This window comes from Arvicanthis niloticus, chromosome 26 (genome assembly GCF_011762505.2).
Source record: "Arvicanthis niloticus isolate mArvNil1 chromosome 26, mArvNil1.pat.X, whole genome shotgun sequence".
Taxonomy (NCBI): domain Eukaryota; kingdom Metazoa; phylum Chordata; class Mammalia; order Rodentia; family Muridae; genus Arvicanthis; species Arvicanthis niloticus.
The window spans coordinates 15711986-16251962 of NC_133434.1; the positions used below are offsets into that span (position 1 = coordinate 15711986).

The following is a 539977-nucleotide window of genomic DNA, read 5'->3' on the forward strand; positions in this document are numbered from 1 at the left end:
GAATGAAGGCAGACAGATAGGTTCCTTTGACCTTGACTTTTGTCCTAAGTTTCCTTATCTCCATGTTTTTCACTCCTCACCTTTCATTCCCATCTCTGGGACCAAACCAAAAAGGGACACCAAGGTGGCAGAGGAGTCGGTCAAGGTCGCACCTCCCCTAGCCCTTTTGAGGCTTCATGTTTCTGCTGCTCCTCTGACCAACCTTCTCCTCACCCATCTATTCCTTTACTCTGTTCACTGTGGCTGGTGTGATTCACTGCACCAAGATGGGTCCCTAGCAAAGAGGGCTCATAAAACCTTACGGCAGTTTTATAACGCGTTTTTAGCTTTTACAGGCATGCTGGGCAGCTGAGGCTGAGAACAGCCAAGTGCCTTGGGTAGATGGGTGGCTCCCAGCCCCAGAGTTGGTAGGAACAACTACGGGAAGGATGTGATCCTGGGCTGCCTTCACAGAGAACACAAAACCGGAAGTGACTGTTTCTCAGCCTCAGACAAGTGCTGAGTCTATAGACAATGAAAACCAACCCAGGACTCAGACTTGTCTGCTCTTTCCGTTCATGAAAATGAAGTCATGATGGCTCCTAGTTATGGTTGAGGTGTTTTGTTTTTGTTTGTTTGTTTGTTTGTTTGTTAACTGTAGATATGAGGAAGAGAACAGGCAGAGGCAGCTGGAAGGGTCCAGACTGAACTGGGTCAGGAGATGAAGGTTGTGGGGAGAGCTGAGGGGAGGGGAAGAGGAGAAGAGAGGGGAGGGGGAGGAGAAGAAGGGGAAGGGAAGGAAGGGGAGGGGAGAACCATGAGGCCAAGAGTGTGTTTGGCCTAAATGGCTGAATTATATAGGAATCAGAAGGGGAAGGGGGGGAACGGGCTGGCGAGGTTTAGAGAAGGGGCGGAGTGAGCTAGGCAAGAAGTGCTGGGAGGAGCCACAGGTACTGAGTGAGCCTTGCCCCAGGTTTCTCTGGGACCTGATATTACAGAATCCATTGGGGTTCTGCTCCCAGGAGTCACCTGCCTGTACCAGCTCTTAGTGCCCTCAACTGCATCTGTCCCAGGTGTGAGACAATCACATGAGAACATTGCTGTCACCCTTTTTGGGGACTTCAGTCCAGGATCCACCTATCACTAACACATCCCAGTGCAATCTGGGAATAAATATTTCTGCTATAAAAACTCCAGGACTAAAGTAAGAAATTCATCATATTCTCTCTCTCTCTCTCTCTCTCTCTCTCTCTCTCTCTCTCTCTCTCTCTCTCTGTGTGTGTGTGTGTGTGTGTGTGTGTGTGTGTGTTGGGGGTAGGGTGGGGTGGGGGGGTGTCCTGCTCAACTCCTTTCCTTTCCCACCCTTCCCTCCCTGACCTCCACTCTGCAGACTACCCCTCCCTATCACTTCTCACCCACAACCATGTCAGCACTCACCATGCTTGCCTCCTGGCTGTTATAACAGACACCCTCTTCCTTGTTGGGACCACTCCTGCATTCCTAATCTAAAATAAGCAAAGTGGGTCCTGCCTTCCTTATCTTACTGCTGTAGAAAGCGGATCAGAGAGTTCCAGCAGTTTGGCAGGGCATGTGAAATAGCTCGTCAGTGACAAAACAGGATCAGGGTCAAGAGTCACGCCTCAACAACAGGTCTCCTTCCCTTCTTTTAGTGGCAGGCTGCTCCTTGCTGTTCAGTTTGACAGGGTTTCCATGAGGTCCCCATTTTCTCCCTTCCTGAATGTCTTAGCTACTGTGGCCTTAATTGGCTAGAACTCATGTCTTTTCAACCATCTGACTGGGTGACTCTCCTTAGCTATCCAGTCTCTCTGTCACTCGTCCCCTTGGGAATACCATATCATCAGCATCTCTCAGATCTCATGTAGGCCCAAGCTAACACCAGATTAATTCTCCGAAGGCCAGGACCCCTGTCTTTGCCTTGTCACTAGTCATGGGAGATACCCTAGTCCTGACTAGTTTTATGTCAACTTGATACAAGCTAGAGTCATCTGAAAGGTGAGATCTCCAACTGAGAAAATGCCTCCATAATATCCAGCTGTAGGGCATTTTCTTAATTAGTGGTTGGTAAGGAAGGGTACGGCCCATTATGAGCAGTGCTGTCCCTGGGCTGGTGGTCCAGGGTTCCATAAGAAAGCAGGCTGAGCAAGACATATAATCAAAGCAGAAAGCAGTACCCCTCCATGGCTTCTGCATCAGCCTGCCTCCAGATGTCCTGCCTGTTCCTCCAGTTTCCGGTTGGAGTTCATATCCTGATTTCCTTTAATAATGAACAGGGGTGTGAAATTATAAGCCAAATAAACCACCCTTTCCTCCCCAATTTGCTTCTTGGTTTCATCACAGCAACAGAAACCCCAAAGAAGACACCTGGGCATCGTTTTGTCTCCCTTGACTACTGAAATAGCATGCTATCCCACGGAGGAAAATGCCCAGTGTACATTAGACTCATCTTTCTCTGGATGTTTCCCAGATGTGGCTTTCCCATCGCTCCAATTCCATTGACATGGGGACCCTGTGCCAATCTGGACCTCCTGACCTTGAGTCCTCCTCTCTCTGTGGTTTGAGCCTGCCAGTACCCCAGTCACTACCATCTCCAGGGTGCATTCCACCTTTTATCCACACAGGCTGCTTATCGTCCTGGAAGGGCATTCCTGGAACTGTTGGATAACCAAATGCCTCCATATCTGTCAAGGGACAGTTCAGCTGTTGCCCCCTCTGCGAAGCCTTTCCATATATATGTATGGAGATTATATATATATATATATATATATATATATATCCCCTAATTTCCATACAAGCTGGAGGTGAGAGTTGAGATGGGGAAGTAGATCCATATGAGCAACATGCTTGCCATGTGTGCATGAGGACCCAAGTTCAGGTCCCCAGAATCCTTGCAAAATCCAGTAGGGGCTCTGTACATCTACAATGCAAGTGCTGGAGAAATGGAGACAGGCAGATACCTGGCATTCACTGGCCAGCCAATCCAGCCAATCAGAGAGCTTTTAGTTCAAAGAGAGACCTTTTCTCAAAAATAAAGTAGAGAATCAATTGAGGGAAACATTCAGTGTTGACCTCTGACCTCAACATGTATACTTGTGATCTCTCTCTCTCTCTCTCTCTCTCTCTCTCTCTCCCTCCCTCCCTTCCTCTCTCCCTCTCTCATACACATGCACGAACACATACATACATACATACATACATACATACATACAAACAAACAAATGCACACATCACATTTAGCTGGATCTGAAAGTTTTTTAGAGCAAGGATGTCATTCTCCTGCAAATCTTTTCACAGGACATAGTCTGCTGTTGCAAGCTCTATGTGCCTCACTGAATCCGTTAGCACATGAACAGACAAGCAACTGGCTATGTGCAGATGGAAAGAGAAGAAACTTGCACCACCACCGAGTTTAAATGGCTAGGTAAGGCATGGCGAGTAGCATCCTGTTGTGCTCTGAATGTAAACTGTCCCCCAGTACGCTTACGGATTTGAACACTTGGTTCCCAATGATAATGTCATTTTGGGAAGGTTGTAAACTCTTTAGGAAGTGGACTCTTCCTTGTGGAAGGTGGGCCCAGGAAGATGGGGCCTTGCGATTTTATTTCTGGTTCCACGTCCTGTCTTCTCTCTGATTCCTGACTACTGATGCAAGGTGACCAGAGACCTCACGCTCCGGCCACCATGTCTTCCCTGCTATCTTGGACTGTATCTCTGTAAGTCAGTTAAAACTCTCCACCCTTAAGTTGTTTCTTATGGAACCACTGATCACAGCAACAAGAAAAGTAGCTAATGCAATATAAGGGAACACTACTCAGTCTTACAAAAATAATGCTGGTGGCCGGGATGGACAAGAAGGAAATAAGCCAGGCACAGAAGAATAAACTGTGAGACACTACATACATAAGGTGCCTAAAGTGGGCAAATTCATAGAGATGGAGTAGAAAGTCCATAGAACGGGAGGCAGAAGTGGAAAGGCTGTGTCTAATGAAGACACAGCTTCTGCTTGAAAGGATAACAACATTCTGCAGATGAACGGATAGTGGTGATGACCTTCCAACACAATGAATGTCCTCACCACCATTGAGAAGCCCACATGAAGGGGTCAACACAGAATAATTTATGTTGTATATATTGTGCCACAATATAAACATTCAAAGGTACATCCACTCAGTGGTCTGAGGGCTTATGAAAGTGTAGAGCTGTGGTAAGCACTCATTACTCTCTAGGTCCCTTTGGTTTGATGGAGAGAAGATATTCTAAGGGAGAGAGAATACGAGCAGAAGGAGAGCCAGGGAGGATGAAGGCAAACACATTTGGACCACTGCATGCTTGGAGGACAGAGGCAGTCTTTTCCGGAACCCTGTGCCTCCATGAAATGATGCTATTCAAACTTGCACAGAGCAAGCACAAGGAGCTGGGTGGCGCTTGTTGAAAGAGTGGCTAGGGTACTTCAGGTTATATGAACTCCAGTCCCTCCATTCTTCTGCAGAGAGGGGGCAGTGAGAAGGAAAGGCCTGACATTTCAGCCAGTGATGCACTCACATTCCCCCACAGCAACCTGAGAAGGAGATGTTGCTGTCTGACTGCCCAGTTTCAGGGAGGTCCTTGACATTTCCCAAAATCACACTGGCCAGTGACAGATTGTGGGCTACAGTCAGGTCAAGGTCATCCATTCCTGGTGGTCACATAGACTATCCTGTGTATCAAGGTACCCGGCCATTGTCTGTTGGGGAAACAGACTCCAGAGAGAATGTTTTTTTAGTTTTTCACGTTGGTGGGCATGAACCTGACTAGACTGTGGCAAAGAGAAATTCTGCTAACTAGACAGAGTGGGACTGAGAGTCCCTGAAGCCTTCTATGGGAGCCTTTGTGGTCTGCCTCTCTTCCACAGCCAGAGCACACTCCAGTGAAATTGGTTCCAAACCACACACACACACACACACACACACACACACACGAGAGAAAGAGAGAGAGAGAGAGAGAGAGAGAGAGAGAGACATACATACTCACACACACATACGCCTTCCCCAGTACAGTTATTGGCAAGTCACATGACCACTGTCTCACAGAGCAGTGTCTGAGAGATACACACATGCACACATTTTTATTCCTTAACATGCACAAAAGCACAGCTGTGTATTGACCTGCAAGCTCTGCATTTCTGGGCTGCTTTGTATATCCCTGTGCCCTCTCACCCATGATGCTGCTGAAAAACCAACACGACAGCAGCATCCTTGAACTCTTAGCGGGACCTTCTCGGATCTATTTTTGGCAGTTCTCCAGCGGGGGATGAAGGGAAGTGGGCAAGCCTCTTGCACATCGTCTACAAAGAAGGCCAGTGTGATGAGGTCTCCTTGTCTGGGACAAGCTAAGATGTGGGAGGATATTTATGCCTGACCACAAGGGCAACTAATTGTGAAGGATGTTTATCAGGTGTAGTTTCTGCCAGGTAAGCCTGATGCAGAATTCCTGATAGTCCTGGAGGACTCATTTAGTGAGCAGAGTGGGACTTTCTCGGACATAGGCTGCGGGATCCTCTGCAGTGCCTACAGCCTAGGGGGCACCTGACAACTAATAGGGACATGGGGCAAATCAGAGTGTCAAGAGATGCAACCCAAATGCTCTAAGAGTTCAACAGGGTCAGCAAGATGCTCAGACCCTGGCACCCTCTCCAGCCAGCCAGCTCATCAGCATGAGTAGCCTGGGGACCACACTTCCAGGAGCATTTGGAGCAGATTGAATCTGTGACAGGAACCATTATTCTTCTGAAATAGACGAGGCTGCAGCCACAGACTGACTATTCCTGCCCAGGCAGGCAGCTGGGGCTTGGTAAAGAAAGAAGACACCAGTGGCCTAACCCGTCTGGAAAACATCCACAGGCTGGACAGAAAGTGTCCAGCATCAAAAGGCCTGGCCCTTTTTCTTCAGAGCTGTGTGACTTGAGGAGACATGTTCAAGTCTCTGAATCTTGGGTTTTCCACCTATGACAATCCTCCCACCAGAAGGTTGGTATAATAACAAAATAAAGAGGGAGGTAGAGGCTGCGTATCTGATTCCAGCACTGGAGTGGCTGAGACAAGAGGGTCATGAGTTCAAAGCTAGCCTGGTCTATATTTCCAAAGCATTTCTGAAGGAATAAAAAAAGAGGGAGGGTATCTAGGAAGGATGGCTTGGTCAATTAAGTACAAGCATGACCCCAGTTAACTCTTGAGTACCTTCAGAAACAGTCCAGCAGCACAATCTGCTCTTGAAATCCCACTGCCGGAGAGACAGAGACAGGGAAATTCCTAGGGCTTGATGGGCAAGCAGCTTAGCCCACTCAGTAAGCCATGGGTCCCAGTGAGAGATCCTGTTCTGTGTAAACAAGGTGGTAAGCACCCTTGGAGCAACACCAGATGTTGGCCTTTGCCTCCCCATAACCCCTCAAAGTCCTGCACACAGATGGACACATACCCAAAGAAAGAAGTGGGGAGAAAGTTAGTGAAGGGGAGAGGAGAGGAGAGGAGGGGAGAAGGAAGGGAGGGAGGGAGGGAGGGAGGGAGGGAGGGAGGGAGGAAGGAAGGAAGGAAGGAAGGAAGGAAGGAAGGAAGGAAGAAGGTTGGTTGGTTCATTTGGTGTCCAGGTAGATATGGACTGAGAAATCTAAGAAAAGAGATGCTATATTTATGAGCTTGGTACATTGGTTAGGTTGCCTCGTGATCAGTGATGCTGGTGGCATTTGATCCAAGGCTGGAGTGAGAGTTAAATGAGCACCTCACACAGACTGGCATGGAAGACTGAGAAGGTGGAATAAAATCAAGGCACAAAACTGGCCATGGTGATACATGCCTGTCACCTCAGTACTAGGGAAGGGGAGGCAGGAGGGCCAGGAAGGCAGGAAGATCCTTAGCTATGTAGTGAGTTCAAGGCCAGCCTGGGCTATATAAAACCCTTTCTTTAAAAATGGAGAAGGTGGAGAAGGAGGAGGAGGGGAGAAAAGGGAGGAGGAGGAGGAGAAGGAAGAAAAGGGGGAGATAAAGAATTAAAATTCTCCAGGGAAACTGGTTGCAATCCCAACGCTAAATGCTTTTTTAAAGTATGACCCTGACCACTTATCACTCTGTGACTTGGTTTTCCCACCTGTAGTGGGGATGGGACAGGAATATTGCCCTTACCGTGGAGTTGTTGTAAGTTCAGGGAGCAGTATAGACACAGGGCACACAGGAAGCCTGGCCCTCAGCAACCAGTCAGGGCTGTATGCACATTCTCAGTCTTGGGTATAAAGTCCCTTATCAGCTGAATTTTAGTTGTCTGTGAACTAGAAACAGAAAACCCAAGTGGTAAGAAACAATAGGAGATACTCTGTCTCAAAAATACAACAGGAACAAGTAAGATAAAAGGAAAGATTTTAAAAAAAAAAAAAAAAATGAAAGAATACAGGTGTGGTTCAAGAGAACAGTCCACTTTTAATTGAGGAAAACCATAATACAAATGTATTCTTCACAGAATTTTGTTTCATGAAAATTTGTTTTAGAGAATAATTACTGGGACCTCGCTGATGGCACAGGGTTTGATCACCTTAAACGCCTCTGTACCATTTGTTTGGGATGTTTGTTCATTTGTTTGCAAATAAATTTGGTTTGCATTCATAACGTAAAGCCAAAACAGTCTTTTTCTGGAATATATTGACTCTTAATAAATTGCCTAGAGCTTCAAGTACTTTTTTTTCCCTTGACCTTAAAGTCAAAATGAACAGGCACATCTCATTTTCCTTTTATCATCCTTGGGTTTTTTTTTTTTGTTTTTGTTTTTTTTTTTTTTTTTTTTTTTTTTTTTTTTTTTTTTTTTTTTTCCCAAATCAGGAAAATGGGAAAATCCTTCCCTTTCTCTCCCAGCTTTACAAAGCTCTAGGGCAGAGGTTCTCAACTTATGGGTCAAGACCCCTTTGGCAAACTTCTATCTTCCCAAATATTTACATTAAGATTCATAACAGCAGCAAGTTTACAGTTAGGAAGTAGCAATGAGAATGATTTTATGGTTGGAGGTCCCCATGGCATGAGGAACTGGATGAGAGGGTTTCAGCCTTGGGACGGTTGAGAAAAACTGTTTGGGGGCGGGGGGTCTGAGTGATACCCATGGAGGGGAAAAAATGGAAGACAAAACAGAAAACAAAAAACTGAAACCAACTTATTACCTCAAACATCAAAGCATGAGCACCAATGCGTGTCTGTGGTACTCGGTGGCTCCTAAGACTCCGTTCATGGTATATTTGAACATCTGAGCTACTCAAGAGACTGCACAAGCCAAGCCTCCTCCCCATCATAAAGACTCCCAGAGGAACCAAGTCTGTGATGTGATAGACTCAATGTGTGCTCAAGGACTCTGAACTAGGAGTCACTCTCCAAAAGGCCTCTTCTTACCCAGCTGCTCCTGCTGTTCCAAGAAGAGGGAGGTTGAATCCCAGGCTGGGAAAGCACCTTGATCCCCAGTCCTCCCTCAGCATCCTGGTCCTCCGTCCATGCTTCTCTAGAAGGCAGTGCTCTCTTCCAGCCTGGATGCCCTGCGCCCTCTGCTTTCCCTGGTCAGCAGCTGCTTGGTATGCATGCCATATCACTTCTGCCTGCCCCCATTAGGAAACGTCTCCTTTTGACCTCTCCATGTGCCACTCAGTTGCCTTCTGGTGGGGGGTTGGGGAGAGAGGGAAGGAAGAGGAGAGACTTCTCAGCATTTACCTAATTAGCAGTAATTAGAAGGCAGGGCCCTGGTGCTCTCCTCACAGCTGCTCCGAAGGACAGAGCCAGAAGCAAGCAGCACACATCGGCTGAGAGACCCCAGGCTGTCCTCCCTCTCTGCTGCCATGTCACTCCCTGGGAAAGACAGGCATCTTTGTCCCCAAAGTCATTTCCCCTAGGTGCATTTTCTAGGTGTAAGGATTTGGGATGTTGATTCTAAGCCTCCAAAACAGTAGCCTTGAAATAAGTCAACCAAACCCCTTGGGGGCCATGTCCAGATGGCTCTGCCAAATAAAACACTGGTTCCCGTGGCAACCCAAACCACACCCACAAGAGAGGGCGGCTGTCATTAACGGGTATAAGCCAAGCCTTCCCAGAGTCCCAAGAACTGACTCAGAGTTAAGCCTGCATCAAGCGTAAAGCTCTGCAGAGTCAACCAGCTGGAGTCTGATGCCACCCTCTCTCATTTGGGTCACGATGTCTTTTCAGCCATTTTGAGCCCGGACTAGAGGGTCTAGAATCATGAAACAACCTCCAATCTGCTGGGATCTTATGGTCAGCACATCAGTGCCTCCTGGGGCTCTCATCTCAGCAGATAGCGTGGAATAAAGTAGCTGTTTTTATCAGGAGCATGGCCTGCCCTGACCCCAACATCAGGCACCAGCTGTTTGGTACTGTCCATCGTGTCGTTGCCTATTAATGATTCTGATTAACCTCTATGGAGATCCATTATTTCTAAGCCAGGGAAGATACTATTAATTCCCATCTGTGCTGGATTACTTACAGTTAGTGGTTGGTACTTTTCTATGGTCTCACAACACATCTTAATCAGATGGTGAGTGGGTTTAATTAGCCGAAGTATAGGTTTTATTTTTTTTTTATTCATATAACTACTTAATCTAATGGAAGCCTATTATCTGTGGCTTTTTCCCCATGCATAATTATTGCCGTTTTTAATTGATGGTGCATCAGGGGTTGAGGCTACAATATGGCAACTGAAACAAGAAGTTGCCCCACCCCCTGTCCCGGAATGAAGGTTGAAAAAATGAGTTGTCAGGGATGTACTGGGTCTCTGGTTTTCATTAAGATGTGGGCTCCCAAGTGGACACTGCCCGGCTCCTGCCAAAAGAAAGAAAATGTGGTATTCAGCTGGTCCACCTCTGGGTTTAAATACTGCTAAATGCCCTTCAGGAGCCCTAGGGTTGGAGCCAAATCTGGAACAGCTGGGAGAAATAGCTGTTTGTCAATCCATGCAGATCACAAGCAACCCCAAGGCAGGGACTGAATCTCTGATCACTCCATCCCACAGACCCTGCCTGGATGGGCTCTGGCACCCCGGATGTGTTCCACTATTGCACTGTGGACTGAACCCAGACTGATGGAGTAAGGACACCTGGGCTCTCTCACAGAGGGTCATTTGTCTTTAACGTGAAGATAACTCAGAAACTTTCCCCACAGAGAGGGATTGACTTCCAAACCCAGGCAGGGGCTTTCTTCTAGCTGTCCTCATGGCTCCTACTTACAGGGAAGGTCCTGATGTCTAGTAGGACAAACTGCCAAACTCTCAGTGACCATCTGAGACAGAGAGAGCGTTCTAGGAATAAGGGTCCTAAGAGTGGGAGACATGCATGGACTGCTGTTGGCCCGAAGCCTAAAATGTCCATTTTCTAATACTGTTGAAAGCCTGGAACTTTCTTAGTCATCAGTGACTTTGAGCAAAGCCCTCAGATGAATGAGGATGAAAAGATTCCAGAACCTTTGGTCACGTTTTAGAGATCATTGGCCTAAGCTGGCCAGGGAGCTTTCCTTGCTCCTGGTAAGGCTGATCGGTCAAAGTGTGGAGACTTTCTCTTCCTCCTCCTCCCTCAGGGTTCCTCTCCAGACAGAAGCACCAGTCAGAGAAAATCTGGGTTAAAAGGCTTTATTCCCCACTCCCTTATGTGGCACGGAAAGGAGACCAGGACCATGAAGGAAGGGTTCCAGGAATTTCTAGTTCAACTGCCTTTTCCAAGACAACCTGAGTTTCTGAGGCAAGCCGAGAAGACTCCCACCCTCAACCCACTGCCATGGTGGACTGTTGTCGACGGTGTTGGGTTTATTCCTTCCTTTCCATTTTGCAAAAACATTTGTACAGAGACTTCTGAGCCTGACCCACAGTCAGCAGTAGACAGGAGCCCCGGATTCCCCTTGCAGCATTTTCCAGGGTGACGGATCAGATAATGTACACTTAGCGAGTGCACAAATAATGTGAATCAGGGTTGGCACAGTGCAGTGAGGTGTAAAAAAAGCAATTTGAATTGTTCTAGGGAAACGCTAGAGCCGCTCTGACATGCTTGCTCACCAGCGCTCTGCCCTGTGCCCCTCCAGACGGCTGAGCCCCAGGCTCTAGCTGGAATGGCGACAGGACTGCCCCCAGTGCCGCTGGCCCCTGAAGCTGCCCCGGGGATGGAGAGATGGGAGAGGACACATGTCCCTGAATGACACGGAGCTCTGCTTCCTGCTAGAAGGGAATGACTCCACCTACTGATCTCTTCAGACTCTCCTGGGATGAAAGAAGGAGAGAGATGAGAAAATGAAGTCCCTGTCTTTGGACATGACCGCACATTAGCAGGGGCGTCGCGAGGTTATGTGTATCTACTTGGGGGACGTGTGCTCTGGTCTCTTTGGACTTCTGAAAGTCATCCAGTCTGTCCCCCTGCTTCCAGACAGTAGGCCTGTACCAACTCTCCCACACAGCAAACGGCTTTCGGATTTGTTTCCGATTTTCTAAGGGAAGATTTCTCATCCTCTCTTAGTCACCTGTTCCGGTATCTGGCTCACCACGCCCACCTTCCGGAAGTTCTCCCCACTCGGCTGAAATCCAGTCGTTCAGGCAGCCTTCAATGCACACATTGTGAGGAGGGTCTAGAGACACCAGACAAGCTGACAGCACTGTGCTTTTATGCGCCTAAGCAGTAACCTAGATGCAGAGCCAGGTACTGACTCTCCAGTTGAGGGGTGGTTACGTAAACAAGTAACCAGTTCATCCCTCAAGTCAGCATCCCACTCCCAGCTCCCATAATCCTGCCTCTCAATGGCCTCTCCATTCAGGCTGAGCCATGAGCTGGCTTTGTCTAGCTCCCACCACCTTGATGACATTCTGCAAAGGAACATAACAGAGTTTCTCCTTGTGCGAGCACTCAACGCCCTTCTCAGCCCTCCTCTCTCAATGGCGTTTGTATGACGTTCCTTTTCCAACTCTGGAGACAGGCTGTTTATCACTGTGATACCTGCCCAACAGGCCTACCTTGCAAAGCCAGAAGTTTCTGCAAACCTTCCAGGCCTGTCTCCTCCATTTCCTACCTCCACTCCCCCACCCCATCCTCACCAGCTCTCCGGGGAACACAGAAGATAGTCAATTAAATGGTTTGGATTTATTTTCCGGTAACCAGAAGCAGACATAGACACTTTCCTCCAACAAAGCCCTTCATCAAGCCATGTCCCACACCCAAAGCTTAGCATCTGGGTGTTTTCCAGGACCTGGCCATAGGGAAACCGGTAGGAAATCTCTTGATTGTTTCAAATGAAAGCCGATTATAGTGAGAGAAGGAGTTTTCTGCTGGCTTGGGAAGCCGAGAGGTTTCAGGATAATGGATGGCCAGCCTGCTGCCTGCCCACCTGCATTACTGACCTCGTAGTGGTCAGGCAGGGAGCCCAGCACAGATTAAGAACACAAACAAATGGGAAGACAGGACAGGCCTGGGGACAGGCAGCCTGCTGAGGGACTGGCTAAGGACTCCAGGTTTTTTTTTTTTCCTCATAAAATCTAGGGACACATTTCCATGTTGTCTTTGCATAAATTTGTGTGGTGATTTGCATACATTTGCATTTTGCCTTCAAAACACCCAAACTCCCAGAATATAAAATAAAATGCAATTAATTAATTAATTGGTATGATGGATGACAAGGCTAGCCATATGGGATTGGTAAGGGACCCTGATCAAGGGACAGATTTTCTGGGTTGTCCCCCTAAGCCATGGTGAATCTAGGGACACGGTGCAACATGTTCTGAAGTTGTCTGTCTCCTCCATTAGACACTGGGCCCTTGAGAACAGAAACAGACAGAGCTCTTTGATCTCCATATCCCTGGGCTCTGGCACCAGCTCCTCGCATGTGAGACTGTTAATCACTACTTGGAGAATAAGCAAGTCAACGACTTAGCAAGTTATTGTGTGCTCTAAACTTATGGTCCCAGTGCAGATCAGAGCCCCTAGGACCCACCCAGACAAGACTTACCGGACAAGGTTCAGACAGTCTCACAGTGAGAAGAACCCCTCTCAGGCCTGCTGAAGAAGGACACATGTCTATTGGTGTCCAGTGGGTTGGCGGTCTAGAAAGACGGGGCTGACCAGCTTAGGGACAAGGACTTGAGAAAGCCTGACTTGAGATCAGGACCTCAACACGACAGGAATTAGAGAGGAAAGTAGAGTCTGTGCATTTCCTCATCTTCCTTCTCTCTACCCAAACCAGGAGGCTCGGTGGCCCTCTGAGCCTGGAAAGGCTAACGAAGTGACCTTCACACTCTTTCCATGCTTAGTACAGGGTCTTGCCCAGAAAGAAATTCACCAAACTCAGGAAAGTTCCTTTCATATAACATCAATATTTGCCCAACCCTCCTCCCATATCACTGCCACATCTCCTCCATGAAGATGACACCTCCACCCTGCCAAAGAGACACCTTTGTTGGTAGTGGTGTTCTTATATCAGTCAGGAGCAGAGCAGGTGGCAGTCCTTTGCTCATCTTAGCTTGGTGCCTGGCTTGGTGGCCAAAGCTGTCTTATGCCTAGGACTTAGAAAAAACAAATCAAATTCAGGCAGCGCAGAGCTAGAGGAGGAAGACAGACTGAGACCTGTGGACCACTAAGCCACCTGCAGACTTGTCCTCCAGCACATGCCATAAACACCCACTTGCCGCCACATCACAAAGCATGGATGAAGGTTGTCACACACGGGGGACCTACAGCTGGAGCCACCACAGTGTATGAGTGTGTGGTGGTCAGATGGGAGAGAAAAGTGAAGCAGCTTGAGCAGTCTGAAGAGAGATGGAACTGGAGACTCCAATGTGGAGAGGAACACCCTTCTGTGAATGCCCAGCCCCGCCACCTGGGGCCATGATGAGGTCCTGGCCTGAGCTGCTGCTGAGGGCCATGTCTGAGTTCATGGCTACACAGTGGCAGGGGGTGATGTCAATGTCCATAGCTCATATTACCATTAGAGTACACAGGGATGTCCCTAGTTTGAACAGCTATTTGAGATCCACATTGATGTCCAGGGGCTGTGCAGAACTGGTCCCACCCCTCGCTGGATGCCATGCTCTAGAGAGCTGGCCCCATTTTTCACCCGTGACATCACTCAGAAAAGCAGGCCCTGCACCTTGTCTGGGTAGCACAGTAGAGCTGACCCTAGTGGAAGGGGATGCAGATGAGCTAGCCCAGAGGATGAGAATGCTGGAGAGCCCTGAAGCTGACATTAGGGTCATGAGAACAGGTGAGCTAGCCCTCCTCTCGCTGGCTGCAGCACTCAGAAGACTGTGACCAGCACCTTGCCTGGGCAGCACTGTAGGGCTGGCCCTGGTCCAGGGCCATGGATGAGTCAACCCCTGAGGGTGAGAGCACAGGAAAGCTGAACCAGCTGTGAGGTAATGTGGGTACAGGAAGGGGGGATAAATGATGTCCTCATCCCTTACCACCTGAAGCAGTCTTGGAAAACTGGCCCTGAGGTCATGAGATCAGAAGAGCTTGGCCCTGTCTCTTGCTGGCTCTGCACTTCATCTGAGAAACACAGTTAAGCTGGCCCTGATGGTGAAGGCACAGGTAAGCCCTTTCCAAAGGTGGGAGAGTGGAAAAGCTGGCCCAGCCCCTCACAGGGTGCAGCCCTTAGGAGAGTGTGCTCCACATCTTGACTGGGCAGCAAAATGGAGCTGGTTCAGGAGGCACGGGTGCTGGTGAACCATCTCCAAGGGCATGAGAACAGAGGAGCTGATCCTGCCTCCTGTCTATGGTGGCTTTGGGTGGCCTAGCCAGAGATGATGTGGAGCTCATCCTGGTGGTACACATAAGGGAGAGCCAGCGGGCTGACCCAGCTCAGCTATGACCCAGGCCCACATCCAGGGCTCTGAATCAGCCAATCCTAAAATCTATATCATCTATACATGTTTGAATGCATGAAAGGGTCAATCCTGCTGTTCCAAAGCTGTGCGGTCTCCACGACACAGGTTAACAACAGGATAAGCAGGAAGAGTCCTGATGGAGATCCAATATTAATGTTATCACAGAAACCAGAGATCTCAAACCAGACCAATGACTCATTGCAGTGAACATTTGCAAGTGAAGATGTAGGGAGAGAGGGATATACTGGGGGGGGGGGGGGGGGTGCACCGTGGTATACCACGGCTTCCATGATGAGACGTTTGGTATGCTTTGGTGGTGGTGGTGGTGGTGGTGTGTGTGTGTGTGTGTGTGTGTGTGTGTGTGTGTGTGTGTGTGTGTGTTATTTTGGCGGGGGAGAATGCAAGGGCAAAGGCCAGATATAGGGGGACAGGGAAATGAGAAGGACTGGGGTACGTGATGTGAAACCCACAAAGACTCAATAAAAAGTTTTTTTTTTAAAAAAAGAATGTAAGAAAGGAAAAAGAATGGCATCTGTTTTCTGAAGACCCTAAGAAAGCTACCAGTTGGTAGCTGACATCTTTCCCATTTGTAAGATGGTGCAAGCTGTTTATTCTTTGAAATAGGAAGCTCCATCAAACCGCACTTACTAATTTACATCTGCTTTCACCCCAAACTTGGGCAGCATTGGGGATCACTACTCTTTGCCTTTTACACATGTCCCTTCTTATAACTATGGAGAAAAGATTTGGGAGCTGTGAGGTCAAGCTGGACCCTCTCTCCTCATTCGAAATATGTATAGCTGTTATGGAGACTGAGACTACGTACGCAGGATGCTTACAGCAGGTCGTGGCATAAAGTGACTGCAATCCCAACTGTTAGTTAGTACTTCTTATTAGAAAGAAGCATTGTCTATGACAACCCTTCACCTTTGCTTCATAGCCCAAGACAAAAACCAGGTCACCAAAAGTAACGGAGAGATGGGAGGAATGTGTCACTAAGGTGAAGCCTTAGGATTCAAATGAAAAACATGGCAGTCTTTTTTTCACTGTACATCCCCAAGCATGGACTCCAAAGGTCTGCTTGGCTTGCAGCCAGGGCACTGCTTGGGCAAAGAAGTAAGAGGTACTCAGCAGTAGCCAAGCATCTTGGGCAGGCTGGCGCAGGTCTCCTAATCAGGTGTGCAGATAGAGCCAGGGATTTAGTGACATGGCCCTGGCTTCAAGGATCAGACTAATGTGAGGTTGAAGAGGGACAGATGAGGAATCAGGACTGAGGGCATCTTCAGGCTGTTGTGTATGCTCTGTGCTCAGGAAGATGAAGGAGAGAAGCCTTCAGTGAGAGAAGGCTGCAGTGTACCAGGAAGGGGTGTCAGTGAGAGAAGGCTGCGGAGTACCAGGAAGGAGTGTCACCACAGCCAACCCTGCTCCCTCCCCCTTTTCTTCATTCAAGATGGACTCCAGACACATGACGGAGAAAGTAGAAATGAAGAGACTTGTCCAGAGAATACACCAGTGAAGGGCTCAGAACTGCAAAGCTCTCCTAGAGTGGTGTAAGAAGCAGGAAAAGGGAACAGGGACAAGAAGGGACATAATGGGCTGGTCCCAACTGTGAGGACAGAAGGGACATAACGGGCTGGGTCCCAACTGTGAGGACAGGGCTTTGGGCTGATGTTAACTATTCCTTGACATGACTCCGAGACATAGCTGTTATTCCCTTTTACAGATCCTAGGTTTGGAAGATAAATTAAATTAAATTAAATTAAAATGGGAGAGGAGATAGGGGAAAGCACAGGGCTGTGCAGGAGCCGGGATTAGGCTGGACCATGATGAGGAACAGCACAGAAGGGTACAGGGAGGAGGGAGAAGGGAGGAGGGAAAGGGACTGATGGGGCAGGGAAGAAGTGGGAGTTGGGACGTACGTATCTGGCATTAGGTGAATGTTATGCAAAAATGACTATGTGAGTTCTCCGTAGCCAATCACATGGCTCCTTTGGGGGCAATTCCAGCACAAGGCATACCTGCCAACAGAGAACAGAACCCATGCTCCAGGCCGAAGGTACCTGAGACGTTTCTTTCTCAGTCTTCCTGTGGCTTCTTTTCTTCCTCCTGCTGCCCTCAGTCTTTGCCTTCACCAGCCTTCATCCTGAGTCTGAGGCCTGTCATACCAACACCTACCACGGAGATATCCCAGGAGACAACTGGTCTTCTCTCAAGGTACGGACGGAGTCTTCCAAATTGTTCACAATGCACCTGTACTTGATGAATGGCTTGGTCAGCCTCTCCCATCTTGAAAACAAAAAACATATAAAAAAATCTGAGCTAGCCCTTTGAACTGTCCCAACTTTTACCCCCATCCACATTTGGAACTTCTTGCCAGGGTCAATTTTAAAGCCTTGTTGCTGGGGTACAGGTCTCTATTTGGTCCTTGGTGGGGATGGGAATCCATGCTTTAACTTTCGTAAGCAAAGAACAGGGAAAGGGAGAAAATAACCATAGCCATATAGCATCCAGACACTCGTAGACAAGATGCTGGGCTTTTGTGTTCTCTCATCTGCCTGGGTACTATGGTGCATGTTCAGAGCTCAGTGGTCCCAGAGACCTTCTGGTTCCCAATATGGAGAAGTCATGCAATCTGAGAAATGAGACGATCTCTCTGCACTTTGTTTTTTGATGTTTCCCAAGAGGGGGATTAGCTAATTGCTTTGTTTTTGAAGTCAGTATCAGGAGGGCTATTTGCAGGATAGACTGGCTGGCTGTCCAAGGGGTGGGGCAGGGATCGGGAAAAAGCAGTATCCATCCATCAGCCAGAATGGTCTTAGGAGCTCACATGGTGCACTCAGAGGCTGTGTTCTTTGAGAAGCCTCCTTCTCTCCCAGGGTCAGGTTCAGACCCAAGAAGCAAGTACCACATAAATAGATGTCAGTGACTACTTTTGCCATCCTCCAGAACATCTTTAAACCCTAGCATCACTGCTGCTTTGAAGAGAGGCGGCTTTATCCTAACTTGAGTGGGAAGAAGAACTGGAAGGTCATGGCTAATCTAATACTCCTTTTTCTCTTTGGACACCTTAGTAATTAGAAAGTCCTACCAGGGGTCTACCTTAGCTCTTTAACACAAGTTTCCTTTTGTCTTTGACTCTAGTTGTAGACATCCCAAGCTTGCTAAAGCTTCAACTATCATCTGTAATCCAGAGTTAGAGATGGCTGAAAACCTGTCCCTCACATGGTCACCTCTCACTACCACCTTGCAGATAAAGTAGCTCCCCTAGAAGGGTAAGGATTGCCAGGAAGACCTTCTGGGTCACAGGCAGAGGGACAGTCCCAGTTCAACTGCCTGGCTTCAATCTAGAATGAGTCATGACTCCAACTTCAGGCACCTTCCCTGTCTTTTGATGTTACTGTCCCTCACACATCTTCAGCAATGAGGATGGGGAAGCAGTTTGGACTATTAAAGGGATGCTCAGAAGCTGGTGGCTGCATCAAAAGGCTGTGATTCCGGCTTCTGAGTGGAGTGCTGCTTGGATAAATAGCACCTCATTCAAATTCTTCAGCTATCAGGCATCTACTGATCAAGATCTGGGCTGAGCCAGGCACAAGCCAGCGGTGCAGCTAGGGTTCTGCCCTCTGGGAGCTGAGATCCGAAGCCTACTTAGGAAAGTCAGAGCCCAGCAGCTGAGCCAACTCCTCTAAAGGCCGCGTAATTAAGATGCTCTGAGAATGAAGCTGAGCCTGGTGGTGCACATCTACAGCCGAAGCACTTGGAAGGAGGAAATGGGAGAATTTCAAGCACAAGGCCAGCCTTGGCTACAGAGTGAGACCCTGTCAGAAAAAGAGAAGGAAGGGAGGAATGAGAAGAGAGATGTGGGGGCAAGTAAAGTAGGAAGGAAGGATGAGAGGAAGAGAGGAAGGGAGGGATGAAAAGAAGAGAGGGAAGGAGGAATGAAAGGAGGAGAGGGAGGGAAGGATGAAAGAGAGGGAGGGAGGGAGGACGGAGGGAGGGAGGGAGGATGGAGGGAGGGAGGGAGGGAATAAGGGAAGGAGGAGAGGAAGGAGGAAATAATTTATGCAATAAATTGGGCAAGGGGAATAAGCGTACAAGGCTATAGGGTTTGTTCCAGACCATTGGAACAAATTACTCCTTCCGCTTCAGAATTAATTGTCCCACACCCTGTACCACTTCTGTATCCTGTACAAATTCTCTGTATGTGAGAATCTCAGGACCTAATGCAGAGGAGAACAAAACAGGAAATGAATAAGCATTGGATGGATGGTTGAGTAGATAAACTGGTCAGGAGACATGCCGAGGAGGGCTTTTCTGATCCCTTAAACCCACTACATGTGCTGGGGAAATGACCTTGTCTCGCTGTCTAGAACCCCAGCAACACTCTGTGTGTTTTGGGAGCCCAGTTTCACTCCTCCAGGTTCCTATAGAAAGTTCAGACGCCTCAGTCTGTCTGGGGACTCCTCTCTCGAATCCCAGCGGATGTTTTCTGCTTGGCCCAGGGTTCTTTGCAAGAAATCTTAGACAAAGGGGCTTACTCCTCAGAACTCAGGCCGCTTTGTTGAAAGGCAGCTAGGAGAGAGAGGAGGCAGTAGTTTTAAATGAGCGAGTGTGCTGAATAATTAAGCAAACATTTTTGGGTTTAGTGGGGAAAAATATTCCTCCAAATGTTGTATCAAGCAGGACACTGAATTTGCCACAGGCAGTTGTTGGTGAACTGGTGTGAGTGTGCTTCTTCAAGTCCAGAGAAAGAGAATTTGGATCAGACCTCCAGGCTACAGCCCCCAGTGCACACGGAGCCCAGGCTTTCTGGTGTAGAACAAATCACTCTGGGCCTATCAGACAAGGCTACTCCAAGGCCACTATGTCTCTCTTCTGCTTCTGCACTGTACTAAATTGCCTGTCTAGATTTCCACTGGATCGGGACATTTAGGAGCAGCAGACTCAAATCCTATTTTATAAAGCAAAATGTTGAGGACCAAAGAGGTCACAGCATTTCCCAAAAGCCCCACACCAAGCCCATGACGGAACTGATGGTTTCTAAAATGTTCACTTCCCTCTCTTCATCCTCTGACAATCAACTCAGGTCTCCCCGGGCTCCCATTTGAGTTTTTGTGGTTGATGGTTTGTTTTTGTTTCTGATGCTGAGCTTTGAAACTAGGGCCTCACATATGCTAGACACAGCCCTTACTACATGGCTATGTCTCCACGCCATAATTGCTTGTTTTTAAATCTACCAGTCTATAAAGGGTTCTTTCTCCTTTCATGTTTTAAGTTGTTTGTTTGGTTAAGGGTGATTTTGTGGAGTTGTTATTGCTGTTGTTGTTTTTATAAGATCCACACTCAGGATGGCTTTGAACTCACTACACAAATCTTACTGCTCTCAGACTTGAGGTCCTCTTGCCTCCCAAGTGCTAGGATTACAAACCTGCCTCATGGAACTCTTACAAAAGTTAATCTTAGTGTGTTTACCATCTGCATCATTCTATCACTGGCTCCAGTTAAGTTGTGTTATTAGTGAAATATTACATGACAAAATACTTTTGATTAAAAAAAAAAAACAGGGTATCAGGTCTGGGGTGGAGAGAGACTCTGTTATAACTCTCTGCATATTCTTCAACATCTAAAACATAAGTGGTACTTGGTAAGTGTGAATCTACGAACAGATGGGATGATTGTATGAATGCATGATAGGGTTTTAAAAGTTCCTAATAAATTTAAACAAAATAATAAGCAAATTATTTCAAGTAGTTTGAGAGATAGAGAGAGAGCACTCACCTCTTTCTTGACTATGAAAAGTATAATTAGCAGTTCCTGCTAAGTCACAATGACACAATGAATACGTGGGGTGTGTGTGTCCTTGTGTCCATGTGTAGGCCAAAGGGCAACCTCAATCATGGTTCCTCAAATGTTGTCCATATTGATTTTTGAGACAGGCTAGGTTGGCTGGCCAGTGAGTCCCAGGGATGGTCCTCTCTAACTCCCTCCCCATTGCTGGGTTTCAAACCACCAAATGGCCTCTTTTTGTGTATGGACTCTGGGATCCAACTCTGGTCATCATGCTTGTAAGGCAGGCATTTACCAACCCAGCCATTTCCGTTCCTTTAGATGAAGGGATGGACAGGAAGTGAATCCCCTGAGAATAAAGCCAAGCTCCTCTGTGGTAGTTGTCAGGAGACTGAGGAGAAATAATTGCACCACTTAGAGAAAGCAAAAGAAAGACATCTCAAGCACTTCTTCATAGCCAGAATTATAGGTGTGACTTGAAGATATTAATTACAACACAGCCTCATTATTTGCTTATGGAGACATTGTGTTTTGTGAGGATTTTTTTTTTTAAAATATTGTTATTCTGTAAGTACCTGTAGCAAATTTTAGCATTAAAAAAATCACTCCAGTCAAAATTATTTACCAGCATGGAAATTCCTTCTGTGACAACTCTGGAAGTCATTTTTTCTTACCAGTACCTCTGAAAGAGTAATTGGCTGCAATTAGCAATGACTTTGTCATCCCTCTCAGAGCCTGGCTTCAGCATCCCTGTAACAGGCAGATCTTTTCTCTCTCTCTCTCTCAGCAGGGACTTCTACAAGTGCTGTCCTCCTTTACAGAAAGGAAAGGGAAGGTATTCCCCTGTGGTGGAATCTGTCACCATGTCTCAGAGAGGGAGGAGGCAGTGATCAGTTGGCTCCTGGTTCCTCAAAAGATAGAATAAAAAATAATTGAAATTAAATGAACATAAGGAAAATGAACGGCAAAGTTCATGTCCGTACACATGAGAAGAATCGCTTCAAACGATTTTAATCTTTCTTTTTGTGGGTGGTCTTTTTGGAGGGCAAGGTTTAAATGCAAACAGTTGAAAGGAAAATCTAAAAAAAAAACAAATCAAAACAAACCTTTACTGAACAATATGTGAATAAGTGGAAGGTTGAAAAGCAGTGGAAGTCCTGTGTAGCTTTACGGTAGAACCAGAATTCTGCTCTGGTTCCCAGAACATCGTCTTGCACTGTGCTGAAGGCCAACCCCTTCACCCTTGAGCAGTCGCTCAGGGTTAACACTGCTGGCAAAGTGTCCTTTGTGTCTGTAAACACACACCGAAGGGCTGTCCTCCTTCCAAGCCCTCTCCATTCTTTCCCTCCTCCATGATCCTGACCGCCCACACTGGCATAAGTCAGGGCCAGGTCATTCCAGAATCCACCATCTGCCCGCCCCTGCCAGCCTGCGCACCAACCAAACTATTTGCCCTGGAGCCTCACACCTTTGCAGCTCCACGTCTAGCTGGGACTCATTAGACTTCTGTTTGTCAGTGACATTTGTCCATCAGAGATACTTCTTAGGGTGGAGACAATAGTTCTAACAGTAGCCTGGCAGGTCGACAAAGGAACAGGAAGACCTCTTAGGGCCTTTCAGACATCACAAAGATGTTTTCTTAGCTGCCTAGGCTTTGAGTTCCGGAGTCCTTTCTGCGAAGCTGTTGTTGAGTGGGTATTGTTGTGTAAATAGTCCCTGGGCTGTGAAACCTTCTTTTTAACATCCTCATTTCCTCCCTCTGGCCTGAACTGCACAAGGTTTTATATTGAGTATTAGTTAGTAAGGCATCTGTACAAGTCTCTGGACATCTATAACATGAGAGCTCAGGGTCACACTGGTCCTGGTTCTTCTTGGAAGCTATGAGAAGGCACTGACTGGCCAACCTCACACACTGATCCAGAATAGATACTTCTCTTAAGGTCAAGGTGTCAGGGACACTTACCATTTCAGAGTTTATGGGACACTGACTGGGTTTAGAGTTTATTGGTCTAGAAGTATGAGTCTTCTAGCCATTTAAAACACCCCTTCCATATTTTTTAAGTTGTTGTTGTTATTAATTTTTTTGCCTTTACTCTTCTCTTGGTGTAGGAGGTTCACTTCTGGGTGTGAGGGCTGGGGGGAGACTCCTCTGGCCCCCTGGTTTGACTTCCACATCTCCCTCCAAGGGATAAAGCCAAGTTCTGCAGGAATTATGATCAAACCAAAGAGACTTAGCTGCTAAGCCAAGCAAAGACAAAGAAGAAGGCCAGCCTTCCTCTTGGGCCTCAGCTTCCTTGACTCTAAGGTGAAAGGACCTGACAGAGAGACACTACAGTTCCACATCCTGTCGTCATTGTCCATGACCCCTCTCTAGCACCATGCTCTCAAGCTCTCCTCCCCACTTCCTGCCACTCCACCTTACAAACTGATTCTCTACCAGTGAAGAAAAAGCTGGGAGTCCAGCCCTCAGCCAGCTTCACAAAGAAGCTCTTCAGCAAACTTCCTTGGCCTTGACCAAGTTTTTTGAGCTGGAAAGATGACAGGTGTCTCTGTTCTCAGAAGCGTGGGTGCTGGAGAAGGGGGAGGAGTCTGGGTTCAAGGTCTGGATGCAACACAATTCACTGGGTCCTAGGAGCAAGGTATTCAGTCTCTGGGAGCCTCGGTTTTCCAACTGTCAGGATAGGGAAAGAATGTCGTCAATGACATGCGGGTCACAAGGTTCTCAGGAGAAGTGAACGAGACCATTTATGTGGCCAGGGCATGGGAGCGCTCAGCCTATGGTGGCTGGTAGATTTGAACAATGTTTGACTAAGAGCAGAATTGTCCCCTATAAATCACCCTACTTCTATGAATGACGTTCTCAAAATCTTGGATTTAAACTGTATGTTACTTTATCCAAATGGTGATGATGAGGATGAGGATGATAATGAGGTGAATGAAAAGTCTGGAGTGGGCTTAAATGGTAAGAAACAGAGAGAGTCCTAAAGCCTGGGTCCCTGCCTTCAAAGTTGCTAAACCTGGAATCCTCATTCCTGCAGGTTTTCTCTCCTTCCCCAACATCCGCCCTCCTCTCCTTTCAATCAAACACTTCAAAGAGATGCTAGGAGAAGGAGCTGCGAATTCTCTGCTTGCTGGTTTTTCACGAGAGGTAACCAAAGAATTTTTTTTTTTTTTCTTTTCGAGACGTGTCTGCTCCTTCAACCAATTTTGCTAGCTGGGAGGACTTGTGTTCCGAGGCAGACCAGGACTGATAACATTTAAATGCAAGGCTGCAGTGTCAACAGGAAGACGAGGGAAGCCCTGAACAGGCACAGTCAGACTAGAGTAGCAGGAGGGTGTGGTGAATGAAGAAGAATGGGACAGCCAAGAAGAAAGGCAGATAAGGAGAGAGAGAAAGAGGAGGAGACAGGAGAGGCGGTGGCAGCGAGTAGAGAGCTATAGAAGCTTGAGGATCCAGTTTTGGGGTCTTAGGTGTCCACATAAGAAAGAAAAAGCCTGAGGTGGTGGAGCAGTATCTATAACCCCAGTTCACAGGCAGGGCAGCAGGGTTGCAGGGGCGGGGCACAGATCTTTGATGCTTGCCGGCCAGCCAGTCTAAACAATCGATGAGTTCCAGTTCAGAAACAGATCTTGTCTGAAAAACGGGTGAAAAGTGATAGAGAGAGACCCCTAATGTCACCTTCTGCCTCTGTACTTCCACCCAGGAGCACACATACCTGGACATTGCACGTGCATGTGCACGTGTGCACACACATTTTTCTCTTAATTTGAAAAAAAAAAAAAAAAGGAAACAAAAAGTCTCAAACAAACACTCAACCTGCTTCGGCTGGCAGGAAATGTTCATCAGCTGAAGGCGTTATTAGGACAGGAGATAAGGAAACCACAGAGATAGGAAGTAATTATTTTGTATCTGTCTTTATAAATGAAAATGAAGAGCATTAACGGCAATAGGATTTAGATATTCTGGGATGGAGGGGAACAAATCAGCATAGGAAATGTTTATTAAGAGGTCAGGGGTGGGCATTGAAACTACCAAGGCCTCCTAGGCTAGAGCAAACCTCTGCACAGCTGCAGAGACCAGTGAGGGCAATGGATTGACAGGGTCAATCAACCTGTTTGAGATAACATAGTTCAGGAGTGGCTCAGTGGGACACATGACTCATTCCACGGCCTGGCCTGGGCGTTGGTGACCTCACTCAACAGCTGCAAGCAGAAGCTAGAAGCAGCTGAGATTGAGTACCTGGGCAGGCCTGAGCTCCCGGGAGAGTCTGGGGAATCTGATGGTTTCCCCTTCCCCTTTCCACAGCACAGGGGAAACGTGGGGCATGGAAAGGCTGGGTGGGAAGGAAAGATAAAAAGCCCCATCAATGACAAGGACCAGTCAGCCCTAGGACCAAATCAAAATCCTAGCTCCGCCTCCTTCTACCCACTGGCCATGATGCTGTTTTAGTGATCTCAACCTGGACTTTTTGAGATCTAAAAGGAAAGGACAGTAATCATGCCCCTTTTGTATTGGAAGGGATTAGTTGAGATAGTACAAGAGAGTTCTTAGAACAATACATATAGTAAGTAACACCACTTAGTAATTAGTGACCAGAAGCAAGCATGTTCTGCCTTGTCTAAGCTCAGTCTCTCCTGCTGCCATCTGAGCCTGTCCTAATTGAAAAGACTAGCTCTCGAGCTCTTGGCAGACATGGCTCTTCTCCACGCCTCTTCAGCCCTAACTGTCGACACCAACACCATCAACACCCCCAGGAAGGCTGGAAAGGGAAGAGACTTTTTCCACAGCTGAAGGCGGTGTAAGCCACTTCTGTGCCTCGTTCTCACAGATACGATCTGCGGCTCTTGTTGCACTCATGTGCCCCGTGTTCCCATCGCTGTGTGGTTGCACAAGGCTCGGGTGGAATCTCCAAGCCGCAGTATTCCACCTTACAGTAAGTACCACCCAAGGGCACAGCTCCACACAGCTCCTCTGAGGGTGTTGAAGCTTACAGTCTCCCTGAGGAGACGGGACTGGCTCTTTGGATTCTCAGAAAGCTCCATGCTGAGAGGATAGGATAATCAGCTAATACCCGACCCTGCTGTGTCCTGAGCCAGGAACAGATGCATAACAATGTCGGTCGGGCTATTTTCTAAGAACCTTAGCCTGCTTATACCTCAGAGCATGTCTGCCCTCAGTAATTATTCCCAATTCATGCCCACAAGAAGGGCTGAGCAGCCCTGTCCTGCCATGGTAATTCTCAGAAAAGATCTCCCATTGGCTCCATCAGAGGGGCACGCTGCATCCCGCCCCAACCCTTCTTCCTTATCCCTTCTGAAATCCTGGTGCTGGCTTTCCTGCCAAGGGATATAAATTCCCCAGAAAGTGAATCAGGACAACAGATTGGCCTGAGATCCACAAAAGCCAGAGCCAGGTTAGGGATGGCAATAAGGGAGAGTCCCACTGTCCCTTGTCTAAGAACCCAACCCCTCACAGCATCCTGGCAAGTTGGCATCATCCCAGTCCTTCAGGTGAATCTAGAACTCTATTTTGCTTTTTCGGTGACATTCATTCATTCATTCATTCATTTTGGGTTGTTGTTGGTTTTGTTTTATCTTGTTTGTTTGTTTGTTTGTTTGTTTGTTTTTTGGAGACAGGGTCTTTCTACATAGCTGTGCCTAGAACTGACTATGGATTCTCAGAAAGACCGGGCTGACTTAGAACTCACAGAGAGCCACTTGCCTCTACTTCTGGCTCACTGGCATTAAAAGGGTGCACTACCATACCCGACAAGGATGTAGACCTCTTGCCAATGATGTAGAGGAGGCCCTGGGGCAGCTACCTGCCTACCAGCCCAGGAGCCCTAGAAGTGACAGTCTGAGAGACACTAGCAAGCCAACTCTTGAATCTATATAGAAAGTCAGCAGAGTTCCCTGCTGGTCTGGATGGTATCTGAAGAGTAAGACAGAAGAGACACACCTGGTTTGGAATCCCGGCTTCTCCTTGTCTCTTTGTGCCTCCAAGATTTCATCCTTAAATAGTAGCCCTGACCCCATTGGGATTTCCCTAAGGAGGAGGTAACCAAGTGTCCAGAACATACTGCCAGTGCGCTGTGAGTGTTCATGGCCCCTGCCTCTCTTTGTTGCCTTTTTAATGAATGGAACCTTTTACAGGTTAGGAAGCATTTTGCTGTGGATTAACTAATTCCTTCCTTATTGCACCAGGTACAGAAGCCATGATGAACTCTGAGTTGTAGGGATGCCGCAGGAAAGCATACACAAATCTAATGACTTGCCCAAGGTCAATAATTCATTATTCAAAACAGTGGAAAAGAGGCAATTGCTTGCTTAGGGTTTTGAACATTCGCTTCAAGTGTCAATTACACACCTACCGAGAATCATCCCTTTGCTGCTTGCAGTGTCTTGTCAGAAGAGAGCGGCTGAGGGATCTTGCTCACCTGGCTTGCCCTGTGGTGTCCCTGAGCCAGACCAGAACATGGCCCTGTCTGCTCTGCCCTGGCCTGTGCAGGGCTGAGGATCGATGCATGTCGTAGTGCGGTGTTTCAAAGCCTGTTGTAGTCAGGACTCTGTTGTAGCTCAGTGGAGAGAGGAGAGAGAGGGTGACGGTGTCACCCATGAATAATACATGGAGGGTACCCAGCTTCAGCTTCAGCAGGATCCAAATGCCTGTTTCATCTTTGATTCCTCCTTCTGCCTGGGCCATTCCCTATAGCCACTGATCCCAGAGACTTCTGCTGGAGCGGATGGCTGCCTGCTAAATTGGCTGTTCTGGATACTGAATAGAAAGAGGAGGGGGCTGGGGCCAGAGAGGGGGAAAAGATAAGTGGAGGGGAGGGGATTCGGAAAGATGAAAGAGGGACATGAGAGAAGGAAACCCTTTTACAGAACTACTCTAGCTCCAACTGCTGAGGCCCCCAGAACTTGACGAGGTTTTGTTACAGACGAACTTTCCTGGGTTTCTCACTGGGAGTTTGGCACAGACTGAACTCCACTGGTTCCACCCAAGGAGAAGCAGTAGTGTAGGGCCCATCCTGCTAGAGAGGGCACCGGATGATTAGGCCTGATGGTTTGCAGGGAGTAGAGAAGATCACAGGGTTAGATGATTGACCACAGAGCAGAGAAACTGTTCTGCCCAAGTGCAGCCTGGTGAACCAATGAGCTTGTTGGGGTTACGTTTAGGAATGCAGGTGAGGGGAGCATGGTTGACTTGGGCAGCTGCATCTTCAATAGGAGCCTCCCCCCAGCATGAGTAACATTCAGGGAAGCTGTATCCCTGAACGCCTTTATAAAGCAGTCTCCTCCCACGGCCAGCAATTGTTTACTGTCTTTATAACCTGGGAGTATGGGGCGGAGAGTCCTGTCTGCTTCTTGTGATTTTGTGAGTTTTTGAGCCTCACTCATCCTTCAAGGGGAAGTGTGTGTGTGTGTGTGTACATGTGTCTATGTGTGATTGTGTGTACATGTGTATAGGTGGGCAGGCATGAGTGTAGATGTGTGTGCACAGTAGGAATCTTTCTAGATTATTCCTTTCAGCACTGGGCTTAAACCCCAGGCCTTTTGTATGCTAAACAAGCAGTTTATTACTAATCTGCCTCCCCAGGAAGACAGGGCCACTCAGCTGAACCCAGAACTCTTCACTTCTGCTACTGTAGCTGGCCAGCTTACTCTGGGGATAAGCACTTACTTACCCTGTCTTATGAGCACTAGAATTACAAGCAGGCTACCATACCCACCTAGCATTTATGTAGATGCTCACACTTGCACGGCAAAGGCTATACTTGCTGAGCTATCTCCCACCCCCACCACCTCCACCACCCCCACTCCTGTCACCCACCACTGTCTCAGCGAATATTGTGACCTGGGATAAAGAATTACAGTATACTTGGTTCCGTGCAGCCCAAAGATCTACGAAAGATGCTGAGCATGGCGATAAACAGGGAAGCAAATTGCTTTGCTGCAGCTGCAGATGTGGAAATTAATGAGAGCTATAAACCCCACCTGTTTGGTTTAGCCACAGGGTAGATCCCACAGCCACAGATGTCACCCTTGCCACTGCTGCCCCAGGCTGTGGGGGATCTCCTGGTCAGTTGTACCCGTGATGAGGCCTCTGTAGGGTCAGGGTCTGAAGCAACAACAAGGAGAAGACCCAGATAAGAAAATGTCACACTTAAGGGAGAGGGGTGACCTAAAGGGATGCTCTGAAACCAGACCCATCACTGCTGCAGATATTTCTCCAGCTGTGCCCTTCTTTCAAATCAGTAGGTAGACTGGTTGGGTACCACCAGCAAAACCCACCAAAGCTTTGTTTTCTTTGGGGCAGCCAGCCGAAACAGCTGCAGCTGATTTTAATGAGACGGAATAATATTCCATCAGTTCCGTGAGCTATAGACTGAGCCCACCGAGGGAACCTGCTCAACACCCCAAATGATCAGGCTTGTCAAAATAGGATCATTTTGTTCCTTATTATAAATGAAAAGAAGTTATGATTTAAGTGTCATCCTCTGGGTATGAGAGCTGGATTCCCATAAATCAATCATCCCAAATAAACTCTTTGGAGTGATTTCACTAAAAATATGCCGCAAACAATTTCTTTAAACAAAGCATAAAAGTATTACTGTATGTCTCCCCACATCAAATGGCTTTAGACATGCATTACTGGGTTGCTGGGATGTTTTTATACCTAAAGTATGTTATTTACGGTTTTGTGCCTGACAGAAGAAACCAGTGCTGACTCCCAGTTCAGGTCAGGACTCCACCATCAAAACGGTAAAAGAAAAGGGGGTCTCTAACCTTTGCAGATGGGGCACTCTGCTTTCCCAGGCTGGCACTGACTGTACTGAATGCCAGAGTGTACATACACTCTCCAAGCACAGCCCCCATTCAAATGGGATTCCCTGGTGAATCCAAGCTGAATGTGGAGAATTGTATCACACCCCCTTTTTGTGAGTTTTCTGTTCTATAACAGGATAGTTTTGGCTTTGTGGTATGCATTTAGAACCCCAGCACTCTCAAGGTTAAGGCTGGAGGTTCTCAAGTTCAAGGCCAGCCTGGGATGCATAACGAGATACTGTGTTAAAAACAGACAAACCCATGGAGTAAGGGAGAGTGGTGAGCTCACTGGGTGGCTGGGAAGCTTTCCACATGATTCAGCCACATAAAGACAACTAAGATTTGGCTGTTCTTTGTGCTGTTATCATTCAACAACCCAGGGAGTTTTCTGTTCCCAAGGAGGCACCGTGGAAATCCTGGAATCTGTCTTCGCCTTGATGTTTCCACTTAATTCAGTCCAGAGAATGAGATGTTGAGAGGCTGATGGGTTCCGCTCTACATGACCCAGGAGCCCCATGTTCCCCTGAGTGGTCAGCGCTAGCAGCCCCAGGAAGAAGACACAGGGAATCACAGGAGGAGGGAGGCATCATGTCCAACCTTCCCACCTCTCTCCACTCTCCTCAGAAGATACTTTTTTCTCCTCACTCTTTTGTAAAGTCCCAGTCTTCCCACATTTTAACAAGCTGTACCTCTTTGAGATGGAATCTGCAAAGTTTAATATTGTGTCAAATGAGACAGCCAATAAAACTTGACATTATTAGTATGATGTCAATGGGTTTTTTTTCCCCCAAAATGCTTAGGGGAAAAAAAAATACCACTGTGTCCCATTAGGTCCAGCTCCTTGTTCTGAGAATATTAAGTGACTTTTCAATGGCAACCAGCTGGAACTGTTCGTTCTTCTTCATAAGCACCGGAGTTGTGGCTGTTGAGAGGCCAGTTGAGAATCTTTTAGGATGATGCTGGATAAGGCTGAGGGATCAGAAAGCTTTTAAGTGTCCCTGGGATCTCGCAGCAAGTGGGGCTGAGTATGGGAGCGGGTACATGAATTATTAAAATGCTTACATACATTTGACCAAATGTGCCTGTGCCTGCGCTCTGACACTCCCTCTCTCCATGAGTCCTCAAAGGACCGGGTAGCCTCCCACATCGACTTAGTGTGTATTATAAAACAAGGCTGAGTCCCAGAGAGAGGCAACAGTAGGGCTTCCTCTCCCTGCCCACTGCCCACTTCTCTGGCCTTCAGTGGCATCTCAATGGGCACCCAAGCTGCTAAGGCTACACGCTGCATTGTTCTGGCCACAAGCGAAGGGTGTTAGGGCCCACAGCTGCTGCTGGCTCTGTCGGGATGTTAAAGGAGGCTGGCAGCAAGCTGGAGGGAGCCTCTGTTGCTGTTGGCCTGGGTCCAGGCCTCTTTCACAGCACGTGGCTTCCCGTGTCAGAGTCCCTTCCCAGGAAGAGTTCGAGACTTAAAATAAGCTGGCGTAACCCATGTCTGAGTTGGGAGATGCCTCGCTAAAGTGTCGGCTTTTCAGGAATGTGCAGCTGGGGCAACTGAAAGAATGCTCTAGAATCTCAGGCCTGGGCTTCCAGAGAGCCAGGTGGCCAGTGAAGAGCAAAACTGGCATCCCCTGCTCCTGACAGCACTGCTGCCCAGAAGCCAGCACCTCCTTCTACTTCCCCCTACCCCCATTCCCCACATCTTAGGAAAGAACTTTAGGAAGCATGTTCCCTTGTTCCCCACGCCACCCTAACACCATTCCACTGCTCACCCCAGTAACACAGCTCTCTCTCTCTCTCTCTCTCTCTCTCTCTCTCTCTCTCTGTGTGTGTGTGTGTGTGTGTGTGTGTGTGTGTACATAGATATCAGAAGATAACCTTTGTACTTTAAGCACAGCCAATCATTATTATCATTAGCAGTATTAGTATTATTTTTAATGATAGGGTCTCTAACTGGTCTGGAACTAACTTTAACCATGTAGGCTGGCTGCATAGGGAGGGATCCATCTCTCTCTCCAGAGATCCACACCTCTTCAGTGTTGGGATGACGGGCATGTTCTTCTATGCCTGGCTTGTTATGTGGGTGCTGCAAATCAAACTCAGACCTTCCTGCTTTTAACTTTCACTAACCGGGATACCTCTTAGCCCTGGCTAGTCTTTAGAGTTCCTAGCTGTGACCCCATTAAAGGAGCACATCTGCATTTCCCTGGGTCAGGAATCCAGGGCAAAAGTGCCCTGTAGAGCTTGGTGCTTATTTACATAGGCTGAGTATTTATGGGAGGGTTGTGTTCCTTTGGGGAGATCTAAAGAATGAAGGGTACAGCATGTGCAGCAAACACAATGGTCCTCATTTGGAGTCTTCTGATGTTCCAGTTGCCACCCTGCCCTCTTGCCCTTTGCCCTCACCCACCATACACCATCTGTGAGCTCGTGACCTCTGGGGCCAGCAGATGGAAGACAGCTTGCTCTTCTTGCGTTTCATCCATCATTTAGGGACCCCTGGAGACAAGGCCCTTAAGCTGGCTCTGTCTGGACACCTGGAGCCTCTCTACTCCTCAGAATCTTAAGATTAAGCCAACAGCAAAGGAGGACTAGTAAGACATTTGTCTTCTTCGGGTATCAGGTAGATGGCTGTAGCTCCTCTATGCTTCCTCTATCCTTAGAACAAGAGAAAGGACAATTAAGATGGCTCAATAGACATGCTTCAGATGCGACTAAAGATTCCTTGGTGGCCAAGGTAGTGGCCCAAAGAAGCTGTGAAATCGTCTCCAGTGTAGTTGATGGCTTTACTTGGAACTCTGACCTCCACCCAAGCTCGTCTCTGACAGTATCCCCACTGTCCCCTTTCTGCAACAGGATGGAGAAGATTCACATAGCTGACTTGGGATTCAAAGTTGTAAATCCAAATAAACAGGAAATATTATGCAAACCTTGGATAAGGAATAGAGTATAAGCATGTCCGTCTCTACATCTAGGGTGTGACCAGATGTGCAACAGGCTAGACCTGGAGAAAGGGCAGGAGACTCAGCATAGGAGGCTCCCACACACTGTTCAGGAGCTGTTTCCCTCTACGCTCTGGGCTTTAGTGACCTTAAGTAAAGCTGCAGAAGTGAGACCTGCCTACATCTAGATTAGAATTGGTATTAAGATCAAATGAAATAACACACACAGCATGTCTAGAGAATATATAATTCACGTTTAATCGTGAAGGAGCAATGTTCATTGGATCCCTTCTGCTCAGTGGTGGTAGACAGGTGTCCTCTAAAGCTAGGGCAGAATCAGCTGTGTAAGACTCTTTCCCTCTTAAGAGTCTGTTGGTGTGTGCTCTGTCTCCCACTACAGATTTCTCATAACAGGCTTGAGTAGGCAGGGCAAGGAGGCAGGGTGTAGGAGTTGGAGATTCTCCACGTATTCAGAATAGAAATCACAATCAAAGACACATGTTAAAGCATGAACTTCAAAGGCACCTGAGACAAAAGGAAATTAGCCTCAAATAAAATAAACATTGAAGCCAGGAGTAACAGCATACACCTGTAATGCCAGCATTTAGAGATGGATACCGGAAGTGCTGGAGTTCAAGGTCATAAATGAAGAGTTCAAGGCTAGCCTGGGGACTCTGTCACCACACACACACACACACACACACACACACACACACACACACTGTATTCTGTATGATTCCCGATATGCGTGTTCCCTAGGGTAGTGAAATTTACAGAGATGAAACCTAATTGATAGTTGTCAGGAGGGGACTGGACATGAGAAGCTGGGCTGAAAGGATTCAGAGTCAGCTTTAAAAAATAGGATGCATTCTGGACATGGGCGGTAGTGATGGCTGCCCAAAACTGTGAACAAACTCCATGGCACTGGAGTGTGTACTTAAAAATTATTACAGTGGTAATTTTATGCTATACGTATTTATGCACAATACAAAATCAAGTCACACTGCAACTAAGTAGTACCTATCAGCGTAGGCAAGGACCAAGGATTGAGGAGTAAAATATACATTCTTGTGCCAGCAAGATGGCTCAGTAGGTAGAAAGATGCTTGCACGGAAGTCTGGTGATCCAGGTTTGAGTTTCAGAACCCACATAAAAGAGAACAGGGAGAATCAGCTCCACACAGCTGTCCTCTGACCGCCACATCACTCGTGTACCCACCCATACACCATACACACAATGATGCGCAATAATTAATAATAATAATAAGTTTTTAAATAAAGTGTGCTGTCTTGCGTAAGGAACTAGCCTGCCACAGACCGCTATGAGTCAAGGAGACACCCTATTTACTGTAGTGTTGATGATAGTAGCAAAATGATTCCCGTCTCAGTGAGTACCTATCAGAGATACCCCAAGATACCCCATTGTATAGTCTACAAAGTCTGGAATCCAAAAAAAAAAAAAAAAAAAAGCATTAAGTGTGAACTATCCCAGGCAGGGTAGCGCAAAACTATCCTGAAGTGCAACAAGCAGAGACGCTCTCCAGACTGCATAGACAGGAATTGCTTCTCACTCTCTTGTTTGATGCCACTCAACAATCCTTCACCTTCAGGCTTTAATGTCTTAATCAAGTGGCAGATGAGAGGAGCTGATCCATGCAAAGGACAGAAGCTCCCAGAGATGTGGAACCCACAGCCGCTCTCATCCCCCACCCTGGAGTCACCGCCCTACAAAAGGGGAAGACAGAGAAGATGGGAAAAAACGAGGGAGAAAAAGGCGAGAGATTTTGCACCCTTAAGCCTCCACTGCCACAGTTCAAAAGACCAATCTTTACTGAAAATAAATTTAAAGGAGAATTTTTGATGTATATTATGGTCTCTGGTGGTAGGCAATGTGCTGCCGGCAGTGTATGGAGTTATGCGAAGCCAACGTGGGATTACTTAAAAGTGTCTGTAGTGCTTTGATTAAGTGGTGTGTATTTTATTTTTTATATGACACAATCACAGGCTACATTGATAATATCTTGCATTATTCTTCAACACTCAAATCATCTTTCTTTCTCATCACTTGGAAGGAGGCTTTGTTCAGTCTGGGGCAAAGGGCAAAAGGTCAAGATGATCCCCAAAGGGTTAAAGAAGATGTCTGTCACCCTCCTGGGTTAGAACAATGTACAAAAGCCCCAGATCTGCCATGAAAAGCTGAAAACAGGCTGATCACACATAGTGGCTCCAGGAACCTGCAAAGCACATGGGTTACAATGGAGCAAACTGCCTTTCGGGTGCCTGCTATTTGGGGACCCAGGGCTCCTTTTATCTGTCTGTCTGGGGACAATCCTCCCGTCAGTGCATCCCTCAAGAATAAAACTCAGTCGATACTAAACATTAAGCCCGCCTTTCTACTTCTGCCTTGTGATGCTGAATGCTGCCTGTTGCATTTCTCCATTGCCAGATGGTGGCACCTGTTTGGTCCTGTAGCTAGGGGAAGCTACAGGAGACTGGAGAGATGGGCAGGGGCTTGCACTTCGCATTCAGTTGCTGCTCCAGGCAGTGCCACGCCAACCCAGCACCTCTGTTCCCAGTAGCAGTTTCTAATCCCCATCTTCCTTGGTTTCCCAGTATCTGCTTCACCACAGGCCCCTAAAAGGTCCCAGCGACAGCCAGGGGGCACTTCCTCCTTCGTGGCCTCGGTCCCAACTCTTCAGGGTACCCTTTGATGTTTACAGTATTTAATAACCGTACACTCTCCCCTTTGCTTGCTTAAGCCCAAGCATTAAACTTCTGTTTAAATAATGTGCCAGATGCAGACAATCCTGTTGAAATGCTTAGAGTTCTGGTGTCTCGACAAGTTTCTGGCAGCATGGTGACCTGGGTACTTAGGACCAAGTAGGGAGACATCAGTGGGCTCAAGGCAAAGACAACAAGAACCTGAAGTTAGACTGGCTACAGTTCTGAGATTCACAGAGCCAACGTTATCCACTTCACAGGCCAGGGAGACTTCTACTAGAGGTGAGGGCACCAACTTCAGTGGCCAAGCATCTTGGAGAACCCTCTAGATCACACCGAGAAAGAAATGAAGGGCAAGAAAACACGAAAATCTACTCAATCCTTCGCATTCAGAGCCCTTCTGAGAAAGACATAACCACAGAATGTTGGAGAGGGAGGAGAAGGTGTTTTCCTGACTGCCTGCCCTCTCCTCAGCCCCAAAGGCCCATGGGGCTCTAAGGACAATTCCGAGAAACTTTCCAAATTCAAGTACCAATGTGACTCTCCCTAAACCTTAGTTCTCTGTAGACCCTGCTCATGACCCCCAACATGAGCGTTCGCGCACACACACACACACACACACACACACACACACACTGAGGAACGTCTAAAGCCTGGGCAGGGGAAGGTCATGGTTGACTCATCACTCTACCTGAATCTGATGACAGAAGCCAGATTATGAATTTGAAGCACATGGTTCATGGGCCACAGCCATGGCTCCTCTTCCTACCTGTTGCTCTGGGGCTAACCAGGGGCTTTCAAGGGTCATCTCTCTTCTCCCTTAGCCAGGTTCTCCGTCTGAACTTCCTCTAAACACAGCCAAGAGTTTTCTACCCTTTGGGGAACGCCTCTGCCACATCTCCTTTTAGCACAGTGAAGTCAGAACGCTTGGCTTCTTGTCAGCTGTGTGACTTTCTGTAAGTCAGTCCGTTTCTCTCCTGTGAGAATCTAGGTAAAGACCAGCTTGTTGTGAGGGTCAAATATGGTAATGTATGTTGAGAGCCTTTTGTGCACGGTAGAGCCCTGTGCAAATGGGAAATATTATTACAACTGTTGCTGGTTCAAGCCACTCAGTTCATTATTATTATTATTATTATCTAAGTCTGCCTTCTGGTGCTTCAGACTCATTTCTTTTTGCTCTGTCTGGTTGGGTAATGGTTGTAGATTTCTCCCTAGGGTTCCCACTGCACAGAGAAAAGAAGGCTCAGGCAGCCCTGTGTCTCCAGTCATGATTCTAAGAACCCCATCCAGACTTCTGTCTTACCAGGCTCCCCAGTGCATGGCCCCAGCTGTCCCTGGGGAGGGGGTGCATCTTTTTAGACCTGTGCAGCGCCAACTGTGGAGCCTCCTCAGATCAGGCTGCCGGCAACCCAGCCAGTATCCACATGAATCATAACTGCCCATGGCCCATTATGCAGGTCAAGAGGGTGGCCAGAGCAGACCAGGGTCTGACCTCAGAGGTCTCTAGATAATTGATTGCCTTTGGCTTCATAGGCTAATTTGGGCTTTTGCCCAGCCCTGGGGATATGGCTCTATCCCCTTTCTTCCCCCAAGGGTGAGGTAAATTCAACACCCTTCATTTTTACCTCATAGAAATAAGTGATGGGAGCCAGAGAAAAAGGGAGAGAGAAATGTAAGCACGCCAATGTATAATATCCTGTAGTAATAAGTATGTATGCCCCACCCCAGATGGGTGCTGTGAGGATAAATCCCTAGGATATGCAAAGAATTTCATATGGAATGCCTATTACATGGCTCCAAAGCCATCAACATGTATGTCATTACACACACACACACACACACACACACACACACTGTGGATACAGTGTGACCCTTGCAGTCAATAACACGGATACTAAACAGTTGGTAGGACCATTGTATGTAGGAAGGATGAAAAAAGGAAAGAGTTAGTTAGTTACTCCTGAGAGAACATCCATCCTCCTCACTTTTTGAAGAATTATTTTGCTGAAAATTAGAAAATGAATAAATAAAAAGAAGAAAATAAAAATCACCTATAATCCCCAGTGGAAGATAAGCAGTAGCTACAGTTTGATATATGTCCTTTCGGACATTTTTCGATGCATATATTTATATTCATACAATTTTAATAAAAATCAAATTATTCTGGGTGTACTACTTTATAACCTACTTATTTCACTTAATTTCTTATGTCAATAGCTATATATCTTCATTATTGGTAATGATACCAGGTTTCCTATTGTGTGAACATAGAAGGAAATGTATATTTATAGATTAGGGATTTCCACTTGAGTGCAATGGCTGGGTTCAGTACTTCTTTCTCTCTTCACAAATGCGATTACTTCCTTAGGATAAACCTCTACCACTAACCATGTGGCATCAAAAAATATATTTCTGAGGTCTTTATTATGTCCTGACCAGTCTCCCATTAAGTTTTGCACCAAGTTACATTTACAATAAGAGAAAAGTAAGATTTAATTTAGACTTTGAAAGGATGGAAAGAAGTGAGTTGAAAAGCAACCATGGAGACAGATGTGGGATGGAAGGGTGAGGTTTAAAACATTGAGATGGGATCTAAACAAACTATTCCTTTATCCAGTGACCCTGACCCAGGCATTATGCTCAGCCCTGAGGTGTGCCCTGGGTATACCTCTGGTAATTGCTATACTCCTCCTTTCCCCTCTGTGAAATGGGAACAAGGATGAACTCTACTCCTGAACACAGTTATGACCACTGAACAAGTTAGTAGGTGTGAAGATTAAAATTTCAGACGATGCCAGGAATACCAGAAATGGTATGGAGATATTACATTTTGCTGAGAAGACAAACACAAGAATGGAAACTGGAAGAAATGTGGAGTCGGGGCCAGGGATTAAGAAGAGGACTCCAGGCCTTGGAATGTGGCCCCGATGACAGAGCGCTTGCCTGGCATGCATGAAGCCCTGAGTTCAGTCCCCAACAGCACAGAAGCCAGGTGTAGTAATGCATGCTTGTAATCCCCCATTCGTGAGGTACAGGCAGGAGGACTAAGGTCGACCTGTGCTATATAGCCACTGCTCAACCACTGAGAATGTATAAATGTTAATCTGAGTATATAATTTGGCTTTTAGAGCTCGTTTCTTTTGCTGTAATAAGGGCTTATGATCACTACTCCACCTGGAGTGGCTAGGGCTTCTTCTGAAGTAGCCTTCAAGTGGCTCAATAGCCACCAACCATCACTATGTGTTGACAGGAGGTAGGGGCAAACCTGAAGAGATGTCATGCCCCACACACACTTGACACAGTGACAAGTTGGCTTGTGGCCAGCCCAGCCCATAATAACTCTGGGCTCCTTTCATGAGGACTGCAAGGGTTGCTGGGGAGTGATCCAATTGGCTCTGTGAGAAATTAAAAAGACAGACGGAAATAGGCCTGATGGGAAAACAGGTGAACCCATCCCTGACTCCAACATTCATGAGATCCTAAGGCAGGGCAGACAACTCCTCCACCCCAGTGTTCCTGTGTTTACTTCTTTCAATGACCCTCACGCCAAGCTTGTAATGGCCTCACCAGAGACTCACTGCACATCTCACACAACAGGTTCCACTGGGCGTCTCCGTGAGCCTGTGATCTATTTGTCCAGTGACTGCCTGTCAATCTCTTTCAGTGTCACTTCCGATAAACAACTCGGGACTACACCTTGATACATCAATTCCATCTGAGATTGCCTTGACAGGCGGCCCAACTCCTGAATCATCCATTTGATTCATGGCCCAGCAGAAGCACAGACAAAGATCCTAACATGTTAGGTGGTGTCAGCCCACAACCTGTCAGAGCAGCCCAGCTTTACTGCTCCCTGCCCACTTCCCAAGGAGAAAGGAAATGCAGCCATCCATTTATCCATTCAGCAAACACAGCCCGGTCAAATCAAGTGCTCTAGGCTCATGGTGGAGGGAAGAGACCGGAAGGCACTGTCACAAGATCTGGGTTCTGAAACTGCCTCTGCCATCTGTGTTCCTTCATACCTGATGATGTAACTTAATTTCTGTTAGAATAGCTGCTACTATCCCTGCTCCACAGGTAAGAGGAGATGTCAAACAACCAGGATATAAACCTCAAGGGAAGATGTTCAAGACCTCCAGGGCTCACTTTATCTCTGTGTGTTGAACTCATGTGTCAAGAGTCTGTATCAAGGACTACCCTGGTGTTGGGGATATTCCAGTTAACAGACAAAAAAAAAATTTCTTCATCCCTGGGCTTTTTTTTTTTTTTTTTTTTTTTTTTTTTTTTTTTTTTTTTTTTTTTTTTGTGGTGTTTTGAGACAGGGTTTCTCTGTGTAGCCCTGGCTGTCCTGGAACTCACTCTGTAGACCAGGCTGGCCTCGAACTCAGAAATCAGCCTGCCCCTGCCTCCCAAGTGCTGGGATTAAAGGCGTGCACCACCACAGCCCGGCATCCCTGGGCCTTTTATTCTCATGAGAAGTCATAGAAAGTCACCTAGCTGAGTTAGTAAAATATATGGTATATGAGATTCTAATGAACAGCTGGAAGAGAAACACACAAGAATTAATAGAGTATAGATGTTTCTGGTTTAATTTTAAATACAACATTCATGTATGCCCTGGCCAAGTGGGTCGTATTCCAACAGAGATCTGGGAGAGATGACAGCCATGCACCACTCTAGGGAAATGCATTCTAGTAGAGAAAACCAGAAGTGAAAGACCCCAGGTAGGAGCTGCCTGGTGTGTGTCTGGGAAAGGCTAGAACAGAGTAAAGAGGAGGTGTGTTCTAGAGGTAAGCTCACACTAGAAATTGTAAAGAACTGTGCACTTCATGGTGAGGGAAAAGGGAGATCCTGGAAGATTTTGGACACATCAGTGGTGTGATTTATTTTACATTTTAACACATTCACTCTGGTGCTCTATCCAGGGAAATAATGCTGTCAGTGACACTGTTGCCTTCATAGCACCTCCTGTGACACAAGGACTTTAAGTTACTAGAGCATCTTAAGCATATTAACTCTTTTAATCCTCACAACAAGCTCCGGAGTCTATTACTGTCACTATTTTATAGATGGGAATGATACAGAGGAGTGATGACTTGCAAGGCTCACACAGCTAAGAAAACAACAGTCAGTTTTGAGTTTAAGTCGGTTTGACCCCAAAGTCTGGGATTTCTTCTACTTTGCTTTGTTGTTGAATGATGGTCAGTGTAAAAGCAGCTGGGAGCCATGACAGTGGCTGGAGCTGGGTCCATAAATATGATTTATGAGGGCAGAGAGTTTGGCTGTATGTATAGCTAGGGCCAAGAGGTTTCACAATTAGACCAGGTATGGCAGGAAAAGAGTCATGCCATGTTTAACCTGAGCAAGTGGACAACCAGAGTTGCTTCGCAGGGGTGGAGAAGACCACAGGAAAGCAGGGTAGGGGCTGGTTTGGGGTACATGGGAGTGTCACCAGGGCATTTATACTGTAGGAAAGGAAGTGAGTGGACATGCTGGGATGCTGAGTGTCACAGGGGCGGGAAAATGGAACACAGTTGAAGTTGAAGCAGCATCTCTCTCTCTCTCTCTCTCTCTCTCTCTCTCTCTCTCTCTCTCTCTCTCTCTTTTTTACAATCAAGCACCTGTCCATTCTCTAAGAAGTGGACAGACCTGCTGTTCTTCATCCACTAGCTACCAAGGAGAAGTCATGTGCTAGGGCCAGAGTGAGGAGCCATCTCTCTTTCTGTCTGTGCAGGAAAATGGAATGGCCACCTCCAGAGTCTGCAATGAGAATGGGTGTCGAAGGGGGGGGGGGCTGGTAACCTAGGCGACGGTCTTCCCCATTCTGTGAGAGAAAGGCAGCTTTGTTATTTCTCCCAGATCAAAGGGAGGGACCCCAAGACCTGTTGGAGCTTAGGTGTTGGCTCAATTCACTGTGAGATGGTCAATCGCTTGGGGTGCCGAGGCAGCCCCTGCTGAGCTGGACCGAGTTGCCAGTGTTTATTTGGATGGTGAGATGCTATTTAAAATCAGGCTTTGTTTCTGAAAATGAGACAGCTGGGGCTACATTTGGTGGATAAAGACATTTTGTTGAACTTTCAAAATGGGGTATTATTTTCCATTTACACTTATTTCACGGAGAATTGTAAGAAGATGGAATTGTAGACGTGTCTGCAATATGCCGTAATGAGTGATGGATCTTTGAAGGTAAAAATATCTCTAGAATATTTCTTTTTCTTTCTGGTTTTTTTTTTTTTTTTTTTTTTTTCACTCCTCTCTCCCTCCTCTGAGCGGCAGGTTGGATGGGTTTAGGTTTTGTTTTGTTTTTTAATATCGAAATTGAAGAGTGTCTCTACTGGGAGTGTAGCCTATGCTCTGTTCAATGTTTGTCTTAATAAAGGTTAAAAGAAATGAAATCATATTAAAAAGAATCCCAGGAGACTAGAGCACCAGATGTCCTCAACTCCCTATATTGCTGGAGAAGGAAGCAGGAGAGTAAAACTGGAAGACATGTGGGTAAAACAGAGCTACACACCCTTCCAGGCCATTCACCCTTCAGTCAAAAAGCTCAGAAAAAGGGATGAAGGGAAGAGGACAAGGGAATCAAGAGCAATCCCAGTTCCAAGATGGCTCCCCATCCCTCTCTGGGAATGGGCACTAGGAAGGATGCACATCCCAGAGGAGTCAGGTTCAACATCTCAACATCATCCTAATGAAGTTCTTTCTTCTCCTGATTGCCTTGGGAGATAACCAAGACAACAGATAGCAGGAAGAAGAAGAAAAATATTCAATGGATTTTCTTGGATAAGAACCTGTGTAAGGATGGAGTTTATTAAATAAATACATGAGTTAATCATTAACCTATCAGTCACTGTATCAAAGAATCAATATATAAATCAGAGGATGAATTAAGGAGCCATGAATTTCCTAGAAACTCTCAGATGTCTTAACCCTCTGCTACAGAAGGCAGATATTGACAGTCTTTTGTGACCTGGCAAGGTCAGTAACCTATATAAAAAAAAAAAAAAAAATCATGAGGCTTGGCTCATAGCTCAGTCCATTAACTGCTTACTGCCCAAGTATGAGGACCTTGTTTGACCCCAGCATGGAAAAATTTGGGGTGCAAGGGGGTTGGGGAGGAGGGGGAAGGATCTGTGATCCCAGTGTTGGGACTGTGCAGACAAATGCATTCACTGGGCTTGCAGGCTAGCCTAGCCAAACTGGTGAGCCTTGATCCAAGAAAGACATAATATATACATACATACATACATACATACATACATACACACACACACATACATACATTCTTATATACATAAATACATAATACATTCATACACACATACACACACACACACATACATTCTTAAATACATACATTCATACATACATTCATACATAAATACATACATACATACATACATACACACACATACATACATTCTTATATACATAAATACATACATACATTCATACACACATACATACACACACATACATTCTTAAATACATACATTCATACATACATTCATTCATACATACATACATACATACCAACCAAGGTGAATGGTTCCTAAGGAATAACACCCAAAATTGTTCTGACTTCCATATGTATGCCTACATCCTGCATACCCAGGTGCACCTGTGTACACCCAAACTCCGATACACACACACACACACACCATAGACTTCACCATTACCAAGTCCTTCTACCCAGCTATGTGTTAATAAAAATATGGAAAAGTATCCCTGCCCCATTGAGTCCTTTGTGCACACATAAGGTCTAGTTAGTACAAACAGTTTCTAATATAACGAACTCAAAACAAACTCAGAGCCTAACCCAGCCATGGGTTTAAAAGTTTGAATTATAACTTTTAAAGGCCACCTCAGGTGGGTTTCAAATGTCTCACAGTGTTTCCAGTGCAACTGTTCTCCAACATGCCATTCCTATCAGGGTGGTGGTCCCCTTCTACTGAACACTTCAGGGGGAAAAGCCTGTGTCTGCATTTGTTTGAATCTGCCTGCATCTCTATTCGTCTAAACCACAATAGGAACATAAAGGCCACCAGTCAATACCCCTTAAATTGAGCCCAGAACCATCATGTTGGGCATGCGAGCTTTCCTCCCAAAGACCATGTATTAAGAATGTATAGCAGATGTCAATCGCTGGTCAGTTGCAAATAGCAACTCTATTATTTAAGGCTCAAAATGGCAGAGTCATCCTTGACCTCTCCCCAGGACATAGCTCATAAATTCCACTAGCGTTGGGACTGGAGAAGCCTAAAAGACACAACAGCGATTTGTCAATTAACTCTTACTAATCCCTTGGAGTGCTGTGAACTCAGACACAGAAGGCTCCATTGAGAGACAGTGCCCCACATTCAGAGCTGAGGGCAGTGAGATCAGAAGGAGCAAGAAGGGAAGAAAAGTTTGCCTGTGCGAGCATAATTTATATTCTATAAATTGAGAAGGGCCACCTGCAGACTAGACACTCAAGAATGGAGCAGGAAGCCAAGATAAACTGTCTTGGGATGGGGAGAAAAAAAAAAAAAAAGAAAGAAATGTATGTGAGCAACAGACGAAGCGCCAGCCACGCTGAACAGCACAGAACAGATGAACTCCGGCTCTGACACCGAGGAGGATGGAGTTCTATCTACATCCACACCCTGTTTTGGTCGCCTGAGAGATGAGCAGGAGAGCTCAGAGGCTGAAGATACTGATGCCTATGAAAAGCATATAGTAACAGGCTCTGTGGTAAACCACATTTAGGCTGAGCTGACACCCTAAGAGGATGTCCTTTTCTGCCTTTCCCTGACATTGGATGATGTGCAGCTTTAAATGGTGTCTTGCAGATGGGGAATATCAGAATATCAGAAAAGGGAGGGAGCTTGGAGTTCCCCTCGCCTAGTGCCCCTGTGTTCAGGGAGGATGGCTGTCCTGGAATCTACCTGGAGTGTTCTGGATTCTTCTTGCTCACCTGTTCTCACCAGGGAAGCAGGTAGTGAAAAAGAAGAACCTGTCACTCCCTGCCACCCTTGGGGTCAGTTTGTTCTTTCTCTCTATCACCTTACCAAAGGAGCCTGGATTTTGTTAAGACCAATTCCAATCCCAAAAAGACTAAAGACTCCAGGATGGGAAGGTCACTGGGATGAGGAGGCCTCGGTGAGGAGTTAGTCTCTCTAACTGGGAAGGCAAGATTAACAATAGAACAATGACAGAGGTTCCCAGTTACCTGTTCCCTTAACAACACCAGGGAAGCTCAGTAAGTAACCTGCTCACCCCTGAAACTTTGGGCCACATATCTATTGCTGTGGGAATCTATTTTTATCAAGCTCCTTCGGTGATCCCCAGATCCCTAACCATGTGCTGAGATCCCTGAACTAGAGACTATGGAAGGAAGTGTGACCTCTGACCCAGCACACAGATGTCGGGAACCAGAGTGGGTTTCTTTTGTTCATCCACAAGATGGAAAGGAAAGTACCCGTTTAATCCCCTGACCTATATATTGTGAATGAAAACAGACAGGACCTAGGAATTAAGAAAGACACTGGGCTTCTCTGAAGATGGTCAGTCCTCCCCAGAGTTTTATGAATTCGAGTTTTAGTTAGCATTTGTTCCGTCATTGAGTCCTGTGGGGGAAAGGCTCGTTTGAAATGTACCATCCTGTGCTCTCCAGAGTAACTTCCTACTCTTTTGACAGCCCAACCAATACATAAACCTCGACAGCTCAGCCTCATGCTGGACCGACCCTTGAGTTAAAGCCACGCAGGAAGCCATTATCAGTAATTCACGATCTATCTTCTAGATGAAGATGCACTGTCACCAAGAGGGATAAATCACCTGTTCTACCCTCCCTGCCCTCACTCAAACCAGCATCCAGTTCAAATCAAACTAGACCTTCTTGGTATTGCACATGCAGGCTTCCTGTCTCCCCCCAAGTTCTTGCCATGATCGGCACTCCTTCATTGTGACCATAGTGCAACCATTTACTTACTTTTGGTGTGTGTGCGTGTGTGTTCATACACGTGCGCGTGCGTGTGCGAGTGTACAGGCATGCATGTGGTGACGTTAGAGGACAACCTCTGATGTGTCTGTCCTCATTTCTACCTTGTTTAAGTCGGGCTATAGCTATTGTTTGCTGGGCATATACCAGACTGGCTGCTGTGAGCCTTCCAGGGATTCTCCTGTTTCTGCTTCCTATCTGCCTGACAAGTACTGGGCCCACATACTACTGGGCTTGGCTTTACATGGGATATGAGGGTTTGAACTCAGGTTTTCATGCTTGCATGGCGAGCTCTTTACCCACTGCTCCTTAGTTGATTTTTTTTTTAACTGTATATTATTTATTCATTTGTCCATTCAGTGGCACAGGGAATTGAATCCAGGGCCTTGTACATTCTAGGACAGTGTTCTACCATGGAACTATATTCCCCAATCATCATCATCGTCGTCATCATCGTCATCATCATCATCACTACCATCACCACCATCGTTATTTATTTTGAGACTGGGTCTTACTAAATTGTCCAGGCTGGACTTGAACTCACTCAGTGTCCCAGTCATGCCTTCTGTAAATTTGGGATCATCATGACTCAGTTATCTGAGTGGATGAGATAACAGGCACGTGTCCTGTTTAACACTTTTCATGTGCACTGAAGGCAGCCCAGCCCCTGTCAATGTCTCCTGACCATCCCATTTCCTAATATCCACCATGGAACAGTCCAGAAAAGATAAAGAGCAAAGCTCCCCAGTTGGTAAATATCAACCATCATGGTTTTCTGCAGTAGCCCAGGGTTTTACATGCCCCACACTATTCTAAACTGATAACACAGATAACCCATCTGGCCATGGCCTGCTTTCCCTCCCAGGGTGGGCAAGGGATTAGAGCTGTTTTAACGCTGGGAGACTCCGAGGTTGTAAAAAGCCTTGTGCTCTGAACAGAGGGACAGTTACATAAGCCCACAGAGCTCCTGCACTACAGGACAGCAGGCTCCAAGTGGCATCTAATTACAGGGAGGCTGATGGTCGCTGTTGAAGATCCTGTCACAGGACCCAGGTCTCAGCCCACTGATGTCCTGCCAGCAGTTGCACTAAAACGGAAATTAAGCGCAGTGTCATGGCCATTTAGGACATTAGGAACGGAAGGCGCCTGGGAGCTGCTTCCTGGCCCCTTGCCCATGTTATTAACAAGGTGCAAACGAGGACCTAGGCTGGGAGAGGGAAACAGCTGGAGAAAAGAGACCTTCACAGCAGGTGGAGATATGAGGAGAGGAAGGGGATGCAGAGAGACGGTGTCCCAAATCACCTTGGCTGAGGAGAAAATTGGCCTGATAAATGAAGAAAAGTCATCCATTTCTTCACACAACCCTTTCTGGAACATTTTGTAGATTGCAAAGTTTCTCAAGTCCCCTATTTTTTTTTTTTTTTTTTTTTTTTTTGTGCTGGCTTAATACAACACACACACACACACACACACACACACACACACACACACACACTTCCCAACGTGGGGGTGGGGGGCAAAGGCCAGGGCCACATTTGTTGACACCCACTGCTCATCATTTGTAATTTGTTTGAAACCTTCAGGCTAGTGGCTCTCTGTAGAGTGTCGCCAGACTGCCAAATTCTCTAGCTCAGAATCTAGGGAAATCCTGGCCTTGGCCTGGGTCCAGCTGTGGCCAGTGCCAGGGCTGTTTGCTAAATAAAGAACACAAACCCCGGGGCTGGAGGAGGGTCTGAGAGTTCTTTGTTTTGCAGCTCATTCACCCATGACCCTACCCCCACTCAACACACACACACACACACACACACACACACACACCCCACATGCACACACTGCCTGACAAGCCTCTTCTTAGGTGACTAGGCTGACAGACTGGGGTAACTCAGCAAAGAGACAAAGCACCATGGTCCCCTGTCTTCCTCTTCACCTGTCCCCACTGGAATGTGCATAGGTAGGGAGCTTGAAACCAGAGCTGGAGGATCTCCGAATCCACACTACCATCCAGAACCTTCCCTCTCATGCAGCGCTCTACTGTCTAGTTTCTCTGTGGACAGCTGTAGTAGAGGTGAACTGGAACTTGGGAAACGCCTGCCCCTTTGCCTCGGGGGTGGGGCAACTAAAAAGCCCGGTTTTTCTGTCCTGTCAGGTCTATTTAAGTATTTAATGAGGTGAGATAGCACAAATAAATTTCACATGGCACAATAACTCTGATGATGCGGGCCACAGACTAATCAGCTTCCATCCCAGGGATAGAAGAGTGTTCTTGCCTTTGCTAGATCTTATCGGGTTTGATTGCTTTGTTCAGATATTAAAAAGGTTGAGCAAGGACTTTCGGGCACTGCCACAAATCTGCCCGTATCCTCCCAGCCAAGATAGATTGAAACCAGGCTGCGGAATGCAAGACTGTTTATTTTAATTGACAATCAAGAGGAGGGGAATTGGTACAGTGGAAGGTGACAAAGGAGGCCACGGGCCTGTGATTGGGTGGCTTCTGAGTCTACCTTCTCTCTACAAAGCCCACAGCAAGGCTGCTGGTCCGAGCAGCTTTCCAATGGAGTACCAGCTCCTGAGGCTTTGAAGAGTCTCTTCTCTATGCTTGTCCTGAGTATGGAGAGAGCCTGTTGACCCATGTGTCACCTGCAATTTTTGTCTTTGTTTTTTAATGGAATGAGGCTGGCTACAGATATTTCCTGGGCACTTCTTCTGAGGTGTACAGGAGTCCCCAGCCCTGACTTCTGCTGCCACTTGCACAGCATGTGCATTCTGTCCATTGGACCTTTAGGGGACAGTCCCTAAAGCTCTCTGAAGCCAAAGACCACACAATCTATAAGAACCCCTCACCCCACACATGCAGCCCAAAGCAGAGATCAGAGTTTTCGAGGTGTACATGGGCGTATGTGGGGGTAAGTGATATAATTCGTATGACATAAAAGCAAGCAAGTATCAGTTATTTGTAGATTCATATTAATATTTTTGTACCATTAAATATAACTTATATGTCATATATGATTTCATAAACATTATTTCTCAGGATGAAACCAGGGTAGACCAAAGGTTCTTAATGCAAGTTAAGTTCAGGTAAATTATTATTTAAAAATCTGTCGATAATGACAGACGGAGTTGCCAGTAAGTAAAATTTAGGGACTGCTGTATCAGCTCACTTGCTAATTGATTGGCTGGTTGGTTGACAAATTATTAGCCTTTTAATAGATGTGTTTATCTTCCCAATATTTTATTGTTAAACAAAACAAAACAGACACAGCAGAGACGTTGAGAGAATGTGGAGAGGTCAGCAGAGACCTACGCCCCCAGGCTGGATGGTCAGTACCGTGTTAAGTTCAGAACGTCTTCCTCCAGAGTCATTTCTCCTCATTTTACTCTGTGGTGCTTACACTTTTCGATTCATTTCCAGATGAAATGTAGTCATCTGTGCGCTTTACCCTTAGACACATATCATTAGAGTTCAATATTTGTTCATGGCTTCTTAAGTATGACATGCATGCCACAAAATGCATGAATCTTAATGTTATCATTTGAAGGATTTCAAAGAATGCACGCCCTTGTGTAAACTGCAAACCCTACGGATTATGACCAGCACCCCAGGAAGCATAGTACCACCCACTCAAACCCCACTCTTGTCAACACAGACCACTGCTGTTGTAAATTTTGTCAGAATATATTAAGTTTTCCCACCATGAAAGTTCATGGGGACAGAATCATACAGAAGGTAATCTTTGTTTGAAAGAGTCACCTGTATCGATGTCTGGATCACTAGTTCACTCTTTTTAAATACTGACTAGAGCGTCTCTATTTGGATCCAATCTCCTATGGGGGACACCTGGGCTGCTTCCAGGTTGGGGTTCTAATCAGTAAAGCTGCTAAGTAAAAAGTGTCCACAAATCCCTTGTGAGTATGTTTTCCGTTGGATGTGTTACTAATAGGCATATTGAACGTTCATAGACTAGGCCTTTCTTCAAAAATAGCAATATGCTTGAGTCCTTTCTATTACCAAAGATGTAAGAGAATTACAATTGCAGTGTTTGGGAAGGTGACTCAGTCAGTAAAGTGCCTACTGTGTGAGCATAAGGACCTGAGGTAAGTAGCTTACGCTACAGTGGTAAGGTCAGACATGTTCACAGCCAACTGCATTAATGTAACGAAAACCAAACGGGAAATCTATTTGGGGCATTAGGAAAAGCTCCGTGATGTTGTCTGCACTGGTCCACGGGAGGCAGAGGAAGGCTGCTCCACTCCCACTCTGAGGCATTCCAGAATGAACACCTCTGAGATAGGAGAGACCAAATTTCTTAAAGCTAAAGTCTACACCCACAGCACCGAAGCACCCACAGCATGTTCCTGTAATCTCTGCATTAAAGAGGCAGAGACGCACGCATCCTGATGCTTGCTGCCTGGTAGTCCCGCTGAACTGGTGAGCTCCAGGTTCTGTGAGAGAGCAGGACTCAAAACATAAGGTAGAAAATGATTAAGGAAGACATTCAACATTAACCTCTGTCCCCAACATGCAGGCAAACACAAACTCGTGCATACATCTCCACATACATCACACATACACAAAGAATGACCGTGTCCTCTCCTGTGCCATCTTTTCTATTTGAGTCATTCTTGTGGATATTTAGTAGTCTCTCACCATCAAGCATTGTTTTCGTGTCCTCATTGGCTGTTCAAACTCTTCCCTAGAGAAGTATCTATCCAAGTCATTTGCCCATATTTTTTCGTTTATGTTGGCTATCTTCTCATTATGGAGTGGTACCATTTATTTGTATGTATCGAATTTCAACTTTTATCAGCCATGCTTGAAAAAAACAAAACAAAATTTCTCTCCTTATCTGTGACCTATTCATTTGTTTTCTTAATTGTGGTATCTTGTTTTGACAAACCTACTCCCCGTTTGTATTTTTTTTTTAATCCTGTATTTATTGTTCTCACTCCCCTAACATGTCACTACCACATCCCAGTCATAAAGACTTCCTAAATACTTTCTCTAGAAGATTCGACATTTTACTTTTGTCTTTGGGTATATGATCTCGCTCAAAAATAATTTTTTGTATGTAGTATGTGGTAGAAGCCAGGGTACATTTTTCCTGTATAAATATCTAATTGTTTCAAGGAAAATTGTCAGGAGGCTTTTCTCTTCCTGTTAATGACTTTGTGCTTTTGTCAGGAATGAAATGATCATGTCAGCACAGTGTCGCTCTGCTCTCCTGCTCTACCCCCATTGAGTTTTTAAAAAATAGATTCTTACAATGTTAACACTAAACAGAAATTTAGAAATTCTTTAAGGGTTTATAAAAGTTCCTGGACGACAGCTCTTTTTAAGTATCTGATAAATATTTTGGAAAAAAATCACAGAGAGATATAAATAAAGGCTTGCATATATTTTAAGAGGAAGCCCTGACCTTGAAGCTTTTATTTTGAACCCCATGGTTTTTGTTTTCTGTTTTTTGTTTTTTTTAGGAGACAAAAATGACTCCTTAAAAAGTTCAGAGAAACTATGTGATTTCTCAAAGGCTGCAACTTTAACTGGTGACAGATCTAGAACACTAGGCCGTCTAGTCTCCTATACCAGCCCCTCAACACAGAGTCGGTTCTGTTACTCATCCTCCGGGCTACACTGCAGTGTTTTCATGACGACCTCCATTAGAAAGTTTTAATGTAATAAAAACCAAACCATGAGGCTGGAGAGATGGCTCAGTGGTTAAGAGCACTGACTGCTCTTCCAGAGGTCCTGAGTTCAATTTCCAGCAACCACATGGTAGCTCACAACCATCTGTAATGGGATCCAATGCCCTCTTCTGGTGTGTGTGAAGACAGCAACAGTGTATTTACACATATAAAATAAATAAATCTTAAAAAAACAAAACAAACAAACAAACAAACATCCCAGAAGTTTATTCTAGGTACTAGGATGGGCTCCATGGAGAAGGAATCCTTTGAATTGGACCTAAGAGATGGGAAGGAGGAGAGGCTCTAGATGAGCAACGCCTCCACAGGAAGAAAGACCAAGTCTCTTGAAGCTAAAGGCTAGGTCTAAGAAGATACAAGCCAAAAGATACTACACATTTGTCAAAATATTTTGATTATTAGAACAATGTTTCTATCCTTCCAAAAAAAAAAAAGAAAGAAAAGAAAGAACAAATAACTGGAAAAAAAACCATGTGTCTTTGTTTGCTTCCCACTATTTTTATGAACCAACTACTACTGTAAATGTGAAACTGTGTTTCTCGGCATCTTTAGAAAGATTGCCTGAATGGCCCTCTGGTGAAGAAGAAGAAGGAGAAGGAGAAGGAGAAGGAGGGAGGGGAGGGGGAGGGGGAGGGGGAGGGGGAGGGGGAGGGGAGGGGGAGGGGGAGGGGGAGGGGGAGGGGGAGGGGGAGGGGGAGGAGGAGGAGGAGAAGAAGAAGAAGGGAGAAGGGAGGAGGAGGAGGAGGAGGAGGAGGAGGAGGAGGAGGAGGAGGAGGAGGAGGAGGAGGAGGAGGAGAAGGAGAAGGAAGAAAAAGAAAGAGAGGAGAAGGAGAAGGAAGGAGAAGGAGAAAGAAGAAGAAGAAGGAGGAGGAGAATAAAAAGGCATCAGCAAACCCTGAGTTGCAACCTGTCTCTAAATTTTACTAATTGTACGATCTTGCATAAACTGGGAAATCTTTCTGACCTTTTGGTTCCTCCTTTGTAGAATGGGAGTAATCATAACACTGACCTCGTTGGTTGTTGTGATGTATCAAAGAAATAAAACATGTGGAGACAAATCACCCTAGGCAAAGGGCTGTGCAGAGGGCAGAGTTGTCATTATTTGAAACAAGAATCACTGTGGATCCTGGAGTCTGGGACACCACACTCTGGTGCTGGGCCGTGTGTCAGAGAAGCAATTGTGCTGGGAGAACAAGGAAGCTATGTTTTCAGCCAACCTGTGAGGAGCACGTTCCCTCCCCGAAGGCGAGGCGTTAGGGGGAAATTCTAGCTTTATAGACATCGATGGGCATCATTTGTAATGCGTGCTTTCAAGACTGTCTTTCAAATGTACTGAATTCGACCTGTGTCTTTAGGGATTCTTAGGAAAGGGAGAGGAAAGAGATGCCACACATTACTATTTCCCTAGACTACACTGACTTTATAAGTCAGAATCAGGTAGGTTACGCTGGAGTAACAAAGTCTGAGCCATATCGACTTACAATAACAATAGTGAAGCACACCGTATGCTATAGGATAGAACTAAGAATCCTCACCCCAGCGCCAGTCAGATGGAGTGACTACTGTCTCATCATCCCCACTGACTTCCATAAAGCAAAGGGGGATGGATCTAGGAAGGTACCAGCATGATAACATGCTTGGGCACATGGAACTTCTGTTCACATCTTATTGTCACAAAGTCCTACAAACAAATCCAGCCCTGAGGCCGAGAGAGAAGCCTCAACCCCCATATGCTTAGAAAGTGTAAAGCTGAAAGTAATATGAAGAATTCCTTTTTGACTTACTTTGTTTTGTGTGTGTGTGTGTGTGTGTGTTCCATGTCTTTAATCCCTATGCCCCTAGAATGCCATGAGGAAGAAATAGGAGAGTCCCTGGAAGCTCATGGGCCATCTAACCTGACATACAGAGTAAGGAATAGCATTTCTCAAGCAAAATTAAAGGTAAGGGCCAGCACCTGAAGTTGTCCTCTGACATCCACATCTGCTTGAATGCTCAGACTTGTATGTGTATACAACACACACAAATGCACACACATCCACGTGCGTGCACACATGCACACACACACACACACACACACACACACACACACGAATTCTTATATTAAGATATCCCTTTTAATACTGCCTAGATGTGCTCTGCTGCTTCACTTTTGACTTTGCGTGTTTCCTTGTGTGTTTAGAGTGCTATTATCTCTTCCTGGAAAGTACCTATTCATCTTCTAAGACTCATTCAAATGTCTCCTGCTCTTGAAGCCACTCCAGAACCCCTTATCTGACGTAGCCCAGTGCAAGTCTGAGTTTATCTGTTTGTTTCCTTACTGAGGACTCCTTTAGGCAACAAAATAAATGTTCATGAGATAAATGAAGGAATCCTGGTATTTCTTGTACAAGATAACCTGACCTGAGTTGCCCACCCCATCCTACCTCCTGAATTGCACTGACTATACGGGAAGAAGGAAAACAGATTTTGCCATACCTGTTCCCAAAATCTTTACTAGAACACAGATAGCCCCAGATTGAATTTACAGCCCATGAATTAAGAACTGGTTTTACCCATGTGAAAGCAATATACATTCTGTAGAAATGGTACTTTGAATTGAGTGTTTTCCCAGGCCAGCAATCAGATAGTCACTCACAATGCTGGACAGCCCCCATCACAAGGGTAACCTACCCAAGCTCTACAGAGCACTGTATTGCTAATAGGCGGCTCATTCGGTGGGTTAGGTGTATCACACACATTTCACACGTAGGATGTGTCCTATTTATTATGGGTCTATGGGGATGTAAGCTGAGAAGCATCTGTAGTTAACACTCAGCAAGTGCTTTGTAAGGGCCAAACACAATAAAGGGTTCTCAAGTAATCCTCACAACAGCAGTAGTAGAAACTCTGGGATAGAGATTATGGTACTGATGTTTAGAGAGTTTCCACGATATGCGCGTGCGTGCGCGCACACACACACACACACACACACACACACACACACAAGTGAAGAAAACGTTCCTGGATCTAGTAGTAAGAGGCTAAAATCAATGCTCCTGGGGCAGAGAGACTGGTTCAATACGGAAAGCCCTTGCCAAGTAAGCCAGATTACTTCAATTTGAAGACCAAAACCCACATAAAGGCTAGAAACGGTAACATACATATTTGTAATCCCAGCAAGGCCCTACTTCAAGATGCAGGGTCAGATACCAGAGGATCAGTGAGAGCTCACAAGCCAGATAGCTTGACACACATAGCACTGAACAGTAAGTAGACCCTGTCTCACACAAGGTGGAAAGCAAGGGGAGTAAGATAATGTGATGTGGCATGCACATATTCTCACACTCTCTTTTACACACACACACACACAGAGAGAGAGAGAGAGAGAGAGAGAGAGAGAGAGAGAGAGAGAGAGAGAGAGAGAGAACACAAGTCACACTCTTCTCCACAGGCTATAGAAATTGGCCACCAGCACACTGTTTTACTCAGATGGACCATTTGTCTCCAAACACAAAGCCGACAACACAGATTCGGGGTACCCTCTATCCACAGTCCCTAAACAAATTCTAGAGAGGTTTGAGGGCCAGACGCAGAAGCCTTTCCCCACTGTAGCTCTTTTGGGTCAAAGGATCCAAAGCAAAACTCACCGTGGAAACCAGTCTGCCCAAGTCAAGACAAAGAGAAGTCAGATGCAAATTGTTCTTTGGATGGAATTATTTAGGTTGGAAAAAAAGTAAGAGTTACTTCAGAGATGTTGGTTGATGACCAGATGTTCACAAAATCCACTGAGGATAAAAAAGACATCACTTAAAATTCAGCTTTGGGGATTTCAATTAGGCAGCAAGAAGACTTTCTCAACAGTGAGGAATATTAAACATCTTTGACTAATGAGCAGTGATGGAGTTTCTCTTTGAGCCTCGGGTCCCTCCTCAGTTATTTATATCTTTGTGTATTATGCCACAACTCGTTCGCTCTTTTCAGCAGTCATTTGCTAACCATGCACTATGGAAGGTACTAAATGTGAGTAAAATATAATCCTCCACCCTGGAGACTCCCTTCCTAGAATCTTATTTCCAAGATGTAAATTTCCTTGAGAGATATACTAACTCATACCACTTCAATGTAAGTAATTTTCCATTTCCCAGGGAGACTCTGTACTGCATGACTTTTCCTAGGGATCCATGACCAAATGTCTGTTTATACCAGATAAGGATACTAATGGCCAAACAAAGGAACAATCCTGACCAAGTCAAGCTTGTGAATCGATAAGTTTTGAAGGCTACTTACAGAAGCAGGGGGCGGAGTTACCTATGGGAGCAGAGATAACTCTGCTGTATCACCCAAAGTCTACCAACATGGGTGATGACCATAAAGCCCCATCTACTGTCACTCCTTGTCCAACCTGCAGGCAGTTCCACTGAAGAATGTCTTCTCTCCCAGCAAATTGATCTTGTAACCTAGGGGAGGGGCCTTGAGGCTCTTAAACCTTTTCAGTACTTGGGGAGGCTTGTGAGTCTTTTGTGAGTTCAGAGAGGAGATGTCTCAATGCAGAGGAAAGAATTCCATAGCATCTTGGTTCCCAGGCATTTGTGGGTTGAGTTAACAGAAGAGAGGAGATAGGGATGGGAGGTTGAGGGTATTCTACAGGTTTTTTATTGGTGCCTTAACAACAGTAGTTTGCGGCTAAAGGCAACACCCTGAAGGCAGAAGTTTCAGGTCTGGTTATCAAGTGGTGTCAAACTCTCCACAGTCTGACCGACCCTGGAGGCTCTGATGGTGGCTTCCCCAACATTTTCAAATTCTATCAGCTGTCTCTAGTCTGGCTTGTGGCCCCTTTCCCCTTCTTCGAACTTCAGCTTTTCTGTTCCTTTCTCTGTCACCACGTGTCCCCATGTCCTTGCCAGTTTCCTTCTTATAAGACCTTCTATGATCACATCAGGTTCATCAAGGTTACCCAAGATGCTTCCTCAGCTCAAGTGACATTTAAGAGTCATATAAGGTAAATTCACCAGAACTATAGAATACTTGGGGGTATACTTGGAGGACCATTATCCAGCTTTTTACAGGCCAGAAAGACCTTGCAACTTCCCCTGTTTGCAACTGTTTCCAAAGCTGGCCCTGGAATCCTATATGGCTCAGGCCATCACAGACTGTGGGTTGACTGGCATGTCAATGTCATACATGTTACAGGCCATCACAGACTGTGAGAGACTGGCACACCAATGTCATATAGCTGTGTAAGATTGACAGAGTCCTAGGCTTACTCTGTGATACACCCAGACCTGAGAGATAGTAGGGCGCGGGGGTGGGTGGGTGGGTAGAGGATGTCCATGTCCCAGGCAGGAGAATGGGCACAATGAACCATTCACACTCACTCCCAGTGAATCATCAAGGCCTTGATGTGGTTTTGTTTCTAGCAACATAAGGTGAGTATATGGTCTTAAAAGCATCAAATCATCACAAAGCTCACAGCAGATCTTCCCGTGCAGCCCTACCTCCCCAGACACACAGTGCTCGCCTTTCTCTTAGTGATTTCCACTGCCTTTACTTTTGATGTTAAAATAGCATGTTCACACTATTTACCAAGGGATTAGTTGTAGACAGTTTCTTCTATGTTGCTAATGCAGATTTTTGAGAATAAGGGGGACCCCTCTCATCCCAATGAACTGAACCAGAGACTAAGGTGCTGAATGATCAACAATTACTTGAGAGTCCCTGTCTTAAAGGAAACAGTGGTCCTTGGGTGTTTTAGCTCATACTGAAGAGCAGTAAAGATGCAGACACAGGAGGAAAAAGCAAAGAAAATGCAGATATTGTTTTTAAAAAGTGAAAGACCTTCTGAGAGTGGGAAGGGTCCTAAGGAAAGAAAACCCACTGAACTGCTTGTCCAAGGGCTTTTCCCAGGACATACAATAGAAAGTGGAAAAAGATTGAGGTGGGTTTTATTAAGAGTAGCTAATTCTTTGGGCATATGGCATGCCAAGACAAATTGGAGAATATGTTCTCTGGGCATGTCTCTCTAGTCCAAACACAAAAATAACCATACATTGTCCATGCATTTCTCACTCAACTGGGAGGCAGGGTCACACATTAAAGTTCCCAGTCCACTCTGTCTACCTTTGACCTCTGCCAAGTAAGCTGCTGACCTTGGCTCATCTGCTATCGATGGCCAATTTTGGCTGGTGTTGCCAGTCACTGACCTTGCAAGCACTGTAGGTCTTTGACCTTGGTTAGTGTCTTTCTGGCTGTTAATTAAACTATGACCTCTTTCTTCTCCCATTTGTGTGGTCAGCTTGTAGTTCCCACCGCAGGCCTTTTCCTTTGCTGTATCTGAGAGCTAACTGCCACTCTATCACCCTCTAGCGCACTGCCACCTTCCTCCTACTAACCTTTATTCTTCTGGTGTATGTATACCACTGTTTGAGTCAATAGTCTTGCTTACAGTATTATGGCTAAAGTCATGTTGCTCTTTGCTGAGCCAGGTAGTTCAATATAGTTTATCTTCATTTCTTGCCATTTGTTTTTCCTGGAGTTTATAATTTCCTATGTTTTTACTTTTTGTTTTTCGGTGATTCAGTTTCTTTCTACCCCCATTATCACTGCCAAAATCTTCAACTGATTACTCACTGAGCAATAACTGTCAAAACACTTAAATCAAATAGCTCATTTATTAATTTTTACCTCATAGTATTCACTCCACCATCCCAATCTAAACTCAAGACTTGATCTCAGCTCTCATCCCTACACTTTAGTTTTGGTATTTTCCTGTACTGAATGACCCAAGAGTCCATGATGGCTACTTTTTACCCCTTGGCTTTGAACCCAAATTTCTCTACATCAAAAGATTATGGGTTTGGGGGGGTGGTTTGGGGGTGTTTTGTTTGTTTGTTTTTGACAAAGAGTTTCTCTGTGTAGTCCTGGCTGTCTTGGAACTTACTCCATAGAGATCCACCTTCCTCTGCCTCCCAAGTGCTGTGATTAAAGGTGTGTGCCACCACCGCCCAACGAAATTTTAACCACTATATTACATGGCTTCTAGAAACTAAGCCTCATAAAAGTTCACTCTAAAGTTTGACTGAAGCATAATTATCACTTGAAGGTCATTACTGTTAGTGTTGGCATTGCATTTGAGCTGTATATTGACACACGCTTTCAAAGCAGGCAATAGCTCTCAACGTTGGGGATTTGCCCTTAACATCTGGAAAACAAATAGAATTTAAACAGGGAGACTGCGAACCTCACACATTTCCCTAAGAGTCTGATGTCACTTGGGAGGCCTTTCTACTACTATAAGGCTTTGTTCAGAGGCAGCATCTCATAGCTGTGGGGCTTCCGGTTTGCTGTGTTTCCGTTCATCCTGTGTACTCATATTCTCTAATTCTCTCTGAAATCTGTGAAGACTGCCCCGGGGCAAATAGCCTACCTACCCAACCACAGGGGCAGTGCAAAATAATTTTAATGTGAACCACGCATCTATGGTAAACATCCACCCTTCAATTAACATACATACATATACATATACATATACATATACATATACATATACATATACATATACATATACATATATATTCATTCTCAGTACTCAGCCATTACTTCCTGAATAGGAGAGAAGCAGGTCAGTGTGACAGAGTAAGTTTCATGAACTGGTTTGGGCTGGAATTATAAGGGCATGAGCGTGGAAAGAGGGAGGGGAAGTAACAATGTTAAAGCTGTTTCAGACAGGGATAGAGACACAGCTCAGTGAATAAGAGTACTTGTCATACGATTGCAAGACTTGAGTTCTGATCCTCAGCACCCATGTAAAATGCTAGGCTCCAGAGGTCGATCCATGACCTCATTGTGTAGGAGGCAGAGGCTGGGCTCACAATAGGAAGCTGGCTGGCTAGACAGGCCAAATCCACGAGCTCTGAATAAATCTGAGAGACCCTTGCTCTCTCTATAAGATTGAGAGTAATCAAGGAGGACACCTGACGTAAGCCTTGTGTGCACATATACACAGCACATATACATAGGTGTTCCCCCATACACATGCATCACACACATGTGAACACACACACACATCACATATATTTTTAAACATTTCAAGGGCTTCTTTGTATCCTTTCCCAACTCCTCACAAACCCAGACATATTCAGAACTTCTGATCAGATTTTAACATGTACTCAGATGAAAGCAGGGAGTCCCAAAGGCTCTAATCTGTTCAGAAGTCATGCCACTAGAGAAATCCCACTGAAGGGATCCAGCTCCATGGATCTCCTACTTTCTACGTCCCCCCTCCCTTTTCTTTATCGCCTTCTTCTTCTTCCATTTGTGCCTCATTCTTTCTGCCTTGTTTCCCTCTGATGTGTCCTTTAAAAAAAAAAAAAAAAAAAAATCCACAACTGCCACCCTCTTGTTTATTTGCTTGAGCTCTGTGCAAGGAGCTCAGGGACCTCCCCAGAATAGTTTATTATGGCGTTTCTGTTTGGCTCAACTGCAGCATAGCAGTGGTAATACACTCGTGTCTCAGCTCCGTATGGTCTCAGAGGCTGACAAGCAGAACAACCTCTGCTTTGTTTGTTTTTTACTTGTGGTGTTCTGAAAGCCACGTGGGGCTGCTGTGTGAGGTTCCTCCCACAGGACGGATGAGAAAAGAAGCCAGTTTGTGCTGTCTCCAACATACACAGGCAGGCATGCACACTCGCACATGCGCTTGCACACACAAGCACCAACGCATGCACATTCACATGCACTCACACACACATACACTCACACACACAGGCACACAGACATATATAACACGTGCACACTCACGTGCACACATACATGCACTCACACACACACAGGCACACACCCATGCACACAAATGCATATATACACATATGCACGCATATGCGTATACACACACATGCACATGTACTTGCACATACAGGCACAAACCCATGCACATGCACTTGCACATACACACACACATACACACCACATGCACTCACACACATAGGCATACACATGCATGCACACACACTGTCACGCACAGAGGCACACATGCACACACACATACACTCATATGTACTCACACATAGAGGCATACACCCATGCACACAGACACATATAAACATACATGCACACACTGGAGTGTACACACACGTGTGCATGCATGCACACACGCACACATACACACACACACACACACAGACCTCTGACCATGACGGAGCTAAGCAGACAGTGATCAGCTCCAGGTGACATTAGGGCCACAGAGAAAAGACAGTGCTGCAGGAAGAACAGAGGTGAAGGCTGGAAAGCAAGGTGAAGTTCACGACCTGTCCACGCATCTTACTATAGACATGCATGTAAGCCCAGACAACTCTTTAGCTGTATTGTTGCTCCACTTTCTCTTCAGGAAGACGCAAGCCACTAAAACCATCAAGTTATTCTTTTCTCTAAACAGTAGACCCAGAGCTGAATCCTCATTCACGTGATCCCTGAACTTATTCAGCGTCTATTATAATGTCTATGTCTCTGACGAGAAGCAAGACAGTGATGGAAGACAAACACCATCCTCCAGATCTTCTAGCACAGTGAAGTGAGGCTGCAGGCACTCAGCATCATCCTTGGCCATGCTGAGCAGGAGAACTCTCACAGCCACCGACACTAATGAGGTGCTAGGTCAGTGATTCTCAACCTGTGGGTCTCAACCCCTTTTGAGGGTCGAATGGCCCTTTCACAGGGGTCTCCCAAGACCATCAGAACACACAGATATTTACATTACCGTTCATAACAGTAGCAAAATTACAGTTATGGAACAGCAATGAAAATAATCTTATGATTGGGGGGCCACCACAACACGAGGAGCGTGTTTAAGGATCACAGCTTTAGGAAGGTTGAGAACCACCGCTCTAGGTCCTTGAAAACACGGAAATTTGATGAGAGAGCATCTTGGGAGTCAGGGGGTCAGGAAGTATGGTGGAGCTGGGGCAACGAAAGACTCAACCTCAAACAACACACTACTCGTTGTGCTTTAAAAAATAATAATAAAGCCAGGGCCAACAAGATCACTCAGCAGGTGGCCTTGTCACCAAAGCCTGACGACCCAAGTTCAAGCACTAGAACACATGCATGGTGAGAAGAGAGAGCTGATGCTGTCATCAGACCTCCAGATGAGGACTGTGGCATGTGTGCCCCAGCCACAAACACATTATACACGTAGATGCACACACATCATACACACACACATCACACACACACATACACACATCACACACACATACATCACACACACACATACACACATCACACACACATACATCACACACACACACTAACAACAACAATAATAATCCTTTAAGAAGCTAAACAGACAAACAAAGCATATAGGTGGTCAGACTCACTGACTGTGCATATACCTGAGCTTTCCCCATTCAATTCCCATCCAAAATATTGTAACAAAGAAGACCCAACAGCAGTTTCTAGAACTTTTTAAATTTTGATGACATCCTCCACAGGAAACAGTCACAACAGTTAAGATAACATGTGCTCCCCACTCTAGCTAAGGGTGATCATTCACTCTCACCTAGTTCTTGAACCAACTGATCGTTATCTATGCTGTTGTAAACATGGCATGCAGAGGTCATCAATAAATATTGGTTGAATGAATCGGCGCACATTCCCAACACTGAGGAGCCAGCCCCGTGAGGTTTCACTGTGTCCAGGGCACACACCAGGGAAGCACTGAGAGCCTTGAGTGGGCATGGAGATTTGGAAGTCCACCCTTACCTCGCGTGCATGGACTACTGTCCACAGCCTGCATTACAACTGCCAACCATAAACCTGCGCTGAACCATGGAGTTCAATGTACAATTTGAAATATATGACCTAAGGGCTGGAGGGATGGCTCAGTTAATAAAGAACGTGCCAGACAAACACGAGGGCCTGAATTTGAATTGACAGCACCCAATATTAGAATCAGGCACAGTAGTAACCCTAGCCATGGGAAGGGCAGGAGGAGACGGGGATTCTTGGAACTTGCTAGTCAGACATGCAAGGCCTAATTGGTGATTTCAGTGTTCAGTGCAACTCTGTCTCAAAAATAAGGTAAAGAAAAACTGAGCAAAACACCTGACATTAACCACTGGCTTCCACAGGTGTGTATACTCACACACACACACACACACACACACACACATACACCAACATGCACACACACATACATCTCACACATGGAATGAAATACATGCCCATGCTATGTATAGGAAGACATGACAGAGGGATAGAGGTAGAGAAAGATGCTGTAAGGGAAAACTGCAGAGGACACAGTAAGAGCCAAAATGAAGGCATGGCCTAGTTGTAAAAGAGAGGTAAGAAGAACCCAGAAAATGGTAGATGCTGTGAACACATCAGAAGGATACCAGCCTTGCTAGAGAAATGTCATGGCGGCTGGAGAGATGGCTCAACAGTTAAGAGCACTTGTAGCTCTTGATGAGGATACAGATTTAGTTCCCAGCACCCACATGGCAACTTATAATCCTTCTCAGCTCCAGTTAGATCTCAACTTCAGTGGATCTGACGCCCTTTTCTGACCTCTGTGAGCATTGCGCATGCTCACATACACACACATGCCCATAAATAAATGCAGAAAAACACACACATGAAAAATTAAAATGTAATTGGTTTTTTTTTTATATATTTTATTTTAAGAAATGTCAGGAAGTAATCAATGGTCAATTGTCTTTTCTCACCACAAATCTGGTTACGCTAGACAGCTTGCCATCACTGTCTAGAAGCAACAACGGGTTTTAGCTGTGGCTGTGGTCATGGCCATAGTGGTGGTAGCCTGTACAAGCCAGCACCAATGTGCTTGTGACTTCATACCTGTTAACTCCTTCACTAACCTGTTTGATCAACGATATGAACTTCATGCTGGGGAGTGAGAAAATTGGTGTGTTAAAGTTCAAGGCAATATAGTCAGCATCCAGTTCAGGGAAGTGTGTGTGTGTGTGTGTGTGTGTGTGTGTGTGTGTGTGTGTGTGACTGCTTGGGAGTGTGTGTGTGTACAGGTATGTTTGTGTGTGTGTGACTGCTTGGGTGTGTGTGTATGTGTGTGTGTGTGTGCTTGCTTGTGAGTGTGGTATTGGTAGGGATGTGTAGTATATATATGTGTGTGTGATATATATGGTATGGTGTATGTATGTGATATATGTGATATATGGTGTGCGTGTATCTGTGTACACGTATGTATGTGTATGCGTCTGTGTTTTGTCATTTAGAAGAAAAGACATTTGCTTTTGAGAACTCAGGCTTAGGAGCTTGGATACAGGAAAAGGGAGGGTCTGTTTCTTGCCTTGGAAACAGTGAGAGGACAGGGTGGGAGCTATGGAGATGAGCATCTGTATTTTTTAGTACAAGCTAATTGCACCACCTGATTCTCCTCCACCATCTGTCTCTCAGACTCTGTCATCCTCTCCTCTTCCCTCAGCAGCCAGTCACTATAGCAGCTTATAGCTCTGAATCCTCCTGAAGTTCCTCCAAGCCAAGAAGCTACTCCAAAACAGAGAGAGAGGGTGTCACTTAGTCTGGCCACTCACTGGTATGTGTGTGGGGGTGTCTGTGTCTGTCTGCCTTTGTGTGTGTGTGTGTGTGTGTCTGTCTGTCTGTGTCTGTGTTATAGTTGCGCACACATGCGTGTGTGTGTGTGTGTGTGTGTGTGTGTGTGTGTGTATACATGCAGATGTACCCAAGGAAGACAGTTAAGTATCTTTCTCAATCTCTCTGTAACCCTGGAGCTCTGGGTAGCCAATCAGCTCCAAGGGCCTGACTCCACCTCCCCAGTTATGAGATTACAGAAGCACCTGGTGTTTAAGTCTTCATGCTTGCATGGAGAGCAGTTTACCAAGTAAGCTATGTCCTCAGCCCTCAACTGATCTACTCCTATTAATTTAGTAGGTACTAAGGACTTTGAAATTGCCTGAACAGACTAGAGAATAAACATGCACGTGTGTCACAAACACACACACACACTTACATACCACTCACCCACAAGAAAATTCCATGTGCCACAGAACCCAGAAACAAAGAGAGACATCCCATAGTGTTCCCTCAGAAGGGACCTGTGATCCCTTTCTGCCATCACTTGTCCTTCCCTCCTCAGTCTTTGTTACAATATCACCAAGCCACAGGGCAGCCACTCTCCCGGAGAAACCCCGCCCCTTTGCAGCCCTGGCAAGCCGAGCCCTTGCTCCTTCGATGGTGTACATCATAAATGTGTAATGCCAGTCTACGAAAACCACCCAGCCCAACCACCCAGCCCAACCCGCTCTGCCTTGCATCGCTAACAGTCTTATCAAAGGGTTCCCTTCTGAGCGTGGAGAACAGAGAGCCCTCCAGGTTTTGATTCATGGCAGGTGAAGGCTGCATGTGCTGAGAACTGATTGAAATCATCGAGGTCAACAAAGTACAGCCGAGAGCGCCCAATAATTGGGAGAGAGGCATCGCTTCCTGGTTGTCCTGTGATTCTGCCTGTACTTTCAGGCCCCCACTTCTAAAAGGAAGTCTTCGCCTTACACACTTTACTGCACTGACAGATGCCCGGTTTTTATAAACTTGAGATTTTGCTGACCCATCTGTCCTTTCACTTTGTCCTGTAAACTGTCTAGCCATGAGGTGGCGCGGTGTGGGGGTGGGGGTGGGGCAGGAAGGAGGTAGCTGGAGACTGAAGCGAAGGGATTTTGCAAACTGTTTTTGTTGTTTTTTTGTTTTGTTTTGTTTTGTTTTTATGTCGGGGAGGGGGGCAGCATCCCACCTCCGCGTGCCCACTCATTCACACCATGGACACACATGCAGCCTTCCATTTTGTTGTGTGAGAGGAAAGCCTGCCCTCTAGCCTCACAGCCAGATGCAGATAGGAGTACTGCTTTACAAAAAAAAAAAAAAAAAAAAAAAAAAAAGTCTAACGAGTTCAAAGGAAATGGCTGCATTCTAGCTGAACTCTCAATTCTCCGGGACCTCTCAGTTCTAGCCTTCCTTCCACATTCTCCTTCTCCTGCTCCCTCTCCTTCTCCTTCTCCTCTCCCACCCCTTCCCTTCATCCCTCCCTCTCTTTCCTCCCCCCTTTCCCTCATCTTTTTTCTTCCTCCCTGTTCCACTCCTTTTATTCTCCCTTTAAGGAGGTTCTAAGCTGAAAGTTCTTGGAAAGGAAGCCTGGGGCTTCTGTTCCCTGCACCCAGAGGACTTGGCACAACACAGCGCATGGTCGGAAGCTGGCACAGCCTCTAAGCTGGAAGGGAGGTTCAGCTGAGAGGAGAGGGAGCTGAAAAACTGCCCACTCTGTGTGGACAGGAAGCCATCATGGGGACCCTTGTAAAGAGGATAAACCCTGACTGAGAGCCTCAGAGAGCAGAGGCTTCCACAAAAAAATCTGAAAGAGTCTCCTGAGCTGAGCTTTGAAGATCTGGAGCTGGGTTGGACTTCATTGTATCAGAAGGAACTGAGTTTTCTTTTCTGTTGTTGCTCATTGTCACCCAACTCAGTGTCTGCTCAAAGAAGTATGCTGTTTGAGTCCTGGCCTGTGGGCAGCATAACTCCTCAATCCCTGTCAGACAGGAAGCTAGGGAAGTCAACGCTACCATTCGGGCCTGGAGAATATCACTCACAATAGCCAAAAATGTAGCTCTTGGATTGAATTTTTTTTTCTGCTGGTTTCAAAGAGTCTCTAAAGCATATGCTGCCACCCATGGAGGCAAAGAGGAGACCTTGTCACAGTAGGGTGCTCACCTCCACGTGTAAATTCAGAGGTCCACAATCAGTAGTGCCATCGGCAAGGTTAGCAGCTTATGCCCGCCCCACTGTGGCTCTCTCTACAAGAGTTCCCTCTCAGAATCAACCTGCTTGTTACCCTGCAGTCTGCTGCTCCAGGAGCCTCCTGAACAAACACATATGACAGATTAGAACAAGTTTTGCTAGAGAAGTGCAGCTATGGAACCCTTTGTTCATTTCTAAGGCGAGGATAGGGAATTTCTGACTAAATTAAGCAGACTGTCTGACTGTCCTACACTTCCGCCCTCCAGATAGACACCCACGACAAATGTAACATAAAGGTCCATCCCCATAAAGCATGCATGTCCACAGCAGCGCTATTCAAAACAGACAAATGGTACAACCAAACCAACTGTTTACCAGCTAATTAAGGGATCAGAAAAACACGCTTGCCCGTGGTTGACGATGGAACGCTATTCAGCAAGGAAAAGGAATGAAGCGGTAGTGAACACCGCAACACAGAGAAAGAGGATGATGAGAGAAGATGGCCACAGGAGGTCGAATGGTCTCGACTCCATGTATACCAACTATTCAGAATAGGGACAGCTATAGAGAAAGGGGACAGTCGTGGTGCCCCTGGGGCTGGGGAGAGCTAGGTGAGAGACATGGAGGTCTTACTGCTAAAGTCTCTGAGGCTTCCCTAGGAGACGACAGCGATGGTCGTGAACACGTGGGCAAATCCACCGAGAAACGTTTTTTGCTGTGTTTCAGTTGGGGTGACACAAATATGCAAGTCAGAACTCAACAACAGTAGTGCTTCTGCTCCCAAAGGGAGAAGTCACCTTGTCCACTCCCCTGTCAAGAGTCCTCTGCCGTTTCCCATCATGCCCCAAATCAAACCTAAGCCTAAGACTCTAGGCCACTAGACAACTCAGCTTCATGGTTGGTCCACTCTGTCTGAGCTTCAGAGTCTCTTCTGGAACTCCTATGCTAAGCCTGCTGGGCTACTCTGGCCTTTGCAGTGCATGCGTGGGACCCGGGGCCGGCCCCCTCATCACCCTGATCTGTACTGGAGTGTGTGTCTATTCTTTATAGGAAAGCATAATTTTCTCTCTCCCCTTCCCCCTCCCCTCTCACTCCCTTTCTTCCTCTCCCTTTTCCTTCCTGTCTCGCTCCCTTCCCTCTCTCCCCTTCTCTCTCCCCCCCTTTCCTCCTTCTTCTATCTCTCCCCCTCCCTCCCTCTCTTCTAGGCCAACACTATAATGTTCTGTTTAGAGTCTACTCTTGTGTTTATCACCTCTCTACACAGTATGTTTCACACTGGACTGGGCCATGAACATGTCATGGGGGAAAATCTATGCTTTCTTTATGTTGGTGACCTTCTCTCCCCAATTCCCACTACATGCTACTAGCCACACAATAAAGGTGGGGGGGGGTGAGAAAGACAGACAGCAGACAGATATACACACACATCCCACAGGGTGGGGGAGGGAGGGAGGAAAGGAGGGAGAGAGGGGTGAGAGGCAGGGAGAAAGAAAGAAAAGAGAGAGAGGCGAGAGCGCTATGGGCTCACCCCTGTTCTGCCCTCTCTTCTCATTTCTCCTCTCACCACGCCCTTCCTCTCCACAGATCATCTCCTTCCTCTTTCCCAACCTTGTCTTTAGTCTGTGCTCCACCTACGGGAGGAAGCAGGTGAGATTTCCCTTTCCAAGTCTGGCTCACATTGCCCAGCATGACGAGCTTCAGGTCTACCTGTTTTTCTGAAAACGGTGATGTGTTTCTTCTTTATAGATCTCTTTCAAAACTCTGTTGTGCACCTATACCACGGGGCCACATTTGTCTTTTTATACAGCTGTTGGTGGCTGCCTAAGCTGGTTCCACATCTTGGTCACCGTGACTAGCACTTCAGTAAAGCGCCTGAGCACCTCTATGGTGTGCTCCGGGGTGGGAGGCCTGCAGACACACACCCAGGAGTTGTTAGTGACATTGGAGCATAAGGTCTTTCTACTTCCTGAGACTGCTGTTGAGGAAAGTGCAGGCTGATTTCCACAGTGGCTACACTAATTTACATTAGTGTAATTAACCAACCACCCCTTGGCAAGGGGCCTCAGCCTCAATATTTGGTGTTTTCTTAACGATAGCCATTCTTACTGGATGAGATGGGGTCTTGATGCTTTTCTGTCTTTCTTTCTCTGATGGCTCCAGTGGCACACTTTCACTGCCTGCTGCTATCTCCTTCATCACTTTGTTCCCTAAGCATCCAGAGTCCCTCGTGGTCCTCAAGCTCAACCCCATCCAGTTTCCTTGCTTCCAAACCAAGAGGAGGGGGCAAGAGTCTGAAGGTAAAAAAGATGTGTGGTCTCTTAATGCCCGAAGGGGTTTGTGAGCTCTGTCCTTCTGCATATGTCCACATGCAGAGTGTGTGTCTGTATAGGATGTGTGTGGGATGCATATGTGTGATGTGTGTGGTATATGTGTGTATAATGTATACATATGTGATATGTATGTATGCTAAATATGTGTGAGATGTATGTTTGTATGTATAGTGTATGTTCTATAAATGTGTGTGTTACAAATGTATGTGAAATATATGCATCTGTGTGGTGTATTATGGGATGTGTGATATATATATATGTGGTATGATATATAATATATATTTTGTATATATAATAAATATATGTGATATATATGTATGTGTGTAATGCATTGTGTGATAAGTGTATGTATTGATATGTATGTATGATATGTGTATATGTGTGTAATAGATGCACATACCTAATACATATATGTATGATATGTAGATGATCCATGCATGTAACATATGTGTGTCATGTATGAGTATAAATGATGTACGTGTGTGATGTATGAGTGTGTATGATGTATTGTGTGATGTGTGAGTATATATGATATATGTGTGTGATCTGCAAGTGTGCAGGATGTATGTGTGTCATGTACAAGTTGTGTGTGTACGTAGGTTGGATGGATGTGATGTATGAGTGTGTATTATATAGAAGTGTGCATGCAGGATGTACAAGTGGATATGATGTATACACGAGTGGTTTTGACAGAAGTCAACTAACTAGTTCCCATCTTCTGTGTTCACTCAGTGTTTGAGGGGACAAAATTGTACATCAGCAAACAAAAAAAATTTTATTATATTCAAATTTTTCAATAAGATATCAATTGCATTAGAACAGATACGGTTTACTAGAGCAGTGCACACACATGCACACACAGTACAAGAAGAGCGTGGAATAAAGACAGATAGGTAGATTACCACTCGGATCATGACAAGCCAGGATAACGTGTGCCTCACTGTTTGTTACATGTGCACTGCAGCTTTCTAAACCACTGGCTCTGTGCCAAAGGTGTTTACCCACAACCATAGGGGACATTTCTCAACAACTCTCCAAATTTTGGGTTGCCACAAGTGTGGAGGATGCTGTGGCATCTTGTGGCCAGGCTCCATGCTAAATATTCCTCAGTGCCCTCCGTACTCCCAGAATAAAGAATGAGCTGGACCAAATATCAATCCTTTGAGAAACCCTCAATTACTTTCTCCTTCTGGCCTTCCAAGATTGGAATCCTGCATGGGTGAGGCCAGCCACAGTGCTGGGAAGTCACCCATGGCTGGCCCCCAGGGGACCTGGATATTTGTTCATGGGATGACCTCCTGTCCAGGACTTGTCCTCTTTGCCCTAGGCAAGCCCACTGAAATAATTAAGTCCAAAAAAAACCTAGGCTATTTCCTGAATATCACTTGCTGTCTCCACTGGGTGTCCCCTGGCTGGGGAGTGGGGGTGGGAGGATGACAGAGGAAGGAAGATAAACTCCAGACCTGGAGAAGTGGCTCAGACCAGTCAGTGCCCAGGAGGTGTGAGAAGTGCTACTCCCCACCCTCACCCTGCCTCCAGTCAGCAGAGCTCTCTTTTCCACCAGCAAAGGACAAAAACACTCTCATGGCAAAGTAGGAAAACCCTTCTTTAAATTCTCACAACCAGCAGCTGCACAGAGATGGCAAGTGTGCCTGGCCTTGGTTAGAGAAGCAGAAGCCATATCAGAGAAACCCAAGTCACATGTACATGACTAAGTTCAAACCCTTGTAGATTCAAAGAGGTAAAGGAGACAGGGAGAAAGGGTGACTAAGGGGCTCGGGGATGGATATACTCTACTGTGAGGTTCAGGGTACAGTACTTGCTCAAAGCCCTTGGGTTCTAACCCCAGCATAGCCAGAGAAAGTAAAGGAGGAAAGGAGGGAGGGAAGGAGGGAGAAAGGGAGGGAAGGAGGAAGGGAGAGAGGGAAGGAGGGAAGGAGAGAGGGAAGGAGGGAGGGAGAGAGGGAGGGAGGGAGGGAGGGAGGCAGACAGATGAGCTGTGGGAGGGGAATTCAGGACAAATATTAAATCTTTATGATCAACAAATGTCCTGTAAATGTCTGTTCATAGCTGGGGGATCGGAACAAAAATCAGGAGGCTTCCTTCTGTGGAAGGAATGATCTCCTGTCCCAGCCTTTCCTGTGATTGACAAACTCCCAGCCAGCCCCTGCAGACTGCAAACTTCTTAGCTCCTCCCTTTCTCTTTAAGAAGCCACTTTAAGAGTGGGTGTCAGCCACTGTGGACTAAGCAGGAGATTTAACAGCGACAGTTTGGGGACGACTCATGACTGATCATCACTTCCTAAGACTAGATATGCAAATCTTCCTAATTTCGGGGTTCAGCATGGAGAACTCTTGTTGCTGGGCTCTGAGTCATATCCTCTAGTCTAGCTTCGATTAGCCATTAAGCTGGCATTTGGAACTCTGTGGTCTGACTCATCTGTCTCTCCTGTAGTTGAAAGCTGAGCTGGGAACAGGTTTGTCCCTTCCTGGGCTGTGACACCCTACAATGTTTACCTTGTCCGGGCATCCTCCTCTACTTGGTTGATTCATGTGTTTATCCATTTCTTGCCGGCCCCCATAAACACCCCTCCCACTCCCAGCCAGCCCCTGCAGACTGCAAACTTCTTGAGACCTGAGACTAAGTCTTTTGTTCATGAATTTTATGTCTACAGCAGTGTTGAGCTAAGACTTAGCTGCTAAGCAGACATAAAAAATCATATCCAAGGCTGGAGAGATGGCTCAGCCATTAAGAGAACTGGCTGTTCTTCCAGTGGACCTGGGTTTAATTCCCAGCACCCATATGGCAGCTCACAACTGTCTGCAACTCTAGGGAATCTGATGTCCTCAAGCATGCAGGCAAAATGCCAGCACGTATAAAATAAAATGTAAAGAGGAATTAATTTAAAGAACAACTTTTTAAAAAAAAAAAAAAAAAAAATCATTGAATAAATAGAATGAATAAAAGACTTCAGAATGCCTTGGTATTACTTAAGACCCCAGGACCTTCCTACAACCCTAGGAGAAAGAGCCTCCTTGACAGAGATTACACATCCCATGTTCTCAGAAGTATAGAAACTGAAACATTGGATTTGGGATGACTTAAAGAAAAATTCTTCTCATGAATCTCTTGTAAATGAGATTCATACCATGAAATGTGATTTAAGATGGGGAAACTGAGGCATGCCAATGCTATCTTTTTTCCTGAGGATTCCTAATCTTTGGGTTGCTACTGTTTCTTCTATAGTCTTCTTTTAGGGATCTACAGAGACAACATGATCTCTGGTACTCAGTGACAGCCACTGAATATTGTCCTCTCTCTGGGTCTATCAGACCCTACAGTTTTCGGTCACATTCAGTCAGTAGCCCTGTAGCCAGATACTAGCTGGAAAGCCAGATACTTGCTGGCTGACATGTCTCACTAGCAAGCTAATTTATCTTTTTGGCAAATTCATCTACCCTGTTACTGCCCACTCCTTGGCTGCCATGTCCAGGAAGGCAGTCAGGATCTTGCCTGAGCATCCAACCTTATCTTCCTCAACTTCTCTTTCTTTCCCCAGACTCTGCTTATAAATTTGATATATGAAACAAATATTCCCTACTAAAAATACAAAAAGAGAGATCAAAAAGCACACCTGTGCTATCCCTCCTGTAAGGGCTTAAAGCAAAAACTCAGAACGCACGCTTGGCTGGGGAGCTGGCTCACATGGTAAAGGGCTTACTGCTCAAGCACGAGGACCTGAGTTTGGATCTTCAAGACTCAGGTAAAAACAGCTGGGTTGATCAGCAGCTGGCACCGACCTCTGGCTTCCACATACACACCAATAAATTAACAAAGAAAAAGCATGAAGAAAAATAAAAGGATATGTCTGTGGGTAGACTGTGGCAGCACTGTTCTCTTGCGTCTTTCTCTAAGCCTCACCCTGGGTTAGACTGTCAGGTAATAGATGAGTTTCAGTTGAAATGCAGGACCAGGAAAAGCTTTGTTGATACAAAATAAAAGAATGTGTTAACTTTCCCATCTCCTGACCTCAAGGAAGGGAAAGAGCCAGATCCCTGTGCCTCTTAACTACTCATCTTCCATCTCTTCCCCATTCCCCCTCCCCAAAAGTCCCTTGTCCCTCGGCTAATAAGCAATCAGGAGGCTTATGTTCTTTGCTTATTGTATTTGGCTCAGAAACACATTTCTTTCTCTACAACCTCAGGCAAATGCTCTGAAATCCATTTGTTTGCCTGAAAACACTCTGATAGCCATTGGTTTGCCTGAACACTGCCGCCACCACACCTAATGTCATTTTCTAATGAGCTTCAGACGGGTCACTAGGCACAGCAAGAATGTCACTTCTTGGTGGATCCAGTGCTTACAGCCTGGTCAACTCCTGTCTTGGCCAGCAGTCTTGTCCCAGCCACAGTGACAGGCCTTGGGGACACCTAAACAGTTCCACAGTTTTATTATGCTCATTTCTGAAGTGACTCCGGAATCCACCTGAGACTCTAGTCCATTCCAGGGAATTTATATCTCAAAAGGCAATTTATTTGAATGTCAGTGGACCAGAATAAGTGACTAGAAGTTACCTGTGTCTTATTTTTCTCTGCAGCAGAATCAACACAAAGATATAAAAAACACTTCATTTCTTCCTTTCTTCTTTCCTTCCTTCCTTCCTTCCTTCCTTCCTTCCTTCCTTCCTTCCTCCCTAGAACCTCCTTCTGTCCCTTTCCCAGGCTTTTGTGTTTTCCTGGTCTCTATCTCTTCACTGAGTTAGTAACAAACCACTTACCATCGTTTTACAGTCAGGTGCTGTTATTTTTGTTAAAATATAGGGACAGTTGGGAGAGTAAATTGTTTATGCAGAAGAGATACACGGTCTAGAAAGGAAACGGGGAACTTGCCTTGGACTCTGGAGAAGCTGATGGAGTCCTGAGGAAGATGGGAAAAAGAAAAGGACCTGCCTTTCACGGAGAGGCAGACAGATGCCTGAAGAAGTCATTTGCCAGAAAAACAAAGACCTTGGCACACTAGAAAGCTTCACCAGAACCAAAGAGGACAAAGTTCTCCATACCATGGCCTTGGTTGAAGGCCTTCCAAGTGGATCTCCCATACACAGTGCCAGCCCATGTTGCCAGAGGACTGCCACAGGCTGAAAAGACTACCAGACAGCTCACTGTCACCATCTGAGAACTGAGTGGTCCCAGTACATGTAGACTAAAACCATGTCAACACTGGCCATGATGTAGATAGTTAATTGGTTCTGGTTCTGTTTCCATTGCTCATGGGTGGTGCTAGGTGCATTCTGCTGGACCAACTGCTGTGCAGGTTCTGAGGTGCAAGAGTGAAATTCATCTGTCAATAAAAAGCTGATTGGCTTATAGCTGAGGCAGGAAATAAGAGATGCGATTTCCGGCAGGAAGAAAAGATTCTGGGATAGAGACAGTCTTGGGACCTTAAGGAAGACAGATGCATGGAACCTGAGCAGAGGTAACTGGCCATGTGGCTTACCAAGAATAAGATCAACAGGTTATTAAGTTGTGGGGAACGTGCAAAGCTTTGGTTTAGGCATTTGTAAATACATAACAAGTCTCAGAGTCATCATCTCAGTGAACAAAGTTGTCAGGTAGAAGACCCCAAGGTTACAGATGGAAAAGCCCAGGACAACCACCCTTTAATCTGCTGGATCTCACCCAGTCACTGGCCTCCAACAGACCTACTGCAGACTCTATGGCTTTGTTCCCTTTGATCTTCACCCCCATTTGTGTCTGTGATCCTATTACCTCCCAGGTAGGTGTTGCTTTATCCCTGGCTTCACCCTACTGGCCTTCAGGAATGAATACATGCTTACGCTTTTGATCCTGCCTCTGTTCGATTTTACCTATACTCATTTTCAGCCCTTTGGAGCCATGCTTCAGGCTGGAACCAGTAGCTTCCCTTCTTGAGCCTTTCGAGATACCATACCCGGTTGCAATGCACCCCTGCTCATAACCACTTACTAATCTTGACCACCCAACACGGATCCTTCTAGACTTTTTCTTCCAGCTCACAGGTCATCGCACCAGACGTCTAGCATCATTCCCAAATACCTGTAGTCTTCTGGAGGACAACTCAAATGAACCCCCTCAAGTCTTCCTTTCTTTTGCTTTAACCCGTGTGACCACCATTCCATGATCCACTCCTGTCCTCCTGAGAAGCCCTTCTGCTTAAACAGCCCAGGCCCTTACCTGCTCATATGTGGCTCTGTCCTTACGACTTCTAGTCTCTCAAGCTCTGCCCATCCTCTGTTAGCCAGATTTTACGGTCCATCCTTCAACTGGAGTCAGCTATCTTAGGTGAGGTTTTATTGCTGTGAAGAGACATGGCGACCAGGGAAATCCTTATAAACAAAAACATTTCACTGGGGCTGGCTTACAGTTCATTATCACCATGGTAGGAAGCATGGTGGCACACAGGCAGACATGGCGCTGGAGAGGTAACTAAGAGTTCTACGTCTGGATCAGCAGGCAGCAGGAAGAGAGAGTGCCACTAGACCTGCCTTGGGCTTCTGGAACCTCAAAGCCCATCCCCAGTAACACACTTCCGCCAATATGGCTACACCTACTCCAAGAAGGACACACCTCCTAATAGTACCATTCCCTTTGAGCCCATGGGAGTCATTGTTATTTACACTCTCATATCAGCTATGTGGCCATGTCTCCAGTAACAGAGCAAACACGTAGCATCACGTAACCGTTTTCAATGGATACCAGCAACTATCATTTTGTTCAGCAGTGTCCAGATAAGACTGAGAAAGTTGTTTAAGGCCTTGATTTAACCAAGAACAGAGCATAATTTCTGGATCCCCAAGAACAGAGCATAAATTCTGGATCCATGGGGAGTGTCGAACCAGAATTCCTTATTCAAAACCCAAAGAAATGCATGTAATCAAAATGGTATGAAAGCATAAAGGAAGAGTGAATATACGTTAGGGGGTTCTAGGGAGGGGAAATGGGGAAAGGGGATGACATCTGTATTGTAAATAAATAACATATCCAGCTGGGTGGTGGTGGCGCACACCTTTAATCCCAGCACTTGGGAGGCAGAGGCAGGTGGATTGAGTTCCAGGACAGCCTGGTCTACAGAGTTCCAGGACAGCCAGGGCTACACAGAAAAACCCTGTCTAAAAAAAAAAAAAAAAAAAAAAAAAAAAAAAAAAAATCCAATTAATAATAATAATAATAATCTACCCTAAAATATTGATATGAAAAGCTTTACTTGAAAAAAAGTAAATCTTACTTTATATGCCTGTGTGAATGCCTGCATGTATATATGTATACCATGTGCATGCCAAAAAGGGGCATCAGATCCCCTTAAACTGAAGTTACAGGCAGTTGTGAGCTCCCATGTCAGTGATGGGAATGAAATCTTGGTCCTCTTCAGCAGCAGAAAATATTCTTAGCTGCTGAACCATCTCTTTAGTCCCTAAGATGTCTTTAAAATGTTGTTTGTTTGTTTGTTTTACAGAGAACTAGAGAGATGATCCACCTGACAAATCGCTTGGTGTAGACGCATGAAGACTTGAGTTTGGATCCCAGCACATACGTAAAGAGCCAGGTGCAGCGGCACATATCTGTAATGCCGGGATGTAAAGACAGACAGACAGACCCCTGGGGCTTGCCGGCCATCCATTCTAGCCAAATCTGAACTCTAGGTTTGATGAGAGATCCTGTCTCAAAACATTAAACTAGAGAGTAATTGAGAAGACATATACACATATATCATGCACACAAATAAAACAAGAAAAACTATCCAGGTGTGGTGGCCACACCTTTAATCCCAGCATTTGGGAGGGCAAGGCAGGTGGACTTCTGAGTTTGAGGCTAGCCTGGTCTACAGAGCAAGTTCTAGAACAGCTAGACCTACACAGGCCCTGTCTCAAAAAGATAAATAAAATATTGTATTACTTATAAGATGTAACAGGAGTAAATGTCATTCTAAGTCAGGTTAGAGTTGTAAGCTATTATCATATATATATATATTGGTTTTGTTTTTTCAAGACAGGGTTTCTCTGCATAGTCCTGGCTGTCCTGGAACTCACTCTGTAGACCAGGCTGACCTCGAACTCAAATCCACCTGCCTCTACCTCCCAAGTGCTGGGATTAAAGGTGTGCACCACCACTGCCCGGCAAAGTTTTTTACTTTTATCTTTATGTAGTGCAATGCCAGCTTTAAAGGCAAATAGAAGCACATCCCACACACACAGAATCACAGAGAGAGGACAGCTTGTGCATACATTTATACATATTCTTGCCAGAACACAGAGAGTTGTCACAGTGTGGTTTTCTTTGGGGTTTTGTTGTGCTTGCTTCCACCAGCACTCCTTCCCCTCAGCTCAGCAGTGAGTAATGAATGACTGAAAGGAAAGGGGGGTGATATCCACCCTACTTTTCCCTGTCCTCCGCCTCATCGTGTGTGTCATACATGGTCCGCTGGTGCAGGAAAGCAATGGTAACAGAAAGGCTATACGTCGGGTTCTTTGGTTCTCTGTACTTCCTAGACAGATGTGCATAGGAAGCTTGTTCTGGCCTGCTTCCGTTGTGAGCATCTTGCTCCTTCAGTGATCTGACACATGTGCGCAGAACTGAGTGGGCCCATGGTGTCTGAGAGCTTAGCTATATCATAATAAGCGTAACTTAAGTGTGGATGGAGGCTGTGCGCTGACTGTACTCCATCCCCAAGCAAAAGTACCAGGTTCAAGGGACACACAGATGCTCTATTACCCCGGCTCACATCCATGCTGCGTGGTCCTATTAGATACAGCGAAAGTCAAGTTCAAAACCAAGATTATTAGGACTTTCCAGAGAATGCCAACAGGGTTCTCAGACTAACACAGGCCCCTTATGAAAGCAAGGTGTCAGGTGCCGTAGCGAGGGCTGTGGCCTTGCTGGACATAACACTTTTCAACTAAGGTCATTCTTAAAGAAGAGGATACACTCACCCAATAAAGCAATAAACCATGCAGTCCTGAAGGATAGAGCAAAGTGGCTCAGGCCTGCGTTCAAAACACTTCCCCTCTGACCCAGAGAGGATGCCCCCTTCTTTTGGGACAAAGCCAAAACAGTCCCTTAAACTCTTTCCTTTCCTTCACCCCTCAATCAAAACCAGTCAAGTATCCCCACTTCCCTTCACCTCTTCAATTTTTTTTTCCCTGATGATGGCTGCTTTAACTCAACGTGAAAAGTATTCCAGTCTCCAACATTTAAAAAAAAAAATCCCCTTGTTCACTTCTGCTTCAACCAAAAGCTACTGTCTTCCTACCCACCAAAATCTCTCAAAGAACAACCTCCAGTTTCTCTCCTGTGCATTCTCCTCTTAGCCAGGCATCTAACACTGCTCCTGGCTCCTCACCTGCTCATTACTTATGTACAATGATTGCCTTTCAGGCTTCCACCTATGGATTGGATTCCAGTACAATGCATCCTTTTTAAAAAGACTTTGGATCAATTTCAGCCTTGGTCAGAGGCTATTTTCTCTTGCCTACCATCATTTTCTCTACTTGCTCCTCGTTGGAGGCATCACTGGAGCTCCTTCAGTCGACTCAACAGTTTTGTATGCATAGGTCTGGCTAGTCTTCTACATTCTATCTCGTGTTGCCCCTTCCTGTGCGACACACACACACACACACACACACACACACACACTTAATCTCCTCTCCTTTCACCTATAAGCCAATGACTTCCAATTCATCAGCTTCAGTACTCATCAACTCCTTTCATTTTGTAAAAGTAATCTTGATCATCCAATACTAAAATTTTAAATTACTTTCTAAAATTATGCAAGTAATACATGGGTTTTTTTATGGAAAAAAATCAGAGATAATAAACAAAAAAAATCTAAAAGGCAAAACGCTGAAATTCTAAGTTCTAGAAAGATAATCACTAGCAATAGTTGGATGTGTATTGAACCTTTTAGAATTTTCCTGGGAAAATATACTGCATTTTGGACCCAAAAAAATTCATCTCTTTTTCACTAAAATTTTGATCCCATTTTGAAGATTGGCTGCTAGTTCTTTTTTGATGTGGTCTTCCCAAATCACTAAAGATAATTCTCTATATAATTTTAATGGCTGTACAACATTCCATTTCTTCTAATTTCTATATATTAGCCTTGTTCCTATATTTTATCTTGTCATAAGCACACTGCAATGAGCATGCTTGTGGCTAATCTGTTGAGTTCAGGTGGGTAAACATTTTAAACAAATATTGTCAAATTACCTTCAGAAACTATTCTACTCGCCAATGTTTTTGACCAGCAATACATGGAAATACCAGTTTTCCCAAGCCTTTATAAGAATAGTTAATAGTGGTTATGGATGTAACTCAGTTGGTAGAGTGGTTTGTTGAGCACAGTCCTGGGATCAGTGCCCAGCATTGCAGAAAGCAGGTGTAATCCTACCCTTTGTGGGTAGAGGAACAAGGAAGAGGTCTCAGAGGCTAAGAGTGTGTATTGCCATTTCAGAGGACCTGAGTTTAATTCCCAGCACCCACATCAGATGTCTTACAACTGCCTGTGACTTCTGTTCCTGAAAATTCACTGTTTCTAACCTCCTTGGGCAATTGTACTCATGGGCCTACAAGCACATACATACATAATTAAAAATTAAAAATAATCTTTTAAGAATTAACACAAAATAAAAACAGTATTGCTTTTTGCTTTATTATCTGCTTTCATGTTATAACATATTTTCTTCTTTTAAAAATGACATTTGTTTTATCTATTTTACCCTCTAAAGTCCTTTTGTTTAACAGTTTTTAACAAATACCTACAATTCCTAAGTACTTATAACTAGATTCCTCCTAGAACACGTCAATATAAAAATTTACAAATTTGGAGACTGGAGAGATGACACAGCAGTTAAAAACAATGACTGCTCTTCCAGAGGTTCTGAGTTCAATTCCCAGCAACTACATGGTGGCTCACAACCATCTGTAATGGGATCCGATGCACTCTTCTGGTGTGTCTGAAGACAGCTACAGGGTACTCAATAAATATTTAAATTAAATAAATAGGTAAATAAAATTTACAAATTTGAATGGGCAGTGATAGCTCACACCTTTAGTCTCAGCACTTGGGAAGCAGAGATTGATAAATCTCTAAATTTAATCCCACCGTGGTCTACAGAGTGTTCTAGGACAGCCAAGGCTACACAGAGAAACCACATCTCAAACAAAACAAAAACAAACAAACAAACAAACAAAACCACCACAGTTATTGTCTCCATGCAACACACTGCCCTATCTTTCCTTCATTTCTCACACCTCTTCCTCTCAAGTTCACCAAGGCAAATGCTTGAGAAATCAGGGAGTCTCCTCCCTCCCAACCCATTACAAAGTCTTGTCCACTGACTCTCAGAAAACCCTCAAGTCTGTCTCCTCTTATCCCTCAGGCCACTGTACAGTCTCCTCTTGATCTTTTGTCTGAAATATTCCTAAAGGTAGCCAGGGCCTCTCCCCACTGTTTCATACTCATACTAATCAAGATTGGTTTTCCCAAAGAGCACAAAGTAGGTAATGCTAATCCCCACCTGAAAACATTCAGGGGGATCCTGGTGACTTTCAGTTGAGACTGGTTACATTCCTGTTGCATAAAAAGCCCCATGGAACTGGAGAGGTGGCTCAGTGGTTAAGAGCACTGACTGCTCTTCCAGAGGTCTTCAGTGCAGTTCCAAGCAACCATTTGGTAGCTCACAACCATCTGTAATGGAATCCAGTACCCTCTTCTGGTATGTCTGAAGACAGCTACAATGTACTCATGTACATAAAATAAATAAATCTTTAAAAAGAAGAAGGGGAGGAAGAGAAAAGAAGGAAGGGGAGGGAGGAGGAAAAAGAGGAGGAGGAGGAAGAAGAGGAAGAGGAAGAAGAAGAAGAAGAAGAAGAAGAAGAAGAAGAAGAAGAAGAAGAAGAAGAAGAAGAAGAAGAAGAAGAAGAGGCAGCCCTATTCAGTGCTGTTTCACATTGCTTGTCACATTCATCAATGCTGCTCCAGTCTTTGTACCACAGCCAGCCCTGCTGAAAATGGCTTCCCCCAAGGATTATACTGGGGGATTTTTTTTCCTTTTGTCCTAGAGGTACCTGGTCACCACTCAAGACATCCATAGCACATTTTCTGGAAATGCCTAAGAAACAAGGCAAGCATTTGAACTTTGAGGTTTTTGCTAGCTGGAAACAAAACTTTAAAGTACTAGTGCTGGAGTGATGAGCCAGCTGGTAAAGGCTCAGGCGCATACACAGAGGACAAGGATTTGGTTCCCAGCACCCACAGCTATCTCTCTAGCTTCCCTTTTCTTGCCTCTTTGACACTCACATCAACAAAAAGAGAAAGAAAAATTTTAAAAAGCTGACACATACATAAAACCCTGCTGCTGCCAGGGGCTTTGAGAGATGGCTCAGTGGTTAAGAGCATTTGCTTGTCTTGCACAGGTTTGGTTGCCAGCACCCACATGGCAACTTACAACTGCCTGTAACTGCAGTTCCAGGGCATCTGATGCCCTCTTCTGTCTTCTACCAGTACTGCATGCACATGGTACACATACATGCATACCAGCAGGCAAAATACTCTCAACACACAAAATAAAAAATTAAATAAATCTTTAAAAAATATGTTAACCCCTGATAGCTAGGAAATCTCACCCAAAACACAACTGATGGAATCTCCTCAACAAAGCGTGAGATCTTCGAGACAGACTAGCTGGTTCGAACTCCATCTTGATATCCTACAGTTCTGTAACTCAGTGCAAGTTACTTAACCCTCTGTGTCTCAATTTTTTTTTATCTTTAAAATGGTGATCATAATTATGGCTCCTTATAGGTTCTCATGAATTAATATATGTAAAGCACTCAGAAAAAAATGCCTGCCATGAATAAGTTATTTAAATAGACGATATATTTGGGGTAACTAATGTGGGTGCCATCTGACTGTATCTGAGTGGCTAAGTGGATGGTTCTAATGCACCATACAGGCACTTTGCAAGATTCAACCCACTACGGCGTCACTATCATTCCTGTAATTTGAGGCAAGATAAGTTTCAACACTTCTGAGAAAATAGATACGATTCTGTAACTTGGACGATGGCTCTAAAGTTGAAAAGAGACTTGTAAAATAATCGTATACCCCTCACCTCATTCCAAAGTGGTTTTGAGTAAATTCAATCCTGAAACTTGTACAGGCTTAAGACAGTGTAGCCGTAAGAACACACACGATTAGCCATAGCTGAGAGTAAACGCAGGTCTCCTATTTATTATATTAGTACAATGACTTCTCCCAAGACTCAGAGATACTTATAAAGTGGGCCCGGAAATGATGATTGTCATCTGGTTGAAAGAAGAACACATCAAGGCACTCTTGGCAGGAGGACTAAGACAAGCATTTGGAGGAAAGATTAAAGGTTGAGTTGTATTGAGTTAGTTCAGAAGAACTGGAAACAAAAGGAATTCTTCTCAGGTAGCCAGCGGCTCAGCCTGGACTCAGCCAGCCACGGATTGAATCTCCAGGCAGAAGTCATTTCAAACGGTGCTATTTAGCCTTTACTCATTCAGCCTTCTATCATACTTAATTATTTCTGTCTGTCTCCTGCATTAAATTGTATCTTCCTTTCAGTCTGTGACCTCATCTTCAGAAACCTAATACCTGCACAGTACTTAGCATTCAGAATCAGGCCTGGAGAGTTATGAATGAACGTAAGAACAGACTCCATCTACCCAGTGAACTCTTAGGGACATGTGAAGGCCCTCTTCCAATATAGTTTTTCACCAGAAATGAGCTCAATTGAAAAAAATAATATAGTTTTTTTAAAAAAAAAAAAAAGAAAGAAAGAAAGAAAGAAAGAAAAAAGAAAAAGAAAAGAAAAGAAAAATCTATCAAGGGATCTAGGTGGAGAATCTCAATCTTAGAGAAAGTTTTCCAGAACAAAGGAGATGTGGGAGAATCACCCAAGAAGACTCTATATCTGTATCCACAGTAGGGCTTGTGTGCTATGTTGCCCACAACCATCCTCATGGAGAATGGCCATTGGAAGGAGCTGGGCTTGTTGGGAGAGCCAGTGTGAAAACCTTCCATGGGTTGAACATGGCTGTCATGTGAAGGTGGCATCCCAAGAGCTAAGATGACCACAGAGACAGGCCAGGGGACCATCAGTACAGTTGGAAGGAGCTTGCGGGGCTCACTGGGGTCCAGCAGGTGATGAAAGGAGGCTCAACTAGCTCTTCTCGATCTCCTAACATCAGTTCTTTGTGATGAGATCTACAATCTCATGTCTGTTAGACAGATTTCTGCCTCTGGAAGTATGAAAGGATGTGAGTCTCAGTCGCTACATCTTGCCTTCTGTGTACTCCCTCCCTTCTGGTAGATGTGCTGTGGAAGCCAGAGAACAACTTGGATGTTCCTTTTGAATTAAAGTCTATCTCTGGCCTGTAGTCCACCAAGGGGGCTGGCCGGCCAGCCAGCAATCCCCAGGGGCCAGCCTGTTTTCTATCTTCCCAACACTAGAATTACAGGGGCAAGTGACCAGGCTCAACCTTTTACTAGAATTTTGGTCCTCTCTAGGACTCGTGTTTACAAGGCAAAACAGCAGAGCCACACCCCACAGTCCCTTACCTATGTTCTCTACTAACCCTGTCCCGACAACAGCTGACCTGCCAAGACCTTCCTACTCAGAAGAGATGCTGTTAAACAACTGGTGACTGAGACAAAGGGTTTGAGTGTTCATGGCCGGTAAGGAGCTTCCCTCACTCACATCCTGAGAGCATAAACCCCTTGCCTGAGCCATCAAAGCAGGGAGGAGGCTGTTCTGAACAATGTGGGGGTAACTTTAAAGCCACAGATAGGTTTAGAATGCCAGGGTCTTCCTGGGGGTTTACAGTCGTTTCTGGAAGATATGTTTCCCCCAGCGTTGTGTAGGTGAGGGTGTACACCTGCAGAATAGTGAGTACCTTGGAAAGCTTGCCTGGAGTAGAGAGAATGGGAACCCAAACCCACAAATCCGTGTATGGGGCCTTCCTTTCCCTCTCTTCTTTGTTCTTTTTTCTCTGTGAATATTTGCTTTCTTGGACCTGAGAGGAGTTGGAGAAAGGCAGCAAACTGTTATTTCCTCCAGTACTGTAGCGACTTGTGCTCTGATTAGGCCTGCTGGCTTTAATCAGAAGCATTTGCAATTCCTGAAGCCTCTGGGTCCTTGGAATGCCAACTCCAGATCTCATCTCTGCGGTCTGCTGGTCTCTGCGGAGAGTGTGTCAGGGCAGGATGGGGGCAGGGAGCGGCATCCGAGGGTGAGCTGGAGGAGGGAGCCACACACAGAGGACGTTTGTCCTAGGCTGTGTGTTAAAGCAGGTACGATGTGAAATCAAAGCTCGGATAGAAAGAGGAGGCTGTGCTATGTCCCAGTGTGAGCAAAACAGCCTGCTCTGAAGTTATCGTGGCTCCGGAGACAATGTAATTTCTTCTCAGGCCGTGTTCTGATAGCCTGACCAGCAGGAATGGCTGGAAGCTTCGTGCACAGGCCATCCAAAGAGAGGGCGGGGTGGGAGCCATACCAATGCGCAGGCTCCATTTTCCAGTCCTCATTTGGAATACACATGCCGCACTGGTGCCTACTGGTGCCTCACCTTCACCCTTCCTTGACATCCCAAAGACCCTTCCTCCCTTTTCAGGACCCTAAACCCACAAGCTAACACTTGAAGTTATACTTTTTTGCAAAAATGTCCCAGGGTGTTGCCAGTCCAGGAGTTCTTACCAAGACAGTTCTGTCTTGGGTAAACCTCCTGCCTACACCTCCCACTTCCGGAATCTGGGTTCTCCTCAGTTATGAAAGCTTTCAAAGAAAGCCACTTGTACATCCAGCTGTCCTTCATTGTGAGGTCCACAGACCCCCACTATAATCCTCCTAATGTCATCCCACCCTGGACTGCAGAGGTCGGACTGCCTCCCTGAGGAATCCGATTTACCTGGACACAACCTTTCTACTGTCTTTTGGTGGAGCCTGGGAACCATGGGAACTGAGAAGAGCACCGATGTGTGCAGCCCAGGACTGGGTTGCTTAGCGAAATTTGAACTAGACTCAGTGGGTCATCTAGGCTCAGAAAGGCTTATTTTGGGTATTTAGGTCATGATGTCCAGGCAGCTATGAGAAGTGACCTTTCTGTCCCTGCCAAGGTATGAGAGAGAAAATACGGTGCTGGCTGTGTCTCCAGGTGTCTGAATGGGGACAAAGAGAAAGGACTTAGAGGTCCTTTCCCAGGCCTGAGACTTAGAAGAGGGGTCCAGTTATGACTCCCCACATAGTGCCACAGGTTTGGGGAATGTAGGGATAGAGAAAGGGGCGGGGCCTATTGTTCCTTGTCACATGTTCCCTGAAAGCGCTCTGTCAGGGAAAGGACTGTAATTCGGGGGGTGAAGGACTATGGGGCTGAACAGACAAGGAAGGACGGATTGGCCATGGGCAGTCCACAATTTTTCTTAATTAGCCATGGCATCTTGCCCATCATCGAAATAAATAACAGGTGTCCCCTAAGGACATCACATGAGAGGCGCCATTTATCGCACTTCTGAGAGGAAACTGACAACGTGACGGGTGACACAGCAGAAATAATGAAGAAAAATGGCAGCGGGGAGGGGAAAGAAGAGGCCCCATCAAGGTAGCTTGCAATCCGGCCCCAAAGGGAAGAGCCGCGCCCCGCCCTCCTCAGGAGAGCAGCACCTCCCACGTGGCCCTGTTCGCTGGGCACAATTTACCTCTTCCATTAGCACTAGGCAGGTACCATGCGGGAGCATTTTAGGGTCACTGATTACCATCACCGCTTCTGTCCCATCACGGGTCACTGTGGATGTGTGTCAGAGCCCCCGAAATGCCACTTTCAGAGTTTCATTATTTCAGACATTTCAAGTTCAGGCCACTCTAATTTGTCTTTGTGGATTGTCTCTGCCAAATGTTAGATGGTAGGCTCCTGATCTGCCACCCAACAGCCTTGTGGTGCTTTCCATTGCCTAATAATTGGTTGCTCCATCTAGTTTAAAGGCAAAAGGGGGGTCTCTCTCCTGTCAGAGGCTGATCTTATCACCGGTACTTGGCATCCACTGCCCTGCTGCCTCATGGGAGTTTTTCCCATCGAGAATCCCTTTCCTACCCTCCCCTTGTGTACTTTCTCTGAGAGCACACACATATTCAAGTCTCTTCCATGAAAAATAAAACAATCCAACTGGCTGTGATGGTTAATTCTGTGTTAGTATTATTATTATTTTTTTTTTTTTTTACCAAGTTGAGGAATGTCTAGACAGCTCATAAAATATTATGCCCAGGTGTCTCTATGAGGACCTTTCTGGAGATAAAGCATTTGACCTGGTAGACTAATAAAGATTTGCCCTCAGCAACATTAATGATCAACATCCAATCCATTGTAAATCCAAACAAACAGAAGACAAGGCAAAGGAAGGTTAAATATATTGTATTTTCTTAAGCTGGAATATTCTTCTCAAAATTCAAATATTAAAGAGCAGGTTCCCATTTCTTCAGACTCTCAGAATTACATCAACAGTTTCTAACAGTTTCTCTTTGGCTCTGGCCTTGGAGTTAGACCATTGGTTTCCCCAGCTCAACCAGCTTTAGATTCAGAGTGAGGGACACTGTCACAGGCTTTCCTGTGACACAGCATATCACGACCATTTTTAGCCTCCGGGAATCAAGCAAAAACAAACAAAACCTCCTATAATAAATCTGCTGTGTGTGTGTGTGTATGTGATGTGTGTGCACACACACACACACACACATCAGATTTACTGCATACACACACACACACACACACACACACTGATCGTTCTATTTCTCTGGAGGACTCTGGCTAGTACATCTGATCTCCTTGTGTTCTGCATTTCTTGGCTACCACCCTTACATACCTTCTTTTCACGCCAACATTTTCTCCAGTGTAGGGGGTTTGAATGAGAAATGTCTGGCTTAGACTCAGGCGTGTGAACACTTGGTGTCCGGTTGCTGGTGGTGCTCTGGGAGGAGGAATTGGGATATGGAGATTTGCTAAAGAAAGCACATCACTGGAGGCTGGCTTTGAGAGCTTACCTTCTTGAAAACTTTCCAGTTCTCTCTCTCTCTCTTTGTTTTTCTGTCTGTGGTTCAGGATGTGAACCTCCTCGGCTTCCTGCTCTGCTGCCACACCTGCCTGCTGCCTACATCTTCCCACCTGGAACGGAAAGCCAGAACAAGTCCTTCTTATACAAGTTGGCTTGGTCATGGTGTCTTATGGCAAGTAAGCAGTTCCTAACCTCACCCTCCCCTATGTTTACAGTAAAATGTCCATTTAAAAGGCTCATTGTCTAAACCCAGTTGGTCCCCGTTGGTAGCAGTGCTCTGGAAGATAGTGAAGCAGGAAGTGAATCACTGGAGGTGGATCTTAAAGATAGGACCTCAATTTCAGCCTGCTTCCTGTGAGTACCATGTGAGAGAGAAGCAACTGCCACCAGCTCTCACTAGCATGGCTTTTCTGCCATGACAGACTGTATCTCCTGCACCATAGCCATAATAAATCCTGTAGCATAGCTAAAATCAACCCCTCCATCCTTGACTTGATTCTGCCAGATATTTGGCCACAGTGATGAGAAAAGTAGTCAACACATCCTCCAGGGTCTGCATAGATAACAGCTGCTGGGCTTTTGCCCCAGAACGCTGCAATAGCTCATTCTAAAGCCACCACTACCATATGCAACTACATCTGATGTGTAGTTTTAGCTGTTACCTTATTGGGTGCTTCCCTTTCTTGAGGTTCTCTCCCTTGGCTTTGAAGAGGCTGCTCTCCTCAGGAAATCTTTCTGTTCCTGCCAACACTTTTTCTCAGACCTTTTCATAGTTTGGATATTAGGTACCTCCCAACCTCCAAACAACCCTGTGTTGAAGGTTTGCTTTTAAGGTGGTAGATTGTTGACCGGTGACTAGATTGTGTGTGTGTGTGTGTGTGTGTGTGTGTGTGTGTGTGTGTGAGAGAGAGAGAGAGAGAGAGAGAGAGAGAGAGAGAGAGCAGTACCCAGATCCACAGAGTCATACACTTCTGAGTTTGTAATATGGTAATGCTACTCAGAGGTAGAGGAAGGTAGATGAGTCCGGTCACTAGAGGTGTCCTCGACAGACATATTTCGTCTCCAGCCTTTTCCTACTGTTCCCCAACACTTGGTTCCTGAGATGTCAGGAGGCATGGAAGCCCAGTCCACCACGTCCTTTCACTGTGACGGTCTTCCTCACCACAATCCCAGAGCACAGGGGCCGCCCTACCGCCACCGACTGAAACCTCAGATGGTGTTGTGGAAATTGGTGAAATCTTTCACCATGTGAATCCCAAGGACTGAACTCAGTCTTAGCAGCAAGATTTTACCTGCTGAGACATCTCCACCACCCTATGGCAGCTTTTTCAATTACCCTTGGCTAAACACTGGGAGTCTACCAGGATCGAAATTCCACTGTTACTTATCTACAAGGTTTTCCTGGGCAAAGTCATGGACTCAATGACCTTGTGTAACTTGGTGGTGCCAATGTCCATGCTTGTCACTTAGATAAGACCTTGAGTTTTACCATCGAGTAGCTAACCATCTGCTGGAAACATCTCTGGGTAGGTTCTATAAAATACCCCACCTTTGCGTCATCTAAAACTGGATTCTCCTTTGTCTCTTTCTCACGCTCGTATGCATTTCCACGTATGCACACCCAGCAAAATCTCAGTGCTTGGTCATGGCACATAACTCACCCTCGTAAGGGACAGAGAAGATGGCCAGAAAGCTTTTATACTTTCCTAGTTCCCAATGCTCCAAGAGCAACTGGGAAAACCTCACTGGCTGATACCGTGGAGAGGGGCCAAAGATTCTAGTGTGTATATGCTTATCCACACCAAGATGAGGAAAGGAACACGAGTCTGAGTAATTCTAAAGTTCAGAGATTAGATGAGGCCCAAGGGAAGTCTGCTTCCTATACACTAAGATGTTTGCACCGGGCAGAGGGAACCATCTCTAGCAAAAACAGACAACTACATCTCACTGGTGAGTTTAAGGTAGCAGTCCCTACTGCAAAAGGCATGTTCATGCCAAGCATGAAGCTCCTACAATTATACAGTGGGGAAAAATTAGAATAGCACACTCAAGTAGAAGCTTTGACCTAAAGCCTGAATAACAGAAGCACAAGACATGCTCTAAGACATTTATTTCTCAGATACCTGGACCTCATGCAAGCATGCTAAATCCTGCATCATAGAGAACACAGCTTATTTCTAATTGTCACTCGAAGTTTGGCGGGAAGTTCTCATGTCAAGCATAAGAGCCCAAGAAAGAAGAGTGGGCCTCCAGTTGAGCCTCTTCTTAGATCTTTATGGAAGGAGAGCCGTGGAGGATAGTAAGTGAGAGGGACTGAGAGTCCATTTTCTACACAATAGTATGTCTGTATGCAGTAGGGGTCAGCTCTCTGGTGAGCTGGTCTTTTCTCTGGGTGCAATTTTGTTTGGTGCTGCATGTTTGGGAAATGAGCAGGCCAGCATAGCCAAAGGCACCCTCTGTGGAACAGCAACAGTAGGGTATTGTCCTACCAGAAGTTTAGGCCTTGGATGTACTGGTGGAGCAGAAGACATTCCCTAGTGTTTCAAGTGAGTCTATTGAAGACAACAGCAGGGGAAAATAGCCTTGCTGATGTAATAAATACATGCTGAATGCCTGCTAAATATGGATTCAGAGTGGGTCTTAATGAATTGACTAAGAATATCTGTTTTTAATGGGGACAAGGCTGTGTCCTGGCTTTCAGGCTTTCGTCCTTATGGTAACATGAAGGAGAGTGTGGAGAGGTTAAGATGGAGCAGAAGAAAGTAATGTCATTTACCAAACAGCTATAGAGCCAAGCTGCTAACCTGAATGCTAGAGAAAATACCTCCACGTAGGGGTGTTCATTGATTGATGGGAACACATATAGTGAGCTACTCTAACCTCGTAATGTTGCAGACACAGCAGTGGGGGTTACAAGGATGTGTGGCATGCACTGACCATTCACGATAGACCAGGTATCATGTGAAATGCGCTATGGCATTATGTTCTGAAAACTATGAACAAGACAAAACTATGAACAAAACTTGTCCTATGAACAAGGCACCCTTATCTCCATATGACAAACATATGACTTTAGAAGCTATGGCTTCTAAAGGCTAGTTAGTTCAGCTATACACTGGAGAGGCAAAGACTCTAACCTGTGGCGTGTAGACCCCACACAGTTAGACCCCTCTACTTGCTGCTTGCCTAGTGAATGCAGAGGAAGACAGGGGAGGGAATGATCACTTAGTCTCCGAGCGCTCAAGGCTGGATTCAAAGAGGCTCCATTACAAACTGAGTCCCGATCAATTACTAGTAGTATATGGAATAGGAAGAGTGAGAAGGATATGCCAGGCAGGAACAGTGAACAAAGGCAAAGTCTACCTGGAGAACTAGTTACCCTGTATACCCCAACTGAAAGACACATGCTTGCACATACATGTACACATTAACATGTACCCTTCCTTACTCACATATGCATGCACATATACACAAAGTCAAGCCCTCCTGCTTCACGTACACATACTTATATCATAAGCACACCCACATTACCTGGCTGTGGAATATCTCCCTGGAAGGCACGTTCATTCTGTTAACCTTCTGTCTTTAACTCCAACAATCTAATCATAGTAATGGTTTCCCACACTGAGTGCCTCGGAGTAACTGTTTATTTGTCCTACCTAATCCCTAGTGCTCACAAGAAACCAGTAAAACAGGTATTGTGGCTTTGTTTCAGAGCTTCATCCAGGCCCACAATCTTGCATTACGAATCAGTAGCTTGCCTCTCTTGCCAAAGCTTGAGCTCTTGAACCCATGAAAATATCTTTAAAAATTCTTAAAACTTCCTAGAGCGGAGTTTGGCCTAGAAGGGACCAGTCACACTTGTGTACACGAGATACCAGCAAATTAGAGCTAGGACTCACGGTGACTGACACAAAGAAGCATCACTTTCTCCTTGCAAGCCATGGAGCCTTAAGAATGGCAGCCAAGACATGGAAGAGTTAGTGGGTGAAATATGAATTAGTCTTATCACTGTTCTGACAGATGCCATGTCACAGAACCTCAGCTTTCAAGCTCATCTTAAAGGAGAGGGACTCTGAGGAACTAGCCCAGGGTTAATGTACCCAGAGACTCAGAAGAAACCCAGTGTCCAGCCACATCCCAGGCTCCTGTTCTCCTTATCTACCACATTGCTGGCGAATCCTGATGGTGCCACATAGAAATCTTTTTCCAGTGGGTTTTAATAATTAATTGCCGTGAGCAGACAGGTAGGGTTTGTATAAATGGCACGGTGGAATTTGTTCTGTTTCTCTGCAAATGCTGTAGTTTCCCCATTGCAGAAAGCTGAGTGGGAGCAGGGTGGGATTCCACCTCAGCAGATGGCCTACTTGTATCCCTGAGGGATTAGCGGGAGCAAGAAGCTTAGAACTACAGCTTGAAGATGAGAGTCAAGATCCCCTTTGTCCTAGATCTTGCCCTGCTAGGATGGTGTGATTTTATCTTCCTGCATTATTTCCTCAAAAGATCACTGAAGCTTCTTCCTCCACTTTCTGGGTGTTAGACTGAGGATTGTAGCCTTCCTAAGTGGCTATTTTCTTCCCGACTGTATCCCTTTCTTGATTTTTCCCACTCTACGCTGAGCTGATTTATAGGCCAACATCGTCCCCTGGGCTGGGCAGAAAAATAGCAAGGAGACAGATTAATGATCCCCTCAGCATTGCTCAGGAAAATGCCAGTGCAGGAGCAAGAGTAGGGTACAGCAGAAGCTGAGAAAACCTGCATCCATCTCCTGCGCGTAGCCCAGAGTGTTGAGCTAAAGCATGATCAGCTGTGCTCACCGATGCTTGGAGCAGGAAGGAAAGACCTGGGATGCAGCTAGCCATCCACCACAACTACTGTTTTCCTTCTTGAATGGTAGAAGGGAGGGTCTGTAGGAGGGAGCCATAAGATAAAAGTATAGAGAGGAGGAGGTACTACAAAGAGATTTCCTTGAGAATTTATACCACACAAGAATGCATAGTTACATATATGAACATGTACTATATACATATTGCATATACATGAGCATATATACATTGCATATATACATGAGCACCTGGGCTTAGCTCCTCCCTGGTGTTTAGCATCAGGCCCAGTGTGTTGACAGGTTCTGTGGTAGGGAAAGCAAAAGAGATATTGAAACCTTTGCTGCCCTGGGTCCCCAGCACGCAATCCCAGCTCCCTCTGAAGCCCTGATGGACTAGGCTGGCTCCCCTCCTTCCTCCATTTTCTAATTATGACGGGCCCCAGGGGGGCAGAGCCAAGTAGGGAGGGCTGAGAGAGATTGCAAGTGGGAAAGGAGGGCAGAGAAAGGAGGAAGGGAAGCAGAGCGGGAGGTAGCTGCATTTTCTCTGTTCTGGGGAAAATCTAGTATATGGCTACACATGTAGGAGGCCACATTGAGAGGAAGCACACACTTATCTCCTTCCCTGAGGCTCTGAACCCATGAAAATACCATGCCAATACCCATAGTGGATCAGGTCAACAGCAAAGGGAAAGACACGTTAGATCTGAAGTTACAATAGGAGGCTGATTTCTCTTCACACTATGCCCAGGTATGACATCATTTATTGCCCTCCATGAAGGCAGCAGATAGTAGGTGGGAGTCATCATTATAGTGTGTGAAGGGGGACCAGAGGTTTTAGGTCAACTTAACTCAAGCCGAACATACAAGTCTCTTTGTGCCTAACCTGATACACATCTTATTTCTCTCAAAGGGACTGGTTTCTGCTTCCATTCCTAGGGTTAAAGGACATTATTAATAACTTCTTTTAAGTGCCCAGACAAAGATGAACCCAAGGAACTCACAGGCTTTTAATTTAACTCAACAGACTTTTACTGCACTTCCTCACATAGGGCAGGCCTAGGACTGGGAAGAGGGCATGGGTAATTCTAATCCTAGACTCAACAGACTTTATGGTTGAATAGAAGCCATGAGGGGACAGTAATAAGACCATGTTATTTCATGCATGAGTCTAAGAACCCTGTTAGGAAAAGGACCATGAGAAAGAGGAAACCTTCTGCTTACTTGCCAACTGAAGAGAGAAGGATAATCCTGAGGCAGAGGAAGGATCCATGTCATTGACTTCCGGCTTTCTCAGCAGCTCCTGGTTAATCCAGTTTCCCAGGCTTCTCCTCTCCAAGCCTCAAAATGTCAAGTCTTTTTCTCCATGTGATAGACTCTCTTCTCTCCCCAGATCTGTTTTGTTGGGCTTGTGAAGACTGCCCAGCCAAAGGGTCAAGCTAGCAACTATTCTAATTCTGTAAAATGTGATTAAAGGAAGTACCACGGCCCTTCACGTGCCCCTTCCACTTAATTCTTGCCTTGCAACCCTTGGTTGGGCTGACAAGCATAATAGATCTACTTGATACATCTTGTGCTAAAATAAAATGTCTAGTCAAAAGTGCTTAAGATCCCTCTAGGCTGGAGTTGGCTAATGATGTCATTACTCCACAGGGCTTGGAGTTATTTTTAGGGTGGCCATTTCCTCCCACATTAAGACTCATTAGGACTTTTGTCCCCGTGTGTAGTACTCTACCCACACAATAGAGGTCACACAGAGAGGAGGCATGGTGTGGGGCCTTCAAGGCTCACTCACACTGTCTGACAACTGAGTTCCAAATGAGAGCATTTGAACAGGAAGAAAGTTTATCGTGAACCATGAGGATCAAATCAAGGACAATGGTTACCTGGGCTAAGCCCATGTCAATACAGTTGGTTTGCCCATAGGGTGATGGCCAGTCTGATAGGTCAGTCTGAAATTCCCCTGTACCCAGTCTATCTCTTGATTGTTTATAGCTCACAGCTGCAAGGCCGTTTAAGACACAATGTGGCTGGAATTGCCTTGCAAATAGCCTATCACCCGTAAGACAAACTATCTGAACTCCCAACTCAAGTCAACCTCTACTGTGCCAGGAAGAAACCCAAAGCCGTTTTTATCACTATAGATTTTGCAATCAAATAGATATAAGTTCAAGTCCTAGGGTGACTGTTGCCTGACCGTGTAACCTGCAGGTAAGCTGTCTAATATCTCTGAGCCTTGTTTTCCCCATCACTAAAAGGGAAATGTTCATTCTAATGTCCTAAGACAGACAATAAATATGAACATCTATATAAGGCACCTAGTGACCCTGGCACAAGGAAAATGATTAATAAATGAAACTGTTACTATTTATCATTTCCTCTGTTATTATTATGAATCAACAGGGTGCAATTTTAAACTTTAAAAAGCTCTGGATGCTAAGACATTTTTGTATGACTCATTTGGCAACAAAACTGACCTGACCTGAATATTTTTTGCAGACTTCATTTATCCCAATTAAAAATGAATAGTTTCCACAAATACCTGATTTTTTTTTCTCATAAATTAAGACCCCAGACTTGGCATCGTGTACAGTACTTTTGATTATTCTTCTAAAATCTGAAGAACTCTGAAACCTATCTGGAGTCAATGGTTGTTGAAAAAAGGATTGTGGTTGGTACTCTCTTCACATTAAACTAATCCCACCAGGCCTGGTCTAAGCCAATATCCTCCCTTCCTGCTTAGGTAAATACAAAAAAATAAAGAGTGTTTGCTTCCTCCTGGCTGTGAAGCAGCCAGCCATCTCCCTGATATGTCACCTGTCCCTCTCCAACCCCCACAGCAGAATCTCACCCCATTTGGCCTCAGACACCAAATCTGTTCCTGAGATGACATTGCTAATCCTTGGCAATTTTAGCCAGAGAGAGCAGCACTAAATAGCCAAGCATCATGTTCACGCTGAAGATGTGACCCTTCCAAATACCTAACTTCAATGTCCCCAGTGTTGTTGTGTGCCTGCTCTAGTCACACGATAGACCCCACAATAATCATTCATGGTGGAAGTCTTTTTATCCCCACTTTACAGATGTGTAAATGCTGGGAACTCAGACAAACTCCAGCCTGATTTCCTTCTGCCAGCAGACTCCTTCCTCTAGAATGCAGCTTGCTGGCTCCTATAAAACCACAGATGAAGAACAAAAAAGACCAAATGTATTTTTCTATTTACTTTTTATTTCACTGAGTGTGGAGCATGATTTGTTTTAAGACCCAGGCCCTGTTGAGATCGATTTACAAGTCTGGGAAGTGGCAGCTTTGCCAGATGCCAAATATTCTCTAAGTGCTTGTCCTCTCAGAAATTGACATCGAACTGTTACCTAGCATCCTCTTCTTTTAATCCTTCTTCCATCTCTTGTAGCCGTACATGCAGGGCGGAGTTTTAGGATGGCCGCAGCAGCTGTAAGCCGTTTGTGGTTTTAGGAAGCTTGTTCTGTAGCTGTTTGCCCAGTTTGATCTTATGAGCTCCTCCAAGCATGAAGGTCAAGAAGTGAGATGTGGTCACCTCGGCAGGAACCGACCAGTGAGTGACCAGGGTTAATGCTCCTGCAGCACACAGAAGTCCCTCCTGAGTCCCACACAAGCACTTTCCTGGCTTCCCTGGAAGCAAGAGTCACAATCAAAGACAGGCAGGAAAAAAAAAAAAAAAAAAAAGATTAAGAAGAATATATCCAAAAAAACCAGGGAGAGCAACTCACCCTCCCTTGTGACACCCGACACCCCCGATGAGACAAAGACCATGAAGTTAAGGTGTTGTGCAGCAGGCAGATTAATTCACACTATGCTGAAGTGGTCAAAAGCTTCCTTTCCCTCATAATAGGAAGCCTGGGAAGCATCACAATGAATGTTTCAGTCAACAAGATAGCAAGAACTCGGCCTGGCTGCCAATGCATTGTTTAGTGGCTTCCTAGGGCTTTGAACTATGAAAAGATGTTTGAAAGAAACTTTGTTATCTCATTGTGCTTCTGCAAGCCACCACTCATTCCTGCCAGTGCCACTCCTCTAAGAATCCCTGGCTTTTGATTTGAGGATGCGACTGCTCCCCAGAATGACAATAGGTGGCTTAAACCCAAAGGGTGGCCTGCAAAACAGAGGTGCAGCTGGGGCTTCCGACAGGCACTGGTGAGTTCCAGGCAGCCTGCCAGGTGACATGGCTGTCAGTGATCCATGAGTTCACCAAGGTAGGAATCAATGTGGGTGGCATCCATGGTGGCATCCATAATAGAGATGGTTCTTGTAGTGTGTCACAAGCCAGTGAGAAGGTGACTTGTCTTAAAGGGGGTCTCATCTATCTATCTATCTATCTATCTATCTATCTATCTATCTATTAAGTATGACGCCCATCTGGGAGCCTCTGATGGTGCCTATGGAAGTGGTTTAAATTCTGGCCATTTCAACCTAAATCAGAGAAACTCACCTCCTCTTGGGTCACAGATACCTAAGGCTGTTCTCTGCCCTGCTTCCTCAGTGATCACTTACAGATAAGTTACAGATTAGTGCTAGAAGAATCTTGGGAATTATCCTGACCAATCGCCTCATTTTACAGACAGAGAAACTGATTGATGGCCAAAGAGAAGTAAAATATGAAGGTCACAAACAGTCGAGGAGACAAAGGATGGAGGCCCCTTCTAATCACCACACAAGCAAGTTCTTTACCTACTCTTCCCTCAGAAGCAAAGCCCTCAGGGTGTTTAATCCTACAGAGGAAGCAACCTCAAGGATAAACCTCCAGAAGGCTACCAACAACACCAACTACAGCTGACGTAAGCGTTGAGATAGCATGACACTAACAAAATCAAGCACTCGGTGTCACCGAATGTGATGTTAACAGACAAGTCTGTGCCATATATTTTTCATGAGCAAATGAGGGGATATGAAATATACATTATGCAAGATGGTGTTAACATCTCATTTATTTATTCTGCAGCAATCAGATTTCCTTAACATTACAGGTTCTCTTTGACTCAAGTTTCGATTCTCAGAAGCTCGGAGTTATTGCCAGACTTTTCATGGATGGGATTGAAGGCCCTTGCTGCCCCCGCCCGCTACCGAAGGATGATTTCAAAATATAAGACTTCATTTAACACACTGGCAAGCCAATAGCAAATCTGCCCTCCTCTTTGGGTGCCACCACCTGACACCTGGCTAGGTAGCATTTGGTGTTGGTACCCCTTCCCAAGGACCTCCTTACCTGTCTTCCCATAACCATACTCACACTTTCAAGTAACTCACTAATTTTAGGTCTCTGTGTATAGCACAAATTGGAACATCAGATTAGAATTCTTGCACCACACAGACCTCCTGCCTCAGGTGGGAGGAGGGGCAGCCTCCACTCTTCCGAGGTCTTTGTGGCAGCAGCTCCCTGCTAGGATGTCCCTCTCCGTGGTGTCTGGCATAGAGGAAGGCAAAGTTAGACTGACATCAACACTAACAAAGATTAATTCTTGTGTCTGATGAGAGTTAATTTCTCTGATTAGAGGACTCTCAAAGATGTGCAGCGACTAAACCTTGACTGGAAATATTCAAATGGCATAATGGCCAGAAGAACAGCCCCGGTCACACACCCCAGAGCTTTCTGAGGATTTCTGTGAGATCAGGAGCTGCCTTAGTCAAACCAATTCAAGGAGTAAAAATATCCAGGCCAGGCGGTACAGGTGACCTCTATACATTAGTATCTATCTGGTTTTTTTTTTTTTTTTTTCATTTATTTATTTGTGTTTTTTCCCTTTTCCAGGACTTTCTGGAAGGTCCTGTCTAGAAGAATGAACATTTGGGAAAGAGCAGTGGCAAGTAGGAAGACACATTTTCTGACAGAAGCTATGATCCCAGGGCTGCTATACCACTTATCCACTGGTCCTCAAGAGAGGTGCTTTGGTCCATGGAAGATCTTCCTAGATCCTGACGCAATTGGGACAGTCCCCTTTGAGATACTATCAAACAAAGGGCATGTGCACGCTGTGAGGGCAGGTGGTAAAGACCATCTGTCTAAATGTTTGATATCCAGAATGGCAGCCTTCCTGGACTCTTGGTCCAGAGGGGAAACAGGAGGAGATATGGAAGGCCAGCTGACTCACAATGGAATTCTGGTCTTCCTGCTTACATCTTTAGAAAGCTTGGTGAGTGAGTCCTATGACTTCTGAGAGGCTCTACTACCTTCCCCAGAACATGGAGACCATTCTTGTCTATGCTGACTTGCTGGTTCTTACCTCTTACAAAACTGCCTGACATTGGCTTCCCCTCCTCTCCATACCAATTCCTCATATTTGGAACTTAAGAAGGGGAGGGTCCTCAGCCATCTTCCGGAGAAGACATGGGACATGTCTTTGGAGTCTTCTGCTTGAAGAACTCATCAAGGAAGGGCAGAATGAGCAAGTCAGTTTCCTTTTCTCATACCTCGTTCATTCTTCCCAACCCCCACTTGGACCTACGTATCATCCATCCACCTCATAACTGTGTATTACAGACTCACCAAGGACTAGAAGCCACCTCGTGATGTGGCGCTGCAGCTCCTTTTAGCAGATGACCACCTCCAGACTTGTTCATCGGTTCCATACACATTGATTGAGAGTCTATTTAGCAACAGGCTAGACCCTTGGTTGAAGAGATGAGGTCTCTTTTCTAAGGAGCTCAAAATGTGTTGGTGGAAATGAAGCTACCTTTGGTCAGTCGGTTTGTTTGTTGGGGTTCAGGATACGAGTGCCCAGCACTCCCCTCCCCTGCACTGGGCTAGCACAGATGTAAAGCTGCAGTCAGCACACTGCTAATGGGGCTTTGAAAGTCTCTGCTTTATTAGGGCAGCCAGGAAAGCCGATTTCAGCTGCAAATGCCTTCATTGCCTCCCCAGCAGAAATGGCTAATACCTGCTTTCTGGGACGTGCTCATCAAAGGAGACTCTCAAAGCCCCATTAGCAGTGTGCTGACGCTGGCTGTACATCCTGAAAGGGCAAAGTCCAGCCGAGTGAAAGGAATCCAGCCTATTTGTCAACACAAGAATGAGTCAGAGCTCCCCCTCCTCCCAATCAATGCCCCCCTTCCCTTTCTCCCTCATACCTGGCCCAGAGGGCTGGGGAATTATAATTTCTTAGCAGAGGCTCTTCAGTCAGTCCCCACACACCCCCTCCTTCCTCCTTGTTCATCTTCCCTTCTCCCTATCACTCTCTGTTTATTCTCCTACTGGCAGATGCCTAAACATCCAACTCTGTGCTGAAGATGTCTCCACTGTCACTTGGATGGCACCTGGAGAAGCTTAGACTCTACTGTCAGCAGAATGACCACCTGGGAGCTTACTGTCTTAAATGTGAAAAACTACCTTAAGGTCATCTGGCCCAATGTGACAACCAGTAGAGTTTATCACTTGTCATGACCAACCAGGTATCACATGGTCTCCCAGAAGTAAAGATAGACATCGGACCTAAAGGGGTTTCCTAAACACAACTTAGGCCCTGTGACTGCACACTGGGTTATCAGGAAGACTCACCACCCCTGCCCAGGGATGCCGTGAAAGCCAAGAAGATGGTTTCTAGCTAGCTCTCCTAAGACCTTTATCAGCTAGCTACCCCTATCCCAGACTTAATGGGACCTCATCTTAATTTCTTCAATGGTCTAGTCTCAACAGAAAAGGATATTCACCACCAAGTAATCCTGGCTTCCTCATTCCTTAGGGTCCCCTTACCCTGAGAAGGAAGGGCAGGGCAGGAAATGAGATTCTTTCAATGTTGCTTACTGTCTCTTTAGTCAATAGACAAGGACCAGAAGTCAACAGTGTAGCAGCAGAGATATACTTGAGCAGCATAGAGTAAGGCCTGCTGTGTGACGCTCATGTGACAGTCCCCAGTCTATGAGGCTATGTATCATAAACTTACTCCCTTGCATTGATGGTTTGTGGGTGACAGAGAGACAAATAGCAATTCTATGAAGCTGACACATGCTTCCTTGGCCATGGGAACAAAGGGGGTTGGTTGGTTGGTTGGTTTTTGGTTTTGTTTTGTTTTTTCCCATCTCTACCCCATGTTCTGGGACTGCTTATTGTGTTGAATGCTACTCCTTCCTCAGTTCTCTACCTACTTGTCTTCTGACTTTGTTTCCTCCTGGGTCACAATCCCGAGTTTTCTGAATTGTTTCTCCGGCTCACTCCCTACATAGTGGTAGTCCCTAAAATTTCTATTTCTTTCCTCTTTGCTGATCAATCTGCAGCTCACAATCTCTCAGGAAATCGTCTTTGTCTCCAGGCCTTGATCTCAACGAAAGGCTGATGGGCCTTGAATCCAAATCTACCTGGACTCTTCTTGAGGGACCACTCCAGCACGTCTACTCTTAAAAAGAATTTCCTTAAAACAATACATAGGATAATATTCAAAGCACTTTTAAAATATCAGCTCATTTAATCTCCCTAACAGAATGACAGCCCCAGGAAGTCGTTGCTGTTGTTATCTTTGTTTGACAAATAAGGAAATCAAGGCAGAAAGAGGTTAAGTAACACTTCTGAGATCACACAGCTTATGAATACCACGGCTGAACTCTAATCACAGATGATCTGGTCCTAGGAGTTACCCCAACAGCAGCCCCTCTACCTGTACCTATCACAAGCACACAACACATATAGCAATATGAAGTCGGGCTCTTTCTCCAGGCCTGCTCTAACATTCGCATAACTTAACCCTTCCCCTTTGTTAACAGCATCTTTGTAGAAGCTCTAAGCAAGAAACTTAGTTCCTCAGGCATTAAAACAAATACACAGGGACATTTCTGAACTGAACTCTTGGAGCCAAATTGAATTGAGGCCTGAGAGTCACTCAGGATGAAAACTTTCACTATGGAATTGAAGAAGGTTGTCAAGAGGAGGCATTGGTGTTGAACAGAATCAAGCACACTGCACAGAGCCTTACAGTGCAATACTAAGACAGGTTTAGATGTCAGGTAGTGCCGTGCCTTATTTTACAAATGATGCATCTCAGCTTCCAGGATCAGCAGGCGTTCTATGTGTAAAAGAAACAGACCTTGAGTCTGGGTCAGCAAGGAAGGCGTTGGTTGGGGCACAGGGAATGCTAGGTCTAGTAGAACCAACAATAAAGCAGGAGAAATAAATATCAGCCATTAAAGGAGTCCAAGATGAGGCAGGGACAGGGTCATCAAGGAAGGAGGCTTCTGAGACACAGGGAATGCAAAGCCTGGCAGAGCCAACAGTGGAGAGGACTGGTGAATGGGACCAGCCATTAAAGAAGCCCACAGTGTGGACAAGTCTAGTGTTTAGTGGAGAAGAAGTCCAGTTTCTTGGGACTCAAAAGTGGTTTACACATGGTGGTACAACCAGAGGCATAAACTTTTTCCAGATCCTTCTTCTCAGATTATCTCACAGACCTGTTAAATGAAAATCTGCATGGTTGGATCATTTTCTGACCCTTAAACTTTAAGAAGTATTGTTCTAAGATGTATCTAAACAGACCAAAGGAATCGCTGTTTAAACAGACAATGTAGAATCCAAGTGAGTCTGTCCCTCAAAGTTGAAGGAAATGCATCTCTTTCTGTCTCTGCTTCCTTTACAACCCCAAGAGGATTGAGGTAAGTTTTATGATCCTATGCACACATATGTCTGTTAGGTATAAAAAGCCTTGTCCTTAAAATATCAAAAGAAACAACAACGTTGGTTAATATCCAACAGTTGGTTTCATTGAAAGGTAAGAAGAAAGAGGATGACTTTGTTCACATTGTAAATCTAACCCAAACACTTAAGTTAGCGGGACCAAGACTGTTTGGGAGTGGAAGAGAGAGTTATTTGACTATCAAGGCCCACGTGTGTGATGGAGAAAGTCCTTTTACCTGTAATCATGAGATGAGACAGGCCTCCACATGTTAACGGGAAAGGGATAAAGGTTTGAGGTTTGGCTGGAGGTCCAAGTGAAAAAAAAACTAAGACCCTGAAGTCTAGTTATCAAGGAAGCAGGTTGCTGAGGTATGAGAGGTAATCAGTCTGGTAGGTTTGACAATGGATGAGGTAGTAAACACTATCAGCCATCGGGGCACCATGGAAAACTACAGGCTATAAGTATGAGAAAAAGTGCAATAAAATAATACAACTTTACCTGTGGCTGAGAGCCATTTGAGAGTTGGACACAGGATGCAGCCATAGAAGAGCTGCCATGGAAGGCGAAAGTAACCCCAAAGTTAGTCTTTTTTCTTGTCTAAACCTATAACAGTCAATAAAACCCTGTCTACAACAGCTGGGAAAGACATTCATGGAGGTTTTGCGGAGGCATTTTATTACAGAAGGAATTCCTAGAACAGGTTGGTAGCGGAACAAAATTGTGCCCCCTGAAATTCCCGCATTCACACAAATATGGGTGAAGCCAATAGAAGCAGAAGAAAGAGCTATAGGAGAAAAAGGCACACAGAGACATCTGTATAGTTGGGGAGTCAACAGCCATTGGCACACTACAGTTCTGCACACACTATATAGTTGGTCTATCCGGCAAGGAAGTCATGGGCCCATATTACACTCCGCAGGAGCTGAAGAAGGGTTTTTATTGATCAGCACTAGTCCAGCAGGGTAAGGGAAAGAGTGCAGAGAGTTTCAGGGCCAACTGTCTAGGGGAATCTTGCCCATAACTGAACCAGAGTACTGCTGGTTTACCAGGTATAATAATAAGCTAGAACCATGTTGTTCATTAACAACACCAGGTGGGTCATGTAGCATTTGAGAAAAGAGAAAATCTGCATGAAAAAAAATCACAAGAGAAGAAAAAGGACCTTAGGAGAAACTGAACTGAGAGCCCCTCTCAGTTGGGGAAATGTGGAGTTTAGAGTTAAAAGCTCTTCAGATATTAGCATGGGGTTCTGCGCACTTAGATGACCAAGACAGTGGCTTGTATTTACAGAATGTCTCTTCTCTTCTGCTCACAACTCCAACCTCCTTCCATACCCCACCACATCTCTTCTCATTTTCCTTTTCACCTTCTTCTGCCTTGCCTGACTATAACAAAGCTTGGGTTTGTGTTTTATTGTTTAGTATGAAGAATTTTACATTTTGTGATGTTAGTTTAGGAAATGTGCAAGTGTAACCGCTTTATTATTTGTGCATTTAAATAGACTAAATTAACTTGAGTTCTGTGTTTTATGTATTTGCTTACACAGCCTTTGCCCTAAAAGATGGTACTCTTTGTGCCCAAATGGCATCACTCCAGGTCTGTTAGTCATACAATATCTGTAAAGGCTGTTTACAGAGAAATCATGTTGTGAATTGCTTCTGTGCTTGCCTGGTAAGCCTAACCCTTCAGAGGGTGTCAAAAAAAAAAAAAAAAAAAAAATCTCTTATCTGACACAGTGGACTGGGGTTAGAGCAAGACATAAAGGCAGACAAGTCATATAGTTTCACCTGTATCCACTGATTCTGGGCTATCTGTTTGAAGGTCACAGAATTCCTACCTGCTCACCTCTTAAATCATCTGCTTCTGTCTGCAGGAGGTGACAGAGTCTCCAACAAACTAAAATAGTCATCTTTCAAGGTTAACAAGGAGCTACTTAGAAGCCCCAGCATGACTGTCAATAGCCAATCAAAGGGAGCTGTCAGCTGTTTCCCTGAGGAAGGGCTTCAGGAAACGAATGAGGAGCACTGGGGTGGCTGCATCTGGAGAAGAACCAGATGCTTAGCTTCTGTGTTGGGACCCAAAGCTGAAGGTGAATGAGGTGGGGTGGTACCATTCTCTGAAGCAGAACAGACCAGAATGGTCCCAGTGGGATGCCTGCAACCAGGGAAAACCTGCTACAATCTGGGGCTCATTCCATGAAATCCATTGTCCTCTCCCCATGAGAGGGGTTCTCAATTAAATTTCTCCCGAGGTCCTTTTACTCCCCTGGTGATCTGTTTCATGCAGGATTTCTTTCTCCTCCTCGGATACTGCAAGGTAAATGAATATTCTAATTCGAGTTTGGGATTGGATTTAACCCCACCAGCTACTGCCAGGGACTTTTGTAATGGAGGGCAATTGAGATGTATTGGTTACTTTTCTCATGGCTGAGTCCAAATAGCTGACAAGAAACAACCTAAGGGAAGTTGATTTGGGATCGTTTATTTCGAGGGGCTATGAGCCTGCACAGTAAAGGGGAAGCATGATGGTGGGTGACTCCGTAGTGGTACAGGTATGATGCTGAGTCCCTCCCCTCCTTACATCTCAGTAGGACAAGTAGTAGGGGCCTGTGACAAGCCTCAAGGCCTCCTCCTACCCCCAGCAAACCACTTCCTTCAGCTAGGACGCCACCTTTTAAGGTTCTACAACTTCCCAAAAGAGGTCCACTAGTTGGCAGCCACAGGCTTGTGCACATGAGCCGTGGAGGACATGTCACATTCAAATCATGACTGGAACCTTGAAAACAAGAAGGTTTTTTTGTTCAATCCGATCCTCTGCCCTCCTCCAGGGCAATGTAAGAATTGAAGACGAGGTTACTATTTGCAGCATATGACAAGATGCTAAGTGGGCCACGGAGCAGGCAGAGTTCCCTAAGTCTTACAACATTCATGGCATCTGCCAAAAAACACAACAACAAAAACCCTAGTCATCCATCTAGGAAAGGAGAATAGACTCCGGTAGGAGTCTACAGAAGCCCATGATGGATGGAGAGGCAGTCGGAACTCCTGCAAATGAGCTCAAAGCTTCAAGCTCCATTAGCACACTTTGTCTTTCAGGCAGGTGGGACTGGGGAGCCAGACTGTAATCTTGGAGAAATCATGAAAAAGAAACACCACTGAGTGATTGGAGACATGCAAGTTCATCCCAATTTTCAGAGAAGATAAAAGCTATATTTTGGAAACCTAAGCTGGTAAGCATCGTACCAACCCCTCCAAAAATCTAGGTTGCAATATTAAAGAGACAGTTGAAAACACTTAGTAAGGAAAATAGGAATCATTGAAAGCCAACCTCAGTTTATAAACACAAGTTCAACCTGAGCCGGGTGGTAGTGGCCCACGCCTTTAATCCCAGCACTTGGGAGGCAGAGGCAGGCGGATTTCTGAGTTCGAGGCCAGTCTGGTCTACAGAGTGAGTTCCAGGACAGCCTGTCTCGAAAACAAACAAACAAACAAACAAACAAACAAAACAAGTTCAACCTGAAATAACATTCTAATACATTGTGATCAGAGAGAAAAGCAAGATTTTTAAAATATGTGTGCAAAGAGGCATGTGTTTCTGTCTTCACTCCCATGTGCATGCATGGGTGTATGTATGTGTATGTGTGTGTATGCACATCTCTGTACATGTGTGTATGTGTATATGTGAGTATGTATATGTATGTGTGTGTGCACTTGTGTGTGTCTATGCACATAAGTGTATGTGCTTGTGCATTATGTGTGTGTGCACACCTGTGTGCATTTGTGTATGTGAGCATTTGTGTATATGTGTGTGCTTTTGTGTGTGTATGCTTGCACACATGTGTGTATTTGTGTACATGTCTGTGTGCATGTGTCTGTATGTGTGTGCATGTGTGTTTGTGCACATGTGTGTATGTGTGTGTATACACATGTTTGTGTGTGTATATGTGTGTATGTGCTTGTGGGTGTGTTTGTGTACATGTGTGTGTTTGTGAGCATATGTGTGTGCTCAAATGTGTTTGTGCACATGTGTGTGGTATTTGAGCATGTGTGTGTATGCTTGTGTGCTTTGGTGTATGTATGTGTGTATGTTTGTGCACATGCGTATGTGTGTGTTTATGTGCATGTGTGTGTGCACATGTGTATGTGCATATGTGTATGTAAGCATGTGTGTGTGTGTGCTTTTGTGTGTGTATGTGTGTATGTTTGTGCACATATATGTATGTGTGTGGGCTTATGTGCATATGTGTGTTTGCATGCGTGCACACACACACACGTGTGTGTGTGTGTGTGTGTGTGTGTGTGTGTGTGTAGACCACAAGTTAACATCAGGCATCTTCCCTCATCATTGCCTTATTTTTTGAGACAATGTCTCTTATTGGACTTAGAAGTCATTAATTTGGCCAGACTTGCTGGTTAGTGAGCTCTAGGGACCCACTGTCCTCACACCGTTCCCAGAGCTGGGCTTTTCACATGGATACTAGGGAATTTGAAGTCAAGCTCTCGTGCTAAATCAGCAGGCACTTTACCAACTGAACCATCTTCCCAGCTCAAAAGCAAGATGTTTTAAAGGTACCTATCACCAGAAATTGTATTTATTTGTTTGTTTTTCTCTACAAAGGTGTAAGCTCCATCTGGGCAGGAATTTGGAGGAGGCAAGTCTTTTGTTTAGTGCTGTGCTTATTGTAATGTTCGACAGAAAGTAATGGATATTTTTAAGAAAATGAATACATGTGCACAATAAAAAATGTCGAGGAAAAATGAACTGAAATCTCTAAGTGGTCACATTCAGGGTGGTTTACATTTTTTTCTCTAGACATTTTTTTCTACTTTTTCCACATTTCCTATAATTAGCACAGGTTTCTTTTATAATCACAGAAATAAAACACTCACTTTTTCGGTTTCTTTTCTTTGGAAAAATGAGTAGACAGGTGGGCCAAGGGAATGAGAGTTCCCATGAAGTGTTTCCAAAAAACCTCTCATGTTATCCTTTGACCCAGATGAAGAGTTGTGATCCCAGAAATGGCTCAGCTATGTAGCTTTGTTGAAGGACTAAACCAAACAGTACTGATTAAAAGATCAATGCCAATGTCAAGGGAAGTCTCTAGTGCTGTGACACAAGGGGTCTGTCTCATTCAGCATGTTCTTCAGAGGCCTGAATCAGGACAAAGAAGATCTAGTGACTTAAGTTGTAGCTTGAGTAAGTGTAACACAGAGCTGGGAGCCCTGGCTAAGAGGTTGGCATGCAAGATTCAGCTAAAAGAAACTATCTCAGCACTCTTTAACTGTAATCCAAAATCAATTCTGTTAAACTTCACAGGCCCTATATTCAAGTCCCCCAAATGTCAACAGCCTGAGTGTCAAATAGGGAATATCTGAGTATTGATAGTTAAATGAAAACAAGACTTAAGCATTTAGCCAGACTAAAACTCCTGTGAGTTAAAAAATTGCTTAAATAGCCCACATGACTCAGGAACAGCACACATAGAGTTCTCATATCTAGAATTAAGGTTGATTTGAGATTCAGCATCCTAGGACCTATAACAGGACTCTATAAAACATCACCCAGAATATTTCATGCACCTCTGGGCATTGGATCACGCTTACTTCCTCTTATAGAGATGCACAGTTCACACTAACACATTAGAGATTCTGATGTGGCCTTTGATAAAGAAACTTGTTTGTTTTTAACACAAGTCTTCCTAAATTATCTGACTAGGAAATGATTTTAGTTTTCCAGTTTATCTTGCTTTTGCATAACATCCGTTCGAAGAGCGCGCTGGGGAAATACTGCTCCATCACAAGCCACCCTAGGCATGAAGAATATCCCCCACATTCCACCTCTGTCCTCCTCAGCAAGTGGTGCAGGGCAAAACACAGGAAGATCCATCCTCAGCACAGGCCCACCCAGAGGAATGAATGTGAATATCCCCCAAAATACCACAGTGTCATCGGCTCTTCAAAGCTTGTCGTGAAAAATGTATGCAAGTAACCGGCATGTGTTCCAAAAAAGAATAAAGAGAGAGAGAGTCCATTTGGATCCTTGTTTTCTAAGGGAAGTTAGAATGGAATTCTGGACAGCAGGAGCATGGGTTGGATTGAACCTTGGCAGGGAGAAAGACTCACCAAGGGAGTGGGGACAGATTATCATAAGAGATTAGAAAAGTCTCATGGTTAAGTTCAGGGACTCAGGGTTCTGAAGCACCCACTTCAGTAACAGACACACAAGAGATCATCTGTCTGGCAATTCTCAATCTTATTAATACTTATTAACTCCTTGCATTGTATTAAAGATGCTAATATTTGGGGCCCCTTCCTGGACCAAATATATTAGGATCCCCAATGGTGTGGCTTTGGTACTGGTGGGGCTGGGATGGGAATGAAGTAAGCCAGGCTCTTAGGACACATGATGTATGGAGACAGTCACTCTCAGCATCCTACATGTACAAATTGGATCTCAAGAGGCATGTGTCATGTTCCCATTCTAGAATTTACCTTCCACTCTTCATGTTGAGGTTTGGTCTGCTGATGTATTATGATACATATGTATTATGATGCTAAGGGCAAGCCCTCAAGACCAGGTTGCCCCAAAGACTAGAGAGTCCACACGTAGACCCATGTGATACTATATGACCTTGCCCTCAAGTTATCTCTGATTGGTAAATAAAGATGCCTACAGCTTATAGCTAGGCAGTGTTAAGATAGGTGGTCCTTGGTGTCCTCAGCCTAGGCCGGGTGAGGGGGACCACAAGGAGAGGGAAAAGAAGTCAAAGAAGAAAGGGGAAGAAGTCATGGGTTAGGAGTTCAGAAAGTATGGCCCTGATGGCTGGCCAATTAGAGTTAAGAGCAGCCCAGATAAAACATAGTGATAACGGGGTTATTCATAGGAAATAGATTTTAATAGCATAGAGGGTTGATATCTGCTCAGCTCTTGTGCTGATTAAGCTTATTGTAAACAATAAAAGTCGAGTGTCCTTTATCTGGGAACTGAATGATCAAAGGCTGGGTAGACACCTCCAGACTGGGAATAAATATTGCTATAACACCCCATCCACAGTCTGTATCCTAGGGTATATACAGATCCTATATAATGCTTTCCTGAGGTAACTTCCAAAATGAGGTTAGTCTTTATATCCAACAATACACTCAGATCCATTCATCTGCAAGCTGCAAAACAGGGAATCTGAGGTCATGTAGGCAGCGAATATCCAAGGCAAGAGCAGAGTGGAGTCTGACAGCAGGCAAGAGTCCAAGGAGAATCCAGGCACAAGGACTTGGAATCAAATCCACAGGGACAGTGTTTGGCTCCACTCTGAGGGAGGCTTTGTGAGGTAAGACAGGGTCCCAATTCAAGGTACTGATGCCGGTCAGGAACTACAGAAGACAGAAATCTAAGCATGTGAGAATAAACATGGTCCGAACCACAAGCTGGTCCCCACACAGTGAGGTCTGTTACCATGAATTGAAATGGCCAGTGATAAGGTCAAGAGGGGTATGGGAATAGTATCAAGGCTACCCACTATGCAGGGGCCTTTTGTGTTTTATCTTGGAGTCCAAGATCTGTTCTGTCTGAGATGACAGAGCAGGGATTCATAGCAGACAGAAACCTACATGCACTGCTAAACCAGGTGCCTAGTGGACATCTTCAAACATAAAGATGAAAAAAAAAATAGATTTACTCAGAGGTTTTGAAAGGCAAGACTTGAACCAATGAGAGCGGTTACAAGTTTGCTTTAATATCAGGCATTTGTACTACTGGCAATTTCCAATAGTAGGACTTATCCTTTAGCTTAAAAACTTGGGAATGCAGTAGCGGGTCTGTCTCTGAGAGGGGCTACCTTCTATTAAACTATTGCTGTTGCCCTTCAAGCTAAAGACTCACAGTTCTAAGCTGGGGTAAGGGCCCATCAAGCAAAGCACCTGCTGTGCACACATAAAGACCTGGCTTTGAACCCCAGAGCCCATGTAAAGCCACATACAATAGCACATGTCTATAATCCCTATACTCCTACTCCTGAGTAGAGACAGGAGACTCCCAGGAAGCTCTCAGGCCAACTAGCCTGGCACAAATAACTGCAAACAACAAGAGACTCAGTCTCACATACTGTCAAGGGTGAGGACTGACATCTGTGACTGTCCTCTGACCTCCACATGTACGCCAAGAAACAGGGCTGGTTCAACCTGTCCCCCAAAAAAGAGGAGGGTTTGAGACTGAGACTTAAGGTTTGGGGAGGAGAATACTCTTCCCTGGCCTGACAACTCTTCATTTGCAGATTGCTAACTCTGGAGCCAGGGCAAGAATGTCACAAACCGTTCTCCGAGTGGTCTAAACAAACAAGAGTCAGAATCCCGAGGGACTCCATTAGGTTTCTCACAAAATACTCCATCCTGGTGTTCGAGATGGTAAGGAAGACAGACTGCAGAAGTATTTGCATATAATTAGATTATAAAAGATTTAGCTTTGAATAAACTGTGTAGTCTATTTACAGATAATTTACAGGTTAAAATTACATCATTGCTCCCGTTATAGTCATCATCCTTTGATTTCTCACTTCCTGTTTCTCCTCCTGTACCTATTTACATCGACTCTGATCAAACCCAATCAAGTCAGGTAGCATTTGTGCCGAGCGAGCACTCCCTGTGAGTCAAGCATGGTGTGAGATGCAGATGCTCTCACTGGAGGCAGCCAGGGAATTATGGTGAGGACTAGGAAGGATGCTATGGCTTTGGACAATCCTTCCCAGGACCCACACTCACTGCCTAACCACTTAGGCTCAAAGATACAGAATTCCTCAAGTACATTCCAGTAGTCTCTAGCAACTAAAGCCAAGATGATGCATCCATAAGGCTTCTAATGACATGATGCAGAAAGGGGAGGTCTTCAGGAAACGGATGTGCAACCATTGGTTCCTGGGTAGCTATCATGAGCCATGCTGAGCCCAGATGAAAGACTTAGAAAAGCACCTGCCTACCTCAGGACCTCTGTCTATGATGCTTCCCTGAGCCAGAAGCATTCCCCATGCACTCCCTCTCTTCCCTTCCCAGAATTCCTTTGCCTTGCTGAAGGACAGCTCCAGAAAGCACTCCCAGATTCACCGGGGGAAGCTGGCACCTTTCTGTCGTGTCCTCAATTGTACTCACCCAACAACTGCTTCTGTCACTGGCATCCCTTCAAACTGTAACAAGCTCCTTGGAAAAGAGAAATTGAAAGAATAAATCGGGAAAAGGGGAGGTAGCTGGAAGCAGGTAAACTGAGGCACCACAAAACAAGAAGCTTGCCATAAAGGAAATGGGAAATGAGAAGGTAAAACCTAGAGCGAGACCAAGAAACGGAGAGGTGAACTGATAGAACAAGGCTTGTAAATGCTAGATTTTCAGCATCATCCCTTAGAGGGGCAAGGAGAGGTGTCCCCTTCCTGGGTATAGTGTTCCTTTCCCTTTAAGGCAGAGTGTTTCCATTAGACACCTTTACGTCCAACACAAACAAGATAACCTTCTCATGGCAGAACTAACTATCCAATATAAACTAGCACACTGCTTTATGTGACATCTGTCCCTCAGACCACAGAGATTTGAGATCCATACTTGGCAAGGCTACCCTGTCTCACTTATAGTTGCCCTGGCCTTCTGTTGACAGGCTTGTTGTTGTTGTTGTTGCTTAGGTTTTTCTTTCCCCTATCAACTGTAGCTAAGGAGACTCCATAGTCCCCCTTCTATACCCTAGGTTCTCTGTGTCTTCTTTATTATAACTGAGACCTGGGGGGGGGGGGGGGCGGAGAGGGGCGGGGGGGGGGGGAGAGACTTGAAAGAAGGCAGAAAAACAGTGTGTGCCAAAGGAAGGCAGAGTCCTATCTTAAAATAAAGGTGGCCATGAACTGACTAACAGGAAGGACAGTAGGAGTTCGGAGGTCTGGGATTAGAATCTTCTAGTTAGGTGGAGCGAGTTTCAGTGGGAGAGGATGGTCTGGATAGGAAGAGGAGCATAGTCACTACAGAGTGTGAGGCCACATGAAAGTGGGAGCAGGAAGTTAACTTCAGGACTTCAGTAGGAAACAATGGTGACCATCTATAAAGGGGCCCGAGACAGAGGTGTACAGAGAAATAAGGCAAATGCCGCAGGGGATGTTTGTTTGCAGGTAGCAAGAAAGGGAAAGCTGTAATGAGGAGACTAGAGGCCAGGCCAGACCAGTCATCTAAGGAATGTCCTCAGCATCTGAAGTCCTGAGTACCAGGGAAATAACCAAGGCAAGGACTTAGGGACAGAGGTGTATGTCAGACTATCCACTTGTCAGAATGAGTCACAAGATTAGGGACAAGAAGCAAGCAGTCGGGTGACAAGACTGAATCAACACCAGAGTGCAGTAGCTTAAATCCTCCCTGCCTGGAGTTGAAATTGATCCTAAAGCCTGGGGCCAAGCTGAGCCTGCAGATCTGGCAGCCAAGGAGATTGGGCTCAGGGAGGCAAGGGGGCAAAACCTGGGAACCGGGTAAGAGCCTGACAGATGGAACACAAACGAGGCCCGGTTCTGCTCCAGCTGTTTTTGATAGCCTGACTTCTTGCTCAAAGGTCCAGGAAGGATGAAGAATGAACTGACACGGGCCTTGGAGAACAGCTGCTTCTTGCTAGGAACAAAGGGGGGCGGGGGAGGGAGAATGTGGCGGTGATTTACAGAGCATACCTGACAGAGTGAGGGGACTTCTCAGCAGTAGAGAGGCTTACTGTCTTCCATCTGTAGCCAGAATTCAAGCCTCACTCTGAGGACTCAGAAACCCCTTCTCATTTTATGTAGTCATTTTCTACGAGGTCTTGAGGGTTTTCCTGTGATTTTCCAGCTGTCACCTTTCGTATTCAGGGCCCATTCCCCCTCTGTGTCCTTGTGTAAGGAACAGATAGTGTATCAGTTACTTCTCTGCTGCTGTAATCAAATGCCATGACCAAAAGCAACTTATATACAGGATAATTGATTTGGGCTCATACTCCAGATGGAAGAGTCCATAATGACAGGGAAGGCACACAAGCAGGTGACCAGGGTGCTGAGAGGTCACATTAGCATGCACATACAAACAGTCAGGGGAGGTAAGGCTATAAACTCACAACGCCCAGACTCAGTGATACGCTTCTCTCAGCAAGGCCCCACCATTAGGTTCCAGAATTTCCCCCAAACAATACTAGCTAGCTAGGAACCACAGGTTCAAATCTGTGAGCCAACGAGGGCATTTCTCCTTCGAACCACACTGTACGGATCCCAAAGTATTCTTTGAATGAATGAATTCCTGAAGAAGTCAGCCAAGTGACCCACGGTCTTATAGTTACCATGCTGCCAACTGCTCCTCAAGACTCATGAGAAAGGGATGACAAGGTGACTCGGCAAATAAATGCACTTTTGTGCATGCATGACAGTCCGAGTTCCATATAGGAGACCCACAAAAGGGTAGAGAAAATTGATTCCACAACATTGTCCTCTGTCCTACACACACACACACACACACACACACACACACACACACACAGGGGGATACACACCCTCTCTCCCCACATCAGGCACACAGACACTAATGACAAGTTAAATTTGGAAAGGGTTTGGGAAAGAAAACCGTGTTTTTCAGGAGGCAGCTGATTGCCCAACACCCTAACAGGTCTTAGAAGCAGACCCCTGTACTAGGTGTATCTAACTACTCAGTAAGTAAAGACATCAGGGCTCCCATCAGTCAGGGTCCGGTGTCCCCATGTTCTCGCACTGCCTTCAGCATCTTGAGTTTCAGTTCTGTCTAGGAATATTTGTGAGAACCTGGATCTAGTCAGGAGAGAAGCTGATGACCAGTGGACAGGACTGATTCTCTCTGTGTGTATACAACCATACACATTCCCAAGGAGGCCAAAGGAGGACATCAGGAGTCTATTTTATCACTCTCCACCATAGTTCCTTGAGACAAGGTGTCTCCCTGAGCCTGGAGATAGGCTGGAAGCCAGCAAGCCACCGCAGCAATCCTCCTGTCTCAGTTCTCTACAACGCTGGAGCTGCAAACACATACGGTCATGCCTGGCTTTAGGAACTAACATTTCATGAACCCTATGGCCAGTCAACACAATCTAGGGCACCTAATTCTGAGTGATGGATTTGGGAACGATTTGTCATGACTTCTGCACTTGGGAGAGTCACTACTGTTAGTGAAATGTTTCAAGAAAAACAGAGAAATAAAACGTAACAGTAGCCACAAATCAGAAGTCAGAGTTAGTGATGGAAATTCACTGATTTTGCTCATGGTGTAAGGACAAATGGGTGCAGGGAACAGTGGGGAGGAGTAACAGAAGCTGCTGTGTGGGTAGCATGATGCTAGATGCACCTCACCCATTTGCTGAGCCCTCACTATGGCCCCAGGGTAGGACCAGATGCTAACGACATAATGATACACCAGGCGGAGCCAATGCATGTGAAGCATATAGACCCCCAAAAGGCAAGCAAGAGAGGAATGAGGGGTAAGCAGGTCAGATCAGGAAGAACGTTGAAAGTCGTCTTAAGACCTTGAGGCATAGCCATTTGCCAATGTGAGGCAGAAATAGGAAAAGGTGGGGAGGCCCGATACCAGGGCTTTAGAAAGAGCAATGTTCTCATTGGGATTTCCCTCGACTGTCCTTAGAAAGGCTCCCTAAGCCGGGCAGTGGTGGCGCACGCCTTTAATCCCAGTACTTGGGAGGCAGAGGCAGGCGGATTTCTGAGTTCAAGGCCAGCCTGGTCTATAGAGTGAGTTCCAGGACAGCCAGGGCTACACAGAGAAACCCTGTCTTGAAAAACAAACAAACAAACAAACAAACAAACAAACAAACAAACAAACTGTTAGAAAGGCTCCCTGATAATTCGTCAGAAGAAGCTGTCTTTCTGTTTTTACAAAGGTGCTCCTCAGTCTTTCCATGGCAGGGACACGGTACCCAATGTCTGTGAGCCTGGCGCGGTGCCTGGCACATAATAAATACTCAACACTCAGATGCCATCCTTGAGAAGGACCACAGTAGGATCTAAATGGCAGAAAGGATGAGTCCCTTGCCATTGTCCCCTTACCTCAGAGGCATGGTAGGGAGGGGAGAACATGTCTAGGGGTGGCTCCCGGGCAGTAAAAGTGAAAACTCTGTGGCTGTCCTTGTGCCCAGCTTGTGGCAGAGCCTGACGCATGCTCATAAAGCCCACTTCCTTTTCCTCCTGGGCACACAAGTGGGTGGCTTTCCCTGCTTCCCTTGAGAATGCTGTGTGACTGACGCCCAAAGGGAGCACAGGCCAAGGACAGGGAGCTTCTCCCCTTATAGACCAGGCCCACAAAAGCTTCTCCCCTAGACGACGTCCACATATCGTTTTTCTTCCTTCTTCCCTTTGATTGAAGAGGAGTCTATAGATGAGAGGAAGGCAGATCATAGGGTGCAAAGAGTTTTAGTTTCTGAGTAGCTATGTAGACATAGGAAGCCATAGGCCTAGAAAAGCATCACCAAGGTTAATATGAGTAACAAATTCTGTTTGGGACTCCTGGGACTTGTGAGGAGTGGGAGGCATCTATGTGTTACGTTAAACAGCTTTATTTTGTCCTAAATAATGCATGGCATGAATTAGCTGTGCCTGCAACAAGTTTATTCCACCAAGCCCAGACCCGAAGTTCTATCTCACCCAAGCTGAGCCTGGGGTCAAGGGAGAAACAGGACAGGCAGAAATGCAGAAAGTGCCAGTCTCTCTCCAGAGACAAAGTCCTGCTCTTGGGAGAGAGAACACAGATCCTCCCATGTAAAGCAGTTTCCAGCCCTTGTCAACTCTTTAGATGGCTCGTCCTCAAGCTCCAGTCGTAGCTTATAATCTTGGACAGGGGGATGGCTCAGTCAGACCTGATGTTGATCCCCAGCACTCGCCTAAAAGCTGGGTGTGGCCGAGTGACCACCTGTCAATCTAACTGAATCCCGAAAGCTCCAGTTGCAAAATCTTAGATAGAAAGCCACCGAGGAGGAAAGCTGGCCTTAACCTCTGGCCTCCACTCACAGATGTGCACACGATCACGTTAGGACACGTTGCAAAACAAAATCTCAGACTGAAATAAGCAACGATTATTGAATTATTTTTTAAAAGACACTAAATCTATTAAGGATCCTTATCCACAGGCAGTTTCAAGCCTGACACATCTTTCCTCCCTGCTTGTTGAGAAACTTCTACTTGGTAGTTATCTGCTAGGTCGGTATTGGTGCAGACAGAGGCGTGGCAAACCTGTTTAAGTGGCCTCAGTCTCTTCCCCTCAGTCATCTGCTGATTTTAGCTTTGAGCATCATTTTATGCCATCTCACAGGTGTGTTCTCTCTGTCCTCAGTCAGAGCTACATGGCTTCAGCTGGCTCGATTGTTCTTTTAGCTTTATTGCTAAGTCTGGGTTCACGGACAGCACCAGATTGTGTTCACAGACATCTTGGTTTCGAGCTCCGTCCTAACTCCGGTTCTATTAGCTTCACCAACATGCAATTGGCCTGGAACTCTTGGCTTCATAGTAATAGGTCTTTTTCTAAATAACCCAAGGGCAGTGGTTCTAAACAAAATTCTGTCCCTGTCTGGGACCTTGACGATTTCTAGAGACCACTTGCCCTCTGCCCGTCTATCTGGACTTCTGGTTCCACTTTCCCAAACTCACTTTAACTGTTTTCAACTCATCTTTCCCTCCTGGGAGATCAGTTTTACAACCTCCTCATGCATGACCCTATACCTCCTATACCTATACCTCCAACATTATAAATTTTATATCTGTGACACAGCTGCAAATGGGTCCACTTCCCCATCAAGTGGTCCAAGTGTGTGTGGGTGTCACCTTGGAATCCTTGCTCCTCTGAAAAATTAACCTCAAGATACCTCAAGTGCAGTTACTGCTATGTCTCAAACACAAGCATGTTCCTTCCTAGAGTAGGAAATCATGACCAAAAAACCCACAGCGAAGTCTAGAATGGAAACACCAGGCATGCTGGAATCACCAGGGAAGGGCTTTGTAAAACACTGACTTTCTACACTTTACGCCTAAAGATTCTGACATTAAGAATGAGATAGGGTCTAAGTGTGGGAAGATCCTTAAAGTTCTTTGGTGACTCCAAAGAATAAGATATCTGTTCTGGTTTGCTTTCTGTTGCTGTAATAGATACCAGGACCAAAAGCAAACTTGTAGAGGAACATGAATGATATTATAGTCAGTCCTTAAGGGGATGACAGGGCAGGGCCTCAAGCAGAAGCAGAGGCAGGAATCAAGAGAGAAAGCTGCTTACTGCTGTGTTCACTGGCTCATGTTCATGAAACTTTCATACATAGCTCAGGCCCACCTGCCTAGGAATGCTATGATCCACAGTGAGCTGGGCCCCCCACATCAAGCATCAGTCAAGACAATCTGGAGCAATTTTGTCCATAGTATGGCTATGATTGAGACAATTCTCCCATTGAGGTGCTCCCTTGCAGATGATTCTAAATTGTGTGAAGCTGACAATAAAAATGAACCAGCACACTATCCAATGGTAACGCTTCAGATGGGGATGAAATATTTTGAAGATGAACAGCGGTGCTGGTGCTGGTTGTCCAACACTATAAATATAAATAATAATTATATATACATATATATACATATATACATGTGTGTGTATATGTGTATATATATGTATATATACATATGTGTGTGTATGTATATGTGTATACATATTACATTGTTATAAATACATGTATATGTATATATATAATATGTATATTATATCTGGTTAAAATGACAAAGTTTTGTTATCTACATGGTAACACAACTTTAAAAAATTACTATCTGTATATTATACCCCAAAGTGCTGAATTGCATAATTTAAATGTGTAAAGTCTGTGGTATATGAATTGCAGATATAAAGGAATCTACTCAACAGGCATCTACTCCAACAGGAGCAGGGCATCTATTGTGCACCAACTGAAGAGTCTAAAATGTACTAAACAAATCAGTCACAAGTCCAATTTGTGAACCTCACAGAGTTTTGACCATTCAAGGTGATGCTGGTTCACCCTGCCCTGGTTATCTATCACCTTGTCCAATGAGTCAGAACACATCTATATGTAACAGGTTGTATGAAACTGCTTTAATATTGGGGTGGGGGGGATAATAGAAACCCAGGATTCATTATTATTAGCCAGTCCTCCAAGGCTTGAGATGGAAAGTCATTTGCAGACACCTCAGTGACACAACTGGGGTCCTATGGGAAGTACCCACCCTGGGTTTTGTGGTCCTAGGGATTACATGACATGCTGGGCTAAAGCGTTGAGGGCCATTTGCTTCTGGGAGGCTACAGGAAGCTGGAAGAGAGTCCAGGCTCCTCTACTCGGTCCTTGGCTAGAGCAGGATGCTATGCTCCCAGCATCTTCTATAATTAAAGTCAAGTTGACTTTTCTTAGGGCAGACATAGTGTCAGGACCCCTGGTAGAAGTTTCCAGAGCTTGTGAGTCCATAGCTGCTAAGTGGAGCTGGGATTGGCTGGATCCCGCAGTGTTGAGTCTGAGAGCAGGAGAGACTCTTTACAGGGTTTCTTTCTCCACGTCTTAATGAGCTTGAAACCATTCATAAAACCAAAGTGGTAGTTGCAAAGCCAAGTAGTCTTGCTTCTGTGGGGAACAGGGATCTCTTGGGAGGGAACAGGGCTTTTAAAATGGAAACAGGAGAAACAGGTTCGACGTCAGTTATGGAAGGCAGAGAGGATTGACCCCTCCACTTCCATCTTCCCACAGTCCACACCATATGTTCTTTTCTCTCACATTGAGCAGTTAAAGAGGGGAACAGACATGGAGGGAGCAGGCTTTCCCACCTCATTCTTCCTTCCCTGAACTAGTAGGGTTTTGGATAGTGAGCCCAGGAGAACCAGACTGACTCAAACCTGTTTGCCTTAAGCCCAGGGTGAAGTATGGGAGTCTGTTACGTCACAAAGGCAGCAGGTCTGCAGTCAAACATGAAACCGGTATCCAAGCCTACTGTGGCTGCTTTGGGGAAGTCACTGCTCTAGGGCAGGGGGACACTCTGGTGGGAAGTGGCCCTTGGATTGTCCAACAGAGCCTCGTGTATTTGCAAAGAAGTGAACAGAGAGCCAAGAACTGCAATATTTTAGATGATATTTTCAAGGAAGCTTTTTCTAAAGGGATGACATTTGGGAAGAGACCTGAGTGAAATAGAAGAATGAATTCCAAACCCCTAACAAACAGGAAGGCTAGAATAGGTACAAGGCTGGCAACCTGGGTTCAGCCCCAAGAACCCACATCTAGGAGCACATAGAGAACATGGCAAAGTTGACCTCTGACCTCCGGAGTCTCTGTGGTGTGTGACCTCATCATGCACTTTACTTATTATTACTATTATTATTATTATTACACATATAATAATAAACAAAAATAAAGCAAGACTACTTCTCCAATTAGTTCTGACCCAACCCTCTTCCCAGGACAAAACCTTCTAATGTCTCTGGTAATAAACCACTGAGGTCTGGGATCTTGTTCCTGGTCCATCCCTCCCTTCTTTAGTAAAGCAGTGTCTACAATTTACAATTCCTGCTGCTGATTCAAGCTTCCATATAAAGTCGCAATGCTCCAGTCTGAAGCCATCCAAGGCCTCAGGCCAACTTCTGTTGTAATTTACAGAAGCAACTAGAAACTCTTTTGAAAGAGCTCACTTTCATCCCGTGTCACATGTAAACTAGGGCAGGCTAACTTCTTAGCAGTGATCACAGCCAAGACATCAATCTTTAGGCTCTTCAACAAGTCTTGATGGATAGAAACAGGGTGGGAGGATGGCATCGAGACCTCTTGAGACAGCCATCAGTACAGGTAGATGAAATTAAGGTCCCTTCTGTTCCCTGTGTGGATTGACAGGAAGTTCTTCTCTGAGCTTCCTTTAAGTCCCTTCTTCTGATATCGCTCATCCTATTATCTTTGCTGGGGGCTCAGCAATGAGCCAGGCTGCCAAAGGGAGAGGATTTTCCCAGACAACATTCATCCCCAAGCTTCTGCTTCTTCCATTATCGACTCAAGTGTTCTAGGCGGAGAGAAGGGTAGTTCCAGGTCATCCCGCCACCTCTTCCTGCAATGCGTGAGTCCAGGGCTGGTAGGCGCACCACTGCCAGAAAAGATGATAGAGACAAATTGGATAAAACTCAGGAAAGAGAAACACACCAAAAAAAAAAAAAAAAAAAAAAAAAAATGATGAAGAGGCTGGAGGGATTGAATGATGAGGAAAGATTAAAAGAACTAAATATGGACAGACTTGCTAAATGCCGATTAGAAGCAGCGATCAGAACTGTCGACTGTGTCTGCTTAGACCAGCAGGCAAGAGGGGCCGCAGGTGTGGGGTCAGGCAGAGAGGAGGGAAGTGGGCTGTAAGTAAGTGAAGGGGAAACGTTAGTGGCAAACTGCTGGGTGGTAAAGGATCCTTTATTAGCAGAAGAGGTAGGGGATATAGAAGGAAGTTGAGGACACAAGGAACAGAAGGGGGGCTTGTTTTCATAGGGTGCTTCTTGAGACTTTGAATACACAGTGATGTTGGGAGATGCACCTCAAAGCCCTGTGAGGAGGTGAGAAGTGTGCCCTAGGAGACCCTAGGTGTGTCACGTAAGCTATGTCCTTAGGTAACATCTAAAGCTGTCACAGCCAGTTCCTGCAGGCCCATAGCCAGGATGGCGGGAGGTCAAGAAATCTAGGGCCATCCATCAGAATGTGGAGACGACGGGGATCAGGCTGTCCAGCTGCTGCTGACCTCTTATGCCCCTTTTTGTTTTAAAAGTAAAATTCTGGCTTAGAATCGTGCCCCCTCTCCCCCTCTGCAGAGAACGAGGCAGCTGGTCAGCTTGACAGGCGGAAACTGCAGCTTTCTTGTTAATGTGCAATCCTGAAACGGTGATGTATGGCCGGTGATAGATCATGTTGGGTTTCCGGAGAGCAGGGAAGGCTAAAGCCGGAGCCTAATTCATGATGCATGAACGCATTGATCTTCTTGGCTCTGAAAATACAGTGTAATGAACCCCCGCTAACACATCATTTTTATTCCACTGCACCTCGCTAATATCTAATGATTTCACCTTCTACTGTGATCAAACATAATTGTATGGGAGTTCCAACTTTGTTCTTTGATACAGGGACACCACTGGCCGGCACTGTTTTGTTCTTTCCTATTGGTAGAGCCAGTGTGAAATTTATACATATGATGATTAGAATCCTACAGATGACCTGTGCTGGGACCTTTGGAGGAGCCTTGTGTGTTTTCATGAACACAAACATGTTGTGGAACGGAATAAACTCAAGCATGTATGCACTCCATAAGCCAAAAGCTGACAGGGATCTCCTCTGAGCAGCGGCAGTGCCTTCTCCCATCAGCGGGCTCCCGGGAAATGGCAATTACTTAGAATAGAGATTACCTTGTAAATGTTATTGTTTGCAGACTCCCATCTGCTGATTGGAAATCACGGTAATAATTTGCTTTGAAGTCCATGAACCTTCCTGAGGGCCCCTTGCCAGGTTGTCCTTGACAGTATCCCATCCTATGCGGACTTCCTGTCCCTTGGACAGAGCTTTCTACCGTGCCGCCGCTCCGTTTTCCATTCCGAAAGAGCTTTTTGGAGGAAATAAAAAAATTAATATTAATTTTATAACTCTAGCCATCTGGCCTGAAGGTAGTTTGTTTCTGATGAAGGAACAGACATTGCCTGTCTGTGGTTGAGTTGAACTCGACTTTGCCAGCTCTCTACTCAGAAGCAGGACACCCTGACATCAGCTGCGTGACCTTGGGTAAATCACTTGATCAGTGCCCTCACCCGGATATGTTTCTCCAGCTGATCAAAAAAAAAAAAAAAAAAAAAATCAAATAATAAAAAACTATGCTGTTTTTCTTTGTCTGAATGCAGACCACTGAATCAGATGGTTCTTTCAAACAAGTGTGTTTATTTATTTCGTGTGTGTGTGTTTGTGTGTGTGTGTGTGTGTGCAGATGCACATGCACTTGTGTGCATGTGTGTGTGGAGGCCAGGGGACAATCTCAGCTATCTTCCTCAGTCACTCTATCTTGTTTGTTGACACAGTGGCTTCTCTCACTTTTCCCTGGAATTCAGAGACTGCTAGACCCTAGGGATCCACCTGCCTCTCTCCCCAGCATTCTTTAGGTTGAACTCAGATCCCCACTTTTGCATGGCGAACACTTTCAGATGATTTAAAAAAAAAAAGTTTCCTACAACTCAGATGATTATGACTGTGTTAATTTAACACATACACACACACCCGCCCTTTTTTTACTACCTCTGCTGGAGAGCTCTGTCACTCCTAGTGCCTGTAGTACGTTCCTTAAAAATCCTCCCCTTCCCACAAGGGCATAACTTCAGTGAAGAGGCAGAGTTGCACTTTGATGCCTTTTTAATTTTTTTAATCTTAGTCTTTATTTCTAAAAATACAAAAAGAATTATGCATATGGTTGCCAATTACTTAGATTCTTTAAACAATCTGTAGCAATATTAACTGAATGCGACACGCAGCTCTCAGGGTCAAGCTTCAGCACAGTTTAATAGGTAAAACTTTGACCCCGGTCTAGCCCTTTGATTTTGGCCTATGCTCTGTTCCATGGGGAGATGGTGGGAGGTTAATACATAAAAAGCCAGTATTCCAGAGAAATACAGTCCAGAGCTTGTGATGCAGGTCATGGTACAGTATCTGACTGCAATCAATATGCACTTAAATATTTGGATCATCTCAACCTCCACTTGGCACAGAGGATCTCCAGAGAGACCTTTCCTGGGAGCAGAGAAATTACTATTCCGGGTCTTCATCGCCCATTTGTGTTTCAAGGGAGATGCTGGTGAAAGGGGCAGGGAAGGTCCCTCTGGGACAAAGTGGCTGAAAGTAAACAGCTTGGTTGGGGTAGACAGACTTGACTGTGATCCTGGCCACCACTGCTGAGAATAACCTGGCCCAGTTCCTAATGCTAACTCTATTTTCTGCCTCTGCAATGTGGGTAATTATTGTGATGTGTTAACAAGATATGTGGAGACCACTGGATGGAAGGCAAATAGTGTTTATGTTCACAGACTTGACAGGGATAACAGAGAGAGCTTTGAAGTTCTAGCCACCCATTGTCCTACCACTGAAGCTGCAGAAGAATGGGAACGCTATCTATTTATTTAATCTTTGAACTTCCAATCCTAGTTATTTCATAGTCACGGCTGCATCCAAATTCCTTATTTTAGCTTCCAACCAGTCTCAATCCAAAGCTGCTTTAGAACCAGAGTCTTTTTTTTTTCTTATTATTTGGCTAATTTCTTGAGACATCAGAAATGGACAGTACAAAAGAAGCAGATAGGCCCTCCAAGGAGCTTAGGGCTGGTGGACAACACTGGGCAGCGGAGATGCAGAGCTAGGCTTGTGGCCGAAGGAGGGGTGGAAATATCAACTCCTATTTGGAAGAGCAGATCTACAGCATAATGTATGTTCTATGTGCATATTATCTGTAGATATCAGCTCACTTATACCCTTAGAAGATTAGTATGAAGAAGAAGTCTGGTTCTGAGAACAGCTTATCAATAGTCAATCTTCCAGGGAAGAGCAATGTTGGTGGCGGGTGATTTTTGAAAGACAAGGGTGAATGCAATGAGTGACAAGGTCTTAAATTGTAAGGCATAAATTGGATAGCATAAGGCTAGTTGACTGATCTTGCTCAAATATTGAATACTACTTAGCTTGAGCAATTGATGAAGCTAAACTCTTCTACAAACAAAATAAAACAACAACAACAAAAACAAAACAAAATACCTTAGAGGATCTAGGAAGATGGCTCAGGCAGGTAAAATGTTTCCCATGACCTCAGTTCAGATTCCTAGCACTCAAGTTTAAGAAAAAAAAAAAATGGGTGTGGCTGTAGACAACTGTCATTCCAACACTGTGTGGGAAGAAGGGGTCAGCCAGAGGCAGAAGGTGGGGCTTACGGGCCAGTTAGGTTATCCAATCTAATCAGTGAGTTCCCCGTTCATTGAGAGACCTTGTCTCAAAAAAAAAAAAAAAAAAAAAAAAAAAAAGTAAGATGAACAGAGATTCAAGAATATCCAGTGTGGGCTTCTGGCCTCCTGTGCACACGCACACATGGATGTATATACATGTGCACGTGTCCAACACACACATGTGCACAGAGAATTTTCAAAATGAGATGCCCGTGCCTGTCGAGTGTGTATGTGTTCTCACTAGAGAAGCAAGTGAGGAGACGAGCTCCCTCACAGTCAGTGACGGTGAGTCTGGGCTTAGATCTTCGAGTTCTATTGGTATGTTCTCCTTTTTCCAGCTACATATCATTTGACTTTTAATATACTTTTACTCTACATGAGTACTAGATACATTACGAAAAACATTTAAATGGTAATGCAAAACCTAAGGTGGGACAAAGGATGTCAAACAGCTAAGTAACACTCTAGAGGCATCCTGTCTCTACTGAAGGATTTGACCCCCCATAATCGAATTTGCTTTAAATTTGACATGATCCTTCATTCTCTTATTATAAGGCTCCATGTCATTGGCTCATAAAGATTACAATTTCTTTTCTCCCAGTCGTAATAAATCTAGTTCAAGCACCCTCTTGACTTGGAATTCATCACAACAATATGCAGAGGGCAAGGCTCCCCAGTGTGCCACTCTGGGGAGGATTTGTTCAGCTCCTCCACTAGAGAGAGAGTATGCAGGACTATAAAGTGAGACTACCTCCCTTCCCTGCCTCCCTCAACCTCAATGTAATCTGAGAAAAGAATACTGTGTCTAAATTATAGCTGATTCCTCATTATCCGGTAGTAAAAAGGTTAGGCGAGCCAGGAAGCCCGGCTTGCTGCCGCTTTACATTTTATCTTTCCGTCTGGGATCAGTCCAGTTTCTCAAATCCATTTGAAAACACTTCAGCTCATTCCATCCAATCTAGGGATTTTAACCTTTTTCTTCCTTTCTTTTCTTCTGCTTTTTGAAACTGGCAGCTTAGAATTATAACTGACCAGCCCCATAGCCCACTTATCTGTCTATCTGTGTATTGATCAGTCATGGGTCTAGTGTCTTACAACAGAACTTGACTTTTGGATAACATTTGGTATTGATTCAGAGCTAAATTGGATAGATCTTTGGAGGACTCTGTTGTACTACTGAGGGCTTCTTGATTGATATATCATCATGATAATTACAGTACTTGTTATGAACTTCGCAATCATGGGGTCTCTGACACCCAAAGATAAATTTTTGACAGCTAGTAACTATTGTGGCGTGAATGGAAAACTTGAGCTCCAAACTCCCACAGTTGATTACTTTAACTAATATGAAGTAAAAGAAGAGCCAGAGGATGACAAACAACAGTCCAAGAATGAATATGAATGCTGTGAAAAGAGCCTGTCATCTATACTACATAATTTAGTGTACAGACACAACCATTACTAACAAAGAAGATGCATCTCAATGGCAAACTTCTAAGTCAAATGCATCACTACCAGACTTAAACACATGAGGGCAGGTCTATAACTATACAACCTTGACTATGCATGATCCCATCTCATTTGGAAAGCTAAGCTGCATCACACCTGGTTACCACTTGGATGGGAGACATATACAAGCGAAGAATATATATATTTATCAAGATGATAGCCACTGTAGACCTTATAATAGAGATGCTAGATAGACTAGTATCTCTCAAATATATATATATGAATATATGAGTATATATGAATATATGAGTATATATAAATATATTCATATATACATATATATGAGTATATGAATATATATGAATATATGAGTATGTATGAATATATGAGTATATGAGTATATATGTGTATATGAATATATATATATAGAGAGAGAGAGAGAAAGAGAGAGAGAGAGAGAAAAAGAGAGAGAGAGAATAAAAACAAAAAGGGTTGTAACCAAAATAGTGGTAAATACAACACAAACTACACAGAAGTTACCTAAATAGCAAGAACTTTAAAATTTAAAATATGCTATTTCCATGATGCAGAAGGAAGGGAGAGGGGGGGAAAGAGAGACTAATCTTGTTTTTTTGTTTATTTTTTGTTTTTTTGAGACAGAGTTTCTCTACATAGCCCTGGCTGTCCTGGAACTCACTCTGTAGAGCAGGCTGGCCTCGAACTCAGAAATCTGCCTGCCTCTGCCTCCCAAGTGCCAGGATTAAAGGCGTGTGCCACCACTGCCCGGCAAGAGAGGCTAATCCTATGAGAGGACTGGCAGAAGAGAAGAGACAGTACCCTAGGGTCGTTCTCAGTGTGGACTATGCTTTAGAAGTATCTGTGGGGCTTTTAATGCACTGAAAGTTTCCTTCCCAGATGTTCCTAGTCAGGAGGTCTAGGAGAGTCTCCCTTCACTAGAAACTATGATGCACATGCAGGGCAGGCAATCAGTTCACTAGACCAACAGGAATGATGGAACAAGACCTCACTTAGCATGCACCTCTGGTGACGAGTGAGTGTTGAGCTTGGCACATGTGGCATGCAGCAAAGTTTGTTTTACTGACTTGATAACAGACTGGGAAACAGAATGAGTGAACATTTCTTAAATGTCCATGAGGTGAAGCCTTGGTCCTGGGAGTCTTGGATTTGCATTGTCTTTAATCAGCACTGCTCCTGATGAAGGTAGTATTCTGCATATTCAAAATTAGAGATGGACCAGAGATAGCTCAGTGGTTAAAGAACACCTGGTGCTCTTCCACGGAACACATTCAGTTCTCAGTACCACCTCTGGAAGGTGTGCAATCACCTATAGGCCCTCTGGCCTTGGTGGGCATCTCCACACAGGTGACACATGAGAAATAGAATCTAAAGAATGTTTGTTTTGGTTTGGTTGCAAAAAAAATTTGGAGAGCCCAAGTCGCATGAAGGCTAAGCCACTGGTCCAATTTCATGTCCTAGACTGAAGGGAAGAATCTAATCTCTAGTCAAGTCAAACAGTTAGGGAGGAGGCAGGCTCCACGGACATTGTCACTATTAAAAGTGCTAGGCTAGGAGTTCAGCTCCCCAGGACACACACGTGTATAACCCCCAGCTCTAAGTTGAGCAGAGACAGGAGGAACACTGAGGCTTGCTGGCTCTCAACCCAGCTGAAAAACATAAGCGTAGGTTCAGGGAGAGAACCTGCCTCAAAAGGATGAGGTGGAGAGTGAAAGAGGGTGCCTGGTGGCCTCTTGTGGCCTCCAACATCTACTCACAATCATAAGTAACTAAGTAACAAGTAAAGTGTATTAGTCGGGGTTCTCTAGAGTCACAGAACTTATTGAATGTCTCTCTATATTAAGGGGATTTATTGTGATGACTTACAGTCTGCAGTCCAACTAACCCAACAAAGGGCAGCTGTGAATGGAAAGTCCATGAATCTAGCAGTTGCTCGGTCCCATAGTTGTTTCACCTGGTCTTCTGTATAAGCTGGACTCATGAAGAAGTAGATGCTAACACATGTGCTGGCAAGCAAGTGCAAGCAGGCAAAGAGTGAGTCCTTCTTCTTCCAATGTCCTTATCTAAGCCTCCAGCAGAAGGTGTGGTCCAGATTAAAGGTGTGTATCGCCACGCCACACCTTGATCTGGAACTGGCTTTGCCCCAGGCTGACCTTGAACTCTGAGATCTGCTTGCCTCAGTCTCCTGGGATTAAAGGCATGTTCTACCTTGCCTTGGCCTAAGCTTTTCAAGGCCATTATGCCTCAAGATCTTCATGTCAAGATCTGGGTCAGAGGTGTGTCCTCCATTTTTGGATTGTAGCTCTTTTCGGATGTAGCCAAGTTGACAACCAGGACTAGCCTTCACAGTAAGTAAGTACATAAATAAATAAATAAATAATAAATAAATAATCTTTAGATAAAAGAAGACATGACTGGGCAGAAGGGTGATAATTCAAGGTTTCTATAAATAAAGGGTCTAGAGATGGCCGTCTGCTAGATGCGGTTTGATGACTTGCAATAAAATTCTGTTTGCAAGGTAAGCATATTGATTTCACTTAGATATTGACTCAAAAAGTTTTGTGGGGGTGTCTGTGGATGCTCTCGGCAACCCTCCTCATACCCTATCCTACCCAGTACATCACTGGCATGGGAGAATTTGACAGTCCTGATTCATCCTTCTAATACATCAGGGCAAGAAGGAAGATATCCGACTCTTCCCTCTTTTTTCTCTGCCTTCCAGATAATGCCTGAGTTTTATGTTAATGAAGAAAAAGTATTAGTTCTATAATTCAATAAAAATGACTTACAATGCAGTTGTGATTGCATATTGGAATTCATTCACACTCAAGTCAACCTATGAATAAGAGAGAACAGAACGACTGAGGCCTGCTTATGCAAAATAAAGGTGGGAAAGAGGATGCCTGCCGTTTGCTATGACAAGGGATAAAGTTGTCTTAGACTTTGCAGATTTGCTCAAGATGGACCCTATTCACATAGGACCCTATTGCAAGGAAGGGACAAATAGCTCAGAGGTTCAGAGGGGTTTTTGTTATTGTTGTTAACTCTTGGGGGGGGGGCAAAGGTCATGGGGAACTCTGAATACATGCAGCTTTCCTACAAATGATTTGTGAAGGGTTTGTTGTTATTTCTTTTGTTGTTTGCTTTTAAAATGTGGAATAAAAGAGCTCCGTTCCCAGAGACTTCATAAATGGAGGTACCACCCCCCCAAAGCTGCCTATAGAGTCTGCAGGGTGTTGACATGATCCAAGGAGGAATCCACACCTGTAAACTGGGAGGCCACAGGGCTGGAATGGAAGCTTGGCTCTGCCTGCAGCAGGTGGGGGGTGGGCTGAGCAACTCCCTTCATTTATAGTGTCTCATCTGTAGGTGGAACAAGTCCATGGGGATAGTTACCAGATATCAGCATGCCAAGAATTTTTCCTTTATCACCTCCATGAGCTTTCATCACATCACCACAAAGAATTCACTCTTCTTTCCAATGTTAGAAATAAGGAAAGCAGTCTTAGAGAGCTTAAAACAAATTATTCCAAGGAATAAAGCTAGCATATTTCAAATAAGGTATGTCAGGTCTGCGAGACCACTGTCTTAGATACAATATGGTACCAGTACCTCACCTTGTAATGAGGATGAATATATATATATATATATATATATATATATATATATATATATATATGTGTGTGTGTGTGTGTACATGTATATATGCACACACATATATATGCATATATATGTGTGTGTATATATATATATATATATAGTATGTGTGTGTAACTGAATATGCTTTGAACAACCCTTATGTACTATATACATGTGTATATATGTGATATATATCTTCCACTTAACACTGACACATGTAACCCAGATTTAGTAAACATTATTTGATTCTGAAATAGATATAGCAATCCATTTGTTGATACCCACGGTTTTGAAAAAAAAGAAAAAAAAACCATGCTACCCTACATAGCAATATGTGCATCACAGGGCAACTGTTGAGATTTACAAATGCAAATTCCAGAGCTCCGCCCCAGAAGACTGAGCCAGAAGCACTAAGGTGGTGCCCAGTAATCGGGTTTGACAAGTCGTCTGGGTGTTTGTGCTGCATGTTTGAGCCTGAAAGCCTCAGAGTAAGCGTGAGCTACCAAGGTAGAAGTCACATTCTCATCCAGTGACTACAAGTGCCAGACTGCAATGCATTCGGCCACCGGCATTCTGCATTGTCCCAGCGGGGGAATGAGAGCTCTTCCTCCTGATGGTTATTTTGAAGCTGAAGACTTCACAGAGAAGCAGCCCTGGAAACAGAATTGTAGGCTGGTGGATTCTCTTTCCTTTTTTATTTTGCTGCTCTGTAGCACATAATAAGCGTTAGTGAATCCTGGGCAGGTTAACCAATGCTTCTAGAAAAAGCGGTAGGAAAAAATTGGAAACACGTAATAACATCTGCAGATCTGGAGAACTATTATAGAGATCCACCTCAAAGAAAAGGATACTGAAGCCGGGCAGTGGTTGTGCACGCCTTTAATCCCAGCACTTGGGAGGCAGAGGCAGGTGGATTTCTGAGTTCAAGGCCAGCCTGGTCTACAGAGTGAGTCCAGGTCAGCCAGGACTACACAGAGAAACACTGTCTCAAAAAAAAAAAAAAAAAAAAGAAAGAAAGAAAAAAGAAAAAAAAAAAGAAAAGGATACTGAAGGGGGGTATTTTTTACTATCTAGTTGACACAAAACAATGACATTGGTATTAGTCCAAGTTCCTAACTGATTTCTAGCGGGATCTACCACTTATCAATGGTTACCTTGAGTAAATTATTTATTATTTCCAACCCACAGTTTCCTTGACTGAGGAAGATAGGCAAGAACACGATCTTCCTGTTACAGAAAATATTAGATTTGAACCTTGCCATGAAATGCGCAGTGAATGTTAGTTATCATCAACAGACACACCGGAAGTACTGACCATTTCCTTAAATGAAGAAAGCGAGTCTGAAAAAGCGAGTTTCGCTTTAGCCATCAGGGAGAGGAAACGGACATCTCACAGAAGGTGGAACAAGGTCCTAGGAGTGTCTTTGTCGGCATAATAAAGGCTGATGTATGTCTTACGTGCAAAAGTACATGCTTTTAATAATATCTTCTTCTTCTCGTGGCTTGCTAAACATGGCCTCTTCTCTCCCAACCATGCATGGGCTCCTAATGCTTTGCCTTACTGGACTCTCCAGCCCTGTTTCATTTGCGAAATCTTTTTTCCTCTTTTTGTCTTGCCTCCACTCTCTGGTCCCCAGTATTGGTTGTTTTCAATCACTTAGTCAGCAAAGTCTCTTGAGATTTTTTAAAAATAGTGTCTGGGATGCTGTTGATGGCATGTAAGCATTTATGCTTCAGTGAAGCTATCCTCTGGAAGGCTGCTTCTACAAGAAGAGCCAAGTTGGCTTCCATTCCCTTGGCATCCCCCCTGCATGGCCCCTTCCTTGAAGCTCCCAGGGCTCCCTCCATCGACTCTTAAGTTTAGCCCTATACAACACAAAACTCAGTGCATTGCCTTGTGTACTGTTGGTGCTTAAAGAGTGTGGCTTGAAAATATCTTGTGGGTGAAGGTGGGCATGATGACACATGCCTTTAATGCCAGACAGAGGCAGCAGATCTCTGAGTTCAAGATCAGCCTGCCCTAAAGAGCAATTTCTAGGACAGCCAGGGATCCATGAGGAAACCCTATCTCAAAAACAAAAACAACAAAAAGAAAGAAAATATTATGTAGGCATTTAAAAAAAAATCAAATAAAGAGTAATAAGTAAAGATGCCAGAATCTGAAATTGGGAAAGAATTCAGAAAGGAGGAGGTACCAAGAAGAATGAAGGAGACAAAATATACTCCATCCTGTGCTTTCAGATGTCACAGACAGCCACCCAGAAAGGGAAATACCAGCTCAGAAGACAATGCTGGTATCCCATAACCTGTCCTCAGATGATCCGGCTGAAGGCTGCACCACTAGGATTCGGATTGGGATTTATTCTTTTGGCAGATCTCAGTGTGGAACACTCCAGGGAAAAAGTGTTGCAGCAGGGCACACCTCCCAGGCTGGGGCGGAGAGGCAACAGCTCTTCAGTCTTCTGCCAGTGGTGTCTGGGCAGCTGGCATCCCCTCCTACCATGCTGTGTGTTTGCCCAACTTCAAAGCCAGGGCGGCCATCAAAGCAAAGAAGGAAACAGAGACAGGATTACCTCCCCCCTTCCTCACCCCAGCCCCTCTATCCATCAGAAAACTTCTCTTACCAAGATGTTAACTAGCAGTGCACACTAGTATCTGCATGTTGACAGCAGTAACCAGGAAGAAGTTTTCACTCTGGTGCTGAGTTATGTCTCCAGGAAAACAGGAGACAAGGGATTAGACGGTACCATGGTGGTGGCTCCCATAGCCAGATTATACCTACAGGAGGGCAGGAATGTTGGGTTTAGGTTTTGTTTTGTTTTTGAAAATCAAGATCTGAGAGTCTGTAATAGATAAGTCTTCTGAGAACCTCTTGGGTCCGCAACAATGAAAGACAGCCATACCCGTATACGCGAAGGTAGTCTTGCTTCACATCAGCCTGCGGTATCCTGACACAGCCCAAGAAAAAGGTGTTAAGAAAATAGAGCTTATGTAAAGAAGAGTTTAAAGAATAGACTTAAAAGGCAAAAGGTTTTTGCAAGTTACTGCACTTTCTGAGCCCCAAATTCCTGACAACAGTTACGGCAAGAATTAAATGCAACATCTTATAAGGAAAAACTGGCTCATGGTGGGTGATCGATACACATTAATGTCTGTATTTGTTTCTTGAAGCCACTCTATCAAATCACTACAGAGGAGGAGCCCTGGCTTGCTACTCCCAGTCTTGAGCAGCTCCAGGCATGTCTGCATCTGTGGCCTGATCATTCCAGCGTTCAAAGCCAGCATCTTTCAGTCGCTTCTCTATCTCCTTAGCCTCTTTTTCTCTGTGTGTATGTTAAAACTCTCCTACTCAGGGAGATAATTGTGATTATGTTTAAGGCCCACCTGGGTAATCTCGACAGTGAAAGATCCTTGCTTTAATCACATCTGCACACACTTCTCCATATAAAGCAACATTCACAGGTTCTAGAGGTTGCATCCTGGATATTGGTGTTTGTGTGTGTGCAGGTGCATGCATGTATGTGTGCATGCCTCTCTGTCTCTTGTCTGTCTCTCTGTCTCTGTCTCTGTCTCTGTCTCTGTCTCTCTCTCTCTCTCTCTCTCTCTCTCTCTCTCTCTGTGTGTGTGTGTGTGTGTGTGTGTGTGTCTTGTGGCAATTCAGACTATGAGACTGACTATATGTGTCCTTCAGAGAGAAAAGGATAGGAAGGCATCTTTCCCCATGAATACAAGTCATATGCAAACATAACACTGACTTTTTAGATTATTTTTTTCCAAGTAGACAACTCAGAATTTGAAGGCAGCAACATAAATCGCATATTTTTGGATATAGCAATACAGTTATATACATATATATATATATATATATATATATATATATATATATATATTTGAAATTTGGTTATATTTATAGTGAATTGGTTTGTATAAGAGCTTTTGATTTTATTACTTTAAGGGATTTCAGTTGGCTGGACATAATTATGTCTTCAATATAAGATATCATTGAACAGATTTTAATATATTTGCATAGCTTCTCCACCACTGCTGCCACATGGCACATACCATCCGCTTTTCATAGACAAACTTCAACTGTTATTTAACTTTTTTACAGATCTTGTCTTTAACTGGATTATATTTTTTTGAGATAAGCGATCATGACTTGTATAGCTTTTATCTTTCTCTGTGCCTACTGTAGTATATTGGTCAATAAATATTTGCTTGACTGATTAATTTTAGAATGCCCAAGAAAGCAATTCAGAAGGAAGATGAAGTCAGGCTGTTCACCATCTGAGCTTCACAGAGAGAGAGAGATATTAGGAGAAGTATCTAAAACCTTGGGGGAAATATTGACGCTTTTCTCTCTTATACCACACATCTCAGTTCTGATTAAAATGTACGTTACCTTTGTCAAAATGCATCTCAGACTGACCACGGAAAATAATAATATAGTATTTGAATACAGATCCGATATCTCTCATTTCCTTTATCCACTGAAGTAGTTGGACAATTTGGATCTTCTCAGCAAAAATTTAAATAATAACCCTTTAACCTTGTGTAGGATCAAAATCGGCCGGTTTCAATTTCTATTTTTTGCTAGAAATGAAAAAAAAACCTCTTATATGATATGCCTGTTGATAGAGAAACAAAAGGAAATGCTCCTGAAATTAAAATATTATGCATTTAAGGCAGGCAGCCTGTTTCCAGGCACAACGTTCTATACACATTTCTGCTTGTTCTTTTTGTTTTTAATGCCCTAAGTAAACATGCTTTTAATAATCAACAAACTGAGCAACAAACTTCGATAAAATGATAGTTCCTTCAGTAGCTGAGTGTTCAACTAAATGCAGTGTTTTTAAATAATACATTGTTACAAAGGATTTGAGACTTAAAAAGATCTAAGAGTCTGGTGAATATATGTGGTAGAGGGAGGGGTCTGTTGTGACAGTCTTGTTCCTGTGGATTCTGGGTTGTTCTCTGAGCACCCTGTCAGCGATTCTGACTTTTGATAGTTTGGGAAAAAAATATTTATTTTTAACTGTGTGTGCGTGCATGTGTGCTCACGCGCATGTGTGTTGGGGGACGTGTACTGGAATGTAGGTGACCATGGAGGACAGAAAAGGCTATTAGATCTCTTGAGCTGGGGTTTCATGTAGTTGTGACTGAGCTCAAGTCCTCTCAGAGAGCTGTGTGTACTCGTACCCACTGAGTTATCTCCCCAGCTCTACTTTTCAAGGGAGTCTTAGAGTACAAGGATCCCAAATTACCCTTGAGTCTGTGTCTTTCCAGGAAGTTTATGTATTATATACTCATGCGTGTGTTTATTTACATCTTCCATAAGAGAAAGGGAATCTTTTGAAAATGACGAGATTGTGGATTAGCCATAGGAACCTGATTTGGCAAGCCAGTCTTATTTGGGTGAATTTTGCCTTACCTCTGAGAAGCAGAAACTGGTCCCCAGGCCCTTGTAATCAGGTTGAGCTGATGTCTGCAGGATGTTGCATATTAGCTGCAGAACCTCCTGCTTTCTGAAGAGTGTATCTCTTTTTTTCTTTCTCAATTATTCAAAAATCAATAAATCAGTGAGAATTTGAAAAACAGGAGGAGCACTAAGCATAATAGAGGAGGAGCACTAAGCATAGCAGAGGGGAGCACCACTCTGCTGCTTCTGTACCAAGAGCAGCCTCTAAAGGCCAGTAATCTCAGAGTAATGGTAGTGAGGGGGCAGCCCATCCTTATGGCTTGGCAAATTAACTTTGAACATTTGAAGATATAAAAAGGCTAAGTTCCTTGGAAGTGGCTTTAGAAGTCACAATCCACAGTGATCCAAGGAATTGACCGATAAAGGACTAGTCTGTTTTTTTTTTTTTTTTTTTCCAAAAATCTTTTCCTCATTGGCTTTGAAAGATGGTGGCTCTCTGTAAAGTATTGGCAATTGGGAAAAGAATCAGATAATGAAGAAATGATGCCACGAAAATGACATATCTTTAAGTCCCCAGTAGAATTTCTCCTGTATCAAAAGACTTTGTTTTTATGTCTGCATTTGATGAAGGAGAGGAACATGAAGGATGGGGAGGCTTTTATATATATATTTCATTTCTCTCTTCATAACAAAACACATAGTAAATAACAGCCTCTGGATGAGCCACAGTGCAAACTCAGAAGGTGGAAGGGATAATTTTGTAAATTGTAAACCAGAAATTCTACTTGAGCTGGAGAGATGGCTCAGTGGTTAAGAGCACTGCCTGTTCTTCCAGAGGTCCTGAGTTCAAGTCCCAGCAACCACATGGTGGCTCACAACCATCTGTAAAAGGATCAGATGCCCTCTTCTGGTGTGTCTGGAGACAGCAACAGTGTACTCATATACATTAAATAAATGATAACTAAAAAAAAAATAAGAAAGAAAGAAGAGAGAGGGGAGAGAGAGAGAGAGAGAGAGAGAGAGAGAGAGAGAGAGAGAGAGAGAGAAAAGGGGGGAGAGGAAGACAGAGAAAGAAATCCTATTGTGGTAGATGCCAAACACATGTAATTTAGCAGCCTAACATTGTTACCCTGAATAGAAGTGTGATGGATGCCTTGTAAGTTTGAGATGAGGGGACAGAGTCATTTAAATATCTAGTATAATGTTTCTTTTATACTAGATTTTAAAAACACATTTTAGCCTTTTTGGAAGCTCATTTAGGGTAGGGACACTGGCATGTTGTCATTGACTGAAGATGGAGACTTGGACAAATAACCTGAGAACCCCTCTTGGTTTGCTTCAAAACAAATATGGAAACAGAAGTGAATTGCTGGCATCTCCTGTTAAAAGAATGGTAATTCAAAGTGCCACCCTAGAAGACTAAGTTATAGCCACCTAGGCACCTTGGCATTGTTGATTTTGACTCTCAATTGACATCCAGAGACTTTTCTCCACCTTCATATTAGCAAGCAAAATGCATCAGTCAGGTTGACCAGGTGAACGGAGAAGCCAGACAGTTGACTCTGGTGGGAGGCTTTGAGTGGATGACACGGAGTAGGATCAATCCAAAGTCCCATGGAGTACCTCTCCAGGAAGAACAGTTAGCTCTGAGGTCCCGATCCTCATTTCTCTTTCTCCTTCTAGTGCTGTAAGCAGAGGCTGTGTACTTTCCCCAATGGCAATGCTATTTCCAGGCCAAAGCTGATGCAGACAAGAGGAACACTTCAGATGAAAGATAAATAACAATTACTAGAAATCATAAGGGCTCTCTCTCTCTCTCTCTCTCTCTCTCTCTCTCTCTTTGTAATTGAAGTCACGAACTGTACTAATTGCCTCTGAAACTATATGCGATTTACTGCATTTTATTAACTGCACTGTAGGAGAGTTTGCCCCTTCTGTGTATTGGCATCTCCTAGATATATTGAGATTTTTGCATAAATGTGTTATTCATCGTGGACCGAGCCACATAAATAAAATATATAGAGAAGTATTAGCACTGTAACGAAAGTCTTAGAAATAGCTTAGCATGTGACAATGCTATCAGAGAGCATAAAAGACTGAAATTAAACCTTGCTTTTTCTTCAAAACACGATACTTTAAACAAACTGTATTCCAGTTCTTCACAGTCTGGGGACAGGTATGAGAAGATATTCAAAGCACCTTATGGGGCTCCCACTGGCTAAGAGAAAGGCATCCTTGGAGAGTAGAAATAACTTTTAAAAGCGAGCAGGGCAGGGGTGGGGGTGACTACTTAGAGCTGCAAACATGTAAGATGATTACTCCGTCTCCAGAATCCTTTTGACAAACCCCTGCATTTTCAAAGAGTTACAGGGGATTTACTAAGAGTCTAACGTAGGCATGAACTGTACTGGGAAAATTATACACAGATTTTTTTGAAACTTAGGGTTTGCTGTCAGTTATAAACCAGACAAGGGTTTGGTTATTTTTAAGTATTTATGTGTGTGTGTTTACTTATTATTGTGTGTGTGTATGATGTGCCTGAGGGCGTGTTAGCCACAAAGACTCAGGTCACTAGGCTTTTATTCTACGCAGTCACTACACCAGACAGAATTTCAAGAAACCACAAATATGGGCACTTTGGTGCAAAAAAAAATCCACATCTTTGACCCCCTCAGGCAGGGAGCAGAAGAAAAAACACGAGTGGAATAGCCAACTGAAAATGCAGTTGGGAAAGGTGAGTACCATTTGACACTTAAGGACAAATAAATGCAGGGCCACCCCAAGAGGTCACCCAAGACGCCAAAAGGAGAGCCTTTCCAGAACATTCTACAAACTTTTCCTGCTTGAGACTTCAAGATGGATCACCAAGAGAATTTCTATGCAGAATGTGTCCTGTTTACACCCCATATTACAAAGAGTTATATTACCATTGTCATCTCTGAGCAGTACAGGGGATACCATCTCATATTCATAGTGTGGCCAGTTTATATTGCAGCTTTATGAAAATCTATAGATATCAGAGTCTGCTTTTAATGGATCTTGCTGAAATCCCATTGCCTGAGAAGTTACGCTGCATGGAATTATCACAGTGCTTCATCGGACAATTATGATATCGTATCAGGGAAATGTGACTTCTAAAGTAGGAGAGAAAACTTTTGCAGCGCCATTACTATTTTTTTTTCAAGTTTGGAAATAAAAACTAAGGGCTATATGTTATAATTAGCTGAGTTACCTCAGCTCCGACAATCCCTCCATCCCACCCTAGGCTGTCTGTCAGTGCCAATGAGATTGAATGTCAGCCTGGAAACTCTAAAGCTCTTTCTCCATATTAGAAAAGCTCCTGAAAGTCACATCTTCCTGCTCTGCTGGCATACAAGAGAATCCCTTGCTATGTCAAACTCTAATCAAACTGTTTATACAGATGTTAGGTTAGCCACATGCTGGACATCACCCTAACGGTCTTTTCTCTAATGCTAACATCCAATAACCTTTGACCTGGTTGTAACGAGTAGCATGGCTAGACTCTTCCCTTCTTTCTTTGCCTTCATTGCTTTCCAATCTTTTCCTAACCCATGTCCTTCAGTCTCAGGGGCTATCTACCTTGACATAGTCCATGTTTGTCAATAGTAGTTCTTTTGACTTATTTTTATAAAGTCCTCTGTCTTAAGGTTTCTATTGCAGTGACAAAACACATGACCAAAAAGCAAGCTGGAAAGGAAAGGGTTTATTTGGCCTACACTTCCATCATTGAAGGAAGTCAGGGCAGGAACACAAACAGGGTAGGAACCTGGAGGCAGGAGCTGATGCAGAGGCCATGGAAGAATGCTGCTTACTGGCTTGCTCATGTGGCTTGCTCAGCCTGCTTTTTTTATAGAACCCAGGACTACCATCCCAGAGATGAAACCATCCACAATGGGCTTGGCCCACCTCTATCAATCATTAATTAAGAAAATGCCTTACTACTGGGGAGGCATTGTCTTAATTGAGGTTCTCTCCTTTCAGATATTTTTAACTTGTGTCAAATTGATGTAAGACTAGCCAGCCCATCATCCAATATACCTTATCTACACTAATTCTGACTCTATTACTCTCTAGTTCTGTGGCTTCAGTCTGATCTGAGTCTTAGACCATCATTTCCACTGTCCTATTGTCTGGTTGAATGTTTTCTATTTCAAAGCCATCATGTCCAAAAATAAAACTATCATCCTCTCCCCAGTGTCCATCACCCAAATAGTGAAACTTCAAAACAAACCTGGATTTCCTGAGTTCCTGTCTTCAGGAATTGTCATCAATACTTACCACAGCTCAACTCTCAAAGGCATTCACTCCACCAGGTAATATTTCTTGAATATAAATCTGGCCATTCAGTTTAACTAGTTGAGTGAATTCCCATTACTTAAACTTTAAAAACATCTTAGCTTATCAACTATGATGTTTGGCATGCACACGCACTCATACACTCTGTGTGTGTGTGTGTGTCCAGTTTCTTTTCTTGATGATTGTTTTCTGTCAAGCTATATTCTAGCCATACTATTTGTGTGTGGATGCCCAGGGATAGCTATTTTATCTGTAATTTTCTAAATATATATTGTATTATCTAAGGCTTTTGAAACCTATAAAGGACCCTTGTCTATAACCATGCCTTCCTTTTAACCCAACATAGTTCAATTTTAGTCCATTGTGTGGTGTCATAATTTTTTAAGATTCAGCAAAAGAGCCTTCTCTTACTAGAATGTTCTGTAGACAGGCAGCACTCATGCTGGCTTTCTGAATATATAAAGGCCTTTCTTTTCTGTCTTGGTAGAGCTGAGTACCCAAATTATAAAAGTGAGTATGTGTTAGCAGTTGTGAATCTGTTTTCCCTACTGAGCTGTGAGTTACTGGATACTAGATATAGCTTTTCATTAACTTATATTTACAAAGTGTAACTGACTGTTTCACAGAGACTCTGAATGTTCCTCCTTTGTTGCATGTGTATTTGGATCTGACACCGATACCTGGGTGTATGCCCACAGTGTTGAGTGGAACCAGCTAGGATGGAGTGTGTGGCAGCGGTAAATTTCCCTTCTCTGGGAATGTTCCTTCATCCATTTATGTATAGTTTTCTGAAACCTACTGCATTACTGGCTTTTTTTTTCTTTCTTGCCAGCTTGCATCCAACTCTTGATATTCAAGAGATTATTGTCAACTCTGATTCTAGAAGAATAAACTTTTGAGTAAAGCAGTAAATTACTCATTTAGGAATATGGATTTAGCTGGCTTTGGGTTTCATAAAGATTCATAGATTCATCCTCATAGAAACAAGTTGTTTAGTGCTTAGTCTTAATCTAAGACTATGGAAGCCATAGGGCCAAGGGTTTATCTCATCCAGTTTGCTGGTAACTCACATTCATCTGTCAAATACTTTACTGTAAGAAGCTGGCATTAAGGATACTTCAATATACCTGTGATAAGGCACCAGATTTTTCTAGCTTACCTGGACTGCTAAAACAAAATACTAGAGGCTAGATGGCTTAGTTCAGGACTTCTAAAATGTTTTCTGCTTGCAATCCTTATTTGTCCAGGAAATTTCTATGCATCCCTAGGTATAGAAATATACAAAACATGTAAAGGAATGAAATGCTTATCAATAAAAAGCGTAACTAAAAATTTTAAAAATACTTCTTTGGTGTTCATATAGTGTTACCATTTGTTAGAGATGAACACTAACTTGCATATGAGATGGCTATGCATATTTGTCTTTACATAAAAACTTGTACCTCAGTTGAATATTTGATGCTGGAGGGCAGAGAATTCAATACTTTTCTGAGTTGACTGATAGTGTCAACTAATAATTATCAAAACTGAGAATGGTGGTTTGTAAAGTCATAGAGCATAAAACAGCAGAAACCTGTGTAGGGCTACTTCATAAAATATCAGAAATTCTGTTCCAATCCCAAATTATTTGAATGATTTTAAAATAAAATTTTAAGCCATCAGTTCAAACAGTAATTTTTAAAACCAAACATTGTAACCCAGAACAATCCAAAGATGTACTAATTTGAAACATGCCGAGGAATGACTGTAGGAACATTTAAAAGGTCTTTGTTTCTCATACTTAGACCATCATGCTTCTGTATGGGCAAAAAAAGAATGCACTACAAGTCTTGGCCTATGGTGGGTTCGAACTTGAGCTCAGGTGTTGCTGGCAGGGTTTGATGAGGTTGCTTGGTGTGTGTGTGGTGTGGCAGAGCCAAGGTTACAGTGAAGTCACACAGGGCAACAACAGTAAGAGCTGTCAGAAACATCTTAAATTCATCACTTTTGGATTTTCAGGTTTTTTTTTTTTTTTTTTTTTTTTTTTTTAATTGTTACATGTTAAGGAAACTCACTGTGGCCAGTTTCTAAAGTGACCTCTACATCTCCACATAACCCCATAGAGGGCCATAAACCATAATTTAAGAAGGAAGGAGCTTGAAACAATGCAAAATTATTTTCCTTCCACTCTTAAAGTCTAGACCAATTCTCAACCTTCCTAATGCTACAACTCTGGAATGTGGTTCCTCATGCTGTGGTGACACCCCCCTCCAACCCTAAAATTACTTTTATTGCTATTTCATAACTGTGACTTTGGTACCTTTATGAATTGCAATGTAAATGTCTGTGTTTTCCAATAGTCTTAGGCGATTCCTGGGAAAGGGTCACTTGACCACCTCCTTCCCTGTAAGCGGGTCACAACCCATAGGTTGAGAACCACTGGTCTGGTGGTTTCAAGTCTAAATCATGGTGCCAGCATCACTCTATTCTGGTGAGCATCCTCTCTTGATTTGCCAAGCCAACCTGTCACCGCCAGTGTGCCACATCCCCCGTGTGTGTATGCTCATAGAACCTATTCTCTCTTTCTTCTTAGAAAGCTTTAACAACATCATGGACGTCTCACCCTTATGATCTCAACTAAACTTAACTACCTCTCAAAGGGCCCACCACTGAATAGTATTGTGCTGGGGCTTAGAGTTTCACTGTAGGCAGTGTGTGTGTGTGTGCGCGCGTGCGCGTGTGCGTGCGAGTGCATGTTAGGGATCCCGGTCTGTAACGTGGATTAAAACACTTTTCTATGAATATTTAAACAATCCGGTAACTGGGCAAATGCTGACTCCAACTACCGTTCTCCTTTTCTTAATAATTTGTCTGAGTTGCTCTTATACATGGGTATTAAAATAATTAGCATTTTAAGAGGCAAGATGTTACTAGTTGCCATTAATTATCTCTGATATATTTCCACAAACATGAGTCTCCTTCAATGCTTATTGTTTATATATGTTTATCCACATTTCTCAACTATTTTGGTGATGGCAAACAATATTTTCTCTCTCTCTCTGGTTTCTCATTAAGACACACATGAGAGAGACAGAGAGAGAGAGGGGAGAAAGAGAGAGAGAGAGAGAGAGAGAGAGAGAGAGAGAGAGAGAGAGAGAGAGAGAGAGACACTAGGACTTTGGTGCTTTGGTGCTTCTGGCAATTTTGCTCTAACACAAGTTGTGCCCAGATTGTGATTCTGATAAGTATTTCAGTTCTTTCTTGAAAAAAAAAAATTAAATTCACAAAACAATTGATTATCAGTTATAAATGGCAAAAACACCATCTGGTTTTTAAAATTGGTTCAATCCATGTAGCAAGGGAAAAATGCTGGAAGTTGTTCTTGGCGATGAGTTCTAGTCCGTGGAGCAGAAAATGACGCGCTTTACGATGAGAAAGCCAGGATAGTCATAACTTGTACTTAGCGGCTGTGGGAATTTGATGCGTTCCTCGCATGTTCCATATGTTAAAATGCTTGGCGACATCTTTGGTGTGAAGAGCTGGGGGGAGGGGGAGGAAGGAGAGTGAGGCTAGGAGAGAGAAAAAACAGCTTGCTTTGTCCAGGAGCCTCACCTCTGGTTCCCAGGAAGATCCTGGTGTGGAGCTGGTTATCAGTCCTCAGTTTCCATACCTGGTAAAACTGGATGTGCCAACTTCCTCAAATTCTGCATGGCAGGTGGCATTTCTGAGGAAATCTTTAACGGCGGCGTTTGCATTCTTCCAGTGAGGTAAGCCACACAGCATTGGCATTTCCTATAGAAATGTCCCATGTTGTTCTTTGCCAACTGGAAATTTGAGTAGGTGTTCATTTGATGTGCCAAGAGAATGAAGGGAGATGAAAACACTCCACATCTTCCAGTATCTGTCCCCATACTGCGTTCTGAGAGTGGGAGGACTCGGGCATGGCTAGATTCTCCTGGAGCCTCAGTTTCATGAGGAATGCTTTTCCTTAGGAGTCTGCTGCAATCCTGTTATTTTCAAAAAACGTTTCTGGGTTGCTGGCATATTTTCACCTTATGTTAAAAATACAGCTCTCCTTTGCTTATTATTCATGCATCATGATGTGAAATTTATTCCTTCACTTAACACACATTTATTGAGGCACAGTGCAGCACAGTGGTTAGTTGTGAGGGCTCTGCCTCTCTGTCTGCAATTTAGAAATTGTAATTTTTTTTAAAGGCTGGTGTTTCATTTTACTAACCATGTTGTATATAAAATGGGGAAAATAAATAGTATCTACTTTGAAGGTAGTTTCCGTAATTAAAGAAGATTATGCCTAAGAATTTCTTGATAAGAACTCAAGGTTGCAAGAGTAGCAGTAGTATAAAGAATAATGAATATTCTCCAGTGCCCAGCTCTGTGCTGTTGTCGTTGGCATACAGGATTGGACTTTGCAGTACCTTCCGTTGTCAGAATAGACAGCCTCTGAATTTTTTATTCCGATTTTGGTAGAAATCTATTTTGTATCAGGTCTGATCTAGGTAGTTTCACTTCTGGCTTTTGCAGACTGGGCAGGATCCTGGAGGTCACGTGGTGTTGGTTTTCTGCCTCATATACTGTGATTTGCCTACTGGAGCTTTCTCTACTACTGGAGGACTGCCTGCAGTTCGTGCATTGGGGCCTGTAATTACAGAGCAGAAGATCCAGGGATGTGGAGACAGGGCAGTTTCGAAAATTAGTTTATGCATAATGGATAATATGAGGCTGCTTTAATGTGTAACTCATTTGATGGGTTGGCCGATCTTAACTTCCTTTTTGATATTTATTTTTTTAATTTATTTGCAACATGAGGATAGAGGGCTTGGTACAGCTCTTCTAGACTATAGTTCAGATTCAGCAATTTACATTCAGTAATCTCTTGGTCATTTAGCCACATATAATTTGTCATGGTTTGTTTTAGCTGTTGTGATATTGATATTTATTATGCAAATTGTATTTCCTACATCTTATTGTTCTGCATTCTATGAATACTTAAATTATTATAAACCTTTACACTTAATACGGCTCGTCCTTCAATTTGATGGTTGAGCAACAGAGGGTCAGAACGCACACGGTCTTCTAGAGGGAAAGAAAATAAGTAATTAAAAGGCAGACAAACAAGAGAGCCGGCTGCCTGGTTGAAAAGAAAGCAAAGATAATTTCGGGGAGGGAGAAAGTGTGTCCAGAGATGCATGCAAGTCCCATCAGCGGGAGAACCTCTCCGAGCTACAACTAAAGCGGAGCACCTGTTGGTCTCTAGATGCCTTAGAAAGGACTGGAAGCATAGGAGAGGAGGGAATTGATTCGAGCCCTACAGGAGGAACTCGACTGATTATCCTTGCCGCACTCGGTTCCCTACATTCCCTTCCCCACAAACCTGACCGGTAGATTTTTGTTGTTGTTTTTGTGTGCGTGTAATCTTAAATATATCATATTACTTATATGCTATAATCTATTAAACATGGGAAGGAGACTTAAAACAAGCTGGGAAGCCTGAGTATACCCACCTTGGTTTACCTTTCACCAGAATCTACAGCCAAACATCCACTTGAAAATCCCCAGAACCCCGATTCCACGGTTTCAGTCTCCCAACTATCCCCTAGTCTGCCGCTAGGTTGTTGAGCGGGCTCTCCTGCTTCGCCGGACGTGCAAAGCACGCATGCACTTCTCTCAGATTGTTTTGTCAATCCGGGGACCTGCATTCGTACTCTCCACTCCCCGCTTTCCCAAAGATCTTATTCCTTCGTGCAAGGTGAGGGAAAGGAAATTTTGTAACGAGTGACTTCCACAGGCCGATGCACACGCAGTGCCCGGGCCCAGGAGCCTCCCGGGGAGATTCTCGGAGCATGAGTCCGCCTGGGCGAGCGGCTTAAAGGTTCCTAGTAAAGGTACACGGAAGGTAGAGACCCGCCTCCTGAAGCTGCAACCCCCTCCCCAGCCACCGTGCTAGGCGCGGGGCAGCACAGGTTCTTCTGCTTCGGGGAAGCGAGGCGGAATTTTAACGTAAACATATTTGCATAGGCTCCTCCCCTCGGCCCCGCCCCTAGGTGGCGCGGGCGCGCGGCCGAACGCTAGCGCCAGGGGGCGGGGTGGGGGAGGGGGCTAGTCCTCTGAGAGCCGGGTTGGGCTCGCGGTGCCAGGATTGGTCGCTCCTAACTCCGCCTTCAGAGCATCTCATTAGCATCTCATTAGCTGTCCGCTCGGGCTCGGGAGGCAGCCACCGCCGCCAGTCTGAGGCAGGTGCCCGACATGGCGAGTGCTGTGCTGCCGAGCGGATCCCAGTGTGCGGCGGCAGCGGCTGTGGCGGCGGCAGCGGCACCTCCAGGGCTCCGGCTCCGGCTCCTGCTGTTGCTCCTCTCGGCCGCGGCACTGATCCCCACAGGTAGGTTGTGAACACCCGCGGATTGGTCCCGAAAACCCCCCCGGGCACCCCCAGGAGCCGTAGCTATGGAAGGGGGGACGTTTCCATGACAACCTCCCCCCACTTCCTAAATCCAAAGCGGCGGGAGCGTGGCAAGGAAAGTCGGGGCTGCGATGGAAGGGGCCGAGGGGTCGGCGCCCCTTCTCTCCTGCCCGGCGGCTGCGGATGGGCGCCCTCAGGGATGGCTGCACCCACACCTCTTCTTCTGGCGTAGCGCGGGGTGCTGAGTGGAGTGGGCTCGGGGCCGGGGGGCTAGCGCGTGGGGGGAAGGGGAGCCCTCGGAGGCGCCCCGAACCTTCCGGACCCTCCGAAACTCGCTCTTGTCCCTGGAACTTGCAGGTCCTCCTGTGTCCCCGGGCTTAGCTCTCGCCCCCTCCGTTCCAGCTCGGCCCTCCGATCGATTCTCCATTCCCCGAAGCTTTCTCCTTCCCGGGTCCCCAGGACATCCCCACCGTCGTGTCCTCTCCCCGGCTTGCCCGCGCTCTGCAGGCAGGTCCCCCGCCCGAGAGCTGCACGCCTCTCGTGTTTCCCTCCAGCCGAGCGCTGCTCCTCGGCCCCCTCCGCTAGGCTGCGGGTCGGCTTGGCCGGAATCCAGGCAGGGAAAGTTCCCGGCTCGGGGGCGGCAGCTCGTCGCCGCCGCTGCAGGAGGGCTCTTGGAGCCCGCAACCTGTCCGCGCCACCGAGGCCTCTGCCGCGAGTGGGAATCCGGGATTTCCCGGCTGCGTGTCCTTCGGGCAAGCGGCCCGCAGGTGGTGGCGGGGGCGTTCGCGGCCTCTGCGGCCGGGCGTGCGCCCTGCGGGCCTCGGGGCGCTCCCCGCGTGGCTGGCCGTCTTGAGAATCTGCCCGGGTGGCGGCGGCTCGGCGAGCGCCGCGCCTTCCCTGAAGACGCCGAGCGCTTGGCAGGAGCCCCGCGTGTGGCTGCCCCGGTGCCGGGCGCGCTGGCGCGGTCGCGAAAGAAGAGGGCAGTGTTTGCATTTGCTAACAAAAGGGAGCCGGGAGCTCTTCCCCACCGGAGAGGCCGGCCGGCCGCGCTGCGCCCGCCTTCCCGCCACCTCGCCGCTCTTGCCCGCCGCACAGCGTCCCCGTGCTGCTGTACTGCCTGCCGCTGCCTCCTGGCGACCGGCGGGACCGAGCGGCAACCGGGCGGTGGCGAGCGGGCGTCTGCGCGAGGGGATGCGCTAGGGCTCTGCCTGCAAAACCCCTCGCAGCTCCGAGCTGCAGGACCCGGGAGCAACAAGTGGTGGAGGATGCCACGAGCTCATCCCCCACCTGCGGAGCCCCCAGCCCGGGAGGATGCAGCGCTGGGCCAGCCAGCCTGCGGTTCCGGGGGCGCCTTTCTGCTTGGGTTGTGTCTTTTGTTTACACGCTAGAGGACACATAGTTATGTAAACACCGCAGGAGACACGCTGTTGGAGAGGGGGGATGCTTGGGAATGCTAGCTTCGGATTTTAGGGGATGCCAGGTTGGTTGATTTGACGCCCCCACACCCCCATTATAAAAAGGCTTGCGGAGGAACTGGGCTTGAAGAACCAATTGAGGTTCTAAGGGTGGGATCCTAGCAGCACCTTCCATTCCAGCTTGAGAATTTTGTCTTCCATGCTACGTTCTGTCTCCGGATGTTTATATGTTTTTCTTCTGTGAATTCTTAATTTATGAGTTACGAGATAATTAGGTTTAACCGAAGCCGGTGTGGTTACAACTTAATTTCTGGTGATGCCACTGACTGGAAGGGTTCGATAGAGTGTTCCCGAAAGAGATCCCTCGTGCTGCATTGTAAAAAGCGCCAGTGTCAGTTAAACGTGAGCGTGAGTAAAGGCTGGGTAACTGGCGCATTACAGAGGCAACAATAGACTTGTATTGGCTGCAGAACCAAGGGTGGGGGAGGGAAGCGCTGGCCCGGGATATTGCTTTTCGACTAAAAATGGGAGCCACGCAATGTCACTAAACCAGCAGAGTAGGATTAGATTATCCTCCCTTGTCAAGCCTGCCCATTGAAGGCTCTGGGTAGTAACAACACTACTATATTTGTACTATCTCTCCATGAGAAGTTGCCTTCCCGGCGAGGGATGTGTGCTGACTTAGAAAGAAACGGTCTGGAACTCAACCGTGCATGTCAAAGCTACAGGAAAATTCTGTTGCCAGTTACCATGGAAGCAGCTTCTTGCTCTTGTGTACATCCCTGTTTGTTCGCCGCTTATCAGATTGTGTTCAAATTAGAAAGTAATTGGGTTTGATTTGTAGCTAGGAGATGAGATGACTTTCTTTAATGTTGTGAGTGCTGTGTTTGTGTGTGTGTGTATGCATGCATGCATGTATGTATACAGTTTGAGAGTCTTAGCAAAGCTCTAGATTCCATGCCGCAGGGATCAATTTCAGATGGACACCTTAGGACTTCTTTTCCTCAGATGTTAAGTTAAAGCTTTCTCAGAGGCCTCTTCCCTGGGTTTTAAAGAAACCTGTTGGTGCTACCTTCTAACTTCATTACCATCCTTGCTGAGAGAGCCAGGTCCCGCCATTGTGTATTGGGTTCCTGGTTCTGTTTGTCTCTGTAACTGAAGCCTGTCTCCCTGTCCTCCAACCCTCACTCCCATCCCAGAGAAAATCTACTCCCATCTCTCCTGTGCTGTTTGGGTGAAGCAGACCTGTATGAAATGCATCCAAAATAGGATTGCCTGCACGTTTTGTTAGTCACTCCAGTCATGCTTAAGGTGCAGGCATGCTGCTGTTTTGGGATCCTGAGGGAACCTGTGGTAGCCCAACCCGCTCTTACTCTTTTTAGGATTAGAGAAGATGGCTGATGGGTGGGGGATTTGTGAAGGTGGCAGTTAGTCCTGGCTTGCTGTAGCTGACTGGAGCTTGCATACCAGGGACAGGGACTTTGCAAAAGTGACGCCCTGCTATTGTTGCCGTTCCTGCATCAAATTGAATAGTCACAGGAGGGACTTGCACTTGCCTGCGATAGCTTCGATAAAATATCCCTCATTAATGCCACTTTATATTTACAGTGTGTCACTGGAGACGCACAAGGCTTCATTTAGTGACTTGTGTGACGAGACAAGCTTGCATTATTTGCCCAGGACATTTTGGAGGAACAAGAGACCCATTGAGCAATCTTTTGAAATGAACAAATACGAAAAAAGGAGGAATAAAAGAGCAGGCAGTTCTCTGGAACAAAGAGCTTTATTCATATGGATGTTGTACATGCTTTATCCAGTTTTCCCCAGTGGCTTTCCTGGTAAAGGGGTATCGGGCAGGGAAGCTGATAACAGGCAGGGCAGTCTGGCTTCCTCTCTTACTTCCTGACTTCCTATTCTTACCGGAGTTGGTCCCTTACTCACTACCTGCCTCTCTGTCTCTCCATTCCCCCCAAAACCCCAGAACATAACAGGCTCTCGGGTTTCAAAGGAGATTTTTGAAATCTTTGCTGCCATTGTTGGCTCTCCCTGGAAGACACTGTTAGGTAGCTACCTGTTGAGACTACTCAACATTGGGCAGTGCACTGGGTGAAGGGAAAGAGATATCATTTTTTCTAGGACATATGTCAAGATAGTAAATGTCAGAATATTAGGTAAAGATAGCTTGCAATTATTGTGTTAGCCTAACTGCTTATTTTTAAGGGTGTTTTAAAAATGAAAATCCAGATTTTTAAAAATCATCATTGATGCTGCTCTAGGATTGTATTTTTAAACTTTATCCCATACCTGGTCCATTTCAACTTTATACATAAGAGATTAATATTTATTATTTCAGTTCTTCAGCCTCTATTGCTAAGTGATTTATCTTTTCTTTAAAATTGATAATACTACTATAAAAATCAGTGCTTTGAGTCTCATTCTTATTTGGCCTGTTTTTGTGACATTTTAAAGCTAGCCATATAGAGTTTGTATTGCATTTTTAAATTTTTGAGTGTGTGTGTGTGTGTGCGCGCGCGCGTGTGTGTGTGTGTGTGTGCATTTAACAAAAGGGCCATTTTTATGGGAGGGTATTTCTTAGAAGGGGCCAAACTAATTGATACTGTGGTTGAATAGAAATTGGCCACATAGGAAGAAAATTTAAAAGAAGGAGATCCAAAGGATTCAAGTGCTGTGTATCTTTCTTTGGAAGAATGCTGCTGACCATTATGCTGGGCATTTTTAACAGAAAATCCAGCACAGAAAGGAGAAATCACACAGCGACATCTGTTGCAGAACTGAAAATTTGCCGCTTCGAGATGGAAGCAATTAGCCCCGTGTAAGCACCTAATAGTATCAGACTGTGTGTGCGCGTACTGACACAAATATGAACCTGCGTACATTTACATTTGCACATACGCGTTATACAGAAGTTTACATATTCAAATTAAAGCACTGGAAAAACGTTGGAGTGCCAACATGCTTTAAAAAACATTAGAGATTTTCATGAATATCGAACTTTTGAAAAGAAAAGATAACCACAATCTTTTTAGGCAATTCCATTGTTTTCAGGTGAGGCTGCTGAAGCCCAGCTGAACGGAGGCTGAGTTAGCGGCAGATCTTGGATGGAGACAGTTCCCTTGATGTCCAGCCAGTGGACCTTCTGTTCTTCCTCCTGGCAGGGATGCCCAGAGATACGGATCATGGGAGGGATACTTGGCTAAAACTATTTTGTATTCTGAAGGCAGCGAGATTAATTGTTTGCTCTAGGTAATAAACCCATGGATCAGAAGAAGTGACCTCTGGGAAGAAAGGACCAGCTCTTGGTACCTTTGCCTTTAGTGTTGACAAATGATTCTGCAACCTCTGGACTTATCTGGCAGCCACCGTGCGGATGCCATCCAGAGCGCCTTCAAATGGGAGGCCGCAGGGCTGTGTTGCTGTAGTAAGTCACATAGGCCAAAGCCAAGCTTCAGGAAGCTCATATTTTGGTTTTTAAGATTTCGCTTGTCTCTTCTTAAGTCTAGGGCAGGAGCCTTCCTTGGTTTCCTTTGCAGGTTCTCCTTTGTTGTTTGCAGAGAAAAAGCTAAAGGGAAAATTTTCTTTTTCTTTAAAGGGAAACATTTTTTTTTTCAGGATGACTTTTATATTGGCCTTATTTTCTCTCTTTTTTTTCCCACTTGGTTGTGGGTAATTTCAAATATTCACAAAAGCAGAAAGAACGCCCAATTAACTCTGCGTGCAGCTCGTCGTCCAGTTTCACCAGTTACCCACCCTTCCTTCATCGTCTGCCCCTCTGTGCCTTCTGTTCCTCCTGGATTATTTTGAATAAATCTTGGGCATCCTATAATTTTTCCACAGTTACTTCGGAATGAATTTCCTCACTTATAATTACGGTATCATTATCTGAATTACACAGATTCTCAACTGGATATACAGAATCTTGCCTGCTCCTTGCGCCTGAGGAGCCGAATGAAGGGTTGTCTCAGTGGGTGATGACCAAGCAGGAACTGGGGAAGCAGAATGGATGCCTGCTTGGGCCAAGGACCTTTCCTGTGGTTTAGTTTATTCTGAGCAAGGTTTTGTTGGATGGGATAAGATGAGTTTATTGTTGTGTAAACATGGTTGTATAAATATGCAGTAATTGTGGCTAATCCTCCACTGTGGTCTGCACCCTTGGTGAAATTGTCCATTTCCAGTTGTTCCCATAATGATTACTCTCTATCCACAGACTTTTGTAGGGAAAGCTTATTTTAGTTTGATGGCTATGAGATATCCCATATAGATGTGTGCGTGTGCGTGTGTTTGTGTGTGTGTGTGTGTGTGTGTGTGTGCCCTCCAGTCTCTTCAGTCCTCCATGGTATAAATGACATTGCATTTTGTGCATATTATTGCTTAACAGAAAAAATGTCTTTTTCCATTTCTAACTGGCTAAGTGTTGATTTCAGTCTGTAACTGAAGTGATGAAAGTCCCTTCTGTGGCATGAGACGCCCATGCTGTTCACTGTGAGTAAGTACTCTGGTGTTATTTTTGTGGGTTGGGGCTGAGGGGAAACAGGGGAGAAAAAAAGTTACTAATATTATTTCCAATATTTGCCTCTATTCATTTAAAAATGATATTTAATATTTAATATATTTAATATTTCAGCTGGAAACGTTGGGACAGCCTTATTGTTCATTTCTGAAATTTCTTTTTTTCCCCCATGAAAATAAGTTGGTTCTGTTTTTCAAGGTTTGTGACATCCCTTTCTTTTTGATTCATTTTCATAAAATTGATTTATTATATATATATATATATATATATATATATATATATATGAATTTTTGCTTACATGTGTATTGTGTGCACCTACCGAAGTCAGAAGTGGGTGTCACATACCCTAGAACTGGTGTTGGTGACGGTTTGGAGTTGCTATGCGGATTCTAGGAACTGAAACCAGGTCGTGTGCAAGAGTAACAAGTGCTCTTAACCCCTGACCCATCTCTTCAGCTCCTTTATTTTGATTTTAACAAAGCTCCTTCTTGAAGGTTTCATTATTGCAGATACAAATCTGAAGCTTTTTGTTGTTGTTCCCAGCTGCACAGGGAATTTTATGAGATGATGTTGAGGGGTCTGAGTAGCCCTGGTCAGGTGAAAACCTGTCTCCTGATGTGGCCATAGTTCAAGAAAATGCATGAAGGAATTTGTATATCCAGGGCTTGGGGAATGTCACCAAAATGGTATAAAAAACCTTTTGTCTGTCTGGAAGCCATCAATGAAGGAAAGAACCCACTGGAATGTTTGTAATCATAAGTGATACCTCCTCGTTGGCATTTCAGAAGCCGCAGTTTCTTTTTCAGAGATTTAAATTGCAGGCTCTAGGCAGCAGCTGCTGTTGGGGTTAATGAACACTTTTTCTTTCTTTCTTTGAAGGTCTTCCAGTGTGCGTCCTCCAAGGCCTTGGGGCAGTTGTCCATGGACTAGGGATAGACAAAAGGGAGATGTAGGTATTCATGTGGCCAGAATGATACACAGCCTTGATGGTTATGCATAAGAGATACCCGGTATTAAAGGTTGCTAAAGGCGGATGCCAAAATAGCCTGTGTATGACTCACGGGGACCTTGAGTGAGGGGGTTACCCTAAGGAAGAGCTGTTGTGGTGGATAGTTAAGAGAATCTCTTAGTAGATGCTGCACTGGAATCCAGTTATTTAACCCAGCATTTTGATCTAGGTATTTCAGAGTGTTAAGTAAGCTTGAAGTGGAGGTGCTGTGAAACAGACTTAAAGGCTCCTCAGGGTTTGAGGTTGGTGCTCCAGTGAGGGTGGACATCTGTCGATGCCTAGAGTAAGTGTCTTGATCTTCACAGAGGTCTTTGGGAAGGTAGACTGTCGAATTTCCCCTCGGCTCTCTAGCATGAGACAGCACCACTAAGTTAGAATTAAGTTATGCCATCCCTGGAGAGGTGGAGAAGAATCTGCCAGAAAACAAAGGGCTTACCTGCCCTGTCTCTCCCATTGTCCATACCATGTTGGTTGGGATAGCTTTTCCAAAATGGACCTTTCTTGTTATTATTATTGTTTGAGACAGTGCCCCATGTTTCCACCGTTGGCTAAGAACTGGCTGTGTAGTCATCGGCTTTTTCCCAGCTGAGCGCGAGGTGTACAGGTGCCCGTCAGCCGTGCCCTGTTGATGTGGCTCTGGAGACTGAGCTGTGCTCAGTGCCGAACCTAGGGCTTCAGGCATCTCAGGCAGGTACCTTCCTAACCAAGCCCATTTCCCAACACTGAAATTAAATGGGCCACGATTTATTTTTCCTTCACGGTGCTCTAGAGACTTAGTGACCACCATGTGCTGTGTTTTCCCAGTAGAAGGTACCTAGCCACTCCCTTCCCCAAATACTGTCTCTGCCATTCAGAGGTAAGCTGGACTCTGTCTGCTGCCCTTGGAATTCGTCTCAGGACAGTATCATGGAGCTTCCCTTTCAGAAGCCTAATCTCAAATTCTTGTTTCTTTCTTCAAATTCAGTCTCTGAGCTGCTTTGTCTTTCGTTGGTTCTTTCCTCAGTGGCTCTCTGGTCTCCTCTCTAATTGCCCTCATTTCTTATTACTTTTCAGCCCAGTCCTGATGGGACTGAAGACTGATGACTCTGCTGTGAACCCGAGGAAGAGAGCGGTTCTGCCCATCAGCATCTGGTCGCCATGGCATAAACCGACTCTGGTTTTCCTTTAACTGTCTGTCTTGACTCATAGGTGAAGGATGGCCATCTCTCCTCATCTCCTTTGAGAGTAGATACCTTTCCCTTTTGACTTTCATTTTAACCAACCTGCACTTCTCTAAAGAAGGCCTCCCTGTGGGCCTTTTTGTTTGTTTGTTTGTTTGTTTGTTTGTTTGTTTTACAGGTGTGTTTGTGGCTGTGTTTCTTTATGCCAATTAGAAAAGTTGTCAGTATTGTGGTCATGATTTTCATGGAATGTCTAGGCTCCAGAATATTGAAAATACATTGTGGCTTTTTGGTGGAACCTGTTTGAATATTATGCTTTTACTCTAGCCTAAAAACAAATGGTGTAAGTGACATGTCTGTCAGAGTAACACTTTGAGGCCCCAAGTGAAGTTCTTTCAAAGGAGGACCGTGTCTCAAGGGTGAAAAAGCAAAATCAAAGGGCGTTATGTATATCTACTGGCTTGGTATGAGATCAGCCGCTGTGAAGGTGATCTGGGAAATGCCACCTTGCAGATGGCATCTTGATGCTTACATCTGGTGCATGTAGTCACCAGGAAAAACCCACCTGAGAGACGGCAGGAGAGTGCTCGCTGGCCTGTCAGTTAGTGTTCAAACTTAGTCGGTTCGAGAGTAGAGTGGTGTAACTCGGCACAGTCATGCCAGATTTGCCAATGTTGTGGCAGCTCTAGTTGCTTTTTTTGGAAGATAATAATAGAGGACAAGTTATTATTGGCTCAATAAACAAAACCATGGAGTTCTTGTTTCTCAGTCTCACTGTTGAACTTGATATCTGACGGATCCTTTCAGATGATCTGGTCTTGCCATCTGCCATCCTCTGGGCCTTTGGTTTTCCTTGTCTGGTAGAGTTCTTGCTGGTACACAAAGGTTAGCACTGTGGTAATACAGTGGTGCAACCTTCATTGTCTTCCTGTGTTTGAGGAGAGTCTTGAGGGTCAGCCCGCGTGTGTGTATTTGGCTCTTTGCCGCATCTGCCTGTGTTAAGTCAAACCACCCAGTCGTCCTTGCAACTCGTCAGCTCCGTTCTTCTGAATAAAACAGGAGCATCGCCTCATTTCTCTTGCAGAAACCCTTATTTAAACAATGAAAACTTTAACGATAGGGAGAAAAAAAAAAACCAAGTTAATTTAGAACTAAATTACTGCTCAAATGGTTTTATCTCTTAAAAGGTTCAAGTAGAGATTAGCTTAAATGACACCCACTTTCACTTTTGCTTATGCCTATCTTGTGAGCTCGCATCCTTGTCAAGAGCCCCCCACCCCCCAGCTTTGTTAGCAGTCACAAGAGTGGTAGGTAGCTGCTGTTGTGCCCGGAGCTGATCTCTGCATCCAGGGGCCAGGTTGGCAAGCGGAAACCTTCTTCCGTTTCCACAGAAGGAACACGAGGAACAGCAAAGCAGCCTGGCTTACAGAATGACAGCAGTTGACGCAGACCACACACAGGGGGATGTTTATGCTGGAAGTATCCGTGTCTATCCATCTTTTTATTAAAATATCTACCTAGTGGTGGTGGGTGATGTCTACTAATACATAACCATTTGTAAATCCCTTACATGTTAGGCAATATTGAAAAGGTATGTTGAAAGGATTAATTCAAGATGTTCTCAGTCTGCTTTGAAGGGAAGTGAAGGAATAAAGTGAGTGGAATCATGTAACATCAGAGAAACAGCATGATCATAATCTAATTATCAGGCCTTTAAACACAGACTTTATTACTTTAATCAACCTTTTATATTGTATTTGCTGTATTGAATAAAGACATGGTAGTGCTAGCCCATAAGGTGGTTGGTAGAGAAGAGCAAACATTTGATTTATGAAAATGATCATTCATTTGTGTATCTATTTTATGCCAGAGACTGTTGGGTATATTTCTGTCTTCCAAGAAGGTAGTTATATGTGTTTTTTTGTTTTTATTTTTTTTTTCTCTCACCATTTTTTTTTTTAATTTGAAAATTTCAGGGAATTTGAAATCCGAGTACAATGATGATACATATTTGTATCCACTTTAGAGCTCTCAGCTGCTGACGTGCCCATTTGTATTATTGCCATATCCCTAAATAATATGTAAATATATCCTCCCAGTTTTTCTTTTTCTGAACCCTAGGAAAATGAGTAACAGGCATGATAGGTGACTCTTGAATGTTTGTCATGGAATTCCTGAAAATAAGGCTATTTTCATGTGTAGTTTCAGAAACGATACTATGCAATTGACATACATCTACTATTATCTAGAATCTGGGCCACAGTCTTTGTACCATTGGCCCATTACCGTTGCTTTATTCTGCCCAGTGTAGATCTTGAAGTCACCAGCAAACACACACTGGATTTAGTTTTCATGTCCCTGGGATCTTTTAGTGTAAAACCATTTCTCTATTGTCCACCCTTTTCTTTCTTCCTTTATTTTATTATTATTTTTAAATGTCTTTATTTTTTTATTGTTTGTGGTTCTAGGTATCAACCAGGGCATCCTGCATGGTGGACTAGTACTCTATCACTGGGATACTCCTCCCATCCCATTAAAAGGATTTTTTTTTTTTTTAAATTGGTGTCTTTCATGGCCCCGCCATTTTGAGTCTAGATATGCTGTTTTCTAGCATGTTCTGTGGCGGCACAGATAGATCCTTTCCTCCTGGTTTGGCTCAGATGAAGCGTCTTTGGCGAGAATACTGGATAGCTGACCTGATACTGTCATCTTGTAGTTCCTTATCAGGTTTTCCCTAGACCCTGAGTAAACATAGCAAGTTAATCACTTAGTTTAGCTAGATCATAAGCTTCTTTGTTATTGTCCCCTTGTAATTAATAAAGAAGTCTGTAGGATAATTTTGAGAATGCTGATCCTTTTCTCTTCCAGCATTTCTTGAGTTAACAGGGCAACAGCACTAATAATTGTCTGTGTCAAATATCATCCCGGTGCTTACAGACTTGCCATTTCCCATTCTCTGATCCGCATATTAGGTGGAGGTATTGCTGTGTTGAGACAAGCTTGTTTCTCACGACTCCTTTTTTTTTTTTCATGGATTTTAAAAAATAGAGATTCGGTGTGATTTGACAGTAGCTCGCTCCCATCAAGGGTGGCCCACTGAGAGCATCTTCGAACTCCGCTGCCTCACCTGGATGTAGCCTTGCTAGTTAAAATTCTTTGTTACATTTATTTATTTTGTACATGTGAGTACACGCGTGCCTGTGTGTGCGTGTGCATTCTCTAGTGTGTATGCATTGGTCAGAGGACAGCTTGGAGGAACTGGTTCTCTCGGTCTGCCGGTGGATCTTGGAGATTGAACTCAGGTTATAGGGACCTGTACTCACTGAGCCGTCTTGCCGCCCAGCCTTCCAAGTACTTTTTCACTACGTCATCGGCTCTAGGCTTACCTTAAGTGAGTGAATCCTATCCTGGAACTGGATTTAGTTATTTCTCCAAGGAGTCCTGTTTCCTTTTGATGGAGGACTGCTCAGCAAATAGAAGAGAGTTGTTGAACTCATTAGCTTTGTCCTTGGGTAGAGGTAGGACTTTTGTGATCATCTCCATACCCCACATACGTCCACAGTGCATACACTCCTGTAACCTGGCTACACTGTCTATCTCAGGTTTGTTCAGCTCAGCCATGCCATGTAACATGGATGCCTTCTGCTCTAGCCTGGCATCCAAGTTGTCTTTCTCCATCTCCCATTCTTCTTTACATCCTCTGTCCCAGATGAGAACCCTGGGTCCCAGCTCCATCCGTATCTTATAATTAATATGGAAGGGTTTTGAAATTACTTTACCAAGACCACTGTGGACCATAATCTTACCAAGTAAATCTCAGAACTCCTCTCCTTTCCCGTTTCTTTCATCATTAAACAGATCCTACTTGTCCTGACAGTGGTGCCGCATGTCTTTGATCCCAGCAGGAGAATCTCTGAGCTTGAGGCCAGCCTGCTCTACAAAGTGAGTTCTAGGACAGTCAGGGTTACACACTCCCCACAACCCCCTACCCCCACCCCAAGACCCTCAAAACAAAATAACCCTACTTGTGTAGACAAAAATATATGTTGTTAACAAGTTTGAACATGCATTCTCTCTCTCTCTCTCTCTCTCTCTCTCTCTCTCTCTCTCTCTCTCTCTCTCTCTTCTCCCCCCCCCATTTTTTTTAAGGGTACTATTACTCTTTCAAGATTGTGTTAGTCCATCTCTATGTCCTCCTTATTCGACCCACCCTGGCTGCTTCCCATTTATTTAAGTGATCTCCTGTCATTCAGCTTTGTTTCAGAAACCAAGAAAGCTAATAGTTTCCTTGGGTGGAATTCTGTATATATTTTTAATTTTCCAATTTCTTTCAACAAGGACTGCCTTTCTATACTGATCTAATGTGTGTCTGATATTTACTGGTTTCTGGAAGTGCAGTCTTGTAGCCTCTGACATTTGACTGCGTTTTACTTAGCTTCGACAGCCATTTACATTTCCCTCTAATAAGTTGAATAATTACAGCAGAAGCTCCAACTCTTCCTTCCTTCCTTTTTCTTTTTTAAGAAGGGTCTTGAAATTCTAGCCTGGAACTCACGGTTTAGCCCAGACTGGCCTTGAGCTGGAGGTGATCCTTCTGCTTCTCTTTTCCTGGGATTACACAAGTACACTACCAAATCTACTTAAAAAACAAACAAACAAACAAACAAACAAACAAAAAAACATAGTATAACCTACTCTAAAGTGTGCAGTGCATAACCAAGGTACCCTTTGCATTTAAATCTCAGACCATGTTTTAAAGAAAAACATGTTGCACATCTCCATTGCAGTGTCTGCATCATCCCAACATGGCCTCGAAGCAAGAACAGGGAGTCTGAGTTGCTGTCTGCTCGTGAGCTCACTGTCACCTTGAAAGTACTTACTTCTCTTGATTTCTTTTACAGGTAGGAACTGAGAGCAGGAGTAGAGAGAAGAAACACAAACAGCAAATAACAGAACCAGGACACAAACTAGATCAATCTTCCCAGCTCTGTAATTTTAAGCATATAATTATATGGTTTTCAAACCGTAATGTCTACAGCCAGACCTTCCCCTTATCCCTTTGTCTATCCTGGATGTCCCTGTGAAGAATCTTGCTATCCACCTTGGAGTTTGACTGGGTGTGGCCTCAGAGTGCCATTGTCTCCTTCACCATCTTCTTCCTTCTAATAGTTTTAAGTCCTTCATTTGGCAGCCGAAGAAAGTAGATTTAAGTTGGTATAACGGTGCCTTAATTGGTCCAGTTACTTGTAGCCTCCTCCCTCGCAGTGCCTCTTTAATACTGTTTCTAGAAGGATCGTGACTCTCTAGCTTAACTTGAGCCCCTGACTGGCCTCCTGAGCAAAATGTGAAAAAGCGTTGATGTGTTCCTTTGTACTGGGCACATGATGTGTAGATGTTTACGTCATTTCTGCTGTAGTGGGAACTTGGTCTGGTAGGGTTAAGATCTTTAAGTGTGTTCTTGGTACTTTAAGGCAAGGCTTGCTCATTCTGGGTGGCCTACCTCCTCCCACAGGGACCACAGAAGTGAATGCATTCCTATTGCTCTGACACCTCTCTTGCTTGGTGTACATTATCAGTCTCTGACTGACTCTTGTGACTTGAGACTTCAGCTCAGCACTGGCTCTTGAAGGAAACTTCCATGACCTCTCGTCTTTGTTAGGTTGTATTTTGTGGTTCTCCATTGTACTTTGCTTGGGAAGTTTCCTGACTTAGCTTCTTCCTCCCCAATTGATACCCTTAACAATGCCGGACTCACAGGCCTGTGCCTAACACATGAATTGGATATTAGGTGCCCATTACAACTTTTCTAAGTCCTTTCAGTATGCACATGAACAGGGGACACAATGGCATTACATCAGACTAGGAGCCCAACTTGAAAGTGAACCAGTCCGAAGTGTGCCTTCATTTGCCAGTTTCCTATTACACAATTGAATTTCCAATAGGTGTGTGTCCTATCCTTTTTCACTTGTGGATTCTCCTAGTTGGGATATAAAATTTGTACCAGGCTTACTCTTTGTGAATTTAACGTAGAGGTTGTCCTATCACAGCTTTTAGGGATGTCATTCTCGAAAGTTTGATTTTTCTCTCTCCTGGATGAAAAAAGTGAAGAATGCCCAACCATTCTGAAGAGCGGAGGACCAGCTTCTGATGTTTGTTCATACTTGTTGGGCAATCGCTGGAGAGATTTAGACTGCTAGCCCAGATAAGAGACTCTATTCTCATTTATTTAGTCACTCCAGAGTCCTGGGATAGCTGGACTTTGAGTCATTGCTAGGTTGTAACAGCAAAACCAAGAAACTTATCTCAGAGGTCATCTCCTCCTCCTTGTGTCGGCTTTCAGAAGAATCTTGTCTTAAAACTGAGATATATTCTTGAAAGAGGTGGCGAACATAAGGAAATTTAAACCTCAGGGTAACAATTTTCCCAGTAGGGTAATAAAGATGTATGTGGAGTCAGTGGCTGCAGAATCAAAAAATAGATCACAGTAATCGGATCACACATGAGAAATGGCTTGTTGCCGTGCTTGAAAACATGGGCGAGGCAGCCTCTTTCTCTGGAGCCCTTTTCACTCTGTGACCACTCGTTGGTAGGAATTAAGACTGAGACAAAATGAAGCTTATAAAGTTAATTGCCTACAACTGGTCTCCATTTAAACCGATTTCTTTTCCGTTGCCGGAGAAGACTGGGGAGTCTCCGCACAGGAAGAGAGCAGAGTGCTTTCGATGTTACCTTGTAATTCAGGGGAAGTTTGGAGTTGGGTCTTTACCCAGAGTGTAGAGGTGGAACCACAGGAACTGGAGTTTATTGCTGTAATATTTTTAAAGTGTATTTGTACCACTGATGCACTGTGACCTTGTGAAGGTGCTGGGGAGGAGGGGGTGGCCAGCCCCCTCTCTCACTGTCAGAAATGATGCGAGTGATGCGCTCACAGGGTCTACCTCCCCGGCAGCCTGGGGAGGACTTGTTTTTTTTTTTTTTTTTTTTTTTTTTATGGCTTCTTTCTCCAGCACTGTCTTCATAGTTACAGCCATCCATCCACACTCCTCTTCCCCTGCCTGAGGCTTGCATTCAGCGTAATCTGGATCTGGTGCTTTAAGTACTTTGAGTGATGTTGATCGTAGTATTTTTACGGATGCTTCTCTGGTAGCTCCGTAGGTTGCACAGCTTGTGTTGCTTTGGCGTTGTGAGTGGATTACACAATGAGCTGAGGCTTGGAGAGGAATGATGCTTTCCCTTTAGTTCTCCACCTCGGCCAGCTTCTCCTTCTCCATAGATGGTTTTTTCCAGGATTGCCCTTTTGAGAAATCTTTTAAGTTGAAGGCATTAAACCTTCTTTTTCTTACCATAATTCTTCAAAGACATATCCTTATCAGTATGACCTACTGTCAAGTTAATAACGATTTGATGGCAATATCCAAGAAAAATGACACCTTTGTGATACAAATTTGGCCAGTGTATTAATGTATGGTATATGGCTGGTATTATCCAAGAAGAAAAGATGAGTTAATCAGTTTCAGTTTCTTCTGGAATTGGGTGGTGAATGCTTCAAGTATCCTATTTTAAAACAATTGCATCTAGATCCTGCCTGCAGGATTGCTTATTTCATTATTCTGGTCATTTGCATGAAAACAAGTTGATGATTCTTTAAATAACCTGTCGGTTCAGTTTTCTTTTCACTTAGGATGATTCCTCAAGGGCTGCCATCCATTCATGCAGGAGTGTTAATCAATCAAAAAACTTTGACCTTTAGAGTAAGGTAGTAACAGACTTTTCTTCACCTATTTTTTGGCCAAAAAAATGATCTCCATTTTCATATTATGAAACTATGGTTGACATCTTTTTATCCTCCCTCCATAAGGTGAGAACATACAGGGATGTATTTCAATAGAACATTTTCCAAAGTTTTAGGTCTTTAAAAATTTTAAAAATGAGGTCATCATCTTCAAGATTTTGGCCTGAACATCTCATGAAGTAAAGGAGCATGAAAGGGGAGGTGGGAAAGGGGTCTTAGTATGTAATGCCCTCAGAATGGGACAACCGATCAAAGCCAAATTTCTTTTTCAACATTTATCTGATGCAAAGTAGCTTCATCTCCGAACGAGAAGCCCTCCGTTTCTGTATATGTCAGGTACTTCCTGGAGAAAGTGTGCTTTACTTTTTACTTGTTTATCTTATTTTATTTTAAAGTTTCATACCAGTGGTTTAAACAAAATGATGCCTTCATGTTCAAAACAGCAGGCCAGAGAGAGCGCAGCTGTGTATTGGGCAATCATGGTATCTAGGGTATCCCCTATAGGCAGTGATATGGAGTGTGTGTATCTATCTGGCATTTTCTCTCTTCCTGTTTACTTTGGGCTCCCACGAGATGTTGCTGCAGATGTGGCTGCAGCAGAGAACTGGAGAAGGAGTTGAGCTTTTTCATCACTTGGCACGTGGGGACTTCCCATCAGCAGGGAGGTATTTGGGAGTCGGAGTGTCTCAAAGGCTTTGCATTGAAATGAAGTTCTGAAAGTGCAGGAAATACTTTTAAAGAGTAAGATGCTTGAGGAAGACCACGTGACTAGAGGCTTATGGGTAGAAAAGTGAAAATGGCTAGTGAGAAATGGGATTAGCAAAAGATAAGGTGGGGTGTGGAAAACCTTGGAGTTTGAGTTTCGATTAAACTTAGGAAGCCATTTGGAGCTAATGAAAGCTTTTTGAATAGTGAAGTAAAAACAAGTTTCGTTTAGGAGGTGGATCTGAGAGTGATTAGAGATTTGATTAGAAACCAAGCACTAGGTTGGGGGATAATAGTTTAATCCTAATGAAAGCTTGAAGCAGGGCAGTGTTCAGAGACGGGAGGCAGAACTGACTGGATTTGGTGGCTGAGTGCAAAGTAGGAATCAGGAAAAATAAAGAGCAGAAATGAAGGTGGACCATGGTTTTGGATTCGAGTGACTAGAAAAATGGTGTTTTAATTAAGATACAAATATGTGAGAGGTTGAGGTTAGTAAGCTTGGCTTGCACACATTAGCTGAGCTGTTGCTGACTCCAGGAGAGGTTGAAAAGAAGGCAGTTTGAAAGGAAGGGTCTTGAGTTGGAGAAAGTTTGAGAGTAGAACTGGAGATGTGGATTTGAAAAACCCTGCAAAGAAATTTATTAAAGCTTCCAGTGCGGATAAAATAGGTTAGATGCTATAGACAGACAGGGCAGGAGTAGTGTGAGTGGTTAGATGCTATAAACGACAGGGCAGGAGTGTGTTAGCGAACCTGAAGGAGGGTGGTGTGTTGAGGACAAGATGAAGAAGGCTTCGCTGCTGGCAAGGCACAGTCACACTGGAAGGAGGTAAACACATGAGGTAATATTGCTTTAAAACAGCAAATTCTCCTGAGATGTAATCCATTCATGAGAGAACTTATGAACTCATGAGAGAACTCCAGCTGGTGAGGAAAGACATCAGTTTCTGTGAAAGACACTGACTCCCAAGACCATTATGTTGGCAAGCCATTTTAAATATAAACGTTGGTGATGAGAGCCACTTCTAAAGCATAGCAGTTCCTAAGCACAAGCATTGAATTGGCAGCAACATGCCAAGTCGCAGACTGAATTTTCTAACTCTTCTCCGTGTATTATACCTATCGGCAGGGCTGGAGATACAGCTTAGCAGTTCAGAGAGAGCACTTAGTGTTCTTACAGAGGACCCAGGTTTGGTACCCAGCACTCACTTCAAGAAGCTCACAATTGCTGGCAATTCTGGCTCCAGATCAGTCACTGCTGGCCTCCAAGGGCACTTTGCCCCACATACACAATTAAATAATACAACTAAATCTTACAAAAAAAAAAAAAAAAGACATATTTGTGGGTATTTCATGATTTCCTTTAGGGTGTATCTGGTCTAAAATTGGCTTCGTTCAACAGCAGAACTGTGGAACCTGCAGGCTAGTCTCCATTCCTTTTTTCTGGCTGTGCCTTTCTAGTGCTTGTTCTATGGAGCATTCTGTGATGGTGAACATACCCTCTGTCTGTGTTGTGTAGCGAGTTACCGCTAGTGTCCCATAACCATCAAGTACTGAAAATGGACTTAGTTGCATTTAATTTTAATATAGATCCAAATAGCCACATCATATTACCATATTTGACAAAATTCCCCTTACCCCCAAATAAAAAGCAACAACACCAAAAACCAGATGACACAGGTTTGGTAAAGGCTCTGCTGTACAGTGGCCACTGTAAATTTAGTGAGTCTCATTGAAGGTTGGGTTCAGCCACTGTGGGTGTATGAAACTGAATTTGTCTCGTTCTCTCGCTTTTTAGATTGAAAAGCCTCTGGAATATCTTCATTGTCCTTTCTTCATTCTTCATTTGAAAAATTACCCTTTTTAGCCTTTAGAGAGGTGTAGGTCATCAAGTGCACGGATTAACAACACTAGCTGTGTCCTTAGGAGGCTCAGCTCGGAAGGTCACTGTTACGTGACTGTGTGACCGTGTGTCAATTCAGTGTGGGTTTCCCCCTTTCCTTTTTTTTTTTTTTTTTTTTTTTTTTAAATGGTGCTGAAAGTGAGTGAAATGTGAAAGAAACATTATTCATTTTAAATAGTTTTGACTGCCAGGTTAATGCGACTCTTAAGCGGAGCTTCATGAGGTCTGGCCGTAGTAACTGCTTTTAACTTGATTTAAAGTTCTTAAACATTCTGAATTGCCTCACCTAATCTTTTTATACTGAACGTACAATTTTCAGGCTCTTTTTTTATTTTCAAATCCATAACTGACAGCTGCTCAACACCTCATTCAAATAGTTTTAAGAGTTTTAGAGAAAAGTTGGGACAGTCTGGATTTACTGACATCAGTGGGATTGAGATACCATGGATTTAAAGATGATAGAGACGGGAGAGAGAGTGAAGTAGGAAATAATTATTGCATGTTCACCGCTTGCCCAATGACAGGGATTTGGAACCTAATAACTGAGAGACCCAAGAAGCAGCAGAAGGACATTTGAGCAAACTTTTGAATCTTAACCTAAAAAGGAAAAAGTCCTTTGAAAAACAATTTGCCTGAAGTACTGCTTGTTTTATTATGTTCAGACTATGAATGTTAAGAGAGGTGTGACTTGCAAACCTCAGGACCACCCTCTCATTTTTCCTCTGGCATATAGCTCATTGACTTCTAGCTAATTCTTCAGGGGGATTCTGCGGGATCCAGTGGATAGCATGTATTTCCCAGATGGAATTAAGCATTGTAGAGGACGGCATCAGACCAGGGTCTTCCATCTCTGATCCCACTCAGCAAGGGACTTGCAGCTCAACCCAGTGAACTTAGAGCAGCTCCTGAGTGTTATCTAAGATTTAAAACAAATGTGATACTTAATTTTGTCCTTTTCTAATTTGCTTTGAATGGTATGTGTGTGCTATGTGTGCATGTGCGCGTGCATGTGTGTGTATGTGTGTGTGTGTGTGTGTGTGTGTGTGAGAGAGAGAGAGAGAGAGAGAGAGAGAGAGAGAGAGAGATTTACTGTGTTCTATATTATGTTTAGTACTAGCTGTGCAAAGACTAATTGTATGGAATCTATTTCGTCCAGAGACTCACACTTTGGACTCTTGTGTACTGATAACCCTGTGTGCTCAGAGGCACAAGGCTGAAGAGTGCAGTGGAGGTATACATTGGGCAGGGCTACCTGAGACTGGAGATTGAGTCAGGGAAGACTTTCAGAAAGACTTAGATAGGATAGTATAGATTTGAGTTTTTCTAGGTTGAGAGGTGATATGTGCAAAAACTTGGAAACATAAAAGGCACGGGGATTCTGGAAGCTACGTACACTTTGTTGTTTTTAAATTGCTAGATTAAGAGCCTGGGGAGCAATATGATTGGGGAGCAACAGAGTGAGGCTGCTGAGGGACCCATACAAGGGTACATACACAGTTGTCAAATCATGAACAACAAACTTGATAGTCATGGGTCTGTTTGGGGATGTTCCTTCCATGATATATCTGTATGGAAGTGAGACGTATAGACTAGTTAGAGAGATTAGTGACCAGAAATACGTTAACCCTTGTGAGAGGCCAGGGAAGGTCAGCTGAAATGCTGAGAGCCTTGGCCAAGGCACTGGCTGTGTGGGGGAAAAGTTGGCTCCATTGTTGAAGTCAGACTTGGAAAAGGAAGGAGACCCAAGGACTGATGGATGATGGAGGGGAGTTTCATGCATATTTCAAACCAGGGAGACCCCATCAAATTGGAGGTACCACAGCGGGGGGAGATGGAAGGTAAAAAGATGAGAGTTAGTTAATCAGACTCACAGGGGCCCTGATAAGGCTCGGAAAGGACATTTGCTTAAGGAACCCGAGCTTACCTCTCTTTTATTGATTGATTGATTGATTGATTGATGGATGGATTGAAATGAGGGTAGTGGGGAAGACCCAGAATTGTGGATGGAGGTTGGCCATGGCAGGGCTAATGATTCAGGGGAGAGAGGACCTGTCAGGTAATGGGGAGTTTGTCCCATGGGAGATGTGACTGGGGTGTGGGGTTCAGCTGGAAGGTCTTGAGGTACCCTTGGAGGAAACTCAGAAGATTGCAGGGGCACCCAGCTGAGGTTGGAAAGGTTATGTTGTAGTCTTTCCAGTCTTTTTGGTTACTGGCCGAACATGCCTGGGCTGCAGACCAGTTCCTTGTTGCCAGGTTAATATGTTGACAGTAAGCTGCTATTGACACCTTCTCTTCTTCAGAAGAAAGGGAGTGCATTGACTCTTCTTTCTTTTTAACTTGACAGTTGTTCTGTGTTTTAGTATTTGCCTGCATGTATGTGTGTGCCATTTGGGTGCCTTGTGTCTGTGAAGGACAGATGATGGCATCAGATTCCTTAGAACTAAGTTACAAACAGTTGTGAGGCACCATGTAGGTTCTGGGAACTGAACCTGGGTCCTCTGCAAGAGCAGCCAGTGCTCTTAGCCACTGAGCCATCTCTCCAGCCCCACATTAGTTACTTTCTTTTTGGCTGTGACCAAAGACTTGACAAGTAGTCCTGAGAACAGCATTATTTTAGTTTGTGGTTGGAAGTTCAGTTTGTAATGGTTGGGAAGGCATGGTGATGGCTGTGATGACAGGGGTGTGAGGATGCTTGCTCGTATCTGTGCCACTCAAGAAGTAGAGAGAGAACTGGAAGTGGGTGCTGGTTATAAAACCCTAAGGTTCTTCCCTAGTGACTCAGTTCCTAGGCTCCACTTTCTAAAGTATATGAGCCTGGGGTTATATTCCACGTTCTACTGAAGATAGTCGGCCAGTTTAACAGGACAAGTAGAGCAGAGGGACTTGAGAGGTCACCAGGGCCAACCTTCTCTTCTTGTGGATGAGCAACTTTCTCAGAAAAGTGAGTCATTTATTAAATAAATTCAAACCAGGACAAAGATCCAATTGTGCCTTGTACCTGAGTTCTCTCTGTCCCTCTCCTTGCTGTCTCATTGATATAAATCACCACATCTGGTTACTATAAATTCTCTTTAACTTGCATTTTGGACTAATTGATGTCTACACCATTTTCTTTCGTCTTTTTTTTCCCAGTTTTTTTTTAACTTAATTTTTTGGGGGGCCAGATTCAAGCAGGAATAACTACACCCTAGTATTCTAAAAATAAGTAAACCTATATTTTTCCCAAGAGGAAATGACATTTGATTTGATGAGAATATTATTAGGACTGAAAATAAATTGGATTACATACTGAAATGTTTGAGGTTTCTCTTGTTATAAACTGCTTAATTTCAAAGTCATGTGGATTTATTTATAATTTATTAATTCTGACTTTGATTTATTCTGTATTTCAACTGCTTCTCTTTCAAGAGCATCTAGTATGCAGTGGGGGCCATGATGATGTAAGCACAAAGTATTCCCACATCTGTCCCATTATCTGTTGAGAAATGCCACACACAGATAGATTCTACTACCTGGGATCAAGTTTGATATGGACAACCTGTAAACTTTCTGGGCTCTGCCTTCCATGCTCTTAGCAAAAAAAAAAAAAAAAAAAACAAAAAAAAACAAAAAAAAAACAAAAAAAAAACAAGAAATAAATAATAGCAACGTCTGCTGGATAAATAGAGGTTTTTTTTTTCCAGAGCGACTTAGTGTAGAGCAGGGGACCCTCAATTAATTATCATTGTTTATAATACATTTTCTCCTTTGTCTCTAAGAATGAGAATAATGCAGCAATATGATTGATAAATAAAACATAAAAGGTCAGTTATGGTTGCCCTGGTAACTCTATTTCTCAGCAAGTATTTTGTTTGCCATGAAATGTGTCCGGAGTGATTTACTGGATCTCAAACTCTGAATGTCATGACTTTTTGTATTTAAATTTTGTATGCACTCATTCGTGGAGGGAATGACAGTTTTGTAGGTTATTTTTTGACTAGAGTCCTAAAGCTGTATGTGTAGTGTGTGAGTGTGTGAGTGTGTGTGTTTTTTTTTTTGGGGGGGGGGAATAAGCAAGAATCTGTGATTACAGTGAATCTATTTGAGATTAAGGGGAAGATCCAGGTCTTTGGTAGGCCCGAAGAACACAGCCATGAAGCATGAAACTACATTTTGATCAGTGATGAACTGCATATATGATGGTGGTTCTGTAAGATTACAGTGGAGTCCTGTTGCCTAGCGACATTGATAAACACATACAATTATATACAGGTCATGATATTTGAATAAACAAATGTTTCTGGTTTACATGCTTAATGCAATATACCTTTTATTGTTATTTTAGGCTATACTGTTTATTCGAAACATTCATCTGGCTGCACTCTGATCTCTTCATTGAAACAATTTCTCTTTGACTTGATTTAGTCTCCTACTTATCTTTATCACAGCCCCAGGATGAATAAGGTTGTATTATACACACATACACACACACACACACACACACACACACACACACACACACACACACACACCTACCTCTTAAACTATATAGTTCAGATGTCTTATAGACCACACCATATAGGTTGTTGTAAATTTTAGCTATGAACTAGAAGAATAAAATTAGCTAATGTATTAGTTACTGTTTCTGTTGCTGTGTTAAAACACCACGATCAAGATAATTTATCAAAGAAAGAGTTATTTGGGGTTACAGACCAGGGAGATCAAAGTCCATCCTTATAGAGAAATGCAAGCAGGATGGCAGCAGAAGCAGGAAACTGAGGTCTCCCATCTTCAAACTGGAAGTAGTTCTAGGCTTTAAAAGCCTACCCCGTCCCACCCCCAGTGACATACTTTCTCCAGCGAGGTTACACTGCCTTAGCCTCCCTAAATAGCATCGCCACTCTGGGGGGACATTGCTCCTTCAAACTACCACACCTGAATATTACATTTCTTAAAGCATGTTTCTCTTGTACATGTCTGTATTTGAATGTTTTTCTGATAACATGAAATTTCTTCAAACAGGATTTTTAAAAAATGTAGTATTCAGGCAAAGGACACTGTCTAATAAGTACCCAGAAATACAGTAACTGATGCCTTTAATAAGTACCCAGAAATACAGTAACTGATACCTTTTGACTTAATTTCTACGCAATTACTTTTGAGTAGCATACATTATCAAAAAAGTGTTAAAGCTGAAAATCAAAATAATTAAGCAATTAGTGCAATTGCCATCTTCTTGAAGATTTATAGTAGTATGAATTCAACTGAAATGAATGATTAAAAAAGTTTAGTGCATTCTTTGATCCCTGCAATAGCCTACAGTAATAGTTTCACAAGTGTACAGATATAAACCTAGAAACTGTTGTTCTTAATAATAAAAAAATGGAAATAATTTAAATGCCCATCAGGGGAAGGCTGGTTAAAGAAATTACGTTCTGTTCTGCCCACGTAATAGAATATTTTGTAGCCATTAAAAAGAGCTATGTTACCGGGCGGTGGTGGTGCACGCCTTTAATCCCAGCACTTGGGAGGCAGAGGCAGGTGGATTTCTGAGTTCGAGGCCAGCCTGGTCTACAGAGTGAGTTCCAGGACAGCCAGGACTACACAGAGAAACCCTGTCTCGAAAAACAAAACAGAACAACAACAAAAAAAAGAGCTATGTTGTCTTATGTCCATTGACAGATCTCTAGGCTGTATCAGTGAGTGAGGAGACCATGCAGGAACTGGGGTGATGGTTAGGTTAAAGTGCTTGCTGCTCCAACGTGAGGGCCTGAGTTCAGATCCCCATGAAAATGCTGGATGAGTGGGGCAGCCCACTTGTGATTCCAGCTTTGGAAGGTCAGGTGACAGGGATCCCATGTTGGTGAGAGCTCTGGGTTTAGTTGAGGTACTCTGTCTCAAAAAGAGGTAGAAGAGAAGTCAGGGAGGATCCCTGATAACCATCCTTGGGTTTTCATATGTATCCATATGTATAGATGTCTACCTATACACAAAGCCATGCATACACACGTGCACATACCATGTATACACATTAGAAAATGGAAAGAAAGAACATGTTACAGAAGGCTGTTGTAAATATAAGTGGCATGTTTTATTATAATTAGTCTAGAATGGCTATTTAATTGGAATATTCTTTTAACATCAGGAGAATGAACACAATCTTTTAGCATTGGTTATCTCTGGAGAACAGGATTCTGGAGGACTTCTGTTCTCAGAAGTTATATTTGCATATAGTTGAATTTTCTGTAATGAATATGGGTTAGAGAGGGTTAATGAATATGGCAATTAGAGTGAAAGAAAAGATACAAGGAGCCTGCTGCTTTAGTAGGCTAAAATCCAGCTGAGTAGGTGCAGCATAGGGGGCTTGTAGCACCTTTTTCTGTACTGCTTCTGTCTGCATGCCTAGAAGATGTGTTTCTGTTTACCTCTCTTGAGCCTTTGTACTGATTTTTAAAAAATTGCATGTGTTTATATATCTTGGGTATATATGTGTGCGTGTGTGTGGGGGGGGTGAGTGTGTGTGTGTGTGCACCTGCCATGACACACGTGTGGAGGCCAGAGGACAACTTGGGGATTCAATTCTCTCCTTTTAACCTGTGGGCTGTCAGTCTTGGTGGCGCGTGTCTTTACCTGCTGAGCCGTCTCTCTGGCTCCATTACACTTATTTTAAAGTCCTCGGTGATCTGCTGTTTGTTTCTCTCCTTGCCCTTTGCTTTCCAAGCATAGTTTTTTCTCTAGGTTTTTTTTCTTTGCTGACTAACTTGCTTTATTGACATACCCAGTATTCTTTGACTTAGGTTGCTTTTGGTTTAAAGTGTTATTAAGTATCCTGACTACTAGCTTTATTTTAAAATGCTATAACATATATTATGGATCCAGGAAGGGACCGTGTGGCTCAGAATTCCATCTGGATGTGATTTATTTTTTTTTCTAGATCCTGACTCTTAGACTGAATGTCTAGGTTTTCTTTTTTATGTCTGAGTGTCTAGACATGTGCTGTTAGCAGAGCAGCAGGCTGGAGGAGCACCAGGCTGGAGGAGCACCAGGCTGGAGGAGCATCAGGCTGGAGGAGCAAGACCTCTCCTGTGCAGCCAGTTTCTCTTTGCAGAGCAGTCATCAGTGCAGATAGGATCAGAGAGAAAGTGTGCACGGCTGGTGATTATTGCCATGTTCAGTGTCTAAGCTTGGTTTGTTAGCACAAGGAGTGGAGCAGAAACAGTGTTTTTAGACCCTTACTGTAAACTCTCCTTTACACTGTTGTGACGATCTGTATTAGGATACAGCTGCAGCCTGATGTAGGCTTCGGGTCACAGTGTTGACACCCTGGGTATATTTTATGGATCTGCAGATACAATAGACATTTAGACAATGGATTTACATTTAAACATTTTCTCCCCTTCTATTCTGTCTACTAAATTGAGTAGGTAATTCTTTTTCTTGGAATTAACTGTTGGAATCTTTTTCTTGAGGAGGAAGGTGGTAAATGTTCTTAAAGGTGGTTTTAGTAGGGGCCTGCTATACCCTATAAAAGATTCAAAACAGTGGTTTTTATGTTTTCTTGACATCACAATACAAAGCTAGGCATAATAAATTTATATGACGTATTTGTCTTTTATGTGCCCATTGCACCTTGGTTTTTTCTTCAGTGTGTTCTCATATTTTCTTTCCCTTTCCTGTCATCTGAACCAGTCCATTTTCTTTTATTGGCCATCATCTCTTCTGTCCTGCCTTCCCTGTCCTGTGCTGACTACCCTACTCTGTTCTGCCCTATTCATTTCTATTCTAGTTTATTAAAAAGTACTCATTGGGAACTATTCACGTTATTTCAGGATGCAGCATTTAAAAATCATGGTTATGAAGGATGACAGATTGTTAAAATTAAAACTACCAAAAAGTCTTCTGTATTTATTTGAGAGTTTCTTTGTTTTCTGCAGAGGTGTGTCATTAACTTGAGTTATGGCTCATGGCCCATGGCTTGTTCCTTGGCTTGGTAGGCTTCAGGGACTTAAAGCACCTGATTGTGAGACACGTGGAGCGCTTGAAAACCATCTTTCTTTCCGGACAGTTTTGAAGTAGGAAGTCTTCAACAGGCTCTCTTGCAACAGTGGCAAGTAATCTGCCAGAGTAGGGACAGGAGTAGGTTAAATTTGCAGTCTCCCAGTCTGGCTTAGCACTGCTGAACATTCAGCTAGGCTTACTTTCTTTAGCTATCCTGCAGGCCTTTTTCTCCCTCCTGCTGCCATCACTGAGGTACCTGCAGAGAGTGTATTCCCATTGTGGTATTGGCCTAGGGTATGGTAACCCTGTAAGGAACAAAAGAAAGAGCAAGTAAGTCACTAATTAGTCAAGTTCATTTACAAACACCATGGAAATTATCTTGAATATTTAGCCTTGGCCGTTTTGTTTAGTTTTGATAAATTAGTGTTGATTTATTCTTAAATACATCCATAATTGAATTTTAACTTTTGTTTTTGGATTCATATAACCACACATAAGTTATATTTTTAAGACTCTTGAGAGTACAGCTAGTAAAAATGTCTTGAATTTACTGTGGAAGCCAGCTCTGCAACCAGGACATAATTAGTTCTTGATAAAAGTATTGATTTGATTTGAATGTGAATTGCGTATTAAAGACCGAGGCCACAGTAATGCCTCATTAATTCAAATTATTATTCTTTTAGTTTAATGAATTGGAATAGCAAAGTTAAAGGAACACCACAGAAAGCAGACAACATGAAAAACATGTACTTGCAGGAGACCTGTGCACGGGCTGCTAATGGCTGGCGTCTACGGTATGAACCCATGTTTCCTTAGAACACTGTGGTAGGTACGCTTCTACAGAGCTGAACCTGCTGAAACTTGGTCACTGACTTTTTTCACTCACATTAATAGTCTGTGTCCTCAAGTTAGTGATAAAGATCACACGAAGAAGAAGAAGAAGAAGAAGAAGAAGAAGAAGAAGAAGAAGAAGAAGAAGAAGAAGAAGAAGAAGAGGAGGAGGAGGAGGAGGAGGAGGAGGAGGAGGAGGAGGAAGAGGAAGAGGAGGAAGAGGAGGAAGAGGAGGAAGAGGAGGAAGAGGAGGAAGAGGAGAAAGAGGAAGAAGAAGAAGAAGAAGAAGAAGAAGAAGAAGAAGAAGAAGAAGAAGAAGAATCGCCAATACCCAATTTCTGTCTGCTATTCTTTTACCTACAGTCATGTAGTTAGTCACCTTTAGTTACCTTTGACCACCCCACTCCCTGCCCCCATGGAAAATATGCACAAGGTGCAACCCATGACAGAAAGAGGGGGAAGGAGAAACCTTTTGTTTGTTTGTCTTGGGGATGGGAATAATTCCTGTCATGGTGGATTCTTAGCACACAGATGCCGCATGCTAGTTGACATCTTTGGGAGTAATGGTTCAGGTCGGCGTGGCTAACACACGGGCCCGTGCCTCCAGAAAGGTCAATCAGATAAGCCTGTCTTGCTTCTAGGAAGCATTAATAGCTGCTGTCTGAAGTGAAGATCTGTAGAATTCCAGAGAAATTGCTAGCAACAGACACCGGAAGAGCTCAGCAGTTACCAAGTTCAGCAGGCTTCTGGTAGCTTTTATTTCCAGCAATGCAGTACTAGGTAGGCCCTTGAAACGTTTCTCCATCCTTTTCAGTGGAGGGCACTCTCCTGGTCCCAGCTGTTGTAGCCAGTTACTTTCTGGTCAGTCTGTCGGAGCGTGTTCTTACCCTGGAGCTGAAGCTCTGCAAACTGCATATGTGTTAGAGTGGGGGATGGGCACACATTGGTTAACTTAAGTCTTCATGCTTACTGGGAGCAGGTTATTGTCCTCATCCACTGAGTTCACATAGCTATTGCAGGAGAATAAACTTGGTCGGGAAGTTTTTTTCAGTTACTATTTTCAAATCTTCCCAAACAAAGCTTAACTTTTTTTGGGGGGGGGGGGTGGGAGGGAGGTGGAATTCTCTGAGTTTTGGGAGTAGATTTAGGTAGCTATCTCATGGCAACATGACTGCTACAGTTAGCAGCACAGTTCCTCATCACCAGATCTCTTCACGTGGTCCCTGGAGGCAGACCTCCCTCACAGCCTTTTCCCCTGTGGTAGCCACCGCTCTTGTTCCACATTCTAACCATTCCTAATATTTCTGAAACGCCACAGAAATAAGCTGATAGTGGATGTACATGTTGTCTTGTGAATCTGGCTTTATTCACTTAAAATCTCATGTCTAAAATTTCTCAGGTTTTTTTTCTTTCTTTTTTTTTTTTTTTTTTTTTTTTTTTTTTTTTTTTTAAATGCACGAGTAGAATTCTGTTGTGGCTATACCATGGTGTCAACCGAGGGGAGACTGATGTTTCCAGCTTTTGGCATTTCAGATAAGGTAGCTGTAAATATTGATGCACAAGTTTATATGGGTGTCCATTCTCCCCTTCCCTACCCAAATGCCTAGGAGTAGGTGGCTGAGTCATATGTAAGTACAGTAAGCACATATTTAATTTTAAAGAAACCGCCAGATTGTTCTCCAGGGTGGCTGTACCATTTTCCATTCCATTTTGGAATTGAACCCTGTTCTCCTTACATCTTCATAAGCATTGAATATTGTCAGGCGTGGCTGTTTAATATTTTCCGTTCTAATTGATGTATTGAGATGTCTTTATGGGTTTAAACTGCATTTTCCTCTGGCGTGGTGATGAGCATCTGATGTGCCTATCTGAGTATTGTGGTGATGGGCCTGTTCAAAGGTTTGGCCCTTTTTTTTTTCAGAGCTGAGGACAGAACCCAGGGCCTTGCCCTTGCTAGTGACCAGTGAACTAAATCCCCAACTCCCCCATTTTTTTTTTTTTAAGGTTGTTTTCTTGCTGTCAAGAACTGAAAATGGTGGGCATAAGCTCTTTTCAGGTACATAATTTGTATTTGTTCAGTCTGTAGCTTGTCTTTTCATTCTCCTACTAGTGATATCTTTTGGTGAGAACAGCTTTTTTAGCTGTGTGAAGCCCAGTTTTTCACTTTGTGGTTTATGGATTTCACTTTCTATGAGGTAACTTAGAATATCTTGCCTAGCCCAACCATGAAGAATTTGTCCGATTTACTTGGAGTTTTCAGGTGTGTAGCCATTTTGACATAGTAACTCAATGTTGTCATCAACAAAGTTCATGCTTGCAAACCTTCATGCACATACAGAAAGACACTTTTCAAAAAAAAAAAAAAAAAAAAAACAAAAGCCTCAGTATTTTTAATAAGTTTATGAGTTTGTGTTAGGTGCCATCCATAGCTATCCTGAGACACTGGTCACCCTTGCAGGTTAGGCATGTTACCTCATTTTGTTTTTGACTTTGTTAACCATTGGGTTAATTTTTATATACTTGTCAGGAAGAGATTAAGGCTTATATTTTGGTATACAGATGGCTAGTTGCTTCAAAACTGTCTGTTGGAAAGACTATCCCCTTTGGCTTTTAACTGACTCCGCACCTTTGTGAAAGATCAATATCTGTGTGGTTCTATTTTTGGACTGTTTCTTTTTAATCAATGTGTCTATCTGTTTGTCAATTGAAGTAGTTACTTTTCAAGCCTCACACTACTGATGAGGGAGCCTGGTCTTAGCCAAATTAAGCATGCTGTCTAAGGTAATTCAGCAACAGATGATTGAGCAGGGCCTCACGCTGGGGGAGGGCTGTCCAGTTCCCAGTGCTGTGCTGGTCTGGGAAGTGGCTTTGACACCTGAAATAATCTTAGTTATTCTGTTTCTGCTTAAAATGCTGGCCTTTAAGGAATGTCTGCTGTCTGTGCTTTCGGGAGCATAGATGTGATGAGCCAATCTCACCCAGTCATCTGATAAGTGTCTTGAAGTTCTTTTCTGCTTGCAGGGCCATTAGTTAGTAGATGTAATTACTGTCCAGCATTTTAAACAAGGCATAATATGCTTTTTGAAAACACAGGCTTTTTTTTTTTTTTTTTTTTTTGCTTTAAAGAGAGTGGTAGAAATATATATTCCTGTGTAACAAGAATATATATTCCTGTGTAGTAAGAATATATATTCCTGTGTAGTAAGAATATATATTCCTGTGTAGTAAGAATATATATTCCTGTGTAGTAAGAATATATATTCCTGTGTAGTAAGAATATATATTCCTGTGTAGTAAGAATATATATTCCTGTGTAGTAAGAATATATATTCCTGTGTAGTAAGAATATATATTCCTGTGTAGTAAGAATATATATTCCTGTGTAGTAAGAATATATATTCCTGTGTAGTAAGAATATATATTCCTGTGTAGTAAGAATATATATTCCTGTGTAGTAAGAATATATATTCCTGTGTAGTAAGAATATATATTCCTGTGTAGTAAGAATATATATTCCTGTGTAGTAAGAATATATATTCCTGTGTAGTAAGAATATATATTCCTGTGTAGTAAGAATATATATTCCTGTGTAGTAAGAATATATATTCCTGTGTAGTAAGAATATATATTCCTGTGTAGTAAGAATATATATTCCTGTGTAGTAAGAATATATATTCCTGTGTAGTAAGAATATATATTCCTGTGTAGTAAGAAGAAGATGTTTAGGATTTCTGAATTTGAGAGCACAGATGGGCCAAGAGTGACTTCCATCCAGATGGCTTATGCGAGGAACTTGGTAAGAGGTGAGAGAGTGTCGCTAGCGTGGCAGTGAATAATAAATTAGCGTTTCAATATTGGCAAACTGGAGGATTTTGAAGAATGCCATATTTAGTTAGCTTTTGATGATCATAACTTAAGTTCATGTATTTAATCTGTTAAAAACTAGGCCTGTGTGCCTGCCCTGCTACTCCTTCCTACACCTACACCTACACCTACACCTACACCTACACCTACACCTACATCCACACACATGTCATGTCTGAGAGACAACTCTAGTGAGTTCAGCTTAGACAGTAATTGCTGCTTTTTAAATGATGCATAACATAAAAACCCAGTCTCACCGTGTAACCCAGGCTGTCCATGAGTGTCCTGCCTTCACCTCCCCAATCCTCGGATTACAGGTTTAGACTACCACACCTGGTCTATGTTAGTCATTTATTAATACTTTTTCTTTGAGATGCTGGGGACTGAGCCCAGGGACTCAAAGCATGTTTAGAAAGCTGCACCCTCATCTCTATGTCATCTTCATGCACACTTAAAAGCATTTTGTCTTCTGTAATGTGTGTGGGTGTTTTCCCTGCAGATGTCTGTGTACCACATGTGTGCAGTTCCTGTGGAGACCCAAAGAGGGGGTTCGATCCTTGGAGCTGGAATTACAGCTGGTTGCGAGTCAACTTACAGGTGCTGGGAATCGAACCAGGGTCTTCTAGAGGGGCAGCCAGTGCTTTTAACCACAGAGCCATCCTTTTTGTCCCTCCTATGTGTATATTTTGAGACAGGGACTCCACTGTGTAGTTTCAGCTGGCCTGAAACTCCTCCTATGTAGATCAGCATCATACAGATCCTCCTGTCAGGGCTAGGATTACATAGCTCCCTCAGTAAGTACTTTTACTTGAAGGAACACATTTACTGATGTAGTTCAACTCTCTTCATGAGACAAATTCCAATCCCATATCTCTGTTCCCCGTGCTCTTTCCTGAGGCTCGGATGTTTCTTAACTATTAGATACAATTCCTGGGATTACTTTTTGGTACTGGGAACTTATAATACATAAAACTGAGCTGTTTTTCTCTTACAAGGAAGCAAACATTTCCAACTTTTCTCTTTATTTCTATGATAGACATGCTCTCTATTACCTCACAGTTTTTGACATCCCTCCCACCTGTTAGGTGGCCAAATTCATAGGTGACTTGGCGACTTGTGATTGTTAGTTTTTTCTGGCTCCTCTTCCAGTGCTTTCTTACCCCTCCCTTCAGTTTATGTCGGTCCCCTTAGCTCAGTGCTTCCCTTGACTATTGCAGGCCAGACTGTGTCTGTCTTGTTTCATGGGCGTTGTCCTTTTCTTTCTGTAATGCCCAGAACAGGTCTCTTGCCAGCTAGTAGTTTTGCAGGTTGAAAAATAGGGCATCGACTGCATCCCTTCTTTGAATCCCTCAATGCACTGCAATGAGCAAGCTCCCTGTTTCCTTTGATCTCCGAAATAACCTGCATGGGGTCTGGGCTAGCATATCAGCATCCCCTGGGAACTTGTTAGAATACCCCACCCCAGACCTGCTGAAGCATGAGCTTTGGGGATGGATCCCAGAAACCTGTGTTTAACAAGAGAGTACTTCAGATTGTTCTTAGCATGCCAACACCCCCCTGAAAGCCTCCTTTTTCAGTCAGGTGTGTAGACCAGCTTTTCTTTTACTATCTGCTGGGTTCGGTTTGGTTTTTCATTCTCAACAGCCATCCATTTCTCAGCCATTTCTAATTCTTTGTTTAAAATAGGCTCCAAATTCACTCCCTGGAGGAAGACCTTCAATTTATTTTTCTAAGCAACAGGCATTTGCTTTAGACTGTTCTCATTTCTCCTGAAGATGTTGCTAGGGTGGAGGTTGATGGCTGGGTGCTCTGTATTTTCAACTGGTAGAGTGATATAATGTGTCTTTCAACCCAGTACTGGGGATATATTTCATACAAATTTTTGTCACTTTTCGTAGCAAATTGGAGGAAAAATAGTAAATGTCAAAAGGTAAGTTTATACTTGATCAAGGTTTACTGTGAGCCCAGCCATTCAGCAGTGGAAAGGCCTATGCCCGACTATGGTTGTTTTGGGGGCGAGCTCAGGTTTTCCTAATCCCTCTCTTGAGGTATCTTCTTCTTAAGCAAGAAGGTATCTTGCTTAAGAGGCTTGTAACACTCCCGATGGTAAGGATGGGAGTAGAGTGGGCAGGTATTTTTGACTTCTGGTCCTTCATTTCTTTTAGTTGTTAATTCATACTGTTGGGCCTTGTGCTATCATTTGAAAAATTAGGAACTTATGGTCTGTTTCCTACTGTTTTACTGTGCAAGGATTAAATGAGATTTCAGGGGAGGTCCTTATACAACCCCTGTCCTATATTCAGTGTTCTATAAATGGCCCCTTTAAGTACTAACACCACTAGAACAGCACTTTAAAAGCAAAATCTCCATGAGCCCAGTCCTGTCTGCTCGTAGAACACCTTTATTGAATGTATTGCTCATAGATAAGAAATTTCATGGCTCTGTTCTGTACAGACATCCTCTTTTTTTTTTTTTTTTTTTTTTTTTTTTTTTTTTTTTTTTTTTTTTTTACAGAGCTTCAAGTTTTAGTGCTTTATAATTGTTAATGAATGCTAAGAAATATTACTTGACTTTTTGACAAATCTGTGCATTTCTTAAAATTTATCCATTCAACTTTAGTTTTAATGGATGATAGCTTACTTTCTAATAGTATCTGAAAGGTTTTTATGGTTTTTTTTTCTTAGTAGAATAAATTAGGCTAGCTAAATGGGCTCTTTGACACAATGCCCTACCAAGACAGTTGTTTCATTGTCAATGGCTGGTTTAATCAGTATTATTTGAAGGTAATTTCAAACTATTCTGGCATTTGGTTCCTTATTTAGTTTGTGTTCTTTTCCTAACACATCTAATTAATGGAACTGTCCAGTGGTCTAACATGGAGAAGGAGAGATGACGTTGTAAAAACTTTAACCGTTGTGATAGCAGCTGACATTTGTCTGGCTTGCTATACAGTCTGCGGAGTTCTTTAACTTGCATCACGCCATAGTTCAGAGATCCTGTGGAGCTGGCACTGCTAATTTTGTTGTTTTTGGTTAGAAAATTGATGATTAGATTACTGATTCTCCACAAAAGCAAGGAGGTAAAATAAGGGACCCTGAAGTTGAGGATAGTGCAGTTATAAAAAGAGCTCCAGTTCTTGGGTGGTAATGGAGAATGCTTGCCTAGCCTGGCTGAAGCCTGGCTGAAGCCTGGCTTAGAGCCCTACTACCAGGTACACTGGTAATGTTTTACAGTGGCTGGAGAGTCAGAGGACCAAGGTCGTCTTCGATACATAGTGAATTCGGGACAAACCTGGATCCATTAGGCTGTGTCCAAAACAAAACAAAATTTGTAATTCTTCTTGGGTTAATACACAGAGAACGGGGTGCAAATTCACATGATTCAAGAGTGCTGCCTCCCACGTCCATCATGTGGTACAAAAGATAATTGGCTTAAGTTGAGATTTTGGCTTGGCTTCCTTTCTTGTGACAGACCTAAGATAATCATTTCATCTTCTGGAGCAGAAAGGTGTCTCCTTGTTTGGGACTGGGGAAGCTGAGAGTATCAGCCCAGTAGACAAGTACAGCAGTGCCTGAGGTACAGTAAGTGCTCTGTAAGCATTAGCTGTCACTGTTGTGGAAAAGTGGATGAAGTGCCTCCTATAAAATATAAGTGACTGTACTTAGACGTAATTATAATTACAGAAGTGCAAACCAGAGCGTCTGTAAGAGTTCATTCTGGCACAGATGTTTACTTCTTAGGTAGGGCTCTAATACGGTAAAGTGTGTATGTCTTTCGTAGTTTGAGTTTCTCCATTGTTTTAGGGACATTTGAGGACTCTAGTTTAAATGAAAACAAAACAACAACAACAACAACAACAAAACAAACAAAAAAAACAAAACCTGCAGCCGGGGTATGATTTCTATTTCTAAAAATCCAAAGCCGACATCAGGACTTTAACAATGTTCCATGTGCCAGGAAGAATCATCTGCATATTGTTCACACAGAAACATTCTGCTGGGGTCAAAGACACAGTGCCATTTAGGAGAAGGGAGTTGTTAATTGTCTTCTTTAGAAATTATAGTTTTCCTGTTAGGATTTTCACGAGTGAGACAAACATTCTGTTGGTGAAGTTCAGTGGTTTTCCTGTGGGTTTGGTAAATCACCTGCACCCGGAGCCCCTTCCTGATTGCACAGAAAGTTGAGAGTCTAGTTGGCTTCAAGCTTTTCCCTTGCCAATGCTCCTGTCTCATGTCACACAGTGTAGAACTGAGAACACAAGATGGACCCAGTTCTGCTTCTAGTCTTTCTTTATAATTTTCTCTGCAGCTTGATTTTTTTTTTTCTAGCGAGAAGTGCATTTTTTTTTTTTTTTTTTTTTTTTTTTTTTTTTTTAATGTAGAAAGCCTACTAAAATGTTGGTAAATACTGGAAACAAGGGATTAGGCTTTGCCACATTTTGGTTTAACATTAAGATATGAATGTGGCCTTTCTATAGACACCACGAATAGAATGTTCTTATATGCTGTGGGTCTTTGTCTTCAGCTCACAAAATACTGGGTTTCATTATGAAACTTGCATAGCGTCTCATTTTTTTCTTGCTCATATTTCTCTCCCTGTCCTCTGACTTCCTCTCTCCCTTAGCATTTTTTCTTCTGTTTCAGGTATGTTACAGGTTGGAGGAAAAAGCCCCTTTCTCTATTAAAACCACAGGCCGTGTATGACACTGTTAAGAAATTAGATACTCAGAGGAATCTATTCATTTTTAATTTATTGATGGCTATAATCAACATAAAAAGCTTTTCTTAATAATTAATGTGGGAACTATGAACTTTAGACATATTTATGACTTCTTTACAGAAGATGCATGGGTGTGACTCGACTTTGAATTTTGAATTCTTTAGGCCCTTTTGATTTCTTCCCTTTGTTTGAAGGTCCCTATGGCTTTTCTCCTTGGCTTGCTGTAGAATAAGGAGAGTCCCTAGTACATCTATAAACTCTCCGAATCTAAAGGTGGGAGACTATTTTATTTCTATTCTAAAAAAGAAAAAAAATGTCTAAATGTGATTGTCTCAATTCAAATGCTATGGTTTCTCTCTTTTTTATGCCCAGTATGGCCCTGGGGCCCTGGATATGGCCCTGGAGAAGAATTGGTGACTAGCCACTCTGTGTGTGCTTGCATTCCTGAATATGCAGGTGAGGATGTGAATTTGAAGGCTTTGAGTATTATCCTGAGACATGCCCTCCTATGAGGTAGGCATCTGTCTTCGAGTGTATTTATTTCTCTGTGCCTTGCTATGATCAGCACATGTCAAGATGGAAATGCCTTAGAAAGCTAGCTCCTTCATAGGTGGCCGCACAAGCATTTACACAACACTGTGGAACTCTTTGCAGTCACCTTAAACAAACAAACAAAACAAAACAAACAACAAAAACAAAAACTGGATCTGGTGTTTGCTGCAGCTCGTGGGGATCATGGGGGTCCTGATTTTTCTAAGGAAAGAACAACCTTGTGCTTGTAAGCCTTTCCACCTTCAGTCCGTTGGGTTTGTGCGTGTTCATCTTTTCTACTCTGTGATTGATAGCTCCGTGTTAGGTCCCCACTCTGAAGTGTTCTGTACTGTTCGAAAGTTCAGAGGAGTGAGTAGTTATTAGTGACTAAAGCCTAATTTAGATTCCCAGATCGAAATCGTTCTTGAAGAACGCTGCCCCTCCACTGCAGATGTCGTGTGCCGATGACGAGTGTGCTCATCAGAACAAGCTCTCACCCTGCCTTTCATAATAGAAGAGCGTTTTTAATCCTTCCAAACAGGTGCTGTCGCAGTTTATTTATAACCGATGCATTAAAATGAAAAATATTGAAAGGGCCCTAAGTGGGAGGCGGCTTTTGAAATATTGCCATATTTAAATGATAGGATTTTGTCAGGCTGATTTGTGGAAAGGACCAGTCAGTGCTGGCTGGTAAGTGTTGTACTTTAGGCTTCTAGTTGGGGCACAGCTTTCTGCAGTGTGAGAGTCCTGTGCAGACTGACCCTTGCAGTCAAAATGGTTCCTCCCTCCCATACTCATAGTCATTGGGTTAGCTCCCGTGGTCTTTGACAATTATGGCTTTCGTGAAGCATGCCATCTGGTAGGCTTTCTTGGCTTCCAGACTTCCTGCAGCATCAAGATGTGAACTCTCCCTTGAGACAATCGGCAGGTGGTCATCCCGTTTCCTCTCAGTCCGAATTTCATCTCTTACATGGGGCAGGTAAATATGTTCCTTCACGTTGGCCTAGGCCTGTTGATCTGAAAATCTTTTTTTTTTTTTTTTTTTGGTTTTTTGAGACAGGGTTTCTCTGTATAGCCTTGGCTGTCCTGGAACTCACTCTGTAGACCAGGCTGGCCTCGAACTCAGAAATCCACCTGCCTCTGCCTCCCAAGTGCTGGGATTAAAGGCGTGCGCCACCACTGCCGGGCTGATCTGAAAATCTTATATTTCCTCTGCATTGTGCTTTCCTGGGAAAGCCAGCCAGAGGCTGACGTGTAGTTGGGTTGTGTCAATGGGTGTTTATATTGTCCCGTGACAGCTACTCTCACTAATTTGTTTTCACAGGGCAGCTTATAGTAAATGAATGGCATGCTGAATATTTTACTGAGATTTCAGATTATCCCAAGAATATTTTCTGGTTTACTAATTGGTAGATAATGCTGAGTACATTGGTGTTGACATGAGCAAATGGATTTAAAATGATTTGAAGTGAGCTTCATTAAAAGATGCTGTAATCACAGGCAGCAGGAAATGTCAAACCTGCTTTGCCTTCATTCGCTGTAGTGGACCAGAAGCTGTTGCAGACTTTGGGTTGGGGGTGGGTGTCAGCTTTGCTGTTTCAGTTTTGGGTCAAAGGTTTGGGCAAGAGCTGGAAGGTTTTTTTATTTTTTTATTTTATTTATTTATATTTTTATTTCTTAGTATCTTTACCAGAAAGTAAACACCATACATTTCTAATTACCTGAGTGGATTAACGAACATTTCTCTGTGAATTACAGTGAATTCTACTGTGGGAGTCTTACCATCCACTAAAGACTGGATGCATGGAAATCATATTTTTTGCCTGCACTGTACTGGAAGCTAATAAATTATGTAGTACTCATTCCAGCAGAAGCCTGCTCTAGAATTAAAGCTACTGTGCTCCTGGTAACACCAAAAAAAACCATAGGCAAACGTGTTACAAATTCCTAGGCTGATGCTTACATCACTGGTGTTACCTTTTACTTTTTAATTTATTTTAAATGGTATGTAAGCTATTTGATCAAAATTGACCCCCTGGGGGAAAAAAAAACTTAGGGTGAGTAATACAGCAGTAAATATAGCAGTGAGGACGGCAGACTGGAGCAAGGGTAGTCAGTCTTCAGATCCCACTCTCGCCCATGCCAAGAGTGTGACTTTTATACAACTCAGCCAGTCTGAGCTCAAGTTTTTCCACTTCAGTCCTGGAGATATCAAGCTGGGACCTTGCACAAGCGAGGCAAGTTCTTTGCCAGTGAGCTATATCACCAGACCTTTTTTAAAAATACAAAGTATATAAAATCAGTGATAACAATGTCTTTCTCATGAGGTTGTAGGAGTATTTATACATCTCTGTCCACAGGATGTTTTTCAAGGACAAAGCAGCTGGTGAGGGCTCCATCATTGCTGGTTCTTGACCTAAGTGAATTTATTTCCTTCTTTCAGGAAACAAAAGAAATGCAGTGGATTTTAGTTGCTGACACATTAACCAAATCCCTTATTTCTTCACACTCAAGTTTTGTGAAGAGTTGTCATCTCATCTGGAACATGAAGAGCTCTGTGAAGCAATGTTTCAGAACTTGGGATATGACAGGACTACCCCAAATTTCTGCTGTAGGATTCTGGCGGGGTGCTTACTGTAGTCTTCTTGCCTTTCTCTTTGACAACTATCAACTCAGTTTTTCTTCCAGCCCCGATGTGCTATGCTGAGATGCTAGCCCTTCCAGGCACTGATCAAGGGCTCATAATGGTTTTCATAGTAAGAATACTGTGATGCAGGAGTTTATATAATGCTGATGAAATCCACTGCCTGGCCAGCAATCTGTTCACTTCAGGCTGCTCATTAGCATTGCATTCACCTCGATGCCCTGTAAACATTTGTACAGTTTGTGTATCTTTTAAACAGTACCAGCATGGGTCAGCTTGACATACCAGCAATCTAGCTGGATGTGCAATAGATTCAAATGCCTCATGGAAGTCACTAGAGCACGCACTGCCCGAGTAGAGATAATAGGAATGGAGTCTACTGAAATGGAGGGAGAAGGTTCTGGACTACCCAAATAGCCACAATTCTCTATTCAGAGCTTCTGGCTGGACTGCAGATCAGAACGTGGCCTCCTCTTCTCTTCAGTCAGGGTTCTGCAAGTCAGCTGTAAGTTAATTTTTTTTTTTTTTTTTTTAATTTTCCCTTAATGCTTTGATGCATTTTGTAGAGAGGAGAGAAAAAAACTAAAAATCTTCCCACTCGAATGACCCTGTTAGCTTTTCTGTGCATCCTGTAAACCTTGCTGGAAATGTAATAATCTTCAGCGGCTTTGGGTGTGGGATACAGCCTCTGTTGACAAATGTAAAAAATGGCCCAGCAGACTGCAGATGTGGTTTGTGGGTTAGTATGGACTTCCCTCATCAATGGGGAAATGGGGCTTAAGTCAGGCTTAGAAAATGAGAAAAATGCTTAAGGGACGTGACTAATGTCTCCAATGTGCACTACGCTACATAAACCCATTATGTGCTTTAATTTAATGTTCTCCATAAAGATTCAGGACCTGTCAGTGGAAGGAAAGAAACAAGCAATCCATCTTCAGTGAATTGTGAATAGAGTTTTATATTTTAAAAATACACATTCACCTCAACATACTTTTTCTTCATTCAGGTTTTCTCCACATCTTGTCCCTTCCCTTCCCTATCTTGTAGCGCCACTACTTTGTCTGCTCCAGAATTGTTTTGTTCAGTGAAAGTAGACTAATGTGTTAAATATTTAATATTGCTAATTGAGTCAAGGTAAAGGGTAGAGGAATAGATGCAGATTGTCTGAGCCCTGCCACCAGACTTGAGTGCTCGAGACTGCAGAGCAATCTGTGTGGAGGAGGGCCCATCTTAGGGAAATGAGGCCTGTGGGTAATGCAGCCTTCCTTGCAGTCATGAGTGGGCCAAAATAGTGTGTGTGTGTGTGGTGAGGGGGGAGGGGGGAGGGCAGGGGGTTAACTTACACCTGGGAGCTAGAAAACTCTTTAATTCCATAGAAGGTTTGCTTTTCCCTGTCCCCCAAGCCTTTTATTTTCAGGCATCTGGAGTAGATTGGAGATGACCAGATGGATGTGGTATTTTAGTAATTTTATGTCTTTCGCGTGCTAGGAGTGTTAGCACACTTACCCGTACTTGACTAAAGCAAGCCAGAATTTGTCGTGATCTTAATTGATGAGAGAGGAAATAGAAACTGCACCAGGTCAGTGTAGAGTTTTCCATTATGAAAACATAACCTTTCCCAGGGCACCCGGTGGCAGTGAAATGTCAGGTGCTCAGGTCCCCTGCACCCCTCTCACAGGAGAGAAAAGGAGATGTGCAGTGGGGCTCCTACCGTCCAGTTCTAGATGCATCTACATGCCGCCGCCTTCTCTTTTAGCTTGTTTTGTTGCCTAATGTTTATAGATGATAGTTATTCTGACGTCGTTCTTTCCCTTTCCCTTTCCCTTTCTTTTTCTTTGTTTTTGCTTCAAATAGTTTTAAATAGGAGAAGGCTAGTGGTGGGTTAGGAAATATGAGAAACTGTAAATTACATTTGAGCAATTGTAGACAGGTAAGAATTAGTCTTACCTCTTCCATTTTTTTCCCTAGGGGAGAAATGTTAGTAAACTAAGGCAGGAACAGAATTGCTTAAAGGACTAATGGGATGTGTAGGATGCTCTAATGAAGTGTGATGAGCTAGATCGAGAGCTCTGAAGGGTCAGGGTGGATGCGCGGGGGTGGGGGGCGGGGGGGGGCGTGGGGGCGTGCGTGTGCATGTGTGTCCCTGGGGGTTACCCAGGTGTTTTTGTTTGACTTTTCTGGGCGGGGCCGTGTTTTTATTGGCTCTGAAGGAGACTCCCAGTTAAGCCACGCCCACCAGCAGTCTGTAAGCGCCTCCCCTTTAAGAGCCTCATTGCTGTACTTTTTTCCCAGTCCGGTTCATCTCCTCATCTTCAGCCCCTCTTCCCTTCTCTTTATCTGCTTTATTTTTTCCTTCACTGCCTCTTGTAGCGGAGACACATTTTGGAGAGGATGATCTAGGAGCTAGACATTTTGACTGGCTTTCCAAACCAAAAGGGTCTTCCTTAAACAATGATTGGCTCAGCCAGGGCAGAACCTGTAAGTCTTGTGATGCTAACGTTCTCCTTGTTGATAACATAATGATGGTTTACTAACTTCCCTTGCTTTCCTCCTTCCTTCTCCTCTACATCAAAAATAAATTACTTGTGGAATATTTAATAGGTTCACAGGGCTCTGCTCTGGTGTTATCTGTTTTAATTCCGTCGGAGATGAGATGCAGCGCTTGTCAGCAGAGGCGGCTGCTGATGTCGGTACACCTTGCTGAGCACAGGTCACGGTGGCCTGCAAACCTAAATTGGGTGGTTCAGCAGAGGAAGCCTCCTGCTGCTGAGTGGGAGGACTGGATGCATCACCTCAGAGCTCACATGTAGCTGCTGGGTGTTATGCAGATGTTCTGCCAGGGTTCATGCTCCTTCCCTGGCTACCCATTGCAGTGTCCTGGGCTGCTCCTCGGTCATTCTGTGGTCCAACAGAAGCAGTCCGCTTTCTGAGAGCCGTCTTGCAAAATGATATTTTTGAAGGTCACCAAGCATTGGTAGCCCGCAGTTAAGCATTATCTGCCTCGCCCGCCCTGTGGTATTTGGCACCATTAACTTCTGTTTCCTTTTACAGATTCCTCCATTTGTTCTGCGGCGCTGCCTGTTTTTGGACAGCTTTATTTGGTGGCACTTGGGCTGGCTTTTTTCCCCTTCTCCTACCAGCTAACTGTTTCTCTACATTTTGTCCTTAGCCATTTTCTTCTCTTTAGCCTGGATGTTCTGTCTTCTAGATCTTATTCACTTCCCCCGGGCTTTAGATCTTATTCACTTCCCCCAGGCTTTCTTGCATTCTGTTCACCTGGACCCTGTCCCCCTTTAAAAATTTCCAAAATGCATTGTCAACTGCCTTCTGTCCCTAGTTTCACTGCCTCCACAAAATCCTGTTGTTTAAAACAGAATTTAGGGCTGGGTTATAGCTGTCTATAAGTGCTTGCCTTGCAAGCATGAGCTCCCGACTACTCCCCCCAGAACCTATATAAAAATTCCTGTAAACCAAGCATTGGTCAAGATATATTCCAAGTTTTGGAGAGGTGGAGACAGGCAGATCTCTGGGACTTACTGACTGGATGCTTTGGTGAGTTATAGGGCAGTTGTGAGATCTTCTCTTAAGAAAACAAGGTGGAGGGCTCCTGAAGAACAGGTTGACCTCTGGCCTCCCCCCCCCCCCCAAATAAAGAGATCACAGCTCCCCTTTACCTTTCTCTCCAGTTTTCACACAAACACACATGCACACCAAACGGCCTCCCTAGCCACTGCCCAAAGCAGACCCCTGAAGCAGACACTCCATATTTCTTCCTCCTCTTTTCTGGGTTCCTGGTCTGTCTCCTGGGAGCCTCCAGACTGGAATCTCTGCACAGTGACCAGTCTTTTTATGTGCACGTGGTGTGTTAAGTGCACGTGGTGCAAGGTCTTCACCTTAATGATGGATTTTCTCCATCAGGACTTCCCATTACCTTCCTTAGGTCAGCTAGCGATGAGCTCCTCTAGAGCATGGCCCATCCACGTGGTAAAGACGGATTTGTCTTTCTCAGACTCTGTTATCACCACTGTCTGGGGCCAGAGGCCAGAGTGTTCCATCGGGATTCCTCAGCTGCTTTCTCTCTAGTGCAGGTGTGCTCTCCCAAAGCACTGCCAACCTTTCCATTTCTCACTCTTAGGAAATTTTTCAGCATCCATCTTTTCCCATGTGTATGCTGTGTGGTTTCTAATCCTATCGGAAGATCAAGTCCTTCTTGACTGCCTTTACTTTATGGGAACTTTGATCCATGCTCTTTTTGGTTGGGAAGGGAGACAGGGTTTCATGTAGCCTGGGCTCTCTTTGAACTCGTTTGTTGCAGAGGATGACCCTGAACCTTTGATCTCCTGCCTTCACCTTCCAAGTACTTTGGTTACTGCCTTCTGCTCTGTCTTACTGGGGACTGTCCCAAAGGTTAAGGGCAGGGCAGCCAGGCACTTTTCCAGTTTCACTACATCCTTACCCTTTTATTCTGTCTGAGGTTTGTACCTTTTATTTTGTGTAGCATTGACATCTTCCATGGCATTGCTTCCATGACATTGCTCAGCCAGGCTGCAAATGCTAACGGAGTAGAAGCTTTCTTTGCACGCACTTTTCTTTCTCCATTCTGTATGCCGCCCAGCGCAGGAGCATGTAAATGTTAGAAGCCCAATAAATATTTATTGAATGGATTAATGAACACCTACACTGAAATTCTACTTAGGTTAGCAGGCTAACTTGAAGGAACTTAAAGATCTCTTCCCACTAACGATCTTTTGTCTAATTGTTTTGCAACCTTTCTGCTTAGCCATGCAAATTAGCATAGGTTCATGAGCCCAGGGCCTGAAATAATCTGTAACACAAAGGAACCAGGTTGTAGGTGTACATGGTTTTAGTACAAGAACAATTGGAAACATAGTGCAGGTGACCAGTTGTCAGTGTAAGCTGTGCGTTTCCCTACCCCTCTTAAAGAGAAATCTTTTTTCCCCCTAGCCCTCTGCAGTCCTGAGTTTTTCTTACTTCCTACATAGGCCTGAGGAAGCATGGCAACAGCAGCACAAGGGTGATAGGAAGAGGAATTGGAGACAGACAGAAAATATGATGTCTGACCATGTTCATTACCCAGTATACAATGTCATTATTATTATGGCTGTTATTATCACTTCTGCTCTCACCATTTATCATCTAGAAAACACTGGTGGTGACATTGTATTTTTCTAAGGGTTCCTAGGGAATTATGTACATCCCATAGTGAAAGGTTAATACATGGCATCTAAGCCTACAGCACTTGGTCACCTGTGGGAGCCGATTTTGTCAAACCAATAAAACCGTGTGTAGTTGAGATGTATTGTTCCGGGCTATGTGTAAATACTGTATTGTGTGACACACTTCCAGCACCTGGAAAGCCCGGCCTCTGGGACTGATCTGAAGAGCTGTTTACAGCTGTGGCAAGCCAATACCATGGCCGAAGGGAAAAGGTCTGCTTTGAGAGTGGACTTTAACTGAAGGGGGATTCTGTGGCTCCCTTAACCCCTCCACGGAGCCTGGCTGAGCACAGCAGTGGCTGCTGCGAGGGAATGCTGGGAAGCATCAGAGAACCTGAACATGGTAGGGGAGGCTGCTCTGGATACAGAATCTTCTTTCTAAACCCACCTGCTAACTGGAGGGAAAGGATGCCAGGCGTTCAGGTCTGCTTGCAGGCGCATCCAAAATTTAAATCCTTTCTGTGGGAAATCAGTAGAGGGTTTAATAGAAGGTTAAACAAATTACACATAAACACACAGAAGTAGTCTGGCCCAAGTGTGGAAAGGCCAGAGAGCTGGAGTGCTATGGTGAAGTCCTAGGAGGTAATTTATTTTTAAAATTTATTGAACCCACTGAAGCATAAGTGTGAGGATAAGAGAAACCATATGCGCATGTGGTCCAGAATGAAATTCTTCAGATGCCTGAGATGGTTACAACTAGTGACTCAGCCATTCTGAGTCTAGTTCAGCTCTTTCCAGTGCTACCCAAGGGGAATGAAAGGCGACAGCTGGTCAGTGCTACTCTTCAGCCACACTGCAAGGAGGGAACAAGACCTTCAGCTCTCATCCCTGCTCTGGGCATTGTCTCCCTCTCTTGTCCAGTCTGTCCCCTTTCTCTCTGAGATGGGGTGGGGAGTTAGGGGGAAAGGCACTCCTGTTGTACACCTCATGTTTAGGAAGTACAATATTAAGCCAGGTGTGGTGGTACATATTTGCAATCTTAGGACCCAAGAGGCTGAAGCAGGAGGATGGCCACATATTCAAGATTATGTAGGGACAACCAAACTTGTAAGGGCTATACAAAATTATATAAGAAGGCTAGATTTCATTTTTTTTGGGGGGGGTGGTCTTAAAGTTATTTGTGAAATTTGTACTTTATTGATTAAGTGGATACATGAGAGTAATCTGCAGTGACATCTCATCAGAGGGAGAATCTGAAGGAATCAAACCGGAGACAAATCCTGGGCTGGAATACAGAAGTGCACTGCGTAGCAGTAACGCTCCTTCCCATTCATTGCTGCAGTTATAATTATGGAACCCAACATATTTAACTGGCACCGTGTGCTCTTCTCTACTGAATAGGCTGCATTGTTCCTGTTTTTTTAAAAAAAAACAAACCCTTATGCACATGAATCCCTGCACATGTTGCTCTCTGGCTCTCGAGAGGTTTCTTTGTTTATGTGATGACTGATTAACTGAGCCATGGGGCTTCATCATATGCAAAACCGAAGAGGAAACTCTGCTCTAACTTGGAAAGGCTTTGGGTAATTTAAGAACAATCAGTTAAATCTTTGGGAAAGTGTACGCTCTAACTTAGAACGACATAGATGAAAAGATCAGTTGTGTCCGGTATGTGGGCTGGTCTCTTACCTGATTGCAGAAGACCTGATGTGTGTAGAGCAGAGAGGTTATTGGCATGCATGTTTGAATCTTAACCTCAGAAGTGGTATCCCTGGAGAAACTTCTGGCTCATGAACCCCCCAGAAATGACAGCAGTACTAAACGCGGGTGGAAAATAAAGGGGCTCATTCATATAGGACTTTCTAGTTAGCATCAGAGACTCATAGCTTTGGAGATGAGATGCACAGGCTATATCGTAAGGATATCAACCATAACAGCTAACTTTGAGAGTGCCTGATGCCTCCCAAGCCCTGTGCTAAGTACGAATTTTCTAGTCATTGTTTCAAAATCTCTCAACTCTCCCAGTGTTCCCTCTTATCCCCAGGCTGTGGCTCAGTGGCACAGTTTTCTAGTTTGTTGAATTCTCAGCTACCAGAGCTCCAGGGTATGATCCCAGTGGCCTTTCACCTGCTTTTGCTGCTGCTGTAGAATGTGGTAGAAAGACAAGGTTCATTGTTTCAAAGCCTTCCTCGTCTTACCTGTGTAATTCCTCACTACATGTATTCGTCTACATGTACCTGAAAAGCAGTCACAGCTCTGTCATTAGAGATTGTCTCCAGAGACAAAGATCCCCAGAACAGGCTGTGACCTCCACAGCTGAGGTCGAGAGTGGCAGCCAGAAATCCCGTCTGTGGGTGCCACAGGTAGGCCTGCTCTTGGATGCAGAAGCCCGCTAGTTCAGTTTCTTGCTGGAATGGATTCTTCACAAATAAGGATACTCCTTCATCTGCTGTTTACTCTCACTGATTTCTTCTGTATTCTGTACTGTCCACAACAGGCTTTGCAATTTTTTATATATTCTTGCCAGAATGCACTTATTCATTAGCTGTTTTTATTAGTGTTCCGGTTGAGATGCCATTTTCCATTCAAAACTCCAATTTTCAGTGGCTTTTAATTTTACAAAACAATTACCTACTGGGCTGAAACTCCTAAGGCTGCTTCTCCTCTTGGGGAGGAGGTGGGGGGGGGGGGGGACTGTTCCACTTTTCCTGGCAGCCTAGGCATTTATATTCATGCAAGTGCTCTTTAAATAAAGTTGCAATTGCTTAATTATTTAAGCAAACGGGAACTGAATGATTTAGGGATTTTTTTCTAGCAGGACCAAAGGGCTCTGGATTCCCTTCCTGTTCCTTACTCAGATAGTGTGTTTTTGTGCTGGCTAGCTAAGAGTGAGTGTTTCACTTGTGCTTTGGTATATTTAGAAATCTGAGGCTATTTAATTTGGAGTCCCCTTTTTTTCTCCATTCATTCATTTGTTCATTCATTCATTTTTCTTTTCGTTTTCTCTTGTGGAATGTTCTCTGTAGCTCAGTCTGCCTTCAAACTCAGAGATGCCCGTCTCTTCCTTCCAAATGCTGGGATTAATGGCATGCATGACCAGGATTGGCTAATTTGGAGTTCTCAATCAGGCTAAACCCATAGATTTTGTATCTATTACCAAATCCAGGGCCTTGAAGATGCTAGCCAAGGGCTGGACTACTAAGCTACACCCTTACTAAACCCATGAATTTTAGAAGTCAAGTTTGAATTTTTAGTTTATATCTAAATGCTTATGTTGAATAATGTCTTCTTAGATATATCATGGTGTATCATGGTTAATATTTAAACTTTTGTCAGCTCCTTGCACACTTACTGTGTGAAAGGGACACACACTGTGTGAGTCTGAAAGGCCTGGCTCTTGGTGTTGGCCTTGCGTCCTATGTGGCTGCACAGTGATTTCTCAGTCAGTTTTCTCTTGGGTAGCTCACCTTATTAGGGAAATGTGTGCAGAATCCATCTGCAGTACTTAGTGTTCCTAAGGAACTGTGGTGACTGTGCAGCCTGTCCAGGCACCATGGTAACCAGAGTTCTCTCCTGAGTTAGACTGGGTCCCTGTACTTACAGGGCCAGTGGTCTGGTAAGGACAAAGCATTTCAAGCAGGGGGTACGGCACAGAGAAGAGTCTGTAGAACCGTGGAAGTCCCTCTGTTGTTTTGGAAACCATTGATGTTCCAGTGTTTCTAATCTAAACAGTAATATAAATTCAACTGCTAAGTGGAGGGTCCTCTTGAGGTTTGTAATATACATGGCATCTGCTATTTCATTTGATCTTTGCAAACCCCTGTGTGACCAATAGGGATCACCACCTCTATTTCATAAGGGATTTGAGGGATTTACCCAGAATCACATAGCTGGTGCAAGAGCTGGGATTGAAGGCCAGGCTTTGCGTTTCCTGTCCGGTGCTCTTCTCCGGTATCATTTAGAGCCATTGGCCTTATCTACATATACAAGGGCTAAGCCTTTAATGGTAAGTTAATGAGACTTTATAATGTTCTTTTTATTTAAACATTTTTACTTAAACTCATCTGATGAGATAAAATTATATAAAGTGAAATTGAGGTTATACGTTAGCTTCTACATATATATACACATATCACTGATGGCTGTAATTAAAAAAAAATTAAAGTTAGTTATTTTTTTTCTCAGAGTGTGGAGACTCCAAATGTCATTTCTTAATTGCATTGTGTGGTCTTCTCTCTTTTCTTTCCTTTGGTTTTACCGTCTTTCTTGTCTTATGAAGTGGGGAAATCACACCCACTTATGTGTCTTGATTCTCTGAGTATGCAGTTCAAAGCCCCATCTACTCAGGCCTTACTTCATTAACGACAAAGATATATTTTGGGGGGCAGATGTTCTCTTTCAGGGCCCATATTTTTTTTCTTTTTACTATATTTGATTTAAACACATTGGTTTCTTGGCAAAATTATCAATGATTATAGCTTTTAACTGTTATTTAAGGCATTTTATTTATTGATGAATGTATATGTATCCATGCTTAGAGGAAAGCTTGCTTAAGTTCTTCTACCTTCAGGGTTCTGGGGATCTAACTCAGGTAATCACACATGGCAGCAAGCAGCCTCTACATCCTGAGCCACCTCGTTGACCTGTCTGTTAGGTCATGAATGTATGTATGTGCACATGTGTTTCTCATGGTATGCGTATTCTAAGGTTGACACTGGGCGCCTTCCTCAACCAGTCTCAACCAGCAGTGGGTTTACACATGGTGACAGCATTGTGTGCACATACGAAGCATCATCTCCCCAGCCTACCTTCTGCCCCGTTTTAAAGTCACTGCTTGAACAAGGAGCTACCACCTCCATTCTCTTGTGCTTCAGGACCCACTGTGCTGTTCCTGAAGAATTCAACAGGAAGGGCAGAGGCCCAGCTCCACTTCTCAGGGAGTACTCACTGAACCCAGAGTTGTTGGCTCCTGCCAGTTACCAACATTTTCAAATAAGTATGCAGGGCATGCCTGTGCTTTCAACTTGGTTTCTGAATACTAAGTAGCTGGGCGAAGAGAGAAATGCTAATGTCCCAGTGATCTGTGAGGTGCTTTTCCATGTTAGGCACTGCACAGATCCACAGGTTTTATATTTTATTTTATTTTTTTGCTCCCAAGGAAGAGAGCTTGGAGGGTCCATCCAGTGTCTTTGTTTTCTGCAGGAACAGTCTTTTAAAGTTCCTTTTAGATGCACAGATGTGACTCTTGGGCCCTCTGGCCTCATGTATGGCTTTTCTGGAATATTCAGAGTTTCCTGAGGTGCTTGATTCTTGGGTACACGTCCGAACATTCCAGGGCCCCTTTCACACTTGGATCCTAAGTACATTATTATTTAAAGCTGCAGATGGGGATTTTCTACCGGGGACTGTATTTATCTGTTTGTTCTGTTTATGTTTTTGTCTTTGAAGTCTTTCTATTCTTAGAGATACTCCTGCTCCTCAATGCTATTATTTAGTTATTTTTTCCCTTTTATTCTTTTTCCAAAGCACATTGAAGAGTTGTAAAGAGTTGTCTGTTGAACTTTTCAGTCAGAGTTATCCATAGTTTTTGGAGCTTTCTGTTTGAGACCTTTTGAGTTCTCACTTTAATTTTGCAATTGGTTGTAAAAGGGGAAAGAAACCTCAGGCTGGAAGCTGGGGTCCAAGAAGCACTTGTTAATAAGGAGAATTTGAAGAAGAGAGTCCAGAAGTTGATCTTTGCTCCTCAAAGGCCTCACTACAGAAGACATGTTCGTGGACGGCAAGGGCAGCATGACACTTCCTCTCCAGCTCTTCAGCAAAGGGGACTTCTTATGCTATGACCTGGGGGGAAAGCTGGGAGAGACAAAATGCTTGCTGTGTCCAGTACCAGAAGGTGGAGAAGGTAGGGACCAGTTTGTCATTTCAAGATGGACAGGCGGACAACAGACAGACTAACTAGTACACAATTAAAGAACCAGTTCTTAGACACATCTTTGGGCATGAAATGTAAAGGAGTGGCCATTGACTCTTGTGCATAACTACAGAGGCACTTGTGAGGATGCTGCCCTTGGCCTACTGTGAGAGAACAGGGAGGGAGGGCCCTGATTGTGGACTTCCTCAAGAAGAGCTGGGTCAGGGTGTTTGTTGTCAAGCCTGATAACTGAGTTCAGTCTCTGGGGCAGACTACAGGGTGTAAGAGAACTGAGTGCTGGAAGTTGTCCTCTGACTTCCACCTACATGCTGAGGTATCTAGACGCCCCTCCTCCCCCCAGGTAAATAAACGAACAATTGGTGTTAAGTCCCATCTCCTGAGGGAATCTATCATTTTACATGGAGATTTAGGAGGGATTTAGGAGGTAAGCTCTTTAAGGCTACAGTGAGGCTGTCCCTTGACCGTGTGGAGAAACTAGTTCCTAAGGGTTGACTGTATTTAAGTAGCACAAGGCTGAACTGGAAACACTGCCAGAGAAATGTCTGCCTGGCAAATTGTATTCAGCCCCAAGAGGAACCCCCTACTTCCACCTTGATTTACCTGGCAGGCGAGGATCCTCTGCCGACTCCACTGCAGTTTTCCTTAAATTCCTCTGCTTTGTGTTGTGTCTCTGGGAGCCATTCATCTTTGTCACTGCTCTACTTGCTCTACCTCTGCTATTTTTAGCCCAGTGCCAAAGACCTTACAGCTTCCTCAAGGGAAGGCTAAAGAATTAAGATCTGTTGTAAACAAAGGTTCACCCCACCCCTTTTTTTTTCTTTCTTCCTTCAGGTATTGTTTGGAATCAACTTTACTCTCTTAGAACCTGGAGCACTCTTTAGGCGAGGGACCTTAGTCGGTTTCGACTTCAGAGACCTTTCTCCTTCATAAGAACATCCTAGAAGAAACAAACACTTGGTTGTTTGGGATTTTGTGCTTATTTGTTTGGGTTTTCTGTTTTGTTTTGGAACCTATTTTCACATCCTAGTGTTAAGGCCTAAAACAGTAAAAAAAAATTTTTTTTTGTCTTGTGAGTCATATCTGTAAGTTCATTTAGGAATGTTCCAGAGTGTTTGCTTAGCTCAATTAGTCACTGTAGCATTTAACTTTGGATTTCATCGCCATCAGCTCTTGTGTGGGTAAGGACCTTATTTATGAGAATTTGCCTTGTTGACTTGAGTAAGAAAAGCTGTCTGGTGTAACTGTTGGCTACCTCTAGAAAAACACTGTTCTGAGCACATACTCTCTGAGTCCTTATCCTTTTATGATGCCTGTGTTTATAAAGCCAGACTAAGCAGACATTTCAGTTTTGCAGAGCTAAGCTCACTGGTCGGTTATCAGGCAAAGGGGTGGATGCTCACAGTTGTTTTTAGGGCTTGAAGAAAGTAGGGATGTTCACTCCGTCATTTCTTCCACCCCTCAGGTCCCTCACTCCCACTGTGTTCCTTAAAAGTTGTCTTGGAGCTGGACCTTGTGTGGCAGAGGCAAGATGATCTCTGTGATCTGTGAATTGGGAGCCCAGTCTGCATAGTGAGTGAGTTCAAGGCCAGCCAAGGGTCACGTCGTGAGACCTTATCTCAGAAGTTTAAAAACATTTTTTTTTTGGAGACTGAAAAGTGGAAGATATTTTCCATGATGGCAGAGTTCACAAGTGTAAATTTTATACCTATTTTTTTTTAAAGATGAAGGAAAAACCAAATTATCGTATGTTTTATTCCACTTTTCCAAGTTGAGTTTTGTACTTATTTTTATCTCTCCATCTATGTTTGCAGGGCTGCCTGTTTCCCCCAAGTGTTCATGTAAACACATTTTATTTTGAGACAGATCAGCTCACTTCCCCCTGGAAATCCTTGTCTATGATGTGGTAAACCTCAATATAACTCTCCGGCCCGAATGACATTTCATAACTGTGTACAAATCAAACAGACTGTTGATATTAAATGACAACATTTAATGCCTATGTCAACAATTCACTTAAGTCTCATTTCATTAAAATACTCCTGATCTGGGAACACCCGCTTGTCTGGGTAGATAAAGCGCTTGACTTTCACCTCTGGTTTCCAGGTGAAAGTGTAGCTGGTGAGCTGTTAGCTGTTAATCAGGTGGCTTTTATAGGTTCTGGCCTGGGGGATTGGAACAGAAATCTAATTCTTACGATCAGGGGAACCCTAGGTTACCTGGTCAAGTAAGCAGAAGGGGCAGTTCCTGTTTCCCATTTCATTTCCTGGGCCATTCAGTTTTTTTGGGTGATTTTTCTCCTCCAAATTTCAATTTTAAGTAATAGTTAAGAAAGTTAATGTTCATTTGAATTACATGTCCTATTTTTTTTTTTAACCAGTAGTCACAGCTAGTTTCAAGTCTTTTACTCTTAATTTTAACTGACTAATAAATAAATCAATTTGGGGACAGGGATTTTGTAGCTTTGCCTGGCCTTGATCTAATTATCTGAGGTTGACCTTGAACTTCTGACCCTCCTGCCTCCACCTCCCACGTGGTGGGATTCCAGGCATTCATACCACACCAGTGGTGCTGGATTAACTTCCTTGCTACCAGCTGAGCCACATGCTTAGCTCAGGCCCTTTGGTTTTTCTTCTTGGAGATTTGAGAGCATTTTAGTTTGTGGATGCCTCCTGCAGACTCTTTTGATGATTCTCTGGGGAGGGCTGGTTCTCCCTAAAATAATTAAAATTATTGATTGATTAGTTAATTGGTTGATTGTGTGTGTGTGTGTGTGTGTATGTGTGTGTGTGTCTGGGTGTACATATGTGTACCACATGCTTGCTGGAACCTTTGGAGGTTAAAAGGGCATTGGGTCCTTTGGCACTGGGTTATAAGTGGTTGTGAGTCACCATGTGGCTGCCAGGAGCTGAACCTGGGTCCTCTGCAAGAACAGTAAATGTTCTTAACTGCTGAGCCATCTCTCTAGCCTGGGGGACTGTCTCTTCCTGGTTTCCTGACTGTGATCCTAATTTATGTGATATCCACCTTGACTCCTGACTCCCTGTTTAGGAACGAAGGGCAGCCCTGCTAGGAACCTCCCTCTTGCTAGGTGATCAAGGGTAGTGTTTCCTGCACTTCCACATAAGGAGTGTTCCTGTCTTAGATGACAACAGTAAGTAGTCTCTGCCTGTAAGTGGCCAGCTTGGATATTTGAATAAAAGGATTATTATCTATTATAACCACAGTTGCTGCTGCTCCTTTGATGGCTTCATCCTACTCCAGGCCCTGGTCCTGGTCACCCAGTAAATCTTTTTCTGCATTGTACCTTCTGTATTGTGATCCCTCATCAATTTCAGGGTAATAGAGAGGGAGGATTAGTCTGTTGGCCAAGAGATTGGCATCTCCAAAAGGCCACAGCGAGAAAACACTGGCAGTTTGCTAGATATTTATATACTTTCATAAACAGGGCAAAACTCTGAAATAAATGACATCCTTTGCTTCAGTGGAACGGTGTCATTCGAAATAAGTGACCATGTGTGTGGCTTCTTTCAGGGTCTGATACGGTAGGGAAGGCAGGTAATTAATACAAGCAAGATGACAGTGGGCTGTAATTGTCAGCATACCATGGAAGTCCGACACCTCTTTTCCTTCGTAGTCTGGGAGAATTGCTCCAGTATGGGAGTGGAGAAGACAAAGGGCTTTATAGCAGTAGCTTCATTTCTAGACGATTCTGAAAGCTATTTAAAAGTCAGCACAGGGCATGCTTCACAGAAGCAATTTCATGGCTCCTTTAGGTTTTTTGTGTAAACCCAGATAACCAAAATGTTAGCCCTGATTGATTATTGAAAAGGAAGGAGTTACATCAAAGGTGTGTTGAAGCCTGGGTGTAGGATGAAGGCTCTGGGGCTGGGGTCAGGAGCCCACACTAGTCTGTGTTCTTTTTTTTTTTTTTTTCCCACAAGACTCGGGAAACGGGACAAGGCGACATCGGGACTCGAACCCGAGCACCCTCTGTGGGCGGGGGCCTTAAGGGCCGAGCCACCGGCGGTTTGCTAGTCCGTGTTCTTTCACAGAGTCACTGTTGTGATTGGGAACGTAAGGGGCATCAGAAAGATGCTCATTATTTGAGGACTGTTTTTGAACTCGAACTGTACTAGCTTTGGGTCCCATTCACACTCACTGGCTGTGATAGCCGTTTTCCATTCCATGAGATCAGTTTGGAGCTTCAGCATAATTTTATTTCTGCTTCACAGTTCTTAAAATCCTGTTTGGAAATGTCATTAGGAGGATAAGGGATGTAATGAAAACTACGTTTCCTCATGTACCAAATCAAAGTGCATAGTTATGGAGCCGGCTATCTATACTGCACAACAGTTAACAAAATGAATTGGCCGCTTCCTGCATTTGAAGTTGCATAGTGGAAAATTCAATGAAACATTCAATAACTGGAAAGATCACATCAGAACCGAAGACTCATTTAGCAGGAGTCCCCCCACTGTATTAGAAGGGTGGATGTTCCGTTTAGAACGAGGCAGAAAGGCTGTGAATGAAGTTAAGGATTGTGGGAGGCCTGGAGGTGGGAAGATAAGTTAGAGGCACTGTGCCTGGAAACCCAAGCTGGGATGCCAGCGGAAGGAAACTGACAGAAAGACGGGCCTCTGGGGACCAGTATTTTATAAGAATGGCGCTCCTGTCAGTACCTTCCATTGGAGGCTGAAAGTTATTTTTCGAAGCTGTCATCTGTCAGGCTCTTCCCTAGGGCAAAAGACCTCAGGTTAGTGGTTGAACTTGCTTGGACAAATCCAGTGAGTCTGCCCCATCCTCACGTTGTATCTAGAAAGACACAGGGTACGGTGAAAGGTGACTTCTTTTCTTCCTCCATAGTTGGTAATCGTGGGAATTTAGTCTGTAAGTAAATGAACTGAATGAGTGAATGGAAATACAAATGACAAGGCTTACTTTTTTTTTCTGGAGGAGTTTCACTTGCTATGAAGAGATTTATTGAGAACTTGCTTTCCCTGATATGCAATGAAAAATAAAATCCAACAAAACATATACTTAAAGGCATATGTGGTAGTGTGCATGTCCGTGATTGCGGTCGCCTATAGCATAATGAGGCTGTTAAACTCACTAGAACGGGCAAAACCGGAAAGTTAAGCTGCTTTAAAATATTGCTGTCACACACTGGCTTAACAGAATACATGTTTTCTTATAAAACAGAGAGCACTGCAAGATGGCATTGTGCAGAAGTGCACCTTGCTGCCCTATGCAGTAGACACACCTTAGCAGAATGCAAATGTTCAGGACCTAGTGGAGAATGACAAGCAGCCTACACATTCTTGACTTTTCTTCATCTGAGTTTTAAGTAGGTTGGTGGTAGAAAGGGGCCGCTTCTGATTATGACTCTTTTGGGGGAGGGGGGCTGTTTTACCAGAATGACCTTAAGTGCAAAGTGGAGAGTAATTCAAAACCCCAAGGGAGCTTAAGAAATAAAGGTAGTTTATTGGTTTTGGCAACCAAAGGGTTGGCTGGAAAGACCACTGAGTCCCTTAGTTGACAGACAGTGCTGACAAGCTGAGCCGAAAGCATGTGTGCCGTACCAAGCATAGCCATTATTTTCATTGGCAGAGTGTATTGCTCACAGTTTTGGGTAGTCTGTCCATTTTGTCAGTAATTTAATCTAGGTCGGAAAAGGCATGTGGTATGAACTGCTATTGTCACACATCCCCGCAGGCATACCTGGCAGGTTCCATTCCAGCTTTTAATGAGGAGCCTTGCTTTATGTTGGGGTCCTGCTGGTGGCTTGCAATATCTTTTCTGGGGTGTTTTAAAATGGAGGTTAGGTCTTAAATCGAATAAGGTGTCTGCAGGAAAGTTAATAAGGCACTCTCCCTCCCATCCCCTGCCTTGTTTTCTGCTCCTTGTAAATTTGATAATTAGGGAAGCTTTTGCGACAGACTAAAAAAAGTATAGATGACACAGGATCATGTCTAAGGGAATGGCTTTTTTTCAGGGGTGGAATACCCTGATTCGCAATAAGCATGTTGAAGATGGAGTTCATACGTTTGAAATGCGCTGTATGTTTTGCTGTAGTTTGATTCAACAGTCTGCGGTAATACGGTGATACACAAAACTGTGCATCATGGTGTTTTATACCCCTGCTTCAGGAACTAAGCTGGCATGCTTACAGGCTGAGGAGGGGCATGTTGACTCTACTGCTGTGAGGAGTCCCATTCTTGCCCTTTCGTTCTCTTGAGTGGTAGTCTTCCTTATGCCTCACTCTCTTGCACCAGCTGTTCTTGTCTGTGCTTTCTGTGATTTCATCTTCGAATTGCAAAATGAAAATGGCTGCTTGAATGTAATCCTGTTGTATATGTTAACAGTTCTTAGGATACTCTTGGAAATATTCTTGGAAAGAAAACGCAGGCATTTTTACGTTTTGGCGTCCTCCTATTTTCATGCTTTTTAGATCAACTGAGGAATTTGCAGGAGTTTTCCAAGCTGAATGTTGAATTAGTGAACAATTAATGGTGAGGTACTCTCCATCCCCCAGTCAGATTTTTGCCAGCAGCTGTCAGGGTGTCTTTTTCTTTATTCATTCTCCATTCATAGAGGGGTTCTCGTGTAGGAATTGTTTGATATCATGGTCAACATAAGGATGAGTAAGGGATTGCCTTTAAGAGTAAAGAAGACAGGAACCCAGTCACTTACAGTTATTCTAATGATGTGCTATTTCTTGAGCATTGACCATATTCCAGGTGATAGCCTAGGAATTATTAATGTATGCCTCTTCCAAAGGGCGAAATCATACTGTAACAGAACGGGGACACTGAACGTGGAAAACATAAGAGCTTGTTATCTGCAACAAGGTACTGGACTAATGAGACTGGCCAGTGTAGAAGAGACTAGAACTCTAAATAATAGCAAATACAAGAGGCCACCACTGCCCAGGTGCTGAGATAGAGCACAGGGAGAAGCTTGCCAGACTGCAGTCTGGACCATTGTTGGAGAGGCTTCGGCTGCACTCACCGTGCAGTATGAACCTGCCTCAAGGCAGCCTTGCAGGGACTTAGGGCAGCTTTCCTGAAGTTAGGATTGTGGAGACTTGGTAGAACATTTTCTGTAGCTGGTGAAAGGGAAGTTTGCCTGGTGACCCAGACAATAGGGACTCCCTGTCCCTGCAGTAGCTGGATGCTAGAGTCATATTCTGCAGTGCCCCTCTGGCGCCCTCTATTGAAAAGCCTTAACCCGGTGCTGGGAGAACCACCTGGTGCTGGGAGAACCAGTTAAAAGGATGAAGAGCCATTGTCACAGAATAGGCACAAGAAAGGTGAATTGGCCTTGAGAGGCAACAGTGTGACAGCTGGCACAGAAGTGACTGCTATTTTTTATTGGATCTCAAAGGGACCAGAAATAGTGAAAAAGGAAATATTTTCCCCTATTTCCATTTTACTAGTGAAAAATAAGCTCAGGTAGATAAAGTGATTTATTTATTTAATGCTTATGTAAATGACTAGCTTCTTTTAAAAAACTGTGGGTTTTTTTTTTTTTTTTTTTTGAGAGAGGGGAAAGGTTTATTTTTGCTCTTGGTTTGAGGGTATAGTCAGGTTATGGTGAGGGAGGCATGGTGGCAAGAGCAGCTAGCTGGTCACACTGTATCCACAGGCGGGAAACACAAGAGGTGTTTCCCTTGTCTTGAATGGTCTTGCTCAGCTTCCTTTCTACCTTCTTATTCAGTCAGGATCTGCAGTCCACCGGATGGCTGCCCATTTGGTTAGGTCTCTACTTGGTTAACGCTTTCCAGAAAGGCCCTCACATTTTCAGAAGTTTGTGTTTCAGGTGACTCTAAATTGTCCTGTTGGCAGGAAAGATGGGCAGCAGCAGGGCCATGTCACGGGTGAATGGAAGACTGGCCCCTCAAACTCAGATTTGTCACTTTCTAAGGCTCAGAATTGTCTCCAGAGCTTCTTGAAGTAGAGATACCAGCAAGTCCTAGAAATTGGCCAAACATTTGTTCAGGTCCCTTCTGCCTGGTCCGACAGCTGAGGGGAGCTCTGAAGATAATGACCGATGTGTTCTTACCACAGACTATCAGAGTTTGAGACATTCATGAATGTGTAGTGTTCATTTTAGTCAGGTCCCTACTGCCTCTTTTTACCCAGATCTTGGCTGCTTTTATATCAGTCAAGGTTTAGGCTCTGAACCTGTTTGTCCTCTTGGCAGCAATCAGGGGCCTCCAGCTGGATACATTAGGAACAGGAGATGGTGGGTCTTAGATTATGTAAGGTTGTACCTTCTCTCTTTCAGACTGCCCCTTTAGTATACACCCCACTCTCAGCTGCCCCCTGGGTGGTCAGCATTGCTCTGTCAGAACTTTCTAGGTTCTGTGTTTTAGCTTGCTTTCCTTTTATTGTGATAAGTACTATGGCCAAAACCAATTTAGAGGAGGAAAGAGTTTATTTCATCTTACAATCCCATGTTTCCTCATCACTGGGGAAAGTCAGGGCAGGACCTAAAGTAGAAACAATGGAAGCCAGGCTCCCATACTCATGTGCTCTCTTATTTGCTCTCTGGCTCAGGTTCAGCTAGTTTTTCTACAATCCAGGGCTGTCTGTGTAAGGGATGGTGCGGCCCTTAGTGGGCTAGGTCCTACCACATCAGTCATCAGTCAAGACAGTCTTCCACAGACATGGCCACAGGCCAATCAGATTGAAACAATTCTCAATTGAGGTTCCCCTTTCTGAGGGGACTCTAGGTTGTGTCATCTTGAGGATAAAACTAACCATCAAATCCTGTTAGCTATCTATGTTTACTTCATTTTGAGTAACAGACTTATTCTTCATATTTGTGTAGCATGTCTCATTTTTATGCTGATTGACACTATGTTTTTTTAAAAACTACTGTATTACTTGACCTTGGGTGAGTTACTTAACTTAGGGACTTAGTTCTTTCATCCATTCTTTATATAGGGGATGGCCTTTCTAAAGCTCTGTTCATCTTAAAAACACTCAATGGTTATTCCCAGTTTAACATCTTTGGCAGCAGTTCCACACAGGGGCTCTCACTTGCCTGATCCTGTCCTTGGCAAGTAGTTGATGAATCACAAATAAATGGAGGGCAGCGTGTTATGCACTGTTGAGAATGTGACTTCAGAGTCAGAATCGGGTTTGAAGCTCAGTGTTGCAACTTAGTGGTTACAGGGCCTTGGGCGAGTGAATTGTTTTCCCTTGTCACAGTGTTTTACTTGGTGATCTGTGGCCTCCTGTATTCTGATAAGCAGGAAGGGAAATGACTTAAGCCTAGCTGGCATGTAGCCAGTGCTCTGTAAGTGGTAGGGAGTGTCCCTGCCCATCAAGGTCTAAGTTCTCTGATGGAAGAATCCTTCTTCTTTCTAATCGTGCTGGAATTGCCTGTAGTAACTCAGTAACGTTACCAGCTTGAACTGAGTCGCTTCCATTCACTAGAGGAGGCTTCTCAAACCTAGTTTCTTTGCAAAGCAAATACCTGGTACATGAATAATGGCCCTAGAGTTTGTCTTATGCTGTGATTGTGCATATTCTTCTGTATTGAAGTGGTGCATTGTTATAGCTTTATTAGATTTCTTGTAATTTTCTGAGTACATGGTCCTTTGCTATCTTTTAAAATCATGAATACATGGTATAATATTAGTTTTTAACAGGATTAAGGATTTGGTATATAGCAGCCATTATTCCAGGTGACATACACCAACCATTTCTTTAACATTCACAGTGCTCTTAGTAGCTCCATTTTCTAGGTGAGAAACTAAAACACTAGCCGGTTAGTGCAGCTGGCCCTGGGGCATGAGCCATGGTTGGGGACCAACAGCCTATCTCCTAGACCACTGTTTGTCACTGTTCTTTGGTATTACTTGCTTCAACTCGAGTTTTAGAATACTTTATCCGAGGTCACTGATGGAAATCAATCAAGTTCAAATTAGCCAAAGTCTAAAATTACAGGGAAGGCATATGCTTCAAGCCAGGTTGACCCATATCTTTTTAAGCTTTCTAATACATTTGGGGGCAGTGTGGGGAGGACAGTTTCTCCTTTTCATAGAACTTCAGAAATGAAGAGGAGCAAGAACCAAACAGAGCACGTTTATAATGGAAGATTCGAACAGGTTCTGACATAGGAGTGCTCTCTTGTAGTGATCCACAGGCCCCTTCCCTGCCTTGCTCTCAGCCACTTCTGACACCTTCTCACACGCTGTCCCTTCAGATACAGCAGCACAGTGACTCTTAGCATCATGCATTCCCCCTTCCTCACGGGAGCTAAGGTTCGGCTCTCCCTTTAGTGTCTGTCCTTACTCTACTTACTGACTTTCCCTTGATCGACTTTTGAACATGAGCGAGCACTGATTTTCTACTAATAATATGTCGTCCTAGTGACTTGAGTTTAAGGAATTTGTAAGCAAGACAGTGGGTCCAATGATGAATTTTCAGATTGCTTTTAATGAATCCCAGAGGTTGTCACCTGGCATCCACATCTAATGCATGTGAACAGACAGAGCCCAAACTGCGGAGCCGGAATGAAGCGTGTGTTCAGACGCCAACAGCTTATTCCATTTCTCCTTTTATTTCAGTAACAGCATTATTTTCACTGTTAGGAGAAAGATTGGCTTGGTAGACTTTAGGAACCACTTTAGTCAGTGCGGATAAATGAAAAAACACAAGTGATCAGCTTTCATTGTGACAAATGGAAACTGTCATTTAATTTTTATCCCCAATTATACAGCTCCGGGACCAATTTTTCAGGTGGAATGTTGGAGCCATTAAAAAGAAATAAGTAAACTATACTATATTCCATCATTTTTCTGGCAGCTAACCAATGATCTGTAGCCTTATTACATGTACGCTTTTATAGAGAGATTTCTCTTAAGTTTGCAAAGGGCTTTATTAACTCTTTGCGGATTGCTTCTGCAAAGCATTTTTTTTCCCCACTTGAATTTCATTTGTTATTTTATTATTTTTTTTCTTTTTGTTACCAAGCCTTGTCTGGGATTTACCATTGTTCTTGACCTAGTGATCCAGTGTTTTACTCAGTTTTGCTTCTTAAATATTTTTTGGTTCTTGCAATTAGACATAATGGTTGGTGTCTTTGTAATTCCAACTGCAGATATGGTGATGGTGCTGATGTTGAGTATATAGTAAGGTTTTATGTGGATTTCAGAGTTTAATTTCTTAAAATGCTTCGCATAGGTAAAACCCAGCTGCTGTTTCTCCGCCTTACTGTGATACCGAGAAAGGTGGGTACCGTACCTCCAAAAAATACTACTGTAGTATTGTCTACATTGTCCTTGAGAGAGAACAGCATGTTTTCATGTCTGATCCGCCAACTGTCCTCAGTAAATTGATACTGTAGGTATCACCTTTTCCTTCTCTTGTCTTTACTTCTGGTTATGGGAGTTGAACCTAGAGCCTTGGGCATGCTGGGTGAGTGAGTGCCTTACACCCCGAGCCTGTTATGTGCAAGTTTCAATCTCCTTCATTTACCATTGCACCCACAAACTTAGTAAAGGACTTGACATACCGGAAAACATGGAACAATATCTAAATGACTTGTCTACTAATTTCAATTTCCAAAGGGAAATAAGTTAGTAATAATAATAACTGATAATAATAGTATTGAAATTCAGGGTCTTCTGAGGACAAAGTACAATTCCTTTAGCTGTGTGATGTGTAGTCATCTTCGTATTATCAGAGAGAGCATTATTGTTGCTACTGGCATCATTGACGTCTGTCTTCCAAGCCTTCCCTTTCTACACTGCTTTGGGGCTCTGTAGGCAGATTGCTCATTCTACCAATAATTTATCACCAAAAGCATCAGTCATTTCTTTTGGATGAAGAATTACTATGTAAAGTGATGGTGGGGAAGATGATGAGGTGGCTTGTGGAGCCTGGCTAGTGGACGAGGCCCATTAGCTGGTACGTCTACTTGTGGGAAGTTGTTGCTTGGTGTTTGCACCTTTTCCTTTTCACCTAATTAGTCATTCTTGGGAGCCCTTGGCTCAGAGCCAAGGGATGTTTGTGTCTCCTTGGCTTTAGCATCAGAATGGTTAAACTCAGTTTTCATTAACCATGTATTATGACCAATAAGGCACTGCTTTCCTCTGATGTGTGCCTTGGCATCTGCTCAGAGAAGGAATGATACCCTGTTGTATCTACTTAGAAACCTGTCATCTGGTGCTATCACTATTCGAATATGCAAGTAAGCATCTAAACATGCTGATGAGAGGATTCCTGTTGGCTGGGAACCTTGTTAAGTAAGAGATGTTAAATCATGTATCCAGTCCTCGGGGTGATGGACTTAACAGCTGCACTTATCCTTATTAATGCCTGCAGACTCCTGCTTCAGGAGTAGCAAATGGCCGTTGGAAAGAGTCACTACACTGTGGAGAGTTACTCTGAGGCAAGTTCTGCATGGGGAATATGCATATATTAGTTTGGCCTTGTCAATGTGGGTGGAGGGTAAAGAAAAAAACCTAGCGAATTGCAAGTGTTTTCCCTAGTCTCTTTCTCCACTAGTTATGGAAGGAGTAAACTCAATGAATCTGATGTTGTTGGCGATGTCATAACTCATTGCCATGGTAGATATTTCTTTTTAAGGCCACATTAGGTCTTCCGATAGGAGGAAGAGTGTTCCTTTTTGGCTAGTGTACCTGCACTGATAGAGAGTCCGTGGCACCCCTTTCTTGGATTTTTGGGTTATAAATGAGAATGTTTCTTGTGCCCCCCCCCCCCTTTTTTTTTTGGGTTGTGGCTGATATGTTGGGATTGGAATTGGTGAATGAGAATTTCAGAGCTGGAAGGGCCCTTAACATAGTAATATAGACCTTAAGTTCAGTGTAGAGCACCACGGCCCCTTGGTAGCTGTAATAATAGAATGTTTTTCCTCTCATCCTTGTATTTGCTACTCTTTGTAATGTCCTCTCCCCAGAGTCTAATCTTCTGGTCATCAACCATGAGTGACATTCCTAACTCTGTCATCTTATTTTTAGTTTTTTTGTTTGTTTACCAGATTCTCTTTCCTCTGTCTTTGTATATTCTGAGCCTTCATCCCCTCCTTGTCACCCAGCTTACTGAACCACTGACTGTACAACATGTACACATATCCCTCTGGGTGGGCCTTTGCACTCTCCACTCTGGTAGGAACTCACTGTCTCTGTCCTTTGACTCAGACTGTTTCCCACTGTTGTCTGCACATACATCTTGTACACCACATTTCTTAGTGCACCCCAGCCGTGAAGGTGATCTCTGATCTTAATGCATTGTGGAGTTTTGGCTGTCTCAGACACTGCTCAGTCCTTAAGAACCATACATGACCAGATGCTAATGTTCTAACTGTCTTATTATGGCTGGCTACCGGTATGTTTTTCCTATATATGTAGCTTTTAGGTTGTGTGATTATATACTCTTCATTGAACTCAAGATAATTGAAACTCTCAGGGCTGTCAGGGATGTCTGATTTAGGGTTTGGGGGACTGTGAAATAATGAGAGAGGTGCTGAACGTGCCACAGAACAACTTGTCATTGATTTCAGAGTCCATATTTCTCTCTGGAAACATCGCCTGAGGCGTCCAGGTGATTGGTGTGAGTGTAAGCCAGCACCTCACTCATTTCTGTACATTTTGATTGTGTACACAAATTTACTAGCATAAGTAGGTTTTTCCCCACTCAGAACTTTTGCCCCTGATCTTTATGTCATGACAGAAGCTTACTTACTATTCCCAAGTGATAGATTAATTGTAATCTCCCCATGTTTTGCAGCTCTGTGTGGGAGTTCAAATTAATGTTATTAGGTCTTGGTAGAAATGTAACAGCATTAAAGTTTTTTAACCTTGTGTCTGTCTTACAATACTGTGTTAGTCAGCTTTCTATTACTATAATGAAGTAACTGAGGCAATTAGCTTACAAAGAGAAAAGGATTGCTTTGTCTCATGGTTGTGGAGGTTTCAGTCCAGTATTGGGCATCTGAACTGCTTTAGGGCTTTCTCTACATGTCTAGCCTGGAGGACATGGCAGAGTAAGCCACTTACACATGAGATGGGAAGGTCAGCAATGACCTAAGCACCTCTCAGAGGTCCCACTACTTTCCAAGAGTCCCATTGTGGTTGGCATGCGACTCTTGTGCATTTATCCCTGATAGGACACTGACTACAGACCCGAGAAACGATCCTACTCAAATGGAGCTTAGAGAACGATGATGTACTGGGGTTACTTACAGGAACCTGGTGGTTCCAAGGTGGCTACCTAACGGAAAAACCCACTCCAGCACGAGGGAAAACTGTGTCCCTGGAGATGGCTGGGAAACTTGTGGGCTTTGGAGGCATTTCCACTGGTCAGTCGCCTTCCCCCAGTTTTTACAATCTCTGGGGTTCCTATTTTTTTTTTAAAGTCATAAATATCTTTTACTTCTTCCTTGTTTTGAACTTCCCTCCTTCCTCCAGGAAGGGGTGACTCAGTTTAGAGGAAATTGCTATATACCACCGGGGACCAAACCTTAACACTCGGGCATTTGGGGGTCATTTTGTCTAAACTACCACACTATTCATTATTTCTGCAGGTTTTCTCCATTTTGTATTTGAATGGTCAAACCTACAAGGCTATTGAGACCCAAGTCATCATTTTCATTGAAAGTATCCAATTCTTTCTGTAAGTTATAGCTCCCCTTACCCTTGCTCCATGATTGGAGTAACGCTCAGCCATGTACGTGCACATGATGTCTGAGCCCACGGGGTGCTCTGAGAGGCCAGGCTTCACCTCACTGGATGTAGCCATTTGTTTTACTGTTTCTGTTTCCCCCCAAGGAGACAGGAATAAAAGAGACACTATATTCATGCTGGTAAGAACAGAGCTTACAAAAATCTTGGACCATACTCGGCTTAGATTACTGCATTTGAAGAAGGAAACCCAGAGCAGCCTAAGGATCCAGTTTGCTCAGCAGCTGTGAAGGAGAACATGGACAAGCAGGATTATTTGCATCATTATTCTGATGATGGCCGTTGGGTCCTGTTGAAGCTAATGCCTCTTTCATGGATTCACTGGTGTGTCCTTCAGACTTCCCTCTGCTTTCTTTACATAATGAATACCCGGATAGGATACTTAACTTGTATACATGGAAGAGTAGTTCATTTCTCTTAAGTTCATTTCTCTTAAGCAAAGCACCCTTTTGCATTTATTTATTTTGAGAGTTTACTGGTGATAGTATCTCTTTCTGTACTTGAGTGTGTGTGTGTGTGTGTGTGTGTGTGTACACATGTGTATGTGTACACATGTGTGTAGGATCTAGAGCTTTTATTTTTTTGGACTAGGTTGTCAGTCAGCAAGCCCCAGTGGTCCTCTGGTCTCCACTTTTCCTTAGCCACTCCTGGCTGTTTTATGTGAATGGTGGTGATCCAAACCCAGTCCTTCATGGTTGCCCAGTAAGCACTCTTACCCACTGAGCCATCTCCCCACCTTTGATGTACCTTTTTACATTCAGGGTTTCAGCAAGTGTTTCTTGAGCATCTGTCACATGCCAAGCACTGTGTTGGCTATTGGGAGTATGGTTGAGATGATGGATAGAACCCTTGCCTAAGGGCTCAGAGTCTATTGGGAGCATAGGCAATGAAACTATTACAGAGTCTCATGTGCAGGAAGCATAGGGGATGAAAGGCTTGCTGTTCAGCATCTTGGTACAGTGATTATGTATCCAAAAACTAAAGACAGTATGCCAAAGTAATACGATTATGGCGTTTTAAAAAACCAAAACCTAAATATGAATAGAAATATTAAGGATACCATTTGGGCATTCAAGTATACACATGTCTGAGACCTTGCAGTGATTTATGACTATAGAGGGATAGAATGTTTGGAATCAGGTCTACCGTGGCGAACCTGAAGTGTTTGCTGTGCTTTCATGGTTCCTGCCACTTGTAGAACTGAATTTATGACACTATTAATATAGGGAATGGGTTTAAATAATTGTTAGCATATAGTAAAGGCATACCAGGATTTATTAAAAGACTGATTTACTTTAGACATTCTGAGCCTCATGCCAGTGTTTTGATGGGGAAAAATAAAGCAGAGAGAAGGAGTGATTGTTCATGTTCTCACAGCAGAGATTATTGAGAGGCCCTCTGTGCGACTGGAGTGTTATGGATTCCTTCTCTCAAACCACCACTTGGCTGTGCTTTGTCACTTGAGGTGATCTGACAGCTTCCTATAGATAACTCTGAAATGAGCTTCCATTCCTGACTTTGCATAATAATTGTATAGTTTTAATATTGCTGAGGTCAGCATGTGGACATCTCTGCAAAACATTAGTTAAATAATTGGTCGTTTTAAGTTGCAGTCTGTCAACAGACTGCATCCGCTGAGGCCATGAATAGAAATAGGCGATGCTTCAGTGTGTCATTCTATGCAAATCAGAGTTTCCTAGGCCAACAAGGACCACAAGGAGTGGGAAGTCAGAGATGTCCACAGTGATCAAACGGTTCCTACAAGAGTGGGCTTCCTGATTGATGGGCATCCCCCTCTTCAGCCACTACCCTGGTGAAGATTGGTCCAGGTTCTTTGTACAACACCTCACCTCTCCCTCATCATCTGAACCTGTCTTTTCTTGTTATAATCAGGAACTGGTTAGTTGTTACATATATAACCATTCACTAAAAGCCCTTGTCTATAGATAGAGGTGAGGGCTTGTGGGTTACATGTGTGAAATGTCCGTGTGGTTTGGGCAGTTGTGCAGTATTGTGAGTGGCAGGTAGGAGACCCACTGACTCATGGTAGCCCCCTCCCTCCCAGAGCCGATTCTCTGCTGGGTAATGCTTCACCTTTAAGACTGCTTGACAGGATTTAACCACACATGCAACAAATCAATGTGGTCTGGAGCACAGACGCACTTGGTCTATATTGTTTGTCTTCTTTTGACTGATGCGGCAAAAGAAACCGTCAGATAGCTGCTTGGTTAATACAGCTTCGTTCTGGGGGAAAAAAAAGAAGGAGAAGCAATGTAGTTGGGGATGTAAATGACCCAGGCCTGAAATGACTGGAGACTTACTTGCCTTGGGGGTGGGGAGGGTGGTCAGTGTTTAGCTGAACCATGCTATGAGAAGAACTAGCTCCCCTGGGGTAAATGACATTATGTAAACGTTCCCTAATGCTTTATTAGTATCGTTGAAAAATACAGTCTACTAAAAATTCTAACCGATCATTTTAATGAAAGCCGTGTCATTTGTGAGTGGCACTTGCCTGTAAATTTTTCCAGAGCAATGAAAATAAATTAGAAACAAGAACTATGGTTGTTCCTTCTTCCTTCCTTCCTTCCTTCCTTCCTTCCTTCCTTCCTTCCTTCCTTCCTTTTCTCAGCCCTCCCCAACCCCGTGAACAGTTCTGACTGATTTGTTCCGTCGCTTCTTTCTACTGCCTGTAGAACATCTGTTGGAAAATAATGCTTGCCCTGTCAGTTTCCAGAATCAGCAGCAAAACCAACGTGTGTGCACAAGGTAGATGTCAGCATTATCCTGATGCTGCCACAGGCTTCTGGGAGACAGAAGGCAGAATCAATCCGATCATGGGAAGATTCGTTTTAAAAAAAAAATGTCTGGACACTCCTATTCAGGAATGGGAAGCTTATTCCAAAATGCTCCGAGCAGAACACCAGCCGAGATGTGATTTTGAACGAAAGGCACAAATTCAGGATGATTATTGCCTGTTATTTAGTGGACGATGCTTTGTTCTGAGACTAGGTTGTACTCTTTTGCTGGAAGCTCACAACAGATCAATAGTAATTTTGTTATGGGCCAGATGTCAAAACAGAAATGTGCTCTCAAATCCCACTGACTTGCTATGACAACTAGTATGCTAAAATCAGCTTTCAGGCATCGCACAAAGGCCTCCTAAGCTCTGTACGTCTGTCTGAGTTCATCTATCTTCAAGTTGCATATCATTAGTGAGGATTCCGTTTTGTTTTCCTTTTTTATTACATTCTTCTTTTGATTGAGAAAAGAGACACCTCCACAAACCTTCCCCTTTCTCCACCTCTGCCATGGAGGTTGGTGAAATCTAAACTGTGGCTTCTAGTTACAGATGTCATTTTGATGGTGATGCATAAATCAAGCCTATAGTAGAAAAATAGCTCTAAAGAAAGGCAAACCAACCACGAAGTAACTTTTAAAAAAGTTCCATTGTAATTCAGCTTTGGTGTTTCAGTTTCGACCTGTTTAGGGTTTAGGAATTATGTCTCTCATGATGGAAGACAAGTTTAAGGGCTAGTTGCTTACCTGTTGTTGCTTTAGTATCTTCTTTAAGCTTCTTTCCTGTGAAATAGCAGTTACCCACCCAAAGAAGCAATTCCCAGGAAGAAGATGGCTTCCTCTATTGATTTGTTTGTGTAGAAAGATCTAGAATAAATCTGATGGGAACGACTAGGAGTCTGGAGCAGATGTAACTTGAAACTGTACTTGAAGACAGAGAATTTGGTCTTGGTCTCATGTTTGTCCGGGCCTACTTTCTTTTGGCACTTCCACCCAAAAAACAAGAAAAGAAAATATGAGAGCATTTCCAATTCTTCAGCCCTGGAAAGGACCTACTATGCTCAGACTGGCACAGTGTCATATCATTGTCCTTTCAGTGGTTGGCTGGGCCTGCTGCTTCTCACCATTACCCCTTGTGTGAAGTGGAAACATTGTCTACTTGGGAAGAACCATTCCTGCCAAGGGTATGTGTTCTCATAGGACGTGCTACTCTGTCAGGTTTGTCTTAGTCTCTGCAGTTCTCCACTTGGTTTGAGGCAGGAGGCTGAGACGTCCTTATTGGGTCATGTAGGTTTTGAAGCTACTCAGCTGACTCCAGTAGACAGCCCACTCACAGGAAGAACTGCCTGGATGCTGCTGTTCTCATGTCTACTGCAGTGCTGTTCAGAGCATTGAAGATAATGGGAGCAGAGCAAAGGGGACAGGGCTCAAATCTGACTGGGACCCTCATGAAGCCGCTCTCCCATTTATCTGTGACTACTGAAAGACCAGTGAATACACTATTCTACACTATAGGCTCCACGTTAGAAGCAGGAGGTAGGGCCTCGATTAACAAGCCAGATCTAGCTCGTTTAGAAGCTTTGCTGTGCGTAGAAGCACTGCTTCTAGACCACGGCAGTGAGCTGCAACCCAAGATGAATTTGCAAGCACCGTCCTCAGTTCTTTAATTGAGTCTCCTGATAACTAAGCACATAAATTGCCGCATCATCAGTCAGAAAAGCTAAGCCCTCCGAGGATTAAGTTTAAGACTTGGGCTCATGGGATGGAACTAACCAATTATATGCCTCGCCATCGTTGCTACCTCAGTTGTATTTCAGTTCATAGGAGTGAACAAGCGTGACAAAAGAACCAAGCGGAAGATGCTAGGTGAGTCTCCCTTCCCCAGACAAAAGCAAGAGCCCCAAATCCAGTGAGGGTAGGGGATGACTAGGAAAGACAGAATTACTATTTGAGAACAGACCAGCAGAGACATTCAAGAAGGCCAAGAGTGTGTCCAGGGTTCTAGGAATGCCTTTCTAACAATGTTAATGTAAATAAAACACGATTATATGTGGAAATCACACACACACACACACACACACACACACACACACAGAATGAGTGAGTAATATGGGGAGATGGGTGGGCAGTAAAGGGCTGATCACTGGGCTGGTTCCCAGCTAAGGAAAGGGGTGAGGTGAAGTGACGGCACCACACTGCGGACTAAGGAGTAGGTTCAACTTTACAGTCAACTTCTGTCTAATCAAGACAGATCCTTTTCAAACTAAAATGGAGTAATGAAGAATGAAAGTTCAGAGAAAGTCCTGTCTTTAAAACTAGGGCAAATCATAGGCCTGGAGAACCCAGTGTGAAGGTCCTTCCTTCTAAGCTTGTGAACTCCCATTTGATGGCAAAGTGTCCTGTCTTAGAAAGCCAGAAGAGATGTTTCTTGACTCATTGCCAGTCCTTTACTTAAACTTAAAAGATCTTTGCATTAAAATTGCGTATTTGAAGTGCTGGCAAGCTAATAAATTCAGGGGGCTATTTTAAGCATTGTCGGTCTACAGTGTAATCCTGTTAAAATAATTGAGTATTTTCTGAGTGGAGAATTCCCTCTCCTCCTGTCCACGGCTCACAAGAGAACAACATAAAAGGGATCCTAGGATGTCCTCTGAACATCATTGAAGCACTGATGTGCTAGCACAAGGTAATTCTTCAGTAAAGGATTTCCTTGGCTCTATCTCTTTAAAAGGCAAAACCCGACATAATGGCCGGTTTATCCTAATAATGGGAAGTGGGGATTATATTTGGAGGGGTACCTCATCGGTCCTGGGAACGCATGGTCTGTTAATTTGTACTCATTTCAGTGTGTGACTGAGGCTCCCGAGTAACTTGAAACGTTTGCGTTTTCTTCCTTCTGTTCATTTCTTGGGCTCCTTTTCATCCAGCGGCTTGGGTTACCTTGAATTAAATTGGTTTATGACGTGCCGTTTTCGGTAAAACTCTGCAAAAGAAATGGTCACATAACTCAGAAAGGTTTGCCCTTGGAGTGATTCAGTCATGCTGGATGATAGCTGAGGAGGCTTATTGACTCTGAGCTCCCTTTGGAACCAAATTCAGAAAGCTGTGCACTTCTGTGGTACCTGGGAGGCACTCACTTGAACAGAGCCATGGAGCCGAGTGTTGCAGTTATTGGCATTTTTCCTAATGCATTTTGTATGTGTCTATACCACAGGGAGACATGTGTGGTTATTGTTGAAATATTATCTACCTGCCTTTGCAGGAGAAGAAGAAAAGCCAGTGTTTAGCAGTCAACAGAAGATGTCTTGTAGTGTGTGGGGTCTGTGTGTCTGTCCCCCTAAAACACCCACATAGGTTAATGCCTATACTACTTGGATAGCTCTATTTGACTAACCTTGAGTGTGACAAGGTGGGGGTTGGCAATGGTGCTCTGGAGTGTCATTTAAATGTCAGATTTCTTTCCATTCACCTGGCTTTGACTGGGAAAAGAGGCTTTGATCCGCTGAATACCCGAGCTGTGTGAATCCAAGATCAGAAATCAAAGTCTCAGAAATGTACAGGACTTAATTTGCTTTTTCTTCCAAACAGGTAGGCTCCTGTCTAAATCAAAATTTGTGTGGACAGATTTTCATTTTTGTCATGTGTGTAAGCGGGGCGTGTTGTGTTTGTCTACAGGGACCAGTTTTGAGTTGCTGGATTTGAGTACCCGCTGGCTACCAGAGCCACCTATTCATTTCAACAAATCCCCTCTCATGTAACAACATTGCAGGAAGTTGAGGTAATTGATTCTCCTGAGCAACACAAATAGTGGAATTCTTAATCACGCCGAGATCCAGGAAGAGAAGCTGCTTTTCTGCTTTAAGAAATTTTGTTTATTAGTCTGGTGTGCTCATTAAACAATTATCGATGGGCAGTTCAACCTGTGCCCGGCTCTCAGCTACATGCTGAGATACCAGGAGGGAAAAAGGCAGAAGCTATGACCTTCTCGTCCACTGAAGAAGACAGAGCCCAAATGGGTAGTTATTATGCATGCGTTCATTAATTCTAGCTATTTTGGTAAGCGTGTACCAGGGTAGGGGGACTTTTGATAGGAAGGAGAGGGGTAGAGATAAGAGGAGACAAACTTAGCCCTCAAGCTTCCGATAGCCAAGGAATCGTTAGTAAATGTGCCTCATAGTGCTTAGGACTAACTGTCAAACAATCCATTTGTCATGGGCAAACCTATGGTGTAAGGCAATCACACACCAGGAGAACTGGACCTGCCTGAGAAGTCCAGAGAGGCTATCTTCCAGGAAGTCACGGAGGGACTATCATGTGACCTAATGAGTTAGCCAGGTTAGGCTGGACCGGAAGATCATTCTAGAGGGAGCCATTTGCCTTAAAAAAGTTTCGGGGCCATAGGCTCCAGTCAGTGACTTGAGAGGGAGGAGGAATAAGAAGCACTGGTTTCTTTAGGAGAGTTTTGAGGGCACGAGAAGGTGCATCAAAGAATGGAAATATATTTAGGAGGTTAAATTTCATTGTATAGGGATTGACTTAGATTTCTGTAAGGAAGGCAGATCCAGGTGAGGCATCGTGGGGCATGCAGTTCCTCGTGTTGTGGTGACCTCCACATTAGAACCCCATACATTTATTTTTATTGCTACTTCATAACTGTAATTTTGCTATTATTATGACTCATAATGTAAATATCTGATATGGGGAATATCTGATGTTCAACCCCTTGGGGTCACAATCCCCAGGTTGAGAACCACTGTTCTAGAGTAATGTTCAATGCTGACATTAAGTATGATGAAATATCCTCATCTTGCTTCTTCAAGACTGAATTAGTCTGTTGTTATTGTAGTTGTCAATTTATTTTCTAATTTTCTGAGACCCTTTTTTTGTCTTTTGAGAAATTGCAATTCTTATCCTTTCTGCTCCCTTTAATATAATAAAGACAGTAGACATTCTCAGTTATGACTTCATAAAGGAAGGAATGTCACAAGAACAGGCTCAAACAGAGGATAGCATCAGAGTGAGGCACTTCCAGCCATGTGCGCAGGCAGCACGTGAAGACGTCATCAGAGATGGAGCTTGCTGCCTCCTGCCCTCTCTGCCCATTTGAATTCGGAAAATTTAAGTGATTACTTTTCATATCAAAAGTGAGCGGAAGTACTAAGGAGCCTTTCATTTATAAACTCAATTCAGTGTAATTTATTTTCTATGGACGAGAACCTTAAATTAGCTGTCAACTGGGCTCCACAGGTGGATGGGCACTCCTGAGTGAAATGACCAAATGTCCAGTCCCAAGGCATTCATTTTCATCTCTGCTTCCTGTTGAAAACTGGGAGACGTGAAATGGCGAGATAATAGCTCTAAACTCCCAAGTAATTGCTTTTGTTAGCTCCATTCATGTTTACTCCTATTAATTACTGGAATTTGATAACCCCTTTGTTTTCTACTTAGCATGACTCTGAATGCAGAGGACAGAGCCATAAATCAGGTGGGTGGTTTTCACTAAAGGCAGGACTCCTTTGCTTTGATGTTGACAGCTTAAGGCTAATTCTCCAAGCTTGATAGGTTTATAATTCAAGAAGATGTGATTTAATGTTGGTGGAATTTATTTTCAGAAGTCTTTAAAGGAGAAAGGCATTCTAAGTAGAAAATGAAGTTTTGAGCTAAATCTTAAGCAGGCAAAGACTGTCAGGGTTTCTAGACACCTGGCATTGGAGAGCTCTGTAGGACACTCGTCTTCAACCTTTAGCTGGAAGAAAATACTAGACAAAAAAAGACAAAGCAGACAGAAAATGAGGGAGCCCTGGCACCCAAGGAATGTTCCTAGGGTAAAGGACACCTGCTTATTGTTTGTTTGTTTTTTTTTTTTTTCTTCTGTTTCTGACTTTGCCATTGCCTGCAAAAAAGTAAGAGTGTTGCATTCACGGCATACCTTAGACATTTTTGATATTTAACCTGGACTATACTGTTGTTGGGTTTGGAGAAAAATCTGGAACCTATCACTACCCCTGATCTAGGTGTTTCATAAGTTTCTGCAAACACCTGAGTCCTCCTCTCATTTACACTGCTAGTGTTAAGGAGAGACTGAGTTTTCATAGAGTTGGGAAGATGGGGAGAGCAAGCCTCCTTTAGGCCCTTCCTCATAGCCCGAGGACACACTGCACTAGTTAGGCCCTTCCTTAGCTGTAGACACAGTACATTGTTTAGGCCCTCCTAAACAAGGCTCGCAGACACACCGTCCTCCCACCTGAAATCATCGATTGATCCTCATCCATTTTGTTTTGGTCTCTTCATGACACTTGGTTGTGTTCAGCAGACAAATTTCTTGCATGATGTCTGAGAAAAAATTGTTCTAAAATATAATACACAATTTTCTGCCTTTCAAAGACAGTATATTGTATTCACTCTTACTTAAATAAATGACTTTGGGATCTTTTAGAATACTGAATCGTTTTCTTTAGAAACCGAAGTGGGGTTGGTTGTTTGCTCTATTCTACACTCAAAAGAATGCTTGCGTTTCTTGAGTTTTCAACAGCATTTTAAAAATAGTTATTCCTTTGCTTTCAGCTTTTTATTCTGCTTGAAATTCTGGTTTGATTCTTGGACAGGGTAGGAATAAAGGTAACTAGGATGATCAGTCTTCAGAAGTGTGCACAGATGGCACATGGTCACTGCCACTGTCCTCTCCATGACTTTACCAGACAGAGACTTTGGCCTCTGGCATCTGGGTGACTGTGACACTGTAGAGAGCTGGGCTTACTAGAGATTGGTGATATAGATGAGAAGTTTTAGAAACTGTATGGTCTGGGGCATGTTCCCGTGAAGTAGTAACCTCTGGTGCAAGTCGGTGCAGCATTTTGCACTTTTGTCCTTTGCAGGTTTCATGTACACACACATGCACATGCTCACGCACACGCACACACACATACACACACGAGGCACTAGCTTCCCCCACAGCTATGCTCCAGTGATTGAAGCCTTTAAAATAATCTGTGTCTAATCTGTCTGTTGTATATTAAGAATTATAGCAATGCGAGGAATTGTGAAAGTAAGAATTGAGAGCTCACAGACAATCGCAAGGCTTCTAGACTAGATACTAGATTACATGAACACACAACATATTGATTTGGTGAAGAAAGGCTATATATAGTGCAGAGTCGGGCTATGACAGATGGGGTTCACTAGCAACACATCTATGACTTCTAGGCGTCATTCCAAACTCTGAGACAAATTCACCAGATGCACGGCCTCTTGCCATTTTTAATGAATTCACTTTTAGATAAATGAGAAGCATTTATATATATTTCTCCTATGGCTAAATACCCTGAAGGCTTTACAAGAAGTTTACATTAATAATAATAATAATATAATATAATTAATTTATATTATTATTATTATTTGCTTAATGGATGTACTGCCATATAAGTAGTAGGTAGTTATGTTGGTAATTTCTAATGGAACTCAGAGTTATCTAGATATTTAATACATGAGATCATGCACACACCCAATAAATACCTGTAGTTTTGTCTTAGAACTATGTTCAGGATGAACCCTTTCAGAGGCAGTAGAGAAGGCTCACCTCTTACCTCCTGGGCAGAATTCTGGAAGCTCAGATCTATGTCCTTTAATTTTTGATATTATTTCTTTGGATTGAAACCCAGCTCATTATAAATACACTTCATTTTAAATTTCTAATTATGAAAATACTATGTGAATATGATTTTTTTCTACAAAATGCTTTGGGTCGGGGGTGGAGCCCAGTGATAGAGTGCTTGCCAAGCATGCATGAGGTTCAGCGGTCAAAGCTGCAAACAAACAGCAAATAAACATACATACATACAAACAAACATACAAACAAATATACATATATTCCTTTCAGAAAATCCTGGAGTCTTCATTGATGTCTTGGGGTCCATCCCAGCTAACGTCTTCTTTGTTTCCATTCCTTTCCTTTCCCCTTCTCTGCCTGCTCATTCTTCGGTCTGTCTATTGTCACCTCCATCTCTCTTCATCATGTCAATCACTGTTCTCTCCCAAGGTGGGTTGAAACACAACATATGTAGGAACCATGGTTCCTACATGAATTCTCTATTCATGGTGGTGTACTGTCCTCATCCTCCGTGAGGTGCTGCTTTTGACATGCAGTGTCCCAGAAGCTCCTCTATGTTGCACTCAGACATCGCCTACTGGGTTTAAAGGCTGTATTCTACCCTATAGCACACATTCCTGTTTATTTAGCCCTTCCCCATTTGTTCCACATACAGGATTTTGCATACTTCCTCTATTTTGTTTCTTTTTCTTTCTCTAAATGGTGCTTGGATGAGGTTTCTTATACATGCATCCACACCTGCATGTGTGAGGATTCCTTTAGGATGTATAACAAGAACTGGTGTTACTGGGCCATAGAGTATGCATGCTTTACGTTTAATTGATAGAATCTGTACCCAGTGCTGATCATTTTAAACTTTCTTTTAGGAGCTTTTCTCCCCACTCGTTAGTTTATTTATTCACTTTACATCCAGATCACAGACCCCTTCTCCCAGTGCCCCACTAATATGGTTCCTCCCCATACTGCCTTCTGTTCACCTCTCTGAGAAGGGGGAGGTCCCCTCTGAGTACCAGCCTACCCTGGACCCTCAAGTCACTGCATGACTAGGTACATCCTCTTGTACTGAGGCCAGACAAGATTTTCCAGTTAGGGGAACAAAACCATAGGCCGACAACAGAGTCAGGATAAACCCACACCCCAGTTGTTGGGTGACCCACATGAAGACCAAACTGCAAATCTACTAAATATGTGCAAGGGGGCCCGTTTCTACTTTTTTCTTGGTGGTTCAGTCTCTGGGAGCCCCCATGAGTTCACGTTAGTTAACTCTGTTGGTCTTGTGGGTTCCTCAGTCCTTCCCCCAACTCTTCTACAAGACGAGCTCTGTCTAATGTTTGGCTGTGGGTTTCTGTATCTGTTTCAGTCAGCTGCTGGGTGGAGCCTCTCAGAGGACAGTTACACTGCTAGGCTTCTGTCTGCAAACATAACAGTGTATCAACAATAGTGTCAGGGATTGATTCTTGCTCTTGGGATGGGTCTCAAGTTATGCCAGTCATTGGTTAGCCATTCCCTCAGTCTTTGTCCCTTCAGTTCTTGTAGGCAGGACACATTTTGGGTCAAAGTATTTGTTGGTGTGTTGGTGTCCTTAGCACTTCACTTGGAGTCCTGCCTGGCTATAAACTGGTCACTTCAGGCTCCATATCCCCCATTGCTAGGAGTCCCAGCTAGAGTCATCCTCATAGACTCTCTGAATCCTCCTCCCTTCCCAGGTCTCTGGCACATCTAGAAATACACACCCCCCCCTCCTGATTTCCCCTCCTCCTGGCTGGCTCTCCCTACACTGACTCTCTCCCCACCATCAGAATTTTTTTTAAGTGAACAAAGTCGAGCCAAATGATCTCAGATAGAACAGAAGTGAAGATGTTCTTCTCACATTCTGCAGTAGTCCTATTTGCCATGGAGTCTTTAAACATAAATATTTTTACTACATGTTTATTTATTTTCTCCCTCTCTCATTCTCCACTCTCTACTGTCCCCTCATGTACTGCATGCATCCTGGCTACAGAGTCCACCCGTCTTACTGCCCCATGGAGTTTTAGAGCAACGACACAGTGTTTATGATGCTGTCAGGATACATGGCGGTGCTTTCCTGGCTCTTCCCCCATCCATCCTGTCTCATCTCAGTCTGTCCCTGTGAACAGTAGACATGTAGTCCTGATATTTCAACTAAAATTATCCAGATTTTGAGAAGAAAAGTAAGTTAAATTTATCCAAGTTGTGGAAGAGCCCAGAGAGGGCAAAGGTGGAGATGTGGAGGAGAATGCATCCCGGATGAAACCCAAGTTTGGTAGAGACCATAGGCTTCTGTCCCAGCCAACTACAGCTAGAGCAAGTATATCTAAAAAGACCTGGAAGCAGAACCTTTAACCTGCTTCTGCTGGAGCTACAGTGTGGGCCCCACCTACTAAGTTTAGCCAGCCATAGAAGTGATTGTCAACTATACTTTTGGTGCATTGAAACTTGAGCAGACAGGAGAGTCAGAGGGCTAGAATCAGATCCTGCTTCCCAGCACTATCTATCTATCTATCTATCTATCTATCTATCTATCTATCTATCTATCTTTCTTTCTTTCTTTCTTTGTTGGAGTTAGTTTCTCCAGTTTTATATCATCAGTGAGAGAGACCATTTTTATTTAGCTACACAGGTGACAGAACACTTTTTGAGCCTCCACTAATCATGTAGAATAGAATATTCTGAAAGCTTAACAGAAAATTCATGTTTGGGAGATACCCGGTGCTGCTTCCTAAGACTGATTTTCATTTGAAAATGTCAGTGTCTGTTGCCGTTCCTGCAGGTGGCCCCCCTGCCTCCTTGTTGCCAGAGTCCCTCAGTAGCTCAGGTTGGGGCTGCATCTGTCCCTGCAGAGTTTTCCTTTCTGCCAGCAGAAAGCTGGTTTGTTTGGCTGACAGATGGGGTTCCCGCTTTGGCCCGGATGCGCCTAGTTAAAGGGTTTCTGTTCGAAACCTGCAGGGGAAGCCCAACTCCATATAGACCCCTGCTTACCAAGTTCCCCTCATGGTCACATAAAGCAGCGAGGAAGTTTTTAATTGACATTGTCTACTCTTAAGAGGGCATAGTATGGGCATCTTTTGAGAGGGTTTACTTTGTCTTTCTTTGAAATGTCAAGCTATTAGTTCATTGGATAATGCAGTGGGCTCACTTCTGGGCAGGAGAGACAATTTATTATTTGTAGTTTATCTTTTCCAATCTGGGCACATTAAAATCTTCTTAAAAGCAACAATCCCACAAACCTATGTCACAATCAAAACTAAAGCTTTAACTGCTTGAGTGATAGGTATGGTTAAAATAACAGTATTTAATGCCCAAAGCACATCAAATTTGGGTGAAGAGGATGCATTCTGCATAATGCCTGGAGATGTCTCATGGTGTGGTTACCTAGCAACAAGTGGAAACTGTATGAAAATGAGGCGCTTATCTGTTTTTGAAGTGGGTGCAATGAAACTTATTACGCCAGCCTGCTTTGCTTGGCGTGTTATTAAAATCACAGCTAATGTGGAAAGACCTGGAGCCTGTTCCCATTCGATACAGAGGCAGTGTTAAATACAGCTACTGTAAAATGTCAATGCTTTGATCAGGAAAATGAAACCCACAGCCTCCTTAAACACTCAGCATTGAGATGTTAGAAACTGATTTGTATTATGGAAGATTTATTAATAATGAAGGAGCTGACAGGATCTGGAGTGGTGACTTTAGAAGCTGCTTGTTATTCAGATTTTTAAAAAAAAATGCAGGGAGCCATTTATAGTTTTGTCCATAAGGGTAGCTTGGTAGAGTTCCGGATCTCATGACCAGATTGTATTTAACTGTCTGCTGAACGTATCGATGGATTCTAACCACAGCCTTCTTAAGTTTGTTGAATTTGCTGAACTCCGATGTATGGGCTGGATCCATAGAAATTCTATTTTTATTTAGCCACCTAGAAACAAGCTTCTAATCTTTTATTCTAGATACTGCCACACACTTTGGTAGAAAACGGAAAGCTCCTTGCCCTTAGCGTTGCTCTTGTTTGTGGTTTAGAAAAGTGAGCTTTACCCTAGGCCTGCCCTGCCTTTTCTTTGTCTGAAGTCCATGCAACTTCACATTGAAGTCTTATTTCACACTTTATAAAAACAGAAAGTCACACCTAGAACTCTACCAAAATATCCTCTCTGGTGGCTGGATATTCTAACATGAGCTAGCACCAGCTCTCCCACAGAGGCAAAAAAAGTTCATGTGCCTTCTGTGCTCATCAGACACCTGTGATGACACGCAGAAGTCTGGCACACAGGACCCGGCGCCGTTAGTTGTATCCTGACATTACTTTGGGGGTTTGGAATGTGCTTGTGTGTAGCAGATGGAGCTATTAGTTAGCCGAGCTATCTTGAAGAATTGCTTTTCCAGGTAATCAGCTCTGCTCATTTAGGGTGTCGTCTCCCTACCTCGATATGTCAGCTCAAGAAGCAGGAATGATTAATTGTTGCAACCGGACACTGAGCTGGAATAAGTCTGTAAGAAGGGGAACCAGCCCTAGTGTCCCCCATACAGTGGGGACTTCAGAGGGCTGTGAGGCAGCAAACAAGATGGAAATGATGACCAGAGAGCTTCCTGCAGCTTACCTGTCACTGTATAGAGTTGCTGTGGCAACCTGAAGATTTGCAATTCAGAGGCAGAGTAGAGCGAGACAAAACCTTAAGTCATGGCTGTCATTACAGTGGAAGGGGTGCCACCAACACCTGGCAGTCTCTATTACTTCAAGTTGTCTCTTTTCACGCTTGGAGGAATAAAATGCATAAAAGATTAATATGCACAGTAAACCTTTCGGTAAAATATGTATGTGTTCTGCATTTCAGATGAGTGGGAATCTTCAAGAGTTCTACTGTACTCAGGTCAACATTAGTTAATAATGTGCAAAATGAAATTTTGGTCACAGTGTTGATGGAGTAAGAACTGGAAACTAAGAATAAACATACCAAGATGTCTACTCAAGTTAAAAATCAAAAGAATGAATTGCTGTGTGTTTTTGTTGTCTCTTCTGGAAATACTCATAGTGTGTTAGTGTGTTTTCTTTGTGATTCAGAAGGAAAGTTCTGAAGCTGGGAAGATTGAAATGAAAGGTAGTTTTTTTGTTGTTTATTTTTTGTTTGTTTTTTAAAATTTCCCCTTGCTAAGTAATGAATATTTTAAGTTTGTCCAGGTGCAAGTATACTCCATGGAGGTGACTCCATGCTAAAAGATTACAGGGAAGGATTCTCTTTCTAGGGGGAAGTCAACAAAGCCACTGCCATTTGTGCACACTCTGAAATTTCACCATTTAATGGAAACCCAGTATCTAACATTAAACTCCCATCCTGCACATGTCAAGGCCCACATGAGTTTAAGCTTCTTGTTGCTGCTGAGGGTTATCTTTCCTATTTGCTGTATTAAAATGCACATTTAAAAAAAAATAAGCCCAGCTTTTAGCATTTTCAAGACTTGGTGTATTTAGTAGCCACTTTTCTTTTCTTTTCTTTTTTCTCCTTTACACAGTGTTTTGAAAGTGTGTTTTAAAAGCACTTCCAACCAACTTTCGAGTTTTCTTTTGAAGTTCTGTTTCTGAGTGTCAGGAATAAACACAGTGACTAAAAACATGGCAGTCAGTTTCTTGACAAGTCTGGAATTAAATCTAGAGGGCTGGTATTACAAAGATTAAATATTTAATATTAAGTTGGCTTCTAATTTTTTTTTCTCATCATTTCGGAGGTCAGAGCTAGCTGACAATTCACTTACAAAATGCTGCCCTTGTACAAGGACCTATTTAGTTTAAACCAGGATCCCGAAATCTGGGTTATGGCTAAGAGGATGAGAAAACAAATAGCTGTGCTGAGCTGCCTCAGGTGCCTGACAGCATCACTGCCGTGGGCTTGCACAGCTCCAGGCTGCTGCATCTGACCTTCTCCCCACCATGGTGGTGTAATTGGAGTCAGCCTTCTTGAAGATGGAGCCTTTTATTTTTGTGGCTTTCTGGGGAGTTGTAATGCCTACCTGCTTTTCCTTTTAATCAGATGTCTGAGAGCTGCAGCTTCGGGTCAAACGAGCATATTCACACCTGGTTTTTACAGGGTTTTCAGAAACTGGAGAATTAGGTTTAAACGGAAGCCGATCCTGAATAGTCCCATTTCAGTAAATGGCCTGCCTGCGTACAGCTCTCTCCAGCACTAGCTGGGCTTAGAGAAGGTACTGACACCTGTAATTTGTAACACAGTTAAAATTGTTTATCTGACCTGCACACACCTGTAGTCAAGGGGAAACCAGCTTATTTTAAGTTTAGCTGTGGAATTTTGCTTGTATTCCCAGATGTCCCTTAATTCATTTGGTAGAAACTAATAGCAGTAGCAAGATTTCAAAGTTAATTGGCAGCTGCTAGTGAAGAGTCCTGTGAATGGGCTGGAGGAACACCCTCAGGGCTCGAGGCTGCACACAGATGTGTGGCAGAGTACTAATTCTGAGTTCACGTAATCATCGTACGGAAATATTTAAGATGGGGCTCTATCAAGTCTCATCTGTTGAGACATGATCCTTTTGTGTCTGGCAGGCCTCATGCAACAAATTTTCTTTCTTTTAAGTGATCCCCCAAGCTGTCAAGTTCATTTGAGCAAACCATACTTGAGGGAAAACGTGTACAGTGTCTCTGGCGATGGCAAGCTGCTGATGACATATTTTTAGAATTTGAATTTTTTTTTCTTCCCCCACCCTTGGAGAAACTGAACTTTTATTTAAGCTCCCTGCTGTTAACATTGGAAAGAAAAGTTTCCTGTGCCAATGTTTGCCCAAATGGAAGAAAATGTTTGCATTTCGTATGCAGTGTTCATAGACTTGATGAGTCGAACAGTTTGGCACCGCTGGTGAGCATGCCTGCTTGGGGTTCTGAAGGGCAGGCAGAGCCGGTGTCGTACCATTCTGCTGAGACTGTAAAGTGTGCCTGCACAGTTCTGTTCACATGGGTCAGGCTTGTACTCAGGACTGACTTGCAGGGGCTTTGAAGGTCAGATCTTAGGACATAGGTGTCTAGTTGGCTAAACATTGGTGACCAAAAAGACATCACTTTCCTCATTTACTCGGGGTAAAATGAGTTCAAACCCTGGATCAATCTCATTTTTCTTGGCAAGGTTGTGTGTAGAAAGGACTTTGAGTGTTTCTCCGATTTTGGCTGCAGTAGTGTCAACTTGCCAAGATCCATTGTGCTCTTTAACCCTTTCACTCTGGAAGTTTGTGCCAGCAAATCAATCTCTGACATGTTGCAGACTATCTTATAAAAAAGTCATTCTGGGGCTAGGGATGGTAAAGTGCTTGTCCACCGTGCGTGAAGCCTAGGGCCTGTTCCCCAGCACTGCTGTGCCCTGGGCTCATGCCCATAGTCCCAGCCCTTGTAAAGCGAAGCAGGAGGATATGAAGTTCCAGGTCATCTTTAGTAAAATATTGAATTGAGGGCTAGCCTGGGATACATGAAACCTTGTCTCAAAATAAAAAGAAAACCACAAGAGCATAACTAAGGTGTGTGTGTCTCTGTGTGTGTGTGTGTGTCTGTGTGTGTGTGTGTGTAGCCAGATGTTGTTATACATATCTGGAATCCTAACACTTGGGAAAGAAGACAAGAACTTGATGAGTGAAAGGCCACCCTAAGCTACACAGTGAGTGTCTGTCTCAAAAACAAGCAAACTAGCACCACCCAATTGATTGCACTTTCACTGAACAAAATAAAAATATTTTTATATGCAAGATAGAGGTCAAGGAATAAAACACGTCCTGTCCAAGTACATGTGCCACGGAGAGATATTATGACAGCAGTGGAGAATTCTCTGATAAGTGTATAACAAATGACCTAGACAAGAATCTGAATGACAACAATTTGTTCCAAGAACCTGTGCAAGGCGATTTAGGAAGATACACTTTTCTTTGGCTTCGCTCCTGCAGCATCATTGAATCAGGTAAATGATTCTGCCTTGGCTTTGTTCATCACTGGTAAGCCAAGAAGAACATGACATGGGTCATTAAGATTTACAGCTCAAATGTAAATGATTCAGGACCCACAAACAATAATTAAAAACCAACTGTGGCACTGTGTGGCACCGGCTCCTCTGGGTCCTGAGCAGGAACCTCTTCCATTTTGGCTGGAGACCTGTCCATCTGGGTACAGATGGTTGTAAGAGCTTTTTAATGACCTTTTCTAATGCCGGTGAATGTGTCTTTGGATACCATCAGAACCAGTGGATGAGGAGGATACAGACGGCAGGGGAGTGGCAGCTGAGGGAGGAAATGTCCTGAATTTGTTAGACAGCTGTAGAAACATGCAATTTGTTGGGCAGGAAATTGTAAACAAAACAGACTGCACCAACTATCAACACACCTGTGACACCCTGGGATGCCAGCTCCGGGAGTGTAATGGCAACTTTCAGAGTCCATACCTGGAAAAGCCTGTTGAACACCGAGCGAGTGCCAGCGTCCTTGGATGTTTTTTTTTTTTGTGCATGGGGCCAGAGCTTGCCTGGCAGTATCAAGTAGCCAGGGACATGAGGAAGTTCAGCCATCAGAGGGAAGCCAGGTCTAAGTTCTCTGCTGTGGCTTGGCTGTGTGGTGGTCTCCTGTGTGTGACAGTAGTGTGTTGCTGAGGTGCTTAAGTTAAGGAGCCAAAGAGCTTGAGAAACATACTTCATAGTTGTAGTGTAAGAGCTGGCCATGTTCTCCGGGTAATTCTCAAGCACACATCTGTTGAGAAATATCCCCTTGAGGATTTCAAGGTGACCCCGAAGAGGCTGAGGTTCCTAAGGGGGCCGTGGGAAGACACTAACTGGATTCAGTGTTCACCAAAGCATCTCCTCTTGTAGATAAATATCTTTCAGAACATGGGCACAGTGGAGATGCAAGTGCTAAGAACAAAAATGTGTTCCCTTGATGAATCTGTGTAGAAGAGCCAGCCGAGTGACGTTGGGGTTTGGATGTAAGCCACTTCTTGAGTCTAGCATCTGTTCCTAGCCCTGGATCTTCCCATTTAAGGTCCATTCTGTCATCATGCTCACCCAGTTTAACTAATCAGATTATTGAGTCTCAGAGGCTCATTTTCAGGTTCATGGTCAAAGATTTCTTAATTCTCTAGAGGATTCCATTAATTTCCTACTTTAAAAGACCAGATGGGGTATTGGCTTTATGAACCTGAACACAGAGCTTTCATTAACAGGGAGATTTTTTTTTGCAAACTGGAAATCTCTTGTGATTGCAATTTATAATAATTATTATGTGAAGTAAGAATTCAAAAAGGGATATTGTCTGTTTATGGTGCATATTCTTTAAGGCAAGAGGTGCACAGCAGAGGGATCCCCAGGAGACCTTTCTTGGATGTTCTCCTGGGGCTGCAGGAGGCGGGGAAAGATGGCTGTTGCCCAGAGTTCCCTGTGTCTTCCAGAGTGTGAGAGATTAAACTTGATGATGAGGAAGCCGGGCAGCAGGGGACATGGAACAGTGCGAGGAGAGACTTGGGTCATTTAGGAACCAGAGAAACAAAATTAGTCAATGAAGAGAGCGAGGGCTGACTAACAGGAAGGAAGTCTTTCAAGATAAGATCTTCCAGAGGCCTGTCTGTGAGGTAGGATGTGCCGCCAGCAGCAGGCACAGCAACATCAGATGCTGCTTTGACTTTTTGTTAATACATTCATATTTTCACCCATTATTTATCTTGTCTCTTACCTTTGGAAAAAAACCTTCATTGGGCATTAAGTGATAGGCCCCAGCTCACTGTGCCCTCTCCTTTCTTCCTCCTGTAGTATTTGTATTCTAAATTATGATTGAATGAGTTCCTGAATCTTTTATCTTTAGTAGATTATAATGTTGTATAGTTTATGTAAATATTTGTCTGGAGGTGCCTTAAGTACTGGCTCCTGTAAAGGCTCACATCTGAATTGTTTTATTGCAGTCACTCTGTTTAAATTAAGCCCTAATCTCTTCAATCCTATTGTCAAGGCCTGACTCTTGGCTTGGGTTTAATGGAGGTAAAATTTGGTTAGTTCCTTCATGTGGTATATTTAATTTGATTTTTCAGGTAGTGATAAACATTGGGGTTTGGGCTATTGGTTCATTGGCATTAATATGTAAAAGCCTTGATCTCAACTATGGAACAGTTTAGTGCACTCTGCAGCAGAAATGTCTTTAGATGTATAATACTCTGTGTGTGTGTGTGGGAGGGAGGGAGGGAGGGAGGGAGGGAGGGAGGGAGGGAGAGAGAGAGAGAGAGAGAGAGAGAGAGAGAGAGAGAGAGAGAGAGAGAAGACTCTGATTCTGCTGTGGCTCTCAGCTGAAGCAAACACCCAAGTGGCTCATGCTTTCCAGAGGCTGGTATTTGTTGCTTCTGGAGGCCTGGGAGGTAGCAGTTTGATTTGTATCTTCCAGTTCTCATGTTCTGTAGGAGTTTTCTAAATATAGCAGTCTGGAACGTAACTAGGTCATGTGATGCAGCAGAGACTCGACTGTCCATTCTTGTTTAGGCTAATAGTCCTACCCACTTGGGCATGCCGTTCCCCTCACACCTCAGGGCAGGAATTTTGTTTTCTTCTAATGAATAAGAAAAGCATACAAGCTCAGCCACAACAGTGCAAATGACTGGCATATCCCAGAACTGGCAAGAGTGTTCCCCTAAGATCTTACTTGAATGCTTCAGTAAAACCTTCTCAGTGCTTGTAAGATAGGGAAGGAGGGGATAAAACATTTCTTTACATCAAATTCAATGTGTTTGTGAGTCATTAGTGTAGTTTCTTGTCCATTTCTGAACCAGATATTGAAAGAGTCAGATCCATATCATAGTATACGGTAGGAATACCTACACCATCTTTTTTAATACAGATGTTCTCCGCTTTAAAACTTGATGTATTGACATCTGAGCTGTGCCTGTCAGGGATACTCCAATTGCTTTAGCACACTAATGTATGACTTTGCAAAGATTCCCCACAAATTTCCCATATACAGAGAGCTCCCTTAGTCATGTAATGCATGATTCAATTAAAATGTTTTGATTTGCATTTAACTTTGCAGGAATTGACTGTCAAGGTGATATAACAGTTTAATGAGCTGCTGGGGGGTGATTGTGCAGTCTCCAGCCAGCCGCTTATCAAGTGAGTTGAGATCTGTTTTCCCCCCCGATGGTTAAAGAAAGATAGGTACTGGGCCACATTCTTCTTTACTGTTGTCTTTCCTCCTGTGTTTCTGTAAGCACACTGACGTGTACAGCCTGGATGAGTTTTACATGTCTCTTTATACATAATAAATGGCCACTGCAAAGCTTCTCAACCCACTGCAAATGCTTTTGAGTATATTGTTCTGGAGACTCCACCCCTATCTCATCTCTGCTCTCTTATTAAATCACATTTCTCATGGCTGACATGATTCGGTCTAAACAGTAACTATTTTAGTTCTCAAAAATATTAAAAAATTGCCCAGATCATTCTCTGATTTTATTGCTTCCCCATTTTGATGCCCAGGGTGGAGCCCAGGACCCTGAGCATTCGAAATATGTGCTGTATCACAAAGCTACACTTCAGCCCGATGGCATTTCTTCTGCTAGCTTTTCTCACTTACTGTTTCCCTGAGCTTTTGGGCTGTGAGTACAGAATCTAACCCCATCCCCAGCTCCCCTACCCCATGTGTCTGTAATCCTTGCAGTTAAGCAACATGAAGCTGGTCTGTGGCTATCCACTGACTTGGAGCAGAGGCTACTGCAGTATCTTAGGACTAGAGTTATGGACTGAATCTGAAAGTAAGACGTTTAGTCCTAGTGCAGAGCAGAGTGTAGTGCTAGGGTCCCGGAGCACAGGATGAATTTAAATAGTGTGGTGTGCTTTATCTGTGCTTGCTGCTCCTAACTGTCTTTGCTGCTTAGATACTGATAAGGAACAGCTACAAGAATACTAGATGTGATTTGTGCTACTGGAGCTTACTGTTCCCCGGCAGATTTGTGCATTCCGTGTTTCCAGCGTGAGCTGTTCGCCTCATCCTAGGCTTTAGTGATTCTGATGGGCAGAAATAGAAGTATCATTGTTTCATATTTTCTCACTCTGGAGATTTAATACAAGAAAGCAGAGGACAATTGGCCAAAGATACACAGCTTTGAATATGATTCCCGCTTTTCACAGAAATGTGTCTTTGATTATCGCTTCATAAATGCATGACCCAAAGCTAAAATTTTCTGTCAGGGTCTTCAGTGGAGTTGTGTATTAGTGGCGTGACTTGGCATTATTGTCTGAGGTACTGTGTCGTGGCACTACTAAAATGCTGAGAGACATGCTGCTGGCACGGCAGATAACAGTGGGCTGAGGAGCTTCACAAGCCGCAAACGCTGTCTCACCAATACTTGTGTTTGGGGGTTCTATTATATAAGTAGAAAGGGGGCCCGGGTGAGGCAAACAGTGAAGCCCAGCTAAGTTCTTCCACCCTAAAATCACACTGGCTTTTTCTTACATGCATTTTTTTTTTTTTTTTTTTTTAAATCCCCCACAAAACCTACCCTGTTTATCTCACTTGGATCAGAATCAGAATTTGATCATGGCTTAATTTTTTTCTTTTTCTTTCATTTAAAAAAAAAATCATTTTTGACCTATTTGCCTCCTTTAAAAAAACACAAATCTTTTATGATCCATTTCCCTCCTATGCTAATTCCTTCTGCATATACCTTATATAACGTTTGAAAGCTCATAAGCAGACTCTTGAATGGCACACGCTAAGGGTTGAACTATTTGTAGAGAAAGAGTGCAGGGGATATCAGCGTAAGCAACAATTGGCCGTCTGCAGACTAAAATTGCTCTTCCGGGTGTCACCTTGTTAGCTCTCCCGGGAGTTATCTCCTAATAGCGCCGTGAGGTGGAGGGAACATTCCACTTCTCAGGTGTGAAAACGATCTGAAAGAGGTTAAGAGATGTTTCCCTGAGTCACTGCAGCCACGGTGTGATTCAGCTGGGATTTGAAACCATTTTTCAGACTCAAAATTTCTCCTTCATTTTCACTGTGTTAGAAGAGGTGTAATATGTCCCTCATGCAATTCTGAAGCCGAAGTTTCCTTTAAAACGCAGATCTTGTAAGGGAATCCTCTTTATTAGAGGATAATTGATGTGTATAAAAAGGTCACCTAAGTGAACCCACTTAAATCAGGTACCAGAAACTTCATAGTAAGTAGAGATAGCAAGAAGCGAATTAAACTTTACTGTGCTGAGTGAAACCCGAAATTAAAAATGTTATTTTATCTTATATTTAGCAACACTGAAATTTTAATCCCACCTCTGTGTTAGTTCTTACTCCGAGTCAAGAGGTGATTGTTCTCAGGGCCATTTTCCTGACCCAGTTGGGTGGTGGGAAGCCAGCACAGCTCCTGCTGCTGGGATAAGGTGACCTGACAAAAGCAACTTAGTGGAGGAGAGGGCTGCTTTGGCTCACAGTTCCAGGTGCAACAAGCCCATCAAGGTCAGGAAGGCAGCAGCTTGCATTTACAGTGGAGAAACAGCGCGGTGAATGCATGCATACCAGAGCTTTCCAGTTTAACAGTCCCTGCTCAGGGAATATCCCTACTCACAATGAGTGTGTCTTCCCGAATCAGTGAACACAGTCAAGACAGTCTTTCACAGACCGCGTGGAAGCTCAGAGCCCCGTGTCTCTGCCAATTTCAGATTCTGTAACGTAGACAATGGACACTAACCATCAAGAGTCCCCCTTTGCACAGTCTAGCTTAGGTGTCTCCATTGCAGGTTTCCTTTCTGCATGTGCTTTTGTTTGTTTGTTTGTTTGTTTTTGATTTTTTTTGGGGGGGACTCAGTTTTGAAGGGTGCTCATTCGATTTTTGATTCTATTTGTTATTCAAGTAGTTCTATCACATGAATTGATTTCATCAAATTCTACATTTTTGCTAATTTTTACCGTAATGCTGCAGTCTGGTTTTTTTGGACTGGTATGCAATATAGAATCTTCCAGGGACCTACAAAGACTATACATAAAGACAGATTATTTTACTAATTGAGTGGAGATTAAGTTTATAAGTGTTTGATATATTTTGTTATGGCTTTTATTTACTTACTAATGACAAGGGGATCAAATGATTAATATTAAAATAACTAATAAAACCATTGCATAATTAAATATTGCAAGGTTGTCCTTTCCTGTAGAAGCAGTGGATGCTTATATGTTCTAGTCCCCAGGCATTTATTTTATGAAAATAAAAGTCTATCAAGTAAAGCATAATGGAAGTCACAAAAAATAAGTCATGATTCTAAAAGAGAACTTTATTTTAATGTATCATTTGCATTATTTAGTAGATTGACGAATGCATGGTTGTGTGTATGTGTAATAAGTATGGAAGTGATATTTGCAGAAGGAATCACTTCTTCTGAGATATCACAAGAAGGGATGGTAGGTATTAATTTTATCCTTATAGATAATAAGCCATACTGGTAGGGCTTCTGTTTTACTCTTCTGTTTACTAGCTATGTGAATGAACACTTTCAAGTTATACGGTCTCACAGTGCCTCAGTTCCCCTGTTTTGTAACAGAGATGTGATATCTCTGTAATAGGTTTATTTTGAGAACTGAGTTAGGATATACATGTAGCGTGTCTGCAAACACAGACTGACACTTAGAAAGCTCTCGGTGAATGATAGGAGGGCTGTCAGGGTGGGCCTTCAGTGGTTAGGGGCGCTCATAGTTTCTGAAGAAGAAAACCTGTTGAAAACTGCTGCAGGCTGGGGCCAGAGCATCAGTGCCTTCCGTCATTAGCAAAAATACATTAGCAAACAAACAAATACAATGAATAAATAAGATCAGAAAGAGGTGTTTCTCTAAGAACGTAAGTTCGTTGTTGAACCGCAAATAAGGATTATTTGCTTATTTAAAAAAAGACAAGTTTTATTTTTTTGCTTATGTACAATATTTCTCCCCTCTCATGTGCTTCTTTTGAATCCTCCTCCATAAGTAAACTACGCATCCCGCCCCCCACACCCCTTTCTCTGTGTGTTTGTCTCTCAACACAGAAACCTTCCAGCCTCTACTTGAGTGACTGAGATGGTAGTTTTAGATCTCCTTTCCTCATGTGTAAATGCAGTGGCTGTCCAGTGAGGCTTTATCTTGCAGCTGCTTACTTGCTTCCAGTTGTAGGAGTTGACGGTGACAGATGAACAGTGATTGAGGTGTGAATAAAAGTTTGGAAAAGATAAATAATGCCGCTTTCTGTGGAAAGTGCTGCATTCTTCCATTGTGGGGCATGACTGTTTATTAGCTCTCCTGGGGAAGGGCTCCTGATGGTTGCAGCATAACTGTGGTTGTGAATGAACTCAGAACTTGGTGGTGGTAAGTGATGTGGAAATAGACACCTTACTGTGTCGCCGTTCCTGTGGCATTTGTAACTCCAGTGCGGCGTTAGCCCCCTGGGAATCAAAGGAAGAAGCATGGTCTTGTTGCTAAAGTTTGTCTTGTCCTCCATTCTCTAGTTGAGAACAGAACCTGCTAGAAGGCTGTGTTGTTCTTCCTCCTATGGAAATGTGATTGTAAATCACTGTAAGAAAGCAACCTCAGTATAATAACAATTAAAAAGATTCAAGCTTGCTTCATAAAGCTGCTTATAAAAGTAGGTTCAGTATTTGTTTTTTAAATTGCTGGTCTGCTCCATAAACTTGTTTACAGGCTTCCTCATTTCAACTTCCTTTAGCCTCAGAATACCGCCCCCCCCCCAAAAAAAAAAACCCTAGTGCCTAGTGGGACTAAACTAGAATATTTCCAGGCTTTATGCTAAAACCTTGTGGCCTATTGTTGTAAGTTTTATGAATTTTCTTAAATCTTATAAAAATACTTAATAAAAAAATCAGATAATCAAATAAAGGGGCCTCAATTTCTTCCTTTAGTTGCTGGGTTGGAGCCCTTGCTGTATTTTAATTGACTTTGGATTTTATCAAATTCTGGCCCTGTTTGCAGAAATGTGCCTTCAGGAGTTCCCACTTGCCTGTGAAGGTCTATGATACCATACACAGCAATGACTTCTTACAGCAATGAATTCTGTCCCCATAATTTTTCCAAAATAGAATTCTCCTTTCTTGGACCAAAAAAAGAATCATGTCTTTTCTTGATTTCTTAAGGGGGAAATGAAGTCAGACTTTTTGGAGTCACCAATGAGTGAGACTTCTCTGTTGTATAATGTGACATGACAGATCCTGTAATGGCCATCCCAGTTATTAGCATATATTCTACTGTTTATTAAGCCTAAAAAATGTAAACCTTTCCTATCATTCCGTAACTAAATATAGCAATGAAATTTTATCTCAAGTCAGGAACATTGTCCAAATCTGATTTGATGTGTGTAGGACACTGAACAGCCATTGAGTGGTACAGATTGTGTTAAATGGGCCTGAAATAATGTTCAGGAAAGAGAATCACTTTCTATTCTTCCTGACACAAACAGTTTGTCACACACGCATCCCTCTCCCCATCTTGTTAGCGTAGTCGTTACACTTCCCATTACAAGTTTTATTCAAATAGTCTAGTTTTCCTTGATTAGGTTTACGTGAATACATTGCAATTACAGACAAGGTTTTATTAATATATGCAATTAAACATGTAATTAATATGTGTAATTACACAGTGAGAGGCGTGCCAGAGCCGGGCTCTATGCTAATTTATTGCCTAGGTATTGCACACACCGAGACAGGGTTTTATGTGCACGGCACTTACTCCCACTGTAAATCTGCAGTGGTCTATATCATCAGAGTGTGAGCCTTTTCATGGGAGTTCAGAAAATCATTTTTATGGTCATGCAAGCAACTGGATTATGGTTGTCCTTTGCTGTAACTATATAAAACATCCCACCCAGAGAATTCACGAAGAAAGTTGGGTGTGAAAATGCTTGGCTTAATTGTTTGTGTATTTAGTGTTTTCATTTCCTTGTTATGATCATCTGTTAAATGACCTTTTCCTCGTCTCTTAAGCCTTTGGTTACTTTCACTTTTTTAAACTCTTGAAAGAACTTTTTCTGCATTTTTAAAAATGATGCTATCCCTAGCCATTGGATTTTTACCTATCTCATCCTTGATCACCTATATCTTTGTAAGTAGGCTTGATCTACGATTCCCAGAAATTCTATGACTTCCTTGCTCTGTTCCCAGGTTGTCTTGTCTGTTTCTTTTTCTTAGAAAAGAGTTCCAAATTGAAACTATGGCAAGCAAAGAAAAACAGCCATGATCTATACCACTGTACAGTACTGGAGGGGGGTAGGAGCTACCTGAGAGACTTTATATCTGAGAAGTAAGGGCCAATCGAGGCTGACACCGTGGTTGAATCTAGGTGCTGTCGTCTAATGAGCTTTGCTTATGAAGGAGGAGCTTCACATGGTAATAGGAGGCATACTTACCATGGCACCATTAATGCACAAAGAATTCCTGGTTGTAGTTGATTCCAGTGTGCTCAAAATGTGTGCCATTTTCAGTGTCTGGTTAGGGTGTTGAGGATGGTCCAAGGCCTGGCTCAGGAGCTATATAATTTTGATATAAAGGATTAAGTTGATATACTTCCCTCAGAAAAACAGGAGCACTGAAGTTGACTGCTATCCGAATAGGCATGTTTCCAAGGGGGACCTGGGAACAGATGTGTTGTCTGTTCTGAGTACACTGGGATCCGTCCATGCTTTGCTTACAGACCCCCGTCTGTCTGGTGCACTCTGCCCTCTAAAAGCTTCCTGAATTGCTTTGTAAACAAGGCAGCGACTACAGCTGCAACTGTTGGAGTTGGACTTTTGCCAGCTTGAAATTCATCCCTGCCCCGATGCTATATATCTGGAATCAGAAAAAAAGAGAGATTTAAAATAATAAATAAATAAATAAATAAAGCACATTCCCTGAAAAAAAGATTGTGTCGAAGGTAAAGCAGTACAGATCTCTGGAAGCTGTAGGCACTTCCGGACTATTTTGACTTTTATGCTTTGCCACCGGATCAGGTTTCAGCACTTTTCATGTGCTTTCTGTTGCCCACTTACTCAATTGGGCCATTGCTTCATTAAAAAACCATCATTCCAGTGTCCTTTTATCTTTGGGCTTCCCTTGGCTCAAGAGTACTAGAGTCAGCCCTTGAGTGAATGAATGGAGATTGTTTTTCAGAATTTCTCCGTTCAGCATGCCAGTGTTTAACAATTAAAGAAAGAAAGAAGACAGAAAGGAATAAAGTAGGGAGTGGGATTTCTTAAGAAATCTTGTTTTCGGATTGTCCTGCCTGGCAGTTGCTTCAGTGGCTGTGCTGCGTGGATTTCACGTCCCCTTTGTATGTTATAGAGGGGTGTTGAGTGCCTTCTCTGAATGTCAAAATACCAGTGTTTTTGCAAAAATTGAAGTTGGATTTTGCTTTATTATATTCTTGGCTTGTTGATGAGGTTGGCGCTTAGCCGCTTTCTTCCTATCTGGCTATTGACGTCTCCCGCGCAGGTGCGGTCCTCTGCGCCTCTCACCAGATGAGGGTTTAAAGCCATTGTTCATCTCTATGTGGACTTGAAGCTGTTCATGCTGCTGCATTGACCTCTTTGGACTGATGATGTACTACATTGTGCAATTAGGGCTGGCTTTACCGATTTAGTGTGCTTTTAGTTTGTTTCTCATTGCAGGATTAGAGCTAAAATCATTTCATTTTAGTAGCCGCAGAAAGCACAAAATGTTGAATTTCCTGCCAATATTCTTTTTTTTTTTTTGAATAACATCAAATGTAACTTTTCTGTTGGAATAAGTATTTTCTGGCCAACATCGTTTCCTTCCCTCAGCTTCCCTTGGCTTCTTTTATCACAGCGTATAAACTGTTCAGGAGCCACAGAAGAAGGGTGACCAAACTATCTTCCTGGAGTAGAGTTGGTTCTGAATAAGTGCTTCTAGTAAGAACGTGTGGGCTCTTTGGCATGTAGTACTCCATAGTAAGAGGAGGATTAAGTCGCGTTTCCCAGGAGCATCACTGGATGCCTCCTTCTTATGTCCTGAGACTTTAGATCACCCACCAACACGGTTGTGAACTTCCCCACAGCTTTTGGCCACCCCACATGAGTGCTGGCCTTCACAGCAGCATAGAGAACCAGGCTCTCATTGATTTATGCCTTTTGGTTGCAGTCCCAGATCTTGGATTGTGCAGGGGTTTCAACTGATGGGTTCAGCCAACTAGCTGTAGGCTAAAGAAGTGAGCTGTTGTGTCAGAAGGAAAAATTGTTGTTTGAGGAGTTAAAATGACAGGTTTTGGGGTTAGTTGGAGTTACCAATCTAATATGGGAGTGTGTTTATTTATTTATTTTAAAGGAAGACATCATTTATTTCCATTCTCCTGTAAAAGTAAGACACAGTCAGCTTCTGTCTGAGCTGTTGCCAGTTCTCAACATTACCACCTCCTTTACGGTTTCATTTTTCAAAAAATGGGTCCTGTTTTCAAATTTGTTTGAGTTTGGAACTTGTTCAGTTTTGGAGCCTGTGGAGATGGAGAACACTTTTTAGAAATTTGCTAATTAAGGGGCTTAGTCATCATTCACACTGGCTTACCACACTGCTCTTCAGTACACAAAGACTAAAATGCCATGACAGAGTTCAGTTTGAAACAAGTTGCTCACTTGACTACGTGGGAGAGTCTTGAAACCTTGATGTGGAAGGCCAGGTCGCTGGGCCATGTCGTGAGGTTTCACAAAGTCATCCTGACCTTTCCATGTTGATATGCTGCCATGCTCCCCCATGGCCCCTTTCACAGTCTGTGTGTTAGCCCTTCAGTTTGAAAGGTGGTCTAAATGAAAAAATGGCTCCCATAGGCCCATAGAGAGTGACATTATTTGAAAGGATTAGGACATGTGGCCTTGTTGGTGTAGGTGAGACCTTGTTGGAGGAAGTAGGTTTTGAGGTTTCAGAAGCTCAAGCAAGGCCCAGTGGCTCACTCTCCTGCTGCTGATCCAGAGGTGGAAGTCTCAGCTACCCCTTCAGCACCATGGCTGCCTTCTCTGTGGTTATGCTTACCACCATGATGTCAATGAACTAATTTTGAAAACTCTGAACTGTAAGCTAGCCCCAGTGAAATGTTTTTCTTTCTAAGAGTTGCTGTAGTCACAGTGTCTCTTTGCAGCAATAAAAACCCTAACTAAGAGCTAAAGAACGAAGTTTTTCAGCCTTATGGAATCAGTGCAGGAGCAGAAGCACACTGAGATCACTGGCACCATTGGAACGACAGTTGACCACTAACACTCCCTTCGGGAGAAGGGCAGTGAACGGGGTCTTCATGGTCTGTGCGGAAGAGTTGTGGACACTGCCACAACTGCTGACCTTTCAGGTGGGAGGTCATCGCACTTGCTCACTGGGAAAGCCAGCAGCTAGCTACAGCTGTTTTGATTCTGTCCAATAGAGGAGAACACTCTTTACATATACACCCAAGAGTATTCAATTTTGACTTTATTATTATTCTTTTTATCAGGCCTGAACTCTGGGGGATGCTTCATATTAGATACCACCAAACACACAGCTCTCACAGTGATGCCTGTACCGATATTCGTCTCAGGAAATGATGTGACTTTATTTGGTTATATTTAGGCTTCGTTAGATTTATTGCCAATTATCTGGGTTTTGTTGTTACTGTGTTTTGTTTTTAAAAACAAACATCTTTAAAATTTAACATTACCAGCATACTTGGAGGTCTGTAGCTCACTCAAAGAGGATTTGAGTAAATTTCTTCTTAAACAGAAATTCTTATTGATGTGACTGAATATATGAATAATGAGGAAGTTTCTGAATGTTTTAAAGAAACAGGAAGTTCTATTTTTAGAGTATGGAGTCTAAAGATACTCTTTATGTTTATATACAAATATTTTAGGGGGAAATCTTGATAGGAAAACTGAATGGAAAAAAAAAAATCAAAACACCAGGTTAAACCAAAGCAGCTGAGGAGTCCTTTAACGAAGGCAGCTGTCTCTGGTGCAGGTTGTCACCGAAACCTATCCCATGTCTATGAGAGGCCTGACCACAGCAGCAGAGGAACGCATTGTCACACTTAGCTATGTCACATCGTAATGTGTTGCTGTCTTCCCTGGTCTTGATTCTCATCCTCTTTCTTAGGGTTAAGCTGTGTGTTATGTTACTGGGGATTGAACCCAGGGTCTCAAACATTTGGGGGAAAGCTCAAGGAGCCCATTGGGATCTATTCCTAGCCCAGTAATCTTCAACATAGCGTTCATCCACCCTGTGGATGGAAAATTTTAGCCGTTTTCTTAAATGTGTCTGTGTGTAGGTCCATGCACATGAGTGTGGTACCTGCAGAGGTCAGAAGACTTTGGAGTCCCTGCAGCGGAGTTACAGATGGTTGTGAGCTGCCTGAAGTTGGTTCTGGGAGCTGAACTTGGATCCTCTGGGCGAACAGCAAGCACTCTGAACCTCTTAGCCATTTTTTCAAGTCACTAGTTATTTCCTTTTAAGCATTTGCATCTCTATCCAGGTGGTATCATTCTGCGTATTTTAAATAAATATTAATGCTATATGTGCTTCTGGGCTAGGAGCATAGTGTAATGTGCAGTGCATGCACTCCTCTGTGCACTAATTCACTACCCTGCTGCTGTAATTTTAAATTTGCTCTTCACTCTCATTTGTGTGACTTATTCATCTTGGTTCATGCAGTTATGATTTTTAATTTTCATTGCTATATGGGAAAAGAAATATAGAAAAAAAGAAAATAATCGGGGCTGCCCGGCAGGTCATTTTCAGATTCTGAGTCCATCTCCAGGGCAAGGATAGCACGGCATGTGTGCCGAGCAATCCCTGGATGTGTGTGATTGCTTTGGGCTTCCTTGGCTTTCTTGGATAACATGGCTAGGCGGGGCATGCTCCTGGCTGGTTTCCTAGGTGCTGTGTGAGGGTCCCATTGCTTCCTGCTTTCCCTGTTACTGCTATTGCCCAGGTGTTCATTTGATCATAGTGGAAACGTATCCCGTGTTCTGCTATGTATTTCTTTGACTTGTGAGGCTCAGTTTCAATGCACATTTTTGGGCCATGTGGGTTTTCTCTTCTGTCGGTTGCCTTATTAGATCTGCTTTTTAGGCCATTCTGTGTTTCCTCCTGATGTGCAGAAGCTCTCCATGTTCTGCACACTAATCTTTCCTTACTCATATGCATCTCACGTTTGCAGCTTGTTTCTGTACCCTGTTTGTGCTATCTTCTGTTGAACAAAAGTTTTTAATTTGAATGCAGGCAATTTTGCTCTGTTCTTTCAAGGTTTGTATTTTTTGTGCCTCCTTAAAACAATCCTCCCTTTCTCCCTCCAAGGTCATAGAAATGTCCTCTCTGTGCTTTTTTTCCTCAGAACATTTCAGAGTTTTTGCCTTTTGCTTTGAGTTAACTTGTCAGGCATTTTTGTGTCATATAGGAACAATCTTGCTCTTGCCCCTTCCTCTGTCTTCCTCTTTCTTGTGGTTTCTGTTGTCTCAGTGCTACTCTAAGAAAAGCTTCCCTCTCTCCTTACCTCCCTCCCTTTCTCCCTTAAACATGTCTCTGACAACATGTCAGAGAGATGAGGTGGCTCTGGCCTGGAATCCCAGCCTGCCTGGTATATCCTGAGTTCCAGAGTAGCCAGGGCTACATAATGAGACCCTTCCTCAAAAACAAACAAACAAACAAACAAACAAAACAGAGAAAATAGAAGAAAAATAATTTAACTCTAAAAAAAGTGATTTTAGACTTAAATGAGAGAAAGTTATAAAAGTCATACCAAACCTCCCATAGACTGATCATCCAGGTTGTCCAGATGTTGCCATCTTGTATAACCACAGCCAGAGTGTGGACACCAGAGAGTCACAGCGGTGCAGCACTGTTACCTACTCCCTAGGCTGTAGTAAAATCTTACCAGTTCTCCCCGATTCCCTTGTTCTCCTCTGGGCTAGGAGGACACATGTACCTGGCTTTGTCATATCCCACTTAGCAATCTGTGACCGCTTCTCAGTCTGTCCTTTGTCTTTATTAGCTTGATGTTGTCAAAGACAACTAGTCAGATTTATTTATTTTTTATTTTTTTTTTTTTTTTGGTTTTTTTCAAGACAAGGTTTCTCTGTGTAGCTCTGGCTGTCCTGGAACTCACTCTGTAGACCAGGCTAGCCTTGAACTCAGAAATCCGCCTGCCTCTGCCTCCCATGTGCTGGGATTAAAGGTGTGCGCCACCACCACCCGGCCAGATAGATGTTTTGAAGACTGTCCACAATTTTTTTCTGATGTCATGTAGGTAGATTTTAACTAAACACAATCTGTGTCCCTCTTGGTGCGTTATATGAAGAATTTGGTCTTCAGTACCCATTGGTCCTGTGCTTAATGTTGATTTTTTTCAGTCTCTTGGTGTTGTGGTTTGTATAAGCCCAGGGAGTGGCACTATTAAAAGGTGTGGCCTTGTTGGAGTAGGTGTGTCACTATGGGTGTGGGCTTTAAGACCCTCTTCCTAGCTGCCTGGAAGCCAGTCTTCTCCTAGCAGGCTTCAAATGAAGAGGTTGAACTCTCAGCTCCTCCTGTACCATGCCTGCCTGAGTACTACTATGCTCTGCCTTGATGATAATGGACTGAACCTCCAAACCTGTAAGCCAGCCCCAATTAAATCTTGTCCTTATAAGAGTTGTCTTGGTCATGGTGTCTGTTCACAGTAGTAAAACTGTAACTAAGACACTTGACTTCAGTGGTCTATTAGTCGGGGTTCTCTCAAGGAATCAAGTTGATTGTGTGTATGTGTGTCTGATAAGAGGGGATTTATTACAGTGGTTTATAGGCTGTGGTACAGGCAGTCCAACAGTGGGCATCTCCTGAAGAAAATGCCATAGTTGTTGAATCTATGAACCTGAATGTCTCAGCAGTCCTGATCTGCTGCTGGAGCTCTCTCCAGATTCCTCATTGGACTTGGCTGTAAGGCTACACTGGAGTGTTGAAGTCTGTTCTTACCTTCCGCAAAGGATAGATGAGCTAGACTGAGGGCAGGCAGCAAAGGCAGCAGTTTCATTTTCCTGTGTCCTGTGTGGATGGTGTGACCCACATTTAGGGTGGGCTTTCCCATTCCAAATGATGTAATCAAGAAAATCCCTACAGGAATGCCCAGCTGGTTGGGTTTCACTTGATTCCAGATGAAGTCAATCCAACAAACCAATACTGGCTCTCACAAGTGTGTACTACATCTCTTTTCCCTCTGCTGTGTTAGCATCTATTCTTGGCCCTGGTATTTGCCAAATGGCTTGCTATTTTCACCCTCCTTTGATACTTTTTAGCTGGAGGTCTATCAGTGTTATTGAGACGCCCGTACTTACCTTTTTTATATTGATATACACATCTGCCTTTACATCTCTGCTATGATCTACCCTTAGGGCTTTGCGTTCTCATGCCTACTTGTAAGCATTGGGCAGAGGTACCCTCACCCCAGTATCACAGATGAGGTACCCTCACCCCAGTCTCACAGATGAGGTACCCTTACTCCAGTCTCACAAGTGGACTGTGCTGGCAATTGTCATTTTACAAATTTGCTTTGTAAACAAAAGTGAGTGGATGCTTTTTTGTTTGTGTTGACCATCCTTTAGACTTTTTTTTTTTCTACATATTCCTCCTTGTTCATACCTCGTGTTTTCCCCGTAGGAGTGCTTTTCTTATTAGATTTTTAAGGAGCACTTTTTATATTAGGCATGTTATCCCTTTGATAAGATGCAAACATTTATTTTTGTAAATACGACATTTCTCTTTAGCTGATGGCATATTTTGTGAGTTATCATGTAGATGAAGTTATTAATCTTTGCTTGTTGCTAGATCTGTGCTTTCTCGTTTTTAGTTTGTAGTAGAATCACCCATTTGCTTTCAAGAGTTTTATAGATTGTGGAGAGGTGGGATGGGTCTAATTTTTAAAAGGCTAAGTAAAATTAAGAGAAAAGTAGAGATTTTGTGTCTTGACACATGAACAGCCTTCTCCTTTGTCAGCATCCCCTAAAGAGCTGAATGTTTGTTAAAAAGGGTGAGCCCACACTGACACTTAATTATCACCCAGTTTTTATGATTTACTTTGGAGTTCACTCTTGGACCTTGTATACTTTGCACAAATTTATAATGATAACGTTTCATCATTATAGCACCACAGAGTATTTCCACTGCCCTGGAAGCCCTCAATCCTCTGCCCCTTCATCCTTCCTGTTACCCTCCTCCACCCCCATCCCAGGACAACCACAGATCTCCTCATTATCTGCACATGTTTAAGTAATAACACACTAATGATAACACACTGCCATTTTGGGGTGTCTTCATTCATTTACAAATACTCGGTGTTTTCTTTTATGGCTTGAGAGCTCATTGCTTTCAGAATAAAGCTGTGCTAAACATCTGTGTGTGGGTTTCTGTGTAAATGCAATTTCCAACTCCTTTGGGTATACCTGAGTATGACTACTGGGTGGCAGCATGTTCAGTTGTATATGATGCTGGCACAGTTGTGGCCGTTGGCCCTCCCCACTGACAATGGCTGAGTTCCTGCTGCTTCACATCCTCAGCACCATTGACTAGGTGCTGTCAGTGTCTTGGATGTGGACCATTGTTAAAGGTGGGCATTGATAACTTATTGTTGCAATTGGCATTTACTTAGTGACTTATGATGCAGAGTTTCCTTGCAAATGCTTGATATATGGATGTGTATAAATGTATATGCATATGTTCATGTATATATCCATATTGTGTTCCATAGCAATCAGAATAGTTTGGGTATATAATGTGAGCTATGAGAGCAACTTAGCTTTGGAGCTTTTCAAATCATTTGTTAAGGTCTTTTCCGTATTGATAGAAGATATTGCCCGTCCTGTACAAAATGTTAGGCTTCGAGCCTTCCTTTTGTGCCACAGAGCATCGTTTAACTCAGGCAGCTAAGCCACACTGTTATGCTTGTAGTATCTCCATACTATGGTTTAATTAAAAAAAACAATTTTTCATTAAAAGAATTACTAGAGAGAGAGCTCAGTGGTTAAGAGCACTTACTGCTCTTGGAGAGGAGCTGGGTTCTGTTTCCAGCTCATAACCACCTATAACACCAGTTCCAGGGATCCAGTGCTAGTGCTGTCTTCTGACCTCCTAGGGCACTAGGCAATATGCTTATTTATGTGAAGATGAACACTCATACACCTAAAATAAAAACAAATTAAAAAAACAATATTTGTTATCCTGTGTATCTCTTATATATCTGCGCCAGAACTTGTAATGAAGGGAAGTCAGCAGAATACTTTTCTTTTCTTTCTTTCTTTCTTTTTTTTTTTTTTTTTTAAGATTTATTTGTTTATTTTATATATATATGTGAGTGCACTGTTGCTGTCTTCAGACACACCAGAAGAGGGCATTAGAACCCAGTATATAGATGGATTCGAGCCACCATGTGGTTGCTGGGAATTGAACTCAGGACCTCTGGATGAGGTCTGGATGAGCACCCAGTGCTCTTAACCACTGAGCCGTCTCTCCAGCCCAGCAGAATACTTTTCAAATCAGTTCTCTCCCACCCTCTTGGGTTCTGGAGTTTCTCAGGTTTCATGTTTGTTCAATAAGTGCTTTTCCCCTTTAAGGCGTCTCATTGGCCTGGTAAGGCTTGCCATGGATCCACTGTAATCAGTCAGTCAGTCTATCTCTCTCTCTCTCTCTCTCTCTCTCTCTCTCTCTCTCTCTCTCAGCTTTTTCTTTCTTAGGGTTTCCCAATAATTCTTTTTGAATGCTAAAAGTAATAGATTTAATTGGTGACCAAATCCTTGGCTTCCTCCCTCCAATTTCTAGGGCCTTTTAAAATCCTGTTTAGTATTGATCATGTTTTTGTGTTCATGTCATATCTGCTTAAAGAGAGTGTGCATTTTCTCTTTGCAGGGTACAAGATTTTATATACAAACCATAGGCTTTTTAGGAATTTAAAAGTAAGTGTGTGTGTGTGTGTGTGTGTGTGTGTGTGTGTGCGTGTGTGTGTGCGTGTGTGTGTGTGTGTGTGTGTGTATGTATGTTGGTCTGTGCATACATGTGCATGTGTGTGCCTGTGAATTCATGCCTGTGTATGTAGAGGCCCAAGTGGATGTTCTGTGTTCTCCTCAGTCGTTCTCCATGTTTATTTTTTAGACAGGGTTTCTTTCTCATTGAGCCTAACGATCATGAGTTCTGATTTTCTGGCTGCCCGATGTGCTTCAGGGATTCCCCTATCTCCTGCCTCTCCAAGGCTGGGTTCCAGTCCTGCTCTGCCCTGCTCAGCTCTTTATGTAGGTTCTTGGGATATGAACTTTGTTCTTCCTAATTATGCAGTAGGTACTTTACTGAGGCTGGAGCCATCTCCCAGGCCCAGGAATTTAAGGTTTCTGTGGGGTTCTGAAGTAAATTTGAATTGTATTGTACATTCAGAGAGGCTCCTCTCCTGTCAGACAGGTGTTCATCATAAGGTCAATGGGCAGACTGTGGAGGACAGTGAACCCCAGAACTTACATGGAGAGAGGTGTCTCTGTAATTTTCTGGACAGAGGATTCATCAATTTTTAAAAAATGTTCTTTCATCTCAAAAAGATAAAGGCTGTTCCAGGTTAAAGTAGGAAAAAGAATGGAATTTAAACACCTAGCAACCAAGAATGCAAAATTGCAAGATACGAAAAACCAGCTCATCCTTGGCCACTGGGATCAGGGTGTACTGATTTGGAAATGAAGGTGTCTTTTAATGTTTCCAGGAGCTGGAAAGCCTGCGGAGTCACTGTCTACATTTACCATAATGGTGTTTTCTCTCCTCTCTCTTTTAGGTAAGTGACAGTCTAAAGCTTGGTTACCGCAGTCTCAAGAATGGATGCATGCTTAAGACTCCATCCCTGTTTCTGCCGCCATGGTAGTAAGTTCTAGTCTCATGTGTGCTGTGCTGCTGTGGACAAGGGGCTAACTTGCAGAAAGAAACTAGGTAATTTCCTGCAAGCCATTTGGTTCTCTCCATGACTTGTTTTTACGTGCTTTTGTTTTATCTTTTGTTTTAAGCAAGCTCTTTGAAGCTGCTCTGCTGAGTTTCTATATACCAGTAAAGAGGCAGGGCTGTTAGGTCTTAAGGGAGGTCTTAATTTCAAGGAAGGTCAACTGTAGCTTTTTCCTTTCTCAATTTTCCCCGTTTTTAAGCAATACAGTAATATAAGCATTATCCCAGGAAGATTAAATCAGTGACTATTTATGCTTGTCCCAGTGTTCCAGAACACAGGTCTAGTTCCTTGTTCCCTTCCAGCTCTATCTTTTCATCAAGATGCCAAGTAACAGTGAGTCTTTGCTGTAGGCAAAAGAAGCCTTACTGTGTACCTGGCATCTCAAGTATCTTTGAGATTCAGCAATCCTGGAGACCAGGCGCCAAAGGATTTTGTAAAGGAATCTGTAGTGGGTCTGAGGAGGCACTTTCAGGGCAGCAAAACATCTCCTTGAACTTACTAGCCACAGTAGAAAAGCCCACTTGAGGTAGGTCTAGGTGCTGTTTCACAGGTGGCCTCTGAAGAATCTCTGAACATCTTCGAACTGCATGTTGGGAAAAGAATGCCTTCGTTTCATCAAGAATGAGATTCATGGAAGCGAACAAAGAGTGTTAAAGCCGAGACTGTTTATCTCGTGTAGGTCTTTAAATACTTGTCACGTTGTTGAGTTCAGAATTATCTAGCAATCTGGCCTTGTAAACAGATGGGCGCTGTTCACTGGGAAGCAGAAGCGCACTCAGTCTGATTTTGAAAGTGGATGTTAGTTGTGCCTGAGTTGAAAGACTTGTAAGTCTGTAAAAGGTTGGGGAATTACAGGCCTCAGTGTTTTAGCTTGTGTGGTTCAACCCAATGGCAAGGTCCTGAGGAAAGGCTGAGGCCAAGGGAGACCACAGTTCATTGCACATTTAGAGCTTAAAATATCTCCAAATTAGTTCCAGTGAATCATTTCAAATTATTTTAAAAGCCCTTTATATTTTAATCAGAGTCTATTCAAGACCAGTTAATTTGGATAGGACGTTCTAAAATTACTTCCCCCAATGATGTTTTGTGTCATTGCTGTAGAATGCAGAAAGCCCCTAAGAGAAGGGACTGGGGCCATCAGTAGGTACCACAGAGCTGTTGATCTTAGTGGAATGCTTTCTGGTTTAGCAGTGGTAATGATTTTGTTCTTGCTGCCTGACTTAGCAGGGATAATGGAGAATGCTCTTTGTAGAGAGAGTGGCTGATTTTTCAGGAAGCCGAGAGTCCACCACATATTCAGGGAAGCCTGGGTGATGTGACCTGGCTCTTGTGTATCTGACTCTAGTTTCTAGCTGCCTGGTTCCCTCAGGATCTTTATCCACTGCTTTGTCCATTTTCCCTGCAATTAGTAATGAAGTCCATACATAATAAATGCACAGTGCTTATTTTCCTACTCTTGGAAACAACAGAGTACAGTGACTTCTTGTTACTTTAGAGGAAAAAAGTCCTGGGCTGAGTGGATCATTTGTTTTCTTTTCAGTTTTTTGTTTTTTCGTTTTTTCGAGACAGGGTTTCTCTGTGTAGTCCTGGCACTCATTCTGTAGACCAGGCTGGCCTCGAACTCAGAAATCTGCCTGCTTCTGCCTCCCAAGTGCTGGGATTAAAGGCGTGCGCCACCACCGCCCGGCCTGAGTGGATCATTTGATGATTCAAATTGAACTTTCATATTCTGTAGTCCCCCTTCAAAGATGGTGAAATTCGGTGTGTGTGAAGAAAAGCCTGTGTGAGACTACATATTGATCTGATAGTGGTCCAAGCCCTTGCTTTCCTGATGGCAGACTTTGTCTTCAGCTCCACTTGCTTGGGAAAAGGGCCTTGTGCTTAGTGTTGGCCTTCTTTGTCTCCATGTCCAGACCCTCCGTTGTGGAAAACAGCTTCTCCTCAAAAGCTATTCCAAGGTAGAGGGGCTAGGAATGCTCACTGATAGTTGTTGGCAGATGGCAGCATCCATTTTGGGATGTTTTATTACCTACCAGTTACCAGCATTCTGCAGGAAAAGACTTGGGAAAGATGGACAGGCTGGGCTTTCACATTGTGCTTCTGAGGAACAACTGCTAGTCAAGGACTTTTTGGCAGTTGGTTACAATCTCATTTTAAAGCAATAACACACTCAGAGTTGTATTCAAACACTGAGATAAATGCATCAACCTAAATTCATGGGTTTTGTTTTTTTTCCCCCATGTAGCTAATTATTGAACATAACGAGGCTTATTCATAATTTCTTTTCTCTTGCTTGATAGCCGTAATCCTGTATTTGTGCTACTGTCATTCCCATGGTAACAGACAAATGTCTGAAGCCCAAGATTATTAAATACAGAGCAGTACATTAAAATAATGTGAAGGTTCTGACTTACAGAGAGACTTTCACACTGGGGCAAACTTCAAAAAGAGAATACTTACACAAAAAGCAATTTACTTGGCCAGTAATGGTTGGTATTCACATTGCTATTATGGAAGAGATTTGTTTGAATTATAGCCTCTTTCTTCCCAGACCATCATCTCCTCTGGCTTTGCAGCCAAGTCTTAATCTGGTGTTTATGATGTCAGCCAGTTGCCAGGGGAGTTTTTCTGTCACAAATGTATTGGGACTTCACTGCATGATAGAGGCAGAAGAGACAGGAGGATGGAAGGGAACTGCCAAGTTAATCTTGGGTGGATCTGTTCTGCAGTGTAGTGCTTTCTTTCCCTTGCATCCTCTTCAGAAAATGTGTAGCCAAGTGATGCTTCCAAAGCTTGGCCCTTCATAAATGGTGATAAAATGACCCAAAGTGACAAAGCCAACGCTGAGGAAAACGTGTCCCAGAGCCAGATCGTAACACTTCTAAAACGCTCATGATGTGTTTAATCCTATGCTGCAGTGATGAAGCACATCCAGTTTTGAGGCACATAAATTGGTAGCCCAGTCCCCACTCTGCTTTTCCTGTGAGAGGATTTGCTGAGTCTTAATTGAATACGATTGCATATGCAAGGACATGCTCCCTGCCTCGGACCCTTTGCCTAGACTTCTGGGCTTAGTGGCCACATCCTCATTGTTTCCCCATGGATGTGGAAGCCTGGCCAAACCCAGAGGTGTCTTTGGAGCCAAACTGTGTGATGTTCATCAGCACATTTACATTATGGTTTCAGGGGTTCCTTCATCATCTGGCGTCTGGGACATTCTCCCATTTGGATGGCATAAAAACAGTCTTACTCTTCCAAAGGCTGAAAGATTGCTGCAGCTTTAAGCTAAGTGCACAGGTCGTGGCGCTGTGCTCACTACGAGTGCTCTGACCGCCAAGCTCTCATACAAACGGCATGCACATACCGGAAGTGGGTTTCAAAACCATGGAAGTAAGATGAACTTGAGGAGCAAGAAAATTCTGTGTGGTGAGGAAGACATTTGGGCTGTGCTTAAATAGTACCTGTAATTAGAAAATTAACTGTACTTAGTCTTTAAATTTGAAACTGCAGGGTCTAGGAAGCAGCTTTCTTCCATCTCTCTCTTTTTCTGTCATTGAACTCAATGCAAGGTTTTGTTGACCTTTGCCTTATTTGCTTTTCAAGATTTAAGGTCCATCCCTGGGACGCGTTTTCCTCAGTGTCGGCTTTGGTCACTTTGTGTCATTTATACATTTATGAAGGGTCAACCTTTGGAGAAGTGTCACTTAGCTAAACATTTTCTGGAGATGATACCAGGTAAAGGAAACACTGCTGTGCGGTGTGGTAGTGGAGGCTAAGCAAATTGACATTCTTCAGATGTCTCTTTCTAGTTGCTGCCAATTTGTCACTTTGGAGCCTGCATATGCTTGTTTTGGGTTTGTCATAAGACGCCTTTCTCCTGTGTTTTCTCTCCCAAATCCGTATCCTTCTTAAAGAGGCATGTGTCAGCACATGGTGCTATTATACCGTACCCTGCATACAGCACACTGTACCTTTATAATGATCTTCTCAGCATTTTGTTGAGCAAGCTTCAGAGAGTGCGCAGGGTATGTGTGGAAATGACTTTCTGTACAGAGAGCAGAGATGTATACATTCGGCTGGTGATTATTTACTTCACTCCTTTTCCTGCTCCCTTTAATTCTCCGAGCTTGCGTTTGTGTGAAGACAACAACATGAGAAAAGTTGAGTTTGAGGGGAAAGGAAGATTTAAAAAAAAAAAAGGCACCGAGTCTTGATTTCTTTTCAGAAATTGTTATCGAATAGTTTGGGGGTGCTTTGTCTGGGCTTTGGGATTTAAAAGTTATCTCCACGTGACTCTAGTATGCAGCTTGTCCAGTTGCAGGTTACTGTGCTGTTATGGCTGCCAATTGAACTCAGGGCAAGGGAACACATCACAGGTGTCTGGGAGTTTGAGCTTTGGCTCTGACCCTTGCTACTTCATGGGGAATCTTCCCAGAACCCCCGTTTCCTCTTTTTTGTGTTCATACCATGAAAGCAATCATCAAATGATTCCACCATAACACTTTTCTCTTGCTTCTGACCATCAATGATCATTATCTCCGATTTCCTCCTACTTTTGTCTATTTAAAGAGTGTCTTTAAATTTTTAGAAGACTTTGAAATCAATAGAAATGCAACAAGAGCAGACCCCACAGGCTGGGAAGGAAAAGCCAGCATGGGATTGTATGCTGGTGCCTGGGCTAACACTGAAGGCTGAACCTTCACTTTCTGACTTTGGCTTCCACACCACACAAGCTCTCTGTAGTGTGCTCAGCCTGCATGCAAATTGTTTTCCTTAAGCTCTTTATAAATGATATGATGACATTAAAAGAATAGTTTAATCATGTTTTGTTTTTCAATGTGTAACGCTAGAGGAGACAAGAAAAAAGTAGATTTCTTCATCTCATAAAACCAAGTCCATTGCAATAAAGTTCTGACTAAAACTTAGCCTAGCGGTTTTTTCATTTATCCTGGTTATTGCTTTTCACGTGTCTCATGGTTCTTGTAAACACAATTTTCCCTCTGGAGCTAGATACAAAGCAGAGGTTATAAAGAGAAGGGTTGGGATCTGAGTGTCTTGCTTCTGATGTTTAGCCTTAAGAAATATATTTGAGCTTAAAAGAAAAGTAATAGGTTTGCTTGAATTTTTTTACATTGCTTTCACATTCTCTTTTGCTAAATCTATGGCTACCTCTGAAAGCTTGATTTAGACAGAGATCTCAGGTAATTCCAAGAAGCAGCAGTGTCAGATGACAGCAACAGACATTCTTGCTTCTATTGACACTGCCTTGTACCCTCCAACGAGCATGTGCAAGTGTTAAGTCTAGGTCAGGATCCAAGAGCCCTACTGGTCCTCTTCAGTGTTTGTGTTCGCTTAGAGCCCTCTGCAGGACCACTGTGTGAGGAAGAGCCTCTTTGAGCTTGGTGGAATGTTCTTCTCTCTCCACAGAGTTGTTTTCCTGCCTCCCTGCCCGACTTCTCCTCGCCCCTCTCCCTGTCAGTTCTGTCTTTTTCTCATGGATGCTTCATCTCTGTGATTGATGACTCTTTTGCTGGCTGATATATTGATAAGTTCATTAATTACCACTGATTTCTAGTTTATATTCAAGGCAAAGATGATTTCTAAATGCCATAAATGCTTTAAATTTTCTCTATTTTCTTTGTGTGTTTATGCATATGCAGGTGTGAGTGTGTAGAGGACCGGGAATAGAATCTGGTGTCCTTCCTTTGGAATGCTACGGTATTTTTGAGATAGGGTATTGGCCTGGAAAGCTAGGCTGACTGGCCAGTGAGGCCCCTAGGATCTGCTCTTCTCTCTCTCCCTAGCTCTGGGGTTACAGAGCCAGGTGCACACCACCTTGTCTGACTTTTTATGTAGGTTCTGGGGATTGAACGCAGGCCCTTGTGCTTGCTAGAGACAGTTTCTGCACTGAGCCAGGTCCCCAGTGCACACCCTGCTTTTCACTTCTGTTCTTCTTTCATGGATGTGTTGGTCAGGAACTAAAACTAATAAGATTCCTTGTCTGTAGATTTCCTGTCAGATTTTATATTGAATTTTAAAAGGAAATCTTAATAATTTGATTCTGGTTGAAAAGAATCCCAAGAAGCTGTTTCAAGATGTGTCTGACTTTCTGTTAGTTTTAATTTAAGAGGAATGAAGTGTTTCTTTGAACATGTCTGTTTTTTCATATACTGTTAACATTTGCCCCCACCCCCAAGATTTTATTTTTTAGTCCTTTTCTTGCTAATAATGACAACCTTGAGTATATTTTATTCTAAGTATTCTATATCGTTATATACATATCTTTAGTTTTTCTCATTATAAAAATAAACATGTTATTTTAATTTTAAAAATCCTTAAAAGTAGAGCTTACAGTACAAAATTCACCCATAACCCTATTTACTTGGTGACACACACACACACACAGACACACACACACACACACACACACACACACACACACCTGTGCATATATGTATTTTCTGTCAGGGTCTCATGTAGCCATGGCTTTCCTTTAATTCTTTATGTAGGCAAGAATTTTTCTCCTCTTTAAAAAAGAAAAGTACAAAAGCAACCCCCTTCCCCCCTCCCCACCCCTCCATGGATACCACTATGTGGCCTTGGCTTTCCTGGAACTAGATGTGAAGACCGGTTGGCCTTGAACTCCTAGATGCCCGCCTTCCTCTGCCTCCCAGCCTCAGTGCTTGGACTAAAAGGCCTGCCTGCACACTTGGAGAATTTGAGCTCTTGACTGCCCTCTGTCTCCACCTTCCAGCCTTTCATTGCCTGTTCTATGGGCAGGGATACTAATGTTCCCCATACATTGATGGAGAACATGTTTCGCTTTTGATTAGTGAACATTGTATTCTTTGGAATCACCCATCTCTGCAATAATGCTCTAGTCATACGCCCCAATGTGCATATAATTAATTTTCTGTTATATACTAATTGAGCGTACTTTTAAAGCCATAGATTTATCCCCTGATTGTTCCTGTAAACAATTGCTATGGCGGACATCTTTGTTTTTGATCTTTGTGCATTCAATTATTTTGTTAGAGTATGTTTTCACTATGCAGCCTCCCCGTTTCTTCCCTTGCCTGCTTCGCTATAGAAGTGGATAATGTCAGTGGCCTATGTTTTATCCTTGGCATAACTGTTGTGGTTGGTATATGGTGCTGTGTTCCAAGGTCAGTCATGTTTCAGAATGGAGCCGAGTTACTTGGCCATTCATCACTCAAGTCTGAAAGAGCATTGTAACCATTTTGCTGATAAAGAATGTGAGCGCACAGAGGAACCACAGTAAACTACGCAGCCCGAGAGTTGTGTTGCCTTCAAAAGAAGCCCAGGTTCATAGAGGCGTTCTTTATTTCATTCATCTCCATTGATTGATTCTTTAAGTTGTATGTCTAATTGTACTCGTTTTTGTTTCATAGCATAGTGCAGACAGGTTGTAAGATTTTTAGACACTAATGCATGGTGGTTTCCTTTACAAGTTTGGAGACAATTGTTGATTCAAAAGACCTGACAGGAACTTTGGGTAATTGTCAATTGTATGACTCTTCTATGCATTCCTATTGCTTTGCTATCGGCAGTCATTAAAGGGATTCAATTTGAAAACTGAATGAGAAATTAGTATATTCTTATGAATGTGCCTCACATAAATTTTAAATGAAGCGTTTGACTTTTGTGTCCAAATCAAGTTTGCAAAAGAATTTTAATTATTTCATTGGCTGAGTTTATGAGATTCAGTTGAAGTTGGAGATTACTCAAACCAGAGTACATTAAGAAATAAACATAATTAAATGCTTGCAGAGGTATGTGTCTTCAACAGGGACTGAATTGTAATAATTGTTTAAATCTAGAAATTTCCTCTTTTGTTTTGTCACACGTGTCGCCTGGCCCTTTCCTCAGCAACAGTGAGTGGCCTCTGTTTCAGTTTTTCTTTCTGTTAACCAAACGTTTACGTCTGGCCACTGCCATCTACCTTACTACATGATTGCTCCCACCATCTCTCTCTGTCTCTCCTCTAGTTTCCCAATTTCTTTCTCTTTTTGTCCCCTTGCCTCCTGCTCTCAATGAATGTCACAGTGAATGCTCTGTGGAGACAGGTACCCTGGGCTTCTTTTAGTATGACAGGGTTGCTCTGGTCTATCTGAGGAGCTGATTGAAGAATTTCAGTCTAAGTGTATACTTTCGAGCTTCCGAGCACAGCAGGCAGAACAGGATTACATCAGGGATGCCACTATAGCTTGCTCCATTCTTGGAAGCACCCTACTGTTCTTTCCCCCTTCCTGTGAGGTGGGGATCCTATTATCTTCAGCCTAGATTTCAAGAGCCCCAGGACTGAGATGGTGACAAGTGGTAGTGCCTTCTGGCCAGGACAGGGATGTGGCACCCATGAACTCTTTAACAGTGTGGTCAGAACCTCAGAAGCCTCACCAGCTGACACACCAACATGGGTGGAGAAAAATTTTATAAGGTCCCACCTGTAGGTGAAGTGTTACGAGCACTCTGTTGCTGAAGTGGGGGAAACCCAGTTTGGTTATTTGTTTGTTTGCTTGTTTGGTTTTATTTTGTTATAGGAGATCACCCCAATCCTATGTCGTTAGTGCCAAATACATTTAAAACTGGGAAATGCTAGTTGGACTCCGAAGGGATGTGTGTGTGTGTGTGTGTGTGTGCGCGTGTGTGTGTGTGAAGTATAACAAGATAATTATACAAGAAGAAAGACAGTGGTTGAGGGACATGAGTGGCATTGGAACAGGGAGAGGAAGGGTAGATGTAAATGCAGTGAATCTAACGAAAACCCTTTAGTAAATCAGACCGTAGGGACAAGAGTGAGGAGGAAGCCTATGAAGGTAGAGTCTGCATCTTGAATGATCACTGAGGTGAAGTCAGTTTCCTAGTGTGGCATCTTTAGCTGCCTTGATTCCTACGGTTGGAACTTCAGTAGCTCACAGCAGACAGCTGGACAGCCACAGTGCAGCTGTTTATTGAGCAGAGAGGAGCTTCTTCCTATTTACTTTGAGTTACTATTTAGGAAGTTGATTTTTTTAAAAAATTGTAACATTATATGTTTAGAATACAGAAAGAAGGGGAAACTGCTCACAAACCTTGCCCTGAGGGCATTGTCCACTATTTTCACTTAGTGTGTTGTGTTTCCCATTGTGATCAGTTTCTCTAAACATATCTATGTACTGCTTGTTGTTTTGTTGAATTTACATCACACAATCAAGTTAACTGGTCCATTAGTTTCAAATACATGTACGTTCAGACATTTTCTGTTCATCAATGGCACCATGTCAAACATTGTTGTGTCTGTTTACTATACACACACGTGGGATGGTCACAGAAACAAGGTTGACATTTAGCAGTGCTGTGGCTGGTATTCCAAAGTCTCTAGGCCACGTGGGAAGGGTGTGTGTTTGAGCAGTGTTTGTAAACTTAGGGGAAGTTGCAGCAGTAGAAAGACACCCCCGCCCCCAACCATTTGAGAGCAAGTTGCAAAGCCCCTTCAGATATGTCCAAGTCTATTCCCAAAGAGCAACACGTCCTCCTGTAACTACAGTACAGTTACTAGCTTTGGGCACTTTAACATGAAAGGGATGACTTTCTCTAATCCTCTGTCCATACACAGCTTGGCCACTTGACCTAATGATGTCCTGGACAGCATAGGATCTAGTCTGGAAGAACATGCTGGAAACCTGGTTGGTTGTTTTAGCAGCTTCCTTTACTGGAGAAGAGTTGTTTGAGTTGGTTTACCATATATAATTTTGCCATAAGAAATAGAGTCTACTCCTCAGGCCTTTGTGCAGAAGGTCCTCATTTGGGTGTATTTGATGTTTCCGTCTAAACAGATCAAGTCTGTATTCTCAGTCACACTGCTGCTTACATGGAGGTATCCTTCTGAAAGTATTGTGCCAAGAGGTACTGGTATCCTGTGTGTTGTGATGGTGATTTTAGTATTGTGCACTTTGCCAAGGTATCATCTGATTTCTCACTGTGTATTGAATGTACATTCTCACAACTGGTGAGGAAGCGTGTGTAAATATATTGTTCCATTAAAAGTTTCTCCTTAGATTCATTGGCAGTCTTGCTTGAACTTTTCTTTCCTGCAGTCATCTTTCAACTATAGCCTCCCTCAGCATTTACTAGTCAATAGTGACCAGTCTTTAGTGTTGCCACACAGGATACACACACACACACACACACACACACACACACACACACACACACCACCTTTTTACTTTTTCCTTTTTGAGACAGTGTCTCACTGTATACTCTCCAAAATGGTGGGACTCCAAGCATGTGCCAGCACATGTTAGTAGACTTCCCTTTTTAATAATTTATGTTTCATACTGCTAAAATTATTTGTGTAGTCAGATTCCTCTAGACTGAAGGAGCAGGAACCCCTTCAGCTTGGTTTTCGTTCCTTCTTGCCTTTTTGGGAAGTATATATATATTTTTTTTTATGGCAAGAAATGTTCTAGGCTTGTCTTGTACCCTGTCTACTGTGGTTTTGTAATGAAACATCTGAGGAATTTTGGTTCCTTTTAAAAGAAAATTGTATTAGAAACCATTGTTGGGGGACTAGGTATGTTACTTACTTGGGGTTCCAATCAATATAGGCTTTCTAAAGAGTCAGTAAAAATAATGTATTCATGTACACAATTTAGGAGTCATAAATCCACACAAGTACTTCTTTCTAGTCTAGACTGTTTCTACAGGGATTCTTTTTTTTTTTTTTTTTTTTTTTTTTTTTGTAGGAGTTTAAGGGTTTTTTTTATTACTTTTAATTCTGTATCTATGTGTGGGTATATGCATTTGAATGCAGATGCTGTCAAAATTCAGAAGAGGGTGTTGGATCTCCTAGAGCTGGAGTTACAGGCAGTTGTGAGCTTCCAGAGGTGGGTGCTGGGACTTGAACTTGGGTCCTCTGCAATAGTAGGATCCACTCTTTACTGCTGGGCCACCTCTCCAGCCCTCTAAGGAGCCTTCTATTGACTCTGTCTTCCTCAGTGAAATCCCCAGCTCTTTTCCCATCTATTCAGCCCTGTACCACAGGCAGCGATAGGCTCCGAGCAGCTTTCCCCAGGCCACAGCAGAAAGGCTGCATTTTAAAGCCTGGGATATATCTGCTGAAACCTAACTTGAGTTCCTGCGCTTCTCCCTAGTGGTCAGTGATTCATTTAAAGTACATTTGTGTTCATTTACCTCCTCTTGCTTTCAATTTTAGGTTGTTATTCTGTCCCAATTCTGATTTATTAGTTCTGTTTTTTGAATATGGAGATGAGTCACATCCTTTGCAAGGCTGGTATTTATATGATGAAAATATAAAGGGCCATTTTAGATGAAAAAAATCCTGAACACATATCACTGCTGAGATTGATCATCTGTTAAAGGGCATGGTTCGTTCTCAGAGCTAAAATCAGATCCTTCCTCCGTTCTACCAGATCTTTCTCTCTCTTTCCTTTCTTCCTCCCCTACCTCTCTCTCTCTCTTTCTCAGTGTTCTTCTTTGTACCTGAAAGACAGCACTTGATTATTGCAAACCAGCCTTAGATTTTGTCTCTGGCTTTCATTATTTCCTGTCCCTATGACTTAACTTTGCAAACATCTCTGAATGGTAGCCATAGTAAGCACATGCTCTTTTCAGAATCAAGCTCTTGATTGCATCTTTTTAAATACTAAGACATAGAACAATTTCAGATAAAAAGCTATGACATACTCTTACTCTGTATGACATGATTTTGAGTCATCTCTGTCTTTGTTATATATTTGGAATTGGTGACCATTGCCCATGTGGTATGGTTGCGCCTGCTTCTTGTGCAGAATTACAGCTAGGGCTTATGGAATGATGGCCTCACGTGAGTTAGTCTGGAATACCTGAATGATCTGCCAAACGGTTCACCTGCAGTGGTTCCAGGAAAGACCTAGATTTGCAGAATCAGAGGCAGTAACAAACTTCTCAATTGCCTTTTCCATTCTAGCGGGTAATTTCATTAGAGGTAATGCATGTAGTCTTAATAACTGAGTGTGCCCAATTTTATCTTCTTCTCTTATAAATGGTCTTCGTACAGAAACAGAAATAGGGCTTTATATACCAAATAGAATATCAAGTTCGTAAGGAGGGGATTGCCAGTCAGTTTTGCTTGTGATTGTATTGTTTGTCTGTGATGCCTCTCATAAATCAAAGAAATCAGGCTTGCATATGAAAGGGGGCCATCTTGGAATAAGTAATTAGATGGTCAGGGCCATACAGATGTAAAATCAATGCTTTATGTGTATTTGGGAATTTCCTGGACAGTTGTATATTTGATGCAGTTACCCATTAGCTGTATGTATGCCCAGGGTGCCTATTTTCGCTTTATGTTTTTACATTTTCCTGCTCATAAGCAATCACAAATTACTCAGGTTTATATCAAATCGACTTTGTATTTATTCCAAGGAAAACATTCAATATAAAACACAGTTCTGAAAATGTATAAGAGAATAATTAAGATGACCTTTAGAAGTACTTTCCTTAGGGTCATGTTGGTGACATTGGCTGGCCAGCACACTTCCCTACTGCCCAGGCTGGTGACATTGGCTAGCCAGTACACACCTCTGCTGCCCCTTTCAGCTGTGAGAGACATTAACAGGCAGAGCCCTGACTTAAACAGCCTCACACAAGAAAAGCTCTGAGACAAATCTTCCATGTTGGATGCAGGAGTAGCAAATCCTTTTTCCACAAGGCAGTATTTCCAGCCTGTCATGTTGTGATCCTCTTTGTCCCACCTGAATTTAATGTGCCATTTGTTTCTCCCCTGATCTTTTGTTTAAAAAAAAATTTTTTTGGTTGAAATTCCTTTTCTTTCAAAACACATTTAAAGAAATGAATATATGCCTCTCAGTTAGGTGGGAGGACGGGAACTGAGTGAGAATGTGTGTTTCCTGTGAGGGTTCTGAGTGCAGTAATAGGACCTTTTTAAGCGCTACTGTACAGGGAGGTGAGCGATCCATCAAAGGCATAGTCTTGGATTTGGGTCTTCTATTTAGATTAGGAATGTTAAGAAAGATGGATGGTAAATGTCTTTTAGCTGTGTTGTCCCCAAAACATGAAATGAAATCTAAAGACTCTCAAAGAAGGTTTCAATTACACTAGCAAATGACTCGAACAGGGATTGGGGAAGGGAAGGTCATGGGCCAATGGAATGCCAGTTGTGGATTTATATTGTTCCAAATGAAAACATTATTTCTATTAACCCCTTTCCACTAGCACCTCCACCAGAGTTATTCTCAGATTGTCCGTTCGTAGGTGTTAGTCACACTTGACGGAAATACCTTCTCACCGCAGTGGATTGCACAGCCTTTCCGTGGCTGGTGTTTTTTCTCCCTGTCCAACACACGGTCCCAGCTTGCATTTGGCTCATCTAGAGATGCACTGGAATGAATGCTTATGTTCTCCAGGCTCAATTTTAAAATGCAGCGACAAGCTACCCAGTGGTAAAGAACATTTCTAAATCGTGTAATCAACACCGTTATAAATGAATTCTGATTGTGGTTTTCTCCAATAAGCTAATAGATGGCCGGGTCACACTGGGAACTGGAGTTTGAGGCAGGGAGGGGAGTGATTTCAGGTTTAAGAGTGACTCTGAACGAATGTGCCCTTAACTGTCGGTGTGGGTTTCAGTGTGTTTTTTGCCCTCTCATGGCAAATAGAAGAAAGAGTTGGTAAGCAGAGGATGAAACCTCCTTGTCTTGAGCCGGCTGTAGTATGCACTCAGGGCAGGCACTTTAAAAGAATGCCATTAATTTGAATAAAACAGGAGAAGGTAGGTACTTTGTACATCCATAAAGCACTGAAGGGGATAAATCCAATTATCTGTTCAATATTTAATGGCCATAAAGTTAAAAATTTTAAAGGCAGTACCTTGGAGACTGCTTAGTCAATTCTGTCCATATTATTTTTGACATTCAAAAGTCAAGGTAGAATAGCCATATGGACGGCTGTGTTCATCGCGCTGGTCTACTGGTTTAGTGGCAGTGACCCTGGGTTTGTGATTCTCCATGCAGAATCTCTGTTGTAGGGTTTGTGGACCCCTGCCCCCAGTCCATTTAGGGAGTGTAGGGTCTCCTGAGCTTTTAGCATGCTCCTTTTCTTTCAGGCTCTTCCTGTTGTCTCTTGGTACTGAGTGTAGCTAAAGACAGCGTGCAAACAAGTAAAATACAAAATCAGGGTACAAGCCCACAAGCTTAGATTCAACTACAGCCTTTAAAGACAGTAGGATTTCTTTAATATTTCAAACTCCCATCTGAGAAACTCTTGGAAGTGCCATTAAACCCCAGTTCCATCTTTATAGATGTTTTATACACCCTGTGCATTTGTTTCAAGCTAGTGGTGGGGCTAAACAGTTAATGTCTTAGTTCTTCCTCATACGAGTGGGATTCGTTTTAAGTGTGGTCCAGAGGCAGCTGCGAAGCTTCTAAGGAAATCGATGCAGTAGCTATGGTCAGAATGTTTTTTAATATGACAGAGAGAGCTTGGGAGATGGTCTTCTTTCTCCTTGCCTATTAGCTAACGTAGGAACCCAGTCAGCTATTAGCAGGCTTGCCGCCCTCCCGCCCTCCCGTGTAAAAAGCAAGGCTCACTCACTGCAGAGAACTCATTGCATTCTCCTGTTGTAAAATTCTGATTTGTGCTTTTTCTTCTGAATCGTAGATCCTTCAAGCCCTCCCTCCCTCCCCCAGCCTCTCTGCCATTTGCTTGCTGGGCACTGGGTCCTTTCCATGTGGCTTTGCTTATTTTTTTTCCCGTAGCTTTTTGCTATTTACTTTTAAACTCATACTATGTATAGATGAATGTTGACACGAGACAGGTGTACTGCTAAAATGTGCTGAGGGAATCCCACAGAAGGCCACTCTGAGGGAGATTAAAGAAGCAAGTTAGTCTACTGCATGGATTCAGAGACATAAGAGGCCTGTTCTGTCTTAAGATGTGTCGGGCTGTGAAGAAGGGCGTGCCTCTGTGGGCTCCTTAAGCCACCTGTGTTTTTCCCAGGGAGTAGGCATAAAATCTTTCTCTTTCTTTTCTATTTTGCTACCCATTTCCCTTGAAAGGGAGTGTTGCTTTGCTTTGCTCTGCTCTGCTCTGCTCTATTTTCAAATGCAAATTCAGCTTATTCCTGTCACATGCAAGGTCTCTCAGGACGATACTCACTGAAATCTAAAGCCATTTAGCTGTCCTGGATCTTAGAGTTTTAAGTAGATTGTTCCATGTCTTGCTCCAAGAGTCTTGAGTGATTTGGCTGCTAAAGCAGCAGAAACCTTTGTTTTCTCAGGTTCCTGTAAAGAAAATGACGGTGAGAAAATAATGATTTGCAGGATAATTCAAAGAAAAGATTTAACATCCAAATCCCTACTGCACAAGGACTTCCAAGTCAGCTTATGTCACACTCAGCACGACAGTTGTTAAAGTCATTTATTTTTAAAGAGCTTTTATATGTGATACCCTGAAAGGGCCAAGAGGAGCGGGACATAGCGCCATGCCTCTGGGCCGTGACACAGAACTTTCTGAACTTGAGCTCATTCCCTAGTTAGTTTATTCTTGATCCACATAGCGCTTAGGTGGCCAGCTTCCTTCTGCCCTTCAAACTCCCAGAACATAGTGTTTCTCCCTAGTTTCCCTCCTGTCTTCTTTCTATTGCCGCTATCATTTACACACTATTTCTCTTTTAAGTTTATTTATTTATTTATTTACTTATTTATTTATTTATTTATTTTCTACTCAATCACATCTAAATTGGTACGGGCCATGAAATCACAGATTTGTCGGGCTGTATTTTTTTATATGTATTGAAATTACATAATTACATAATTAAAATCCCAATTATTAAAACTTATGAAGCTTATTTATGTGCCACTTCAAATCTTCTCCATGGATCACACTGGAGAAACACCATCCTAGCATGCTTTTGCACAGTTTCAAGTTTGATGAACGTTGTTGCAGTCATTGGAAGAACAGAAATAAAATTCATTATGGACTCTGTGTACCAAGCCCTGCTTTCAGTAGCTTATATGTCTTTGTCTTTAATCTTTATAACTCTGGTGAGAAAAATGCCCCTGATTTCACAGAAGATAATATAGTTGTGGTTGCCCATCACTGCACTGGGGAGCCTGAGGCAGGAAGATTTTTGAGGCCAGCCTAAGCTACAAGAGAAGTCCCAGACCAACCTGGAGTATACCCAGTGAAACTCTATACAAACACCAACAAGGGAAAGAAAAACCTGAAACCTTAAACAGTTGAATGACCTTCTCAAGGTCAAATAGACTGCTTAGTGACAATTAGAACTAAAACAAGAGCCGAGTCCTCAGAGTTCTGTTTGTGCTGTCTTTGGTATGTGCTTCTGGTTTCCAGTAATTAGTGAATTAACCGTGTGCATTCCTGTAGCCGGCTGCTCTGCCTGGGTTGGTTCTCAGTGATTGGAGGAGTGCCACCGCCACTGGTATTTATAGTCTGTGATTTGCCTCTGGAATTGCATTTCTCACCATGCTGAGTTCTTGCCACCTTGGAAGGCTTGGATGAGAGAAAGCCTCTTAGCATGTCTGGGAGCTGGTATATTCAGTTTTGATGTTTAAAAATTTTCAAAAAAGTTTTGCACAATTATTAAGCATGCTTTTGTGTGCGTGCGCGCACGCATGTGTCTACATATCTGTATATAGGTTCTTGTTCCCATTAGTGCTTGGCGCTTATAGGAAGATGTCGGTGTCCTGCTCTATCTACCTTGTTTTGAGGCAATGTCTCTCTGAACTGGAGGTCGGCTGGTCGTCCCCAAACTTTATTAACTACCCCAATCCCTGGCTCCTGAAGCACTGGCATTACAGGTACAAGAGGCCATAGACTGCGCTTTTTATGTGAATCCTAAGGACTTGAACTCAGATCCTCATGGTTGCACACAGCACAGAGCCATTGGGTGTGGCTTCCATCATCTTAAACCTTGAACATAGCATTCCCAAGGAGTGTGGATGTGTGTCAGGTCACCATCTTATGTTAAATGGACTCAGAGACCCTGATAGAGTTCTTTATTTAATTACCTCTAACGGAGGACTCTCACTATATTCTTTAAATTGCTTACACCAAATTATCATCTTTTATGGGTGTTATGTTTTGTTTTATTTGTTTGTTTGTTTGGTTTTTTTCCCTTTTCATTCTCCTCTTCCTCTTTCTTCCTAAGACAGTCTTGTGAGCCCAGGCTGGGCTTGAACTCTATGCAGCCAAGGTTGATCTTGAATTCCTGGTCCTTCTGACTCCACCTCCAGTGACATGCCAGCATGCCCAACTGTCATGTTGTCAGGGGACTCAATATTTCCTTCAACTTAAGTTTTAAAAAATGTTGTTTGCCTTAAGATAAATTTAGAAAACTCTTTTGCCCTTAAATCATATGGTTCCCATTTCATATAATGATTAGGCTCGTGTTTTCGCTCGGCCGGATGGCGTACCCTGAGACGTTTAATGGGCCCACTTATGCTGATGGATGGTGTAATATTTTGAGGATCGCACACAGTAGCACTTTTAAGAGAATAATCGGAACTGGCACGTGAGGGATGTGACTTGCTGGAGTTGCACACTGAAGCCATGGGAGCTCGGTTCTGAGTTAACTTCTCTTTAGCTGCCCGCGGACTCTTTTACACTTCCCTTTCCCGTGATTATATTCTTCCAGGTTTCCTGTCTGACTTAATTGCCAAAGTTACTCTACATCTTCCAGTTCATGGGAAATGGGGAACTAGGCAAGCTGCCTGTTTTTCTCTTTTAGCTTTAAGGCTGCTTGGCCTTCAGTTTTGAATAGGGAGGAGCAACGGAACCCCTCCCTAAAACTATTGCTGAAACCCAGCATTGTCACAGGTGGCTTCTGTAGCTCCTTCCCTTCCTACCTACATATCGGCTGGATTTTGATATATGGCCTATACTGCAAGGGGAGGATGGGACTACAGTTTTTAAATTTTTTCCTCATAAAATTAATTGATGCCTCAAATAAATATTATTAAGGATACTGTATTTTATGACATACCAAAATGACAGATAGTGGAGCTGATATCTTGGGTGTTTATATCAATAACCTCATAAAACCCGGAGAACGAAATGAGCCCTAACTTCACTTTTAGTCTCAAAATGTGAAGCTGATTCGAGGTGGTGGCCACCCTGTCCCCCAGCGCTGCTCAGAGGTCAGTAGTGAGTGCACCCACACCGCTTCCCCTCCTACCCCAGGCGGGAGTTCAGCGACATCAGAGCCAAAAATCGAGTGCAGCATTTTGTCAGTTAAAGAATATCTGGAATATCTTTATTTTGCCCGTTATTTCCTCCTTCCCCAAAATGCGAGAGCTGTTGCTATCACTGAAAAACCGGGCTATTTTGAGTTCTGTAAAGTGTAGCAGCAATGTCCCCATGTGGGGCTGGCTTTCTGTTTGCTCTTCTGTTTTCCTCAACCTAACCTTTCTGTAAGAAGGAGTAATAAGTTAATTGTCAGTATTGTGAGCACTTTAATTGAAGATAAACACATTTTCTTTTTTAAATGTCTTCAGTATTACATATCTTTGGTTTTATTATCCTAATTTTAGGAGATTGCCAAAGCCAGATAGGCTTAGCAGCCCTAACCTGATTCAGCATTCATTACTTCTGCTAAATCAAATAAGATCTGACTAATCGAAACATGGCTGGTGGAGTCCTTCTCCAATTGAATTAGAATATTGCACGTTGCGTTGCGCTTACATGTGTATACCAGGGACAGAACTTCGACATCAATTTGGAAATGCTCACTCTGTACCCGCCAGCAAAAGATATTTATCATTTATTGCAAAAGTCTCCTCTTTGGGGGAAGCCTGTGAATTATTAAGTAATAGAATTGCTTGAAGGAAGGGAGATGGAGCTAGCTCATTGAATGTGCCATCGAAGGTTAGGAAATTAGGTGTCATCTCACAGATTGGCATACTTTTTCTATAAAGGGCAAGATAGTAAATATGTTAGGCTTTGTGGGCCCATACGGTCTCTTTCACAGCTCTTCAACTCTGCTGTTGTGGTGTGAAAGCTGCTGTAGACAATATGTAAACGAATGAGCATGGCTGTGTGCCAATAAAACTTTATTTATAGACAGTGAGATTTGAATGGCATAGGATTTTTATGTGTTGTGATGTATTATTCTTAAAATTATTTCTCAGAAATAATTCAGAAATAGTTCAGAAATGGGAAACTATTCCTAGCTTGTGGGATGCCCAAAAGCACATGGTTTTTTGGGTTTGGATTGTGAGTCTTATTCTGCTGGCCCCTGTTTTAGAGAACCCCCCTTCTTACTGTGCCAGGGTATTTTGAACTGCATGTATGCTCTTAGACTTATATCTCTTGGGTACTTTGCTTTTTTTCCTTGCTTGTTCAGTTCCTCATAATGTAGGAAGCATGGACGCAAATGAGTACTTCCTGTCTCTTTATTATCTACCCATCTCTGCTTGATGTGACAAAGGAGAGGCAGGAGTTCAGAGTCCAGCGAGAGTAATTTCTGCTAACCATTGATAGTTGCTGCTTCATTCTCAAGATGTAACAAGGCAGTAGAGTAGACTTCGCTCATTTTCTCAGGCTGGGAGATGATCTGTTAGTCCCAAGGCTGTTGTCAGCTTTCCAGTGTGAGCCTCCCTGCAGGGTCATTAATAATAATAGGTTCCATAAGTTGACCCTGGGTTTGAATCAGGACCCATTGGCCCTGAACACTTGGTGAACAGACTTGCTGTCAGTGTTTACACTGAAGGAAGTAGTCTAAGGTCAGCTTCATTATCACACCTAACCACCTAACATGTGTGTCCTCCAGTGTTCAGCTTGTGCTTGTGAGAGGGCTCTTGTTTCAGACATATACCAGCCACAGCACCTCAATTGTTAATGACAAGATGAATCATTCATGCTCCAGGTTGGCAGTGTCTTTTTGCAAGAATGTTCTCCAAGAACTGGATTAATCCATCAGCTCCAGATTTTGAGAGATTTGTTAGTAGTGAAAGTTCAGTTTGTAATCAATCAGTAGGAGCTCTGTCCTCTGACATTATGGATGCTTGCCTTTTTCTCATTTAGGCTCGTCATTGACCAATTTTGCAAAGTGGATATACTTCATAAGATGGTTTCTAAATTCATTTTAAAACTATGAGAATGCTGGTTACTGTTATCATGGGGAGTGGAGCTCTAGGGTAGATTAGGGGTGTGAATTTTGTGATTGACTCTTCTGATGCTGACCATTCAACTTCTGTGAGTCCAACCAGTTTATTTCTTGAATCATTTACTCACTAGATAGAGGACTTATCAATTATGTAACCTTAGCTGAGTTCTGGTTGGATGGCACTGAGTTTTCTTGCAGTTTTAGTCTCTGTTTTCAACGTCACGGAAGTGGATGTTTTAGTCTTGGGTAACTTTGTTTGACTCTATTTTACTTGTTTTGTGGTTTTGCACTTGGAGACCCAGACCACCTCTCTGGAAATGTTCCTTCTGTTCTGTCCTCCCAGTGAGCAGCTTAGTTGCAAATGGCTTGGAAGTCCTCCCAAGCATTGACGCTTCTTCAAGGAGCAGTGTTTTTGGTGGTACACAAAGTTCTGTAGGTCAGCTTGAAATCATAATGCTTGCAAGGAAGAAAAAATTGAAATTGACTTCAAAGGACAACTCTGACACGGTCAATTAATAATTAAAACAGTTTTTTAATGAGCTATGCAATTACCTGTGTGTCCCTGGAGATGATGGTTTATGGTATTATTCTAGTGCCCTTTCTTTAGTCATGGCGCATGACATTTGTAATTTAAAGCCGGCTAGACATTAAAGTGACAGAACTTTCATTAACCTTGTCTAAAGTTTCCTGGTGACAAATGACTTATAAAACATGCTGTTGTCAAAATATACCACATACCTTAAAAGTCTCCTGGGCTCTGAAAAACTGGATTCTCTAGGGGAGGCCAGGGCCACCTGAATATCTTCAGGAACTCCCTGTTAGGGTCCACAGTGTCTCATGGTCTCTTCCTACTTCAGGAAGTGATGTCTGTTCAGCCAGACCTGCTGAGTGTTTCATGGCTCTCTGGTTCGGTGGCTTTCCCCTGGGTTTTATACCACGTGACTTGATTTTTAACTAGTGTTTTATGAACATTGAATATTTTCCTCCAAATTTGCCTTGGCATGTAAATTTTCACTTTTACAAACATATTTAAAACAACAACAACAACAACAACAACTTGAAACTACAGCAGTTTTTTGTTGTTTGTTTGAGTTGTTATTGCTTGTTCAAATTCTCAACCACTCAGGTGTGCTATGGGTAAATGCTTGTTTGTTTGTTTGTTTGTTGGTTTGTTTATTGTCCCTCTTCCTTAAAATTCTCATGTTTTTTGAGACCCCTCATAGTTTGTATTTTGTATTCTCAATTTTTAAGAATCCTCTAATTGTGCTCTTTTCTTCATATCCCCTTTAGAAGAATATTTAGAAATGTTATCAGGAAGATATTGTACTAGAATACCCTTTTGTAGCATTACTTTGCAGTACTTCTATTTGTAGTATTTCTATTGGCAATACTGTTATCATTCTGTGTGAAAGACTCCCAACTAAGGGACAAAAGACGGCATTCTTGTCCTCTGTTTTATAACTTCTAGGTGAAGTTGGATTCAGTTTCCAATTGACTGATACCAAAAGCTTGTTTCACAATGTTGAGAGATACACTCTTTTAGTTCACTTTGGTTTTTTCAGCATAGCTTGAAATATTTTATTACATTTTTATTTAATTTATTAAAAATCCAGGCAATTTCATCTTTATACTATATATCAATACCTACAAGTCTATATGATTGTAATACTTTAAGAGTCAAAAAAGAAAAACTAGGCAGGGTATGATGGCTTATGCCTTAACTCTCAGCCCTCAGGATGTGGAGGCAGGAGGATCTCTCTGAGTTCAAACTAACCTAGGTTAAATAGTGAGTTCTTGGCCATCCACCAAAACATAGTGAAACTTTCTCTCAAAGTTGAGAGAGAGAGAGAGAGAGAGAGAGAGAGAGAGAGAGAGAGAGAGAGAGAGAGAGAGAGATTAAAAGATGAGTTAAGGGCTGGAGAGATAGCTTAGAGGTTAAGAGCACTGACTGCTCTTCCAGAGGTCCTGAGTTCAATTCTCAGCAACCACATGGTGGCTCACAACCATCTGTAATGGGGTCTAATGCCCTCTTCTGGTGTGTCTGAAGACAGCAACAGTGTGTTCATATACATATAAATAACGAGTTAAAGGAATTTGTAACCATCTTTTGGCCCAACTATCACATGATAGGTGCTCCCTAAGCATTTATGGCTGTTATTACAATTCCCCAGCCTCTATCTTAATATCCTGGATCTTTTGGGGGCTGTTACCTCCCATAAGGTTAATGATTATTTTCATAGCACATTTTTTGTTCAAAGTCCATTCATTTCTAATGTGAACATTAAACATTATGAAATGTTAAAGACTTCTACCTTGTTGGATAAATTCTCATCTTTGTATTGCCAACTTGTAGTCTAGATTTCTGCATACTCAGGGAGGGATTTTGATTGAAGCATAACACCAGAAAGCACATGATATATAAACATATCCTTCAATAAGAAAACATCACAAAGTAAACACACAGTGACCATTACTCAAATCAAGAAATAGAACTTTACCAGCACCCCAGAATTCTCCCTCATGGCCTCTTAAAATTACTGCTTTTCTTCTCTTTCCAATGATAACCCAGACTTGAACTTTAATGCTATAGTTGTGTGTTTTTGTTTGTTTTTGCTTTTGACATTTTAAAATTTCTTATTGTGGAAAATGTCAAACATACAAAAGCAGAGGGACTTGTATATTGAACCCTCATGTTCCCATCACTCAACGTCAACAATTATTAACTCGTGGCCAGTGTTATTTCATCTATAATATCACCTGCTCACCCACCACAGGTCATTTTACAAAACTATAGATCTTTAAGCATCTAATCTATAAGTACTTCAGTATACACAGACTGTATAGACACAGACTCTGTATAGAAGGTGACCACAGTTCTATCTTCATATATAAACAAACATAATCTCTGTTCTTGCCAACAACATCCATCTAGCCAACATCTAAATTTTTATAGTTATATTAAAATTATTGATCTGAAAACATATTTTTAGTGGGTTGAATCAAAAGCCAAATAAAGTTCATAAATTTTATCTACTGATAAGAATGTCAAGTCTCTTTTAACTTATAGTTTCTAATTCCATCTTCCTTTTTTTTTTTTTTTTAAATGTATTTGTTCAAGAAACTGGAGCTGTCCTGCATGCAGCATTGCATGAAGTCTGATTGTGTTTTTCTGAAGCTCTTCTGCATGTTTCTTTATACTTTGGTTTCCTGCAAATCAGATGTCTACTGGATTCAGATTTAATCTTCACTTTAGTTTTTGGGAAGGGTGTACATGAAGGGTACGAATATTTCACACAGCATAACTGTACATTTTTGCATGGATGATGTAAGTTACTGTTTGAAGGTTATTGCCTAGATGTGTTATTTTAGTTACAGCTGCAAATGGTGATAACTGTGCCATCAATTCAGCATAAAGGGCAATAGCCCTGGCTGTGTGACTTAAGGTATGGTTGTGCACAAAAGGCCATAGAAGTGATTCTACCCATTGAGCTTCTGGTTTGCAGGATTAGTTAGTTCTCTAAACCATCAGAAGTGACCATGAAGTCTGTGTTTTGCTCTGTAATTGGTACCAGCATCCAAAGATAAATACTCAAGGTCCTTAGACTCCTTATATTAAAATGTTTGTGTATACCTATGTACACTTTAAACCATTATCATATACACTACAGTAGAAGTGTTCTGTAAATAATTGCCATATTGTATTTATGGAATAATGACAAGAAAAAAGTTTATGCGTGTTTTGTACACATACATTCTTTTTCCTTCCAAATATTTTTAACCTGTGGGTTCTTACAAACTGTCAGAGAAAGCTCCTGTATTCTAAATGCAGAGATTTAGATGTTCTTATGCTTCAACTCATTGCAACTTTTATTCATAGTGATGTTTAAATTATCCCAATTTTGGCTGTGGTTGTCTCTTCACATTAATTTCTAAGACCTTTTAGCATGACTGCAGAGACTGTGTTTATAGCTTTTTCTGACATGCCTGTCTTATGAATGGCTTTTGTGTTACTCTTACTCTGGACCTGGAATCAGCTGTTTCTTCTAGGAACTCATTTCTTTCTATGGGAAGTGTGCTTAGAAGCCATAGTCTGGTCATAGGGGATGCCTTTTGCTATTGGGGGAAGGGAAGCATTATTGTACATCTTTTTACTATGGAGAGCTAGGAAGTATACCACCTTTGTGTTGAAGTGTAAATGCATAGTACTTGTCTTGACTCCTCAATTCAAATTCAAAACCACATGAGTTTCACTTAAAACCCTACATTTATATTTTCATTTGTTCATATAGAATTCTGACACCAACACTAACAGTTTTCACATATATACAAGCATGTGTACCCACATACTTGCACATGTATGTGCACATGAGTGTGCACACACACAATTTATGTACTTTCTTGGAGATGAAGTTTGGACCTTGAATTTTTAACAAGTTGCATGGATAATTCTGATGCCCCGAAATAGATGGAAACCACTAGCCAGCCAGCCTGCCTGCCTGCCTGCCTGCCTAGATCTGTCTGTCTGTCTATCATCCATCTTTCTATTTTACTGCTTTTTGTTATCAAACTTTGAACCTTCCATTTCCCTGTAAGAATTGTCCCCCTTGATTGACCGTATTCTCTTTGAATTATCTATGTCCCATCTGAATTGTATTTCTTGTGTAGCTCCCAGCTGTCTATATACCTAACAGAGAATCCTGTAGTCATTTCAGTCCTGTAGAAAGCAGGCTTCAGATACCTTTGGCCACTTGAATGCTAAAATACAGGTCGTCCTCACAGTAAAGCTCTGCCCGAGGCCAGAGAATCTTCCTTGCTTTGAGCGGAATGCCTGGTACTGCAGTAGATTTGCTCAAGGGCAACTCTGCATTTGATTAAATATCAGAGCAATTTATGTCCTTGTACCCTTGTTCCCTTTCTTTCCTCCTATGCAGAAATGTTAATTGACAATCAAAGGAATAACAAGTGCATACCTGAATTCACAAGCCTTTGGGGCCCATCTTTAATACCTCTGCTGTGCCAGGCCTGGCTGGGGTCATACCTTCTCTTATCCCCACTCATCTGAGAGTGCCTTGTTCTCTCTTCTGCATCTGGAGTTGGAATATCTGACGCCAGCTTGTCCTTTATGGCTTTTTCCTCAAAGCAGACTACAGATCTACCTTGTTCCACCAACCTTTATTTGACTTAGTGTTGTTCATGAAATAAAGGGGACCCTGGAATGAGCAAATCAGACAATCAAGTGTTAGTTCAAGAATATAGTAATGTTGATTCTGATAATTATTTAACTTCATTTACTATTAGCTTAGCTTTGTTATGTGGTTCATGAATTGTCATCATTCTTGAGAGCAAGGGTTGGTGATGACTATTACTTTCAGTGTATGGTGTAAAATGGGACTAGAGAGCAATTATGTAACTTTGGTGATGTAGGTCACACATCTTGTAAGCAGTGAAGCAAGTACTCATGTCTGATTCTTTCTGTTATATGGCCCAACTCTTTGGGAAAAAAATAGCATCCAATATTACAGTACAAGTAAAATAATTTTAGAAAAGGTCAAAAACCAATTAAAGAAGAGAATGAGAATTCTGCTCAGTGCCTGGTTGGATTTATTCTTAGATTTTTGGCACTGAATTTAGCTTTGAGTTTTCTGTTGGTTAGCCAAGACATAAAAGGAAAACTTTGGCTTGGGTAATGCTTATCTGATTAAGGAAAGCACATGAATTCACATGGAATACAGACATTTTCTTGGCACTGAATTCTGTGAAGAATACATTATATGATTCTACTAAGGGATGTTTGTAACAATGAATTATACCTTCAATGGTAACTTTATAGGATATAAACTTCAAAAGGACATTTTTCAGGTTCTTTTTAATCAGTAGTATGGGAATTCATTGGCAGTGTTTTATATGTGGGAGAATATAGGTACAAGACAGCATGCTTAAGGGAACCATTTGTCCCTATTGTAGTATGGATGCATCAAGCCCATGTATTTACTTTTAACCTATGTGTTTTTTTATATTTAATGTAACTTCATCATAATAAGTGTACCATTTGATCTTGCTTTCTGCTTTTTCAGTATGACAATCTCTGTATTTTTAAGGGTATTTAGACAATTTACATTTAATGTGTGATTAGGAAGTCACTCTTTGTGTTTTCACTTTAGTCAAAGGTGCTGTTCTCTTTTCTACCTTTTCCCCCTCTGCTTTGATGAGTATAGTTCAGGATACTAGCTTATCTCTTCTGAAGCCTCATTAGCAGTAATTATATCTGTACCTTAGTAAGTCTGTCTGCAAATGAATGTATACTATAGTAATTTAAGTTTGTATATTGTTTTTCCCCCAGCCTTTGTGCTACTTTACTTCTACATTTTTATTTATGTAAATTAGAACCCGTACAATTTATTATTATTATTATTGCATATTCAATGAGTTATTAAATAAGCATCTAAAAGAGGTAACAGTTCTTCTGTGTTTACTATATGAATCACATTTTTGGTTTACTTTAGTCCTTTCTAGAGTCACTTCTGTCTGGCATGTGTTTCTTCTTTACTGAAGGCATGCTTCAATCTTTCTTTGGTGAGTTTTTTTTTGGTTAAGTTCTATGCTTCATTTGCTTTATCTTTTAAAATTGCTTTTGATGGCAGCCTGTATTTGGTCCATGTATTTAATATTCAACTGGGAAGTGAAGTCTTTATTAATTTTATATATAAGTTTAATTACTAATAGTTCATGCTGAATTGTTTAATAGCCAAGTTCTGATGACATTAGGCATTCACTTTTGGTGCTTCTGGCTTTTCTTTCAGAAGTTTGTGTGTAGGAGCAAAGATGAATAATGATCAACCTCAAGTTGTGGGTCCAACTGTATTGTTGTGCTTGAAATGCTGTAACCAGTTATTAATAGGCTGGATGGGCTAAACAACAGAGCTTACTTCTTATAGTCTAGAGGCTGAGGATCATATGTTCAGAATGTTGGAAAGCTCAGCTTCATTCTGGGGCCCATTTCCTTAGCTAGTGGCTAGGCATCATCTTGATTTCTATCATCTGACCTCTTCTTTGGGCACATGCGCACACAAAGGTGGGAGATGAAGCCACCAGCTGTCTGACAGCTCTTATTCAGACTCTATTTCTCCATAAATGCTCTACCCCCAGGACCTTATCTTACCCACTTTCTTTCCAGAAGTCCCATTCCAAATACCATCACATTGTTAAGGACTTCAGTTTAAGAATTTGGGGGTACTCAGACATCCACAGTAGCTGCCTTAAGCTCTGGTCAATGTGCATCACTCTAGAAACCCAAATATTCCACCTTAGGAGATGTAGGCTGAGAACTAGAAGAAACACTTTACTGGATCGGTAGACCAGAACCCTACCTGTACTTGTCTCAACAGAGAATCTTTATTTCTATCAGTCTGTTTGAGGTGCCAAGAAGTGACTTAGTTCCACTGTATTAACAACAGCCAAATATCTGTTTGAGTCAGGAGCATCTCGAAGGAGGAGGGGAGGGCCAGGAAGATATGTGTTCAGCATCTCCTAACATCTAAGTCTTAAGTGACGGGTTTGTTGCCTGGAAAATGGAAGTGGATAAAGAAAGTGCTGTGGCCGTGCTGTGAAAGCAGCAGAGGAGCTTGTGCTTGGCTGTGCCTCTCCAGTCACTTCGGATTAGAATCAGAACTTTGATCAGATGTGATGCTGCCTTTTCTTCTTAGACAATGTGATGGGGAGTCCACCGAGTATTAATGAGGACAGAAGTGTCATGGGAGTGAGGCAGATGGGTTTGTGTCTTTTGTTTAGAGGCTATACTCGCAAACATTTTTCTTTGGCTTTCCTAGAGCTGTGGGGTCACAGGATGCCCAGAGGTTTTTGCACATTTCATGTGAGATCAGAATTTTATGTTTTAGTTTACTCTGTTGCTTGCTATACAGCTAAGAGGTATTTTCCCCAGTGATACAATGTAATGATACATCAGATTGTGACAATGTTTGTTAAGTTAAACAAGGGATCTCTGCTAGGATTCATGCAGCACATGGGATTATAAAATTCTGCATTTCCAGTTTATATGATTTGTTTGCTTCCAGTGACTGACCACTTGTATGAATTCTTAGGGCAGTTTAGAAACAAATATTAGCCTCCTGGATGTGCTTCATGTTTACACAAAGGTTTCATAAGGGAGAGTTTCATAAGGGTTTCATTGGGAGAGTTTTCTCTCTTACAATAGCAGTTGTTTAAAATAAAGATATTTTAATGTATTTTTTACTTCGTATATATTAGTGTTTTGCCTGCATGTATATATGTACACCACATACCTGCCCAGTGCCTGAGAGGCCAGAAAGTGCCAGACTCCTAAGAACTGAGTTACAGAGTTGGGACCTGCTGTATGGATGCTGGGAGCCAAACCTCCTCTTTAAGAGCAGCCAGTGCACTTCACCCTGAGCCGACTCTCCAGCCTGGACAGCCACAGTTGGGCAATGAGTTGGGGTTTTGATGTCATTTTTACTTTCTTGTGTACTGAATAAACTGCTACTTCCAGAACCCCCTGCTACCTTACTTAAGGAACAGGGAGCCCTCGTTTTGGGAATCCCCCATGTTGGGAATCTTGAATAAAGTTTTATCACTTACTTTTTTTTTTTTTAAAGAGGATTCTCATTATTCATAAGCACTGGGGGTTTGCAAAGGCACAAGACCTCATTCCCTCTCAATCAGCTACCAAATAGGATTGCCACTGACCACTTGGGACCATTTCAATGTAGCACTAGCTGAAACTTAAGTTCCCTGGAGGCATTGGCCGCCTCCTAAGTGTTCCATTGGCTGTAGGTGATTGGTGGCTGCCATGTTGAACAGCACAGGACAGCAGATTCCTTACATTGCAGAACATTTCTTGTGTGTGATACTGGATAGAAATTATTCAGATTTATGTACTCTTAATGTGTTTGTTGTGGAAGCTTTTAGTCATGTTAACCCAAAGATAAAATGCGAAACAAAAATCATAAACAAAAGCATGATACAAGGGAAATTCCTGTTGGGTAGTGGTGCGTTCTTCTCTACATACTTTCCTTTAATATTAAAGTGTTCCTCCCTGGGATATTATCCTTCAAAAAAAGAAGCCATTGTATACAGAATTGATATTTTACAAAGGCTCTAATATTGTGGGTAATCTTTCAGTTACTGCAGTTTGAACACCAAAATGGCCTCCATGAATGCTTGCTTATGATGCTTAAGAAGTTACTTGGCAAAATCAGAAAAGAGGGAGAGAAATTTAACCCAGATTTAGTCATTTTGACATTCCCTCCCATCTACATACGTTGGACATTATCCTAAACAAGCCTTTGAAAGGACAAATGAAACAACAACACAGAGCCTATGCTGTGGAGAATAGAGATTCCAATTATGTGTCAGTAGGACGCGCAGTCAACCGGCCTGCTATTTAAGTGAATTGGTGCTTATGGTAAACGTGTCATTCATGAATTTTAAAAAAGTGTTGTACCGCAGACAACCTGGATGAGAAAATGATTTGCTCAGGAAAGTATCAGAAGGAAAAGTGGCTCCAGTGACAATAAAGGCACTTTTGTGCCTGGAGAGTTCTGAGCGGAAGAAACAGTGTTTCTCTAAATTAAATATGCTCTATAATGGCGAGTGTGAATTTGATCATGCCTCAGGAGTAAATGGAAGAAATACAACTCCTATACCTTAACTCTGTGTCTGTCTTGAGAGTCAATATAAAGAAGCTGTAAGGAAGCCCGTCCTCTGGGCAGAAGTGAGTAAAGGCGATTGCTGCCCACAGCCCAGGTGCTGGGAGGAAGACACCCACACCTGCGGCTTGTCCTCTGAACCCTGAGTGTGCACTGTGGCACGTTTGTCAACCACCCAGCCCACTCAATAAGACAAAGAAATGTACATTTTGAAAATAACAAAGGGAAATATTTTGAGGGGATATGGAATACTGTAGATTTTTCTGATAATCAGAATTACCTTAAATTTGGATGCAGGTACTGTTTGCTTCCAGAAATGTCTAAACCATCACTCCCTGGAGAATTTATTAAAGTTGAAAGAGTAGGGCACAGTAAAAACATTTTAATTTATAGAAAATGGAGTATGGAGACAGTGTGAGTTATCCATTAAAACAAAAATTATATAAACTATATGAAGTTTTTCGAATGCAAATGCTAGCTGTGTCCAGGAAATACAGTGGATAGAAGTAAGAAGAGAGTAGCGGCAGTGGGTAGCAGCTGCTGACTGGGCTGTGGGACAGGTGTGCCCCCCGCCCCCATCCTTTATTCTTCTCTGTTCCATTTTTTCTAATGAATATGCATTATTTTTATAATTAGAATAGAAGGAAAAGTGATCACTTAAAAAGAACGTGTTCAAGAGAATCCTTGATATGATTTATAGGTCTGTACTTACAGGTTAGCTCAAGTAAATGGAAATGAACTCCTCGGCGCAGACGCCGGCTTCTGTGGGCACTGGATAAGAGAACCCATTGTCTCTTGGCACATCTTGTTTCACCCATCTTTAGCAATGCTAGAATGTCACACCCAAGATAAGCCTGGGGAGTGCTTCCATACATTATTAAGTAAGACCTGTCCTCTTCAGCATGCATTTGTAATATGTGGTTCATCATAGGCCTGAAGTATTCCGACTTCCATCCGTCAGCGTGTAGGGATCTCAGACACTGGCATTTAGCATGGTGGAAGCCCCCTAAAAGTGCTCAGCCTAGTTTTAGGCCAATTATTTTTAATTCCCAGTGAAATGATGGAGACAGATTGTTTTGGAAGTAAAGGTAATTTAGGTCTGTTTTTATCTTTTGGCATTGATTTATAATAACCTTGAAATATATAAATATATGTAATAATAATCAAAGAAAAAGAGGCTATCAATTGGCAGGGAAGAGAGGGGGCTTGGTTGGGGAGGGGACAGGCATGGGGATGGATCGAGGAAAGGGAAAGAGGAAGTGATAAAGTTAAACTTTAATTAAGGTGTAAAAATAGTATTTGGTACCTTAAAAACCTGCTTATTTTCAGGTTTTTTTTTTTTTTTTTTTTTTTTTTGGTTTTTGGTTTTTGGTTTTTGGTTTTTGGTTTTTGGTTTTTGGTTTTTCGAGACAGGGTTTCCTCTGTGTAACCCTGACTGTCCTGGAACTCACTCAGTAGACCAGGCTGGCCTCGAACTCAGAAATCCGCCTGCCTCTGCCTCCCAAGTGCTGGGATTAAAAGCGTGCGCCACCACTGCCCGGCTATTTTCAGTTTTTAAAAATTATTTATCTCTTCTGGTAAATGCTGGACATTTGTAAGAAGTAATGTTCTGAGAAATTTGGACACTAGGCTGTCACTGGCATGCTATTTATTTCCTTTCTCCAGTATAGCTTCTTAGATCACAGACTGAGCAGTTCATGGGCCTATTACTTCACCTGAGTTGCTGAAAAGGGAAGACCATAGGAACCTCCTTCATTTAGAGGCTTCTTGAGACACAGAGGTGGGGTAGGGTATGAACTCCCCGCTATTGGAAGACCTGCCCTCACTGCCACCTTACAAAGTCCTGGAATAATGACCTGCCTGTAGACTGCACTGCTTGTTGCTCTGGACATCTGACACTAAAAAGCCATGTATTATGTCTGCATCTTAGCCAGAGGAATTAAAAATAAATATTTAAGTAGGTTCTTGACTTTTCTTATCAAGGAGGCCCCGACACAGGCAATTTGCTCAGTCTTTCCTGTTCGCCTGTGCTTGCGCCACACTGTGGTCCGATGTCTGCTTCTGATGATTCCAGCGTGCTTGTGTTGTGTGATCAGCACACAGAAAATACCAGCGCTGTCTGTGGAAGGCTGTATGGTAGCATGCGACCCCAGTGACAGAAATAAATGGATCCCAGGAACAAGGAGCCATTAATGTGGATGAAAATATTACTGCACACCGGACAGATTAGTCCTCCCAGTTCAGTGGCAGCAGCCTTCATTTGTAAAACCTACTCCGCTCTCACAAACGCCACATAGACAGCCACACACAGCGGTGTTCACGGCGACTCCTGTGGGACACTTGAGTACAGCCTTCCCATATTAGGGAGACTGCACTCCCAACTGCTGCTGTCCTGACCTGTTCTTGCCCTGAAAACTGATTATTATTTCCAGCAAGGTTAGCATCGTAGGTTGCTTGCTTGCCTGCTTTGTTTGTTTGCATTTTATTGTTTGATGTTTAGGAAAGCTTCACCAATTTAGCCTCAATTTGTGAACCTCAAGGAAAAGAAAAAGAAAAAGCAGACTTTTCTTTGCTGTCCTGAGTCCTCTTTGGCTGACATATGGGATAATTAAAAAGTTGTTGGAAGCTGCAAGCAGTGGCTCACACCTGTAATCCCAGCATTTGGAAAATCCTAAATTTGAAACCTGTTTGAGCTATCTGCTAAATTTCAGCCTGGCCTGGGCCAGACAGAAACTCCTACAATAAAAACAGTGTAAAAGTTTTACCCAGTTTGATTGATGTCCGCAGTCTCTTTATGAAAAATGTTACAGCAAATTATAAATAAACCCTTTTTCCTCTTGATTTTAACATCTGTGCCTATATCTGTCTATATACAGCGAACAATTTGTTATTTGCTAATATTTGATTTTTAGATCAAGGCCTAATACAAACGTCTTACCATATTTTTTTAGGTGTAAACTGTATGCACAATGATAAATCTTTTATGATTTTCATCTATTTATTCATGTCTGAACATACATATATACATATAGTCCTATATACTGTCCTATATACCACATGAGTGCTTGCACATGTGGTGATGCTGGGAATAGAACATAGTACCTGCTAAGTTAAGCAAGAGGTTTACCAATGAATTAAAGACACTGAAATAGTGTAAGAATCCTTTTAGACCTTTACCAACTTTCTCCTAGCCCTTTTCATTTAGATCACTGTATTTGATTCAATAATATTTTTATAATTCATCTTTATGAAGTCCTTCAAGCATTCTGCTTAATTTTGACAGACAAATAACAGTTTAAGAAAGTTTTACCAACTTACTTAGTGTCACTTGTTTACATCGTATTTAAATTTCAGAGTTGGATGTGCATGAGCTGTCGGGATGGACCAGCAGGTAAAACACTTGCTGCCACATTGATGTTTTGAGTACAGTTCCCAGCACATGTGCACAGCCCATTCCCCACACGCATGCACACACGCACGCGCGCACACACACACACACACACAAGTAAAATGTGATACCTGTTAAAAACTGTATTCCAGTTTAACTGAAAGCCTAAAAGAAATGGGTGGATTTCTAGACACATCTACATATATTAAACCAAGATGATATCAATAATTTACAAATAAACCTGTAACAAGCAAGGAGATTAATATGGTAATAAAAATTGGAAGTGCGTTAGTAAGCTCAACTGGCATAAACAATTTTGAGAGTAAACCCAAGAAACTTGTTAGCCTGTGATTCAGCTGGTGGGCTTCCTATGTCCCCCTCCCCCCACCACGATGGTTCCGTAGTCGGAGATTCATTTAGAGCACCCCAAACATCACTTAGCCGACTTTACAGAGAGAATGAAAGGCATTGTTGAGCCAATATTGTTACCTTTCCCTGTAAGCATATATAAATAGCTACCGCTGAAAACTGATAAAAATTTAATTTTCACGATTGTTCTTTGTTTTCTTTTTCTAATGAAAAGCCAGAGATAGTTGAGTAAATACTAATGAAACTATTATTTACTTTGGTCCATGCTAGCATTGATCTATTACACTACTTTGTTTATTATGTATGTGCTGCGGTGATTGATTGGGATGCTGTTTCAAAATTTCCAGAGCCCAAAGCAATTGCTCTCAAATGGGAGGTGAAGTTGGAAAGATGGACAGCTGAGACTGTGAGCCACTTGAGTCCAGTGCTGATTGTGACAGGCATCGGAGACTAGAATTACCAGGGTGGGGCTGGGCCCTATTAAAGAAGTTAAATAAATAGAGGCCCATTTTGCTTTCTTTTTTTTTCCCCCAGGCAGGTTCTGATGTGTGGAGCCCATGCTGGTCTCAGCCATTAGGCCGTCCTCTCTCCGTAGCCTCATATGTTGGGGCTGCAGCCTCTGCTCCCCATTTCCCTCACTTAATTTTTAAAGCTTCTGAGCTTTAGTGAGATCTTACATAGCCAAGGGTAACCTTGATCCTTGGCTATAAATGCAGTGATGATTGGACCTTGTATTTGTTCTTGTTATGGAATATTGTAGTGTAGCTCAGGCTAGCCTCAAACTTGCAGTCCTCCTGGCTCCAGCCTCCAAGTGCTGCAATTACAGGTATGTACATTTTACTTGCTCTGTTTTTCTCTATTCTACAAAATGTGTGGGGGCTTTTAAAAAAGTGGTGCCTGCCATCTGTCACCACCATAAATGTTCTGTGCTTCTACTAAACTAAGTATAGGCATTTCCTATACAGGGAAGGATTGATTTAACCAAATGTTTATTGAAAGTGTGTGTGTGTGTGTGTGTGTGTGTGTGTGTGTGTGTGTGTGTGTGTGTGTGTTAGAAGGTTATAAGACAGTGTTGAATGTTAGGACGACATTTTGAAAGGATAAGTTGGCTTAAATGAGTTTACAAAGTAAACAATTGACGAGCAGAAGATTTTTGTGACTAAGGTGAACATTTAAGAATAAGGGGCACATCTTAAATTTTACTAACCAGGGATGGTCGCAGATGTATTTAAAATACTGAGGTATGGACCCAGGGTCATTTGGTTCTGGTTCCAGTGAAGGGTGTAGATCAGCCCAGGAACAGCTGCCTTTCCCTTTGGGGGTGAACACATTCTTCAGCCTTTCTAGTTGAACTGATGCAATGATCAGTAGACCTTGAATGGAAGGAAACACATTTCTGTTTATCTTAAAGCCTCCTCCATTGTGCTTTCACGTGCATTCATCTTGTTCTTTTCATTATTCTTAACTTAGTCATCCAGATTGCTGCTTAAGAAGGAAAATTACCCTCAAAGAGACTTGACAAACAAACAAATCTATCATTGTCCAGAGTTTCTGGATCGTTCTTAACAGATTTCTTGTGAGAAGGAGCTGTTTTCCCTCATGTTGACAAGACATTACTTGGAGCACCCCTGAGCAACCTTGGTCCCTAAGTTGAGTGATTCAGTAGAATTGACAGGCTCTTGACATTCAGAGAACAGCAGCCAAGTGTCACAAAGACAGTAGGAGACTGGAATAATGACCTCCATTTAAGGACACCGGTGCTTGAATGCTTGTGGTGTGTTGGCACCAGCTATGCCACGTCCTGCTGATCCTGGAAGTGGTGCCAGCATACTCTACGGGGTCAAAAGAATTTTGAGCACAGCGACAAGAGGTTAAAGAATCTGAGCCCCTTGGTTTGGACAATTGATCCTCAAAGGAAGATTTATGTAGACTGGGTGAGTCTTTGTGATTTTTTTTTGTTGGTAGGGACTTGAAATTAATGATTTAGATGAACCCAGTGTTCAGGTGCTTACAACAGCTCTTCTCATGCTCCTGTTACCTGTCCCATAGTAGGTGTTTGTTGGAGACGTCTCACTGTGCACATTTCTGGCTAGATATTTTCTAGAATTATTACTCGAGGTAGATGTGTATGTAATGCCACTGCTGGTACTCATTGGTGAGTGAGGACTACTTTCCTTGAGGTTATAGACATGATGTAGTCAGTGACCTCACAACTTTATGGTACTTATTCTTGAAAAAGGATTCAGTAAGTAGTATCTTGCCTTTTTTCCTTCACCTTCCATCCTTCCTTGTTATATAGAGGCTTATGTCATCTGTCTTTGTCAAAACCTGCCAAGATTTGAGACACCATATAATCAGATACTTTCTGTATCATACAGAAAAAAATCAACTCTCTAATAATCTATTTATGTTGTTAATTCCCCAAACTTCTTCCTAAAAACAGATTTAAGTAAATGTCCTACAAACCAAAACGCTATTCATTAAAACTATTTTTGTTGACTAGGCTGAGGGAATTCTAAACTGTCATTTCATTGGAAGATAAGATAGGAAACAGGAAATCCTGTCAAGTTTAAAAGGTAAAATATGACGGTGGCGGTTTTCTTATATCAAGGTACATTCTTTGGAGAATGAAGATTCCTAATGGCTAATCTAATTAATTCTTAGTGGCACAACACAGGGCAAAGGAGATAGAAGGTGCGTGGTACTTGGCCTCCTTACGTTTTGTACCAAGTCCTTCTTAGGCAGTTATGTCTCATCAGTAGTCCAGAGGCATAGGCATCATTAACCTTAGTGAAGAGTTTATTAGACGCCATTGTTAGAACTTGTTTTGGAATAATATGACTCTAGTATTTAAATGAGAGTTATTAGCTGCACTCAGGCTCCATCGGCAGCAGATAAGGAAGGAGAGCATGCAAGGATAATGTTTGAGTGTGGGATTTAGGGGCAGGAATGCTATACACTTGTATTTTTGGGGGTGTGTATGTGCTCCCCTCCACTGTTTCAAGTAGGAAGACATGAGGCTCAACCTCCCACCTCTAATTAACCTTGGTTCTTAGGATTGCTTCTTTTCCAGTCTGATGCAACTGTTGTAAGGAACCTTACACAGTCATACGTAATGGCTGGTAGAGATCATTCAGGGACCATGTAAACAAAACTCAGGTCAGTCCATACATTCACACTGCAAATGTGTATTCACAGGTACAGTGTGACTGTTTGTGTGGCTGGTATGTTAGCTGTGGTCTGGGCACAGCTTAAAACCTACTTCTCCCAGATAGGAGAGTATCCATTCTTACATTTCCCTAAATCTGTCAGTAGCTCCAGTTTAAAAGCCATATTTTGTTAATGACCTCTCCCAGACAAGCACCAGCTACTCTCAGTGAGTCAGGGTGTGGAGGATGAACACTTGCCTTCCTACGTTTTGGTTTTGTTATTTCCTTACCTGGCCTCTGACTTTGCTACCCCAGCCCCATTGCAGTGGCTGCTGCTGTTGTTGCTGCTTCCTCTTCCTCTTCTTCTTCCTCTTCTTCTTCCTTTTCTCCTCCTCCTCTTCTTGTTTGTTGCAGAATTTTAGATCAAGAAGTGGGGCATTCTCAATTACAGTTTAATTCCAGGCTAATTAATGCCTAAGCTGAAGATAGAATGACTGCTACCTTTCTACTCAATCAATAATGGTAGTAATTATCATGGGAACTAGAAAAATATCAGGTTATGATCATTTGTTCAATTAAAATACCTCATTGCAACCCCTGCATCTTCCCCCCTTCCCCCCCAAGAAAATCTCTTGTTGGGTCTTTCGAGCAGGATGCAGGAGCCCTGTAAGATTCTAAAGCAGGACAACCTTTAAAAAAGGCTCAAGGTCACAGTTGCCAGTCTTTGAGAGTGTATGAATTGCCTCCCAGATACTTTTATTTTGCCTCAAGCCTGCAACCGAGGTCTGTCTAGGGCTTGTGCTGACAGCTGGCCCAGATGAGTACAGTTCCCATTCTGTGCATCAGCACAATCTCAGATTGCAGACGATGCCTGTGTCCTTTAGGATTTAGTCATGGAATGTAAGGAATTTTCAACAGGAAATGTATTCAGCTTTGAAAGATTTTCATGTGCTGCAGTTGCTTAACCTGCATGCCTTTTGGGTGTCAGCGTTTCACCCCTGCTTCAGCCGGGATATATGTGTGTATAGCTTTTTCCCTCCCTGGAATCACCCCTCGGGGATGCTGTTCATGTATAGACCTCACTCCCGCTGGTAATCATGTAATCAGTGTTAGCACGTTTTGGCAAATGCTTCATTTCATCTATATACCCAAGATCTTGAGACACATCAGCAGCGTAATGTGCTTGCACTGTGTGGTTTTGGTTCTGGTGCAGCAAGAAAGTCCGAGTTGCTTTCAGATGGTTCATTTGTACTGTACTTACACTCAGATGAGTTGACTACTTTTAAACTCTTAAATAACAACTATAATATCAATGCCAGCTTCTGGGTATGTGACTTAAGCAAATGTCAGAGTAGCAGGTGTATTATTTTATTTCCAGAGAAAGGCTTACTTACACCCTCTTCTATGTGATTAACGCTTCTGGCCAGTTGACTGCAGAATGTGACCCAGCAGTGCCTGGCAGATAATAAGCGTACAGTGAATGGATGCAACCGTCACTGTGGCTGCTATTCAAGGCTCTCAAAAGTATATTTGAGCAAAGGACACTTAGAAACCGAAATGTCAGGTTATTGTGAGGTAAGTAAAGAACAGTGGGTGGAGCCTGTGGGCTGTGACCTGTGGGCTGTGACATTCTGTTATTTCCGTGAAGCGCAAACTTAACCTTCATAAGCAATGCTTGGTGTGAGCTTTCTTGTGTCTTCTGTCACATTTAAACTCAATAAACTTAGAACATTCAGCAAAGATGGGGCTCAGATCCCTGTATCTTACTTGTGTTCTTAGAAGTCCTGGTCCTATGGTGAACACAATGAGTGCTATGTTTCCATCTGATTTAGGACTAATACTTAGTATGTGTAGGTTTGCTAATGGCAGATTGAGATTGCAGAGTATAGTATAATTAAGGAAAGGGTTTATTTCTGTAATGAAGGTTGTGTTTTGTTTTGATCATCCTTACCCCTGCCTCTTTTGTAGGGCTAGATCACACTCAGGAGATTGCACACACTACACGAGATCTCTGCCATTGAACTACTTCCGTGGCCTTTTCTAATGATGTTTTTGCCGCGACTCTGTCATGTCAAGTCTTGTTCTTAGGCTAATTGTCTATCAGGGATATCACTCTAGTTCTATTTTTGTTGAAGTCTCTACTATGTGCCAACTGTTATACTTGGTGTTTGATGTAATTAGATTAGTTAGAAATGTAAGAAATGTAATATCAAAATGAAAGAAGTTGATTTGGTTTTAATATGTGTATATGTATGTGTTTATGGCATAGGCACATATGCACACATTGATGTGGGTTCTTTCAGAGGCCAGACAAGGGTGTTAGATCCCCTGGAGTTAGGTCACAGGGAGTTAGAGTTTCCTTGTGTGGATTCTGGGTCCTCTGGAAGAGTACTACCTGGTCTTAACTAGGCCCCCCCCCAAAGATTTTTTTTTTTTAATTCAACTTTTATATCCTGAAATTGCATAGTAATGTATAAAGGGAGTAGCACTCCTTGCCATCTGCACCGCTTGTCTACCAGAAGCTTATGCCTCTGAGCAGTCTACTTGGTCACTCAGCTGGAAATCTCAGTCTCCAAAGGAGCAATATTTAGGCCCTAGAACATCTGCAGAACAGTTTCTCAAACACTTCTACCATCGTCTGACAAGCCACACAGATGTGCTTCTCTGTTTGTAGTTAAGAAGTGCTGCATACATATATATATATATATATGCATACATACATATGCATTTATCTCAAGGGAAGGAGAGAGGACGGAGAGGGAGGGATGGAGAGAGGGCATTCACATTATCCCAAAGAGTCTGCTTTGATGATTGATTCAAGATTGCTCATCTTGGTTTGTTTGCTTGATATGGGAAGCACAAAGCATTTATCTTTATGTTCTGACAATAAACACGGTGCGTGGTGTGAAGTACTCAATGGGGATCAGAAGCCGTGACTGATGTGGAAATAGTGCCTGGCATGACGTGTTTGTGAAGCTGACTCTTGGAAACCTGGTTAACTTCATATTTATTCATACTCTCTGGAATTCATAGGGATCAAGTTTCACTGGATAGATGGCATCTGAGTAAAAGGCCTGGGCTTGTGTATGGGCAGATGGATTTGGTGATTGTTTCTGTTCTTTGTGTTATAAAATTATTGATGATCTTTATTAAGCAGAATAAAATGAACCAGATGGAAGATGCTGTGCTATGCACTTCTTTTCTGTCAAATCCTCCCAAGTGGCGATTTGACTTCCAGAGAGGCCAGGTGTGTCTGGTGACATGGGGGTGTATGTGGGAAAGTGGGCTTCAGGTAGAGCCTAGACTGTCTTGAGATGATACTGATTTTTAGCATCTTGATTGTGATTCTGTATGTATATTAGAAATCACTAATTTCTTTATTGTACGCAGCTGGAATTTATATACCAGTAATGCTGTTGAAGTAAAATTTTCTGGGGCTGGAAAGAGATGGCTCAACAGTGTTTGCAGTTACTGCACAGGTTCAGAGTCTGGTTCCCAACACCCTTGTTTGGTGGCTGTGACTCCTGCTCCAGTGACTCTGACTCCCTCTTCTGGCCTCTTTGGGCACACAATAACATATGTACATAAGGATTTGCTTCACATAGGTATTTTTAAGAGTATAATTTTGCATAGCATTAAGTAGTTACAATCAACTAACTGTTTACTCTTTATCTCAGTACTAGACTAGATGCTCCAAGAAGACTGGCTTCTCTGTTCTGTAATCTCAGTGGCCAACCAGTGAGAGGTACTTACAGAGGATTCAGCAAATAGGTTGACTGAAAAGACAGACACATGCTCTAACAGGTATAGACAGCTGCTGTAGACTCAGCACTTGCCACAGACCACACACTATACTACAAATATTTTATGAGTCATCACATTTCTAAGATACATTTTTATTACCTCCATTTGGTAGAAAAGAGAAACAAAGCTGAGCATGGTAAATGACATGCCCTCGACCACCAGCTAATGAGTGGAAGGGACAGTGGCATCGAGACCGTCTGACTTAAAGTCCACGATATTAACCTCTGCACTCAGACCCATTGGCATTTCTTTATGGTCTGCGTGACAGGGACTTTTATGAAGCTGTGAATCTACAAATATAAGACTCAGTTGCTAGCACCCTTTTCAACCTGAGGAATTATGGGAAGGGGGAACAGATGCAGGGCTGAGCATCTTTAGGGAAAGCCTTGTCCTTTTATTTACATCCCCAGGAGTTTAGTGCAAAATTGCCTTATCTTGTATGGCTCCCCTTTTGCACACTGGGGCCTGAATGCGAAGCAGGATGGGTTAGAGCCTTGCATAGCTTGGCTTTCTGCCAAGAAATCTATCAGAACCTTCTGGAAGCCCTGAAGGACATTCTTTCTCCTCCCCATCGTCACTTTTGAGGTTCCTGTGCCAGAATGGGGATAAAAGAGCACACATTTCAATTGTCTGTGCAGTTGTAGTATGTTTGGGTTGTCCCCCCCAACAGTGTTTTTTTTTTTTTTTATAGGCTAATATTAAATTTTCAAACAGGGATTATGAAGTATTTGCATTGTAACACTGTAACACAGTTGGAATGTACTCCAGCCTTCTTCTGATTTCAACGCTGTCTTTCAAGAATGATGGAAGAGAAAGAATGTTTACATTTCTGAAAATAATACCTTGAGGTGTTTTCAGCAGACAATTGTGTTTTTCCTTAGAAGCTGTAAAACACTGCTTTATCTTGTCTGTGTAGAGTTATAGAACATCAGACTTAAAATCACAAATACAAGTTATAAATTTAACTGTCCTGGTTCTCCGTTATTTTTTATGTATGATTTTGTGGGTGTCACTCTAGGCTTTGTACGGACTGCTGTTTTTCCTATAAATGCTACTTTGAATAAATAGCATGGACTACTTAGGATCTTTCTTTTTAAAAATCACTTGTAGGGAAATAGACTATTTTATTGGATTCATCACCCATTGATACTGCTCTATTTGATTATTCAAAAAAATTAAGTCTACACTGTGTGCTGTGTGTTTTAGGTGCTGAAGGCCCAGGAGGAACATTTTTTGGAGGGAACCCAATTAATGCTGGGAATTGGGTCTCTCCTGTGGCTTTGTTTGCAGGGCTCTTAGGTAGACCAGAATTGCTCATGCTTGGTAGTTCTGCCCAAATCCAGGTACTTAGATCAGGATTCCTGTCCTGATTGCCCTCATTCTTTTGCCCTGTGCGTGTGATATGTATGTTTGTTCTCCTGTATGTGGGCTCACATGAGTGTGGTTCACATGCATGTGGGTATGGATGCCAGAGGTTGACAATGGGTGTCCTTCTTCATCACGTTATGCCTGATTGAGGGAACGTCTTTTGCTAGCCCTCAGAGCTCACCAGTTTGGCTAGTCTCACTAGCCAGATTCTTCTGGGGATCCCCTGTCTCTGCTAACTCCCCAGTCTTAGATTGCCCATCCCCATTCAGATCTGAACTGGGGTTCTCATCCTTGTACACCAAACTTACAGGGCTATCCTCATTCCTTATTTTACAAAATGTGGCAGTGGTTTCTTGTGTGAGTGATAGAAACAGTTTCAGGAAGGAGGAAGTGAAATGTAGAAAGGAAGAGAAAGTTTAGTGATTGGCCTACAGAGAGAGAGAGAGAGAGAGAGAGAGAGAGAGAGAGAGAGAGAGAGAGAGAGATAGATTTGTGTGTGTGTGTGTGTGTGTGTGTGTTAGAGGTGTGTTAGAGATGTTAGAGAGGGGGAAAGCATTTAAAGTGTGACTGAATTTAGGACTGGTTTAGGTTTTGATTTTCAGGTAGTTTGCCTGTTCCTTGATTTCTCATGAGATGACTTTTGGATTAATTATTTTCTTATCTTTGTGTTCTCACTTGAAAATTGTGAAGGTTTTGAGTTTGGAAATTTGATAATTTTTATTAATGTCATTCTAACAAATTAAACTTCTCTAAGATACGGAGGCCTGTTTTGTTCAAGGAACAGGAAAATGGTCTTGGACAGAACTTTTAACTGGCATAAGTAGGCACATTGATGTTTAGGGAAATTCTCCTCAGTGCATTCACAATGAATAAAATGAATCCAGAATATCTCATAGTTAAGATAATTTGTTGAGGGTCCGTTTCTACTGATACAGAGGGAGACTCTGGAGATTCAGTTGGTTTTCTTTAATTTCAGGATGGTTGATAACTTTTCGTTATTATCCTTCCATAGTTTTTGGACAGTTTTTTTTTTTTTCTTTCTTTTTAAAAAGGTACAGACACTTTCGTTTTCATAGAATTTGCTATGCTGTTTAAGGCTCGCTTCCTTATGTTGTAATTATCTGACCACCTGTAAGTCCCTTCAAGTCAGGGTTCTTGAACTGAAATTGTGTACTTTGATCAGCACTTTTGCAAACTGCCTGATAGTGGGACAACCTCAGCAACCTCCTGCTTTTCCATGATCTCTCTTCCTCACTCTCCTTTTGTGTGCTTAATTTCCAGGTTATGATGCTTATTGTTCCAGAGTGGCAGAGACCACTGTGTCCACATGGTCCCTAGGCAGATAGAGACCGCTGTGTCCACATGGCTCCTATACAGATGTAGACTACTGTGTCTTCCGGTCTCTGTTTAGCAGTATGACCTTGAAAAACTCACATTTCACTTGCCTTTCAGTTTCTGAATTTTGTTTTATTTTATTTTAGTTTTTTGATGGTGCCTCAGGAATGCTGTGTATGCTGTGCCACAAAGCTCCATTCCCAACCCTAATTTAATCTCTTAGAAATGAGAATGTAATGTAGAACATCATGAGAACTAATTAAAAGAATAGCCAGCATGATGATTTCTATATAGTATGTACACAGTAAATTGTAGTTTCCTTATAATCATAACCAATGGCTTTCAGATTTTTTAAAAAAAATGTCTTAACTTCATACTAGATTATTATAATGCTTCACTATTTTTCCTGACATTTAAAGTCTCTCCTGCCTCTAGGATAACTTTAGATATTATAACCAGATTAAATATTTATAAAATCTTTACTGTGTTAAATAGTAGGCCTTTTCTGTCCCATGGTTTAAAATAATCCAGCAAGTAAAGAAACTCACCATACCTATGGACCTAGAAAGTAAATACATGCTTTGGTTGACAGTTTGCCGTAACCTGTTTTGTGTGCCCCACAGTCCACTACCCACTTTTCACTCTGCTGTTTCAATGAAGAAAGAGCAAAAAAGCCAGACATGATGGCTCACGCCTCTAATCCCAGTACTCAGGAGGCAGGCAGATCTTTATGAGTTCAAGGCCAGCCTGCTCTACAGAGTGAATTCTAGGGTGGCCAAGACCACACAGAGAAACCCAGTCTGAAAGAAGGTAAAGAAGAAGAGGGAGAGGAGGAAGAAGAGGAGGAAGAGGAGGAAAAGGAGGTGCAGAAAGACCCTTGGTTCCTTAGCAGGGCTCTGATAAAGGCTGCACTATGCCAAGGCTTCTAGCTCAAATTCAGAGGCTGCTTTCCCTTCTCTGTATTCTGAGCCTGGTGTGGAGTCTTCTTTTTGATCAGTTTCAGTCAAGATTGAAGCTTGCATGAATGAAGGAACAACACACCTGACACCAGCTACTCAGCTTCATGGACGCCACTGAGAGTGTGAGACTGGCGATTATCCTAGGTTAGACTTTGCCTAGCCCTAGTGTTGTGGCCCGGGAGTGAACCTTCTCCAGAATTCTCTTTTATAGCAGCAATAGGAGCAGCAGCAACAACAACAACTACAACAGCAACAACAGCACAGCTGCCATGCTTCTGAAGAATAGTGAGGCCTTATGTCCACATGTGGGAAAGTGAAAGCAGAAGATTAGCACCCTTCCCAGTGAGGGTGTGGTAGTCAGGGGCAGTCTCTTTCCTGGAACAGACAGAGGGAGTTTTTTAGAAGCCATCTTTACTTACAACTCCAGTTCCATGAAAGGATGTGTATAAAGGTGCAAGCACTATGAAGCTGACACATTTATTTGGGGGAAGGGCAACAGGTAACTTGCTCCTTGGTGGAGGTTCTTGGAAGCAGGCACGAGCCTACTGAAACCTGCCTTGTTGTTTTGCAGAGTTCTGTCTGTCCCCCTAAGTAGCCAGCATGGTTCGCTCATGTCCAGCCGTATGCCCCTCATGTTCCTCATGCCTTCCTTAGTGTTCTTGGTATGGCCATTTAAAACCCTTCCCACTGTAAGTCAGTGTTGTTTCCACCAGAACCCTGGTAGCAGAGGCTGCCAACGCAAGGGGTTTAAGAAAGGACTAAAATGTGTTCAACCTCCAGCGCCTCCCACCTGAACTTTCTCTACCTGGAATCCATGCTAGAAAAATGGCTTTAAAAGTTCTTTCTTGGCTGGGTGGTGATGGCACATGCCTTTAGTCACAGTACAAAGAAGGCAGGTGGATCTCTGAGTTCAAGGTGAGCCTGGTCTATAAAGCAAGTACCAGGACAGCCAGGGCTACACAGAGAAACAGTGTCGGGGGATAGAGATGGGGGTGTCATTTCCTAGAGAGAAGTTAGCCAGTGTGTTAGCCAGAGGAAGAGCCAGAACAAAGTTGAATGGCTTTGAAAACAACAAAAAAAAAGAGATGAAAATTCTATTTCCTAGACCCTAGGTAGTCGTTGATAATAGTAGCTGTGTAATCTTCATTTAAATTTCTCCTTTTCCATTTCAAAGATGCATTAACCTACTTTTTAAAACTAGAGTTTAAAGCATTGTTATTATTCTAAGTATATGCAGAACACGTGTCACACGTGGAGGCCAGAGAAATCCTGTGGCGCTGGCCTCCTCCTTCTACCCAGAGGCCAGACATTAAGTTCAGGCCATCAGGTTTGCAGGCCAAGTGGTCTATCCACTGAGCCATCTTACAAGTCCTTATGCCCCCTGTAATTTCTTCTAATTCACCCTTTCATTCTTTCCCTGGTCATTTTGAAGGGTTCATAAACCATTTGCCTTCGTTTCAGCAACTGGAGCTGTTATTTCTCTTGACCACACTGCTTAACTTTCGGTTGAGCTAGTGTTTGGTCACTGCTTGGTGACTGTGGGACACTGTGCTTAGTGTTCAGGAATTCTCACAGAAGTCCCTTGCTCCTACCCCATGGAAAATTTAAGATCTGTAGACATGGGAAATTTAAGATCTGAGGAGCCCATTACTTCAGAAAGACAGACTGTAGCAATAAGGCCACAAAGTGTGCCCCTAGACTAGTCACTGCCACCTGACTGTGACACATCAAGGGACTTGAGTGTATGTCTTAGAGAAGTAGCAGCAGGCTGAAAGACTTTAACCTAAAGTTTACTCAGACTTGAATTTTAGGAAAGATGCTTCCAGAGTCTCTGCGAGGTGGATTTCAAGAGCATACTGCTGGAAGGAAAGCAATAGGAGTCTGGTACTGTGGTCTAAACGAACAAAATGATAGGTTCCAGCAATACAGAATAGCTTCAGAAATAAGAAATCCCCTGGTTATGTGCTTGTGTGGACCAAAGAAATTTAAAAGGAGGACTAACGAGGGAAGATAAATGCACTTTGAAGGATTTGTTTCCCTGTATGTAAGTCTTTTGAAAATGATGCTGTCACTTGTCCCTTGGTCTGCTCATCCAAACATTCATCTGTCTATTGTCCACTTTGCAGACATAGACTATGTATTGAATATTAGATGAAATCTTTTATATTTTACACATACAATGTTGTGAGTAACATTTTCAGTTTTTTTATCTGCATTCTTACCTGTGTCTTTAATCTTTGCCACCGTCTATAGTGAATATCTAGTAGTAGTTGTTTAGTATTTCTATGAAAGGTTTCTTGAAGCTTGCTTCAAAAATAAGACTTTTCATTGGGGTTTTAATGATATTCTGCTATAGCCATACACTGGTAGCCTTGAGCTCTGAGACCACAGTAGATAGGGAGGAAGGACTGGGAGCCAGAGGGGGTAAGGACACCACAAGAACATAGCCCACAATGTCAACTAAGCAGGACTGGGGTGTCAGTCATGTAGCCTGCATGGGGCTGCACTAGGTCCTCTGCTTTTCTGTTGTGGTTGTGTAGCTTGGTACTTCTAATAGTGGGAACAGGGCCTGTCTCTGACTCTGTTGCCTGTTCTTGGAACCCTTTTCTGCCTACTGGCTTGCCTTGTCCTGTCATGTTATGAGGGGTTTGTGTCTAGTCTTATTGTAACTTTTTATGTCCTGTTTGCTTGATATTCCTGGGAAACCTGCTCTTTTCTGAAGGGAAATGAAGGAGTGGATCTGGGGGAGATGGGAGGTGGGGGAGGGGCTGGGAAGAGTGGAGGGCAGGGAAACTGTTAGGATTTAATATGTGAAAGTTGAATGAATAAATAAATAATAATAAAAGTATGGCTTAAGATACATGCTGCTACCACCATCCAGTACCCAGCACCCTTCCCACCTCAGGGACAGGTAGATGGGATGAGTTCTGAACATTTTACAAAGCTCCCTCTGGTGTTAGGACAGTCCTGGCACATTGTCCTTTGAAGGGGCGTGGCTTTCTCCACCCACATACTTTGAGGTAAACTGTTAAGCATTTCCTGAACTTTGAGTTGTCAAACCTTAGATAGAAAATTTTTCAAAGGGGTGACATGTGGAACAGATCTTGCATCCTATTTGCCAAATGATTTGTGTTCTAGAACTAAAGTTAATTTAAGTTGCAACACCCGACTACCTGATTGAAATGTAAAACTTCGGGGGTCTGAAGTGTGGTAGAACGTTTGCCTGTCTTGCATGAAGGCATGGGTTCAGTTTCGCCACCATAATAATCAGTCAAACAATGAATCAATGAATCAAACAAACAAACCTACCCCAATTCCTCCTCTCCCTGTTGTTCTGGCAACACTCAGCTACATGTGGTCTATCTCAGACATTGCAGATCCAAGGTGCTCACTCTCACAGAAAATTCTAGCAGACCCTGCTGTTCTAAACAAAGTGTTAAAAGCAGACTTCGGCCTCATGCTGCCCAACCATGAACTAGAGCTGCACATGACTGGTGACTGAACCCTGCTGGAGTCTCATCTCAGCTGTGACTTGGGGATGATGCCAAGCATCTGTTCCATACCTAGGTTGCCATGGTTAAGTGTGGTAAGCAGTAGCCCGCAGTGACTGCTCCAGTATCATCACCACCACCGCCCCTTCCATTTTCTTAGAAACACACATTCCTTGAGTAGGGAAGGGAAAGAAATTTACTTTGTTTACTTTTTTTTTCTTTCTTCCCCTTCCTGGAGACTAGATGGATTCTGGGAAAAGACGAGGTTTCTTTCTTTATCCTGTACTCTGCATTATCTGGCCAATTCAATAAAAATGTCAGTGTAGTTGTGTTACGGTTTGTTTCTGTAGGCCATTCCATGTAAGTGGTTCATTCAGAAATGCATGCTTAGGAGAGAGCACTGCATTCGTTTGAGACGGGGTTGCTTCTTAGGAGAGGACACGTTGTTTGTGTGAGATGGGGATCCCCAAGGACCCTTTGCTGAGACAGTCGGGTGAGCTGACCACTGAATTCCTTTTTGTAGATTTATACAAGTTTTGGACCTTTTTGTTACGGCGACCTGGGAGCTTTTAATTTGTTTTTATTAGGTCATTTTCTAGACTCCTAAGGCAGTGGCCTTTTCAGCAGGACATACACACGATTTGTTATTGTAGTTATTGGGAATTGCTGATGTAAAGCATTCTGTGACTTCGGGGAATATTAATAAGCCTCTTAAAATACTTGTTCAATTAGATCCCCTGACCTCCTGTCCAGAGGTTGAGCTGTCATTAACCGAGAGAAATCTTTCCCCAGTTGAAGTGGTCATTGTCTTTCTCCTCGTTTTTCCCTAGTTTGTTTTATGTACTTTTTCTGGACCAGTGGGGGACTATGATGCCCTGTGTTAGAACCCACAGGCCCATCTCTCCTGTGGATAGTAAGAGTTGCTTAGGTTTTATATCACTGTTGTGCCTACTTTTTATTAAAACAAAAAGCCCAAACAACCGTTTGCTCTATCCACAGGTTGGAGAGATAATTTGTTTCACTTGTGTGGAGAATTGCTTTTTTCTGCCTCAAGCAGTAGGGTCAGGGGTGCATAGTTTGTTTGCATAAAGTAGGAAGTGTTTTCCTAAACTCGAAGAGAGAGGAATCTGGGGACTGTAATTGCCCGCTGGCCTGTCACCGAGGCTGGGCCCTGAGATCAGCTTGTCTAGGACTGAAAGACTAGGATTTGAAAATGACACCACATCTGTACGGTGTGGGAGTCCAAGTGGCCATGGCAGTCTTGGGTTTATGTCGGCTCCGCATGCCAATATGTTGTGAAATTCTCTTGCTGTCAGATTTGTAGTTTCTTTCTCCAAGAGTAGGTCATCTGATTTGGAGCATGAAGGTACGGAGCCTCCTAAGTCTCTGTGACAGAAAGATACCAATGGAGAAGGAGTGGAGCCAGAGACCAGAGGAGCTGGCAGGAAATTGCAAACATGGTGGAATTTCCAGAGCTTTCCATTTTGTGAAGTCATGGATAATTTAAAAAGTACTGGCTTTTACTTTTGTTTGTTTCTGTGCTGCAGCCACGTCTATCTGCCAACCTTTCTAAAATGTCATGATGTAATTATTTTAACAGGCACTGTATGCTCCTTTATTTGGGGGATATTAACCTTTCTAAACAAAAGGAATGTTAATATACACTGGAGACACAACTAATGGGATTTCATTTTTCTTGTTAGGCAAGAAGCTTGATTTTTTTTTTTTTTCAACTTCTTGTAAAAGAATTCGGCGAGTGAAATAATTGCCTTAAGCTAATCCATGATAGTGATTTTTAAACGTGACTTTCCAGATCACTTTTATATGGCTTAGAAAGAATAATGTGATTTTCTTGTTTTTGTTTGCTTTAGCTAAACACTATTGAAAAATGATATAAATTCAATGACTTGAAAACAAAGGAAATGCTAATTTCTAATGTGCTGCGTTTTCTTAAGGCATGAAATATGGCGTTTAATTCATTGTTTACTCTTATATAGATTTAGTTAATTTTTTGAAAGTATAGGACAAACAGAATAAATTAGCTAGCTTGCTATTTTCTTAATCACTGTGTGTTTCTGTTTGATGTTTGCATGTATTTGACCTAAATGTGCTGGTATGTAGAAAGCACAGCAGCCATAGCCTCTTGACAGGGTGGCTGGATGCATGCAGGATTCTCAGGGCTCCTTCACCCCCCATGTCTTTCTTCTGCCCTCTTTCTCTACCCTTCCCCCACCTCTCTTATGATAAATAGCCACTGAACCACTTTTTCTGGACTCCATGACTCACACTGTTGAGCAGTGACACACATTTGCCACTGTATACATAACAGTAACAGTACCATCAGGCCTATACCTTTGACCTTATTACTATGAGTGGCCTGCCCATAGTTCTGTAGACATAGTTCTGTAGTTCTGAACAAAATTGGAATCATTAGTCACTAATACCTTGAAGGCTGATGGCCTTTCTCAAAACAATGCGGTTGGGAGGAGAGGGAGGAGGAGCCCGTGGAATTGAACCTCCAGCATCCTCAATGTCAGGCGCCGGAACAGCTTTCCCTTTAAGCAAGCAAGATGACGAGGTTTTGTGATTTTGGATTAGTGTGAGAGTATGAAATGGTTCCCTTTCCCTTCCAGGCAAAAAATACCAACAGAATCTGAAAGTGCTAATTTCATTTCGTGGCTTTCTGGCTTGAAATATGGGCTCGAACCGAAACTATGCATTAGTCAGCTGAGGCGCACAAGGTTCTGTTGACAGTGCTAATTATTATTTCATGACAGGCGTTTACTTTATGTTGTCTGCTGTCTCCACCCCAAAACTAGCCAGTGTTTGGGGGAAGGAATCAGTTGGATTGTCACAATCCTTTCCCCAGACAAGTCTTGCTATTTTATGAGTATAGACACTGTGTAATAAAGAGAGCTTCATTGAGAACAGTCTTGCATATGAAATGTAATCTTGATGAATATTTAAAAAACAAATAGATTTATATTTTAGTTTTGATTTTTAAAGTATTTTTCTGACACCCTAATTACAATTCTTGCTTTATCTCCATTAAATTTAATCTGTTATTATTGGGATACAACTATATTTTTGTTACTCACATTGGACTTAGGAAGGAGTGGCATATACAGTTAACAAATAAATACAGAATGAAATTGAATATAACCTCCTTGATGCGCAAAGGAAGATGAGTGGAAGAGAGAGTTGATTGCATGTCTGGAAGCATATCTGCCTGATTTATGTCCTAATTTTAGTACTGAGTTTCCTTTGTAATAGTAAAATGTCACATTAGCATGTCCCTTTTAATAATCTAATATGCTACCAGTGACAATAAATACACGCACCAAGTCTTGCTCAAGGTATCTCTAACTTCGCAGGCCTGTGACCCTTCTCGGTGTAGTTAAATTGCTCAGATGACCCTGCTGTCATATATTTTTAATTGTAAAGCACTTGAAATTAATCATGTTTTATTTCTTTTTAAATAAGCACCTCAAGAGTAGCGGTGCGCAGTTTTGCTCACGGCACTTATCCACTCTTAAAGAAAATTAAAGATTGGAAAGGGTCCGAGTCTCAGAGGCAGCAAAGCCATCCACACAGGGAAAACACTGGAGGAAGACGATGTGTGCCAGGCCTACGCCCAGTCTCGTGCCCGCTTGTGCCCGTGCACTGAGTGAAAATTGGCGTCAGTGCATGTAACAAAGTAGAAACATTTTAAATTACTACCACATGTCATCAGTGGTCATAACCCAAGGTCCGAGGTTTCTTCCACTCTGGGAGGCAACAGAGTGCCTTTCATTTAAACAACGCACAGCTAATCTTTAGGAGAATTGGACTCTGCCTCCGAACTAATTATGATTTACAGAAATTGATAATTTGTCTTCGGCATGTGTCTGCAGGAAGAAATTACTATTAAATTTGATTAACAAATGACAGATTTCAGCCCAGTAATTTACCGTCTTTATTAGCAAACTTAGAAAACTTCTCACAGTCATCCTGGTAGATCATCCTGAAATACCATTGGTACTGAAAGCCTCGCACGAAGCTACCTTACTGTGAACAAACACATCTCCGTGTGGTTTGTCTTCTCCATCCTCAGGCACAGTCCATGTGTTCAAGCTGATTTCCCATGAGAGGCAGAACTTAATAATATGTAATTAACTTCCCAAAATGAAGGATCTGGCCTTCCAAATACACTCTCAACGGGCTCCCTCAGAATATTGAGGCTCGTACAAGAGGAGACAGTGCTTCTGTAGCCACCTTAGTTTTTCACACTCTACTTTGTCAAGCAATTTTTTTCCTTCTTTCTGAAACAGATTGTAGATCATGCATTTGTTTAAAGCCGAGTCTCAATATACAGTTGACATTGCGCGTGACTCAGAAGCCTCTTTTGCAAGCACATAATTGAGACATGAAACTGTTGTAACACAACAGCAAAGTGGGGGTATTAAAATATTTCTATGCAAATAGCATGATTATTTTTAAGTACACTAACATCCATGTTTTTATATAGTTGAGAAAATATTCCATCGGACTAAGCACTCTGTCAGAATCATAACAGTGGTAAAAATGCCCTTTCATGTTTTCCTGTCAGGAGAACCTTCTTGTATGTGAAAGGGGGAAGTTGGGAGGCTGGAGAGAAGGCTCAGTGGTTAAGATCATTGCTACTCTTGAAAAGGACCCAGGTTCAGCCTCCAACACCCATATCCGCAGTTCACAATTGCTTGTAACCCCAGTTCTTCAAAATCTGACACCCTCTTTTGGTCTGTGTGGGCATTTACACAGTGCACATCTGTATTCTGGCACATGTGCACATATACATAAAATAATTTATAAATAAATATTTTAGAAGATGAATAACTGGTCTTTAAATTTTTATTTCGTATGTATCAATGTGCCTTCATGTTTATCTGTGCACCATGTGTGTGCATAGTGCCCCAGGAAGTAAGAAGAAGGTGTTGGATCCCCTAGGAGCTAAAGACAGTTCTGAGCCACTATATAAGTGGTAGGAATTGAACCTGAGTTCTCTAGAAGAACAGCCAGTGTTCTTAACCACTGAGCCATCTCTCCAGCCCCCAATTAGCCTTTTAAGGAACCAGAAGCAAAGCTTAATTTTATAATGACGTGAAATAAATATTCCATTATCTAATAGTTCACCAGCAAAGTCTGCAGTAGCCTCCTTTCTCAAGGATGCAGCTTGTGTGTGATGCTAATATTCAAATGAACCTGCCAGGGTGAGTGATGGGAGGTGCTAATAACTCCAAGTGGGGAGATGAAAACAACATATTGCACACACCTGCTCTCCGCTTCATGTCAGCCTCGTCATATTATTGAATGAGTGAGCACAGTGCCGAATGAGGAGAGTCAGAGGCCGAACAGCAGCAAGGCGTGTGTCCTTGGATCTGGAAGCCTCACTGTCACTGTGGTCCACTCTTGACCTGGGAATGCAAAAGAAGGCAGAGCCCGTACAACAGTCTCTCCTGCTGGTGTCTTGGTGATGTTGGGTGTTTTATTAACCTCTATGTTCAGTTTTTCTTAGTGTTGCATTGGGAATGGGTGTTCACGTTCTAACTTTGTTTAATAGTCACCATTTTGTTTCATCTCTTTGTGTTTCTAGTGTTTTTATTAAAGTAGGACATTCCATAATCTAATCAGGCAGAAGGGCATGCTTTAAGCATGCTTTAGGCAGTTAATCCACAGTTGTTGCTGAAAATGGCCAGGATGCTAAAGAGACACAGTTTAGCAACAAACTAGACAAAACCCTGGGATGGACCACGAGGCCAACCCTTATAAAGCATGACAGGTTCTAGGGAACCGCAGAGATTTCCTGTGCCTTTCACCCAGCAGCAACTTTCTCCTGGCCACTTACGTTCATTTAAAAACTAAGGACACATTAAGGTCCAAAAAGAAAAAAAATAAAAAACCACTGTCCAGCCCAGGAATGCACCAAACAAGGCTCCTGAAATGTCTTTCATCTCTGGGTTCATGAAGCCCTCCAGACTTGGATTGCTTATTCTCACCCCGACATTCTTTGTCAGTTCCTAAGCATTGTCTTTTGAATATAAGCCCAACCATGTAACAGGTGGCAAAGTGAATCAATTTAGGACTAGAAGGATGTATAACCAAAGTGGACATTTGAAAGATGAATGCATCGGCTGTCTTCCCTGTTCTCAGAGCAAACTGAAGATCTCAGAGAACAGGAACGTTGAGAGAGAGAGAGAGGGAGGGAGGGAGGGGGGGAGGGGGGAGGAGAGGAGAGGAGGGGAGGGGGGGGAGGAGAGGAGAGGGGAGGGGAGGGGAGGGGAGGGGAGGGGAGGGGAGAGGAGAGGAGGAGAGGAGAGAGGAGAGGAGGAGAGGAGAGGAGGAGGAGAGGAGAGGAGAGGAGAGGATGAATAAGATCTCCCTAGAAGGATCTACAAGGGATTGTGATTTCTGTGGAGCTGCAGTGATCCTTAGGCATGGCATAAGCTAAAAAGAGTGGACACTCCCAAAACCCAATGAAGAAAGTGTCTCCAGTTTTCTATAGTTTCAGGGAATCAGTTGGAGGATGCATGTACTTTTTTTTTTTTTTTTAAATTCAGAGTCTCAGAAGTCAAGTTGAACCACCAACAAAAAACAGAGTGAAGAAATGTTTGAACACCTCGGGGGGAGAAGCAAGAAAGTCCTTGATAGGGGAAAGAACACTGAAGTTTCGCTCTGGCAAGTGGGACCCCTGCCACTCGCCTCTGTCAGCCCAAAGTGCTTCTGGGAAGACCACTAATAGAACAAGCAGCATGTAAACATCAGCAAGTTAAGTACTTGCCAGCCCAGTGGTTAGGAGTAGAAGTCAAGCTAAAGATTAAAGACGGCTTGACAAAATCCTACACGCAATCCAGCTGGGCTTTACACATTATGAGATGTGGTCGGACAGAATGAGGGTGTTTAAAAAAATGATTGCTATTATGCAGCTGCAGGGCAACGGGCTGAGCTGGGCGTGTGCCAGGGGGACTTGTGCTGCTTGTGTAGATAAACTTGCAGGGCTTCAGCTTTCAACCCCGTCCAATTCCTTCTGTCAGCCTCTCTTAACCTTGTCCTGTCCCTTGCTGAGCCCTGACATTTTCAGAGCAGAAGAAAATCATGTTAAATTTATGTATGAGGAGGGGTACATCTGTGTGTGTTGCTGGACTCCGGGTTTAAGTGTTTGGGCTCTTTTGATTAGCTCTGCCCTTGGTTTAGTTTGTAGTCACAGAGGAACTTAGAAGCCAGTGTTGAGTAAGCGTCTTGATGCAGCTTCTTGTATTCTTGGTCAGCACAGGAGCAGGGCTTTGTGTGGGCTCTGCAGAAGAGGCTCGGCCCGCTGAGAAAGCCAGGTGAGCTCGTGCTGTTTGCCTAAGTCTGCTGGAGCCAGCACTGCTGGTTTGGTCAGTGACTTACCTGGGATTTTGTCCAAGATTTTGTTTGATGAAAGAATTACAAAATGGATGATGTTAAAAAGTTCTGATGGAAAATTGTGAGCACTGGGCTTGGAAAGGAGGATTTGGACCAGACTGTAGAACATCTGGGGCAGCTAACAGAGGGGAGCATGTTCTTTTCCCCTTAGAAGAGGTAGTGGGGAGTTGCTGAGGATGACCCAGTGGTTCAGAAGCCGTGTGAAAGAGGGATACCTTTGTCAGAGTTGTCAGGCAGGAGGGCTGTTGCAGTGGACTAGTTGTGTGAACAATGGTTTCTGTTAGCCACTCAATAGTAGTCTTGGGAGAACCATAGGTTTTATCTCACATCCCAACTCCCAAGTGCATGTCTTGGGCTCCCTGAAAGGGTATGACAGGAAGGATCATAAAATTGTGTCTGTGTTCCTTTCAGACAGGAAGATGCTCTGTAATTCATTAGTGATGTCTGTGATGGGTGGGGATGGTGGCTCCTCTCTATGGAGATGTTACCCCTGGTAGACACACTCAGCAACACTTAAGAGAAGTTTTAGGGATTAGGGCCGACTGATTATGGAGAATCAGAATGTTTGGAGGAATATTATGATGGCTGGTACTGAAATGTTCACTGACTTGACTTAGCAAAATGACAATTAAAAGATAAATATTTAGCAAGCACTGTTGGTTGAGGTTAGAGCCAGAGATTTGGACTGGAAGTGGCCAACAGGAATCTGATGGTTGTGCTCTTGTAATGGGTGCTGGTAAATAAGAAGAGATAGCCTGAAACCATGTGACCCTCCTAGTCCCCAGGCCTGAATGTGTGGGCTTTTCACATCTTTAGTCAGATTGCAGAAAGGAGATCACAAAGTGAACCTGGCAGGTGAGTTTGGAAGCCAGTTACTATTAGGAGGGCTCTCTGGGCTTATCAAGATTCCACTGGTACCTTTTATTTTATTTAAATTTGTAAAAATATTTTATTTTATGTCTATGAGTGTTTGCCTGCATGCATGTATACATGCACCATGTATGTGCCTGGTGTTAACAGAGGCCAAAGGAGAATATCAGAGCCTTTGGAACTGGACTTTTTCAGATGGTTGTGGGCTGCAATGTGGATGCCAGGAATTGAACTCGGATCCTCTACAACGACCCCAAGTGCTCCTAACCACTGGTCTAACTCTAGCTCTTGTTATTAAATTCTTATTAAGCACAAATATAGTAATTACCATGTTTTAGTGTCTACTCTAGCTGTGCTGAGATAAATGGAAAATTAGTGGTAAGAAGCTTGTTCTCTGTTAGGGAGAAGACGGACTCAGAGGAGTTAAGAGTTCACTCGGAGTCTCACAGGTAATAAATGTCAGGATTGAGTTTTAGACTTAGGTCTGGTGGTTGTCTTCCTGTGTGCGTTCTCTGTTATCATATGCTATCTTCTGGAATATATATGATACAGAGTTGAACTTTATATATAGAAATAAAGGATAAGTGATGTGCATAATCTGACAGAATCATTTGGAGAAGTGGAGATGCTGACAGTACCCAGTTTTTGCCCTTTACATTTCGACTCTGCGTTCATACATTCATAAATATATTTAAACCTGTCTCTGAATATTTAGGTCATTTCTAGTCATTTGCTCTTATAAATAGGAAAAAGATGGTATAAATTAGCCAGACTGCCTAGGTTTAAATCCATGCTCCACCACTTCTTACCAATGAGATCTTTGGTAAGTTTCTTAACCTTTGTGTCCCAGTTTCCCTATTTGCAAAATGGGATGATAATGGCTTGCCTCGTACAGCTACTGTGACAGATGCATGCGGATGGCTATATAAAGTACTTAGCATAACAGTTTGGCACATGGCAAGCTCATATAGGTAAGGGCATAATTTGGGGGGAGGGGATCAGACTTCTTTGGGTTTAAATTCCAGCACCATCCTTTTCTAGTTATATGACCTTGGGCATAACCTTAGCTCCCCCAGGCTTAGCTTGTAAGGCCTTTTATGGGTGCTGGAAGTTGGAGTAAAATGAGATTATGCAGAAAAGTTGCTTTCATGGTACTTAAACAAAGGACACGATACAAGATCATTGTTTTCATTATTACTGCCATAATCGTTATAATTAGCACTAACGCCATAATGAACGTCATGTACATAAATTTTTGTGTGGCTTTGTGACTGTTACCTTAGGGTAAATTCTTAAAGGAGAATTGCTGTGTTTCTTTTGACTCTCAAAAACTATCAAAACTACATTGTTTTGTATGTTGAAAATGATAAGTCTTTTTCGGATACATAATTGGTAGCCCTTGCCAACTTGGATGTACTGCGGTTCCATAAGGATGCATATTCTCGAGTGTGAGAGTTAAGAGTGGAAACTAACCATGATAGTGTCAGCCTGAGTTGGTGTGGATTCACATAAGAGACATATGGGTGTGGTTTTTGAGGATTTTACACAGACACATACCCCAGGAAGGAAGATATTGATATTGATAACACATCATCCCATGGGCTGGGAACCCAAACTAAATAAAAAGGTAGACTAAAGAGGAGGAAGCTGGCTGAAACGCATCATCCCCGTCTCTCTGCCTCTGACCATGGGTAGAGTGGGGCCTGGCATTCCATGCTCCCTTGGCCATGCCTTCTTCTGCAATGCTGGACTCTATTTATTCCCTCACATTGTGCTACGAAATAAGCCACCCCTCCTTCAGTGGCTACTGTCGGGTATTTCATCAGAGAATGAGAAAATCAAGTGTACATAAAGGTATGTACTGTGAGCGATGTCTTCCAAAAGGGAGAAAAATAATTGGGGCTCAGGGAAATCAGGTTTCATGAGACAAGTGGCAGTATTGGCTCCTGGTGACATGTGGGGTAAATGGAGCTGGGGGAGGTGTCTCAGTACTTAGAGCCTGTACCATTGCTGTCTCTGGAAGGCTTAAGTAAGTGCATGGAGCAGGCCTTGGCTCTGGAGACCTTGAGACTAGCAAGGTGTATATCCTGTCCTCTGCTCAAGCTGTGCTCCCAGAATCTATCTTCCTTCCATCTCTTTCAGGCCAAGGTCAATTTTGAGACTTCCTGGTTTCTCTCAGAAGCGTGATGCTATGGTGTGTGTCAGTTAGCTCGGATCCAGGCTATTGTACACATGCAGCTCTTGAGTTTATCTGAATGGAATTTCTTCTAGGTTCTCTGATTACTTTCATTTGATTTCTTAAAAAAAAAAAAAAAAGTTAATCTCTTGTTACAGTCTGATGGCAGAGCAGTGCCTACAAAGCTATTTTAATGTAGTCACAATTCTTAAGGTAAGTTAAAACCTTTCCAGTTGTGCCGTGTTTTTCAGTGACAGTTATGACAAATAGCTAGTATAATTCATTTTTTCTTTGTAGATGGTATAACTGGGAATCATATATAGCGGTTATGCATTTTTTTTAAAGGAATTTATGAAGTTTCAACTTAGAATACCGGATTAGATGTTAAAGCATTTCTGTTGACAAGAATGAAGTAAGTTGTCTTCTGATCCAGTTTGTGTAATAACGTGCAACCCAATTCACTAAGTTCATATTGGGGACTCGAATCGCTGTGAGATGAAAATTACATATATGAGAGCTGACAGGCATTCACCATAGCTTAGACTTGAACTCCGGGATGCAAAGGAGATATTGTACTCCTTATCTGCTGCTTTTAAAAAAAAGTGAGGACCGGCGCTTTGTGTTGTTTTCCCCCCACATGCCATTTTTCAGTGCGCAGTTACGCCTGTCCGCCATTAGCAAGTGCTGTGAGCCTCTCGGGCTCCTTGTTCCCATCAGGGTTCCTTGTGACAAATTTATAATTTTGTGTCTTATATCTGGGTCAACGGTTCGATTAATGTTTTATCTCCTGAGCAAAAGCACAGCACTTCTTTGTAAACTTTATCTCACTCAACCTGAAGATTGCAAAACAAAGGGTGTTCTGGGTCTCTGAGCCCTTGTGTGTGCGAAGAGGCTGCAGTGTCTGTGAGTCCTCCTGTGGAGCAGAGCCTACAGAGCTTGCCCTACAGAGCTTGCTTACCCTGTAGCTTGACTCCCAGTCCACTGACTCTAATTTGCTGCAGGTGGAAGACTCTCCTCTTTAAAGCTTCCCAACCATATTAATTAAAGCGAGTTAGTTGTCATTACTAATCATTTACTAACTTTTATTTATTTTTGCTTCATTATAGCACAGTAGGAGGCCATTTAATTTAATCAGAATATTGTATACCTAGTTCTGGCCACAGAAAAGCGTGTGGTGATATTTGTTGAGTGAATAAATTGATCATGTATCTTACCTAAGAGATATTTAATCTTTAATAGTTAGTATCTTTAGTGTTTATTTATTTAATTCAATTTCCTTAAAGTTAAAACTTCCTTATGTGTCTTAGTAGAGATTGAATGCAGGGTCTTGTGCATATCCTCAAATCAGCAACTACTGACTGAATCACCCACGCCACCTTCAAACAAAGTAAATATTAAAAACTTATTCAAAATATGTTCATTACACTGTCTGAGAGCTGGCAAGTGTGGGCATTAAGTTTTTTTCTCATTGAAGTAGTAGGGCCAAGGGTGTTCCTCTTTCCCTCTCTTTTCTTCTTCTTCTTCTCCTTCTCCTTCTCCTTCTCCTTCTCCTTCTCCTTCGCCTTCGCCTTCGCCTTCGCCTTCGCCTTCGCCTTCTCCTCCTCCTCCTCCTCTTCCTCCTCCTCTTCCTCCTCCTCTTCCTCCTCCTCCTTTCTCTCTCTCTCTCTCTCTCTCTCTCTCTCTCTCTCTCTCTCTCTCTCTCTTTCTCCCTCCCTCCTATCTTTCCAGCCTTGCTATACCAGTCCTTGAGTAATCATGGAGACTCATTAGTAATATTTTTGAAATATGCTACTTATAATAGGGCATATATCAATATTTTCTTCCATTTGTGTAGGCAGATTTATATGTTTGGTGACTTGAATCACAGACTGGGGAAATTTTATTTTAAATAGCTCTCATTATCCAGCATGCATTGCAGTGAAACTTTATTCCTTAACTCCCCTAAAAAACATTTCAAGTCTTATCATTAAAAATTCTCTTTGTATTACCAATCCTGGCTATTTTCTAGAATGTTCCTAAACACATAGTGAAAGGGATGGACATAAAAGGTTTTGAGTCCTCATAGGAACAATGGCCCAGTTACCGTAAAAACAGAGAGCAGCTCTGTAAGCCTGCTCAGCCTCCTGTTTCTGTTTTCATTACGTGAGCATGATAGTTAGGCATGTGCAAATTTGATTCTCCCTCGTTTTGTCAAGAACATTTTTTAGTCATCAAGGAACAGAGACTTCACTGGAATGGCTTGAGAGGAACCAGAGATGCCACCATCCAGTGTCCTAGAAGCCGACTGTGACACTAGCTCTTAGGTGGTGCCATAACCGAGAGGTGTTGGCCTGGGATGGGAGAGCAGACTTGGTGAAGGGACTGATTTTAAATGTGATCCAGGCACTTGAGCATCTTATTGGAAACAAGAATACAATTTCGAGTGCACAGAAGGATCAATACTTTATCTACTACTTCTTTGTAACTAAAATATTATGAATCTCACTTGGGCTTGCTAGGTAGCGGATTGAAGAGGGCTCATGTCTGAGCTTTGGTAACTTAGACTTTGGAGTTGATAGGCTTCCCTTTATTGTTTATGCTTTGCTATTAGATAGCTGTGTTTATGGCCGTACATCATTGAGTAAACGGGCATATGCTAAAATAAAGATTTGAATTCTCTTGGTAAGGTTAGTGAAGAGGCAGAGGGCTAGAGTGGCCTCTCTGGAGCAAGTATGGGAAAGGCACTTTGGAAACTGGTCCAGTTTGCCTCCATTTTACCATTACAGCATCTTAGATACTTAGAGGCTGGAACAAAGCTTCTTAAAGTAGGAGGTATAATGCGGGGTCTTGTGACATGTGAAGCACGTGCAGTCTTCGGCTTCCTTACATACCTTACCGGGAGGAATGCTTAGATATTTGGAGAGGAAGCAGTGCAGTGTGTGACACAGTCACCTGGACTTCAGGGACCTTGAGCCATGGCATGTACTGGACTAGGGCTCTGAGCTCCGCTGTGTGAGCAAGCACAGCCAGTGGCTTGTCCACGGCCGGATTCTACATTGGTCAGGAGGAGCCATCACAGGCTCAAGTGATTACGATATTTGAGCACATACTGGGCTCAAGGAACTAGAGTCTTCTTCAGAGAAACAGTAAGTGCAGAGACACCGGTGTGATTTAGATGCCAGTGACTCTGTCTTTTTCCAAATGATAGCATCTACAAACTTGGAGACATGAGCGTGAGGTTAGGCAGAGGGTGAGAGCACCTCAGTCGCATTGCAGCTCAGCTCTGTTGTTTCCTAGACGTGTGGGTTTCCTTCAGCCCATTTCTTGTACCTTTCTGCCAGTTAATGTATAAATTTATAATTTATAAATTATGATTTATAATAAATATAAATTTATTATAAATAAATATAAATTTATACATTTATAATTTATAATATAAATTTATAATTAAATGAATTTATAATTCATCTATAAAATACAGTTAGTGGTCCCTACTTGGTCACCTTTTGTGATTACTCAAGGAACTAATATACACAAAGTGCTCAGGATAGTGTCTAGCACATCGTACTGTTGTACACACTAGCATTGATGGTGCTGGTGGCATTGTTCTCCCACTGAGCATTTGTAGAAGTGTGAGCTTTGCCCCAGTTCGTTCATTCATTCATTCATTCATTCATTCGCTTCCTGAGGAAAGCCCGAACTGCAGACTGGTATTTTATAACCCAAGCTATTACACTGTACTCCGGGCCAACTTTATACCACAGCTTTGTGCTTAGCTTCCCAATCTCTTAGAACAGAACTGAAATTCCACTTGAGTGCAGAGCTGGTAATTGTTTTTTTCCTGGTCATCTCGGGTGATTTATGACCAGAAGCAGCCGTGTGACCCTCTCATAACATTTTTATCTAAGTTCCCCGAGAAGTGGTTTTTTTAATAAACCATTATCAAACTGGCATCATTATCACCACTCCATGGTGTGTTAATTCAACAACATTTGTGGGTCTCTAGTTTATATAAAGGACAGTGGTAGCAACTGTGAAAACTCCAAAGGGAGTGAAAAATGAAGAAAGAAATTTTGCTTGGGCCGATACAGGACGTAAAGAATGAGAGTGGAATGGCTTTGGGAAGGAACATTAGCGGAGAGCCCAGGTATGCCAGTCTTGGACGGAGCCTCCATAGATGTAGAAAAGGCACATTTTACTCAGAAAGGAAGCATGTGGGCTGCATGGTAGAGGAAAAGCAAGTGGCATGTTCAAAGAGAGAGCCGTCTGGGTGTGCTGGGAAAGGTCTGTGTTCGTGGATAGTTGAACAGCACATTGGTAAGCCAGGCACTTAGCAGTTTGTAAGAGCCAAATTTGTATTTCCAAGGGACAGTGTCCACAGCACATCTGCAAGTACAGGCACCAAGTGCGGATTATACAGCCTCTTATTCATGGGATGCTAAGGAACTAGAGAACATCTAAGAGATACCTGCAGGCACAAAGCAGAACTGCTGGCCCCAGGAACCACTTGAAAAGAAGAAGGAATTAGGAAATCTGTCTATGGAGTCAGGGAGGGTTAAGCACACTGGGTTTTACAGTTTTTTGTTTTTTTTTTTCTGGTTGTATTAGTGAACAAAGTGATGTTCCAGCCCTCAATCTCCCTCTCTGTAAAATGGTTCTAATGTTACTATAAGACAGTTCGTTCAAATGTGTGAGGATGAAAGAAATGAGGCGGAGGATGTGCATGCAGCTTTCACACATTCAAACGTCTCCAGAGTATTTAATGAATGGTTACTAGGAATAACTGACAGAGTCCCATCAAGCAGATACAGGATCCTCAGTTCACTGTGCTGTTTTCCGTGAGATGCTGTGTAAATGCTCACTGATGCTGTGCTTCTCTCAGAAGTTGGAAGAGCACTCCCAGACATATTTTTAGCTTCACAACTGAAATAACAGAGCTTCCCATTTTGTCCGTGAGATCTAATAGTCTTTTAAAGGATTGAATTGTGATTATATACATCAAGCTAGAACAGAAATCTAGTATTTCCCAACTTCTTGTTTTGTTTTGTGTGTGTGTGTGTGTGCGCGTGCGTGTGTGCGTGTGTATGTGTTTGTATGTATCACTTTTATGTTCTCACTTTTGTTTAACAGAATGTTTTGTTAATTATTTGAGAACTTCATACAGTATATCTTTATATTCACCTCCTTCCTGCCCTATCCTTCCTCTCCCCCCACTTCATGTCCCCCTTTTCTAATATACACAACAATTTTAAAAAAGGGTAGAATCCAAGAGTGGGCATGGAGAGTCCATGAGAAAACTGAATGGGCCTCTCATTAACCAGATGTTTAGAAACAAAGGCCCCTCTGTGCTAAGACTCATACTTGTTCTTTCCCCACCGTCGCACTCAGTTTTAGTTTCAAAATTGGCATATTTATTTTAATTTTCATACAGAGCAATCAATATAGTGAAAAGAACACAGCTTGACCAAAAATCCTTCCACTTTTCCCTCCTGCCACGTCTCACCCAAGGTTCCTTGATAAATTATCTTGAGGGTTGCTTCTGTAAAACAGGTACAGTCAAGACACTAACTCCAAAGCACTTGAGGTGAGGGGACCTCTGAAGCACCCCTGTCCAAGTGTGACCCAACCCTGGAGCACCCGTGACCCTTTCAGAGAATCCATGAACTCAACCTTCTCCCGACACTCTTAGACTAGTGTGTCAGCATCTGTGCATATGCAGTGATATGTACAATTTCTACATTGTTAACCCAAATCATCTCAGTGGCACCTGATTGTCCTGAGATACCTGTGCTCTTCACACATAGCAGTAACAGTGAAGAGTGATTAATTCTATCAGCTCTTGACCTCTGTGTTTCTAGAAGTTTATGGAGGTGAGGGACACACAGACTCCTCTGGTCATCTGGGGAGGAGTGCTGATGCGTTTGCATTGTAAATGGAACTAACTTGGTATTCCATGGAACATCAGTTACTGTTTCTTAACAGAATGATAACCAAGCTGGGTATTAAGGCTTGGGTGTTAGGCAGATGTTTCTGGAAAATAAAGTGAGCCTGTTGTTTCTAGGGAATAATGGGCAGTGTGTATTGTCAGCAACAACATTCAAGCTTTGAATGGGAAACAAGAATTATTAAAAAGTGTCACCTGCCACTGCACACTTGATAGATTTCCTAAGACTTAGAGACGTCTCTCCTGAGATGGGTGGCCATAGTGACACCATGATGCGGAGAGCTGTGCGGCCTAGTGAATGGCTGATTTCTAAGTGACCGTCATATGATGCTAAAATTCACAGGTGGGTAAAAGATTCATGGACAGATGTGCAGCGTGGGCAGCTGACTTCCACGTGACCGCATCAGTATCACCAGGGCCCACTAAAGCACTTTTCCCTGCTGTGAGGCTGGTGCTTTTTATACTGCTGAACACAAACAGCTCATTACAACAGGCTAAAACGGCAAACAGGAGAGCCCAGGTGTCTTCTAGTAAACCAAACATTAAGAGACTTGCCAAGATTTCCTTTCTCTAATCTCACCCCTTGGAAAATGTTGTTGTTTGTGCTACAGTGTCTTTGATAGCATGTAATGGATTTGTTATATCTTAATTGGATTAATAAGAATCAATTTCTTGTTTTGATTTCTAATGTGATGACAGTCTATATGCATATCCCAAGTAAACAGATTTTTTTGCGGCCCTCAATTAACTTTATATTTAAAAATGGCTCTGACCCCCAAGATGTGCGAGCCACACCTCTAACAGAGTACAGTTAGATACATGATTCTTCTGGCCTACCAGTGCACGAGATTGCCATCTGCTGCCCAAATAGGGAAGCACAGGTACTTTCTGAAAAGCTCAGCTTGAAGTCTTGGATTCTGAAACTTCTTGTTGGAAATTTATAAAGAGAAAAGAAAGACATCAGCTCAGATGTCCAAAGGGATATATCTTAAAATATTATGTACCAAAATATTAATTTTCAGAAGGCAAGTAAAATCAGTTAGTGAAATGCTTATTTTAAAGGGCTCACACATACAGGCTAGTGTTCATTTCTTATGTGTGTTTATTAGTACAGAGTTCCTAGTCTGTGTTGGTACCCTGACTGTCTGACACACCAAAAAATGTGGAGTTTTACTTAGGTAGTGTTCTGTCATCTATGATTGACTTATGGTCAGTCAGTGGTGGTGCTACAAACTTTCCTGACAGTCAATGCTTTAAGGTGTGGATTTTAGGGTCATTCTCTAGTGAAGACCTTCAAATGTGTTGCCCTTCAAGCCCATGCCTCTGCAAATTCTGTATGATGTGTCCTACACACAGTCACCATGGCTCCCCTTCTTCCTTGAGAAGTGACACATACGGCATGTGCGCACGGACCTGTAGAAGGACATAGAGACAAACGAGGCTAAGCCAAGCCGTGAGAGACACAGCTGCAGGGAACAGGCTCATGAATAATGAACGCCTATCCTATGGAGCCACTTTGCCTGTCTGTGTTTGCATCACTGAGCTACGGGAAAAGGAAAGAACCTCACTGCATTTCCATTCAGTTAGAATGAAGGCCCACTGGCCAGATTTTTGACTCAATTCAGCTGATTGTTTTCAAAATAACCTGTTCTTTTCAAACAGTTGTGCGTCGGGACAGCTGCACTCAGATGAAATGACTGTGAGCCTGTATGCTAACTACTGTACTAATTTTCTGCCCATCTTCACTACGTGCCCAGTGACCCTGCTGATGAATATTTTAGACATCTGCATGAATAATCAGACTGCCCACAGGAGAGCCCGATTGCTTGTTTGTGGGGCTGGAATGCTGTTGAGATGATACTGCAATTCTGTGTACCGGTGCGAAAGTAACACGCACCGAAGTAAGGGTTCTTAATCTAGATTGTCTTTGAGCATCCATAGATGGCCTGAAATTGGCTGCCAGATTTTTCTTGTAGGTAAAGGCATGTGTTTATGCTTTTGATAAAGCACTGGAGCTTTTATCAGACGGTCCAAAAGGATTGTAACCTCATAAAGGCTAAGAACCATTGGCTAGTGCTTGATAGTTTTGAAAACACCTCTGGCTTTGGGTCATTGGGAGCCTCCTAGTAATTTCGTGAGGCTCTTAACACATCAGGACCTTAACACATCAGAGCTTGCTTATGGAGCTCCCAGTAGGCCCTGAGAGCCATGCAAATTTTTCAGTGAGGAGGTGAGTTGGTATGGCTGGGCTCTTTGTTTGTTTTGTTTTGTTTTGTTTTTTAGGCGAGATGGAGCTGGTCATGCTGTGGAGGGTATGTTAGAAGTCTATAGAACCAGATGGGAAGCTATGGGAAATTGGGTGAGTAAGAATGCTAGGCCCTAAGGGTAGAGGTCAGAATAGAATTGAAGGAATGGATTTGCAATGTAGTTGTAATCCTTGGGGCTTGTTCATTAGTTGGTAGTGGAGAGAGGGAGAAAGGAGAGACCAAGCAGGTTTTACAAGATGGCTTTCTGGTGTGAGTGACCAGGTAAATAGCAGAGGACAAAGGAGACTGCAAATTCTGTTTCTGTGGTGTTGGTTTGGAAGAGCTGATGGGAGAATAGGCCAGCAGGCCCTTAGGAATGAGAGATGAGGCTCTGGAGAGGTGGGACTCACACAGTATACACAGAGGAAGTTGAGAACACTGGGGAAAGACACTAAGATATTGGGTGGGGTTCAGTGTCCCGTGGTGATCTGAGGAGAGAGCTGGCTCCCAAGTGGCTACAGAATGCCGCCTCCTCTTCCACTCCTGAGCTGAAAAGTGGGGAGTGTCTATCTTTCATGACTCCTTATTTACTTTCAGCTCATTCCTGCTCACTTCACTTTTATTTCTCAGTTTTTCACTTAATTACTCTTAAAGAAATAACCAGAGTCTACCAGCAAATTGGTGTGGGCAGCAAGCAAAGGATGGATTAAATGTTCCCTCCTTTAATCTCTAATAACCCTCATTCTGATTTTGGAAACTGACAGCCAAGCTTACACATTTGCTTTACACTGTTTGACACGATGGCTGAGAGAAGTTTAAAAGGAAACATTTATTTGGCTTACAGTTCAGAAGTGTCAGTTCACTGTGAGTTGACCATTTTCTTTGCATGGCACATCATGGCTGGGAGGGAGCATCACGGCAGAAGTCTGCCTTGAAAGAAGAGCTGGAGTACTAACGTCCTCCTCAGTGGCATGCCCCCAATGTCCTAAGGTCCTTCCACAAGGCTCCATTTCTGAAAGTTCCATCTTCCACCAGAGCTACATGTGAAGAACAAAGTTTTAATACAGGAGATTTTGAGGAGCTTTCTTGGCCCAAACTAGAGTAGTATAGAAGCACCAGGCCCACTCAGGTTTCTTTTCCCACTGTCCATGCCTTCTCCCTACCAATAACCATGGAGCCATAGTTGCTTCCAAGTGGTCTCACCGTGTCTTCCAGGAGTCACACAGAACCCTGAGGAGATGCCACATCCTTTTAACTGCGTTTCTAGTACTTACATCCTGGTTCTCTGACTTCCTCATCTCAAATGACCTTCATCTTTATTCGACTTCAGCTGTGCACACACATGCCAAACCTGATAGATCTGCTCCACTCTCCGCATTTCAAACTCTATTAGCCTCTCTTTGAAGCAGCCTTCCAAGGTACACGCCGTGTGTTAAACTTCCCCCATCCTTCTCTAGAAACTTCCTGTCTTCCCCCTTTCATTTATTGGTCTGCTCCTGTTTTCCCATTGTGGGAAGATGAGAGGGAGGAGGCTGGACAGAGCCCCTTCAGAGATACCCAGTGTCCCATAGTGGTTATGCTTGGCCCCTATATCTCTTTGCACAGTGTTCTTTGAGAATTTCCAAACTAGGTCCTTCCTTTGCCATCTGTTTTCCTCCTGCTGCTTTGAAGTCACTGCACATTGTTAGAAAACTTTACAAAAACTGGGGCAATTGGATCAATAAATGTGTTGAATAAGGGAATTTGTCAGATTCATCCCCTATCACCTGGGAGAAAGGAACTTTGAAAAGCCAAAGGCTCGCGCTTCGTCTTCGTTACTTCGATATCCCAGTAGCTGCCTGTGTGAATATTTGTGAATGTCATCTGGTATCCTCAGACATTTGGGGCCATCTCAACTTAGCATGCTTTTATTAGAAAGCCATCCTTGGAGCCCATTTTTTACCTCTTTAGAGTTACAGAATTGATAAAAGTCTTGACAAACACTTCCCCTAGACATTCACCCTTTATGGGTTGGGGAGTAGGCTGTGCAAATGCCTTTCTCTCAAGCCAGTGAGTGATATTTATTTATTTTATTCTTGTCAGTTGTTTCCATGGCTCATGAATTCTTTATTACAGTAAGAGTCATCAGTTGGATGGAGAATCATTGAAATTGTAGGTTTAGGGCATTAGTTGGAATAACCTGAACAATGGGCTTACCTTTTGGGCCCTTAATTTAATTTAAAATTAAATGGGTCTTATGGTGGCAAGCTTCACAGATCTGCCTGAGGGCTTTCTGAATGGGAACGTGTGGCTCTGTGTAGGAGGCTCTTTTGTTCAGTTGGAGAGGCTAGAAAGTCTTTGCCTAAAAACACTTATTGTTCGGAGAGCACAGATAACTGAACATAATGTTAGTGAGAAGTTTCACTGGAGATTGAACTGCTGACTTCCAAGAATAGAGCAGAGTGAGAGGAAGCTCAGTGAACAGTGTCTTCTGTGTTTTCCTTAAAATACCCATGAAGTTATCTGAAAGGGCAACAAAGCCCCAAAAGTAACCACAGTGAGCACCAGGCATGGAGCCCATACTGGGTTCTGGAAGGAATTGTCTCATTCTTCTGTGTTGAAATCAGATCTCAGTTTCCTGACTCAGCATCCCTTCCCCCATCCCCACCAGACTCCTACTCAGCTCTCCTTGTCCTAGCCTGGTCTTGCTCATCTCCACCACTGCTGATGGTTTAAGTTGATTTGGGAAATAATTACTAGCCTGATCAATTGATGTCCTCAGTCTCTTTGTGGTGTGCATCGAACAGCTGCTGTGATTCTGCCCATTCCTCGCCCTCAGGCAGGTAGGTCTGGGCTTGGACCATGACTTCACTGGTTCAGAAGTTGAGGACTGGAATGTGGCTGCTAGCCAGGCTTTGACTCTACTTTAGATTCGAGGATATCTGCAAGGGCCTCCTTATCAGTCACTAGTGCTGGGTAATTGCCCTGACTCCATGATGGTAGGGAAGGAAGAGTGGGGTTTGGAGGTACATTCCTGCAAGTTGGTCTCCCCCATCCTAAGAATACTAGCTGGCTCCCAAGTAAGCCATGGATCATCAAATTGCATTGTGGAGGAAGTAGTCCTCAAGTGTAGTACACACTGAAGATCAAGGTCAACAAACTGAACTCAAGTATATAAAAACAGGAAGCTAAGCCTGGTGCTATGGATGAATAATTAAAACAGAATCCTACAGCATCAAAACCAGACTGAGTGAGGAAAAGTAGCCTAGTCTTTGTTAACATGCTTGCCTTAAGACATGAACAGAACAGCCCAGACTTGTGAACACCTAAAATACCTAAAAGAGGCTGTGTCTACCAACTGAAGATTGACAAGGGGCATCCTAAGACGCTAATTACAGTAACCAAATAACTGTCCTTGTAAACAAAAGACCATGAAGAAGAATAAACACAGGGAAGCAATACCTGGGACACAGGTAACAGACTGGGGAAACACAAATCCAACCCGGAAGTGATCAGGATTCTTAGGGAAGACAGACCAAGAAAAATGAATCAACTGTGATTCAGTTTTCAGAGGTGAGGGGCCTGACCTCAGGTGTTGAGAGATGAAACTCTGCCAGGCAGGGTTTTGAATTATAGATTAACACTGAAAAATATTGGACGATTTCTTTAAACTCCAACCTGGCAGGGACAGTAAGGGAAAGTACATGGACTAAATGGTGAGTCTTGTGTTGTGATCGTTTGGGTTTTTATTGCAAATAGACACAGTGCTTTAAAGTTATTGAAAGTCTGTGTAATTGATATGTTATAAATTGAATGAATATAGAGCTTGGTAGAGAAAGCAGAATCATATGGGAGACCTAGCTCCCACCCAGCTGTAGGGAAACAGCATCTTCAAGCTCTTTTCCCTTCACTGCCTGCAGACATGGCTATACCTCATTAGCATATCCCAAAATGTATGGAGGACTTTCACAGGGCCCTTATCAGTACACTTAGAATTCTATCCCAAAGGGAGACTGATTTTGAACCTATGAACCGCATATGTCCAAATAATATTTAATTAAATTGACCCTTAAAATTACAGCATTTCCTTTTAAACATTATTGGTAGGAATGAGAATTTAGAACATAAAGTGTGTTTTTGCAAGATCATATGATGCCTATTTACTGTGGTATATGGTAGGTGTTAAAATAGCCATGGGATGAGTGTTAACCTAGAAAACTTAACTAAAACTGTAAACCAGGGGAGCGGTATCCCATCCACCAATAAGGAGTTGCACCGTTTCCTCCTAGTTACCAGATAGACAGAGTTATGTTTATTCTGAAAGCTGGATGGAACATCTGTTGGGATGTAGCACACTGGAGAGATGCTGAGATAGAGATAGGCTATGGCAGGGAACTTGGAGATGATGCAGGGAAGACATAAAGTAGAAAGGATTTCAATTACTCCTAATTTCTGTGCTTTTAAGAGGTTAATTCCAATTGTTATTCTGGATGTTGTCCTATCAGAGAGCTTTGGCCAATCTGGTAAGAAGCAGAGGTCAATAGAAATGATTAAGCAGCTGGGGAAAATCAACTCAAAGGGGGCGGGGCTAGTACAGCATTTGAAAAAAAGAATCGGAATCTCTCTAAGTCTATGGAAACAGGAGGATAATTTAGCGTGATTTGTAGAGCTGTGGAGCCAATGGCAGAAAATTGAGTAGGAAAAAAAATACTGAGTTTAAGACAGATTTTAATAGAGAGACAAATTAAAGAACTGCAGAGCAGTCCAGAGGAAAGTGGTCATGATGTTTTAATAAAACATACTATCCCAAAGAATGATAACAAGCAGCAATTAGGAGCACACTGTGTGTCCAGCACCCTGGGAGCATCCTTTTGTTGGATCTTTGCAGCCATCTGTGAAATGGGACAATCACTTTCTGCTTCATTTTACACAGGAAGTCAGCAGGGTGGGATGGGCTTACGAGGCCGGTAGGCGGTGGCACGCTTCATTTGAAACTTAAGTTCTGAACTCAATTCCAGTCCTACACTCAGGCTTTCTGTGCCAGTTGGGTTTTGTGCTTTACCTGGTAACCCAGTTGGTTTCTTATGTGCTTAAAGATACAAGACTTGCTATATTGAGTTATTCCTCATGCACATGAAAAACAAACAAGTGTCAGGGCCCTTGCTCCCTTTTGGAGGGAATATCCAGCAGGTGCCCCAGTGTTGGCAGCACAAGAACATGCAGCAGAGAGGGGCTGTGGGGCTCTAACTTTTTAAAAATTTACTTGTTAGCTCTAATAAGTGAGTCACCTGACCTCCATAGAGATAACACCCATGCAGAGAATCTGATTTGATACTGTTTATATAAAGATAAGTATGCGTGTATAGTGTATGCATAAGGTACTGTAAGGCTAGTGTGCCAATAAGAACATGCATATAAAACCTATGTGTGTGTGTGTGTGTGTGACACACACGCGCGCACGTAGTGCTTGTCTTAGTACATATTCAGTGAGCAGTAGCTGACATTATTCTGATCAAGTCTTCAAGTAAATGAAGACAAGTACCCAAGGGCATTACATGGTAGTGTGTTTTTAAAAAGACTTTAAGGTGTGTGTGTGTGTGTGTGTGTGTGTGTGCGCGCGCGCGCGCGCGCGCGTGTGCGCACGTGCGCTCGCGCACGCACAATCCTCTCAGACTGTCTACTTAACAGTAAAATTTCTGTCCCCTTTGCACAGTTGGGAATTTACATAAGGCTTTGGTGTTGTAGACTCGGTAGTTTGTTCGCTGCAAACTCGGCTCGTGACAAACTCCAGGCTTGCAGTGCTCTAATACATCAGCAGGCGATGCGTGGTTTTAATATTCATGGTCTCTAAGTGCTACCGACTGACATTCGTACTAAATGTGCAGATATGGGTGCTGAGCGAAACACAGCTAGGCGGAGGACTTGCTAATTTGTATTCTAGATGGAAATCTTAAATTAGTTTCCAAGATTTTTAAATGGATTTTTAAATGCCGGGCACATAGGAGATTGAGTTCATATTAATATTTATAAGGTTTGAGAAGATATTTAGTGAAATATTTGTATAATTTAATTTTGGTCATAATCAAGAAGAAAACCATAACAAGAAGGATATTGTACTTTAGTTTGTTGACTCTTTTGTGGCTCAGAGTTAGAATTATTTTTTTTTCCTCTAAAAAATACTCCTGCTGACTCCTGCATGTTGAAAGAGAACTTCTTTATTTGTACCAGAAGTTAGAGGTTACGTGTGTATAAATTCCTCAAGTTGGATTGTTTTATGCTAATTTTATATAAGCTAATTAATTAGGGAATCAGTATTGATAATGATTTTTTTAAAGCCTTTATTGACAGTCCTGCAAAACTCCACAATCTAGCTGCTTTTATATTCCACAGTACAGAGAAGAGCACCCTGGGTTCACAGGAAACCTGCTTCCTGTGGTTTTGCTTAGGGCTAATTGAGTTTAATGTAGTTTTGTGTGCAGAAGGTATTGACTTGTGCATAGTATTTAATTTGTGTAAATATGTGTGTATGTAATGTTTGGCCCCTCTGAGTTTTATTTTAAATGTAACCCTTGAAACTGGGATAATAGAAATTCGTAGCATAGGCCTGCTAGCAATCGCAGGTGCCAGTGGTTTAAACTGCTGGAGAAATACAATTATGAGCAGCCAAGAGCAAATCTTGTTTTAAGGTCCATGTGTAATGAATGCCTGTTAGTATCATAGAATACAATTAAAAAGAGGTTTACCTCTCCTGAGCTGTGATTGGTCCTTTCTGATGGAAATGTGGAGTCCCCTGAGTAGAATGTGTATTCAGCTCTCCGTGATTTAGACACCAGTGAGCCTGGCATACTGCAGGCTTGGATAAATTCAGGGCAGTTATAGTCAGGCAGAGATGGGAAAAGACTGAAAGATTAATGAGCGAGCTTAAAACAAAGCTTCAGAAATGAGAGCAGCGCTCTGCTCGGTCCTCTATAATTGTGCAGAATAGAAGTCGGGTTTGGCGGCTGCTGTTGAAAAATTTTAGAATGTTGGCAGAAAATGTTTGTTTGTTATAAAAATCGGATCTCGAGAATACAAGTGAAAACCTGGGTTGAAATATCCAGTTCCTGCTTGGCTGCATAGTCCTCAGAGACACACCCTGCCTATAGCCTCTTTTATTCTTGCTTAACCTAGTCTCTTTAGTCCTGTCCGCTACCACCCCATGGAACTTCCCACTGCTTCATGATGGTGAGGGCCAAAGTCCCAGCTCTGGTTACCCTCCAGGAAGTGCACATCTGGGCGGTGTTCCTGGGGACCTCACTGGCACTCTTGAGTGTTGACAGATCAGGAGCTTACAGAGGCATGAGAGCCCTCTGCTAAGGTAGCCCAACTTAACTGCTGATTACGGGTGGATACCAGTTTCTGGCCGCTGGTTTTAAATAGCAGCTTTGTGACATTTCTTTACTAAGATTTAACACAAGGGATCCTAATGGCTTTAAAATGCTCTTTTACCATTGCCAATCCTTTTAATAGCCACTGTAACAAACCTTCCATTTGCCCAACATTGTCGCAGTGGACAATAGATGACCTACCTGGTCATCCCTTCATAGGAGGCTGGGCTCAGAGGGAACGGGCAGCTCATAAAAACCGGAGTGCAGGTGAACCATTTTTTTTTGATCCAGAGCTTGCCAGCACAGTCAAGAAGAGCTGCCTTGGGAGAGCGACTGCCAACTCAGAAGAGGGCTCTCCAGTCAGTGTGTCTGTCAGTGTAGACACAGCAGCAGCCTTTCACTTTGCTTGTCCCTTTCTTCAAGGAGTTTGGTGCCACCTACAGGAGGCAGGAAGCGCCGTAACCTCAGCTTCTCATGGAAGCACCAGACTTCTCTCTTGGTCATTCTTAGGGTTGTTGTTTTCTTCCTCCTATCAATCTGATCGCTTGCTGAGCATGTAGTATTTATCAAGCCTCTCTTTGGCCATGGGATGATGCTAAGCTCTATGGGAAGAAGGGTTATGTCTGTACTAACTGTTTTGGCAGAAGATCCCTCACCCGTAATTGCTTGGTAAGTTCTCTGTTTCTGCTGCCATGGGTCTTTTCCTTGGACACTGCAGCAAGAGAGAGAACACTTATAGACGGGCACTGGCGTGGACAGCCCACAAGGGCTGCTGACTTCACTTTTGACTGTCCTTTGTTTCTTGTGGGAAGAGTGGACTCCAAATCATTATTTTATGGTTGCTTGTTTCTATTTGTTTTCTTTGGAAAGGAATGTTACCTTTAACAAAGGGCTGGGGGGAACTACAGTCGAGGAAGTTCAAGATGCATGATTCAGTTCAGAGACTTCAGGGGGAAGACAGGTGATTGCTGTTACTGGTGCATTAAAGGTGCTGAAGAGATAATGAGGACCAATTATTTTCATTCATCAGCCTTTCATAACTGTATCACTGAATTAAGCTCTCCATTGTTCCAAGCTGGGGGGGTTTTGGCTTGAAAGGAGTTAAGAAGGGAGGTTTCTGCTTGCAGATGAATGAGTGCAGCTCTCCCTTCCCCACCAGCACTCCTAACCCAGACCTGTTCCTGAACTCTCTGCCTGCACCCTGCTGGGTTCTTTGTGTCACCTTGCACTACACCCCTGTTCCTGCCCCACCTCTCTGCCTCCTCAGACCCACTGCAGTTCCCATCATTTGAGCACGTGTCCCCTTCTTTCCACTACGAAAGCCACAGTCATGTAACCTGCCCTCCTTTGTCACATTTCTAGCTTTTCTTTCCCCCTCCTCCAACTTCTGGGCAATGACATCATCACTCATTCAGGGTTCTGGGAAGTAACTCCTGGTTATCTTCCACATGGTCCACCAGAAGTTCAAGTATGTCCCGAGCCTGTCTCTTTACCTCTAGAGCATTTCTTAAGCATCCTTGTTTAAAACTGAATTTCTGTTTTGCTTTTCTGTCATTTCATCCTCTGCAATTTCCCGTAACTTTGTATTTTCTGAGGCATTTGTCTTCTTTAGAAACCCTTACTAGTTGGCTTCTAGTAGATTTGTGTAATGGCCTGTTGGCTAGAGAGAGCTGTCTAGTCAAATGAAAAATTTCCCACCAACCTCCATGTTAAAATATACTGTGGAATTTGGACATTTTTTTTCTGGTTTTAGACACTTAGGTTTCTATTTAAACATCAAAAGGAATTTACAGATAAGAAAAACATGTTAGCTATTTGATGGGAAAGGCCACACATTGGAGCTGAAACGATTTTAAATATAGTATTTCATATGTTTGTACCAAACAACTGACTAAAGGCTTCTAAAAATAAGTCTTCAGAGCATCTTCTAAGCTGATGCACAGGCAGAGAGAGCACACATAAAATATATTTGCTGTCCTAGACACCAGAGTAATGTAAATCAAAACTGTGGTGAGATACCCCATCTCCATCCACCAGGATGGCTAAAGTTTAAAAAAAAAAAAAATTGCAGACAATGGTGTGGGAAACCTGGCAACTTTATACATTCCTGGTAGAGATGTAACATGATGCAGTCATGGAAACAGCTTGGCGGTTCCTCAAAGTATTAAAAATAGTGATCAACAGATCCAGCACTTCCATGCCTAGCCATGTACCCCGGGATCACAATGTGTCTCCATAGAAACACGCTAGAGAGTGTTCAGCAGCAGTACTCATGATCACAAACCCCAGAAACAGCCCAAATGCACATGACTTCACAAATAGGTAAGGAGCATGTGGCATATCCACCCAGTGGAATAGTATGCAGTCTGTAAACCGCCATGCCAAGTGACAGAACTGTTGTTTATTTGAAACGTCTAGGAAAGGCAAAGCTATAGAGAGAGAAAGTCAATTACTGGTTGCCAAGATGGGCGAGAGATGTGAAAATGATGGCTCGTGGATGTGAAATGGTTTGGGGATGAAGGCAATGTTCATACTTAGGCAGTAGCAACAGTTACTGAGCCCTGTGAAACTCCTAGAGATTTCTAGCACATTCTAGAGACCACTGAACTATATATTCCAAATACACGAGTTAGCGTCTCCTGTGTGCAATAAAGCTGTAGATGGTAAAGTCATTTGCAACTGTGCTTGTCTGAGTTTGTGTCTGATGCTTGATAAGCAACTGAAGAATGGGTGAATGAATGAATGAATGAATGAGGTCATGAGAATTCTTGTTATACAAGCAGTTTCTTGGCAAGTGCTGCTCTGGGGGAGATGTGAAGAATGATGGTCGGGTATCGAACCTCTGTCCTTCTAGTCACTCATTTTGACGAGGCAACTGTCTTGTCAATTGATCTGATGTCAACCCGATGGAATCATGCTCTGCTCTGACGTCAATGGAAGGGGGAGGGGAGCTGAGGAGATTTCTTTTTCTCTGTTGAATGATGTTGGCAGCACACACTTCAGCAACTGTACAATATGTGGATGGTACGTGATACCAGTGCTCTGTTGTGACCTTTATTTTTATGAGCTGTGGGAATTAAGAACCTACCAGTTTTAGTTTAATTAAGCAGCAAGGCATAGCAGATGGTGCATTTGTGGGTGATGATTGCCTTCCTCTGGTTCCCTCAAGCAGGGCTCTAACCCTGTGGTATGCTATGCCTAGAGTGTCACACTACTGTGACAAAACTGCCAGGAAGAGGGGACACATGGCAATGGTGTCATCAGAAAATCTTGGAGGACCTGGACACTACCGAAAGTTCTAGAGTTAGCAGCAAGCTGAACTATAGTGTTAGGAGGACAAAGCACTGACTGTGTGGTTATAGCATATTACCATCCATCCATTCCAATATTTGCAAATAAAGTCTATGAAGGTTTTCATTACCCTAGTGTTGTTTTGTGTAATCTGATGCAGGCATTAAGAATGCATTGGAATATGATTTGCATGTTTTAAAGTGCTGGGAGAAGATTGGCTAGCTAGAGAAGCACTGCTTTTTATGTCAGGTTGTTTTATTATGTTTGCTTTTAGTCACTACGGAGGGCCTAGCAAGTGTCCTATGGTAGACATTTCCCCAGGTACTATGAGCTTACTGTTAGAGTGTTTAGTTACTCCAGAGGGTGTTGAAAGCATCCCTAAGTGAACAGAATATGGAATGAATCCAGTGCTTCCCTCCGATTGTGCAGCCTTCCAGGAGGGAAATCTAATTGTTGAGTAGAAGTACTTTCATTGTTAAAGGCGACACTGTCTGTCTAGCTCAAACTCTTCCCTTTACTATCTTTGAAAAACTGAATTACTTGAAAGCTGGAATAAAACTTATAATTGCACAATATTTTAGATTCTAAGATAATATGCCTCGATTTTTTCTCATTAATGCAATATATGAAATCATCAAAATGAAATACATTCACTTACTGGCTGTAATGTTGTTAAATGCATGAACTATGTGGATCTTGTAGAATATAGCACTAGTTACTTTCGATGGAATAATCCATTCGTCTCATCTCTGTGCCGCAGAGACTAGATTGGAATCCTGGTTAAATCATGAACTTCAAAACGAATATTTTAATCAGAGTATGTAATTTCTCTTTGGTTAAAGCCCTCATTTTATGTTGGAGGAAAAAAAAAAAAAAACATCTGAAATTCTATAAAGAAACTCTTTTCTCTGAATTTTTTTTAAGGGTGTTGTAGACCACAAAACACGTGGCTACATCCTCCTTCCAGAAATCCTGCTTGGCAACTCAACTTTCATATTTAGCTGAATGAAGCTTTTCTCTTTTCTCCTGGATTCCTACCAACCACAGGATACGTGAGCATTTAAGATAAAGCAGAAGGTGTAAACAGTAATTTTGCATCTTTTTTTAAATAATAAAAGATAGTTAGCCTTTTACTTCCTGTTCACCAGCGTGTAATGAAGGGAGATGTGTGTGCTCACCTCTCTGCAGAGGAAATGCAAAACAATAATGGAGTTCATCCTACAAATTATTAAAAACTCGGGCGAGAGAAGTTAAAATTATTTTTATATGGGAACAGACTTTATTGCAAAATCATTGGCATTTCATTTCCTTACAGAACTGGGTTTCCTTCTAATTAAAATAGACGAGAGGAACGAGACTGCTTCCCACTTACTCAATATATGGATGTCTTGCCTCTCCTGTGGTGGCTCTGTCCAACACAAGCGACCGAGGCGTTGGCAACTAACTTAAAGTAATGCCTGATAACTTTAGGGTGGTAAGGAATGTTTATTCCAAAACTGGTATTATGTTAATCCTCCATAGTCACCTTTCCCATTTATTAATTTTGTCTTGGAGGAGAGTCATTATTTAACCAGTAGTGGCAATCTAGGCTCTAGCCTTGGTCTGTCCTAAGCAGCTGAACTCTTGTACAGGAAGAACAAAGGATTTCCAATCAACAGTTTGTATTCAGACCCCAACATGCTAGATACTTCCTGCGTGACTGTGTCATTTAGGAATCCCTCATGTCTCTAAAGGAGCCCTCCCAGAGTGATTTTTTTTTCCTGTGTATGTGTGTACATGTTCGTGCATGTGTGCACACATGAGAGTGTTCACAGAGGCAACACCCAAATGTCAAGAAGGTGGGAGTTTCTGTCTTTACTGGGGATAGGTTCTATTTCCAAGGATGCAAGGAAGAATGCATAAGTGCTAGGCATCTAGAAATCTCTGCCATAGTGACCTTAGGCAATTTAATCTCATTGTACCTCAGCTTTCTTGTCTCTAAAAATGGTCATAAAAATAAGTCCTAATTCAGGATGCTATTGTTTGTGGTTATCATTGGAGTTATTGCATCAAATGCATTTAGCCCAATGGTAGGCCTGTAAGAAGCAAGCAATAAATGTTAATTATTATTATTTCTTTCTACGTCGCCAGTAGCTCCCGGTTAACGTTGTGTGGACCCTTAAAACATGAAGCATTCAGCTACATTACAGATCCTTATTTATTTTCTCTTAATACATTTGCCTGTTCCTACATGGGAGGAACCTCAGTGCAGTCTTGTAGTACATCTGAACCTGACAAGCAATGATTACAACTGTATTCACTGGATGTCCCATAGCATTCTCTATCCTTTGCCTCTTTGTGTACACACACACATACACACACACACACACACAAGCAAAAGTTACCTCTATCTCTTGCTTCCACAAGTTTTCACTATTTACTAGCTAATACCCAAACTTCCAACAGCAGTATTCTTGCCTTGCTATCATCTCACTATGGTATTAAAAGCTTTATCTTAATTAAGCCCCGTTTCTAGCCCCCAGATCCCACATTTCTGTGCACTTTCAACCTCTGAAACTTACTATTCTGTAAGTGAGACCTTGTGACTCTACTTTATCCTTAGGGTAAATTTTTATGAATTTTTAAGTTGCAACAGGAACAATGGAGGGCAGATGGTTTTCTGGCTACAGTTTGTAATGTTTGGTTGTGATTCTCTGAACACTTCTTATGATTTTGTTTCTGAGACCTATAAGTAGGTAAACCAGCACTCTGAGTGCATGGGAAAATATGAAGGAATGAAGGGACAAAGGCTTGTTAACTATAAGAAACTGGTGAAGGGAAGTTGGCCTTCTAATGGATCGGTTGGTTTGTTCAGCAGTTCTCAGAGAATAGCTTGAGAGCCAGAAATTCATTATTTTTTACTTTGCAAGACAATAGCATTGGTTTGGGTACTTTAATGTGAATGTTGCAAATGCATTGTTTTCATATAAAGAACAGAAAAGGTTGGCTTCGTTTTATCAGTGTGTGTGTGTGTGTGTGTGTGTGTGTGTGTGTGTGTGTTATATAATGGGCTGTGTAATATAATTTCAGAGCCCTCTGATGCAATATTTTGAAACTAAGTTGGTCATACAATTAAAACGTATCTCTGGTCATAGATTGCTTGGCCTTATGCCATCTTCACAGGCAATGTCCTACTTACATAGCCTGGATTGGCTGAGAAAAATAATTGCTGCTATGAAATAATTTTGCAATTACCACTGTAATTAAGGGCAGTTTGTTAATGAAAGTGCTTGGTGAGTAATGACTGCGGGGCACTCCATCTTGCAGCTTCATGCCAGATGATTGGTCCGCGTGGCAGAGGCAGTTAGGGACTCAGCGACACAGCTGTCATGGTTACAGGATGGATGTAAATATCCTTTGCAGTTGATGATGAAGAACAGTCATTAGCCTCCTGCCCCTTGGGAACCGGTCAGAAGAACAAAAATAAACTTAACACATGATGGTGAAAGCCATCCTTCTGTCTCCTTTTCTTCGGTGTGAACAATTAACATTCTAATAGAAACTGCCGGGAGCACATGGATGAGCCCTCTCCAGTTTTTAAGCATGTTAAGGTGATAGATGTTCCTCCTTGTAGGGCATTGCTTGTTCACAGTTTATAACCACTCTTATTAGCTTATAGGCTAGTTTTAAACTGCTCTTTAGAGACCCACGGGGCCCCACTGAAATGTTTCTTGTTCATCCCCAGGTGTTGTGTGTTTATTTCAGCCACTTGAAGAGCATCCGTGGATGGATTTTTGCATGCCATCTTCATGGCTGCAGGGGCAGTTGAAGATCAATGTTCTGTGTTTGGGCGTACCTACCTGTATAAGCACTATACTGACTGAAGAAGTGCTGGCTGCCTGCTTATCCCACTTTACTCTAGACTGGGAGAAAAAAATCACTGTTGGAGGTTGAGGGTCCCCCCACCCCCCTCACCGTCTCCCTTAAAGTCAGGTGTTTAAGTGCACTTTGTATTTATATTCATTCCACCTCCTTGGTGTTTTGATGTTGTTTTTCATTGTAAATTTGCTTAAGCAATCTTTTGTGGAGTAATTTCATAACATGCACACACTGTGGTTTTACACTGAGTTGTTCGTGAGCTGCAACTCATTAACTTCTGCTGACTAGTAAGTCAGCCGAGCATGTTGTATTTCTTCGACTTTGTCTTGTCACACAGTCCTTTTTACTCTTCATTATAGGTCTTCGGTGGGCTGGAGGGTTGCCTCGCTGAATAAGAACAGCCAGGAGGACCTGAGTTCAAATCAGTAGAACACATGTAAAAAGATGAGCATGGTAACCTGTAATCATAGGATTGTTGGGGACCACAGGAGGATCCCTGAGGCCTGCTAGCCACCAGCCTAGCTCCAGATTCAGTGAGAGACCTTGTCTCAAGGGAATATATCCAAGAATGATATAACAGGACACCCTAACTCCTGCTCTGCCTTCCTCAATGCTCACACTGGCACAAGCAGGTATGTGCGTACCATGTGTATCATCACCCCACCTCCAAGAAGTAAACTGGACCTGACAATTAAAGCAAAGATGCTAGCAACTCGCTGCTGAGGAATGGATGGAAAGACAGCTTTTCATGCTGTCTGACCTGAAGGAAAAAACTGTGCTGCTTCTTCTGTAAGAGGAAGGAATAGGGTACCCTCAGTAAAGGGACAGAACCATTACAAAATGACGGATGTACTAGCACAGGTTATGGGTGAGCTTGTTACTGCTTCTGTTGGGCATGAGTCCTTGCATGGTGAGAGACGCTTAGTGTCTCTGTATCCTCTTGACTTTAGCAAGAACCGATGCTAAACAAGGGATGGGAATTGTGCCCCAGAGTTTTATAAATCCTGTGTCCCACACCTCTGACTCTGAAGCAGTCACAGAGGGATTACAAAGCACCAACAGGCTGCAGGGCCCCAGGAGCCTTGTCCTGCTGTTCATAGGAGTCCTTCCCCACAGAGTCACTCACTCTCTCAAAGTGAACTCTGTCTCAGTGACCATAGATGAGTCACTGTGTCATCTGACAGTGTAGGGCACAAGTCAGCTCACTTGTCCTTAAAAGCCACACAATGTAGCAAACCTTCCATACTAAGCATTAAAACTAGTATCTTATTTGTGATCATGGCTAGTGAATTAATATGGGTTCTGAGAGAACATAATTTTCCATGGACTTCTGAGAATGCCTGGGTTCCCCCCCAAAAAATCTGGGTTTCTATAGTGGCTTCATAGTAAAGCTGCAAGGGTGTGTGTGTGTGTGTCTGTGTCTGTGTGTGTCTGTGTGTGTCTCTATGTGTGTGTCTGTGTAAAAGTATGGGCTTTTGAGGCAGGTCAAAACTTCCAATAGAAAATATCATTGTATTTTTAGTTGGTGTTGGTCAGGTAGAGGGCACAGGAAGCGTGGGACAACTGCAATATTTACATAATCTGTTTTCATTCCTGGCTTGTTTAGTGGCCATTTTGATTTGCTTATTGTTTTACTGCCATGTGGAATTTGTGTTGGACATCATACAGGTGCCATAGCACCGCAGAGGTGAGTAAGTGTTCTCTCAGACGGCGGGTGGACAGACAGGCAGGCAGCGGACATTCTTAAGTGAAGCAGGCTCCTCAGGATGTGTGTGGACCGGAGCTGGAGCATAGCTTCCCCCCAGCACCGCCCTCGTCTGACTTTCCTCATTTTCTCAGAACAAATTCATGACTTTTGGTAGTTCTCCAGGATATAAATGCATCGTGTCCCATTCGCTCCTATTGTGGCCCTATCTGTCACAGCAACACTAATTATAAAAATTGAACGTAAATTTGTGCTGTTTAATAGGTTTGGGTTTAATTTTGCCTCAGTGGGAAGACATTTGATTAAAAGAGTCTTTTCCCCTCCTCCTTCCTCCTTTTTTCTTTTCGTAGAACAGTTAGTAAAGGCGTAGGAAATTGATTTCAGTGTCACAAAGGACATTTCTGACAGGAATGTACTTTGAAATGATTCAAGGCATCTGTTTCTCTCAAATATGCCCAACACTGCTGAGAGCTGTACCTAAATTAAACTGTTTAACGTGTCAGCTCAGAATCCGATCACAATTTACATCCCAGTGGCTTGGCTGGAATTTCCAACATTTCATGAACTCCCTCCCCTAATTTACTAAACAAGTTCTCGCTCAAAGTGACCATTTGTTCTAGATGCCAATATGTCACGGTCGGAATTGATTTAGCTTTGGAAGCTATTTGCTTGGGTATGGTCACTTTGCCTATGAGATAGAATCATCTCTCTGGCGTTGCTTCTGGCGTGTCTTGTGAGTGACGGCTTGGTGGGCGTTTTGGTGCTGTCTGTCTTTCATTGTGCAGTGTCTGTCAGTCTAGCTGGTTCTGGGAGTTCCTGTTATAAGAGTTTCTAAGCCCAGGAATGATGTGCACTGTTTATGACTGTGTCTGTGGCACCCAGCATAGTACCTGGGAGGCACTTAAGTAAATTCTTCATAAATGAGTTGAGAAGGAACACTTCCACACGCCCATGCTTGTAACCCTGGTGTAGACGGCACTGGGAGGGCTCATTTGTCTGCCTTGCTGTGTTTCTTAGAAATCAGCACTGTTCACTTCTATTAATTACACCGAGGCATGTCCTTTGAAGTTGGAGGGCTGGGGCAATTATTTTGTGTATGAGAGAACTTTTTATATTCATAGTAGAAATAATTCCCTGGGGATACGAAGAAAAAGTGTCTATGTTGAGGTATAATAGGAACCTGAGCTCATTAAGGTAATTATTTAGTGGTTCTTTACCCTTCTTCTCCCCTCCAGTGTCCACCCACGTAATCCTCACACGCAATTTACTAGGCAGTGGAGAGTGAAGAACCCAAGGGAGGGCTCCTTCTATTGCCCTGCCTGTGTTTATAAGTCTGCCGTCTACTGAGACAGGTCTAGTATTTGTATGGGGCCACTTTGGAAGATGCTTGCTCTAAAAGTGTTATGTGGTTGACCTCACTTATGAGCTGTCCACTGGTGTCAGGCAGCAGAGAGCTATCCATGGCACTGTGGGCTCTGTCTGTAAGTTCTCTAGAACTTCATTAGTGAAGATAGAAAGTATGGCATTTATAGAGGCTTGAGTTAGCGATTTCTCTCTTGTACATATGCTAGCCTAGCCTGGGTGTTCCACATCTCTAGTTACCTCAGCTTCACCCAGCCGTTTAATAGTCAGAGTTGACTATTGACTGTATTTGACTATAGTTGACTTATATTGACTTTAGTTGACTATAGCTCTGCCATTTTGTATGCTAGCTTTCTGGAGCCATTCTGGCCACACTATTTCAGCTTCCTGGAAGGAAAGGTGCGAGGGGAACAGCCTTAGCCACTATGCTCAGGAAGGTATCTGGCTTCCTGCTCACATGGGAAGGAGCTTAGTCACCTGACTAGTCTTATGCAAGGAAGGCTGGGAAAGGAGAAAGGAACTTGACAGATCATCCCTGCAACTGGTTTTGCATGGAAGCAGAGATGGAGTTGCTGGAGTGTGTTGAACCTTAGGCTTTCTTCACCAGTTTGCCGCCTACCATCTTTGTTTTGCACGTTTCACAGTTGCTGTGAGACTGTATACAATAACCAGCGCTGCCCTCGCTAATCATTCCGCCTTAGCCCGGAACTGTTGTTGGAGATGATTGTAGAAATTAGCAGTTTAGCTCACCTTCTTCAAGTTAACTGCAAGGATGGGAACTCTGCATATACACACTTTTCACATTGAAATTGCTGTGTACATCTGTCAGGTAAATGCTTGCTGTCGTCCATTTGAATGTTTCAACTCCTTCCACTTTCGTATTGGGAAGCGTGAGAGAATAGGAAAGGTGGTAGATTTTGTGATTTCCTTAGGTTGTTTTTGTTTTGTTTGTATTTTTTTCATTTGTTGCTGTTTGTTGATTTGTTTGCTTGGTTGGTTGGTTTTTGTTTGGTTGGTTTTTCCCTTTGAGAAGATATTACATGTACTGCTGTTATGCTAGTCATTATACAGCAAAACCCAGAAGGCTTAATTACTATGGCCCGCAAATCCTCTCACATAGCATATACAGATGGCCACTGACTAATGCAAAAATCAGGTTTCCATTCGTGATCTTTCTTCACGAACAGTTCTTGCGGTGACATGAAATATGGTTACCAGTGTTACTGCCTTCTGCTTTTCTCCCTTCTTTCCTCCAAGGAGCTCAAAAAATCACCAACAGCACATTTTCTTCTGTCTTGATTAGATTTTTGAAGCTATGTCTGATATTTTGAATGTAGTGCATAGTGGAATTCTATTCCCCACCTTCTAGGTGCTGTAGGATGAAATATGTGCAGATCTCTGGGACCTGTAAGCCTGCACTTAGATTGGCTTTAATCTCTTCTGCTACTGTCTCCCAAACCAAGGATTATCAGAGTTCCTGCTGGGCAATAAATGTCATTTTTAAGGTAGGATTTAGACAGTACTGTCATCTGACTGTCTAAGTATGAGCTAACTCATAACTGTAGTTTTATATGGACAAAAATCACCCTGAGTTTTCTTACATTTTTGGCCAGGGAGGGACAGTAAAAGCTGCGTGTGTACCAAGCCAAGCTCAGTGCATTGTCTCTGTGTTCTAGACAGTCTAATCCCTGACACAGCTTTAGTGTTAATACTGCATACGATAGGAGAGGTTCCTAAAGTGTTTCCTGAGCCTGAGTCATCCTGTGCTCATAAGTTAGCTGTGTTCAGCCTACTCGATAAAGACTGTAAGTTTGAGCCATATGTTTATAGAATACCCTGCCCTCCCGCAGTCAACACGTGGGGTGCCTCAGTGTCAAGCTGCTTGCTAAAGCTGATAGAGAGTGCACACCTTGTAGTGATGGCAATCTGTCTTCAGTGTCTTGCAAAGAAGTGCAGTGTCTAAGGCACATTCAATTGCCAAACATAGAAATTCAGAGTGGCTCTGAGGCAGGAAGCAGAGTGTTGCTGTTCTGATGTTGGACCTCACATCAGAACATCTCACTTTGCTCACGGAACTCCAGCATCTCATATGGCGGTCACCACAGTGCGCAGGTGTTTTACAACTTGTTTCTCTTTCTGCTTTCCACACTTCACTGTGAGCTTCTTGCAGGAAGAGAATATGTTCTATTCATGCTGGGACATTCGATCAATGTGTGCTTGGTAAACAGTTAGTAGTTGATGAATAAATACCTTAAGGGAGCAAGACTTTATCCCTCCCTCGGTTAAAGCTAAAGATACCCCAGTTTTGGATAAGGTGGTAGTTTTGTTTGCTTTGTGCAGAGAATCTTTTCATTACTCTTCTCTGCCATTTTATTATGTGATCTGGATTCATAAATAGAAGAAAAAGAAGTAAGCATTATGTGTATTAGTCTAAAGTGCTACAGTTGTTTCACTTACCTAGTTGTAACATACTATAACCAGCATATAATCCAGCTATTCCACTCCTGGGTTTATTTCCAAAGGAAAGGAAATTAGTGTTTCAGGGATATGTGTATACCTGTTTTCAGTAACTCTTCTCAGTGGCCGAGATACAGAGGATCATCAGCAAGACACCCATGCATGGATGAATGGATAAAGAACGTGTGATGTATTTATTCAAGTATAGAAAGGAATGAAGCTTTTTCATCTGTAGTACAATGGACAAGGTTGGAGGACATTGTATTAAGTGAGGTAAGCCAGGCCACAGAGTCCAACTCACATTAAAGCTGGAGTCCAGAGTCTAGAAGAGTAAGGGCTAGAACTCCTTAGGGCCAGAGAGATGGGTACCAGAATACAGGTGACTAAGAGGAGTGAGTTCTTGCATCCCCCTGCAGGGTAGAGTGCTTTGCAGCAGTTCTTGTGTAGCTTATAAGGAACTAGAAGTGAGGAGTTCTGCGGTTCTTGACACAAAGAATAATTTGATCATCATTCATTTACATATTCAATGTTCCACAATGCAGCCATGCCAGTTAAGGGGTTTTTTCTTCCCATAAGTGAAGGGAATTCTCTTATGTGAGATTCTTGGGCTCCCAGGTACAGTCCTAGACCACTATAAGCTGGTGTAACCACCCATGAATGTGGTTGCCTCGTGGGGCATAGGCTGGGGCCTCTTGTGAATTCCAAATGAGATCCTTGGTATGAAGAACTTGACCCAGCCAAGGTCAACCATGAAGGTAACAGATATCTTTGTGGGTTGTTCCTTTCCATGAGGGTCAGCCACGTTCATTCACTCTCATTGTACTCTTAAGAAGACCCTTTGTCACTGTGATAAGACCCGATGTCCTGGCACAGTCTGCACGGTCATAGAAAACAGACTGTATGATGCCCTTCTCCCTACTTTCTAAGGATCTTAGATCCTGGGTTAGTTGAACCATTTAAAGTGGCAGTTGTTTGTTTTTCCAGTATACAGTGCATGTAACTGATAGAATTCTATGCTCTCAGATGGTTCCGAGAACTGCTACCAGCATATGGAAGTGATTAAGCTCTGTAGACGCATGTGTCCCCTGAAATCCTTTTCTCCTTCATTGAAAAATGTGTGTTTCTAGGTCAGAAGCTGAAATGTATCCAAGACCATCTCCCTACCACCAGCCTTTATTAAAGGACTGTTTCCTACTCTTTCTAGGATCTAGTGATGGAGTTCATTACTGCCTCAGGTATCCAGGGGGGGGGGCTATGTATCAGATAACCTCAGCAATCTGGACCACAACACACACACACACACACACACACACACACACATATGCATACATGTATGTAGTCATATTCAGTTTAAGAGGGCTGGTCCTATAAGCTTTGGGAATATTTTCATCAATATAATTTAAGTGAAGATTTTTTTTTTATACTGTCTGATTCCATATAAATGGAGAATTCCCTTTTTTTAGTTAAGAACCTTCTTGGGCCTTGTACCTTCTTGTCTTTGTATTTTTTTAATAAGTTATCTTTATTTTTTGTGCCTGTCCCCAGTACAAAAATGAGTCACTTCTACCTTATTTTTACCTTTGAAGAACTTAAACTTGTATTTTAGAGAATAGAGAAAATTTGATGGTACCAAATTTAGAATTTATCAAAGTTTGTGTCTTTAATTTTTAGTGTGTTACCTCGAATTAACTCTCTCCCCATCTAATAATACTAATCACAAATGCATCAACATGCATTTGTCTTTGTTCACAGGTAGATCCATTGGCTTATAGTGGGCAAGGAGCTTGGCTGGAGTCCCAAGCTTCTCACATAAGAGTATACTTTCTTCTTATGAAAAAAATGTATATGTGTGTGTGTGTGTGTGTGTGTGTGTGTATAAAATTTGACATTGTGCTCTTGTGCTAATATATTTTTTAAACAAAATAATCTATAGATTGACCAGAGAGTGGGTTGAGAAGCCACGCCACACCATGTCACCATGTGAGTAACAGTGCTCACCCATTGCTCCCTTATTGTCTCCAGGAAAAAATGCTTTTTATCCCCATTGTTAGACTAGGGTGTGGAGGGTCAGAAAGTTTGAATGCTTGCTCAAGTTACTCTGCCAACGGCTAGATCCAGAATGGCTGTCTCACCTCACTGAGCCATAGATGCTGCTGAGTCTGTTCTGATGACATGGCTCACAGCTCAGCTTCCTGGACAGGTTAACATTACTGGTTTAACTCTCTCAGGTGGACAGGCCTTAGAAGACTGAAAGCTGGCTAGTCACAGTGGTACTTGTGCAGGAGGAGGGCTCATATAGGCCTTAGGCTATGTGAAGAGACCTTGTCGCCAGCCAGCCAGCCAGCCCATTTAAGATCTGTGTTTCATAATTGATAAAAAGTCAAATTAAACAACAACAAAAAAAGGACTGGTTGAAAACGGCTTTTCAGAACTAAAGTGGCACATCTATCTCGCTAAAACCCAGAAGCTTAAAGAACAAACTTTCTCAAAGCACTGAAATTTCCTGATGTCTTTCCCCGTCATCTTCTCTTTTATTTTCCTTTTCACATTGATGGAATTCTTGGTTGTGTTGAATTGAAAAGGCCCACTGGGTTGAGGCCAATCTGTATGTTTAAAATTATGCACTGCCAAGTCCTCCTCTGGTGTTCCTTTTTAAAATAAAATAAAATAAAATAAAAAACTTTGTTTTTTAGAAGGTTGACAACTTTAAAAGAAATGGCGTGTTCCTTTAACCTCTAGAACATTTTATTTAAATTTAGTCACTGGTTTGGAGAGCGAATAAACAGAGCCTTCACTTAAATGTTCCCATGTCTTTGAATGAATGGGTAGTGATATGATTTATAGCTAGCTGGAAGAAAAAAAAATAAAGAAGATAAAAAGAGAATTGAAACTCCAAATTATTGGTTTCTGCAGTGTGTTTCTGATCTAATTCTCAATTGTGAGTACAGTTTATGCCTTGCTTAAATGCTTCTTGCCAGGCCATGGAAGCAATCTCTGCCTTTTATGTAACATGCAGCTTAATTAAATGCTTATCGGCTGTATAGCCGTCTGAAGTGGAGAGAGGAGATCATCATGTATATTCATAGCCAGCAGTGTCTTGATAAATATTTCTTAATTGACTAAATAGAGGAATGAATGAATGAATTTTATTCAGAAATTTACAGCAGAACACAGTAGTATTTGTATTCTGTTTGATACAAATAGTGCATATGTGTGTGATGAAGTTGCTGGTACCATTAACAACTGCGTTTCTAGGTACAAGAAACGTACCACTGTGGGAGACACAGCAGAAGGCTTTGTGGGAAAATCATGCTCTTACCACTGTTGTCCATGAGAGCTCATTGAATCAGCTTGTTTCTTAATGCTCAGTAGTATATTTAGTGAGTCAAAAGGCAGGTTCCGAATGCGCGTGTAGTTCTAGTTTCTGAACGTACGAAGCATCATGTGTTGCTTCACCTCTCATGTCAGCCACAGGCGTCTCAAAAGGTACTTCCAGAATGCAGAATCGACTTTCTTCAGCTGACACTAGAATGTTCCATACCATCATATTGATATTAAACCTTTGGTTGTGGTGTTTATTTTTGACCATATTCCATAAATAAGACAAGAAGCACATACAGATCTTTCTGTGTTGTACAGTAATCACCTTAGAAGGCCAGGTAGGTAGGCTTGTCTCACTCAGGGTGTTTTTACCAAAGCTTGTTCTTATGACTTGCATTTGGATAGCCTTTGGACAGACTTGGTGATAGAGGGTCTTTGTTCTCTATGGTAATTTATTTCGGACTGAGCCATTTGAAGTTGGAATTAAGGTGGACACTGCATTTGAGGATTTGAAACAACAGAATCCTAGAAATAACTCTAAAAGAGAAGCACCAATGTGGATGAGACAGATCTGCCATGCGAGGGAGGGGTCTGAGGAGGAATTGAGGGTGTGTGGAGCCTTTGACAGAACATAGCTCTTCAGTGCAGCTAGCACAGGCATAATACCATTTTAAACTTTGTCTTTCATTTCCATGACAGTTCTAACCTTATTAGTTTAAAGTCTAACTATATACAGACTTAAAAACTGACAAACAATCTTAAGACAAGAAAATCTTAGATACCAGGGACCTAGTTACCATTGTATGGTATAGATCCACGCCAGCCTCAGCATGAGACAGTCTTAGTAACTGTCTGCACCTGAGTGTTTTCTCCTTGGCTTAAGTATGGGAACTGGATTAAAAATGTTCCCATGACCTTTTGCTGTTGTTTATAGGTTTTCTCCTCTCTTTGGAACATTGTAAACCGCTTGGTGGGGGAGGGACATGGCGTCTTCTCTACTAATAGAAGGTAAACTTTTTGAGTAATATGTTTTTATTTTGTAGGATCTGGCTCTCTGGGGAATTTTTATCTTTGCAGTTAGCTTTTTCCAAAGGAAAATGATGTCAACGAATATTTAGGCTTTAGTTATCTTAAATACTCATGATTGAAGTTCGACCAACTCCCCCCCCCCCCCCCCCGCGCCAAATACTTTTAGTAGGTTTGAGATATATCTATAGCAAATATTTCTGCCATGTGGGCAATGCAATCTGCTCTCGAGTTTGAAAATCTGGATCAGTAGATGAGTGCATTTAAATCACTATTGTAATTATTATGTTCATATGTTTGATTAGCCGGAGATACTTTCTATACCAGTGAAATGCAACAGCAAGATGCAAGTCTCTCTTATTTCTGACTGCATTGCTCACTCCATCCATCCTGCTCTTTCCCTCCACGAGACATTGATGAACAGCTTAAATGCCTCTTGTTTTGAAAAGTGAAGCATGGGAAATTCAACAGTGCATCCATAAGTTGGTTACCAGGTTTTGACTGAGTCCCAATAATGAATGAGAAGTGCATTAACCAAATTAAACCTCTGACCTGGCCATGGATGGCTCTTGGCGTATCTTTGTGGCTCTCCCCACAGAGTAGCATAGTCATGTTCATTAAAGGGCTTCCCAGCAGGTTTCCCCTCCTTGAGGGTTAGTTAATATCTACAGTGGTTGATGGACATATCCCACGACATTTTATCTTGCTCACGAATGTAAAATGATCCTAGTTTAACAGTTCTCTTGTATTGTGTTCAGTACATAAGTGTTTCCTCAAATTCTGCTTTATATAAGACTATGAGGTTCTTTAATAATACATCTCCATGTAGGTGGGTGGCCATTCATCTTAGTAGATATTGTGTGTGAAGTCCTCTCCCTGATGAATAAACCTTAATTAAAAATTTGACATTAAACGATGTTTCCTGGACAAAGGGGGGTTGATGTATAGAAGAGCATATAGGCATTTTATATCTAAATCACAGTTTATGCTTCATAAAAGTTTGTGTTGCAAGGCTCTTTAGAAGAATCTGATAAGAATGAAATTTCTTGGAACAAGTGAGTGACCAGTCTGATTCCAGCTCTTTCCTGAGCCACTAATAAATTAACAGGGGCACAGTGTGCCATATGTATGAACTTTAAACACTTCATTATTGGGCTGTTGCCTATTCCCCCACACCCTACAAAAGAAACCTGAAGCCAAGATGTCAGTTTCCTATTAGCTGCAGAAAACACAAAAGGGGGAGGAAGCTTGTGGTGGCAGAAGGAACTTGGTTTTAATAGAACTTTAAAGAAACTCTCTTCCATTGTAGCCAGATTCTCTATTTATCCGTTCTCCATTGTGCTGCAAGCCTCTAAGCTGGAGAGGAGAGAATAGATTGATACTCAGAGGCATATAAGTAGCAGAGACCAAAAGGACTGAGCAGCACAACCTGACTAGATGAAGCAGGGGCTGAAAACATGGAAAATGAGAGGAATTTCAAAGTCAGCCTTGGACAGTTGCATGTGGAGACGAGTGACAGAAGAGTTCTTTGACAGTGTAAACTGGGTTGAGGTCTGTGTACCTCATCAGAGACTCGCAGGAACTGGAAGGGGCCCAGAAGCAGAATATAGATCATCTACTGACCTGTGGGGGTTATGCGGCACCTAAGGCTAGAAGCTTGCTTCATTCATTCATTCATTCATTCATTTCATCTATCTATCTATCTATCTATCTATCAATCATTTATCTCTTATCCATCTATCTCAACATTATCTCCATTAAGCACTCAGCAGTGACTTAAGGTTCTGGGTGATTTGTTTTCCTGTACATCTCTTAGAAGTCAGTTTCCTGTCTTCTTTGAGCTCTTTCAGCATCTGAGCCTCCCTTCACACCTCCTCTCTGGTGTCTGTTTCCACCATGGTTCAGACAGTCTAAGCAGTCTTGGTTTGCAGGCCTTTCTTCCTCATCTCTGCCCAGGATGGAGGATGAGGGTTTTGCATTTTGTCTGTAATTACCACGTTTGGCTAGAAACAAAGGCTGTCATGTTGCTGCCGCTGGATACCAGGACCACTCCAAAAACAACGACAAGTGAAGCTTGTCACAGTTCCTCTTCCTTGAGTCTGAATTTGGATCTATCTGCTTGACTGTCGCCCATTTTCTTAGGATTGCTGTGTGTGCAGTGGGATTGCTCACAGGCAGTTTTAATTCTCTGTATATCTGTGTACCTGTTTGATGTGTGAGATCCAATCAGATTAATTCTTTGATAACTCTTAGGTTGAAATAGATAGGCAGTAGATGTGTCGCTCTTAGCACAATGTCTCTATTTAAGTTTTCTTTGAAGCCAGGAAGTTTGGGCGTAAGCTGTTTATTATGCCACACTTCTATGTCCCCCCAAAGAAAACCACCATTGAATTAACTTTTGCATAGTGTGTTTCTATCAAAGCATGTGATCCTTGTTTCTGCAAGCTAATCCTAAGAACTTTTTATTTTGAGAATAGAAGACCATGATGGATTTAATTCATAAAGGGAAGCCGCTGCAAGGAATGTAAATGTAAGCGCTTGATAAGGTAGGATTTCCTAGTTGCTATGGCAACCTTTGGGTCATGAGCCTGAGAAAATATAAAGTAAGTCCTGGAGCTGTAAAGATGATTATAAAATTTAACTGTCATTCTTCATTTAGAGTTGATGGCAAACATTATTTACTTAAGTTTATCTCAAGGCAGGCAAGGATCTGGTTTTGAAAATCTGAGACTCGGATCACAAATGAATCCATGTTGTACATGTCTAACATTATAAAGCACAGGCGGCATTTATTATTCTAAGCAGACTGTTTGTATATAACGTCCCTGTAGATTTAGTCACCTTCCTATGGAAGCCAACAGTGCTCATCTCGTGAATTCTTAATGAAAACAGTGGAATGCAGCTGTATATGTTGAGTAAATTTGCAAAAACATGTGTACTTTCCATGCCAAAAGAGAAGGCCTGGGGGATCCTGTAGGAAGGAAGGTGTTGTGCCTTCCTTTCAGGTTCACATATGAATAGTACACTGTTTAGAGTGGACAGGTGCCAAGATGTTCATATAATTGTGTATTTCCTATATACACCACAACCCAGTGATAAGGAAGGTGGGTTGGCATCCCTTTCACACTTGAACCCACCTTCCTCAGGGCCCAGGGTTGAGGGTATGGGCAGGGAGACCCAGTTTACTATGCTGTGGGAAGGGATTGGGAGATGTCAAGGCTCTAACTTCAAATATGATGTGGGAGCTGTGCATTTTGACGGAGCACCAGTTTTTCTTGCTTTATCTTTTACAGGCCGCTCTTAGTCTGTGCTAATGACCTATGAGACCCACTGCAAATTACCCAATCTTGCAAATTAGAGAGTGTGTGAGCAAACACTATAAAACTATCAGATACCGCATCAAACAAATGTAGTTTATTGCAGGAAGAAAAATAGACTTGCATATTGAGAGGGGATGTGTTTTCACAACCAGATAAGTGCTTTCCTGCTTGCCCATCAGGGAGCATCAACACATTATATAGTCTGTGTCAGCCAATGGCTCTCTGGCTCTTGAGCAAAAAAACATCAGTCTCTAAAATGCAGGCACAAAAAGCTCATGATTGCATGCATGCTAGAATCTTGCACTGAATTGTTTCCCCTATCCGTTGCCTTTATTTAAAAAAAAAAAATCCTTTCCAACTCTATACGCTAGAAAAGAGAACAGAATTTATGGTTATTAAGAATAGAACATGTACTTTGCTGGTATTCTCATTCTGCACCCGGTTGTCTGAACCTGTAGGATTCTTCCACCCCTCCCTTGCCAAGGACGAGGTGGAATCCAGCCCACACACCCGGCAGCACACACTGCTCATCAAAGCTCTCTTCTCAGTTGGTTTGTTTTTGTCTCTAGCAGCAGAAATAGCTGCTCTTTTTCTCCCTCACCCCCCCTTTTTTTTCCCTTCTAACATCTTGTAATTGCAACTGGTAATATGTTTTCTTCTAACCTGAGACTAGCCTAGGGATGGCAATATCTGGACCCCCACACACAGTAGGACTCGTGGCAGGACCTCAGTGACGTATTGATGGCACAGTACACTTAACCTCCATATACTGAGAACCTTACCTGGGCCAGCCAATACCCCCACTATTTCATGTCACTCTGATTAGGTTATTTTACCTGCCTCCTAATAACAGCCGTACTGGTAACACATTTTAGCTAAGCACTGTGGTGGTGGTGGTGGGGGGGGCTGGGGGATTCCGTGTGTTTACTCAATACCTGTTTTTTTTTATAGGTATGTATATGTTTTTATACCATTTAAAAATTATCATGTAGTACATTTTTGTTTGTTTCTTTTTTATATATGGTTTTGTATAAGTCTTGCTTTAATGGATGAGTATATACAGTCAAGTGAGAGCCGCCCACTCCCCCCAAACCCGCCCACATGTGACGTGGTAAACCTTTGTAATGTGCTTGCTACATAAAGCTATGAGGCCTGGGCTGTCAGTTCTCTTTTGTCCCACTTTACTTTATTTGCTTTTACAGTTGACTTTGTTGTAGTACATAGACAATATACACCTATGTAGTACATAGACAATATACACCTATGTAGTACATAGACAATATACACCTATGTAGTACATAGACAATATACACCTATGTAGTACATAGACAATATACACCTATGTAGTACATAGACAATATACACCTATGCAGTTGCCCAAGGCACAGAAGGGGGCCTCAAATCTCCTGGAGCTTTAATTACAGGCCGCTTGTGAGCACCCAGGTGTGAGTGCTGGGAATTGAATCCTGGTCCTCTGTGAGAGCAGCAGGAGCCCGGAACTCTTGAAGCCACTCTCTAGCCAACCATTTTACTTTTGCTTATTTTTTAAGGAAAATGAGAACTTCAAGGAACTTAATCACTTTGTCATAGTGACACACCTTGTAACCAGGGAAGCCGCAGTGGTAGTCCTCTGAGCTCAAGCTGGCCCGAGCCAGAAGCGTCGGTGTCGGTTTCAGGTGATCTAAACATGATAGTGCACCTTGTGTAGGATTACTGGATGCATTTCTGAGATGTGCTTTAAAGAGACAGTAAAGGGCTGGGGGTGGTCCTTTGTTATTGTTGATTGTTCTGTTTGGGCTTCAGGTAAGACTGGCAACAGGTCTAAGCTGAACACCTGTTGGGGGTCACCTCGATACCCTTAGTGTTCTATCAGACACACAGCCAGGGATGCTGGCCTTCCCTGTTTGCTGTGGTCAGCTCATGATAGTCTAGCTCTCTTTTGAAAAATCAAGCCCCTTTCAGGAGCTGTGGGGCCTTCTGTGTGCATGAGTCAGCCTTCGGAATAATAGCCAGAATCCTTCATTCTGGCTTCCCCTCTAATGTGCTGACGTGCACGCCATCTTAAATATCAATACAGAATTGTGCTTTAGACCAGGATTCTTCTGCCATTTCTCAGGATAAATCCCCCTGATAAGCAAAAGAAGCTATGAACAATAATGAAAGTGCTATAGCTCTCTTGAGGAGGGGCTGGGTTGGATACTGAGGTGCAAATTACCTCCTTCAGGGGAAGGCCATGTTTCAGAAGAACATTTTCAGAAGAACATTGGGAAGTTCCCTTCCCAACAGTATGCAGCCCCGTTGTAAACTGGATGTGACCAAGATCAGATGGACTTTAGGCCCAGGGACCACACACACATCTGGATGGTGGCCTCCTCTCTTTAGGGGGCCCATGATCAACAGTCAGCTGCCATGGTAGGGAGGCCGCCAGCCCTCTGTGAAGGCTGCCCTCTGGGTTCCTGTCTGGGTTCCTTACTGTCCTTGGTGTCTTTGTTTAAATGAGAATCGGTCCAGGCTATTATGCACTGTGCAACTGAGGTTAGCACTCCAGGATGATTTGGTTTCAAGGGTGCTTCAGTAAAGAATTTGGAAAGCACTCATTTTGTGTGACAAAGTGACTGATAGCTGCCTGAGATGTAAAACCCACCTGGTATTGGTCTGAAGAAGGAAGGAACCAGATGTTAATATGGAACTGTTAGATTGGTCAGAGGGTAAGTGTGTGTGCTGCTCTTGCAGAAGACCCAGATTCAGTAACTAGTACCCGTGTTGTGTGACTCACAATCACATGTAACTCTAGGTTCAGTGGGATTTGACATCTTCAGCCTTGGTAGGTACACCCCCCCCCCCCAACACACACACACACAGTGAAAGTAGAAGGGGTATGCTTTTGAAGAGAAGCTGAGTGAAATGTGTAAAGTCTGGACCGGAGATGGCACAGAGTTAAGAGTAAGTACTGCTCTCGCTGAGGACTAAAGTTAGGTTCCCAGCACCCACAATGGGCAGCTCACGACTGCCTGTATGTAACTTCAGCTCCAGGGGGGGGGGGGTCTCATGCCCTCTTCTAGAATCTGTGGGTATTTGTTGTCATGTGCATAGATACACAGGTGTACATATAACTGAAAGCAGCATCTGCAAGAAGTGTGATGACTGGAAATCATTTCTTTATAGTGCTCACAGCACTGTTTGTGGTGGAGGAGGAGGAATTATCGCCATAATTTAGCTGACAAAGATCCTAAAAATTTTTTCTCTTGAAATGCATAGCTAGAAGTTGTCCCAGTCTGTGCTGGCCACATGCTAGTACTGAGTTTGCTCCAGCTATTTAGGTAATATTTTTCTTCTCTTCTCTTACTTTTAATGTCTTACTTTCCTGTTTGTTGTCAGGACTGTTGCCTAATTTAGTTTGGATCAACTAGACGAGTCAGTTGCATTTGCTTGTTATAATACATTTAGAGTCGTGAAATCTAAAGTCAGCTTTCAATCAGGAAGGAATATTGGATGCTTTAATGGAAAGATTACCACAAAGTCCCCACCCCTTTGTGATTTAGATTCCTTGAATTCACCTCATTAATGTCTGAGCATTGAACCGAATAAGGTATTTCTCTGAGTTTTAAACATTGAAAATTCAAGGCAGAGGCCTCTCCTTCTGTCTTCAAGTGAATGAGAAAGCCATCCTGAAGGAAGATGGCGGCTGAGGTGTCAGTGCTCTGTGTCACCTCTATCAAAGAGACTGATTACACTGTTGATGGTGATTCTCCAGGCCATCACTGTCTTGCCTCTGCTTCTTAAGAATGGATAATGCAGTCCAACCTTAAGACAAATAGGTCAAACTGCAAAACTCTGCAGGAATATGAGAATGAATCTCAAAATAATAAAGCAGTCCAACTTGGAGATGTGATATACTTTATAAATATCTCCTAACTGAGAGGGAGTACTGTTCCAAGGCTTTTCCATAAGAGTGGACACAAATAGGCTGACTTGCTGTCCCCATGCATGTCTACCTACTGTCCCTAGCATTTATTATGAGAGTGGACACAGATAGGCTGACTTGCCGTCCCCATGCATGTCTACCTACTGTTCCTAGCATTCATTAGCAGCCACTGATGGTTAATCTTTAATGGTGGTTGACAGGGGAACATATGCATACACAGTGTTCATCAATTTTTTTTTTTTTAACCTTCTGGTGTACTTTGAAAAAAATTCTCCTATGGGTTAGAAAAATAATATTTTTGAGGATATCCCATCTGCAGATAAAGTCATTGGCCATTTCTGGTCTTGTCAAAGATAAAAATAAACCATTTTCAACTGTATTAAATACCATACTCGGGCATAAGGGAGAACACATTTGTCGTGTTCCATTTGTCGGCTCGGTCTGCACATTTAGCACTGCAATTGCAGTGAACTTCACGGGCAGTCAGGCCCACTCTTTCATGTTTCCTTCCAGTGCTAAATTGAAAATATTTTTTTTTTTTGAAAAGAACTATGACAAAAGCAATTTGAGTTAGTGATATCTTGAAAGAGAAGCCAATTTCAGATCACCTTTATGGCTGGTCATTGTTACCTACAGCAGGCAGATGTCATGATGATCTTCTTGATATTAGTATTCTGAGAGAGTCTGACCTGACAGTGTTCGGGTGACATCACAAATGGAACTATAATATTGAGATTTCAAGTTGTAGAGCAAAGGGGGCTGCTTGTGGAAATCCAGGGCAGACAGAGCCACTGCTGGCAAGAAGTATAGCCATTCCCCTCCCTTGGCTCTTGTTCTGTGTGGTGGACAACTGTGGTCAGCAATGACCGCATGACACTAGGTGACTAATTAAGACATGTGCTGAGAAGAAACTCCCCGGTAACAGAAAATGTAGAGAAGTGTTGCAACCACAGAGGTGTCTTGGCTGATTTTCCAACCTGTGGCTGCAAGTGTTGCCACCATCTCTTCATTAGAGACCCACCAACACCCGTCCTTCTGAGGAGTGCCATTCATTTGTAACAAGGTTGATGATTCATGAGCACACGGCACTGAAAGCTCTCACAAGCCCAGTGATGACCCTGAAAGGAGAAATTGTGGTTCAGAAGGATCATGTCTCCAAAAGTGTGATTTACTGAGACATCCACTTCTAGCCCAAGCCTTAAAAATAGGATCCAATGACTAGATCTCTTCCTCATTCTCTGCCTGCCTTCTCTTCTTTCTCTTCCCTCTCAACCGAACCCTCGAGCCAGAGTCAGTCCACAGGTTCTGTAAGAAACCATGCCATTGTGAGAACCATGCTTCTTACAGCATCATAACTGTTCTCTCAGAACTCTTCTAGACAGGTAATAAGTGTGAGGGTTGTTTTTGTGTCTCAGATGAGGAACCCAAGACAAGGTCATGCACTGACATGCCCAGTCCAGAAGGGTGTCAGCGACACTGCTGAGACTTGTACCTGAGCCTCTTGTTTGTGGCTTATTCCCAAACAAACCCCTACCCAGCACCTCCAGCCTTGTCAGTTGGTATGTGGCACCCACATCTGCTATTGCTGGTGAGTCTGTAAGGATCCATGAACTGTACCCTCTGCTTGTGTGTGATCTGAGAATCCAATTTCATTTTCAACTGCAGAAATGAAACGAGAAGCCATCGTGAGTTCTGAGGGACCATGCAGTGTATTTCTGAGTCAAATGTGAATGGCGTTTAGGTCTGCTATGTTAACTCCTCCATATTAGCACGCCTCTCTCTTCTAAATAACTAAGAGTTAATTATTCTTGCCGGGCAGTGGTGGTGCACGCCTTTAATCCCAGCACTTGGGAGGCAGAGGCAGGCAGGTTTCTGAGTTCAAGGCCAGCCTGGTCTACAGTGAGTTCCAGGACAGCCAGGGCTACACAGAGAAACCCTGTCTTGAAAAACAAAAAAACAAAAAACAAACAAAAAAAAAAGAGTTAATTATTCTTAAGCCTTAAGCCCCAGCATCTTGCCTACTGACTTCACAGTACACCTGCATTTTCTGAATGTACCATCCTGTGCTGTGTTAGGCATTTAAATCCGTCTTGGTGCTCTACTTACTGTCATGTTTGTAGCCCTGGGGAATGTTCTGGATCACATAGGATACACTATTGAACAGAAATTAGTTTCTTGATCCCAATAGAGCACCAGTTACTGAAACATTTCAGAAAGATGTATTCTGTAACGATTGGGAACTGTACACCCCGCCTGTGTCAGAAGCACAACACGTAGGATTTTATTTGTGGCTTAATCAACAGGAAGGAATGCCAAGCAGCTTTGACTAGCTGGCAGTGGATCTGTTTGTGTTTGCGGTATTTTCTCTATAAGACACCTGCTGGAGATGAGAGCCGCCACAAACACCGAGTGGGTATCCAGGGCTTCATTACAGAGGCTTCTCTAATGATCAAAGAAGCCTTTTTATACAATCTTGTTCCTGATCATGCAACTGAACATCTGTCTACCTGTCTGTCCACCTTTTAATTGCATCATCCGGGTCTCTCTGATCCTAGACAGCTCTGCCCATGCTACTCTGCCTCCCACCATTGCTGATCATGGTGAACACAAAATTTTCCAGAAAGCAAAAACAAAAAAAGCAAAACAGAGTGCTTTCTAATAAATTCGAACAGAGCCATTTTTATAAGAAGTTAATTTTCGATCACATACCCAGTGAAGCCCTTGTGGTAATTTATTCTTCTAAAGCCAAACTCGGCACAGTGCGGTCTACACGGTGAGGAGCGGAGTGGGCTGTGGGATTACTCAAGTGTTAGGCACTCGGTTCAGGAGAACTTTGTACTGCTGGTGTGGCACGCTCTGCCCAAAGTTGATTTGTATTTTCAATGGGAGGGGTGTAATAATTCAGGAATTTAACTCAAATTTTATTCATTAATTCATTTGATAAATACTTATCAAGACCAATCTGTTATGTTTAGAACCATCTGTGTGATTTTAAAGTGAGATACCATACCCACTGTAAAAAAGATCTTTAATGGAAATGAATTGATTATGAGAATCACGGCAGATAGTAGTCCTCCAGTGGATAGAAAACCTGCTTCCGCTTAGGGATAGCCACAGTGGCTTTATGGCTGTAAAAACACAAATGATGAAAGTCTCCTCCTCAGTGACATGAGATAAAGCATGGAAGCAGAAAATCCCAAACCATGCCCAGAAAATGGTAGTTGCAAGTTAGTTTGATTAAACTTGGGTAGAAGCATCCTGAGGAATCACGCTGCAGATGTGGATTGTAGTAGGTCTATGGGTGAAGATATAGACTCTTGTCTATGATATGATGCAAAATGAAATGCAGTGTAGGCTACAGAGAGGAGAGCCTGCAGGCTGTAGAGTGGCCACGTAGCAAATATTCCAGATGTGGCATGGCGGATGCTCTGGGGGGTTAGATATGATGGCCTCCAAGGGTGTAGAATGTACAAAGAATAAAACGTGACTCGTGAAAAGAGTCATTTTGACTGTGTTGGAGGGACTAAGAAAAGGGGCACATGATTGATGGAATGGATTTTGTTATGGACTTGCCAAACATTCATTGATGTACATGGAAATAGACGAGACTTACTTTTCAGTGTGGATGGGAGGGTGGGTGAACTGCATCAGATGTGTATACCATTAATAGTTAAATTGATAACATCTGGCAAAATGTCTCTAAACAAAGTGCATTTATTAGGTAGGTGGAGTGAGAAGCCTTATAACTAGTACTCTCTGTTTAATCATTCACAAGTTTTTATACTTGTCTGAGAGTCTTCTCTCTGCTCTCTTACTCGATGGAGGCAGAAGAGTAGAAGACATAAAACCTGAATTAGCTGGAGATGGGAAGAAGACTGGGAAAGCTAAACTTCCAGGGGTGAAGGGCGCATGCCCAGGTGAGGTTCAGCCACCAGTGGATGTGACTTGGGGTAGATGAGGACAGACTGTGAATGTATCCAAGTGACAGACAATTAATTACACTTCCCAGGATCCAGTCTGAGGCCTCCTTTCCTTCCTCCCAGTTCCTTGTGAGGAAGCTTTGGTGGGTATCCCAGAGATCCAAGGTATTCGCCTCTAGAGTCTAGATGCTGTGTTTCACAGTGGCCTGGTTATTATTCAGAGTCTGGAGGTGTTTTCCCCTGCCTCTCCGAGTGGAGCCATGGTGGATACCAGAAACCATTATAAATTCCCAATGTGCTGTGCTTCTAAAATAGCTCAAGATAATTTTGTTTTCATTTTCTTATATACCTATTTAAATGAATACTTTTACAGTCCTTTTAATCTAACTGCGACTTCAGTAAATGGACTATACGTTACAAACTCAATGTGTGAAAGGTCCCGAGTCTTCCCTTAGGTAAAGTAGTATTGTACTAAAATCACAGCCAATAATATTATTAAGTAAAGATGCATTAAAAACTGCTATAGTAATCTCCTAGGCACATGACTCCACCATATTGTGTATTCGTAACACTTTTTATATATGCTTCCAATGAATAGTTCAGGATTTGGTGAAACAGTAAGATAGAAACCAAAGTGCCAGTTGGGTTTGGTTGTTGATGAGGTACAGGGGCTCTGTAGGGCAGAAGAGTCATCTTTAATCTTCTAGCTGTAAAGAAGTCACTGGAAATGTTGGTTTCTGTTCTCCCTCTTTGATGCTGCTTTCTCACAGTAGCTTAAGTGAGGGCTAATTGCTGCAGCATTTGGTAAATGTCATATAGCCTACGTTTCTAAAGGCAGTCAAGTAGTGTAAACATGTGGCTTCTTTCTTCAAAAGATCCATCCCATAATTATTTTGAAGGCTATTACAATATGCAAATAGCAAGGGTCGTCCTTGTCTCCTAAATTAGAATATCAATATTGATTCAACATGTACAAAAAGAAAACAACATTTCTGACAAATGTTAATTCCATTTCAAGATAGGAGAAAAAGCTCAGTTGTCAAGAGGTTGGCAAGTCCTAGGTCCAGTCCATCCAGTGCACCAAAACAGCATCTGCCACGACGTGGTTCCCTCCTAGTTTCCTTGGCGTGGCACTGTACTTGGTTCACAATACACACAAGTATAACTTTTTATTATTTTAGAGGAAAGTTTGTCATCCCCAAGTTATTAATCATGACTAATGTAAAATATAGTAAGCATCCGATTTGGTCCAGCCTCCAGAGATTGTCAGTTGGGAGCATTTAAGGATGTCTCACTCCCCCCCCCCCCGCCCCCAACAACCCCCTTTGTGAGAGGGGAACTGAGGCACACAGAATTGACTGCTTTGAGTTTTTTTTTAATTATTTCTCTTTGTATATAAGTGAGAAGCCTTGAGACCCTTAGTGTACATTAAATTAGATCGCTTGGTATTACTTCCTAAGGTATCAGAAATGAACTTGAACCAACAGTCTTACATGTGTTTGTATGGTAATGTAAAATTAATGTAAATATGGTGGCCTTGGATCTGCTCTGCTAATTCAATTGGATCTCCTCATCTGGGTGTGCCTGTGTGTATCTGGAATCTCTTTGACTTTACACTTGAACAAGGTTGTCAGTGGCTGCTCAGAAACCAATGTCTCTGCTGCCACACCAGGTCACTGACCCCTCCAGCTGTTGCTTCGGTGGGGGGTAAGCAAATAGAAGACAGGCCTTGTAGTCTTCATTCCTCCTAGATGTGCAGTTTTTCAGTTGGTTGTTTGCCGTAGCTTTCTGATACACAGATCACTCCCTAATGCCACCCAGGCACCTCTAATCTCAGAATTGCCACAGAGGGGTTGCTCTGCAGCCTCTCAGAGTTCTGTTTCCAGCTGAATTTGTCAGGCCAAATTTTAAAGTGCCAACATGCAATTAAATATTCATTTTCAACTTTTTTTTTTTTCCTGTTCACTGCTGCCTGCATAGTCAGGCTTTCCCTGGCTTCGAAGTACCGTATACTAAACTGTGTTTTAGTGGAATTACTTAATTCTCCTTTCTAAGCCCAAGTAACTGTAAGGGAGATTTAGTTGGGCATTTTGGCAAAGTCACACTAATTTATAGGCCCTATCAGGGGAGTATTATGGAAGTGTGTAATGATACTATCAGAGCTGCATTTAATTCCTGAAGAGGAAGGAAGGCCTGCACAGGAGCCCCAAATCTGCTGTTCTCTTTGTGAGTGAAAGGTCACACTGCTGAGCGCTGCAGGGTGGATTGGTGAGAAATGAGCTCCCGTTTGCTGGGAATTAGAATGAGTCTATCTGATTTTCCTTCACTCGTGACCTTTAAAGATGCAGCTTTTAGATTGATAAGCAGGTGGATGCTTTGAGGAACCCAATGCAGAATTTGTTTCATATGAAAAGACTATCTTTGAGACACCAAAGATACTGCTTTCACAAAGGGGTTTTTTTTTTTCTTTTTTACAAAGCATCTGAAGGAAGAAATTCAATGATTTTATCTTATCACACAAAAAGAAGATTCAGAATTACTGTATGTTCATTTAGAATGTCCCCCCCTAACACCCCACCCCAAGTGTTAATCATTTTCTGGAACACACATCCTCTAGTGAAGGATCTCCAGGAAGGTTTGCGAGTGGGCACTCCTGCTTCCTCTCGGCTCTGGGTTTCCTGCGCCACTCCACCCAGCCTCCTCCATGCTGATAAAAAGAGCTTCCCACGTTGCTATAGTAATCCTTTCATGTTGGGCACTGCACTATCTTGAAGGCAATCAGAGGAGAACAAGGGGTGGGAGCAGGGTGGCGTTAATGTCAGGCAGCTGAAGGTGATCTGTGCTTTATATTTAGAGATGTTTTGGTATGCTGAGGAGAGGATGCCAGTCAACACAAGCCAGAGCCCACTGTGGGCCCAATTTGATGCTTGGCTATTTAAATATAGCCTCTTTTTTATTCATTTATTTTTAACAGTATGTATGCATTCCAACTCAGCCTTACTTTGGAGATATGTTTGAATCGCTTACTTCCCATGGCCACAAAGCCCTGGTCCCTCTCCCTCACCACTTCCTAATTACATCATCTGGCCTATTTGTTCCAGTCCCTCTTTTTCTTTCCTTATCTCTCAGCCATCAACTGTACAAGCCCATCAGCACAGCTATTATTTTGTCAAGTTCTGGTGGTTTATTGGGGCTTCTCTTTGGTTTCTGTTTCTTGTTTGATATTCGTTTCTGATAAAGCATCCCTGATCAAGTACAGCAGGCCCTCATGCCTTTCCTGTGTACAGCTTTCAATTTCCTACTCAAAATCACAAATGAGGTTAAAAAATTCATCCCTCCCACACAGCGCGCCTGTTTTTTTTTTTTTTTTTTTTTTTTGAGATGTTTAGGAAAAGCAGACATTAGTAGTTACTTTCACCCTGTCGGGCTTCCTAGAGTGGTCTATAACAAGACTGCTCAGCTCTGCAGAAGCAGCCCCCAGGGGCCAGAAAGTCTCTTAATTTGAAAATAGTTCGTTTTCTGTTGTTGTTGTTGTTGCTGCTACTGTTTTGTTTGTTTGTTTATTGTTGTTTTTTTAAAGCTGACTACAGAGTAGCTTGCTGTACAGACTACAGACAGACATTCTCATCTGAGGTATCTTGGGGTCAGCAAAATGGCTTAACAGGTTCAAGTACTTGCTTCCCATCCTGTTCGACCTGAGTGCAGTGCCTAGGATACCATTTAGTGAAAGGAGAAAACCAACTTCTGAAGGATGGTCTCTGGCTTTCACATGTAACACACACACACACACACACACACACACACACACACACACACACAAATAAATTCCAGAGGCAGGACTGCATACCATTTGGGTAGAGGGCCAGTAGGGCACACTAGTATCCCATTCTGAGTGGGATGTAATGGCACTCTAGAGGCAGCGATAGGCGTGCCTGCTCCTGGCCAGTCTGCGCTACTTACTACGTACTTTGGTCTCAGTGAAGCCAGAAATGTCAGTTTCTCATTTTCTCCAGCTACATGTGGCTCAGGTGCTTAGTAGCTTCTTGTCTTGTTGCCACCCTTTTGGTCAGAACACCACAAGGTAGAGAGTATCTTCCCTACTCCAGGAGGCCCTATTGCCTAGTTCTATTCCTGAACATCTACATAAACACAGGAGACTCTTTGTCTGTCACCCCAGACATGTTGAAGTTCCCTCAGTTCTCCTTAGAAACAGGCAGTATGAAGATCTTCTGGGATGATTGTTTTGAAAGAGGGTCTCAATATATAGTCCATGCTGGCCTGAAATTAGCAGCAATCCTCCTGCCTCAGCCTCCAAGGAATTATAGCCACCATGCCCAGCTTAAGAAAAGCTGCTTTAAACAAGCTGCTTCTTGTCTCCTGGGCTACCCAAATGGGGCATAGGATGACACCTGTGATTTAGGTGACCTCTAGGCTGTCTGGGTAGTCTGTTTCTTTTGTGGGTATAGAAAGGAAGTCTACACTGGGAAGAGTGAGCCATTTCCAAGTTTTCATTCACTCTCTCCACCTATTAGGCCCTGCGAGGCTATTGCTGTGACGGTAACTAAAATTATATAGCTAGTGTCAGAGACAAAGGTCAGACAGTGACAGCAAAGCCTTGTAAGTGCCAAGATGTAGGCACGCCTGAGCTCTACAGGAGTCAGGAATAAACGGCACTTGACTTCCCGAGAGATAGGAAGAGGTGGAGAAACAAAGGAAACTCACGGGAGGACCCTAGGCTCCGCTAGTCCAGCGGTTTTGTCTTCTTTGTCGTTCATGTGTCTTCTTCATTGTAAACTAGTTTCAACACACGGCTTTTATAGAAACAGATTGGTGGCTGTGGATTATATAAAATATGCAGTCGTAAAATCCTTGACATAGAAGAGACTTACAGTAGTTTATTTGAAAGCTTACCATAAAACACAGTTGTTTTTCTCTCCCGCCTCCTAGTGTTCTAGAGGAGAGAATTAGTTCATCTCCTCCACCTGTGAGTTCCTAGATGCTGAGCCATTCTCTCTCTGGCAGCATCTCTCGCCCTGGCTGTTGCTGGCTTCCTTGCTGTTCCTGGCACACACCAAACTCATTCTTCCTGTTGGGCCCTTGTTTTATTGCTCATTTACCTGGGATGAAACACACTTCCTCCTAGCTGTCCATTTGACTGCCTCAGTCCAGTCTTTCAGCTCTACCAGGATGCCACGTCCTCACACATGCTTGCCGACTGCCCTGTGTGAACTACCAGCCTGCCCATGCTCTCCCATCTCCCTTTGACCTGCAGTGCTTTTCAAAGCTAACATGGTGTATATTGTTACAGTTACTTTACAGTTGATTCCCATTTCTGGAATGTAAATTCTCTGAACCAGTACTTGGACTTGTTTATGGTCTTATTTCCATGACCTTGAAGAGTACCCAGTGTGGTAGGTCTTGGACCATTGGTAAGGACTGGATAGGTTCTGTCTTTATGCAGAGGAATGATTAGATTAGCCATTCTGGTGATATAGTTCACTGTTCCTCCTGAAACACTAATTGGGATTTGGCTCTTAGAGCACTGTGTCATTCCCGGTGGCCTCCCCTTAGAGAGCATCCTCACCTTTATAGAGCACTTCATTCTTCCAGCTGCTGGTTTGCTGTTCACTGGATGCTTGAGTTGTCTACGCTGCACTGGGTTTGGCATTTCTCCCTGGTTGGATAGAGCATGCTCTGTCTCTGGGACCAATGTCATAGCAGTCTCATAGGACTGTCCCAGTTTTCTGACCTTTGCCCTTTTGTTATTTGTTTTCCTAAATTTAAACTAGGTACCTTCCATCATTTCCCAGCCATTTGCCTAAGATCAAGTATAAACAAGCCCATCCCACCTCAGCTTGCCTTTCTTCTTTCCCTCTCATCCTTTCTCCTGTCCTGTCTTCTTCCCCTTCCCTTCCTTCTGTCTGCTGTATCTTTCATTAGAATAGGAAGAACTAGTGATGGGATTGTCCTTGAGGAGCCAGGATTAAAGTTCCATCCCTAGCCTCCCATTTCCTTGTTTTCTGAGTTGGAAGTTCAACATATAATCTCAAGAAGAAAAGATTTGCTTCAAGATTCCAGCTCCTCCCTTTGTGGCACGCCATTCTTAACTGAGCCAGCACACCATTGCTGCCTCTCTTTGGCAGTTTGATCTTCAGTCTAACTAGGAGCCAAAAGGCAAGACAGTGTTTCAAAGAGGCAACGATTAGGAGAAGGGGTCTGGGAGAGAACTACTTCTCTTTTATTGATCTTGTGAAAATTGTTTGAAGAATGATTCAGTATTTGGGGGTCTAAAAATAGCAGCTTAGAGTTGCTTTTCAATTAGGGGGTTATACTTCCTCTGAAAGGTTCTGTTGTCTCTTAAATGGACTCTCCCTCATTCCTTCCAAAGCTCCTTAATCAGTGGTGATGTGACAGGAGGGACAGCAACCTCCCTGACACCCTGCTCTCCTTCCCTCTCTGTCTAGGAGTCAGAGATTCCAACAAAGCTGATGGCAAATTTGTTGCTTACTTGGGGGAAGGTAGTTTTCTGAAGACCAGTGCCATCAGATCACACTGATTTGGACTCCACCTGAACGCTTGCTGTACTCCACTGTTCTTTTGTCTCAGGAATTCCACACAGCCACCACTGGCTTTGAATTGACATCTGAAGTTACATGGACATAGGACCAGAGTCCAGACTGTCATCTTTTGAGCTTGGTAATGACAGTCTTGTTTCATAGTTTTCTTAGTAGTTGGGTCGCCAAGCTTAAATTATTTTAGAAATGCATATCATGTTGGGTATTGAGTATAAGCTGAACACTCCTGGCCTTGGCAAATGGCTATAGATGTTTAATGACCTAAAGAAAGTAGATTTCTGTTTGTTATGGAGCCGTGGCGGTGTTGGTCTGCAGGAAAGGATTATAATACAGCCCTGTGTTAGCTCTTGGTGACTGTATAGTACATTAAATAGGCAAACTTGTCTAGTTGCAAAATAAACTCTTCAGTAGTCTAGTGATAGATTTAAGTTTAGTCACAAAGAAAATTAAGCTTGTTATACATATCCCAAATGTCAGAAGGCCAACTAGAGTTGTGGGGACAGCTAGTGAAGACTTGGGGACAGGTAGTGGAGCTGTGGGGTGGCTCATGGTTTTTTGCTTGTAGTTCTGCTTTTAGTTATAGTTTTTTTCTGATGCTCTTACAGTTGACCTGAGTCTATGATTTTAGAGATCACATGTGCTACTCTTTTGTAAATTGTCTCTTTTCTCCTTACTAGAGTGGTTTCTATGATAACCTTATAGATAAAAAAAATACTGAGACCAGGAGACATGAACCAGCACCTGTCCAGTCACTACATTAGAGCAAATGTTGGGTGCCAAGACTTCGGTTTGGAGCTGGGTTTTGGGTGCCCTAATGAGGAACACAAAGTCATCACTGCAGAATGCAGGTGACTAGAGATTTGCAGAGATCCAGAGGGAGGGGCTTCCCCATCGATCTACATGCTATGCTCTTCGACAAATTATTTGATTTCTCTTTGCTTCCTTGTCAATTAAAAGATGAGACTACTAACCCCACTTCATAGTTTTGGTCCTTCCTTCCTTCCCCAATAAAATATGTGGAAACATGCAAGTCACTTAGTGAGTGAAGTTCTTCCTCCTATTTCTATCCACAGTTATGTCTTCTACCTAGCAGCCATCACAGACGTTATGTTTGCAGTTCCCTGTCAGTGACCTCAGAAGTCTCCCCTCACCTCCAGCTGACATTAAACCAGCTGGGAAACTCATTGCTTCAGTTTCCTCCCCCATAACATGAGGCTAGGAATACTGCCACTAATCGGGTTATCAATGAGGACATGGCAACTAAGCATTCCACGTGCGTCAGACAATCCCTAGGAATCAGGTGATACAACATGTGTTATGTGTTCTATATAATGCTACTTTCTCACCTTTAACATTATAAATTGCACTCACAATAGCCTTTGCTGTAAATTACAGTGAGTTCCATGGTGTTTGATCTGATGGTAAACCCGCAAGGTAAGATGATACTCTCCTGAGCCTCTGGACTGCATAAATCAGTGCTTTGGCACGTTGGCTTCTGATGCCTTGGCATTGACTGATCAACATTTGGTTCATTGGTGAGCATTTAAGAACCACCAGTGAGAGCACGAGAAATTAGCCATCCTTCATACTGTCAGGAAGCCTGAGATTGAGCTGTCAGGGGCCGAGGGTGAACGCTTCATGCAACTGCGCCACCCAGTTGCTTGGATTCTTTGTCTTTCTTGGCGTTCTTGGACAGAGTCCATTGAACTAGGAAGCAAAGAGTTTGGTCATTCCATTTAATAGAAATGAACTTAGAAAATCCTGGGTTAACCACTTAGACATATTAAAAATAGGAGAACATTAGTTATTGATTAAACGCCTTTAAAAATAAATCGGAACAGTACTGAGGCACAAAGTAATATAGACCTTCAACTTTAATGTACAACGTAAACCATGCCTTTTGAGTGTTAGAAAAAAATCTTTTCTTTTTTATTTTTTTAAATTCATCACAATGACTGCATTTATGAGATACTGGGGCAGGAGTGACAGAAGAAAATGCAAAAAGAGAAACTGAACATTTGGACTGCACTTAGTAACAAAAGCCTCAACTTTTGTGACTGTGTTTTATTGTTGTTGGGTTGGTTTCTTTTCTTTTCTTTTCTTTTCTTTTCTTTTCTTTTCTCTGTTTTCCTTTATGTTTAAACAAGCCTTGTTTGACTGACTCTAACCTTTAAATAATTGGGAAACTGGAGGAGGGAAACTGACATTAACAGCCGTTGAAAGATGGAGAGAGGGAGCAGTATTCAGCCAGTTGGTCAGACAATTGTCCCCTCTTTTGCTGTGTAGAAATTACTTTTGTGTAGAAATTACTTCTCCGTAACTGGCAACATTGTCAGTCGGTGGTATTTAAATGACTCACATTGGTTCCTATTGTTAATAATGAGTCATCTCTTGGCCCTTCCACAGTTGACCCATTTCTTGGAGCAGAAAGTCGTCTAACTATAAATACTCGTCTGACCATTTATGTCTACTTTACTGTTCCTCCCTGCTCTTGGACATGCATGTGGTTGTCCGTGCTTGTCACCCTCCAGGGTGTTTGGCAGCTTTGCATGGTGGAATGGCTTTTCCATCTCCGCAACTTTGTGACCTTTCGAAACTTAACCAAGATGTAGCCCCCTTCACTGTCCCATTGTGTTCAGTCCAGGTCGGTAGATGTGCGTTGGGGACTGGGCCCTAAGACAATGAACTGAAGGATAATAGTCATGGCTTGTGCCCTCAAAAGACTCTGGGGACTTGGGGAATATAAGTTCTGTGATGTTACTCAGCCCTCAATGGATAGTAAATACTCTAGAAATACAATCTAAGTTACTCCCAGTGCACCCAACCACCACCCAATTTTTTTCTCTTGTCTTTGCAGATGGATAGTTTCATCTCTCTGTTCCTTAGATATCCATGAAGCTGGCCTATTACCCCAGCTTATGGGTCTAGCTACTGGTAGGTGCTATCCTCTGGCCCTCCACTCCTAAACAGTTAGCCAGCTCTGCCTCTGCCCTGTCCTTGGTTCTCTAGACCCCCATCGGTTTCCCCAGTTAGAGTTAGATTCTCCAGGCTCACATCTACCATCTTCTCCTTTGCATGGACCTATACTGCTTTCTTCTCTCTGGTCTGTTGTCCTAATGAGGGCAGAATATAATTTAGAGGCTTAATTTCAGAGAACTATATGAAGCAGCAGACCCATAAAATGTTATGATTCACGACCACTTGTTTTGTTCTCGTAATGCAACCTAAACTAAAATGCCATTCATCACAGCTATAAAAGCCATTCATGGCTGTCTTTAGTATATCGTGTAGAGTGTAATTCAGTCCACAGAGAGGCAAGAGATGGATTCATGGGGTTGTTTGCCTGGTGTGCATTAGAGGGCAGTAATTTCTTAGCTAGGCAGAAGACCCTCTTACTATAAGCCCTGCAGTCTTCCTTAGCCCCACTCAGTTCATCTTTCCATCTTAATATCAACATATTCATTCTTATATGTTAAAGACTTTCTTTACTGGTGAATAATTGGTGAAGAAGTACCTGTCTTCTCCCTCATGACCTTTCTGATCTTGGTACTCTTCATCTGTGTAGGACATTGGCATATGAAGTTGTGCTAGCTAAAAGGCCAGGCATAGATTACATAAGGAATATCTTGGTCATCTGTCACCTAGAATAATACTTTAGGAGAGGCACTGCTTCTCCCTTCTCTGCTCCCCAGAGGGAAAATTATCAACATTTTCCTTGAAATGAGTGGAGGAGCACAGACTTGGCAGCCTCGGCTGGTTTTCTATGGCATTTTAGTTAGAAAGCAGTGCAGGTGGTTAACCTACGTGGTTAACTGTGGCGTCCTCAAAGGTTGAGGTGCCTCTTGCATTGTGATTTGTGTTTGAATACTGAAGCCTGCCCTTTCGCATTTTCTCATACTCATGTATGTAGGTCACCATGCACTAGGAATTACCTTATGAGATCCTATCTCAAAAGTGAAGGGCTAAAGCCATTGTATAGATCAACCTTTGTTTAAACCCTGCCTAAGACAGGTTGCCAACTTTTCAGTTTCCTCATCTGTAAAATAAGTTAGTCAATGCCCTGTAAGGCTCCTGGGACAATAATATGAGAAAAATCTATGTAAGCTATCACTTCACTCGTTAGTTCCTGCTAATTGGAAATACTTCCTTGGAAATTATGACTTTTTATTAGAGTCTACAAGAAAGCTAAGGATGCGGTTGATGATGGAGAGCACTTGCTGAGTCCAGATAAACTGAACAGACTTAGTAGAGCTCCAAGGTGGGTGACTTTGACACATTATTCACTTTTGTAAAACTAGTCGAGGCTTTTGTAAATAGAAGTAGACCTTAAAAATGAACCAGGTATGTAACATCGTGATGAAGCAGCAGCGACATGGCGTTTTGTCTTCTTGGTTTGCTGTTAAATACAGCACCATGACTTTGAACTTACCTTCTGTACATCAGTTGCTTAGCGGAAAAGTCGATACTCTTCTGTGTGAGGAAATAGGCTTTGTTGCACCGTAAGCTGCTGCAGTTGGAGACAAGCTCACGTCTTCCCACTTAGGGCACACCTTATACTGCATGTTTGCCCTGCATCCCAATATCCATCTTTTTTTTTTTTTTTTTAACCATACTTTTTAAAAACCCCTGTGAAACTAAATGATTTTCTTGAAGAACAAGCTTCATTCTTTGGCAGATGAAACTGGCAGTGCCCGCGTTAGGAATCTTAAGCCAGGTAAGTTTTCAAATGCTCAACAACTTTGAGCATAATTTTTATGCTAGGAAATAGATTAAAAATGGTTTGAGGGTTGTTTTGAAACTATCGTCGCCCTCCTTTATTTAAAACAAGAAAACAAAAATAAAACTATTCCCCTTCAAGATGTAAAAGTAGCATTTATGAGGCTGTTCTTTTCAAGTGCAGAGCCCAAGAGCAAGCTATCCTCTAGAATTAAGCTCTTGCTTTTGGATGAATTAGTGCTCCTGTAATTTTTTTTTTTCTCTTGAGAGTTCTTAGGCCTTTACTATAACTACAAAAGACCTGTCTCCTGTGCTCCACAAGGATAAAATATCAATATGTATTTTCTTCGGTGTGCAAATGTGTGAATGTTTGTGGTCACGGTTTGTGTGTGTGCATGCTTGTGCGGAGGGGTATGCATGAGTGTCCTAGAAGTTAGCACCAGGCTTTCTTCCTCAGGAGCTATCTATCTTGTGCTACAGATATGGTCTATGTGGCCTGGGGCTCTCTCATTAGAAATGCATGCTGACGGGTGCAGTGCGCTCCAGCCTTGAGGTTACTAGTAACACCGTGCCCACCCATCCTATGTATATTCTAGTGGTTGAACTCAGGGCCTCATGCTAGCAGAGCAAATGCCTTCCAACTGAACCATCCTCCAGCCCTCAAAGAAGTACCTTACTTCTCTTCAGAATAGCCGATCACAGCTCTGGTCACAGGTCTTCTCTGGCATGTGGCTGTAGAATGACACATCAGTAGATAGCCTATTTTTTGTTTGTTGTTTGTTTGTTTGTTTGTCACATCTGTTGTCCTTTTCCAGAAAGTGAGAAACACTTTGTGCCTTGAACTTGCATGGGTTTTCCCAGTCCTCTGGGAATCCAATCCATTTATAGCTAACATCAGGTCAAGGCCAGAGGGGCCATGTCCCCTGCAGTTGTCATTAGCAAGCTCTTATTTCTCTTCCATAGAGAAGCTGAAATTGACAAGGGAGATGCGTGGCTCTTGCCTGCCCGTTTTAAGCAGGACGCATTAAGGATAAGTTACTTGTCAAGGTAGAATTCTTCATCATTAATCACCAAGAGGCCACATTCCTAGGTAAACAAGGTCCTTGATGAAGCCACATCCTGCTAGAAAATATCCCTTCTTGACACCTTCCTGCCTGCCAGCCTGGTCAGTGTGCTGCCCACTCAGAACAGGCGGCCTCCTTTAGTTGGGATAGAAATGATGCAGTGCCGATCTATGAGGATCTGAGCCTCAGAGGCTATGTGAAGCCTGCTTTGATATGTACACAATATGAATGAGTGTCTGTGTATTAAGCCTGGTGTACTTTTTTCATCTCTTGTGCCTACAGGGACTATATTCCGTATCAGAGTAAAGTTTGTTCTTCAGGACTGATGATTAACTCCCTGTTTCTTTTTTTCCCTTACCTTCTCTTCCAGTAGTTGGGTTATATACAAATTCTAGCAGTTTTCTTGCCTGTTTCAAATAAAGCTCTTTCAGAGATGCAAGCAATAAAAATCATATTTTTATAAGCCTTCTTGGAAGAAGGCAGCATGGATTCCATTTTAGTGAAAAAGGACATTCTATTTTGTTGTCGAGTTAATGTCTACTCCCCAAGCAGTGTTAGGAGGGTGGGTGATCACCTGCACAGAATCTCAGAAAAAGTGGCCTATTTGTTGCCATATTCCTGATGTGTGTGACTTGCCTGAACCCACTACCCCATCTCAATTGCTTCTCTTGCTTTGTAACCTTGAAGGCAGAAGCAACCTAGGCATGGATGTAACTCACCCACCCTGGATGGACAGCAATTGTTTTGCTAACCCGGGCCTAAAGTTAACTGGATTGGGTCCAGTGGCTTCATGCAGTGCAGCCAAGTCCCTTGTCCCTTCATGAAGAGGAGGTTAGTTTTGTGCAGCCATGCAGTATGCAAGTCACATGTTCATTCCCGGGTACAATGCCACATGAGAGCTTGGTAGGAGCTAAATATTTCAGATGCAGAAAGGAATATTGTTCTAATTAAACTGAATATGATGCCCATGGCAAAATGTGTACTTAATATATTGGAATACGTGTGAGAAAATTACATGTGTTTTCATGAGTTGACTCAGCCCCACTTATATCCTTGCTAAGGGCTATCGTTTGGACATTGGTTACCATAGGAGAATTATTTCCTTATTCATCTGGGCCACACAATAAATGCTGGAGAACCGTAAGTTCCACTGATCCTTAAGTGTTTCTCTTTGGGGGAGATAAAGGACATAAATTTGGATAGGTAGGGGGATGGGGACCTGGACAGGGTTAGGGGAGGGGGAAACCAGGGTGAAAATATATTGCATGGGGTTTGTTTTCCTTTTGTCTTAGTCGTTGTTCTATTGCTGTAAAAAGATGCCACAATCAAGGCAACTCTTATAAAAGAAAGCATTTGAATGAAACTTTCTTTTACAGTTTCAGAGGTTTAGTCCATCCTCACGATGGGGAGCATGCCAGCACACAGCAGACATGGTGCTCGCAAAGTAGCCGAGAGTTCTACATCTAGATTGGTAGGCAGAAAGAAGAGAGAAGGATACTGGGCCTGGATTGGGCTTTTAAAACCTCAGAGCCTACCCTAATACTTTCTCTAACAAAGCCACACCCACACCAACAAGGCCACACCTCCTAATCCTTCTCCTTGATGACAGATACAGTTAAATATAAGAGCCCATGGGGGCCCATTCTTTTTCAAACCATTACATAATAAAATGAAATCTTTCTTTTAGGAAGAATATGAAAAGTTCCATTGTTTGCTCTAAGTTGTAATAGAATGAGCCAATATTTGACTCTTTTAATCCAGAATTCCTGGTACAACCCCCCCTGCATTCTGTCTTAGCTGCTTATCATTTTACAAAGAAAAGCAGTTGCCACCTCCTTGCTCTTGAGCTCACGTCTGACTGTAGTGTTACACACTATTTGAGGGGATGTATGTATCACCTACCATCCTAGCCTACTTCCTTCATCAGCAAAGCCTGGCCCTCCAGACTCAGTCTGAATGTTTGTCTTCATTCCAGCACCTCTCCACCATTTGACTTTCCACCAGGCTGTATCGCCTATCTTTGTATTAGGGCATAGCCTTTTCTGTCTGCCATGTCCAGTAGCTTCCCAGCTAGTCATTCCAGTCTCCTCTCCATCCTGTCAACAACATGAACACACGTAGCATCCCGTGTAATGTAGTCCTTGGTATATAGTTAGGTTGCACATGATCTCTCTCTACCTTGTTCTTCCATGCTCATTTTTCAGCATCTTACAGAATGAAGTCTTTTTCTTAGTCCACCATTCAGAGCTTCTCTCTCATCTTAGCATGTCCTACTTCATCGTAGGCATCCATGTAATCTGTATCTTATCTTGTCCTAAGATGTAAACTAAGATGTAGTTTACCTTTCTCATTTGCACTATGAAATCCTAAATAGCTAGTGGACAAGCTTGACTTTTTTTTTAACCTGTTTATATCTACTTTATATAATTATAATAAATCATGACCAGTATTAATTATAGCTAACATCTACTGAGTCTCTCCTATATGATGATTACTTTTTAAGTCCTTTACACAGTTGCCCTTATGTTAGCTCATGTGACAGCCACCCTTCCTTTTGTTATCATTTCCATTTATAACAGTGCACATAGAATTGAAGAGGTAGAAGAGAGCAAGCCTGTACAACATAATCAGATACGGCTTCATGGCCACCCACAGGGTCTAGGAAAGAGGGAATTCATTATAGAGATGGGCAGTCATGAACTAGGGGCTCGAACGTGGCTGGGAAGGAGTGAGAATTGCTGAGTAGATAGAGATTCGGGGACGGGGGCACTGCAAGAATGGCGGCAGCGACAGCAGACACTGGTGACAGAAGTGCATCCTCGTAGGTCATGGAAGGAGAGCAACGTGGCTTAGTTTGTGTTTTCAGCGTTCAGTGTAGTAACATGATGATGACTGTGACACAAAGAATAGTCCAGCCTCTGTACTCCCTCCACTGTAGAAACTCCTGTGAGCCAGGGATGATAGCTGAAACCTATTTGGAGCAGGACCTTATGGGATATAGAAGGTTACTCTTGGGGTACAGAGGGGACTCTTAGTCACTCCCTTTCCCAGTTTGACCTTGGTAACCATGCTGTTTTATTCTCTGGCTCCAAACAATATAAAATGAAGTGATCCTGGCTAGTCAGGGTATGCTTCTGCTTAAGTCCTTGGTAGACTAGTCAGCCCACTTTTAACAGAGTATAGCACCACTGTGAGCAGTCCTAGTAGTAGAGTTAGTTTTCTGAAGATTCTCTTCTTATCAAATTAAGGGAGAAAGCATGCCTTGCTCTTTAGCACATGCTTCAAGGAGCTCTAAGCCCAGTGTGTCTTGTCAGGCCCTGGCTTTCAAGTCTTAGTAACTGCATTCGAGCTGGGTGGTTGATTGCAAGCTTTGGGATGTCAGTCAGTTCTACATAATGATCCCAACAGGTGAATCAAAACAGAAACTTAACAGGGCAAAAGATGTCTCTGCAGCAGATCTTATGGTGAGACATTGTATTGCTAGTCAGCAATATGTCCCTGTCTACTCAAGCTGGCTATTGGCTACCAACTGTGAGATGTTCCCTTGCTGACAAGCCTCCCCTATTCTGTACTTTGCCCTCAGGCTGGCAATTTACTGCATGCAATCTCGTTGAGAAAATGTGGTCTTTATTAGTGTTCTGCACAGATCGACTTTGCTTTGTCTGGATCTGCAGAGCTAGTTGGATGCTTGGTGCTGGGAAAGAAAAATGAAAACAAAACAAAACGGGACAGATGACAGTATGAGGACAGGAGGAGAGGTGTTTTCAGGTATTAAGAACCAGAATGTTGGCCTTGTGTAGAGAAAGATGCAAGCCGAATGAATAGAAATAGCTAGAAATAGGTCATTAATACCCACAGATTGTTTGGGCACATTCTGATCAACAATTAATTGTCCAAGAAATGTTCTTGCTAGCAGAAGTGCAGTGTGTGGGTTTCTACATATTTAAAAAAAATAAACACCCTTAAATGGAAAAGACAGTTCTTGCCCTCCAGATGTTGATACCCGCGCGCCCCCCCCCCCATCATGACAGGTGTGTGCACCTTTCTGTACATTTCCTGTGTCATTGTGAGCAGATATACACATATTCTTGTGTCTATTTTCCCCTGTCTCTTCTTAGCTTTGTCTGTTGACTTGGCTCCATCTCCCTGGTCTAATGTATTCTACCGAGGGATTTGGGAATGGCAAAACCCCAGCTCCTCCTTCTCCATCTCCCATATGCCATCTCCGTGACAAGTTCCCACATGTGTGGCTTTTTTGCCTCCTAATCCTGCCGGTGCCCATTGTTTGAAGCAGTTCTTTGGTTCATAGATGCTACTGAGTCGCTTTTTAAGCACAAACACAAATGCCTTGCCAGTAGAAATTAAATGCCAGAGTGTAGGTAACAAATATAAATCATAGTCATTTAAAATAGTCATTTTGTAAAGTACTCGAGAAAACTAGCCTGGGCATTAAATATTCACTGCCCACCTCCTCTGAAATGGTAAAACAGCTTCATGTTTTAACAATGGGTAATAATAAGATACATCAAGTTTAAATAACCTTCCTTTTTCTCTCCCTCCTTCCGAAGCTATGACTTGGCAAGCTTGAAATTAAACACAAGTAAGGGTGATAACTAGACTGCCACTAACTGGTTGTGGGCTAGGCTCTCCTCCGCTGTTTTCTGGATGCTCTGTGGCTATTTGAAGAGACCGTTCAATTGGAAATTGCTGCTAATGGGATCAGCTTGAATTTAAAGAAAAAAATAGATCTCTGTTAGTGAAAACAAGTAATGTGGACCCTTAAGTAGCAAGTATGTGATTATCCTCTAATGTGTTCTGATTTGTCTCCCTATTAAGGCTCACTGCGTCCTCTTGGAATAGTTAAAACAAACCTTTAAGTGAATGTATGCCCACTCCCTCCTCCCGGCAGAACACCCTTAGTTCGGCTGCACTTCCCATGTTCTCAAACAAGTTACTTGCAGATACAAGGGTGAGATCAAAGAGAAAATTATATATGTTGAATTCATATCGCCCTTTGTTATCAAAGAGCTGTATACACCTTTTATCTTCAGTCTCATATGTAGTACGCATTTCCTTGACAGTGAAGTTTTCTCTTTATGCTGTACATGGGACATAGTGAGGCAGTGTTTCTTTCCTAAGGTCACATCGTAAAGTATCTCTGTCCTCAGAAGGGAAGAAAGCTTGCTGTGTCTGAGTCTCTCTAGAGAGAGTGAGTCAGGTAAGGCCCTCTCAGCAAAAAATAGCTAAACTAGGATCTGGAAAATGAGTTGGAATTGGGCAGGCAGCAAGGGTAAGCAGGAAGTGTGGGAGGGGTTATTTGCAATGCACATGGAGATGAGCACACTCTATCCATGGGCAGCTGACATGGTGTCATCACAACATGGTGTCATCAGTGCTGCTGGTTCTGGGCAGTGATGCCACATGGAAGTGACCGGTGGGACTGACCAACCAGGTTTTCCCTTGTAGTTTTCTCTTGAGCTAGTTAAGAAAATGGCAGACAACCATTTATAATGGTTGAAATGTAACATTAGCTGAAGGGAGAAACTTACTTCAGCTGGAAAGGCTTATGGGGGCAAAGGGTCTGGAGTCAAACAAATTTCTGGCAAAGAGTTTTGGAGAGGAGCCGGGATTCAAGAGACAGTCAAGACAGAACCAAGGGAGGGCTATTCGTAGTGAAACCAGGTCAGATCTGGAGATACACACCAGCTCTACACTCCCAGTGCGATTGTTGGGTCCTGGGCAGTGTCCCCACCTAGTTCTGGTGTTTATAGATGCTTCAAGCATCCAAAGAAAGGTATAATGGGGTTATTACTAACATGGGGATTGCATAAAGTGAAATTGGCTCTGGTGGCTCTGCCCTCTGCAGCCCATTCAGGAGATAGTTGCTGTACTTTCAGGTTTTTTGGGGTGCCACTGTTTGTTTTTAACTCTCTCAATTTGTAGATGCTACAAAGGAAAGGAGAGGCTCCAACGACAGACACATTGCCAATGGCAGTATTGCCCTGGACCATTGTCAAAATTGTATATTAACAAGTTGTGTGAGGTAGAAATGGGGACAAAGAAAGACGGGGACTTTTTTAAGTCCAGCCATTTTGTTTTTCAAGGGACAAATCTCCCTGGGCGATAACTACCAGATTGATGTGGGTAGTGAAAGGGCACTCAGAGAGGAGAGCTGTTAACACAGTGCGCTGGCAGAGCCTGGTGCTCGTGCTTAAGCACCTGCACTATTCTGTGACTCAGAGCAAGAAATATGAAACAATCCCCCGTTGTCTAACGGGAACCTGGCAGGAATAGTCCCTGGGTTTCCATTGGAACAGAACTCCATTAAGAGATTACCAAGAAGCACCAATGCTGTGGCTGAATAAGCAATTGAAATCCAACCCTGAAGCTCATCTAGATGAATTCACACAATCTTCTCTCTGCAGAAGTTGGCTGGAATCATGCACACCTTATGTTGGTGTTTAAAAGCATGGGGTTGGAGGTATGGGGAAGAAAAACAGGCCTTGAAGCCCCACCGAAATGTTCTATAGCTGGGTCCTTTTGTAGAAGACAGGATGCCTTCTACTACGTGGGTATGAGACTCCAGACCACCCCACCACCACACCAGTGTCTTTATGGTGACGCTCCTTTTCATTCATTTCAAAGATGGTATTGAATTTGTCACAAGCCACAGCCATCTCATTCTTTCTCCGGGCGATGTTTTTTGATAAATGTTGATGAGTTTATAACTGTAAAACCAAATGACATTTCTAGTGTGATACACGATTTACTTCTTGCATAATTATATCTAATGGCTTTGCATGTAGAAAGGCATTTACCATTTACTTTTGTGTAAAATGACAATCTAAACCCCCAGGCCCGAGTTTTTAAATTTTTTTTTTTTACACAAAGATAAAGACTTAATTAAAAACCAAACACAATTTATTTTTGTAACCAGCATTTAAGGTATCTAGTTCTTTGGTTAAATATGTGATAAAAATCACAATGCTTTCAGTAGCAAAGATCAGTGGGTTTCATTTTCCCTCTGTCTTTGAAACACTGACGAACCCGTTTAATTATCAAACTGATATCCAGGATGGCTTCTTGTTTCTCATTTCTAGTTAAAAGAGCTTTTTTGAAATTTAGCAGAGAATTGAATAATGTGTTCAGTTAATGAGGAACATTTAAGAGATGTTCCTGAATTCAGTGTGATAGCCAGATGATAAACCACCACCACAGTGTAGGCAGACTGTCTAGGCAGCACTGACATTTTCATCCATTGACTGTAGGCAAGCTTAATTTTATTTTGCTTTTTTTTTTTCTTTTTTTGGTTTTATATTCTAGATATTCTGGTATGTGGTGTAGATATGGTCCATTGTATATTTTGAGGTGTTTGTTATCATAAAGTAGATGACTTCCTAGAGAAAAACAGTTGTGTGTAAGGGCATTGGCTGCTTTTGCTGAGGACCTGGGTTCAAGTCCCAGTACCCACAGAGCAGTTCAAAACTGCCTGTAACTTCAGTCCCAGGAGACCCTACATACTTTTCTGGCCTCCAAGGTCACTGTAAACACATGTTATATGTGCATATGTGTACACAAAATGCCCATAAATGAAAGAATGAACAAATTTCTTAAGAAAGAAAGGAGAGAGAACTAAATCTAATTAGTCTCTTCTATGGGACTTGAAAGAATGTTCATATTTTCTGTCTCAGCGTTTCACAAAAACTCTTACTGAATACTTGTCAACATCATGGGGTCTCTCTTTTTCACATTGATATTAGGAAGCAGCATTTGCTGAATTTTTTGGAGTTAATGGTTTGTTTGGTTTGGGGTTTGTTTTTTAGGCTAACCTGTGGCATTATACATTCACATGAGAAATATTAAGTGACTTGTTTTGAGACATGGTCTCACTTCAGGCTAGCCTCCAAGCTCTGATCCTCTGCTCTTGCCCCCCATGCTGCTAGCCGCAGCTCTGTACCATCACACCAGACTCCTGGTTTTGGTTCTTTGGCTGTGAGGGGTGGGTAGGCATTGCTGGTGATCAATCTAAGGGCCTCAGGCTTGATAAATTCTGCACAACTCTGCTACACTCTGCCTCTTACTTCTAATTGAGTCTTTTAAAATACGACCAAATTGTGGATACCTGACCAAATCCAAAAGCCAAGGTAACATTGGTATGGAAGAAAAGAATAGGGAGGGGAAGCGAGGAATGTGTTTATCATAGTAAGCACACAAACAGGGGTAGGTAGTTATCTGACACCTGAGCTGGGTTTCAAAATTTGGAGAAATGCTGCAGCCAAATCTAATCCGTGGGTTTTGAGGTATGAGAGATGTGAGAAGTGCACAGACTTATAATTAAAATGCTGGTGGGAGCCTCCAGCTTGTATTTCAGGTCGGGGTTTTAATAATGCATCTATGAACTGCTTTCTATCGCCTTTAACAAAATCATGCAGCCATAGTCACTGCAAGTTTCTTTTTAAAAATCTATAACGACCCAGTGTGTGAGGATGATGTTAAACTAACATTTAAGACCTTTCAGAAGGCCTTCAGAATTTATTGGAGGAAGGCACAGAGTCATTTTCTGTGGAAGAGTGTCTAGGAAGAAGCATTTTCATGCTTTTAGGCTGCGACAGGTGGTATAGATTAATGTTGAATACATACAGAATCTATTGAGACTAATTAAAGATGCATATCCACATGGAATACCACATCTCAGTGGTTCTTTGGCAGCCAGTCTAACCAGCACATGGAATGTTTATACCAAGCATTTTTCAAAATTAGCCAAGAATGGTAGCAGCGAAACTCCTCAAAACTGCCCTAAAAGAATTTTTCATGTTATAGAGAATCCCCTGAGAGTCTCTGCCTCTGAAAGTACTTCTCGGACTAGAAAGGGATATACCATCTGCTCACCTCTGATAATACAGTGATATGCAGCAGCCTTTAAAATACTACAGAGCAGTACAGAACCATGGCTGACTGTATCTAGATCTTATATGTAGAACAGAGTTTAGCTACCTAGCATTGTGTTGTAATAATATATCCAGGCCCTTTCCTTCCTAGGAGGGCATCCATCTCTAACCCAATGAGGTGAGATGGAAGGGCCTGTCACTGGAGTTTCACTCAGGAGAGTGAATTAACACATTGGCTCCTAGCCCTCCATCCCTCCCCAGGTTGACTGAATACCCTTCGGTGACTAGAATGTTTCTCACCATGGCTAATGAGCAGCTCACTTTGACACTGTAGACAAACACAATCTGGTGGTTGCCTTCAGATGTTTTTCCTTCCTGCTAATGAAGAAACTCCCAGTGGCTCACAGTTAGCTGAGGTAAGCAGTGACTCGAGGTGTACCCCCCAAAATGATTTATTAACTGCCATAAATGGAATGAACTGAATTTTAGAGAAAGTAAAGTGTTGTCTTGACCTCAAAAATCCAAGGTAAAAAGATAATTTAAGTCATTGAGCTTAATACTTTAAGAGCATATTCCATACCAACGTTTTTATTTAAGACCAAGGATGTTACTCAGGGGTACAGCACATGTGATGCACATTGTGGAGCCCTGGATTCAGTCTCCAGCACCACAGTAAATAAATATATATGTACATGTATAACTTTGAAGTGGTGATTGTAAAATTGAAAGTAGGTAGTACATACACAAACAGGTAAGAATTCTTGATTCTCAACTGGCTGAAGCACGTCATCTAGAGAGTTTTCTTTTTTAGAAAGCCCTGACTTGAGGTTTGCTGAGCCACTGGCTACCTGATCTGTAATAAGAAAGAGGCAGTTTCTCCATTCCTTTTAAGATTTCAACCAAAAAAGCAAATCCTGTAGACTTCAGGAAGAGTGTATATGTAGGGTGTGGGGTGTGTTCTGGAAAAAAATGAGGAGGGGCGTCCAGAACTTAGACCAAAGAGATTAATATTTATAGACATCAGCATTGGTCTCTCACCAGCATTTATAACTCTAGCAGTGGCAGATTGAGGGCTGAATCAACATTTTTCCCCCTCTGTAAAATAATAAATACCGTAAAGTAGCTCTCAGAACTGCCTTTATCACAGGGATAAATCAGGACAGTTTGTGTTGCAGGAGAGACTTAAAACTTATAAATATGTTGCCCTTTAGGCAACTATTCATCAAATTGTCTGATATGAAATCTAGACGAAAGGCTTTTGTTATTGTGTGTCTGCTTATTCTCTTTTAGAAGTATAAATTGGAAAGAGCGCTGTCATTTTGGTGTATTGGCCTGCTGTGCTTCTTAAATGCATGTCCCTTTTGGGATGAATTTGAAGAGAAGGAAATAGTGGGAGATGACGACTACACACTTTTATACAAATCCTTTTGGTCGCCTCAACTTCCCTAGTGGAAGGCATAATTTCCAGCAGGAAAAATACAGTAAATAACTGCTTGACAAATGACCTATTTTACTGCAGCCGACTTTCTGAGACACTCAAGTGGCGGTGTTGTTCCTTTAAAGGTCCCATCTGGGTTCAGAGGGACTTTGCTTTTCTCCTCAGTCACCACTGCAAGTGGGCACAGCCACAGTTCTGCACAGGGGCAGTTGGGCCAGGCTTGCGACAGATGCTGCAGGTCACGTGACTCCGCAGGTCTCAGTGCATCTCAAATCTCTCTGGCTTTGCAGTTCTGCAGCTGAAGTTCCTGGCTTCTGTGGTTTGGAGTCAGAGTCGAAGCTGGAGCGCTACCCTGTGTTCCCCTTGGTGCCTTTAGCTGTTGAATGGCATATGGTGTGTGGAGTCACCTGCTGTTGGGAGGCCCCCACAGAGGATGTACTAAGCAGTTTTCTTCTCTAATGTGTGGTACAGCTCCTAGTTTCCCAGAATAACTAATTGGGAGTATAAACCTCACTTTGCCCTTGAATGGTTTGCAATCTTGGAGACCTGAATAGTGAAAGTTGGGGGCCTACAAAGCAGGCAACGGGCCCTGCTGCAGCTTGAGTGTTTGTTTGCCCAGTTGGACAGAGGGGGCTGTTGGTGGATAACTGTCCCAGGAAGAAATAGCACCTCTTAGGAGCTTGTGTGATGGTGACTTGGGGGAGTCTTGTGGGTTGTGGAGTGACTCTCATGACCACTTGAAACCTGTATCTTACTATGTCAAGTTACATAAGAATAAGACTCAGCCCCCTGGTTCTGTTTAGAATTGCCTGAATGCCATTGTGTGTTCATGCATAGAAATAATCCTCGGGAGTCCAGTCTCAGGGGCCTGGCAAGGTATAGAGCTGCTTTGAACCAGATAGCTCAAGAAAACTCATGCCCATCCCCTCACGCCCAAGCGTATTTACTTTGGTCAGTGCAGCCAGCCAGAGCAAGCAGTAGTGATCTCAGATTCTACCAGCATATGGTTTCCTAGACTGCAGCTCTGGAGCTCCACTCGTCTGGTGCCCTGCTTGTGCTCTTGAGGTAGTGGCAGTTCTGACTTGCCAAGTCAGATTTCTTGTACTTTGTACAAGGCAGAATGCACAACCTTATCACTGGTAACTGACTCTAAAGAGGGGCTCAGGAACGGGAGAGTGCAGGTTTTCTCTTTATCAGATGCCTTTAAAGCCGCTTCACATCCCTGAATGGCTAACACCATGATGAAGACTGACAGTTTCATCAAGAAAGCAAGAAAGAAAATCTGCAGACAATAAATGGGGGCTGTGCTTGGCTCTGCACTGTTTACCCTCCGTAGTGCTTCCCGGACATTGAGCGGGGAGCTGGGAAGGCTCTTCCTCAGGACGCCAGCTCTTGGGTCTTTGTGAGCCACAAATAGGTAACTTGAAGACTTACTGAGTGAAAAGCTCAGGAGAGTTTATGGACAGACCTAGTGGGAGGTGCTGGTATCAGCCGGGTGCGGGGGTTGGGTGCGGGGTGGCTGGCCTCTCCTTGTATGAACAAAGTACCAGCTTTGCTCAGCTTCTCTTCCTCCTCTCCAACTGAAACCCATCTCAAACTGCAGATATCTTAGCAAGTGGTTAACCCAGAGGACCTCAAGTGTAGAAATCAAGCATGAATTTATAGACACAGAACTTGACGGAATTGTTACCAGTCACTTACAGCCACTGACTTAAGCTTACTTTCTTGCCCCTGAGACAGCAGCAAGCGAGGCCGGTGGTCTGTGGATCCTATACTATGCAAACCTTCCAAGGCCACTCAAGAATCCATTCCTTCCTTGACATAACAGGGATCAGTAGACATCAGTGGTGGTGGCAGAAGAGAGCAGTGTGGTCCCCAGAAGTGAATCTTGTTGCTGACAGTCATCTTGCCCTGAGGTTTCAGTTCAGCCCAGTGACCCTGTCATAAAATGAGATGGTGACATCCATGGAGTGTTCCTTTTGGAAAGTGTCCTCCGACCTTAGGCTAGCCACCCAGCCTCACCTCCTCAGAAGCACCACATTCTTTTATAGAAACAAAGGGGAGAGTTGGATGCCTCAGGAAGGAGCCTTTGCCAAAGAAAGCGGTTCTGGGTTAGTTTGTGTGGTAGCCAAGGAAATGCATCGAGCAGAATAGAACATGTCTGTTGTTCCCAGAACCTACATAATGCTTCAGAAATGTGTGATTTCCAGTGTGTGTTAAAATACGAAGTGGTTGTTTGATTTATCTCCCACATTGGTATGGTATTCTTCTTCTAAGTGGCATTTCATTTGTAAGCCAGGCACTGTAAATTTGAACTGAATATGTAAGTAAATACTCCTTAAGGAGATGATGGCATGCTGGCTGTCCTTGCCAGAGAAGACGTTACTGAACGTGAAACAATTGGTTTGGGGGAATGATTCGGCATTGGAAATATGTTAGAATCCAGAGGGGTCATGGCAGTTGCCATGCCAGCCAAGCAAGCTCAAAGCTAGTCTGAGCCATAGTTCCAGAGGGTCACCTACAAACAGAGTAGTGTTTGGGTTGTCGCTCCCACATTTGCCCTCAAGCACTCAGAAGTACATTGGAGCCATTAGAAGTTGGCTTTGAACTTCATGTTTGGGGACAATGCCTGGTTGGTTGCATGGCAGCTTGGTGTGTTACAGTTTTTACTGTGGCATCTCTGCATGGCAGTGACAAAGGCAGTGACAGTGTTTTATCAAATCCTAACAAGATTGCCTCCATGCATAATTGTTAAACTAAAGAGCTGTCGATCCACTGATGTGGAACAGGCGAGAAACTTAAAGAATAGAGAAAACCCATAATCGCAGAGTAACTTGTATTTCTGATTTATTCTGATTTATTATTTATCACATCATGGTTAAAACAATTTCCTACAGTTTTGTGTATTTTTAATATTATTTTGACATTGAATTTTCACCTAATGCAAAGAAAGGTTTCAGCAACTTTTTGAGCATTTATGTATGCAGGTAGTTAAGGGGGCGGAAATCCCTTTTTTATTAAGATACAGGATGCATGTTTATCAAAATTCATCTCAGATTCCATTTAGAAATAGAGATATCTTGGGTTTGAAAGAGCTTACTGAGCTGCAAAGAATGACAGATATTACTGACAGAACAAAGTTACGAATGATAAAAGAGCCCAGCAAATGCGTATCCCGAGTGGCTATAAATTAACCAGCAGAAGAAAGAGTGTTGTTGGTTGGTGGTGGGCACAGAGCAAGCATTAAGTCGGTGCGTGTAGAAGGGAATGCCTAGTGAACATCCCTGTAGCTTCTTGGGGGAAATATGTAGCCACTCGTAGCCCAGTCCTGCATGGTGGCTGGCATGAGAGCACCCCACTCTGCTGGATTCCTACCACCAGACATAACATAGAGCCACAGGAACAGCAGCTGCACAGTAGGTCCTGCAGAGAGTCCAGCTGAGAAAGTCATACTTCTAGACAAACGAGGGGATATAAATGTTAGCTTAGGATTCAGAAATGTTAAATTTTGCTGCTCTAAGCATAGTCTGTCAAAACCTCTCTAAAGAACGGTTACCAAATAGGAAGATATAGATGGCTAATGTCACCTTTATTTTAAGCACAGTAACTTTCTCCAGAACAATGGGTACAGTGTAGGCATTTGACGGATCTTGCTGGTGATACCTACTGCATACTGGACTACCCTTTCCACACCTACAGCTCCAGACTCCAGGAGGCCTCCAAATCACCTGGAAGGCTTCTTCAAACTGATTGTGGCCTCCACTTCTATGGTAACCGTATCAGTATCGCTGGACGGGAGCCTGGGCATTTGTATTCGACATGTTTCTTTGTGGTATGAGCCAAGGGTGATCATTTGGGGACCTAGTTGAGTGGCATGCATACCGAGCTGGTTTTATTGGTGCACAAACTATTCTAAGAAAAGATTTGGACTTTACATCAAAAGATAAGGATTTTTTCTCCTCCTGATTGTTCGCTTCCATCAATCATCTTCTTGAAGAAGCCTGTGATCCTCCAGCTGCACACACATCACTATAGACAGCCTGTGTGCATGCGACATTTAGGACACAGAGAGGGACAAGGATGGCAGGTGAACCCAGGAGCAGGTAAGAGTATTAGACATTGGCACTGGGTGTACTCTTCTCCTGGGTAGAGACAGAACTGAATGGCCAAGTGATGAACCGGGAGAACAAGAGAGAATTCACTGGCCAAGGTGCCGGGGTTGACCTGGCCCTCAGCATACAAATTAGAACCTGCTGCCTTCCCATCCCTTGCTGCCCCTGAAGACAGTAGAGGAAAGCACAGTTGAACACCAGGATTACTTCCCTCTCTGAGGTTTATCTCACAGGTCCCCTCCCCCACCCCCTGAGAAATGCAAAGTTTCAGAAACAGTATTGACTTCCTAAAAACAAAGTGGGAGACTTCTGTGGCTTAGCAAATAGGCAGAGCAGCTCTCTGAGGTGTGATCGGGAAGGACAGAGATGTGAAAGGTTGCAGGCCGTCTAGTCTCCTCTGTTTCAAAAGCAAGTGTCAGGTAATGAATGTTCTTAATTTTTCTTAGAGCTGACTGACTTTTCCATACTCACATATGTTTTGCACGTGTACTGTCCTCCCAAAGAGATAGAGAATTCACTTCTCTTCTCTGAAATCCCTTTCCTGGTTAGCAGAAGACTTTCAACCACATTCTCACCTCGCCAGGCTAACTCTTGCTTTTAGGTGTGGAAACTGGATCAGAAAGGTAACCATTAGCATAAAATGGCTGGCATTTCTGGAAACTTCAGGTCAGCACATTCATTGTCTTTTTTAACCCCCAAATCAGCCGTCTGGAGCCATTCTTAAAGTCTCATAGATGACAAGATGGTGAAGTTAGAGAATTGACTCAAGGTCACCAAACCACACAGGTTGGACCAGGGTTTAAGTTTCCCTCCTTCAGTGCCCCGTTCAGGTTCCATTATCACTGGGAACAGCCCTGCCTAGGATCCTTCATTCCCTCTAGAGAAAAGTGAGGGCCCTGGAGCCTTGATTTTGCAGAGCCTGTTTGTCTGTTGTCTCAAGATAGGGTACACCTGTCCTTGGTCACTGCAATGAAAGACAGATGGAAGTGACTGTTTTGGACTTGAAATGTGCTATCCCTTTGCCATAGAAAGGAAACATTTTTTTTTTTTGAATGTTTGTTTTTCCTAATTGTGTGTGTTAAGCAAAGTGATTGGACAAACAGCCCTCTCCTCCTGCCTGGTGATCTGTCATAAATCAACCTTCAGATGTTAATAAAACAAGTCAGAGCTGACAAAGGAAGTTCCATTTGTATTTTCAACTCCCAATTCATCAGGGTCTCCTCCTTCAGATCTTCTTCGAGAGTGTCCTTGGTCCTAATGTAGCTGCAAGATAAAACGCAGATAAAAGAGCCATTGTCTCAGAAGAGCATTAATAAAAAATGAATGTTGATCCTAATTGAGGAGTATTTAAACATACGGATGGAAGCAGGAGTCTGTGGGGAGCATCTGAGCCTGTTAGAATTTGACTGTCTCGTCTTCCTCCTCTTACTACGCTGCCCTCACTGTGCATATACCCTGTGAAACTGTAAGCTGTCACAGTGAAACTGGAAAGTGTGTGTGTTTGTGAGTGTGTGTGTGTGTGTGTGTGTGTACGTACTATCACAAATGGCCAGCTTGACAGCTCTTGCTCTTACATCTAAACATGTGGTATTCTCCTCTGTCTTTTCCTGAGGTATTCAACTGACTCATCTTCTGTTTCCCTTTTCACTGTTTGTCTGTTTATATCTGTCGCTATAAATTTGGTTTTGAGTTTCCCTTACATCTGTTTGGCTAGATTGGACAGTCAGAGCTCCTAGGAGCCAAGGGTAGGTCAGTCTGAATAATATCATCAATAGTGAACTATAAGCCAAAAATTAAAATAAACATCCAGGAGTCTACATTAGTATAAATAAATTATTGAGTAAATAAATAAACAGGACAAAAGCCTTCAGAAGAATTTCCATTAAAGAAGTAAAAGGATTTTTTTTTTTACGATAACTACTTGAATTCCATTGTAATAATTGCTATCTGCAAGATCCATCAGTGAATGCTATATTAATGACTACAAGTTTAAGGAAAGACATGATATACTGTGCAAGTATCTCCCCCTAAATATATATTAATTACCCAGAGGTTCTGAGGTACGCATATAACCACACTCTTTGATGCTTCTCCCTCTGGGAGATGGAGCTTAATTCCTTTCCCAGGGTGTGGACTAGACTTTAGTATCTATCATCCTAGCCAAGAGATCCAGGTTAATTTAACATCACCAATAAGAAGATGTTGAAATCACACATGCTGTTACGTGACACAGTACCTCTTTGCTCCTCTCCCCCTAAGTCTATAATCGCAGTCTAAGCTGGAAAGAACAGAGAACAAACCCAAGCCAGTGATTGTGTTAGTCCAGACTCATCAGATTGTCAAGGTCACGCAGTGGTGTGGTCCCTGTGTTCATTGCTTTTTTTGCTATATAAGTAAATAATGTCAACATTAGGAGAGGGACACAGGGGTTAGGAGAACTTGCTGCTTGCAAGTTTTCAAGTCTGCATTTCAAAAGCTTAAAAATAAACTGAAAAGTAAGACCCATCTAGGGCATAAGATAGCTTAGGCAAAGCAGAGTAAAAAATGAGTCCTATCCATCCCCTCACTTCCCTATAAGTTGGCTCATTCATTTGTTCATTTATTGAAGTAGTTCCTGTGTGATGCCACCGGCCTCTGCAGCACAGGGACCGAGAGAACCAGCATGTGACCTTCCTCTGCAGCGCACTCCTCAGTGCCTGCTTTGGAGAAGACTTCTGATCCCTGGCTTGCCTTATTGATGCCACAGCTGAGTGGGGTAGGCTTCTCCAAGTGCTAAAATAGGATCAAGGGGTGCTCCCGGAAGCACCCAGGAGGCGGGGTTCACCTGGTTGGTAAAGACTAGGTGGCACCAAGGAGATCTGCCTCTGAGGTATGAGCCAGCTTGCTATTTGATCCTTTGTTTCAGGTGGGCAAGGTTTTCTGTGAGAATGCCATCTTCATTAATTATATTTTCAAGTTCATTTCACTCTAATTGCTTAGAAATTCTTTAAGAATACTATTGAAATGCTTCCTATGTGCCTCAGGTCCTGAAAGCTGCTGCAGTATTAGAGGTGGTTGTGGTTGTTGTTGATGTTGTTGTTTTGTGTTGTTTAGTTTTATTTTCCGGAGTTTGTTTTATTTTATTTCCTGAAGGAATCCTTTGGGATTAGAGTCATAGTTATTTAGAGTTTTGTATGGCAACAACAATGTCTTAAAGCATGTAGATACCAGCTATAGTTTTTACCAGTTGACCACCAAAAGTACATTATTCTTATTAGAGTACATGAAAAATTGATGCTAATTCTCTAGCAGAATCCGGAACAAGTATTTACATAAAAGTCTTTTCACAGTCACAGTGGTGGTGCATGCCTTTAGTCCCAGCACTTGGGAGGCAGAAGCAGGAATCTCTGTGAGTTCAAGGCCAACTGGTCTACAGAGAGAGTTCCAGGACAGCCAAGGCTCTAAAGCGAACCTCTGTCTCAAACAAACAAAAACAAAACCAAAAAAACAAAAAGAAGTCTTTCACTGAAGTAGTTTGAGGGGGAAAACTTAGAAATTATCTAAACATAATGACAAAAAAATGGTCTTAGAAAAATGTCTATGTGATAACCTAGGCATCAAAATAATAAGCCAGATATGTATACAGATACACAGCCATGCGACAGATACACAGCCATGCGTGAGAACAAGACGCCATTAATTACACAAGCAGAGGTATCACGAAATGGATTTGTTTATTTTTGAGATAGGGTCTCATTAGCAGGCCTTATGAACATGAGATCTTTCTGCCTCAGCCTTCTGAGTGCTAAGATGTCACGCATGCACTACCATGAACCCGGAATTGGAACCTGGAACCAGTGCATGCTAGGTGAGATTCCCAATACTGAGCAACACTGCCAGGCCGCCTACGACTCTTTGTCTTTTGAGACAGGGTCTTGCAAAGTTGGCCTTGAAGCATCTATATGTGTAGCCCATGCAGGCCTGAAACTTAACATGCTCCTGCCTCACCCTTCTGAGTAGCTGGACTAAATGTCATTGTTACCAGCCCTGGCTGAAAGGTGTTCTTAGAAGCAGTGGTGGAGAAATCTGGGGATTTCTAATATAGGAGTTGAATAATGGATAATAGTGTAATTAAAACAAGAATCCTCCTAGAACTCTGAAATTATAGCTTCAGTCACCTTGTGTCATGGATGATATTTTTAGACTAACTGATTTTGTAAGCTGTTTCTTGGGGCATTTCTAAATATACCTTTGATGGTCTTCTACCAGGATAAAGCACGGTGTCCCTGAGAGATGTAACTTTATGGCAAGGCATTTAGCCTGCCAAATGGTTCCTTTTTCATTGCTTGCACACATTGCAAAGTACTTGGCCTATGTAGCAAGTAAGTACAGGTTTCTCATTGGTGCTGATAGTTTCATTAAAAATACCTAAAAATCCTTTGTTTGAAATTGGTTATACATTGGTACACACTAAAACTCTGTATTGTTCATTCTTATGTAGCCATTTGATCTAATGTGACCAACTACCCATAATGATTCTGAATGCTTGGCCTGGCCTAGGCCATCGGGCACACAGGGGCTACCTTGTACCAAGTGCTTAAGAGACAGACCAGAATGGGAATGACAGTTCTTACTGTTCCAGGCTCTGCTTGCCAGGTGTTTTGTGTGCACATGGAACTCTTGAGGTTGACCCGAGATCAGGACAAATAGGTCAGAACATGCCACGAAAGCTTGGTGGAGACAGTCACCAGAGAAGAGATGCTGGGGAAAAAAGTCAGGCACAATGACACTGGAGCCTGGCGTGAGCCAAGAGCCATGATAAAATAAGGTGGGGAGACCTGGGGCCAGGAATTGGCATGCACAGGCGTTCTATGGCTGGTCTTGGAGTGGGGTATGATTCTGCACTCTATGCAGACATCCCTCCTTTCTTACCTCCTTTAGGCTGTATTCAGCTGTAGCAGGGTATGCTCCTAACCCTCAATCCTGATGTATTCTCTTGTCTTGAAAGAAAATAAAAAAGTTGACTTACATGGTCTTTTAAAAATAATAATAATTCAGTGTATCTTTCTTAATGCCTTGGGCTATAGTATTTTGAAAGCAAAAATAAGACTGAAAGATGGTTCAGTCCATAACATGAGAATGTGATTTTGATGCCCGGAACCCACATAAAAATGATGGGCATGGTTCCGTGTGCTTGCAATCTAGTGTCAGAGGCAGGCACAGCCAGATCTCTAGCCTTCTTTGTGAGACCTAGGCCAGAGAGAAACTCTGTCTCAAGGAAAATGCGAGGTTGGAAAGTGCCTGAGAAATGTTCTCTAGCCTCTGCACACATGTACAGGAACACATGTGTACCTCCCACACACACCAAATAAACAAACAAAATTTGTGCATTTTATTTAACCCCCCCACCCCCTGTCTTATGATTTTACTGCTATGAACAGACACCACGACCTAGGCACCTCTTAAAGGAACATTTAATTGAGGCTAGATTACAGGTTCAGAAGTTCAGTTTGTTATCATCAAGGCGGGAGCATGGCAACATCCATGCAGGCCTGGTGCAGGAGAAGCTGAGAGTTCTACATCTTCATCTGAAGGCTGCTAGGAGAAGACTGGCTCTCAGGCAGCTAGGATAAAGGTATTAAAGCCCACTCCCACAGTGACACACCTACTCCAACAAGGTCACACCTCCTAATAGTAGCACTTCCGGGCTAAGCGTATACACACCGTCACACCCCACAAGTCAGCACTCTTCCCAATTGAAATCTGTCTGAAATAAATGAATAGAATAAATGAAGTTACCTGTTCTTAGATTGATTTTGATACTTGCCTCCAATAAACTCAAATTTGAGCTTGATCCAGAGAAAATTTATAATACAGATAGAGCTTTAGCCACGACGTCACCTTCCAGTGCCCTCAATAAGGGTCACCAGAAGTGATGTTGCTCCCCAGACCTTCTTCTCAGTGTCTCTATATCATATGACCTCAAACTGAGACCACTGAGAGTCCAGCAAGCCTGGGTTCTGGAGTAGGTCAGGAAGCAAAGCAGATACCACTCAGCACCGCAGAGTTCTGTCTGACCTACTCACCGACTCTCATTGAGCCTTGTTTACCATGCTTTTCTTGTGGTTTGTGACAGATAAGAACCGTATTGATTCCCAGCATCTGCTGGCAGTAACCTTTGAAAGGGCAGGCAATGCATCACCACCGAATTTTATCTATCAATATCGGAGTCATAGAAAGACAGGAATGGCATCTCATCACAGCGGCACTGGCGGATCATAAATCTGAGCCGACACGGGACTAGTACTAGGCAAGAGGGAAAAGGGGGACATGGATGAACATCCGGATAAAGTCAGGAGGACAGGATAGGACATTGAGATGGAAAGGACAAGACTTGGCTGTAGGAGAAGTGCTAAATGGTGATGGTCATGTTCACGGGGCCCTAAGATGCTCAGCCTTTACAGCCAGTGAGTGGTAGGTCCTCCTTCCAGCCTTAGTCTTCTCATCTGTAAAATTGGCTAGGGGATTGTAAAGGTTTGGGGGAAGATTGTTTGCTCTCAAAGTGTAGTCCTTGGATCAGCAGGCATCCCCCTCACTTGGCAACTGTTTGCTCTTGCATTCTAACTGTCCTACCTGGCCTGAGACCCAGAAGATAATTATGGGGTAACCCTGAGACAAACACAAGCTCAGGTATCCGGTTGGTTCCTGGCACAGAGGCAGGCTTCAAAAAAAGGTAGCATAGAATGGATGCTTTGGTATTTCTGTCTTTTATTCCACCACTAGTAGCAATGATCCGTTCTGTGGACAAGCCCCTCATTCCGCAAGCACTTGTACTAAAAGGAGTGGAGAAATTAGTGATGAAAGCAAACATTTTTGACATGTAAACAATGTCATAAAATTAAACACACTGATTCCTGGGCTAGAAAGACAGTTCAGTAGGCAGAGGTGCTTGCTGCCAAGTCTAGCGATCTGAGCCCAATCCATAGGACCTCCATGGTGGAAGCGGAGGACAGATTCCCACTGGATATCTTCAGACCAGTACTTGCATTCCATGGCATGCTTGCACACACTCACACATCCACACGTGTATGCATTCTCTTTATAGATATGATGTGTGTGTGTGTGTGTGTGTGTGTGTGTGTATATATATATATATATATATATATTCATTCATTGAGTAAAATGTAACAAAAATCATGTACACACCGATTCTTGCACTTGTCTGCACGCTTCTGGGAGGTGTGGCTAGAGGTTAAATTCTATGTGTGCTTGGGTCATATTTAATGCTTTTGACATGTCAGGAAGCTTCCAGCCTGGATTGTAAATAGTGCTATAATTTAATAACAAAAGTGGAGTCTGTCTGATTCTGCAAAGGAACAGCCTTTCTTGGGGCCCAGAATATATAGTCCCTTCTGCAGTTACACTCATGGTATTTTTAATCATATCATCTTTTTATTATATCTTGAGTACAAGGTGCTACAAAGAGTCCCTGGTGTTGGCAGTCACTCAAAAAAAAAAAAAAAAAAAATTGACAAATCTAAAAAGTGAGCAGAACAGCAAGTAGCCCATTAGGGATTTTCTTTTTCTTTTTTTCCTTCTTCTTTTTCTTTATTTAAGACAAACCAAAAAAAAAAAAAAAAAAAATCCAACTTTTTTAAACAGAAAAAATACCTTATAACATTGGAAGGGTTGGATTTGGCAACTTATCCATGAAAAGTAGTTGTAATAAACCTCCCCAATTGTTGGTGCCTTCTCTGGAAAAATTATGGCTGTGCACAAGTGTGAGGGTTTAACTGTTTCCGTGAAGCTCGTAATTCAGGCTCTAAATGTGCCGAGCCTGACTGCCCAGAAACCTAACGACTTTTTTAAGAGACTGGAATTCGGAACATTATTCTCTCTGAAACTGCACTTTGGTAACCCAGCAGAAGACTGCTCAGAGATCCGCTCCTACTGTAGTAAAGGCATCTGGGCATGCCATTGGCTTAAAATGAAAATGCTGAAATCTCTTGTATAAGAACGGATTTGTTAGAGGAATGATGTGTGAGCTGATTGCAATTGCCACATGAAAGGGAAAGGAATTCAGAATCTAGGACATGCCAGTGACAATGTGCTGCTCCCTCAGCCCCAAGTTAAACATACTAGTAAATTTCCATGGAGCTGAGGTTCTGGATATGTGAGGTTTCAGAGTGGCAGGACAGACGTTCCCAACCTGCAGTTCTTACTTGGGGTGACATCTTTGCTTTCAGAGGAAATGACATTTTCTCCAGAAGCAGTAAGGATGCTATTAGCCTGCATCCAGATGGCAAGGCGCAGTTACTCCAGCAGTTGAGAACAAGCCAGAGGTCCAGGATAGTCCGAGGATGTTCATTAAGAGATGGTAAAAAAAAGTGAAACCATTGTTTTTCTTTTCTTCCCCTGAGTATTCTTCCACAGGCTCTCTCCAGACCTGATTCTTTCCTGCCTCCAGCCGAACACTCTTATTATTTTCCTTAAACTTCTGTTTATGCTGTTGCCTGTATTTTTGCAGCAAATTTTCTCTGCTAGGCAGAGTGAAAAGGCTGTAATAGGTACTGTCGCTTTTATTTCTTTCCTCCCTCCAAATCATAGAGTTGGATTTCATCACTTGTAACAAACCTCGGCAGCCTCTTCAGGTTTTGTTTTGGGCTGCTTGCTTTGTTTCCCGATTTACTGGTTTTGTCTTCACTGGCTTAATGCTCACAAGCACAGAACAGACAGGCAGACCAAATAAGCAAAAATTTAACCAGAGTACTGCAGCCTGTGAACTGACAAACCCCACTATGTGTGACAGCTCTGACTAGAAGTGGGTGTTTTTCCAGCTAAGTGCACAATAATCTATTTGCTTTGGTCACAGGCAGTTGCTAGGGAAGAGGAGTTTGTATTTGTACAGTGTTGGTTATATGCAGCCAGAGGAAGGATGCTGGATCCCAGTGCCTCCTGACTTGTTGAATGGTCCAGACCAATTCTATACATCTGCTTTGCTTTTAAACATGTCTTTTCCTGGAAACTGACTTCACTTGGTGGTGGGAATTCCCGACTCTCTGTCCAGTGACCTACTGAGATATGTTCGGTCCTTGAAACATGTTGTCTGTGTGCTTCCTCCTGGGTCTGCCTTGCCTTAAGCCAGTGGTCTCATGTTGCCTGTGACACCTGTTTAAGGAAGGAATGACAGTGACAGCTACAGCACTCGAGCCAGAGGATCTCAAACCCACATGGCCCTAGTCTCTTGTTAAAATGCAGGTCCTGACTGATAGTTCTGGTATGAGTTTGGATTTATGTATGTTTTACAGTCACTGAGACATTATTAATACTGCTGGTTGGCCACACAGAAGACATAAGACACGGGAAGGGAAGGAAGCAGGACTGTCTCACTACATTTAGGTATAAATGGATGCTCCAAAAAGCAAATTGCATCTTGTGGTTCCTCACCCCATATCCATAAGGGCAGTACAAACCAGGCTTAGTGGGCTATTTAAAAAAAAGGGGGGGGGAGGGCATTAAACTGACAGGATGGATTTAGGAAGAGTCAGTGGAATAATGTGAATACAGTCTATATTATATACATGTATAAAATTCTTAATTAATAAAAATTATTACTTTTAAAACATCTGAGTAATCATTGGAAGTGGTGAGACGTGTGTGCCTTTTGTCTTCTGACTTCTTTTCTATCAGTGTAGCCTGGCTGGCCTGGAACTCCCTTGTAGAACAGGCTAGTGTCAAACTTGGAGATCCACCCACCTCTGTCCCACGTGCTGGGGAGCGCCACCACAGCCAGCTCTCAGACCCCTGTAAATTTGGCTCTTTGCTGGTCTTTCCTTAAGGTGGTAACTGGCTTTGTGCCGTGTGACTAATGTGCCTTCCTTCTGTAGCCGGTGTCTCATACAACTCTCCTTCTTGCACTCCCCTCCCTCTCCTTATAAAACATCTTCCAAAGTCCAGGTGTGATCGTATCACTCCCTGGATTCAAATCACTCCCTAGCTCTGTATTAATTACAAGGTAAAGTATAAACTGCCTAGGCTACCAGATGATGTCCTTTCATAACAGGCCTATGACCTCTATGGAAAACATCTCTTGTGCTCTCTCTTCAGGACACCAGAGTCCTCACTGTGATTTAAACAAGCCAGAATCTTCTCAAACATTCCCTCTCCACTCGTGAGCTGGGCCTACAGCTGTCTGAGCACATTGGTGACACACTTGTATGTGGTTGGGGCAGACAAATATGAGCACACTGGGGTATGTGTGTGGAGGAGGCTGTCTGTCAGTCTGTCTTCCTCCAAGCAGAGCTGTGCAGCAAAAATTCAGCAAAAACACCTGCTTGCTTGCTTTCTAGCCGTATGAAAATCTTATTTTTTTTTAACTTCAGAATATTCTATTGTAAATCATTTCAAAAGCAAAAATTATAGAAATCCTTTTCAAAGTTTTAATTCAAAACCTATATGGCATATAAGTATATCTGAAGATGTTTGAACATTATATGGACTAATTTCTAAAATGGAGAGTGTCCAGGGCATGTGAAATCTAAGACTCTTATTCAGTAACCTCGATCAAGGTTGGCCAATTACTGTGCACCTGGCATATATGGTACACTGTGCTCTATTTTAGGAATATAAAGAAAAATTCGGTGACAGTAAAAGTACTTAAAGTAACAACTTAGGGAAATAAGGTTTTTATTTGAGGATACACAGGAATCAAGAGCTTTAAATAATATTAATTAATTTTGGATGTGTACCACTCACGTTAAGCACGCTGCTCTGTCAGTCTATAAATTTGGCTCAAGTCTTCAAATGAGAATCCATTGCTTCTCAACATAACCTGGTAAAGGAGACATTTTCAAGTCCTGTCTGCCTGTGGGGAATTGTGAGATTTAGAGACGGAAGCAATTGGCCCAAGGTCAAGGTGATAAGGGCAGAGATAGGATTGACCCCATGGAAGACAAATGTAGGGCAGCACCCTGTAAACAAGTGGAACAGTATGTATGCATAATGAAGAATGAGACTGACAAGTGCACACTCAGTGTGTGCTGGAAGTCAAGAAGCACAGGCCAATCCAAGAACCCATATAAAAAAGCTGGTCTTGATGTCAATATTTTTGTACTCCCAGCAGTACGGAGGCTGAGACATGCAGCTTTCTGGTGCTGACTGGCTAGTGAGCCTAACCAACTAAATGAACTCCACACCAGTGGGAGGCAGTCTCAAAACCCAAGGAATAACACCCACGTTTGACCTCTGGACAACATGCACACTCCTTGAATACACCCTGCACAAACACCTGCAACAGTAACCTCACAACCACACAAAGGCTAGTGGTTGCTCTCAAACCTGCAGGATGGGTGTGGGATTCCTCTAGGTCAGCTTTTCTGCTTTTATGAATAGATTAGTGGTGGGGGAGCATGGATTGATCCAGTGATAATATAAGAATTGAATGCCAATAATAGTCCACTATTGTCAGACACCAATTATGTATTGGTTCGCTCCTCCGTTCAGCAGGTGTATTTTTACCTAAGAATATCTATTAGTGTCAGAGTATAACTGTCAAGCTAAGTCATATATTATTATTAAATTTTGTCTGTGATCCTTTGTTTCCTCCAGTGTCATATGGAGAGGGGAATTACACCCCCATGTGCCACTGGAGAGCAGCACTTAATGAAGGTTGCTTTTCTAGAGACCTCAGACATTGCAGACAAGCCCAAGAACTCATTAGTAAACAGGAGAGGTCTCAATGCCTGGTAGCTTTATCCCAAGCTCCTGCATTTGAAAGGAAGGGAGGGATTATGTGTGAGGAGTGACAGCCTGCAGTGGCCAGAAAAAGCAGGCTACAAGTGGGCTGGAGAGGGGTCAGCCATCTCTGCTTATATCAGTGTTTCATGGGCCCTTCCTCTATTGAAAACTAGGACAACAGGAGTGGCCAGTTTGCAAATGGTGAGATGTGTTTATTTCATTCCATTTAGCCTTAGATTTGGCATTTAGAAAGAGTCAGTTATGCCCACTCTAACATTTGTATATCATGCCCGATTAGTCTGCCAGGTGTCTGAGGTGTTGATTGTGAAGTTTGCCAAGGAAGATGCTGTGTTGTATTGCCAACTTGATGATGTCTACCCCTTCTCTTCTGGGAAGATGGAAGTTGCTCTCTGGACTTACTATGGGCTCATACTGAAATGGAAAGAGCCCACAGAGTAAACCCTTTCTGAGTGCTGTACATTGTGTAAGCCCTCTGCCCACATCTGCTATGTGCCTTATGCTTTTCGTATATATAGTGGTTAATGTGTAATTTAAAATAAGTGTTTCTCAACAAAGATGTTCACATTTTCTCTCGGCTTTACGGTTAATTTTTATAATAGCATAAGGTGATGGTTGACAGGACCTAGAATCATTTCTGGGACCTATGGGGGATTTTCTTAGTTGTGCTCATTGATGTGGGATCTTGAACTGTATAGATTGAAAACACAGGCTCTGACATATGCTCATCCATCTCTGATTCCTGACTAGCACCCGGCTGCTTCAAGCCCCAGAGCCTTGACTTCTTACTGTGATAGTATGTGCCTTGGACCGTGAGCACAGCGGGCTCTTTCTCCTTTAAGTTGCTTCAGTCAGAGTGTTCTAAGATAATAACAGGAAGAGAAATTAGGAGAGATGAATAACATCTAAAATTCTAAAGCTTAAAAAAAAATCCAACAGATTTTGAAGATGTTAAAAATCTCTTGGTCATATAGAGGTCTTGGTGGTGAGGGTAATATGATTGTGGAGAGATGTGAAAGATAATATAATCCTCTATTTAAAATTTTCAGTCATCTTTTCTACAGCATACACAGAGACACTCACAGAAAGAGAGAGACAGAGGGGGGGAAGGAGAGCACATTTCTTCACTCTAGTCTTTACATCCCTGTTAGAGAGATACCCTTTACCGAATTTAAATATGGAAGAATTATAGATTTACATCACCATCACCAGGAAGCTTTGAACCATAGCAAGGATCCCTGTTTTCCAAGTCTAATGCTCTTCTCCATTCTCCTCTGCTGCCCCCTTACTCCTGAAAAACAAGTCATGAGTAATGAATGCCCTTATCACTTATCTCTAATTTCAGTGATGATTAATCAGCAGCCCACACTTGGATGATACTAATCAAGTTATTTGTATAATGGCACCAATTTGGATCGTTACTGCGCATCTCTGTCTGACATGGGCTTGGCACCGGGCAATCAGCAAGCATGAGCATGGAATCTGGAAGAAAGCTCCTTGGGCTGCTGCCTCTCCCCTTACGAGATCCTATCACCAAACTCTGGCTGGGCACAGCCTCCTCAGTCCAGTGTGCTTCCTTCAGACTTAGCTGAGAACGGCAGCTCAGGCACCCAGAGGTTTAAATCCTAAGCCACCCACCAGTTGCTTGCTGACTGGCAGATGATATAGTGAATAACTCACCAATAAGGGCCAATTTTCCAGCTAGGAAATTGTTGTTTCATATAATAGTCCAAAGCTGCTCGGATTCCTGGTAGGAAGTGTAAGTTGAATGTTGGGCGTTATTCAGCATGATGATTATTGTGGATTTACAGCTGTTTCTCAACTACATTGCGCACACTCGGGATACTCTTGAATAAGAATGTGAAACATCTCTCGCCTTCCATCTCCCCATTTTCTGTGTCTGGAGTAATGTCATTTGAAGCTGACATTCACTCTGAGTCTAAATTTGATGTGCTCCAACCGATAGCCATACTTGCTTGTCCTGACTTCTCTAAGCTTTAAATTTGGAAGGTTTTCAGTAGCTCTTGTTGGCAGGGAAAAAAAAAATGAACCAAGATATACGAGGAGAGACTGCTATTAGAGTGATATTTTGGTCACATAGACTGTCGATACTAATGAATGCCCTTGAAGCAGGTACTGTAAATGCCTGAAGCTGGAGCTGAGCTGCTGAGCCTAGATCAGTCTGCAGAATGTCTGTCTCCTCCCTAAATACTAAAGAGCTGATTAGTGGCCTCTGGCTGTGGGGCTGGTTTTATCAGTATCGCATATTGGAGCTCTGACTGCTGATAGGTGGGCAGCATGGGTCCACATTTCTGTCTGTGCTGGGCACGCTGTTTGGTTTTATTCCTGAGTCATAAATGAGATATCGTAGCGTGTTCCATTAGTTCCCTCCATTCTTTAGCATCATAAAATGCAATGTCCCTTTAGCTACTTCCCGGATACACTGGAATTGTTAATAGCAGCAGGTCTAGGGTTAAGCAGACTACATCAGGTCCAACCACTTCTTAGTTTCCTTGTGTGCATGTGGGGTACAGTCAGAAGACAGCAAACCACGTAGGAGTATAGTGGGGTTTAAATGAGATCACAGAGAATTTCAAAAAAATCATACCTAGTACATTGAAAAAAAACCTTAAAAATAAATTAGCTTTGGTTTTCATGTAGATGACCTGAAGCCTGACCCCTCTAGATAATAGTGGGAGTTATCCTGATGCTAAAAAATTAGTAGTAACAAGCACTTTAGAAACTCATTTGGCTTTCTTGCCTCTAGACATAAAGAATAGCTGCTACTTCCCTCTTCTTTTGTATATTTGTAGAATTACAGTTCCTTTCGGCTTTAAATATCTTACACTAATTGTTAATCTTTTAACCCCCTAGAGGCAAACATAAAGGAAAAAAAAAAACCTCAGCTTTTAGTGAGTTGAAGCAAAAAGTGACAGAGGTTCAATGATGGTACCTTTTATCAAAGGGAAAATGATATTGAGTTTGGGTTTTGGAAAGCAGGGGCTATGCATATGCCATCTCCATTGAGACTGGAGGCTGGAGTTCTACAGAAATTCAAGTTAGAGAATTTCGTTGAGGTGTAACTGGTCAGGGCAAGTGCTGAGCTATGTCTATCTCTGCTATGCTTGCTGGTTAGGGGGACCGGAAAGGCACGTTTCAGTACTACTGACTACCACAGGCAGCCACGTCCACACTCTTAAAGTCTGTGCTTTTTATTTAGTTAGGAAATTTTAACAGGATATCTCTCTATATAGTAACTAGCCATGGCTATTGTTGTGCATATACTAAGTAGTTGGCCACCAAGTTCTTTTCTGGGTAAGAGGAAAATCTATACAGCAACAGCAAAACCTAACACTTGTGCCTTGGGGTGATTGTCAAGTGTTTTAACAAGTAATTTGGTTCTCAGTCATACAAGCCCTTTGTTTCCATTGTGGATGGCTGTAGCTTCAGAAGTGGAGATAGTTCTGTTACCTGAATTAAAGCAGCTGTTTCCTGTCATCTCAGACTTCAGCTAATATGGGGGTCCAGGTAACAACCCCATAGGATGTGCTCCATCCACTCTCAACTGCTTGATACACCACCCATCCCCTTTGTGTGATTTTTCTCCCCTCCATCCCTCTCGTGGACCCATGCTTTTGGACAGCAGGGGCTTGCACCCACTCTCACTCTGCAGAACCGTCACTTAACAGTCCCAGGGAACAGAATATATCTTATTATCAGTTCATTAGCAAAGTGGCTGACACAGACGATCAACAGTTGGCCTTCAGCACAGCTCCACTTTGTCTGGGAGAAGCAGAATGCATTTGGAAATGCTGGCATAGCAGCCAGCCTTGAGTTGGACTGAGGCAGCGCTATCTAACACTGTCCTTTCTTCTTTCGCCATAAACGCACAGCGCAGAATCGAGCCCATTGAGGAGGAATCATCTGCTCTGCCAACACAATTAGTTTTATAAAAAGCCTCTGTCTTCAGACTGTTCTTCTCCAACGTCCAAGTTGGATGACTGTGGTTATTTTTTAATTAATATTTTTAAGAGCCACCCTCCATCTCCCAAGAGCCTCTAAGCAGATTTAACAGGCTTAAAGGGGACTCTCTACACAGTAACTTCAATGCCATCTCCCAAGCAAATAAAACTCCATTTGAGGGTTCTGTATTTCTCCATCTCTTTTAAAAATTTTTTCATAAAGCCTACCCAGTGGGGGGCGAGGGGTTTCTTGAGGGTTCGGCTGTATTCTTTCCAGACAGCAACAAAATAGATTATCTTGTTGCTGAAAGATGAAGCCACGAAAGCTGTCCAGCAGGAGCAGGAATGAAGGGAGACAGGGAAGTCTGAGCTCCACCCCTTTCAGCATGAACAGCAGCAGGATTCAGCAATCACTAGTAATCTTCATGGTTTATTTTTATATTCTCGTTTCATTTGTTGCTGTCAGTTTCTTTGATTCTTGTATTTTAATTGAAAAGCTAATTCAGACCTTTGGTTTTCGTGGCTGGTACCACTCCGTAGATACATTCAGTGTGGCGGCTCACACCTCCTCCTTTTGGGGATCAGACAAGCTTAGACCTTAAGCGTCATAGTTGGCTTGGCCTTTTTAGTGGTGCAGGCCTTGATTAAAAAGTTATTGAATCTGGAGTCTTTCAGAGGGAAGAAAGCTAATGTGATAGTTGAAATTGAAACAGCGTAGACACGCATGCTCTGTAACTACTTCCTTTGTCACTGGCTTCCTTGAAAAGAGTTTTCATGTGTCTAATCAATGTTTCCTTTCACAAAAGAGATGCCAATTCCATGTAAATTCAGCTTGTACTGTACTTGACCCCAGTTCTTCAGCCTCTGTGCTGAAACCCAAGAGAGGAAATGGTAAAAATAGCTAGGTGCGTGTTCATTTTGAAAGTTGAGATTCTGGTCACCTTTAGTTTGGCATGGTATAAGGATCATTCCCCTGGGACAGAAAGGCAGAAATAACTCTTCTTGTAGCTGACATTAAAGAGTTACATGGGGACAAGAAAAACTTTACATAATTCCATACAGTAACTTTTCTCCTATTTTAAAACCAGACTGCTTTGCAGTTTGTAAGGTCAGGGTAGAATTATCAAACATCTCTTCACTCTGGAAGATGTGTTGGCCTTAGATCTATGGAAACCCTGGTGCAAGTGCTGTGAAGGAGAGATCTTGCTGTGCTGTTTCATAGCTCCCTCCACCCCAAGGAACTTCAAAATACAAGGGAGACAGGCAAGGTTTACAGAATCGGGCCTTTGTGTCTCTTGGTGTGGCTGATGCTCAGGGCGACCTGCGGGGCATGCATTGTGGTGAGCCACCTCCATGAGCATCTGTATTCTGTGCTGTGCTTCCTTCCCTTGCATTTTAGAGTTAAAGGTGAAATTCCATCTTTAACCCCCTTGTGGTTGTCTGAGCTGTGATTAATGAACTGGAAGTGACTCCCAGCAGAGCTTTCATAGGGTAGATGAAAGATGAAATTTCAGCCTTAAAAAAAACAAAAACAAAAACCAAAAACAAACAAAAACCAGGCCTTTTGCTTAATATAGCTTTTAAAATTAATATCTGTTTTCAAATGCCAAGAAAACAAAGGGGATTTCTCAAAAGTGTATGCAGCTTGCCACAATAGGCCTTAATTGGTGTCAAGAAGATGTTAGGATGAACGAGGAAATGCCCATTTAGCTGATAAAGACTGAAAAGTGGGACCTTGTTATGAGCTGTCATCTCAGCATGTATTTAAACTATAGCAAAACTGAAACATATTTGCCATATAGATCATAATGACTCCAAAGGAGCCATTATACTCTATTATGTAATTACATAATCAAAGCATGCATAGTAATCAGCTTTTGGAATTCAATGCTAATCAAACATACCTATACTATGTGTTTAAGCTAAAATAGAGAGCGTTAATTTGCCATTAGTCAACTAAACAAGAATGTGTATACAGAATATTCATGAATAGCTTAATGTTGTGTCAGATACTTTTTGTTTTGTATGCGGGGGAAATCAACAATTTTAATTGAAGAAAAGCCAGCACGGAGGAAGAATAATACTTTAGCTCGCCGTTCAGAAATCTGCCTCACCTTTTACTGATTGTAAAAAGGAGATTAGCGTAAATTCACCAGTTTTTCCTTTTATAAGCTCAAGTGAAGCAACAGTAATTATAGAACAGTAGCTGCTTAGGAGGGTCTGGGCACCTCTGTGCATAGGACACAACCTTAGAAATACTAGCTAAAAACATAGCAAAGCCTTCAAAACAGCAGCAAAACGCGAGTGTATGTTGCTTTTATAATTAGAAACACATCAATGCACGTTATTTAGAAACAGGTGAGTGGAGTCACTCCTTGAGGATCTGTCACAGATTATCTGGTCTGTCCTCTTGGAGACATTGGTGCTTGCCCTGGAGTCTCTGCCCTGGATCTAACACTGTCAAGAAGAGTTGCGACTGGGAGTTTCTTTAGCTTCTTTGATTAAAGAAGGTAGCACAGAGTGTTTCCGTCAGTGTCAGAGATCTTTGTCATTTCAGTTACTGTTGGTCTCTAAGCTCATGGTCTGCAAGGCTCATGGTCACAATTGTTTTGACCATTAAGAAGCCAGAACTGGTCTCAACACTTCAGACAGTCTCAACACTTCACTTTGGGGGACAGAAAAAAACGGACAAGGATCAAAAAAAAAAAAAAAAAAAAAAAGATTAACAGAAGCTTTGTAAGCCATACATGGGTCGATTGCTTTTGATTTTAAATAAATATTCAAGTATGCATGATGATTGGACTATGACCTTCCTTAAAAATAAAAAAACTGTATTTGTTTTGAAGAGGTCATCTCCTTAACCTTCGATCCCCAGATGATGGAACTCCCTTTTGGGATGTGGCTTTTGCTGTCTCTCATCAGTATGTGGCCGACTCAAAATGTTCCTGTCATGTTTAAATGGGGCTGAATTCTTTCATCAAAAGCTTTCGTGGCTTGAACTTCGAATAATTTATTTTCAAATTACTTTTACTGTAATTCTTATTAATTCAAATAGGTTTCTGATTTGATATAAAACTCTGTAAATGTAGGGAACAGTTTAATGAATTGAGAGATAGGATTGAGTCTTTTAAAGGAAATGTACAAAATATGCTGACAATAATTGCTTAGATAGAAATCAAATCTTAATGGCTTTGTTAATGATTTGTAGCGCGCACTGTGTTTACGTTGACTTGAGGGAACATATGTAGTTAGAGAGATTTCTCCCTCTGGGTTTCAACAGAATCTTAATTTTTTTCCCTTTCATTTCTTTTCCTGGAACACACTCATCTCTGTTCTGCCTCTTGAAATCTTTAGCTGGAACTGCAGTGCCTTTGCCTTTAACAATAGTTTCTCTTGGTCAGGATGGACTTTCTTCTTCTGAGTTAGGCACTTTAACTGGGTGGTAAAAATAGGACCCAATAGAGGGGCACATGGGTGACAAACCAGGGCAAGCTTTGGGTCCCATGGGGCACCAACAGCAGTCAAAAATAAGGTTTCCGAAGACATGCGGGTGTTTTGTTTCTTTGATAGTTTCTAACTTTGATGCCTCTTGGAGAATAAGAATGTATAACCCTGAGTCTTTGATTTCTCTAAAGCATCCAGAATTGGGCCTGAGGAGATGGTGAGAAAGAGTGCTTGCTAGTCAAGCATGAGGGCCGAAGTCTGAACCTTCATTGCCCACATCAAAGCTAGGTGTGGCTACTCCTGTCTATAACCTAGTGTGGGGGCGGGGCTAGGGAGAGACAAGCAGTCCTGAGGGCTCACTGACCACCAGGCTAGCAGAATCACTGAGCTCTGAGTCCAGTGGGAACCCCAGTACCCAGGAAGTGGGGTAGAAGGGCAGAGCAGGGCACCTGTCATCCTGCCTTGGCCTCTACATCTGTTTGCACTGGCTCATGTTCCCACACACAAGTATATGCTTACATGCACACAGAGTTTCAAAACTACACCTTCAAGGACTGTAGTACGAGTTTTCCCTGAGTTTGTCATCATTAGCCTGGGTTTTCTGGTAGCCCTCTGCATTTGGGGCTTGAGTGCCTCCTATTTGTACAGTAACCCTGCCAAGTTAATGTTGGGGGTTCAGCTTTTCCTAGAGCAGGGATGTGGACAGAGGTTCTCTAATGTGATTTAGCTACTGGAGGAGCAGGCAAGGGGCTTTGTGTGTTGCTCCATTGGGCAAACCGCCTGCCCAGTTAAGTGTCATGGTACCTGGTCCCCCTCTGTGTGCGTGGGTAGGTGGGAGTTACCATAGCTGCCACGACATAAGCTGAAGTCTGTTTTAACTCTGACTTATCCATTTATTATGGGCTGGACTGGAGAGCCTCCCCAGTATAAATGAAGAGTTTTATTTGTTAACAGCCAGGCAGCAAGGGCAAGAGTTTGGGCATTGGCAAATGCCCACCGTGCCTTAGTAATAAAGGCTTTCTCTGGGGGCAGAGAGTGCTGAGTACAGAAAGGAGGAGGAGGAGGCAGAAGTAAACAGGTATTTTACATTCAGGACAGCCTCTCTCTCATCTTGAAGTGTGTAATTGTGTTCAGGATAAATTATGGAAATAAAAAAAAAATCACAAGTTGCGCATAAGGAAATAACCCTCTTTAAAAACAAGTAAAATTTTCAAGACAGAGCCCGAAGGGCCTTAGCAACCAGTCCTGAGATGTTGGCTGGTAAGCAAGGTGCGTGTGTGTGTGTGTGTGGTGGGGGGTGGGGGGTGTTCCAGAGCCAGGTTCTAACACAAGCTCAGCTCTCCCACTTAGTGGAACTGGACCTTCCCCAAGTCAGTCTCTGTAGTCCAACCTTTATGGTAGAGGCACTGAAACAGAAGTCTGGAGATGGGGAAGCAGCCAGTGCCCTGCCCAGCACTGGGAACACCTTAGTTCTCCTTCTTGTTTCTCACTTCCACTTCTGGCTTTGAAATCCTGTCACTTGTCACTTCCATAAGAACATACTGTTGATTGAATAGACTTGATGAAGTCCAGCATCTTATACAATGGCATCTAAAGAAAGTTTGTAAAAATATGGGGTTTGAGAAAGGCATCTCGAGCAATTATATTAACTGAAAAAAAAGCTAATAAGGAATCTGTGTTCCTATACTGCTCCTAACAAGGGGCTATAATGGCCACTGGTGGACACCAGAGTAAGTTTCACCTTTTGTAGACAATAAGCTTTCTTGCTATTGTCTGTCGAAGAACTGTCTAGCAGCTTAGTGGAAGGTGCTTGCTCACGGATGAAGGGCTCTCTTTGATTCAGGGATTTGTTTTTAGGGATTATGGAGCAACTCAAAGTTAGCCAGTGTGGTGGGGCGTGTCTATAATCCCAGCACACTTAACAGTGAGGAAAGAAGATTGCCATAAGTTTGAGGCTAGCCTGTGCTACATAGCTAGTAGCAGACCAGCCAGGGCACAGAGCAAGACTGGCTGGAAAAACAAACTACAGGGCTATCGTGATGGACCAGTGAGCAAAGGCTGGAGCCCACATGTTAGAAGAAGATAACTGACTCCAGAAATGCACACATACACACACATACACACACGGATAGGTACATAGAACTGTGTTAAGGAAAATGGAAAACAAAAAATCTGAAACTTAAAGGAAACCGCCCTATATCACAATAACTTCTTGGATAAATTAAAACTCAGCTTGATTTTGTCTCCCAAACTTCATCCAAATATACCAATTAGTGGTGGAAAATGTCCACACATGCCAGCCGCTGCTCCACCCTTAAAGTAAGTTACCTGGCTGTTAACAGCCTCATTTCATCGCTAGATAGTCTACCTGTTTGATTTCTGTTCCCCAGAACATGTACTGTTCCTTCCTTGACAGCATGTCAGCTAATTGAGTTTTAGAAAACTCTGAAGGATTTTTTAATGCAGTCTTTAAAAAAGATACCGAAGGTGCATGTTTCTCTCCTGCTGCACATGAGATTGCATTTTGTGACAACCTAATTGTCTCAACATCCATTTCAAGGGGGAAATTTATCAAGTCCTAGTATGTACCCTTCCGTTTGGAAGACATATTTGAGGATGTGAGCAGAAATTATTTTTACATAAAGGCTTCAGGCAGTAGAGTACTGACATATACACTGTATTTTCCTTGCTGTCACTCAAGTCCTTTGCCTCAAATAAATAGGTCATTATTATCCCATTGCAGCCATCTATACTGCCTCAAAGTATAGGGCTCTGTTTAATATAACTGTCATCCAGCTGACCCGTATAATTTATTGGTGATTTTTTTTAAAGAATGGCATCCTTGGGCCACTACCATCAGCCAAACACTTTGATGTCTTTTAGCCAAATATTTCATTATCACATAATTTGTTTGAATTGATAGTACAACCATATTAGCATAGCTAGAAGTTGACATTTCTCTGAGACACTGGATTTCTGGTTGGTCTTAATTTAAAAAAAATAACTCTGTGACGTTAACATCACATAACAACATCACCATGAGTTTTCAGAGCAGCTCAGCAAAGACAGACGTTTGTGGAGGGATGGCCAAAGTTTACCCAAGTGACTTGTTCTGTAGTGACATGGTAAATGGGCTGGCCATGGAATACCCCATTTTCAGTAACAATTAAGCATATGTACTATATGTTATAAAAAAAAAAAAACTTGACTTAATGTTGTCACTACTTTTGTTCTTAAAATGCAAAACCATGTTCCACTCCTTGACTTCCATCCCCCGTGCATAAAGGCTACTATGAATATAATAAAGCAGCCTTCTCTCAGAATACACTGGCCTTAGGACTTCCATGAAGGACTAAAATAAAAACCAAGTTATTTCCACAGAAACTGTCTTACTAGCACAGGATTAAATTAGAGGCAGCTTTAAGTCTTGTGAGCTTCAAAGTAGTAGTTGATATCCAAAGGGGTTGATGCCTGTCAGCTCACACTCACAGCCGCCGTACATGCACCTTCCATGGGCTGAAGAATCTTCTTTGTGTTGCTAATAAACTCTCCACAGATAGAAGAATCCCTGCCTGCCCCAGAAGGTCTTGTTGGATATCCTCGGCTCCTAAAGGCAAGCCCATTGTCTAACAACTTTATTCCTCACATTATATAGTGTGATTTTCTTTAATTTCTCCCTGGTTAGGTCTCTCAGCAAACATCTGGTGTCTGGTGCCCTGCTCTCTAGTTGCTCTTCTCAGGGCCATCAGATCCACCTGGAAGAGCTGGCTTGGTTGGCAGCAATCTTAGTCACCTTGTTCTTAGCTTGTACCTTGGAACAAGCCATCCCTTCATACTGGGTTTTAAATTCTGTGTTTGTCACAGTAATCACAGAGGAAAAATAACAAACACTCACGTTGCTTTCTCTAATCACTTTCTTTCATTTTGCTGCCACTCTGTAACAGCACTCAGCCCTCTGAGCTTCCCCAGGACAGTCTCCCTCCTTCCTGCTACAGGGGTCAGTGTCCTCCCAACAGGGTTCATTCCCTGCGGTCATAGAGTTTAAGGTCAAAGTTCATTTGGGTTTACTCTATAAGCACCAGGCATTCTGTTTATCTGTACTCCTAATCATTTCTCCCCTTATTCTTCTGGTTTCCTCTCTTCTAGTCCTCTGCCAGGGGCTGGTCTATTTCTCTGTAGATTTGGCTTTAAGCCATTTTAGACACCCTTCCTTACTGTGTCTAGACAAGAAAAGATCCTCGAAATGTGATTGCAGGTGGAAATCCCCCATTCATTCTAATTGTACCTCTGTTTATGCTGCCTCCTTTTTTTTTTTTTTTTTTTTTTTTTTTTTTTTTTAAGTAGCATTTATCTTTGACCTTTGCTTCTTGATGTGACAACATTTATTCAAGGAGTGAAGAAGCCACCCTAAACTGATACATTCCAGCTACAAAGAGAACAGGAATCCTTAGCCTGAATTCTTGCATTTGCTACTCCCCATACATGATAATGGCTTAATACGTGTGCGGATTTGGGGGTCTCGAGAAATGAGGGTGATGTGGTGGTGGTGGTGGTGGTGGTGATGATGATGTCATCGAAATGGTGATAGTGTTGATAGTACTGGCAGTTACCATCTGTTTGGTTTGACAAGAAGCTAGACACAGTGCTAACTGCTTTGTGTGTATGACAACTCTGTGGGGTAGCTGTTAATTACTGCCCCTATTTTGTATATGGGAAACTGTCTTGGGGACTCTACATAAATTTCCTGATATAAGAGCAATCTGTCTTTACCCCTTCTTGACTGACTGTTACATCTGCTGCTTGTAAATACACCTTTTGCTTGGGAAGTAGAGATTAGGTGTCTGTTTTACCCACATCCCAGCTTCTTAAAGGCTAGGAGAGTGTCCCAGACTTCCCTGTCCCCTCTTATGCCAACCACAGAATCAAGCACATCACAGTTCCTTATCTGCTGCTTCTAAATTGAACTTCTGCCTGTGCTGTGGATCTTTTCACACATTTAGGAGATGCTCTGGCTGCTGGAACAAATCTTGATGCTGCAAACTAGAGCAGATACAGAGATAAGCCTTGTATCAGTGGAGCTGAAAGCTCTCACATTTTGACATGTTCTGGAAATTTTTTCACGGCTGAAGGGGTGATCTGCAGAGAGGGTGGTGAGCTTGAGGCTATCTTGAGCTTTGGGTGAGTTATAAAGGTGTATTTTTGAGAGCTAAATCAGACTCTCAACTGTAGGCTTTCTGGATCTTCCTGAAGTCCCCCAGATTTATACCTCGTTTGGTCCTCATTCTCATGCATGACAAAATGAACTGCCTGTACACTGGGAATGTCAGCATCAGCCCATGAGTTTACCTTAGATCAAGAGCATATGGTCTAAGCTTGGCCATATCTTCCCTCTTTTGGATGGGAGAGCTTCCATGTTCATAGCAGCTAGTACTCTGGTCTTTCTTGTTCCACCTCAGCACATTGCTTGACAGTTCAAAAAACTGGAGGTTGGGACACCAGCACCACTTACTTTCTTAGAGCCATGTCAATCCCAAGCTTAATTGTATCTTAACCTACATCTCCCTTAGTTAGATGACTCCTTTTGTGAACTAGGGAGAAAAGTATTTAGGGTCCTAGCAGACATTTGTTTTGTAATGCATTTCTCACTTCGTTTTTTGCTTTAATGGAGCTCATGGACCAAAATTTAAATGATGGGACTTCCATCTGACCTTTATCTCTCTTTTTTTAAAGGTGATGGACAGAATCTGTTTACTAAAGACGTGACAGTGATTGAAGGAGAAGTCGCAACCATCAGCTGCCAAGTCAATAAGAGTGACGACTCCGTGATTCAGCTCCTGAACCCCAACAGGCAGACCATTTACTTCAGGGACTTCAGGCGTAAGTCTGCCCTCAGTATTAGACAGCAACTTTTGTTTACCTATGTGTTGTCTTGATGAAGAGATTGCCAAGGCCACCTCTTTCTAATTTAATGTTAGATGCTTAAAGTTTAGTCAATTCCTTAGAGAGAAGAAGAGACAGGCAATCATAATCTTTCTACTTAATAGAAACCTTGAATGGTCCCCTTTAAAAGTCTTACTTTGCGATAGGAATTGATTGTAGTAATTCAAGGTGAATTGCAATCGAGTCCCAAATACTTAGCTGACACAAACAACTCAAATAGGGTAAGGCAAGGAAAATATAGCATTCTGATAGGGAATCTGTTTGGTTTAAAGAGTGGTGTTTCCAAGACAATCTATACCTGTAATGACAGGACCACAGCTTTCACCATAACCTCAGCTGTACAGAGATAGCCATATGCTGAATTCAATTTAAATGCAATTTAAATTGAAAAAGCCAGCCTTTGAAACTGAATTGTATATGACACCAAAGGCTCACGTGGTTGCCATGGCTTGGCAAGACACCTCACTGATGCAAGTATCCATCATGCCTGTTTGGGGCTGCTTGACCTCATGCCCCCTCCTAGTATTTGGACCATTTTGTGGGAAAAGTTAGTAAACAAGAAACATTTAAAGGGACTGAAGAAGGGCCCATGTAATGTCTGAGGCTAAAGGCGTTTACCCCAAGCCTGACCTCCCGAGTTCCATTCCCAAACCCATTGGTGGAAGAAGAGCCCGGCTCCACAGGGTGGTCGCCGGATTTCACATGCATGTGGTACTGATAGCCTTTGCTAAATGAAGAAGACTTTGAAGAAGAATTCTCATATTAAATAAGAAGCCCACATACAGTAATTTGTTATGGTTCCGATTTCCTTTCTGGGGGTCTGATCAGTTTTCCACTGTGAGGTGGACTTACCTAGAAATATATGTAATCAGCTACAACCTCTAAAGCCCCTGGGTCAGGCTGTCCCACCCAATTTATGTCCCCTAAATTCAGATGTGGCCAAGTTAAATGGTCTTCTAAAACATGTTTAAATTTAATATTCTACATTTTGCTTTGAAATTACTTTTTTTCTTAGTTCTCTTTCATAATTTGGACCAGCTTGTTTTTGTTGTTCATTTCATTGTTGTTATTGGTTTTGTTCCTTTGTTTTTGGCTTTGTATTTTTGTTCTAAAAGTGCCTTTGTTTCTGATCTTCTGCTGTCCACCTGACATGTCCTCCGAGCCTGCTCCCTCCTTCCCATTTCATTTTGCCTGTCTCTGACAGGAAACCATAAACAGTTTAAGAATATGTGTTGAAGAGGCACAGTACCTGGAATTACCCCAAGTGTTGGCGGTGGTGCGTGCGTGTGTGTGTGTGTGTGTGTGTGTGTGTGTGCGCGCGCGCGCCTAAGTTTCCTTAGAATGGGTCAGCAGGGTTGTTTGTCTGCGTGCAGCTACTGCAGCAGCCTAAAATAGTACCATACAGATACAGAAAGACAGAAAATGTTTCTATTCTGTGCCTGTCTTTCTAGCATCTGACTTTTTCCCTTGCCTAGTTAAGAAAAATAGATTGTCGGTCATCTTTTGCACAATCACTAACTGTGTTTTGTTTCACAGCTTTGAAGGACAGCAGGTTTCAGCTGCTGAATTTTTCTAGCAGTGAACTCAAAGTGTCACTGACAAATGTCTCAATTTCGGATGAAGGGAGATACTTCTGCCAGCTCTACACGGACCCCCCACAGGAGAGTTACACCACCATCACAGTCCTGGGTAAGATATGGCTGTTAGTCCCATAGCCAGTGGGATGGCTCAGGCTACCCTACCAAATGGCTTTCAGTAGCAAGGAAAGGGTTAAGAGTGAGTCTCACTGCTGCAACTTGTTTTAGGGAGAATCACCACCCATCTCACTGAATTTTAAAAATAGGCTATTTTACCAAATGCTCTCAGGAATAGCAATTGGCTGTCTTTGTAGATCCCACCTGCTCTTGGGTTTCAGCCCCTCAAGCTTCAGAAGCAAAGATCAAGAAAGTTAGAGCCCTCAAAAGAGTCACTCACCACATGAAATGGCATCAGTTCTAACTACCTGAGGTTTTTTTTTCCTTCTGTGAAGGAAAGGAGAGGGAAGATGGGCTCCCAAATCTACAGCTCTGGCCAAGCTCAGCTATCCTGTGATGGTTTTCCACCGGACTAGCATCCTCATTTGAATATGCTCCATCTTTTTTCTTTGGCTTTATTATTCTGTCACCCTATTTATTACTAATAGCCGAGATCATGCTACAGAACAGGAAGCCACACCCACAAACACATTCCTTGCCACTGGATGCAGGTGAATTAGCAGGGAACAGTAGAAAACGGGTGGCAGGCTGGGAGGTCACCACCACTGGCTTGACCATTGTCATTTGTCCCTAGATTGTGCTTTTCACTGAAATCCCAGTGGCCAGCATGATAAACTTGTGTTTCGATACCGTCAGCAGGTATTTCTCTCTCTGCTGAAGGGTCTGCGTCTGTCATCACAGACATATACTCTGGTTCATAGCAGCACCTGAACCCAGGGTTTTGGAACTGAATTTTCAAGGACATAACACTGCAGAGTGAGGCCAGATCTCTGATTTACATCTTTAGGAAGATGATGAATCAAAGTCTATTTGAAGCGGCAGGCTACAACTTCTTAGTATAATGTTGTGAAGATTAAAGAAGAAAGATAAATATAAAGGACACTTTGACTGGGTGTGCACACATGTACTGATGAATGTGTATACTGAGCTGCTTCCTCATTACTTCATTTAAACACAGCTGTAAAGGGGAAAATAGTTTTAATTCACTAAGCCAACGTGTGTGCCCCAAGCCTGCATATATTCTTGATATGACCAATTATTCTTTTAGAAAGTTGGACCTAATGTCTGGCCACAGTTCCTAGCATGGTCTATGTACAAGGGTCTATAGCTTTCATGTGTATGTCAATTTCTGATTTAATCTGTATGAGATCTGCATGGAAAGTTCTGCTGGGAAGAGTATTTTGTTTGGTATTGTGCAGATGAACCAAACTTACCAGGAGGCCCCAGAAGTTTTCGATTTCTGCTTGTCTACACATATGTAGATACATCTTGGCAAATACTGGTGTATTCAGTGACTATCTAAATTTGAGCTGCCGTCACTTGCAGCGTCTCCTCGAGTGCCGGCAGGGAAACAAAATGTACCTGTGACATTTTGAATTTTCAGAATGTTTTTTACTTACAAGGGCCTTTAGGTTTTGATATTTTAATTTCATAGGAATTCTACCCAGGTTACAAAGCACACAATAAGCATTAAGATTCTGGGGACCTGGGAAGATAGCTCAGTTGGTGAAAAGACATGATTTCAGTCCCTAGGATCTAGACATGATAGTATGCCTTTATAATTCCCACATTAAATAGGCAGGGGGATGGTCCCCTGGGGCAGCCAGCCACCCCAATCTATTTGAAGATCCCAAGCCAGTGAGAGACTTGTCTGAGTAAACAAGGTACACAGTAGCAGACAAACAGTGTCGGAGGTCTCGGCTCCACATACGTAGACACACATGTGCACATTCACGTGTTGTGCATAGACATGGAAACACACACACACACATCAGTTTCATGTTTCAGGATCTCTCTGGAGCTTCACATTTAGTTTTCAGGAGCACAACTTTGGGATCATTGTCAAGATGTTGCTACATGTCCATTGTCAGTGGTCTGTTGTCAGTGTCTCAGTTGCTGTGCTGGACCAGTTCAACTGTGCACGTACTTGGCGTCAGCTACCAACATGTAGGCTTCTGAGTGGCGTCGTGCCTGTAATCCATTTGGAGGTCTCATTATTCTAGAAGTAATAGGTTCCTGCTTGTATTTTATCGAGGCATTAACTTAAGTGTACTTGAAAGTAATACTAGTCAGTGTTCTTTTTGCAGATATTATGCATTCATTTAATGTTCTTCCCACTGAAGTTACTGTAGGATTCCTTGACAGAGTTAAATTGTTGTCATCAGTGTGAGAGTCTTTCATATTCCAAAATCTGACAATTTCCACTGATACACATTCAAGACTTCCTCCCAAGGCTTAGAGTTTTAGATATTATAATGAGTGGAGAGTGATGGATAGCAACGGAGATGCTCGGTGCTCTGAATAGGGTTCCATACGTACTTCCACAGCTGTCAGCTCCTCCATAGGTTAAAGACGCGCATTTTTGTGCATCCGACTATTAACTATTTAACGCATTCAGCAAAACCTTTAGCATAATTATAAGATACAGACATGATTGTTGGTTAATGTTTTCTATGCTATTGCATTGTGCTTAGGTCTCATCCATGTGTAAACCAAAACCCCTCCTGTGATGGTTTATGTGAGCCTTGTGAGCCATTCCTTCCGCTTTTGAGGCATTCCTGTCCTTATCCATGCACACAGTATAGGACCCTTTATATTCTGTTCTTAAGAGGAGATGAACAGGAGAGAGAAGACACTGTGCCGAGATGAATGCACTGACTGTAATCGTGGCTCATATTACTGCAGCTCCATCCTCTAAGATTAGTGCTCACTCTAAGACTCCAGGACCAGGAGAACCTAATTATTTAAAGGGTCTTAGAGTGAGATTTCACATACTGATCAGCTTCAAGACTCCTCTTTTGTGGTAATTAATGTGACTTATCTTGATATTGCTGAGTTTTTTCAATGTTGTAGGCGTAATGTTTATAATTAGTACTCTTAGAAGTTTGAGGTTAGCGAACAGGAACCTTGACATTCGGGGCTATTTTCTGGTGCTTCCCCGTGTGATTTCATTCAGGTTTTCTTCTGCATGCTCCTTCTCAAACAGGTCTGTGCTGGTTTCCACTGACAGCTGCAGGCAGTTCTTACTGGTTGTATATGTTTAGTGGGTCATGGATGTGTGTTCTCTGGCTAGCAACAGTTTGAATTCATTTTTGTAGAATGGCTTTCATACTTTACCTCTTTTGTATTAGAATAGATATTATGAAATCAGGATGGAGTTAAGGAGAAAAAGTGGGATAGGATTCAGAGGCCAAAATAAGTTTCTCATCTCCAACTTTCTGCTTTCAGAACGGCAAATTTGAGTCACCTGATCTGTATTGTCCAATTCTTCGTTGCTCTTTAAAAGTCCAAGAAATGTCGAGTTGTGAGTGTGTCTAGTTCAAACTAAATAATTTCTACATGTGGGGGGCGTTTCTGAGGGAAGTGTGTTTTTAGCACCAAAAAATGCAAATTATCAAACCTTATACTTACTAGTAACCAGACAGCCCACCCCACTTGCCTCTTTCTTCCTCTGATCTCAACCAAAAGGAGCAACACTGCTCACAACACTGAGAGAACTACTTATGGGCTTGGGGAAATCACTGCACTACTTCTCAAAAACGATGACCTATGACCTCAATGACACACAAGCACATTGTGGTTTTACACAGGGTATGTTTTCTGGCATTTGGAGTTTTCCACACTTTTCCCTGGCTTAAGGTAAAGAAGATGCCAGCTGCCCTGGAGGGTAATCCTGGGAATCAGAATTACCCGATTACTCTGAAGGTCACAGGCACATACAGTGCACCATTTACAACAGGTAAAAGGCACATAGCTAAGACCAGTGGTGGAGAAAGTCAGAGATGAACCTTAACCACCTGTCACATTTCCAGCCCCCAAATAAAAGTCGAAAGGTGCTGGTCATGTTTTCCTGTCCTGTACTCCTGTCTAGTTTTGTCTCCTTACTTGGATCCTGAACTCCTCCAGTCCTCTCTCCATCTCCTCTCCCACCCAGTTCCCTCCCTCCATCTGCCTCTTATGGCTGTTCCCCCTTCTCAGTGAGGTTCAAGCGTCTTCACTTGTCGCTTCCTTCCTATTTAGCTTCTTTGGGCCTGTGGAGTGTAGTGTGGACAATCTTATGTTTTATGGCTAATATCCACTCATATGTGAGTACATACCATGTATATCCTTTGGGGGCTGGGTTACCTCACTCAGGATGATATTCTCGAGATGCATCCATTTGCCTGCAGAATTCATGATGTCTTTGTTTTTAACAGTTGAATAGTATTCCATTGTGTAGATGTACCACATTTTTTTTTTATCCATTCTTCAGTTGAGGGACATCTAGGTTGTTTCCAGTTTCTGGCTATTATGAGTAAAACTGCTATGAACGTAGTTGAGCAAATGTCTTTGTGGGATGAGAGAGCATCTTTTGGGTATAATTCCATCTTACACTGGTCTGAATGGCTAAGATCACAAACTAAAGTTCAGCACATGCTGGCAAGGATGTGGAACAAGGAGAACACTCCTCCATTGCTAATGGGAGGGCAACCTTGGACAACCACTCTAGTAGTTTCAACCAATTTGGTGGTTTCTCAGAAAACTGAGAATAGTTCTACCGCAAGACCCAGCTATACCACTTCTGAACATATATCCAAAAGATATTCTACCATCTCACAAAGACACCTGCTCAACTAGTTCCCTGCTTTGAGTTAACAGACATTTTTGGTGCTGTGGGAGGAACAGACACATCTTTAGGACCAAATGGAGGTAATAAAAGTTTTCCCCCAAGAGCTGCTATTGGAGATTGTTAGAGTTTGAATGTGGATTATCTCTTTTAAGGCTTTATGTGTTCTGGGCTTTTTCACCAGCTGCCATGCTTTGGGAAAGTGGTTAGATCCTGAGGTGTCCCACCTAATCAATGAATTCTTCATGGCATTGATTTGTAATATGATAGCATCTATGTAAGAGGGGTCAGGGCCTCCCTGAAAGAAATGTCCATGAGACACATGTCCTTGGAGCAGTGTCCTCCTACCCTGGCCCTTTCTAGGTCCATTCTGCTTGCGTCCTTTCTGCCATGATATGAACAGCCTCACCCATCATTGTGTATGGTCCTATGCAGCTAAGGGCCCCGAAACACAGAGCCCAATGACCAAGGACTTCTGAAACTGTGTGCTGAAAGGAACAGTCCTGCCCTTAAGAAAAGTAACGAGGAAAGAAATGAGTGGGCAGGGGAGACTATGAGAGGCATCAGGGCAGGAGTTTGGATGTATCGTCAGACCTACCATAAAAAATGAGAGAACAAGGACAAGATGCTCAGAACACAGAACACAACCGACAGACAGCATCCATGCCAAGTGCCCCTGAGAGTTAGTGCCTGGGTGGGGTCTCAGGTACCCATGGATCTGTTCCCATTAAGAAAGCGTCTGCATTCTGTGTGCCCATCACCGTGTTTCTCATGAAGTGGGAGAAATGCTCCTTTCGGAGGTTTTACAGCATTGTCAGTGTGGCTTTAGCTGTTTGCCTCTCTTGTGTCCTTAGCACCAGACTCCGACAATGACATTAGTGATTATTGTTCTCATCAGGAAGTGTTCAGTGTGCCAACTTCAAGGACCTTTTCATCACTGTTGTTATTTCCCCCGGGACCACAAGGCTGCCTTTTGTCTTCTAGGCTCCAATTTATTTGGAACCTCTGTGGCCTTTGACACCCTGGTGTCCTCTGTACCTCTCTTGTGCTGTCACTTTCCAAGATTTTTGTTCCTTAGGCTTCGTAGGTGGTTTCCAGGAACATCTGATCCCACAGGAGCACGTCTCCCTTCATTGTTGCTACCATCCTGTCCTCAGAGTGCACTGTCTGCTTATCCAGAGTATGTCGTGGCCACGGCCGTCTGTGGCCCTCACGGCCGTCATTTGCACAAATAAACAATGTAAAGGACACAGTCAGCCAAATCAGACCAATTTTCTTGTTGCCCCCCTTTTCTGTCTCAAAAAACTGCATCAGATGTACCCCGCTAAACTGGATGTTAAACTGTCTCCTGCTTAGTCTTTAAAATGTAAGCCAGGCTAGTTCTTTGCCATGAGTAAGTAAAGTACTCATTTGGGCCAGACCACATTAGCAAGCTACCTGATTGAGCAAACGTGGTTCTCTCCTCGTGCAGTGGGAACAGAGAGCAGAGCGTCTGCTCCAGCGGCTGCCCCCTCCCTGCCGCCACAGTGTGCCATTTGCCGAGAAACATATGCAACAAATCATTTTGTTTTCCCCCTTTTCATCAGACCCAATAAGACTTTTCAATCGCTGTAATTCAGTATGAAAGTCTTTCTGTGGACAGACTTTTCACATTGGACTGGAACAGTTGGAAATCCCAAATAACATGGTTTAATCCCATAATTTATTGAAGCAGCATCAGAGATGTATTATTCAACTTGATGGTCAGGATGGCATGTTTATACATATTTAATTTCTTGTTTCTCTTCTGAGTTGAGAAACTTATTAATCATAAGTCTCAGCCCTGTCTTTGCTTATTCATGGTGGCCAGGGCTCATATTCTTAGACTCACACTACTGAATTCTGTATTCTTACTGATTTTTATTTCAGGAGGCTCAGTCTTGAGGTAGGACCACATGTTGTATGAAGTTTCACCTTCAACTCAGTTTCATATTTAAAAAAAAGATAGCTCCAGTCATCACTACTGTCACGTGCAGACCCTCGATTGCTACTCAGTGTGTCGACCCTCAAGCCTTTTGTTTTGACTATTTTATTACAGAGATATTTAATATGCTTCTAGAAAAGTGTTTTAATTCTGATATCTGAGTGCCTTTCAAGCGCTTGGGAATCTCTTTCTCCTTTGGTTTCCAAGATCTGAGCATTAGAATTGGGAGTATGGTAAATGCTCGCACAGATCTGGCATTTCCTGTATTGCTGAACCTTCTTTCCAGTGGCACTCTGCTCACTGAAGGACAAGAGCATGTCTCAACTTCTTTCAATCCTGGTTCAGTGGAGCCGGCTCTGAGGCATACTTTTTCCATCGGTGTTTGTGGTGAGTGGTTCTTCTAAGGGACTCCAAGCTTTTTATCGTTGTTAGTAGACTTTGAAGTCTTTCCTATGGAGATTGAAATCCAAGGGTTGGGTTCAAGGAGAATTATTGCTTTCAGGAGCTTCCAGATGAGGTCATTGATTTCAATAGTGTCTGTTCCTCTTCATCTTCTACCTGTTTTCCTTATCCATTTTCTAATGGCAAATATCTGGACTGTTAATCCTCACTCTGTGGTAATTCAGGAATTGGAGACTGGTCACTGGTCACTAACTAAGAGACATTTAGGAAAGACATTCTGAATTAACTGATTATGCCTGATCCAGCTTACAGGACGTTGTCTATCCAGTTCTTCCCCTTCTCTAGCAGTTTATTTTGTCATCTGGAAGTGATCCCATCAGCAGTGTCCCTTGTCTGCCTCTTTATTGGTAACAATAACACTGATCCCTAAGGAAGGGGAAGATCTGTTCATAAGCCAGCCCTCTGCTTATAAAGCATGTGTTTAATTTGTAGTCCCTCCACGTAACTTGATGATCGATATCCAGAAAGACACGGCAGTTGAAGGGGAGGAGATTGAAGTCAACTGCACTGCCATGGCCAGCAAGCCAGCTACGACCATCCGGTGGTTCAAAGGGAACAAGGAACTCAAAGGTATGATGGAGACTACTCAGGCGTGAAGCAGTTAGCAGGCCCTCAACTCTAGCAAGTGGGCCGTTGTGGAAGTTACAAACAATTGCTCCTGAACCAAAAGTATCCATTCAGATACAGTTTCTACTCAATTAGCAAAAACGTCTAAGGCCAGAACGAGACGGCTTTCATTGCCTTTGCTCATATCCAACCCCCTGTGCTTTGAGAGCTGCTGGTGAACCAAACTGTAAATGTGAATGCTTCAAGACCAGGAAGAGCCTATGTCAGGGATATCCCGAAGTCTGAGGCTGTCTCTGTCTGCGCCTCAAATTTCACTGCTTTTATCCTGTTTTGTGGTGACTTGATGGCACAGAACCCCAGGTTTTCATGCTGTGTGTTTTTTTAAACTTCCAGGCCATTCATTCTAACATGCATCGCACCCTCTGTGAGCTGTGGTTATGTGCTCTCCTGCAAGACTGACTAAGAACTTTGCAGACGAGAGCTTATATCACTTACGAATTTACAGAGATGACTTTGCTGGTGAACATGTAATTCTTCTGCAGAGTCTGCCTTTGGGGTGACCCTAAGGCAGCTTGTATAGCCCTGTTTTGTAGAAATGTGGGCATTTTCTATTGCTTACTCACAGCTGGCAGCCTTTGGTTCGTTTCTTTTCTAATAGAACTACGCAGCCATGTGCCTCAGTTTCCTCTAAAAAGGGAACCATAATACTAGGGTGTTATTATGAAGATGAAATGAATAAATATTTACAAAGCACTGGGGAAGCACCTGAAGCAGAAGAAGGACTGTATGTGTGCTCATTCAATAAGTAACCAGTGTGAGGAAGAAAGTGGCCCTTTGGGAAAGGTGATGTGGGAGTCTATATCCAGAAAAGGAGACCAGCCAACCTCTAAAAGCTCCTTCTGTCTCACACTCCTACTTCCTAGGTGTGGTTCTGGGAGGGAGGAGTTTCTCTGTCTAAGTGAGTTGAACCGTTAAATGTGGACCAGCACACACAAAACATTCAAAGAAAGTTAATGGCGTATCGTGCTTCGGGAGTGCTGCCTAGGCCTATTCACTTCCTCCGGAACTTTCTCCCTCCTTCTCTGGGTGTTCTTGGACTTGTCTCCCGTCTGGCCCAAAGCCCTGTATCTTTCTTTGCTCTAGCCCACTGCCACAGCATTTCTTGTGGTCTTCCAGAAGTCTCAGAGTTTAAACATTTCAATTACAATTTCAATTATATAAATCCATTAAGTTACTTTTCCTCTTAATTGTGGATGTAAATGGAGCTTGTTTTTGTCTCCACTGCTGACGGAATTACTTAGGGGATTTGGACTTCACCCTAGGTTTTCAGTGGCATGACAGCCTTGTAGATATTTGAAGTTCTGATGGTTGTGGGGGTGAAAGACTTTTCTCTTCCTCCTCCTAATGCCACAGGCAGCCAAGGGTCAAGATGGTTGAACTTGTAACTGACTTGGCAGGAGGTTCCAAGATAAAAGAAATAACCATATTTGAATTTAAATTATTTATATTGCTTAGGTTTCGAATGTATCTGAACTACTGTTAGACAATGCTGAAAAGAAGGAAACTAAAGGAAATAACCATTTAATGGGGTCTCCAGTCCCAGATTGCCCTGACCTATGACGTTGACATCATGGTACCTAAAATAACACTGTTGGGGGTGGGAAGAAAAGAAAAGGCACATGATCTGTTTTGTCTCCCACAGGCAAATCAGAGGTGGAAGAGTGGTCGGACATGTACACTGTGACCAGTCAGCTGATGCTGAAGGTACACAAGGAGGATGATGGGGTCCCAGTGATCTGTCAGGTGGAGCACCCTGCGGTCACTGGAAACCTGCAGACCCAGCGGTATCTAGAAGTGCAGTGTGAGTAGCCACGCATCTTGTTTGTAGGCCAGTGCTTGGAAGCTTCTGGCAGTCATTCATTGGAAGTCTGTATGCATTTTGTATGCTATAGATGGGGCTTCTCCCTATTATCTTGATAGAAAAGTAATCGAAAGAGCATTCTGCTAAAATGCTACTGTATTACCGAGTGCCAATGAGAATGTAAAGATGCTGTTTCTAACTCAAACAGGAAGCTAAAATAGTGCCAGTCTGCTTCACAGTGACTTTCAGTGTTGACTGAAAAGTCATCATTCCCAGGCCAGCTAAGTCTCTGGTGGCTCCTCTTCCCTCCCAAATTCATCATAAACACTAGATGTTTATATTTTTATTCCCATTTTGTACCAATATTTTGTTCTAATGTGCATCTTCTATTTAGCTTTAGTTAAACTTCATCCATAATTCTTCATGGTAGTGAGACGTCCCTAACCATCCCCTGTAAACTAAAAAAGAGGTCTCCTTGTCTTCTCCTTCAGGCCATTCTGCTTCTAATGCAGAGGATGGAGTGATCTTTCTGACCAAAGCCATGCTCCATCCAAGATTGTGACCAAGTGGCTGTCTTCTCTCACTTTTCATCAAAAGATTTTCTTCTGTAGTCTGGCCTGTGGAAGTCCCAGAATACAGTGGAATATGTCCTGTGGATGGTGTTGCGAGGGTTTGGTGGGCGAGCAATGATCAGGGATCTGATGGGGTAAAGACATTGCCAACTGTGGGAATTCTTATGTTAGTGCCTTAGGGCCACCATAAGAATTGGCAGTGCCACAGACCTGTCCCAAAACCACAGAAATCCATTCACATTTCTAAATGCCAAAGGAGCAAAAAAAAAAAAAAAAACAAGGGCTTATTTGGACCACCTTCTCTCCAAAGACCTTAGTAGAGGGTCCCTTTGCTTTTTATAGGGCAGTGCTCTGGGAGGTCCCCAAGGGGTTATGGCCGTGGTTCTCACCCCTCCTGGTGCTCTGGCCCTTTATGTTCTTCATGTTGTGTTGACCCGCCAACCATAAAATTATTTTCATTGATACTTTATAATTTTTGCTACTGTTACAAATTATAATATAAATATGTGTATTTTCTGATGGTCTTGTGATGCTTCATAGCCTGTTCCCATCACTCAGGAGGCCATGTGTCATGTAGAAACACACTGTCATCAAGTTTAGGGCCCACCCAGATGATCAAGAGTTTTCTCATCCTGAAATCTTTAAGATTGCACATGCAAAGATTCTTTTTCCAAATTAGGCCATATTCATGGGTTTTGGGGACTTGAATTTGCCTTTGGAAGCCATTTTTCAGCTGATACCCCTTTTATTGTGTATTTAAATTGTCCAAGTAGAACAAGATGTAGGGAAAGTTATAAACTTGCTTATAGGAGACCATCTTATCCCAACCTCTTCCTGCCCTGCGAGCATGGCTCAATTTACATTAGAGATGCAGGTTTTTCTTGTTAATTCATTTCCTCTACTTCATTATATAGCTTCATTATGAGCATCATGCTTATAATTTTCATATCACTAAAACTATTGTGGTGTAATGTCCCTATAATGGGAAAACAGAAATGATCAGATATTATCTAAATTGGCAGATACTAGATTTCTTGTGACTTTGTTAATATGTAATTCATTTAAGCAAACTTAATATCCATTAACGTTCCTTGTAGGGGCCCATTAGCTTTAATAATACATTAGCTCTTTTGTGAGTCCTGAGTGGATATCCACCCAGTTTCCACCCTTAAACCTTTAAGTAGTTTCCCGGAGTATCTTTTAAGTGGAGTATAGCCCCTCCCATCTACAAAATTACATTCACTGCCAAATGCAGAATATTTCAGGCAGTCTACCTCCTACCCCTGGAAAATGTGGTAATGATTCCTAGCCTTGTTTTCATTTTCTGTAGACTCAAGAGGGATTTGTCCTTCCACGAAAATGAATACAGCTCTGTATCTGAATCCATTTGGCTCCAATCTAACAAAATACCCTGGGCTCCTCCCTTCAGGGGAGTCACTGTAACACCTTCAAAAAAATGAGTCTGCAGCTGCTGATCATTTCACCAAGGCAGCCTTTGGTAGCTGACTCTGTTCTTGCCTCAACTAAAATTATATAAGCATTATATTCTTGGTGCTTTTGATAGATAGATAGATAGATAGATAGATAGATGGAAATATCTTACATAAAGGAAGATATAAATTGCAGCACTTTATATAATTCAGAGAGGGAATTGGGTCTGGTTTGTAATCTTAATTAAGACTCTTAGAACTTAAGAAAATCACCCGACTCTTCAGTCTATGAATATCGTTCCATCCCCAGAGCGGTGCTGACCCTTGTGAAATCAGCCAGCAAGAAAAGGCTTCATTGCCAACCAACTTGAGTCTCCTTGAACACCAGTAGCTCTTCCCTGTCAAAAGCCTCCTGTCCCCAAGGCTGACGGCCAGGTGCACTAGGTCCTAAGTCAACTGGTCCACTGGTGGGAGCCCAGCTCCAGTCCCTCACAGCAGTGCTTTCTCTGCAGACATGCATCACTGTCTAAGGGAAGGGTTCTTAGTCTGTGTACACACTGAGTTACTAGAGATACCCATGAAGAATAACAGTACGTCTCTCCTCTCCCCACTTTTAAGTTGACTCAAATCCCTGAAGTTGTCACCTTTATGGGGTCACTAACCTCTAGAAACTCCTTCAATAATAATATCCTGGGGGGGTGGGGGTGGGATTAAATCAGTTACCACATTTTGCTTGCAATATAAGGAGTTCATCTACCCAGTAGATTTTCGATAATTTCTTCAATCACTGATAAGACCTATTTCCCATGGGCCATTTTATTGTTTTAACCTAACTATGATCTGTGTGGTAAAAGCTGTAAAATTATGGATTTTGTTCATTATGTGTTTTAATCTAAAGAATTTAAAATATACCGTTCTCCTTTGTAAGTTCAAAAGATTTCTTCAGAATATCATCAGGGAATCAACATAGAGTTACCAGAAGATAGTGAGCCCCTTCACAACCTTCACACTCTGTCCGAGTTAGAAGGCCTGGGAGGCACATTGGTCTGAGTGCCCTTTAGTAACCCTTTAGTAGCCTCAGCTGTTTTCATCCTGGCCAGTTTGGACAAGGAGGGTTTATGGGATGAGCTCTCTGCTCCATCTAAGATAAATGAATGCCAACCAGGCCACGAGCAGGGCTAGGTGACTGGTGGTAGAATCCCATACAAGTTAGGTTCTGCTTTACAGATGGCATTCAAAGGGAAATGACATTTCCTTCACTGTGCCATTGACTTTCCTACAGGAAAGGAGACAAAGGGAGGAGCCGTAAAAGAAAAAGAAGAGTGTACTTCTCCCCTTAAGATGGAGTCCTCCATGTTACATAGTAGACAAGGTTTGAGCTGTAACTGGGCATTGCTTTTTTTTTTTTTTTTTTTTTTTGTCTTGTGGATTCGAGTCCTAATTAATTGAACCAGTATTTGTGGTATTTGTTTGTTAGCACCTCTGTTTGTGGTACCAGGAGAAGTTGTTGTGCCCAATTATGTGAGAAATCAGCCAGATGTGTGTGCTGTCATACTTTTAATAACCCTTAAATTTTGGTGAGTACAGATATTAATTGTGTAGTATGCATTGAAGTGATTAACATCAATGTAATTTATCATCTGGAGATTTCTGAACATAAATAAATGAGTTGTTTTGTTCAGCAAGGTGTTGACCCTTCCAGAATCAGTGAATTAAAGTCCCCCCCTCCTCTTTTTTATTATAAATATGAAAGGCACCACAACCAGCCAAGTGTTCAGTTATTTGATTTTCTGGGGCATTAGCCGCTCTTGTTTGTGACATTCCCCTGTTGGGCGCTCGTTTCCAAGCTCATTAATAAGGTTTTCTCCTAGGAACATCGCTGGCAATGAAGAACGTACAGTAGGGCTCTTATTTGCTAGCTTTCGTTCTGAGGCCCAGCAAGGGTACAGCAGCATGCAGCTAAACGTTTAAAACAGAAAATAATTATGTTAGCAAGGTAGAATTCGGAGCTGTGCTTTCTTAGAAGCTACGCAGAGAACGCTTGTGCCTTTTGAATACGCTGAGCTGTATGACCCCTAAAGTCCTTCTGTGCGACTTCTTTTCTTCCCCATCTCGCAAACGCCTGATAGGTGTGTTACCCACATTTACACACCATGGTTGATTAGAGAAGCGTGTGTAGCACAGTTAGTACAGCTTCAGATCTGAGGGAATGCGCTCCTGTCAAATATCAGCCTGTTTAAACGAGACCAGTTCACTGTCTGCGTGCTAGAAGAAAACTGTCTAAATAGCATCAAGGTGGCAACACACGGCTACAGAAGCTGGGAATTCAAAGGGAAGCTGTGACCCCCAGTATGGAATTCTGCGTGCCTTGCTCTGGCCGCCAGGGAGCAGGAGCTGGAGGTACTGCTGTGTGTTTCCATCTTCCCACCATAGGCTCGCTCTTTACAATGTTTTGCAAGAAATCCTCATTTTGTTCAGGTTTTGCCCATTTATAAAATGAGAGAAACAAATGAAGAGCTGAATCTAGAAGGGGAAAATTAAACAAAGCTTCCAGAAGCCAGTATTGGAGCAACTCCCCTGCCCAGATTACCACCTGACAGCGAATCGCATACGTGGGCATGGTTCTCAAAATGAGTTTTATTGACTGGATGTGGCCAGGTATTTTATAAATCCATATCCCCATCCATCCAAGGTCTAGAGAAGGGTAGGTGGTTCTCCCCCCACCCCACCTCCCATTCCCTCAGCTACAGGAAAATTGGGCATTGGAGAGATGATCAAAATTTGTTCTTTATCTGTGACAAAATGAGTGTTTCTGTGATATTGATAGCGCCCTGTGGTGATGGAGGATGAAAAACCTGGAAACTGGGAGCTCTCTCCTGTTTGGGCTAGAGGATAAAGCTTCCTGGAGCAGCTCTCGGCTCCTCCCCGCTCTCCCAGGCTAATTCTGTTCCCAGGTTGTATTCTTAAAGTGAAACAGCTGTATTCTCAGCTTGGGTCTGTTGCGGTCTGGTCTGTAGGTCCTGTGTCCTACAGGCTCCAGTGTATATAGCAACGAGCTGGGTCTCGGAGAGGTTATTTCAGTGATTATTATTCCTTAAGAGAAGCAATCAAGGCAGAGAGACTCCCGATTGAAGCCCAGTTTGTAACCTAGCATTCTTTGTACAAGTCCAAACTAGGGACAGCTCAGAGTTCCTGAAGTTTCCTGTGGACTATGTATAATACAGCCCCACAGGACCAAAGCGGGCAGGGTTGGGCAGGTTGAGAATGATCCCTGAGGGAAAGGCATTTGCCTTCTGTAGCTTTGCCCCACAGACAAGCCAGTGCTGCTGTCACTGAGCTGAGTGGATAAAAGATGGCTCTGGTTTGTGTCCAGATCCAGTTCTTACATAGTGAAGCTAGTCAGTCTCCTAGTGTACACTCTGCCTAATGGTTTTTAGCTCATTGTAAGAGTCTGATTCTGTGGAAGGTTTAGATGACTGTGACACTGGCCTCTAATATGTAAAAAGAATAGTCAAAATTCTTGATGGTGTCCCTAGAGATGCCAGAAATGCCAGGTAACCGTGCCATAAAATGCAGGTTCAATAGTCAGATTGCCTGGGCTGGTCCTCAAATTTGGGGAGCTGGCTTGACCTTCAAAACAGACAAACAGATTGTTGACCGTATTTTGAAGGCTAAGACAGACTTATATATTTGTTACTATTATTTTCCTCTGGTAGAGCTAGCACAGAAGCTATGACCTAATGCTTCCTGCTTTTCTGATTTTCCTTCTAATTTAGTCACTCCTACAGATGCATTGTTAAATGTCTCCTGTGTACCAGGCCCTGGTACCTTTTTAGTTTTAAACCTGGGGTTTAAAAACAAGACAAGTTGGCTGAAGAGGTGGCTCAGTGGTTAAAGGCAGTGACTGTCCTTCCAGAGGACCTAAGCTTGGTTCCCTGCACCCACATGACAGCTCAACCATCTGTAGCTCCAGCTACAGAAGAGCCAATGCCTTTTTGTGTCCACTAGGCACTTATATGGTGCAATGACATTCATGCAGGCAAAAAACTCATATGTGCTGTATTAAAAGCCAAGCAAAACAAAAACCCTCTCTTACCACAGAGCATCATTGTTCAGTAATACTTCTGATCCTGAAGATTTCTTCAGAGCTGTGGGGAAGCATTTTGTGAATATGGACCCTGTTGTCAATGGAACTATGTCTCTCCAGGGCACGGAATACAACTTGATCCTGTTGTACTGAGCAGTAATTTTAACATCCACTAAATACCTAGTGCATTCTTCAGGGGAGATGGCATTGTCCAGTGCTGCTGATGCTCTAAGCAGAGTTGTTTCATGTCTGTCTTAGTCTCTTAGGATAGCCCATCCTTCTTCAAGAAGTATAATTGATTGGTTTTTTTCCTGTCCTTTCCTTTGTTTGTTTGTTTGTTTGTTTGTTTGTTTTGAGGCAGGAGTCTCACTCAGTAACCCAGGCTTTCCCAGAACTCACTCTGTAACCCAGGCTGACCTCCAATTCATGGAAATCTTCCTGCCTCAGCCTCACAGCCGTTGTGGTTATAGGGATGGAGTATAATTTTCAGTAATGCAAACCAAACACTTATCTTTCACCTTGAGAGCAAACAATCAACTGGAGAGATTCGTCACTAATGTCTCAAAACAATAGAAAAGTAAGCACTTTACAATCTGCCCTTTTCCCCTTCGCTGGGAGAGCTGTGGACCTGTTCCCAGCCAGGGGTGTGTAGTCTCCTTGGGTGCTCTGTTTTGCCCTCTTCTCATTAAAAAAGCTGTCTTCCCCGGGCACTTTAAACAACCGAATTGTAGGGGCTGATTTTTGCTTTGCGCTCAAACAGCTTCTAATACGAACCAAATCTCAGGTTAATCTTTGCATTGTTGTTCTACTCCAAACTGCAGTAATCCTCCATGATTGACAGACTCCTCAGTCACCGCGTTCTCCAAGCTCCAGTGCACAGGGACTGACCCAGACCCCCTCCTAGCCAGACTGCTAGCAGCTGTCCTGGTGCTGCCCTGGGGGATGGGGGCTGGAAACGTGAGCCCTTGATCTGCAGGCGTCAAACCCCACACTCAGTGTGTTTCTGAACATTAAATGAAAATGAAACATGGAAGTTGGAGATTTGCACTCAAATCCTTGTAGTCATAGAGATTTTCATGCAAAGCCCTTGGGCCTGGTTGTAGTAGCCATGTAAAAGAACATTTAATGTCAGCATGCCCTGATTTAGAACTTCTAGGAAAAAGAGGGAAAGTTGCAGGTCCCCCTGGGATAATAGATCTCCTGCCAAGGTATCAGGACACTCCCCCTGGTCTCAATTCTGCTCTCTGCCACGTGGGAAAGATGGCATCCTAGTCAAAGGGGATGAGGATCACAGATCTGATAATGCTAAGGTCTGGCTTCTGAGAGGAGCCTGTGTGTCATCATTTGCATAGGAAATTGACATACAGGTTACAGAATCTTGAGTTTCATCTTCTAAGGAGATCACAGAACGGAGTGCAAGGTCAGACTGGCATGAAATCAATTGTAATCTGCCAGCAAGCCATTCAGACCTCTTTAAGAGTTTCCTTTTATATTTCCCCCTTTATAGACAGAGGAAAAGTACATTTAAGGAATGTCTCATCAAATCAGAATGTCTTCCTAAAATTATTTTTTTAATTGGTTGCTACTATAGTGTGCCCTATGGCCTCCTGGTATTTAACCCTCTGTGCACCTTTGACTAATGAACAAATTTTGTCGGCTGTAGCGGTCTTGCTAAGTGTATTATGGAGGGTTTAAAAGAAATTACAGTGTATTATGAAAACCTCAGATCTTTCCACCTAATTGATTGGCTGTTGCTGATGCCAGCACGACCAGTGTAATGTTCCTTAAGTGCACAGGCCTAACTATTTTTCTTATTTTTATATAGCAGTTCCATTTTATAATGACATTAAGCCATTCTGAGAAATATATGTCACTGGACAGTTTTCACACTGGGTAGAAAGTGTCATCCGGCTTTTAGCCCTGTGCCCAACTACACCAACTGAGGCGTAAAATGATCCCCCAGAAAATGTACGAGGCTTTACCTCATTACTTAAAGATAAATCTTGGAGTCTGGTTCTGTTTCAGATTAGATTTGGTAAGTTATAACATTTGATTTATGAACATAATTAAAATATAAATGATGAGCTCTGGCTCTTCAGTCACTTCAGTCAACCATCTGGATGGTTTGACATTTGGACATTCTCCTGTTGTAGCCAGGGTCTTCTCTGGGAGTACTTAATGCCCCTGAGGCATCACTAGAAGCCCCAAGTCTCTGTCCCACCTGTTGAAGATCTCAGTTAGGGCATAGAAAGGGAAAGAAATTTACCTTTAAGTTTCCTATCTCCTGATCTTAGGAGATCTTAGTACTCAGGCCTCTGCTTGTTATATAGAGGATGAAGATAGCTCAGCTGCCCACGGCCAGATAATATGCCCATAAATACTATGTATGTCAATGGAAAATAATCTTTTCTATATAATACAAGCAAAATTGATGTGCACTTTTTCTGCCAGCCATTAACTGTGGCAGCTGTGTCCACACATAACATGGTAGAAGCTTCCCCAGGGCCCTAGACCATAATTAGAGAAAAAAAATCAGTTATCAAAACTGAAGGTGTAGCTTTTGTGGCTTAAAATACAGATTTTCGGTGTGGCAAGCCCTTCACATGTTCTTCCTGATAGGTGTGTAATTGATAACTGGTACAGATGTTTTTTTAAAAAAAATATTTAGTGAAAACAAACTCACTGGTGCCAATGAGGCAGAGTGGATTAGAACTTTCATGCCCTCTTATTACTGATGGAAGTTGAGCATGGGAAGACCTGAGTGCATTCTCTGAAAATTCACTCTTCCAGTTTGCTTGTAAATTACAAGGAGGAAAGAAACAATAGAAATTTTGCATGCAGACCACTAAGCACAGACCAGCAACTACAGACCAGAAAGAAAGAACAGCAAGCACACTTCAGTAGGCACAAACCAGCCAGCGCAGATCGAGAGGGCAAGAAGCATGCTTTGTCAAGCACAGGTACCAAGGGCAGATCAGCTGCCATTCTTCTTAATGACCAGGCTGAAGTCGGCAGTGCATGAAAATTAACCTATAAACAGATAGTCAGTTGTTGCCTAGATTTGGGGTTCTGCCTTAATGTCAGAAGTCCCCTAAGCAAGAGTTCTTGGAGGCTATTTGGTTTCTGAGTGTGAATTAGTAGACAGGTCTTTCATTATCTGTATGTCATAACCTTACATTCATTTCTCTTTCTCCTTTTAAAACACAGATTTCATCACATAGCTATGTGCCAGGCAGAAGAACTTGTATCACTAAAAATAACAGTCACGCTGTACACTTCAGGGTTCTGTTTAGTCTGAGATATGATCTAAACGTGGGTGTCCAGGAACCCTTGCTTCAGGCCCAGAGCCAGTGCTAGCTCAAGGTCACCTGTTTATTCTATGCAAATATTTCCTTCTTTCTCTGATAACAGTTATCAGGGTCTCAACATTGTGCTTTACCAGTAAGTCCAAGAAAGGGACTGTGTCACTTGCAGTGGCCATCTGGGGCTTCTGTCATCTTTATGTCCTCTGACAAGTGCTATTGTTCCTCAGCAGTACCGGTCCCAGTCAGTGGGCAGTGCACACTGTTGGGTGTTCAGGGGGCCTCTCTTAAAAGGATCATAATATCTTGGGTTCTTAGTGACATAGCAGACGGCATGTGGTAGGATCAAGACTCAAATTCATCTGGCAACAGCTGTCCTAGGCAAGCTGTCCCCCACGTGATGACTTCCCTGTGCAGCGGCCATAGCTGCATGGGAGGTGAGGTTGGCAGAGCCTGGCCATGCTTCTGTCTTCTCTCATATTCCATAGGAGGAATACTGATGAGCTCACCACTACTTGTGAAAGGCCAAGGGGCTGTTGTTTAGGTGGTACGATTGTATGAGAAAGTAAAACTATGGTAATTGTTTTAACCTCTGAGCCAACTGATGTCTACCCTCTCACACTTGGTACTCTTGGGTCTGTTTCCAAAAACACACATTTACAGAGCCACAGAATTAAATGAGAAGCATAGGAAAATACCCGTTCCCACTCAGGTTCTGTTTATAAATGCCTTTGTGTATCCACCCATGTTGATTCTAAGTACTTCTGCTTCCCTCCCTATTCCCTGAGCCCCTCCATCATTCGTCTCTGATACCCACACATGCCCTTACCAGCAATCACAGCTTTAAGCCACTGAGGGAAATAAAAATAACTCGTGTCGCTTTCTTGAATGCACAATTGTATTAGAAAGAGAAACTCAGTTTTAATTGTGGACCGCCATTGAGAACTGCACTTCAGAATCAGAACTCTCCCCCACTCTATTCCACGGGCTGTCTGGTATTGTGTTATCGCTGAGACCTTCAACTAGCTACATCCCTCTATGGGTACCAAAGTTGTCATTAAAACTCTTGCTTACTCTGTGGTTGTGAGAATGGTCTCAGGATGAATGTCAGTTCCCTTTTCTCTATGTTTATGCCAGGATGGTTTTATTTGGGACCACCCATCTCTCCTGGATCTTTTCTTCATGAAGCTGTTTGAGTGGAATTCGGGAAACAGTTTGATAGAAAGAACATAGAAGAGACAACTTATTAATATGCAGTGTCAAAACACATTGTCACATGGTAATATGTGATATATGATAAAATGTATCAATTTTGAGCACCACAAAAATCTTCAGCTTCACCTCAGCATGAAGGCAAATGAGTTTCCCTTAGCTTGACTGAATTTAGAGATAAACTTCAATGTAACAAAATGTATTTCACAGGAATTGTTTGATGTGCCACAGTTGGCTTATGAATCTCTTATCTATTCAAGGTTCACTCCTTAGAGTTATTAGTCAATTTAATGTGAACAAATGCCAGGATTACTAACTAATTAGAAGGATGTTGCTGAAGGCACGTGGATGGGGACAGAGTAAGAGCTGGTGGTGTGGGGTTTGTGACAGGATGTGGGTCTGACCTGCCTGATGCTATCGTTTGTGAAACATTATGCTTTGTGTTGTCACACAGATAAACCGCAAGTGCACATCCAGATGACTTACCCTCTACAAGGCCTAACCCGGGAAGGGGATGCGCTTGAGTTAACGTGTGAAGCCATCGGGAAGCCCCAGTAAGTTCCGAAGGCCAAGGTTGGCAGAGAGTCATGAGCAGTAAATGTCACAACATGAAGATGTGCACTCACAACTCATTGGCCTGTCTCCTGTCTCCTGCCTTTAAAAGGATGGGTGATTTTTTCAGAAAATGAAGAGTATTCAATGACAGGGGAATAAATATCTGTGATTCTTAATGATTAGGATTAGGAGGGAATGCCTTCCTAATCTAAAATTCTAGTGAATTCTGTCTGTTTTATTGTCATTAACAGGCTGGTCGGGGCTGTTTCCTCTTACATAAAATGTCAACATCCTGGGCCTGGAAAGATGGCTCAGCAATTAAGAGCCCTTACTGCTTGTGTAGAAGATCTAAGTTTGTTCCCCAGCACCCAAGTCAGGTGGCTCACCACAGTCATATCCCTCCATCTCCAGGGGCCCAACGTCCTCTTCTGGTCCCCACAGATACCCACATATACATGCACACACACAAATAAAAATTGTCTAAAATGTCAGTATATCTTCAGTGCAATAGAATGTCTACTAACAGCGATGGATGTGCTTGCTACAGCTGGAAGGTAAGGTTTTCTAGACTCCAAACTGCAGAGTTTAGAGCCAGATGGTAGACAAAGGAATTTGCTTCCACAAAAAGCATGGTACTCAGCTGAGAGGTGTCGGGCTGTTCCTCAGGTGGCGTGTGACTGTTCTGCCTAGAAGGAAAGGAGGCTGACAGTCTTGTGTTGCTGAGGTCATGGTGGAGATAGATGCTCTGCTTACCCCACACAGTAATCCAATGTGAGTCAGAAGAGCAGTGTGGACCACCACTAACACGGCCAACAAGCCTTGAGGCAGTGCTACTGCAAGTACCTCACAGTCTACTTAGACAAGAAGAGGGCCTTTCATCTTTCTAGTAAAACAAATGGTCTTTAACTGTATTTAAGGGAGGAAAAATCCCAATTCACAGACTCATGAAGTGGAGGACAGGTCAAGTTGGGATTAAGGTCACCCGAACTTTTAGTGGTAACTAACTGGAAAAACAGCAGTGAGCTCCCTCTGCTGTCCCTGTAGCATGATTTCTTTTACTTTTTTTTTCCTCCCAGTTGAGGTAAGCAGCATCTTCATGATTGTTATATAAAGACCTGGGAGCATCTTAACACAGCTTCCCTCTCAATCCTCAGAAACATCCAAAAATGCACTGTGTTAGAGGAGAGCTTGGCTCTGACCAGGCCCTATGCCTGCTTTTACTCTCCTTTATCCCTGGGCTGGAGCCTTCCCTCTGCCGGAGGAGGGCGAGCTATAAAGTTAACCTTTGGAGGGGGTGGATCTGCTTGTGTTTTGCTTCTTCTCTGGTGCTGGTGGCTTATTTGATCCCAGCTTTGACAGAGCAGTCTTTTTCTTTTTAATCCTTCAAAAAGATTCAGATCATTCTTTTTATAAACCGATTTTTGCCCTAATTAGAAGCTTTCCTTGTCTTCCAAACAATCCCATGGATGGAAGGGAACCCTTCTCAGGGCCTCTGACTGTTTACAGCAACTGTATTCACCCACATAAGTCACATTTATGCTGTTTGGCTTGCTAACCTATATTTTGTGTCTGTAATTTTTTTTTTTCTCCTGAAGAAGGTACTATGTTCGTTTGCTTGTGCCACAGGGACAGTAAATTACATGTTTCCTTCAGGACATTTTTGCCAGAGAGGGTATTTGTTCGTTCCTCTCAAATTGGAAAGGGCATGTGGCTGGGTGAGCAAGCAGGAATTACTCCGCAACTATCCCCCCCTCGCGTATTACCTATTTATTTTCTCAAGAAATTGTATACAATAAAAATGGTAATTTAACTTGCCATTAAATGTTGTGAATATCTCAGTGCTTACCCCCACTGATTGTTTCAGCTGTCAAGCAGCAGAACTCCAAGTCTGATTGCCAGGCAGCCCCATTTCCACTGCCTACAAGGAGGACATGTGCACTACTAACTTCAATAATTCACCGCATTCTGATGACAAACCCATATGCAATTAAAGAGAATTGTAAATTCACATCTCATTTGAACAGCGGAAGGCTACTCACCAGGCCTCACTTGAGTATCCGTTTGTCATTTCTGCCTGGGTCTTTGCCCACGTCACTGCTCCTAGAGCTAGAAGTAGGGACCAAGAAGAGAATGCTTATATGTTCAGGCCAATAGCATCCTTCCTGTCAAATAAAAATCAGGACTGATGATACAACTTAGGGGTAAGTGCTTGCTAGCATCCACCAGGCCCTGGGTTCTGTCTCTAGAATCATACACACCACACAAAAGTGATTTTCAGATGCTCGAGGTATACCCTTGGTTTTGTAGGAGGATAAAAAAGGCACCTTGAAGAACACAGGTTGCAAGTTCAGTGAGTGAAAGATGTTTGGTGTGTGTGCACTCTTCTCTCTAGGGCGTCTTGTCAAATTTGCTTTTCCCTAATGGCTATTGTAAGATACGTGTGGTATTTTAAGTCACTAAAACTTGTTTTTGATAAGCAAGTTCCCTTGTTGGGCCTAAAGAGTCTATTTTAAATGTATTCATTTGTCATTAATCCAAAAGCCAAATGTACTCACAGGGAAAGCCCAGCTGTATCTGGGCCTAGAGGAGCTGATAGAGAGGCCAGTTACTGGCCAGGGGCAGGTAGAGAAGGTAGACAGAGCCATTCAAGTGCCATCTCAGGTGGGAAGAGTCAGGCTAAGGGGACAGGAAATGATTGGATCTTTCCAGAATCAAAGGTAATTTTTCCAAACACAGATGAAAACAAAGCTCTTTTCAAGCCAGGACTGTAATCCCAGCTGCCCTGGAAGCAGTCAGGAGACTCAGTGTGGCACAGACCTGTAATCCTAACTCTTCTGGAAGCAGTCAGAAGACTCACTGCAGTTTCAAGGTCAGCTTGGTCTCCATACCAAGTTTCAGACCAGCAGAGCAACCTTGAGAGCAAATAGTAATAAAAGAAGGTCGAGGATGTAACCCAGTGGTAGAGCTAGCATGTGCCAATACCCCTAGAGAAAGGGAGGGACACAAGGAGGGCTGTTCGGGTGTCAAAGTCCATTTAAAACTCAAATGCGCCTTCTGAGCAAGCAAACATTTGGGGTATTAGTAACCACTGGGTTGATGCATGCATCACTAGCAAAGACCTTGCTTTTTTCCTCCTCTCTAATTATTGAGATGATTAGCAGTGGGTGAGCTCTGTCTTGCCTGAATTGGTGTGAAACTGCACAGCTGGGCATGTGACTTGGACACAGTGGCTTATTTGCTGACTTACTGAAGATGACTTAGAAATCATAAGACTCCTGCTTATATCAAGTCTGGAAAGTTTATCAATGCCTGGTTTTGTTTTTTAAGAATTATATTGTAAACATGTTTGGCTGTTGCATAGTTTTAGTTTTACGAATTTAACGTCTCTCGCGTGAGTCCAGTTACTTGCATCACCCTGCATGGGATTTGTTTGCTGTGCGTGTAAGAAACTGGATACAGATACCTTAGCGGGAAGTGACCCTCTGACCTGTCTTTCTTGCCTTCCCACAGGCCTGTGATGGTAACTTGGGTGAGAGTCGATGATGAAATGCCTCAACATGCAGTACTGTCTGGGCCAAACCTGTTCATCAATAACCTAAACAAAACAGATAACGGTACTTACCGCTGTGAGGCATCCAACATAGTGGGGAAAGCTCACTCGGACTATATGCTCTACGTCTACGGTACGTGAGAAGATAAAGCAAGCGCTCGCCCGCTAACTCCTGCATGTAACTGCTGCCTGGGCTTCACCCCAAAGCCTTTGGTCAAATTGAAAACCAAAAAAAAAAAAAAAAAAATCAGTTGGTATCCTTTAGGAACTTAAAGAAGCCTGGCCTGAGGTGGACCCTAGTAGTCCCCACCTGGGTCGACAGTGACTGTTCTTCTCTCCCTCTGATCGTGGGGGTTTCCCACAAGATCATAGTCTCTGGTTGTGCTGAGTAGGAAGGCTGTCCTCAGGCACAGGCCATGGAGATTATGTTAGAAGTAGTGTCTGAAAAATTCAACCTTACCAATTAGTGCCATTCAGCTGAAAAGTTTATTCCCAGTGGTTTTTTCCTATAGGGCCTGGCTAGCCTTTCTCCTGCTTTGATGAGCTGAGCTATCTTCTTTTCAACATGGAACCATTAAATACTCTGCAAGCCAGTAAACAACCCTCAAATAAATATAGTTCTTGGTAGTTGCTAAGACTACCTACACCTTCTGTTTTTGACACAAATGCCAACTTTTTAAAATATGTCATGTTTTCTTAACATCTTTCTACAGGGTTATTAAAGCATAGTATTGTTAATTTCATTTTGGAATCAACAGATATGTATAGAACACCTATGGTGCTAGGCATTTCCCATTTATATCTTGTAGCTGGTTTTATATACTGTGAATATGTTCTATTTAGTTGAGAAGTACACTCTCTTTATAGTCTGCTATCAAATTGAGTCTCTTCTGTCCAATTGAACTCATTTCATTCTATACCAAGAAAAAGTCATGCACTGGCCCAACACAAAATGAGTACCCAGAAGCAAAAGCAAAATCCTAATGTCATAAATATTTGAATATGGAGACCACATGTCTGCCTTCATATTAGCTTTGTAAATAATCCAAGTTAAGTTACATGTATATGAATATATGCATAGACACATACATTATACATATGGAATAATATTTACACTGTACTGTCTCAGAACCTGGGGACCCTCCTTATGAAGAAGAAAAGGGAGAGATATGTCTGAACAGAGAAGCATTCTTTATACCATACCTACATGAATGTGAAATTATAATCCTTAGCCTATACTTGAGGATTTTTTCTCTTAGCACAGTGATTCTCAACCTTCCAATGCTGCGACCCTATACTATAGTTTCTCATGTTGTGGTGACCCCCAACCATAAAGTTATTTTGTTGCTACTTCATATTATAAATTGTAATGTTATACAGGATATCTGATATGCAACCCCAAAGAAGTTGTGACCCACAGGTTGAGAACCACTGCCTTAACATAATGCAAAATTAAAGGATCCTACCAAATTCCCGTATTAGCAAACGTCTAGTCTTTGTCCAGTCTCATTAGTGATCCATACACAGCTATGTTCTCCTGGGTAGTTAAGGAAATGAACAAATCTGCTTCTCTGCTGTATAGATGAAAAGGGGCACAAGGTACCCAGTTTCAGCTGGGTTGCACTATCTGGCCAGGATGGAAGATACATTCCTTTCTGTGCTTTGCATATACTCCTTTCACTCTGAGGTTTAAGCCCCATGGGAGCACCTCTGACATTAGTGCCCAAGTTTATAGACATCAGTATAGCTCTTTTTACAGGCACTATCCAAGTTCTCTCAGTCTTTGATGCACTCTGGAGACTAGATTATCTGGAAAAACAGTTCGGCTTGCAGTACCTACTATTCCTACAGCTCAAGAGGAGAAGCATTTTCAAGGCCTTGTTGGGCAAACATATTTGCATAATTTGGAAAATTAGCTTATAACCAGCATGTGTTGAGCGTTCCCTTCATGCTGTTTCTGTCACTGACAGTTTTACACGATCTCATCTGATGTCCACAACAACACCGTGAGATGTGCCTGTTCTCTGTCCCATTTGACATACGGCACAATGACGCTTCAAAAGATCATACAGTGTGGTCTACTTCACAATGTCCCCAGACTGCTCAAGGCCACCATACTGTGAACCCAAAGCCCACTGCAAAGCTGGTCTTTGCAGTGCCACTTATTCTCACAGCTTTTCAAGAAACCAAGTCTCAATCTTTAAAACCAGATCAGTCTTTTTCGATTAGCCCCCAGATATCATTACATTATTTAGAAACCAAGTGTTGTAGGAGCTCACCTACTTAGACAAACACATTTGTATACAAGTATATCCCTGATCCAGGATGATCCATCCAGCCTCCTAGGGATTCTCTTATCTCTTGGTCCCTGCTCAGAGCACCATTGGAGTGGCACGCTAACATACTAAACCGAAGTATTGCTAGTAACAAAACAGTCTAACAATTAGGGCAAGGATGGGCAGATATTTCAAAGTGATATACTGTAATGTTATAGCATTTTTGAAGTTCTCTGTGAACTAAAAGTTGACACACTTCTAAAACATTTAATTCTCTGGAAGTGATTTCTCTACCTGAAGCTTCTGACTAGCTCCAGCCGGAGTCCCAGTTGGGTTTGTTCTTCTAGCATCCGTATTTCAAGAACGGCGAATTTTTCTTCATCTCTTTGTATTTCTTCCTATGTGTTGTAATGCTGCATGTTGATTTCGGGGCCTCTGCATACTGGGTAAGCACTCTGATGAGCTACAGCCCAGCCCCTCTGGCTTATTACATAGTGGCCTTGTGCTGCCCTTCTTACTGAAAAGGACCTCAGCAAGGATGTTACACCCAATAATGGAATCTGACTAATTTCAGATTTCCTGAACCAGGTGTGAAGGACAAGAATTGCCTAGTAGCAATGGAGATCACTGAGCATGTGCCATTTTTACATAAGGAGAGAGACTGTGCTCTCTCCCTGACGTCTATCCCCTCATTCATCTCGTCTGCCTTTTGGTTCATAATCATGTCTTCTGATCACATTCACACTCATTCTTACTGTGTTGCACCGTCCTGAGCTTGGTGCCATTGCGTTGGGAAATAGTATTACAGTGTAGCAGGCCCAGGCTGCCGAGTGGCAGTATTGCCTTTCAGTGGCAACACTATAACTGAAAACCACATTATCTGCCCCCTGGAAGGGCAGAAGGCACTCTCTGGACAGTTTTAACTGTTGAGGAAGGAGTCAGTATCTCAGTGCCAGCTAGGGTCTCAGGGCACTAGGCTCATCTGTCTCTGAGTTGGCACCTGTCATTGGTGTAACTGTGTTTAAATCAGTTGCCCAGTCACAAAAAATAAAAATAGAAAAATCCACTTCCTTACCTGTGGCTTTCAAAAACCACAGACCAAAGGGCAAGACTGCAACAACACTCACACATTTCTCATCCTGTTCTTTTAAGAAGGTGATTTAAAATTTAAATTTCATCATTTCAACTTCCTAGCATGAAATTTTACATGGAGTCCTTTTTTTCTTTTTTTGAGGCTGCAATTAAACAACAGTTTAATTTGCTTGTTTCCACATCTTCAAGGAGAAATCTGTCATAAAGCAGAACCATTTGCTGTTGGTTCTTTCTTACCCAGTTCATACAAGTATGATTGTGTGCAAGAAGCAGTTTGTGAAGAAAATTGAAAACCTTTGATTATTGATCAATGATAGTCATCATTTTATGCAGACTTTGCAGCCAAGCACCAAAAGAATCATCCATCAACTTCCAGGAAGTTGTCCCAAACCCAGTAAAGGTGCAATATATAATTAAAGTTTTGATGTATTAATTAGACAATCCGAGAGCTCACTTGAAGATAAAAGGACACCAGATGTGTCAGGGAGAAAAAGTTGACGTGCTTTAGATAAAATTTAAAATCAAAAGCCTTCAAATCGTCTTATGCTCTATTATAGCAGAATGATTGCTTAGTTCAAAGTCTCGCTGACAATTTAACATATTCAGTTTGATCATCTGGGCTTGGATTTTTTTTTTTCTTTTTTTGCCCTTTCCTTATCCCCAAATAATTTTTTGAGACGATAGAAGATTCAGTGCATCAAGTACCAGACAGCGGCTTCCTGTCAGGCTCTTGGTTTTGAGGGTCAGACCTTATTTATATTTAGCTCTCTTGTTTACAAAATGGAAAATGTCCTTTCATTTTTATCACTGTGGTCCACTTAGGTCAAGCTTTTAACACAAGCAAAGGCAACTTATTAATATTTATAAGGTGTAAAAATTTATTGGCTTTTTTTAAAAAAAAAAAAATAACATCTCAGTAAAATCTCACTTGTCTGGAACCTGGTACTCAGTCTGTGGTGACATTCTCTCTTCTTTGTACTTACTATGGATACAGAAGTGGTTTTCCTTCCTGCTGGGATGTATTGATGGGGAATAATGAACTTAGTATTTGCAGGGAGCCTGTGTGCAGTGCCCCGTTCATCCTTGGCTGATACAAGCCCTTTAAATGCAACAGCTCCTTCTCCTTCCTCCCATCTGTGACGTGCAAAGGAAGGGACAGCCATTGTGCTTTCTTAGCACCGAGGTGGCTTAGCTTTGCCTGCAAGGTCTGATGGGGCTGGGGTTATCCAGTGTTTTAGATTTTTTTTTCTCACCTTTCTATTTCTCGTTTCATTTCTAATTCACTTCGTAAATAGGAAAGCTGTTCTTCTTTTCTTAGCTCTTCCAACTAAGGTTTTAGGTCTAGTTTTTCAGACCTACATCTTCCAAGGGGAAGGAACTTGGTGGTGAAAGAGGGAAGCCATCCAACAAACATCTCAATGTCTCCATGCCTTTGTTTGTCATTACTGGTCATTGTTGTGTTCAGCATTGTGGGTTTGATTTTCCTTTTTTTTTTTATCCAGATCCCCCCACAACTATCCCTCCTCCCACAACAACCACCACCACCACTACCACCACCACCACCACCACCATCCTTACCATCATCACAGGTATGGTACCTTCATTGCCATTGGAAATGTCCTGAATGTATATTGTCTTTTTGGTATAATCAAAAGGAAGACTAGCTGTTCCCTGGAAGGCCTCTGAGCTTATCTGTTCCTCTACTTTGGAACTCCAGAGACACCCAATACTATGTTCTTGAGTCTTAAGGACCCAGGAAGAACCTTAACATCTGAGCTGTTAGCAGATCAGATGCTGCGCACCTTAGAGTGAGGGAATTCTTTACGAAGCCATCACTACGCAAAGCAAAATCACTAGGAAAATGGCAGCCTGGCTACTAGAGAACCTACCAGTAGCTTCTGCTTGGCCACAGCTGGTGAGATGGTAAGTACCATGGCCTGGATCACATAATGCCCTGGTCTAAATTTCATCTTAATCCACACAAAGGAAATATGTGCGCTGAATTTCAGAATGCCTTCATGGGCCACACTTGGGAATGTCCATCATCCTCCCTCTTCTGACAGGTGCCTGCGGGCATGGTGGCTGCACAGGCCTCTTGTTGCCTGAGAGATTGCAGGAATCATATGGAGTCATTGTCTTTTCTAAGCTGAGCACTTGTATGCACCACCTCTTTTATATGTATATCCTCCCTCCTCATCCTGGTGTCCAGTGGATCTCAGTTTGAGGTTTCATGACTGGAAGCCTTGGAGTTTCTTCGGGTCTAGCAAGATAGGACAGTGCATACCTGTACCATACTAACTCAGTGTGCAGGGCTTCCTTAGACCAAGCCTTCCCTGACCACCATTTCTAGGTAGCCACTCTAAGGGAAGAAAGAATCTCTTACAAAAGCGACTTTGCCCCTTAGGAATGTTGCCTGGCAAGTGTCTGAGGTTCCTTTGAACCATGAGTGCTGTCATTGCACCCCTGGACCCTGATACGCACTGCGCATCTCACATGGTACTCTTCCACATTTACATCTTCAGCACCCAAGAGCTAGCAGCCACCTCACAGATCGTGTTGATTTTCTGGAGACATTTTGTTTTCTATTTGCTCAAGAGTTGATGAGATGACAAAAAGCAAAGTGCTCCTCCGTGAGAGAGGGAGGCCTCACCAAGATACTGGAATGGGTTGTCTAATCCAGGTTTTCTTCATCTTTCAGCTATTACAGTGGGACAAAGAACTCTACCATAAGCCACCATTGAGGGGCTTCCTAAACACTGGTTACAAACACATGTGTGCCTATACTGAATATTAATCCTTCTGAAAATCCATCAATTGGTGTGCTGTCTGGCTCCAAACCTGGCTCCCTCTAGAGAAGCTGCTTCCTAATTCTTGTCTGTGTCTCTTCTTGACCTCTCTGTCAGTTCCCTTTGCTTCTTAGTGAATAGTTTGGAGCATAGTGGGCCAGTGCCTGGCATCTTCTGTATCACTCATTAGCATATGGAAGATGTTCCTCCTCTGCTTCATCCTAAGAATTCAGTTCCTCGCCTGTTTTCTTGTTAGTAAAACTGGACTAGGTGTGTACTTCTTTATTCTGTTTTCTTTGCCTGGTATTGCTGATGTGCAACCCAGGGCCTCTAGGATGCTATGCCAGGCAAGCACTGTATAGCTGAGCTGTATCCCCCATCCTTTAGGCATGTGCCTTTCTTACCAGGTTTCATAGTTTCCTGTGAAAGACCCTTTGGATGTCAGAATAAATAACCAAACTGTGCAGATATCATTAGCAGTGTGTTCATCTTTGGAGAAGTATGTCACAGCCTGTATACCTCCTGTGGGAAAAGAGTCCATTTAGGTATCTATAAGGGTTTATACCTGAAAGCAATAAAGCCTTCTCTCATTCTGTGAATGAACTTCCCATTTCTCGTGGATGTGGAGTAACATTTTCCTGTGTGACTGGCTTCATCACTTCAGCATTCCCTGACTCTTCCCCATCACCACAATCCATCCCACAAGTCACCTGAGTTGCTCTAAGTTGCAGCTCTTAATCCTTTGCTCCCAAGGACCTCCTTCTCCTGTGAGCTCCTCAGACACACAACACTCACTGTGATCACAGTTCTGACTGCAGAGGCACTGTCTGGAAAGAAATTCTTAGAATAAATGACACCATATTTCTGGCCACATCTGAGAAGACTTTAATTGGAACATGTCTACTTCTGGCTCTACCACTGGCCTTTCAGTTCAAAATAACTTAGGATGATCTCACAGGTGCACTTTGGTCTGTGGGTGTTAGCGCTCGACTGCTTTCTACAACACCAAATGCATCTGTGGTAACAAATGCCCAGATCTTCACTAGCACACCCAAGAGTCATTAAACTAAAATTGCTACTAAAACAACATTGTGGAATCCATCCCCTTAATGGATGTGATCTTTCAGGCTTACTGGGTCTTAACAAGCCGCCTTCTATATATTTATCTTGCCCAGAAAGCAACTTGTAGAATTTAACATTTGCTCCTTTCTCCTAACAGATTAGAGGTTATGGACTTGAATGGTTCTCTGTCCCACTTTAAAGGTCCAGACTGTTCTCTAGATTGAGATTGGTTCCTAAAGGATCTTCCAGACAGAATCCTGACAAATGGATAGCTAAATTAATTTCCACTCCTCCCCTCCTGCACTGTTGGGTCCGGTTACAGCCAGCATTAGCCTTAAAAGCTTCAATAGCGACAAGAACATAAAGCTGGGGCTCTGAAAAGAAAAAGTAGCGCTGGAGTCGGCTATTTCTTTCCTCCTAGTCAAATGCAATAACTGAAAGCCATTCCCCAGGTCAGAGTTTCATTACTAGAAAAATGTACAAATGCAATAGAAAAATATTTTTTAAGCTCAAAAGGTCCTGGTTGATTTCTGATTTCTCCTAAAGAAGCACTGCAGAGCTATCTTTTATCTTCCCTACCCAGGGTAATGGAATTGTTCCCTTTGTTAGGAAGGCATTCTGTCCCTGGTCATCTGGCTCTCAAAACATACTGCAGCTCCATCCTGGAGGCACTTGAAGGAATCTGATACCCCTCCAACTCTTCTTTGTCCCCTCTCCTCCACCTTCCCCCCCCCCCCCCGCTCCAAATATTAGATTTTCTACTCTGCTAGGAGAGCAGTAGCCTCTGCCTGCTGCTCTCTCCATTTGAAGCAGATCTAGTGACACGTCAGACACACCAGAATGGTAGCCCTATCTAGGGAAGTTTTCCTGCAGTGTGAAAAGAGTATTGAGCATGGTATTCACACCGTTAATCCCAGTGCCTGGGAGGCAGAGGCAGGTGGAGTTCTGTTAGTTGGAGGCCATCCAGGTCTACATATGGAAGGTTTATCTCAAAGGCAAGGCGGGGGTGGGGGGGTGGGAGAGAGAGAGAGAGAGAGAGAGAGAGAGAGAGAGAGAGAGAGAGAATATGAAAGAATATTCAGTATCTGTCTGCTATATCAGCAGAGATGTAGCTTTACAGTCGTTGACATTATTCTAAGGCCTCTCTACATAAAAAAAAACAATTTGAGGATGGAATTGGATGAGAAGCCATTCAGAGCCTCATTGGCATTTGCCCTAAGGTTCAAAGGTATCTCTCTCATCTTTCCTGCTAGTTGATGTTATGATTGGTTCTGTTTAGCTCTTGGCTTTGGGAGGCCCCCTCACCCCCACCCCTTAGTGTTTTTTTTTTTTTTTTTTCTTTTTTGTCATGTCAGGTTTTCCATGGGGTTTCTTCATTTGTGAGAGTGTGTGTGCCAGGGCATAGGAGAGCAAACCAGATAAATCGCTTGAACTTTCTTCCTCGTCAACCTCATGTTTCAGGGATAGTAGTAGCTTCTGTCTCTGTGCCTCTGTGCCTGAAGATAGCTTTAGCCTCTTCCTCTTAATTGGGTCAGGCTTCCTTCCTGATGTTTTCTTGGGAAAGCATTCTGTGTTTCTCCCTTTAATTAACCTGGATATTGTATTTTTCCTGCCTGGAGTCCTGACTTAGGTGCTTGATAGAGAACACCCATGAAAAGTTCTCAGCATTCAGCTTCTGTCATCCGCACCTCTAACAGTTTAGATACAAAATGCAGGCCAGGAGATAGATGCTAGACCTGGGGGTCACACTATACACACAACTGCCATAAATTTTAAAAATTAAAAAAAAAAAAAAGCTTTAGAATAAGAATGAATAGCTATAGGGCCAGATTGTGAGACACATTTAAAAATCCTTTCATAAGAATGAAGTAGGTCATTTCTAAATGAGTTTTTCTCTCTCTTTTTAAAAGCATGTATTCAATTAAGTATTTTGTATTTCTTAGAAAAGAAAATAGCAAGGTTTCTCTTATGGGTGTCAAAGCACTCAAAAGCCACAAAACTTGGGAGGAAGTGACTCCTAGCCTCAAGCCCTTGTATTATTTGGGCTTTCACTGCTTGGTGCTATAGGCTCTTGTCCATGCTAATGTGAATTAGATCCTGTACAGAAGGCATACACAGCCTTTTTCTTCAGTGGTGTTTGGAGAGCATTCGAGCAGGGGAACCTGCACCAAGCATACCTTGTGTCTTAGGTGTAAAGGGGGGACACATGTGCTTGACACCAAGTCAGTGGAGTGGCCATCTAAACAGTATCAGCTTTGCTCCACATGAAGCTCTCAGTTCCCAGATGATTCCAACCCTGAGCTTCTGGTATTGGCAGGGCGCAAAGGCCATAAGCCGATGTCCCATTTAGGTATGCATTCAGCAAAGATTGAGCACCCATAGTGTGTGTAGAAAGGACTTTTTAAACCCCATCCTGTGTGGTTGCGTGCTGTCATGCAACTGGAGTGATCATGTCCAGGGTAACAGGTGCTGCAGGGCAGCCTCACCAAAGTGGCCTTTGCTCAATGCCATCAAAGAATGGGTGGAGTGTAGATACAAAAACAGACGTGAAGGACCAATAGTGCGTCTTGCATCTCTCTTCAAGGCATGTGTATTTATGCCACCTAGAGTGAGCCCCCCTCTTCCCTAGGAAGCATACATCCTTCATCCTAGAATGTTTCCTGAGTTGCCTTCTTCCTAGGATTGCCATCTACTCCATTAAGACTGTCTTCCCTCTTACACTGATCACTGACAGAGCATACCTGAGATCCCAGGATGCCCCAGGACAGACATGTTATTAGGGCACCAGTTAGTGTTAATGAGCCTCTTTTTACCTAGGATACCACCTTTGCATATCCATCTCTTTTCATTCTGCCCTGTCTACATTTTCATTTTGCCAGTAATTGTTGCCTTATAGCCAACCATTCTTGACCCATGCTGATTTAGGAAGGAACAGAAGAAAGTAAGAATACCACAAATATTTAATAAAAGTCGTCAGATTCCACCTTTTTTGTAAACAGTGAGAGGTGGGAGTGAGGTGAGATATCTATATTCTCCTACTATGTCTATCATAATTTCCCAAAGTGTGTGTTCCTTTATTTAAAAATTAATCCCGGAGATAGTGTCCATACGCAACATCTGTCAGCAGAGCATATAAATGAGAGAGCAGGAATTCAGATTTCTTGGGATTTCTGAAGTGATTCCTGGAGTTCTCCCAGAGGTAGGAATATGGGAATGCAGAGACCGGTCTTCAGGATCTCCTGGGAGATGAGGAGAGCCCTCCTTCCTCTTCTGCCCTAGCTCCCACCCTCTCTGCATCACCCCTACTCCAGTCCCCAGTCTGCTCTTCCCCTGGCTTGTGTCCTGACCCCTGGTCTCATTCCCAACAGCATTCAGAGACAATGCCATAGGGATTGGTTTCCTTGTAAAGGAAACCACTCTATAGATTCCAGTTATTTTACAGAACATCTGGTTTGCAAATGAGAAGATCTCTGGGGCTGGGGCTGCACAGAGTGAACAATTTCGAAGAAGCTTTCAACGAAACTTGAAATGGCTTAACAACAGCCATGAAACCAGCTCCCCTTCCTGCTGTTCTGGGACTCACAATCTCGTCACTGTAAGGGGAAGGTGACATTTAAAAGATGATCGAGGGCTGGTGAGGTGGCTCCAAGAGAGCTTGCTCCTCAAGCATGAGAGCCGCAGTTAGGATTCTCAACACTCACATAAGAGCTGGGTGTGGCGGGTGTGCTCATAGGCCCTGCACTTGGGAGCAGAGACCCAGGGCCCTGGGATCTAACAGCCATCCAGTGTGGATAAAATGTGAGCTCCAGGTCAAGTGAGAGACTCTGTCTCAAAAATAAATAAACAAACAAATAAATAATAAGGTGGAGAAACAGTTGAGGGCATCCTAATGTTAACCCCTTGTCTTCACATGCACCCGTGCAGGGGAGTACACGTATACACACACACACACACACACACACACACACACACACACACAATGGCTTTCTTAGGGCCTTTTCGAGTTTAGGCCTTTTAGCTTAGCTCTTCTTGGCCACTTTCTCCATCATTAAGGAATGATTGGTTAATTAGGCGGAACATAGGTGGCGAGGAAATTAATTGGAAAACCAGTAGAAAATACATTTCAAACTTGAATTTTCCAGCGCTTATTTTTTCTCTTTCAACAGATTTCAAATAAATTGAAATAGGGGAGTGGGAGAAGAAAACACCCATATTTAATATATACTGGCAAGCACAGCTATGAAGTAAAATTGTCAGGGGACTTCTTCGCCTGCCCTGGTGCTGAGATTTAAAGCCTCTCCATTGCAGAGACTGAAGAGGAATTCAATTAAGAAAGCCCGTTGGTTCTGTATTGACTTTAGTTAAGAAAATAAAGTAGGGAAAGTATATTAAAATGTTGCCGGGCTGCTTGTCCCACTTCCAGCTAAGCTTATGGCTGGCAAGACAGGGGTGTTTAAATTCCCCACAGCTAAGCCCAGCTCTAGGGCAGGTTGTTTTCTCCAGGTTGTACCCACAGAATGTTCCAGTGTCCACCCTGGTCTCACATAACCACACCACACCACACGCTGCCCTAAAGGGACTCACTCTGTATCATAACACAAGAACAGCACAGGTCGATTGGTAAGAAAGGTATTTAAGGTTGGGAATTTAATTTTTGTTCTTGGATTTTCATTTATGGCACCCGTTGTGTTTGAGACCACGGACTAATTTATGGATTAGTTTTAAGCCCCCAGTCTGTCACACTCAATGAACAATTCTAAGTTGGAGAGAATCCATCTGAAAGGATTAGAATGAGCCACAGTGGGGCTTACACATGACTGTTTCAACTAAATATTGCCCAGCTGCCGCTCAGGCAGGCTGAGGTGTTTTTCCCCCTCTACTTGGCTACTTGGTTAAATGGCTACTGTCTCTAATCTCACACATTGTCAAAGGCTTCTCATTCCATAAATATCTTATACCTCAGCATGAACTATCTGCGGTTGTCTCACTTGTTTGAGGCAGGGCCACATTAAGCCCTGCTTGCAGGGCTCTGAGCCTAAGAAGTGAAGTCAGTGTTGAGTGAAAGACTGTCTTTCAAGTCAGTACAAGGCCTATCTCAGACACCTTCTTTTGATTGCAACCTCATAAAACGGCTAAGAAATGCCTAGTAAGACTATGTTCACTCAGCATTTGTGAGAAAAGGGGGTTGGCTTGTTTTTGTTTGTTTCATTATTTTTAAAAATGGTATTGTATATTATTGTACAGTAATATACAATACATTTGCCCGCACCATAATTAAAACTAGAGAGAATGGCTTAACTTAGCCATTTTGTGTATTATAACCCAGTGCTTCCCAATCAGCTTTTGTGACCTATTTTTCCCATAGGCCTAGCTCTAAGATTTTTTTTTAAGACAACAAAATTAGCTTTAAATGCCTTTCTGAGGGCAACCAGACACTATTTTTCAAGCCAGTTATTGCATTTATAACGTTGTTTGGAAATGTTTGCATTTGCCCACACAATTAAAATGTTATGAAATACTCCATTGGGCACCCCAGAAGCTGATTCTTGAGGGGTTTGTTTTTCTCTACTTCCTGATGAAGACACCCTAATAAATTGTGCGTCACAGATTTGGACTCACCCCAGAGCCAAGTTGTCTGTGGTGTCTGCATGGTGTCATAATGCAATTACAAAGGAGAAGTAGATCCTGTCCTAGTGTCCCTGTGGGGAGCACACAGTCACTTGAAATAGCCTCTGCTCAGGTCGCATACCAGATGCTCTCTGAGAAACAGAGTCAATAGCTCCCCAGACACACTCCTCCTAATCCTGATTTAAACCCCATAGCCAACCTGTGTTTCCGCTGCAGCGTCTCTCCGGGTGCTGCTCATGGGTTTGCCATTCCAGCTGCAATAATCATGTTGTTTGACTTGAGTATGTGTTTGCTTAACTGTTTTAGAGTGTTTTCCTGCAGTGTTCCTTTTTCTCTTCTGTTGGGTGCAATTGATGGATTTCGCATCCCTGGAGTTGGGGTGCAAAATGCACTATGGCCGTGGCTGCATTGATTGTCTGGTGCCCATGTAAGAGCTGACGCCTGGCTTCACCTGGTTTACTTTTGTCATGAGGCTGCCATAGTGCCCTAATGCAGGAAGACAGTAAATTGGAATCATTGGTCTATGCTCAGATCTGACTTTTGAAACTTTTAACCCCTTTCTTTCATTTTACACTAATGATTTACCTGGTTCAAAATAAATAAAAAATAATACTAATAAAACAAAACAAGCCCCAAATGTGTATTAGAAATGCTATCATGGAAACAATGAACCAAAGCATTCATTGCTTTTCCTTTTCTGTTTTGGAAAGGAGCCAGTGCCTGCCCATAAAATGTATTACATGCCTATAAGTGTCTATACAAATGGGCCTTTGATCCTGCCCCTCAAATTTAAAGTGCCTCAAACCAGTGTTGGACTCAGATGTCTCAACTATGGCGATATGTCTGTCCTCCCTAAGGATCTAGTGTAGGGTTTATTTCAACTGTCCAGTTTTCTGTGTTGTTTTCGCTGCTATTTTAGGCACACAGACTTGACTCATAAGTAAGTATTGTGCTCTTCTGCAGTGTACTTGATGATTTCTCCTCCTTCCTCCACTCTAGAGACGCTTAGTGCTTGGTTACACCAGGCCGCATTGGCTTCTCAGATCTCTGGTTAATCTGGCTCCTTAAAAGGGCTCGGAGTTCTTTATGGTAACCGGGTCCCTGTGACCCAGAAAGTATGCCAACTGAAGGGGAACACCAGTGTGAATTCATGTGTCTTATTTATACATCAGAAGCTCTGGGCTCAGTGGACCCCCCTCCTAAAACAATTTTGTTTGGTGTTCCAGTGCATTTAAACATTGCCTGTGTCAAGCTCCAGAGAGTCAGTGAAAACGATTGCCAGCCAAAGAACTGCATCATAAAAATGGCAGGGATTCCTTGAGATTGTTAACCCTCACTATTCCACCTCACCACTAGCAGCTTCTGACTAGAGAGGGCCTTGTAGGAGAAACACACTTCAAAACTACAGAACTGAAGAAGAAAGTAGGTCCTGGTGCGATGACATTAGAATGAAGTTGGTCAAAGCACTGAGTCTGAAACGAACGTCACCATGTATATTGTTATTTATCCAGCCCACTTCTGTAGCCAAAAGTAAAGGGGAAACCCATGCCTCAAGTGCCTTGTGGGGATTTTCCTGTGAGGGAGAGCCATTGCCATAGCCTGATAGGAACAAACTTGAACAACATCAAAAATGAAGAAAAAAAGAGACCACAGTGGAAGAGCAGCAATAAAGATGCTGATGGCTGTGTCTGACCCAGCCATGACAGGAGAATCCTGACAGCCAAACCTGGCTGTGCTGCTGAACACTGGGATGACTGAGTACTCGAGACTTTGAAATTCACAGGTAGTGGTTGGCAGTTGTGTGAACATGTGTGTTATTGTGACAGACCTTATAGATTATAACATCTGAGAAAATGGAAGAATCAGAGTGTGAGTGTGTGTGTGTGTGTGTATGTGTATAGATAGAGGTGTATGTATATATGTATGTATCTTGAACATGTTCACTCCCTCTCCATGAACTGAACTCACCAGCTATCTTCTGATGAGATAACACAGTGGATGCAGAACCCGAATCTGGGTATTGCACATTCACCTGCAAGCATCTGAGCTTCAGCTGCAAAAATATCCTAAGTGTGGGGTTGATCCCTGTGATGCTCACTTGCCAATCAGAAAGCCCCAGTGCCCCGGGTGGGTTGGGTTAACACAAAGGCAATGTTTGAATGTCTGGACCCATTGTTTAACTAGTCTTCCGACTGAGCTTTTCTGTTGCAGTCCTGAGCTTTGGTGCCTTAAGAACCACCTAGCAGTCACTGAGTTTGCACTGGTGTTTCTCATCACTTTGCATGTGCCCCTGACTATTGACTCGCAAACACGTGTGTCCTGGCAAGACCCCCAGAACCAAAGAATTTACTGTTTTCCTCCCTGGCTCACAGCTTTGAGCTCAAGGCATGTCTTAAAACAGTGCAACTCACTTCAAATGCTTTTTGCTTTTCATTTATTATTGCTTGTCACGCGGTGTTCTTTGAAAGCTTGCTCATATATTATCTGTTCCATTTTTTCCATTCTCCCTTTTTTTGCATGCCGTTCCTCCTGTTTCTTCCCTTCCTCCAATCCTCTGTTCCTGTCTGTAGACACCACGGCGACGACAGAACCAGCAGTTCACGGTTGGTACCACATTACTGTTTATCTACTTTCTCAGCGCTGCTGAGAGGCAAGGCAAGCCTGGGAAAAAGAAATGCAGTCTTCAAGGGAACTCATGCTCCAAATAGACTGATCTCATAAATGCACTGTAATTTTTTAATGCTTGACATTACGCTGAGTCTTGTCATTTCTGTTGTGAGTTCAGTGGCCAATGGTTGCAGTCTGAGATGAGGCTTCCCCTCTGGCGGCAGGCGGGGCAAGGTATCCATCATACGTTCCTCCTTATGTATAGAACTCCACCACACCTTGGAATAACTGAGCCTTTGGCAAGTTTTTAATTAAAATTTTAAAAAGAGTATTTGTCTACAGAGCTAGGATCTGCAGGCCAGAGTACTTCACTTACCTGTTACCTTAGGGAACTTTTAAAGGGAATTCTTTGTCCCTTGATGTTTGAGACAGAGAGTCCAGGAGGAAGATCTCTATTTTGACCCCTGACATGAACTGAGGAAGCCTGCTAGTCTTCTCTACAGAAATCATGACTTCCCTTATATCCCGCTGGGAACTTATCCACCCCACCTCCCCAGCCCTCTGTTCATTGAAGCCTAGGCTTCTATTAGGTGGGAAACAACTCCCCAACAATGTCCATTTGAACAGCATCAAGTATAGTTTTAAGGTAGTCTTTGGTGGTACTTTGCAAGCCAAATAATACAAAGTATAGTAAGTTTTGTTGGTTTTGGTTTTTTTGTTTTGTTTTTACCAAAAGGTGATTAAAACCCAAGTGCATAAACTTGAGACAGGGACATCAAGACACTGCCTCCTTTCCCCCTGTCACCAGTGGACTACAAAATAGGGACAGGTCTTTTAACTTTTGTGGGGTTTTTTGTTTTGTTTTGTTTTTTTATTCAATCATAAAATAGAATCCCGTTTCAGCTGTATACTGTTTTATTACTCAGCTAACATCTAACTTTGACAAGACAATACTTGGAGCAGATATCTTAGTTTAAAGGGGGACTGAATTATAATAACTGAATCCAAGGGAATCTTTGGTAAAGGGTCTGCTTCAATTGCTTTATATACTGTGCAGCGTGAAAAGTTTACCACTTTAATGACAAGAGGTGATCAGCCAGCCCTGTAGTGTCAATTCGATTGCTAGAATAACATCTAGCCCACACTGACTTCCTTAGACAACTTTGTCTGAGAACTTAGAGGTTGGAAATCTGAGTAAAACCTGTTGGGCTGTGCTTGGTCAAGATCAGCAGGGAGCCCTTCTCTCTCTCTGCTCCCTCCCCACCACCACTTGCAAAATAACACAAGCTTAAGTAGGAAACCTAGCTTACTATTACTTCACTGTCCTTTCCTGCCATTGGAACAAAGGGAAATGCCCATGCAGTAAGCTAGAGGGGCCAGGTACACTAGACAGCCATAAGAAATCAATTAGATAGAAAATGTGCCTTTCTAAGGTAGTGTCCATAGAGCTGGCTACATCTCAGGCAGCAACTGCATTAAACTTAGTTGTTGGTGTGGTGGCCCATACTTTTCTCCTAGCACTCAGGAGGCAGAGGCAAGTGGATTTCTGAGTTCAAGGCTAGCATAATCTACAGAGTTGACAGCCAGAGCTATACAGAAGAACCTGGGAGGGGGGGGAAGGGGTACTTTAGTTGTTTGTATATTTTATCTTTAGTTGAGTACCTTATCAATTATCCTCAGAGCTTTTAAGTTGGCTTCAATGTAGCTCAAGAGATTTTGTTTTATTCTTTTTAAAGTATTCTTTAAGTTTTGGTCTTCCTATAATTAACTTCAGGGTCAAGTGCAATCTAAGATTCCCAGATTCTCTGAACTCTTTGAAGAAATAGTGACCATTTATCCCTAAAGCCCCACAGTTCTATGTTTTAGTCCCTCGAGAAAAATCAAGCGCTTGCACTTGTGGGGCTCATCCTTAAGCACCCGGACAGGGTGTGTAAACTAGAGAATTAATCCTCTGCTCTAAAAAACTGAGACATCAACTAAAAGCCGATTCTGAGGCTACTCATTTTAATTACGTCTGTCTCATTAGAAAGAGAGCAAAGGAGAGAGGAGTCTCTGGACACACGGACTGGGATATTCTATAGCAGACTGACGGCAGGACATGGGGTTGACTGTGCCATGAGAAGCAGCCACTGTCTTTCTGTCTGGAAACAACATCAAGCTGGGTATATAGGGTGAGGCCAACCGGTGTGAGATGTTTGTGGGAAAAAGTAGTAAGGCCAGCCTCCTTATGGCATGTATCCCTCATCCCTTCAATGGGACTCCTTAGCAGCAAAGAAGTGGTGGGTAATCCCAGCTGCTTCCTGTATAATGTATTTATAAATGCATTCTTCAGCTTGTCTCTGATCCTCACAGCCTCTTCTCAAAGGGTCACCCACTGTCTGAGCAGCTGACTCTCAAGCCTACAGCCAAAAGCTCTAACGAAAACTAAAATAATGTCTAGAAGTTTACTTGTTGGAAAGGGAAGACATTTCTCGAGTCAGTTGTAAAAGATCACAATGTAGTGGGAGCTACAGAACAAGGGAACAGAGGAACAAGGCCATCATCATACTGTAGCATCGATTTTAGCCTAGGGCTAGAGGCCCAGCTTCTGCAGTACAGCAACCACAGACAGATTCACTTGATGACCTTGAGATGGTCCTTACAGTGACTTGCCGCCCCTCCAAAAAAAAAAAAAAAAAAAAGTTAAGTGGCTTGACAACTCAGCAACTTAAATGACAAGACATCCTAAGTCAGCCAGCTGTGACCATCTTAGTGGTCTCAAAAGTGTTATACTGGATTTTCCAGATGGCTGTATTCTTTGATTTAAAAAAGAAAAAAGAAAAAAGACATTTTCAAGATTTCCCTTTGAAGACTCATTAAAATATTTTATTCAAGCTTGTGTTGCTAGAGTATGTATGAAGTTTATTCTAGTTGTTTATGTATGTTGACTGTTTGTTCTTACCAATAACTGATTGGGATAAGCATGTACCGGAAGGTTGGAAGTGCATGGGCATGATCCAAAACCAAATGGATTTTCTCCAAAAGAAAACCAAGCAACAATTCACCACCATATGTTTTTAAGGAGCTCACTGAGAGTAAAGATAAATGTGAGTGTAAGAAGGAGATGTTTACGCAAGGCTGACACGGGGGTCTCTTTGAATAAGGATCTTGAGCAATGTGGTTTTATGGCTCATCCTTAAGGGCCTGCACAAGGGAAAAAAAAAAAACTGTGCTGTTGTGTGCATGTTGAACAATGCAAAAAAAAAAAAAAAAAAAAAAAAAAAAAAACCACTGCCAAATCCTGATAACTCATGGCCAGAAGCTGCAGGCAGACATGCATGGATGGTTGACGCACGGGTAGTGTCGTCGTCATTATGGTTATTTGGTGTGTGGGTATGTGATGGTTTTTGTCTTTCTGTCTCACTGTGGACGCTTCTCCGTAAATGTCTTGTGCCTTGTTCTTTTCTGTTCTGTGTGTCCCCTCTCCCTTCCCCTCCCCTCCCTCCTACCCCCATGAGGGGTGGGGTGACAGCATGCCCACGGTCTGGAATAGCGCTTGTGCCTCTGTTACACTGCAGACAGCTGGCTTCTGGGTTGGAGGTCTCTCCTCTGTCTGTCTGTCTGTCTATCTATCTATCTATCTATCTACCTACCTACCTACCCACCTCCCTCTTCCCATTCCTCTTCTCCTCACTCTTTTAAATCTGCCTGCCTTTTCTACCTGTTGAGACAGTGGAGGCTGACAATCTCATGGACTTTCTTACCCCAGATGATTTTTTAAAATAGATTTTAGTTCATATCAGAATGGAGAACCCCTCTGAAACATTTTTCATTTTCTGTTTTGGTTTCAAAGTATTTGGCCAGTGCTAGGTAACAAGCCCACACCCGAGACCACTGCCCATCCTTAGGTAACTGTCCCATGAGTCTCCCTTTCCCTGATTTATGACTAGTGTGGACCATGCTAGAAGCACTCTGCCATCTCCTTACCTTACTTGGTATTCAGTTGTGGGGAAGTTCTTAAACCCATTTGAAAGAAGACTAGCCAGCAGTGTACATGGTTACAACCGCTATGTCCACCGTCTGTGTATGTGCCTCTGTGTACATCTCTCTGTATGAGTACGTAACAGTGGCATTCAAAGGCTGTCATTCAGTCAAGGGACTCTGCAGACCTTGTATGCTCTACCCAAGAACAAAGCTAAAGAGGTTTACGAATGGCTGCAGGACCTGAAGATTGCGTTGCAGCCTTGATATGCAGTTTGGAAACTGTTTAACGGCGTGAACCAAATTTCTGCTAATGGGAAGAAGGGAAAAACTCTCCACAAAAGCTGACAAAGCAGGAAGAACAGGATGACTGAGCTTTTAGATTAAAACTACCGGGGGCGTCTGAACTCTTATGGCTGGTGGTGGAAGTATCAGTTTCCACGACATGGCCAAGTGATCAGATGCGTGCTGCGTAGGTAAGAGAGAGACCATCGCCTACTTTGTTTTTCCTAATGGGAATGGTGCTGGGCCACTGTGCCAAGGTTTTGCTTCCTAGGGATTTTATTTCATTGTGATTTTTTGTAATTTTCTGTGAAATACTTACATGATAACCTGATGAATCGAACCCAGGAACCTCCTTAGGTATACCTGATTTTTGCCCTTATCGAAAAAGGCTAGGATTTCTGACTGATTCTGACTCTTGGGGTCTTTTTCTTCTGGTTTAAAATTGCCATGTCAAGAAGAAGAAATTACAGCTCCAGAAGCACACAGTGCTGCACCACACAGCACCTGTAACATCAGAAAAAAACAAACATGAGTCTCTGCAGAAGAGACCGCCATTATGCATAAATTAAATTATCATATCTGCACCTTAGGACTTCCTTAATTGCTCAAAAATGTCCCATATACAACAAAAGTAAACTTTCATTTGTTTAACAGAGTTTAAAGAAATGCATTGCATGCATTTTAATTAGAAGTGACTAGAAAGAGCTTGAATAGATGATAGGAAATTTTGAATAGAAGAACCAAGAAGTAATTTCCCACTTATTATTCAATCACAATGTTTCCTTTTGAGAAATAGTCTCTGCTTCATAAAATGCATCTTTGTCATTTTCTTTGAGAAAATGAGAGGAGTCTAATTTTTAACATGAAAGAAAAATACCTAAGCCAGAGCAATCCTAGGGGTAAATTTTTTTTTCCTCACTGTACCTCAAATGCTATGGCAAGCTCCCCTAATTATATTTATTCAGAAATTATCCAACTATGACAGTGTGCTGTAGATTCATTTAAAAAAAGAAAAAAACAATCGAACTACAAAAACAAATTTAATGCCACTGGCCTAAATGGCTTCTCAGTGTGGAACATAATCTAAGCAGGAGATTCCAGATGATTTGGTATATTTTAAAGTTTATGCCATTAAAAATGACAGTTTCAGCTTTAATGAGGTGTATATCAACTGTCTGTCGCTTCTTAATGGAAAACTTTGCATATCAATGATACTTCATAAACATATTTGTCTTTATTTTTTAAAATTAGCTTTCTAGTGCCCTCCCCAAGGAAACAAGCCTTCAGCAGTAAAGCTGCCTACCTGAAACACCCTTGTTTGATGTGGTTCAGTGGGCACCAGGCACGTATGTAGAACACTCTGATAGTCATCGGGCCACGTAGAAGTGAGGGATTAGCCTTCTGAGAACTGCAAATTTATAATTAACTACAGAGAACTACTTTATGTTACCCATTTATAACAGTTATTCAAATAATTGTATTCATCAGTCTTTATTCCATGGATAAAGCCAATTAGAAATAGAAACACTTTTAGCCAATCAGATTTCAGTACAGAAGGCTAGCATTTCTCCTCAGCTGCCTGTATAATCTACCACATTGCCATGTTCCCTTTGGTTGCCTGGTCCCCTAGCTTGGGAACACCTGTGCACTCTGAAGGCTTTCATTTTGGTTCGGCTTCTGCTCTGGAGCATTTGGTGACCAGGGTTCATGTGGGAACTCTCCTCTCCTAGGAGTGGTGATGGAACAGCCTCCTCACATGCTCAGCCAGCTCTCCATTCCATGTGGCTTCTTTGTCAATCACCTCAGAAGTTTCAAGCTTTAACGACCACTCATACAAACTTGCTTTAGTTCATTTGATATATGTATGTTTATATGGCGACCCATCAGCCATTCCGTATTTCCAGAGCATTTGTTTCGGTTGCCTTAAAGCTCTGGTAAGTAATTCACTAAGGATGACTCTCAAAACATTCATTCAGCAAATATTTACTGAGAATATACTTTGTGCTGAGCTCCAGGGAGGGGAAAGATACAAAAATAAGCAAACTTTGTATCTCTCTTCAAAGACCTTGCAGCTGAATTAGACTCACACCATCTTCAGAATGACAGATAAAGACTATAGGACAGTTACTGTGGAGACTGGAGTTCCCGGGACAATAAGTCAGGAGTGAAGAACAACAGCAAACAAGCAAGGGCCCCGTGACCATCTTAACATTTTGTGTTGTTTAATAACCTTCCTTAAAAGATCAGCTAGGAGGAAGCATGAGGAAGTGTAAGCCATCGCTAGCTGAACCTCCCTCCACTTAGCTTCTCTTCGCCATCAGCGCTGGTGGAGAACCATCCCAGCTGACCAACACTGGGGTTGACTGGAATACAGGCACCTCAAGCCCCACTTGATTTTCTCCTGACCTAACTGCTTTTTCAGCTTTGACGGTTTTTTTTTTTTCCAGAATACCACTGATTTATAAAATTCTTTTTAAAAAAAAAAAAAATGGGTTGTAAATCAGATTTTTCTGATGAAGGCATAACCTTCTATCTGCACTTAGCAGTCGATGGACCATTTTGAAATAATGTGATCCTAAGATTGTGCTAAATTGATAATGAACTGTGTTTGTCAGTATTGGCAAAGGGGCTCAATTTTCAGGGAAATGCAAGATAAAACTTACATACATCAGTATGTAGCATCTAAATACATTCATATGTAAGAGATCTGTATCAGAGTGTCCGCAGCTAACACTGCAGCTTTACTTTTTTCTTTCTGCATGCTGTTTTGAATGAGTGATTCACCCTCATGTTTCATGTGCTTTCAACAGTGGAGGCCGAGGACTCCTTCTGCCTCGATTGTATATCTATAACAAAATTACATAATTAAAGAAATGAACATATGGATTAATATATTCAAGCTCTCCAAAAAAGTGAGAGATAGCAAGAGATTTGGCTCATGTTTTTTTTCTAAAAAAAAACCAACCAAACAAACAAACAAAATCCATCCTCAGTTCTTAAGTGTTTTGTTTATGTCCCTCGAGGAATGAAAAGAAAAACGATTTGTTTTTACTTGTAAGGCCTTACTCAGTTGCCCAATTCCGCAGAAGAACTGGACAGTGAGGATCTCTCAGGTAAGGGCTAGTCACTAGGTAAGGCACTGCAGTGTCCAACCTGCGGGTGATTTGTCCACTGTGACCAAATGACCACTTGGTTTTCTGAGCAAGCAGTGTGGATTCTGAGACTAAGAAAAGAATGAATTTGTGTAGCTAATTCTCCTTCTCCGTCCACTCAACCACCTTTTTTTCCTTTGGTAATAGTGTGTCCTATTTCAGACCAAGGCCTGTGCCATAAGTACAGTAGAGAGCAGGGTGCCAAGGCCACTCTGCTCCATGACTTGAAGTAATGTGTTCCATCCTAGATATCTAATGGCTCAGGACAAATTTGGTTGTATCATAAAGCAGTTGATGTTGGATTATGTGTCACAATCTTAAAGTCATACTGACTGTCTACTTCTGTGGAATAGACTAGAAGGTCATGCTATAGCACTTTGAAGTAGGGGGTGGAGCAGGTTGGGGGTGGGGGTGTTGTCACGCACCCAGATGGAAACTATTTATCCACCTCAGACCTTTTTCACAGTATACTGAGCTCTTGCAAAAGTAGGTTTCATGCTTGATTCCAGGATTTAGGTGTTACTAATAATCCAGAATAAGAAGCATATCCTAAAAAGGCCGGAGGAAAGAGATTTAAAGTGGTCAGGGCTAAACAATAATATGAGCTCCCATGATGTCATGAGACTTCAGTGCCAACTACCTACAGCTTCTGAAGCTCTCTGATTGGTCACTCAGTGAATCAGTGAGCAAGCCCCTTGACATTGCATTGGAGAAACCAAGGCACAGGCATATGGTTGCTTCCTGGAGCCCACAGGAAAGCAGGATTCCATATTAGCTCTTCCCAAAAAGTGTTCACTACAGTTGGTTTGAATGGCTAGTACTTGAGGTGCCATCTTTAACACAGCTAGTACTCCCCCATATCTCAGAACACATGGGATTGATTGCCAGCTGTGTGTCTCTCTCAGACCTCAGGGATGCCCTTCCTTTTCTTCTGTGTCCCATGTGTGAGGGTGGGCTGAGCTGTTGGGATTTCCCAGACTAGAAACTTCCAGGCCGCTACAGGCTGCACTGGTTCCCTGCTGTGCACCTGTCTTACAATAAGCAGCTAGCTAATACTTGCTGAATAAACGGACAAATTCTAAATACTAGTGAATTTCAGTAAATAAATCAATTAGAAAGGAAGGTACCCATTAGCCATGTCATTCACTCGTTTCTTACTTGCAATACATTTAAAGAAGTTGTAAAACTATGCAAAAAAAAAAAAAAAACCATTAACTTTATTTTTATTTTCTTTTAAAACAAGAGTATGTATGTCCTACCTGGCAGTAATACACTGCCAGAAGTAAACAACTGCTTGCCTCCCTGGGTGACAGTAGGCGCTGTGCTGCCACACCCCCTTAAACAGAGCAGCCCTCAGTGACAGTGACCCTGCACAACTGGATCTTCCAAGAATCCTGAGAAAGTTCTCCTGGGTTGACCCTGATCTCTCTTGGCACATTTTCCAGACAAGGATCACTCAGACAGGCAAAAGGAATTTCATCCTCTTTAGGGAGACAGGAATCAGCCAGGTCTCTCTTCTCCAGGCACCATCAGTTAGAAGCCCTGCAGGCCTGGACCCTGCACCGTGTTAGACAGGCCCCCACTGCCATCCTATCAATCACCCGAGTCAGGAGCAATACCAGCAACCATTTGTGTTCATAATAATTTGGTTAAATTAATAATTACACTGCCCCCCATTCCCTTTCGGACCGAGGCAGTCCTGTTGCTGGGGGAGTCATGAGTCATGTAGAACACTGATGAACTGGCAGGCTGGGGCAGGGCTGCCTTTGCATCTGGTTTGATGAACTAATCAAAAACTGATTAGCACCTTTGTTCAAAGGGGATGCTGATTAATCAATTACTATTGATTGTGAGCTTGGCTTCTCTAGGCAGCGAAGAGACATCTAAAGGGAGAAAAAAACAACCAATAAAAATTGAGCAGCTGTCATAGTGTTTAAATTTATTAAAACAAAATACATTATTTTTTATGAAGCTGTCTTGAAATGGGTCACTGAAGGGGAGCATATTGATTGAGAAAGGATGAACTTCTCAAATTTCTGTAGCCTGCAGACTGAATTCAATTATAATACAAGACAAACAGGTTAACACCCGCCTTAAACAGGCCATCGATAAATTAGACTAGGTGTTGCCCATTTAATGCTAAACTGTGATAATGAATAATGTTACCCACTCCCTGCTGTACTGGGTAGAAAGTCCATCCTTTCCACATTAGGGATTAATGTTTCACACTTTCAGATCTTTCCCTGCCCTGCCCCCACCTCCATTCCCCGGTGCCTGCCTCAGTTAATGCCAGTTTCATAGGCAGCATATGGTGTGCCACCCTCAACCAGCAATGCGGGATGCCCGGCTGATCCTCCTTTGTAATCTGCATTTTAAAAAAAGATTCAGTGCCTAGTTCACTGATTTAATTATTGGCCAGCTTGGGGGGGCTTATCTGATTCTTTCTTGAACACTTTTATTTACTTTTTGGGTGTTAATTTTATTGACGGTAGATCCACACTGGTTTTGAATTGTTTTATCAATTACATCTGCTGTTTCTCAGTGACAGCTGGTGGTTATTGCCACCCATGTGGAATAGAATAGCTTTAAGCATATTTATCCTTCTACTTCATTTTAAAACTTTAACAAAAATGTCTCCAACTACCTCCCTCCCTTCGGCAGTGGAGGAGCCTCTGGGAACTGTTCAGTGGAGTGAGGTGTTAAACAGAGTACCAGAGACTAGCCCTCAGCACCGGCAGGACACACCATCCATCTTCAGCTTTGGAAGCAGGGCAACAACAAGGCATTCCAGTGCTGCTTTCTTGTTACCCTCAAAATGAGAAAGCGATCTGGGAAAATCCTCCATGCCCTTGACAAGCCACAGGAACATACTGGGGAGGGGCGGGCTTCTGCCTGACTTCCACAACCCCGACATAGTTGTTGGGAGCAATCCCAGTGATCCAGCTCTTGGTTTCCCAGGTGGATTACAGAGGAAACCTGAGCTTTGCATCCTAGCCCTCATATCCAGGGGTTCTCAGGCAGGGTGCAGTGTATGGACTCCTGCATGCGAGCATCTGCACACAGGTGAGCACATTTGTGCATACATGCACACACACAGACACTCAGTAGCCACTGCATTTGAGATGAACTCTTCAGTTGGTGAGCACCACATGTGTGACTCTGGCTGGAAAACAGGCTGTTTCATTTCCTTGATAGACAGTATGTCGGGAGAAGTAAAGAAAGACTCTACCATTAAGCAGTACCCCTGACCCTCTTTTATATTACCTAATTTTTATTCCACAAAAGCATTTGAGCACCACGTGCTTGGCTCTGGGCTGGCTCCTACTGCACAGTGGTAAATAAGACCCAGTAGGAGTTGGACCAGCCTTGGATCTCACAGGCTTGTCCTACCACCCCATGATAACTTTCCACTGGGGAGCACAGACTGCTTACCCAAGTTGATTGTGACTATGGAAAATAAATACCAAGTAGTTACAGATGAAGAGCTGAGACAGGAGAAGGTGGAGGCCAGTTTAGAAAAGCACCCCAGAGAGCGAGGACAGGAAGGCCTTGATGGATGAGATGAGTTAAGGCAGGGTTGAGCAGGCAGCCGTAGGGCCCCCAGCAATTTACACAGACAGAATTTAAACATGGATCCTCTGGTTCAGGGTTCCCAGCCTCTGAGAGCACCACAGCTTGCTTTACTCTGCAGTCTCTTGAGAATACAATTCCTTCTGGCCCTGTTTCATCCATTTTAGGGAGGGCATCGGGAATGTGCAGGGGAAAGCTGGGCTCTGAGCAGCTTACCAGATACACAGCTATGTGTGCTAACTGACCTGGAAACATTATTTTAATCATAAAATTAGTGCCTTCCCCTTCAGAGACGAGCTATCATGCCCTGCTCTGGTGTTTTCAGTGCAGCTGCCCCATAGACTTCCCCAGATGATGAGATTCCTTTCCCCCTGAGGTGGCCCTAAATGCCATCAGGAACTAATGCTTGAGAAAAGTTAAGACATGGAAGTTTCAGTCTTTAAAATCCAAGTTGCATTCCCTGGTGCATCCATGTGACATCCGTGTTTGAGAGCAGAAACAGAAGGATCTTAAGTTTAGTGAATATCAGATCTCTGAGAGATCTCATGAAGCCTATGGTCAATGACCTTCCCACAACAGAAGTGTGGATTTCCTCCTCGTGCTGTGCTGACTTTTTCCATAATCCAACATGCTACTGTTTTAACCATGGGGAGCAAGGTGGTCATGGCCAAACAGACCAAGCCTTTCCTTTAGACTACAACGTTGCTAGCCACAGTGTGAAGTGTGAGTCCCAGTTCCACAGGTTGGACACTGCTTTGGGGTGATTTCACCACATTCATAATTCCATCCTCCTCACACCCCTAAATGCCGGAGCCCCACCAGAGCATCTACAGAGACAGATTCAAGTGGGAATGCCGGTTACCTCTGTCCTCTTTACCAGGTTCCTATAAGGAAAACCCCAGTGTCGTCCTCGGTGCCTCCCCTTTGCTTAAAACAGAGAAGGCGATCCCACTGTCAGTGTCCTGTTACAAGATGAGTGAGAGGTACAGGGTCCCTCTGAAGATGCTAAACACCTTGGGATTGGCACTGCTTCATGGAGCCATTTCTGCCAATGGTTAAATTAACTAAACCAAGTGGCTGGAGAAGGGAGAGAAATCACCATTTTCAAAGACTGGTCCTGACTTCACTGTGGAGGGTTTAACATTGCAGTCCTCAAATGGTATACCTGAACCATAGAGTGCATCTGATGGCCCGCTGCTTCCCTCATCACCATGGAGACCAGCAAAGCCATCAGCTATAGCACGTGTCAATTCCGTATAAGTGAAATGACAGCTTGGTGACCTTTGTTTCAAAAGAGCCTGGGGTCAGTGATATGAACTGAAAAGGCCCTCCTCGGGACTTCATAGAAGGGAGTGACGCTCAGCAGACACCATGTCCCAACAGCATGCTCTAGCCCCTGACAGCGACCCTGGCAGAATATCACTGGGGTCAGTGTCTTAGAGTAGGCGATTGACCTGCCTGAAGTCACTCAGAATAGGATGAAGTTGAACTTCTGGACCAGATCTGATGGCAAGTGAGCTCCTATCCCGTCCCTTGTGCCTAGGCAATGACAGGCAGGGAGAGCCTGAATCCTGGTCACCAAGACTGCACAGCCACTGTCCATGCACAGTTGTCATTTAAATGAGTATATACTGAGATCCAGGGTACACACTGAGGACGACCTCTCGGGTTTTCTTTGCAATGGCCTCGCACAGCCCCTCTAAGTGTCAGACTAGCCGCATGACATTGCTAGAATCGAATGCCGCTGATGGCTGGTGCTGGCCGCCTGGCATGCTCTATGGGAATCTTCATGATTTTCTTGCCTACGTGGATGCCTTCCCTTCCCTTCTCTGAGAAGATGGAAAGGAAAGGTTATGTTGCATAAAGGCTAGTGTGCTCCAATATATATTAACATCTTAATGGGAACGCTGTGCATGTACTGTATACATTTACTACTCTCTGACAAGAGGGAATTAAATGTCAGAAGGATTTGTAGCATCTATAATTGAATTGGTGCTGAGAAAAGCAAATCTTAAAGAAGAATAACATATTAGGATTAGCAAACAACGTGGCGTTTTGTCAGCGCTTGCCATTCAGTGTGTTCCCCACCAGTAATAAAGCTGTGCTTTTAAAGCTCAGCTTAGCTCGTTAGCCTTAGGTGAGAGCTACCACAGGCGATGAGAACAGGTAGCCTTACCTTTCAGACAGCGCGGGGTGTGTGTGCGTGTGTGCGTGTGCGCGTGTGCGCGTGTGCGCGTGTGCGCGCGTGTGTGTGTGTGTGTGTGTGTGTGTGTGTGTGCGCGCACCCAAGTGGTTCGTTTGAGGTTTGGTTTTGTTTTTCATTTTTGCTTCAGCTTTGGAATATGTACCACCAGCCTCCTCTCCCTCGCCCTCGTCCTTAGCAAGAAGTAGCAAGTGACATCACAGTCACTAAGCCTTTTCTGAGATAGACTAATCCATCCAGCTCTAGGAAGCCAGAGGCAGCATTCCCATCATAAACACCAATTCTAAGAGTTTTTAATTAAACTGACTTGTCCAGAGAGACTTCTGTCCGCTGCACCAAGCGACAAAGCTTTTGCAAAACGTCAGCCTCAGCTCAGGCTCCAGTCATCCCTGGGCAGGAGAGGCCCCTGGGATAGTGGGAGGCCTAGAATTGCCCCACTTTAAATGAGACCCAAGAGAACAGACCAGTGGGTGCTGGAGCAGTATCTAGCCCGCACCAAAGTAGCCCGAGATGTGAAGGTACAGCAGTGTAGTTATGGCCATCATGCCTGACACTGCATAATTACACTCCACCTTCTCCAAAGCAGAGGGCTGGGTATCCTTTAGCTCCTGTACCCTGGGTTTCTGGATGGGTGGCCTGAGGTTGCCATGAGAGCTCTGCTCAGTGAGTCCCTCTGCCAGTCTGTCCTTGCCAGGAGCCTGCCAAGGATATCCTAGCCAATGCCTGGTTACCCACCGATCCCTGATTTGGCAGCACAGCCTGCAAGGCTTACGACAGATCCACGATCGTGGCATTCTCCTGGCAGTTCGTGTGGCACATCTCCTGCCAGGTGGTAAGGTAGCCATAGAAACCTGCCCCTCGCAGATGCCTGATCCACACGGGCAGCAGAGGCTGCGGAGTGCTGTGTGAAGGAAGGGCTCCACTTGAAGTGTTAAAGGAGTGATTGCAAGTAGAGAGAGAGAGATGGAGGGGTGGAGAGGAACTGGAAGTCCAGTCTGGCCTTCAGAGTTAGCTCCATTCGTATTGCCCTTGAGAAGTGGGAGAGATCTGGTTGACAGCGCTGAACTGCTGGAAGCTGAGCAGTTTAGAGCATCCCTGGGATTTCAATGAAAGTATTTTTGTTTGTTTTCATTCTTTTATTGTTATTCTGGGATTTCTAAGCTACTAAAATCAGGGCCACGGTGTTTGAAGCTTTGGCAGAGCATTTCGTTTTGTTTTTGTTTGTTTGTTTTGTTTCATCTTGTTGCCAACTTAACATTCTGCAAGCAACTTAGAAACCTCACCTGGAACCAAGGTGTTTCAGCTTTTTTGCCAGAAGAAAAGCTAACCCACCGTTGTGACCAGCTCATGATGTGTCTGTCACCCTTAGAACTACAGACATAGTGCAGGATGGAACAGGACAGAACAGGCAAACCAGAAGTTGTACCACAACAAGGTGTTGTCTCGCCCAGCATTCAACATCGTCTAGTTTAGACTTATATCCAGCTCACTCATTTATCTGAATTGGTATGTGGAGGTTAACTACACGCAGACCATGGTTACCTGAAACTAGAATGACTGTTTTTGTATATGCATGTACCAAGCATGTATTTGGCATTCCTCCCCAGTACAACAAGGGCACACCTTTATCCCAAAATAGAAACCCGCTAACACTGGTGACTATACACGAGGAAGAATTGTAGCCTCTTAAGAAGCAAGAAAGCAAGACTGTGCAAGCCCAAGAGGCTTCCCTTTGCCTGAAATTAGGCTTTACACTCCCACATTCACTTTTCATCTGAGAAGCTGCAGCAAAGCCAACAGCAAAGGGGACAGGACCCACATGGATGCATGTACTCCCTCGGAGGAGCAAGACCTTCCCCTGATGAGGATCAACTCCCATGGCGTTTCCATCTAGCAATTTCTCAAGACACACCTTGTGTAGTAGTGTCTTAATTCTCACCTCGTGAGCAGGGCAGGAGAGATGGAAGCTGGCAGACTTTACCAGGGAGCCTCCCACAGTCTCCTGTTTTAATCCAACGCCTGTCGGCCAAGTACATCCCTGTGGTATCACATGCCGCTGCTCTCTGTGACCAGCAAGGTGCCGGCTGCAGGTGTGGGTGATGCCCGCCCTGTAGCAGGTGATCAGCGTCACCCCACCACTCTGAGCCGATCCACAGCACCGTCGGAGTCACCTCCCATCCCACAAGAGGAAACAGAAGAGACAATGAGAAACAACTGCTCTCCACAGGGGAAGCCAGACCATGACAGGCACTTAGGAACAGTCACGGCTCTATTACTACCTCCCGTGGCCAGCCAGGGGTGGGAGTGGGGTGGAGGAGAGGTGGGAAGAGGCGGCGAGGAGCTCATAACCAGCAGTGTTCCCTGTAAATTAAACATCAGTTACCCTCTGTGTCCATCTGCTGTAATTGAAGGTAGGAAAAGTGTCTTGATGATTAACTAGCGGTAGTAAACTTTCTGATCAAAGTGAATATAGAGAGATTACACTTATAAATAAGTATCTGAAACGTGTTTGTGTGTCCTTGAGGGTGGGGGAGATAACTCAAACAGGTATTTAGTGTGGACTACGTACAGGGGGACATAGCTAGACTGAGCACATTTGGAGAGCAAAGGTCAAATGGGTAGTTGGGCTCAGGTAAGGAATCCCACAGATGACGGTTTTTACCCTTGTTTTGAGAAGGTTTACAGCCCTTCAGTATTCCTCCCCTTCCCTCACCCCTCCCTAAGGCTCAAACATACCACCACATCTCTCTGGAGATGGAAAAATTGGTCTTTTAATAGTAGACAGGAATTGCCTGCCTCCAGTGCCTGGGGACTGCCTTAAACAGCTTCTAGAAATGTCCATGTACTCTCAGTCCTCTTACGGTGACTCCTCCCCTTGTCCTTGCCTTGTGTCACTGTTTTCCTTCTTCTCCATCACTTTGTCCCAAGTCTAAAACACACAGAGCTTGCTGAAATAAAGTCAAACTTCAATTGGTTTGAAGCAACTGGAGATCACTTGATTTCATTCCCACAAGGGAAACACAGCTGGCAAGGTTGGCTATTACTTGGTCCCCATGAGAACATTTAAGTGTTTGCAGTGGGCGGTGTCTCCACAATGAGGAGAGTGATCTTCCAGCAGGCACCAGGATCCAGTACCACCCTGTGTTGCCTCTCTTAATCACTTGACTGGCTTTAGGGTCACCATGGAAACACTCATGGATGTGTCTGTGATGATGTCTTCAGAAAGGTTTCACTGAAGGGAGAGGCCCAATCCTAAATGTGGGTGGCACCGTTCCAAGACTCCAAACCAATAGAAAGAAAACAGCAAGCCAACTACCAGTGTCGGCCTCTTCCTGCTTCCTGACTGGGGATGCCGTGTGACCAGCCATCCAACTCAGTCCTACCACCTTCCTTCCATGCCATGATGTCTTCAAAATGAGAATCAAAGGAAGCCCTCCCTTATGTTATTTGGGGCCGGTTTTTCGTCCCTGAACAAGGACAGGAATTAATGCACACCCAACACAGTACTGCAATCAACAGGCTGTTTCTTAAAAGTAAAAAACGTTTCCAAGATGACCTTCTGCTCCATGGAAAGGACTTTGAGGACAGTAGAGGCTGTGCTGTCTGCAGTCAGCAGCACTTGGGCTGAGGCAGGACGGAGATTTCCTCGCCACCACATCTCAGGCAGGGCTTATTAGACACGTTGCTGAAGAGGCTTGCACATCACGGAGTAGACTAATTGGCTGCAGCGCTCTGCCTCCAACCCATCTCCATCCTCCAATTAAACTCCCATCATCCTGTTGTCCAGGCGACCTGCTGCTGCCTCTGACTTGGCATTTCTGTTGGGGTTTGAGGTTTGAGTTATTCTGTAATCCTTCCGAAGCTAACTCCATGGAACACTTTAAATACTCCACGTTTTAATTGAAGCTCTTTTAATTAAAGCACTTTCCACGGAAGCCACAGTCACAAGTTATTTCCCCACATCCTTCCGTGTTTAGTCTCCAAGCAGAATTGGAAATATTGATAGAAAGCGTAAGCCCTGCCCTCCCGCTGAAAGCGTTGTATCAGGTTTCGGCTCAGAAGAGTACCATTACCTTTAGCTGTCACGGATCTGTACACTTGATCGATAAACTTCAAATATTATTAGAGGTGGAGGCTTCAGAGATTTGCTCTGTTCTTTGGAGAGAGACAGAGATAAATCTTTCTTAGAAATTGACTTGAATTTGCACTCTCGGTCTTCCTGGTGAAACACATTTCTCTTAGGCATCCAGCAACTACAAGGGGGGCAGATTTATAGGCCATGTGCTTCATGTACTGAAAGATTTAAATGGTAAATCCTTCACATATGACTTCACAAATCATGTAAAGTTAAAAGATTTTTACCGTTTCTGTAGCTGCTGTGCTTAAATTGTAAGGTACAGCCAGTAAATCATTTTAATGGAGGTGTCGTACTTGACTCAATAAAAAAAAAAAAAAAAAAAAAAGACAATGGTTTAGCTTCCACTCCAAAATGTTAATGTATTAATCAACGGGAGAATAATTGTTTTTTACTATGTTATAGATCTCAGGTGCCATTAGGATTTCAGCAAAGGGTGATGTAGCCACATTCCTAAATTAAAATTGTTTACCCTGCCATGCGTCCATTCTGTGCTACCATAGCTCATTCTGGGTTCATTCTGAAGTTGTTCCCCAGCCAAAATGTCAAAGGGAGTGGGGCTTATAAGAGTAAACTAATTACAGTTTCAGGGGTTAAATAACATCAGAACCAACCGTCTGTGGTGAGGGACAAGTATTCCTTTCCACCATATCTTTTTCTTTCTTTTTGTTTGTTTTCTTTTTTTCCTTTCTTTCTTTCTGTTTTTTTTCTTTTCTTTCTTTCTTTCTTTTTTTTTTTTTTTTTTTTTTTGATTTAGGTTTTTAAGATCTTAAATCGAGGCTTTCTCCTTCCTCACACCTTATAAATGTGGTATTGTATGCCTTTAGTCGTCACAAGCCTACCCGTTATATCTGCACAGCCTTGCTTTCCTATGCTTGTTCTTGTAAGGAAGTGAGCTGTGGGGCCTCTGTCTTCCCCCCTGCCCCCAGTTCCTGTGGTAGCCTGAAGGTACCCTCTGTGGTGTCCATTAATAGTTAGGTCACTCTCCTCAATTATTAGGAGCCATAAGCGCCAAGACACGTACACTAAGAATAGGTGCAAACAGCCAGAATCACCCCCCCACCCCCCCACCCCCACAGCCCCCTAGGTTTCCTTCCCATGCAGTAGCACTCCTGTGCTGCCTCTAATGAAATTGCCTTGTGGGGAGAACAGATCAATTCAGTACTGGACAGGTCAGTCTGTTCCCTCTGTACAACTTGATCCATCTGGTTTGTTCTCTCTGACTCCTCCATTAAAAAAAAAAAAGGTGACCTCCTGACCCTGGAGGCAGTGTCCCTGGGGCTCTTGGTGTCTTGTTGTCTGTTCTACATCCCTGTTCCTCTTCTGATTTCAACAGATTCTCGAGCAGGTGAAGAGGGGACCATTGGGGCAGTGGACCACGCAGTGATTGGTGGCGTCGTAGCCGTGGTGGTGTTTGCCATGCTATGCTTGCTCATCATTCTGGGCCGCTATTTTGCCAGACATAAAGGTAAGCAAGGTGCTCTGGCAAGCTGAAGCAACATGTCACCACAGCCCTGGCACTGGGGGGGCTTCACTGTTGTCACTAGTAGGCAGCTTGGTGTAAAGGATGGCGCAGCCTATGTGGTTCCTAGAACAGGAAGAAGGGGGCTTGGGCGGGTGGAGAGACCTTAGCAACTGCTGCTGAGGACTCTGTGGGTGGATTTGGATTTCCTATAAATACAAAGCTGTCTAAGTCTGTGGCTCTCCAGTCTACATTTGGGGATAGAGCTAACCTGGTAGGATAGGGGCTGTTGTGACAAGCAAGGGGCCTGAGCCCTAGAAGACTGTATGCATGGCAGACATAGCCACAGCCTGCTCGCTTCCCAGGAGACAGGAGGACCGGTTTGCTGCCCCTGAAGTCTGAGTAAGCTGGTCCCCAGAGCCAGAATATTTCCTTCTTGATGTGATATGCCCGGGTTTTGTTGGTTTTTTTTTTTTTTTTTTTAATCCTTTGCCTTAAAAGCCACATAAATATGTATTTTTTAAATTATCAGGGCAATTGATTTAAATTGCCATTAATCATCACACTTACCAACTGTGCAGACTGGATGGGCAATCATCTTTGCCAATGCTCTTCCTCTCTGCCTCATGCTGCTCTGGGCCTCTTCTCCCCTCCCGGTAATTTAGTCTTCCTTTTCTTTGTGGGCCCTTGTCTTTCTCAGTTGTTTTTCTCAAGTACTGTGCACTGAGCTTTGGGGCGAAGGGGGAGGGGGGGTGTAGACGCTTGCTTACTGCTTGATTGTTACTTGGGTTTGGGGAAGGTCCCTGGAGCCCAGCACTGGAGGTCCAGAGTGCTTAACAAAAGCCTTTAGGATCCAGAAGTGTCTGTCTGGAGCACAGAACAGTTGGGGAGCCCTGGAGCTGTGTGGCCCAGAACCTCTGCCTTTCAATGCTTAGCTTAGTAAGGCCAGAGAGTGGAGCAGAGTGTACACAGCATCTATGGAGGATCACGGGAAGGGGATACACGTGCAAGCTCTCTCTGCAAGAGAGAACACAGGAGGGAAGCACTTGGCCACCTGCTTATTGTTCAGTTTATCTCTTTAAGAGCTGAGAATTCGGCAAAGTGTCTCAGGCTTTTTTTAAGTATAAGAATCTTTAGAGTCAGAACATAATGGTAAAAGGACTATCAGATTACACCAGGCAATTTGAGTTGTACCTGCCTGCTACTCCAAGGTGAAGTCGTGTCTCTCTCCATGTAAACGCCTGGGATTTGGTGATAGAAATGTCATCAACTTGGTTAATCTTCTGTCTATTGTTATTATAAAGTGGCTGTGACAATTAGCAAATCCATGAATCTGGGTCCAGGCTCCAGTCACATGGTGAGAAAGAATCCCTTGTTCATGAAGACATACCCCGAGCCTCCACTGCAGCCATTAAAATGTCAAATTATGCCCTCCATCTGGTGCCCCTCTCTGAAGTGGTAGGCACAGGGAAAACAACCCTTACACAGGTTCAAGCACAGTCTCCCCTGTGGGTAGCCAGTAGCGATTCATGAAGCCAGGAGACTATGTTTGGAGTAACTGGTTCAAGATGGCAATAGAAGCATCTTCGGGGCCCTAATTCATTCATTGGCTAATTGCTCTTCCTTGCTTCGGTCTTTAACCATGTGCGAACATCTCTTGTCATCGGCCTTTGGTGTTCACTGTTAACGCGGTAGGCAGCAGCTCTCCAGCTTCCTGCGTTTTAGCCCCACTCACGTCTTCTTCTCTGGTCATAATCACTGCTCTAATGTCTCGTTTGCTGAATTACATCGCAGCGGCTCAGCTGGAGTGGTTACCTTTGGAGCCCGGGATTCCCATCTGTCTCACCCACCCTGCTCTCTTCTTCCTATTGTTTTTTCCCCCCTCTGCTGCCTGCACACCACTTCGGCTGATGACGGCCATAAAGCAACTTGCCATGTCTGTACCGCTTCACCCAGAGGCCACCAGAGAGTCACCGTGCTTTACCCCTTCATCTTTCAGGTACTTACTTCACTCATGAAGCCAAAGGAGCCGACGACGCAGCAGACGCAGACACAGCTATAATCAATGCAGAAGGAGGACAGAACAACTCGGAAGAAAAGAAAGAGTACTTCATCTAGAGCACCCTTTTGTCCCAATGAGGTGTCCAACGGGCCTGTTAGATGATAAAGAGACAGTGGTACTGGAACGTGCAAGAGGCTCGTGTGGTCTTTTATAAGTGGGTGGAGAGACGCGAGACGGGGAAGGCTTGGGATTGCAATGTACAAACAAAAACAAAGGATGTTCTTTGAAAGGAAGCTCTGCTGTTTGACACCTCTTTTTAATCTGGTTTTAATTTGGTTTGGGTTTTGGGTTTTTTGTTTTGTTTTGTTTTGTTTTGTTTTGTTTTTCATTTCTGTTTCTTCCTACCAAGTCAGACTTGGGTACTTGGATTTGGTTTCGGTAGATTGCAGAACATTCTGTGCCTTGTTTTCGTTCATTTGTTGTGTTTCCTCCCTTTTGCCCTTTTTATGCATTTATTTTTCCCAAAATCAAATTTGTTTTTCCCCTCCCAAACCTCCCATATTTTGGAATTGACCTGCTGGGATTCCTAAGACTTTCCCCGTTGCCAGTTTCTTTTATTTGTGTTAACGGTGACCGCTTTCTGTTCCAAATTCAGTTTCATAAAAGGAAAACCAGCACAGTTTAGATTTCATAGTTCAGAATTTAGTGTCTCCATGATGCATCCTTCTCTGTTGTCGTAAAGATTTGGGTGAAGAAAAAAAAAAAAAGAAAAAAAAGAAAAAAAAAAACAATGAAAACTCTTTGCTGCTGCCCATGTCTTAAATACTTAGAGCAGTGAAGACTAGAAACGTAGACTGTGACCCAGAAGCTGTCGTCTACTGTGGATCTTCATTACTGTACAGGGTTATCTGCAAGTGAGGTGTGTCGCAATGAGATTGAATCTGTCGTTAATTCTTTATCTGTAGGCGGCTCAGTATAGATTACCCCACGCTGTGCAGAAAGTTTTTGGAGTGGAAAAGTCTCCTCCTTCCTCGTTGCCCTAAACAGACCCGACAGGTTAGGTCTGTCCGTTTTATGTAAGTGGACAAATTTGAGATGCCACAGGAGGGGAAGCAGGGAGGGGGTTCGACAGTTCTGCTCTGGTTATTTCTACTCTCAACAATTCCATCCACCTTTCCCAATTGGCCTTACTGCTCACTAATGTGCAGGAGAGAGCAAGTCCGTGTGCTGTGTGAGTGACTGAAGGGGACAGGTTTTGTTTAGGTTTTGGTTTTGTTTTATTTTGTTTTGTTTTTCCCTTTGTACTTATTAAGGACGGCAGTGGGATGTGTCCTGTATGTACTGTATATTACAGACACCGTCCTGCTGGGACACTTGTCCTGCTGGGATTTCCAGCTCCAATCCCTGCTCTGCTCTCATTCCTTCAGATTTGGCTTGACAAAGGCAGGAGGTACAAAAGAAGGGCCGGTATTGTTCTCGAAAGGTCAGAGCTGAGGTGGAAAAGCAGCATGTAGGGATTTTCAGTTACTTAATCAAAACTCAAAATGTGAGTGTTTCTGTCTTTCGTGCACTAGCCCTGGCCTCTTTCCTCAGCCTTAAGAAACATCTGCCAAAAATTCCTCATCTCGCATGATGGCAGCCATAGCGCATAGCTACTAAAATAAGTTTCCGTGAACATATCTTACACCGGAGCCTGGGGGAAGGTAGAGGAGTGGAGGAACCGTTAGCTTTCTCTAAAGCTAAGCGGGGGTTTGCAGAAGTGCTGAGGGCATCTAGCAGTAGTTCTGAAGGACAGAACCTAAACTCTTACCACACGTGTTGCTAAGCTCCAGACTCCAAAACAGTCCCTCTGGAAAGATGGCATCAGAAAAGATAGATCTATCTATATATATAAATATATAAATATATATTATATAACATTTTCAGTCAGTACTTTTGGATTTTGCAAGGTGCATTTTTACTATTGTTACATTATGTGGAAAACTTACGCTGATTTATTTAAGGGGAAAAAAAGTGTCGACTCTGTTATTTGAAAGCGTATTTCTTTTTCTTGTCTTTATTTTAACTTCTGATAGAACCACTGCAATATGGGGGCCTTTTGGGAACGGCTTGGTGTGTAAAGGAAAATTCATTATGGAGCAGTGTTTTGTTAACCCCTCTCCTGCCCCTAGGCACTTAACCAAGACAAAAAGCCACAAGGAACATCCCTTTTTCAAGAATTTTATAATGTGCATCTATTCCGAGCCCTTAGCACCCATCCTGACCATAGTGACCATATCAAAGGGTGACAACCAGTTAGCATGTCGTTGAAAGGGTTTTTCAGCTGTTCTTTTTAGAAAAAAAAAATATAAAAAAATATTTAAAAAAAACAAAAAAAATGAACAAACACATAAAAAAAACTACCATTGTTCACAGAATTGGCATCTCATTTTCGGGACCGCCCATCTTTCTGTTTTGACAAGTGTATACAGTAGTGCAGTGTTCTGATGTAACTTTATGGCTTACAATGTTGACATGTCTCAGGTTCCTGTGTTTCGATTGGTGTTTTTCCGTCTCAGGTAGATTGCAAAGTGTAGGCCCCACACATTGGAAAAAAATAATAATAATAATAATAAATAATAATAAAACAAAGCAAAAACAGGAAATTATGGACTTTAGTTGTATATTGGTTTATGTATTTTTCTTAAGTATACAGTGCACTGTTTGAAATGTATTGTTGAGTATTACTTTGTACAGGTTGATCACTTTTTTTAGAGTGAAGAAAGAACAAACTTGGGTTTTTTTTGTGTTTTTTTAAAGGAGTATAAAATAATGAAGGATGTATAATTGATGCCAAATAAGCTTGTTCTTTAGTCACGATGACGTCTTGTTTTTCCCTCTAGGCCAGTTCTGTTTCTAAGGTGTACAAGGACCATGTTACAGTGTAAGAAACCCCACATCCGTGTGTTCACATTCACATTTTGTATCGGTTCATGTATACCATTTTTACAAAAAGAAAAAAGGAAAAAAAAGAAGTACTATAAAATATCTGTCTTCTTAATAAAAAAAATTAATGTTACAAGTGATCCTTTAAATCTCTTTCTGGATTCTTAAAACACCCGGCCTCTGGTCCCAGCTTCCTCTCCTAGGACCTTGTGTGGGGGCCCAGAGCACTGCCAGTGTTGGCTGGGAGTGGCTGCGAGCTGGGGTCCCCTCTCTTGTCTGCTCATCCTTGTCCTATTCTCTTCTGCCCTCACAGTAGACAGGAGAGTCCAGTGTTCGGCTGAACAGAATCGCCTCCAGTGGGCGCAATGATTTGTGCAGGTGTGCGGAGCACAGTTGCCGGGATGGCGCCTCCTGCGGCTATGTCTGCCACCACCCTCCCCACCTTCACCCACCACCCACCAACTTCCCTGTGTTGCCTGCTCCACCCGTCTTTTTCTTTGGGATTCTGTGTCTTAACAATTCATACTGCCTTCTTCCTTTTAAAATTCTCTCCTGTCACAAAATGAAGAGTTGAGCTGCTGGTTTGGCTGCCTGCGGATTGTTCTTGCTTACCATTTAGGTTTTGGAGACTTCAGGCCCAGGTGGACTTTGAGATCCAGCAGCATGGTATCATCACCCTTGCCTTGCAGGCGAAGTTAGCAGTGACCACACTCATAATCCATGAGCCACATCTGGCCACCCCAAAGTGCCCTTTCTCACCGTTCACCCAGCTCTCGCTGAGTTCCCCCTCTGTCTGTCAGGTAACCAGGAAGGTTTGGCAGGGAGAGACAAGGTAAGCTCCAGAAAAGACAAAGGCTGCACATCTCATTTGGGGTTTTTACATCGTGGTCTGGTCTCTGGTCTGTCTCTTGAGCAAAACACCACCAACAGAATCAGTTATGCAGTCACTGAGTGTCTGCCACATCAACACTGGGACTATGGGGGACACCGATATATGTAAGTGGTCACAAGAGACTGACTAAGGTACCAGTTACCTCAGTGAAGTGACCTCGTTTGTAATTGCCACACCCTGTGCAATAATACAGACCGGTAGGGATTTCTTGGGGAAGGGAAGTGAGTAGAAGTTGGCAAGTCCACTCAGTGGAAGAGCCAGGAGCCTGGTCAGGTTTCCAAGGACATTAGAGAAGAAAAGGGAGTTAGGTGCACAGGGCAGTGAACCCCGGCAGCACATGAACATGGGAGGAGTGAACTGCTCATGAATGGCATCCATCCTGTGCCCGTCCTCATAGTCTAGGAAGAACTTTGGGAGTCTATTAGCTTCTCCCAGCTTTTGCCAAAAGGCCAAGATCTACGGGGAAAATGATCTACCATATCTCTATAGGACAAGGGCAATTTAGAATAGCTCTCAAAAGCAAGCGTAGACCAAACTTGGTTTTAAATAACTGCCCCACTTTTACTAGCTGTGAAGCCTCGGGCATATTACCCAAGGCCCCCGATCTTTGTCTTCTGTTGAGTTAAGGTAGGATGTGTTATAACCTCAGAGATCATTAGGGGACAGAGAATAGACAGACACAGCCCTGGGCTGGAGGCATAGCTCAGTGACAAAGCCTGTGTTTAGCAAGCATGAGGTCTTGAGTTCCATCTTCAGCACACCAAAAAGATAAGAAATTAATTGGTGCTTAGGCAGTAAAGTTGCAGACAGGAAGTAAGCACTCCTTACAGGTTCATTCTACTGTAATGTTGATTTAGAAGACAAGGTTGTCCATGACTATAAGAACTGGCTACTCCTTGGAGAAAACTGTCTGTGTGGACTCCTCATGCCTTTGTGAATTTTTACATAGAATATTTAAGAACTTTCTCATCATGGTTCATCAGTGTACTTATATTCTAAGCCACATGGCACGCTGTATGTGCAATGTTCTTACCCATCTCCTTGCCTATAACATGAGGCTCCAGATTCAACCTTAACACACAGAGCAGGGATCCTGCTGGCCAGTGAACTGGGGCATATACAAGGTGGTAGCTTGGCTCTTGAAGCACAGTAGGGCATGCAAATGAGAAGATGCCCGAAGCGGCTAAGTTAGTACACAGTTGATACACTTCCTGTGCACCTCTTAGTATAGCACAAAAATACAGTCCTTGCTTCCTCTAGGGAGTTCTCACAAATGTTTGGCCTGGTTGTATTCTCCAAATACATCAACTGGAATCCCAAGGTGATATCCAAGTGTTAATTGGTGCAATCTTTCACTGTCCCCTGTCTAGTTGAAATATAACTTATACCATGGACTTGCTCTATAGAGAACAGTTCCTCTGAGTCTGTCATCCAGACCCTTAAAGCAACCATACAGTCGCCACATGATAAGAAGAAAGACCCTCCTTAAGTGAGATATTTCTGTTGTGTTATAAAATGTGGCTTCAGATTTCTAATGCACCTGTTTGCCAAGATGCCACAAATATTTAATCATAAAGTTTAATCATAAAGAACTGACAGCCAGATTCCTTCAGTGACTTCCATATTCTCACAGATAGTTCAGAAAAAGAAGAAAAAACCTCCAAGATGAAGCTGAAATGACCTAACCCCACCACACAGCTTATGGGAGGAAAGGTTCTTCGATAATGTCCAGACAGGCTCACGGTTACTCTATCAGGACATGTAGTGAGTTCTCAGCAAGTAGCAGGGTTTAAAGGGCCAGCAGTCAAGTGCCTGACTCAACTTCGTAGTTTTAGTCTCTGTTTCAAGCTTTGACTTTGCAGGTCCATCCCCAACTAGGTAGCTCCTTATGAGGCCTTGAAGGTGTGTACCTGTGTACCCCAAGTTTAGCATCTGTGGTCCATCTGTCTCTGAGACCTGCTGTCACTGGTACACGTTCCTCCTTTGGGAGAGGATGACCTTTTGGTAATGGCTGTAAGGTAATGTTGACAAGTTCAGAGTCAAGTTCCATAGGTTAGACAAATTCAAAGTATGCTCTGCCATATTTGTCCTCATAGAAACTCGAAAGCGTACCTCTGATAGGAGCTGTCAGGTGATGGAGTCCCCACATCACTTTACTTGGTTAGGAAAGACAGTGACCTGAACATCTAATGCTTTCGAGTCTTACATCAGCACCCAGGCTCTTTTGTATACTAGGAAACTGTATGCTTTGGTTTAAGGATGCTGATTCGTCTGTTTGTTTGTTTGTTTGTTTGATGGTTTAGGAGTTTTGTTTTTGCTTTTCATTCCCAAGAGACACTAATGTAAATCCCCTGGTGGCCAGTATAGGAACTGCAAGTCTTGGTTATTTATATGCAGATAGAATTTCAAGACTATTGCCTTTTCTCCGGTGCATGCTCGCATGCGCGCGCGCGCGCGCACACGCACACGCGCGCACACACACACACACACACACACACAGAGCCCTCACTCCTGCCTTTGCTCCCTCCTAATCCTTTAAAGTATTGGGCTGAGGAGTCAGGACCACTACTGAGGAGCAAAGCAACCCACACCCTGGGCCAAGACCTCTCTGCCTGTCCTCCATACATGTGCTGGCTTACGCTCATATTTCAGACATGCCTGCCTTAAATCTTCCTTAAGTGCTGTCTTCTCGGGTTAATTAATCACCAGGCTTAAACTTGCTGTTACCAGCAGGAAGTCCATCCTGAAGTCAGCAATGTTACGATTGCATCTTCTAATACTGTTTATCCTGCATTAGTGTTTACTTAGGGGGAAAATTGATCCGTAATTGATATTTCAGTCTTCCAGAGCTGGTGTTGGAAGAGCCTAATGCAAGCCTTTAATAGCAAGCAAATATTTAAATCCCTTAATGGTTGCTGGATATTGAAATGTGTGACTTTATTACTCTTTTCGGTTTGTTTTCTCTGTAGTTGTGTATTTCATCCCTTAAACTTGCAACGGATGCTGGCAGGCTCCAGTCTAGCTAATCCACAAAAGCTGTTTGCCCAGACACAGCAGTCCTGATTTAAAAGTATTGCAATGGATGGGGGTCTTCTACACTAATCAGTCTCTGTTAGCTAGTGACGAAATACTATCCATCTCTCTCTCTCTCTCTCTTTCTCTCCCTCTCTCTAGGCCTGTTTTCTCTAACCTCCTCTCCCAGAATAAAGTGATGGGGGCAGCTATAGTGTCGCAGTTAGGAGCATGAATCTTTTATCGTTTGGACAAGGAAGGGGAAATGCCATTACTGTCAACTGAAATGTCCTACCTGGGTTTTTTGCTCCTACTTCGCTGCCAAAGCCCATTGCTGCTGCTCACAGCTGTTCTTGATGGCTTGATCCTTAACACAGCCAAAAATGCAGCCGGGAGACGCTTAAGACAGTTTATGGAAAATAATAGATTTCCTTGCAGTGACACCAAAGCCTCGAGAAGGGTCTGGATTCGAGTTAGACCCAGCCAAGATCACCAGTTCTACCCCCTTTCTGGCTTCAGTTACAAAGCCTCTTGCTCAAAAAACGTGCAGGCCCTCTTGAATTCTGTTTTCCTGCTTGGTTTCTATCTGCATCTGCAAGTCTCTGGCTCTGGAGCCCTTTGTCTCAGCACTCGCCTGCAGCCTGCAGCCCCGTGAGAGAAGAAATAGTATCTCCACATGTGGACAGAAAGATGCTACGATGTGGAAAAGAAGTCCCAGGAAAGTCAGCCAGCCAAGGTGAGCTGAGACTCACCTCACCAGCCTGGGTGCCCCAGAGACAGAAGGCTATATTGGAGGCTACCACTGCCCTCCCAGCACAAGGGTGGGATTCTTTCTTACCCATGTGGCCAATCAGGAACACCAAGAAGTGGCTTAGTTAGCCCTGTTCCCTTCCACTATGCAGCCCCATCACCTCAACAACTCTCAACCAGCCCTTAGTTAGAAGTCTCTGGGAAAGACATTCCCTTGGGCAACCCAGAAGGGAGTGGCTTCAAATACTGGGAAAATATTTACATATATATATATATATATATATATGGAAAGCTGCAAGAAGGACAAGACCCCAGGCTTGCAGCTCTCGGACTGTAGATGCAAATTCAGGTCAAAAGCCATGAGTCCCCTACTGTGCCTGGAAGTGAAGGTAGAGGGGTGTGGCTGGTGGGTACCAGCCCATCTCTCTCCCTTTCCCTCTCTCTCTCTCTCATTGCGGGAGCAAGCAGTCCCAGCTCAGTGCCACCAACTCCCCACTGTTTTATTCTCAGCTCCTCCTAAATGGAAACCATTAATCATACTAAATTGTGCAATGATTCCACGATAGGGAGAATGCTGATGGCAAAAATCACTCTCCTTTGTTGTGCCAGGCAGGCAAAAGGCAGAAGTATTAGTTTGTCTTTTTGCAAGAGCCTGGTTCCTTGCAAGTGCTGACCATGTGTTTGCCCAGACAGCTGCCTTCTATGTGCACAGTTTATTTTAGCATCGGGCTAAGGCACCCCAACTGTTGACAGAAAACAAGGCTCCTAAGCCTCCTCCCCCTCATCGCAAGGCCTGCCAGGAATACTTAAATCTGTGGGTGCCCTCACCCAAGGTCTTTCCCATTTCAAGGTCCTCAGATTGGGAGAGAGCTTGAGTAAGAATGGTGAAAATCCCAAAGGTTGTCTTCCTCGGGGTCAGCTGGAAAGGTAAGCTGTCTGTCCGTCCACCCTCCTCCCTCCATGCCCCCTTCCCACACACTTCTGCCAGCTGGAATGCAGAAGAAGCCAGGTGTGGGTACCAAGGAGGCTTTTTTTTTTTTTTTTTTTTTTTGCTTTTCAGAATTTGATGTCTGCTTCGCTTTCGACAAGCCTCTTTGTAAGCCACCCCTTCTGAATTAGAATCATTTTCCAAAAGCTCTTAAGCTATGATTAATGCCAGGGCTGTTTTTAACAATCATCCTGCCAGTCTTAAGCTGTAGTCATTTTCAATAATTTGGAGCGCTCAAAGGCGAGCCAGGAGTTTGTTGACAACAAAACCCAGAAGAGCAGAGTCAGGCAGCCACAAAAGATGGAAAAGCAAAGGGACCACTTGGGCTTAGCTGGCTTTCCTGCTCCTAGAGTTTCACTACGAAGTTTGATTGAACACTCACAATGCATTAAGGATCCAACTGTGAACATGGCTGGGCAAGAGGATGCCAGCCTGGCTTTTGTGTGAACAAACCGGCAGCAGTGTTTGGAGGGCTTCTGGTTTATTTATGGACACGTGTGGTTCATTCATGCTGTCCCCAAACCAAAGCACCCTCGTTTGTCTTCCTTCTGCCAACCTTGAAGACCGAGAGAGAAGCACCATTCCTTCTGTTTGCTTCCCACGGATGCTGAACAGGTCTCTGGTTAGGAGTTGGGGGAACTGACGTCTGCCTAGCCACACGTGTGAATGAGTGCTGTCATTTGAATCTTGGCAATTTCATGCGAAAGTGTCCACCTTTTTTTTTTTTTTTTTGAAGCCCCGACCAAATGAGGCCGTGGCAAACTGCAGTGTGATCTCAGGTCTACCTAGATCAGCACTAGGTTTTAGTTCATTGCTCTCTCCAGTAGGAAAGTATAGGTTCCGGGCGATGCACTTTAACCCAGTGAGTTAGCTGTGATATGTAGATAGTTGGGTATCAGTGTAACCATGTCGCCCCCCACCCCACCCCCGCCCCCCACATCCCCAGTGAGTAGACTCTCAATAGAGCTGGGATGTTCATGAGCTGATTCCCAAGACTTCCTTCAACCATGAATAACAGCAGGATGCCAGTCCCTCTCCTAGCATGGGCCTACTCTTTGCCCTTCAAGATGCTTTCCTCTGAGGCAGAAAAAATGGATAGTGGCTGGTCTCTGGGGCTATGTTTCTGGTTTAGCTAGTGCTACTCTAAAAAGGTATCAAAATCTGCCAGGGACATTCCAATGCCTCGTAAGAGATTTTGGTAGGGGTTCCTGGCAAGTTTTCAGTGGGCACTGTCCTGCTGTAGGGATCCTCCCAGGGATCCTAAGCCCTTGGGGAAATGGCATTTCCTCAAGAGTATGTCTTCCCTTGTAGTCCCCGCCTCTGTTCATTGCATCAGCCACTCCCTGAAACTAGAGATCTCATTCTCCATTCTCCCCACTGGCCTCACCTTCAGGACTTACCAGCTCCTGCCCATTGTCCTCTAAATGCTTCTCAAACGCCACCTAAGCTAATTTGCATGTTATTTGCATGTCACCACCCCAGCCAGCACAGGCCTCTCCCTGGCTTCTGGTCTCTCTGCCCACCCACCGCCCCCATCAGTAGACCTGCTCTAGGTCGCCCCCCTGCTGTGGCAAAGCTCCTGCTTGACTTTGGGCTTGCCATCAACTCAACTGCTCACAACATGCCTTCCTCCACTCTGGCCCTCAGTCCTACTCCGTGACCCCTAGCTACACGCTCCTTACTGTTCTATGCACCCAGACTACTTCAGCCTTCCTCTGTGCCTTGGAAAATGGAGGGCGGGGGAGGTCAAGTCCCTCCTGGGAGCTGATTCAGGATTCGTCCCTTCACCTTTCAGTCATACCTCAACGTTTGTCCTTATCTCATATCTGGACTGTTTATTTACTTTTTCTGTCTCCTCAAGTAACATAGTAAACTCCCTGAGGGTAGACACAGACCCAGCTCCTATCTCCAAAGCCAATTGCGGGTCCTGGCTCTGTGCTCGAAAATCATTGGATGATGAGAGACTATCTGTGATTGGATAATAAGAAACCATCTATGATTGGATGGGTCTCCTGTCTGTTTCTTTTCTAGAATCGGGCAGGTATGATGGTCTATTCCCTCCTTTTTAGCCAGCAATTCTAAAACATTTCCAACTCCTCCTGTGTGTGTTGTTGAATTTGAATTTTGTTTTTTCCTATCATGTTCAAAGTTGTCGGCTGTTTTAAGTTTGTTTGTTTTGTCTTTCCCCTCCTGCCCAGTTATCTCTCTAGGCTGAAGCATCCGTAAATACAATGCCCTGAGGTCCAGGTACAAACGCCCATATCAAAGTAACTAACAGCTGCGGGGCTTGTGACCGCGTTTGATGCCTGACGCGGAAATAAATGGGAGTTCCAAAACCCAAAGGAGACAAGGAAACTGTCCCATCAAGTGTGTTAAAGCATTCAATTAAACACCTACGAAAAACAAACAAACAAACAAAACCATTGTCAACAAACAGCTACAATGAAACTAACGGCTCTCACAGTGGAAGCTGGCTTCATCAGCATATCGGGTTCTAGGCACTGTAAAGATTTCCAAACCATCCCCACCCCTGTTCTTTCCTGTCTCCACCCCTTCCTTCTCATCCCCACCCCTTGTCTCTTTTCATCTTTTTCTCTCCTCCTCACCTAGCCCGTCTCTCTCTCTCTCTCTCTCCTCCCTTTCTTCCCTTCTCTGGAATCTCCCTCTCCCTAAGTGTATGAAACAGGCTCTGGAGGAAGCCAACCAAGGGAAGGAGCGGAACTGGCAGGTAGGCAGCTGACCCTTCACAAGGCTCCACCCCCACGCACCCGAGGGCTCAGCATGGCAAGCTGTTCCACTCCAGATAGGCACAGAACACTTGAGCTATAGTAAGTGTTCAGTTAAACACCATCTTTAGCCATCGGTCTTCCCTTGTATGGCAAGAGTGGTTGCAATCAATACGCATAGTGTGGCCTGCACACCCAAGCTTCAAGGCCGCAGGGCAAGTTTACTTCTGGGCCCCACGGCTGTGTTCCAGTTTGGGTTTGGTTTGGTTTGGTTTTGGTTTTTTTTTTTGTGCCTGGGTAGGGTCGTGGTGATGAGCTGCAAAGCCGAGGGGCCTGAGTGGTGTTTCCAGCCTTACCTCGGATTCAGCCTGTGACCTTGGACAGTCGCCGGCTCCCTGGGCCCTGCTCTCCTGTAAGGAGCCTCAATCGCAGACGGTTCCCAGTCCTTCGTAAAGTGCTTTGACAGCTCAGTTCCAAGGCACCACCAGCTAGCAAAATGTTGTTGTCCCAGGGCACTTAGAACCCTGACAAAATGTACTGCCTGCTCTTGAATTGAAAATTAAAAAGCTGTAATAAGCCATGACTAATCCCTATTGTTGTTTCGTGGTGTCCTCGCCATCTTGGGGGGGTCTTCCAATTTCGGCCCCTTTTCTTTACAAATGAATAAACTCCTTTGTGGAGAATGGTCTCCTTTGCACGTCATTTTGACTTGTATAATTACTTCCGTGACTTCTCCCCCACAACTTCATCCAGGTGAAAAAACCCCTGCTCCCCACAGCCCCCACTGCAGCCTCCCGTCCTCGATGCTCTGTAAAGTAATTGTGCAATTAGGATGGAAAGACCAGGGCCCCCGCGTTTCTCCACATTGTACGTTGGGAGTCTGACTTTGACTCTTGCTGGAGTGGGTGAGCCGGCCCGTTATTAAAAAAACAATTATACTGTTAAGAAATCAGGAGCTCCACAAGTGAAGAGCATCGATTGGCAAGAGCTGGTCAGTTATCACCAGAAGGTCCTGACAACACACTAATAGGTTTTTCTGAAGATCCAATCAAATTTTCTAGGCAGAGGCTTGAGGTGTTCCACATGGGATAATGCTTGTCCTGTGCGGTATTGATTTCAGTGTATGGCTCTCTCCTCTCTCCCTCTGACGGACTCCCGCTTCTGCTGAGGCTACCTTTCTTCTTCTCCTTCTTCTTTTTCTTTCTTTCTTTTTTTTTTTTTTTTTTTTTTTGTAATAAAGACTTAAGCTTTGTAGCCCATGTTAACAGTGGGATGAGGGTGGGGGAGCCTCGGACACTTCCTTCTGCCCTTGACTGGGACCTCCACGTGCTATCTCTTTTGTTAGTCCACCCTTAAAGACAGCCACATCATGGCTGTTTCTGCTCTGCTTCTCCCTGACCTTGTGGTCTGTGTTCTCATAGCTGCTTCCTGTCTAGCCAGCAGCTCTCTTAAAAGATTCAGTCAGGAAGCCTACTGGGAAGGAGGGAACAAAACAGCGGGGAAATCACAGAGGTTTCCCACCCCCATCGACACCACCAAGAGAATAACTTAAAAATACAACATGGGAATAGCCTTGGCCCATGCTCAGGGGTGTGTGTGTGTGTGTGTGTGTGAGAGAGAGAGAGAGAGAGAGAGAGAGAGAGAGAGAGAGAGAGAGAGAGAGAGAGAGAGATATTGTGGCTATGGATGGTGAGAGGGACACAAGGCTACTAGATACAGTTGTACAGACACTGTTTGACAAGGGTGTCAGACCACAGGAGTCCATGTCGACAGAGATGAGGCCCCCACTCTGCTGGCTGAGCTCAGTACCCTGACACAGTGACATCATCTTTTTATTTGCTTGTTTGTTTGCTTTTCAAGACAGGGTCTTGCTGGATGGCCCAAGCTGGCTAACTCACTCTGTAGAACGGGTTAGCCTGGAACTTTGATTAGTTCCCTGCCCTGTTTTCCTGAGTGCTAAGTAAGATTGCAAAGTGTTTATCACCACACCCAACCAACTCGCTAGAGGCCAGGCTAGCCTGAAACCTTTCCAGGTCCTCTCTACCTTAGTTTCCTATTTCTTAGGGTGACAAGTGTTTCCTGTCACACCTGAACCAAGTACATCTCCAAAGGAAGGAATCTGGTGTGGGGTTGATTTCTAATGTGTACAGCATGAGTTACTCGGCCACCAGTTTCTGCTGGATCTGGACTCTTGGCCACTTCCAGGAGGGTCTCAGATGCAACAACCATGTTGGGACTTCTCACAGCCATTCTGTGGTCATTAGCATTAGTATTTAGCTAGGACCTCTGACACCTACTTGGTTAACATTCACCTCACCCACCAATTAGTCTAATTCCAGACACTCCAGGCAGGTTACATGGAGCGTGTCTGCTCATGCTATCTTTCACTCTCCTCACCCAACCTTTTGACCAACACGGGCTTTGACTGATATTGGTTCGAGCCCAACTTCTCCTCACGAGCATCAACTTGAGACAAATGCGAGCCTGTGTCTTCATCCCAAAACTATTCACCTCACAGCAGCTGATGGGGGTGGTGCAGGTAAGAATGTTCTATTGCTATAACTCAGAGCTTTGAAACCTCACCTCCTCTCAGGGCCTCCCCCTTCACCACTCGCCATGTCCCATGGGTATCCCCTAACCCACTCAGGTCAATTAGCAAATGGCTGTGTCCTGACACATCCTTCCCTGCCCCCTCACTGTTTCAAGTGTGTGTTTCTAGTGCCTGTATTCCTACAGCTGGCCAATGGGCTGAGCCTACCATGGCATCGTGATAACTCCTTGATTTCCCTGGGTATTTACCATCATGAATTTTTTAGTGTGAAGCTCTTCCCACCTATGAAGAGACTTAAATGGAATCTGTAGCTTTGGTTGAGTTCATCCACTCATACAATACAGAATGTCAGATCTGTAGGTCAGTGCCCCAGAGCCCATCCAGGGCAACCCTCTCAACTTACAGACTTACATTATAAGCTGCTTCACAAAGCAGTACCAGGTACCAGCCCTGGAGATGTGCTACCAACCTCTGCTCTCCTCCAACCAAGACAACAACCAAGTTAAGGAGGCCAGTGGGTCAAACAGCCAGAACACAGAACTCCTTGACAAAGCAGATCCCCAGCCACGCCCATTGCCCCAGCCACGCCCATTGCCACTGACCGAAAGCTCTGGGGATGGAGCTTAGCTTTCCTGTAAGTCCCAGCGTAAGTACTAAATGTCCACTCTACTGTGAGCTTCACTGCTTATCCTGTCGGAAAGGCACTGGCTTGAAATCCAAAGGCCCCGGTGTGCACAGCTGTGAGCTTTTCTTCCCGCTGTCAGTGTCTTCAATAGAGAGGCGGGAGCCCAGCTCACCTCACTCAACTTTTGTATATTCCCTGCCAAAGGACACACCTGGCACATAGTAGGCACTTAAGAAATGTTAGCAGCATTTGAGCTGCCACTTGTCTGGGGTGAGTGGCTGGATGTCTGATTGCGAAGCTGATTAGAGGACATGCAAGTTTCATCAGTTTCATCAGGAAAGACAAATCTATTAAGTGGCTAAACGCATGACATTCTGTGAGCTACGTGCGGGGGGGGGGGGCGGGGAGGGGGAAGCATTCCACGAACTGGGGTAGACAACAAGATACAGCGCAAAGGCCAATGGTTCTGAAAATGAAAGGACCTCGAAGACTTACAGTGACTCTCGTCCACTCTACAGACACTTCAGGGCCTCTGCTCCACGCCAAGAAATGTGCCAGGCAGAGAAAGCATACAGAGAAACCAGTTCCCTAACACCTTGTTGTAGATGAAAGAATACACCAGCCCCCTGAGTCCTGGCCCCTTTACAGAAGGACAGGGTGTAATGCTGCCTCTCGGGGATAACACTGCATGGTCCCTGGTCACGAAACAGTCTCAGCCTCTCTCTGTTCTCTGTTACCGTCTCAGAAGAGGCTGGGTATCTACTTAGTGCATCCACAGAGGGCTGAAGCTGCCTGCCACTGCCCTGGGTCTCTGAGTGACAAAGTGGAGCAGACACCATTGCTCATTGCCATGGGACACAGGACACAAGACAGAAACAGGATTGGGAATTTATGACGGTATTGCTCAGCTCAGACTTTCCTGACAAGTGAAGACTGTACTGTTAAATGCACCCAGAATGCAAATACACATTCCCTGAAACACCCAACTACTACCGAGAAGCAGCGCTGTGAAGGAGCCAGTGGGATACTGGGCAAGCATGTGGGGGCGGCATGCCTTCCCTTGGAGCTAGGGGGTTGCCTTAAAGAAGACATGATCTCTCCATCTTTCCATTAACATCACAGACACCAGAAATAAGTCGTTTAGAAAAGAAAAAGGTTTATGACTCCCTTTTGGAAGTTTCAATGTGTCTGTGATTGGTTGGTCCCCTGGCTTTTGGGCCTATGACAAAGCAGTATCTCATGGTACAAGAACTCATGTCTGGGAAATAAAACAGAGGAAGAGGAGAAGGTTAAGGCGCCACTACTCTTTCCAAGGACATGCCCATAATTAACTAAAGACTGCTTATTGAACCCCAGCTTCGAAAGCATCCATTCCTTCCCAGTAGTGCAAAGCTAAGAACCAAACTGTAGTATAAAGGTCTTGGGAGACTGTATGAAAAGCTTCTCTGGAGAAAGGTAAGCTGAGACCAGAGAGGTGAGTACTAATTAGGAAGACAAGGGAGAGCTCAGAAACAGGGGAGAGGGAATATGGACACAGAACAATCCAACAGGGAGGAACAGGGAGGTGAGCTGAGGGGCGTGTCTGGAGGATATGATAGAGTAGCTCAGGTTCAGGATTTTGGATTTGATCTTAACACCAGTGACAAAGAAGAACTCTTAAATGACAGTGACAGGAAATTTGTCTTTCCTAATGTGATGAGAGAGCTTCCCTCTCTTCAACTCTCCAGTGAGTGTCAGGGCTACACGGCTGCTTTGAAGCCTGGTAGGGGGTAGGATGCCAGCCAGCTTGGGTAAGACACTAGCACCAAGCCCCTGGTTAACACTTGGAAGAGCCAGCTGGTCTCTCTATCTGTTTTGTTCCTGCTCAGCAGGTCCAGGGCAAGTGTACTCTCATGCTACATCTTCAGGAAGAAGCTGGAATGCCATACTGGTAAGATCCTAGCTGCTTACACCATGACTCCACGGGCCAAGCCTGATCATGGTAACTTTTGTTCAGGATGAGAAACTCACTCACTCACACACACACACACACACACACACACACACACACACACACACAAAATACATGAAACTATTTGTCAGGGTCACGTAAGATTTCTAAAAAGCTAGATATATCGAAACTGAACTATAGATTTAGGCAGTGATTCTGGGGCCCTCCTTGTTATTCACTCAAACTCATGAACTCTTTGGAATTTATGAGTTTTAGAAAAGTAATGGGGGTTGGGGGGATCTTGGGTCAGACCCAAAGAGCTAAATGAAAAACATAAGCACAGACTACCTGTGAGAATGGAATCTCAGCCTACCCAGGGCATCACCTCACCTCTATATCTCTGGGAGTAATGCACCTGCTGCAGGTCACCTTCATCAGCTTCCAGGGAACTCTTCATAGCTCCTCCTTCCCACAGATCAGTGACAACCACAGAGCTACAGTGGGAATACGGAGGGGGAACAGAGGCTAGAGCATCAGTATCAGCAAGGCCCTTGATGTCAGAAAAGGAAGAAGGTGTGGGTCTTTCTGGGCCTGGAGGCAAATAGGCAAGAAGCCTCCCTGCTCCTGCCCCTCTCTGCAGTCAAGCAGAAAGTCAAAACGCATGCACAGTGACCAGTGAAGCAGATGGTGGAGAATATCTCTCATCCCCCAGATCTATGAAATGGGAGCTGAGCAGAGCTGTGGCTGAGAGTCCCGTCCCAGGCAGAGTAATTCGGCCCTGTGTGATGAACAAGATTGTAATTGGGGTAGTTCCAATTTACTAACCATTTGCAAAAGATTACATACCTCTCACATTTTATCCTCTCCTAATCTTACTTTAATGAACACTACCCTATCTGGATGTATAATTTTCAGGGCGGGGTGGGGAGGACACAGGACAATTTGTAGCCTTAGAAGGAGAAGCTGTCGCTAATACATTAACATCCAAATGGAGAGAAAGAGCATATAAGATCTACAGCCAAGGTCGTCTGAAGCCACCACCCCTTCTGTCGCTACCCACATCCGACCAGCGGAATAAGGCAACGGCAACTGTGTTCTTCTTCAAGCAGTTTATTCAGCTATCCCTGTACAGCGAGCTTCTTCTCTTTTTCTCTTCTCTTCCCTCTTTCCCCAGCTCCCACAGCCCCTTATATGCATTGCCTTGATCCTATCAGCAGCTGCCACGTAGTCACTAATTGGCCACTCTCAATGACTCAAGGTGGGGTGATCGGATAACCTCACCTCTCAGCGCATACAACTCCATATATGCCTCTCATATATGCCTATGCCAAGTGCCACCTTGTAATGGCGAGAGCGGAGCCGCTTCCCACACCCTTCCACACAGTATAAAAGATGGATGCACTGCAAAGTGTGCTACCTTACCACCCGTGTCTCTCCATGAGGGTGCAAGGGGGTATTGAAGAAACACTTTCTAAGTTTTGCTTGGACCTCCCCATGCCATCTAGAGGGGACTCCTTGAAATCATATCTCTTGGTTGTTCTTCCCTGGAGGAGATGGGCCATTCCTGTATGAAGAAAGAAGCAAGGGAGGCAGGTAGAACTATGGAGTCACAGTTGTTGCTAAGTGTCCCTTCCCTACAGCTTAAGGTTTGGTGGGAATAAGTTAATTAACTCAGCTCTACCTCATGTCATTATCTGTTGAATGGACATGAGATGAAACAGAAATGCTGCCTCCCTCCTCATACATTCGTTCATTCATTCATTCATTCATTCAACAGTTTCAAGACTTGCTAAATGTCCAGCACTCTTTTAAGTTGCTGGGGAAGCAAAAGTCAAATTTACTAGATGATAGATAGATAGATAGATAGATAGATAGATAGATAGATAGATAGATAAATGATAGATAGATAATAGATAGATAATGGATAGATAGATAATAAATAGATAGGTAGATAGATAGATAGATAGATAGATAGATAGATAGATAGATAGATAGAGGATAGATAATAGATAGATAATGGATAGATAGATAATAAATAGATAGGTAGATAGATAGATAGATAGATAGATAGATAGATAGATAGATAGAGGATAGATAATAGATAGACAATGGATAGATAGATAATAGATAGATAGATAGATAGATAGATAGATAGATAGATAGATAGATAGATAAGTAGGTAGACAGAGCTCATTCCTACTTAGTGAGCTTGTATTATTTTAAAAACATCAGTAGACTAGGTGATGGGGTGCCTATATTTAGAGAACTCATATCAGAATTGTACTCATATAATGCTGAGATGCTGAGGAAGGCATGCAGCTTTGAGGACATCCAAGAGATCCCCTTCCTGCCTGGGAGGTGGTCCAGCAGGGCTCCCATACTTCTACTCCCTACCAGTTCCCTTTGTAAAATGGAGTCTACATAAAAAGAGACAGGCAGCAGGGACTTCCTTCCCAGAGTGTCACTGTCCAGAGAGGACCCTTTGGTTAGAACTTTACTAATGAGAGAAGGCAGGTAGAACATGACATCTTCACGTACACAAAGGAGGCCAAAGCACATGGCCATGGGGGGCAGTGCCTGGCATCATGTATACCACCTTCTGGAATTCTCTCAGAGACCCATCTATCATGGAGAGCAAGGCCACAGGAGAGAAGACCCTCTCTGGTTACTATCCCAAGATCACCAAGATGTGAGGCAGGGGACTGAGAAGATACACAAGAACAATGAGACTCTTGATCAGGACCGGACCTCTGTCATCTTCCAGCACAGGTGGGCCAGCAGAGGACGTGCCTCATGATGGCTATTCTGGCTGCCTTTCTGCAATCTGGTTCAGAGCCATCCTGAGGACCAGGTAGAGCCCAAACATGAACCGTGAGGGCCCTTCTCCTAACCCATCAACCCACAAATGGTGGGACTGAGATATGACAGCACATTTTATCCAGGCCTCTCCAGCCTTCCTCGTGGCATCTTCCAGATTCCCTCTTCCCTTGATGGCTTTGCCTCTGTCTTTGAGTTAAGGAAGCCTAAGTGAGTCAGGGCTCTATTCCTGCAACTTGCCCATCAGAGCTACCTTTAGACATGTGTGCACACCCTATGGACCCATCCTCCTCCTGCCTCCGTACCCTCTCTCTTAAATATATGCAGAGTCACCTGAGCAACGAGGTGTGGCTGTCTAAGGCCAGCAGGTGTGCAATGAAACACAGTCATACAGGTCCACGTGGGAAAAAGAGAGCCCAGGCTACAGGCTCGGAGCCCCAAGTTCTCCTCAGACTCCACTTTCTATCCTCTCAGTATCCCTAGCAAGCCCAGGAAGACCTGGTTGCTGCTTGGCCCAAGCCAGGAAGATGAAGTTCTCTCCCCAAACTCTTAAAAGACTTCTGTATTAATGAGGACAACGGGGCTAAGATCTAGGAATACAATTCACCTGTAGAGTGTTTACTCCATGTACTAAGCCCCAGGTTTGATCCTTGGCATCCCATAAAACCATGCTTGGTGGCACATAGCTGTCTGCTATAACACCAGCACTTGGGGGATCAGATCATCCTTGGCAACTTCGCAAATCTGAGGCTAGCCTGGGCTACATGAGATCCGGTGTCAAAAGACAAACAGAAAAATGTGCCTCCTCACAAAACGCTTATTATACTTTTACTCCCTGCCATGATGGCACTTGGAAGTGGGGAGTTTTAGCTGAATTTGGGACAACTTGTAAGCACAGCACCCAGGGTGGAGCAGCAGCTCCACAGGACAGACGGGACTACAGTTTGTTTTCTTTGCACACCAAGAACCAAACGGGCTGACAATTCGGACTTGGATGTTCCAGGCTTCCAGAATTGTAAGAAACACTGCACGTGTGACTTAGACCATCCAGGCTGTGGTATTTCAAATAGTTACATGATGGGTAAGAATAGACCCTTTCAGACACCAGCCCTGCCTAGTGATCTGACAGCTCCCTCTCCTACCCTAGTCTTCCTAGATGGGCCTGGTTTCTACCTTTATAAGTGTGTGAGCTATGCACACATCTGAAGGGAGAGGAACCTCCACCAAACAATCAGTAAGAAGGAAGAAGGTAAGCGTGTATATATGTGTGTAAAATGGTTGTGAAGGCCACTGTCCCGGACTCCAGTCTTAGAGCCCTTTCAGCTTGCCGGGAACAAGGGTCGTCCAGAACAGAGAGCTAGTAGCAATGAACCAGGAGCCTTTGGGCGCACTCCACTCTCTAGCAGTTTGTGTTTATTATGGGGTTCTCTCCTAAGCAGGATCCTAGGGTAGTGGACCTTCAAGTTAGGAAAAAAAAAACAGTTAGGTTAGAAAAGAAAAAAAGAGCTCTCCTCTGCGCCCCAGCTCCTTCCTGCTTCTCCTGTCTTTTCCTGCAAAGGCGGGGCAGTCACTGTGACAGCTGACTCTCACAGGGTGCCATTCACGCATGACAAGCACAGCCCTAAATCCTGCAGATGAATCAGCTAATCTGCCTTCCTAATGACCTTTGGAACAGATGCTGCCATTTCCACCCTAAGAAACTTCGAACAGGGGAGGTAATTTGTGCCCTGAGGTAGTTGGGTAGTTGGGTAGTTGGGTAGTTGGGTAGTTGGGTAGTTGGGTAGTTGGGTAGTTGGGTAGTTGGGTAGTTGGGTAGTTGGGTAGTTGGGTAGTTGGGTAGTTGGGTAGTTGGCTGGTAGGGGACTCACCTACAGCCACACCTCTGACCTGGGCTTTCCACTTATCATGGAGGAGCTGAGCTCCTTGTTTCTATGGGAACTGGTGGCTTGGAAGAGACAGGGGCAGGGGAAGCAGCTAGTTAGCATTTCTTTTGCGACGGAGGTAGACTGATAGAGGGACAAGCCTGGATCCTGGAGCCATTACTTAACCTTCCATGGCTATGTGTGGGCTTCGGCCGAGGTTCTGGCCCACTCCCCTGTCTTTCCAGGGTTAATGGCCTCTCCTCTCTCCAAGGATTTAATGACCGACTCTGCCACACTGTCAGAAAGCAGGTGGCCTCGTGGCAGCAACTCTCTGAGCCCAGGGAAAGAAACAAAGAGAATAGTTGATCACAGGTGGCTGCTGACAGTGTGGCTGTCTCTGAAGTCTTCAGGCCAGGAGCTTCTGTCTTCCTGGAGCCAGAGAAGCCCTCTGTATGTGTATAAGACCAGCCCAGGGCTCTACAAGCTACCTATGCAAAGAGAATACATGGGGCACACCTCCTCACAGTCCACCAGTGATCCTGGGTGGAGATGCCATCGTGGGTGTTGGGCCTCCCTCGCCCTACCTTACTCCCATGTCTGGAACAGAGTGTGACTTCTTAAATTTTTTATATTTGGTTTTGAGATCAGGTTTCTCTCTGTAGACCAGGCAGGCCTTGAACTCTCCCTAGTCCTCCTGCCTCAGTCTACCCCAGTGCAGGGATTACAAGCATGTACCATGGACCCCTGGAGAATGTGTGTCTTTGGAAACCAATCTGGTTTCGGTTCAGCTCTCAAGCATAGCCCTGTAGTGACATTGGTACTGCCACCAAACTTCCGTGTCCTTATTCTATGACCTGCTAAATCTGAATGAATATACAATTACATGACTATTCCTTGAGAGTACCCGAATTTGTGTCAGGCCCACAGAAGGGACGGATGAGCAAGAAATACAATTACCTCAGGTCAGAAAGCTGAAAGCACAGTGGGACCTGCCTGTCCTCAGAGAGGGAGGAGCCGTGGAGGATGCCACAAAGGGGGCATCTTTGCTGTGAGTTTAAAAGTTCTCTAGAAAAAAGGGTTTTGAAGTTTCCTGTTACATCTAATTTCATGTTTTAATAAGTTGTGTCACGTCCAATCTGAGGCTTACAAGCTCTCACTGGGGTTGGTTTATCTATCTATCTATCTATCTATCTATCTATCTATCTATCTATTTATTTATCTAGTCTTTTCAAGATAGGGTTTCTCTGTGTAGCCACAGTTGTCCTAGAACTCACTCTGTAGATCAGGCTGGCCTCCAACTCAGAGATCTGCCTGTCTTGGCCTCCCTCATGAGCCACCAAACCCCACTGGGTAAATTCTATCTTATCGGGTTTTCAGAAAAGCCTGAGGATCGCCTAGGCCCTGAGCTGTCTCTTTGGGAGAATCCAGTCTCTCATCTCGCCCCTTCTAGGCTGTGACACTGGTTGTGATCCCACCTCTGCCAAGCAGGAATGGATTGCCAAGGGGCATGGATTCATTCAGCCTATCCAAAGGTGAATCTGCAGCCAGCGCCACCCCCCACCCCCCCCACACCCCTGCATCCCTTGTCTGCCCCAACAACCCCAGTCCCTTTGGGTCTACATTCTAGAATTCTTTGTTCTTTTTTTTCTTGGATTACAAGAAGGGTAGGCATGAAACTAGGAAAAGACCATCCCAAATAAAGTCTGCGCGTGTCGTCTCTCAGTGCTGAGACATGATCCCTTTGGTCACAATTCCAGGGAAAGAGGATTATGGGGTCCTGTGACAAGCAGAAGGGTTGCACATCCTATCACCCCTCTCCTGAAGGTCCCCGTCCGTCTTCAGGCATCTGCACTTCTCTGCTACTTGCCATTCCATAATCAGCACCATTATCTCTGGATAATTTTTCCTTCTCTCAGCAATGAAGCCTGTGAAAACCATATGAGGAAAGATTTGTATTTCTAGGACTATGTGAACGGGGGGTGGGGGTGAGGGCGCGTGGCTTTGATTGCAAATGAAAAATTAAGCCCAAAAGTCTGTGACTGGTGCTTTGTGATTGTTCCTGAGCCTCTGTGCGTCCCACCTGCTGCCTCCTCAGCCTGAAGGGTAACAGTAGTCTGCCTACCTTTTCTTTGTCTCGCCTATAGTTTAGCAAATCTATAATGTATTTAATCTCCAGCCACCGTGCTTGGCTTCAAATGTCTAATTTGCGGCAGAGAGCTCCAGCCACTGAGGATAGTTAACTGAAAGCCTTTGTTTGTCCAAAAAGCTAGGCTTCCCCCCTTGATCCCCTAGGATGGGGCAGAAGGAGATGCCAGAGAGGGAGGTGGCCTACACACCCCAGGCATCGCTACCTCCCTCATCAATATCCTGAATCCTACAGTTTTATACCGCATCCTCAATCTTCCACTGCTCCCACTCCCAGCTTCCACCTCTTCTTCCATTCCTATACCCTGTCCCTCATCCCTCCTACCCCACCTCCATCTTTTATCTGCCACCTCTCCAGCCTTGTCTTCCGCCCTCACATCCCACATACCTATCCTGCACCTCAACTCCCCCATCTTCCACCTCCATCCTCCTTCACCTCTTTTTCCATTCCCCATCTTTCCCACCTCCTCCACCCCCTACCCTCACCCACCCTCTTGCCCTACCCCAACTCTGCCCCACCAAGTTCTGCCCACTCCCGGTCCATCCTACAGTCATGAATAAGAGGAACAATGTTCCTTCTAGAGGAAAACCCCACCCCACCTCCTGCAATTCAGGAAGACCCACCCCCATGTCAGAGATGACCGCATGGTGGGAAGATGCTGTCAGAAAGGATGCTGAGGAGGACACTCACCTATTGCAAAACTGACAAAAGCTTCGTGGAGGTCTAACCTATTGCAAAGCCTCATGGAGGTGCAAATTACACAAGTATGCTGGGCAAGCCCACGCTCACCAGAGGTAGTGGCCTACACACAAATTACACAAGTATGCTTGTGGTAGCCAGGGCTGGGAGCTGCGAGCACTCTAGGGAGGAGGTGAGGGGCTGACTGTGGGGCAGTACTGGAGATCAGGGAGGTCAAGAGAAAAGTAGGGTCCCAGTGCCAGGGCTTAGGTCTTGTTGTATGACAGCAAAGAAGCAAGGGAGGTTTCTGTGCAAGAATATATATATGGAACTGGGGCCTACTGGCTTGCTGCTGTAGTCACAGAAGGCTGAAGAAGGAGGATGACTGAGTTTGAGGCTGGTCTGGGCTGTGTTTCTTTTTGAGGCCAGCCTGAGCTACATGAGATCCTGGTTGAAAGTAAATAAAGAAGGGCTGGGTTCAGTAAGTTGGTAGGTGCTTATCTAGGAAGTATAAATTTCTGGGGTTAGTCCCTAGCGCTGCATAAACCGGGCATGGCTCAGACTGCTTGGGAAGGGAAGTGGGGGAGGATCCGAAAGTCAAGGACATCCTCAGTGAGGTTATGAATGGAGTGCAAGGACAGCCTGGTCTATAAAAGGTCCTGCCGAGAGAAAAGATGTCTCAGCATTAGTCATGGATTCCAGTTTGCTGGCTCTCAAGTTCTATCTCAAAGGGTAGCCACAAAACCTCTCCTCCCGTTTCTTTCTCCTTCTTGTAAGTGAGATTATGGGGTGACTGCAGAGGTGCCTTGGTTGGGATTATAGTCTGATAAGGTGAAACCAGGAATAGGTAGATCTATACGGGGTTTTCTGTGTAGATTCCTAGAAAATTGCAGGTTTGCAGCTGAGCACAGAAAAGGTCTTAGGTTGTTAATTGTGCTGGCATTCCGGCTTCTCAGATGATGAGCGGACTCCAGCCAACCCCTTCTCTTCCCTCGTCCCTGTAACTTCTCTGCCTTTCTATAATGTCTTTTCAATTTCACTCTGAAAGCAGGTCTCCCTCCACCAGGACTGGAACTAGAGGCAGATGACTCCTGATTCTGCCACTCTGATTTCCCCTCTCTCAGCTAGAATGCTCTGGATACAAGTGTCTGATCCCAAGATTTGAGTGGGCATAGTGCACTCTAGTGTTCCTCAGGTCCCTGTGGCTGAACATGGCAAGCACACATGCTGATACACAAGACATATATAAAAGCGCTGCCACCCTACGCTTGTCTTAGCAGGCCCTTGATGCTGGCAATGTGCCTAATTTTAGCCAAAGGCCCATATCCTGGCAGGGCCATGTCCAATGCCACAGAGTTCTCAACTCTACTATATTGTTTAACTATCTTTGTCTCGTTAGCTAATCTATGTAGGACACAGAAATATCTGTGAGACAATCACTGAATCTAGAGAAATGATAGATCAGTCCTAGGTGCCCCCCTTCTCCCAGATGACTATACCCAAAGCAAGAATGAGTGACCCCCAAGAAGGCTTCATGGAAGCTGTTTAATGAAAGCAAATGACGTCATCATCACAGTCCTGGAACAGAACGATGATGGCACATCATAGTTGTGTATTTCCACAACAATCCTGACTAAAGGTGGCACTTAATTTCTCTTATGAGAGTTCTGCCGCTTACCCAAAATAACTTTATTTCTGTGAAGTGAAAGTTTGTTTCTAAAAGAAAGAAATACTTTTATTAAGCAATTAGAGAACAGATGGCAAGGTGACCCGGTGAGCCCTGGAGTCCTGGAAGGCCATTCTGTCACTTGATGCCATCTGCTTAGCTTCCTCCAGCTTGTTCTCTGCTCCATAGCCTGATTGGTAAGAGCTTCCTATTCGGTGAGATGATTTGCACAAGGCACTTAGCACATGCGTTTGACGATGGGTTTTGTTTTTGTTTTGAGGGAGAAATGGACGCATCCAGCTGCATCTGAAAGTGTGTTTAGCATGTCTACAACAGATTCCAGGAGAAAACTGAAGCCGGGAAAGAGCAAGCAGCCACAACTGAGAGAGATAGTAGGTCTGCAGCCAAGGCTAAGACCATGGATTCTCAATGGAGCGAATCTACACAAGTCTCTGAACATCTGTTTGTCAGGAAATGTGTAGTTGCCTCTGCAGAGACTCTCATGTGGTGAGGGCAAAGCCTTGGTGTCCATAATCTACAGGTCTGCTCTCTCTCTCTCTCTCTCCCTCTGTGTGTATGTGTGTGTGTGATCATGTGCTTATGTGTGTGTAGAAGCATGTAGTTATATGTGTGTATATAAGCATGTAATTGTATGTATGTGTATAAGTACATGCTTGTGTTTGTGTGTGTAAGCATGTGCTTGTGTGTATATAAGCATATATTTGTGTCCGTGTGTATAAGCATGTGTGTGTATGTGGGTATAAGCATGTTCTTGTATGTGTATATAAGTATGTGCTTGTGTGTGTGTGTGTGTGTGTGTGTGTGTGTGTGTGTGTGTGTGTGTGTTTGTAAACATGTGCTTGTATGTGTATGTATCCTTATGATATCAGGTCTCAAGTAAACAATACTGTGAAGAGTTACAATGCCTAAGAAGAGGCTGTCTTCACCTAAACAAGGCAAGAGCCAAATGGTTCTATAATCCTTATACCTCTTAAAAGAAGACATACAGCTTTCTCTGGCTCCATAGGGGGTAGATGCCAACTCTCTCCTAGATGGAAGGAAGGTCCTCATCCTACAAAATGTGCCCTGAACTCTGCAGGCCTCCATGCCTGCCCTTGAGCAGTCTTGTGCCCTGGGGCTGGTCCCTTACCCAGGCTTTATTCCTCTGCTTTCCTTCCTCCCTCCTTCCTTCCCTCCCTTCACTTCCCTACTTCCATTCTTCTTCTTCTCTTCTCTTCTCTCTTCTCTCTCTCTCTCTCTCTCTCTCTCTCTCTCTCTCTCTCTCTCTCTCTCTCTTTCTCTCTCCCCCTCTCTCTCTTGTCTCATGAAGCCATAGCCTTGAACCGGGATCCTCCTACCTTCACCTCCCACGTGCTGGGATTATAGGCATAAATCCCCATGCCGGCTCTTTTGTCTTTTCTGAACCTTTGTTCTTAGCTTTTGAAATGGAGAAACACAAGCTGCATCCCGGAGTTGCCGAAAAGATAAAATGAAATCATCTGTATGACGATAAACATGAAGAGATATGTGGTAGCCGGGATTAGGCAATAAAGGTGACAGCAGAGAGGTCCTGCTTCAGAGGGAACCACAGAGCTTGTGAAGTGAAGCTGCTTCAGGTGACAAATATATCTGGGAAAACAGTGTGCCACTTAGAGATTAGAGATAAGCTGTATCGGTGCCATGTTCCATCCTGTGGGGAGTTTTCTTTCCCTGATACACACGCACAGACACACACACACACACACGCGTACACACACATGTATAGACATACCACATGCATTCTACATACATAGCTGGAGATGCTCACATAATACACATACCACACATACATATACTTCATATACACTCACATATAAATTTACAGATGGTCACATACCACATACATATGTGCATATGACATATAGATAGATACATTATACACATGCATACACATACTATATACAGAAACATAGATATTATATAGATATAACACACACAATATACCTATACATATATGTTATGCACCCAAACATAATCACATACCACACACATACCACATACATACATATATATGTAAATGTGTGTACATATGTATACATACATTCTATATGCATGCTACACAGATTATAATGTACCACATACACATATATACATGCCACATATATACTACACACAGAAACTCAGATGTCTCATACCACATATACACAAGCACACTCTACATACTATATTTATACACATGGCATATACAAACATAGACAGTTACATAGCATATTCATGCCACATATGTATATCACAAATATCACACACACATACCACATATATACCCCACACACAGATGCTCATACCACATTCATGCATCCACACCCCACATATATACCCCACACATATGTACACTTTGTAATAACATACACATACAGACATTCATACATGTCAAATACATACCATACACACCTATGATCAAACACCCTTTTCTCAGCAATACCAGCTTCAGCTAGATGCTGTGATACAAAGGAGTTGGGACCAGATTAAGATGCCATAGCATCTCCTTTTCATCATGGATGGCACCCCAGATAAAGGGGAGGTGCCAGATGCCACACAACATGAATGAGGTAGCTACTAGGGAGAAAAAGTCTGTATTCCTGCTGTGTGAACGACTGGTTATAACAGACTACCCATCACCGCAGTGGAAAGTTTAAGAACACGACTCGTGTGAGTATTTGAAGGTGTGTGTGTGTGTGTGTGTGTGTGTGTGTGTGTGTGTGTGCTGTGAGTCATATTGCTGACCATATCTGCAAGCAGACTTGTAGGGGCTTTCAGAAGCAGCCCTCCCCCCTGAGCACCCCAGCCCTTAACTGCAAACAGTCTCCACCAGGTCTGCTGTCAATTGCTGCTGGGATAAGAAATGAACCTTCTTCAAAGATGTGTGTGACTCTTGTCAGACAGGGCTGCCAAGCCTCTGGGAAGGCTGGCATGAGCCGTGGTAGTCTCCCCAGCCCCACAGACAGCTATAGTAGGCAGAATTCCCAGAGTGGGCATGCCTACTGGGGCCAGGATCCTGCCTACAGGTGCCCATGTTTGCCCAGGGTGGGCTGAACGGTCCTGGATGTGGAGCGGTCTCCCCAGGAATTTGGACAGCTCTCCCTGGATAGCCACCAAAGCTCTGCCTTCCAGACGGAGAGGAGTCCCGTGCATGTGGCAGTGGCACCAATGCCACAGGTAAGTAACTTGGTTTTCTGGTGTTCTCTGCCAAACGGGCATCTGTCACCTTACATTATTGTCATCTTCCATTTAGGCTCCTGCTTTGTGATGCTTTTCTAAATAAAAGAAGGCAAGGGAAGCGATGTGTGGCAGAGCTCCAAGCTTCTCTTAATTGCAAATTCCCTTAAGTACCACTTCCCTGGAGCTGCCGGCCCTGTCTGCTAGTCAGGCCCACTTCAGCCTGCCTAATTTTTAATAGGCAGGAGATCATTCCCAGCGTGCACTAACCTTCCCTTTTGTTCGTCGGCACATTCTCATGCGCATGGGATCTTAAATTATTAGAAAGAATGGGCCTGCTCCTTTCTTTCATCTTAACATTAAATGGAAGGAAAGAGAAAAGGCAGAGGGAAGGGAGTGGTTGGTTGGAAGTGGAGGCCGGAGAATTAGCATCCACAGGTGAGGGCGGATGCTACGGAGATGACGCATTGATGAGATATCAAAGTAGGAATGGACCCAGAGCCTTGAAGTCCTTTGGAGCTTTCCCACTGCCCTCCTCCATACCCCCTTTCCCCTTCCTCCACGACCCCCATTTACTTCCAAAATATACATGCTAAGAGATTTAAGGTCGCCAAGGTGGTGGGGAGGGGGGAAGGGTTTGTCCAATACCATGCTGGACCTAAACCATTTGCTGTGCGTGGTCAGTGCTCTGGTCTTAGATCATTTTAACTGTTTTGAATGTCACCCTGGGCGGAAGCAAGAAGAAAAATGGAGTCAGGGGATTGTTTTCCTTCCAGGGGGAGAGGAAAAGCAGAATAAGGAGAGCAGAACATCTGGATGTGGAAATAAGAGGACTGAACCCCAACCCAGTAGCTCTGCACCCCAACATGGTAGCTTCCACACGGTTTATACCATTTAATCTCTGACATGATAAAGTAGACCTGGCTATATGTGTTGTAAAAGCCATGAGGTGTATTGGGAAAGGCCCCAGCCAACCATAGACACACACTGCTGTACCCCCTGGAGAAGGTCAACTCCTCGGGCTAGCAGGGCTGGCCCCAGGTGGCCCACTGCTGCCTCTTGTAGTCGGAAGAGGTCAGGGATAGAGACAGCAAGGCAACCCTGAGAAAGCCCGGGGAGAGCTAATATCAGAAACTGCTGTACGGATGCAAACCACGCTCACTAAATTGCTCTGGTACCCAAGGAAACAGCTGCAGGGTAATATGAAGGGAAGGGAAGGCCTGGAGACAGGAATTGGTGTGGACACTTCATTCTTCCTGACTCAATAGAACTGCTCTGCGGTGATTGCTGTCCAGTGACCTGGCCCATTGGCTCTCCACAGTACCCTCAGGGGGCCTACAGCAGGCCCTTGGCTTTCCCTCTAGAGACACAGGGAGAAACATGGCTAGAGCAATGGTTAGAGCCACGAAGTGGGGAGAACTCTATTGCCGGGTGCCTCAGCTCTGCTCCTGACTGAGCCATGAGCAAACCCTCTAGCCTCACTAGCTCACTAGGCTCTGATTTTTTTTTTTTTTTTTTTTTTTTTTTTTTTTTTTTTATGACTAAGTGTGGAGAAGCAGCAATGACTCTGGAAGAACAAGATTAAAAAATAAAAGCTGAGGGCCTAGGGAGATAGCTCGGTTTTATAAAGTGTTTATTTTGCAAGTGTTAGGACATGAGTTCAATGCCCAGAACCCTCATAAAAAAATCAGATGGATGGTATAAACTCACAGTCCACACACCAGGGAGGCAAAGCCAAGCAGAGTCCTGGGCTTTCCTGGCCTGGAAGCCTACCCAACTTATAAGCTCAAGGGAGCAATGAGAAATCCTTTCACAAAAAAAAAAAAAAAGAAAGAAAGAAAGAAAAAAGAAAAAGAAAAAAAGAAAAAAGAAAAGAAAAGAAAAAAGAAAAAGAAACCCAAAACAAACAAACAAAAAAAGGGTAAACAATATCTAAAGAACTTACTGAAGATTTTCCTGTGGCTGCCATATGCAAGTGTCTGCATATGCATGTGTGCTTTTGCATGTATGGGTGGGTGTGTACACACGTGCATGCAGATAGGGACAGTTTGGTTTAGAAACAAGGAAGTTATTTTTGTTACAACCCATGTCATTCACTATAAGGCCATACCGTTTCCTTGTAGGATGGTGAGAAGGAAACATAAGATCCGGGTCAGGATGGCCCTGTTCATTTCTGTACTTACTAAAGGTACCACTGGGCAGACACCAAATTCAGTGTCTGTCAGTTTAAATGTCCTGAGACCACTATATTCCTGCCTGCCTGATCACAGGCTGACTCTGAAATGCCGAAGCAGGAATGGCCTTAAAGGTTCCCTCTCCCCCAGCCACTGGATACCCTGTCCCTTCATAAGCTACCTTTGGAGAAAGCATAGTAATCGCTGCCGAGTGAGTGTGTTCTACATGACCCAAGCTGCCGCCCCCCTCCATCTCACCCACTGCTTGTGCGGAGCTATGACACCAGCATGTCCTGCACCCTGGATGCCCTTGGAAACCAGGAAGGTTGCAAACTGGTGACAATCTTTCTTCTTCTCAAATCCTTGGACTTCTTGCATTGCCACCGTGTGTCCACTCAGTCCCTAGGGGACTAGCTATACTCTTGTTCTCAAGTCCACTTAAGGCTCAGTCTCTGTGACCCCAACCAAGTCACAAAGGCCACCTAACACTGGTGTCATGAATCTGCCTTTTTCCTCAAGGCTCTCTACGAGCCATTCCTGTTGGAAGACGAACAGCATTAAAAGCCAGACACAAGCAGGACCGATGCTTCCAACTGAACATACACACTCAGAGCTGGAGTGACGGCTCAGCAGTGACAAGCACCCACATGGCAGCTCACAACCATCCATAACTTCAGTCACAGGAGATCCAGTGCCCTCTTCTGACCCCCCGTGGATGCCAAGCATGCATGCGGTACACAGGCATACGTGCAAACAAAGCTCTTATATGCATAACATAAAGTAAGTAAATCTAAATAAATAATAAATAAATAAATAAATAAATGTGCATCGTCAACTCACATAGAACATACTCAGTTCAGAGACTCTACGTCTAATGTAAACGCAGGCTCACGAACACCTGCCACCCAGGCAGAACTGGAAGTAATAAATGAAGCACGGTCTTTCTAGCCCCTGATCTAGTTCTCATGCATGTCCTTGGTCTCCCTTTATAGTAGGTGACAATATCTATCTTTCAAGACTATTTTGCGGAGTGAATGGGATCTTAGAGGACAGTTAGGCCGCAAAGTGTTGGCCCTATTAGACTCGCAGTAGCCAGTGTTCAGCCTGGCCTGTTGTTCCTGATAGCTAAAGCATCTCTTGGTTGATGCTAGAGGCAGCATTCTGCTTATTTGGGGTTTCTCTATGTGAGATCAAGTGTGCCAGCATGAACCCAATTCTGCCTCAGGCCTGAGAATTGCTGGCTTCATACGCTCACCATGGCTTCTCCTGTCTCTGTGCCTAGATTGTTCTCTGAGCTGTCTGATTTTTTCGCCCCCCAGGATGTCTTTCAGCTGGGACCTTAGGGTGCATTCCACTAAGGATCCAGGCTCTCGGCTGTCCCACTAGGAAGGCAGATGGTGTTGAGTCAGGGTATGTCTCTTCTCCCTTGGCCAATTCAGCAGGACTGACTTCAGCATCCTTTTGGCAGCACCTTTGGAGCTAAGCTTTCTCGCTCATATCTGGATGGGCATGGCAAGGGTGGCAGGGATGACGGCTTTTGGACTCTTCCCCGAAGCTGGAATATTTCTGGGGAGGCTGAACTCTAAGTTTCTGACTTCCCTGCCATTGAACCTCCCAAAGACATCTCTCTTTGTTTGCCTGTATTTCACTCTGTCACTGCCTGAAAGGCTTCTTCCATTTGCTTTTATATATTCATTTGGAATGATGCCTCCAATATTTAATCTTTATCAGAACCTGGAAGCCTGATATTTATTTTGCAGGTCAGTTGCTCATCCATTTTCCTTGAGGCCTCTGGCAGGAGGCTGGAGAGTCTGACATACACACACACAGACACAGACACACACAGACACACACACACACACACACCAGGGGAGGGGAAGGGTGCTGCCATCATTGTTAGTCCTAGTGACAGGGGGACAAATCAAAGTGCTGCAGGCTACCGGGGAGAAGATAAATCTGGCAAAAGGTTAATGAGTGAGTAAGCCTGAGATGACTGCCAAGAGTCTTCAGGCCTTCTAGAGGCACAGTGCAGGTCATCTTCTGGGCTCTGGAGAAAAAGGGGATGTGGCCAGCATGTGTTGAGGCATCTGTGAGTGTTGAAAGCTTCGTACTGCCAGACGTGACCAGCAGCTGCCGGTATTCCTAGCACTTGGTAGGTGTAGGCAGGAAAGTCAGAAGATCGAGGTTGTCCTCAGCTATGTAGTGTGTTTGAGGCTAGTCTCAGATACATGAGAATCAGTCTCAAATTAAAAAACAGAAAATCCTGGGCTGTGTCAAAGGGCAAGTGGCTTTGGTTTCCCATGGCTAAAAAGCCTGGTCGCCATATTCACATTGCATCCTGGAGGATTTGGGGTAAGCGGATGAAAGAAGCTTCAGATAGTCTTGACCAGTAACTATAAAAAGTTATGAAATAGTTTTCCTTTGTAGGTTTTGTTTGTTTGTTTGGAGACTGGGCCTAACTATGCAGCCCTGCATGTCCTGAACTCCCTATGTAGACCAGGCTGACCTTGAACTCACAGAGATCTTCTGGCCTCTGCCTCCTGAGTGCTGAGATGAACCCCATATGCCACAATGCCCAGCTCCTTTGAAGATTTAGGAGTGGTTTAAAATGCATACCGTGTCTATAAAGAGCCGTCTTTGTCTACAAAGCATGCTCATAGCATCTGTCTGTACTGAAGTGTAAAGGTGACCTATGTTCACAGACAGGTTATGAAGGCAGCTTAGAAGCAGGCTGGCCGGTGGGTTTTTACCCCCCACCCCTTAATCCCACTATTTAGGAAGTAGCCGATTGCAGTCCCAGGTCAGAACACTTGGGAAAGGGCATTTGGTCTTAGGAAGAAAGTGGACAAATTATTTATTGATGCCTGCATTGGTCCAGCATGGGCAATAGTACCCACTCCCTGCCCACCACCAACAGAGCAGAGCCTAGTTAATACAGCAAAAGTATTTTGAACATCTCCACCAGTCCTGTGCCGGGCATGTGGTGGGGATGATGGCAGCCATTAGTGCAGTGGAAGCCATTAGGGCAGAATCCGATCTGGCTGAGGAAGTGTAGGGAACTGGTTAGAGGCTGCACCTAAAATCTAAATCCTCAAAAAATGGGAAGCTGGTAGAGTGCTCACAAAGGAGAGGAAGGCAGGACTGGAGTTTCTGGAGCCAAGAGGGAGATGAGGAACCACCCAGGGAAAGGTGGTGTCTACCTGGACTATTAGTATTCCGCCATCAAAAGCTGATCGTGAAGATAAGAAAAGATGGAGGAGGACAGCGAAGGCCAGGTGAGAGAGTTTCTTCTTCCTTCCTTTTAACTTCCTCTGCCCCTTCTCTCAGAAGCCTCTGGAGCAGATGGGGGCTGCCGTGGTGGCCCCTCCCGCCTGGGCCCGTGCATTTCAAAGCACTGCCTGGTGGAGAAGCGGCTGCTGGACTCCTGGGCTGACCTCACTCCAGCAGGCATGCGATGAATATTTCATCATCCAGATGTAATCCTGCCTGCATTTTCCTCCTCTGCCTCTGGCCAGCACCTCTCTCCTCCCAGTCTACCCAAGCCCCAGTCCCCAACCCAGTCCCAGTCAGGAAAAATCAGTCACAACGTTTATCAGGAATCGGTATGAACCAGCCAAGCGCTGTGAAGAGCTAATCTGTTCAGAGCTAATAAGAGCGAACAAAGTCGCCACAGAGTCCGCCATGGGCATCGCTGATAAGAATTTGTCAGAAGAATTGCAGGTGAGATCTGAACAGCCCCGGGAAGTGGAATGCAAATGCCTCGCTCCCTGTCAGCTTCACGGGGCCTCTGCACCCAGGGAAGTGTGCAGGACAGAGTGGGGGAAACACACAGGGAGGGGCAGGCAGAGGACTGTGGGATTTGGTCCTGGAGAATCACAGAGCACAGTAGGGAGGACCAGGGCAGCGGAGGGGCGAGGGAGGTGGAGATGTGGAGTACAGCATCTGTGAGAATGGGACAGCAGCCTGGGAAGCCCTTCTTTCTGAGCTCTGGGACTGAATGGATGTAGTACACCGAAGGTGCTGACACCGTCTAGAGGAAGCCAGGGGAGAAAGCTTAGCCGGTAAAGTGCTTGCCTTGTAAGTAGGAGGATCTGAGTTTGAATTGCCACACTCCATGCCAAGCTGAGCACAGTCTACTGTGTGTGTCTGTAACCCCAGCGGGAGGTGGAGACAGAAGCTCTGGAGGCAGACTGTCTCCGCTATTTTGGCATAAGCAGTGCAGTGACAAATAATAGAGACAAATTGTCTTCGACTCATATTCTTTCCAAATAAGAACAAAAAGAGGCAACGACAAAAGGGACAGAAAAAATAAGACCTCCAACATCTGGAAGTTGGGAAGCTGCGAGAGACAGGAGTCAAGAATCACCTGTTGGGCCTCCTATGGGCAAGAAGTGAGGCGGTAGGGGCTGAGGTCAGAGTAGGGTGGCAGAGTGGAGCAGAGATGGGCTTGGATCTCCAATTCTGTTGCTTCCAGATGTTGACATCTTCAGACAGTTGTCTGCCTGACTTCCTGGGTCTCAGGTTCATCAAGACTCTGCTCTGAGTAGCATGAGGTGGGAGACAGGAAAGACATGAGTTACAGTTACTGATGTTGCTTTTGTTTTTCCATTTTGGTGCTGTGGCTGGAACCCAGGGCCTTGGGTGTGCTTAGTAGATGCTCGCCCACTGAGCCACACCTCCATCTCCTAGTCTTAGTTGTTGGGCATACAACCAAAGACAATCTACCATTGAATACTCTGATTTGGCTATTGGTTAAATTTTTCTATAAAGGACACTTTCAACTTTGAAGGTATGAATCTCAGGGGCTGAGCTCTGTTTTGCCAAAGCAGCAACAGATTGAAAGAGCAAGACTTTATTCTAATAAAACTTTATTTATGAGAACAAAGAGAAGGGCTGCTTCATACCTGTAAGTTACTCCGCAGGAGGCAGAGGCAGGAAGAACAAGGCCAAATTGCTCTATTTAGTTAGTCCCTTGCCAGCTTTGGCTACATAGTGAGACCCTATGGTTTGGATTTGGTCTTTGGGACTTTCTCTACTGTCCACTGGTGAAGTAGATCTGCAAAACTATGTCAGGCCACATCCCTCAGAAACACTCCAAAGGCAGGCCACAGGCAGGATGGCTTTGAGCCAACTGGCTCCCTGCATAGTCTGGAGGCCAGAGGGTAGGAGGTTTGGAAGGTGGTGAGACACACAGAGGGTGTTCTGGGCTTTGGTAGGGGGCAGACTTTAAGGGACCTAAAATTTCCCTCTGAAGAAGACATCACTGGACATTCCATCCCTGGCTTTGTAAGAAGAATCTTCCCCTCTCTGCATCTGGCTACAAGTTTACTGAGGGATGATGCTTTTTTTTTTTTTTTTTTTTTTTTTTTTTTCAGCATCTCCTAAAAGCAGACACATCTTCATCTTTTTCTTGAAATACATATCGTTAAATCTCTCTCCCAATTCCTTCTGGCTTATTGAACTTGGGAGCAAGCTGTGAGGAATGATTTGTTTTCAGGCCACAAAGCTACCCCCAAGACAGGCTTCTGACACACCCCCATAGCCACAGGGGAATGTGAAGGCAGGGAGGGCCAGAGGCTTTGCTGTGGGGTGTAAATGAGGTTTTTGAATAACATTGGTTTTCTATCCCTCACATGCTTTAAACTCTGATCAGTTTCTCAAGCGCTAAACTCACCACTCCTGGGGCAATAATAGTCTTGGGTCTGTGTGGGGCTTTACAACTTGGGAAACACTTCCTCTCTCTGTTTGACAATCTCCACTGCCACAAGTAGGCAGCCAGTCCATCATAAGTCTCCATGTACCATAGAAGGGGAAACTGAGGCATGGAGAGGCTCCTGTGGATATGGATTCAGAGGCAGAAGAGGCAGGAGGTGGTGGTGGTGGTGGACAGTGCTGGGAACTGAATAGTGGTCTCTAATGGATTCAGGTCCTCATTAGTGGAGCCTGAGAATGAAACAGTTTAGAAGGGATCTTTGGACAGGTGACTCAGGAAAAGATCCTCAGAGGAAGGATTATCCTTGATTTTTCATATGAGCCCAGAATGCTATGGGTGTCTTTAGAACAGAGAGCCAGAAACATATACATGCATGCTTATGCACATGCCACACACATGCATATAAACATATATATATACATATACACACATGCATCCTCATACACATGCACTCATGTACACATGACTCACACATGTGTACACACACCTGTGAACACAAATGTTTGCACATGTGCAAATGCCTGTTCATGCATACATGCTCACTTCAGTGCGCACATACACATGATCATATATGTACTCACACATGCTTACACACAAGCATGCATGTACATACAGAAGCTGAAAACAGAAGACAGACTGTTGGCATTAACGATGAGAATGATGTGGACACAAGCCAAAGACTACCAGCCGCCAGAAGGTTCTGGAAGAAAGAAGGTTCTGTCCTGGAGCATCAGATGGAGTGTGTCCCTACTGATACCTTGATTTTGGCCCGAGTGGTCATTATTTTCCAGCCCTGGAAGAGACTGATTGTTGTTCACAAGGAACCAATGTTCTAGTGAAACAGGAGCTAGGAAGTCAGCCGTGTGCAGGAAGAAACCACAGGCCTCCTATCTGTACCCCAGCCTGCTACCCTGCTATTTGCCAAAGGTAACTGGAAAACCAGTTGCTCCTCACTAGGCTTCACTATGTTTCCCAGAGATACGGGTCCGGAGAGAACCAGAGCCAGGCCAGTGCCCTCAGATGTGCAGATCCTTGGAGGCTGGCTGGGTATGGAACAGGTGGGTAGATGACAGCGTACATGTCTGTGTGCCTGTACATTCATTCACGAGGCTGTAACTCCTTCCAGCATAGCCTGGAACCTGCTCTGTCTCCTTTACACTCATCCCTGGAAGACGATCTAACTCAGGGAAAGTGTGTCTCCAATGGACATAACCGCCCCTTATTTGGGCATAGGTGTGAAGGTCTCTAACCTCCTGTCCTAGAATGAAGGCCGCCCTGTCCAGCAGGACTCCTGACCAAGAAGAACAATGTCCAGGACCCCTGGGCTGGGATTCCTGAGGAGAAAGTAGAAAAGCGACAGTAGATGTAATCTAAAGGACCGGACAAGGCTGAGAATAAAAAGGTGAGTGAAAATAAATTAAAACCAAATTGATTTCTTGTGTTTAATGGAGTTTTTCTTTCTGTCCTTTCCCCCTGAAGCAATATTTGGCATATGTAATAGCGCTCTGTCTTAAGTCACTCCAAAGAGTTGGAACCTAGCTGCAGGGATGGGGTACGGAGTTCAACTTCATTTCCATTACCCCAGACCTGAAGCCTTCTTAGTGCTGGGGTGGGGGGAGGAGGGCTCTGTCCCCACCTGCTCTCCTCTCTGCTCCATATTGGCATACAATTCATTTAGGAGGGCCTCTACCCTCTAGCCCACCTCATAGAAAGTAGGCTTACCTTTAAGTTGAACCCAAAATGTAAATATCCTAATTGGCATCTCATTAGTGCAAACAGAGAAGCCCATTGTTACAGAAGAGAAACTTTCCAAGCTCTTACCAATTAATCTCTGGCTATGGCCAATGCCTGCTCACTCCATCAACGGGGTCAGCAGCTTCCAGTGTGTACTGGAAGTGGAAAATGGTGACAGCCACACATACCAAGATCCCTGGGTTGGTGTGTCAGCTCTTCGTGGGTGCTTGCTTTAGTCATTTTTCTGAGGGTGCACCCACAGTGACTACCGGACACAGGTTCTGGGAAAGAGACCTTGCTGCTGGGACATCCATGTGGGATGCACATGGGACACAGCTGTGGAAAAGTAGCAGTAAATAACAGGGATTGACATCTGTCATCTGAGACAGACATCTATCATCTGGAATGGACATCTGTCACCTGGGGATGAACATCTGTCATTTGGGATGAACATCTGTCACCTGGGGATGGACATCTGTCATCTGGGGATGGACATCTGTCATCTGAGATGGACATCTGTCATCCAGGGATGGACATCTGTCATCTGGGGATGGACATCTGTCATCTTGGATGGACATCTGTCATCTGGGACAAACATCTGTCATCTGGGATGGACATCTGTCATCTGGGATGGACATCTGTCATCTGTGGGAGCTTGGGTGGTAGCTATGCAGCACCACAGCTTTGGGATCTCCTGGGAATGTTGGATCCTCTGCCCTTGGTGGAAGGCAGAACACACTTCCTCTAAAGAAATGTACAGTGCATACATATTCAAGGAGTATCCTTAAAGAATAGGGAAATCTTTCCCATAATACGTTGTTCCACATCTGTGAGTCTTATTGTCTAAATGCAAAGCCAGGTGGAATTTGAGTTCTGGTTAAGAAGGCCACGCAGCTGTGGGCCCAGCGAGAAAGAGCCTCAAGTCTTGCTTAGTAAGTATTTGTGTTGGTGACTTTGGTAGCTTCAGTTCCTGCCCTGGGATTTCCAGGGTCCCCACAGGAAAACTGATCAGAGAATGCTTGCCTGTCCTATGTCCTACCACTTCATCTCTTTCCTTCTTTCTTTTTTCTTTCTTTCTTTCTTTTTTTTCTTTCTTTCTTTCTTTTTTTTTGCTAGTGCTCTTGTCTTTTCCCCAAAACAAAGGCCCATTGATCTTACCATCTCAAGAGTTCGTGAGGATAAAACCAACAAGAGGAAGTAAACAAAAGAAACGAAGGCTGAGTGAGCTGGTACACACCTTCAATCCCAGGACTCAGGAGGCAGAGGCAGGGGGAATCTCTGTGAGTTCAAAGCCAGCCTGGTTTATACAGGAAGTCCCATGTCAGTGAGGCTTCATAGTGAGATTCTATCTCAAAACAAAACAAAACAAAACAAAGACAACAAAACAAAACACAGGAAAAGGAAAGAAGGAAGAAGGAGAGGGAAGGAAGGCAGGAGGGAGGGAGGGAAGGAAGGAAGGAAGGAAGGAAGGAAGGAAGGAAGGAAGGAAGGAAGGAAGGGTAGAAGGAAGGAAGCAAGGAGTGAGTAGTGGCCAGGCTTTTAAATCGGGAACAAAGGAAACTGTATCACCAGGCTGAGGGACGCTTATTTACCATGGCTTGTCATCTGCGAGGTTTGTGTTGACCGGAATTGGACTTCCATTTGGGTACAGATAACATGGGAAGAATGATGCCAGGGGACAGATAGCGATTACTTCTTTGTTCCTAACATATAGATACTGGATCGCTGCCAGAGCACCAAAAATACTGAAAGCCAGATTTTGTCCTGCATAAAGCTTTGCCTGAGATCAGTTTTTAAAATTCCATCCATTGTAAAATCCCACCTACCCCCTTAGACACTTAATGTTAACCCAAAGGCTAAGAAGCTGAATGGTATCTCTAAGCAGAGGCCGGATCTACGGCCTCCTTCATACATACACTCATTCTGTAGCCACATCCCCAGCTGTGGATACCTTTTAAATGAATTCTTGTTCTACTGCTGGTGGGCCAATACATCCCACAAAAGCAATGCATTCTACCAGTCGGGATAAGGAGCAGAGGAGTGTTTTATTTCTGGAGAGCCTGGCATGAATTGGACTTGGGGACTGTCCAGTTAGATCCTCACAAAACACTTTGAAACATCTCATGACTTATTTCCATCACCCTATAGTTGAAGAAGCTGTGGGCTCAGAGCTGGTTCATCTGTGCACTACTCAGTGGCGGGTCCCCATGCTCCATTCCTGTGGGACCATGCTCCCGGGCCTCTGGCTAAGTGGGCAGGTTTCATCCTTGGGCTTCATACAGCTCTGGATCATCACTCAACTGTGGAGGCTTAATGGACATTTTCTGGAAAGTTCTTCAGGATCCTATAGCCTCAGGCCAAAATTTATACTACTACGTTCTATCTCACAGTATGCTAGGTAGAAGCCTTTCCTAACTATGGCCCTGTCTGTCCTCCATCTTGGGAACTCACGTTCTTTTCTAGAGAGAGCAAGTTCCTTGAGGGCCAATTCAAGGTCTTTATCCCATTGGTTGTTACAGTTTCAGCAGAAGGTATGGCACTTCCTGTTCTGTGCTCAATAAACGCTTCACAAATGAACAATGATCCTTGCCTGAGAAACACAGGGAAAATGGAAGTTTTCAAGTTCACACTACTACTAAAGGGACCACGGACTTCAGAAGACAAAGATCATCTTTGTGGGTTTTGCTTTGTTTTGTTGTTGTTGTTGTTGTTGTTGTTGTTGTTGTTTTTCTAAACAGGGTTTCTCTGTGTAGCCTTGGCTGTCCTGGAACTCGCTGTGTAGATGAGCCTGGCCTCAAACTTATAGAGATTCACCTGCCTCTGCTTCTGCCACCCAAGTGCTAAGTGTGTGCCACTACCACCCAGCCATCTTTGTGGGTTTTTTATTTAAAACGATTTATTTTTATTTTAATTGTCTCTGAGTGTGTATGTGTACATGGACACTGGTGCCTGAAGAGGCCAGAAAAGGACATCAGATCCCCTGGAACTGGATTACAGGTAGGTATGAATGACAGTGTTGGGGACAGAAGTCTGGTCCTCTGAAGAAGCCACAAGTGTCCTTCCTGCCTATGCTCTCTCTCCAGTCCCTCACCTTCATGAATTGCTGATTGGTTTTATTTTTTGCTTGTTTAGTTTTGTCTTTCAAGATAGGACTTCTTTATGTAACCCTGACTGTCCTGGAATTAGCTGTATAGACCAGGCTAGCCTTGAACTCACAGATATCTGTCTGCTTCTGCCTCCTGAGTGCTAAGACTAAAGGTATGTACCACTACAGGCCAGCACTACCTTTGTGTTTTAATAATACATTTAAAATTAGTATATCAGTCAGGTTCCTCCGGAAAAGAGAATCAATACAGTGTTTATGTATTTATTTACATATATTTATGAGACCTATTATGGAAATTGGTTTGTGGAAGACTAAGATGTCTTAAAGTAAGTTGTCTGCAAGTTAGAAAAGCAGCAAAGTTAATTATACAGTCAGGTCGTGTCCAAAGTCCTAAGACCGGGGCACAGGCGACTTCGAGTGGAAGGCTGATGTCTTAGCTCAAAGCAGAGAATGAATTTGCCCATTGACAGCTCTTTTGATCTCTCCAGGCATTCTGGAGGTCAGATGAAGTCCACCCATGGTGGGAAGCATTACCCACGATGTGTTTTTATTTATTCTCTGTCTATAAGTCCACTGCTAATTGCCTCGGGAAATTGTCTTGCAAACACATCCAGATACAATTTGGGTACTCCGTCGCTCAGCCAAGTCGAGATACAAAATTAATAATAGGCAAGAAATATAGGATGACCTTTGAACCTCAGTCATGATTAGGTTACAAGGTTCAAGGATGAAGGTTGGAATCTAACACCAACTTTCTGTGGCTTTGGACTGATTCTTATCTAAGATCCAAATGAAAAATCAATCTTGAAAAATGGCTAAGCTTACCTTTCCCTACTGTTCTTGGTCAGTCTTAGACATTACAATGAGCTTTCTATTATATAACTTCCTGATGGGAATCTCTGCTATACAGTTTGTATCTCTCGTTTTTTTCCCTGTAACTCTCTAAAAATGGAGCAGTTTTATGCACTCATCTGGGAATTTAAATTTTGTTTTGTTTGCTTTGTTCTTTGTTTTCTCGAGCCATGGTCTTACTTTTTAGCCCAGGCTAGCTTAAAACTCACTAAGTAGGCCAGGCTGGCTTTGAACATGCAGCAATTCTCCCTGCATGGTCTCCTAAGTGCTGAAGTTATAAACATGTGCCACCATACTCAGCTGGAGAATTAAATGTGTGTTTGTGTGCATTTGTATATATTTGTGTGGGTACATGCATGTGCACATGTGTGTACATGCTTGTGGAGGTCTGTGGTCAATGCTGAGTCTCTCCCTCAATTATATTTTATATATATTATCAACTGGCTAAGCTGAGTGGTCAGCAAGCCCTGGGGATTCCTGTGTTCATTTCTACAGCATTAAGACTACAGATCTATTCCTGCTATACCCAGTTTCACTTGGGTCCTGGGAACCTGAACTTACATCTTCATGTTTGCATAGCAATCACTTTATTGCCTGGGGCATCTCTTGAACTCTAGAGAATTAATTTTAAGAAAATATTCTATGTCACCCTAGATGCTAGCCAATGGATAAGTGGATAGAGGAAATATAATTTTATACAATTGATTTTAAATTCGGGTATAGAACACAAAATTATTATATCATTAGTACGTAAATAAAAAAGAAATAAATAGGAACCGATATGACTGCTCCTAGGTGTATAGTAGAGAAGAAAGTTCATTGTAGATACGTGGGAGAGCATAGCCAGAGGCAGGCACATCTGGGAAAGTCGAGAGTGGTTGTGACCCTGAACCATGTAGGGAGAGGGAAGGGAGAGAGGGAAACTAAATACAGCAGCCAGGAGACCAAAAGTACAAAAAGTACAAAAGAGGGGGCAGGTAACCAAAATGTCTGGATTCTATAGGGAAGAGTCTCTGGGGGAAGGGCAGCCTGGAGAGTCCAGAATAGAGGGTGGAGTATGTCAGGGACACCCTGTTACAGGCAGGGACTGAGGGATGCTGGGAGAACCTGGAAGCCAGGTCAGCTCTGACGTGTTAAATAGGCACCTCAGCTGCTTGTCCTGGATTTGAAACTTAACAGTAGAAAATAGGTGAAATTGGAAGGCACCACGCTAAGCAAAATAAGCCAGGCTAGGAAGTTATAGAGTGCACGCTATTGTTTGTAAGTAGAAGGGAGATTGTTGTTGGGGAAAAGGAACGGGGAGAGATGCAGGGTGGGTAATGGTCATGAATAAAATCAAAGTATGAACATATATGAAAATGTCACAATGAAACCTATTATTCTCTGCAGCTAGTACACCCTAGTTAAAACATGACACAGCATTGTAGGAAAGATGTCCAATTATTATTTGTTAATTAAAAGTTAAAAGTAGGCTCAAGCAAGCAGCCTGAGATAGTCAGCTAAAACCTGGCGTGGGCTTTTAGCTCTTCCTCAGACTCCTCCCTAACTTCCTTATGGGGCCCTGTGAACCCGGCCTGGAGGTGGCGCAGGCGCAGCTGCTTGCCTCTGGACGGCCATGTTTGTATTCTGATAGATGGATCAGATGAGTGCTACATAAACAGAGAGCATCTCAGACCACCTGTTCTGCATCGAGAGGAAGTCTTGGGAGGCAGCTCTTGCCTGAGAGAACTTATCCCCCATTTCATTTTATAAGTCTACTTTCTGTGGCCCAAGGTCCCCCACCTGCCTGGCGCTCAGCTGACTAAGGGAGGGGAGACTGTCCTTGGATTGTTCCCATCTTGAAATAATTTCCAGCCTGCTATGGCAGAGCCTCGGAACCACACGAAGTGTTGTCTGGAGAAATCTTGCCCAGATATAACATTGAGACAACATTTAAAACCTCATTTAAGTGAACACAAAGAGAGGGCTCCTGGGTAAAAGAGACTTAATTAATCTCGTTTCTGTGTAGATACTTTTAATTAAATGTAACTCCACATTCCTTGCAAGTAGATTGGAAGGGCCAGACTTGGTGGAGCTGAGCACAGGGCTGGCAGGTGGGCTGAGGTAATCAGACTCACTGGAAGCACGCTGCTGCCCCAGGGCTGGAAACAAGGGAGGCACCTCCCTCTGCCTTCTTTCTGCCTCCATCTCAAGCAACAGGTGCCTCCTGCATGGGCCGCCCTCACCATCATAACTTCAGCGCCTCCTTCTCTTTGTGTGCTTCATCTTCAGTTCTACTTCAGGCTCTTGACATTCTGTCCTGAATTATAGCGGCAGACTCCTCATGCCCATCCATCCACCCCCATCCTGCATCCCTTCTAGTCCATTCTAATTTAGCTAGCTAACTGGTACCCCTTCAAACCCTACTTTCATTGAAATAGCAAACGTTCATAATTCAAAACAGCTTTCTATATTCTTATTAAGCGTGAACTTTTTCTCTTGGTATGGCCAGACTATAGAATCCCAAGACAGGTGACAACTGTGCCCAGAGGAAGGGCTGAGCCAGGATGGAGCCGACAAGAATTCTCCTGGGACCAGAGTCAGGTAGACTGTAAAAATCAGTTTGCCTGATCTATAAAAAGGGATTTGAATCTATGAATTTGGATTTGAGTCAATAGAGATTGAAGAGACCAGAGGCGAGATGGCATTCTCAATGAAAGGGTGAAGTCTCTATGAATTCATGATGCCAAGAGAAGCCTTGTGCACAGGAGGAAGCATTAAAGACTGGTCTGGTATGGTCACAGCAAAGACTGGTTGCTCACAGTGACATGGTTCTTCCTGGTGTATGAACACCATCTACTTCCTTCCTCTCAGGTTGGTGGGGCCATGTAACTGAGTTTTGGCCAATGAAATATGGAGTTTCATCGTGTTCAGCTCCTCAGAGATCTTCCACACTGTCTTCTGCTCCACACTCAGCCAGAAGTAGGCCAAGGGAGAATCTAGAAGGTGACAAAGATATTAGCCTCTGAGCCTTGGAGGAACTTCACTGTAGGAGAGGTGTCATGGCTAAGGAAGAAGCATGCCGAGTGAAGGTTTGAGCATGTTCCTTGAGAGTCATAGGTGGGAACCTCAATTCCTCAGTGCAGTGGTGTTGGGAGCTGGAGTCAAGGGGGTTAGGGTCATGGGGGATGAATCATGAATAGATTAATATCTACCTTGTAAGAATAAGTTAGATGTTTTAGGTCTTGGGTCTCTTTTTTCATCTGCACATTCCTCTCTGCTCTTCTTCCATTAAGCTCTTATCAGAAGCCAAGAAGATGCTGGTGCTATACTCTTAAGATGCTCTAGACCCTGAACCAAAACAAATTCTCTCTCTCTCTCTCTCTCTCTCTCTCTCTCTATATATATATATATATATATATATATATATATATATATATTTGAATATATAAAGAGATTGTATATATTGAATATATATAGATTGTATATATTGAATATATATGTATGTATATATATGTATATATATATATATATATATATATATATATATATATATATATTTACTCAGTCTTGAGTGTTTTGCTATGGCAACAGGAAGTAGAAGCCATCAAGCCACTGAGATATGGGGACTGACACACTAGTCACCCTCTCATAATTAATACAATAAGCATTTGCCATGAGGAATCTCCTTTGAGAAAAAGAAGGCAGATCTAGATCACATTAGATTCCTTCAGCAAAAGCCCATGACAGTCTTGTCTTGTCACCAACACCAACCCATGTCAGCAATCTCCTGTAACTCTGAGCAGCCTCAGTGGCCAGAAGAAGAGGAAATCTAGACCAGGTTCTACCTCAAAATGGAGTACATTAGCAACTAGATTCTTCTGAGACTCTGCTGCAAGACCACAGGCTTATACCCAAACCAGCTGTGTTTGTCTCTACCAGTTATGCGGTGCTGACTGGGGAAGTGGCTTCAGGCTGAGGGGTGTGCTCAGATCTGCTCCGCGTGGCTACTTCCAGATCATGGCTGATTGCAGAAATGCTAACCACTCAGCCAAGTCATGCAAGTCCTCAGGTTCTGCTCCCTGCACACCACTAACGTTACATTAATCAAAGCAAGCAATGAGCCCAGAGTCAACGAGGTGAAGATGTTTGCTCTGAGAGGGAAGGAAAGGAGAATTGCAGGCTTGTAGTTCAGTGGCAGAATGCTTGCTAGCATGCATGCAAGCTCTGGGTTTGAATTCTAGTACTGTCAAAATGACAAAAAAAAGATTAAAAAAAAAAAAAACCTTTAATAAGACAATCCCTGCCTAGAATTAACATCCCTGGTCCCGTGGGCCCGGTGTTTGAGTAAGAGGCATCATACCTATGTGGATGTACCAGGGGATTGTGGGTAATGAAAACAGGCCTTGGAGACAAAAGCTCCAGCCTCTTGTCCTGCTGCTGAGTGGCTGAGGACCTTTGCAAAGTCACTTCTCTCTGAGCTGTACTTTAATTATCTGGGACGTGAGCGAGATGGGCAGAGTGATTTCTACGATCCTTTCAAGCTCACAACCCTGAAGACCCCAAGCAAATCACCTCTGCGACCCTAAACTGCGGTCTTTCTGAAGCTGTTTTCTTCCAATCAGGTCCAAGTGCTGTGTGTGTTCTGTACCGTCTGGGAAAACGTGGCTTTTGCAGAACTGTCCCGGGAGGGAGCTGGGGAGAGGAGCCTAAGTGCAGGCTTGAGTGTATTTCTCTGTGCTTCTAAAAGCCCTTAGATCAGGCTGCTCGGGGCCTGATAATTTTTCCATTAAGAGGAAATAATTTTCTGGGTCTGTTTTGGTTGTATTTATCTGCAGTTGACAGCGTCAGCCACCTCAGCCGTGACATACTGCCCGCCCCCCAGACCAGACATATACTTATGGGGAAAAGAAAGGGGCAGAGGTCTGGCTTTCTCCAGGCTGGGATGAAGGGGAACTCAGTCACAAAGTGACCCTGGTATCTATCTCGTGTGACCCACGGGTGACCTCAGGCACCTCCCACTCCATTTCATCCCTAGAAAAGAAATGTAAACAATAACTCCAGCGTGAAAACCCCCACCACGCTCTCTCCACCCCAGCCCCCACCTGCTGCCTATCGCTTCCTCTAAGCCAGCCTGACAATAACCATTCATCACCAAAAAGAAAACAAAGCACAGAGAAACAAAAACCAATCTAAGGCCGCAAATTGACGTCAAACTTTGAAAAATGAACCGTGGGACTGGTGTGCAGTGTGCTCTGTCTTTTTTCCAGAGCAGACAGGGCTGGGCATCTCCTTGTCTTGAACCCTTGTGGCCTCTAGTTCAGTTTGGAGGTGACTACAGCCCAGGGATATGGTTTGACTTTCAGAGGTAACGTTGGGATGGGGATGGGGAGTCTTCCAAGCATCCTCGTACGGAGCATTGTTGTACGGGATAGCCACCTCTTCCCCCCAGAAGACCACTGTCTTGCAAGGAGAGTTGTAGAGGCTGAATGTATGACAGGGTGACATCAGCTCCTTGACACCGTTTTTTGAGTTCTGCTCTCTTGGGAGTTGGGTATAGAATCCTGGCCGATTTGGCTTCAGGGGAGGCTGAGGAAGACAGAAGTGCGGGAGATCGATAGTTCACACTTGTGTGCTAGAGGCTTTACCAAATTCAAGTTCCTTTCAGAGGCGTGACCTCACTGGGACACGGGGATCCCACTGCATAGAAGGGCAAGTAAAAGCCTGCTGTCGGCCATTCACAGAGTGAACCACCCACAGAGCCAACAGCCGGGGTCTCCTGCTGTCTACGTGGGCAAAATCCCAGAGAAAACCAGGAATCCTTCAAAGAAGCCCCTGGAGAGGGGCTGAGATGGCAGTGGGTCAGACACAAGATGGAATATTTTCTTCTGGAATTTGTCTGAGGATTTCTTACTTGTTTATCCCTTAGACCACCCGCAGGGCAAGATGGAGGGGATGGTGACTGGTCAGAGAATAATGTGTGAAGCTTTATTTCTGTCCCCTCCTCCTCCTCCTCCTCTTCTTCCTCCTCTTCCTCTCCCTTTTCTTCCTCCTTCCCTTCCCCTTCCTCCTCCTCCTCCTCCTCTTCCTCCTCCTCTTCCCCTTCCTCCTTCTCCTCCTCCTCCTCCTCCTCTTCCCCTTCCTCCTTCTCCTTCTCCTCCTGGAGTGAGGTACTAAGTCTCCAATTCTGTACCCAGTACCTTTGGCCTGGTTCCAGATGCTGTGGACTCCCTCCCAACCAGCCATGCTTTTGAAGGGTAGGTTAGATACCGCAGGCATCATCCACACTCTCTCTGCTTTCCAGCCCACAGCCCATCCCTGGGTCATTGTCCATTTGCTCAGGGGCCCGAACTCTGTAAGGAGATCTGGATAATCCGACAGGCAGAACAAAGACAGACTTCCAAGGTTCGAATCCAGGTCTCCCAATGAGCCTTCCACCTCCAGGCAAGTTAATTAACCTCTCTTAGCTTCAGTTTCCTTATCTGAGAAAGAAGCATGCTAACACCTCATAGGGTTATTGGAAACTTCAAATGAATTTATGTAAAAAAAAAAAAAAACTTAGCACAATGCCTGAAGCATAATAAATATTCAATAAATGTTAGTTATTTTTGGCTTTTAAACCTCTCTGTGCTCCTGTCTTGGTAGAGGCTAATGAATCACTCCAAAGTTAAAATAGATATGTTTTTACAGCAATATAATTAAGAACAAAGACTTTTATTCCTCAAGTCACACCTTTGGAAAAGACCCTCTTTAGTACTGGGCTCTTCTACGTAAACCCTCAAAAGTATGACCCAGGCTTCAGGCATGGATAACCACGTGGACATCTACAACTATCAGTTAACATTCTCATCTGGGCCAGAGCTCACACCTTTCAGCATGTGCACACAGCAAGTTCTGGAGCCATTGGTATACCATAAAAGGGACACGAGTGGAGGAGAGTGAAGTGGGAGAAGCTACAGGTGCCTGTGGTCTGGGTACCATCTCAGTGGGCAGCCAGAGGATGCAGATGGAGTCTGAAGACAGGGATATAAACCTTCCCTCCTTCGTTGTATTCTACTGTCGTATACTGGCTACATGTGTTTGTTTTGTTTTTCTCAACTTAACACAAGCCAAATTCTGATCATCTAGGAAAGGGACCCTCAACTGAGAAAATGCCTCTGTTAGATTGGCCTTTGGGGGATTCTCTTGATTAAGGTGGGAAGGACCAGCTCACTGTGGGTGGCACCACCTCAGTGGAAGTGGTCCCAGTGTGTAAGAGAAAGCAAGCAGAAGCCACTGGAGCAAGCCAGAAAGCAGAAAGCAGATTGGGAACTCAAGGTAGAGGGGTGCCCTGGAGGCAGGAACTGAAGCAGAGGCTTCAAATATCAAGATGGAGAGAAAGACTCTTGATGTAAACCTTTTGCTTCTACATACATACACAGTTGTATACCCACAGGTGCACACCCCCACAGAGTACATACAGTTCACACACACACACACACACACACACACACACACACACACATGGTAGAGACCTCTTGGGCCATTTCACACACACACACACACACACACACACACACACACACACACGCGCGCGCGCGCGCGCGCGGTAGAGACCTCTTGGGCCATCACTGAAGTGTGCATAAAAAGAAGGGAGGGTGATAGGGATGAGGACTGCAGAGTTGCAGTGCATTGTGGGAAGGGAAGACATAAGTCTGGCCCAGAAGTAGCTGAAATCTGCATCTTTGCCTTTCTATAGGAGCTTTGCTTTTCTCCCTCCATGTTTTTGCCTTTCTCAGTACATCTGTCCTACCCTCTTTCCACTCAGTCAGCTTACCTGACTGCTTCTCATTTCTCCACACCTTATACCCAATCTGTCTGTGCCCATAGTTTCCCTCGTCCTGTCTTTGTACCACCTGTTGCCACCAAGGGCAGTTCCTTGGCCAAGTCTCTGCCAAACTCCAGAAGCAATCTGAAGTTCGCTCGGGACCTTGGCACAGGCCACTTTGTGAGTCACTTTGGCTATCCTGGCCTACCCTTTCTCATTTACTTGTTGCTGGAGAACAGGGTCATGAATTCTTAGGTGAAGGGAGTTTGGATGTGGAACGGTATATTAATAACTTTTCTCAAAATCGTAATCAAATATTTGGCAACAAGCAGCCAGAGCGAGGGAGGAGCCCATTTGAATCCTGGTTTGAAGGCAGACAGGCCACCTTGGTGGGGAAAGCATTGGCTCTCAGGAAACAGGGAGGGATCAAACCAGATCTCAACTAGATCTCTCTTTATCCAGTCCAGGATCCCAGCTAGGGGATGGAACCACCCATATTTAGGGCGAGTCTTCTTTCTCCCTGGAAAAGCACTCACAAGACAAATTCAAAGCTGTGCCTCATCAAGTTCCAGGTGTGTCTTAATCTAGTCAGGATGACATTCACAATTAACCAACACAAGCCAGTTTGCCCAGAATGGCCTTTGGATGGGTTAGTAAGCCAGGAAAATCCTGGGGCATGTAGACAAGTCACTTCCTGAATGTGCTCTGGGTCCGTCATCTGGAAAGTAGGTGATTCTGAAGATAAAACGAGGTAGTTACTGAGGGTTACTGAGGATGCCTGCCGGTCCTCAGATCTGAGAGCTGCCTGCTCTCAGGGGACTTTCTAGACTCAAGCGTGTCTCCTCTCTCACCTGGTCCAAAATTGCTTGCCCTTAACTGGTGTCTTACCACCAATTACTATCCTGATTTTGAAACATGAGTTTGAGGACCTCTAAGACCAACTCTGGTTATTGTGTGACAAAGCCAGGCATCTTGTTTTTGTTTGTTTGTTTATTTTTGTTTTTTTGTTTTTTTTTGTTTTGTTTTGTTTTGTTTTTCAAGACAGGGTTTCTCTGTGTAGCCCTGGCTGTCCTGGAACTCACTCTGTAGACCAGGCTGGCCTCGAACTCAGAAATCTGCCTGCCTCTGCCTCCCAAGTGCTGGGATTAAAGGCGTGCACCACCACTGCCCGGCCGACATCTTGTGTTTTGATTGTGTATTTTTTGTGATGTTATGGAAAGTGATATCTATTATAACTAAAAGACCACGCCTTTTGATTGAGCATTACCACTTTTGGCAGATCCATCCTATGAAAACGGAAGTATAAAAAAGACTGCCAGGTTGGATTACTTATTACAAAGCATTACTTTAGGGAATGACAGATTGTAAATGACCTGGATCCCCAACAGTAAATATCTAAATACATTTTATTAACCCATACCCCAGAGAACAATCTACATATCTTTCTTAAGGAGTCAGTTCTGTAGCTGGTGGTTAGGAGGTATATTACAGCATGAGACAAACAGGTTGCTCAATAAGAGTATCGTGCATTTTTTAAAGGCATCTCTGTGTACGTGATGAGCACAGAAGGAGGTGTTGAAAATGACTGGGTACCTTGCACAGCATAAAACAGAAGCCCCAAGCTTTAAAACCACTAGTGTTATGGCATGGTTGGGAGCGTTGCATGTTTGTGTGGCATTTGTGGCAATACTTTCAAGAGATGGTAAAAACTTAAATAGAACATATCGAGAAGGAACAGGCTACCGTCGAAGGTCATAAGTGATCCCTGCCCTCCTCCCTGTCTCACTCTCTGTCTCTCTCTCCTCTCCTCCTTGAGAAAGAACAGCCTCTTTCTCCACATCCGTATCGCCGTGGCGTTCTGCCTCACCATTGCCCCAGAATCAACGGAGCAAAGGATTGTGAGCTAAAATCTCTGTAACTGTGAGTGGAAGGGACTCTTCCTTCCTTGATCCGAGATGTGCAGAACTGCCTAATCCAGTCATAAATATTGACAAGGCTCTGCCAGATGCCTGGACCACCCTGTTGTGCCTGACCTTTCAGGTATGGAACAAACAACAGGTCTGACAAACGTGTTCTGAGTGACGTTACTGCCACTCTCCTAGGGGACACACTTTGAGAGTCCTGGTGCAGTGTTGAATGGGGTTGAAGAAATAGAGATGGGGTGATTATGGACTTCATCAATTTCATATTCCTTCACTGGTTTTAGCGTGGCTCTGTCACTGCTATCAAGCTTGAAGAGGGCTCTAGCTTTTAAAAAGAGGAGAGGAAGTACTAAAAACAAGAAGTAAAGAAAAAAAAAAGCATTCTACTTAGCCCATGTCACAATCTTTCCCGATTTCCTTTCTGGCTCCCCATGGCTTATAGAGCAAAGTCCAGACTCAAGTACGTGGCATCAGATCTCCCAGCACTGAGCTGGCCGGTCCTGTGCCACCTGTATGCAGTAGACCTACCTGCCCAGGACGCACAGAGCCCTCTGTCCTTTCCCAGGAAGCCACAGTTACCTACATCCTCATCTTTGCTCATGTGGCTGCCTTAAATGACTCTATAGAGGCTTTTTCTTCTGGATTTGCTGGTGTGGGGTGGACGTTATAGCCTGGTGCATACTCGGTAAGCATTCTACCACTGAGCCCCATCCTTTCCTAGCAATAGGCTTCTCTTTGTGTTCCTAGCACTAAGAACAGGACTGTGTATACTGTAGGTGCTCAATACATGCTAGGGATTAGAGAGGACAAATGAATGAAAGAAGGTAAACGGGCAGCCGGTGGGGGGGGGGGTGGGCGACCTCCTCCACGGAGCACAGCATCTTTGTCAAGGGATGGCTATGCTTCCCCTGGTGCTGGCTTGTCAAGAAACTAGCAAATAAACCCGGATGGCGGGAGAATAGGCAGGTGTGCAGAAGCAGGGTGTGCTCCACCCCACCTGTTTCTCCTCTGAGTACTTGAACCTGCTCAGCCTCCCTGAGCCCACTCAATCTAAGTGGGTAATGGCGACGACTTGTCGGGAGGGTGGAGGATGCAGGGAGGTCCCAGCATGAGGCTGTAAGCAGGCTGGGTCCTTATGTTAATTTCGCTTTGGAGCAAGGATGTGTGTTTGTACGCATGAATGGGCACCTATGGATGTGGGTGTGTGAGCATGTGCATACTCATCGGTAATTAATTACGAAGCCTCACGCTCGCGTGGTGCTTTACAGTTTATAAAGCATTTCACGTCCATTATCCTATTAAGTCCTCGTAAAACCCCATGACTTACGCTGTGATAGTTATTTACATTTTTTTTTTTTTTGTAACGGGCGAAATAAGCCTTAGAGAGAGTTTAAGTGATTTGCTTCAGATGGCACCTGGAGGAAGCTCATGGGATAAAGAGAGCACAGGTATCCCTGGCTCTGTGTCCCGGTGTTGACATTCCTCCTGGCACCCTGTGACTGAGAGGAGGCATAGTAGGTCTTCCCAGCATCAGCTAGTCACCCCGCTGGGAAGGATGCTATTCCAGGTTCTTCCTTGAGCCCTGGTAGCTCAGCACTCACTAACCCATGCTGATGGTCTGCAGGCACAGTGGGGGATAAAGGTGTTTGCAGGAGAGAATGAACCTTAGTGGGCAAGAGCTCACCCTTTGAAATCTCATACGCTTCGGTCCCAACGTTGTTGCTGTTTCTCTTCCCAGCCAACGACTATTGGGCAATCACTGAGCCTCTTCGCCCCTTAGTGATGAGAGAGAGAGAGAGAGATCTTGTTGACCTTATCTGCTGAGCTATCAAACGAGAACAGTGTGTGTACAGTGCTTTGTACAGAGTCTGGTGCCTAGCCAAGCCCTCAACAGACACAAAACATAATCATGTCAGACAAGGCAGCCAGGGAGGGGCTGAGAGATGAGGGGCCTGAGTCTTGCTGGGTGTCCAGGAGTTGAGAGGCATCAGGGAGTCTGGGTTCAGCAGGTTCTCTCTATTTGTCTCTGGGACCTAGCTTCTCTTTAACGTCCTTGATTGGCTACATTTCACGTAACTGCAACCAAATACCTGGCAGCACGCCATAAAGAAGGAGGGACTTATGCCGGCTCACAGATGCAGACGGTGTGGCTCATCGTGGCTGAGAGGTGGCCACAGAGGCAATGGCAGGAGCATGCTGTGGCCGTGTCTTCACTTGGTCAGAAGTCGGTGAAGGCAGGACACAACCGGCAATGTACATAACCTTCAGGGTCCCCCTGAAGATCTGGCTGAACCCTGTTTTCTTTACATACTGCCTACATGGCCTTCGACTAACTCCTGAGCCTCCCTGGGCTGTGTTTTCCAGCTCGGTAAAAAGGATAATGTCAATAATGCCAAACTTGAAAGTTTATGATTTGTGAAATTTGCACGGCACACTATCCCTAGCCTGCACAGGGAAGGAAAGGGACAAGTCTGAGTCACTGTGTCCTAATGAACACGACCTCGCTTTCCATCTGTGGAAATGACCACCTGCCCACAGAAAAGCTGAAGAAATGCACCCGTATGAACAGGTGTTTTTCTTCCCTGTACAATTTTGACAGAGCATTAGCTAGAGTGGAAGCAGTGCCCTCTGGGAAGAAATCTGGTCACAGTGGCACAGACAAGGTGCCTCGGGACCGGGAGAAATGGAAGATGGGTTCTGAGGTTGTCCATGAGCACCCATCTCCTCTGGACTGCCTTCTAAGAGATCATTCTAGAATGTCCATGATTATCACTAATTCTTTATTCCTCCTACGTTCGATATGGGATTCTTTCAACAGATCTTTTTGAGCACCAGCTATGTGCCAGATACTTTTTATGTACGTCTGCACTTCAAACGTGTCCCTTCAAAGACTTTGCCTAAGGCAAACCTGAGTTTCATAGGATGCCTGTGACAGGAGGCGGGACCATCTCAGCTGCTGCTGAAAACAAACACAGAGGGTGGGACCCAGTGTTCTTATGTAACAGATTGGGGTCCCAGGAGTCAATGAGTCCGAAGCACCCGCCATGTCACCTAGTTAATGGGGAACTAGAATTGAACCCTGAGTGCTGGGTTTGGGATTTAGCTCAGCCATTACACTCTGGCTTTGTCCCTAGCTGGGGCTATTGCAGGGACATGCTTACACTGCCCCAAACCAAGTTGTCCCAGTACCTTCCTGCAGTGCCATCTTCCTAGGTGACTTTTAAAGGCCTTCTGCTCTGACTTCACTCCTCTGGTGGTGGCCTTGTGGTTTCCCTTACTTCTCCAAAGCACAAGACTCATCTCTTCTGTGAGCCCCTCATCCTGGGGCTTCACAGATGCAATGCCAGACACTCCGAAGCTTGCTGCTTCCATACCCACTGGCACCATCCAGCCTTGGCAAGCTCCATTCTCTTCTTCCCTATGGACAGTGGCCCTCCCCTTCTCCTCTGTAAGGAGGCTTGGCGTGATCCCACCAAGAAACCAAGCAGGGCCTACCTGCAACTTCTGCTTCAGGAAGCAGCTCATGACGTCCTTGAAAAAGAGGACAGGAAGGATAAAGTGCAAGTTAGCAACTCACAAATCATCTAGTCTGCACTTTCTCAGATGCAGACGTGGGAGCGAAGGAGGACCTGGGGCGGGGATGGGGGGGGGGAGGCGGTGCTCAGAGTCAGGGCGGGAGTTTTAACAGGAGTTGAATTGAAGCAGCCCTCTTTAAAAACTCTAAAATCTAAAAAGCTCTCAGCTCTGAGATTTATGTGTGCATTGCATGTGTGTACACCTCTTGCACATGTGAAGGCCAGAGGAGAACACTGGGTAACCGACTCTATCATTCCACACCTTGCTTCCTTCTGGATCTCTTGCCGAATCTAGTGTTAGGCTGCCAATAGCAAAATGCAGCGATCCTCCTGCCTCTGCTCCGACAACTCTGGGCTTCCGGGTGCATGTGCTTCTGTGTCTGGCTTTTATGTGAGTGCTGAGGATTCAAACCCAGAAAAATCTGAACGTTTTGAATGATAGTGTGAGATTCCACACCTGACTCCAAGTGAAGGGTCAAGATCAAATTGTAGATGCACTGAAAACGTTTAAATCACTGCCGTGCTGTGTGTTGGATGCACGGGACGCACCGGACAACTTCATGTTTAGTCTTGGGTCCTATCTCCAAACAGCTTATTATGCATATGAACTATTCCAAAGTTTAGAAACATGGTTAAGCATTTGGAAGGACTACTCAGTCTGCCCAGAAACAAGCATCACAGGGGCTGCTATCTCTTCCAGCCTCCTAAGCATCCAGTGGAGAGGGCTGCCCCGAAGGGGACCTGACCTTGGCTCCTCTTCCTGAGAGCTTGGTTAAGGTTTGGCAGGACAGAGGGGAAGGTGAAGAATATCAAAATTCTTGCCAGTGCTGAGCAAAGAAAAGTGTCTGTCTGTCTATCTGTAGATCTGGGTTTGCTCTAGGGGCAGTGTGTGTGTGTGTGTGTGTGTGTGTGTGTGTGTGTGTGTGTGTGTGTGTTAGGCACATGCATGTGTTGTGTGCACGCACAGACATGCACATGTGTGTTTGTATGTGTTTGTATGTGTGTGTATGTGTTGTGTGCAGGTACACACATATAGTGTGTGTGTGTGTGTGTGTGGTGTGCACTCCGTCCTCCCTGGCTGTGCTTGGATGCAAAGGTACCTAAGAGAGGCTGTGTGCCCACCCCTTGGAAGGCTACATGCTAATGAATGAAGCATTACAATGCTGCTCCCCCAGGGCCCTGAGCCCAGAATCACATCTCCATTAATACACCCCTGGAGTTCATTGTGATTGGCATCGCTACAATAAACAGTAAATGAGTGAATAATAATTGGCCATCTATTTGACAGTGTTTCTGAGGTTGCCATGGCAATCACACCTTTTATTAAGCTTTATTAAGCTGCCTCATAGGGAGTGAAGAGGAGGTGGCCCTAGCACACTGGGCAGCTGCATTGTAAGTCTGACCCGCTCAGTGACCTTGTATGTGTGTGTGTGAGGGGGGGTGGTACCTGTAGGTGCAGTTGCCAGGTCTGGTCTGGGGACACCTCCTTTTCAATGATTAAAAAAGAAAAAAAATCCCCCCAAACAAGTTCCCTTCTGTGGGTTTTTGGGAGGGACTATTTAATGCCTAACTAGTGATGAGAGGGTTTCTGTCTTCCTCCTTCTTCTTCAAATATCTGCGACGTGAAGACTGAAGTGCAGGGGTAGACAATGGTATTTTATGCTTGCCCTGAGCATTTCCCCCTGAACCATGGGAACAAATAAACTAAGGACAAACCTGGAAATCTCGACAATGACAGAAATCACTCAGAGAAGGTGCTGTAATTCGTCCTGACTTGAGTGTGCAGCCTCTGTCAGTGAGTTCTGCATCCCTCTATGCACAGCGCAGAACACCAGATCGCTGGCATTCCTGTCCACCAGGAGCACGACTTTGCAATGTCAGAATCGTTTGCACATGCAGGAGGAAGGAGCACGCTTGCACGCAGGGACAACACCAAATCCCTTCTGGACCCCTGCCTTCTCTTCACACACTTCACAGAAAATAGAAGCAGGGACTTCTATCTTTGATTGAGGCTCTGCCCTTCCTTAATTCGTGTGTGTGTGTGTGTGTGTACCCATGTATCTGTCTGCCTGTCTCCCCCTTTCTCTTTTATGTGTTTCTATTTGTTTCTCTCTCTCTCTCTCTCTCTCTCTCTCTCTCTCTCTCTCTCTCTCTCTCCTCTCTCTCGCAAAGGTCAGAGGAGGGTGTCAGGTGTCTATCATTCCCCACCTTATTCCCTTGGGACAAGATCCCTTACTGATTTTGGGGGCTCACAGTTTTAGCTAGGGCAGTGGCCAATAAGCTGCAGACGCTTCCTGTCTTTACCCGCTGCCCCACAGTGCTGGGGTGATAGGTTACTCACACTTGCCACACAATTGCCTTTGTATGTGGGTGCTCGGAATTTGAACTCAGGTCCTCATCCTTTTACAGCAAGGATTCTTACCCAAGGAGCCACGTCCTCACCTTTCACCTTATGAGACAAACTCACTCACTCAACACACTACTCTACCGTCCAGCTAGACTGGCCAGCCAGCAAACCCCAGTGATATATTGGTCGCCACTCCCCTAGCGCTGAGGATACAGGTACATGCCAGGCTTCTTATGTGGATGCCAGGGACCTAAACTCAGGTCTTCCTGCTTGAGCAGCAGGCAGTTTGCTGATGGAGCTGAATCCCAACTCCTCTTGCTGACTTCTGTCAGTGACAAGAAGTCAGACACAGTGCTTAGTGAGAGAGCCATAGACCGCTGAAGTAGCCATTGGTTTCTCTGTGGATTTTTAAGCAGGGGCTTGTTTTAATACCTACTGTAACTCAGCAGAAGACTTCTGCTTGGAAGTGGTCACAAAGAAGGGACAAAACACGTACTTTCTTGTTTTCCTTTTAAACTACGAAGAATATATATTGTATTGTCTCCATATGTTGTCTGTAGTGCTTTAAGACATCAGTGCAGTATGGATGGTGAGCAGAGTTACTCAGTTAAGCAAAGGAAAACACAGAGCATGGGGTGAAACATGAACTGCAGATGAATATAAAAAATTTCTTAGTGTAATATGTCCCAATGATCATATGTGTCTTTTATCAGTTACTTCTTTTTGTTGATGTGATAAACATCATCCATGGTCAACGGCAGCATGAGAAGGAGAGCTTGTCCTGGCTTATGGCTCCAAAGGGGAAGAGGCCATCATGGCCGGAGGCATGGGAGCAGGCAAACATGCTGGTGTGGGCAGCTGAGAGCTCAGGTGTCCGAGCCGATCTCTGCAGGAAGCAGAGAGAGCAAACACAAAGTGGAGTTAGGTTTCTGATCTCAAAGCCAGTCCTCAGTGATATAGTCTTCTAGCAAGCTGCATCATCTAAGCTTCCCCAAACAGCGCCACCAACTGGTGACCAAGTGTTCAATTGTTCCGAGAACGGGGGGCGGGGGGGAGGGACATTCCTCATTCAAACCATCAAAGTATTTTGTCTGGTAAACCTACCTACACAGTATCCTTTTGGTCTAAATTCTACAGGGTGATGGGTTACTGGGTGGGGCATCCCAGGAACACATACTTCAAGGGTGTTTCAAGTAAGTAGCACATGCACATGGGACCCCACACAGAAGACAATCCCTAGACAGTTAGTGCAAAAGCCCCAGCAGCTATTTTATCTCCCGTCAATACCAGAGACTTTGCTAATTAGCATAATTACAAAATTGTCTTCTTTGACGGACCAAGGAGAGGCCCACGTGTGTGCAGTCTACCAGAAATCAAATGCAGGGCCTCTTGCTGCCCTCCCGAGAAAGGTCTACAAACTTAGCAAGTCCAGCGACCATACACACTCTTCAAAACAATAGCCCAACATTCTAAACAAGCCCTAGTTATAGACACGAATCAGAGCATCACTCCGAACTCCGTGCCCAAGGAATGCTATGTCTTCTTGCAACTGGCTGTCACTCCTAAAGGATATGATGACATTGACTTTTACAGGATGTGTGTTTCGTTTGGGGTCAGCTTGCAAATAAATATCTGTATGCATGGAGAGCCCAGACTGAAGTCTGCCTTCACACACACACACACACACACACACACACACACACAGCATCCGGGACTAGGAGCATCCTCCCACCCACAGAAAGAACCAATCGGTTCAGGTGACTTTGGCTCTGGTCCTCAAACCTGTCTGAATAAACGGAAATGGGGTGCTTTGAAAAAACTCTGGAAAGCGTTGAAAGACATAGCAAAGCCGTGGAGGCAAAATTATGTAGGGGAAAACCACTTTTTAAAAGTTACCATGTGGGCCAGCAAGTTGGCTCCTCAAGTACAACACCTGCCACCAACACTGAGTTCCTCCATCCTGGTGACTCACATGGCGGAAGGAGGGAACTGACAGCCGCCTAAAATTGTCCAATGACTTTCAAATGTGGCCCGGCACACCCAGGCCCCACATAGGTACGCATAGGCATGCATACACAAAAAAATGCAACTTTAGACATTATTATTTACCACCGCTAAATGTACGACTCAGAGGCATAAAATATATTCATAATTTCTGTGCGATGGTTGCCACTATCCCTTGTCAGGACTGCCACATTGTTACATAACTGTCATTCCAGATTTATGCCTCCTAGGCCCCTGGCAACCACTAGGCTGCCTTTCCTTCAGACAGCTTTGCATATTCAATGGGGACTGGTATGGCAAGTGTCTTGTTGTGTTGAATGTTCCAAGACGTGATTTGGCAGTGTTGTTGGTTCAGTTACTTCCCCCGTCAGTCCAAGTGATGTTCACCGCACGCGTATTCCACTCCGCACACCCACTTGCCTATTGATGAACATTTGGCCAGAGAAATTTTCCCAACAGTGACTGTAAGGTTGAAAGACAAGCCTCAGTTCTGGTATTGCTGTGTTACCTTGGACATGTCACTCAGCTTCTCTGAACCCACTTACTTCACACACCTCTCTTCTTAGTCAGACTTTGCCTGCGAAGAGCAAAACAAGGAACACATGTAAACAGCCAGAGTCTCATCGTCTTAGTGTTCTGCAGTGCATGCTCTCCTCAGGAGCAATGGGAAAATAAAAACCAGAAAACAAACCATTTTCTTCTCTAACGCTTGCAATTACTTCCGTTTTTTAAGGTTTTGCCTGTTTTCCGACACGATTGAATGTAAATATCTCGAGGCTCTGTATCTTGTAGCTCAATTTATTACAAAACTTTGAAATATTTAAGGGCAAATTCAATTAGCAAAAGTGTAATTACTGCAGAAATAAACTATACTTTAAATTTTAATATGCCAAAGAGGATCGCTTTCCAGGCAGAGCAAGCCCTGTGTGATGTATTTTTAATATTTCTAAACTAACAAAGTGATATGCGACTTAGAAAAGATACTAAGACAATTATTCTACATTTCATACCCCCCTAAAGACCCTAGCCCTCCCTCAGTCGAAATAAATGGATCCCTTTGTTTGATGGCTTCAAGATTCCATTCTATGAATTTAAACAAGGCCTATCTTTCTAGTGAACTTTCCCTCCTTCTATAACTGGAAGGAAAGCGCCTGCAGGGGGCTAAGCTTCCCAGAGGGAGGAAGGAGAGGTGCTAAGAAGAGACTGCACTTTGACCCTGTACCTTGTGACCCTTGACCTCAAGGATTGTTCAGGAGGGAGCAGGGTTCTTTCTGTTGGAGTGGGATAGGGTGAGAAGGGGGTCTGGGACTGTGGGGCTTGGCTAGGGCTAGTCTTCAAAGACATGTAGCAGCCTCCATGTTCTAGCTAATACCTAGGCCCCAGAAGCTTTCCAATAGCCAGACCGAGAGGGAAAGGCAAACAGGCTAAGAGATGGGTCTCAGAGCAGCCCCTCCCTGGCCTGTCTACACTCTCAGTGAAGCTTCCGGCTCATGGGAGCCGAGAGGCCTTATGCTGGCCAAATTCTCTCACCCAAGGCTTCCCAGGCACTTGGAGGGCCAGTAATTAGTCAGTAATTACCCCGTTTATTGCTTCATTAGGGGGACCACCTTTTGGCAAGCTTTTCCAGGGATAGTCTCTTCTCCAGCGCAGGCTTCTTAGCGCTGGGGAAGGAGCAGGCAGGCTTCCCAGCCTCACTGCTGTGCAAGTGGAATTAGGACCATTCCCATCCTCACTAACTCTCCCTTGCCCTTGGCCTCCACCCAACATTCTGCCTTTACATTCATCATTAACTAGCTAGGTTGAGTGAGTCCCACTAGACAGTGTCCTCTCCCTTTTCCCTTATACCTTACTGTGACCAAGAAGCATCAGATGTCAGCTTGGCATTTGGCTTTCTCTTTGGTTCTTTTCTGGATCCCCACATTTCCCACCTGCATGTGACTTCAACAGAGGACAATGGCCTCTGTTAGTGTTCTTTAGAATCCAGACACTGAGAGCCTTGATAGTTCTAGCAGCTCTGCCTGGGAACCGGATGGCGACTCAGAACACACCCCAGGCTTCTGCGAGCATCATTTTGTGCTCATAGGGATAGGGTGGGAGGATGGGAAGAGGGATGTTGGATCTGCTAATGTCTATGCCCCTATGTCTTACAAACCAGTCATGGGCAAAATGGGGTGGATCAGAAGGGAATGGGGCTAGCAAAAGGAACTTGTTTTTCAGTTGAATCCAATGAGAACACCTTTTTTGGAGCAGAGTGGGTTCATACGGATTCATTGTTGGTGCCTTAGCCACAACACTGAGGCCCACTCAGTTTACAAAGATGAACAAAGCTTGACACAAGCAACAAAGACTCAGCACCAGTACCTTACCCAGCATGCATTTGCGGGTGGGCATCTTATTCTGCATTTCCCAGCCAAATGGTTTCATTTGCATGTCCCCGCCTTCCCTACCCTAGCACACCCACCTCAGCCTGAAAAGGCCATCTTAGCCATCTTTCTGAAAGTCTTCCATTGAACACCAACCTGGGACCTCACATGGCTGGAACATGGTTTTGTAGGATAACCTTATGCTCCCCTGACCTTTAGCTGTTTATCGCTAAACAGGGGCTTCCATTCTCTCACTTTCCCTGGTCTGGAAGGACATTTCCAAGGGTATCCTGTCCTTTGCTCTCTGTGAGAACCATGCACTTTCCCAATACTTCCAGAAAGATTAATATCACCTTCTCAAGAGCCCCCTTACACTAAACGCAGGGAAATTTGGATGGGTATGGCCCTCCCCGTAGTGTTAAGACCAGCAGGATCTCAAGGCAGGGGTGCAGGCTGCTGTTTGCTTGAGCTCTGCACTCAAATGTAGGGTGGGACCTGGCACCTGATCTCATTGTCTGCAGCTTCGTCTCTATGGAAGCTGCCTCTGTTGCTAAGTTACCACAGCCCCTTCCGTGCAGCTTTAGAGCCCAGCGAGAAGGGATGCACAGATGGTATCAGGGTCTTGTACAAACACTATCCAGAGCCTTGGGCCAAGAATCTTTGTTTGAGAGGAGGGTTACATCATTCATTTATCCATCTGTCTGTATGTCCAGATGTCCAGCCAGCCAGTAACAATGTCACACTTATCACTGCCAGGTTTCTTACTGTCACACTGTGTCAGGTAGTGAAGATACAGGAGTGGGGCCCATTTCTCTAGTCCTCTCTGGCAGCCCACTCTCAGCTTTGTTAATTAAACTCTAGCTATGCAGATCTTTATAATAAGAACAGTAGTGGGCACCAGGCAGTGATTGCTGTATGCCAGGTACTGTTGTAAGAGCTTAGATTGTATTTGTGTATGTGTGTATGTGTGCCTGTACGTACGCTGCATGTGTGTGTGCATGTTGCATGTGTGTGCATGCATGTTGCATGTGTCTGTGTGTGTGCATGTTGAATGTGTGTGCATGCATGTTGCATGTGTCTGTGTGTGTGCATGTTAAATATGTGTGTGCATGCTGCATGCTGCATGTGTGTATGTGTGACTGTGTATGATGCATGTGTGTGCATGCTACATGTGTTATGTACATGTGTGCATGTGTGTGTGCTCATATGCACACACATTACAAGGCAAGTACCTGCAGAGTCCAGAGAAGCGTGTGAGATCATCTGGAGCTGGAGTTACAAGTGGATGTCAGCTTCCTGACTGTGGGTGCTGGGAACCAAACCCCAGTCACCTCCAAGACCAGCACATGCTCTAAATGGCTGAGCCATCTCTCCAGTTCTGGTTTTTAAAAGCAGACAGCATCTAACGATTGGTTCTGCTTACTGTCCCATTAAGTGCTAGTTTCATCACAGTCTCCATTTTTGAAAGAACATAGAAGCTCAGAGAATGAGGCAAGAGTTTATTAACTAACCAGTAGTTAGTTAATAACTTTACTAGTAATTAACTAGTAAAGCAGAGCCAGGACTGGAGCTGGAGGTGTTGGTTCCCAAAAATGCCCTCTGAACCCTAAGCGCTGGTGCTAACGTTTGGTTTTACCCAGATCCATGGAGAACTTTAAGCAGGAGTTAGGACCAGAGGGTTTTCAAAGTCATGCAGAGTGGTATATGGAAGCCAAGCTGAGTCAGTGCAAGGGTGGATGATGATGGACCAGGAAGGAGGGCTTTGCAGGAATCCTGTGAGGAGACAATCAGACCACAGACAGAAGGGGTTGAGTCAAAAAGATGGGGCAAACAAACAAGCAAACAAACAAGCAAACAAACAAGCACCCTCTTGGGACAATCTATAAACTAGCTTTATATTTCTGATTTTTCTTGTGTCTGCTCTTAATAATGTTCTTTTTCTCCCTTTTGGTAACTTCATTGAAACCTTATTTATTTGAATAACACAGTTCAGTGAATTTTACAATTTCTGTGCTGAGCCAGATTCAAAATTCATCTGTTCTACTCTTCTCAACCCTAACCAGGCTTTGGATTCTGGATTCTGGTGGAGACAATGGATGATCTGTGGCACTCATCCTCCTCAGTGCTCGTTTTTATGAGTGGAGACACGGATGCTAGAACGGAAGATGTCTTTGTAAGTGTGGTACCTTCAGACGTCCAGCGACATGCACAGAATGAAGGAGGAACTGAATGAATATGAAAGACATTCATGAATTTATGCTCCCAGTGGAAATGAGGTAATGTCTCCTATGGAATGGAAGCTCGTGAAGGGTGAAGATTGGTGTGTGTGTGTGTGTGTGTGTGTGTGTGTGTGTGTGTGCGTGCTTGTGTATGTGTGCGCTCATGTGCATGCGTGTACAAGCTCATACGTGTCTATGCTGGTGAAAGCACGCATGTGTGGGTGTATCTGTATAGGTGTGAATGTACACGTAGAGAAAACAGCTTTGAGCGTTTTTCTTCTACCTTGTGTTTTTGAGACAGAGTCTCTCTCTCTCTCTCTCTCTCTCTCTCTCTCTCTCTCTCTCTCCTGGAATTTGCCAGCTGGCCAGTGAGCCCTGGGAATCAGTCTGTTTCCATCTCCCTGCTGGGATGGTAAGTGTGCCTCACCATTCCTGGCCTATTAAACAGATAACAAATTCAGGTTCTCATGCTTGTCTGGCACCCACTTTTCCAACTGGGCAGTGTTCGCAGCCCAAGAGGTCACTTTGAGATGGATGATTTCTGAATTTTGTGCTCCACCATCCAACCTCCCCCTCCAATTTTAACTCCCTGGCATGTTGTTGTTGTTGTTGTTATTGTTGTTGTTGTTACTAGTCAAATACACTGCTTGCTAGTATGCTGGGTACGTTTTTCTTCGTGGAACTAAAGTGAAGCCCCTCTTGAGAGTCTGCAGAGAATTAAGGTTTGTCTGTTACCAATTAAACTTTAAGACTTGTACAGAGCAGAGCTGCAAAGTCACCTTCAGGAGACAGAACAGCTCCCTGGGTGGCTTGACTTGACAGTAACCTGATTGAATGTATTAACACACCTACAGGAAGCGTGTGTTAATCAGAAGTGACGCTGCTCAGCCATCTTGCATAACAAACAGCAAAGCACCAAGGCATGACCACATATAGGAGGAGACTAACGATATTCTATCTGGCCCTGTGGATGTGGATAACGTGGCCATTTATCAAGTCACGGAGCGGACCTTCTACACCACCACATTTTAGGGGGATACTGTCCTATTTTAAGCTTCTCAACCTCCCTTTTGATTTTACTATTTGGCTAACTTGATAAATGCTAGTTAATGCTGTTATTCTGATTGCGAGTTGGCATCCTAGGTGAGGAGAGGACATGGTATTCAAATCCATACACTGCCTCCATCAAAGCAGGGAGAAATTCAGAGTTCATTTGTGAGTTCCTTACAGTGGAGTCTGTGTCTGTGAGCACCACTTCCTCCACCTGTCAAGCGGAATAAGGGCAGCCATGCTTTAGAGGGTCACTAGGAGAATCACTGAAAGGGTCTGGTCCAATGGATAATGTGTTCAAGAGTTCTTTTCGATGCAATTGTTATCACGGTTCCTATTTGTAGACTCTGCTCTAGACAGCTCTGTTGCTGGGTGGTATGAGGAGTTTATGTGATTGTGTGGTGGTGACAGACTGTGTAGCTGCCCTTTCTGGAGCCATTAGAGGTCATATATATCAGCTAGTACCTGATGTCCAACTTTAAAACTGTCTTGAAGAGCTTCATATTGCCCAGTGGCATGGGCCAAATACCTGTACATCCCTGGGTCTTCGGAGAGCCCACCCCCTCTGTATGAGAGGCCCCCACTACACCCCATAAGGCCCAATACATGTCTTTGATGTTGTTGAGCACTGTGGTTCACGCCTGTAGTCATAGCACCTAGGAGGTAAAAGCAAGAGAACTAGAGTTGAAAGTCACCTTCAGCTACATAGTGAGTTCGAGACCAGACTGGGGCAACATGAGACCCTGTCATCACACAACACTGTCACTGTGTGTGTGGGTGTGTGCTCATGTTTATGTGTGTATAGGTTCCCGTGTTTGCATGTGTATGTGAGGACCAGAGATCAACCTCTGTGTCATTCTTCAGGCACTGTATTAGTTAGGGTTTTATTGCTGTGAAGAGAGACCATGACCACAGCAACATGGTGACAAAAGCATTTAATTGGGGCTGGCTTATAGTTTCAGAGGTTTAGTCCATTGTCACTGTGAGAACATGCCGATATGCAGGCAGACACGGTGCTGCAAGAGTTGAGAGTTCTACTTCTTGATCCCCAGGCAGCAGGAGGAGACTGTGTGCTACACTAGGCCTAGTGAGAACATATGAGACCTCAAAGCCTGCCCCCACAATGACACACTTCCTCCAAAAGGCTACACCCACTCCAACCAGGCCACACCTCCTAATAGCACCACTCCTTATGGGCTAAGAATTCAAACACATGAGTTTATGGAGCCATTTCTACTCAAACCACCACAGATATCATCTACCTTGTCATTTTAAACAAGGTCTCTCAATGACCTGGAATTCTCTAAGTAGGCTAGACTTGCTGTCTCCACCTCCCAGCACCAGGGTCACAAGTGTGTGCCACCACACCAGGCTTTATGGCACTTTGTGTGTTTTCTCAAGCGTTACTTTCCTGGCTTTTTCTGACTTCCAGTGTCAGCTGTACATGCTCTTTCTGTCTGTGTTCCCTCCTCCATATTGCATGAATCCATCCCACAGAAGGAGCTGTACACTACCATCCACTCATAGATACATAGTTCATACATGTGACATATCTGTGCATACAGACACACCTGCAGATACACCTGACACACATGCAGAGACTACACTCCTTTAGTCTCAATGCTCCCCCAGCTCTTGATGACACTCAAAGGGGTAAAGTGACCAAATACTTCATAGGACCGACCTACCTGAAGCTCAGTTCCCAGGGACAGAATAGAGTCGCTCTGGGTCACTGATGTGAATGGTAGACAGGCCTGGCACAGAGATGACACAACATAGCTTTTAATTCTATGTGCAGGCATGCATTGAGAGATCAGTTGTATCACAGGACAGCAGGAGCAGAGCTAGAGTGACTGTTGTGGCCAGTGCTGACCGATGCCCAGTTGTCATTCCGGACCCAGTTGTCACTGGGGACCCACGCTGGGAGCTGGAACTTCCCATCTTTGATCTGAACATCCTGGAGAAGGCATGGGTGCCAGCTCTCCCTCCATTCTTTGATCCCAGTAGAGCAGAACGTGAACATGTTTTGTTTGTTGGGCTCTCTGGACCACTAACCCTGCAAGATGAGAGAGACAAGATGGTGGGAGAAGCTCGAATTGAAGAATCTTAAAGAAAAGATCATTACTGACAAACAAACACAGCACTGTTCTGATGCAGAGCTTGTGTTTTTTCTCTCAAGGGCCGCAGGAAAGCAGCCAGCCGCCCACGCATCTGAGAGCAGCTGGGCCACCCCTCCTGACCTCACATTACAGATAATGATAAGGGTTGCAAACCCATCTCAGGCCCCCAAGGTGAGAGATGGACTTTATCTTTGGGGATTCTCCACAACCGGTTTATTTTTAGTAAGGAGAGATTTTAAATCCCACAACTCGGTACAACTTGTTTGCTTAAACAAATTGTGTGTGCTCGCTGCTTCTTCTCAAGAGAGCATCGGGGAAGGCGGTTAGAACTGGTCATCAACTCTGGCCATGGGAGGGAAGGGAAGGTCGTTTTCACAGAAGTCATGCATGGAGAGTCCAGATTCCAGCAAAGAAGTTTTTGGGTACCAATCTGAAAGATGCAGACTGCTCTGCCCTGGTGTTCCTCAACCTCTCGGTGTTTCTTTTTAAAAATAGTGCAAGGCAGAACCTTGTTTCCCAGTGTGCTCTGGGGATTCATGGCCTGCAGAAGACATGGCCCCTTGACCAAGCACAGTATGCCCAAGAGGGTCTGGCACACACTGGCTGCTCACACCAGCCACTGCCATTAGGCACTCAGGTGTCTCAGGCGGTGTCTTTGTACTTACTGTGCCTTCTGGTTGGTAACATCACTTTAGAGATAACTATGTAGCCAGCTCCTTCCTTCAGCTTTAATTCCTTATTCAGAAGTGAGGTCTTCACTAGACACACCCATAGCCCCGTTCCGTCCCCTGCTTTGATTTTTTTTTTTTTTTTTTTTTTTTTTTTTTTTTAGAGTGCTCACTACCAGTAGCTTTTCCCTTTCTGTTCCATGGGTCAGTCTGCTAAGTCCTCTCCTCACAGTCACCATGCCAAGAGGATGTAAACATGGCAGATTATCTACTGACTCATGAGTTGTCACCGTAATGAAAACATACCGGTCTGGCTCGTATCTCACTGGACCAATCTGGTCTCAGGGCTTCATCTAACTTGAAAGGAAGAAGGAAACACCTCAGTTCTTGTTCCCAGAGGGAGAACTAGCCTCTGCCCTCAGTTGTAATGACTCCTCTAGAACAGTGGTTCTCAACCTTCCTAATGCTGAGGCCCTTAGCATACAGTTCCTTGTGTTGTGGTGACCCCCACACCCATAACAAAATTACTTTTGTTGCTACTTCATAACTGTTTTCTCACTGCTGTTGTGAATTGTAATGGAAGGATCTATAGTTTTTGGTCTTAGGTGACCCCTGTGAAAAGGTCATTGGACCCCAAAGTGGTCACAACCTACAGGTAGAGATTCGCTGTCCTAGCACCGTGCCACGTTCCACGGGATATGACACAAGTGGCTCTGAAAGGCTTAAACATGTACCCACAGGCTGGTTCCTGCTTACCTCTCTTAGACCTACCTCTCAGCTGAGGAGCCAGTTCTTCCAGGAAGTCCCGCCTGACTGCAGCATCTGGGAAAATGACTATTCATCTCACAGGCCTTCACAAACCACTGCTTCCCGGCACACTGGGATTTACTTAACTCCCACGACAAGGCTCTGTTTGCTCCATCCTTTAGTCTCTGAGTCAATTCCATGGTGCACTAGAAAGAAGTTAGACAAAACAACAGAATAGTGTATAAAGCAAGGGTCGGTGATAGCAAGTTTTGACTCAGCTACGCATGTCTGGGTTGGTCCTGTTGCTGAGGCTGACTTGTAAGTTGTATGTTTAAAGGATTTACTCTCTCTCTCTCTCTCTCTCTCTCTCTCTCTCTCTCTCTCTCCCTCCCCCTCTCTCTTCTCTCTCTCCCTCTCTCCTCTCTCTCCTCTCTCTCTCTCTCTCTCTCTGTGTGTATGTGTGTGCATGCACAGGGGACCACTGAAGCTAGATTAGAGAAAGTTAGGGTTGCAGAAGGTGGGAACCACCTGTCCCAGACGCTGGGAACTGAATTCTGATCTTCTGCAAGAACAACAAGTGCTCTCTTGCCTTTATCTGACACACATGACCGTGTTTTACAGCCTGGCCGTCAAGCACATTTTAAAATTACGTTATGAGCCGGGCGATGGAGGCGCACGCCTTTAATCCCAGCACTTGGGAGGCAGAGGCAGGCGGATTTCTGAGTTCGAGGCCAGCCTGGTCTACAAAGTGAGTTCCAGGACAGCCAGGACTACACAGAGAAACCCTGTCTCGAAAAAAACCAAAGTAAATAAATAAATAAATAAATAAATAAATAAATAAAATTACGTTATGAATAAGTTTTCAGTGACTTTAGACGGATGAAGCATAGAAGGCAGGATGGCTTGTTTCCAGTCTTACTCCCCCTGGTGAATAAATGTTGCCTTGCATTCCCAATGATAGATGACCATTGCTTTCACAAACAGCTGAATGGATAAGAGAATATTCTTCCTGTCTCCATAGTCGCCTGCCCCAGGCTTGCAATCCCCAAACAGCACCAGCAACTGGGGACCAAGTATGCAAATGTCTGAGACCATAGGGGAGATTTCTCATTTAAAACACCCCGGTTTCCTACAGAAGCATGCATCAGCAAAAATCTGACCCCGGGTGGTCAAGAAAGCCAGGAAGCCACCTCCCTGGAGCTCCTCCTCTGCATCCCCCTGCCTCTGCATATTGATTGTTTATATGACTGTGCCCGCAGGGGCCTTGGAAGGGCCCTGGGTTATTTGTGAGTTAAAACTCGTGAATTTCCTGCTTGCTTCCCTCCATGAGGGGATGCTTTCAGTCGTGGGGTTGGGAGTGGTGGTATAACCACACAGTGGCACTCCCTCCTAGAATGTACTGCCATTCCAGTGCAAAGAGGTTGAGATGTCTTCTGTTATAAAAAAAAAAAAAGGAGAGGGGGCAAATACCTTTTTTGTACAGTTGACGTAGGGCACTGCAAGTGGACACTCAACGAATCAGGGCTATTTCTCATTCTACATGGGTTCGCTGGAACCCAGGGCTTCCCACATGCAAGGCCAGTGTGGGTGAGAATCTCCTTTAGGAGTAAGGTGTCCTTGACTCCACACTGCTGTGTTTCTCTCTGGACGGACAGAGATCTGCAACCAACACCAGCACTTTTGTACATCTCTTCTCCGTGTGAGAGCAGCCGGGATTTGGCTTTGATGGACTGGAGGAGAAGCAGACACAGAGCAAAGGAGCAGGGATGACTGATTGGTGCGTGGCCTGAGGAACCCGGGTGCCTAGAATGTAACCATTCACACTGTTTTACCTCAGTGGCAAGAAGCAAGGTGCACATGGAATCAGATCTCTCTGGACCTCAGTTTCCCTTTTTGGAGAGACAACTGCATATTGTCCAGGGGAGAGTACAGAACACAAATACCAGAGTGACTCTTACTTGAAAACAAGGGCATAATGATGAGGATGGTGGTGATGATGATGATATCTAGTTGTTCCCACTCCCCCCTCCCTGGAAGAGTTCTTGACTGTGGGAAGGAGGGAGCCAGTGCACAGTGAACTCAGAGAGCTGCAATACATGTCAGAGGAAAGTCCCAACAGAAGACAGCAGAAGAAACAGGACATTGCTTGCAGCTTGGTGTCCTCAGCTCCAGTCTCAGCTCAGACACTTCAGGATCACATACAAATTGTCTTCCTTCTTTTATTTTTGATGCTAGGAAGAAACCCAGGGCTGTATGCACACTGGGTGTGCGTGCTACCACTGAGCTACTTCCCCGCCACCCCTCCACACCAATTACTCACTTTCTTTATTTGTCAAATGGGCGTAAAATAATTCCTGTCTCATGCCACTGAGATGCTGAGCAGATAACAAAAACAAAGGTTCTTCAGGAAGCCAAGAAGAGTTGCAGACTGAGGCGATAGCTCGGTTGGTAAGACATAAGAACCTGAGTTTGAATCCCCAACACCCTCATAAGAACTTGAAGAAACAGATGTGCACCTGAACGCTGGTGCTGGAGAAGTGGAGACAGGAGGATGCCTCGGGCTTGATAGTTCTATTCAGTCGGTGAGTTCTGGGCTCAGTTAGAGACCATAGCTCAATAAATGAGGTCAAGACATAATTGAAGAGGGAAACACACACCTGTACATGTGTACCTACACACACATGATTCACACACACATGCTCATACTCACATGAACGTATTCACATGTATACACACCACACACACACACACAGAGGCTAACACTGTGGAAAGTAGCATAAAATGAGAATGCAATATACAATTACACACAATGCTTGTTTGGGGGCATTCCCGCGTTATGATTCTGTACTATTTCAAATACAAAAGTCCTGATATTTTTGTTGGTACAAAATAACTGTTATTTTTGTAATAGTAAAATAATAGGATTTAACTATCACAGTTTATATAATCTTATGTGATTACTTGCTCGTGTGTTCATATAAATAAAAATTTAAGGTAAATTATTATTATATTGTAATAAATACCAAATGCTATCATTTCTAAAGTTGTAAAGTGTGAACTCTGAATTATTTGCACCCCCAGACCGGGGAGAAGAATACACGATTCATATTTATGGGTTGTTTGTTTGTTTGTCTGTTTTGAGGCAGAATTTCACTCTGTAGTCTAAGCTGGTGGGGAGCTCACTAGATAGCACAGGCTAGCCTAGAACTCACTATGTATACTAGGTTGGCTTTAAACTCATGTAGATTCTCCTGCTTCAGCTCCCAAAGTTCTGGAATTACAGAGGTAAGCCACCACATCTGGCTTCCCATTTTTAAATTGAACAAATGTGTATTGTTTTGAAAGCATTTGACCATTAATCTTTGTTCGGGTGAGACTTCCCAATGCAACCTATATTTATATTTCATCTCACTGTTTAGCGTTACCTACAGAAGCAAGATGGCCGGAGATGGGGGAACAAGAGGGGAAGGAGACACTCTGCTCTCCCACGCTGGACTGCCCTGTGCTCTTTTCTCCTGGGGTCTCTTTTCCAGATGGCCAACATCTGAGGACAAACCTGTCCAAGAATTGAAATCCTTCCCTTCACCATTATGAAATGCCAGCATCAATAGTAGGTGGATTTACTTTGATATTTTGGTTAATGTTGCTGCCACTATGGATATATGAGCAGAGTTTGCGGGCTGGAGAGATGCGTCAACTGTAAAGAGCACTGGATGCTCTTGCAAAAAGCCCAGGTTCATCCCCAACGCTCACATGGTGGCTCACAACTGTCCAACTACAGTTGCAGGGGATCTGATGCTCTCTTCTGGCCTCCTCGGAAAGTAAGGATGCACATGTTGCACACACATGTACGTAGGTAGACATTGATGCATAAAAATTAACAATAAATATATCTATTTTTAAAAGGAAGAATTTGCTGTCAGATATTGTGACTGCTTTGGGGATGTTAGCCAGTCACAGTACGTGAGGCTTCAGTTGCCTTCTTTAAAAAAAAAAAAAAAAAAAAAAAAAAAAAAAAAAAAGAAGCAAACTCTGAAACTCTGTGTGTGTGTCTGTGTGTGTCTGTGTGTGCACATGTGTGTACATGTTTGCATATGTGAGCCAATGCAAGTTCCAGACCGGCTAAAATCCACACTGGTTTTTAGGGCATCCAGACTCAGATCCTCACACTTACACGGTAAGTTCTTTACCAACTGAACCGTCTCCCCACCTCCCAAATCCCTTCTTTAAAATCAGAATGAAATCAAATTGACTTGTGTTCCTGTGGTAATCAATGTGGCATCTAGCCCGGTACCTGGCTGTAGCAGGAACACGGCTTTCTTTCTTAACTAGACTGCGTTGTTTGACACTGGCCTGAGAGCCATCTCATTAGACGAGCCTTCCAGCTTTCAGCTTACATGATGTTTAGTCACCAACATCTCAGTCACACCACGTTTGCGGCCCTGGCTGAGGTGGGGACATGATGGGATAACTGGGGAGCTCCTTTGTCTTCACCAGGGCGCCACACTTCTTTGTAACAGAGTGTCACTTGTTTTCCTGTTTGGCAAGCAGGACTAGAGTAAAACAAGCTTGCAGCCTCTTTGATGACCAGTGTCCCTGTGTAAGTACTGCACAGTCCCATGTGTAGGAAGAGCGGATGGTTCTGAGCCACGGCCTTGGAGATGGGTTCAGGAGTGAGGCTGTGAGCAGCACTTACCAGTGCTTCCGTTCCCTCTTCCTTGAGAAAACGAGCAGATCAAAATGTGTATGGGCACAGCGGGGAGCTGCAGGGGAAAGGGGGCATGTGGGCTCTTAAATGAGGGGTTTCCATATCACCTCCGAGGTTGGTTTTGGTTATTTGAGGGTTCTCTGCAGTCGAGGGGGTCTCTGAGACATGTCTGTGGCAACTTTCTCTGATGTCATACAGGGGTTTCTATAGCCAGGCCACCCTATGACTTTTCTGGGTCCCAAATAAAAAGACTCCGGGCTATGAGAAGGTCCCCTCAGAACACCTAATTTGATTCAGGTTATCAGGCCCATGTCCAAGTGGTGCCTCTACCTGACGATTCATCTCACTGGCCCTTGAGACAGGGTCTCACTATGTAGTCCAGGCTAGCCTGGCACTTCAGATTTTTCTGCCTCAGCTTCCTTGGTGCTGGTGTCACAGACACACACCCCCATGCCCAGCTTGGATTCTATGTCATATGCATTTTCAATGTATTCTTCTCTAGCACCACCCTGCATTATAAGTTAAGAGTGTGGGTGTCAGAGACATTAAATGGCTGGTCTAAGGTGACAGAGCAGAAGCCAAGCAGACTCACCTTAGAGCCAGCAGGCTTTACTTCTTTATTTGGTGAGTGTATCATGCTCTGTTCATGTCATCCACAGCTGAGTGAGAACAACTCAGGACAATGTGTCATGTCATATCTAAGTCACGTCAACCAGACAAGAGGGATGTTGAGACTGAGAGGGGCTTGGCTTAACTCAAGGAAAGAAGAGTGCAAGAAAGGATCTCCTGGGCTGGGCTGTCCCATTTCACTTCTGTAATATGGTACGTCAGTTATTAGCACCCCCTTTTACAGACAGCAAAACTGAGGCTCAGAGAGATTCAGCAACTTCCCCAAAGTCACAGAACCAGAAAACAAGCAATGCTAGTTGAAACATTTTGCCCTCCAGTCTGGATCCTCTGCATCATTGTGTTTCTTTTTGAGGACATTAAACACAGGAGGAGAGAAGCTGGTAAGAGGAAGATTAGACTCTAAGTGGGAGGGCCAGGGATGCAGCTCTGCGGTGGAGTGTTTGCCAAGCTGGTGCCTGGCTCTCAGTTTCATCCCCAGCACCAAAACAAATGCAAACGAACGCATCATCTCCTGATGTAGGAAACCCAAGTTCAAGTTTGTTTCCAGTTATCCAAAGTCTTGAAGATCATAAATAAGCCAACATTTCCATAGATGTCGCCAAAATATTCCAAGGGTATTTTTGCTGATCAAGGGCTGGCATGTAGCTTAGGAGTTAGTACACCTTGCCTGTGTGCAGCCCCAGTTTGATCTCTAACACAGCATAAACCAGGCTTAATGAGTGTACTCCTGGCATCCCAGCACTGGGGAGGTGGAGGCAGGTGGATCAGAAGTTCAAGGTCATCTTTAGCCCTACTGTGTATTTGAGGGCAACAGATGCTACACAAGACCTGGGGGAGTGGGAGGGAAAAAGCAAAGGACCACAGTGTCAGCCACTGGAGGAATGACTTCTTGGAAGTCCAGAGTCCATGTTTGGGGTCTGTAGCATTTCCTGAGCTGAGAGGCTGCATTGGCATATCCTTGAGGTCATTAGCGGCCCTTTGAGGGTTCTGTAGTGATCATATTAGACATAAGAACCTGGAGCGATCCCACACACCTGGACGGCTGACTGTGCAGAGGAGTCCCCAGATCTTCCGTCCAGCCAGTCTGCACATAGTGCTTAGCCAGCGGCGCTTCTCCCTCCCCTGCACCCGGACTGCTACTTGTTTATGTTTTTCTCTGACACATTATATCATCTCTTGAGTTTTCTTTATTTGTTTACATAAATGTTTCCTCTCTGCATTGTGAGCTTCTCAGGGGCAGGATACAATGCTTTATTCAACACATAATCTGCTTGGCACTTGCAATGCTGTGGGAAAATAGTCCATTCCTAGGGGTCTAGAGTGCTGACTCAGGACACCTGCAGATGGGTGGGAATCCTCAGTGTGTGTCCCTGGGTAGGATACCCAACCTCTCTGTGCCTGGCTTCCCTCATCTAGAAAATGACAGTCACCATAGCGCCTACCCTAGGGTTCCTGGGAAGAAAAATACATTAATTTTCACCTAGTGCTTAAAATGGTGGCAGGCACTCAAAAATATTAGCTATTAATAGTACTTGTTATTATTCTCAGCATCTCACAAAGAATAAGTGTTTCCTGAATAGATGTCGGAGTGACTGAGTGTAGAATTCTTATAACCTCAGAGTCACCCCGAGTAATGTTTTCTAGAGAGCTGGGGTACTCTGGTTGCCAACAAAACAACGCTATACTTGTAGTGGGTTTGGGTTCCGGTCCCAGCTCTGCTAGAAACTGGGCATACATGTTGGGAAAGTCACCTGACTTCTTGTTGCCTCTGGTTCTTATTTTTCAAATGGAGTAAATAAAAGTGGATGGTTGCTCTTAGGTTTAAAGGCATAGCCTCAGCCTTCACACTTGTCCTGAGAGTGAGGAGGGCACATTGGACGCGCCTGTAGGACAGCTTCCCCCCCCCCCCCCCCATACCCCTCCATCCGTTAATGGAGGTTGTCCACCATTCTGGTCTTCCTGGCTTTTATTATTGGCAGTGAGACTCATGATTTCAGATTTCTAAAGTCAGCGTTTGCTGAGTGGTCTATTGTGATCGGCTCAAAAATAGCCTCATGCCACCGTGTGGGGTATCAGGCCTTTGCCTAATACCCAGTAACTTCATACTCAAAACATCAGCCAGCTATTGTGTAACGCCAATGACAGCAGGTTCTTGCTACAAATCCTGAAAGCTGTCTCTTGGATACCCTTAACGTATTCATAACATTGGTATTTATGTATTTATCTCTGAAAACCATAACCTTGGAAAAAGCATTTAGGGGAAAGAAGACTGTAGTGATTAAAGAGACTCTGTTCATTTGAACAACATTAAATACAACGGGCATAATGACAACTGCGAGATCCGATAGAATATAGAGAAGGCTGCAGATAAAGGGCTTGTATTTTTCCCTGATGTAACATAATGGTCACATTTTTCTTTCACAATGGTTTTGCCGAGATAAAGAACAAATTATACTGATTTGATTGCTACTTAGAAATACTTAAAATTGAAAAAGACAGCAGGTGGGCCTGGTTAGAAAGGATGGTTATTTTAGCATAACAGATGCATGCATGAGACATTGCCCCAACAATTTTTTAATCATAAGACCCCCCCAAACTTTTCCTTACTTTTTTTCCTTGGGATGTGAGCAAGTGGAGTGGGGGAGGATTGAGTAGGCCCTGTTGGGGGGTCATGCTCTGGGTTCTAAGTGCCAGC

The 539977-nt window shown here is 43.6% G+C and overlaps 1 protein-coding gene and 2 long non-coding RNA genes across 19 annotated transcripts; 1 reads left to right on the plus strand and 2 right to left on the minus strand.

Moving 5' to 3' along the window:
- Positions 1-7900: 7900 nt before the first annotated feature.
- Positions 7901-89634, minus strand: LOC143439146 (uncharacterized). 2 transcript variants are annotated; one of them, XR_013107543.1, is made up of 4 exons: positions 89535-89634; positions 85993-86113; positions 74114-74235; positions 7901-17142 (listed from the first exon to the last, which is right to left on the minus strand). It is a non-coding gene; the product is annotated as an uncharacterized LOC143439146 (long non-coding RNA). The 2 variants fall into 2 exon arrangements; XR_013107544.1 differs by lacking the exon at positions 7901-17142 and adding an exon at positions 28637-28765.
- Positions 89635-94034: 4400 nt separating this feature from the next.
- On the minus strand, positions 94035-97842 carry LOC143439147 (uncharacterized). Of its 5 annotated transcripts, none has more exons than XR_013107549.1 (3): positions 97347-97646; positions 97084-97210; positions 94035-96266 (listed from the first exon to the last, which is right to left on the minus strand). It is a non-coding gene; the product is annotated as an uncharacterized LOC143439147 (long non-coding RNA). The 5 variants fall into 5 exon arrangements; XR_013107546.1 differs by having other exon boundaries at positions 94035-94477; positions 94576-97210; XR_013107545.1 differs by having other exon boundaries at positions 94035-97210; positions 97347-97842.
- Positions 97843-143351: 45509 nt separating this feature from the next.
- On the plus strand, positions 143352-465866 carry Cadm1 (cell adhesion molecule 1). 12 transcript variants are annotated; one of them, XM_076925035.1, is made up of 13 exons: positions 143502-143674; positions 179969-180052; positions 400451-400597; positions 402197-402349; positions 409878-410015; positions 411715-411873; positions 422931-423030; positions 426542-426714; positions 431452-431538; positions 441996-442028; positions 449337-449390; positions 460674-460805; positions 462799-465866. In XM_076925035.1, exons 1-13 carry the CDS (start codon positions 143542-143544, stop codon positions 462915-462917), a joined length of 1512 nt encoding a protein of 503 aa, XP_076781150.1. In that variant the 5' UTR covers positions 143502-143541; the 3' UTR covers positions 462918-465866. The 12 variants fall into 12 exon arrangements, with proteins under 12 accessions (XP_076781161.1, XP_076781155.1, XP_076781150.1 ...); XM_076925039.1 differs by lacking the exon at positions 431452-431538; XM_076925037.1 differs by lacking the exon at positions 179969-180052.
- Positions 465867-539977: the final 74111 nt, after the last annotated feature.

What these genes read in the sequence shown, in the direction of transcription:
- Cadm1 (XM_076925035.1), top strand. Translation starts at nt 143,542, where the DNA reads ATGGCGAGTGCTGTGCTGCCGAGCGGATCCCAGTGTGCGGCGGCAGCG. An exon ending in GACAGAACCAGCAGTTCACG is followed by an intron (nt 442,029 to 449,336) that starts GTTGGTACCACA and finishes TTTACTTGTAAG; the next exon opens with GCCTTACTCAGTTGCCCAAT. An exon ending in GGACAGTGAGGATCTCTCAG is followed by an intron (nt 449,391 to 460,673) that starts GTAAGGGCTAGT and finishes TGATTTCAACAG; the next exon opens with ATTCTCGAGCAGGTGAAGAG.